This window comes from Cryptomeria japonica, chromosome 1 (assembly GCF_030272615.1).
Source record: "Cryptomeria japonica chromosome 1, Sugi_1.0, whole genome shotgun sequence".
In the NCBI taxonomy this organism is placed as follows: domain Eukaryota; kingdom Viridiplantae; phylum Streptophyta; class Pinopsida; order Cupressales; family Cupressaceae; genus Cryptomeria; species Cryptomeria japonica.
The window spans coordinates 386,018,063-386,594,778 of NC_081405.1; the positions used below are offsets into that span (position 1 = coordinate 386,018,063).

The 576,716-nt window shown below is 37.0% G+C and overlaps 1 protein-coding gene and 2 pseudogenes across 1 annotated transcript; all 3 read left to right on the top strand.

Annotated features, from left to right (window-relative positions):
- The first annotated feature begins 312,024 nt into the window (after positions 1-312,024).
- LOC131049891 (probable receptor-like protein kinase At1g49730) lies at positions 312,025-312,902 on the top strand (annotated as a pseudogene).
- A 110-nt stretch (positions 312,903-313,012) lies between these two features.
- On the top strand, positions 313,013-314,068 carry LOC131031591 (kinesin-like protein KIN-14I). Its single transcript, XM_059210097.1, has one exon. It carries the CDS (start codon positions 313,013-313,015, stop codon positions 314,066-314,068), a length of 1,056 nt encoding a protein of 351 aa, XP_059066080.1.
- Positions 314,069-320,929: 6,861 nt separating this feature from the next.
- LOC131857465 (probable receptor-like protein kinase At1g49730) lies at positions 320,930-321,807 on the top strand (annotated as a pseudogene).
- Positions 321,808-576,716: the final 254,909 nt, after the last annotated feature.

Consider the following 576,716-nt stretch of genomic DNA (forward strand, 5'->3'; position numbering starts at 1 on the left):
ATAACGAAAACTTCAATATCTTCAAAACTAGTTATGATCTTGCAACATAACTTTACTGAAATGCTTATCTAGCCAACCAGCTTCGGGGAGAATTTTGCACCATTTCTTGCTCAAACAAAAACTTACTATAAATAGTAACCTCCTGTAAATGCAAGGTTGAGACACCATTTTTCCCAACATTCATCTTAGCAACTGGTGCAAAAGTCTCAGAGTAGTCAATCCTTGGAACTTTAGAAAATCCTTCCACTACCAAGAAAGCCTTATACTTATCAATCGACCCATTTGATGCAAATTTTGTTTGATAGATCCTCTTGCATCAAACAAGTTTCCTTCCCTTACGACGAGGAACTAAATCCCATGTGTGGTTCCTTTCCAAGGAATTTAATTCTTCTTGGATTGAAACATCCCACTTGGGAACACCTAAAGCTTCTCGTAAAGACTATGGATTAGAAGTTGAAGCAATGAAGAGATGTGGAGCCCATTGAAATTATGACCTTGTTCTTCTAGTATATGATGGATCACAAAGTTAATCTCCTATTGACTTGTTGGCATTTTTTGTGCCAAACCTTGTAGAGCTCAGATCCAGGACTTCAGTGTGGCTAACATTTCATGTTAGTCAATACCGATAACATGGCATGTTATTGGTCTTAATAGAGTTAGCTGATTCTTCATAGTTTCACATAGTCATATAATATGATGGTTATATGATGTGTCAATAATAGGTCATGTTATTGACTAGGTTGTGTTATTGACCATTGGTTGGAGGTGCTCCTGGTCGTAAGTGGGCCCCAGTTCTTTTTTGAGTTGACCTAGTCAGTTGGCCAACTCACTTAGGTTCAACTGACTAGAGGGGCTCCTAGTCGTCAGCGGGTTGATTTCCCCTTTCCTCTTACCAATCATAGGATTTTTGAATGCAGCAAGTAGAGGCCATGGGATAAGAGTTTAGAAAGGTGAAGGAATATCTCCTCTTATCCCATGAGGTGAAACAAAAAGAAAACCTTATCCCGCAGGATAAGGTCTCGTGAGATAAGGAAACAAAGAAGACAAAGTAAAGCAAAATGTTATCCATTATCCCATGATGGAAAACAAAGATAAGAGAGATCCCATGGGATAAGGAGAAAACGGAAACTACAAAGAATTTTGCTTGTCTCACGGGGTAAATTCAAGGCATCTAAGGTCCCACGGGATAAGGAAACAAAGACACAAGTGGCCCTGTGGGATAACAAAAGAAAAGCAGAATCAAAGCAAAATTCTTATCCTATGAGGTTAAAAAGGACCCGTAGAGATGCTGCGAGGTAAGAATATAGTGTAGTTAGCGGTCAACACAGCTAAGGAAGGATGGACTCGGGGTGCCATGTCAGCCACCCACGACTATTGGGTCTTCACAAAGCTCGATCCAATGATGATGTTTTAATCTTTGATTAGGCTTTTGAGCACACTTACATGGCGAGGTCTTGCATGCCCATCTGCATGTGAGGTCTCATATCAATGACCAATTTTCAAACTTGTAGCTGCCATTGACATTTAACTCTTTTGCAAGAGGTGGTTGTCGACCTGATGCTCAACTTCATGCTCAGAAATAAGCATGAAAAGGGGTGAATTGTAGGTCTGAGCCAAATGTCTAATAGGGCATCCCCTTGAAGGAGATAGACTTAGGCCATCACCATTGACCTACCCTTTGCTTTTCTAAGTTGACAACAAAATAGAAACCTCTAAGATATGCCCCTGCTCTTCAAAATTTATTACCTCTGCTGGAAATGCAAGATCTTCCTCTTGCTCCTCTCGATTCAAACCCACTAGAAGCTATCAACTCAGTGTAAAAAATTAAGCAAAATCCATCTAGATCATCCCAAAAAGAATCATCCTCTAACTCCCCAACCCTTGGCTTGGTCTCATGTCACTGCTCAGATATAGGCACATCCTTCTCCTCAAGGGAGGAGGGGAGATCTTCTTGAAATGAGGAAATAGACTCCCCCTCACTAGTATCCTCTACCTCCTACCAATGTGTAAAAACAAAATCTCTCTACGCCACTAAGGCGTGAGAGGCATCTCCATTTTTGCAAGCGACCAGATTAACATGATTGGACTACATAGAAACAAATTCTCTTGAGGTTCTTACACTTGCAGGATTTAAGCTATCCAAAGGCCTAGGGCCCATCCATTGGTTTTGTCTTGCAAAACTGGATCTCTGAATCTCTATGAATGATGGAGGTGGTGTAGGTATAAGAATTCGACCTGTAGATGTCACTGGTATAGGGGCCAAAGCAGGCTTCTATGTAGGAACCTCTGGGAACAAGGGAATTTGGGGCCTAGGAGCTAACTTTCCAGCCTGTATTAAGAACCTTTATGCTTTGATGACAATGTCACAAGCTCTTGGAAGGTTATCCCCTCCCAATGACTATATCATCACAACTATGCCACTATTTAGAGCCCTAAGGAAGTATAAGAAGGCACAGTTGGCAGTTGGCCTGACCAAAGAAGGGATCCTATCCCAAGTCTTTTGGAATGTGTAGTTGAAGTCTGCCATGAATTCATATGGGGCTCTCTTGATAGTTACTAGTTGTTCGATTAGTGACAAAGAGTCACTCCTATCCTCAAAAGTCTTGCACAATCCTTCCCCTAATTCATCCTAGCTATGGATTGACCCAGAGGCCAGACCCCTAAACCATTGTAGGGATTTTCCCTTGAATGAAGAGGCAAGAAGCTGGTTAGGTCCCGAAGACAACTAAGAGGGGGGGGGGGTGAATCAGTTGTCAAATGAATTTAAACCAAAAAACAACTTAATCAATTTTCTGCTTAATACCAGTGAAACAGTCTGTTATACCGGTGGACAGTTTTATCAGAGAATTGCAATACTGGTAAAGATTAATGCATGAAACAAAAAGACAAAGTCATCCACAACACATAACACCAATATTTGTACGTGGAAACCCTGTAAGGGGAAAAACCACGATGGGAAACCTTACCCACAATCAGATGATAATATTGTAGATAGTAAGTATACAAATGGGGTTTGCACATGCAGAAAGGCCAATTGCCTAGAGCTCATTGCTCAAACACAAAATGGGAGTCACACTGACTATAATTGGATGGTTAAATCCAATAAGAATGTACTGCTCAAAATAGTATCTTCACATGCTGGATTTAGTACCGGTGTAGTTCTAATATGCTTTCACAGAAACCTAGCTTCACCTTTGAATGATGTCTGCATGTATAGCTCTACTTATTCTTGCATATACCTTCACACAATTCTTTTTCACATTCCTCACTTGATCTTACATTTATACCATACCCTAAGACCAATTTTAGTAGGTCGACTCTAAAGGATAATATGATAAAATCAATTTACAAATAAATTAATGCCCAATGCAATAACTGATTCAAAATGTTAGCTTAATGCATTTACAACAATAATAAGTCATCTCCATAGCGTGCCATGCTGATCTGGAGAAGATAAACCTATCGGTGTAACCTGGACCTATTTTGCCGGTAACTGCAAATATGCAAATACAAATATGCCAATTGACAAACCTTCAATACAAAGTGTCCAAATGATGTGTTCGACATAATCATGTGATTTCCATATCATTCCAAGTGCTGGTGATCATTATATCCTGCCGGTGTACCAGATACCAGTGACTGTTCATGTCATTTGCTTGTCGATGAATGTTGCTGATTCTCCAAAGTGCTAGAGTTGATAAGTGTTTAGTAGGTGTTGACATCAATGACAAAACCATACCAAAATACCAACAGTCTCCCCCTTTGGCATTGATGGCAACACAAGATGGAAAAACCATCATAGTGCCAAAATAGAAATGCTAAATACCAAAAAACAACAATCTCCCCAAAAGAGATCATAACCAGAAATCAAAATACAGATACAAAGAGTAATAATCTCTCTCAAAATAACAATCTCTCCCCCTGGGAGGAACATGTGTTTTCCTTGTGTTTTTCCATACCAATCTCTCCCCCTTTGACATCAAATGCCAAAGTAATAGATACAAAATACCAACCAGTTTAGTATACCAACTACTCCCCCTGAGAAGTAGCTTCCTCATCAAAACCAAAGTAAAAGATTTCTCTATTAATTCTTCCGGTTGATGACAATCATCAACTATCTAAGTTTCTACCAGTGGGGGTATGACCCCAAGCTGATCTCTAAGATATTCAAAAGTCTCCTTAGGTAGAGGTTTAGTGAAAATACCTTCAATCTGCTCTTTAGTATTCACATAAACCAGTTTTATCTCTTTTGCTTCAACATGTTCTCTTAGAATATTTAGTTTGATAGAGACATGCTTGGTTTTAGAATGTAATACCAGATTCTTAGATATATCAATTGCTGCAGTGTTATCACAATAGATAGTAATAGGTTCCTTGCATTTTACCTTTATGTCCTTCAACATTTTCTTAAGCCATAATACCTATGTATAGTTAGTTGTTGTTGCAACATATTTTGATTCTGCTGTTGATAAAGATGTACAACTCTATTTCTTACTTAACCAAGAAACTAGTCTGCTTCCAAGAAAAAATGCTCTGCCGATGGTGCTTTTTCTATCATCCACATCTCCTGCCCAATTTGCATCTGTGTATGTACATAGTTCAAATTTTTCATCTCTAGGATACCATAATCAAATATTTGTAGTGCCTTGTAAGTACCAGAAAATCATTTTTACTGCTGATTCATGATTTTCTCTAGGATTACTCTAAAATCTTGAAATAATACATACTGCATTCATGATATCAGGTCTAGTTTGTGTCAGATATAGTAAACCTCCTATCATAGATTTGTACCTAGCCAGATTAACAGGTGTAGATTCATCCCTTAGTGATAGTTTGTCATTTGTAGTCATAGGTGTTCTTACCAGTTTAGAGTTCTCCATCCCAAATTTCTTTAGTAACTCTTTCAAGTACTTGGATTGACTCAAGAATATACCTTTATCAGTCTAAGAAATTTGCAATCCTAAAAAGAATTTTATTTCTCCAATCATAGACATTTCAAATTATTTCTGCATTTCAATAGAAAAGTCTTTACATAATCCATCTTCTCCTCCAAAGATTATATCAACAAAAACTTCTATAACCAAGATGTCATCATTAGTCACTTTATAATATAAATTATTGTCTGCATTACCTTTAGAAAAAACAATTTTCAAAAGATACTTATCTAACCTTGCATACCAAGCTCTTGGAGCTTGTTTCAACCCATACAATGCTTTCCTTAACCTGCAAACCATATCTTTGTTGTCTGTCAAAGAAAATCCATCAGGTTGTTCAATGTAAACTTCTTCTTCAAGATCTCTATTCAGAAATGCACATTTAATATCCATTTCATATACTTTGTAGTTCTTGTGTGCTGCAAAAGCCAAGAATAATCTAACTGCCTCAATTTTAGCTACCAGTGCAAAGGTTTCATTATAATCAATTCCTTCTTTCTGATAATATCCTTTACACACCAGTCTTGCTTTATTTCTGATTACCTTTCCATCTTCATTAAGTTTGTTTCTAAATACCCATTTGGTTCCAATCACATTTTTATCTTTAGGCCGAGGAACTAATGTCCAAGTGTTATTCTTCTCAATTTGTTCTAATTCTTCTTCCATAGCTTTAATCCAATATTTATCTTCACATGCCTCATTAACAGATGATGGTTCAATTTGAGAAATAAGACATACCTCTTCATTTTCCAATCTTCCTCTTGTCATAACTCCTTTATACTTGTTTCCAATTATTTGATCTTCAAAATGATTAAGTCTTACATACTGAGGTGTCTTGGCTTGTTGTTGTTCCTCAGTTACAGTGGAATTTTCAGATGATACCGGGGTAACTGGATCTTCATTATGTACTGGTGGATTTAGTGTAAGTTCATTTGTCAAAATTTCTATTTCCGGTTCAGACTCTATATACCTTGAAGTTCCTCTGAATTGTTCATCAATCTTCGCATTTGTACTTTCAACAATTTTTTGTAATCTTTTATTAAAACATCTATATTGCTTACTCTTAGATGAATAACCAAAAATATTTCTTCATCACTTCTAGGATCAAATTTTCCAATATATTCATCTCTTCTGATATAACATTTGCTTCCAAATATTCTGAAATATTTAAGAGTAGGAGTAATACAAACCATAGTTCATGAGGGGTATTACCGGTTTCACCTTTGATGTGAACTTTGTTGAATGTATAGACCGAGGTGCTGATAGTTGTCCGAGGATTCCATTTACTTCACATAATGTATTAAATTCCTTAGATGTAAATTCTCCTCCTTGATCTGATCTTAGACATTTGATTTTCTTTCTGGTTTCATTTTCTACCATAGCTTTGAATAGTTTGAACTTTCCAAGTGCTTCTGATTTTTCTCTGAGAAAAGTAACCCAACACATTATAGAATAGTCATCAATGATTAGCATGAAATATCTATCACCTTGTAAACTTTTAGTTCTAGCTAGACCAGATAAATCAGTATGAATTAAGTCAAGAGCATTATTAGATTTTTCTAGAATACTTTTGAAAGTAGCTCTAACTTGTTTTCCAAATTGACATTCCTTGCATACCGTATTGTGAGGTTTGACAATTTTAGGTAAATCTCTAACTGCCTTAGTGGTACTGATTTTCACCATACAATCAAAATTTACATGACAGAGTCTCTTATGCCATAGCCAAATTTCATCAATATGTGCAATCAAGCATGTCTTTTCACTATTATTCAAATGAAAGATATTACCTCTAGTCTGATTACCGGTTGCAATTTCTAAACCAGTTCTATTCATGATTTTGCATTTACCATTTTTGAATTGTAACTAAAATCCTTTCTCAAACAATTGACCAACACTCAAAAGATTATGCTTTAAACCTTCAACATAGTAAACATTGTTAGTATTATGCTTACCATCAAGAGATATTGTACCCTTACCTTTGATCAAACAAGCTTTGTCATCTCCAAATCTCACAAGACCTCCATTATACTCCTGAAAAGTTAGGAATTTACTTTTATCACCAGTCATATGATGTGAGCAACCTGAGTCAATGATCCATTCATCATTAACTTCAACTTTAGCTGCCAAGGTCTGTTCTGCCGGTTGAGTAGTAGGTGCCGGTTGATCTTCTGTTATAGTGACAAAGACCCATCCATTGTCTGCCGGATCCTCATCAGAATCATCAGTCACTCCTTCATCAGCAATGTAACAAGATTTGTCTTTATTCTTCTTAAATATGTATCTTTGATATTCAAGGTTAGGCTTGTATGTCCTTCTAGCTTCTTCTCTTAGTCTAGCATATCTATCAGGGCATCTTGAAGCCATATGACCAATCTTATTGTAGTTAAAACATTTAAAGGGTTCTTTACCTTCATACTTACTTCCAACTGGACCTTTAGGCATTTCCTTTGCAAATAGTGCTTCAAGTTCTCTTGCATAAAAGGCTTTCCAATCAGACTTGTCAAATGATGGTGCAGATGATGTAGATGCTTTAAAAGCTAAATTTGTCTTTATAGTAGCAACAGGACCAAATTCCTCAATTTCAAAGGCTGAAAGTTTTCCAATCAATGTATCCCTAGTTATTGATGTATTAGGAATTGTTCTTAACTCATTTATGGTAGTGACTTTCATTTTATATGTCGGTGGAAATCCTCTTAAAACTTTTGAAACATTTTCATCTTCACTTAAAGTTCCTCCACAACATTTAATACCCAAAACAATTTCATTTACTCTTTCCATAAAAGTAGAAATCCTTTCATCTTCTTCCATTTTCAGATGTTCATACTTGACCTGGAAGCTTTCAAGTTTTGCAGTCTTGACTATGGAATCTCCTTCATTCAATGTTTCCAAATGATCCCAAATAGCTTTAGTAGTTGATTTGTTTGATAATCCCATGATTTGTTGATCTGATAATGCGGTCAAAAGTGCTTCTCTTGCTTTGCAATCATTTTCTTCATCTTTAGTCAAGTTAGGTGGATTGGGCTGACTCTAAGTAGGAGCAATATAGCCATTTTTTGTAACATCCCAAATGTCCTTTCCAATGCAATTTAAATGTGTCTCCATTCTAATCTTCCATATGCCATAGTTGGTTCCATCAAGTTTAGGACTGTCCTTTCTGAAATAGTTAGTAGACATTTGGATCTCCTCAAGCTGTTAAACATCTACAAAAAAGAGGACTAAGCTCTAATACCAATTGCTAGGTCCTGGAGACAATTGAGAGGGGGGGGGGGGTGAATTAGTTGTCAAATGAATTTAAACCAAAAAAAAACCTAATCAATTTTTTGCTTAATACCGGTGAAATAGTCTGTTATACTGGTGGATAGTTTTATCAGATAATTGCAATACCGGTAAAGATTAATGCATGAAACAAAAAGACAAAGTCATCCACAACACATAACACCAATATTTGTACGTGGAAACCCTATAAGGGGAAAAACCACAGTGGGAAACCTTACCCACAATTAGATGATACTACTGCATATAGTAAGTGTATACAAATGGGGTCTGCACATGTAGAAAGGCCAAGCGCCTAGAGCTCACTACTCAAACACAAAATGGGTGTCACACTGACTACAATTGGATGGTTAAATCCAATAAGAATGTACTGCTCAAAATAGCATCTTCATATGCTGGATTCAGTACCGATGTAGTTCTGATATGCTTTCACAGAAACCTAGCTTCACCTTTGAATGATGTCTGCATGTATAGCTCTGCTTATTCTTGCATATACCTTCACACAATATTTTTTTGCATTCCTCACTTGATCTTACAAATAAGATCTTACATTTATACCATACCCTAAGACCAATTTTAGTAGGTCAACTCTAAAGGATAATACAATAAAATCAATTTCAAATAAATTAATGCCCAATGCAATAACCGATTCAACATGTCAGCTTAATGCATTTACAAAAATAATAAGTCATCTCCATAGCGTGCCATGCTGATCTAGAGAAGATAAACCTGTTAGTGTAACCTGGACCTATTTTGCCGGTAACAACAAATATGCAAATATGAATATGCCAATTGACAAACCTTCAATACAAAGTGTCCAAATGATGTCTTCGACATAATCATGTGATTTCCATATCATTCCAAGTGTCGGTGATCATTATATCCTGCTGGTGTACCAGATACCGGTGACTGTTCATAAGTCATTTGCTTGCGAGTGAATGTTCCCGATTCTCCAAAGTGCCAAAGTTGATAAGTGTTTAGTAGTGTTGACATCAATGACAAAACCATACCAAAATACCAACAAAAGCTTCATTTCTATGTTGTCTTTTATGATGTAAAAAATAGAGCAGATACCTGCTACATCTTGAATGTGCTTAGTTGGGGTGACAGAGGTTTCCCTAGTGAAAAAAGGTATAGCCTTAAGGTTGCAACTAGGATGTCATTATTTTTGGCTAGAGCTAAGGGGCAGCCACCATTAAAGGTGAAAAAAGAATGCATTCTAGGGATATCCATATTTTTATGCTACTCCCTGATGTAGAGTGGATTGTCTCTCACTGATTTGTGCTACCTTGTCTAGGTATCTTGTCCAAGCTACCCAAGAACCATCCAATGATTCTACACCTCACACCCTCCAAGTGTCTGCAAGATTTACCCTCTCTGACCTTCCCAAGGTCCTTAGGCTAGGATAAGCCCTTGTTATTTTGTGAGTTCCATTTTCTTTCTTTAAAGACCTTCTTTTCCCACTCTCTTTCACACTCAACCTGAGAGTTCAACCCCTCTACCACAGGATCTTCATTCCCCACACTACACACATTAATATGGATGAATTTAGATGGATTCCCAACACTATTTATTACTTAGGATCTTTTGACACTTACCATTTTTGGTGTTTTACAAATAAACTACGCTTTTAGGCCTAACCGGTTCTAGTAGCCAAGTCAGTGAGGTATTCTGCATTCACTGGTTAAACTCCCTACACAACCTTATGAATTTTTTTTCATTCTAGACACCCTTTTGGGGTTTACATACAATATCTCAAAGCTAGAGGTAGGTTTTGTCTAACATATCTAACCCTTACCAGTTAACTAGGCCTAATTGCCCCTTTCTAGGCCTTAAAAATAGGGATTGATCAAAAATCCTTCACCGGTCTGATTGCTCGAGTGAATTATGATAGTTTGGGGTCTGTGCTTCGATGTGGAATTTCAAACCAATCATACTTCACTTCCACCCACCAGATTACCCAATTAGGGCTTGTTATCCATGAATCATAACGTTTGCCAACTCAACGTGCCAATCTTAGGGTATGGTGGCAAATATTTAATTTGGCTTCCCCTGACTCAAAAGTAAAAAGAAAACATAGAATACATTGCAACCTAATATTCCATAAGGTTCCGGAGAGGAAACCCACTATGGAACGTTAGGTTGGAGCCATTTTTCTCTCAAAACCTTGGTTTTTAGGGCTCTTGAACCCACCTGCAATAAAATAGATTTTATTCACAAACTACAACACTTCAAGACTCCAAATCAAAAAAAAAATGAAGGTAAGACACTAGACTAATAATCCATGTCCCTATTTTGGGATGCTTGATTCGTACAGGTCGTATAACTTGCAAAGAACAAGAAAACTCGAAAGAACACACACAAATGGGAAAAACCAAAACTTTCTTTTTTTTTGCTTTAGATCTTCAACAACCTTTAACAACTGATTATCATCAGTCTTTCCAAGCCTTATACTATCCTTGGAGTAGTTACAAATGCTCACAACTGATTGTGTCAATGAACTAACCGTTGGAGTATAAAAATGTTGTAAAGTTGCTATGAACAACTTTTGCAACTTTTACAAATTGTTGCATAGGTGAGCAACTTTGCTCAAACCCAAACCTGGTCACTCTCAAATGACTCATATGACCTTAACAAACTCCAAACATCATCAACCAACCTACATTACTCACAAACAACTTATCCTATTAAGTTCTCTACCTAGCACCCTTAAGAGCTCACATGCCAATATTGGCCAAATAAAGACTCTTAGGGCCCTTACAATCATTTGAGCACACACTCTTAATGGCCTCTTGTCCTTATTAAAAAACTTAAAACATGATTCCAACATCTTGGAAATAAACTCAACAAAAATTACTAAATGCCCCTGCACGATACTCGCGGGGTAGGAAAAACTCAAGTCCCTTGAGTGGATAGGGCTTTAAATATGGTTCCATGCTTCAGTATATATCCTTTAGACATCCATGTAGCTTTAGATTTAGGGAGACCTATCCATTTAACCAAGTAGTCTCTATAGACTCCTCTCCTAGTCCTTTTGACAATGTTGGAATCCAAAATGCAGTCCAGTGTCACTGGTTGGCTTGGAGGTAAGTCTTGTATCCAATCTACTTCTTTAGTAGGCTCTTCTTTGTTTGTAGCTGACTGACTTCCCTTATATTGGAACAATTCACATAGATTAAAGATTGGTGATATTCCCAAGTTTGGTGGTAGTTCAACCTCATAGGTATTGTTTCCAAACTTATGCACAACCTTAAGAGGTCCAATCTTCTTCGTGCACAATTTTATAAGTTGTCCCTTAGGAAGTCTCTCCTTTCTCAAATAGATCATAACTAGATCACCTACCTAGTAGTGTACTTCTCTTCTTGTTTTATTTGCTTGCATCTTGTATTTCTCATTGTTTTGCTGCAATATTTTCTTGCCTTGTTCATGGATCTCCTTCATATTCTCTGCAAAGTTTTCACCTTGAGCACTCCTATGGTCCATAGAATTTAGGTCTCTGAGTTCTAAAATATCCTTTGGATGACATATATATACAATCTCAAATGGACTCTGACCTGTGCTTCTATTGATAGAGTCATTGTGAGCATACTTTGCTTGTCCCAATACTAGATCCCAAACTTGACCATGCTATTTAGTGAGACATCTTAGTAAATTACCCAATGACCTATTTACTAATTCAGTTTGACCATTAGATTGTGGATGGTATGTAGATGAAAAAGAAAGATTTGTATAAATTTTCTTACATAAAGTTCACCAAAAGTGGCTCACAAATTTTGTATCTCTATCACTCACAATACTAAGTGGTAAACCATGGATCCTTACAATCTCTTTCAAGAACAACCTTGCTATGTAGGAGGAATCATTAGTGCATTTATAGGGCACAAAGTATGGCATCTTTCTGAATCTATCCACTATGACATAAACACTGTCATATCCTCTTGGAGTTCTAGGTAAACTAAGAACAAAGTCCACACTCACACACTCCCATGGTCTTGTTGGTATGCCTAGAGGATGATATAAACCTACATTGCTGGAAGTACCCTTATGCCTTTGACAAATAGCACATTTCTCCATAAACTTCCTAACATCTAACTGTAGTCTAGGCCAATGGTAGAACCCACCAACCTGCTCTAAGGTCTTGTCAAGACCAAAATGTCCACTTAGACTACCTTGCTACTTCTCTTTGATGATATTGTCTCTCATAGAGCACTATGGTATGAAAAGTAGGTATCCTTTAAACAATAATCTTTCCTACAACATAAAATCAAAATAGGCAACATGACAAGCATTAGCAAACTTTGAGAAAACATCAAAGGCTTCACCAAAATCTTTGTCACCTTGGTAGAGATCTTTGAGGTCATTTAACCCCACACTTTGTAGCTGTACTTCTTGAATGGTTAGAACCATTCTACTTAAGGCATCTTCTACCTTATTAGTGACTCCTTTCTTGTGTTTGATGGAAAAGGTATAGGCATGCAAATATTCAACCTACTTGAGGTGTCTTTGATTCAATTTCTCTTGCCCATTCAAAAAACAAAGTGCATGATTATCAGTGTAGATTATAAACTCTTTAGGTAACAAATAATGCCACCACTTCTCGAGTGCTTTCACCATGGCATATAATTCTAGATCACAGGTAGAATACTTTTGTTTTGCTTCATTGAGCTTCTCAAAAAAAATGCAACCGGGTGACCTTCTTGGCTCAAAAAGGCCCTTATAGACAACTTGCTGGCATCACATTCGAGAGTGAAGAGATGATTGAAATCAGGGAGACTAAGGTAAGGAAGTTGTGCTACCTTTTGTTTTAACAACTCAAACCCCTTGTCTACTGCACTAGTCCACTTAAACTAACATTTTATCCCACCTTTGATGGTGTTCAAGATAGGTGCACACACATGGCTAAAACCTCTAATGATTTTCCTATAAAAAAGAAGATAAACCATGGAAACTTCTTACATCTCCTATTGACTTAAGAGAAGGCCAATTCACAATTGCTTCCACTTTTGATGGATCTATTTTTAAACAACCTTGAGAAACTACAAAAACAAGATATGCCAATTCATTTTTAAAAAACTCACATTTATCCAAGTTGATCATCAACTTTTCTTGATGCAACTTTCTCAAAAATTGATTCAGATGTTTGATATGCTCCTCCTTTGACTTGCTAAAAATCAGTATGTCATCAAGATAAACAATGACGAACTTACCAATGAACTCTGCAAGAACCTCATTCATGAGTCTCATGAAGGTGCTAGGTGCATTTGTGAGCCCAAAGGGCATCACCAACCATTCATATTACCCCTCATTTGTTTTAAAGGCTTTCTTCCATTCATCATCGGGTCTGATCCTAATTTGATGATAATATGATTTCAAATCCACTTTAGAAAAGTAGTAAGCTCCACCTATGTAGTCCTTTATATCCTCAATCCTCAGCATTGGAAATCGGTATCTAATTGTGATTTTGTTTATGACCCTTTAATTGGTGCACATCCTCCACTTACCATCTTTCTTAGGTGCCAAAATAGTGGGCACTGCACATGGACTTAAACTCTTCTTTATCAACCCCTTATCTAGCAGTTCGTGCACTTGCTTTGCTATTTCCTCATTTTGAGTAGGTGTCATTTTGTAAGCAGCTTTTTTTAGAAAATTTGAACAAGGTATGAGGTCTATCTAATGGTTAACATCTCTCATAGGCGGTAAGGAATCCAGTATCTCATTGACAACTATGCCTTTATACCGGTCTAGTAAGGTCTGCACCTCTTGTTGTATCACTGATTTGGTTTCAATCTTTGTCTCTTCTTTAGGTTTCACTATAAGAGCACATCCCTGGTTCCCTTCATGCTTCAACAATTTCAAGAACTCTTTCCCAATGAGCAACATAGAACTTGATCCAAAATGTCCTTCTTCTCCTTGATCAATCAAGGGATCCATTTGAAAGTTTCTACCCTCCTTGGTGATAACATAGGAATTCTTCTCACCATCATGTATGGCTTTGACATCATACTACCAAGGGCATCCTAACAATAAGTGATATGCATCCATGGGTAATATGTCACATAGAACACTATCCTTGTAATCTCCTATTTCAAAATCTACCCAAGGTTGCTCATCTACAAGCACATGTTGACCCTTACTCAACCAAGATACCTTATAGGGGGTGGTATGTGGAAACCTTTTCAATTTTAGTTTGTCTACCATCTCAACTGCTACAATGTTCTTAGTAGACCCTGAATCTACTATAACTTTACAAATATTACCATGAGATCTACAGGTGGTTTTGAAAAGTGTCTTCCTTTGTGTAGGTCCTTTGGACTGTGGTACCTTTAACAAGGTCCTTCTTAGCATCAAGTTCTTTCCATCTAGGACTGGACCTGCCTTGCTGATTGGTGAGGTAACACTTTGACAATCCTCTTCTTCCACCAACCGAGTTCTCCTATCTCCCATGTGAGAGCTTGAAGTCTTTTCAAGACACCGGCTCATGGTATTCTCCACTTGATGACAATGGTAGCATTTTCCAGTGAAGACTGTGGTTCCTCTTCCCGAATTGCCAAATCTACCTCTATAGTTATTCCTCCCTCTAAAGTTTCCTCTAAACTATCCTCCTTTGTTAGGATTATCACCACCATTATCTGATTGATTGCCTTCATCATTCTTGCTGGAATTATAGCCCCTTCCAAAGGTGCCTCTTCCTTTTTAACCTCTGCCACCTCTGCCCCTTTGATTATTGTCACCTTTTCTTTTCATCTTATCTTCTGCTCTCAAGGCTAATTGAAAATATTTATGTACTGTTTCAGATGCTATCATGCTGATCTCATCTTGCTGATCTCATCTTGAATGTTTTGTCTAAGGCCATTTAAGTACCTTGCAACCTTCTCCGCTTCTTCCTCTTGCTTCCTAGATCTTAGGGTAAGTTTGTTGAACTCCTTTGTATAAGCACTCACATCCATTTCTCTTTGTTTTATATTCTACAACTTCTTGTGCATCTGCACCTCATAATCTATCAGTAAGAATCAAGTTTTAATCCTAATCTTCATTCTCTCCCAAGAGATGATCTTCTTTCTCTTGATTTGTTCTCTTTCTTCTTGCGTCATGTTCCACCATACTAGGGCTGATCCCTTCAATCTTGACTTGGCCAAATTGACCCTCTTTTCTTTTGTAGCTTCCTTGTATTCAAAATGATTGTTCAAGGCTTCTATCCAATCTAATAAGTCTTCACCATTTAGGCTTCCATTGTAGATAGGTAAACCTTCTATGTTGTCTTTATTGAGTGACTTGAGGGAATCCAAGAAGATCTATTGATCTTTGTCCAATTCCTTTTTTGTTATGACCCCTATCACATCTGTATCTTCATCATCAGTTTCATCACCCCATTCAGTGGCTTTGCCCCTGCCTTTCTTGGTTTCTTGCTCCTGGGCTTCACCAAGCATGTCTTGGAAAAAATTCCTGATGCCCTCATGGCTCATTATCTTTGGTGGCATGCTACTGGCTTCTGACTCTACCTCTGGGTCTAACATACACCACTTTGTTCAATCAATTGGCTCTGATACCAATCTGATGTAGAGTGGATTATCTCTCATCGGTTTGTGCTACCTTGTCTAGGTATCTCCTCCAAGCTACCCAAGAACCATCCAATGATTCTACACCTCACACCCTCCAAGGGTATGCAAGAATTACCCTCTCTGACCTTCCCAAGGTCCTTAGGCTAGGATAAGCCCTTGTTGTTTTGTGAGTTCTATTTTCTTTCTTCAGAGACCTTGTCTTCCCACTCTCTTTCACACTCAACCTGAGAGTTCAACCCCTCTACCATAGGATATTCATTCCCCACACTACACACATTAATATGGATTACTTTGGATGGATTCCCAACCCTACTCCTTACTCATGAGCTTTTGACACTTACCAGTTTTGGTTTTTTACAAACAAACTACGCTTTTAGGCCTAACCGATTCTAGTATCCCAGTCAGCGAGGTATTCTGCATTCACTGGTTAAACTCCCTATACAACCCTATGAAATTTTTGTCATTCTAGAAACCCTTTTGGGGGTTACATACAATATCTCAAAATTGGAGGTGGGTTTTGTCTCTAACATATCTAACCCTTACTGGTTAACTAGGCCTATTTGCCCTTTTATAGGCCTTAAATAGGGACTGATCAAAACTCCTTCACTGGTCTAATTGCTTGAGTGAATTGATGATATTTTTTAGTTTGTGCTTCCATATGGAATTCCAAACCAATCATACTTCACTTCCACCCACCAGATTCACCCAATTAGGGCTTGTTATCCATGAATCCTAATGCTTGCCAACACAACGTGCCAAGCTTAGGGTATGGTGGAAAATCTCTGATTTGGCTTCCCCTGACTCAAAACCAAAAAGAAAACATAGAATACATTGCAACCTAACATTCCATAAGGTTCCAAAGAGGAAATCCATTGTGGAACATTAGGTTGGAGACATTTTTCTCTCAAAACCCTAGTTTTTAGGGTGAACCTGCCTTTAACAAAATAGAGTTTATTCACAAACTACAACACTTCAAGACTCCAAATTAAAAAAAATGTAGGTAAGACACCATACTAATAATCCATGTCTCTTTTTTGGGATGCTCGATCTGTATAGGTCATACAACTTGCAAAGAACATCAAAACTCGAAATAACACACACAAATGGGAAACCAAAACTTGTTTTTTTTTGCCTCAGATCTTCAACAACCTTTAACAACTGATTATCATCAGTCTTTCCAAGTCTTATACTGGCCTTGGAGTAGTTAAAAATTCTCACAATTGATTGTGTCAACCAACTAATTGTTGGAGTGTGAAAATGTTGTAAAGTTGCTATGAGAAACTTTTGCAATGTTTGCAAGTTGTTGTATAGGTGAAAAACTTTTCTCAAACCCAAACTTGGTCACTCTCAAATGACTCATATGACCTTAAAAAACTCAAAAAATCATCAGCCAACCTACATTACTCACAAACAACGTATCTTATTAAGTGCTCTACTTCGAACCCTTAAGAGCTCACATGCCAACATTGGCCAAACAAAGACTCTTAGGGCCCTTACAATCATTTGAGAACACACTCTTAATGGCCTCTTGACCTTATTACAAAACTAAAAACATGATATCAACATCCTAGAAACAAACTCAACAAAAATTGCTAAGTGCCCCTGCACCACTCCCTCTACTTCTAGAATCTGAAAGTTCATATTACCAGAGAAAAATACCTCTAGAAGGAGCTCCTATTCTAAAGGAAAGAAAGAGAATTTTATTGATGAAAGGGAAAGGCAAATTTATAGATGCAGAGAGACATAAGAATTTTGCATGAGAAAAGAAGGGATAGGATCTTGAGAAAAATGTACAAAATTGCCTTTATAGTTCAGGCATAACTCAGATGGTTACATTGAGAAAACCCTAACCCTACCCGAGTTAGGTTACAAAAAATCAGAGAAGAGGGAGAGATAAGATCCGAGATCTGATGGCATGCTACAATTAGCTCTGGGAGCATCCTCTACCTCTGGAAGAGCAAATATCTCCACAAATCAAGGAAAACCCTACATCTGGATGCGTCTCCATGTACTGTATGGCATCTGTAGGCACAAAAAGTCTTCAAACCACATTGAAGAGGCATGGGTTGCATTTGGAATCGGTAGTAGACATCATGTCTGGCATTATGGCATCAAAATCTAGTGTTTGCAGTGACATTGGGTCGACAACTACCGCCTGCAAAAGAGTTAAATGCCAATGACAACTAGAAGTTTGGAAATCGATCGTTGATCTGAGATCTCGCGCGCAAATAGATGGACAAGATCTCACTATGTAAGCACACTTAAAAGCCTAATCGAAGATTAAAATATTGTTGGCAATTGAAACTCATTGGATTCATTTTGTTGTCATTGATGGCAACAAGACTTGATGGAAGTTACAAAATGGCACTAGGAGGCATATACCGGGAGATATTGGCATTGGAATCATTCAGGGCTACACTGACACCGACATCAGTACTTCAAGAAAGCTGACATCAAGAAAGATTTATTTTAGTAAATCATTTTGTAATTATTGTCAAGGCCAACATTAAATATTATTTGTAAATGCATTGTAAGATGACATAATGCATATCATATGTACTAGATATATAAGTCAATCTACTAGGTCAATTTAAGAGACATGTAGAGATGATATAGAAATGGACATATATCAAAACTGTGAGATGTGAAATATATGTATGGAGATCATTTTTGTATGCAAACATTGTTTTATGCAATGATCTATAGATAGCTAGGAACGCACTCTTGGAGGAGAAGTAATACTAGTAATAGTTCAAGATTGTGAACCGGTACAGAGAAGAACCATAACCGAAACTCTATCTGGCATAGCAGATGCATTCTTGAGTTCATTTTTTAGTAATTTCCTTTGACAGAAAGCTTGTAGTCAGTGAGGCTCTTTAGTGATGACCAGTATGCTCTAGGAAGCATACCTTCCTGCAAGTGCAGGCCCCTGTTTATGTAATATCTTTTCATATGGCTAGTGAACTGATATTGTGGGTCACAAATCCCATCGTTGTTTTTCCTTATTGAGGTTTTCCACATACAAATTCTATGTGTTATGGTGTTCATTTATGTGGATGGTTTATTTGCTTCTTTTAATATGCTTATCAGTCTACCGGTACATACATGCATGATTTAGAAAGTTAAATATTGCTGATTTCGGCAGAACACTAATTCACCCCCCCCTCAGTGTTCTCAGATCCCAACAATTGGTATCAGAGCTTGGTACCTTGAAAGAAGTTTAATAGCTTGAGGAAGATCCTAAACCCAAAATATTTGAATATGGCTATGGAGAAACAACTTGAGATTGCTCTTGAGGATTATGATGTTGAAAGGATGAAGAACTTGAAATTGCAAGAAGAAGTAAATTATGCAAGAAAGGCTATCATCGGCTCAAGCCAAGAGGAAAGAACTTCTGCAACAACTGAATGATGAGGAGAAGAATGCTCCTAAGGAACAATGTTAGAAACTAAGTCAAACAAATATTCTCATGAAGAATGAAATGCAAGATCTGACCATGCGGTTATCAAAAGATATTGAGGACAAAAAGAAGAAGGAAGATAATCTTGTTTTATCTTTGAAGAACAAATTTGATGAATGTGGAAGATTGACTCATGAGAATAATCTATTGAGAACTGATTTGGCACACTCCCAGAACAATGAACAAGAACTTGAAAGGAAAATAACTACTCTGAGAGATGATTTGACTATTGCAAGTGAGTATAAAGAAAAGTTTAGGATTAGTGCTGCACAATTGGATGACTTACTGAAAAGACAAAGATAGATTGATGATTCTAGAGGACTTGGATTTGTACAAGGTGAAAGCTCCGGTACTACTAATGAAGATCAGACAACTGGTATGCAGAACTCATCAGAATAGAGGAAACCAGCAAGGCAATATAATGCTTATAAATTCAATGGTAGATGCTTTGTTTGTAATAATTTGGGCATATGGCTAAACAATGTAGAAATAAGGCAAATCAAAACTACAATTATGTTCCTAGTTAATGCATAAATTGCAAGAAATATGGTCATAAATCAGAAGACTACATAATGAATGTTAAATGTCATGCATGTGGAAAGCTTGGATATTTTGCTAATCATTGTAGGTCAAGAAATGATAATAATACTGGATATGTCAAAGCAATTCAAAAGAACAATGTTACATGCTATGCATGCAACAAAATAGGTCATATTGCTAAGTATTGTAGAAGAAAGACTCAACCAGCTAATAATGATAAAGACAATGAGAAACAAAAGCAGAAGGTAGATGAAATACAACAAGATCATACCGAGAGATGGGTTAGAAAATCTAAAGAACAAAGTGGAGATAGGTCTATATCGAAAAATCCACCGGTAGGAAATTCCACAGGTAACTAAGGCAAAAAACTTAGGGGGTTGGCAAAGTCACTGCTAAATTTTGCATATTACCCCAGAAGAGGTCTAAGGAGATCTGGAAAGAAATCTAGAGAACTGTGTTTATCATCGATGAAGGTTACCCCGACACTTAACTGTGAAACCAACATCCATAGGGTTGTTGGTGAAACATTAATGACAAAAAATTAGGGTTTTATTCGTTGATAAAAGAAGCCAAGTGAATTAATTTTCACTCCTCGAGCATTCAAGAAATCAGAGCAAAGTAAAGGTGAACTAAGAGTGAGCAAGGCATTGAGAGAGGATTTCGAGCAATTATCTGAAGTACTCAAATTCTCCACTGGCATTCAATCAGGAATTTTCCAACATGGTATTTGGATCTTCCACTCCTACTTTTATTGCAAATCCGACAATCATCAAAGTTAGGGATAGGTTAAGGCTAGTCTTTAAGGAGGTTCCTAAAATTGTGAAGAAGGAAGACTCTGCGGGAGCATTTTCTAGGGTTCCTGAAGGAGTAATGTATCTTGAAGATGTGAGGACATACATCCATTGCACTCTTGAGTATCTGGGCACCGAATACATAAAAAGCAAGCATCAATCAATGATACTAGGAGACACCGGAAACATTAAACCTAGATTTAAGGCAATTGAGGATCTAGGGTTAACCGACATTCTGTATTTACCAAAATTAAAGGATGAAGTTATTAGATACGTCTTGAGCAGGGTTCATAACGAATTCATTTGGTTAGATAGACCCTACATGATCACAAAGGAAGCTATTCAAGCTATCATCGACTTACCTAGGGTTGGACAAGAACCTGGTAAGAAAATTTCCAACACAGAGGTTCAAAAACTCACTGGTTCCACATCAGATAATAGATCAATGAGGATAAGCACAATAACTGACTTAGACATAAAATTTGCAAGCATGATCATAGGATATAAGGTAGCTCAATCAAACCAACTGAATTATGTTGCAAGTTCATGCATTCATGCCGCATATCAAATGTTAAGAAATAATGTGAAATATGACATGTGAATGGATGAGGAGTGAGTTAATGTTAAACCTTAAAAAGATCAAATGAACCAAGAAAGGCACATTCAAATATGGAAACTTAATTGTCTGTTTAATGCTTTATTTCCTAAATGAGGTACCCGGTTTAGGAAAGAAGCAATGGGCTCATGACATACTGATAGGTATGCAAATTAAAATGGCTATCATCGATCTTGGTACTGGTAGGGATGAGAAGCTCTGGGGTTACTTCAAGACATTTCAAGAAAATATGAGGCAAAGGGAAAGAATCTCTAAGAACATTGTGGAGAAGTACTCCATTGACATATGTTTTATGGTGAAAACTGATGAAACACTCATGGAAGCAGTTGAAACTAGGAAAATTTGGATCATTGAGCTTGGATATGAGGTAGATGATAGTATTTTTTTAATACAAAGATGCTGTTAGATGCCCCATTAGATGATAAGATAGAGCACTTTGGTAAAATAGGAGAAAATGCTCTTAAAGTGAAAACAGGTTTCAATAGAAAAAGGAGAGAGAAGAAAATTGATAAAATGCATATGTGCAGAATGTGATTTACAAGATAGATACTCAGCTAGGTTCCAAATTTAAATAAGCAGTCAAACTGATAGAGGTTGCTACTGAAGAAGTGAAGAAGCTACAAGTTCACATTTCCCCAATCACTTTTGACTCTAACCTGAGGATAATGAGCCTCTGGCTTTCAGAAGGGTGCAAAGGAAGGATGTGGTAAAGCCATCGATAGAGAAAAAAAAGGCAAAACCAAGGAGGAGACTTGTCAGAAAGGCAACTCAGCCTATGACAACTCCACCACTGGTAAGGAAGCCTATGAAAAAGAGAAAACCAGTCACATCGACAACAACAAGCAAAAAGAAGAAGGGTGATGATACCAGATCTGGTAAGACAACAATGACCTATGCTGAAATTATTGATGAAGTGACAAAAGATGGGATATTAAAGAATTTATCAAAATATTAAGAAGTTTTTGAAGAGAGTGAGAAAATGAGTTAGAGGAAGCTATTTTATTGTATATAGATATCTATAAGAAGGCATTAGTTGAAATTTTGAAAGAGATACCTTTATCTCTATACAATAAACTTGAAGCTAGGAGACTTGATGCTATCAAGAGGGATAAGGAAATCAAGGAAGTTGCACTTTTGGAACAATGTGGCACTATAAATAATGAAGAGATGAAGAGATGAAGAGATGTATAGATATTGCTAATAGGACAATTTTTAGTAGTAAAAACTGGCAGATAAGTCTTATGATGGGTAGAGTGGATGAGGTGGTAAATGTGACTAGTAAGGGGTGGACAAAATTCTTTCTAAAAAACCTAGACTTTCTCACATCTCAGGAAGAATTTGCAAAAGCAACATCCCCTATAGTTCCTAACAAATCAAAAGGAAAGGGTATTTTAGACAATTCTACTCCAATTTTGACACAATCACAACTAGTTGCAACTAAAGGAACACATCGACAATCGGCAGTCACAGAGAGTGTATAGGACACTCGAAACACTATGGATAATACTCCACTGGCAATAACTAACACTACACCAAGTGGCGAAGCCACTGGTGCAAAAGAGGTTGAGATGGACAAGGTTAAATCAACTAAGTCCATACCGGAAGGCAAAACAGATTCACTGATAAGAGTCTTGGCAATTGACACTTCTTAGGTCGAGAAGAAATTAGTTTTTGAGTTAAGTCCAACAAAACTAATAATGATGGCCACTCAAAAATTGTTAAAGGAAGGAACTATAAACAAAGGGTTAATTGATAAATCGATCTCTATATTACACAGAATAATGCCTAACTGTCAGATAGAGGATGGAGCAAGCCCTTCCGGTAAGCTCAAAGCTTTAGCAGAATGCATATCAAATAACTATCAATCCTTGAGACAGATTCTAGATTAACAAGCTTTGGACAATTTCTCTGCTACAAAAAGAGCAGCTTTTGATCAACTTATAGGAACTAGGAAGAAGAAGATAGAGGACAAACTTATCTCTATTGAGGTTTGTTTGAAACAATGCACCAATATTTACTGAGTATGTTGTAATATAGGAAGTCTAACACCCAATGTAAATGACAAATTTAAATAATAATATGACAAAATGGCTACTATTGCTAATTCTTTTGATGGGCTAACTACACTAACTACATCTGTTGATGGACAAAGTTTTTCCTTGGAGAACAAAGTTTTTTCTTTTGAGAAAGAAAAAGATAAAATACTGAGGAGAGCAAGAAATTTAAGAGGATTGGTAAGTCCAAGACTTGACTCTTTGGGTGTTCACAAGAGAGAATGCATGGACATGTTAGCCAAGCCCACACTGGTAGATACCTAGGAGAAGGAATCATTTTCCCAATTACTCAGTGGACTTGCATCGGTATCAGAGACTTTCAAATTAGGCTGGGACACATATCTTCAGTTGTTGCAAAAGGCATACCCAGAAATTCTGAAGATGACTAAGCTCGAATGACTCTAACTATATTCTTTCATTTTTTTCCTTCACCGGTCTTTGGCATTAATGTCAAAGGGGGAGTATGTACATATGTGAAAAATATCAGGGAATATGTTATCAGTTGAAGTGTGTTGCTCAGGGGAACACACCGGCAGAGAATCCATTTTTCACATGAGTGTTACCATCAATGTCAAAGGGGGAGATTATTGGCAATTGACACTCATTGGATTCATTTTGTTGTCATTGATGGCAACAAGATCAGATAGAAGGAAACAAGACTTGATGGAAGTTACAAACCGACACTAGGAGGTATATACTGGGAGATACTAACATTAGAATCATTCAGGGCTACACCGACATCAACACTGGCATTGACATCAGTACTTCAAGGAAGCTGACATCAAGAAAGATTTAATTTAGTAAATCATTTTGTAATTATTATTGAGGCTGACATTGAATATTCTTTGTAAATGCATTGTAAGTTGACATAAGGCATATCATATGTAATAGGTATATAAGTCAGTCTGCTAGGTCAATTTAAAAGACATGTAGAGATGATATAGAAATGGACATATAGCAAAACTGTGAGATGCAAAATATATGTATGGAGATCATTTTTGTATGCGAACATTGTATCATGCAATGATCTATAGATAGCTAGAAAATCATGCTTGGAGGATAAGTAATACTGGTAATAGTTCAAGATTGTGAACCGGTACAGAGTAGAACCAGAACCGAAACTCTATCTGGCATAGCAGATGCATTCTTGAGTTCATTTTTTAGTAATTTACTTTGGCAGAAAGCTTGTAGTCAGTGAGGCTCTTTAGTGATGAGCAGTATGCTCTAGGAAGTATGCCTTCCTACAAGTGCATGCCCCTATTTATGTCACAAATACCACCGTGGTTTTTCCTCATTGAGGTTTTCCATGTATAAATTCTGTGTTATGGTGTTCATTTATGTGGATGGTTTACTTGCTTCTTGTTATATGCTTATTAGTCTATTGGTACATACATGCATGGTTTAGAAAGTTAAATATTGTTAATTTCGATAGATCAGTGATTCACCCCCCCTCTTATTGTTCTCAGATCCCAACAAACATCTCTATTGGATTGGGCTTTGTGAAGATCCAACGGTCATGGGTGTCTGACATGGCACCTCGGGTCCATGCTTCCTTGGTTGTGTTGACCACTGACTACACTATATTCTTATGCCAGACAACCACACCATAACACCAGACATGATGCTTGTTGTCAATTCTAAATGCAACCCATGCCTCTTCAACATGATTTGAAGACCTTTTGTGCCTACAGATGCCATCCAGTACACAGAGACGCATCCAGATGCAGGTTTTTCCCTGATTTGCAGAGATATTTTCTCTTCTAGAGGTAGAGGACACTCCCAAAGCTAGCTGTAGCATGCCATTAGATCTTGAATCTTATCTCTCCCTCTTCTTTGATTTTTTGTAACCTAACCCAGGCAGGGTTAGGGTTAGGGTTTTCTCAATGTAACCATCTGAGTTATGCCTGAACTATAAAGGCAATTTTATACATTTTTCTCAAGATCCCCTCCCTTCTTTTCTCATTTATAATTCTTATGTCTCTCTACATCTGTAAACTTGTCTTGTCCTTTCATCAATAAAATTATCTTTCTTTCCTTTATTCAATTATTGCAGTTTGTGTAAGTGTTTACCTCTTTGGTTTTCTACAGTGTAAGTGAGCGTGTGTATTCCCATCCTTCACTCACACTTAGATGGCTAAGTAGAATATAATTATATGCATCCTTGGGAAGTTTTGATTAATGTTTTATGCAGCTATAGGCAGGGATGGATCATTATTTTAGTTTGGGTGCAAACCCTTTTCCCTTCTTTCCTGCAACCCTTCTCTTTCTCCCTTTTCCCTATCAAACCATAGATTATTTTTACTAGTGTTGGGCTTGTCCAACAGTACATTTAGATTGAAGAGGAAAATAACATTCTCTAGAGATTCAACCTCACAACAATGCAAGGTCCCACACTTGAGAGGTTGATTCAATGTTTCACAAGGTTGGTGGTTAAGCCTGATCACCATGGGTGCAAACTTTTGTATTAACATGACTCAAATGTTTGTCGATCCCAAAGAGGCATTGAGGCTGGAGATTTTGGGGGAGAGTCATCAACCTTTGAATGATGATTATGAATGGAATGTGAATCCTTATCATCACTTTCACCATCTGAAGTGGAGGGAGCAGACTCCTTATCAAGATTAGGAGGACCAATATCTTTTGAAGAACTATCATCATGATGCAATGTCTCCAATACGATAGTGGATGGAGAAGTGGTATGAGAAGAACTAGAAGAACTCTCCTCAAAATGAAAATTCCTCTCAATTAACAACTCATGAGTAGTGGGATGTGTTGGTTCCCAAATCAACAGATTCTAAGTTCTCAAGAAATTGCCACTAACTTATCAACTGACTCAGACTAGGACTTGGCCAACGAACAAGATTCAGTTGGAAATTGAGGTCTTCTACACTTTAGGCTCTGCAGGACCAAGGTGGGTTCCCTTGTACAGTGACTGAGAAATTTTAAACTCTTTAGACTTATGACACTGTATAACATAGCAATTTTCTTAGTGAAAATATACCAAAGAAATGTAGATGAAAATTTGGTTATGGCTCTAACCTTAGTTTATGCCATTCTTGTACACATTGATAGTGATTCTAAACTAATACCTTCTCCTAATGCAGAAAAGCAGAATGCAAGAATATAAAAGGTGAAATAAGAATGTAAGAATGACCCTAAAACTTAAGATGGTATGACCAATGCTTATGCAAAGGGAATGCAGAGTCAAATAGTAGGCCTAGTGACAAACAATATCATATTATCAACATTAAGACTCAATAATAAGCATAAAAGACTTGCTTAAAATGCTTAAAATAAGAAAGCATCCATAACTTCCTCACACTCTCTCTCTCACACAAATATTTCAATGTTCAATAAATTTTTTAATTCATTCACTTGAAATGAAACCCATAAAGAAACATACATTCTCCATTAGAGAAGACAAGCTAAACATGTCATTAATACTTCAACTCATACAATATAACACAAGAGATGGGAGCCAAAAAATGAATGTTTTCTTTATTTATTTTTAAAATAAGATTGATACATTCATGAAAAACTATTTAGCTCACTAAACTTGCAGAATGACTAACTGTGTATGCATTACTCTTAAGTTTCTTGGTACATACAAGTCAAAAAGTTTCAGCCTCCTTCTTCCAGGCCTTGAATTCCCTTTTATAACACAAGGGAGAAAAACAAGCTTTAGGCCAGAGAAGACACATGTCAAAATTTAATTGCATTAAAATTTTCCTTAAGGATTTTGTCCTTGATTCTTTGCATGCAATCTTCTTTGATGCATTAAATGAAGGCGACTAAGAAGGCATCATCCTGGGAGCTTGAACTGCGAATCTGCAAAAAGTGTCCTCACACTTGTACTTCAATATCTGTTCTTGTCAGTATCAAAAAGTGAAGCTTGGCGCTTGGTGGTAGGTGTGTTGGAGATTATTCCTTGTTGACTGAGTTCTCTAATCAACCTACCAAAATGGAAGACCTATAAAAAAATTTTAGGGGCAAAAAAAATGGAAAGGCTCTGACTAGTCCTCTTCTTTAGGCTATTCCTCCTCCAAAAAACAATACTTTTTATGCAATGCTTCTATTTCATCAACTAGCCAAGCAAAAGCCCTTAAGCCTTGCAACTTACTCATTTCTTCTTTTGTCCTATGGGCAGGCACAATTATGTTAGGATAACCGGTGGACAACTGAGAGGGGGGGGGTGAATAAGTTGTCGGTAGATTATAAAATTTTAAGCACACAAAACCTTTTACCGAAATGCATAAACCAAATAAAAAAATAGCAGATATAAAAATTAAGCACAAACATAAATCATAGAACAATTACCAACCATCCATAACACATAACACCGAGATTTGTACGTGGAAAACCTGGTAAAGGTAAAAACCACCATGGGAAGGCTACCCACAGTCAGATAATACTTCTGCAACAATTATGTGATTAAAATAAGAGGGGCCTGCACATGTAGGAAGACCAACAACCTAGAGCGTACTACTCATCAGAAAAGGAGCCTCACTGACTACAAAGTAAATCCATACTACAATCTGGAAAGATGAATGAACTACAAGAATAACATTTCCTATACCTGAATATAGTTTCAATTAAGCTCAATACCTGAGGTCCTAAACCTCTTTCACAAACCTAATTCAATCACCTATGATTGACCAAAACCTCTGCATATGATTACAACTTTATTCACACATAGATAATCCCATAACCTTATCCCATTCCACGATCTACAAAGAGATCTTACATCATATTTATACCAACCCAAGACCTAAACAATTAGGTTGGCCACCTAAGAGATAATACAATAGATCTGTTACATAATCCTACAAACCAATGATAAACCAAGTCGGCCTAAGACTGAAACAACATAAACCAAACAATAAATCCAACCAATAATGCATCGGGAGCATCAACCAACATGTTATATAAACCGGTTAATAACCTAGCAGAATAACACCAAGATAGGTTTGGTGCTAACTGCAACACCACTGATCAACTGGAATATGAACAAGATAACCATTATTATCTTGATAACCTTCTAGAAGCCACACCAGAACCACTTATCAGATTCATCAAAAGATCTTCAACAAAGCGCTGCTGGTAAAACCCTTACAGGTAACCAAAAATCTTACTAGAACAAATGATAGCATCCAAATCATCAAATCCCAAACCAACTGAATGTGATACACATCGGGAACACATGAATAACCAGAGACAAATCTCCAGATCAACATCAGAGACCAACCACTCTACCGGAAGCCGATAGATAGAAAAACAACTAGTGTTGACATCAATGACAAACATCAATGCAACACATAATCAATTCCTCCAAATTGCCAACAAGTTGTAGCTTCCAAAAATCTATGATACATCAAGTCAACCTCCATAATTTTATGAATGATTATAATATGTATCATTTTGGATAGAATATGTGGCCAATGAATTCAAAACTTCATTGATGGCATCTTGGAAGCCCTGCTTCCATTCATCCAGGATTTTGATCTGTCCTTCCTTTCTCAAAATAGTGGGAATATCCCACTTTTGTAGCCCTTGGAAGGAATCAATCATGCCGATAAATGTCTTCTTCTCTTCCTCAATGTGAGACAACTCCTTAATCAACAAATTAGAATTTTTCCAAGTTACCCCCACAAATTGGGGTGCAACTTCCATATTATTGACTGCCAGAAAGACCTCCTTCAGAGTTTGACTCTTTTGTACCCAAGTAAGTCTGATAGGTTGAAATAATGAAAGAATCTCATCCAGTTGGTTGAGAAGCTGTGATGTCAAAGAATAAGAGTTGTACACCTCATTCAATTTGTCAACAAATTTATTAGAAATCCTCAAAATTGAAGACCTTATAATCTCAAAATAATTCTTCTCAGCTTCATCCTTAACCCTTTGTAATTCTTTATTCATCTTTTCCAATTCTTCAGCGCTTATTCCTTCTGAATATTCTGCAGTCATATTTCTTATTTTATCCTTCAATGCAATATTTTCAATGAATAAATTGTTATGGCTTGCATTGAGGGCCACATGCATGTCCTTCAGCCTTGCATGTTTTTTCTCAAGGTCTTTTACAACTAGCCGGACAAATTGGACTGCATGGGATGTTGTGGCCACAACTTTAGATGCAGTATTGTCTTCTAAAGTCTTAACGATTGCATCTCCCATCTTTTGCTGCCCACCCTGCAAAACCATAGGCTTCTGAATATTTTGGACCTTGGCCCATAGAGAAAAAGCCTTTAGACTTATGCTTACCCCTGACCCATTCTCTCCAAACTCTTTAGTGAAATCAGGATCCTTTTGTCTCATGATCTGATCTAATAAAAAGATTTTCTCAAAATCCCAACCAAGTATTAGAAGCATGCCAGTGTTTGCTATCATTTCCCTACCCTCTTTAGGGGTGCATTTGAAGCTATCCCTATCAAAATATCTTATCTCTTAATCAAATAGGTATTTCAATTTTTATCTAAGCCAAAAAGATTTGAATTCAGGAGTGTTCACAAAATTATCATCTGCCATGAAATTTTTAGAAGCAACAATCCTCTCATCATCTACTTCCTCCACATGGATTATGCTTGGGATGATGGCCCTATCTTTATCATTGAGGACCTCAAAAACCTTATCCTCTTGGAATGTGTCTCACAGGGGAGAGGATGGTGGCACACCAACATCAAAATTCTCCTGAATATCAACAAAGTCAGATATTTTTGCCTTTCCTTTCTCAATTATTTTGACTTGCTCAGCCGTAGGTTGCCCTTCCTTTTGTGTGCTTTGCTGAGAGGTCCTCTGAGGCAACTCTTCAATTGTGTTTGTCCTTCCCTTCACTTTGTAAACCTTAGGGGTTGTTTCAATAGGACTCTCTTCATATCTTGTCCCCTTTTCTTTGGCTTCTTTTCTTTCCATTTTCATTTTTATGACATCAAAAGCCATTTAGACCATAAATGACATCCTTTAAAAATCATTGTGAACATGTGTAAAAAATCCTTCAAAATTGGGATCTTCTTCCTTCCTTCCTTTCCCTCTCTAGATTTTTCATAAGCTCCCACTTCTTTTTCCTTTGGTCCACATTAGCAGGGAAAGCATTGCCGATCAGATCCTTCCTCTCATCAAATGAATGAAAGTGACCCTTTTCTTTAAGCTTATTTATCCTTAAATCTCTTATGCACCCCTCAGGGTCAAAATGCCTATCCCGGCTAACCTTTAACCTATAGCTTTTACCAAAAAATTATGTACCTTTTGTAAGACATTACAACCTATACTGAATTCCTCAAAAACTGTTACCCTAGGGAGGAGCCTCCCTTTCTTATATTTTTTGATTTTATCCCTCTCCATCCACATCATATATGAAATAAATTCAATAAATGCCAACCTTGGGGAGACAAAAACTAGCAAGACGTGAATTGCTTTCTCACACCCATAGAATATAATGATGGTGCAATATCTATAGAAAAATAAATCTCCAAAGTTATGGGTTAAAACCCCCCTCTGGATACACTATCCCTTCAGCCCTGTAACTTTTTATTTTCAAAATTTTAATGATGCTCTTGGGCAGCCTTGGCAACCCAACCCCAAGCCTTGACAAAATCTTCATAAAAAAATGATTAGAGAATATACAATAATCTCCAAATTTGGACCCTTTGTCCTAGACTTGGGTCCACCTTTGCACTGGCCACTTGAAACCTATGTGTGGGTCATTGACCCTTATCTTCAATTCAATGTCTTAGTAGGCCTTGTTCTGATAAAGAATTAAATGACACAACAAAGAATAATAGTTGAATTCAAGCTTCTCATTTTTATTAGCTTCTTTAATCAACCCCTTATGAATCTTGTCTTGAATGATGGTTACAAAATCATACTTGATTTATTGAAGGGTGCTAGATATTTATTAATAGCATCATGAAATCAATGGCCATTTGAGTTAACCCACAATCTACCCCAAGAATTTGGCCCAAGGCATAATATGTTTTGTTAAAATAGGGCTCAAAACATTCCAATCTGAAGGGCTCTTTCTTAGATGGAAAAACATAGTTATGTGAGTCTTTGAAAATTTTCCTCATGAAGGGAGGAATGAGGTCCTTCCTGCACCTATCACTCTTATATTGATAATCCCTTTTCAAATTCTCCTTGTTGATGCCTCTGAAGGTAGACCCATCAAAGCCAAAACATTCAACAATAGCCCTATGAGAGATGTCCAATAAGAAATAGCCTTCTGCAATTCTCACAATTAGGCTTGGTGAATCATAAGCCTTGGCAAGTTCCCTTATCAACATAGGCTCAACAAACACATTTGGTACTATCAGTTTCCCTAAATTCAAAGTCCAAGGATAGGCTTGTCTTTATTACCATAGAAATAATAGAAAATGTCCCAGCCCCTCTCCTTTGTAAAGGCATCTTTGCACCCTGCCTCCTTATCATTGAAAGCAATTTTAAGGTTGTCATACATTGAGGAGCCCTCAAATAATTCCAAAAGGTCTTGGTGCAGGCTCCTTGTCTTTCTTGTTGGCCTTTATTCAACTTCTTCCAATTTTTTCTCTACTTCTTGCTGCAATTCCTTAGGGGCAATGGTAGGAGTTAGAGGGGTAGTGGGCTTCGTCACTAGCTCTTCTTGGGTAGATGATTCTTCCTTAGAGGTTTCTTGGGACGCTTATCAATTTTGGGATAAGACTTCTTCATGGGAGTAGTTTCTTTGGGATGCTCTTGATAGATTTCCCCTTGAGGGTTCGGCTCTTATGCAATTAGGATTTTATTAGCAAGAGGGTTAACTACAATAGGGGAGCTTTGTGAAGGAGTAGGGACTTCAGTGGAGGGTGCCTCAACATAGATATTTTTAGCAACTCTCCTCTTTTGGGTGGGTTTTCTAGCCTTGGGAGCAGGCTCATTAGAGGAATCATTGTCTGAAACTAAGATAGAAGATTTTCAGGGTGCCCTTCTCTTCTTGGATTTAGTAGCCTTTTCCTATGTAGGGAAATTAGCATCAACCTCCATGGATGCTTGCAGGATTAGTTTGGGGTTTGGCTTGACTGTAGGCTCATTATCAATCACTGACATGGGCATAATTACATCAATGGTGATGGGTAATCTTTGGTGTTGCAGAGCTAGCACCAGTTTCGTGGATATTTTCAGCAGTGGGGACAGTAGAATCCTTAGAAGGGGAGGCCATTTTATCACTTAAAAGTGAAGAAAGCTCAAAAAATTAAGTGCATATGCAAAACCTATCGACTCTAGGGTACATATAGAAAGACTCCATGCACAAACAACTAGAACAACCTAGCAATGCAGAAGAATGGGGAAATAATTTACTTATAGGTTTCTGCTTGGCTGAATTTGCTCAAGGGTGCACTGGTTTTCTACAATTCACTCTGGAAACTCTCTGAATTCTCTTGGATGCAAGGTGTGGAAGAATGTCGCTGAATTTCTCTTTTATGGTGTCACCATTAATTCATTCATGTTGGACAGAGTTGGTTGTTGGCGCTAGATTTGAATTTCAACAGTTGATCAGAAAATGAATGACCAAGATCATCTTTTGACGTCCTTTGAATAGAGACATGTCATTCTCTTAAATCTCCTTCAACCACCTTGGACTTGTTAAAAATTTATATCATTTTGGTCATTCTGGCCATCTTAGCCATGTGGGATAACCTAAGCCTTGGAAACTCTACATTTTGTTATCCTACGACATCCTTCATAGCTTTAACTATCTCCACGCAATAAGATTCCTTTGTATCTGCTTTGTTTTCTTATCCCATAGCATAACAACTATCCTAGTTTTCCTTCATGGGATAAAGCCTTAAGTATGCCTTTTTCATTCCCTTATCCCGCAGTGTCCTTAGTCTTCTATCCCTTAACTACTTGAGAATGCTTTTCCTTTATGTGTTTACCCATGCAGGATAAGCCCTTAGCTTAGTACTTCCTTATACTAAAACCTATTTCTTATCCCCACGGGAACACATAGGATAAGAAATCCTTCTCTCCTTAGCTTGCAACCTTATCCTATGATGTCTTTTGAATTGGCCCGAGTCTTCACGGGATAAGAATATCTTTAGTATCCTTTGTTATTTCTTATCTCGTGTGACCAATCTTCACAATGAAGAGCACCGCGGGATAATCCTTTTGACTTGTCCCATGCTGCTATTTTAGCATCTTGGAAATCTTACGGGATAACACTTTCTTTGTTCTTTTGAATCATCTCTTATCCTATGGTGCTTTATCGGTATCTTGAAGATACCGCGAGATAAGCTTCTCTTTAGTGTTCTTTGACTATCCTTATCCCTCACGACCTCTGAACTATTATGAAGATGTAGCAAGATAAGGATTCCATTCTCTTCTTAAAATATTTTCTTATCCCATGCTACTAAGACCTACTTTAGATGTACCACAGGATAACATTTCCTCTTGATAAAGGTTATTTCCTTATCTTGTGTGACTGAGACTTACTGCAAATACAGTTGCAGGATAAGCTTCTCTTTCACATTTCCTTTGTATCTGATTATCCCGCACCACTTTGATACTAAGGCTGACACTTAAGTGAATATTTAGAGCATATGGGGACTTATGATGGGTAAAGTGGTTGTGAGATGGGGCCTCCCTAGGGGATTTTATGACTTAGACTTAATCATCAAGGGAGTAAATATAATATCTTAGGTGACCAAAACTTTAGGTTACCGGCCCGATATAAAGACCTAACACGCGGGGCCGGTAAACTGTCGATGAATAAACCTTCCAACCATGACTTAAGACAAAGACCCCGACAAACATAGGTCATCTGCAAAACATAACATAGCTCGAGAGAACAAAGGGAAAACCTAGCAGTAGCAAAACCCTCTTTAAAACCCTAAACCCTAGGATTTAAAACACAGGAGGGGCACACTTAAAAGTCAATTTTTAGCACTTCCAATAGGATGGAGAAGCCTATACCCTTTCAAATCATCTGGATATCCAACAGATATGCAAGTCTTACTTTGTAGATCCATATCCTTGCGTTTCTCTATTGGAATGTTGGCCCATGCAAGAGAACCAAACACTCTGAAGTGCTTAACGATAGGTTTCTAACTAGTCCAAGCTTGAAAAGGAGTTATCCCCTTCATAAATTTTTGAGGAACTCAGTTCTAGATATAACACACATAGTTGTTGACCTCCACCCAATACTAAGGTACCAAAGACTTGGAATGAATCATACAATTGGCCATCTCCTTCAAAGACCCATTCTTGCATCTTGCAATAGCATTCTTCTGAGGACTGTATGGAACTTTGTGTTGCATGTTGATACCTTCAGAAGCATAAAATTGTTCAAATTGATTGTTAACATATTCACCCCCATTATTTGTATGCAAAATCTTAATGAACTTCCTAGATTGTTTATCTGCAAAAGCTTTGAAATCTAGAAAATTATTAAAGAATTTAAGACTTTTGTTTCAGAATGTAAACCCATGTATATCTAGAAAAGTCATCAATAAATGTCAAGACATATCTAACTCTACTGAAGGATGGTTGTGGATATGGTCTTGCCAAGTCACTGTGTACCAACTCCAAAGCTGTATAGCTCTCCATGCTTTTCCTTTATCATACTTCTTCTCAAGATGCTTACCAAGAATGCATCCCTAGAAAACTCCATCAAAAATTCAAATAGAAGGCAACCCTGAAACCATGTCTTATTGATTGAGCTATTGTAAGTAATGATAGGTCAAGTGGCCAAACCATTGATGCGACAAACAACTTAATTCATCTACATGAGTGAGTAAAACTGTCAAAGGAGAGTCAAGAACAAAGTTAGAAAACAGATAATCTAGAATGCTGATCTGCTTTTCCCACAACAACAATAGACCCATAATACATTTCATTGATTACCATTATATTTGGTGTGAACTCAAATCACTTTTTAGAACTAGTATGAGTGATACGATAAACCCATAGGAGATTACTTGATAAATATGGAACACAAAGGACATCCTGAAATGTTCCTTTGACCACCTCAATAGACCCTCTCCCATGTGCTTCAAAAGGAGTGTCATCAGCCATCAGTATGGTAGGCATAGAACATAGCTTGAAAGAGGTGAAATCATATTCTGAAGAAGCCATGTGGTGCAAGGAATGTGAGTCAATTATCTAAGAATTTGGTTGTGAAACAACAACTAGGGCCTTACTCTTTCCTTTCCCCTTACTCTTATTTGTGTCCTTTGAAGATCCTTATGATGAACTTTGTTTGACTAAATTAGGCACCTTGATATTATTCTTTTCAAGAAGATGTGAAAGGTGATCATTTTGTTTCTTTAAACACTTATGTTAATGATGACCAAACCTCTTACAATAAGATCACTTGGCCTTCTCCTTCTTAGGTTGTTCTCCTTTTGATGAAGAGGTCTAATTATTTGCTTTTGAAGTAGAAAATTTCTGATCTTTCTTCTTCTCTCCTTGGTTCTTTTGTTTCTTATCTTTCTTAGTAGACCCTTTTTATTCTTTTGTGCCTTAATTTACAGCTAAGACATGTGACTTAGAGGGATTTATTGTACCCTTTTTAACAAATTTGTCCTTCTCTCTAGTGAGTTCTGAATCAAAATCATCTAGAGAAGGCATTTTATATGTCATACCCAGGGCACATTTTGTAGCATAGAATGTAGAAACAAACACTGAATAGTTAGGACCAAGCTTAAAAAGGATACTCAAGATAAGTTTCTTATCATCTTTCTTAGTTCCACACTATTCCAACTATAATCTTACAGACTTGAGTTTTGTGAAGAAGTCTTGTATAGTGTTAGAATTGGTTGTATTCAATCCTATGAGTTCATTCTTCAATTAATGACCTCTTAGCTCATCCTTCTTACCAAAGAGGTTTTCCAAAATGGTCCACACTGCATTTGGTGAAGTGATAGATTTAATGTGAAAAAGAAGGTCAGGAGTGTTGGCCATTTGGTGGAATTGATTATGTGTTGCATTGATATTTTGTCATTGATGCCAACACTAGCTATTTGGATGCTTTACCGACACTCTTTTGGTCTCGGTAGGCTAAGTGGTTTCTGGTTGATCTGGTTCTAGCATGATTCGGTAGGCTCCAGTATAGTTTGGTGATGGAATTGGCTTGTTCATGATACTCATTCTCGTATTCGGTCAGTTGGTTTTGGTCTGGTGATCGAATGCTATCCTGTTTGCTTGGAAGCTTGGCTTCTGGTTCTGTTGAGGGTTTCACCAGCAGATATTTTGATGAAGATCTTTGATGAATTGCATAAGTGGTGTTGGTGCAGCTTTTGGTGGAGTTTCAAGATGTTGTTGGTGATCATGTTCGAGACTTGGCAGACGGAGATCATTGCTGAAGCGTGTGGACCTATATTGGGTCCCGGATGATCTAGGTTATGGACCGACTTTTAATGTAACATGTGGATTTGACCTCTTAATGTATTTCTGGGATGTCTTATGTGTTGGATAATATTTGTCTTGTGTAAGGCCAACATGGTTTGTAATTATGTAATTGGTTTATTATCTAGTGTCTGACCTGCTTGTTTATGGTCAAGGGTTTGTATATAGAGATGTAAGACCTTATTGTAGATCATCATGGTTATGTTCGAGGTCATGGTCAAGGAATATAATGTGTGAATAATGTAATATCATTCAGGAAGGGGAGTTGGTCGACCATTGGAAATTGAATTAGGTTTATTTAAGAGGATTTAGTCCTCCGGTATTGAGCTTAACCGGAACTGTACTGAGGCATAGGAGATGCTATCTTTTGCAGTTCAACACTTCTACGGATTATAGTCTGGATTTCTATGTAGTTAGTGAGGCTCCTTTTGTGATGAGTAGTGTGATCTAGGCTATTGGCCTTCCTGCAACTATAGGCCCCTCAATTGTAATTCACATACTTACTGCAGAAGTATTATCTGACTGTGGGTAGGCTTCCCACCGTGGTTTTTCCCTTTACCGCGTTTTCCATGTACAAATCTTGGTGTCACGTGGATAGTATTTATTTTGTGATTATTGTTTATGCTTAATTAGTTTAATTGCTATTCTGGTATTAATATTTTGGTTTTGGTATTAAAATTTAAATAGCTAATCATTTCGATAATCTGTGACAAATGATTCAGGCCCCCTCTTAGTTATCTTCCGGTTATTTGAACTGTCTAACAATTGGTATCAAAGCTTTAGTCTTGTCTATAGAAAGATTAACCACTTGAGGTAGATCCTATGACAACTAAAAATTCAAGTTCATCCAGTTCTTCTAGAGATATCTTTCGAAGGGATATTCCCAGGCTTGATGGAACAAATTATATAGTATGGAAGATTTGAATGGAGACTCATCTGAGCTGTCTTGGCTATTGGTATATGCATACTCCAATGAGCCATTGTATGTGATTGAAGGTTTTGTCATTGATAGAAACCTTGCAATCCTATGGCACTGGCAAAGACATTATATCGGCATTAGCAGATCACACTCTACACCGGCACTCAGGACACTAGCACCGACACAGAAGAAAAGAAGTATACTGGCACAGAGGCCGACAAGATTTTTGTTATATAATATTTTGTTTATTATTGTAAGCCGACTTAGCAAATTGTAAAATGACTCTTATATATAAAAGAGATCATTGTAGACATTTTGTAATGTGATGTAGAAGCATTAAGGAAAATATTAGGTAGACCTAATGTGCAAAATATAGGTCAAGGGGTATATGTAAAGAATAGAGCAGGAACCGGTACTGAATCAGGCATTGAAGATGCTATTGTAAAGTAGTACAAGATATTGGATTTGTATAATCCTTATTATAAGTCAGTGAGACTTCCCATTGAGCAGTGAGCTCTAGGCAGTTGGCCTTCCTACATGTGCAAGCCCCTATTGTAAATAATATTCTCTTATTGGCCAGTGAGTGAATATTGTGGGTCACAAATCCCACCGAGGTTTTTCACACACCGAGTTTCCTCATTAACATTTTGTGTTATGGTGTACTTTTCATGTGGATGTACTTGATTCTATTTATTGCATTATTTCTTGTATACCGATACACAGTTATATTATGTTCTGCATGTTTTAAGTTAAGAAATTCTAATCACTGGTTAGATACTGATTCACCCCCCCTCTCAGTATCTGTGGGACCCCTAACAATTGGTATCAGAGCCTGGTCCTCCATTTTCAGAAGCCTAACAGCTTGAGGAAGATCTTGACACCGGTAAAGATGGAAAATCTGATGAAACAACTTGAAGGAGCTCTTACAGACTATGATGCAGAAAAATTGAAAATTATCAAACTAGAAGATGATTTAAGGGCAGCTCAGGATATCATTCAGGCACTTCAAGAAAATTTTACTGTTGCAAGAAATAAGAGAAGAGAACTTTGTGAAAAATTGCAAAATGAGAATGATGAAAAGGAATCACTTAATGATATGATAAGCACATTGAAACAAGAGATCATGACAACAAAAAATGAAATGCAGGATATGACTATGAGATTTTGCAAAGAGATTGAAGATAGGAAGAAGAATGAAGAAGAATTGACCAGAAAACTAAGTGATGTAGCAAATGAGAACATAAGACTTAGCTATGAAATGACATGTTGAAGATAGATCTGATGCATACTCATAATGACTCAAATGAACTGATGAGACAAAAAGAAATCTTGGAAAGAGAACTGGAAATTGCAAATCAACACAAAGAAAAATTCAAGAAAAGATCAGAGGAACTTGGCACCTTGCTAAAGAATCAAAAACCTAAAGGTGACACTTCTGGAATTGGCTTTGAAGTTGGTGAAAGCTCTGGTACTGCAAATACTCAGGATCACAACAAACTGGTAAGACAACCTAATGCTTATAAATTCAATGGAAAATGCTTTAACTGTAATAAGTATGGTCATAGAGCAAATGAATGTAGATCTAGAAATTATCAGAATATCAACACACCCATCGGTCAATGTTCTAAATGCAACAAAGTAGGTCACAACTCTAAAAATTGCAGAATGAATGTGAGATGTTATGTTTGTGGAAGATTTGGACATTTATCTAATCAATGCAGAACCCAAACTGGCATAGGTTATGGGAAAGCAATTCAGAAGAATAATGTAACTTGTTATGCATGTAACAAGATTGGGCATATTGCTAAATTCTGTAGAAGTAAAGGAACACTGGTAGACAACAAAAGTTCTAGCTTGAAAGGTAAAGAAAAAGTTGAGGAGGTTAAGCAAGAATTCTCAAAACAATGGATTAGAAAAATTGATCTAAATATTGGGAATACTCCTCCACCGGTAGAACCAACCAATGCTTCACCGATAGGACAGTGTGATGCTTCACCGAAAGGGCAGAGCAGTGCTCCACCGATAGGAAGTTCTTCATCTAATTGAAGAAAATTTATTTGAGGGTTTGGCAATCTAATGACACGTGCTATTATTCCCTCGGTTAGAGATAAGAAGTTGGAAATTACTTATTACCAGCAAACAATGTTAAGTAAATACTTAACCGACATGCAATTAATGTGGTAGATGGCGAAAAGACACTATAAAATTAAGGTTTTGGCTCCATTTCATTTCACCGTGATTTCAAATTTTCGAAGAGCGCGAAGACTCCAAGCTAAGGCATTTCGAGCAAGAAGCAAGCACACTCCAAGCAATCATCCATCCAAGGCAGTAAAAGGTATTTAATCATGGCATCCACCTCTGCAATTGAATACATAGAAAACCCTACTATTGTTGAAGTAATAAAAAGACCTAGGCCTATATTTCAGTTAGTTCTTGAGATAGAAAAGAAGGATGATACCTTAGGTGCTTTTTCTCAAATTCCTAAGGGAGTTGTATATGCTGAAGACCCCAGAATGTACATCCACTGCAACATTGAAGAGTTAGGAGATGAGGAAATAAAAACTATGTATAAAACCATGATATGTGATAATACCGGCAATGTAAAAGATGAACACAAGATCATTGAGACCCTAGGATTTACAGAGATCCTTAGCATTCCTAAATTTCCAAAGGATGTGATTAGGATAGTTTTAAGTAGGGTACACGAAGAATTTTTTTGGTTAGATGCAATCCATAAGATCACCAAGGAAGCTGTGAAAGCTCTCATAGGGTTACCGACCACCGGTAAAAGACTAGATAAAACCAAGAAGGTTTCCAATGACCTAGTTATAAACCTAACTGGTGCAACATTTGACAAGAGGTCTCTAAGGGTTAATGATGTAAAAGATATCAATGTGAGATTCATCAGTATGATATTAGGGTATAAAGCTACTCATGCTAATAGACTTAATTCAGTTTCAAGCTTATGCATTAAGAGTGCTTATGATATGGTCACAAATAATGCAAAAATTGACATATGTGAGTGGTTAAAGAATGAATTAATTGACAACCTTGGAAAGATCAAGAAGGATAAGAAAGGAACTTTCAGATTTGGAAATTTGTTAGTATGCCTAATGCTACACATAACAAAATAGGTTCCTGGTATAGGTTACAAAGAACTTGGATATGACATACCAGTAGGCAAACAATTGACTAAACTATTCAATAACATGGGTGGGAACAAGGAAAACAATATTAATGACTTTTTCCAAGCATTAAAAGCCAAAATGAAGAAAAGAGTAAGGTTATCACAGAAGATTGTAAACAAATACAAAGATGATATATGCTTTGTCATCAAGAAAGATGAAATCTGGATGGAAGCGGTCATCCCAAGGATAGTTTGGGTAACTGAGATGGGCTATGAAACAAATGATCACATAGTTGAAACATATGCCAAAGCACTTCTGGAAGCCCCCAAAGAACCAAAAGAAGAAGTATTTGGTAGTGCTGAAACCATAGAAACCCAAATTCAATCAAAGAAGAGGGTGAAAAAGGTTGAGGTAGCTGTAAGGAAAGAGTCCAAACAAGCAAAAGCCACTAAGGAAGATGTATTGAAGAAAATTGGCATAACAGAGGATGAGTTAGCAGCTCCATAGCCTGAAACTCATCTATCACTGGTAGGTACTTCCTCAGGAAGTGACATGCCTACAACTTTTAAAAGAGTTGTAAGGAAAAGAGATCCCTCACCGGCAACCACACCTTCACCTAGGAGGACAAGGCAAAAGCAACAAGCAGTGAGATCTTCGGTTAGAAAGGCCACACCAAAGAAGAAACTGACACCTAAGAAGAAGAAAAGGGCAAACAAAGACTTGGCTCCTCTTGATATACATGTAAATGAAATCATAGAGGAAGGTAAACTGAAGAACATAGAGAAAATATATGACACTCTAACAGTTGATGAAAAAGAACAAGTTGAAAACAGTGTTATATTGCACATGGATATATACAAGCAATTTTTGATGGAAGTAGTCAATGAAATACCAGATGAATTATTCAAAAGACTAGAAGTAAGAAGACAGGCAGTGATAGAATTGGATAAGAAAATAAAAATTGAGAAGTTACTTGCTGCATATCCGGTAAACTCTCCACAAGAAATTGATGATCTGATTACAAAGGCCAACCGGTCAGTATTCTCTACTGCACACCGACATATCTCACTAATGGTAGGAAGAGTTAATGAAGTAACAAAGGAAACATAAGATGGATGGGATATATTCCTGGTTGAGAAAGAAAAACAAGAAGAGTATAGGAACCCTAAACCCATAAAAGTTTATTAGAAAGATAGAGACAAGGGGAAAGGTAAAGTTGGTGGACCACCAAGTATCAAAGTTAGAGACAACTTACCCCCACCTTCTTTAAATACTCCATCGATAAAATCAACAACTACTAAAGATCAACCGGCAGCTGAGAGTATGGATGTAGAGGATAATAATCCTAATCCTGAAGTCCTATATATTGTGAATGTTGATACTTAGAAGATCAACATAGTAGTAGACAAAGATACAACTGGTAAGTCAGATATGGCTAGTGAGCCACCGATGGCAGGGGAAACAGATAAATCGACAAAATATAAAGAGAAAAAGGTAGAGACTGAGACATAGATTGAGGGAATGAAACATACAGAGAAACAAATAGGGCTAAAGGCTCCAGAACAATAACAACCGGAATAGGTACATAAGGAAACAGTGCCACCGGCAACTAGTGAAGTAGGAAAACCAGTGCTTAAAGAAATGCAAACACAAACAGACCTACTAGAGGTCAATACAAGCTTGGTTACTTCCACTAGTACTCAGATTGTTGGATCATCATCAGGATATAAATCAACAAATGTGACTGAGGTGCTATTAGATTCTATCAAGAAAATAACTGACTGCAGCTCACAAGCTTACAAAGCAATGATGATTCCATACCAATTTTGAAGGTGATAGCTCCCAATTGTAATATAGATAACAAAGGTTCTTTAGGACAATTGGATACATTATGTAAATATATCTCAGAAAACATTGAGAAAATAAAAGAAGAGTCAGTGAAGGATAAAGAAGAAATTGAAAAACAGAAATTCTTTGATGAGCAAATAAAGAAGTGTAATAGAGATTTTGACACAATTCTACCGAAACTATGTAATTTGTTGAAAGAGTACAAAAATCTGTACAAAGATACTTGTAAAACAAACTTTTTGACTATAGATATAGACAATAAAATGAGCAAAGTACAGGATGAGATCAATAAACTTGCAGATAACTTTGTCAACTCACCTGATACACTATCAGTTTTTGAAGAGAAGATAACAAATTTTAAGGAAGAACTACTCAAATTGGAAAGAGAGAAAGAAAGAATAATAAATAAGGCAAAACATTTGAGATCTAAACTAAGTCCAAGATTGGACTATCTAGCATCTCTGCGGAAGGAAATTTCTGAGGCACTAATACAAGGAAGAAAAACACCGGCAGAGCATTTGCAGTATCTCACCGGTACAGTGAAGAGAACAGAGACAATAATAAAGGATAGAAAGAAGTTTATGGATAGTATAAACTTGATTTTGGGAGACCTTTTTCAAATTATAACTACCCAGCTACAAGGTTGAAACCACAAACTCTACTGACATCTTGACAACCTTTGTCATTGATGCCAAAGGGGGAGTAGTGGGATGAGAAAATTCAAATCATAGGAATCATATGCTTAGGGGGAGCACACACATTTTTGGTAACATTTTTTTTTGGACTACACATTTTTGGATACTTTTAAAAATTTCTCATGAGTGTTGCCATCAATGCCAAAGGGGGAGATTGTTGGCATATGCACACTCTAATGAGACATTGTATGTGATTGAAGGTTTTGTCATTGATGGCAACCTTGCAATCCTAGGGCACTGGAAAAGACATTATATTGGCATTAGTAGATCACACTCTACACTGGCACTTAGGACACCGACACCGGCACAGAAGAAAGGAAGTATACCGGCACAGAGGCCGACATGATTTTTGCTATATAATATTTTGTTTATTATTGTAAGCTGACTTGGAAAATTGTAAAATGGCTCTTATATATAAAAGAGATCATTGTAGATATTTTATAATGTGATGTAGAAGCATTAAGGAAAATATTAGGCAGACGTAATGTGCAAAATATAGGTCAAGGGGTATATGTAAAGAATAGAGTAGGAACTGGTACTGAATTAGGCATTGAAGATGCTATTGTAAAGCAGTACAAGATATTGGATTTGTATAATTCTTATTGTAAGTCAGTGAGACTTCCCATTGAGCAGTGAGCTCTAGGCAGTTGGCCTTCCTGCATGTGTAGGCCCCTATTGTAAGTAATATTCTCTTAATGGCCAGTGAGTGAATATTGTGGGTCACAAATCCCACCAAGGTTTTTCCCACATCAAGTTTCCTCGTTAACATCTTGTGTTATGGTGTACTTTTCATGTGGATGTACTTGATTCTATTTATTGCATTATTTCTTGTATACCAGTACACAGTTATATTATGTTCTGAATGTTTTAAGTTAAGAAATTCTAATCACCGGTTAGATACTGATTCACCCCCCCTCTCAGTATTTGTGGGACCCCTAACATTGGCAAGGAGATTTGGGAGATCACACAGAATGGTGTCACACCTTATAATCCAGGATTTGGCAAACCTCCTCTGACAAACCTGGGACAAGGAGCTTGAGAATGATTGTAGAGCAAGAGAAGCCCTCTTGTGTGCACTTTCTAATCAGAAAATAATGGGATTAATTGACAAATTATCTAGAAAGGCTATATGGGATAAATTGGAGACTCTTAATGAAGATGACCCTACAGTGAAGATTACTAAACTTGATGGTTACTAGGTGAGATATGAAAACCTGAAGATGGAAGAAGATGAAAGGATTACTACATTCATGGAAAGGGTAAATTAGATTGTTATGGGAATTCAATGTTGTGGTAGAACTCTGAGAGAAGATGAAATTGTTTCTAAAGTCCTAAGAGCCCTACCACTAGCTTACAAAATAAAGCCTACTATTATTCATGAGTTAAGAACAATGGATAATACATCTATCAACAGAGATGCTTTGGTTGGGAAACTATTTATTTTTTATCTTGAAGAATTTGGACCTTCTAGAGCTGTGAAGACTGAACCTACTTTTCATGCATCTACATCTACAACTAGTAAGCAAGACTAGAAATCTTTGTATGAAAAGGAATTATAAGATGTGAAGAGATAAGATGATGAGTTTGAGAAACTTGAAGAACTATTTGTTAGAAGAGTACCTAAAGGACCGGTAGGAAGTAAGTATGAAGGAAAAGCACCTTTTAAATGTTTTGCATGTAATAAGATTGGTCATTTTGCATCTAGATGTCCTAAAAGGAATTCAACATTTGAAGAAAGAGTTTAAAGATCATTTAAGCCTAACCCTAGATATCAGAACAAGTATAAGTACAAGAAAAATAGAGACAAATCATGCTACATAGTGGATGAGGAAGGCATTACTGATTCTGATGATGAACCACCATAAGACTCTGCTAGTAGTTCTGACAATGTGAAGGAATGGGTGTTCCTTGATATCAAGGAAGATGATCCGACATTGGAAGATAATGTATCTAAAGAGAAGACACTTGCTGCTAAAATTGAAGACAAAGATGAAAGGGTAATTGATAGCGGTTGTTCACATCATATGATTGGAGATAAAGGGAAGTTTCTATCTTTGCAAGAATTTGATGGTGGTCTAGTTAGATTTGGAGATGTCAAAGCATGTATGATCAAAGGAAAAGGAACTATATCATTGGATGGTAAGAACAATACTGACAATGTCTATTATGTTGAAGGTTTGAGGCATAATATTTTGAGTGTAGGACAATTGGTAGATAAGGGATTTCAATTATAGTTCAAGGATGGAAAATGCAGAATCATCAATAGATCTAGTTTGGAGATTGCAACCGGTACATAGACAAAAGGTAATATATTTCATTTGAACTCCAGTGAGAAGACATGTTTGATTACACAGATTGATGAGACTTGGCTATGGCAGAAAAGACTGTGTCATGTGAATTTTGATTGCATTGTGAAGATCAATTCAATTAGGGATATACCTAAGATTATGAAGCCCTATAATCTGGTATGTGAATAATGTCAAATGGGTAAATAGGTCATAACCTATTTTAGGAGTATACAAGATAAATCAAATGATGTTCTTGATCTTATTCATACTGATTTGTGTGGCCCTGCAAGAGTTAAAAGTTTTCATGGTGATAGATATTTCATGCTAATCATTGATGATTATTCTAGAACGACATGGGTTACTTTTCTAAAAGAAAAATCTGAAGCATTTGAAAAGTTTAAAATATTTAAGGCTAAAGTGGAAACTAAGACATGATTGAAGATTAAATGTTTGAGATCAGATCATGATGGAGAAATCACATCTGGTAAGTTTAATAACTTTGTGACAAGCATGGTATAAGAAGACAATTTTTTGCTCCCCAAAAACCTCAGCAGAATGGAGTTGTGGAAAGGAAGAACAAAACTATCTTGGATGCTGCTAGAACAATGATCATGGAAGCCAGTCTACCTCATATCTACTGGAGAGAAGCAATGAGAACAACGGTTTATACATTCAACAGAGTACATATCAAATGAGAAACTAGTAAGACACCTTATGAATTATGGTTTGGCAATACAACTACAGTTAAGTATTTCAAAATTTTTGGTAGTAAATGTTATATCAGTGGAGATGATATCATTGGAAAATTTGATCCTAGATGTGATGAAGGCATATTTCTTGATTATTCTAATGAAAGCAAAGCATATAGATGTTATAACAAGAGATTGTAGAGAATCATGGAGTTTGCTAATATCAAAGTAAATGAGCTGAGCATAAGTCAAATTAGAGTTTATGAGAAGGAACCAATAGTGGAATTGATTATATTTGAATTGGTAGCACCTTTACCAGAATAGAGTGTTGAACTAGTTACTCTGGCAGCATCAGATAATTCTATAGTAACTGAAGAACAGGGAAGAGGAACAATAAGTCAGAAGACTCCTAGTATGTGAGATTGAATCATTCAGAAGATCGGATCATTGTGGATAAGAGCAATAGAGTGATGACAAGAAGAAGACTAGCAACTAATGAGGTATGTTTAATTTCACAAGTTGAACCGGTATCAGATGAATATTGGTTGAAAGCTATGGAAGAAGAATTAGATTAGATTAAGAAAAATAACACATGGACCTTGGTTCCTCGGCCTAAAAATAAAAATATTATTGGAACTAAATGGGTTTTTAGGAATAAATTGAATGATGATGGTCAAGTTATAAGGAATAAGGCTAGATTGGTTTGTAAAGGATATTCTGATAAAGAAGGGATTGATTATGGAGAGACTTTTGCACATGTAGCTAGGATTGAAGCTGTAAGATTATTTCTTGCCTATGTTGCTTATAAAAACTACAAGGTTTATCAGATGGATGTTAAATGTGCAATTTTGAATGAGGATCTTGATGAGGAAGTTTATATTGAGCAACATAATGGTTTTTAACTATTAGATGATATAGATATGGTTTTCAGGTTAAGGAAAGCTTTATATGGATTGAAACAAGAACCTAGAGCTTGGTATGCAAGGTTGGATAAATATCTTTTGAAGCTTGGTTTTACTAAGGGCAGTGCTGATAGTAATTTATATTATAAGATCACTGATGATGATATACTGATTATTGAAGTATTTGTTGATGATATTATTTTTGGAGGTGAAGATAAGTTATGCATAGAATTTTATAAAAATATGGAGAAAGAATTTGAGATGTCTATGATTGGTGAGATGAAATTTTTCTTAGGTTTGCAGATTACTCAGATTGACAAAGGTATTTTAATCTATCAAACTAAATATGCTAAGGAATTATTGAAGAAATTTGGTATGGGAGATTCTCTACCGGTAATTACTCCTATGGTTACACATGATAAATTGACAAGAAAAGATGTTTCTACACTGGTATATCCTACAAGATACAAATCTATGATTGGAGGTTTGCTTTATTTGACTCAGACTAGGCCTGACATTATGAATGTTGTTTGTATTGTTTCAAGATTTCAGAGTGATCCTAGAGAAAATCATGAGATGGTGGTGAAAAGGATTTTTAGATAGTTACAAGGTACATCAAAATATGGTTTGTGGTACCCTAAGGATGATAATTTTACTTTATGTGCATATATAGATGCTGATTGGGCTAGAGATGTTGATGACTGGAAAAGTACTTCTAGTGGAACTTTCTTTCTTGGAAAGAAGTTGGTTTCATGGATCAACAAGAAACAATCATGTACTTCTTTATCTACTGCTGAAGCTGACTATGTTCCTGCTGATACTAATTGTACACAAGTTTTATGGATGAAGCAAATGTTTAAGGATATAAAGGTGGATTGTGATGCACCAATAGTTATTCACTATGATAACTCTACTGTTATTGATATATCAAAGAATCCGGTATTTCATTCTAAAACAAAGCACATATCTATAAAGTATAATTTTTTGAAGGAAAAGGTGGAAGTAAATGAAGTTAGACTGGTTTATGTGAACACTAAAGAGCAGATTGTAGATATTCTCACTAAACCTTTGCCCAAGGAATCATTTGAGTACCCGAGAGACAGATTGGGAGTTTTTTCCCCTTCAATAGAGACTTGATTGATGTGGTTCAACATAAGTCCAACATGCATTATCAAAGATACTATTCATTCTAGCACAAATGTGGGATGCTACTACTTGGGGGAAGTAGTCAGCTTTGTGATTAAGTGGTTTATGTTCTTGCTTTGATATTTTTGTCAGATTTTTGGCATTGATGTCAATAGGGAAGAGATATTGATGTGAAAAAGACAAAGGTAGAAAAACAAAAAGCCATAGGGGGAGAGATATGAAAAAGAAAAACTCAAAGGGGGAGAGATATTGACATTCAAAGCTATATGTGGGAGATTGTTGGCTGTCTTCCATTAGGGGAGACTTGTTTGACATTTCTTGGTACTTAGATGTTTTTCACATCTAGTGTTGCCATCAATGCCAAAGGGGGAGATTGTTGGCAATTTGGTGGAATTGATTATGTGTTTCATTGGTGTTTGTCATTGATGCCAACACTAGCTATTTGGATGCTTTACCGACACCCTTCTAGTCCCAGTAGGTTGAGTGGTTTCTGGTTGATCTAGATCTGGCATGATCCGGTATAGTTTGGTAATGGAATTGGCTTGTTCATGATACACATGCTCATATTTGGTTAGTTGGTTTTGGTCTGGTGATCGGATGCTATCCTGTTTGCTTGGAAACTTGGCTTCTAGTTTCGGTGAGGGTTTCACTGGCAGAGCTTTTGATGATCTTTGATGAATTGCATAAGTGGTGTTGGTGCAGCTTCTGGTGGAGTTTCAGGATGTTGTTGGTTATCATGTTCGAGACTTGGTAGATGTAGATCATTGCTGAAGCACGTGGACCTATATTGGGTCCCAGTTGATCTAGGTTATGGACCAACTTTTATTGTAACGTGTGGATTGGACCTCTTGATGTATTTCTGTGATGTCTTATGTTTTGGATATTATTTGTCTTGTGTAAGGATGACATGGTTTGTAATTATGTAATTGGTTTATTATCTGGTGGCTGACTTAATTGTTTATGGTCGAGGGTTTGTATATATAGATGTAAGATCTCATTGTAGATCATCATGGTTATGTTAGAGGTCATGGTCAAGGAATGTAATGTGTGAATAATGTAATATCATTCAGGTAGAGGACTTGGTTGATCATTGGAGATCGAATTGGGTTTATGTAAGAGGATTTAGTCCTTCAATATTGAGCTTAACCGGAACTGTACTCAGGCATAGGAGATGCCAACTTTTGTAGTTCAACACTTCTTCGGATTATAGTCTAGATTTCTATGTAGTTAGTGAGGCTCCTTTTATGATTAGCAGTGCGCTCTGGGTTGTTGGCCTTCCTGCAAGTGCAGGCCCCTCAATTGTAATTCACATACTTACTGCAGAAGTATTATCTGACTGTGGGTAGGCTTCCCACCATGGTTTTTACCTTTACCAGGTTTTCCACGTACAAATCTTGGTGTCATGTGGATGGTATTTATTCTGTGATTATTGTTTATGCTTAATTGGTTTAGTTGCTATTCTGGTATTAATGGTTTGGGTTCTAGTATTAAAGTTTAAATTGCTAATGGTTCTAGTAATCTATGACAAATGATTCACCCCCCCCCTCTCAGTTGTCTTCCAGTTATTTGAACTATCTAACAATGAGAGACTGATATACACAGAGCACCAAAAGATTCATCACATTTATTAAAACATTTTATCTTTTTTGCAACATATTGAGGTTCAATTTCAAGTCCCATAGTAACACAATGATATCCATGCCTTTTCATATATATTATCATCTTAGATTTCCATTCAAAATAATTATATGGTATTAAAAGAGGAACTGTAGATGCATCCATGATAGTAGAAAATAATATTGCAAAGAATCAAGAAAAGTGCAAGAAAGAAGACACTCGAGACACCCGCCCTTTCCAATAGTCTTAGAAATCACCCCCCACCCCCCAAATGTTACAAGGTTGACACTTTATGATTAGTGCATTTACAAGGCCTTTTATCAGATTACAATGATTTTAAGGCTCCAATGGAAAAATAAAAGAAAGTTTTAATACAAATAAATTTGATATAATATCTAAAAAATTAGCCTTAGAGTTGTGTAATATTCTTCAAAACCTTTCCAACAACTATTCATTTTTTAAAAACAGAGTTGTGAGGTGAAATGTATGACCCATTGAAGGAAAAAAATGCAATTGATAAAACCTACAATATTTGATGGAAAAAGGCAAAAATTTTCAATGATACCCATGTGAATGGAAAGTTCTTCTTTCCAGCTTTTTGTCAAGTACTTGTTCTAAAAAATCTGACACTCGAGGCAAAAGTTATACAAATTTTAAGAATGGTTGTTGAATATGTTTGCTAGATAAATGTCTCACACCATGTTCAAACTCAATTTATACAAAAAATATTAATTTTATGGGAACAACACAAGAAAAATGGAAGTTTTGAGATGCTGGGAACAAAACCCATAAATCTTTTTTTTTCTGCAAATGAGCGAAAGTTGAAATTATATAGTTGAAATGAAAATAGGTCCAGTAAAAAAGATTTCATTTTGGTTTTTTTACTATCCTCCAAACATTGATTTTGGTGAAATAAAAGTCACTTTTCACTTTCTCAAGCCTTTTTGACACTTTGGAAATGCTAAAAAAGCCTCCAATATTATCAAAATGCAGCAATCACCCTTATCTCAAAGGAATACATATAAAATAAACCAGATTAATCTAGAAGCTTATTTTCCTTTAAACTGTTCTGATTCTCCAGGTCACATGAGAATGCGGGAGAAGAGAATACTTGGTTTTTAAGGAAAATATTAGCTATATAATAGTCTCAAATCTCTCAAATAAATAAAAAAAACCATGAGCTATACCAGAAAACACGACTCTGATACCATGTTAGATTATATGAGAAGCGAGAACCAAGCTAGGATTTGATGTCGGTTGTAGATCACATGTAACTCCAAGCAATAGATGATCGAAGATCAAAATAGCTGAATGAAGATCAATCTGACATGATAGAAAAAATAGAGACATAAGAGAATTTGGAGAAGACTCTCACCGAGCTATCACTGAACTAGTGAAGGTGAGAGTATAGTGCTTATTATATAAAAAATTAATAACATATACATCCAAGGGGTGCATTAACTCCTATTCCCCATAAAAGGTGGGAGGTTTTACATTCTTGGTAAATACCAAAACATGTTGCATAACCTCCTTACATGAAGATAGGAAAGGAGTTGAGAAAGCTGGCACATAAGGTCCAAAAGAGGGTGAGAAACCCAACTACCCCATAACCCACTTAGGAAATGACAAAATAGTGGTTATGAGAGGTGACACAACAAGACAAAAGAGGGTGTGTAACTCAAGTACCCATGTGAGGTGGAGAGTTATACTTGTAGCTGAAGTATTTCACCACGTGTCCTTATATTAACCACTCCTAATAACCTAAGCAAACTTAAATAATATGTGTAGGAAAAATAAATACCCGCAAACATAAGGAAAAAGAAAAACCTATACTAACATGGATTTGAAGTTTCTAAAGCCTTTTCAACAAATCCATTTTGTTAATATCCTTCAATCAAGACATTCCACAAGAACATATTTCTTTAAAGTATTTCTATTTGTAATATGTGGAAAAGGGGTATTCACTAGTATAAACATGTAAGCTAGGAAATCAATCCAATTTCACAACAATACATTTACATAAATGAAATTGAATAAGATCAACCTCAAAACCTACTGAAAAGGGGGCTGAGGACAAATTGGAATTAACTTCCCTAAATTAGTTGAAAATGATTTTGGAATGATATGATTTGAATGCAAGATCTAGGATTGATGATGTAAAATTGACACTGAATATCATGCACATACAGTTTCATAATGGATATGTAAACATCAATTACAAAGCTTGGAAATTGGAAGTAGAGAGGAAACTATGGATAAAATTTGGGTTTATAAATTTGGGTCAATGCTGCTAGGTGACCTTGAGCCAAAAGTGTTGGATGTGGACAACAAAAACAATTTTGAAATCAAGTTGTCGCTCTAGGCTGAAATTACACTAGTTCCTTCAATAAAACTTATTTATTAACCTAATTTACATGAATCACCCAAACAAATCAAAATGCTAAATCATACCAATGTTATATAAATATTTATTCCTTGATTTTTTTGAAGTGGAAAGAAGAGATATAAGAAACAAAGATAAAATACTTGGTAGAGTTAACAAATGGGTCCATATGATGATAGCTATTGGAGAGCTTGCATTTTCTCAAAATAGAAAAAGGAGTAGTTACCAAAATTAAATAGAGCTGGGCATGCCATCCATAAGAAAATATATTATAGTTTCAAAATTTCATTTATTGGTTTAAAGTTATTCTTGGCAAAGGTTGTATGTATTTTAATGAGAGTGGAAGTTGATATAACATTGTCCAGTCTCCATAAACTTATTCATATATTACTTGATAAGTTTAATATGGTAAATAAGGAGCGTGATGTCAAAGGAGAAAGGGGCTCCCCTTCCTTTTTAGACCTAAATAGTTGAGATATACTCTTCTCTAATGTATGTATATATATTTTATGAGATTAAATAAAAATATATGGATGCTATCAAACTATAAATAGTGGTGTCTCAAGCTTCTGTTGATAAGATTTCATGCATGGTATACTAATATGCAATTTATGTTTTATTTTTCTTCTTTATTAGTCCCTATCATAGGCAAGGATACTAAAGTCTCTCACCATAGTTATTTTTTCAATCAATGTCTAGAAATTTGTGTAAGTGAATTTTTTTTTTTTATATAAAGATTTGTAAAATTTTATTACATATGGTGTTTTAATTTCTTCTTCTTTGACTATCTCATTCATTTAATGAAGAAAACAAATTTAGAATATCATGAATTATAATTCACTTTTTTTTAATTGAAGAAAATACTTTTCTTCAAGTTTAAATAATCTTTTTTTTTGCAAAAATAATTTGACAATTTTCTATATTCGATTGTTTTATAAATACAACAATTCACATCATCTAATATTTCTATATTAAATTTTTACACCCAACTTGTATGGTGCCCAAATTATGTGTAGATGGATTATACTCTGACCTTTAAAACAAGGTTCATACATGTGGGTCATTTCCTTTTGCTAATGTAATACCCTAAAAATGGTCATCTAAACCATGGGCCCCTAATCTCGACAACATCACCAAGGTCCTAACCAAAAGGCAATTAAATCAATCTTGAGCACATAATTAATTCTTTAATTATCAAATATCACATGGCAAAATAAATTACCCAATATTAATTAAATATTTATTTAATTAATTGAATCATTCCAAGAATATTTATTTTGATCGATTATCCTATTTTAATTTATTAAATATCTTTGCATATTTAATTAATTAATAAATTTGCCATTCAATCATGCAAAAAAAGAATTAATTTACTACAAAAAGAAGAATTTATTACAAAACAAAGAGTTGAATTGAAAATTAAATAAAAGAATTGAATTGAGAGAGAAATCAAACTTGAGATATTATTTCTTTTTTTAAATTGAGAAATTGAAATCAAAAAAGCAATTAATTGAATTATTAATTATTCTCTTAAATTGGAACTCAAAGCTTTTCAGAAAAAGAAGTTCAGTTACATTAAAAAGACTTTTTTCTTGATTAAATTGAAGAATTATCTATTTTTATCACAAATGCATGGAATTGATTTATTATTGTTTTCCAATGCAACTTGGACTTCTAATTTGAATGTATTTCAATTGAACTATAATTGGAATCTATCTCAAGGTTAACTCAACCTAATTTCTCAATTGTTTCAATTAATCCTAAATTGAGCTTTTTCATCATCTCTTTGTAATTCTCTATAAATTCAGTCATCAGCTCTCATTCCAATTCACCCTAGAGATTTTTGAGAATATGTCATTATTATACTGATTTTGCTCTAGAGTCATTGAAATCATTGTGCTTTTTTTTAGATTATTTGCATCCATTTTTTACATCCATTATTGCTTGTGTCCATTATTGCTTGAAGTGATTTTTTTTGCTTGAATTATTCATCCATTTTTTACATCCATATAGCTTAATATCATATAGATTAAATCCTTTGTCTTGGTGTAGTCTAGTCACTGGTATTGCTTATAACAAACTGAGAGAAATCCTATACTTGCATCTTGTAGAAGGCAATGGGTCGCTTTGCTATGGTTTATTTTTATTGATTATTGATTACTAACCATGCATATAATGACTTAATTGAAGTGTTGTGCTTGCAGTTACAGGTTCACTTTTTCACACACACATTTCTGGCGCCCACCATGGGGCCGAAGACTACTTCTTTTTCGGCCTCCAAGATTGATTTTTTTAATTTTTGTTATTTTTCAGGTTCTTCGATTTTTTAGTTTTTCATCCGTACATCTCATACAACAATTCCACAGGCTTGAATGATAAACTACAGGTGTCGCACGAATTTCCATATCCTATCGTACTAGCATATCTTTTGTCGTATGAGCATAAATCCTCTGTCGTATGAGCAGAAATCATCAGCAATCTTCTTTCTTGTGATACTGAATCTTGTCTCGTACGAGTCAAGACTCTGTCGTACGATTCTGTATTTTCTGGTAAAAAGGCAAATTTCATGATTTTATCATTTTTTTGATTATTCTGACAACTGACCCTGACTGTTTATCTGTTTGTCTCAGAATTTTTCACAGCCTAACTAGTTTTTGCAGAACGCTTGTTGAAGAATATGCTTGTCGCACAAAGACAATATGACTACTGATTCGTTGTCTTTGCAGGTTGCCTAAGGAGAATCGACTAAACATCATGTATTCTTTAAATTCATTTTTAGGCACCTAACTTGCTATCTGGTTAATGAACAAAATTTGTCTTTCATGTTTTAGAAAATCTGAGAGGTAGGAGAGTATGCTCTTGTCTTCTTTTAGACAATCAGAAATCCAGACCCTTGAATTGCTTTCTTAAGATTGATTGCAACATCTTTTGCAGGCCTGCCCTCCTGAGGAGCTAATAACTCTATAGCATTTAGGGCCAGTGAGAGGGGAATGACCTAAGTGGTAATGGCTAGATGCCAAGTACTCCAACCCACTATAAAATAAACGTGATTTGATGAAAATCAAGTCAACGGCAGTGTTGGGGAATAGCTCTCCTCTGTACCTTCGGGTATATTAAACCTTGGTTTTCAAGGCTGGGAGACCTCTTAATTGAGTTTATACTTCGACGCACTGAACGGACCCCTTACTAAATCCAATTAAAATTAGAAGCTACCCGGTTCACCTCTGAAAGGGAGATAGTCTTTGTGCAAGAGAGATAGTAACTCTCCCAAGATACTTGTCATTTCGTGCCCCCATTAGCATTTGGAGTCGGATAATACGGCATTGAGAATCCATTGTGTGAGGTACTCACCGACCGTATTCTAATTAGCTATTGGGTGTGTACTTGAGTCTACAAGCAAAGGTTTTCTTACCTCGCCAAATTCCTTAGGGTTTGCATGCTGTGATTGGAGTTACTATACATACTACTTGTTTTCTATGTTTTCATCCCTGAAACAAAAATTGGAATACCAAAATTGGAGAAGACAAGAAACAACTTAGTGATTTGAAACTCTGTCTGTGTCAAAACTAGTCTATACCAATTCAAAATTCTGTCCAAAATCAATCGATCCCAGTAAAAAATTAGGCCATCTCAGAATTTGTCATACTCAGTTGTCAATACTCAGTAGTCAGAAAACTCAGAATTTTTAGTCTCTGCCCTGTAAATAGTCATACAAGACTGCTAAATTATCGTGTTGCACCAGTCCTGTGTCATACGAATCTACTCAATTATCGTCCTATAGCAGATTCTTTGTCGTACAAGTCTAAATCATTCATCATCCTGCATTGTATCCTATCTCGTACAAGGCAGAATTGACCTTAGTCTTTTGTTGTCCTGCACATGCCCATCAGTCGTATGGAATAAGGCAGCAACTTGTACAAAATAGAACTTCTGTCATCTTGTAACTGCTAAATTGTCGTCTGGTCCAGAAAACCCTATTGTATGAGTCTCTGGTTTTCTTAGAAAAAACAGTCAAACTTGCCTAAAAATAGCTTACAATGAACATAATATTGGTTATCATTTTCCTAAGCATAAAACAGATCAAGATAGTGTACCTCTGCCATTTTTTGTTGCACGATTTGGTCGATCACCCTTTAGCTAGTTCAATCAAACTACCTATCAAACTCAAGTCACTTAGATAACATCTTACATAGGATATATCATTCCTGAATCAAATTGAATCTTAGTTACTATTTTAGAATCAACCCAAGTAAATGTCTTATACAGGATAGATCTTTCCTGAAACTAGACTAAATCTCAGTTGTTTCTCTCAAACAATACTTAAACTAAACAAACTAGCACTAAAATTGATCTTGACCTCTGCATCAAAAACAAGCTTTGGATCACACTAATCTGTAAAGATGCCTATACAAACTAGGAGTTCCAGTAAGAAAGAAGCCAAACGCAAGGAACCGGTCTTCACATACCAGCATAATCCATTTTATCAGGAAGACCCACTCACTGACATGCCTTCATCCTCAGGAATACCAATTTTTGAAGAACATCAACCTCCTCCTGTATATGAGATGGAATATGGAAGCAAAAATGAGGACAATACTAATGTTCACAGGAGTGATGATTCCTCCTCTAGTGATGCTGATCAAGACGCTGAACCTTCTGAAAAAGAAATTCTTGACTTGCAAAAGGACAAAGACTTTAGAAAAGTGATGAATTCTATCCTAGCTAGAGAGAAGGAAGACTATATCTTAAGATTAGCAAGACGAGGTGCCAAACTTCCTGTTGGATATGATGTTCAGACACTTGTCACCAAAAAGGAAGATTCACCTATCCTTGTAGTACACAAACAACTACTAGCCTTGAAAACTGAGATCATGGAATTGAAGAATAAGGATAAATCCCCAAAGCAATATTCCCTGGAGACAATATTCCCATTTCCATTTGACAAGAATCTATACATGCCTCCATTTCCTTCACAAATTGAAATCCCAAAAATTGACAAATATGATGGTATCTCAGATCCCCAAGATCATGTCAGAGAGTTTTGTGCTGCCTATATGGAATTCATGCATGATCACACCTATCTCATACATCTTTTCCCAAGGAGTCTGGGAGGATAAACCATGGAATGGTTCTCAAGTCTACCTCAAGGAATAAAATCATTTGAAGAATTAGTCCAACTATTCTTGCAACAATACTCATACAAAATTCGACATCCTGTGACTATGATTGATCTTTGCAATACTAAACAGAAGATGGGAGAACCTTTTCTCACTTTCCTCCAACATTGGAGAAGGATGTTTTCTAGGTATCCATGACCTATCCTAGACTCTAAGAAAATGGATATATTTGTCAATAACTTGGTCCCAGAACAAAAATATAGTATTCAAATGCAAGTACACCCATCATTTAACAAAATGGTAGATAATGCCATTCGAATGGAAGATGTGCTCATAAAAAAAGGGGATATTTCACCTTGGAAGGAAACACAACCAGGATCTAGCTCTAAAGAGAAGAGCAAGTATTGGAAATTTGGCAAGGTCAACAACAAGAATGTCGTTAATGACAGAGTAGTAGATACTATTAAAACCACCTCACAACCCACAATATTCAACTTGGCTAGTGGTACACAAGCACTCAAAGTTGCTGAAACTGCATCAGAGAATGCTCCTAAGAAAAAAGAATGGTTCAAAGAGAAACCTTGGCTCTCTAAACCTAAGCGTGATTTCACTCCTTTTGAAGAATCATATGAATCTACTTTCAAGACTCTATTGGAAAACAACCTGATAACGCTACCAGATAACTCTAGAGTATACGATCCAGAAGTCAAACCAAGATGGTGGAGAGAAAATGAATACTGTGACTTTCATCGAAACAAGGGTCATAACATAAACAATTACATGAAACTAAAACATGAGATTCAAGATCTCATAGATGCTGGTAAAATCATTGTTGGAAATCACCCGACCAACGCTGATCACAAAGCATTCAAAGATCCTTTACCTATTTACGAACAAGGTGATTCATCAAAAACCAAAGGAGGTGCTAAAGTTAACTATACTTATGCCAGCCAGGACAACATTATTAACATGCTTGAACCTTCACACTCAGAATATTGCAATGTGATTATAGTTCATGATAAACCAGATGAATCACGATATGAAAGAGCTCTGACCCGATCTCAAAAGAAAGTCACTCTCCAAGGGGCTAGTTCTTCCACTCTAGCTCAAGAAAAATCAAACCCAACAACCTTACCAAATAAACAAAAGGAATCAACCTTCGACAAATTTAAAAGGTTAACTTCATCATCATCCTCCAGATACAGCGTAGTTGAATAGTTAAAAAGGACAAATGCTCAAATTTTAATCTTTGAATTGCTACAACTCTCATCTGCTCACAAGGAAATCCTAGACAAAGCATTGCTCACTACCAGCATTCCAAAAGATTTAGACATTGATTGGTTTCAGTCTATGGTGGGTCATCTTACTTCACTTCACTATTTGACCTTCTCTAAAGAAGATGACAATTCATTAAAACATCCACATAACCAGCCATTGCATATTGAGGCCATGATCCACAAACACAGAGTCAAACATGTTTTGATAGATGGGGGTGCGGGGTTGAATATCTGTACTTACCATCTACTTACCTAACTAGGATTCTCTGAAAATTTCATTGATGCAGGCAAGAAAATAACAATTAAAGCCTATGATGAGGAAGAAAGGACTTCCAAAGGTCTGGTATCATTACCAATCAGAGTGGGACCAGTAGAGAGAGATGTCCTTTTCTAGGTTCTCGATATTCCATTGTCATACAATATTTTACTGGCAGGCCGTGGATTCATGAAATGAAGGTAGTACCGTCAACATATCACCAATGCTTAAATTTTCCTTATAACGGAGTTGAAGTCAGTATTCCTACTGATATAAATGTCATCTGTAATGCATTGACAAAAGGTGCAGATACTTTTGTGCCTCATAATAGGGCAGCCTCTCCAAATGAAGATCTAGAAACATTAATGAAAGACTTAGAAAAGAGATTGAAGATTATAGATACCGACATGGATGGCTACAAGATATAACCAGTACTATCATTGGTTTCTCTCCCTCCATCACCAAAATAGTTGGGAAAGCCATCAGAGGCTATGAGAACACAAACTTCAGCTCCGAATACTATATATGATGGTCTCTTCATACAGTCTTCTACCTCCTTGGCCAATGAAATAGATGAGGATGTTGTACTTAATTGGCTTTTTAAGGAAGATGGTCAAAATTAGGAGGTACGACACTATGAGATTTCCTCAAAACAATATGGTCCTCACTATAAAATGATGCAATGTATGGGATACTCAGGTACTGGTCCTCTTGGTAAACAAAAGGAAGGTATTACTGAACCAATTCAGCTACAAACCAAATCCACAAATGATAAGGTTGGACTGGGATACAATCCTAAAAAGACATCAGAACAAAAACATGTCTCTAAGTCTAAAGGCTTGAAAAAGATATCGCCTTAACATTACATGAAGCAAACACTAAACAAACAAAAGAAGAGTGTAGAAAAGAGAAAGAGGAATCAATAGTCAAGAAGGAAGAAACGGTCAGTGCTCAAGCTTTGATGGTATCAGCTACGAAAATACAAGACATTGAGGTTCCTGAGGATATAAGAGATGAATTTGTAAGAATCAAAGAATTGTTTGCACCATTAAAAGTTCCAGTCACATATACTGGTAGGCAACAAGTAGATGATTCAGAGACTGATTCAAATAAGTATGAATGGGGTCCTGACTATCTTTCAGACACATCTGCTACGAAAACTCCAGAAGAATCTAGTGGTGTCATAGATGATACTCAAGAGCTAATGCGCATAAAACTAGAGAGGGAAATACAAGAAATTAGACAAAAGAGGCAAGCAAATTATGAACAAGGACTAAAAGAAGGAAGAATACCAGAAAGATTCTCATCTATGTGTCCTTATCCTAAAATAGAACAAATCAGTTATAGCACTACACAGGAAGAGTTAGAAGCTGTAGAACAAGAACCAGTTATCAGTCCAGAAGAAACTGAATGGAGTAGACGACAACAAATTGTAGAAACAATGAGATCATGTCAACAGGTGTGCCAGATACAAATGACAAATGAACCACAACATGAAGGAACTTGTAGCATTAAAGATGTCGGCATTGATACCATACATATGCTTACTAAATCACTTGAATGAGGCTTGGAAACCTTATCTGATGACTTTGATGACTCTGATGATAGTCCTATTCATGATGAAATCCACTCAGACTCAAAATCAGAATCATCTGATGCAAACAATGAAAAGTTTCCTACTAGTCTTATTGTTGTTAAACCATGATATGAAATCCAGTCTGGCGTAGTAAACGACGTTACAAGTATGTCTATTGGATTAGGTCGATTAAATATTAACATGAACTCTAATAATCACGATCTGACTTTTCCCGGTCTCGAGACACTTATGCAAGGTATACTTCTAGAACTCAACTTCTCGATCTGCAGTTGTGATAACAATACCGTGAATGCTCTTGAACCTATCAAAAATTTATCCTTAGTACATCCTGAATTGATTGACTGTACTTTACAGAACCAACCCATGAATATACCTAATTGATTGACTATACTTTATAGAACCAATCCATGAATATACCTACTTTCGCCAATGACTATACATTATCCTATTATCTCAATGTAGTCGAACCTATAGACTCTTCCACCAATGAACAGAGTGAAAATATGACTGAAGCAGATGTCAAGTATCTTAGTCGCAAAAATAGGCAAAATAAAAATAAAAGATTTGATGGTGAAAACCACATTGTGGCGGTGTCAGAATCTAAAAAGGAGAAAATAAAGGATGTACCTAAAGGTGAAAACCTCTCTGAGGCACCTAAAGGTGAGATACTTGATATACTACCAAGTCATTTTCAGGAAAGGTCCTCCATATTGATCGAGCCAACTCAACCAGTGAACATTGGGAGTCAAGAGACACCACATATCATTCATGTAGCTCAATCACTATCAGTAGAAGAATTGAAAGAGTTCACCCAGCTATTCTTAGAAAAGAAAATAAACTTTGCATGGACGTACTCTGATATGCCGGGTTTGGATCCTGATCTCATTATGCACCATCTTTCAATCACACTGGGAGTAAAACCAGTTAAGCAAAAACTCCGTAAGATGCACCCGCATGTAGCATTACTAGTCAAGGCTGAAATAGAAAAACTACTCAAAGCTGGATTCATTAGAGCTATAGATTATGCCGAATGGATTTCAAACATAGTACCTGTATCAAAGGAAGACAAATCTATCAGAGTTTGCACTGACTTCAGAGATCTTAACAAAGCATGTCTGAAGGATGATTTTCCATTACCAAATATTGATATGATAGTCGACATGACCGCGGGGTATGAAATGTACTCACTAATGGACGGATTCTCTAGATACAATCAAATCAAAATAGCTCCTGGAGATCAGGAAAAGACAGCTTTCACCTATGCATGGGGAACCTTTTGCTGGAATGTCATGCCATTTGGGCTAAAGAATGCAGGAGCAACCTATCAAAGAGCAGTCACTACGATTTTTCATGATATGATGCACAAGAATATGGAAGACTATGTTGATGATACTTTAGTGAAAACTATGAAAAGATCAACAGATATTCAAGAGTTGGGTCCTATCCTCGATAGAATGGAAAAGTTCAAACTCCGGTTAAACCCAAAGAAGTGTGCATTCAGAGTGACATCTGGTAAGCTACTTGGATACATTATTTCAAAAAAAAGAATCGAAGTTGAACCTGAGAATGTCCAAGCCATAATGGAAATGCCACCTCCAAAGAATATCAGTCAAATGAGAAGTCTACAAGGATGTCTCCAGTCTATCAAAAGGTTCATTTCTCAGCTAGCAAACAAGGCTCAACCTTTCATGAAGGTACTAAGGAAAGGCATATTATACAATTGGGATCAAGAATGTGAGAAACATCTTCAGCAAATCAAAGAGTATCTGTCAAATCCACCGATCTTAATGCCACCTATTCAAGGTAAACCACTAATCTTATATATATCAGCAACAGATTCATCACTGGGGGCACTTTTGGCGCAATAGGATGATGACAAAAAGGAAAGAGCTATCTATTACATCAGTAGGACATTGGTGTCTTATGAAATTAATTATACTATAATAGAAAAAGCATGTTTAGCATTGGTCTTTGTATCACAAAAACTAAGACACTACATGCTAGCACATTCAGTCAAGTTGGTGGCTAAAATTGATCCACTCAAGTATCTTCTTAATAAAGTGACACTCACAGGAAGATTGGCAAAATGGGTCATGATTCTTACAGAATTTGACATTGAATATGTGGAACGTAAAGCCATAAAAGGACAAGTAATTGCTGATCAACTTGCTAAAGCTCCACTTGAGGATACTCAACTACGACACATCGAGTTCCCAGATGAATCAATAATGCATCTTACTCAACAACCCTAGAAGATGTTCTTTGATGGGTCCTTTACTCAAAATGGTTTAGGTGCTAGTATATTATTCATTACTCCTCAAAAGTACTCCATCCCAAAATCTTACAAGATTTTATTTCCCTGCACAAACAATATTGCAGAATATGAAGCCTTTGTAAATGGGATAAAGCTAGCCGTTGAATGGAAGGTTGCTAAATTACATATTTATGGAGATTCTCAGCTGGTCGTCAATCAAATCAATGATACATATCAGACTCAAGATGATAATTTGATTCCTTACAAGAGAATGGTGGACGATCTCAAGAAGTACTTTGCTTTTGTGTCATTCCAGCAGATCCCAAGGTCCGCTAACAGAGCAGCAAATGCTATGGCCACTTTGGCATCCATACCTGAGTTACAAGAGTTCAATGCTCACTTTGAATTCCTGGTGGAAGAGTTACGTTACCTAGCTTATGATTCCCCTGAAACCCAAATAGTTTGTTCTATTATTAGACACGACTCATCCAGATATAGCCACATCTACTCCTATCTACGTGACCAAGTTATTCTTGAAAATCTTACCCAAAATGAGAAAAGAAACCTAACTTGAAACGCTTCACAGTATGTTATCATAGCTAACGATTTATTTATACGAGGTTTGGATGGTACATTGCTTAGATGTCTAGAAACCGAAGAGTCTAAACGTGCATTATCAGAAGTCCATGAAGGTATTTGTGGATCTCATTCAAATGGTTTTACTTTAGCTTGGAAACTATTACGGGCTGGCTACTATTGGCCAGATATGGAAAAAGATGCCATAAAATTTGCTAAGACTTGTGAGAAATGTCAGCTTCATGGAAATCTCATACACGACTCATCCATACCTGAGTTACAAGAGTTCAATGCTCACTTTGAATTCCTGGTGGAAGAGTTACGTTACCTAGCTTATGATTCCCCTGAAACCCAAATAGTTTGTTCTATTATTAGACACGACTCATCCAGATATAGCCACATCTACTCCTATCTACGTGACCAAGTTATTCTTGAAAATCTTACCCAAAATGAGAAAAGAAACCTAACTTGAAATGCTTCACGGTATGTTATCATAGCTAACGATTTATTTATATGAGGTTTGGATGGTACATTGCTTAGATGTCTAGAAACCGAAGAGTCTAAACGTGCATTATCGGAAGTCAATGAAGGTATTTGTGGATCTCATTCAAATGGTTTTACTTTAGCTTGGAAACTATTACGGGCTGGCTACTATTGGCCAGATATGGAAAAAGATGCCATAAAATTTGCTATGACTTGTGAGAAATGTCAGCTTCATGGAAATCTCATACACACCCCGGTGAGGGATCTCATACCATTTATTACACACTGGCCTTTTCAACAATGGGCCTTTGATCTCATTGGTTAGATATATCCTACATCATCCAACGGACATAAATTCATCATAACTGCCACTAAGTATTTCACCAAGTGGGTTGAGGTGGTTCTGCTCATCAAAGCAACTGGTAAACAAGTCGCCTTATTCATCCTAAACTATATAATTTGTAGGTATGGGATACCTTCATCCATCGTGACTAATAATGGAGGACAGTTCAAGAATACAGACCTGGATGAACTTTGTGAGAAATTCAAAATAAAGCAACACTGGTCATCAGTATATTACCCTCAAGGTAATGGACAAGCCAAGGCATCTAACAAAAACCTACTGACTATCTTGCACAGAACAATGAACAAATCCGGGAAGGATTGGCATCTACAGCTCAATCCTGCACTATGGGCTTATAGAACAAGTATCATAACACCTACTGGGGCTACACCTTTCTCTTTGGTGTATGGGTCCAAAGCAGTATCACCTATTGAAGTAGAAATACCATCTCTAAGAGTTTCGTTGCAAGGTCTTGTTACTGATGAAGATCACAGGGAATCTAGATTGCAAGAACTCAAATTGCTGGATGAACGTCGGCAAGTGGCGTTTGATCATCTCAGAGTGTACCAAAAGAGAATGTCTAGAGGATATAACAAGAAGGTTAGACAAAGAGAATTTTAGGTTGGAGACCTAGTACTAAGAGAAAATCCAAGAAATCAACAGTTTTGAGACAACAAAGGGAAGTTTGAACCCAACTAGTTGGGTCCCTATATCGTTATCATAGTCTTCGGCTCTGGTGCCTATCAACTCTCAACATCAAAAGGAGAACAGCTCCGAGAACCGATTAACACCATCCACCTGAAAAGATTCTTTACTTAGCATTCTCTTCTCTAGCAAACTGTATAGCTGAAAAAGTCCTGAAAAAAATCCTAAAAATTAGAAAAGTCTTTAAAAAAGTAAAAAAAAAATAATGGAAAAATTATAAAATACAAAAAAAAAAAAAAACCAAAAAAAAAAAAAATGTAAAAGAGAAAATGCCCTAGTGAAAACCTGGTAAACAAGCACCTTGGTAAAAAAAATTTTTGATTCTCTGCCAAGCAGGTGAAAACCTGGTAAACAGGCACCTCTTGTACTCAAACGCTCCATCTATCAACGCAACATTGGCATTTGCCACTTTCATACATCTTTGCTTTTGCTTGTACATATCTTGTAGCCACTTTCATGACACCCTAGTTTGTTGGAACCCACATGACTTGAAACTGATCAATGCCCTAGTCTTAGGAAAATCAACAGAGCACATCCCATGTCCTAAGCAGTATCAAACAAATCATTTTCCCATAAGTGAAAACCGATCATCCATCCTGAGTCAGTCATTTGTCTCCTGACTACTACAAAGTTTTTATCACTGAGTTAACAAGCAAAACAACATAATAGAAAATGATCACTGAATAGTTTGAGCTTTGCATGAAATTTTTTTTTTGTATGCTGTCCTTTTTATTGATTTTCGATTATTATCCCTCTGAGTAACTTGAGGAAGTCTATTGTGACTAAGAGGAGCAAGGATTGGGGGCATAATATTTTCTTTGTTTTCTGCTTGTAGGAATGATCCCAATGATCTGGAAACATATAAATTAGCTGGGTGTCTATGATAAGAGCCTTCACATTAAGGTGAAATCACCTCACATACCTTGACTTTGCTTATTTGTATGCTACAGGGAGGTCCATATCATTTCTTTGTTTGTTTTGAGGGAATTTCTTTATGATGCAATTCGGGTCCCTACGAAATCTGTCCAAGGATATGAACGAAAAAAGGGTCATTGTAGACAAGATAATTAATATTGCACATTGAAAAAGAAAGGAACTCTAACCTTCCTATTGTGTTCATTATGCTCAATGATGAATCTTAAGCATTTTAAATCCAGTGACTAGGTTTAGGTTGCATTTCACATATCATTTTGCATTTTGTGACTTTAGAGTGATTTTGGTGTAATAATACTAATCTCTTCATTTGCTGAATTAGAGTTGGAAGCTTCACCATTTCTTCGCTAAGTGGTCTCTTCTTCATCATTTCTTCGATCGAGTACTTGTGTTTTGAGATGTTAGCTGCATACATAAACATCTTATATAGATTCATTCATTTCATTATTATGCATTTGCATTCATTTATTTGCATATGAAAAGGAACAAAAATATAGACATCCATAATCATTTGCAATACATACATTCATGCTGAAATAGAAATGCATACATATAGAATAAAGCATATAAAAATATCTCATAACCAATTGACACAAGTACAATGAAGTCAAATCGGATCTCATATATATATCACCTCAAGTCTAAGGGTACAAAATGATGTCCAATAACATGTACAAACTCCCATCAGAGCAAGAATCATATAGGCTACAAAAATATGGGTGTGTCTACAAAAAAATATCCCAGCTAGAAAAAGAATCATCTAGCTGGCACCCTCTCCCTCATCGCCTAGTGGAGGAGGAGGAGCCTGATGCTCGGGATCCTATTGAGGTGCTCGTGCTCCCTCTAATCAGGCCATATACTACGAATAAGGTTGCACCTACTATGCAACATGAACTACAACACTATACGCTGCTATGTAATAAGATGCCCTACTGCTCTGGAGAAGGAACTCCTATCATAGAGACTTTATCTCTGCTCTCGACTCTGCTCTCAAAGCCGTAATCTGGTGATCATGGTCAGTCCTCACCTTAGCTAGTTGTCAGTCTCGCTCCGCCAGCTGAGTCTGTGCCACTATCAACTGTGACTACAGATCTGCAAGACGTACTCTCATCGACGTACCAGCATTCTGTCCATGCTCTCTCATAGGTCCCCCATCTCCACCCCCATCTCCACCACCACCACCACCACCTCCACTCTTCTCCTCTATCCGCTGTCGTACCTATCTAGGAGCTTCTCTCTCCTCCTTTGTCTCACCCACTCCCCCTAGGGATCCACCCTCACTCCTCTGCTACCTACCCTGAGCTAGTACCCTGCTGCTGCTTGCACCCGGATCACCACTACCCCGTCGTGGAGCCTCAGCCCTCTGTCCCTGACTCTTCCTCTGGCTCTGTCTTTGGCCCTGTCCCTGTGCTAGTGCAGGGACATCATCCTCAACATCCTCAATGTGAGGAGCCTACTCACATGAATCTGTCAAACATGGGAAAGGATGTTACTGAAAGTAATCTCTATACTGGGGCAATACCCCTGCATCTGCTATATCATCCAGGTAATCCCACCTTAGGTGGTGTAAACCTGTCAGCTCCTGCATAGCCAAGGTATAAGATAGCCTAGGTGCCCAACCTTGGCTCTCCTTGTCAACATACCTAGTATATGCTGTAAACTCCTGTGAGATCCCCTGAGGCCAGCCATACTGCCTCATCACTCGTGAAATGATGAATCACTCCACAATAGTCTGTGATCTCCCAATCAGTGGGCGTGTGACAAACAGATCTCTCCGCACTGCCCGCCAGTCATCCCACGTCTCTAACCCTCTATATGGTCACCATATGACAACTATCAAGTCATCGAGCTACCATCTCCAGAAGTCTGTCTTGCCCATATGGGATTGCATGATATATCCAACATATCTATAAATGATCGGCTGTCTTGGCTCCCTGTTGTCTATCACTATTGGCCGACACATGGGAAGGTGCTCCCAAGCCCACACCTGCAAAATATATACCACAGCAGCCATGCTCCGCCCCTCTTTATAAATGATATCATGCATCTCTTGATACATGTGGGCAAGTAAACAAGAACCCTAGCCAAGTCTCTAAGGGGACTCTATCAATCGCTCGAACATCCGGCCCCATCCACTCTGAAAACCTTGCTGCCCTCGGTTTGGCATCAAAAAAACCCAATAAAACCTGCTAGGACACATGCTAAAGGATACTCCTCACTGTATCTGCTCATCAGTATATCCCAACTCATAGAACGAGTCAAGATATCAGGATCCCTGAATATGTTCTTCAGTGCCTGCAATCTAGGTAACAATGCAGTATCATAGTCCACCTTATCCCTAGAAAAAGGGATACGAAGGATCCTGTACACATCCTCGGGAGTGATGGTCAACTCCCCAACTGGCAAATGAAAGGTATTATGCTCTGAATGAAATCATTCTAACAATGTTGTGAGCATCTCGTGGTTCACACGGATATCAGGTAATTGCATCAGGTGAGTAAAGCCACACATATCAACATGAGCCTGCTCAACCTTAGACAAATCTCAAACTAAAGCCATTGTGGGTGGATATACACATCTGAAGAGCATAGGAGGTAAGAAAACCTGCAACAATCCAACAATGAAACATCAAAAAACATTCCAAATAATCCTACAAGAGAAGTTAAACATCATGCAAATCCGACTAAGTCAAATGCCAAAGCAAAATTTCTTGTTTACACTTTCAAAAGTGGTCACTATTTTTTGAATGACAAAACATAGTTAAACATAATCTCGTACGAGTTAGGAATGGCTCTCGTATGAGAAAACAGCCTCAAACGACACTTTATTGGACATCGCACGACAAAATGGTCTCCTAACCGACCTGTCGTATGACACAAGGGTTACTCACATACGACAAATCTAATGGGTTTAAACGATGAAAGAAAAATTGCTAGTTTCTCGTACGAGATAGGATCCTGTCTCGCACGATAAACCACGACACCCGACCCAAAACCCATCAAAAATGTGAAAAATAAACAAAAAAATTCAAAATTGGAAACATAAAAAGGCTTAAGATCAATCACTTATCGCTGGCTCATAGTTTCGGGGTTGATTATGTCTTCTCTGGCACTTGAATCGATGCTGATGAGTAGGGACCACCATTTTTTGGATCCTGTACACATCCTCAGGAGTGATGGTCAACTCCCCAACTGGCAAATGAAAGGTATTATGCTCTGAATGAAATCACTCTACCAATGCTGTGAGCATCCTGTGGTTCACACGGATATCAGGTAACTGCATCAGGTGAGTAAAGCCACACATATCAACATGAGCCTGCTCAACCTTAGACAAATCTCAAACTAAAGCCATTGTGGGTGGATATACACATCTGAAGAGCATAGGAGGTAAGAAAACCTGCAACAATCCAACAATGAAACATCAAAAAACATTCCAAATAATCCTACAAGAGAAGTTAAACATCATGCAAATTTGACTAAGTCAAATGCCAAAGCAAAATTTCTTGTTTACACTTTCAAAAGTGGTCACTATTTTTCGAACGACAAAACACAGTTAAACATAATCTCGTACGAGTTAGGAATGGCTCTCGTATGAGAAAACAACCTCAAACGACACTTTATCGGACATCGCACGACAAAATGGTCTCCTAACTGACCTGTCATACGACACAAGGGTTACTCGCATACGACAAATCTAATGGGTTTAAACGATGAAAGAAAAATTGCCAGTTTCTCGTACGAGACAGGATCCTGTCTCGCACGATAAACCGTGACACCCGACCCAAAACCCATAAAAAACGTGAAAAATAAACAAAAAAATTCAAAATTGGAAACATAAATAGGCTTAAGATCGATCACTTATTGCTAGCTTGTAGTTTTGGGGTTGATTATGTCTTCTCTGGTGCTCGAATCGATGCTGATGAGTAGGGACCACCATTTTCTTCGCAGAAGGGTTTTTCAAATTTTCAAACTTGGAGGGTTAAAATGAATTGAAAATGACACTTTTGTCCTATATATAGCCAAAAACCTAATTTTTCAACTTGCTCTAATGGACACGAAAAATTGTACCCTTGGCTAATGTGCTTGCTCTGATTCCATTTTCAGGATCGAAATCGAAAATGGAGATCATCTTGCTAGTCAATTTCACAATTTGGACCACTTAGCGCTCTTTTCATCAAATGCTTATCTTGTCTTCAAGTTGCGCTCAATTTCTCAACAATCAACGCTGAATATAAATTTCAATTCTACCAGTCAACTTTGTGATCAATTCAATCATTACCAAATCTTCAATATTCTTCAAAATCAATTTGTGCTCAAATTACTACTCATCGCACAATTGCCTAAAATCAACTACCCTCGCTATCTTTCGATTTCGCTCCCGAGGGGGCATACTCACGACCTTATGACTTCACATCTCACAAGTCGAGAAATTTTTTTCAAAAGTCGAGCAAAATCTTTTCAATTAATATAAAATCAATTCTTATTGTTAAGGGGCATCTCAGCTTCATCACTTCACATCAAGTTGAGATCTCTCGATCATCTGAATTGAATCAATCGCTAGGGGCATATCAGTTTCATTGCTTTAAATCAAGCTGATATTTGACTTCATTTGAATTAATCTCTTAACGTTCATTCAATTTCATCACTTCAAATCAAACTGATTATTTGTTTAAACTCAATCAAAAGTTTAAAGAGTATCTTTGATCACACTCAATCTAAGCAAGAGTTCAGTATTCGTTTCTTGATCAAGATGGACAAGTTTTATCTTCATTCATCGTGTCTTGATCAATCAAGTTCAAGATCAATTTTTTTATCATCACTCACTGCATCTAAGTTCAATCAAGTTCAAGTTTGGTATCTTTGTTTTCTATCATTCCTCAGTTCAATCAAGTTCGGAATCGGTATCGCTTTAATCAAACTTCATTCAGTTCTGTCACTTCGAGTCAAGCTAACACCTTGCTTTCATCTTGTTCGTGATCAATCAAGTTCAGAACTAACATCTCCTAAACATCACACATTCTTTGAACCAATGCGCTGCTCGCACATTAATTCAAAGAGGGGCAAATGTAATACCCTAAAAATGGTCATCTAAACCATGGGCCCCTAATCTCGATAGCATCACCAAGGTCCTAACCAAAAGGCAATTAAATCAATCTTGAGCACATAATTAATTCTTTAATTATCAAATATCACATGGCAAAATAAATTACCCAATATTAATTAAATATTTATTTAATTAATTGAATCATTCCAAGAATATTCATTTTGATCAATTATCCTATTTTAATTTATTAAATATCTTTGCATATTTAATTAATTAATAAATTTGCCATTCAATCATGCAAAAAAAGAATTAATTTACTACAAAAAGAAGAATTTATTACAAAACAAAGAGTTGAATTGAAAATTAAATAAAAGAATTGAATTGAGAGAGAAATCAAACTTGAGATATTATTTCTTTTTCTAAGTTGAGAACTTGAAATCAGAAAAGCAATTAATTGAATTATTAATTATTCTCTTAAATTGGAACTCAAAGCTTTTCAGAAAAAGAAGTTCAGTTGCATTAAAAAGACTCTTTTCTTGATTAAATTGAAGAATTATCTATTTTTATCACAAATGCATGGAATTGATTTATTATTGTTTTCCAATGCAACTTGGACTTCTAATTCGAATGTATTTCAATTGAACTATAATTGGAATCTATCTCAAGGTTAACTCAACCTAATTTCTCAATTGTTTCAATTAATCCTAAATTGAGCTTTTTCATCATCTCTCTATAATTCTCTATAAATTCAATCATTAGCTCTCATTCCAATTCACCCTGGAGATTTTTGAGAATATGCCATTATTATACTGATTTTGCTCTGGAGTCATTGAAATCATTGTGCTTTTTTTTAGATTATTTGCATCCATTTTTTACATCCATTATTGCTTGCATCCATTATTGCTTGAAGTGATTTTTTTTGCTTGAATTATTCATCCATTTTTTACATCCATATAGCTTAATATCATATAGATTAAATCCTTCATCTTGGTGTAGTCTAGTCACTAGTATTGGTTATAACAAACTGAGAGCAATCTTATACTCACATCTTGTAGAAGGCAATGGGTCACTTTGCTATGGTTTATTTTTATTGATTATTGATTACTAACCATGCATATAATGACTTAATTGAAGTGTTGTGCTTGTAGTTACAAGTTCACTTTTTCACACACACAGCTAACATCCATATTTTCCATTCAAACAACATCGACTACTAACTTTCAAAATCAATTTTTTTTTTCGTGTGGAAGTTGTTGCAAGGTGTGTGTCCTTCTCCTTGTGCTATGTAGCGTAGTTCTTGAATTTGTGACATGGCTTGCTTAATTTCTTCCTATGGGTTTATTAAATCTTGCAATTATATCGAGCATTAATAGGTCAATATTTTGTTGTAATGACATCTGTGTTTCTAAGAAGTGGTATTAGAGCCTAGGTCATGGGTTCAAACCCCTCGCTTGTGCCGGGGGGATTGTTGTAAGGTGTTCATACTTGGTCTCCTTGTTCTTTATAGCATAGTGCTTAGGTTTGTGGCATGGCTTAATTTCCTCCAATGGATTCATTAATTCTCATGGTTGTATCAGGCATTAACAGGTCGATCTTTTGGTGCAGCGACAACCATGTTTCTAATAGAAGTTTGTTGGATGCTCAAATGTGTTCATAAAAAGCTATATATTTAGTGTCACGTAAGATAATTACTTGCTAAATTAAAGAATCTCAATCACATAAGCTTTGCAATTTAATCTGTAATAATCCATAGCTCCAATTGCCTAGATATTCACTCCAGGTCATCTACACTTAAGTTATTAAGTTCACACACTAGAACATTATAGAATCATATCATGTGTCTTATATATTAGTCTAATCGCTAGTATAATTTTTATGATATTGTAAGACATGTAAGAAAGCATCTTGGACTGTTTAAGAAGTGGGTAGCTTTTTTTGGACATGAGAATTTATTATTTTGTCTTCTAGCGAGTTATTTTGATCCCTTTGTAAAGTTGAACAACCACATTCATCTAAAGGGTCTTGAAGCTTGTAGAAAGATGCATGCAACTCTCTAATAGATGTCATAAGGTATCTTTTGTATGTAGACTACTTGGATCATGGTTTTAGCCCATGCCATTTGAAACCATTTATGGTTTCTTTTATTATTTTTGGCTACATATTGGATCTTGGAGTAGGAGAAAAGTAAGTTGCTTTGTAGGTTAAATAAGTAATGAAGTGTTGTAAAATTTTAGAGAGAGGCTGTATTTATGTAACTCCATTAAAGGATTAATACAACTTTTGGATCTCTTTGGGTGTGGAGTTTTTTTCCCACAAGGGCCTCTCCATGTATGTCTTGCATAATGGTTTACATCTCTTATTTTGTTTTTTCCATTTCTATGTATGATCTATCATTGTTTTATACTTGGATGACCCATCTTTATGATCTACTTTGATGACCCATTTCGATGAATCATTTTTATGATTCATTTTTAGTACCCATTTTAATGACCCATTTGAGCACCCATTTTGATGACCCATTCTTAGTACCCATAAAAATGGGTACTCAAAATAGGTCATAAAAATAGGTACTCAAAATGAGTCATAAAAATGCATACCCATTTTTAGTATCCAATTTGATGACCTATTTGTTAGGATTAAGGTGCCATCTACCTTGTAAATCCTATGACATGGTTCCAACATCCTTGGAAAGTGTTCTAAGGCACTTAGGATGTATTAGAAAAATAATTTGTAATATTTAATTCTCACCATTGTTTGTAATACTTTCATAAGGGGTGATGGGTTCCATTAGCAAATATTAAATATTGTTTGCAATGTCGTAAATTGCACTCGTGCAATTCCATGTTACATAAGCACCTTCGCTTTAGGCTGATTGGAACCATCTGTCACTTGCTTGTCCTTTTGTCCACATGGATTGCCTTGTTAGCTTAGAATTTGGCTTCTTATTGAACATGCTGACCATTTGACTAATGGACTATGGTGCACCATGGAGACATCCATGCACCACGCTAGCATCTCATGAATATGTTAGTCCATATGTGGTCATTTGAGCATTATGCCTATGCTTGAAAGAGTTTAAAACACATTTGTTCATGGAAACCAATGCTAGGATTCTTCCTAGGGTCTATATCTATGTGTGTGAAAAAGTGAACCTGTAGTTGCAAGCACAACACTTCAATTAAGTCATTATATGAATGGTTAGTAATCAATAATCAATAAGAAATAAACCATAGCAAAAGCGACTAATTGCCTTCTAAAAGATGCAAGTATAAGATTGATCTCAGATTTTTATAAGCAATACCAGTGACTAGACTACACCAAGATGAAGGATTTAATCTATATGATATTAAGCTATATGGATGCAAGATGGATGAATAATTCAAGCAAATTCAAGCAACAATGCATGCAAGCAATAATGAATGTAAAATGGATGCAAGTAATCTAAAAAAAAGCACAATGATTTCAATTACTCGAGAGCGAAATCAATGTGATAATGATTTCCAAGCGCGTTCTCAAAAATCTCTAGGGTGAATTGGAATGAGAGTTGAAGACTGAATTATAGAGAATTACAAAAAGCTCAATTTAGGATTAATTGAAAATAATTGAGAAATCAAGTTGAGTTAACCTTGAGATAGATTCCAATTATAGTTTAATTGAAATGCATTCAAATTAGAAGTCCAACTTGCATTGGAAAATAATAATAAATTAGTTCCATGCACATCTGATAAAAATAGATAATTCTTCAATTTAATCAAGAAAAGAGTTTTCTTAATGCGACTGAACTTCTTTTTCTGAAAAGCTTTGAGTTCCAATTTTAGAGAATAATTCAACAATTCAATTAAATTGCTTTTCTGATTTCAAGTTCTAAATTTAGAAAAAGGAAATAATATCTCAAGTTTGATTTCTCTCTCAATTCAATTCTTTTGACTTTTGTTTTGTTTCAATTCAACTCTTTGTAATAAATTAATTCATCTTTTGTAATAAATTAATCCTTTCGCATGATTGAATGGCAAATTAATTAATTAATTAAATATGCAAAGATATTTAATAAATTAAAATGGGATAATTGATCAAAATGATTATTCTTGAAATAATTCAATTAATTAAATAAATATTTAATTAATATTGAGTGATTGATTTGCCATGTGATTTTTGATAATTAAAGAATTAATAATGTGCTCAAGATTGATTTAATTGCCTTTGGTTAGGACCTAGGTGATGTTTGTCGAGATTAGGGGCCCACGGTTTAGATGACCAATTTTAGGGTATTACATTTGCCCCTCTTTGAATTAATGTGCGAGCAGTGCTTTGATTCAAAGAATGTGTGATGTCTAGGAGATGCCAGTTCTGAACTTGATTGATCATGAACTAGATAAAAATGAGGTGTTAGCTTGATTCGAAGCGACAAAGCTAAATGAGGTCTGATTAAAGTGATACCGATCCTGAACTTGATTGAACTTAGGAACGATAGAAAAAAAAGATACCAAACTTGAACTTGATTGATCAAGAAGCAGATCTTACTGATCTAGAACTTGATTGATCTTAGATACAGTGAATGATGATAAAAATCGATCTTGAACTTGATTGATCAAGACACGATGAGTGAAGAATAAACCATCTAGCTTGATCAAGAAATGAATACTGAACACCTGCTTAGATTTAGAATGACCAAAGAAACTCTTTAAACTTTTGATTGAGTTTAAACGAATAATCAGTTTGATTTGAAGCAATGAAACTAATTAATGTTAAGAGATTAATTCAGATGAAAGACAAATATCAGCTTGATTTGAAGCGATGAAACTGATATGCCCCTAGCGATTGATTGATTCAGATGATCGAGAGATTTCAACTTGATGTGAAGCGATGAAGTTGAGATGCCCCTTAGCAATAAGGATTTTTCCTTTAATTGGAAAGATTTTGCTCGACTTTTGATGAAGATTTGAAAAAAATTCTCGACTTATGAGATATGAAGTCATAAGGTCATGAGTATGCCCCCTCGGGAGCGAAATCGAAAGATAGCGAGGGTAGTTGATTATAGCCAATTGTTTGGTGAAAATAAGTTATTTGAGCACAAATTGATTTTGAGGATTTTTCTGAAGATTTGGCAATGATTGATGAGAAATTGAGCATAGAGTTGACTAGTAGAATTGAAATGTTGATGTGTAGAACGAAATTGAATTAAGATTCAGTGTTGAAATTGAGCGCAATTTGAAGAAGAAATGAGCATTTGATGAAAAAAGTGCTAAGTGGTCAAAATTGTGAAATTGACTAGCAAGACGATCTCAAATTTTGATTTCAATCCCGAAAATGGAATAAGAGCAGGCACATTAGCCAAGGGTACAATTTTCGTGTCCATCAGAGCAAGTTGAAAAATTAGGTTTTAGGCTATATATAGGACAAAAGTGTCATTTTCAATTCATTTTAAACCTCCAAGTTTGAAAATTCAAAAAGCCTTCTGAGAAGAAAAATGGTGGTCCCTACTCATCAACATTGATTTGAGCACCAAAGAAGACATAATTGGCCCTGAAACTATGAGCTAGCAGTAAGTGATTGATCTTTAGCCTCTGTATGTTTCCAATTTTGATTTTTTTTGTGTATTTTTCATGTTTTTGACAGGTTTTAGGTCGGGTTTCTTGGTTTATCATGCGAGATAGGATCCTGTCTCGTACGAGAAACTGGCAAATTTTGTTTTATCATTTAAACCCATTAGAATTGTCATACGGGAGCAACCCTTGTATTGTACAACATGTCGGTTAAAAGACCATTTTGTTGTGCGATGTATAAAACTTTGTCGTTTGGGGCTGTTTTCTCGTACGAAAGCCATTCTTGACTCGTACGAGATGTTGTTTAACGGTGTTTTGTCGTTCAGAAAACAATGACAATTATTAAAAGTGTAAACATGAAATTTTGATTTTGTATTTAACTTATTTGGATTTGCGTGATGTTTAACTTCTCTTGTAGGCTAATTTGGAATGTTTTATGATGTTCTTTGTTGGGTGTTACAGGTTTGTTTACCTCCTATGCTCTTCAGATGTGTATATCCACCCACGATGGCTTTAGTTTGGGATTTGTTTGAGGTTGAGAAAGCTCATGTCAATTTATGCGGCTTGACTCATTTGATGAGGTTACCTAATATCCATGTGAACCACGGGATGCTCACGACATTGGTAGAATGATTTCATTGGTAGAACGATTTCATAGAACAGAATGTATTCAGGGATCCAGATATCTTGACTTGTTCTATGAGTTGGGATATACTGATGAGCAGGTACAGTGAGGAGTATCTGCTAGCATGTGTCCTAGTAGGGTTTATTGGGTGCTTTTTGATGCTAGACCGAGGGCAGCAGGGTTTCTAGAGCGGATGGGGCCGGATGCTCGAGCGATTGATAGAGTCCCCTTAGAGACTTGGCTGGGGTTCTTGTTTACTGGCCCACATGTATCGAGAGATGCATGAGATTGTTTATAGAGAGGGGCAGAGCATGGCTGCTGGGGTGTACATTTTGTAGGTGTGGGCTTGGGAGCACCTTCCCGTGTGTCGGTCGATGGTGACAGACAACAAGGAGCCAGGACAGCCGGTCATCTTTAGATATGCTAGATATATTACGCAGCCCCATCTGGGCAAGACAAACTTCTGGAGGTGGTAGCTCGATGACTTGATAGCTATCATATGGAAACCATATAGAGGTTTAGAGCCATGGGATGACTAGCGCATAGTGCACAGAGATCTATTTGTCACATGCCCACTGATTAGGAGATCGCAGACTGTTATGGAGCGATTCGTCGTGTCACGAGTGATGAGGCAGTATGGCTGACCTCAAGGGATCTCACAGGAGTTTACAACATATGCTAGGTATGCTGACGAGGAGAGGCATGGTTGGGCACCTAGGCTATCTTATGCCTTGGCTATGCAGGAGCTAACAGGTTTACACTGCCTGAGGTGGGATCACCTGGAGGATATAGTAGATGCAGGGGTATTGCCCCAATACAGGGATTATTTGTAGCAGCATCCATTCTCTCAGTTTATGGATCCTGGAGAGCATGCTTCTCATATTGAGGATGTGGAGGATGATGCCCCCGCACCAGCATAGGGATAGGCACAGAGACAGGGTCATAGGCAGGGACAGGGCTAGAGACTAGATGCTCCATGATGAACTAGTGGTGATCCTGGTGCCAGCAGCAACGGAGTGTGAGCTGACATTAGACAATAGAGGGGTGAGGGTGGATCCCTTGGGAGAGTAGGCATGAGGTTGGGTGGGGGAGAGGAGGAGCGAGCAGCTCTGAGGCAGGTTTGTCAGTGGTGAGAGGAGCAGGGTGGAGCCATAGGTGGAGATGGTGGTGGAGATGGTGGCAGAGAGCCTACGAGAGAGCAAGGGGCTGACCCGTCGGTCAATGAGAGCACGTCTTGCAGAGGTACAGTCACAGTTGTTAGTGGCGCAAACTCAGCTAGCAAAGCGAGACCGACAACTGGTCGAGGTGAGGACTAAGTGTGATCGCTAGATTGCGGCTTTGAGAGTAGAGTTGAGAGCAGAGATAGAGTCTCTACAACAGGAGGTCCTTCTCCAGAGCAGTAGGGCATCTTATTATGTAGTAGTGTATAGTGCTGTAGTTCCTATTGCATAGGAGGTGCAACCTTATTCGCAGTATATGGCGAGATCGGAGGAAGCGCGAGCACCTCGATAGGATCCTAGGCATCAGGCTCCTCCTCCTCCACTAGGCGATGAGGGAGAGGGTGCCAGCTAGATGATTCTTTTTGTAGCTTGGATATTTTTTTGTAGACACACCCATTTTTTTGTAGCCTATACGATTCTTGCTCCGATGGGAGTTTGTACATGTCATTGGACATCATTTTGTACTCTTAGACTTGAGATGATTTTTATATATATGAGATCCGATTTGACTTCATTGTACTTGTGTCAATTCGATTATCAGATGTTTCTATATGCTTTATTCTATATGTATGCATTTCTTTTTCAGCATGAATGTATGTATTACAAATGATAATGGATGTCTATGTTTTTAGTTTCTTTTCATATGCAAATAAATGAATGAAAATGAGCAGTGCAAAATTTTATTTTATTTTTCTATGTAATAAGATGAATACGAATGATTAATAATAAAATGAATGAATCTATATGAAATGTTGTGTATGTAGCTAAACATCTCAAAACATAAGTACTCGACTGGAGAAATAATGATAAATAGACAATTTAGCGTAAGAAATGATGATGCTTTCAGCTCTCATTCTGAAGATAAAGAGATTGTTATTATCACACCAAAATCATCTTAGATTCACTAAAATGCAGAATGAAATGCAAAATGATGTGCAAAATGCAACCTAAACCTAGTCACTAGATTTAAAATACTTAAGATTCATCATTGAGCATAACAAACAAAACAGGCAAGGTAGAGTTCCTTTCTTTTTCAATGTGCAATATTAATTATCTTGTCCGTAATGACCCTTTTTTTGTTCATATCCTTGGACAGATTTCGGAGGCACCCGAATTGCATCATAAAGAAATTCTCTCAAAACAGACAAAGAAATGACATGGACCTCCTTGTAGCATAAAAATAAGCGGAGTCGAGGTATGTGAGGCGATTTCACCTTAATGTGAAGGCTCTTATCACAGACACCCAGCTAATTTATATGTTTCCAGATCATTGGGATCATTCCTACAAGCAGAAAATAAAGAAAATATTATGCCCCCAATCCTTGCTTCTCTTAGTCATAATAGACTTCCTCGAGTTACTCAAAGGGACAGTAATCAAAAAGTAATATAAAAGACAACATACAAAGAAAATTTTCATTCATAGCTCAAACTATTTAGTAATTGTTCTTCGTTATGTTGTTTTGCTTATGAACTCAGTGATAAAAACTCTGTAGTAGTCAGGAGACAAGTGACTGACTCGGAGTGGCTGACTAGGTTTCACTGATGGAATAATGACTTGGTTGACACTGCTTAGGATATGTAATGTGCTCTATCGAGTAACCTAAGACTAGGACATTGATCTGTTTCATGTCGTGAGGGTTCCAACGAACTAGGATGTCACAAAAGTGACTGAAAATAAGTACAAGCGAAAGCAAAAGATACTTGAAAGCGAGAAATGCCAACGTTGCGTTGATAGATGGAGCACTTGAGTACAAGAGGCGCCTATTTGCCAGGTTTTCACCTGTTTGGCAGAGAGTCATCATCATTTTTTTTTTTACCAAGGTGCCTATTTACCAGGTTTTCACCAAGGCATTTTCTCTCTTTATATTTTTTTTCTCTTTTTCTTTTTTTTTAATTTTTTTGTATTTTATGATTTTTCCATTTTTTTTTTTCTTTTTTCAAGACTTTTCCAATTTTTAGGATTTTTTTCAGGACTTTTTCAGCTGTACAGTTTGCTAGAGCAGAGAATGCTAAGTAAAGAATCTTTTCAGTTGGATGGTGTTAATCGGTTCTCAGAGCTGTTCTCCTTTCGATGTTGAGAGTTGATAGGCACCAAAGCCGAAGACTGCAGTAACGATATAGGGACCCAGCCAGTTGGGTTCAAACTTCCCTTTGTTATCTTGAAACTGTTGATTTTTTGGATTTTCTCTCAGAACTAGGTCACCAACTTGAAATTCTCTTTGTCAAACTTTCTTGTTATACCCTTTGGACATTCTCTTCTGATACACTCTGAGATGATCAAATGCCACTTGTCGACGCTCATCCAGCAATTCGAGTTCTTGCAATCTAGATATTCTACGATCTTCATCAGTAACAAGACCTTGCAATGAAACTCTTAGAGATGGTATTTCTACTTCAATAGGTAATACTGCTTCGGACCCATACACCAAAGAGAAAGGTGTAGCCCCAGTAGGTGTTATGATACTTGTTCTATAAGCCCATAGTGCCGAATTGAGCTGTAGATGCCAATCTTTCCCAGATTTGTTCATTGTTCTGTGCAAGATAGTCAATAGGTTTTTATTAGATGCCTCGGCTTGTCCATTACCTTGAGGGTAATATACTGATGACCAGTGTTGCTTTATTTTGAATTTCTCATAAAGTTCATCCAGGTCTTTATTCTTGAACTGTCCTCCATTATCAGTCATAATGGATGAAGGTATCCCATACCTGCAAATTATATAGTTTAGGATGAATAAGGCGACTTGTTTACCAGTTGCTTTGATGAGCGGAATCGCCTCTACCTACTTGGTGAAATACTCAATGGCCGTTATGATGAATTTATGTCCATTGGATGAAGCACGATATATCTGACTAATGAGATCAAAGGCCCATTGCTGAAAAGGCCAGTGTGTAATGAATGGTATGAGATCCCTCACCAGGGCATGTATGAGATTTCCATGAAGCTGACATTTCTCACAAGTCTTAGCAAATTTTATGGCGTCTTTTTCCATATCTGGCCAGTAGTAGCCAGCCCATAATAGTTTCTGAGCTAAAGTAAAACCATTCGAATGAGATCCACAAATACCTTCATGGACTTCCGATAATGCACGTTTTGATTCTTCAGTTTCTAGACATCTAAGCAAAGTACCGTCCAAACCTCATCTAAATAAATCGTTAGCTATGATAACATATCGCGAAGTGTTTCGAGTTAGGTTTCTTTTCTCATTACAAGTAAGGTTTTCAGGGATAATTTGGTCACAAAGGTAGTAATAGATATGGTTGTATCGGGATGAGTCGTGTCCAATAATAGAACAGACTATTTGGGTCTCAAGAGAATCATAAGCAGGGTAATATAACTCTTCCACCAGGAAATCAAAGCAAAAATTGGACTCCTGTAGCTCAGGTATAGATGCCAAGGTAGCCATAGCATCAGCTGCTCTATTCGCTGATCTAGGAATTTGTTGGAATGATACAAAAGCAAAATACTTCTTGGAATCATCTACCATCCTCTTGTAAGGCATCAATTTGTCATCTCTGATATGTATCGTTGATTTGATTGATGACCAGCTGAGAATCTCCATAAATATGTAATTCAACAACCTTCCATTCAATGGCTAGTTTTATTCCATTTACCATTGCTTCATATTCTGCAATGTTGTTTGTGCAAGGGAATAGAATCTTGTAAGACTTTGGAATTGAGTACTTCTAAGGAGTAATGAATAGTATGCCAGCACCTGAACCATTTTAAGTAAAGGACCCATCAAAGAACATCTTCCAAGGTTTTTGAGTAAGATGCATTACTGATTCATCTGGGAACTCAATGTGTAGTGGTTGAGTATCCTCAAGTGGAGCTTCAGCAAGCTGATCAGAAATTACCTGTCCTTTTATGGCTTTGCGTTCCACATATTCAATGTCAAATTCTGTAAGGATCATTACCCACTTTGCCAATCGTCCGGTGAGTGTTGCTTTATTAAGAAGATACTTGAGTGGATCAATTTTGGCCACCAACTTGATTGAATGTGTGAGCATATAGTGCCTCATTTTTTGTGATGCGAAGACTAATGCCAAGCATGCTTTTTCTATTATACTGTAGCTCATTTCATAAGACACTAATGTCCTTTTGATGTAATAAATAGCTCTTTCCATTTTGTTGTCATCCTGTTGTGTCAAAAGTGCCCCCAATGATGAATCAGTTGTTGATATGTATAAGATTAGTGGCTTACCCTGAATAGGTGGCATCAATATCGGTGGATTAGATGGGTACTCTTTTATCTGCTGAAAATGTTGTTCACACTGCTGATCCCAGTTATATATTATTCCTTTTCTCAATACTTTTGTAAAAGTTTGAGCTTTGTCTGCTAGTTGAGAAATAAATCTTCTAATGGATTGGAGACATCCCTGTAGACTTCTCATTTGACTGATGTTCTTTGGAGGCGGCATTTCCATTATAGCTTGGACCTTCTCAGGATCAACCTCGATGCCCTTCTTTGAAATGATGTAGCCAAGTAGTTTACCAGATGTCACTCAAAATGCACACTTCTTTGGATTTAATCAGAGCTTGAACTTTTCCATTCTGTCAAGTATAGGACCTAACTCTTGAATATTCGTTGATCTTTTCATAGTCTTCACTAAGGTGTCATCAACATAATCTTCCATATCCTTATGCATCATGTCATGAAAGATAGTTGTAACTACTCTTTGATAGGTCACTCCCACATTCTTTAACCCAAATGGCATAACGTTCCAGCAAAAGGTTCCCCATGCACAGGTGAAATTTGTCATTTCTTGATCTCCAGGAGCGATTTTAATCTAATTGTAGCCAGAGAATCCATCCATTAGTGAGTACATCTCATACCCAGCTATCATGTCGACTATCATATCAATATTTGGCAATGGAAAGTCATCTTTTGGACATGCTTTATTGAGATCTCTAAAATCTGTACAAACTCTGATAGATTTATCTGCCTTTGACACAGGTACTATGTTGGAAATCCATTCAACATAATCTATCGCTCTGATAAATCTAGCTTTGAGTAGTTTCTCTAGTTCAACTTTGACCAATAGTGCGACATGCGGGTGCATCTTACGAAGTTTTTGTTTAACTGGTTTTACTCCTGGTGTGATTGAGAGATGGTGCATAATGAGATCAAGATCCAAGCCTGCCATATTAGAGTATGTCCATGCAAAATTTATTTTCTTCTCTAAGAATAGTTGAGTGAAATCCTTCAATTCCTCTACTGATAGTGATTGAGCTACGTGAACAATTTGTGGTGTGTCTTGATTCCCGATATTCACTGGCTGAGTTGGCTCGATCAATATGGAAGATTGCTCCTGAAAATGACTAGGCAATATACCAAGTATCTCACCTTCAGGTGCCTCAGAGAGGTTTTCACCTTTAGGTACATCCTTTATTTTCTCTTTTTTAGATTCTGACACTGCCACAATGTGGTTTTTGCCATCAAATCTTTTATTTTTATCTTTCCTATTTTTGCGACTAAGATACTTGATATCCTCTTCAGTCATATTTTCACTCCATTCACTGGTGGAAGAGTTAATAGGTTCGACTACATTGAGATAATAGGATAATGTATAGTCATTGGCAAAAATAGGTATATCCATGGGTTGGTTCTGTAACGTACAGTCAATCAATTTGGGATGTATTAAGGACAAATTTTGGATAGGTTCAAGAGCATTCATGGTATTGTTATCACAGTTGCAGATCAAAAAGTCAAGTTCCAGAATGATACCTTGCGTAAGTGTCTCGAGACCAGGAAGAGTCAGATCATGATTATTAAAGTTCATGTTAATATTTAATTGATCTAATCCAATAGACATACTTATAACATCATTGACTAAGTTAGACTGGATGCCATGTCGTGGTTTAACAACAATAAGACTAGTAAGCAATTTTTCATTGTTTGTATCAGATGATTCAAAATTTGAAGATGAGTGGGTATCATCATGAACAGGACTGTCATTAGAGTCATCAGAATCATCAGAGTTATCAGATGAAGTTTCCAAGTCTCTTTCAGGTGATTTAGTAAGCATATGTATGGTATCAATACTAACATCTTTAATGCTACAAATTCCTTCATATTGTAGTTCATTTGTCATTTGCATCTGACACACATGTTGACATGGTCTCATTATTTCTGTGACTTTCTGTTGTCTACTCCATTCAGCTTCTTTTGGACTGACAACTGGTTCTTGTCCTATAGATTCTAACTCTTCCTGTGTAGTGCTATAACTGATTTGTTCTATTTTGAGATAAGGACACATAGATGAGAAGCTTTCTGGTATTGTTCTTTCTTTCAATGCTTCATAATTTGCTTGCCTCTTTTGTCTAATTTCTTGTATTTCCTTCTCTAGTTTTAGGCGCATCAACTCTTGAGTATCATCTATAACACCACTAGATTCTTTTGGAGTTTCTATAGCGGATATGTCTGAAAGATAGTCAGGACCCCATTCATACTCATTTGAATTAGTCTCTGAATCATCGACTTGTTGCCTGCCAGTATATGTGACTGGAACTTTTAATGGTGCAAACAATTCTCTGATTCTTACAAATTCATCTCTTATATCTTTAGGAACCTCAACTTCTTGTATTATCCTAGCTAATACCGTCGAAGCTTGAGCACTGACTATTTCTTCTTTCTTGACTATTGATTCCTCTCTCTCTTTTCTACACTCTTCTTTCATTTGTTTAGCGTTTGCTTCATGTAATGTTAAAGGCAATATCTTTTTCAAGCCTTTAGACTTAGAAACATGTTTTTGTTCTGATGTCTTTTTAGGATTGTATCCCAGTCCAGCTTTATCATGTGTGGATTTGGTTTGTAGCTGAATTGGTTCAGTAATACCTTCTTTTTGTTTGCCCAAAGGACCAGTACCTGAGTACCCCATGCGCTGAATCATTTTGTAACCACGACCATACTGGTTTGAGGAAATCTCATAATGTCGTACCTCCTCATTTGGACTATCTTGCTTATAGAGCCAGTTAAGCACAACATCCTCTTCTATTTCATCTACCAAGGAGGTAGAAGACTATATAAAGAGACCATCATATATAATATTCAGAGCTGGAGTTTGTGTTCTCATAGCCTTTGATGGCTTGCCTAGCTGTTTTGGCGATGGAAGAAGAGAAACTAATGATAATACTGATTCTATCTTGTAGCTATCCATGCCGGTATCTGTAACCTTCAATCTCTTTTCTAAGTCTTTCATCAATGTTTCTGGATCTTCATTTGGGGAGGCTGCCCTATTATGAGGCACACAAGTATCTGCACCTTTTGTCAATGCACTATAGATGACATTTGTATTAGGTGGGATATTGACTTCAGCTCCATTATAAGGAAACTTTAAGCATTGGTGATATGTTGAGGGTACTGCCTTCATTTCATGAATCCATGGCCTGCCAAACAATATATTGTATGACAATGGAATATCAAGAACCTAGAAAAAGACATCTCTTTCTACCGGTCCCACTCTGATTGGTAATGATACCAAACCTTTGGAGGTCCTCTCTTCTTCATCATAGGCTTTAATTGTTATTTTCTTGCCTGGATCAATGACATTTTCAGAGAATCCTAGTTGTGTAAGCAGATGATAAGTACAAATATTCAACCCCACGCCTCCATCTATCAAAACATGTTTAACTCTATGTTTGTGGATCATGGCTTCAATATGCAATGGTTGGTTATGTGGATGATTTAATGAGTTGTCATCTTCCTCAAAGAAGGTCAAATAGTTAGGTGAAGTTAGATGACCCACCATAGACTGAAACCAATCAATGTCTAAATCTTTTGGAACGTTGGTAGTGTGCAATGCTTGGTGTAGAATTTCCTTGTGAGCAGATGAGAGCTGTAGCAATTCAAAAATTGAAATTTGAGCATTTGTCCTTTTCAACTGTTCAACCACGCTGTATCTAGAGGATGATGATGAGGAGGTTAATCTTTTAAATTTGTCCAAGGTTGATTCCTTTTGTTTATCTGGCACAACTCTTGGATTTGATGTTTCTTGAGCCGGTTTGGAGGAACTAGCTCCTTGGAGGGTGACTTTCTTTTGAGATCTGGTCAGAGCTTTTGCATATCGTGATTCATTTGGTTTATCTTGAACTATAATCACATTGCAATATTCTAAGTGTGAAGGTTCAATCATGTTGATAATGTTGTCCTGGCTGGCATACGCATAATTTACCTTGGCACCTCCTTTGGTCTTTGAGGAATCACCTCGTTCATAAGTAGGCAAGGGGTCTTTAAATGCTTTATGATCAGCATTGGTTGGGTGATTCCCATCAAAAACTTTACCAACATCTATGAGATCCTGAATCTCATGTTTTAGCTTCATGCAATTGTTTATGTTATGACCCTTATTCCGATGGAAGTCATAGTATTCATTTTCTCTCCACCATCTTGGTTTGACATCTGGATCATATGGTATGGAGTTATCTGGTAGTGTTATCAAGTTGTTTGCCAATAGAGTTTTGAAAGCCGACTCATGTGATTCTTCAAGAGGAGTAAAATCACGCTTTGGTCTCGAAAGCCAAGGCTTTTCTTTGAACCATTCCTTTGTTTTCTTTGGCTGATTTTCTACTACAATTTCAGCGGCTTTAAGCGCTTGTGTACCACTAGCCAGATTGAATATTGCTGATTTTGAGTTGGTTTTGACAGTGTCTTCTACTCCATCATTAACAACATTCTTGTTGTTGTCTTTGGCAAATTTCCAATACTTGTTCTTCTCTTTAGAACTAGATCCTGTTTGTGTTTCTTTCCAAGGTGTGATATCTCCCTTTTTTATGAGCACATCTTCCATTCGAATGGCATTATCTACCATTTTGTTAAATGATGGGTGTACTTGCATTTGTACACTATATTTCAGTTCGGGGACCAAGTTATTGACAAATATATCCATTTTCTTAGAGTCTGGGATAGGTTGCGGGTACCTAGAGAACATCCTTCTCCAGCGTTGGAGAAAATTAAGAAGAGGTTCCCCTATTTTCTATTGAGTATTACAAGGATCGATCATAGTCATAGGATGTCGAATGTTGTATGAGTATTGTTGTAAAAATAGTTGGATTAGTTCTTCGAATGTTTTTATTTCTTTGGGTAGACTTGAGAACCATTTCATTACTTGACCCCCTAAACTCCTTGGGAAGAGACACATAAGGTACATTTGATTGTGCATGAATTCCATACAAGCAGCACTAAATTCCCTGATGTGATCTTGAGGATCTAAGGTACCATCATATTTATCAAATTTTGGGATTTCCACTCATGAAGGGAATGGAGGCATGTGTAAATTCTTGTCAAATGGGAAGGGACATATTGCTTCCAGAGAATATTGGTTTAGGGACTTGTCCTTATTCTTCAGCTCTGTGAGCTCTGTTCGCAAAGCTATTAACTATTTGTGTACCATGAGTATTGGTGAGTCTTTCCTCTTAGTAACAAGTGTCTAAACATCATATCCAATAGGAAGTTTAGCACCTTGATTTGCTAGTTCTAAGAAATAGTCTTCCTTTTCTCGGATCATGATAGTTTTCATAATTTTTCTAAAGTCTTTGTCTTTCTGACAGTCAAGGATTTCTTTTTTTGGAGGTTTAGTAGCTTCATCAGTCTCACCTGATGATGAGGAGTCATTATGATTTTCAAGAATATTATGGTCGTTTTTGTTTCCATCATTGTATTCTATCTCATGTATAGTGGGAGATTTCGGTTCATCAAAAATTGGTCCGCCCGATGACGATGGTATGTCAGTGAGGGGATCCTTCATGTAGAGTGGATTATCTTGATAAGTGAAGGTTTGTTCTTTGTCTTTGGCTTTTGTCTTATGAGAACTTCTGGTTTGAATAGGCATTTTTATGGATTAGTGTGACCTAGAGTTGTTTTGTGATGCAGAGGTCAAGATCAATTTCAGAGCTAGTTTGTTCTGTTTAGCATATTGTTTTGGGAGAAACAATTGAGATTTTGTCTGATTTTAGGAATGATCTATCCTGTCTAAGACATTTTACTGGGTTGATTCTAAAATTGTAACTAAGATTCAGTTTGATTCAGGAATGATATATCCTATGTAAGACGTTATCTAAGTGACTTGAGTTTGATAGGTAGTTTTGATTGAACTAGCTGAAGGGTGATCGACCAAATTGTGCAACAAAAAATGGCAGAGGTACACTATCTTGATCTATTTTATGCTCAGGAAAATGATAACCAGTATTATGCTTGCTGTAGACTGTGTTTTTGGCAATTTTGAATGTTCTGTCTGACAAAACCAGAGACTCGTATGACTGGGTTTGTTGAACTGGATGACAATTTAGCAGTTATAGGATGATAGAAGTTCTGTTTCATATGAGTTGTTATCTTATACCGTATGACTGATGGGAATGTGCAGTACGACAAAAGACTGAGGTTGATTATGTCTCGTACGAGACAAAATACAATGCAGGATGATGAATGATTTAGACTCGTATGAAAGAGAATATGCTTTAGAACCACAATTAAGTAGATTCATATGACATAGGACTGGTGCAGCACGATAACTTAGTAGACTCGTACGACTGTTCACAGGGCAAAGACTAAAAATTCTGAGTTTTCTGACTGCTGAGTATGACCGACTGAGTATGACAAATTATGAGATGGACTGATTTTTAACTGGGATTGACTATTTTCTGACACGGGCAGAGATTTGACTTAAGATGGACTAGTTTCTGACATGGACAGAGTTTTGACTTAAGATGGACTAGTTTCTGACACGGACAGAGTTTCGAGTCAAGATGGACTAGTTTCTGACACATATAGAGTTTCGACTCACTAAGTTGTTTCTGGTCTTCACTGATTTTTGGTATTTCAGTTTTTTTTGTTTCAAGGATGAAAAACATAGAAAACAAGTAGTATTTATAGTGACTCCAATCATAGCATGCAAACCCTAAGGAATTTGGTGAGGAAAGAAAACCTTTGCTTGTAGACTCAAGTACACACCCAATAGCTAATTAGAATATGGCTGCTGAGTCTCATGCAATGGATTCTCAATGCCATATTATCTGACTCCAAATGCGAATGGGGGCACGAAATGACAAGTATCTTGGGAGAGTTATTATCTCTCTTGCACAAAGATTATCCCCCTTTCAGAGATGAACCGGGTAGCTTCTAATTTTAAATTGGATTTAGTCAGGGATCTGTTCGGCGCGTCGAGGTATAAAATCAATTAAGAGGTCTCCCAGCCTTGAAAACCAAGGTTTAATATACCCGAAGGTACAAAGGAGAGCTATTCCCGAGCACTACCGTTGACTTGATTTTCATCAAATCACGTTTATTTTATAGTGGGTTGGAGTACTTGGCGTCTAGTTGTTCCCACTTAGTTCATTCCCCTCACACTAGCTGTAATGGCTTTAAGAGTTTTTCAACCCCTTGGGAGGGTAGGCCTGCTAAAGATGTACAAATCTCAAAAAAAGAAAAAGCTTCAAGGGTCTGGATTTTTTATTGTCTACAAAAAGACAAGAGCATACTCTCCTACCTCTCACAATCTTCTAAAAGCACAAAAGACAGATTTGTTCTTTAACCAGATAGAAAGTTAGGTTCCCAAAAATGAATTTAAAGAATACACGATGTTTAGTCAATTCTCCTTAGGCAACCTACAAAGACAATGAATCAGTAGTCATATCGTCTTTGTGCGACAAGCAATATTCTTCGACAAGTGTTCTGCAAAAACTAGTTAGGTTGTGAAAAACTCTGAGACAGACAGATAAACAGTCAAGGTCAGTCGTCAGAAATGAAAAATATGAAATTTTGCCTCTTTTACCAAAAAATATAGAATCGTACGACAGAGTCTCAACTCATACGAGACAGGATACGGTATAATATGAGACCAAATTGCTGATGATGTTGACTCGTATGACAAATGATTAATACAGAGTGTCTACTTGTATGATAATATGCTTGTAATTCATGCGACACCTGCAATTTGTCATTTCAGCCTGTGGGAATTGTTGCACGAGATGTATGGATGAAAAACTAAAAAATCTGAAACTTGGAAAATAAGAAAAAATAAAGCAGTCAGTCTCGAAGGCCGAAAAAAATGTAGTCTTCAGGCCCCACAGTGGGCGCTAGATGTGTGTGTGTGAAAAAGTGAACCTGTAGCTGCAAGCACAACACTTCAATTAAGTCAATATATGCATGGTTAGTAATCAATAATCAATAAGAAATAAACCATAGCAAAGCGACTAATTGCCTTCTAAAAGATGCGAGTATAAGATTGATCTTAGATTTTTATAAGCAATACCAGTGACTAGACTACACCAAGACGAAGGATTTAATCTATATGATATTAAGCTATATGGATGCAAGATGGATGAATAATTCAAGCAAATTCAAGCAACAATGCATGCAAGCAATAATGAATATAAAATGGATGCAAGTAATCTAAAAAAAAGCACAATGATTTCAATGACTCTAGAGCGAAATCAGCGTGATAATGATTTCCAAGCGTGTTCTCAAAAATCTCTAGGGTGAATTGGAATGAGAGCTGAAGACTGAATTTATAGAGAATTATAAAAAGCTCAATTTAGGATTAATTGAAAATAATTGAGAAATCAGGTTGAGTTAACCTTGAGATAGATTCCATTTATAGTTTAATTGAAATGCATTCAAATTAGAAGTCCAAGTTGCATTGGAAAATAATAATAAATTAGTTCCATGCACATCTGATAAAAATAGATAATTCTTCAATTTAATCAAGAAAAGAGTTTTCTTAATGCGACTGAACTTCTTTTTCTGAAAAGCTTTGAGTTCCAATTTTAGAGAATAATTCAACAATTCAATTAAATTGCTTTTCTGATTTCAAGTTCTAAATTTAGAAAAAGGAAATAATATCTCAAGTTTGATTTCTCTCTCAATTCAATTCTTTTGACTTTTGTTTTGTTTCAATTCAACTCTTTGTAATAAATTAATTCATCTTTTGTAATAAATTAATCCTTTCGCATGATTGAATGGCAAATTTATTAATTAATTAAATATGCAAAGATATTTAATAAATTAAAATGGGATAATTGATCAAAATGATTATTCTTGAAATAATTCAATTAATTAAATAAATATTTAATTAATATTGAGTGATTGATTTGCCATGTGATTTTTGATAATTAAAGAATTAATAATGTGCTCAAGATTGATTTAATTGCCTTTGGTTAGGACCTAGGTGATGTTTGTCAAGATTAAGGCCCATGGTTTAGATAACAAATTTTAGGGTATTACAATATCTCATACATTTTGTGATATTCTTAGGAATTCTTGATTATTTGGAGAATTCACAAGGTCTTGGCATCTGATCCTTCATCTTTCACAAGTTTTTCTAGTATTCGAAGACCATCGTTATCACAGTTTTTGGAGGATTTGTGGTACTAGTTTCCCAAGTGTTGAAGGGGATTTCTCTTTCTCTTTTTCCACTTGTACATGTCTATTATTTTATATTTAGCATATCCACTATCTTGACTATCTGAGTTCATCTTTATCACTTTTCATTTCATTCATGGTTATTATTTGGGTTGTTCGTGGAGGTGGAAACACTAAAATGGGGTCTAACAAAGGTAGACCTTTGAACAAAACCCCCAACATTTTATTTCTTTACTTGTGAGAAAGTTTTGATCGAGGGATGGATTCTATTTAGTAGGAGGCTTCAATCATGAATGATTGTAATCTTCTAACCACCTTTTCTCACTTTTTTTACCTTTACACATTTCATGTTTATTAGTTTGCTTAATATAATATTATCTATTTAGCCATATGGTCACATTTGTGCCTTCTATATGGTCTCTTTACTTTATCCATATAGGACGGTAGTGTGCCGCACTATTGTCCTATTTATGTGCATTCATCCTAAAGACAAAGGCTTAGAAGAGTCATCCAGGATACTTGTCTATAGCTCATTCCTCATGTTAGTGTTGGTGGAGGTGGTGACATGCATTGTGCTCCTCCTCCTCTACTTGCTAATCTTGTACTGAATACCATATTACGGAATATGGGACAATTGCATTTACAACTCACAAACCTTGCATCCACTTCTAGTCACAATTTAATGCCTACTTATTACTGCAAGAGTCCACTTGATATCACCATCCTCAATAACATCCTTTCGTAGGGGGCTGAGTCATTGAATTTTGATCAAATTAATGGTGATGGAGATCTCAATGTGCACATTGATTCATTCATGACCAGGTGTAGCAATTATCACATTTTGGAATTTTTCTTGCTCAAGATATTCTCATGTTCTCTTAAGGGGACTACGCTAGAATGGTATATCTCATTGTCTGATCACTTCATTCATACATTTGATCAGCTTATGGATCTGTTCCTCAAATGGTTCCAGGCTAACATCGATAGTAGGGCCACCATCACTGACCTTTTTCATTGTAAACAAAAGCCGAATGAGAAGGTCACAAATTTCATCTCACGATATTAATCTATCTCTACCAGAATTCCCTTTTCCTTTCCAAATAGTGACTTGTAAGGAATGCTCATTGGGAATTTGTAACTGACATTGAGGGAGAATTTATCTCTTAACCGCTATCAAAATAATTCTAATCTATGTTTTGACCTCATTGATTATCGACATAATATGAATCAGTTCAAAGAATCTAATTCAAACCCTCATATTGGTACTTTCACGGGCATGTCCACATAAGGGTCTAGGAGGAACAATTTCATGTCTAATATTGTAGCTACACCTCTGATATCTATTACATAAGAATCACAACACAATAGGGTCTTCACAAGGTTGAATGACTCCTATTTGAGCATAATGCAAAGATTGTTGAAAGACAATCTCATTACCATTCCATAGATTAGATCTTTGTCCAACAACAAACCATACCCTCATTGGTATGATGGTTGTAAATTTTGTCAATATCACCATGTACCTGGTCATGACATGGAGCAGTGTTATAATCTTAGACATATAGTTGAAGACCACATCGACAATAGAGATATAAAGGTTGGTGATAGGAAGCACAAATCTAACAAGTCTATTGATAAAACAAATAGTGAGTTGCAAATCTACACAAATCCTTTCTTGCTTCATTTGTCTAGCTTTATCTTTGCATTATATTTAATGGAAAATGATGGCCCATACATTAATATGATTACTATCACTCTGATCTCACCTCCTAGCCAAAAGACAAATATTTTTGATATATCACTCACCCTTTTGGATGCCTCATATTATGGAGAGCCTGCTCCTTTGTACATCCCTATGAAGCTTAATAGTCAAACTATTATGGGTGTGATGGTTGACCCTTTGTGCAAAGCTGATTTCATCAGAGAGGAGACTTTGTTTGTAAATGGGTGGCATAGGATGAGATATGATAAGTGTTGTGAGACCTTGAGGACACATAATGGGCTGTCTCTTTCTCCTTTGGGAAGTATCACCTTAACAGTCCTTGTAGGACCTAAGGTTGTTTCATCCACATTTGTTTTTTATTATAGGAAAATCAGGTTTTGAAGGGGCCCTGAAACACTTTACAAAGGAATCGTAAAAGATAAAAGCATTAAGAAACTAAATAGGACAGACAATGAAAAAACCAACAAAGTGTTGGGCAAAAGCCAACACAAAAGTTCAACGCTACCAGCAAAATTAGAAAAAGACAAATTATATTATGTTTTTAAGGGCATTAGCCAATTTCTCGCTAATCCCTTGCATTTCTTTGATATTCTCTCTAAGAATTGGGATTTCCTTAGAAGAAGCCAGGGAAGCCTTTTTCAAGCTTGCCCTAGTCCTTTTAGCCGCACCTCCAGGAGCACTATCCATATTCCCAGCCTCAGTAGCAGCCTCTTCATCAAGATCCACAATAGACTTGGTATGACTAGGACTGTCAAGGTATTTAGCAATTTCCTCCATGTTCTTGGTTGCAGAGTTGAGGATCTTTGGAATCAAAATTAGGAAATTCTTCATGGCAGCCTTCCCTTCCTCCAGCTTGCTGATCTGAACTTCCAGCTTCTCCACCTTTTCATCCATTTCCTTTTTCCATTGCTCCAGGTTGCTTTCACCTTTCTATCCCTGCTCTTCCTAATGTTTATCCTTTTCTTCCATTTTGTTAATTCTTTCATAAACCCACCTATCGAAACCTAGACGAGCATCAAACTAGTTCTTAAGCTTATCTAGGATAAGCATACCAGTATTCATCTCATCACCAGCTCTATCCTTTTCCATGCTCATATCCTCCTTATCCTTTTTCAGCTCTATTTCCATATCCTTGTCCTCCTATTTTTTTTGGTTATCCGGCTCCTCCACGGGTTGGTTGTTGAGATCACCAGAGCTCGCACTGTGGATAGGTTCCTCCTTATCACCCTCATCCTCTTCTTGTTTTTCCTTCTCGTTACCACTGTCTATTTTGTATTTTTCCTTGACCAAGCTATTCTGATCAGAATCTTCCTCTTCTCCTCCTTCCTGTTCCCCCACTTCCTCATCTTTCTAGCTCTCTTTCCTATCAGTATCATCAGTCTCTATATCACTACCTTCTTTTCCCAAATACTTAGGATCACCCTCCACATCCTTATGTTTATGGCTCAAATCCGTGTCCTCTACATTTTTCTCCGCAAATCCTTTTTTAGCCTTTTTACTTTGTTTCTGCTCATCATTGTTGGGCCCAGAATTCTCACTTTTCCTCTTGCCTTTGCTTGGGGACACCGACAACCTTTTGTTTTCCTGAATCGCCAAAATCTTACAGTGCTCATAAATGAGCAAAATAAGACCATAATGTAGCACATGAGAAGAGGGGTTCTTACTATGCTTGTTCAATAAGCGCGACAGGGACTTGAAAAGGTTAGAAGGAAGAGACACCCTTTTCTCATGCCTAAAATGGTTTAGAAGCACAAAGTGATAGGTATGGACCCTAGTGAAGCATCCCTCCATAGTAATATACTCCATTATGGCATTAAGCATAAAACCCCAAATTATTTTAATGTTAGACGCTTCGTAATACCCCCCAGACGCTTTGCCTAATTTATCTCTCTCCTTATCTTTGCGTAGAAAGAGCTTCACAACATTATTGGAGACTTTCAGGTCCCTAAAGAAATTGAGGCCAGTATGGGGCATACCTGTGACCGTAGAGATGAGGTCTGCATCCAGCTTGAATTCAACACCATGGATTTTGAAAGTGCCATTTTTCCAGTTTTCAGTCACTCTTGTAACTGCCAAGTTAACTCTGCTTTTGTCATAATCCACCAGGTTTTCCATGAACGATGTCATAAAACCCTTCTCCAGGTTTGTCCAGACCTTGGGCATCTCCCACCATTTAGAAAGGTTATCGAGTTCCTCTCTTCTTGGGTCACCTCCCATTCTTGAATTCGTTCTGCAATTTTTCTGCTTTAGCAAATTCATAGTGAGCTTCCAGATGACAATCGGATAATTGAAAATAAGCACCCACAAAGCGTGTGAATTTTTAATACTCTTATTTAAAACTCTGCCCTTCTGACAAGCTATCATCTCCTTTTTAAAGTTTTGAATTTTAATCATTGATACTACCATGATTAAGATGCGATCTTTCTTTCCCCATAATTATGTCATTTCTAATGAGGTCTTTAATGTTGAAATCAATATTATCTTCCCCATTCCATATGCTTTATTTTTTGGATATAACGCCAAAGTTAGCAAGACTGTCTGTGATGATATTTTTTTCCCTAAAAGAATGCTCAATAATAACAGACTTAAAACTTGTAATAATTTCTCTGGCTTCAAAAATGATATTTTTCGATAGGCCACGAAGGCTTAGTTTCACCCTTTAGGCATTTAATAATTTTAAGAGAATCTCCCTCCAACCATAATTTGTCATGATTGAGATTTTTAGCAATAATCAGGGTATTAAGGGCAGCCGAAGCTTCAACATAATGGATCGTTTGGCTACCCAAAGGACCAACAACAACCACAAGATAACCTCCAACAAAATTCCTGACAATACCCCCATATCCAGCATTTACAGGATTTCCCTTAGATGCCCCATCGAAATTGGCCTTGATCCATCCTTGGGGAGGAAAGCTCCAGAAAAGACCATCTCTACCTTTATCCTTGCTATTTCTGCTATTAGAAAGGTTCCATCTTTCATTAAAATCTTCCTTAGCAGATAATCCAGTATCAATGCCATATAAGCATTCATGGATCCCTCTATAAATTTTATCCACCACCACTTCAGGGTTTGCACTTTTTTCCCAAAATATCCTATTGTTATGCTCCTTCCAGATGTTCTAGGTGACAATGGGGAGAGTAAGTTTACAGAGCTCAACATTCTTAGAATTATAGCTAGGGAAAAACCATTGCTGCCAGAACTCTTCCAGTGAGTTTGGGAAAACCCAGCTTAACTTCCACTTATTAAGAATTATATTCCAAATATCCTGACTAAAAGTGCACTGGTAGAGGATATGGCAGGAAGACTCCTCCTCTATACAACAAAGAGAGCACCTATTTGGAAAAACAAATCCACACTTATGGAGATTATCAAGGGTTAGCAACTTATTTTGGATAAAGATCCAAAAGAAGATATTAATTTTGGGAGTCAAATTCTTCATCCACACTTTTGCCCACAAAGGAATATCATCTGGAACTTTGTAATGTATAGAGATAGCTGAAGAAACAAAATATCATCCATGAGAAGTTTCCTTCCAAATCATATGATCCTCAGAATGCTCCATGAAGATTTTGGAAGAGAGAAAGGTCTTTGAAAATCTTAGGCCTGGAAACACTTGGCTAAACTCAATCCACGTACCATTTCTCTAGTAGTCCCTAACAAGGCCTCCATACCTACTTTTAAACTAGGCTTTCCATTCATTAAGAATAGGGATTTCCTCCAGTAGTTTATCCATTAGCCATCTGTCCTCCCAAAATCTGATAATCCTCCCATTACCGAGTTTCCACTTTCTTCCAACAGTAGCCCAGACTTTATCCATTTGAACAACATTCCAAATAGTAGAGCCATCCACAAGGAAGGAATTATCCATAAATTATTCATCAGACAGTTGCATATGAAGGTATTTCTTTTTCCAAATGGAATTCCATTCCCTTTCCTTCCCTTTCATTCTCCAAATTTTTTTAGCTAACAGGGCATTGTTCATAGTCATAATGATCCTTATTCCCAGGCCCCCAAAATCCTTAGGACTGCAAATATTATTCCAAGCAATAAGGGGGATTCTATTTTTATCTTCCACTCCCGACCATAAGAATTTTTTTTGTATACTTTCAATGGCCTCAACAAACTTCCTAGGGATCTTAAACATACTAAGGGCATAGATAGGCAGATTTTGAAGGGTAGCCTTAAGAATTGTCATCTTACCCACTTGGCTGAGGAGGGCTCCCTTCCACCCAACCAATTTGAAATTAAATCTATCAACCAGCTTCATCCAAAAATTCTCTGAAGGTTTTAAGCATAGAGGGAGACCCAAATAAGTAGAAGTAAACTCTGCAATTTTACATCCAAGGATCCTTTCAATCCTTCTTTGTCTATCCACTAGGGTGTTGATGAAGAACAAAGAACTCTTATCCCAATTTATTTTTTGCCCAGAAGCAGCTTCATAGGAATCCATGACAATCTTCCTATTTCTAGCTTCTCTTATGGTAGCTTCTCCCATGGTAATAGAGTCATCTACGAACTATTCATGGGTATAGGTTAAGTTGGATGAGGAAGGCTTAAGGCCTTTGAGTTTCCCTTCCTCCATACTTCTCATAATAAATCTACCCAAACTTTCAACCAAGATAGTAAACAGGATGGGAGAGATAGGATCCCCCTGTCTTAGGCCTCTAGAACTTTTGAAGAAACTAGAGGGAGATCCGTTAATAACAACAACAAAAGAGGCAGTACTAGTCAGCTGAGAACATAGCTGAATCACCTTTTCCCCATACCCAAAAGCCTTCATAATTCTAAAAAAGGAATTCTTGATTCACTCTATCATAGGCCTTAGACATATCCAACTTTAGAAAAAAAGCCCTATTTTTTAGCGACAGTTAGAGAGTGAATGTTCTCATGAATCGAAATGATGGAATCTAGAATCTATCTACCAGGGACAAAACTATTTTGCTAGGCAGAAATTATGTGAGGAAGGATATCCAATATTTTAAATGTGAGAACCTTAGATATTATCTTGTAAAAAGAATTAGAAAGTGTGATAGGTCTAAACTTATTGAGAGAATCAACTCCAGGGATCTGAGGGATGAGGACAATAAAGGTAGCATTGAGTTCTTTGAGAAGCCATCTAGATCCAAAGAATTCTTTAACACCATTACAGATATCAATCTCCACAATATTCCAATTTTTTTGAAAGAAGAACATAGGGAATCCATCCAGACCAGGAGACTTGTCTCCAAGAAAGGAAACAACTGCCTTTTTGATCTCTTGATTCGAAGGGATCCTAGATAGAAATTTGTTGTCATCCTCATTTAAAATGGAAGGGATAGTTTGAGCAAGAAGGTCTTGATTTCTAATATCCATAGAACCCTCACCACCCAAAAGATTACTAAAGAAATCCATAGCTTCCTTTCTAATTTCTTCTTCATCTGACAAAATACCCCTAAAACTAGATAAACTAGAGAGCCTGTTGGTTGCCCTATGCTTAAGCTTAAGAGTAGTCACATGGAAAAGCTGGGTTATTTAATCACCTTCCTTTAAATATAACACTCTTGATCTTTGTCTCCAAAAGGTTTCTTCATAAGAGTTAATTTCATGGTATTTGGAAAGCAGTCCATTTTTAGAATTCCTCAAATCCTCAGAGAGGTCTTCCACTTGAATTTTATCATGAACTTCTTTAATATCTATCTTAATATTGGATTTCATTTTGAAGATATCTCCAAAAGTCTCTTTATTCCACATTTTGACTTTAGCTTTGATAATATTAAGCTTTTTGGCCACTCTGAATAAAGAAATACCCTCAACCTTTGAGTTCCACCACTCAGAAACAAAGTTTTCCAGAGAGGGGTGGGATAACCAGGCTTTTTCAAATCTGAACAGAAAATTGCGTTTTGAGGAAATAGGATTGGCAGTGAAAGAAATAGGATAATGATCATAACCAATCTTAATGATATATGCCAGAGAAAAATTATACTTAGATAGCCAATCAGGGGAGATCAAGGATCTATCCAACCTAATTTGAATGAGATCAAGGCCAATTCTTCTATTGGTCCAGGTATAATTAATCCCTCTAAGATCCACATCCATCAAAGCTTGATCATTGATAAAGTCCATGAGATCTTGTCTTCCATCTAACTACAAAGGAAGGCCTCCCATATTTTCATCCTCTTTTAAGTGAGTATTGAAATCTCCCATAATCATCTATTTTTTATCAGAAAACCTTTGTCTCTCTTCTGCCAAACTCCTCCAAAATTTAGCTCTTCCATCTTTAGTAGTAGGCACATAGATATTAGAGATAACCCAGACAAAGTTATCCCTAATATGCTCAAGCAAAACTGAGGTCTTTTTAACCCCTGAAGCAATTTCCTTCCCTTTAGTGGAATTCTGATTCCAAAAGATAGCTATGCCTCTTGAGGCTCCCTCCGAGCTAGTACCAATCACCCCATTATTTTTGAAAATTCTAATATTTTCCACTTTATCCTTACACATCTTAGTTTCCTGAATAAGAACTACATCTGGTTTATGATCTCTAACAATATTACGTAACACATCCTTCTTGTGGGGGGCGTTCAACCCTCTGATATTCCATGAAATTATCTTCATAATTTAACCAGAGATAAGGCTGACTCGTTGGAAATCTGCATTCCATCAGCATGGTTCTTCCAACTTTCCTATTCCCCCTTATTCTTTAGAGAGGGTCTCCCCTATTTTTTGTTCTGATTTCCAACATCTGCAGCCTTCTTATTCTTGCTTCTGGTTGAAATGCCTCCATTGGGTCCTCCCTTATTTGACTTGCCTTCTTTATTACTGGAAATCCAAGGATTTCCCACAAGACCCACCATCTTCATGCTTCTGGGAGGAGTTTTACATTAGGAGTTAAGGTTCATATTTCCCATTTTTTTAGGACTTCCATTGGTTAATAACAAAAAAGGCTCCGTTTCAAAGATATTATAGTCTTGGGCTTCATTAAAGTCTTCCTCGTTTTCCTTGTTATTAAGTGAAACTGAAACTTCATCACTAGATAAATTAACAGCTTTACCCTGGATGATAAGATCAACCTTTGAATCCGCAGATTTAGTCTTTTGAACCAGGTCCTTAGTACCATCCTCTTCCTCCTCATTACTTTCTTTTTGACTATTAGAACAGGCGCCAACAAAGTTTTCCTTGTAGTTCTTCATATCCTTATTTTCCTCAATTTCCAACTCGATCGCTTCCTTCTCAAGGATTAACTCTGAAGGCGGATCATCATTATTCCCTTTTGTTTTTAATTTCTATTTCGGATTACTATTAGTTTTACTTTTCTTACCCTTCTTGGAAGGATAGGATTTCGCCCAATGACCCGACTTTTTACAATGAAAACACACAAATGGGAGAGATTCATATTCAATCACTTGGGTCCATTTCCCTAGTTTAGGCAAAATCTCAATGGATTGAGGCATATCCATCATTTGATTAACATTAACACAAATACGAGTAAAAACCAACCTAGATTTAGCTGCAGTCATCAAGTCGATCGATAGGAGTTTCCCGAAGGAGCCCGCAATCCCTTTAAAAACCTCCTCATTCCAAAACTCCAATGGAAGGCCAGGAAGATGTGTCCAAACAGTAGTCGACACAAAGAAGGAATCATCCAATGATAAGTTAGGAGCCCATTTCTGTAAAGCCAAAGTTGACTTTCTGAACATCAACGGACCTTCACAGAGCGCTTTATTTAAATCTTCCTCATTATTAAAAGCAAAGGAGAAAAACCCCCTAGGCAAAGCCGCCACATCCACTTGGCCTTTGAGAACCCATATTCTCCTTATAAAGTTCCTAACAACATCAATGTTAGGTCTAAAACTAGAAAATCGCCCAACTAATGTCATAGCCAGACCAAAGATAGAGAAATCAACCAGCTTATCTGGCACAGATATAGAAAAAACTCCTGTCGCCGAATTAGAAAGATTTTTAACTTCTAGAAGTCTAGAATGCATCGAAGGTCTGACTCCAAATAGAGCCATCCATTTCTTTAGTTCACCTCTATCATGTGGGTCCCCTACTTTGGAATCTTTATCTTCAACCAATTTGTTTGTCGTCTTGTCCCCCACAAGACCCTGGGATGCCTGAGAACTTGCCTGATCACCAGCACTGGGTGTAGAAAGTCCACCATCACCCTGTTTGAAATTTGAATTTCCCACTCGCCGCTCACCTCCTCCTGCAAAGTCTGCCATTTATCCATGTTTGTTATCATTCCTAAGTTGGATCTTTTATAGTTAAACTAGGTATTCCCTGGTTGATTGATATGGATGTGGTCCCTTCAATGATGCATAAATATTTGAAGGTTCCTCATGATGGTTCGATGCATGTTGTCTAGGATATTAGATATCAACTCATAGTAGCCCATGGGGACTTTTTGCTAGACCAATTCGGGCTTGTTCTTGTGGGGCCTATTCTTCCCCATGGTGATTTTATGTATCAAGCATATTATCAGTATAAGATGGGTGAGTTGGCCCTTAAATTGGTTCAACCTAGTTATTCATTTCCACTTCCTACATCAACCTTTGCTCTATCTATTACTGTGTTAGAGTGGGTGGTGCCTTATGCTCCTTCATCATTGGGGGATAAGGTTAAGTCCATTCCTTCAAGTAGACCTCCTTGTCTACTTAGGACTGGACAACCTCTAATGGAGTTTTTGATTCTTGTGATTGCACCTATAGTAGACAAGGGAAAGGCATCTGTGCAATCTATGGCCCACCCTCCCTTCAAGCTCCTAATTTTGGCTGATATCCCTTAGCCTTCTTGATATGAGAAGGGGAATCATTCCCCTCATGCTTGTTCATCACAACTTGCTCCTATTTCATAGCTTATGCATGCATCCTCCATTCCTCTATCCACTCCTCAAGCATAGAGAGGTAGGGCACCTATTGCTATGAATGGCGTGCCTATATAAGATGCACCTCCTGTTCCATCGGTCGGGCCTTCTCTTGTCCCCAACATAGTTTCAGAGGCCTTTCATATGAAACATGATGATCCTGAATCTTTTTGAGCTTCATCTCTTGGTCTCCATCTTCATCATAATCAACATGCACATGAGCATAAGTGCTATCAATGGATGATGGATTAGGAACATGATGTTGCTTTGTAGTCTGACAGTACACCTTCGACACCCATTTCTGTCACATTTGTTCCTGTCTCTTTGGATGTTCCAATCTTTGCATCATCTTTGGTTTTGTTGCTAACTTTTACAGGGCCTGTCAATGAACCTCTCCCTAAAAGGGTGTGGGTCTTCATTGCTCCTTCCTTGGAGCCACCTCTTATCACCTCAATGTTGGAGATATCTCCATTGTCCCAACCCCTAGATATGACACACACACATGTAGTGTCTAGTGTCACTTTGTCTGATCCTCCTCTTTCCCAACTACTTCTTCATTAGAGCTTTAACCTAGTCCTCCAATCTACCACAATTGATAGGCAGTCTATGTCTCATATCCAACCTAAACATAAGTTCGAGTAGGACCCCATTCAGGAGTTTCATAATTTTTGTATGGCTTAGGTATGTTCTTCCCTTATCTCTTTTCCTATTTTAGTTTTTTTCTATATTTGTATTGTTAAGAAGGCTTTGCCTTCTCCCAACTTTGTCACTACCCCTCTTGTCGAGGCTAGCTGTTTGACTCTTATATCACCTCCTCAAACTAAGTCACCTACTTCCTCTACAAAGGCGTCCTTGTTCAACTCTTTGGAGGATATCCTAATGCTCTATAATATTCACTCGATTATTTACTCTTATCTCTTTTGAGCTTGTGGACAAAAATGTTGAGGCTACTTTGTCCCTTACTCTTGCTGCTAGTGAGGCACCTTGTGCCACCCTTGTGATTGTTCCACTTTGGTCTTGGCCTGCTTCCCCATATGATCAAGATTGGGAAGACAATAACTTGATAGTTGATGGATTGCAAGATGGTGCCTTCTTTATCTTGTAGCATAGTGCATGTGCATGATTGTATTCCCCCATGCTTGCTTTACATGTTAGTTCCCTCCCATAGGACCCAAGAAACTCCATAGGTGCTTGGAAATGGGAGGTTGATTGTCTTTATTTATTGTGCTCTCCTGGAGGACCTGAGTAACTCTATAGGTGCTCAGATATAAGGTATTTTCCATTGTACAACTTCTTCTATCTGTTTATCTATTTCTTTGATTTATCGTATCTTGATTTTTAATATTTCGGGATGATGCAAAGCATTGGGGGATTTTAGAATTTCTTTGCATGTTGATTTGAATCTTTATTTTATCTTTGTTTTTATGTGTTATTATTTAGATCCGAGAACTTTGGTATTATAATGAAACACCCATATGCAATTGTACTATTTATTTTATCATACTTCTATGGGTTTCGACACCAAATAATTGGATCCCCTTGTGATCTTTCATTTTTGTTGATGTTGTGGGTCTTATGTGTCATCTGTCAAAGATGACATTCTATGGAAACATCTCATTATGTTGACTTGCCACAACATTTCTTCTCCTTAGAATGACATACCTTTCATGCATACCATTCTAAGGGGGGGATATCATATTTGCATAGTCTGCATTTTCATTTGATATTCTATTTATCTTGTTTGCCTTGGTGTGGGCCAAACCACTTGATCTATTTATCTTGTTACCTTTTTTGGGGGCCAATCCACTCCTTATCAAATCAATCTATCATTTCCCAACCTATGGCTATCTAGCATAATGCAATTTTCTACCCATACTACTGAAATCTTGTCCTATCATATGGCTATCTAGCATAACACAACTTTCTATACATACCAACAAAATCTTGCAAATGGTTTCTCTATCATATGGTTATCTAGAATAACACACATTTCTACCCATATCGATGCCATTATTTTTTTTATCTCAACATCTGCTATCTTTTATCTTTCATAATATGGGGTTTCCTCCTTTAAGAAGGGTTTGTTTCTAGTATGCCATCTTATCCAGTCTATGTCTGATTACTTTTTTATCTGGCATGTTAGTCTACATCTAATGTGTTTGTGATGAAACAACCTAGGAAAATCTAACACAATCTCAAGTTTATCTCACTAGGGGCAACTTTGTTCAATCAACAAATTCTCCTTCCCCTTTGCAAGTTTCAATAACATCTCTCTACTTAAGCTTCACATCTCTTGAAAAATATAAGCTCACTAAAGTGGGGGAAAAATGTAGCATCCTTAATTGCACCCCGTGTAATTCCACATCACATAAGTGACTTCACTTTAGGCTGATTGGAATCATCTATCATATGCTTATCCTTTTGTCCACATGGATTGCCTTGTCAGCTTAGAATTTGGCTTCTTATCAAACATGCTCACCATTTTACTAATGGACTATAGCATGTTGTGGAGACTTCTATGCACCATGATAGTATCCCATGAATATTTCAGTTTGTAGGTGGCCATTTGAGCATCACACTTGTGCTCAAAAGAGTTTGTAATGCCTCTGTCCGCAACCACCAATGTTGAGATTCTTCCTAGGGTCTATATCATACATTTTGTGATATTATTTGTACTTATTGATCATTTGGAGACTTCTTGAGCTCTTGGTATCCTATCCTTCATCTTCATAGGTTTTTCCAACATTTAAAGACCACCATTATCACAGTTTATGGAGATCTCATGGTGCTAGTTTCCCAAGTGTTGAAGGGGAGTTCTCACTCTCTCTCTCTCTCTCTCTCTCTCTCTCTGTCTACTTGCATGTTTATTATTTTACATTTAACATATCCATTATCTTGATTATCTACTTTCATCTTATCTTTTTTCATTTCATTCATGGTTATATTTATGGTTTTCCGTGGAGGTGGAAACACCGAAACAGGGGTCTAATTGAGCCAGACCTCTAAACACAATGCCCAATATTTTCTTTCTTTACTTGTGTGTAGGTTTTGATTGAGGGAAGGAGTCTATTTAGTGGGAGGCTTCAATCATGGACTAATTGTAAGCTTCCAACCACCTTTTCTCATTTTCTTTTAGCTTTTTGTATTATGTGTTTATTATTTTTCTTATTATAACGTGCTATCGTCAGATCTATTCCTTTTGTATGGTCTTTGTACTCTATCCATATAGGACAGAAGTGCTCTGCACTAGTGTCCTAGGTATGCTCATTCATTTTAAAGACAAAGGCTTAGCAGACTCATTTGGGAGTCTTGTCTATAGCTCATTTACTTAGTTTTGTATTTTGCATCCCTTGGCTCACCTTTAGCTCTAGTTTAAGTGAGGTAGAAATGGTTAGTTTGTTCTCTAAAATTCATTATCTTAAGAGGTAAAAAATTCCCTCTGCATTATTTTACCCATTTATGGATGTTTAGAATAAGATATTTAATGACTTAAAAAAGTGGAAAAAGAGTGAGATTGGGCTTCTCCAAGTGGGAGTATGGAAGAGGCAACATGTGTCTCTAATTTTTTGGTCATTTATTACATTTAACATAATGTGTATCTTGCAAGTGTAAGTATCCGTGTTGAAGGAAAGGTATTGAAAGCTAAATTGATGTCTTTTTGAGTTCTCTAGAGGCATTCTGAGGGTTGTTGTCATTGGTGCAAGAGCACCCAGTTTTGAGTGCAATTTCTTCATTTTGGTGTGTTAGTCCATAGTTTGGTTTTAGATGGTGAATAAGGGACTTCTCATAGGTCCTCATGTTTTTGTGTTATGCAATGGTAGGTTGGATGTCAATAGGATCGTGCATTTGCTCAATTTTGGCTTATAAGCCCTTGTAAGCCTAAAATGGCATAATCATGCATTTTGGTGTAAAAATTCTTGAAAATCCTTATTTGGAATTGAGAAATGTCATGTTAGTGGTTTTTAGCCATCCTAGGTGGTTTAGAAAGAGAAACAAAGCATGAAATGCAAAAATGCATGTTTTGGCAAAAGTTGTCAAAGTTGCTTGACAACATTTTGCAACGTTGAGCAACTTTTTGCAACTTTGAGCAAAGGGTTAGTTAAGAAACTGATGAAGAGTTAGTTAGGCACAAAATGGCATATAAATTCCATGAGTATGAATGTAATGAGGTTGGTGAATGCCTGGAGTAGATCTTAATATATCTTGAAGACCATTTTCTAAGTTTTTGCCTTGTGTTTTCTCTAATTTGGAGTAGCAGTTCATACTTCATGGATTGATTGCATTGCTATTATTTGATAATTGTTTTGTAAATGTTCTTGTGGTGCTCAAGAAGCATCTAAGTTAGTCTTTGCTACAGGTTTGAATTGAGTTTTTTTATTTTGATAGCTCTCGGTCTGAGAAAGGGTTTGAGAGGCCCAAACATGGTTCCAACTTGAAATCCCCTGAGTTTCTCTCAATAACCCTTGGGAATAGAGCCATGAAACATTTGTACAATTTAAATAGTCTTTGTTTTGATTTGGATGTCATTGAAGGGCCATTGGACATCATTTCCAAGGTGAGCTCAGTCATAGCTCGATTATGAAGTGTTTGAAATTATGCAAGCGCTTGCAGGGATGAGAAGGTTTGGAGTTTCCAAGTGTTTGGAATGATAAAGTGAGGTGTAGAAGAGCCTATGTGAGAGTTTGGAGGTGTGGCAGATCAAGGAAGACATTAAACCCTTGAAGAAGACCGAAAAGACCCTAAAACCCTTCAAAACAAGCCATTTTTGAGTTCCATACATGTACGGTCAGACTGAGTTTTATCACTTCATGAATCTTGAAGTTCTTCCAAAAGGGTACTCAGATCATAAATGAGCTTGTTTGGGTCTTTGGGAAAATTTTGAATAAAACCACAAAAATCGGTTAGGTAGGGCTAATTAGGGCTCTAGGGCTACTAGGCCTAGAAAATAGGGAAAGGAAAGAGTGATGGAGAAATGGATGAAACCCAAACACAAAACCAGTTGGTTGGCCTTGTAAAACCTTACGGACACCTACTACAACCCCTACAAGCACATGTTAGGAGTTTGATAATGTAAGGTTGGATTTACCCTTGTGAATCTCAACCATGCCTGAGCAACCAGTGAGCACATATTGATTGGGAGCACTCCTAGAGAGTTTGGATGTTTAGTTTGGTTGATAGAACAAAGAATAATGAAGGGATCCCACTAAGAAATCACTTGACTACCTTTTGAAAAAGGATTGACTCTCTTTGAGTACCCCTCCCCATCATAGTGGTATCAAAGCAACCAAGATTTGGGAAGAAGCTAGTACATGATAGACACTAAATCAGTAGGAGAGAATAGTATAAGGATGGTGACCAATGAAGAGTTGGCCAAGAAGCTAGAAGATCAAGAGGAAGAGAATAGACTCCTCAGGGAAAGATTACTCCAATTGGAGAGCAAACTAGACACAGTTGAAGACAAGACTAAGAAAGTGACAATCAAGGTCAATGAAGGCAAGGGTAAAGAACTAGTAGAAGAGGATAGTACACTTGAACCAGACCCTATTATACCTAAAGAACCTTTCCTTAGATTAATCAAGGGGTTAGGAGGAAAATCGTTGGAAGGAGTGCCACTTTTTTGTGGAAAAATGGAGCCTAAGGTAGTCATGGAATGGATTGAAGGATTGGAGAATCACTTTGAATGTAATGGGATCAATGAGGTACAAAAGGTGAAAGTGGCCAAGTCTAGATTGAGAGGAGCAGCCTTGACTTGGTGGAAATTTATCCAAGAAGAGAGGCAAAAAGAGGTTAAGAACCCAATAGCCACTTGGAAAGGAATGTTAGCCAAGGTGAAATAAGCATACATCCCTGAAGATTATGAGATATAGTTGCAAAAGAGGAGAAAAAACTTAAGGTAAAGAGACTTGGATGTGAGCAACTACATTGAGGAATTTTAGAAGTTGTGTCTGAGATCCAAGGTGGTAGAGAATAAAAGCATCAAAGTATCTAAATACTTGAATGGCTTGAGATGGAATATTCAAGAGGAATTGAGTTTGTTATGTCCAAATACCATGCATAAGTTCTATTAATTGGCACTGAAGGTGCAGGAAAAGAGCAAAAAGAAACAAGAGCAAAGAAACAAAGGCAGAGGTAGAGGAAGAGATGGCAAAGGTCAGAGAGGTATCTTTGGTGGAAGAATTATAGACTAAAGATCCCAAGGGGAATCCAAGTTGGTTGAGAAAAGTGGGGATTCCAATAGCAAGAGCAGCTATAGAGGAAGGGGATCTAATAACTCTAGCAAAGAAAGGTCTAGTGGATCAGGAAGAGGGTCCTATTTTGCCACAATGAAGTGCTACAATTTCCATCAACTTGGACACCCAACCTATAGATGTCTTGAGAAGTCTTCTTCATCTGAAGGAGGTGAGAGGAGAGTAAACTATGCTCAAGAGGATGTAGCAAACATGAAAGCATCAGAAGTGAGTTTGGATTCAAAGGTTGGAGAGAACCTTATGATAAGAAGAGTCTTGATTAAAGAACCAATTAAGGAGGAACCTAGCAAAAGGAGATCCTTGTTTAGGATAAAATGCAAGATCATAGGAAAGGTATGTAGAGTGATGGTGGACTCAGGATCCATAGATAACATAGTGTCAGATGAAGCAGTGAGTAAGCTCAACTTACCAAGAATAGCACATAGTGATCCTTATAGAGTTACATGGCTCAACAAGGGGCAATATGTTTTTTTGAATGAGCAAAATTGGGTGGAGTTCACTATAGAGGATACAAGGACAAAATATTGTGTGACATCTTGCCCATGGATTCTTGCCACCTACTCCTAGGTAGACCATGGGATTTTGAAAGAAAAGCAATACACCATGGAGAGAAGAATGCTTATACCTTTCAAAAGGATGGAACCACCTACAAAATTCAGTCCATAGGAGACCAAGTAGAGGGCAGATCCAAAGGTTTTAATGTGCTGCTAGTTGGTGAGAAAGAGTTCATCAACACACTCAAGGAAGGAGAAGGAATGGGGTTTGCCATTGTTGTAAAGACAAAAGAAGACAAAAAAGAGAAGAAAGTGTGCATTCCTAAATAAGTGCAGTAGGTCCTAAATCAGGTTAAGGAAATTATTAGTGATGGAACACCAGCTACATTACCTCCTCAATGTGTCATAAGTCACCAAATTGATTTCATACCCGAAGCTTCATTGCCAATAAGGAAGCTTACAAAATTACACCAGATCAAAACAAGGAGATAGCCAAGAAAATACAAGAACTCTTAGACAATGGACTAATCATAAAGAGCAGCAGCCCATGTGCAGTACCCACCATTTTGGCCCTAAAGAAGGTAGGTACTTGGAGACTTTGCACCGATTCTAGAGCCATAAACTGGATTACCATCAAGTGTAGATTTCCTATTCCAAGAATTGAAGACTTGATGGATTGTTTGGGAGGTGTTGAATACTTCACCAAGATAGATCTCAACAGTGGTTACCACCAAATCAGAATCAAGGAGGGTGATGAATGGAAGACAACCTTCAAGACCACATAAGGACTCTATGAATGGCTTGTTATGCCATTTGGACTCACAAATGCTCCTAGCACATTCATGAGACTCATGAATGAAGTACTCAAGGACTAAATTGGTAAATTTGTTGTTGTTTACTTAGATGACATCTTAATTTTTAGCAAGTTTAAAGATGAACATCTTAATCATATAAAAATTGTATTGACAAAACTATGTGATGAGCAACTAACCATCAATTTGGAGAAATGTGAGTTTATGAAACAAGAGTTGGTGTATCTTGGGTTTGTAATCTCAAGAGGTGATTTGAAAATGGATACCTCTAAGGTGGAAGCTATCATCAGTTGTCCTACACATAAGACAACAAGTGAAGTAAGAAGTTTTAATGGCTTGGCTCAATTTTATAGAAAGTTCATCAGAGGGTTTAGTGAAATATGTACACCCATGCTTGAGACAATCAAAGGGGGTATGAGAACCAAATTTCAGTGGACAAAGGAAGCACAAAGAGGATTTTATCTCTTGGAGACAAAGGTGGCTACTCAATCGGTACTCATTCTTCCAAGCTTTGACAAGCTCTTCACCATTGAATGTGATGCAAGCAACATAGCAGTTGGAGCAATTTTAAGCCAAGACAATAAACTGGTTGCCTTTTTTAGTGAGAAGCTCAATGATGCAAAGAAAAGGTATTCCTCTTATGATTTGGAGTTTTATGCACTTGTCCAATCCCTTAGGAAATGGAGGCATAATTTTATGCCTAAGGAATTTGTGGTTTATACTGATAATCAAGCTCTTAGCTTTCTTAATTCTTGAGAAAAGTTAAACCATAGGAATATTAAATGGGTAGAGTATTTTCAGTCATATACCTTTACCATTAAACACAAGAAAGGAAAATGTAATAAATTAGTTGATGCATTGAGTAGAAGGTTACTAATAGTGCAAGAAGTGTAGCTCAAAAGTATTGGAGTGGATAGTTGCAAGGATTTGTATGAAGAAGATGAAGACTTTGTTGCTGCCTACAAGGTTTGCCAAGAGTTTGGAAACCATTTTCATAGTGAATATGCAGAATAAACCTTACAAGATGGACTCCTGTTCAAAGGAGGACAACTATGTGTTCCTAAAGGGTCTATGAGAGAAAAATTGATGCAAGAGAAGCACAATGGATGCCTAAGTGGACATTTTGGTATGAACAAGACTTTGGAACTTGTCCAAAGATTCTATTATTGGCCTAAGATGCAAAGAGATATTAGGAAATATGTGGAATAATGTGTGGTTTTCCAAAGAGCTAAGGGTACATCTTCCAATGCTGGTCTTTATCAGTCTTTACCTATCCCCAACCAGCCATGGGAGTGTGTAAGTATGGATTTTGTTGTTGGTTTTCCTAAAACCAAATCAGGTTTTGATAGCATCTATGTTGTGGTAGATAGGTTTAGTAAGATGGCTCATTTTATTCCATGTAAGGTCACTCATGATGCTAGTTACATTGCTCATTTGTTTTTCATGGAGGTCATTAGAATTCATGGTTTACCTATCAGCATTGTGTCAGATAGAGATGCAAAGTTTATTGGTAATTTTTGGAAGACTTTGTGGCAAAGTTTGGGTACTAAATTGTCTTTCAGTTCAGCTTATCATCCCCAAATGGATGGTGAAATTGATGTGGCCAATAGAACACTTGGAAACCTTCTTAGATGCCTGAAAAAGGAGTATGGACAAGCTTGGGACCAGATCATCTATCAAGCTAAGTTTGCCTACAATGACAGTGTGAATAGGTCCACCGGTAAAAGCCCTTTTGAAATTGTGTATGGCCTTCATCCTAGAGGTGTTTTGGAGCTCAAATATGTTGGAAAGATGGGACAATAGAGTGGACATACCTTAGACATGGCTCAATCCATGCAAGAGGTTCATGAGCAGGTTAGGACAACCCTATTAGATACTACTCAAAGAATTAAGGAAAAAGTAGATGAGAAAATAAAGGATATCCAATTTTCAATTGGGGACATGGTGATGGTTCAATTGAACAAGGAAAGGCTTCAGAAAGGTGTCCCTAGTAAGCTTCAGATGAGAAGGATAGGTCCTTGCAAAGTCTTGGCCAAGTATGGCAATAATGCATACAAGGTAGACCTACCCAGTGATATCACTTTATCTCCCATCTTCAATGTTGAAGATTTGGTGAAGTATAAGGGAATACTTAAAGAAGAAGATAATAGAGTCTCAGAGGTCTCTCAAGCACTTTCAGACCTACCCTTACTAGTTGTACCCATTCCCCAAGCCGAGAAGGTGTTAGATTCTAGAGTTTTGAAGAAAACAAGCCATACAACCTATATGGAACACTTGATCAAGTGGCAGCACCTTCCAACATCTGAGGCTACTTGGGTACCTAAGTCAGACTTTTCTAAGCATGGATTTTCCCTTTCCTTATTGCCTCAAGGAGTCACTTGACTTCTTTCTCATTGGGGGAGTATGGTACAAGAGCACCTAGTTTTGAGTGCAATTTCTTCATTTTGGTGTGTTGGTCCATAGTTTGGTTTTGTATGGTGAATAAGGAACTTCTCATAGGTCATCATTTTTTTGTGATATGTAATGACATGTTGGATGTCAATAGGATCATGCATTTGCTCAATTTTGGCTTATAAGCCCTTGTAAGCCTAAAATGGCATAATCATGCATTTTTGTGTAAAACTTCTTGAAAATCCTTATTTGGAATTGAGACATGTCATGTTAGTGTTTTTTAGTCATCCTAGGTGGTTTAGAAAGAGAAACAAAGCATGAAATACAAAAATGCACTTTTTGGCAAAAGTTGTCAAAGTTGCTTGACAACATTTTGCAACTTTGAGCAAACGGTTGGTTAAGCAACTGATGGAGATTTAGTTAGGCCCAAAATAGAATATAAATTCCCTGAGTATGAATTTAATGAGGCTGGTGAATGCTTGGAGCAGATCTTAATACATCTTGAAGACTATTTTCTAAGTTTTTGCCTTGTGTTTTCTCTAATTTGGAGCAGCAGTTCGTACTTCATGGATTGATTGCATTGTTGTTCTTTGATAGTTGTTTTGTACATGGTCTTATGGTGCTCAAGAAGCATCTAAGTTAGTCTTTGTTGCAGGTTTGAATTGATTTTTTGATTTTGATAGCTCTCGACTTGAGAAAGGGTTTGAGAGGCCCAAACATGGTTCCAACTTGAAATCCCCTGAGTTTCTCTCAATAACCCTTGGGACTCGAGCCATGGAACCTTTGTATAGTGTAAATAGTATTTGTTAGGAACTGGGAAGGACAACTAAGAGGGGGGGGTGAATCAGTTGTGAACTAGTTATCAATAAATTATAGATCAAAACAAATTATTCAAACTTAAACTTAGTGTCAGTAAACCAAACTTAAATGCCGATAAAGTAGATTAATAGTTATAGCAGTATTAGTTTAACTTAATGCATGAAACATAAAGAGAAACAACATCCACAACACATGACACAAAGATTTTGACGTGGAAACCTAGTAAGGGGAAAAACCACAGTGGGAAACCTTACCCACAATCAGATGATACTACTGCAGATAGTAAGTATATACAAATGGGGTCTACACATGCAGAAAGGCCAATTGCCTAGAGCTCACTGCTCAATCACAAAATAGGATTCACACTGACTACACAATTGAATGGTTAAATCCAATGATAATGTACTGCTCAAGATAGCATCTACAATGCTAGATTCAGTACCAGTTTAAGCTCTGAACATGAGTGTCAAACACCTTCATAACCTTTCCTTCAACCTTCAAATAATGTCTACATGATTCGCATAAGGATCTGCTTATTTTCGCTCTTCAATATTTGAACACACTCATACCATAATCCTATATCCTGATCTTCAATAAGATCTTACAATAATATATACAAAACCTAAGACCAAATGTATAGGTTGACTCACTAAACATATTACAATTAAAATCAATTACAAATAAGTCTTGATGTGATACAACATGTCAGCTCAATACATTATCCAAACAATAAACCATCTCCATAATGTGTCATGCTGATCCGGAGTACTAGTCCATAACCTAGACCTATCTGTCAGTAAAGGCAAATCTATCAACTTGATTAGACCAATAAGAAAAAAACCAAATCCAAACTTCCAGTCCATTTCTTTGACATAACCAAATGATCTCCAAGTTATCATCACTATCGGTGAACCATATATCCTGTTGGTGAACATATACCGATGACTATGCATAAACCACTAACCATACCGATGAACATAATGTAGACTTTCAAGAAGACAAGTGTTGACATCAATGACAAAACCAATGCAATGCATGACAAAGTAATCCATAATACCAACAGTCTTTGTTTTGATTTGGAGGTCGTTGAAGGGCCACTGGACATCATTTCCTAGGCGAGCTCAGTCGTAGCCCGGTTAGGAAGTGTTTGAAATTATGCAAGCGCTTGCAGGGATAAGTAGTTTTGGAGTTTCCAAGTGTTTGGCATGAGAAAGTGAGGTGTGGAAGAGCCTATGTGAGAGTTTGGAGGTGTGGTAGATCAGGGAAGACATTAAACCCTTGAAGAAGACCAAAAAGACCCTAAAACCCTTCAAAACAAGCCATTTTTGGGTTCCGTACCTGTACAATTAGATTGATTTTTCTCACTTCATGAATCTTGAAGTTCTTCTGAAAGGGTACTCATATCATAAATGAGTTTGTCTGGGTCTTTAGGAAATTTTTTAATAAAACCACAAAAATCGACTAGGTAGGGCCAATTGGGGCTCTAGGGCTACTAGGCCTAGAAAATAGGGAAAGGAAAGAGAGATGGAGAAATGGATGAAACCCAAACAAAAAACTAGTTGATTGGCCCTGTAAATCCTTATGGACACCTACTACAACCCCTAAAAGCACATGTTAGGAGTTTGATAGTGTAAGGTTGGATTTACCCTTATGAATCTCAACCATGCCTGAGCAACTGGTGAGCACATACTGATTGGGAGTACTCCTAGAGAGTTTGGTTATTTAGTTTGGCTGATAGACCAGAGAATAATGAAAGGAGCCCACTAAGACATCACTTGACTACCTTTTGAAAATGGATTGACTCTCTTTGAGTACCCCTCCCCATCAGTCATGAGTACTGAAGAGTCTTCTTTTGGAACCTTTGTTGGTCATTTTTGGAGTTCTAGCCATTCTATAAATTCAGCCTTTCGGTGTAGATTTTCTGTAGAACATGTGGAACATTTAAATCTAGTTTTCTCTGCAAGAACAAAGGATGAATCAAAGGCATAAGAAGGCTGTTCAAATGTACATAGAATAATTATATGGTAGAGGTAAAGAGGAGAATGGTAGTGATTATATTGTAAGCAATTTTGTTATTGTTAATACAAGCTTGTTCTCTATTCATGGTAGAGATGTTTTCCCACAAGGATTTCTCCAAGTAAATCTTATGTTATGTGTGGATGTTATGTTTCTTATTTATGCCTTATTGCTGCTATATTATGCTAATGTTAATAATTATTTAATTTCAAATATAAAGAAGATCAAAGCATACAAATTTTTTCTATAGTGCTTCAGATAAAAGATGTGATAATGAGTTTGCATGTTTCATTCAAATTGGATCTATGAGTTATATAGTTTGTATTTATGTACAACCTATTCATTTTAGTGGGATGACTAGGATGTGGATTATCTATATCCATAAGATTATTTAAATGGTGATGTAGACTTTGTTAGTTGGCCATGTCGGTGGTCATTTGTGCATTGGTATGTTTCTTTGAGATACGAGGTTGGATATACATAGACTTGATTGTGTTGAACACTATATTTGAAAATAAAAAATATAAAAAAAAATGTATATTCCCATAGGCGTGAAGACTAAAAGATGTTTCGGCCAGCAAACTGTATCGAGCACTTCAAAAGATGTTTCATCGAAAGAATGTTTTCATCGAAAAGAGGTACGTAAAACGCCATACAAAAGTATTTTGACAAAAAGTTACCTTTGATGAATACAAAGAACCGCTCATCAATACCCCAAGTTTCATCGAAAAGGTAAAAGCAAAAAGCAAAAAGGGGCAAAAAGTGATTTCGAAGGGATATCATTACCGAAGAAACTCATAAAGCGTTCATCGAAATGCAAGTTTTCATCGATGAACATGATGTTGAACACAGGCAAAGTTGTTTCATCGATAAAGAGGGATATCAATGAAAAAAGGATATCAATGAACATACATAGGCCTTCACCGAAGAAAGAAACTCATCGAAGGAATGATTTTGATGAAAATTGCAAGTGACTTATCGAAAAAGGGGTCTATTGATGAAAGAATGATTTCGATGAGTCTTAAAAGCAGCTTCTCGACATGAGCTATTCACCAAAACAATAGTATCGAAGAAAATGAGCTTTCGATGGAAGATTTAAACACTCGGCCGAAGACAAGGGTTTCATCGATAACTTGAAATACGAGCACTTTGAGCGAACTGTACTTCCCGCGAAAGAGTTAAAGGCCCAATTGAAGAGTGTCACATCTGCAATTAAGTTTAAACACTTGAGTAGCCGTTGTAGATGCAGAACATTAACTGTGCACAAGTTGCCCATACGATTACAGTTGAACTGAGTGAATTTTCGTAAGAACCAGATCGATGCTAAAAGACTGAGAATTGTGAAGAGCTTGCGGAGACTTGCGAACGATAACCAGAAGAGCTGAGCATTCCTCCAAGTAAGTGTTGTCTCTCGTATTTGCTGTAATTATGGAACCTTCATCTTCTTCTTCTAAAAAGAGTAGGAAAGGAAAAGAGCTGAACCCTGAAGAGAAGCCCAAGAGACAAAAGAAAGAAGGGAGAGCTCTGACTCAGGATTTGTTAGACCAGTGTCCCTCATCTAGTGTAAGGTCCAAAAAGATCAAAAGTGAGGAAGAAGGATTAGAGGATAGATTCAAAAATCTAGGAGACATTTGGACTGAAATCAGAGGACATGAGTTGTTTTTTTTTAGCTACAAAAGAAGGGATGCTCCTGAACCCATAAGTAATCTATGGAAGAAGAACTTAGGCAAATTGGTAGTCCCAAATGTGTTTGTAGATGTAGAATTGATGAAAGCTCTGGTAGATTGCTACAATCCAAGAACCAAAACCATATGTGATTACAGAGGGAATATATTAGTAGTAATTAACAAATAGACTATTGATATGGTGTTTGATTTGGACTGGGAGGTGGAGGAGAGTATCGATATGAAGAAACTTTCACAAGAATTCTTTAGTTTGGAAAATATCTACAGAACTTGGAGACTACCTATTCACAGGCCAAAAGTGGGTGGGTCATTTGTTCCGTTCAGCAAAGATGACAAGGTGTCGTTTGATGTCAACCATTTTCATCCTTATTTTAAATATACCTACTATGCTGCAGCTCAAGTATTAGGCCTAGAGGCTCATCTGCTCATGGATATTGGGGTTATGGTTCTGTGTGCTGATTTACAGTCAAAAGACCCTAGGTCATTTGATTTTGCCACTTATATTGCAGATTCTTTAAATCATGGATTGGAAAAGTTGAAAGGGGACCTTGTGAATGTTCATTTTTCATTGTATTCCTTGTTAATGCATATCATTCTTTATTGTGGACAAGAGATTAATTTCTGGTCAGATGATTTCTACATTCGATCCTATGATAAAAATGGTTTGAAGAAGCCAGTTCAGTTATGGGTATCTGCATGGGACCAGAGGTTCATGAACAACCAGTACTGGGACTTTCAAGAATACTTTGTGAAACCTCTTAGTGCAGCTTTTGGGCAACACAGGGATTACACTTTGTCTCTCGAAATCAAAAGATTCCTCAGACCAAAGGACTTCTCTCCAGAATCACAGATCGATCATAATTGGTGTGATTGGTATTGTCATAACAACCACACAGAAATCAGGGTATTTGGATATGAAGGAAAACCCCACATGCTCCCAATTACGGTGCCAAACAGGGTGGCTAGCTTGGAGATTATAAGACAATTGTCTATTGCCAGTGCTAAACACTTAACTGATTTCGGTAAACAATCTATTGTTCCAGGTTTATTGGTTTTCTCTGATTTCATTGTCAAAAGTTCAAAAAGTTATCATTTACTTCAGAATAAATTAGACTATTATGGTATGACTCTGGGTGAGCCTAGGGAAAACTTCGATCCTGAAGGATATATAAGAGCTGCCAGAGCATCACAAAAACTCAAAGCTGGAATACATGTGGCCAAAATGCCAGATGACCTGATTAAGAACCTTGAAAGAGAGGAGGCCAAAGCCTTGAGAGAAAAGAGTGAGTTAGTTTGGGAGGCCTACAAATGGAAAAGGGCAAGGGGAATAATAGATGGAGACCTAATTGGAAATCTCCAAGATCCTCTGGAAGTGGCTAAAAGGCTGCTTCAACATGAAGCAGAAATCATGCATAGAGTGCCTTCGCAATTCCTTCATTTCATTAATACTGAGAAGGATAGTCAGCCCCTAGCCCACGTGTCACCAAAATCGACTGCAAGTAGTATCCCTGCTGATTCTCCTAGAGAAGATTATCCTCCTGGTTTCGAAGCAGAAATGAACATGGACACTGGTGAAATTAACATCAAGGATGTTGTTGATATAAGAATGACTGAGCATGAAGATTTCGTTGCTGATGATGGATTCGCTTCTTCTAGGGAGTTCCTCTCATTTTTGTACCAATACAAAGGAGCTCATGTAAAACGGAGCATGGCTAGAAGACCAGAGGAGGAACAGATGAAGAGATTGCAGGATGAGATTGATGTCCTCATGAAAGACATGACTCCTGAGAAAGGGAGGAAATTATTAAAAGAGGTGGGTGTAATCATTTTCTCCGGTTGGGATATAAATTCAGCACTTTTATTTGATGGCTTCCTGAAGAAGCAAGATTTGAATCAACAGGTGATGCCTCAGGAGATAGACAAATTATTCTTAGGCTTTGGATATGATCCAGATAAGAAAGCTCTCCTACAATGGGAATTATATCCAAAGGGGAAGATGCCTATCATTGTGGACATTGAAGAAACCTTTGGGCACCTCATGGTTCATCAGGTTGGAAAAACTGACCCTAGGGTCACTGCAAAACTCAACTTGGATGTTGCCAGATTGAACCTGGACCAGACAGAGTTTTTGGTCAGAGAGAACGTCACATATAAGGGGTTATATGAAAAATCTAAAGAGGAGAATCAAAAGTTGCAAGTAAAAATATTGCAACTAGAGACAGGGACTCCTATCAGCGAATACACCTCATACCCCGCGGGACGTAGCTTGGACGATGTCTCTGATGCTCTGTACTGGAAGTATCAAGCAGAGAAAGCTAATAAACGCGCAGAAGGTATCCAACAAAGGATGGACAAACTGGTCAATGACATCATAGGACATCGGTTTAACACCATGCTCTTATAGGTTGAACCATATTGGAAAGTATATGATGGAACAATAAAAGCGTTAACAGAGCATGAGAGGTTAAAAGCACGACTACATGAAGTACTAAACAATGTCGATGCCATGACACCAGAGGAAAAGGCCGAGGGGACTGCGTATATGGAAAATCATGTCAAACTTGAAGATACGCTGAGAAGAGACCTAAAGGAATTGGATGATGAGAAACCCGTTGGAATGCCTTCCGTTTACAAAGAAGGAGAAGTGATATCCCTGGAGGATTTGCAAAAAGAGCTCGCCAGCGTCAAGGATTGGGCCTTGTCAGAGATAGATCGAAGTAAGGCTATGGCCCCTACTGTCAACCAGATAATATTCAAGTATCTGTCGCTGGGAGATGAATTGAAGAAACAAACTCCTCGAATCAAAACCTTCAAAGATGATGATTACATTCATCATTTGGGACTCCTAAATCTCTTTTTGCTTAAGTTTAGAAATACTCAAATTAACGATTAATATTTTGAAAGGTCGTGTCTCTTCATGAAAGGCCTTCATCCTCATATATATATGAGAATGATTTTTGTAATGTAAGGTGATAGGGATTAGATAAGATGAAGATAGCGATAGATGACAGCCTGTAAGTCTTCTGTATACAAACTATAACGGAATACAAATTTTGATCGACTATTTCTCTGCATATGTGTTGTGGATCATTTCATTTTCTTTTGGCAATCGTCTGTGATATTGTCTGATAAGATAAGGTTATTCATGTTCTTAAGATCCGATCTATGTTTTATATTATAATGTTGCAACAAAAGTTTTGCTTGCGGATTGTGATTGTTCCTTACAAAGCTTAATTGACTGGTCCCTTAAGGGTAGGGTTAAATTCACTCAATCAGCATATGATATAAGCATTCATTTGGTTCCAAAAGAAATAATAACTGACAGGTTCATAAAGGGATGAATTAAAAAACTGTCTCACAGGTTCGCACCATAAGTCCTAAAGAAAAGTGTAATGACTCTGTAACCCAGACAGCGAAGAAGGCACTGGCTAATTTACAAGTTGCACCCATCATTTCATTCATAATTGATTATTTTAATAAGCAATATGAGTAATTAAGAAACAAAAAGCAAACAAACAACAATCTTGAACTCATCTGCTATATCTCCATTCAAGGAACTCATGCCATTTCAAGATCAGGATATATTAGATTAGGATGATAAATCTGCTATAAAAAGCACTGGTAATTGGAGACATTCAGTGAATAGGTATACCCGCCTAGGTCCTGCAGAGCCTAAAGTGAGAGAGTTAGCAACCAAACAGGTTCACTCTATATGTTGGCCAAGTCAATTGGAGGGTTTGATCATAGGAGTTGGCATTTCCTTAGAACCTATCCAATCTATTGATTTGAGACCCAACAGATTGCAGGCTTAGAGTTGATATATTAACAACATGAAGTTTCATCTATGTTTGTTTACCTTGGTTTAAGGTATGGTTAGCTTGGATGAATTACAACTTGTTATGGTTACTATTTCAGGTGGTATGAGTAAGACATTTACTCAAAGCCTTTGTTATCATTTGAATTTGATGCTTATGTTCATGTTGAGATTGGTGTAGGTTTTAGTGATATTGAAATGATTCACCTTGGTATATTCCTTTATCTTCCATATGTGGCATGTTGGAGGATGTGAGGATTTTGGTTCTTGATGGTGGTTTCCATGGTTGGTTTTGTAGGTATCTTGTTGAAACATGAGAGCATGGTGAAGATTCATGTTAGGAATGTCAAAATTTGCTTGAAATCTATTTAAATTTTCACTCTATATGTTGGCCAAGTCAATTGGAGGGTTTGATCATAGGAGTTGGCATTTCCTTAGAACCTATCCAATCTGTTGATTTGAGACCCAACAGATTGGCGACTCTGCTGGGGAGAAGAATTAAAACTCTGCTGTGGGAAAGAACTCAGAAAAAATAACACATATCCTCTTGGAAAGAGGTGGCGACTCTGAAATAAGAATATCAATGCACGGAACAAGATCGGTTACAGAAGGACAATCTTTATCCCAATTAGATTTCTCTCAACGAAAGAACAAAAATAAAGAACCCATGAATGATTCCATGAGAGAAAGATACAACCAGTATAAACATGAAAGTAGCCAACATTCGCCCTTAAGAGAACAAGATAGAACAACAACTTCAAGCCCGGTGAATGAGGATTTGGTTGCAGCATATAAAGCTCAAAAGGGGCGATGCCAAATTCCCCCTGGTTTTGAAAATCACGAAGCACGGTCCAGACAATACACACCACCTCCATCAGGATCAAGTATGGCAGACCCTGCAGATAGATTTACAGATTTAACTAGACAAATGATGGAGGCAGCTGGTGAGATGAGAGATTCAGGAAGGACTCAGGAATGTTTGGAGCTGTGTGCTAAGTTGGGCATAAATGTTGGTGAGGATGATTTTAATAAAGATGTAAACAACTACAAGAAAACATATGCTCAAGAAGTGGGTAAAACAAAGGGTAATGATTTCAAAGCTTATGAGAATCCCTTGTTTGGTAGCAGAAGGGATGATCGTGTGCAATCAAGTGCACCACCAGTCCAGCAAAGTTCACATACTCATAATCAGTACCCACCCCCTGGTCAATTTAATAACCAACATCCACCCCCTACTCAGTTTCAATATCAACACCAGAATCAATACCCTCTTCCTTATCAAAATCAAATACCCTTATATGGTAATGTGAACCAAAACTTTGGGAATCCTCATGGAGGGCATGGACTAATAAATATGGAGCAAATGAGGCAGTTTGATTTTTCAAGAATGATAGTGTACCCATACCCTATCCCAAATGAAATCAGGACAGCAATACCAAAGTTCACATGAAGTAATGCAGTTTCAGGTGAGGCTCACTGTAAAGCTTTTGATGCAGTAATTGAGGATTTTGGGTTACCATATGAAGATGTCAAGATCAGGTTGTTTATGCAATCATTAATAGAAGATGCAAGAGATTGGTTTAGGACGTTGCCTGATGCATCCATTAGAGATCTTGCAAGATTCAAAGATTTGTTCCTTGAGCAGTATGGAGACCATAACAGCCCTGAGTTTGCTTTGCACAAAATCATTAGTATAAAGAAGGAGAAAAATGAATCAGTGATAGATTTTAACAAAAGATTTAACAGGGTTTTAAACAAAATCCCCAACAGGATGAAACCAGTACCTGAGGTGAGCATTCTGTATTATATCAATGCTTATGACAGTAAAACAAACTATGAGCTAAGAACCAGAAATCCTAGAGACCTCCGGGATGTTATGAAAGATGCCATTGTTATAGAAAACAACAGAAAGGCTGCTGGTAAAGTGGGAAAGAGAGAGGATGCAAGGTTATACAATCCTAGAGCACCCAAGGCTAATAGAGATGAAGATAAGTTTGACAAAGTTTTAAATGCCCTGAAAGATTTATCTGTAAGAGTAAACAAAACAGAGAAGCAGCAATACTACCGTCCTGAGAGACCTAGACTACATGACATGCCTTATAACACCACATGGAAGGATGGAAAACCAGTAGACAGGAACCACAGAGACAATCAACAAATTCTAGATCCTTTAAAAAGAACAGTAAATTATACTCAAGACAATGACATGTGGTGTTATGCTTGCAATATGCCACACGCTTCTTCTTTGTGTGCAGTAGCAAAAGGATTGCAAGAGGAGGAGGATGGCTATGAAGAACATGTGGATGATTCAACTGTTAATATGATATCATTTAGTCAGGAAGGAAGGTCAGATTCCATGAATATTGATCAATGCTCTGTCTTGCCTGTGACCACCAGCAAAAATGAAAGTGTTAAGCTCAGAATCCCTACTGAGGAAGAAAAAAGAAGAATTACAGCTTATGCCGTTGCACAAGCAAAAAGGACTTATGATTTAAGGAATAGGGTAGTGAATCCAGAGCAAGGTGAACCTACTAGTCTTTTTATGAAAGAAACTGATGAGACACTCAAGCGAATAAACAAAGGAGCTATGACTAAGGAGGTTGTACCAAAGAATAATAAGAAGGGTCCTAATGTTCAAAAGGAAGAAACAGTAAAACTCCCTTCATCACAACACTCTACCTCATTTGATATCTCAACTGCATTAACACAATTAAAAGTTTCTGTTCCATTGATGGAAATAATGAGGTTTCCTGAGTATAGAGAAAAAACTTTGGAGATGATTTCAGGTGTCCAAGAAGAAAAGACTAATGAACAGAAACAAGAGGTCCCAACAAGTGACAACAATGAACAAATGGCTCCAGTTATATACTTAGGGTCCACTATAACTAAAAACCCAACACAAGTAGACCCATTTTATCTCACTTTGGTGATAAACAACAAAAGGGTGAAGAATTGTATGATCGATTCAGGGGCAGCCATAAATGTCATGCCTGTTGGGGTGATGAAAGAATTAGGATTGGAAGTTGATACTACCTTTGGGAAATGCTATGCCATGGACAATAGATCAGTCCCAGTGGTTGGTATCATGAAGGATGTAGAGTTCAGATTAGCAACCTGTCCAGAAGCATCATATAAAACAGATATCACAGTGGTAGATGTTCCTCCAAATTATGGAATGTTATTGTCTAGACAATGGTCGAATATGATTGGTGGATATGTGCAGCTGGATTTGTCATATGCTACAATTCCAATAAATGGATAGGAAATAAAAATTGACAGGGAACCTCGGTCCACATATATCATAGAAGACATGGAAGAAGTAGTGAACCAAGTATGTTTTTTACAAACTGACATGGACAACTTCCAGGTATAGTTGACAAAACCTAAATTTAAAGAGTGGATCCACATTGAGTCATGTCTAACTGAAAAGGATGGTCAGATATGGAAAATGTTTTTTGATGGGTCTTGTAGCAAAGAAGGCAGTGGGGCTGGAATCCTTTTTATCTCACCCACAGGGGAAACTTACAAATATTCTTTCAAGTTGTTATTTGAATGTACAAATAACATTGCTGAATATGAAGCTCTACTCACTGGTCTTAACATAGCAGTCAAACATGGGATCAAATTGCTAAGTGTCTTTGGTGATTCAGAATTAATAGTCTCACAAGTAAAGGAAAGATATGCCTCAAAACACTTAAGACTGAAACAATACAGGAATGCTGTGTGGGATACCATGGAGCTTTTTGATGCTTTTCAGATAACCTAGATAGATAGGTCAAAAAACATCATGGCAGATTTTTTAGCAAATATTGCATTAAAAGGCAATGATATAACACTAACTGGGATATCTGAAGTAGAAGTGAAAGTAAGACCATCTGTTCCTGACAACTTGTATAATTGGCAAGTGTTTCAAGATGATGCAGATCTATTGAACTTCTTACAGTGTATTGATCATTATCAGAATCAAGCTATAAATTTTAATGACTTTGTGGAGAAAACTGAAGGTAAGGAAACTTTATTTGGGCATGAAATTATACAACTAAAATCAAATAAATTACCAAGAGGCCTAGTAGCATTAGAAAGAACCTTTAATGCTCAAGATGTGATTGAAACCAAAGGGTCAGCTGTTAAAGAGAATGATATCGAACAAATCAATCTAGGAAGCAAAGAAGCCCCCAAAAATGTTTTTATTGGAAAAAAATTAACTCCTACTATGAGGCAACAACTGATAATATTGCTAAAAAGATACAAACATGTGTTTGCATGGTCTTATGAAGATCTCAAAGCTTAGAGGGAAGATCTCTTTCAACATGAGATACCACTTAAACTAGAAGCTAAACCATTCAGGCAAAAGCAGAGACCTATTAATCCAACATTGTTACCAAAAATGAGGGAAGAAATTATAAAGATGAAAGACGCAGGAATAATTGAGCCATGCAGATATTCCACATGGGTTTCTAACTTGGTACTAGTCAGGAAGAAAAATGGGGATATTAGATTATGTGTAGACTTTAGAAATTTGAATATATCATCTCTAAAGGATAACTATCCATTGCCAAATATGGATAACATGCTGCAGAGGGTAACAGGGTGTGAGCTGCTGTCTATGATGGATGGATTTTCAGGTTACAATCAGGTGAAAGTTAGAGAAACTGAGAAATATAAGACAGCCTTCACAACCCCATGGGGCACTTATGTTTATGCACGAATGCCATTTGGATTGACCAATGCTGGAGCTACTTTTCAAAGGGCAATGGATGTGGCTTTTGCAGAATTGATTGATGTAATCATGGTGGTATACCAAGATGATCTGATTGAATACTCAAAGAAAGCTGATGATCACTGTGAACACCTTGAGAAGATATTTAAAAGAGCCTTAGAATATGGAATTTCCTTGAATCCCAAGAAATGCCACTTTGGTGTTGAAGAGGGAAAACTACTTGGACACATAGTATCCAAGGAGGCGGTGAGAATTGACCCTGAAAGAGTAGCAGCTATCAATGAGGTTCCCATCCCTCGAACTATCAAAGCTATTCAATCATTCTTGGGATAAATTAATTTTGTGAGAAGGTTCATTTTGAATTTTGTAGACATAATAAAACCTATAGTAAGGATGTTGAAGAAAGAGGCCCAAATTGACTGGACTGAAGAGGCAATTGATTCTTTTGTGGCAATCAAAAGAGCAATTTCTGAGGCACCAGTACTAATTTCCCCAGATTTTGGTAAACCATTTATGATATTCTCATTCGCCTCTTGTCACACTATAGTAGCAGTGTTGTTACAGAAAAATTTAGAAGGGTATGAGCAGCCCATTGCATACTTTAGCAAGTCTTTGAGCCCTTCAGAAGTAAAATATGAACTGAATGAAAAGCAAGCCTATGCTTTGGTCAAAGCAGTGAAACAATTTAGACCATACTTAGTGGGGGCTGAAGTTATAGCTTATGTCCCGAATGCAGCAGTAAAAGATATCTTCAGACAGACTGAGGTCACGGGCAAAAGATGCAAATGGATCAATCAGATACAAGAATTTAACATTGAACTCAAAATTTCACAGGTTATCAAAGGACAAGGGCTGGCCAAACTCATGACAGGAACTAAAATTGAGGAGTCTGGTGTGAATCAGGTTGGATGGGAAGAAGCTAACTTCAGTATTGAAAGAACAACATGGTACACCGATATCATATACTATCTCAAGCATTTGAAATGTCCAGATGGCATGACTGATAATCAGAAGAGAGCTCTGAAGCTAAAATCAACAAGATATGTAATTATCAATGGGGACCTATATTGGAAAAATAGAGATGGGATATTGTTATTATGTCTAGACAACTACTAGGCAGACAAAGTTCTTCATGAAATGCATGATGGGGTTTGTGGTGGCCATTTCTCGGCTAAGACTACAGCACATAAAATATTGAGAGCTGGATATTATTGGCCATGTGTCTTGAATGATTCTTATAGATATGTCAGAAAGTGTGAAGCTTGTCAGAAGTTTTCAAATAAAACAAAGTATCAAGGATCACTCCCACTGAGACCAATGTTGGCTGAGGAACCATTTCAACAGTGGGGAATAGACTTTATAGGGGAAATATCAGAAAGGTCCAGTGGAGGACATAGATGGATATTGGTTGCTATAGACTATTTTACCAAATGGGTGGAGGCAATACCTACCAGACAGGCCACCAGTAAGGTGGTGATAAAATTCTTAATGGAGAACATTATTACTAGATTCGGTGTTCCTGCAAGGATCATCTCAGATAATGGCATGTCCTTCAGATTAGAGGAATTCAACACTTTTTGTGAAGAATATGGCATTAAGATATCACATTCTTCTCCTTACCACCCCCAGGGGAATGGGCAAGCTGAATCAAGCAACAAGAATATCCTAAAGATCATTAAAAAGATGCTGGGACAGAACAAAAAAGCATGGGATTCGAAGTTGAATCTTGCACTATGGGCAGACAGGATAACTGTGAAAAAATCTACGGGAAAGTCTCCATTTGAACTAGTTTATGGCAAAAGGGCCAGACTACCTTTGGATAACCTCTTACCTGTACACAGATTTATGATTCAAGAAGAGATAGATGTTGAAGATCCATCACAAGAAAGAATAATGCAGTTGGTAGAACTTGATGAAGTCAGGGCAGAAGCTCGAAAGCAGAATATCAAGATTCAAAATCAAATGAAGAGATTATATGACAAGAGGACATCAAACAGAAAATTTTGTGTAGGTGATTGGGTTTTAATGTGGAATGCTAGGAGTCAAGACAAAGGCAAGCATGGTAAATTTGAAGCCCTGTGGATCGGCCCATATGTGATTATAGACAAAAAAGGAGAGGATTCCTATTTGCTTCAAAACGCAACAAGAGAGGTCCAAGAATTGCTGGTGCATGGGCAATTCTTAAAAAGCTTCTTTTCTTGAACATTCTGTATCACATGTACAGTAGATTAGGGTCCATTTCCATTGTAAATACCATCATATGTTTGCACTAACCAGAGATTCTGAATTCTTGAAGACATATTCAATATGCCTCCATCCTCAGTCAGAGCCGCTGTTGAACACTATATTTGAAAATAAAAAATATAAAAAAAAATGTATATTCCCATAGGCGTGAAGACTAAAAGATGTTTCGGCTAGCAAACTGTATCGAGCACTTCAAAAGATGTTTCATCGAAAGAATGTTTTCATCGAAAAGAGGTACGTAAAGCGCCATACAAAAGTATTTCGACAAAAAGTTACCTTCGATGAATACAAAGAACCGCTCATCGATACCCCAAGTTTCATCGAAAAGGTAAAAGCAAAAAGCAAAAAGGGGCAAAAAGTGATTTCGAAGGGATATCATTACCGAAGAAACTCATAAAGCGTTCATCGAAATGCAAGTTTTCATCGATGAACATGATGTCGAACAAAGGCAAAGTTGTTTCATCGATAAAGAGGGATATCGATGAAAAAAGGATATCGATGAACATACATAGGCCTTCACTGAAGAAAGAAACTCATCGAAGGAATGATTTCGATGAAAATTGCAAGTGACTTATCGAAAAAGGGGTCTATCGATGAAAGAATGATTTCGATGAGTCTTAAAAGTGGCTTCTCGACATGAGCTATTCACCAAAACAATAGTATCGAAGAAAATGAGCTTTCGATGGAAGATTTAAACACTCGGCCGAAGACAAGGGTTTCATCGATAACTTGAAATACGAGCACTTTGAGCGAACTGTACTTCCCGCGAAAGAGTTAAAGGCCCAATTGAAGAGTGTCACATCTGCAATTAAGTTTAAACACTTGAGTAGCCATTGTAGATGCAGAACATTAACTGTGCACAAGTTGCCCATACGATTACAGTTGAACTGAGTGAATTTTCGTAAGAACCAGATCGATGCTAAAAGACTGAGAATTGCGAAGAGCTTGCGGAGACTTGCAAATGATAACCAGAAGAGCTGAGCATTCCTCCAAGTAAGTGTTGTCTCTCGTATTTGCTGTAATTATGGAACCTTCGTCTTCTTCTTCTAAAAAGAGTAGGAAAGGAAAAGAGCTGAACCCTGAAGAGAAGCCCAAGAGACAAAAGAAAGAAGGGAGAGCTCTGACTCAGGATTTGTTAGACCAGTGTCCCTCATCTAGTGTAAGGTCCAAAAAGATCAAAAGTGAGGAAGAAGGATTAGAGGATAGATTCAAAAATCTAGGAGACATTTGGACTGAAATCAGAGGACATGAGTTGTTTTTGTTTAGCTACAAAAGAAGGGATGCTCCTGAACCCATAAGTAATCTATGGAAGAAGAACTTAGGCAAATTGGTAGTCCCAAATGTGTTTGTAGATGTAGAATTGATGAAAGCTCTGGTAGATTGCTACAATCCAAGAACCAAAACCATATGTGATTACAGAGGGAATATATTAGTAGTAATTAACAAATAGACTATTGATATGGTGTTTGATTTGGACTGGGAGGTGGAGGAGAGTATCGATATGAAGAAACTTTCACAAGAATTCTTTAGTTTGGAAAATATCTACAGAACTTGGAGACTACCTATTCATAGGCCAAAAGTGGGTGGGTCATTTGTTCCGTTCAGCAAAGATGACAAGGTGTCGTTTGATGTCAACCATTTTCATCCTTATTTTAAATATACCTACTATGCTGCAGCTCAAGTATTAGGCCTAGAGGCTCATCCGCTCATGGATATTGGGGTTATGGTTCTGTGTGCTGATTTACAGTCAAAAGACCCTAGGTCATTTGATTTTGCCACTTATATTGCAGATTCTTTAAATCATGGATTGGAAAAGTTGAAAGGGGACCTTGTGAATGTTCATTTTTCATTGTATTCCTTGTTAATGCATATCATTCTTTATTGTGGACAAGAGATTAATTTCTGGTCAGATGATTTCTGCATTCGATCCTATGATAAAAATGGTTTGAAGAAGCCAGTTCAGTTATGGGTATCTGCATGGGACCAGAGGTTCATGAACAACCAGTACTGGCACTTTCAAGAATACTTTGTGAAACCTCTTAGTGCAGCTTTTGGGCAACACAGGGATTACACTTTGTCTCCTGAAATCAAAAGATTCCTCAGACCAAAGGACTTCTCTCCAGAATCACAGATCGATCATAATTGGTGTGATTGGTATTGTCATAACAACCACACAGAAATCAGGGTATTTGGATATGAAGGAAAACCCCACATGCTCCCAATTACGGTGCCAAACAGGGTGGCTAGCTTGGAGATTATAAGACAATTGTCTATTGCCAGTGCTAAACACTTAACTGATTTCGGTAAACAATCTATTGTTCCAGGTTTATTGGTTTTCTCTGATTTCATTGTCAAAAGTTCAAAAAGTTATCATTTACTTCAGAATAAATTAGACTATTATGGTATGACTCTGGGTGAGCCTAGGGAAAACTTTGATCCTGAAGGATATATAAGAGCTGCCAGAGCATCACAAAAACTCAAAGCTGGAATACATGTGGCCAAAATGCCAGATGACCTGATTAAGAACCTTGAAAGATAGGAGGCCAAAGCCTTGAGAGAAAAGAGTGAGTTAGTTTGGGAGGCCTACAAATGGAAAAGGGCAAGGGGAATGATAGATGGAGACCTAGTTGGAAATCTCCAAGATCCTCTGGAAGTGGCTAAAAGGCTGCTTCAACATGAAGCAGAAATCATGCATAGAGTGCCTTCGCAATTCCTTCATTTCATTAATACTGAGAAGGATAGTCAGCCCCTAGCCCACATGTCACCAAAATCGACTGCAAGTAGTATCCCTGCTGATTCTCCTCGAGAAGATTATCCTCCTGGTTTCGAAGCAGAAATGAACATGGACACTGGTGAAATTAACATCAAGGATGTTGTTGATATAAGAATGACTGAGCATGAAGATTTCGTTGCTGATGATGGATTCGCTTCTTCTAGGGAGTTCCTCTCATTTTTGTACCAATACAAAGGAGCTCATGTAAAACGGAGCATGGCTGGAAGACCAGAGGAGGAACAGATGAAGAGATTGCAGGATGAGATTGATGTCCTCATGAAAGACATGACTCCTGAGAAAGGGAGGAAATTATTAAAAGAGGCCGGTGTAATCATTTTCTCCGGTTGGGATATAAATTCAGCACTTTTATTTGATGGCTTCCTGAAGAAGCAAGATTTGAATCAACAGGTGATGCCTCAGGAGATAGACAAATTGTTCTTAGGCTCTAGATATGATCTAGATAAGAAAGCTCTCCTACAATGGGCATTATATCGAAAGGGGAAGAGGCCTATCATTGTGGACATTGAAGAAACCTTTGGGCACCTCATGGTTCATCAGGTTGGAAAAACTGACCCTAGGGTCACTACAAAACTCAACTTGGATGTTGCCAGATTGAACCTGGACCAGACAGAGTTTTTGGTCAGAGAGAATGTCACATATAAGGGGTTATATGAAAAATCTAAAGAGGAGAATCAAAAGTTGCAAGCAAAAGTATTGCAACTGGAGACAGGGACTCCTATCAGCGAATACACCTCATACCCCGCTGTAGCGTCCTAAAATTGCGACACTTGCAATTTCGACTGCATTTCGTTCTTCACGATGGCGACGCAACACGCAACCTGAATGGAGACCCCAAAACTTGCTCACGACACTGAAAACTGCATTTTTCAAGCACCATTGGCCTGAACCTCCTTGCACCCCGCTGTCCCGGAGGTGGGACCAGAGCGCCCAGCGCCCTGGTCCCTCAGGACAAGGGCGCCCAGCGCCCTGGTCCTCCAGGACCATGGCGCCCAGCGCCCAGGTCCCTGGGTCCTATTTTGGGCCCGGTTTCCTAAGTGATATCGGGTCTTTTTGATTGCAATTTGGAAATATACTTCCCTGGTCGGCCTAAGGTCGGGAAAATCAGTCTATCAACCCTAATTGACAAGTATATAAACTACATTTTTCTCTCTCATTTGGGATGGAGATATAGATGAGAAGGACATATGTGAAAAGCGTGGAAACTATACTCAAGCATTCAAGCATTCAAGCAATTGATCATTCCAAGTCTCCATTCAAGGCTAAGTGTTGCATTCAAGTCAAGGATTCAACCATTAAAGAGGAGATCACTTATTACATGCTACATACTACAACATACAACATCTAAACCTTCGCACATAAGGATACCAACATCCTTAGAACAAGGTATTAGTACTTGTTTTACAGTCATTTACATTGACAGCTCTTGCTCATTTCTTGGTTAATTCCAAAACTGGGGTTTGACCTAAAGGCAAACCCCTAATCCCTAAGCCCCCAATCGTCTTCGCTTTTCTGTGTGTAGGTTGCAGGTACGCGGCTGAAATTGAAGATCTGGAATCCTTGTGCAGAGACGAACAGATCCCCCTTCGTTTCGCGGATTTTTCGGAGGACCGTGGCGCCGGGCGCCATCGTCCCGACAACTTTTGCTCAAATTTGTAGGACAACGCTGTATCGACATTTTACTGCTAATTCCAGGTCCGCAGCTTCATCCTATAACCTAAACTCAGTTTATAAGCGAATCTTTATGACTTTCTATGCATCCTTAGCTTAACTTCCTTAATCAACATTCTTTACAAAAGAGGGTAGCCTTGCTTTCCTAACCCTTGAAATTCATTTAGCATCCAACCTTACATTGTGTGGGATTGGATCTTATGAGTTTCAACCCCTCTTTTGAATGTAAAGTCTTCCCCCTAAGTGAAAACCCATCGAATCCTAGCGAACCTCCCTTCTCTCTCCTCGGAGTTAGAAGAGGGGAGACCAACTAGGGTTCGACCGTGATTTTCCGCTTTACATTTTGGTGAACCCGACGTGAACATCCTTTCTGATTATTCATGATTAGATCTGAAAATTGATTCCTTGATTACATTTCCATGTTTGATCTTTTGCAAAATTTTAGAGGTGATTGCATAAAAACCCTAAATTTTCTTTTTTTTGAACATTGAACTTGTGAAATGTTTAATTATTAATGCTTGCTTCAGATCTGCTTTTCTATTATAAATTATCAATTCATATCTGTACTTTAATTTTGAAAATTAAGTGGTTAAATGTCAAAACCCTAATTTTTGAAACCCTCTTAATTCAACCTTTATCTGACAATTTGACCAATCAAAACATCTCCAAATCAGCTGTAACTTTGGATTCTGCAATAAAATCACAATATCTTTCATCCCTGAAAATTTGGAAAAAAGTTGCGAGGACCGTGTTGCACTCCGAGCGCCATCGTCCCCGACATTTTTTTCAAAATTTCGGGAGCGAGATCTTGCTGTATTTTCCTGCTAAAATCTAGAATTTTGGCTGATTTTGTCAATTATAACACTTTCAAAATTACAGTCAAAGTTGGTCTTGTGATTGCTTGGTTTAAGGCTCCTAATCATTCAAAAATTGTTGAAATTGAAATTTTGTGTCAAAATTGTGTTCTTACTGTCCTAAATCTGAAAATTGTGTTTGCATTCATTCAAAATTTCAGTGCTTTATTCAAATTCTTGCATTTTGTGACTTTTGAAATTAAGTGCCTAATTACAACAACTTTAATTTCCGCTTTCAAAATTGAATTTTGCGCGAAATTGAGTCAATTTTTAAATTTCAAAATTTGCATTGCTTTTGACATTCCCTCTAAAATCATAAAATTCAAAATTTCAGTTTCCCTCTCTTTTTCAAAATTCAAATTTTGCATTTTTCGACAATCTTGATAGGGTTCAATTTTGAGATTGCAACTTTAATTTGGCCTATCTATAGATCGTAAAATCACTCAATTTTTTCAGATTAGCTCTAAAATCATCATACCTTTCATCCCTGCAAATTTTGAAAAAAGTTGCAAGGACCATGTTGCACTCCGAGCGCCACGGTCCCGGACATTTTTTCCGAAATTTCGGGAGACTGTTGTGATTGCATTTAACAGCTTAAATCTGGAAGATTGGCTGTTTTTACTGAAAATTGCTACCTCTAAATTCAAAATCTTTTTTCTCTCTCTAGTGCATGAGTTTTACCACAAAAAGCCCTACTTACACTATTCCCGTTAGACGAAGCCGTAGAATTAAGTCTTTCCGAGGTTTAACTACTGAGGAGATGGAACCTAATTTGAGTAGTCTTTTTAACGAGGACATGGGTAATTCCTCTAATCCTCCGAATGATGAAGAAGCTCCCCATGAAGTTTCTGTTGAACAACTTTCCAAATTGGATAACCAATTTGACGATTTTCACCAATGGATGTCTCATGAGTATCCCGATAGTCAAGCTCTTCCTTTAACTGAGGGTCTAAAACGCATGCTTCAAAGTGATAAGAATGGAATTGATGTTTTACGTGGTATCGCACATATTGTGGATTCGAACGTGATGCCTATGAAGAGTTGTGCTGAATCTTTAGGTTATACACAACCTCCTACACAAGTCAATCATTCTATTCCTTTGACCACTTCTATTGCTAGTTTACCTACCTTTACATCAAACATCATGGCTACCTCTATACAAGACATTCCTCTTGTGATCACTAGTCATGGGGGCAATCCTCCTTCTTCAATTAACCCTATTCCTTCATTCAATCTGACTTCTTCATTCATTCCTTCAATAAGTGTTCCTATTATATCTTCACAAATGAACATGACGCAAGGGGGCAATTCATTTAACCATTCCATTCCTCCTTGTAGTGTTCCTCCTATCCAATCATCTCCTATGGTTGACTATCATAGGGTCCCACCACCTTACTCTTTACCTTCTTTCAATAACATCACACCTCCATCTCAATCTAACACACCTAATATGAACTCTTCGACTGAAGCTACCATTAATAATCTTGCACAAACTGTCTCTTCTTTACAGCAACAAATTGCCTCTATGAATCAATCTAAGTTTAGTGTGCCCAAATTTGATGTTGCGAGCCCACTTTCTCTTGACATTGTTCGAGCTATTCCTCCTAAACATGTTGAAATCCCGCATTTTGAGCTTTATAATGGTAAAGGAGATCCTCTAACACATGTTAAGACTTTTCAAACAATTTGTACTGATTTTGCTTATGACCAAAGGTTGCTTGCAAAACTGTTTACCAGAACATTAAGAGACAAAGCCCTACAATGGTATTGCTCGTTGCCTTCTTATTCTATTACTTCTTTCGAACAACTTGCAAATGCTTTCATTCAACAATTTCAAAACAATATAAGTCCTAAAGTTACTTTGATTGATTTAATGCATTGTAAACAAGGTGTTAAAGAAAAAGTGACTGATTTCATTGGTAGATATAAGTATTTGTATGCTCAAATTTCTTTTCCAGTGCCTGATAATGATATTCAAAGAATCTTTATTTCTAATTTGCAAAAAGATATTCAAGACAAACTTCTGTTTTCTGAGTTTACTTCTTTCCAACAGTTGTGTGCCACTCTTCACAATTATCAACTAACTGTGAGTCAAATGGAACAATCACATCCTGTGGCTCCGAGTGATAAGGGTGATAGTAGTCAACAACCATTTGGGAAGTTTAAACCGAACAGAGATTCCATCAAATTCAATGAAAACATCATCAACAACAATGTGAATGTAGCATCAGGTGTGCCTCCTATTTCTAAATTTTTCAGGAAAGAAAGAAAGTATACTCCTTTGAATGAATCATTGCATGATATTATGAATAAGTTATTGGAACAAAATGTGCTTACTCTTCCTCCTATAAGACAAATTGATCCTGCAAAGATTACTTCACCTTATTTTGATCACAAATCTTTTTGTCACTTTCATCGTCAGCCTGGGCATGATACTGAAAAATGTTTTTCTTTAAAGGGTAAAATTCAAGATTTGATTGATAATAATACTATTTCTGTTTCTGGAGTGAATGATAAAGGTAGCACATCTGTAGCTCCTCCTAACCAAAATCTTCAGATTTTTACTGATCCATTACCTTCTCATACCTCTCATACCTCTAATGCGATTGAGGCTAATGATTCCTCTTTCTCATCTGATGGTCTTGTGTCTATGACTCCGAATGTGATTAACTTTGTAGAGCAGCAAGAAATCCCTAAAGAACCTTCCATCACATTTGATTCCAATGAAACCATTAGAGCACCTGATGGTCCTTTATACATAGTTGCAAAAGTCAAAAATACACCTTGCCGTGGAGTGCTTATTGATCCTTCGTGCATGGTTAATGTTATTACTGAAGAATTTCTTTTTACTTTGCAATTGAATCAAGTGATCTATGACAAAACAGATGTGATTGTGAAACTATTTGATGCATTTTCTTCTCCTGCAATTGGTTCTATTACATTGCCTATTGAGGTTCATAATAAATCTCTTGATGTGAACTTTGCTATTATTCCATCTTCCGAACAATTTCGTGTGAAGCTTGGCTATCCTTGGCTATCTTCCATGAAAGCTATTGCTTCTCCTATTCATAAGTGTTTGAAATTTCCCCACAATGGTGAAGTTGTTACTGTCAATCATAGTCTCTTTAAACCAGCCGAAAGAAGCTCTAGTGTTCCTATTGATTACTTTTGGCCCAAACAATTCCAATCTCTTCCTCTGTGAAGTGATCATCTTTTCAAATCTTATCAAAAGTGGAAAACAGATATGATCCTATCTCTAAGTGAACCTAGAACACCTAAACTTGACATTCCTATCATTCTTGAGAAGGATATTCTTCCTTTGAAAGATAAAACTAATGTCTTTCCTCAAGAAGATTCCTAACCCGTCCCCATGGATGTGACTATGTCTATGCCTAATAAATCTTCTAAAAGTAGACCTATCCCTCCTTGTCATGATGGACTTGGTCTTCTTCCTAAACCAAAAATTCCTCCTTTATATGGAGCAGTTCCTCCTCCTTCTTTTTATAGAGAGAAGAGACCTTCTTCTTCTCCTATTATCCAGCCTAAGAGACCACAACCTAAACATCCAAGTGATAAGGATGAGAACATTCCTCCTCCTCTATCTTCTACACTTCCTACTAAGACTAGACGTAATCGTTCTGCACGGGAACGCCGACGAAAGCGTCGTCTTAGGGCTCAAGCAGCTGCTTCTCAAACTTTACAATCTCCAAAAACACCTTCAACAAGCATTATTCCATTTTCTCCTCAGCCGGATATTGAGCCTAAATTTCCTAAACATAAGATGCATGATGGTCTTGATCCTGTGCGAGTTAAAGATCCTATTTTTATAAATCTTGATGATGATATAGATGAAAATGTTATGCATGATGAAAATGTTACTCCTCTTGCTTCTGATAGTGAATATGAACTTGTTGATGTTGATAACCATTTATCTAATGAATTTTCTAAAGCACTTATCCTAGCTCCTAGACAAGAACAATGTGGCTTGGAACATGAACATAGCCCTTGTTTGGATCTTGTGATAGCTCCATCTGCTGTGTTGGATGTTCCTCCTCTAGCGTGTTCCCTGCCTTTCCGAAACATTGATCAGCAAGATCGGGGGGTAGATGACGTGCTAGACTAGTTACATTAGCATGGCAGATTCTCTCCCCCTCTCTTTTGTTACTTCTTCTATATGTTATTCTCATTCTTCTATTTGTCGTCCTTAGTGTTGTCTACTTGAGGACGATGCAAAGCATTGAGATCTCTTGGTCTCTCTCATGTTGACTCAAAAGACACATGTGTTCCCTTCTTCTAGGTGACCTTCCTTGATTGGGGAATGAAGAACAATTATGCATACATACATATGATATATACATGACTTATCATACAGCATACTGACCCCGAGGAAAGTGAAGTCACCTCGTGCTTTGTGTTTTGTGTCTATTATCCTTGGGTTTATCTCACACTTGGGGGCTAAATCTTTGCGATAACGTGCTCCTTTTCCTTTCTCATTTCTTATGTGTATCACTACGTTAAAACAATCACCCCCGTTGAGGCGTGTGCGATCGCTTTAACGTAGGGGGGCATACACCCTGTCTATCCTTTCAAAGATACTTGAAAATTTCTTGGCAAACTTAGCTTTGTCTTGAAGATTTTTGGTATTTCTTTTGCATGACTCATAGTGAGGGAACCTTACTACTGACAGTCATGGTTCTCCCTCGTGATCTTCCCTTTTACTTTGTCAATCGAAGTTGTAAGATCCTTAGTCCACTGGGGGCTTGGTGTATCTTGCCTCCTTGACGTGGTGAAAGTCTTTCAACGTTGTTTCCTTGTACTTTACCAGAAGTATGAGCATACATACTCCCGCTAAAGTGGGGGCTAAATTTAGCGTCCTAAAATTGTGACACTTGCAATTTCGACTGCATTTTGGTCTTCACGATGGCGACGCAACACGCAACCTGAATGGAGACCCCAAAACTTGCTCACGACACTGAAAACTGCATTTTTCAAGCACCATTGGCCTAAACCTCCTTGCACCCTGCTGTCCCGGAGGTGGGACCAGAGCACCCAGCGCCCTGGTCCCTGGGTCCTATTTTGGGCCCGGTTTCCTAAGTGATATCGGGTCTTTTTGATTGCAATTTGGAAATATACTTCCCTGGTCGGCCTAAGGTCGTGAAAATCAGTCTATCAACCCTAATTGACAAGTATATAAACTACATTTTTCTCTCTCATTTGGGATGGAGATATAGATGAGAAGGACATATGTGAAAAGCGTGGAAACTATACTCAAGCATTCAAGCATTCAAGCAATTGATCATTCCAAGTCTCCATTCAAGGCTAAGTGTTGCATTCAAGTCAAGGATTCAACCATTGAAGAGGAGATCACTTATTACATGCTACATACTACAACATACAACATCTAAAACTTTGCACATAAGGATACCAACATCCTTAGAACAAGGTATTAGTACTTGTTTTATAGTCATTTACATTTACAGCTCTTGCTCATTTCTTGGTTAATTCAAAAACTGGGGTTTGACCTAAAGGCAAACCCCTAATCCCTAACCCCCCAATCATCTTCGCTTTTCTGTGTGTAGGTTGCAGGTACGCGACTGAAATTGAAGATCTGGAATCCTTGTGCAGAGACGAACAGATCCCCCTTCGTTTCGCGGATTTTTCGGAGGACCGTGGCGCCGGGCGCCATCGTCCCAACAACTTTTGCTCAAATTTGCAGGACAGCGCCGTATCGACATTTTACTGCTAATTCCAGGTCTGCAGCTTCATCCTATAACCTAAACTCAGTTTATAAGTGAATCTTTATGACTTTCTATGCATCCTTAGCTTAATTTCCTTAATCAACATTCTTTACAAAAGAGGGTAGCCTTGCTTTCCTAACCCTTGAAATTCATTTAGCATCCAACCTTACATTGTGTGGGATTGGATCTTATGAGTTTCAACCCCTCTTTTGAATGTAAAGTCTTCCCCCTAAGTGAAAACCCATCGAATCCTAGCGAACCTCCCTTCTTTCTCCTCGGAGTTAGAAGAGGGGAGACCAACTAGGGTTCGACCGCGATTTTCCGCTTTACACCGGCAAGACGTAGCTTGGACGATGTCTCTGATGCTCTGTACTGGAAGTATCAAGCAGAGAAAGCCAATAAACGCGCAGAAGGTATCCAACAAAGGATGGACAAACTGGTCAATGACATCATAGGACATCGGTTTAACACCATGCTCTTACAGGTTGAACCATATTGGAAAGTATACGATGGAATGATAAAAGCGTTAACAGAGCATGAGAGGTTAAAAGCACGACTACATGAAGTACTAAACAATGTCGATGCCATGACACCAGAGGAAAAGGCCGAGGGGACTGCGTATATGGAAAATCATGTCAAACTTGAAGATATGCTGAGAAGAGACCTAAAGGAATTGGATGATGAGAAACCCATTGGAATGCCTTCCATTTACAAAGAAGGAGAAGTGATATCCCTGGAGGATTTGCAAAAAGAGCTCGCCAGCGTCAAGGATTGGGCCTTGTCAGAGATAGATCGAAGTAAGGATATGGCCCCTACTGTCAACCAGATAATATTCAAGTATCTGTCGCTGGGAGATGAATTGAAGAAACAAACTCCTCGAATCAAAACCTTCAAAGACGATGATTACATTCATCATTTGGGACTCCTAAATCTCTTTTTGCTTAAGTTTAGAAATACTCAAATTAACGATTAATATTTTGAAAGGTCGTGTCTCTTCATGAAAGGCCTTCATCCTCATATATATATGAGAATGATTTTTGTAATGTAAGGTGATAGGGATTAGATAAGATGAAGATAGGGATAGATGATAGCCTGTAAGTCTTCTATATACAAACTATAACGGAATACAAATTTTGATCGACTATTTCTCTGCATATGTGTTGTGGATCATTTCATTTTCTTTTGGCAATCGTCTGTGATATTGTCTGATAAGATAAGGTTATTCATGTTCTTAAGATCCGATCTATGTTTTATATTATAATGTTGCAACAAAAGTTTTGCTTGCGGATTGTGATTATTCCTTGCAAAGCTTAATTGACTGGTCCCTTAAGGGTAGGGTTAAATTCACTCAATCAGCATATGATATAAGCATTCATTTGGTTCCAAAAGAAATAATAACTGACAGGTTCATAAAGGGATGAATTAAAAAAATGTCTCATAGGTTCGCACCATAAGTCCTAAAGAAAAGTGTAATGACTCTGTAACCCAAACAACGAAGAAGGCACTGGCTAATTTACAAGTTGCACCCATCATTTCATTCATAATTGATTATTTTAATAAGCAATAGGAGTAATTAAGAAACAAAAAGCAAACAAACAACAATCTTGAACTCATCTGCTATATCTCCATTCAAGGAACTCATGCCATTTCAAGATCAGGATATATTAGATTAGGATGATAAATCTGCTATAAAAAGCACTGGTAATTGGAGACATTCAGTGAATAGGTATACCCGCCTAGGTCCTGCAGAGCCTAAAGTGAGAGAGTTAGCAACCAAACAGGTTCACTCTATATGTTGGCCAAGTCAATTGGAGGGTTTGATCATAGGAGTTGGCATTTCCTTAGAACCTATCCAATCTATTGATTTGAGACCCAACAGATTGCAGGCTTAGAGTTGATATATTAACAACATGAAGTTTCATCTATGTTTGTTTACCTTGGTTTAAGGTATGGTTAGCTTGGATGAATTACAACTTGTTATGGTTACTATTTCAAGTGGTATGAGTAAGACATTTACTCAAAGCCTTTGTTATCATTTGAATTTGATGCTTATGTTCATGTTGAGATTGGTGTAGGTTTTAGTGATATTGAAATGATTCACCTTGGTATATTCCTTTATCTTCCATATGTGGCATGTTGGAGGATGTGAGGAGTTTGGTTCTTGATGGTGGTTTCCATGGTTGGTTTTGTAGGTATCTTGTTGAAACATGAGAGCATGGTGAAGATTCATGTTAGGAATGTCAAAATTTGCTTGAAATCTATTTAAATTTTCCTCTAAATGTTGCTAGGGTTGCAACATTTGTTTAAAAGCAAAAAACCCTAGGCCCTAATTGGTTATCTTTTACCTTTCGTTCTATTTCCTTGTTGATTGGTTTCCTAGGTCACCTATGGACTTAAGTCATTTTCAAGTCTCTTTTACTTGTATGGAAACTAACCCCCCAACATTTATTCCTAGATGATTTACTGATAATTTTTTTTTCCCTTTTCTAAAAGTCCTAGACTAAATAAATTTATCAAAGGAACAACCCTTTGACTCTTAAGTTCCCCTAGTAATGCTCATGTGTGCTAAATATTCACTTAGGTTTTGTTTAAGGTCTGTGTTATCCATGCCCTCATAGTATTTAATTTTAGTCATTTTCTTGAGTGTTGGATGGTGGGACTAATGAAGAGTGAAGAGAAGCTCAAGACCTTGAAGTATCGCAGGCAAGGTGATGTCATCAAAACAATTGATGCGGGCTAGCAAGACAACCAAAATCCAAGAAAAGTGTGTCCCCACTGCCCCACAACTAAGAAAAAATTGCTAATAAGAGACCATGGGGTGGCAAGAGTAAAGTTATTAATCATTTCATGGTAAAGGGTGCAAACCTTGCCCTCTTGCAGGGATGAAACAAAGCGCATTGAGAAGTTGGAGGCTAGGAGGATACAACACAAAGTATGAAGGCTTCACCTTGCAAACCCACAGGGCTTGACTATGGTCAAAGAAAGGACAACAACATAGCATGTGAAAGTAAATAAGGGAGAATGATCCTAAACTCCTTGTTGGAAAAGGATGTAAGGACAAGCGAAGCTATGGGATAGCAAGCTGTGAGGTGGCTAACAAATATAGTCCCCCACTGCCTTAAAAGAAAGATGAAGAAGCTTGATACATAGTGTAGGATATTAGGATATGTAAGGCGGGAGGAAACATATGTATAAGAAACAAGTGTACACTATGCCAGTCAACATAGGTTAAGATTAACTATGTCCATTCAATTAATAATCAATGGTGGAGTTTGAATTTAGTGTATCTACCACGTTAAAGGACCCACCCAAAAGAAATTAATGGTGATTGAATATAGTGCAAAGGCATGCCATAAATAACAAGTTCATGATGCATTGTATCATCCCACATTCAATAATTCAATGTAGAGAGCCAACAAGTGAAGATAAACATTTTGCATCAATGAACTAGGGTTTTAGGTGTTGAAAAATAGTAAGTTACCAATATCATCCTCTTTTTATTCAATTGAATTTTCTAGTCTGTAGAGCTAAGTAGGGTAGTTCAAATTGTGTGAAATAAGAAGTCCCTAGTATAGTTAAGGAATGAATGACCCCTTAAAAGCAACCTACCTTCGAGAAAACTCCTACTCAAGGGGAAAACTTTAAGATATAGAGGAAGAAAACTACTCCCTTTATGTAGCATATAGCTGCACCTCCACAAACTGTTGAAAGCCCCACTTATCCTTTCAAAAACCCTATTCCACCTTCTGAAACCCCTAAAACCAAAAAGAAAGATCAAAGAGATGTCAAGGGACTACACCAAGACATGTGTGATATTTTATCTCAGATAGGGATGGAAGAAAGGAGGAAGACTTAAACTAATTAGTGCTCAAAGTATAGAGATGCTAGCATAGGCACTAGAGGGTGGGATATCATTTTCTTTTTTTATGGAAACAAGGACAAGGATATACCTATATCAAATCCATGGACACTAAATGTAGGGAAATTGGTGGTTCCTAATGTTTTTATTGAGCTAGAGTTAATAAGGTTTTTGGCTAAAAGATATCATGTTGAAACATACATAGTTAGGACCATGGAAGGCCTGATCATGGTAGACTTAAGAAGGGATGTTATCATTGCAAGTTTTGACCTGAATAGAGAAGCCTTGAAACAAGTAAATTTGAACAAGGTGGAGAAATAATACAAGGTGAATAGAAGAGTCCTAAGAAGTAAAAATTCTTTGATACAGGAAGAAAAAGTTCAAAGGGGGGAAGAATGAAATTTCATCTTTGGAGCAAAAGCCTTTTAAATTGTTAACCTTTGAGAATTATTTTATGAAAACCTATCATGACCACTATCAAATTTTGGGGAAGGATGCAGACAAGGAAAGAATACCTATTAATATGATGATGATGGAAATTATAATACAATATCCAAATGTCAATAATGAGTATGACTTTTCTACATACATTTACAATTAATTGCATGGAGGGATGATGAGGGTACAAATCTATTAGTTGGTTGTGAATTTTAGACATTACTCACTCTTGTGTCATCTTATTATTTTCTAAAATAGAGTAGTATAGAGTCAAAGCATCAGGGTTACCATGTTTGATTGACATGGAGATCCATCACCTATGAAAAGATGTGTTGGCATTGTATTGTCATTGATGTCAACCGTTATGCAAGATGTTACCAATATTGGAGATTGTTGGTATGTTGATGTCAACCGATATGCAAGATGTTGTTATCTACATTGGAGATTTTTGGCATGTTGATGCCAATCGGTATGGGATGTCAACTGGTAGGTCTGTCAACTAGTAAGAAAACAAACCTGGTAAGTGCGGTCTGAGATAACATGTTCTAACCGACAGAACAGAGAAGTGCATGATATGAAGGTTAACCGCTTAGTGTATACCATAGCATGTTCGGTTGGTGACTGAGTTTGAACTAACACAATCAAGTGAGATGGATGATGATAGAGATGTCACATGGACTCTAGGTGGCAAACATGCAGTGGTAGGTGAATGGTGCATCTGCAAGGTAGTTGCTGACTAGGTCGGTATTAAATGTCGACTGTTAAAATCATGGATTGGTTGCAGAGGATTGCGACTTAAAGCAGATTGAAGGGAAGAGATTTTATTCTTTGACATTATGATCGAAGTAGGATATATGATCGTCTTGTTGATGTAGAGAAAGAAATAGTCAGATCAATATTGTGATAAAAAAATCAAGACTGATAAACAGAGTCCAGTTTTCTCAATATAGTAAACATGATGAATACTAAGAGGGGGGGGTTAATTAGTATGCCAAAAATTACTGTACTTAAACACTTTACTATTCTAACAGTAAACCGGTAAAGCAGTTTAGCAAACAAACCAGTTAGCACACATGCAAACCAAATAGCAAATAATGCATTCACCCACAGAAGCACAAACACCATACACAAGATATTTTGACGTGGAAACCCAAATGGGAGAAACCATGGTGAGATGAAACTCACAAGTAACTATCTGTAGAATAGGAACCAGACCAGTTAAGGTCATACAATGTTCTTTACCAAAATAGATCCTATTAGGAATCTCAATCTCTGTTAGGAGATAAGTCTGATTAAGGACTACCTTGCTAGAGGATTTTAGATCCACAAATGTGAACCACCTTGTTAGAGGATTTACAAAAGGCTTTTTGGGCCTACTCGGTTAAGGGCTTCAGACTTGTCGAAGATGTGAGTAATCAACAAGTGAGTGATCTAGCAAATAGCATAGATTGCTTGGTTAGATCCTTGATAGCTTGTTCCTAATGCATTCCAGCATTACTTCAATCTTCAACACATTCATACTCTACCTTTTTCTCACAGACATGAACTTCTCTTCTATAATCTCACTTACAAAAACTCATCAACCACCTTAAACCCTAGCAACAACTAAAACCCTAGACATGATGTCCTTATAAAGGAATTTGATTTCATGTCGGTCCAATAGGATTACAATACAATTTCTTAGGTTCAATGCATCTAGACATATTTGGTAACACGACACAAAAAGCACCACTAGAGTGTCAGCACCACCAAACAATCGGTGGATGGTAGCTCATCACAAAATACTGGTTTAAGAAAAATATCGGTTGCCGGTTTGACAAAATGAAGACTAGGAAATATGAGTTGTGCCGCTTCGTTCCTTCATACTGCTTGAGATCCTCAAACCGCTTGGGGTCTTCATACTGCTTCAGATCGGTAAACACTTTCTGCCAAACACCGATAGTCTAAAGACTATAATACATCATACCTATTTGGAACTGTAATGCCCTAAAACTGGTCATCTAAACCGTGGGCCCCTAATCTCGACAAACATCACCAAGGTCCTAACCAAAGGCAATTAAATCAATCTTGAGCACATTATTAATTCTTTAATTATCAAAAATCACATGGCAAATCAATCACTCAATATTAATTAAATATTTATTTAATTAATTGAATTATTTCAAGAATAATCATTTTGATCAATTATCCCATTTTAATTTATTAAATATCTTTGCATATTTAATTAATTAATAAATTTGCCATTCAATCATGCGAAAGGATTAATTTATTACAAAAGATGAATTAATTTATTACAAAGAGTTGAATTGAAACAAAACAAAAGTCAAAAGAATTGAATTGAGAGAGAAATCAAACTTGAGATATTATTTCTTTTTTCTAAATTTAGAACTTGAAATCAAAAAAACAATTTAATTGAATTGTTGAATTATTCTCTAAAATTGGAACTCAAAGCTTTTCAGAAAAAGAAGTTCAGTCGCATTAAGAAAACTCTTTTCTTGATTAAATTGAAGAATTATCTATTATTATCAGATGTGCATGGAACTAATTTATTATTATTTTCCAATGCAACTTGGACTTCTAATTTGAATGCATTTCAATTAAACTATAATTGGAATCTATCTCAAGGTTAACTCAACCCGATTTCTCAATTATTTTCAATTAATCCTAAATTGAGCTTTTTGTAATTCTCTATAAATTCAGTCTTCAGCTCTCATTCCAATTCACCCCAGAGATTTTTGAGAACACGCTTGGAAATCATTATCACGCTGATTTCGCTCTGGAGTCATTGAAATCATTGTGCTTTTTTTATATTACTTGCATTCATTTTACATTCATTATTGCTTGCATGCATTGTTGCTTGAATTTGCTTGAATTATTCATCCATCTTGCATCCATATAGCTTAATATCATATAGATTAAATCCTTCATCTTGGTGTAGTCTAGTCACTGGTATTGCTTATAAAAATCTGAGAGCAATCTTATACTCGCATCTTTTAGTAGGCAATTAGTCGCTTTGCTATGGTTTATTTCTTATTGATTATTGATTACTAACCATGCATATAATGACTTAATTGAAGTGTTGTGCTTGCAGCTACAGGTTCACTTTTTCACACACACACATCTGGCGCCCACCGTGGGGCCCGAAGACTACATTTTTTTCGGCCTCCAAGACTGACTGCTTTATTTTTTCTTAGTTTCCAAGTTTCAAATTTTTTGATTTTTCGTCCGTACATCTCGTGCGACATTTCCCATAGGCTAAAATGACAAATTGTAGGTGTCGCATGAATTACAAGCATATTATCGTACGAGTAGATACTCTATCATATGAGCAGATCCTTTGTCGTACGAGTATTAACCATCTATCGTACGAGTCAATATCATCAGCAATCTGGTCTCATACTATCTGTATCCTGTCTCATATGAGTCGAGACTCTGTCATACGATTCTGTATTTTCTGGTAAAAGAGGCAAAATTTCATATTTTTCATTTCTGACGACTGACCTTGACTGTTTATCTGTTTGTCTCAGAGTTTTTCACAGCCTAACTAGTTTTTGCAGAATGCTTGTCGAAGAATATTGCTTATCGCACAAAGACAATATGACTACTGATTCGTTGTCTTTGCAGGTTGTCTAAGGAGAATCGACTAAACATCGTGTATTCTTTAAATTCATTTTAAGGAACCTAACTTGCTATCTGGTTAAAGAACAAATCTGTCTTTTGTTCTTTTAGAAGATTCTAAGAGGTAGGAGAGTATGCTCTTGTCTTTTTCTAGACAATTAGAAATCTAGACCCTTGAAGCTTTTTCTTTGTTTGAGATTTGTACATCTTTAGTAGGCCTGCCCTCCTGAGGGGTTGAAAAACTCTTAAAGCCGTTATGGTTGGTGTGAGGGGAATGACCTAAGTGGGAATGGCTATATGCCAATTACTCCAACCCACTATAAAATAAAGTTGATTTGATGAAAATCAAGTCAACAACAATGCTCGGGAACAACTCTCCTTTGTACCTTGTGGTATATTAAACCTTGGTTTTCAAGGCTGGGAGACCTCTTAATTGAGTTTATACCTCGATGCACTGAACAGATCCCTGACTAAATCCAATTTAAAATTAGAAGCTACCTAGTTAATCTCCAAAAGGGGGATAATCTTTGTGCAAGAGAGATAGTAACTCTCCCAAGATACTTGTCATTTCGTGCCCCCATTAGCGTTTGGAGTCCTATAATACGGTGTTGAAAATCCATTGCGTGAGACTTAGCGGCCGTATTCTGATTAGCTATTGGGTGTGTACCTGAGTCTACAAGAAAAGATTTTATTTACTCACCAAATTCCTTAGGGTTTGCATGCTATAATTGGAGTCACTATAAATACTACTTGTTTTCTATGTTTTTCATCCCTGAAACAAAAAAAACTGAAATACCAAAAATTAGTGAAGACCAGAAACAACTCAGTGAGTCAAAACTCTGTTCGTGTCAGAAACTAGTCCATCTTGAGTCGAAACTCTGTTCATGTCAGAAACTAGTCCATCTTGAGTTGAAACTCTGTCCGTGTCAGAAACTAGTCCATCTTAAGTCAAAAATCTGTCCGTGTCAAAAACTAGTCCATCTTAAGTCGAAACTCTGTCCGTGTTAGAAAATAGTCAATCCCAGTAAAAAATCAGTCCATCTCAGAATTTGTCATACTCAGTTAGTCATACTCAGCAGTTAGAAAACTCAGAATTTTTAGTCTCTGCCCTTTGAACAGTCGTACGAGTCTGCTAAGTTATCGTGTTGCACTAGTCCTGTGTCGTATGAATCTACTCAATTGTCGTTCTAAAGCATATTCTCTTTCGTATGAGTCTAAATCATTCATCATCCTACACTGTATTCTGTCTCGTATGAGACATAATCGACCTTAGTCTTTTGTCATCCTGCACATGCCCATTAGTTTTATGGTATAAGACAACAACTTGTATGAAACAGAACTTCTATCATCCTATAACTGCTAAATTGTCATCCGGTTCAACAAACCCAGTCGTACGAGTCTCTGGTTTTGTTAGACAGAACATTCAAAATTGCCAGAAACATAGTCTACAATGAGCATAATATTGGTTATCATTTTCTTGAGCATAAAACAGATCAAGATAGTGTACCTCTGCCATTTTTTGTTGCATGATTTGGTCGATCACCCTTCAACTAGTTCAATCAAAACTACCTATCAAACTCAAGTCACTTAGATAACGTCTTACATTGGATATATCATTCCTGAATCAGACTGAATCTTAGTTACAATTTTAGAATCAACCCAAGATAATGTCTTAGACAGGATAGATCATTCCTGAAATCAGACAAAATCTCAGTTGTTTCTCCCAAAACAATATGCTAAACAGAACAAACTAGCTCTGAAATTGATCTTGACCTCTGCATCACAAAACAACTCTAGGTCACACTAATCCATAAAAATGCCTATTCAAACTAGGAGTTCTCATAAGACAAAAGCCAAAGAAAAAGAACAAACCTTCACTTATCAAGATAATCCATTCTACGTGAAGGATCCCCTCACTGACATACCATCGTCATCAGGCGGACCAATTTTTGATGAACTGAAATCTCCCACTATACATGAGACAAAATACAATGATGGAAACAAAAACGACCGTAATATTCCTAAAAATCATAATGACTCCTCATCATCAAGTGAGACTGACGAAGCTACTAAACCTCTAGAAAAATAAATCCTTGACTGTCAGAAAGACAAAGACTCTAGAAAAATGATGAAAACTATCATGATCTAAGAAAAGGAGGACTATTTCTTAGAACTAGCAAATCAAGGTGCTAAACTTCCTGTTGGATATGATGTTCAGACACTTGTTACTAAGAGGAAAGAATCACCTATACTCATGGTACACAAATAGTTAATAGCTTTGTGAACAGAGCTCACAAACCGTAAGAATAAGGACAATTCCCCGAACCAATATTCTCTGGAAGCAATATGTCCCTTCCCATTTGACAAGAATTTACACATGCCTGCATTCCCTTCACGAGTGGAAATCCCAAAATTTGATAAATATGATGGTACCTCAGATCTTGAAGATCACATCAGGGAATTTAGTGCTGCTTGTATGGAATTCATGCATGATCAAACGTACCTTATGCGTCTCTTCCCAAGGAGTTTAGGGGGTCAAGCAATGGAATGGTTCTCAAGTCTACCCAAAGGAATAAAAACATTCGAAGAACTAATCCAACTATTTTTACAACAATACTCATACAACATTTGACATCCTGTGACTATGATCGATCTTTGTAATAGTCAACAGAAAACAGGGGAACCTCTTCTTACTTTTCTCCAATGCTGGAGAAGGATGTTCTCTAGGTACCCACGACCTATCCCAGACTCTAAGAAAATGGATATATTTGTCAATAACTTGGTCCCTGAACTGAAATATAGCGTACAAAAGCAAGTACACCCATCATTTAACAAAATGATAGATAATGCCATTCAAATGGAAGATGTGCTCATAAAAAAGGGAGATATCACACCTTGGAAAGAAACACAAACAGGATCCAGTTCTAAAGAGAAGAACAAGTATTGGAAATTTGCCAAAGACAACAACAAGAATGTTGTTAATGATGGAGTAGTAGACATTGTCAAAACCAACTCAAAATCAACAATATTCAATCTGGCTAGTGGTACACAAGCGCTTAAAGCCGCTAAAATTGGAGCAGAAAATCAGCCAAAGAAAACAAAGGAATGGTTCAAAGAAAAGCCTTGGCTTTCCAGACCTAAGCATGATTTTACTCCTCTTGAAGAATCATATGAGTCGGCTTTCAAAACTCTATTGGAAAACAACTTGATAACACTACCAAAGAACTCCAAACCATATGATCCATATGTCAAACCAAGATGGTGGAGAGAAAATGAATACTGTGACTTCCATTGGAATAAGGGTCATAACATAAACAATTGCATGAAGATAAAACATGAGATTTAGGATCTCATAGATGCTGGTAAATTTGTTGTTGGGAATCACCCAACTAATGCTGATCATAAAGCATTTAAAGACCCCTTGCTTGCTTATGAACAAGGTGATTCGTCAAAGACCAAAGGAGGTGCCAAGGTAAATTATGCTTATGCCAGCCAGGACAACATTATCAACATGATTGAACCTTCACACTCAGAATATTGCAATGTGATTATAGTTCAAGATAAACCAAATGAATCATGATATGCAAAAGCTCTGACCAGATCTCAAATGAAAGACACCCTCCAAGGAGCTAGTTCCTCCAAACCAGCGCAAGAAACATCAAATCCAAGAGTTGTGCCAGATAAACAAAAAGAATCAACCTTGGACAAATTGAAAAGATTAACCTCCTCATCCTCATCCTCTGGATACAGCGTGGTTGAATAGTTGAAAAGGACAAATGCTCAAATTTCAATTTTTGAATTGCTACAACTCTCATCTGCTCACAAGGAAATTCTACACCAAGCATTTCTCACTACCAACGTTCCAAAAGATTTAGACATTGATCAGTTTCAGTCTATGGTGGGTCATCTGACTTCACCTCACTATTTGACCTTCTCTGAGGAAGATGACAACTCATTAAATCATCCACATAACCAGCCATTGCATATTGAAGCCATGATCCACAAACACAGAGTTAAACATGTTTTGATAGATGGAGGCGCGAGGTTGAATATTTGTACTTATCATCTGCTTACACAACTAAGATTCTCTGAAAATGTCATTGATCCAGGCAAGAAAATAACAATTAAAGCCTATGATGAAGAAGAGAGGACCTCCAAAGGTTTGGTATGATTACCAATCAGAGTGGGACCGGTAGAGAGAGATTTCCTTTTCTAGGTTCTCGATATTCCATTGTCATACGATATATTGCTGGGCAGGCCATGGATTCATGAAATGAAGGCAGTACCCTCAACATATCACCAATGCTTAAAGTTTCCTTATAATGGAGTTGAAGTCAATATCCCGACTGATACAAATGTCATCTGTAGTGCATTGACAAAAGGTGCAGATACTTTTGTGCCTCATAATAGGGCAGCCTTCTCAAATGAAGATCCAGAAACATTGATGAAAGACTTAGAAAAGAGATTGAAGGTTACAGATATCGGCATGGATAGCTACAAGATAGAATTGGTATTATCATTAGTTTCTCTTCCTCCATCATGAAAATAGCTAGGCAATCCATCAGAGGCTATAAGAACAGAAACTCCAGCTCCGAATATTATATATGATGGTCTCTTTATATAGTCTTCTACCTCATTGGCCGATGAAATAGAAGAGGATGTTGTGCTTAAGTGGCTGTATAAGGAAGATAGTCCAAATGAGGAGGTACGACATTATGAGATTTCCTCAAACCAGTATGGTTGTGGTTACAAAATAATTCAGCACATGGGGTACTCAGGTACTGGTCCTTTGGGCAAACAAAAAGAAGGTATTACTGAACCAATTCAGCTACAAACCAAATCCACACATGATAAAGCTGGACTGGGATACAATCCTAAAAAGACATCAGAACAAAAACAAGTTTCTAAGTCTAAAGGCTTGAAAAAGATATCGCCTTTAACATTACATGAAGCAAACGCTAAACAAACGAAAGAAGAGTGTAGAAAAGAGAGAGAGGAATCAACAGTCAAGAAAGAAGAAATAGTCAGTGCTCATGCTTCGATGGTATCAGCTACGATAATACAAGAAGTTGAGGTTCTTGAAGATATAAGAGATGAATTTGTAAGAATCAGAGAATTGTTTGCACCATTAAAAGTTTCAGTCACATATACTAGCAAGCAACAAGTAGATGATTCAGAGACTGATTCAAATGAGTATGAATGGGGTCCTGACTATCTTTCAGACATATCCACTACAAAAACTCCAGAAGAATCTAGTGGTGTCATAGATGATACTCAAGAGTTGATGCACCTAAAACTAGAGAAGGAAATACAAGAAATTAGACAAAAGAGGCAAGCAAATTATGAACAAGCATTGAAAGAAGGAACAATACCAGAAAGCTTCTCATCTATGTGTCCTTATCCTGAAATAGAACAAATTAGTTATAGCACTACACAGGAAGAGTTAGAAGTTGCAAGACAAGAACCAGTTGTCAGTCTAGAAGAAGTTGATTGGAGTAGATGACAGAAAGTCGCAGAAACAATGAGACCATGTCAACAGGTGTGTTAGATACAAATGACAAATGAACTACAATATGAAGGAATTTGTAGCATTAAAGATGTTAGTATTGATACCATACATATGCTTACTAAATCACTTGAAAGAGACTTGGAAACTTCATCCGATAACTCTGATGATTCTGACAACTCTAATGATAGTCCTGTTCATGATGATACCCACTCATCTTCAAATTCTAAATCATTTGATACAAACAATGAAAAATTGCCTACTAGTCTTATTATTGTTAAACCACGACATGATGTCCAGTTCGACTTAGTCAATGATGTTATAAGTATGTCTATTGGATTAGATCGATTAAATATTAACGTGAACTTTAATAATCATGATCTGACTCTTCCTGGTCTCGAGACACTTACGCAAGGTATCATTCTAGAACTCAACTTTTTGATCCACAACTATGATAACAATACCGTGAATGCTCTTGAACCTATCCAAAATTTGTCCTTAATACATCCTGAATTGATTGACTGTACTTTACATAATCAACCCATGGATATACCTATTTTTGCTGATGACTATACATTATCCTATTATCTCAATGCAATCAAACCTATTAACTCTTCCACCAGTGAATGCCGTGAAAATATGACTGAAGAGGATATCAAGTATCTTAGTCACAAAAACAGGAAAGATAAAAATAAAAGATCTGATGGCGAAAACCACATTGTAGCGGTGTCAGAATCTAAAAAAGAGAAAATAAAGGATGTACCTAAAGGTGAAAACCTCTCTGAGGCACCTGAAGGTGAGATACTTGGTATACTGCCCAGTCATTTTTAGGAGTGGTCTTCCATATTGATCGAGCCAACTCAGCCAGTGAATATCGGGAATCAAGACACATGACAAATTATTCACGTAGCTCAATCACTTTCAGCAGAGGAATTGAAGGATTTCACTCAGCTATTCTTAGAGAAGAAAATAAATTTTGCATGGACATACTTTGATATGCCAAGCTTGGATCTTGATCTCATTATACACCATCTCTCAATCACACCAGGAGTAAAACCAGTTAAATAAAAACTTCGTAAGATGTACCCACATGTCACACTATTGGTCAAAGCTGAACTAGAGAAACTACTCAAAGTTGGATTTATTAGAGCGATAGATTATGCTGAATGGATTTCCAACATAGTACCTATATCAAAGGCAGATAAATCTATCAGAGTTTGTACAGATTTTAGAGATCTCAATAAAGCATGTCCAAAAGATGACTTTCCATTACCAAATATTGATATGATAGTCGACATGACAGCTGGGTATGAGATGTACTCACTAATGGACGGATTCTCTGACTACAATCAGATTAAAATTGCTCCTGGAGATCAAGAAAAGATAGCTTTCACCTGTGCATGGGGAACCTTTTGCTGGAAAGTTATGGCATTTGGGTTAAAGAATGTGGGAGTGACCTATCAAAGAGAAGTTACAACTATCTTTCATGACATGATGCATAAGAATATGGAAGATTATGTTGATGACACCTTAGTGAAGACTATGAAAATATCAACACATATTCAAGAGTTAGGTCCTATACTTGACAGAATGGAAAAGTTCAAGCTCCGATTAAATCCAAAGAAGTGTGCATTCTCAGTGACATCTGGTAAACTACTTGGCTACATCATTTCAAAGAAGGGCATCGATGTTGATCCTGAGAAGGTCCAAGCTATAGTGGAAATGCCGCCTCCAAAGAACATTAGTCAAATGAGAAGTCTACAGGGATGTCTCCAATCCATTAGAAGATTTATTTCTCAACTAGCAGACAAAGCTCAACCTTTTAAAAAAGTATTGAGAAAAGGAATAATATATAACTGGGATCAACAGTGTGAACGACATCTTCAGTAGATAAAAGAGTACCTATCTAATCCACTGATATTGATGCCACCTATTCAGGGTAAGCCACTAATCTTATACATATCAGCAATTGATTCATCATTGGGGGCACTTCTGGCACAACAGGATGACAACAAAAAGGAAAGAGCTATTTATTACATCAGCAGGACATTGGTGTCTTATGAAATGAGCTACAGTATAATAGAAAAAGCATGCTTGGCATTAGTCTTCACATCACAAAAACTGAGGCACTATATGCTCGCACATTCAGTCAAGTTGGTGACCTAGTTCTGAGAGAAAATCCAAAAAATCAACAGTTTCGAGATAACAAAGGGAAGTTTGAACCCAACTGGTTGGGTCCCTATATCGTTACTATAGTCTTCGGCTCTGGTGCCTATCAAATCTCAACATTGGAAGGAGAACAACTCCGAGAATCGATTAACACCATCCACCTGAAAAGATTCTTTACATAGCATTCTCTGCTCTAGCAAACTGTATAGCTAAAAAAGTCCTGAAAAAAATCCTAAAAATTGGAAAAGTCTTGAAAAAAGAAAAAAAAATATGGAAAAATCATAAAATACAAAAAAATTAAAAAAAAAGAAAAAGAGAAAAAAAATATAAAGAGAGAAAATGCCTTGGTGAAAACCTGGTAAACAGGCACCTTGGTAAAAAAATAAAATGATGATGACTCTCTTCCAAACAGGTGAAAACCTGGCAAACAGGCGCCTCTTGTACTCAAGCGCTCCATCTATCAATGCAACGTTGGCATTTCCCACTTTCAAGTATCTTTTACTTTCACATGTACTTATTTTCAGTTACTTTTGTGACATCCTGGTTCGTTGGAACCCTCATGACTTGAAACAGATCAATGTCCTAGTCTTAGGTTACTTGACAGAGCACATTACATATCCTAAATAGTGTCAACCAAGTCATTATTCCGTCAGTGAAACCTGGTCAGCCACTCCGAGTCAGTCGCCTGTCTCCTGACTACTACAGAGTTTTTATCACTGAGTTCACAAGCAAAACAACACAAGGAAGAACAATTACTAAACAGTTTGAGCTATGAATGAAAATTTTCTTTGTATGTTGTCTTTTATATTACTGTCCCTTTGAGTAACTTGAGGAAGTCTATTGTGACTAAGAGAAGCAAGGATTGGGGGTGTAATATTTTCTTTGTTTTCTGCTTGTAGGAATGATCCTGATGATCTAGAAACATATAAATTAGCTGGATGTTTGTGATAAGAGCCTTCACATTAAGGTGAAATTGCCTCACATACCTCGACTCCGCTTATTTGTATGCTACAAGGAGGTCCATGTCATTTCTTTGTCTGTTTTGATGGAATTTCTTTATGATGCAATTCGGGTCCCTACGAAATCTATCCAAGGATATGAACAAAAAAAGGGTCAGTACGGACAAGATAATTAATATTGCACATTGAAAAAGAAAGGAACTCTACCTTGCCTATTGTGTTTGTTATGCTCAGTGATGAATCTTAAGTATTTTAAATCTAGTGACTAGGTTTAGGTTGCATTTTGCACATCATTTTGCATTTCATTCTGCATTTTAGTGAATCTAGGATGATTTTGGTGTGATAATAATAATCTCTTTATCTTCAGAATGAGAGCTGAAAGCATCATCATTTCTTATGCTTAGTGGTCTATTTATCATTATTTCTCTGATTGAGTACTTGTGTTTTGAGATGTTTAGTTGCATACATAACATTTCATATAGATTCATTCATTTTATTATTAATCATTTGTATTCATCTTATTACATAGAAAAATAAATAAAATTTTGCACTGCTCATTTTTATTCATTTATTTGCATATGAAAAAAAATAAAAAACATAGACATCCATTATCATTTGTAATACATACATTCATGCTGAAAAAGAAATGCATACATATAGAATAAAGCATATAGAAACATCTCATAATCGAATTGACACAAGTACAATGAAGTCAAATCAGATCTTGTATATATAAAAATCATCTGAAGTCTAAGAGTACAAAATGATGTCCAATGACATGTACAAACTCCCATCGGAGCAAGAATCGTATAGGCTACAAAAAAATGGGTGTGTCTACAAAAAAATATTCGAGCTACAAAAAAAATCATCTAGCTGGGACCCTCTCCCTCATCGCTTGGTGGAGGAGGAGGAGCCTGATGCCCAGGATCCTGTCGAGGTCCTCGCGCTTCCTCCGATCTCGCCATATACTGTGAATAAGGTTGCACTTGTTGTGCAACAGGAACTACAACACTATACGCTGCTACATAATAAGATGTCCTACTGCTCTAGAGAAGGACCTCCTATCGTAGAGACTCTATCTCTACTCTTGACTCTACTCTCAAAGCCACAATCTGGCGATCATGCTCAGTCCTCACCTCGGCCAGCTATCGGTCTCGCTCTGCCAGCTGAGTCTATGCCACTAACAACTGTTACTGTACCTCTACAAGATGTGCTCTCATTGACTGACCCGTGTCAGCCCCCTGCTCTCTCGCAAGCTCTCCTCCACCATCTCCACCACCATCTCCACCTATGGCTCCGCCCTGCTCCTCTCACTGCTAACAAACTTGCCTCAAAGCTGCTCGCTCCTCCTCTCCCCCACCCAACCTCATGCCTACTCTCCCAAGGGATCCACCCTCACCCCTCTACTGTCCAATGTCAGCTTGCACTCCGCTGCTGCTGGCACCAGGATCACCACCAGTCCGTCGTGGAGCATCTGGTCTCTGGCCCTGTCCCTGCCTATGACCCTGTCTCTATGCTAGTCCCTGTGCCAGTGCGGGGGCATCATCCTTCACATCCTCAATATGAGGAGCATGCTCTCCAGGATCCATAAACCGAGGGAATGGATGCTACTACAAATAATCCTTGTACTGGGGCAATACCCCCGCATCTACTATATCCTCTAGGTAATCCCACCTCAGGCAGTGTAAACCTGTTAGCTCCTGCATAGCCAAGGCATAAGATAGCCTAGGTTCCCAACCCTACCTCTCCTCATCAGTATACCTAGCATATGCTATAAACTCCTGTGAGATCCCCTGAGGCCGGCCATACTACCTCATCACTCATGACAAGATGAATAGCTTCACAACAGTCTGTGATCTCCTAATCAGTGGGCATGTGACAAATAGATCTATGTGCACTGCCTGCCAGTCATCCCATGGCTCTAAACCTCTATATGGTCTCCATACGACAGTTATCAAGTCATCAAGCTGCCGTCTCCAGAAGTTTGTCTTGCCCAAATGGGGCTGCATAATATATCTAGCATATCTAAAGATGACCAGCTGTCTTGGCCCCTTGCTGTCTATCACTATCGGCCGACACACGGGAAGGTGCTCCCAAGCCCACACCTACAAAATGTACACCCCAGCAGCCATGCTCTGCCCCTCTCTATAAATGATCTCATGCATCTCTTGATACATGTGGGCTAGTAAGCAAGAACCCTAGCCAAGTCTCTGAGGGGACTCTATCAATCACTCGAGCATCTGACCCCATCCGCTCTAGAAACCCTGCCGCCCTCAGTTTGGCATCAAAAATTACCCAATAAACCCTGCTAGGACACATGCCAGCAAATACTCCTCATTGTACCTTCTCATCAGTATATCCCAACTCATTGAACGAGTCAAGATATCTGGATCCCTGAATACATTCCTCAGTGCCTGCAGTCCAGGTAACAATGCGGTATCATAGTCCACCTTATCCCCAGTAAAAGGGATATGAAGGATCCTGTACATATCCTCAGGAGTGATGGTCAACTCCCCAACTAGAAAATGAAAGGTATTATGCTCCAAATGAAATCGTTCTACCAATGCCGTGAGCATCCCGTGGTTCACACGGATATCAAGTAACCTCATCAAATGAGTCAAGCCGTATAAATTCACATGAGCTTGCTCAACCTCAGACAAATCCTGAACTAAAGCCATCGTGGGTGGATATACACATCTAAAGAGCACGGGAGGTAAACAAACCTGCAACACCCAACAAAGAACATCAGAAAAAATTCCAAATTAGCCTGAAAGAGAAGTTAAACATCACGCAAATCCAAATAAGTTAAATACAAAATCAAAATTTCATGTTTACACTTTTAAAAATTGTCACTGTTTTCCAAATGACAAAACACCGTTAAACAACATCTCGTACGAGTCAGGAATGGCTTTCGTATGAGAAAACAACCCCAAATGACAAAGTTTTATACATCACATGACAAAATGGTCTTTTAACTGACATGTCGTACAATACAAGGGTTGCTCCCGTACGACAATTCTAATGGGTTTAAATGATAAAACAAAATTTGCCAGTTTCTCGTATGAGACAGGATCCTGTCTTGCACGATAAACCGAGAAACCTGACCTAAAACCCATCAAAAATGTGAAAAATACACAAAAAAATTCAAAATTGGAAACATACAGAGGCTAAAGATCGATCAATTACCGCTGGCTCATAGTTTCGGGGTCGATTATGTCTTCTCTGGTGCTCAAATCGATGCTAACGAGTAGGGACCACCATTTTTCTTCTCAGAAGGCTTTTTGAATTTTCAAACTTGGAGGGTTAAAATGAATTGAAAATGACACTTTTGTCCTATATATAGCCTAAAACCTAATTTTTCAACTTGCTCTGATGGACACGAAAATTGTACCCTTGGCTAATGTGCCTACTCTGATTCCATTTTCAGGATCAAAATTGAAATTCGAGATCATCTTGCTAGTCAATTTCACAATTTTGACCACTTAGCGCTTTCTTCATCAAATGCTCATTTCTTCTTCAAATTGCGCTCAATTTCAACGCTGAATCTTAATTCAATTTCATTCTACACATCAACATTTCAATTCTACCAGTCAACTCTACACTCAATTTCTCATCAATCATTGCCAAATCTTCAGAAAAATCCTCAAAATCAATTTGTGCTCAAATAACTTATTTTCGCCAAACAATTGGCTATAATCAACTACCCTCGCTATCTTTCGATTTCGCTCCCGAGGGAGCATACTCATGACCTTATGACTTCACATCTCATAAGTCAAGAATTTTTTTCAAATCTTCATCAAAAGTCGAGCAAAATCTTTCCAATTAAAGGAAAAAATCCTTATTGCTAAGGGGCATGTCAACTTCATCACTTCACATCAAGTTGAAATCTCTCGATCATCTGAATCAATCAATCGCTAGGGGCATATCAGTTTCATCACTTCAAATCAAGATGATATTTGTCTTTCATCTAAATTAATCTCTTAACATTAATCAGTTTCATCGCTTCAAATCAAACTGATTATTCATTTAAACTCAATCAAAAGTTTAAAGAGTTTCTTTGGTCATTCTAAATCTAAGCAGGTGTTCAGTATTCATTTCTTGATCAAGCTGGACGGTTTATTCTTCGCTCATCATGTCTTGATCAATCAAGTTCAAGATTGATTTTTATCATCATTCACTGTATCTAAGATCAATCAAGTTCTAGATCAGTAAGATCCGCTTCTTGATCAATCAAGTTCAAGTTCGGTATCTTTGTTTTCTATCGTTCCTCAGTTCAATCAAGTTCGGGATCGGTATTACTTTAATCAGACCTCATTTAGCTTTGTCACTTCAAATCAAGCTAACACCTCATTTTTATCTAGTTCATGATCAATCAAGTTCAGAACTGGCATCTCCTAGACATCACACATTCTTTGAATCAAAGCGCTGCTCGCACATTAATTCAAAGAGGGGCAAATATAATACCCTAAAATTGGTCATCTAAACCATGGGCCCCTAATCTCGACAAACATTAGCAAGGTCCTAACCAAAGGCAATTAAATCAATCTTGAGCACATTATTAATTCTTTAATTATCAAAAATCACATGGCAAATCAATCCCTCAATATTAATTAAATATTTATTTAATTAATTGAATTATTTCAAGAATAATCATTTTGATCAATTATCCCATTTTAATTTATTAAATATCTTTGCATATTTAATTAATTAATAAATTTGCCATTCAATCATGCGAAAGGATTAATTTATTACAAAAGATGAATTAATTTATTACAAAGAGTTGAATTGAAACAAAACAAAAGTCAAAAGAATTGAATTGAGAGAGAAATCAAACTTGAGATATTATTTCTTTTTTCTAAATTTAGAACTTGAAATCAAAAAAGCAATTTAATTGAACTGTTGAATTATTCTCTAAAATTGGAACTCAAAGCTTTTTAGAAAAAGAAGTTCAGTCGCATTAAGAAAACTCTTTTCTTGATTAAATTGAAGAATTATCTATTTTTATCAGATGTGCATGGAACTAATTTATTATTATTTTCCAGTGCAACTTGGACTTCTAATTTGAATGCATTTCAATTAAACTATAATTGGAATCTATCTCAAGGTTAACTCAACCTAATTTCTCAATTATTTTCAATTAATCCTAAATTGAGTTTTTTGTAATTCTCTATAAATTCAGTCTTCAGCTCTCATTCCAATTCACCCCAGAAATTTTTGAGGACACGCTTGGAAATCATTATCACGCTGATTTCGCTCTAGAGTCATTGAAATCATTGTGCTTTTCTTAGATTACTTGCATCCATTTTACATTCACTATTTCTTGCATGCATTATTGCTTGAATTTGCTTGAATTATTCATCCATCTTGCATCCATATAGCTTAATATCATATAGATTAAATCCTTCATCTTGGTGTAGTCTAGTCACTGGTATTGCTTATAAAAATCTGAGAGCAATCTTATACTTGCATCTTTTAGAAGGCAATTAGTTGCTTTGCTATGGTTTGTTTCTTATTGATTATTGATTACTAACCATGCATATAATGACTTAATTGAAGTGTTGTACTTGCAGCTACAGGTTCACTTTTTTCACACACACATATCTGGCGCCCACCCTTGTATCATACGGGAGCAACCCTTGTATCGTATGACATGTCGGTTAAAAGACCATTTTATCGTGCAATGTATAAAACTTTGTCATTTGGGGCCGTTTTCTCGTACAAAAGCCATTCCTAACTCATACGAGATGTTGTTTAACTGTGTTTTGTCGTTCAAAAAATAGTGACAATTTTTAAAAGTGTAAACATGAAATTTTGATTTTGTATTTAACTTATTTGGATTTGTGTGATGTTTAACTTCTCTTGCAGGCTAATTTGGAATGTTTTCTGATGTTCTTTGTTGGGTGTTGCAGGTTTGTTTACCTCCTATGCTCTTCAAATGTGTATATCCACCCACGATGGCTTTAGTTCAGGATTTGTCTGAGGTTGAGCAGGCTCATATTGATTTATGTGGCTTGACTCATTTGATGAGGTTACCTGATATCCGTGTGAACCACAGGATGCTCACGGCATTGGTAGAACGATTTCATTCGGAGCATAATACCTTTCATTTTCTAGTTGGGGAGTTGACCATCACTCCTGAGGATATGTACAGGATCCTTCGTATCCCTTTTGCTAGGGATAAGGTGGACTATGATATCTCATTGTTACCTAGACTGCAGGCATTAAGGAATGTATTCAGGGATCCAGATATCCTGACTCGTTCTATGAGTTGGGATATACTGATGAGTAGGTACAGTGAGGAGTATCCGCTGGCATGTGTCCTAGCAGGGTTTATTGGGTTCTTTTTGATGCCAAACCGAGGGTAGCAGGGTTTCCAGAGCGGATGGGGTCGGATGCTCGAGCGATTGATAGAGTCCCCTTAGAGACTTGGCTGGGGTTCTTGCTTACTAGCCCACATGTATCAAGAGATGCATGAGATCGTTTATAGAGAGGGGTGGAGCTTTAACTCATACATACAAAAAGTGATCTCAAATCAAGTGTGTGTCCATCAATGACAATCACGAGATCAATTATCAAAAATGCCAACAATCACCCCCTTTGGCATTGATGGTAACACTTAGGAAAATTTTGACATCTAAGTGTTTTACAATAAAGAATATGCCATAATCAAAATTACTCCCCCTAAACATATACACTATCCCTTTTGCAAAAAATGCAATGTATACTACTCCTTAATAGAAATAACATGAAAGTATAGATCAAAACATCAATATTTATATACTTCTCCTCCTTTGCCAACAATGACAAAAATATTGCAGACTAACCCCTGTTTCATTAGTATTAAAATATTAAGTGTTTATGACAATAAAGAGTAAAATTTGTCAAAAACCGATTTAAAGTCCTGTAAAAATTGCTTCATGGATAAGGACCATGACTCAAGTAGGGATGTAGCCACCTCTTTCTCTGTCTGCATTTGGGAGACCTGTTCTTCCATGGCATCTATCGTGCTCATTTCTTGAGTGACTATTAGGGCTTCAAGATTTAGATAGCATTTCTGGAGAATTTGTAGTCTTGGCAGTAGGACTAGTTGAAGTTCCTGCAAATTTCATGTCCGGTTGCTTATTTTTTCCTCTAGTCTTGCAGACTGAAGTTGAAGCTGGTGAACAGTTTGTCCAAAGGTGGAGAAGGAGTCATAGGGCATCTTGAAGGTGCTAATAAATGACTGCATATCAGTTTGTAGTTTGTCCTTCTAAGTGAGCACATCATCACAGAACAAATAAGGTTGGCAAATCTTGCTGAGTAGAAGATTTCCCTCATTCATTGCATCTCTAATGTCCTTTTGTGCCTTCTGAAGATCAGACCGGAGCTCTATTAATTTTCTTACCAAGGCAGTGTCCAGAGCCTTTTGATGTACCTTCTTGGCATTTGCTTCTGACACCTCTTCTAGGCTTTGCACCTGGTCTTCTACAACTATACATAGGAGCTTCAATTGTGCAAGTGAGGAATCAGTACTGGGAAGGTTCCTACTAGGTATTAAACTGGTAAGTGTTTCCACTGCAGTTTGGATAACATCTTCCTCCTTTTCCTCCTTAGAGCATCCAATAGCTCTCGAGCAAGCTTAATACTCTGCTGCAACTTCAATTCAATTGCAGACTAGAGGTCAATAGGACTTGTAATGTCAGCCGATTTAGCCTGACTACTGGTTGCCATTGGGGTCTCCACCTATGTTCTCTTTGCCACTGCGTCCTTGTCCTTGGCTTTTTGCTTCTCTTCTTGAGCCTTCCTCTACTCCTCTTCTTCTTTCTTTCTTTTCTCTTCTTCTTGTCTCTTCTCTTCATCTTTTTGCTTCTTCTCTTCTTCATCCTTCTTCTTCTCCTCTTCCTTCTTTATCTTCTCCTCATCCTATTTCTTCTCTTCCTCTTTCCGCTTCTCCTCTTCTTTCTTTTCCTCTTCCTTCTTCTTCTTCTCTTCCTCTTGTTTCTTGTTTTCCTGTTCTCTTCTCTTCTCCTCCTCCTCTTTTCTCTTATCCTCTTCCTCTTTCTTCTTTTCCTCTTCTTTTATCTTATCCTCTTCATCTTTCCTCTTTTCCTCCTCTTTTCTCTTATCCTCTTCCTCTTTCTTCTTTTTCTCCTCTTTTCTCTTATCTTCTTCATCTGTCTGTTTCTTCTTTTCTGCTTCCTATTGCTTTTTTTCTTCTTTAGCCTGCTTCTCCTATCCTATTTCTTCTGATGGTGTACCTTGAGTAGCATTTTCACCATCTAAGGCATCAACATCAATGGGGTCCATTTGTTTTGTGACCGGTTCTCCTTCACTATTATACACCTCATCCGGTTTGCCAATTTCTGGTTCTTGCTCAGCTTTCCTGTTGGCTTCAGCCACTTGATGCATCTTTAGAGCTTCTTGAGCATGAGTATGTGTATCTTTTATCACTTCATGAACCTTTCCTTCCAATAACAAGAGTCTTCTTCTTCTCATGAAGAAGAGGCCTTTGTATTTATTCATAACTTCGAAAAGTTCTGAATTTGATACATCAGGAAAATATTGAGCAAATATTTCCTCCCTCATTTCCTGTTCCTTTTCTATGGAAATGCATCATTTTTTGTCTAAAGAATTATACAAAGAATCCGGTGTCTCAGATCTAATTTATGAAGGCGACCGGTCATTTACACATAAATACTTAATGATTTCCTGTTCAACTTCTTCCTTTTCATTATCATTGAAGTCATCAAAACAATTAATTAAATCATTCAGCAATTTTCTCCTAATATTCTTTATAGTTCTTTGACAATGTGTGAAAGGTTTGTAAGAAGAAATATCAATATTTACTGGTGTAGATGTTACCGATTCATTCTTTGTCTTTTTCTTCATTTGCCTAGTCATCTTCTTAGGTGGTTCTTCTAACACAGTTTCTTCTAAGTTTGGTGTACTACTTTTTGTCTTCCACTTCCTTTCAAAGACTTTGGCAGGTGCAACTTCTATTTTCTTCTTAGCTGGTGACCACTTGGTCACTTTGGGACTGGCTACAATAATCGGTGCCAATGCTAAAGGCACTGCCTTTCCTTCATTTATAGAGGGTTCTACAACTGGTGTAATCCTTTCTAGATAGGTGTCAGTTCTCTTTGTCTTAGGATCAAGGGGTGAGGCAATTAGGGTAGAAGCATACCCATCCAACATATCATACATTACCTCATAGCCCATAGGCTCTACTTCTTCTTGCCTAAGCTCAACGACCTCCATTATGCATTCATCTACTTTGATGGTGAAGTAGATGTCTTCCTCATACTTTTTGACTATGTCACCGGATATTCTTATCCTTTGGCTCATCTTCCATCTAAACTCATCAAAGTATTTATTCAGTGCTTTCAGATAGCCAGTTCCAACCGCTTGTAGACTTTCCTTGATTTGTTTTGTCACCAGTTGGTCGGCAGACCACTGAAGGTCACCTACTCCTGGAAAGTAGCCTTGGAAGTAAAAGAACAAACCAACCAGTAGTTGTCCAAACTTAAATCTCAGTGCATTGTCTTGTTTGATCAAATTAAGATTCAACATAAGTTGTCTTTGCATACAAGTGCATAGATCAAATGATGCATCTTCCTTGATCATCTTGTAAGTGGCATTTACCACTGTAGTAGAGACAAAATTAATTCTGCTAGCAGAGAACATCCGGTAACCTATCACCATGTAGGCATACTTGATCAGATTGTCCTTGATTGAGTTGACGGTCATTCCATGTGAGTCGCTCACCGAACCAGTGAGCTTGGACATTTTAGTCTTGCTGACCTTCCTTAGGGCTAGTACTTCCTCTATGTTATAGAAATTGGTGATGACATGAATCACTTCTGGTGTGATATCATGTGTCCTCTCTAGGTACATCTTATCACCATGCACCCTACTTAGAATAATGCGAATATGATCATCCAAAAATTCTTCAAGAAAGTAAACTGCATTGTGAAGTTTCTTCTTTTCCAGAATGTTGAATTCCGGTTTAATCTTCTTATACTTTCCATAAAATAAGCTCAGCTAGGAATGGATTACAAGAGACCCCAGGTCTTCGATTTTGTAGTCTATGTAATCGGAAATGCCTTCTTCCACTATAACACCAACAAGTACTTGAGACAGGGCATTGTATTTTAACTTTCATTTAATGAAGTCCATAAAATCAATGGGTGTACTAGAGCTATCATGTGATGCGGAAGCCATGATAAATAGAGAATTTTGAAGAATACCTTTGTAGATTGAAATTTAGGGCTTCACAATTTGAACTATGCTTCACACTCCTTCGGTTGTAGAGATACTGATTTGCATTCTACTCTCCTTCTACAAATGTTAGCTTTAGATTCTTCTTTAGGTTTTTGATAGACTCCTTGAATCACATTGTAAATCACTTTTCTTCGCTCTGCACTTGAAAAAATTCTTCACTCGAAAAATGATAAGTGAGAAATGATTTGAAAATTCTTTTTAAATAGGTTCTCCACCTACCATAATAAATGCTCCACTATTAGGGTGTAAACCCTAATTTGACTTTTACCATTTCTGATCTTCTATCCACTGACAGGTATCACATACTGGTTAAGGTCTTTTACAGGTGTAAACTGGGGGTTCAAAGTATTTCACCGATTGCTCCCCCTAAGCTTTTCTAATGCTTAGTTTGTCAGTTCCATGATTTCCACACTAGGTGCGGAAACTAGTTCTTCATGCAACACCGCTGGTTTCTTTTTCCAGTTTTTGTTCATATCCGCTTGAATAGTTTCAATATCAATCTTTCCTTCCACAGTGACCGATATGTCATCTGATATGTTCTTTCTTGTTTTGCAGAATCTGGCAATGTGACCTAGTTTGTTGTAATGATAGTAGACCATTCCAGGTGCTCTCCATGGTCCATTATTCATGTTATCGTTCTTCCTCCTGCATGTTGTGGTAGTGTGACCATGACAATGACAAATCACATAGATTTCTCTCCATCCGGTTGCCGCTTGATAGCCACCGCTACCTGATTGATGATTAAAGGTATTAAACCGGTTGGGATTCTGGTTCACAAAAGGTTCCGGACCAACTCCTTGAGTCCTCTGAGGATATCTTCCAATGTTGTTCATAATAGACCTGCATTCAGATGCTCTATGCCCAAACTTGTTGCATGCATAACAAATACCATTGAACTTATTGGATCTAGGTACATTGTTTATAAAGTAAGGAATATTATTGTAGGCTTTTCTCCTACACACATTAGCAATATGTCCTTCTTTAAGAAAATTAAAGCAAATATGCTTGAACTTTTGCTTACCTTTACCTTTGAATGTCGGTTGCTTCTTCGATGCTTTAGCATTTGCACCAGAGGTCTCACCTTCCTCATGACCAAAGTGACCAAGTCCATTAGTATTCTTGATAGGTTTGGCCGATTCAAGCTTTTTCTCTAGCTTAACAGTACTCTTGTTGAACTTAGCAAGTATTTCCTTTGACTCAGAGAGTTCTTTGGAAATAGCAGCATTTGTTTCCATCAAGTTTGCATTCTAAAAGATGGCTATGTTCAGTTCTCCTTGCATGTCTTCCTTTTCCACCTTTCTCATATGGAGTTGAGCGGTTAGGGCACTGATTTCTTGTTTTAACTTGGAGATCTCATGATCTTTGTCTTTTATGAGGTCTTCAGCTTTCCTCCAGTTCTCAAGCTCTTGACACATTCAGATAGTTAGTCCTTCCAACTCCTTTCTTAGGTTGGAATTGGATTCATTCATCTTTTCTACTTCTTGAATTAGGGCTTCCATGTCTGCTTCATCAGAGGAACTATTTTCAGTTAGCTCCATTAGTTTTTTAACATGTTCTCTCCTTTTTGCTTGAGAGGCCTTATATTTGACCATAAGTTCATCATAGGCTTGCTCAGACTGAGTGAGCCAATGAGTAAGTTCCCTCACAGTGTATTCCCCCATATCTCTTTCCAAGTGCCTAAACTTATAGAAAGGTTGGCTCTGATACCAATTGATGAATACTAAGAGGGGGGTGAATTAGTATGCCAAAAATTACTGTGCTTAAACACTTTACTATTCTAACAATAAACTGGTAAAGTAGTTTCGCAAACAAACCAGCTAGCACACATGCAAACCAAATAGAAAATAACGCATTCACCCACAGAAGCACAAACACCATAATACAAGATATTTTGATGTGGAAACCCAGATATGGAAAACCATGGTGAGATGAAACTCACAAGTAACTATTTGCAGAATAGGAACCAGACTAGTTAAGGTCAGACCGGTTAAGGTCATACAATGTTCTTTACCAGAACGATCCTGTTAGGAATCTCAATCTCTGTTAGGAGATAAGTTCAATTCAGGACTACCTTGCTATAGGATTTTAGATCCACAGATGTGAACGACCTTGTTAGAGGATTTACAAAAGGCTTTTTGGGCCTACCCGATTAAGGGCTTTAGACTTGTCGAAGATGTGAGTAATCAACAAGTGAGTGATCTAGCAAATAGCATAGATTGCTTGGTTAGATCCTTGATAGCTCATTCCTAATGTATTCCAACATTACTTCAGTCTTCAACACATTCATACTCTACCTTTTTCTCACAGACATGAACTTCTCTTCTATAATCTCACTTACAAAAACTCATCAACCACCTTAAACCCTAGCAACAACTAAAAGCCTAAACATGATGTCCTTATAAAGGAATCTAATTTCATGTCAGTCCAATAGGATTACGATACAATTTCCTAGGTTCAATGCATCTAGACATATTTGGTAACACAACACAAAAAGCACCGCCAGAGTGTCGGCACTGCCAAACAATCAGTGGATGGTAGATCATCACAAAATGTCGGTTGGTAACTCATCACAGATTATTACTGGTTCAAACAAAATACCGGTTTAAGAAAAATACCGGTTGCCAGTGTGACAAAATGAAGACTAGGAAATATGAGTTGTGCTGCTTCATTCCTTCATACCGCTTGAGATCCTTGAATGGCTTGGGGTCTTCATACCGCTTCAGATCAATAAACACTTTCTGAAAAACACTGATAGTCTAAAGACTATAATACATCATACCGGTTTGGAACAAATACCGGTTGAGCTTTAACTCATACATACAAAAAGTGATGTCAAATCAAGTGTGTGTCCATCAATGACAATCACAACATCAATCATCAAAAATGCCAACAAAACATTTATAGGAAGAATAAAAAAAGGACAAATCTTTTTGCTGACCTATTACAGGTTGTCAATTCAAGAAGATGAGATCTGATTTGATACAGATTGTGGTCGGTGCAGAAAAACTTAAGCACATGAAGTTTGAGTTTTGTTTTGGCATGAAAGCATGTATATAAATATGCAGATCAAAGACTAAACAAATTAGATAGCATGTTGGATGAGTGATGAGAAAGTGTGATTTTGCTAGGTTGATCAGTCTAAGTGTTGATAGAAAAAAGTTGAAGTGACTAAGTGTTAGTTGAAGAACCAGTAAGGAAGGTTTAATTGGCAAGGTTTAAGGTAATTGGTAGATAGTTACAGAGTGTAATAGTTCATCTAACCGATAGTGTCTGAACCGGTAAGATAGCAATAGAGAGTGAAGGAGAGTAGAGTGAGTTTCAAAGAAGATCCAACAAGGCAGAAACTGAGTTGTAGAGGATTCAGACAGTAAGAATAGAGGACCATTAGAGAAGAGAAGTAGTGTGACATAAAAGAGCTTAACTGACAGAGAGAATTATTTGCAGGGGTTGCAAAACTCATTTGTAACAAGTGTTTATTATTGTATTGTTTCATATCTCATTGTATTTCACTGAGTGGGTTCTCGGTGTAGGGGTTGGTGCTCAAAATATAATAGGGGTTGGTGCTCCTTTGGGTACGTGCCCATAAATTGCGAGGGGCTGGTGCTCCTTGGGTTGGTGCCCTAAACATTGTAAAACTATTATTTCATTATGAGGCTGGATTGGAGTAGTAGATCTCTAGCAACATTTCTCACCAAGGTTTTTCCCACATTGGGTTTTCCTAATATATCCGATGTTATGTGATGTGCTCTTGTGTGTGGTTGCGTGTTAGTGCTTTCATTCTCCTTTCAGTTGCACACATTATTTGAAATTGTTTATAATCACTGATTCGCCCCACCATCTTAGTGATATTTTGTGTTCTACAATTGGTATCAGAGCCTTAGGTTCCATGTTTGTCAAATATTTCTCTAGGTGGGGTAAATTGTGGTTTAAGAACATAATGGAAAGGAATAATTCCTCCTCCTCCAAAGCTCTCATGTTTTATGGTACCAACTATGCCTTCTGGAGCAGAAAAATGGAAACCTATCTATCCTCCCTAGGTTTTGATGTTTGGATGTCTGTGAAGAATGGGTATACTGTCCCATATGCTCCTCCTATAGATCTAGACACTAAGAAGGAGTATGAAAATAATGCCAAGGACAAGCATGCTATTCTTAGTGGTTTGTCTGATAATGAGTTTGTTAAGGTTATGCACTGCTCATCTGCCAAAGAAACTTGGGATAAGTTGAAAATATTGTTTGAAGGAGATGTCAAGGTCAAGGAGGCTAAACTACAAACACTAAGAGGTCAGCTTGAAGGCTTGAAGATGAAAGATGAAGAGAATATTTCTGATTATCTTCAAAGAATTGATGAAATAGTGAACACTATTAGAGTACTTGGAGAGGATATAGCTGATGAAGTCATTATCAAAAAGGTGCTTAGATCTCTCACATCTAAGTACGATACAAAGGTCTTTGCAATAAAAGAAGCCAAGGATCTAAAAACCTTTTCAATGGATGAGTTATTTGGATCCATAATTACTTATGAGATGAGAACAATCGGTGAAGGAACTTTAATGTAAGAGGCTTCTCTCAACTCCATCAAAAAGGGTAAGAAATAAATTACTCATGGAGAATCTAGTGAAGAATCAGACATAGTGGTAGAAAACTTTTTAAGGAAGATTAAAAGAGGATCTGGTAAGTACAAAGGAAAATTACCTCTTAAATGTTTTAATTGTGGTAAAATAGGACACTTTGCTTCAAAATGTTGCTATGGTGAGAATGCTAGAGAGGAGAAACAAAGCACCAACAGAACTTCAGGTAAGGATAAAAATAAGAAAGACTACTGATAAGATAGAAGAAGCTACCAGAAGAAGAATAGCTTGTATACTTTTGAAGATGATGCCACAGATGAAGAAAGTGCCCCAGAAAATGACTGATGTGAGGATGAAAGAGAAACCAATCTCTTTATGGCACTTGATGAACCGGTTGATGAGGCTAATGAAGATGAAGATATTGAAGCTGAAGTAGACATGGAAGGTGAGCTCATAAGTGCTCTTGAGGAGTTGAGTAAATAAAGAAGTGAACTCAAAAAGGTTAAGTGTGATACTACAGAATAACAAGATCATTTGAAGCAATCACTTGAGGAGACCAAGAAATATATTTCTACTCTGAAACTCCAATTGGAAGAAGCTAAAAGGATATGTGAAGTTACATCCTCCTATTTGATAAAGAAGGAGAAGGAGCATCAAAATATGGAAGAAGAAATTGTAAGGCTTAGAAAGGAGCTTGAAAAGAGCAAGAACGAATTGAAGATGAGGAGAAAATATGAGAGAAACATTGAAGCCTTGGACAAGATGTTAAGTAATAAGAAGCTCTCTAAAGATACCAGAGGTATAGGTTTTGAAGAAGGATAGAGTTCCGAAAGTAAAGATACATCAGGCAAGGAGATACAATTTAATTCTTCAAGTGAAAGTAAATAAAAACAAACCTTTACTGTCAGCAAAGCTACCAAGAAAAAGACCTATGTTGAAGCTACAAGAAATCAGCTTGTGAACTAGAATGCTCAAACCTTGAACCAGAAGGCTCACTTACTATACTAGAATGCAATTCCTAAAGGAAAGCCCAAGGTTGATAATGAAGGGTTCACTAGAGTCAATGACATGAGAAGAAGACACCCAGTGAGACAAAGGTTTTCCAGTCAAAAGAGACAAGATTGATATGTACCCAAATTCCATGGTTACTGTTACTGGTGTAATAAGTTTAGTCATAAAGTTGTTGATTGTAATTTGATGTCCCCTACTAGTTTTGAAAGTATAAATTGTTTGCTTCACTCCAGGAGATGAATGTTATTTGCTATCATTGTAATGAGTTTTGTCATAGGAGTTATGATTGTAGGAGAAGTCAGCTGACATCCTACAATAGTTTTTTAAGTTCATCTTTCAATGTCAATGTGAAATGCTATCATTGTCAAAATGTTGGCCACATTGCAAACTCAGGACATATAAGAAAAAGAAGTCTGTACCAGATTAGAGACTAGAAGTAAAAACAGAGCAGAAAATTAGCAGACAAGAAGAAAGCCAACCTGGTTTGGGTTGAAAAGGATAAGAATAAGGTTGAACCAAGTCTAATTGTCTAGTTTGCCCTGCATGTAGAAAAAACAAATTTATGGGTATTTGATAGTGGCTCTTCCAATCACATGCCAAAGACAAAAATAAGTTCATCAAGTTTGATGAGTGGAATGGAGGTTCAGTGAGGTTCAGAGATAATTCTTCCATCAAGATAAAAAGAAAAGGTACTCTGAACATAGATGGAAAATTAAAAGCACATGATGTATACTATGTGGAAGGACTAAAGCATACTTTTCTAAGTGTGAGTTAGATGTGTGATAAAGGATACAAATTCACATTTAACTCTATCAATTGTCAAATAAGGAAGGATAGTACCAGACAGACTATTGTAGAAGGTAAAAGGACAAATGGAAATGTGTACAATCTGAAGGAATTCTTTGAGTCTCAATGCTTGATGGAACAAGTAGATGAGAGCTGGGTGTGGCACAAAAGATTAGGCCATATAAAATTTGATAATTTGGTTAAAGTGAGAAAGAAAGGCTATGTGAGACATATACCACCAATCATCAAATCGACAAGAACCTTTTGTGATGAATGTCTAAGAGGCAAGAAGAGTAAGGTAACCTTCAAGATCAAAGAACATAATACCTCAAGGCCCTTATAACTTGTGAATATAGATCTATGTGGTCCAACTAGAACAAGAAATTTAATTGGTGAGAGATACTTCATGTTGTTCATTGATGATTTCTCAAGAATGACATGGTTCATATTTCTACATGACAAATAACAAGCATATGAGAGGTTCAAAATATTTCGAAAGATGGTTGAGAGGGAAAGTGGATGCAAACTAAAGTGTCTAAGATCAGATCGGGGTGGTGAGTTCACATCAAATGAGTTTGTAGACTACTATGAGAAATATGGAATCAGAAGACAATATTCAGCCCCAAGAACACCACAACAAAATGGTGTTGTAGAAAGGAAAAACCAAACTATCAAGGAGATGGTGAGAACTATCTTGAATGAAGCAAATATACTAGATATGTACTGGAAGGAAGTAGTTCATATTATAGTATATACACTAAACCAAGTTTAGCTGAGAGTACATAGCAAAATGACACCTTATGAGCTATAGTATGATCCGAAGCCATCAGTTAAGTATTTTAAAGTTTTTGGAAGTAAATGCTTCATCAAGAGAGATGAAGATATTTTAGGTGGTTTTGATTCTAGGAGTGATGAAGATATATTCTTGGGTTACTCTACTCAAAACAAAGCCTACAAATGATACAATAAAAGACTGAGAAGAGTCATTGAAAGTTTGCATGTAAGAGTTGATGAATATTTGCATAAAGGCAAACAAGCACAAGTAAACCAATATGATGATTCATATGATGAAGATGAAGTTCAGTCACAAAGTGAACCAAGAGAAGCACCCAACAAGATTCCTAACAAGTGTGTGTAGTAAAATCACCCAGAAGAGTAGATTATAGGACATAAAAGTGATAGTGTACAGACAAGAAGAAGACTTGCCTGGAACAATGAACAAGTGAATTTCTGCCTCATGACTAAAATGGAACCCAAGACATTTAATGAGGCCAGCAAAAGTGATAAATAGATGGATGCTATAGAAGAAGAGCTGCAATAGATTGAAAAGATCAAGACTTGGGAATTATTTCGTAGACCAATAGATAAAAATGTCATTGGTACTAAATGGGTCTACCGAAACAAGATGAATGAAGAAGGTAAGATTGTCAGGCATAAAGCAAGGTTAGTGTGCAAAGGGTTTTCTCAAGTAGAAGGAATTTATTTTGAAGAAACATTTTCATCAGTTGAAAGAATTGAGGCTATTTGAATGATCTTAGCATTCTCTTCCTTCAAAGGATACAAGGTATATCAGATGGATGTTAAATCTGCTTTCTTGAATGACAATTTGAAAAAAGAAGTCTACATAGAACAACCAAAAGGTTTTCTGCTACATGATAATGAAACTTTTGTATGCCGATTGAGGAAAAAATTATATGGTTTAAAGTAGGCTCTAAGAGCATGGTATTCAAGGTTGGATAAATATCTTAAGGAGCAAGGTTTCAGAAAGGGAAGTGCATATAGTATTATGTACATTAAAGTAGATGGAAACCACTCCATTATTGTTTTTGTATATGTGGATGATATGGTATTTGGAGGCAACAAGGATATCTTGTGTAAAGAGTTTGCTGATCAGATACAATCAGAGTTTGAGATCTCAATGCTTGGAGAGCTATCATATTTTCTTGGTTTACAAATTTCATAGCAAGATAAAGGAATATTTATCTGTCAAACCAAGTATGCCAAATATATGTTGAAGAAGTTTTAGATGGAAGACATCAAATCGATAAGTACCCCCATGGTGACTAGATACAAGTTGAGAAAGGTTGACGAGTAACTAGAAGTGGATCAAACCCTATATATATCCATGATTGGTAGCCTATTATACCTTACTGCCTCAAGACTAGATATAGTGCAGGCAGTATGTATGGTGGCAAGATTTCAAGCTGCACCTAAACAGTCACATGAGAGTGTAGTTAGAATAATCTTTAGGTACCTACAAGGAGCACTTAATTATGGCTTATGGTATCCAAAGAAAGGAGATTTCACTTTACAGGCCTACACTGATACTGATTGGGCAGTTTGCATTGATGACTGGAAAAGAACAAGTAGTGGCACATTCTTTTTAGGTGACCAGTTAGTTTAATGACACATCAAGAAGTAGGATTCAGTCTCCTTATCTACTACCAAGGCAGAATATATTGTTGCTGCTACATGTTGTTCTTAGGTGTTATGGATGAAGCAGACCCTCAAGAACATTTAGATAGAAATATCTGACCCTATTTCAATCCGATGTGATAACTCAAGTGCAATCAACATTTCAAAGAATTTGGTTATGCACTTAAGGACAAAGCACATTGCTATCAAACACCACTTTCTTAGGGAGAAGGTTGCAGAGCAAGAAGTGAAGGTAGAATATGTTCCTACAAGTGAACAAGTTTATGATATCTTCACAAAATCTCTACCGGTAAATACATTTGAGTATCTAAGGCACAAGTTAGGAGTTTTATCACCCGCTTTACACACTTATATGTGTATGGAGATCTATGGTTTAGGGGGACTCCACAACCATACATTTTTTACTCTTGGACCATATGCTGGACACAGAGGGAGATCAGATGTTTGTGTGGCAGTACTGGTTGGTTTTAAGATTTGTGAAGTTGCCTATTCAATTTGTCTATCTACAAAAGTTTCAATTGGCCTCCCAGGAGAAAGGGTAGAGTGGTTTGGCCTACCGGTAATTGTTGTCTGAGCCCTTTTTCAATGTTTTCAAAGAGGGAGATAGTGCATGTTGTGAGCCAGGATTGTGGAGAAAGAGCCCAGATGGTGAATAGAGAATAATATGTGTGTTGACATCAATGCCAAAGAGGGAGATTGTTGGCATTGTATTGTCATTAATATCAACCGGTATGCAAGATGTTGTTACCGACATTGGAGATTGTTGGCATGTTGATGTCAACCGGTAATTATGTCAACCCGTATTCAAGATGTTGTTATCGAAATATGAGATTGTTGGCATGTTGATGGAAACCGGTATGGGATGTCAACTGGTAAGAAAGCAAACCCGATAAGTATGGTCCAAGATAGCATGTTCTAACCGGCAGAATAATGTGTTGGCATTTGCATGAAGATTGCATTATTGAAGTTTAAGTGTTGTCATTGATGTCAATTGTAACTAGTAATAGAGTTGTATTGCAACTGATAGTTGATCTAGTGAAGGAAACCAATATTAATATAGAGGCAATGAGATCAACCAGTAACCCTACCTGTTGATATGCTAAACCCTAACTAATGGAGCTTGGTGAAATAGTTGTGTTGATCTATGATCAAATGGTGATCAAATATGATTATGCCATGTATGCATGATGCACATGATGGGTTTCAAAGTGGTTTTGGTATGTAGAGATAATTGTTTTATCTTGGGAATGAGTGAGTTCATTGCATGAAGAGGAAACTGCATGATGAGTTATAGGTTTTGATGGGTGGTGATCAAGGAGCAGTCAAGGTTGTCTTGTACAATGTGCAGATGATTGCTATATAATTGAATGGTCAGGTTTGAACCAATTTGTTTGTAATCTCTATGAGATCATAGGTTTGTGACATGTTACCGACCTATTGTTTTTCTTATAAGGTCGATGAGATGTTTTGTTGTAGTGTTGGAGGTTTTGGTTAAGTGTCAGTGTGATTGATTGCCAAACTAGAAGGAGTATCTACAGAATGTTTAAAGGCAAATAGGAGCATGAAAAGGATCTGATCAAGCAGAGTAGTGATATTTACCAGATCAATAAAACCTTGTTGTTCTCTAACAATTACAATAGTTAAATCCCTTAATCGGGTAAGCTTTAATAGGCTTAGTGCTTTCTAAATCCTCTAACCAGGTGATCCATTAGCTTGGATTTCAAATCCTCTATCAAGGTTACTCCTAACAGGGTATTGATTTTAACAGGGCATTGTAGTCAATCCCTTAACCAGGTGGCCCCTAACAGGACATTTTTTTAAAGCTTCTAACAAGGCTTGGCTCCTAACAGGGCAAACTTTAGAAGAGTTTAGAATACTTGTGGGTATTCATCCCCATCGTGATTTTTCCCATTTGGGTTTCCACGTCAAAAATCATTGTGTCAAGTGGTGAATGGTTTTTATGGTTATGTTTTATCAAGAGAGGTGACTATGTTGGTAAGTTTGATGCTAAGAGTGATGAAGGAATATTTCTTGGTTACTCCACCAAGAGAAAAGCCTACAAATGTTACAACAACCAAACACAGAAGAGCATTGAAAGTGTTGATGTCCATGTGGATGAGTGTCCTAAAGATACAGGATAAACCAATGAGGAGAAGAAGGAGGATGAACCTTACATTCTAATTTTGGAGCCAGAACCGGCAAAGCCAGAAGTTGGTAAAATGAATGCTACTACAACACCAGTTCAACCAAAATAGGTAGATTCTATAGAAGATGAAGATAGTGAGGAAGAAGAACCTAAAGATAATGGTCATGTTATTCCAAGGCATGTAAGACTCAATCATAATCCTGGTCAGATTATTGGAGATAAAGATGCTGGTGTGTTAACCAGAAGAAGAATTAGAGAGAATTCCTATATGATCTCCACTATTGAGCCTAGAAAAATGAAGGAAGCCTTTGGAGATGATCACTAGATCAAGTCTATGAAGAAGAGTTTGACTAGATTGAGAAGAACAATACATTGACCCTAGTACCCAGACCCGTGAATAAAAATGTAATTGATACTAAATGGGTATTTAGGAATAAACTGAATGAATATGGAGTAGTAGTCAGAAACAAAGCCTGATTGGTATGTAAAGGTTATGCACTGGAAGAAGGAGAAGACTATGGTGAGACATCTGCACTAGTTGCTAGATTGGAAGGTGTTAGGACTCTACTTGCATTTGCAACATATAGTAGATTCAAAGTATATTAGATGGATATGAAGTCATCATTTCTAAATAGAATACTGGAAGAGGAAGTCTACATTGAACAACCAGATGGTTATGCTTTGACTGATGCAAAGGATATGGTGTGCAAACTACACAAGGCACTATATGGTTTGAAGAAAGCACCAAGAGCATAGTATGAAAGACTACATTCACACTTGGTGAAGATAGGTTTTTTCAGAGAAACAATGAAGACAACAATATATATCTCAAGACTGAAGGAGATAAGATACTGGTTAGTGAAGTGTTTGTGGATGATATCATTTTTTGGAGGAAATGATGACATGAGTGAGGACTTTGCAAATGAGATGAAAATTAAATTTGAGATGTCTCTAGTAGGAGAGATAAAAAATTTCATAGGTTTGAAAATTCAACAGATGAAGAGTGGTATTTTTATCACATAGTCCAAATATGTGAAAGAGGTATTGAAGACATTTGGAATGGGAGAGTGTAAACCAGTTGGGACACCTATGGTTATAGGCTACAAACTATCTAAGGAGGATGATTCTGCATCTGTTGATGAAAAGGAGTATAGGTCTATGATAGGGAAACTACATTATGTTGTTCACATCAGACCGGATATTGCTCGTGTAGTTGGATTAGTTGCCAGATTTCAGAAGAACCTAAAGGAGACACACATGGTAGCCACTAAAAGGATATTCAGATATTTGAAAGGTACTATTGATCATGGATATGGTATCCATATGCAGGTAACTTTGATTTGAATGTCTATACAGATGCAAATTGGGCAGGAAATGTTGATAACAGGAAGAGCACAACCATAGGTATATTCTTTCTTGGAGGAAGGTTTGTATCTTGGAGCAAGAAGAAGCAAAGTTGTAGATTACAATCGACTATTGAAGCTGAATATGTTGCAGCATATATGAATTGTACCCAAGAAATCTAGATGAAACACATTCTAGAAGGATTCAAGTTGAAGATCACAGAATTGGTAAGGATTGTATGTGATAACACTAGTGCAATAAATATTTCAAAGAACCCAGTGTTGCATGCTAGAACCAAGCATATTGAGATGAAATATTATTTCTTGAGAGAGAAATTGCAGATTAAAGAAGTGTTACTGGAGCATGTATCTACTAAGGAACAACTAGAGGATATATTTACTAAACCTCTGCCAAAGACTACTTTTGAGTATCTTAGAGGTCAGCTAGGGGTTGTGCCCCTACATGAGGTCAGTTGAACAGATGTGGAAGACATGAGTCCTAGAGATAATTGAAGATCTTGAAGAAGGATTGGTGTAGAGTGGAGCTACTCCATAGGGGGAGTAGCTTGATGTATAACAATGAAGTATGACACCGTATGTTTTACTTTCACTTTGGCATTGTTTTCAAAGGGGGAGAAGAACTGTATGATTAATAGGGAGATGAAATATAGCCAGTTACCACATGATGTCATGGAGACTCAGTTGAAAGAGAGTAAATGGTAAAATGTAAACTAGGATTCCTATACCTATGTATGTGCATTACTCTCAATCATCACAATCAAAGGGTATTGATATTTGTATTGCCATCAATGTCAGTAGCATATTCGGTTGATGACTGAGTTTGAACTGACACAATCAAGTGAGATGGATGCTGACAAAGATGTCACGTGGACTCCAGGTGGAAAACATGCAGTGGTAGGTGAATGGTGCATCTACGAGGTAGTTGTCGACTAGGTCGGTATTAAATATTGACAAAAAAAATCACGAATCAGTTGCAAAGGATTGCAACTCAAAGAAGATCGAAGGGCATAGATTTTACTCTTTGACATTATGATCGAGTCAAGATATCTGATCATCTTGTTGATCTAGAGAAAGAAAAATTCAGATCATTTATTGTCATCAACAAAATCAAGACTGGTGTACAGACTCCAATTTGCTAAGTATAGTAAACATTTATAGGAAGAATAAAAATAGGACAAAGCTTTTTGCTAACTTGTTGTAGGTTGTCGATTTAAGAAGATGATATTTGATTTGATACAGATTGTGGTTGGTGAAGAAAACCCTAAGCACGTGAAGTTTGAGTTTTGTTTTGGTAGGAAAGTATGTATATAAATATGCAGATGAATGACTTAAGAAATTAGATAGCATGTCGGATGAGTGATGAGAAAGTGTGATTCTACCAATTTGATTCTGAGTGTTGATAGAAAAATATTGAAGTGACTGAGTGTTAGTTGAAGAATCGGTAAGGAAGGTTTAACTGACAAGGTTTAAAATAACCGGTAGATAGTTACAAAGTGTAACAATTCATCTAACCGACAGTGTTTGAACCAATAAGATAGCAACAAAGAGTGAAGGAGAGTAGAGTGAGTTTTAGAGAAGATCCGGCAAGGAAAAAACTAAGTTATAGAGGATTTAGACAGTAAGAAAAGAGGACTGGTAGAGAAGAGAAGCAATGTGGTAGAAAAGAGTTTAAATGGCATAAAGAATTGTTTGCAGGGGTTACAAAACTCATTTGTAACAAGTGTTTATCATTGTATTGTTTTATATCTCATAGTATTTTATTGAGTGGGTACTCGGTGCAGGGGTTGGTTCTCATAATAGAATAGGGGTTGCTGTTCCTTTGGGTAGGTACCCATAAATTGCTAGGGGTTGGTGCCTTAAACATTGTAAAACTATTATTTCATTGTGAGGCTAGATTGGAGTAGTAGATCTCCAGGAACATTTCTCATCAAGGTTTTTCCCACATTGGGTTTTCCTCGTATATATGGTGTTATGTGATGTGCTCTTGTGTGTGGTTTCTTGTTAGTGCTTTGATTATCCTACCAGTTGCACACATTGTTTGAAAGTGTTTATAATCACTGATTCACACCCTCCCCCCCTTCTCGGTGATATCTTGTGTTCTACATGATGGACATATATTCAGGGCTGAAGGTCTAAATATACAAATTCTATAGTTTTCTATGATCACTTTGTAATTAATATTTTGAGATGGTGTGGATTGTCATAAAAGAGAGTGCCCCCAACCATTACCCAAGTTATAAGGCCTAAAGATTTGAAGCCACCTAACAAGCCATCACTAGAGGATGCATTCATCCACAATATTGGTGACTAATTTTATTATGTAGAGTATACAATGATTAGAGTATAAAGGTTCCCTCAAGCACTAGATAGGCTACCTAGGGTTGTTCCCCCTAGAGTTGCATTTTTGGAATTTATATGGCAACTTATGTGGATGGAGAAACAATGGGTGAAGGTAGAGAAGAAAGGAACACACTTGCCATAGTATACCAGATTCTATGATTTTATAGTTGGCTGTGACACTTTGGAAAGAGTGTAGGAGTTTATGAAAGATGTGTATCATCTATAGAGAAAGAAAGTGATAAACTATGACCCATAAGGATACATGAATTATTTGAGAGTGGTGAAAATGAAGAGAAAGCCTTATTTTCATGAAAAGTCATATGAAGAAGATGATGTCAAAAATTCTCCAGATATTAGTGCAGTCCTAAATAGAAGAAAGAAATGGAATATTTTGTTAAATATAGAGAATGAAAGAAGGAATTGGGACTCAAGTTTTGCATGTTTTTATGCAGTTAGGAAATGAGGTGCAAAGAATAACCTCATGATTGATAATTTTGAAATGATATATGGTTAAATAGTTGCAAATGCTCAACCCTTGGAGGAAATGCCGAATCCAATAGTAGCCAGGGTGGGAGAAGCTATAGAAAAAGGAAAATAGATTACTGTGGAAGGTGACCAGGCATCACAACCCCCACATAAAAGGCCTAGGATTGAGAAACAACATAATGTGATAATACAAGAGGAAAGTGAAGAGATAGGAGGACCTGAGAGGATAGACAGTGAGGTGCTAGGAGTAAGATTGGAGTAGGAAGTTGATCAATTGTTGCATTCTCCTCCAAAAAACAATTTAGAAGAACAAGGAGTATAGGAAGAAGATAGAGAAAATTTGCCAAATGTTATTTTGATGGAATAGGTATAATATGAGAGAATGATTGTTGCTATGCATTTTATTGTTGATGATGAATTCATCAAGTCCTCAAAATTTAAGAGTTTCTAGTTACATATGAGGCTGAAAGAGTCCCTAGAAAAGGAGGTGTCATAAATTAATATCAATGATATTCATATTAATCCTGAATAAAATATGGGAAATGCAGTGATCAGAAACTTAAAGGATACCTTTGTATTATAAGAAACAATAATTACACTACATGTTGCCATGTTTGCTCAGCCCGCAATAGAGGATCGATAAAAGGAGATGGATGACCTGATGAAGAGGCATGCTATTTTGAATGACACCTATAATGATACATACATGGAAAATATGAGATTGAAAAAGGCCTTTGGAATTTTTGAGAAGCCTCTTGCTCTAGAAGAAATTGTAGCCATCTATCACCCTACAACAATGACTCAAGGAGAATCTTCTACAAATGAAATTGCCCAGTTAAAGAATAAACTCAATTAATATGTAAGAAAACTTGATGATATGGAGGATGCATTTCTACTTGCAAGGAATATTTCAAAGGAGAAAGCCTTAGATGTTATAGAAATCATTCTAAAACATATGTTTCTTAAAATATTGGGTAAAATTGAAGAAGTGTACAAATGATATTAGGCCATGTTGCAGGCTGAATGACGATGTAAAGAAATATTGCCAATACTAAGGCTATTGTTTGAGATATGGCAACCAAAGGTTCACACATTTAATACCTTGGTTTTGGCTACATAGTACTCACCCATAACCCCTCCTTAGATATAACAAATTGACAACATGATTACCATGTTGGTTGAGGAGTTACCATTTATTAAAGTAAGAGAATAATTAATGAAAAGTAATAGAATTCTTCCAATCCCCAACACATTGGTCAATACAAAATGTGCATGATAAAAATAAAAAAAGGTAAATAATTTTGAAGATTAGAAACATGAGTTTGAGAGGTGTGGACCTATCATTCTTTCAATGGTTGATGATGAAAGAAAATTGCAGATGTGAATTTTCCACAATGATTTGAACAACATTATTGAAATTAAGATACAATTTTTTTTATTAATGACACTAAGGTCATCCTTGATAGTAGAACCAAGGAGATCTTGGGTAGAGTGCAATAACTACAACAATTTCAATGGCTAGATTAATTAATAGTGATGGATTGGTATCAACAATATTGCACTCACAAGGCATGAAGGAAAAGCCACGTGAAAGGCAGAAAATATTGCTTTCTCAATTAGAACTCAACTATTTACATAAAAACCTTTTGAGATCAATAGATCACAGGTTCCTTACACAGATTTAAAGGACTCGATTATTCATTAAATTGCAGATCCATCGATCAAGATATTTATCTTCAACAAACACTTTGTTTTATTTCAGCTCATTTCTTCTAATTTCTACCTCAACATAATCCATGTCAGCAATAACAAATTTTGTCATCAATATAGTAATCAAGGATTCAACACCTTAACACTACTTCAGTAGGATAAATCATCCATATTTCTAGCAAGTAGCAGTTATATTTGTATTTCCCTCTTAAGAGTGCATATATTTTTTTTTGTCTTATATGCAATTTAAAGATACCTTGGGTATATTCTCTTATAATTAAATCACATTTTGACTTGTGTACAAGTGATCTGAAGCTTGTTTTATGCCTTCATTTTTCTATAGAAAGGATTTCAAGATCACTTGTAAGGGGTTCTAAAATATTGTAAAAGGGCGGGTAAAATAAGAGTTTGAGTATGAGTAATAGAAAGTCATTTATGCAAGAATTTAGTATTTTCATGGATTGTATTTACCACTTTTGAAATTATTAATGAAAATCCATTTTGAATTGTCTCCCATTTGCGTTTTCTAATTCATATGAGTAACTTCTATCAAGAATAGTGTGATTTGTCTTTGCAAGTTTTTATGAATGTGAAATATATTTGTAGGATCTTTTCAAGGAGAAGATTAAATTCTGTAAGTGTATTTTAGTGAATTAGGGAGTGCAATGGTGATCATTAAGTAGAATTTGAAGTGATATGTAGACATACATTTGTGTAATACATGAATGTTCAGGTGTAGTGGTTGGATCTTTAAATGCCAATGAATTTTTTAAAGGTTTTGTGTTCTAACTCTATTACCTAGGATTAAGCACCGGTCTTTGATAACTTGGTTAAATTTTAGATACCATTTCAATTATATCAAGTTTATTTTTCCTTTTCTATTCGTAGGTGTAGAATCATAGTAGAAGTCACTCTCAATTATGCATAATAGTGCTAAAGAGCCAATTTTAGGTTGAGTTATATGAATTCTAGTTAGTATCTATTGAGAGTTATCTGCACAAAGTCTTTAAATATTGCAAGGCACACATACCTACTTCATACAGATCGTAAAGAGTAGGAGATATTTCAACCTTGTGATTGAAATCTCATTTGTTGGCCACTGATCTAAGGATTTGTAGACTTAAATTGGCTATTTCATAGGAAATCTTTGGCAATTAGTATGAGACACCAACCAATTGGTGACTTTGCTAGGGGATTATCAAGAATATGTCAAATCTTAGTCCTGTAGTCTACTATGGGTGATAAGAGTCCAATATTCTAGCCATCTATTGAATATTTGTGAGACATTTTGTCAGTAAGTTATTTTTAAAAACAAAATTGTAAATCCTGATAAGTGGGTGGTGGCTCTAAAATGAAAAATCTTCAAACCAATGGCTATTACATTTGAGGGTGTAAATGAACAGTGAGAAGGTTTAGCGTACTAATATGATGAGAAGTTTGAGAATTTTGAATCTCAAATTTGTGAAGGCTACACAAGCATAAAATAAAGGATCAGACCAAATAGGGAACACTAGTAAATGCTTAGACCAAAGAGTGATGAATAAAAGATAGATTGCAAAAAATAAAGGTACAATCGAAACTCCTTTAGCATTAGATTTGCTAAATAATGACTTAAAAGTTGCCTTTGAAATATTTGAGAGTATTTTGTATTTACCAAATAATTAAAATGGAAAGGGGATCTCTAAATTTAATTTAAGTGACTCACATACACCTATATACGGGGTAGAGCAAGCTAGTAGTGATTATTCTTCTCCTAGAGGGTACCCCTATTTGAATAGGACCTTTCTAATGACAAGCAAAAATCCATCAGAGACTACATATCCATTCCAAATAGATCATAATCAAGAAAATGATTTTTAGGATAGGTTGAGTGAAGAAATTGAGAGGACCCAAGTCTAGAGAGAATGTGAATAGAGATTTTCCCAAAGTCAATCTTCAACAACGTATCTTGAATACACTAATCGCACGCCAAATTCAATACCTATGGATAAATATTATGTTCAACCCCTCCAGTCAGCCCAACTTTTAAAAGCCAATACTTGTTCCTATTGGCATTTTTTATGTTTATGTTGTGATTGTCATTGATGGACACACACTTGCATTGAGATCCCCTTTATATGTATCTGTTAGAGCACAACCGGTATTTGTTCCAACTGGAATGTTGTATTATAGTCTTTAGACTATTGTTGTTTTGCAGAATGTGTTTCCCAGTCTGAAGCGACATGTTGACCCCAAGCGGTTCGTGGATACCAAGCAGTACAAGGAATTAAAGTGGCATAACACATTTTTACCAATCTTCATTTTTGACAAACTGACAACCGGTATATTGTATGAACTGGTAATACTTTGTGATGAGTTACCAACTGACATTTTGTGATGAGTTACCATCCACTGATTGTTTGATGGTGCCGACACTTTAACGGTGCTTTTTGTGTCATGTTATCAAGTATGTCCAGGTTCATTGAACCTAGGAAATTGTAATGTAATCCTATTGGACCGACATGAAACCAGATTCCTTTATAAGGACATCATGTCTAGGGTTTTAGGTTGTTGATGTGGCTGTAGCAAAAGTTTATGTTGTTGCTAGGGTTTAAGGTGGTTGAGGAGTTGGAGAGAATATGAATGTGTAGAAGACTGAAGCAATGCTGGAATGCATTAGGAATGAGCTATCAAGGATCTAACCGAGCAGTCTGTGCTATTAGCTAGATCAAACACTTATTGATTACTCACATCTTTGACAAGTTTGTAGCCCTTAACCAGGTAGGCCCAAAAGCCTTTTGTAAATCCTCTAACAAGGTGGTTCACATCTGTGGATCTAAAATTCTCTAGCAAGGTAGTCTTTAATCAAACTTATCTCCTAATAGAGATTGAGATTCCTAACAAGATCTGTTCTAGTAAAGAACATTGTAAGACCTTAACCGGTCTGACCTTAACCGGTTTGGTTCCTATTCTGCAAATAGTTACTTGTGAGTTCCATCTCACCGTGGTTTTTCCCATTTGGGTTTCCATGTCAAAATCTCTTGTGTTATGGTGTTTTTACTTATGTGGGTGAATGCATTATTAGCTATTTGGTTTGCATGTGTGTAAACCGGTTTGTCTGCTAAACTATTTTATTGGTTTATTGTTAGTCTTGCAAAGTGTTTAAGTATAGATATTTTTGGCATACTAATTCACCACCCCTCTTAGTATTCATCAATTGGTATCAGAGCCAACCTTTCTATAAGTTTAACCACTTAGAAATAGATATGGGGGAATACTCTATAAGGGAACTTACTCATCGACTCACTCAGTCTGAGAAAGCCTATGATGATCTTATGGTCAAATACAAGGTGTCTCAAGCAAAAAGGAGAGAACATGCAAAAAAGATGATGGAGCTATCTGAAAATAGTTCTTTAGATGAAGCAGACATGGAAGCCCTAATTACAGAAGTAAATAAGTTCAATGAATCAAACTCCAACCTGAGAAAGGAGTTGGAAGGAATGACTATCCAGATGTGTCAAGAGCTTGAGAACCAGAGGAAAGATAAAGATCTGGTGAAAGAAAGAGATCATGAGATCTCCAAGCTGAAACAAGAGATCAGTGCCCTAACTGCTCAACTCCATGCAAGAAAAGTGTAAAAGTAAGACATGCAATATGAACTAAATAGTTCCATCTCTGAGAATGAAAACTTGATGGAAACAAATACTGCTATTTCCAAAGAACTCTCTGAGTCAAAGGAAATACTTGCTAAGTTCAACAAGAGCACTGTCAAGCTAGAGAAAAAGCTTGAATCTGCCAAACCAGTCAAGAATACTGATGGACTTGGCTATTCCAGTCATGAGGAAGGTGAGACCTCTGGTACAAATGTTTGAGCATCAAAGAAACAACTGGCATCAAAAGGTAAAGGTAAGCAAAAGTTTAAACCTGTTTGCTTTAACTATCTTAAAGAAGGACATACTGCCAAGGTGTGTAGGAGTAAGACTTACAACAATTTTCCTTATTTTCTAAATGATAAGCCTAGATCCTATAGATTCAATGGTAACTATTGTGCATGCAACAAGTATGGGCATATAGCATCTGAATGCATGTATATTATGAACAACACTGGAAGATATCCTCAGAGGACCCAAGGAGTTGGTCCTGAACCTTTTGTGAACCAGAATCACAACCAGTTTAATGCCTTCAATCATCAGCCAAGAAGCGGTGACTATCAAGCAGAAACTGGATGGAGAGAAAACTATATGGTTTGTCATGGTCATGGTCACAATGCTGCAACATGCAGAAGGAAGAATGGAAACATGAACAATGGACCTTAGAGAGCACCTGGATTGGTCTACTATCACTGCAACAAACTGGGTCACGTTGCTAGATTCTTTTTATCAAGAAAGAACATATCTAATGATATATCGGTCACTCTGAAAGGAAACATTGATGTTGACACTATTCAAGTGGATATGAACAAAATCTAGAAGAAGAAACCATCGGTGTTACTAGAGGAACCAGTTTCTGCACCTAGTGTGGAAATTTTGAAACTGGCAAACTAAGCTTCAGAAAAGATTAGGGGGAGAAAACGGCGAAATGTTTTGAACCCCTGGTTGACACCGGTATGCAATACCTATCATTTGGTGGAAGACTAGAAATGGTAAAAGGAAAATTAGGGTTTATGCCCTAATAGTGGAGCATTTATTGTGGTAGGTGAGGAATATGTTTAAAATGATTTTTCAAATCATTTCTCACTATTAGTTTTCAAATGAAGAATTTTTTTCCAAAGAGCAGAGTGAAGAAAAGGTGACTTGTGCTGAGATTTTGAGAAATTGAGAAACCGCAAAGGAAATTCAAATTCAAATTGCAAACGGTCAAGTGAAGAATTCAAAGATGTGATTCTGCAACCGACGGAGTGTGAAGTAAAGGAGAATCTAAAAGCCCTAAATTCACGTGTTTCAAAAGGTATTTCTCAAGTTTTTAAGTTTTTATCATGGCTTCTACATCTCATACTAGTTCTAGTGCATCTGTCGAGTCTGCAAGTTTTATTCAACGCAAGTCTAAGTATAATGCCCTATCACAAGTTCCAGCTGGTGTTATAGTAGAAGAAGGGATTTCTGATTACATAGATTGCAAGATTGAAGACCTAGGGTCTCTAGCTATCCACTCCCAACTAGGTTTGTTATGTGGACAAGATAAAAAGATCAAATCAGAGTATAGTATCTTGGAGAAGAAGAAGCTCCACTATGCTTCTTATTTCCTAGAGGATTTCCCAGATGATCACATTAGGATCATTCTGAGCAGAGTTCATGGTGACAAGATGTACCTGGAAAGAATGCATGATATAACACCACAAGTAATTCATGTCGTCACTGGTTTCTACAATATAGGGGATGTGCCAGCCCTAAGGACGATAAGAAAAACTGAAATGTCCAAGCTCACTGGTTCAGTGAGCGACTCACGAGGTATGACCATCAATTCTATCAAGGATGATCTGGTGAAGTATGCATGTATGGTGATTGGATACCGGACATTCTCAGCCAGCAGAATTAACTCTGTATCTGCTACAGTGGTAAATGTTGCTTATCGGATGATCAAGGAGGATGCATCATTTGACCTATGCACTGGTATGCAAAGGCAACTCCTGTTGAATATGAAGTCAATCAAACAGGATAATGCACTAAGGTTCAAGTTTGGACAACTATTGGTTGGGTTGTTCTTTTACTTTCAAGGATACTTCCCAAGAGTGGGAGACATTCAGTGGTCGGTGGACCAACCAGTTACCAAACAAATAAAGGAAAGTTTGCAAGCAGTGGGAACCAGTTATCCTGAAGTTCTAAATAAGTATTTTGATGAGTTCAGACAGAAAATAAGCCAAAGAATGAGAATATCAGGTGACATCGTCAAGAAATATGAAGATGATATATGTTTCACCATCAATGTGGATCAATGCATAATGGAGGCTGTTGAGCATAGAGTGGAAGAAGTGGAGCCAATGGGCTATGAGGTGATGTATGATATGCTGGAAGGGTATGCCTCTACCCTTATTGCCTCATTGCTTGGTCCTAAGGCAAAGAGAACCAACACCTACCTAGAGAGGATAACACCAATTGAGGAACCACCAGCAAAGAAAGGAAAAGAGCCTTCAGTGAAGAAGGGAAAAGAAGTGTCATCCGCATCTGCACTGGTTACAACAGCAAGTCCAAAAGTGACCAAATGGTCACTGGCCAATAAGAAACCGGAAGTAACACCGGCTAAAGTCTTTGAGAGGAAAAGGAAGACAAAAAGCAATACACCGGACTTAGATGAAATTGTGTCTGAGGAGCAGCCCAAGAAGGCGAGACAGACAAGAAAGAAGACAAAGAATGAACCGACATCATCTGCACTGGTAAATATAGATATCTCTTCCTATAAATATTTGACACATTGTCAAAGAACAATAAAGAATATTAGGAGAAAATTGCTACATGATTTAATTGAGTATTTTGATGACTTTAATGATGATGAAAAGGAAGCGGTTGAAAAGGAAATAATTCAATATTTATGTGTTAATGACCGGTCGCCTTCAGAAATTAGATCTGAAACACTAGATTCTTTGTATAAGTCCTTAGACAATAAATGGTGCATTGCCATAGAGCAAGAACAGGAAATGAGAGAAAAGGTTTTTGCTGAACATTTTCCTGTATCAAATTCAGAACTGTTCGATGTAATGAACAAATACAAAGGTCTTTTCTTCATGAGAAGAAGAAGACTCCTGTTACTAGAAGGGAAGGGTAAATAAGTTCTCAAGGATACACACACCTATTCTCTAGAAGCTCTGAAGATGCATCAAGTGGCTGAAGCCAACCGGCAAGCTGAGAAAGAATCGGTTATATCAAAACTAGATGAAGTACTTGATGATGAAGGAAATCCGGTTGATGAAACAGTTGACACTATTGATGTTGATGCCCTGGATGTAGAGGATACTACTCAGGAAACACCAAATGAGGCAACAGGACAGGAGCAACGGGCTGAACAAGTTGATAAGCAAGCTGAGGATAGATAGGAAGCGGGAAAGGAACAGGCAGAGCAGAGGAAAAAGGATGAAGAAGAGAAGAAGAAGAAGGATGAAGAAGAGAAGAAGAAGAAGGATGAAGAGAAGAAGAAGAAGAAGGATGAAGAAGAGAAAAAGAAACAAGAAGATGCAAGTAAGAAGAAAGAGGAAGAGGATGAGAAGAAGAGAAAGGAAGAGGAGAAGCGAAAGGAAGTAGAAAAGAAAAAGGCAGATGAAGATAAGGAAAAGGAGAAGAGGAAGGAAGTTGAGAAAAAGAAGAAGGAAGAGGAAGACAAGGAACAAGAGAAGAAGAAGGAAGCATAGAAAAAGAAGAAGGAAGAAGAAGAAAAGGAAGAGGAGAAGAGGAGAGAAGTAGAGAAGAAAAAGGCTAAGGAGGACAAAGAAGAGGAGAAGAGAAGAGAAGAGAAGAAGAAAAAAGAAGAAGAGGATAAGGAAAGAGAAGCGACAAAGAGCACCCAGATGGAGACTCCAAAGGCAACTGGTAGTCAAGCCAAACCGACTGACCTCACTAGTCCTATCGACCTCCAAACTGGAAGTGAAATGGAGCTGATGTAGAGCATCAAAGTTGCCCAAGAACAGCTTGAAAAAATTTAGAGGAAGAAGAAGCAGGATGTAATTCAAGCGGTTGTGGACACTCTTACCAGTTTGATACCCGGTACTAACCTTCCATGCACTGAATCATCACTAGCCAAACTAAAGCTCCTATGCACAATAGTGGATGATCAGGTGCAGAGCCTAGAAGAGGCTGCAGAGGCAAATGTCAAGAAGGAGCATCAAAAAGCTCTTAATATAGCTCTAGTGAAGAAGTTGAATGAGCTCCAGTCTGAACTGAAAAAAGAAAAAAAGGATATAAGGGATGCTTTGGATGAGGGGAATCTGCTACTCAACAAGATCTGCCAACCCCATCTGTTCTATGATGATGTGATAGCTCAGAAGCCAAAGCTTCAAATGGACTTACATTCCTACATGAGCACATTCAAGCCACCTTATGATTCCTTTACAACTTATGGGCAAACCATTCACCGATTTCACATCTAGTTAGCAAAAATGGAGCAAGAGATCAGCACCCGGTCTAGAGATTTGTAGGAGCTACAACTGGTTCTACTCCCACTTCTGCAAATTCTTCAAAAGCGCTATCTGAATCTAGATGCCTTAACAATGACACAGGAGATGAGCATAATTGATGCCATGGACGAATAGGTCTCCCAGATGAAGATAGAGAAAGAAGTAACCACCTCCCTACTTGAGTCCTGGTCTTTATCGATGAAACAATTCTTGCAGGACTTTAAATCTATTTTTGACAAGTATTATTCCTTATCGTCATAAACTTTTATTATTTTAATATCAAATGAAAACAGGGTTGTTCAGCTGTACTTTGTCATTGTTGGCAAAGGGGGAGAAGAATTCTATTTGAGAGAAGTATCTGGTAATCAAAATTTTGATATATGCTCTCAATATCTCAATGTTTATGCTCTATATGCAAAATTGTTATACATTGTATTGTCAAAGGGATAGTGTATATGGTTAGGGGGAGCAATTTTGCTAATGGCATGATTTTGTTGTAAAACACTTAGATGTCAAAATTTTATTTTCCTAAGTGTTGCCATCAATGCCAAAGGGGGAGATTGTTGGCATTTTTTATGTTTATGTTGTGATTGTCATTGATGGACACACACTTGCATTGAGATCCCCTTTATATGTATGAGTTAGAGCACAGCCGGTATTTGTTCCAACCAGAATGTTGTATTATAGTCTTTAGACTATTGGTGTTTTGCAGAATTTGTTTCCCAGTCTGAAGTGGCATGTTGACCCCAAGCAGTTCGTGGATCCCAAGTAGTACAAGGAATTAAAGCGGCATAACACATTTTTACCAGTCTTCATTTTTGACAAACCGGCAACCGGTATATTGTATGAACCGGTAATACTCTATGATGAGTTACCAACTGAAATTTTGTGATGAGTTACCATCCACCGATTGTTTGATGGTGCCGACACTTTAACGATGCTTTTTGTGTCATGTTACCAAGTATGTTCAAGTTCATTGAACCTAGAAAATTGTAATGTAATCCTATTGGACCGACATGAAACTAGATTCCTTTATAAGGACATCATGTCTAGGGTTTTAGGTTGTTGCTAGGGTTTAATGTGGTTGAGGAGTTGGAGAGAATATGAATGTGTAGAAGAATAAAGTAATGCTGGAATGCATTAGGAACGAGCTATCAAGGATCTAACCGAGCAGTCTGTGCTATTAGCTAGATCAAACACTTGTTGATTACTCACATCTTTGACAAGTCTATAGCCCTTAACTGGGTAGGCCCAAAAGCCTTTTGTAAATCCTCTAACAAGGTGGTTCACATCTGTGGATCTAAAATTCTCTAGCAAGGTAGTCTTTAATCAAACTTATCTCCTAACAGAGATTGAGATTCCTAACAGGATCTGTTCTGGTAAAGAACATTGTAAGACCTTAATCGGTCTGACCTTAACCGGTCTGGTTCCTATTCTGCAGATAGTTACTTGTGAGTTCCATCTCACCGTGGTTTTTCCCATTTGGGTTTCCATATCAAAATCTCTTGTGTTATGGTGTTTTTGCTTCTGTGGGTGAATGCATTATTATCTATTTGGTTTGCATGTGTGTCAACCAGTTTGTCTGCTAAATTGTTTTATCGGTTTACTATTAGTCTTGCAAAGTATTTAAGTGCAGAGATTTTTGGAATACTAATTCACCCCCCCTCTTAGTATTCATCAGTTCCACATTTTATAATGCCCCTAGAGATCCGAATGAACAAGAATCATAAGTTGAGACTGAAAAAATGAAAGAAAAAATGGATAGACTACAACTCCTTAGTCAAATAGAGGCTATGACCCAAGAATTTTGAATTTAGCCTCTCAGTCTATGATGCTCCCTCCCCTCATTTATGTGTATACAATACAGCTGGAAGAATATAATGTTCAACACCTATGAGTACCTTAGTTTCTAATCCTATAGTATCCTCAATGCACATACCATCAACAAAAAATGTGTCAAATGTGCAAAATTCTACAGTAGCAAATGTTCACTAGTTATCTCTTATAACAAGTTTTATGCCTTTAAAATTTTCTAGCAATACTACTCAAAGCTCCCAAATAAATTCAAATACATCACATGCTGCTCAAAGAAATATGCCATTATTTGCTCCCCAAGATAATATGGACTTGAATATACCTAATTTATTTACCAATGTCTCTCAGCCTCCTATGGGTGTTAACCCGATCAATACATGTGAAGAAGGGATTGTCAACAATATGTATACAATCCACTTGCTAGGTTAGGAAAAAACCAATTTCCCAATCTACTGCAACATCAACTAATAAATATCCTTGGCAGTCTAAATGCTTATCAGTAGTACCAACAATAGTTTGGTAACCTTTATCAATAATTCAACCAAGGAAATATAAACCCTGATACTGGTGTACATTAGTATATACATCCACCACAAGGAAATCAACAACAAGGATATCATTACCAAAATCCAAATCCTAATGCTAGAGGGCCCATGTTGTTGGATAAGTACAAACAATTGGATTTCAATGGCATATAAGGGTATCCAAAAGTAATTGACAATGAGATCAGGAAGTTTTTTCCCTTTTTAGGGAACGATGTGACTTTTGGGAAAGATCATCTGAGATATTTTGTTAACATCCTAAATAATTTTGAAGTAGGAAGTGAAGATATTTTCATGAAGCTATTTACCGAGTCACTTATTGATGATGCCATGGACTGGTATAAAATTTTACCTGATGCTTCTATAAATTCCTAAAATGAGTTTAAAAGAGTTTTTAAGAACTAGTACAGTGACCATTTGTCCTTCATGAGTTTACAAAAATTCAAAAGGGTTATAACTAGTTGGTTGTAGAGTTTAATACCAAATTCACCAAGCTGCATAACAAGATCCATATGCATTTGTGGCCAATTGATCCTATGTGCCTTATTTTTTACAAGAAAGATTTTGATCCCAAGACGCATTATGAATTAAGAAGTAGAAATCTACAAACTCTTGTTGATGTTTTTAGAGTAGCCTTGGAGATTGAGAACAATAGGAAATCATTAGGAAAATTTGGGAAAGAGCTGCTATTAAAATCCTCCAGAATCCTAAGAGACATCAATACAAGAAGCCTAAGGAGGAAGACAAATTGGAAAAGGTTATGAGTGCCCTACATGATTTAAGTTATAAAGTAGAAAAAAATGAAAAAGGGATTCCTCATGACCACCCAAATTTTCAAAGGAATGTTAAACCAAGATTGCATGACATACCATATAATAAAAATTGGTATGATGGTAAGCCCATTAACAACAACAATAATTATAAAGGGTCATCCAACAAAGAAAAACCAAATCTATTGAAAAGACCTAATGTTAATATCATGGATGATAACCCTTGGTGTGTTTTATGTAGTCTTCCTCATTCTCCATTGTAGTGTATTGTGGCTTAGTCTATCTAAGATGCCAAAACATCTAATGATGATCAAGAATATGACCAATATGATATAGATCATACTACCAATGTGATCTCAATTAAACCTTATGATGTTATGGATACATATGACTCATCTAATGATGATGCAAAAGGTGTGATGTTGATGCTAGAAGATAGTATGTATCAACAAGTGAGCAACAAGTGTTTTTAGATGATGAAAATGTATTTGTAAGAGATATCATAGTAGATGTTACTAACAGTAAACCAACAAACATAAATTTGAGGAGATCCACTGAAGAAGAGATTAAAGCTCTCACTGTTGTAGTGATTTCTCAAGCAAGGAACAACTACTAGTTAAGAAACAAGATTGTGAATTCTAACCAAGGGTATCCTTGGAAAATGCTTAAAAAGAAAAATTAGAATAAAAATAAGGCAAAAGCCACAATTTAGAAGCCTAAAGACAAAGCCAAGGATCCAAAATATCATAAGACTTAGCAATATGAACCCAAGGAGACATCAAAGAATAACAAGATGTAAAACAAAGCTCTTGTAAATAATGTGTCCAAGTCTTAAGGGTCTAATAAGAAAGAAAAATGCTCAAGACGTGAGGTGAGTAAAATAGATCCTTGTTCTATTCTAAATTTCCCTGCATTTGATATGGCTCAAATATTGTCTTAGATTAAAGTTTTAGTACCATTATTTAGAGATGATGAAAATTGAGGAGTGTATTGTCCTAAATTGTACTCACCTACAATTTTGTTCTCACCTAGGCCTTACTTTATCATTCATCCTCTAAGGCTTGATTAAAGCACTGATTCTACTCACACCAGTTGCCAAACTCAATTATTTTCACTGTTTGCACTTTCCCCCCTTAATCCAAGAGCCCTAACATCTAGGACCATGGCACCCAATTCCATTATCCTCTAAAAAAGGGCCCGTTTTGGGGCCTCATAATGGTCACCCAATTTGGGAGGGAACCTAGATCCCGTGTCGGCCTATGTCAAAAATTCAATTTGTTTTGACCAGAAAGTATAAACGGAGGTCTACCCCTCACATTTTAAATAATAACCAATCATTGAATGAATTCAAGATCTCAATTACACTCTAGAAAATTCAAGTAAGAAAGCAATCAGTCTTCTATCAAGCATTAGAGAAAAAGTGAAGTCAAGATTCAAGCATTGGAGATGACATTAATGTTCTATGTTTTATGAAGACTATCTACATGAAACCCTAATTCCTTCTGTAGACAAACAAAACTTCATTAAAGGTATATCATTAGGTTTTCATTTATTTTCAGCCTTTCTCTCAAAAGGAAAGTATTTTACTATAGTACTTCATTTACATTTTCAATTCAATTTCATGGTTAATTCCAAACCAGGGTTTGACCTAAGGCAAACCCCTTTTCCTCAAAATTTCCCCTTTTCACTATGTGCATGAATAGGTACAAAGATACATTTTGGAGGATCGATAGGGTTAACAAAGATGAATAGGTTCACATTTTGACAATGGAAAATTTGAAGGACCAAGGTGCCCACCACCACAGTCTTGACAAAGCAGGCCAACTTTTTTGGAACAGATTTGAACCTTCATCTTCTACTTAGATCTAGGTTTGTGGCTCTGTATGATGACTGCATCTTTTTATTTTTATCAAAATGCTTCAATAAATCACTATTCTATCCTAATATTTAAATAATTCAAATTCAATTCAATTCTTAGGAAAACAAGAGCCCCATTTAGGAGGCCTAGAATCTAATTCGAATCTTGGTCTATTAGGCTTAGATCTGTCAAATTCATATCTTTCCCTAATGTAATGGTAATTAAGAAAAATTAGTGGTTTTATTATGTTGGGACTCATTAAAATTGAGTCAATTTTAGAGGCCCATTTCAAAATTTTGCTCTGCATTTCCAAATGAGTTGGTTTGAATGGCCTAATTAAAGAGAGGGTAAAATGGAGCCAGATGATTTTCAAGGGGTAAGGCTCGGGAAACATGTCATACAAATTTCATTTGACCTATGCAGTGATGTGAAACTTTCAAATTTCAGTTTGGATAAGTTTATCAGGTACACATTTCAAGGGGTGAGCTGAAAGTGCATTTTAGGTGCAAATGCAATTTTTATTGAGTAGCCTACTTTGGGTGTTTATATCTTTTACCCTATTGATCATCATGAATAATTTCAAATTGGATTCAATTATATGCATAAATTTGAGTTATATTTCAAAATTTCAAGTCCTTATGAATCCATTTGCTCAGTTTTCAAAGCTCAATCCGTTTGCAATTGGTGTTGTTTGACAAGTCCCTGTTTCAGCTGCTAGTCGGAGCCCTGTTTTGCATAAGTGTAAAAGTTGCCTCAGTGAGTGTCATGTCAGAATGTTTTTTCTAGGCTATTACTAGTATAAATGAAAAGCTATGTTTCAAGTTTCAAGCCTCTACCAATTCATTTGATCAGTTTTCAAAAGGGTTTCTTGAGCCATCTTTTTTAGTGATCTGTACTTTTATTGTAGTATCAGTTAAAGTTGCTATTTTCATGAGTGCACCATTTATCCCCAGTCAGACTTTTGGTCAAACTGAGAATTCTGAGTTTTGATATGTACTTCAAGGTACCTATGTCTTAGATTTGAGGGTCTACGGAGGTCATTTGATATTTTTAAGAAAGGCATCATGAGTTGCCTGAGCATTGACTTCATCAGGTCCATAGTGCCGACAAAGCCAGTTGGTCATTTTTGACGATTAATATCTCTTCACTTGGGATTCGTCTTGAAAAACCATTTGGTAGAGTTCATTCTTGTATAAGTTTAAGGTTCGTGAGGCATTTCAGGGGTCAGTTGCATGAAAACGAAAGTTTTTTTAGTTGGACCCACTTTGGGGCTCGACCTGGCTCATGCCCATGCATTGAATTTTATGGTGAAATGTTCTTTTTCCATGGTGAGGCATATCAATACTAGTTTGATTGCAATTCACCAGTTGGACAGTGGAGACACAGATGGATGGCCCCTAGTGCTATCAACAAGATATACTTCAAATGCTCTGCAAGTTCCCAAAAGTACTTGGCGGTACGATTTGGTTCCATTGGATGCACTCATTAACCAAACAAGTTAATGGGAAGAGAGAGCAGCAATGGTATTCTTAATAGGCAAAAAGCTAAGGATTAAGCATAATCAAAGATGGAGGCATGGAGAAGACTTGGAGATCTTAAAACCAATAGCAAATGCAATATCAGTCTTCCAACCCCCCTACGTGGAGTGAAGTCAAGGAAATGCAGAAAAATTTCAAGCAAATGCTTTGGGCAGCTCCTCCTTGTAGAACATGGCATGGTGGTAGGGGGCAGTATAGAAACCCTCCTGCAAATGAAGTTTAAACAGAGTCTTCCTCCTTCCTACCATGTGACATGTGGAAATAGCATAAAAAACCCCAAGCTTGCTCAGTCGTGGTGTTTGGAAGGGGTATAGAAATTTTCAAATGCAGCCTCTATGTGGATGGTGGAGGAGAGGAAGATGTTTTAGAAGCTCCCAAGATAATGCAAGCAATAGTTAATGAATCCTCCCACTCACATGGCTTTGGAAAAATCTTTCAAACCAATGCAAACATTAAAATGGCCTCCCTCCTCCCACGTATGGCATGGGCCATGATTAAACCAATTTCTCCAAATATAAATAGAAGCCTTATGTGGTATGTGGATTATGGTGTGATATAATCTATAGGTCCATTCTCCCCCTGTGTGGTCCAGGTGCTGAAGGACATATAAAACATAGCAAAATGCAATGGAAGATGTGAAGATAAACTCCACGACCCCTGCAAGCATCTTCCCTCTTTCACGTGACTGCAGATAAGGAGGTGTTTGGCCTGTGTGGATGTTGGGTGTTGGAAACTCATGAAAATACATTGGATGGTCTAGAGCTAGATCCACAGTGTTTTCCAGTCCACCCCCTACATGAGCATGATAAAGGAGAGGGCTAAGTAATTTTTCTACTGTGCATGATGAAGAGTTTAGAAAGGTCTTTAGCAAATGCAAATTGTAGGATGTGAATCCCCTATGCTATAGGCTGCAAAAACTCCCAAGCAAATAGTATTACCAGATGTAAATGCCAGCATCTCTCATCTGCCCTGCGTGGAAGTGGCTGGGTAAAGAGGGTAGTGTAGAGGGTATTAAAATAGATTTCAAGAAAAATGCTTTTGGCATGCAATGTGCTACCATCTTCCTTCCTCCCTGCGTGGCTATTTGGAGGCATTAAACTTCTCAGCAAATGCAGTATGGCAGGTGTAAGGTGGAGTATGGAAATTAATGAAGTCTCCAAGAAAATGCTAGTGCTAGCTCCCTTTTGCGTGGTGTATGGATGTATGGTGCAGAGCATGTTGAAAAAGCAATGAAACCTCAAGCCAATGCAAATAGCAACCAACTCCGCTTCCTCCTCCCACACATGGTGAATTACATTTCAAACTTTAGCAAATGCATGTGGCAGGAAACGCCATTAAAATCTAAGGGGTAAGCTCAGAAGTGAATTCTCAAGAAAACACATATATCCCACATTTACTGGGGAATGTAATTTGTTGATATTTATATGCAAAGCTCCTCATAACCATAGTGTCTAAGCTTTGGGATTTTGATGCAAGGTGCCAGTTGGGTGCCCAAGTGGACCCCATGTGTGTGGGTGTGGATCCCAAGGTGACTGAGGAGGCTAACAGGTGGTGACAAGGTGGACCCCACATAGGCACGGATCTCGAGGTAGGTGAGTTTTGTAGAGAAAGGGCGGCTTAAAGTTTGAGCATGTTCCAAGGAGATCGACGAAGTGCGTGGATTTGCAAGCCAAAGATGCTCGCCAGTTAAGCTCTGTGACATGGCGAAAAGCTCAACGAAAGGAATTAAAGACCATGCAAGTCCAGGAGATCCAATGGCTGGCGCGATTTCGCAAAAGGAAGATGCTCACCGGTTAAGGTTTGCAAAATCGTGAAGAGTTAAAGAGCATGCATCTTGCAGAGGATCCAACGGCTCGCATGAATTTGTGACCCAAGGTGACCGAGGAGGCTGATGGTGACAAGGTGGACCCCATGTAGGCATGGATCCTGAGGTAGGTGAGTTTTGCAAAGAAAGGGCAGCTTAAAGTTCGAGCATGTTCTAAGGAGATCGATGAAGCACGTGGATTTGCAAGCCAAAGATGCTCACCAGTTAAGCTCTGTGATATGGCGAAAAGCTCAACGAAATGAATTAAAGACCATGCAAGTCCAGGAGATCCAACGACCGATGTGATTTTGCAAAAGGAAGATGCTCGCCGGTTAAGGTTCACAAAATTGTGAAGATTTAAAGAGCATGCATCTTGCAGAGGATCCAACGGCTTGCATGACTTCGTGACCCGAAGATGCAAGCTAGTTAGCCATTGCAAAATGGTGAAAGATAGGTGGCGGGTCCAAGTGGAAAGACAGTTCGCAGGTCCCACTAAGGTGTCACTGAGGTGGTGACGATGTAGCCGACAAGCAAGCAGACAGGTGGCGTACAAGTGGTAGTGACGAGGCATGCACATGGCGGTGATGAGGTGTCATCCGAGGTGGCACCCAATGGACCCCATTAGCCAATCAGAGGCTACTACGTGGCAGGACATCAGGGCAAAATCAGGCCAAAAATCAAAGTTAAAATCAAGTTTAATATATAGTTGAAACTATATAAAAAATTCAAAAATTTAAATGATGGAGGCATATGAAGGATTTAATTCGCCTAGAGGCTTGTTTTTGCCTGAAATGCCAAGTATCATATATCACCAGAAAGCTCTTGGGATGAGGAATGTAGTTATGGAGTTAGTTTGAACAAATGTGAGATTTTTCAAGAGCATTTTCCATGAGAAAGAAGAAGAAAGTGACTTCAGTTGGAAAAAGAGACACTTGGTAATTTCGGTTGCAGACCTAATCTTTTTCCCTCTCCATCTTATTCTGATTTTCTTCTCATTGTAAGGGTTTCAGAATTTTAGAGGAAGTGCTCCAATTTTCATGGCTTTTAGCTCTGAACTTCTTGACCCAAATTTGTAAGATTCTTTGGTTTGTTTCAGGGTACAAAGATTTCATTGCAGTCTTGGAGATGTTTTCTAGTTGCAAATATTACTTGTGTCAGGCATGAGTAAATTTCCCATAGTATTGTCTCTGTGTATGTATTTCCATTATTATGAATTGAATCCTTAAGGAGGATGAAATTTTTCAATTTCAAGGAGATTGTGTGATTGTCTATAGGTATCCTTCAATGAAGGTTTTAAACTCTGTAATCAGTTATGAATAATGGAATGTGTCCCAGATCTGATAATTCTATGAATTGAATTGAGTAATGCATTAGTATAAGGTGTTAATGCAAGAATATTGTTTAAGGAAAACCAATTTGTGACTAGGATACACTTTTGCAATTCTTTGTGTGACTCTGTTGCCCAATGAACAAGGCACTGGTCTTGCAGATTTGGGGATAGTTTCGGATTTATACAAATCAAAGACAAATATATTTCCCTTCATGTTTAGGGGTTTGTGTTCTATCCTTCCCAAGCACTGTTTCACCCATTATTTGTACAAGATCTAGCCAATTTGTATGTGTTATCTAATTTGTTGAGTTTGTCGAATGGTTTATCTACTTCATTTATGTTGTCATGGTGAGTAAACGAGTTTGATTCAGTGCATCAAAAGGGTGTCCCCCCCTATGTCTAGCAGAACCTGAAGTGTAGGAGGATCATTTAGGATCCTATGTTATGTTGTCCAAGCCCTGAAGTGTTTCATCGATTGAGATTAACTTTCTCATAGATTGATTTGCAGGTGATCTTGGGTTAATCACTTTTGGTGAACAACATATTACACTTTATGGTGAAACCCTAATTTTCACTTATTACAAGGAGTATAAAAATAATGCTTCATCTTTACTTTCAAGTGTGTTAGCTAGGCCAATTGTACACCAAATGGTCTTAAACACTCTAGAAAAGGATAGACAACAAGTCAATGATGTATAAGACTCCTGAAATGTATTTAAGGACTACCATCACTAAATAACCTTCTGTAATTGACCCATTTTATGCAACCCTTGTGATAAACAATAAGTTAGTTAAGAATTGTGTGATTGACTCAGGGGCTACCGTAAATATAATGCTAATGGTGGTCATGAAAGAATTAGGGTTATGGATTGATACTCCTCATGGTAAATGTTATGCAATGCAAAATAGGTCAGTCCTAGTGATAGGTGTCATGGAGAACATGGATTGAAAACTTGCTTCTTACCCAAAAGCTACTTATAGGGTAGATATAATAGTTGCAGATATAGCCCCTGATTATGGAATATTATTATCTATATAGTGGACTACAACTATAGGTTGGAATATTTTGCAGAAGGGTGGTCTCTCGAACTTCATAGAGAGACTCCACGACCATGATGGAATGGTAACTAGCCTTTTCTACAAAAACTGGAAGAAGTGCATGTTAAAAATGGGTGACCGGATGGTGGAAATTGATGAAGATTTAATTGCTAAAGCTATGGGTCTCAACAGGGAAGGCTGCAACTTCTACAGAGACAGGAAGGTCAATAGGGAAGCCATTGAAAGGTACCTAGTTACTGAGAAAGAGAAAAAATGACTGGTAAAGTTGAGCAAAACCTACTACCCACCCAGGGCTTTTGCCAAACCCTGGCAGGAAATTCTTTTTGTTTTAATGCGGTATATAACTCTAGATGGTAGGTTTACGAAAGTCTATGGGTATCATTTTGTTTTGTTAAACCATTTTAGGCATAATGATAAGGTGAATTTTCCTTATTTCTTGCTTTGCTCAATGAATGCTTCCCTGAAAGCCTACAAAGAGAATCCTCTGGGCGATACAGCAATGCACCAAGGCCTAATGGTCTTAATTTATGACCATTTAAAGGCCAGTCAAATTAACTGGATGCAACCCTCTGTGGATTCTGAGGAAGAGATGTCTGATTCTACTTTTTTAGAGGAGGAGGAATCCGACAATAATTCCTCATCCGATACTGAGGATAGCTCTGATGATTCAGAGTATGAGAGTAGTAAGAAGAGGAAAACAAGACCCTCATCTTCCAAGGGCAAAAAACTTCAAATGAAACCCTTAATCAGCATCTCTTCGGAAGAAGAGGATTCAAATTATTCTGAGGAGAAGAAGAACCCTAAAGGGTTGCTAAAGAAGAAAATCAAAAACCAAGCCCAGACCCAGAAAAAGCATAAGAAAAAAGAGGAGACTGGCAAGGAACCGGAAGCAGACAAGCAAGCTAGGACCCTGGAAGTCGAGCACAACCTGGAAAAGGAGGCAATGGAAGAGACTCTCAGGGCTGCCGACACTATCTCTGCCCTCCATATCCCTAAAGATGAATAGGTCACCCCTAGAAAAGCAACTCCCCTTAAAGGCCCCCCTCCCGAGGGCTTGCATGGTTTTATGAAAACTATGGAATGGCTCATTAATGGTTACAAGAAAGTTGTGGATGAGTATTAAAAACTATGCAACAGAGCCCTGATTCTGGAGACCATTAATATAGGGGAGGGGAATACAATGGCTAACTACATTGAGGATCTAAAAAACACTATTTCTAAAGTGGAAGACATCAGAGATGCTTTCAACCCTAGGTTTGAGAAGATTGAAAAGGAGATGCTGGACAAAAAAAGCCTTGCAAAAACTAGTAAAAAAACACTCTCGGATACTGTCACTAAAGTGGGAAAAGTTGAGGAGTGCCTTAAGAATATCGTGGAGTAGAGCCTTAGTATCCTGAAAGTCTCAGCCAATAATACTCATACCCTCATCAATAAGCTTGATGATGACAAGGAAATCCAGGAAATTGACCTGGATGCTGAAGGTACAGGGGAAGCTCAAGGTCCCAAAACCCGCACCAGAAGCAAGAGGAAGGAAAAGAAAATGAACAAGGATCTGGAAGAGCTGAAAGCTATAGGGGATACCTATGATGAGTTGGTGGTAAAGGCAGAGGACCTGCTAAAGAAAATTGTTGAGTAGTGTTTCCCTAGTTTCTTTGCTGTATTTTGTTGTTTTGTTGCTTTGTTGTTCTTTCTGTTTGCTGGTCTTCTGGCCAGTCATTATGTATGTGAAATTTTAATCCTTTTGCTGCTCTTTATCTTCCTTTGATGTAAAGGTTTTGGGTCCTTAAAACCTATTTTTTAATCAATCAGAACTATAGGTTGGAATATACAATTAGATTTGTCATATGCAACAATTCTTGTGAATTGAAAAGAAGTAAGGCTAGATTGGGAACCAAGATTAGATGATCTTGTGGAATATATTGACCTTGACAAATGGTGTGATTCTGTAATGTTTTTTTTTTTCTAGAAAGGTGGCAGTGCCACAATATATTTTATTTATTTATATATTTATTTTACAAAAGTTGATTCAAAGAGCTCCCGGGGAAAAGAACCACTAAGAAAAACTTCGATCCTTGCTCTATAATACATAGAAAGGTTGTGAAACTTAAATCTCTGGTATGACAAAAAGTACAATATATCTTATAATGTCCAGAATACCAAGTGCCATAAATCATCCCCAAGTATCAAATTCTTTCTGGAATATGTTGAACAAGATGAAGTCCGAACCAAAACATCATGAGAGTTGTACACATTTACATAGCAGTCCATAGTCTGTCTCACTTATGCATTTATTCAACTTGCAATCCAACATGCTTCTTAGATGCTCAAATCAACATCTATTCACATCATATAGATACAACAGAACCACAGGGTGATTTTGTGATGTTAATGTCATTAATTTTAGGGTTGATATGGTTGATCCTCAATTAGAAAACACATATCCAATTGTTGATGAGATACAACATGACCAAGAGGGATTGTGGTAGATGTTCTTTGTTGGTGCTTGCAATAAATTTGGGTCTGGAGTAGGTGTTCTTTTTATTTCCCCTAGTGGGAAGACATTTGAATATTCATTTTTATTGTCATTTGAATGCAAAAATAATATTGTTGAGGGTGATGCATTGATATTAGGATTCAATATGGTTATAAAATATGAGATAAAATTGTTGACAATCTTTAGATACCTAGAATTAATAGTTTCACAAGTCAGATCAAAATATTTATAAAAAATATAAAACTAAAACAATATAAGTCTGTCGTATGGGATACCATAGAATTTTTTAATGCTTTTTCCATTGATTGGGTAGAGAGATCTAAAACTATTATGGCATACTTTTTGGCCAATATTTATTTAAAGAGAAATGATATCAGCTTGCAAGGAATTGCAATGGGCAGGTATTTCAAGATGATGAAGATTTGTTAAATTTTTTGTAGTGCATAGAACAATATAAAACACATGATATTGAGTTTAATGCACTAGTTAAAGTTGTGGACAATAAAGATATAGTATTTGGGAATGAAGTAGTACAATTAAAAACAAATAAAATCCCAAAAGGTTTGGCTGCACTAGAAAGGGCTTTTGATGGAAATGACAATAGTTCTATGAAACTTGCCCTTGTCAATAAGGAAGATCTTGAGGAAGTACACTTGGGAATTGAGGAAACTCCTAAGAAATTTATATTGGGAAGAAGATTAGTCCCAAAATCAGAACAATTCTAATTGCCTTGTTGAGAATGTACAAAACATGTATGTGCATGGTCTAATGATGATTTAAATGCATATAGAGAAGATCTCTTCTAGCATGAGGTTCTTTTGAAGCCAGATGCCAAGCCCTTCAATTAGAAGCAAAGATCGATTAATATTAAATTAACACCCAAAATGCAAGAAAAATTGATGAAACTTAGAGACCGTGGCATAATCAAGCCTATTAGGCATTCCCCTCAAGCTTCAAATTTAGTGTCATTGACAAAGAAGAATGAAGATATCAGATTGTGCATTGAATTTAGAAACCTAAATGTCTCTTCTTTGAAAGATAATTACCCACTGCCTAATATGGAAGCAATCCTACAAAAGGTCACTAGTTGTGAGTTAATGTCTATGATGGATGGTTTCTCTAGGTATAATCAAGTGAAAGTCAAAGAGTCAAAATAGTAAAAGACAACATTCACCACTTCTTTGGGAACCTATGTATATGTGAGGATATTGTTCGGATTGACTAATGTTGGAGAAACATTCCAAAGATCAATGAATGTTGCATTTAATAATTCAATCAAAATAATCATGGTAGTTTATTAAGATGATCTCACTACCTTTTGTAAGAAATTTGAAGACCACTGTATGCATTTGGAAAAGGTATTCACCAAGGCAATAGAGTATGGGATTTATTTAAATCCCAAGAAGTGCAACTTTGTTTTTACTGAAGGAAAATTATTAGGGAATATTGTTTGGAAAGAGGGAGTCCAAATAGATTTTGAGAGTGTTGAAACTATAGATCAAATTCCCATCCCTAAGATAGTCAAATCAATTCAATCATTTTCTGGGCAAATTAACTTTGTTAGAAGGTTTATTTCAGATTTTGTTGAAATTTTCAAACCCATTTTAAGGATGCTTAAGAAAGAAAAAATTTATTGGACTACCGAGGCTATAGATGTATTTATTTTCATCAAGTGGGAAATTAAGGAGGCACCCATGCTGAAGCCATATTATTTTAGTATTGTATTTCAAATCTTCTCATTTGCATCCTTCCACATAGTTGCAACTGTTATGCTTCAAAATAATGAGGAAGGCTTGGAACAACCCATAAAAATAGGCTTATAAACTTGTGATATCTATAAAAAAATTCAAACCTTACTTAGTGGGTATTAAAGTCATTGCATATGTACCAAATGTAGCCATTAAAGATGTCTTTGTCCAAATAGAGGTAACTACCATAAGTTGTAGATGGATTAACAAAATCTAGGAGTTCAACATAGAAATCTAGATCATCAAGTTGATTAGAGGACAAATATTAGCAAGGTTGGTGGCTAAGAATAACTTGGATGCTACACAAGTTGACAACGTAGATGACAATGAAGATAATTTTTAAAATATTGAGAAGACTCCATGGTACAAAAAATGTAGTATATTTCTTGAAGCATATTAAGTTCCCTAATAACTTGACAGATAACTAGAAGAGAACTTTAAAGTTGTAGGCCTTGAGTTATGTGCTCATCTAGGGAGACTTATATTGGAAGGATAGGGATGTCATATTGCTTTTATGTCTTGATGAGTATCAAGTGAGAAGAGTCTTGAGAGAAATGCATGAGGGAGTATGTGGAGGTTGTTTCACAATGAAGGCAATTGCTCACAAAGTTTTAACATCAAGGTATTATTAGCCCACATTGTTCAAAGAGACTTACAGGTTTGTGAAGAAATGTGGAACATGTCAAAAGTTCTCAAGAAAGTTGAAATATGCAAGTGCATTATCATTAAGAGGATTGCAAGTAGAAGCTCCTTTTTCTAAATGGGGCATAGATTTTATTGGAGAAATTGCAAAAAAATCAAGTGGTAGTCATAAGTGGATTATAGTTGCTATTGATTACTTTACCAAATGGATAGGGCTTTAGTATTGTAAATTGTCACCAGGCCAATTTACACCTTTCGTTTGTGCCCCTACTTTAGCATGTCCCCTCCTCATCACCTATCTAAGTTTGTTTTCTGCCCAATCTCTAGTTCTAAAGCCATGTAAAACTCCTGATGAACTTCTAAGAGGGGCATCCTTCTCCCTAGGGCTTAATTGTGGTCCCTTTTTAAGAAAGACCATGGCAACCAATGCCTTGGTCCTGGACTAGGGTGCCCAATGCCTTGGTCTATCTTAGCTGCACCCAATTTTGAAATGGGCCAGGGGTCCTATCTTTCTGGTGGGAATTCAACTCATTGGCTTTGCATGACCATTGGAGGTTGGCCTAATTAGTAAATAACCTAGATACCCCTATCTAAAGATATTTTATCAACCTGATTTCATCTATCAATTTATTTTAAGTATCCATCCTCAAGCATTCTTGCATCCGTGAAGCATTCATCATCAAGCATTTTTAGAGATCTTCAAGGTTGCATATTCTTAATTTAACCATTATGGAGAAAAATTACAACATTCATATACAAGCATGTGTGTGTGATTATAGTTTTTTCATGTTCATGCCATTTTATACAACATATGTGATTAAAATCAAGAAGCAAATCATCATCATCAATATTGTAGATTTGAGGTATATCTTTCTATTGGCATTGTGTTGTCATTGATGTGAACTAGTATAGAAGGACAACCGGTATGAGAGAATAGTTGATATGTTGTTAGTATTATCAACCGACAGTGTGGACAGTGAAGCCAACATGTAAGCAAGTTGGAGTCACCGGTTTACATGTCAGTGTTGGGCAGAAAGAGCCGATTAGTGAGTATGCATGTTGATATTGAACAAGCATGGTAGAGAAGTGACTGGTGAGTGATGTGAACTAACAAGCATGTGACTAGTAGAGCTTGTTGAAGTATGAACTAATGAAGGGTCAAAAGTGTAACCGATATGCTAGTATGTTGTCAACTAGTAGGACTCCCACCAGATGAAGACAAGGTTGACAAAGAGTGTGTTGCTTCAGTGAGCAAAGATGACATATGGAAAATCTACCGGGACATATGTCAATTTGAAGATGTATCCTCTCCTTAGTGAATTCACATTATTACCAATAGGTGACATAGATCCTCCTCCGCCGGTGTTTGGTAGTTGAAGTGCAATTGTCTATTCTTCCCATCGGTAAGTGGTAATACCTTGCTTATCCCATAGTATACATGGCATGCATCATGACTCTTCAGGATAAGATAGTCAGAATAAGCAAAGGAAGGTGATTAGATGCATAGTTCAGAGGACTAATGTGGATGATGAGGAAGCCTCCAGAGTTTGAGATCAGAGATGAGAACTTGATCAACAGAGGAGGCATGTTGTGCAATAGGGATAGAGAAGGAAGAGTTAAGATGATGTGTTTTCCATCTTGGCAAACCGGTTGAGAGGAGAACTGGTCAGATGAATATGAGGCTCTACAGTAGCACACATGGAGTTACCAGGATGTAGTTGGAGAAAGGTATTGCCTCAGATGCATAGTAGTTGGAGGTTGATAGCATGAAATCATCAAGAGTCCCAATCGATAAAAAAGGATAACGACATGCATCTAAGTGAATTGAGAGACAAAAGTGAAGTACTCTCAATCAAATGAAGAAAAACATGGTGAGTCAGCCTAGATAACTGTTGAGGATCGACATGGTTGATGATTGGACAAATGTGATACACCGACAAGATAGAGAAGGCCATGGCATGAAAGTTAACCGGTAAGGTGACATGTACATGCATGGTGGTAAGCACTGGTATTGAGTAATGGTGGGTGATTGAGTCAGAACTGACATAGTGGACCATGCAGAGCTGCATACTGAGGAGATTGTCACGTAGAGACTTGGTGTCAAACGTACAGTGAAAGATGAACGGTGAGTCAGTGAGGTAGCTGGTGAGTAGGTCGACATTAAAGTCGGCTATGTGAATCATAGGTCAAGGCAGAATGATGTGACTCAAGGAAGATCAGAGGGTTGATGTTTATGTGCAATGATCAAAGAAGGAGATCCATTTGTAGATCAGATTTGGAGAAGGAAACAAGGAGATCATTTAATGTGATTGGTAGAAGTAGGTCGATAAATAGAGCCATGTTTGCTAAAAATAGAAGACATGCATTGGAGGGCACAAGATTGGTGGTGATGTGCAGGAAATCATCTCTGAGACATGATCAAATAAGATTTGAATAGATCCGGTACGCCAAATTGGTCAGTGAAGAAACCCTAGTGCACCAAAGTTCAAACTCACATTTTGGCTGGAAAGCTCTCTTATATATATGCAGATCAAAGACTGATGAGTATTGATGATGTCGATCAAGTGATAGGGGTGTGCAAGAAAAGTATTGATCAACCAAATTATTTGACTGCTAAACACTGGAGTGACTGAGTGTAGAAGAGACACAACTAGTGAGAAGGTTTAACAAGGTTTTAACAGGTAAGGTTTCAGTAACTAGTAAAACTACAAGTTTGCATCAGTGAAGACAACTGGTGGTGGTAGAACCAACTAAAAATTTCTGAAAGTGAAGTGTTGGAAGGTGAGTATTGAAAGAGATTTGACAAACCATAAGTAGAGAAGAAGGAGAAGAGACAAAGAGAGCATGGAACTGATAACCAGTTATAGAGATAGACAACCAATAGAGTCTTAACCGGTGTATTCACAACATTGGGTGAATGTAAGTAGATAGAGAAAGTGAGAAGAAGAAAGGAGAGGAAAAAATACCGGCTAAGAACGCAACATAGGCAGAGTGATAGAATTTAAGAGGAGTCAACTGGTAAGGCAGAGGAGAAGTGAAACTGACAGGGTGAAGTGTATATTGTGGTTACAAGATTCACTTGTAATCAGATTATTACTTTTGTATTTAATAATTTCCATTGTAGATCACTGAGTTGGAGATCAGTGCAGGGGTTGGTGCTCCTTGGGTTGGTGCCCTAAATTAGGGGTTGATTCTCCTTGGGTTGGTACCCTAAAAGTAGGGGTGGTGCTCCTTGGGTTGCTACCCTAAATGTTGTAACCAGTATGATTATTGTGAGGTTAAATTGGAGCATTAGACTCCAACAACATTTCTCATCGAGGTTTTTCCCATGTTGGGTTTTCCTCATACATCCAATGTTATCTGGTGTTATGTGATGTTTCTTTTGTGTGTGGTTTGTTGTTCTCCATTTTGAAAACTTATGTTCCTACTCTAGAAAAGTGAAAACTACTACCTTTGTGCTGCAATGGAAGAGAACAACAAAAGTTTGAAATAAAGATAACAATATGAGGTTCGAGACATAGGAAACCACCTACATTTTAAGATTATAAAAGCTTGGGTAGGTAAACCCTTTAAGACTATTTTCTCCTAAAAATATTAAATGTTTTGTAGGAAACTAGTGTAAATTCCTACAAATTTTCCTTACTGACCAGTACAACTAAAACACAAATGGAAAGTTGATTTTGTCTTTTGAATAGGACCACAAAACACACCCAAAGACTCAACAGATAAACCGGTGCCTTATTTGGGCAACAGAGTCATCTATAACAAATTGCAATTTGACAAGAGAAACTAATACATACATCACATATTCTTAATTTATTAACCCTAAATATGCTTGCCATATACAGAGTCCCAATCTACACTAGACTTCATCATCCAATCCACACTAAAAGTACTGATATCAATGATTTTGTTTCAAAGTATATTTATATTTTCCTCCTTGAGAAAAAAGACTAAAAACAACATCATTAGATGCCTAGAAAATCATTCAAAATAAGAGATCCTTGATAACTTAAATGGAATAAACACTAGTACAATGACACCAAGATAATATAAGTCTGAGTTTAAATTCTCTGGACTGTATATTTCATTCCTTTGTCAAAAGGTTACGTGTACTTTATATTTGACTCAAAAATTGCCAAGACAAAGCACTGCATTAATTTTGCCAGAGTTTAGCTACAAAATTGTGTCCCCCCTCTCTAGGTAGCCTTGGTATCATTTTATAGAAAAATCAGGATGCAACAAGCTTTGGACCACCTACAAGAAAAATCTTACCCTAACAGTCATTTAATGCAAAAGTTCCATTGCAGTTGAGGCAGAGATCTAACATTACTTTTGGGATGCGTGCCTCATTAATTCACTGGGCATTCACATGGACAATGGCATAAAGGGTAGTCCCTATTAAACAAATTTGGTTGCAACAACCGGCAGCTTCATAATGCTAGCAAATCATCTTGTACTAGAGCATTGATGAGTTCTTATCACAAAGCAGCACACCCCCATGTTCTTCGCATATATCCCTATAGATCTCCTGGGTACCTCTCACCAACCCACTTTTTCATCCTAAAGCAATACCTCATGGGAGTTGCACATCTATGCCATCGTTTCTTTTGAATATTTAAATTTTTTTGGCACCAATAGATCAGGAGGCCTCCTCTCTGAGCACTTTTCCTTCAGTCGCCAAGTTGCGGCTTTTAAAGTTTGGATGTAGTTTCCATCGCGGTATAGAGACAACCATAGATATTCTTTGAACTTGCATGTTCTTTACTTCCTCCAAACCGCTCTTTTTCTCTATCAGGCCCCGCCGCTTAGTCATCGAGTCGCAACTTTTTACCATTGAGAAACCTTCCGTTGTGACTTGGAGACAATTGTTGATCTTCCCTAACATGTCCGGCCTTTACCTCACCTCTATCACTTTCTCTTCTAATGGGCTTGACACGTGGCATCCCTCGATTGGCTCTAGGGTCCCATTCCTTTCGCCTCAACATGACCTGGACTCACAGCCAAAATGAAACCATGGCTATCTGATCAATTTTGATCTACACCTCTTTGCGGGCCCCAACACTTGGTCGTTAAGTCACGACGAAGAAACCTTGCAATCTCTCGATCGCAATAAAGCAACCACCATTTGATCAACTCATCCGATCATTGGATCTTTGTCAACCTGCTCGATCCTTATCTCTTTCTAAGTAGCTCTCTCTTATGCCATGGTGTCACCATGTGGCACCCTTTGATTGGCCCCTGAATTCACAATGAGGTGCCACCTGTCGCGAGGGTATTCATTCCAGGCTCTCCACTTTGACACCTTAGCACAACCTCCACTAACCGTCGAAATGAACCACCCACATTAACTACTTGCATTAACTACTGACCATGGTTCATCACCGAAATGGAGCCCTTCTTTGTCATGGGGTTGCGAGGGATATGTCAACTACTAGTTTCTCATCGCGACCTAGCGACCACCATTGGATAATCTTTCATCTACTCACTTGCGAGGTCTCTAGTCTTTTGGGTGTTAGCATTTTATGCTAGCGAGCTGGAGACTAGGTTTAAGTTGCGAGGTCTCAAATTGATCTTTTCTGCTCACCCCTTCTGGTGGTCTCACCACATGTCAGCCACTGGTTCACCATTGGATCCAACTGGGTGCCACCTTAACCACCACGTCACCTTAGGTTGGACCCTCCACTGCACCTAGGCCCATCTTGTCACTTAGTCGCGATGGATACTCTAACGAGCAACTTTCCATCATGACCTAGCGACCATCATTGGATCAGCTATGATCACCATTGGATCTACCTTGACTCGCTTGCTAGTTATTTTGCCTTTCTGCTGCAAAATTTGGTTGCCTCAGGATGTGTGCGCATGCGTGGGGTCCATAGTGTTACTGAGCTAGCTCCTTGTCAAAAGCCCTTAAGCTTTGACACTATGAATTGTTTATGACTTTACATTTAAATGCTAAAACGCTCCTCCCCACCACAAATGTGGGATGAATGGTTTACACCTAGCCTTTTGCTTGAAAACCCTCTAGGTCCTTTCCTTTGTCACATGACTCCTACCATTTTCTTTTGCCTGAAGGTTTCTAAGCCTCTTCAAGAACCACGCAGGGGCACTGGTGATACACCAACCAATTGCATTTAATTGGAATTTTCATGCGAGGGGAGGATGCAAACTGGGTTTTGTTTTGTCTTTCCTTGAAATGAATCCTTATTGATCTGACCCATTAGGTAGTCCTTTGATAGAAGATGAAAAAAAAAGAAATGGGCCTCCCAAATTCATCAAAATTTTATAGGTCCCAATAGTGGTTCTGACTGGGGATGGTTGGACGCAAGACCAACACAAGAATTTAGCAAAACTCTAGAATGCAAACCACTCAGGAATAAATGACATCTCCTAAATTTCAAACATGGGCTCCTTATTAAAAAACATACAATTGAGAGAAAATATATACAGCCTACAACTACTGTGCATGGACTGAAACAGATCAAGAGAAGTAATATTTCAGGAATTGTCCATGCACTGGAAATTCCTGTACTTCGCCATTCATTCTTCGCAAGAAGTATGAATCCTTTCCATTGATATCACAAACAATTAAAGGGCTTGTCCACAGTGATTCAAATTTCTTATGCTTGCCTTTGTCTTGGTCTTTTGTATTCCACTGCAACACCATGTCATCAATCTGAAACTTTCTTGCACTGGTCCTTTTATCAAAAAGGTACTTTGACTATAATTGAAGTTTCATGTTCCTTTTATGGGTTGCAGTCCTCATTTCCTCCAGCTCTACCAGCTGAATCATTCTTTCTTCCATGGGTTCAGACATTTCAAGTTCTTCAATCTGCAAAAATTGGTATACTAGAAGCAATTTATTCACATGTAACCTGGCCTTTACTCCATAAACTAGCTCAAAAGGGGGTGTACCAATGGCTTTTTTTACAGTCACCCTATCAGCCCATAAAGCTAATATGAGTTTTTGATCCCATGACCTTTTATTTTTCTCTAGGATCTTCTTGATGATGTTGAGGAGGCTTTTATTACTTGATTTTGCCTAGCCATTTCCCTGTCGGTGGTAAGGTGAGAGTATGACATAATAATTCCATAATTAGCACAAAATTCTGCAAACTCCTCAGATCTAAAGAACACAACATTGTCCATGACTATTTTAGCTGGCACACCAAACTTTGTCACTATATTATCCATCACAAAATTAATGACTACCCCACTAGTGGCCTGTTTGGTAGGTATGGCTTCAATCCACTTGGTGAGATAGTCTGTAGCCACCAGGATCCACCTATGACCCTTGCTTGATGTTTTTATTATTTCTCCAATAAAATCAATGCCCCATTGAACAAAAGGGGCTTCAACTGTAACAGAATTCAAAGGCAAAGCACCAACATACCTTAGTCTAGAAGAAAACCTCTGACAAGGATCACATTTTTGAACATATTTATGAGCATCCTTGAACAAAGTTGGCCAACAATACCCTGCTCGGATTATCCTACAAGCAATAGTCTTAGCTAAATAGTGGCCTCCACAGACCCCACTATGCATGTCTTTCAAAACCCTCTCAACTTGGGATTCATCCAGGCAAAGCAGTAACATCCCATCACTATTCCTCCAATACAGGTCTCCCTGAATAAGAACATACTTTTGAGACTTTAACTTCAATGTTCTCATCTAGTTGTGTGTCATACCTTCTAGACATGAGGCATTCTTCAAGAAGTGTACCACATCTGAATACCATGGTTAACTCTTGATACTAGTGATCAAGACTTCCTCTGTTTTAACATTATTAACATCAACAATAACCAGATTTGATTCAACTATCAACTTTGCAAGGCCTAATCCTCTTACCAGTTTGGTGATCTTGATCTCCAAGGCAAACTCATGTATTCTAGTTATCCATCTACATCTCTTTCCAGTTACTTCAGACAGAGACAAAATGTCTTTTACAACTGCATGTGGTACATAGGCTATAATTCGAGCATTTACCAGATTAGGCCTAAATGTCTTTACGACTTTGACCAGAGCATATGCATGCTTCTCCATGATTTCATACTTTAATTCAGTAGCTTGTAATGATTTACTATAGAAATCAATTGGATGTTCATGCCCTTCATCATCCTTTTGAAGCAAAACTGTTGCTACTGTGTGATAAGAAGCAAAAGAAAATAATGAGAAAGGCTCACTATAATCAGGTAATTTTAGCACCGGTGCTTCCTGAATAGCCTTCTTAATTTTGTCAACAACCTATGCAGCTCCTTCATCCCAAGAAAACTTTGCATCTTTTTTAAGTAATTTAATAATAGGCTTAATGATTTTAGCAAAGTTAGCAAGGTGAAACTTCTAACAAAATTCACCTTGCCCAAGAAAGACTAAATTCCTTTAACATTCTTTGGTCAAGGTACATTATTTATAGCTTCAATCCTTTCAGGGTCTATTCTAACCCCTTCCTTGGAGACAATATACCCTAATAATTTTCCTTCATGTTGTCTTCAAAACCTGATTCCCTTTAATATCCTCAAATTTATATGGTTTAAAACTTGGTGCATAAGAGATATCAAAGATAGGGAAATTCTCAAGACAACATATGACAAGGTTTGGATAGACCTTCTACACTTCGGGCTTCCTCGGAACCCAGGTGGGTATACTTTTGTGAATTAAATTCACACTTTCAAACATAAACCCATAGCAAACCAGTCCAGAAAACCAGTGGATTTATTCACCTTGAAATCAACTGAAAACAAAGGATGGAAATTGTACTTAATTTCAGCATTTTGATCAACAAAGCATGCAATAAACAACTCCAATTAATACCAGTGTCTTATCCAAGGTCACAGAGTCATCTAAACTCAAATAGAACTCCTTAAACAACACATCTTTATATTTCCTGTCGGTTTGGTTTCTATTAGTCCTTATATATGTCTGACACATACAAGAATTCAAGTATTCCAAAATAGGCTATGGTCCTCAGAATTCAAAGTTCCTCCCAAAGAAATTACTGGTATAAGTGATCTCGCGTATTTAATTTCCCTCCTAAAGGGAAAACCTAACAAACACTTATACTAAAATTGCTTAGCAATTCCATTCAAACGGAACAACCCTGGATTATTTAGAATGAAAATAGTAAATAAAATTATGAATGAACTAGAAGACAACACAAAGTTTTACTCAAAACCGATGGCCTGTATATTGATATTCAGTTCAAGGAAAGTTACAATAAATTCTGAATTCTCCATTAAACTTAGAAAAGCTTAGATAAATTTCTGCAGTGTTTTCTTACAAAATTTTGTGATCCCCTTTCCTCTAGTCCTGGTATCCATTTATAACAACATGGATGCACAAAGCTTCGGATCTTTCGAGGAGAGTTTGTTATAATTATTTCTTTTCAAAAATTAAGAGGTTACAAATTTTCCGCAAAAAATAGTTACGAGCTCCTTTCAATCTCTGCAGTTTGTTCAATAGGTTGTTCGGTTACAACCTCTTCTATCTTTTAAGGGGTGCTCTCCAACTATTCCGGATCATGGGTGGAATATTTAACTTCCCACTCACCATATATCTCTTCTGTCGGCCATGAAAAATTAATCACATCATCTTTAATCTTAGTCAACCTTTTCCAAGAATTTCTCAGTTTGTTGACTTCTGAATTAAGAAAACTATAATGTAATTTAATTTTCTCTATTTCTTGTATTGTCACAACAAAGAAAGAAGTATCATCAAGATCAATGATGCCTTTAACCCTTGCTGACAATTTAGCTTCTATTTCCTTAAGCCATATTCACTTGTCTTTTAACTGATCCGAATTAGCAAAAATTCCTGGGAGCAATACAAAAACTTGATCAGTGTACTCCTTACACAAATTAACCTTTCTATCCACATTATCTACTTCTAATGCCAATTGCATTAAAACTTTAGCGACATCAAAAGTGGATTTGATAATAGGATTGGCTTTTGCTTCATCATAGGATACACACATGAACTCTAGATCTTGCTCCCTAGGCCTCCATCTGTCAAAAATGGGTGTCAAAATGGCCTTATCTCTCCTCAGCTCATTCCATATCTCCATAATTTTTCCCACATTGTTGTAAAGCAATGAGGCATTTATCATATCTGCAAAACTAGAGATTGTGGCCCTTACCTTTTCCTCATATTTCCTTGCATATAAAGCCTGAGCTTGTTTCAGGTTTTCTAGTTCTTGAGGAGTAATCTCAATCATTTGGGAGCTGGAAGGTGCTGGAGATGGTGGAAATTCGATGATAGGGCTTGTAGGCGGAGGTTTTGCAGGAGAAGAGGAAATCATCAATGTTGAAGGCTCACCTTGTTGGTGTTGTCCCATCAACTAGCTTTGTAATTTAGCAATGATGCTATCTTTACCTCTCACCTCCTCCTTGGCACTGTTATAGGCCTTCAAAACTGTTTCCAACTTAATTTGGAGGGACTCCTTTTCTTTGGCTTCCTTCTCAGCCACTGCAACACTGAATTTTGCAGTTTCTAGCACAGTGCTAGCAGCCTCTACTACCCCTGTACTCTGTACTCTTTTTACCATCATTCCACCAAGGTAACTTGACCCTAGGGTGTCTTTGCCTTTCTTGCCCTCATTTCTCTTGAGAGACCACATAACTAGTGCAGCATTATCCTTATTGAAGGTAACTCCTTCCATGGGTTTGGTCTCTTTTCTTACTGCATCTAACACCAGGGCATCTGCAATATCCCACTCTGGTAAGATAAGCACTCCAGCTTGTGCTACCATATCCCTTCCCTGCTTAGGGGTGATGGTTTTGAACTCCTCCATCATCTCCTGTTTTATTTCTTCCTCCACTGAGGCTGGATCTTTATTGGGCTGCTCAGCTTTTCTTGCCTCACATCTAGCATTATACCTATCTATATGTTGTTTCCAAATGAATTGCATAAATGCTTCCGATGTGACAAAGTTGTCATCAGCTAAAAAGGCACTACTTGCCTTTTTTATCTTAGGATCCCACTCTTGGCCTTTAAGTTCAGTAGAGGTGATGTCCATTTCAGCATCAATGGGCTCTTCTGGCATCCCTTCCTCCACTTCATCATAGGTGTATGCAATTTCACCTAAGCTACCCAACTGCAAGAGGTATTCAGTTGCTGCTTGTTCATCTCCTATATGGATAGGGGATTGGGATGGGGAATACAAAGGTGTATCTGATTGCACTTCCTTCCCCACCCTTTACTTCTTTGGGCTATCTTGGATGTCAATGACATCTTGTATCTTCCTCTTTCCTTTGGATGTAGAGGGCTCCCCTGTTGTAGGCACTAGCATACTATAACCTGATTTCTTGTGCAATGTGTAATCACCAAGAGGAACTGCTTTGCTGGAACCTGACCTACTTAGGATCATTCTAGCCTTTTCAGGGTTGCTCTTAATCATAGCTTCCCTCTTCTCCTTCACTGTTTGCATCACATCTTCAAAGCAAACAATCAAAAATTTTATTTTTTCTTCCAATGGGAAGAATCTAGACAATGGGTCATAGCTAGCATCAAACTGATGCACAAAATCCAAGGATTTCTTATAAGCCACCCACTTTGCTTTCCTTAATTCCTGCTCATCTAGATCAAATTCATTTCTGATGAGGTCTTCAGAAAATTGGAATTGATGAGGCCTACCTCTGCATGCTACCTTCTTTCTAAATACACCGTTGAAGAAGTCCTTTGGATCAGCACACCTAGACACTACAGTGGACAAATAATAAGGTTTGAGGAAATCCTCAAAGCAATTCCAGCCTCCCTGTGTTATTATGAATTGGTGGGCTATGGTAGCTGCAGGGAAAATAGTCCCTTTACCTGCCTGTTAGCTCTGCCTCTTGTAGGCCACCAATTTGTCTAAGGATCTTCGCTATTCCCACTTTGAGAGGGACCTAGTAAGGTAAAAAAATTGGAGTACCCCTGAAACCAAAAACTCTGAAAACTGTGGAGACTGGATATAAATACATGTCGCCCCAGTTATGAACAATTTTGATGTTCTCTGCGAATTCTTTTGGCCTTATGAATTCCAAAAGAACCTTGGGGACTCTTGGGTTATCAGAGCAAAGGAGAGTCCTTATTTTAGATGCAAAATATTTATCAAACTTTAGGAAACTAGCATCCTCCCTATCCCATGACAACATAGTACTCCATAATTGTACTGGCATTTTCTCTCCTTCCTTCTCTTTAACCAGGTCTAGTCCACTGGCGAAATAATCACCACCTTTGAAGAGAAAAAGGTGCATTAAGAGTGAATACCATCCAAAAGGTCTATCCACCTTTCCATTCTTTATTCCTATCAACCCTCCATGGATAGCATCGGCAATGGAAGAGGCATAATCAAATGTGATAGCAAGAGAAGGATTCAAAATCTGAACAATCATTAGCAAGTAATGATTGGGCATATCTGCTTCAGCATCCTCTCCTAAAACTTGACAAAGTTCCCAATACATCCCTTTAGCCCTCAGGGTAAACATACTTAATGAGAAAGCCTCTTGCGTGTTGGGTCCTACAACTGCTAACCCTCCTATTTTTAGAAAAAGTTCCTTGAGAGGCCCATTCCTAAGATGACTCTTCTGTGCACTGTAAACTTGGGCTAATGCTCTGAAATTTATAGGTTCCAGGAAATTTGTGAACTCATTAAGTCCAAATGCTATCCTAAATTCTTCAGCATTAATTTCCACAAGGGTTTTCCCATTTACATCCTGGATGCATCTTGTTACTAGATCATAATTTAATGCCATTTGGGTTAGCAGGTCTATATCCATGAATACCCCTGGGACTACTAACTTCCCAACATCTAGTTCCCAAATATTGTTTTAAGGAGCAGGAGAATTTCTCATTCCAAATCCGACTTTAAACAACCCCAACCCGGACAGCCCAACCTATGGGTCTCTCAGCCAATTACCTTTGTCATACAATCCTTCTCCTATTTTCAGACGGGAAGCCTTGGGCACTAACTCTTTGGCCTTTGATGCCTGATTGGTTGATAATGTCAACTATTCTAAGAAATCATCACATACACTTCTTTCTAAGTAGTTAACCTTGCCCGAAAATTCCCTTTTAGGAGCCATTTTGAAAATGCAACAAAACGAATATCACTCTTAAACAGTCCTGCAACAGAAGAATTATCTTACTTATGACACCACACAACAATTGCTACAAAAATATGAGAGAACCTGATCTTTGCTTGAAGGAATTTTTTTCTGCAACTGAACTGTCTTGCTCTGTATCTGAAAAAGATAACTCTGCATCTGCTCTTCTGCAAAATATTTTAAAAGATATCTTCACTTGGTAGTTAGCAAAATCAAATATTTGTACTCAGGGCCTTAACTGTAACATTGATTCTGCATGCTCCGGCCATCCCTTCGAAATTGAATTCATACGAGAATTCATATTTTTCGCTCCAACGGGTCACAACATTCCTGCAAGTGTTCCATTTTTCTCTTTCACAACTTCGCGAAGCATAACCATTGGGCAGCTTGGTCCTGCAAAATAGCGTCAACCATTCGATCAAAAGAAACTTGATCGAACATTAGATTAACTGATGGCTTTAGCCTTTTTCTGGGTCCCGCTTTTTTATTGGCTGCATAATACCACGTGGCATCGAATCATTGGCCTTGAAATTCCCTTCGCATTCTACTTGATACTGGTCGCGTGTCTTTTTCACACCGACATTTCCACCTTGGCGGGCCCACACTTTTTTCTTTGACCACGTGTCATCATGACATGTGGACGGTTCTCGTTCATTCTCGCTATTTCACGGGCATAAGGAGTGAGCACTTTACCCTTGCGAAATAGCGCCAGCCGTTGGATCATCTCTGAAGGTGATCGGCATTTAATCCTCCGAGAAGGCTCTCAGGAATGGTGGGCCCGCTAACTCATCATGAACACCTGGCACCCAGTCACCTATGGAGCTGACTTGTCACTCTGTCATTCGCCAGAAGGAAACCACGAGGGCCCCACTTTCATCTCAACAGCCCTATAGTCCAGGTCATCATCATGACACATGGACGGTTCTCGTTCATTCTTGCTATTTCGTGGGCATGAGGAGTGAGCACTTTACCCTTGCGAAATAGCGCTAGCCGTTGGATCATCTCTGAAGGTGATCAACATTTAATCCTCCGAGAAGGCTCTCAGGAATGTTGGGCCCGCTGACTCGTCACGAACACCTGGCACCCAGTCACCTGCGGAGCTGACTTGTCACTCTGTCATTCGCCAGAAGGAAACCACAGGGGTCCCACTTTCGTCTCAACAACCCTATAGTCCAAGTCATCATCATGACACGTGGACGGTTCTCGTTCATTCTCACTATTTCACGGGCATAAGGAGTGAGCACTTTACCCTTGCGAAATAGCGCTAGTCATTGGATCATCTCTGAAGGTGATCAGCATTTAATCCTCCAAGAAGGCTCTCGGGTATGGTGGGCCCACTGACTCGTCACGAACACCTGACACCCAGTCACCTGCGGAGATGACTTGTCACTCTGTCATTCGCCAGAAGGAAACCACGGGGGCCCCACTTTCATCTCAACAGCCCTATAGACCAGGTCATCATCATGACATGTGGACGGTTCTCATTCATTCTTGCTATTTCGCGGGCATAAGGAGTGAGCACTTTACCCTTGCGAAATAGCACCAGCCATTGGATCATTTCTGAAGGTGATCGGCATTTAATCCTCTGAGAAGGCTCTCAGGAATGGTGGGCCCGCTGACTCATCATGAACACCTGACACCCAGTCACCTGCGGAGCTGACTTGTCACTCTGTCATTTGCCAGAAGGAAACCACGGGGGCCCCACTTTTGTCTCAACAACCCTATAGTCCAGGTCATCATCATGACACGTGGACGGTTCTCGTTCATTTTCGCTATTTCGCAGACATAAGGAGTGAGCACCTTACCCTTGCAAAATAGTACCAGCCGTTGGATCATCTCTGAAGGTGATCGACATTTAATCCTCTGAGAAGGCTCTCAGGAATGGTGGGCGCGCTGACTTTAGAAGAAAAATACACAAGGCATAAAATTTTTGATTAATCAACATAACCCGCCTAGGCAAACAACAAGGGGGAACACATCTTATGACCCCACGACCCATCACTTAAGTGAATAAAGTAACGACAGATTAGAAACCAGAGGGTTTAAAACAAAAAGATAGGATCTAAAATCAAAAACCCTTAAACCCTTAAAGGCTAGAATGAAGCTAAAGCACTTGGAACTACACCCTATTTGAAAATTTCAACAAACTATAGCCAATTATGGGAAAAGAAAAACCCAATTTTAGTCAGTGATAACAGCGGCTCTGACTGGGGATGGTTGATCACGAGATCAACACAAGAAAACTCAGAAACTCTGGAGAAACAGACCAAAACACAAACCAAAAGCAGAAAAGCAGGAAAGAAAACAAAATATGTACAAACAAAGGACCTACTGTGCATGGACATTAAGAGAAATAATGCTTCAGGAATCGTCCATGCACTAGAAATTCTTGCATCTCATCATCCATATTTTTCAAGAAATATGAATCTTTACCATTTAAGTCACAGACCACAAAAGGGCCAATCCATAGTGATTCAAATTTTTTATGTTTTCCTTTATCCTGTCCTTTTGCATTCCACTGAAGAACCATATCATCAATTTGAAACTTCCTTAGTGATGTCCTTTTATTAAAAAGATACTTTGACTGCAACTGGATCTTCTGATTTCTCTTATGGGTAGAAGTCCTAAGCTCCTCCATTTCCACAATTTGGATCATTCGGTTTTCCATTGGTTCAGATATCTCTATGTCCTCATTCTGCAAAAACTTATACACTGGAAGTAGGTTATTTACCGACAGTTTGGCTTGGGTACCATAAACCAACTCAAAAGGTGACATTCAAATGGATTTTTTAACTGTTATTCTATCTGCCCATAGAGCTAACTTCAACTTTTGATCCCAAGATCTTTTATTCTCCTCTAGGATTTTCTTGATGATATTCAACAAGCTTTTATTGCTGGATTCTGCTTGTCCATTCCCTTGGGGGTGATAAGGTAATGAGTATGACATGAGTATACCATGACCATTGCAAAAACCTACAAATTCTTCTGATCTGAAACACATAGCATTATCCATTACCAATTTTGTAGGTGTTCCAAATCTAGTCACAATATTATTCATCAGGAAATCAATGACAATTTTACTAGTAGCTCTTCTTGTAGGGATGGCTTCTATCCATTTGGTGAAATAATCAGTGGCTACTATGATCCATCCATGACCTCTCCCTGACTTCTCAACAATTTCTCAAATGAAATCAATGCCCCACTGGACAAAAGGAGCTTCTACAGAAACTGGATTTAAGGGTAAGGCTCCTTCATACTTAAGCTTGGAGGAGAATCTTTGACATGGATCACATCTTCGAACATATGCATGGGTATCTTTAAATAAAGTGGGCCAATAATACCCAGCCCGTATTATCTTACCAGCATTAGTCTTAGCAGAATAATGACCTCCACATACTCCATCATGCATTTCAATCAACACCTTTTTAGCTTGAAATTCATCCAAACACATTAGTAACTCTCCATCTCTTTTTCTCCAGAAAAGATCACCCTGAATGAGTACATACTTTTGGGACTTGAGTTTCAAAGTTCTTTCCTGACTGTATGTCTTTTCTTCTGGGAGTATATCACCTCTCAACACTTGGATTATTTCTATGTACCAGGGTTGCCTTTCTATACTTGTGACCAAAGTATCTCTAACCTCAACATTGTGTACCTCTACATTCATGAGATTTGACTCAGTCATGAGCTTAGCCAAACCTAACCCTCTCACCAATTTGGTGATCTTTATCTCCAAATTGAACTCCTGAATCCTATTATTCCATCTGCATCTCTTCCCAGTAACCTCAGACTAAGATAAAATATCCTTAACTGCAGCGTGTGGGACATAGGCAATAATGTTTTCATTAACTAGATATGGCCTAAAAGCCTTAACAGCCTTTACTAGGGCATAAGCTTGTTTCTCCATAGTTTCATATTTTAGTTCTGCTGCTTGCAAAGATTTACTGTAGAAGGCTATGGGATGTTCATATCCTTCATTATCCTTTTGTAATAGTACTGCAGCCACCGTGTGATATGAAGCAAAAGAAAACAGAGAAAAAGGCTTACTATAATCAGGGGATTTCAACACTAGTGCCTCTTGGATTGCCTTCTCAATCTCATCAAAAGCTTTTGAAGCTTCTTGATCCCAATGAAACTTCGTGTCTTTCTTAAGAAATTTGACAATAGGCTTCACTATCTCTGTGAAGTTTGCAATGAATCTCCTGACAAAATTTACTTTGCCTAGAAAAGATTGGATACCTTTCACACTTTTAGGTTCAGACACCTTATTGATTGCTTCAATTCTCTCAGGGTCTATTCTTACCCCTTCCTTGGAAACTATGTGTCCCAATAGTGTTCCTTCAGTGACCCCAAAATGACATTTCTTTGGATTCAGTGACACACCAAATTCCAGGGCTTTATCGAACACCTTCTCTAGATGTCCACAATGATCATCAGCTTTCTTTGAGAAACAAGTTAGATCATCTTGGTAAACCACCATGATAATATTTATGAATTCTTTAAAAGCCACATCCATAGCTCTCTGAAATGTAGCTCCTGCATTTTTTAATCCAAATGGCATTCTAACATATACATAGGTTCCCCATGGAGTAGTAAAAGTTGTTTTAAACTGTTCAAACTCCTTTACCAACACTTGATTGTATCCTGAGAAACCATCCATCATGGATAAAAGATCACAACCTGTCACTCTTTGTAACATTGCTTCCATATTTGAAGATGAGTAATTATCTTTTAGGGAAGCAACATTCAGATTCCTAAAATCTACACACAATCTGATGTCTCCATTCTTCTTCCTTACTAGGACCAAATTGGAGACCCATGAAGAATGCCTTATTGGTCTGATAATTCCCCCTTCTCTCAATTTGGTCAACTCTTGTTGCATTTTAGTTTCTAATAAGGGGTTGATGGGTCTCTGTTTCTGTCTGAAAGGCTTAGCATCTGGAAGTAAAGGAACTTCATGCTGAAAGAGATCTTGTCTATACGCCTTTAGGTCTTCGTAAGACCAAGCAAAGACATGCTTATACCTTTTCAATAAATTGATAAGGTTATTCCTAACATGAGGGGGTAATTTCTTTCCGATATATACCAACTTAGGAGATGATTCCGTCCCCAGGTTTACTTCCTCTAATTCTTCTAACTTGGTGGTAGATTGCTAGTGTAAATGACTATCATTATAACTAAACATGCTCTCCAGCTCCACCAACCCTTTAGGTATCTCATTGGTTTCCAACTGGACAATATCATTTCCAAACACTGTCTCTCTATTATCAACCACTTCCACCAATGCATTGCAATCAATCTTTTGTCCATCATAATCATCAACACATTGGATAAACCTAAGAATGTCTTCATCATCAGCAAAAACTTGCCAATTGTACACATTATCAGGGATTGCAGGCCTAGATTTTATTTCCACAATGGAAATACCGGTTAGTGTTGCATCATCATTTTTCAAAGCAACATTAGCTAGGAAATCTGCCATAATATTTTTGGTTAGCTCTATCCAATTGATAGAAAATGCATCAAAATGCTCAATAACATCCCAAACAACATGCTTGTATTGCTTCAATCTATCATTCTTAGATGCATATTTAGATCTCACTTGAGAGAACCAATTCTGAATCCCCCATTACTTTCAACAGTTGAATTCCATGTCTTTTCGCAACCTCAAGTCCTAGTAACAAGGCTTCATACTCTGCAGTATTATTTGTGCACTGGAATGCCAATAGAAATGAGTACTTAAAAGTTATACCTGATGGGGACACAAAAAGAACTCTTGCCCCAGATCCTTCTTTGGAGCAAGCTCCATCAAAATACATCTGCCACAATCCATACTGCTGTGCTTGTAACTCGACTACAATTGGGTCAGTATTCTTCAATTGAGGTGAAATTGGTTGAAGTCTAAAGTTATCTAAATCTACATCAATCATACAGTTAAGCATACTAGGGTCCACATTTTCAATTACCTTAGGAGCTCGTGGCTCCCTGTATAATTTGACTTGGTTGCCACCAATAGGGATAGTAGCATAAGATAAGTCTAGTTGGACATTTCCCCCTACTGTTGCAGCCCACTGCCTAGACAGTAACATACCATAATGGGGTTTAGTATCAGTAACAATAACATCCATTTTGTAAGTGGCTTTAGGAAATGCTGCTATTTTTACTTCTACATCTCTCATTGTACCTATCACAGGCACTTCTCTGTTATCCATGGCATAACATTTCCCATACACAGTGGTTACTGATAACCCTAATTCTTTCATAACACCATAGGGCATTACATTAGCAGCAGCTCCTGAGTCTATCATGCAGTTTTTAATCAACCGGTTACTAACCAGCAAAGTAACATAGAAAGGATCTACCTGAGAAGCCTCCTGAGTGATAGTGGTTCCAACATAGACCTCTAGGGTTTGGAACTCTTGATCCTTTCCAACTTTAGCCAAACCAGTAGGTAATACTGTGTCACAATCAGATATACCAGAGAATAAAGACAAAGCTGCATCCTTATGTTCTTTAATCTTTAGCAATTCTATTAATGGAATAGTGACTTTCATCTGAGTTAAAGCTTGGGCCATATCAAATGTAGAATTATTACATTTTTTAGTATTAACCTTAACTTTTTCTGTTTTGAAGTGGCTTGCCTTTTTTACTGTCTCTGCTCTTTGTACATCACCATCAATTTTGTCATCTATACCTTTGGGTAAATTTTTAACTGGTTCATCTTTTTCTTGACTAACCTTGGGAATAGTAGAAGCACTGCTTGATGCCCCCTTTTTTGTGACTTCTTTTACAAACATAGACCCTGGCTCACCCTGATCAGTATCTCTCTTGGTGCTTCTCAGATTATAGTTGTGTTTTGCTTTGGCAATTGCAGCCTTAGTGAGATTTCTAACTTCTTCCTCACTAGGCCTCCTAAGATGAACTTCTTCATCTTCAATTGTTACCACATTCAATGTGGGATGCCAACCTAAGGCTAAATGTCCTTGCACTAACCTTTCACTATCCAACACATCACTGTATTCACTTTGCATAGATTCCTCATCACTTTCTACAATAATTTCAAACATATTAATGAAAGACTCTGCTTCTGGTCTCATAGATTCTTCCAAAGCTTGAGCCACTGCACACTGATGAGGAGAATGTGGTCCGTCACAAGCAATACACCAAGGAGTATTTTCTATATTATTAATAGCTTTCCCTTTCAAAGGATCCGGTGTGTCTTGACTTTGGGCAATTTTGGGCTTCTCAATTTGGGGTTTACCATCTTTCCAATTTGTATTGTATGGCATATCATGTAATCTAGGAGGTCTATCTTGCCAATTGTAATGGGGCTTATCATTTTTGCTAACTTTGGCAGTCAAATCTTTCATAGCAGTAACTAGTTTCTCCATTTTATCATCCTCTTTAGCAACTTTGTTAGGTTTCTATTTGGTTTCATGCCATAATCTACCATCTGTCCTTCTTCCTAATTTTCCAAACGCTTTTCTATTGCTTTCTACATTTATAGCAATTCTAAAAGCATCCCTCAAGTTATGAGGATTTTTATCTCTCAAAATATAGGCCATTTTGGAATCAAATGCATTGTAGTATGTATTAAGACACATGTTATCATCTAGCCTCATCACTTGATACAACCTGTGCATAGCTTTCTGGAATCTGGCATTGAAATCAGTGACTATTTCATTTTCAGATTTTCTAATATTATTGAACTCATTCAGCATGAAACTCACATTAGTCTTGTCACCATACTGTTCTTGAAAACAATTTTTAAAATCATCCCATGAACCTATGCTATTTACTGGAAGACCTTTGTACCAATCTCTTGCATCATCAACCAGAGATTGAACAAACAGCTTCATAATAACATCTTCATCTGCTATCTCATAATCATTTATTAAATTCCCAAAAGACTTCACATGTTCCTCAGCACTAATTGCATTGTTCCCGGCAAACTTATGGAGTTTGTCTCTTAGCTCAGTAGGAACATGATTTGGATATCCTGGGATCCCATCAAAAAACAATTTCCTATATTGTTCTAGATTGATTGGCCTTCTTTGAAAAGGGGCAATAACACTACTACATCCCATGGTCATTTTAGCTTTTGGGATTGGAGATTGAGGCGCTTGGGTGTACTATTTATTCAAGGGTATTTGACTTACTGAGGCAATATTAGCATGCACTGTAGGTTGAGTATTGACCTGAGGAACGGAAATGTGTTGGGGATTAGGCTTGCTAAGATCTTCCGATAGGAATGTAATAGGGGGAGTCTTTAAATAATTAATTTTTCTTTTAACTTCCTAATTCGCTGCTTCCAACTCAGCCTTTTCCAGTTCCATTTGGAGGTCTTCCTTTTCTTTCCTCATCCTTTCCATCTCTCTCTCATGTGCTAGAATCCTATGAGAAATCCCTTTTGCAATTTTAGATTTTACTTCATCCTCTACCCATTTCTATTTTCCTTTGTCTAAATTAACTTTAGGAAGCTGGGAGTCATTAAACACTTCCCTAATTGACTGGGCTACTGACTTACCAGCTTGTCTATTCTTAGGGATTAGGATTTCCCTAATCACAGGGCCCTCCTCATCGCTTTTTTCTTTTTCCTTAGAAAGCATTTCAAGATCAGCTATCTGTCTAAGAAGCCTATCTCTTTCCATCAATTTGGCTTTAACTTCCTTCTCCTTATTTGCCTCCTTTTGGGCTCTTAAGGAGATTAAGTGATGGACCCTTTTATTCAAATCCTCGATCTCTTGAGACATCTTATCTTCATCAGGGAAGTTTTCTTGAGAGTTAGATGCATTAATTTGATCTATGTCAATTAGACTAATGTTCCCATCTATTGTCCTAGGAACTGAGTGCCTAATTGCATTTGAACTAGTTCTATCTTTTGCAGAAACACTAGCATGAGATAAATCTTGATTTAAAATAGGTGCATCATCAATATTTCCAAATAGTCCAGAATGAAAGCCTAAAATATCATGCTCTGAGTCTCTAGAAGATGAATTAGACTTTGCATAAATAGGTCGATCAGGTATCTTACCAGTATTATTGATTTTGTGCACCCACGCAGCATTTGATGGCTCATGCAACACAGATCTCTTCTGACCTCTTTTTGACTGTTCTGGTAAACCTTCTTGCAAGGTTTCACGAGGATGTTTCTTCATGAATGATCTCGTGTTCTTGTTTCCTTGCATCTCGCTTGTCTTCTTTTAGAAAAATTTGTATCTCACAAGGACTGGTTCAATAGTAATAGAGTCGCCACCCATAAACTATGGGAAAAATGAAAACAAGCAATCTTACCCCAAAACACAACAAATTTCCTTACAAATCTCGGCACCGATCAGTTTTTATATCTTTGTTATAACTGTCCCCAGCAGAGTCACCACTTTTGTTGTCTTCAAAACCTGATTCCCTTTAATATCCTCAAATTTATATGGTTTAAAGCTTGGTGCATAAGAGATATCAAAGATAGGGAAATTCTCAAGACAACATATGACAAGGTTTGGATAGACCTTCTACACTTCGGGCTTCCTCGGAACCCAGGTGGGTATACCTTTGTGACTTAAATTCACACTTTCAAACATAAACCCACAGCAAACCAGTCTAGAAAACCAGTGGATTTATTCACCTTGAAATCAACTGAAAACAAAGGATGGAAATTGTACTTAATTTCAGCATTTCGATCAACAAAGCATGCAATAAACAACTCCAATTAATACCAGTGTCTTATCCAAGGTCACAGAGTCATCTAAACTCGAATAGAACTCCTTAAACAACACATCTTTATATTTCCCGTCGGTTTGGTTTCTATTAGTCCTTATATATGCCTAACACATACAAGAATTCAAGCATTCCAAACTAGGCTATGGTCCTCAGAATTCAAAGTTCCTCCCAAAGAAATTACTGTTATAAGTGATCTCGCGTATTTAATTTCCCTCCTAAAGGGAAAAGATAACAAACACTTATACTAAAATTGCTTAGCAATTCCATTCAAATGGAACAACCCTGGATTATTCAGAATGAAAACAGTAAATAAAATTATGAATGAACTAGAAGACAACACAAAGATTTACTCAAAACCGATGGCCTGTATATTGATATTCAGTTCAAGGAATGTTACAATAAATTCTAAATTCTCCATTAAACTTAGAAAAGCTCAGATAAATTTCTGCAGCGTTTTCTTACAAAATTTTGTGATCCCCTTTCCTCTAGTCCTGGTATCCATTTATAACAACATGGATGCACAAAGCTTCAGACCTTTCGAGGAGAGTTTGTTATAATTATTTCTTTTCAAATATTAAGAGGTTACAAATTTTCCGCAAAAAACAGTTACGAGCTCCTTTCAGCCTCTACAGTTTGTTCAATAGGTTGTTCGGTTACAACCTCTTCTGTCTTTTCAGGGGCGCTCTCCAACTATTCCAGATCATAGGTGGCATATTTAACTTCCCACTCACCATATATCTCTTCTGTCAGCCATGAAAAATTAATCACATCATCTTTAATCTTAGTCAACCTTTTCCAAGAATTTCTCAGTTTGTTGACTTCTGAATTAAGAAAACCATAATGTAATTTAATTTTCTCTATTTCCTGTATTGTCACAACAAAGAAAGAAGTATCATAAAGATCAATGATGCCTTTAACCCTTGCTGACAATTTAGCTTCTATTTCCTTAAGCCATATTCGCTTGTCTTTTAACTGATCCGGATTAGCAAAAATTCCTGGGAGCAATTCAAAAACTTGATCAGTGTACTCCTTCTTACACAAATTAACCTTTCTATCCACATTATCTACTTCTGATGCCAATTGCATTAAAACTTTAGCGACATCAGAAGTGGATTTGATAATAGGATTGGATCTTGCTTCATCACAGGATACACACATGAACTCTAGATCTTGGTCCCTAGGCCTCCATCTATCAAAAATGGGTGTCAAAATGGCCTTATCTCTCCTCAGCTCATTCCATATCTCCATAATTTTTTCCACATTGTTGTAAAGCAATGAGGCATTTATCGTATCTGCAAAACTAGAGATTGTGGCCCTTACCTTTTCCTCATATTTCCCTGCATATAAAGCCTGAGCTTGTTTTAGGTTTTCTAGTTCTTGAGGAGTAATCTCAATCATTTGGGAGCTGGAAGGTGCTAGAGATGGTGGAAGTTCGATGATAGGGCTTGTAGGCGGAGGTCTTGCAGAAGAAGAGGAAATCATCAATGTTGAAGGCTCACCTTGTTGGTGATGTCCCATCAACTGGCTTTGTAATTTAGCAATGATGCTATCTTTACCTCTCACCTCCTCCTTGGCACTGTTATAGGCCTTCAAAACTATTTCCAACTTAATTTGGAGGGCCTTCTTTTCTTTGGCTTCCTTCTCAGCCACTGCAACACTGAATTTTGCAGTTTCTAGCACAATGCTATCAGCCTCTACTACCCCTATACTCTGTACTCTTTTTCCCATCATTCCACCAAGGTAACTTGACCCTGGGGTGTCTTTGCCTTTCTTTCCCTCATTTCTCTTGAGAGACCACATAACTAGTGCAACATTATCCTTATTGAAGGTAACTCCTTCTATGGGTTTGGTCTCTTTTCTTACTGCATCTAACACCAGGGCATCTGCAATATCCCACTCTGGTAAGATAAGCACTCCAGCTTGTGCTACCATATCCCTTCCCTGCTCAGGGGTGATGGTTTTGAACTCCTCCATCATCTCTTGTTTTATTTCTTCCTCCACTGAGGCTGGATCTTTATTGGGCTGCTCAGCTTTTCTTGCCTCACATCTAGCATTATACCTATCTATATGCTGTTTCCAAATGAATTGCATAGATGCTTCCGATGTGACAAAGTTGTCATCAGCTAAAAAGGCACTACTTGCCTTTTTTATCTTAGGATCCCACTCCTGGCTTTTAAGTTCAGTAGAGGTGATGTCCATTTCAGCATCAATGGGCTCTTCTGGCATCCCTTCCTCCACTTCATCATAGGTGTATGCGATTTCACCTAAGCTACCCAACTGCAAGAGGCATTCAGTTGCTGCTTGTTCATCTCCTATATGGATAGGGGATTGGGATGGGGAATACAAAGGTGTATCTGATTGCACTTCCTTCCCCACCCTTTACTTCTTTGGGCTATCTTGGATGTCAATGACATCTTGTATCTTCCTCTTTCCTTTGGATGTAGAGGGCTCACCTGTTGTAGGCACTAGCATACTGTAACCTGATTTCTTGTGCAATGTGTAATCACTAGGAGGAACTGCTTTGCTGGAAGCTGACCTGCTTAGGATCATTCTAGCCTTTTCAAGGTTGCTCTTAATCACAACTTCCCTCTTCTCCTTCAGTGTTTGCATCACATCTTCAAAGCAAACAATCAATTTTTTTTTTTTTTCTTCCAATGGGAAGAAGCTAGACAATGGGTCATAGCTAGCATCAAACTGATGCACAAAATCCAAGGCTTTCTTATAAGCCACCCATTTTTCTTTCCTTAATTCCTGCTCATCTAGATCAAATTCATTTCTGATGGGGTCTTCAGGAAATTGGAATTGATGAGGCCTACATCTGCATGCTACCTTCTTTCTAAATACACCATTGAAGAAGTCCTCTGGATCAGCACACCTAGACACTGCAGTGGACAAATGATAAGGTTTGAGGAAATCCTCAAAGCAATTCCATACTCCCTTTGTTATTACGAATTGGTGGGCTATAGTAGCTGCAGGGAAAATAGTCCCTTTACCTTTGCCTGTTAGCTCTGCCTCTTGTAGGCCACCAATTTTTCTAAGGATCTCCGCTATTCCCACTTTGAGAGGGACCTGGTAAGGTAACAAAAATGGAGTACCCCTGAAACCAAAAACTCTGAAAACTATGGAGACTGGATATAAATACATGTCGCCCGAGTTATGAACAATTTTGATGTTCTCTGCGAATTCTTTTGGCCTGATGAATTCTAGAAGAACCTTGGGGTCTCTTGGGTTATCAGAGCAAAGGAGAGTCCTTATTTTAGATGCAAAATATTTATCAAACCTTAGGAAACTAGCATCCTCCCTGTCCCATGACAACACAGTACTCCATAATTGTACTGGCATTTTCTTTCCTTCCTTCTCTTTAACCAGGTCTAGTCCACTAGCAAAATAATCACCACCTTTGAAGAGAAAAAGGTGCATTAAGAGTGAATACCATCCAAAAGGTCTATCCACCTTTCCATTCTTTATTCCTATGAACCCTCCATGGATAGCATCGGCAATGAAAGAGGCATAATGAAATGTGATAGCAAGAGAAGGATTCAAAATCTGAACAATCATTAGCAAGTAATGATTGGGCATATCTGCTTCAGCATCCTCTCCTAAAACTTGACAAAGTGCCCAATACATCCCTTTAGCCCTCAGGGTAAACATACTTAATGAGAAAGCCTCTTGCGTGTTGGGTCCTACAACTGCTAACCCTCCTATTTTTAGAAAAAGTTCCTTGAGAGGCCCATTCCTAAGATGACTCCTCTGTGCACTGTAAACTTGGGCTAATGCTCTGAAATTTATAGGTTCCAAGAAATTTGTGAACTCATTAAGTCCAAATGCTATCCTAAATTCTTCAGCATTAATTTCCACAAGGGTTTTCCCATTTACATCCCGGATGCATCTTGTTACTAGATCATAATTTAATGCCATTTGGGTTAGCAGGTCTGTATCTATGAATACCCTTGGGACTACTAACTTCCCAACATCTAGTTCCCAAATACTGTTTTGAGGAGCAGGAGAATTTCTCATTCGAAATCCGACTTTAAAAAATCCCAACCCGGACAACCCAACCTGTGGGTCTCTCAGCCAATTACCTTTGTCATACAATCCTTCTCCTATTTTCAGACGGGAAGCCCTGGGCACTAACTCCTTGGCCTTTGATGCCTGATTGGTTGATAACGTCAACTATTCTAAGAAATCGTCACATACACTTCTTTCTAAGTAGTTAACCTTGCCCAAAAATTCCCTTTTAGGAGCCATTTTGAAAATGCACCAAAATGAATATCACTCTTAAACAATCCTGCAACAGAAGAATTATCTTACTTATGACACCACACAACAATTGCTACAAAAATATGAGAGAACCTGATCTTTGCTTGAAGGAATTTTTTTCTGCAACTGAACCGTCTTGCTCTGTATCTGAAAAAGATAACTCTGCATCTGCTCTTCTGCAAAATATTTTAAAAGATATCTTCATTTGGTAGTTAGGAAAATCAAATATTTGTACTCAGGGCCTTAACTGTAACATTGATTCCGCTTGCTCCGTCCATCCCTTCGAAATTGAATTCATACGAGAATTCGTATTTTTCGCTCCAACGAGTCACAACATTCCTACAAGTGTTCCATTTTTCTCTTTTGCAACTTCGCGAAGCATAACCATTGGGCAGCTTGGTCCTGCAAAATAGTGCCAACCGTTCGATCAAAAGAAACTTGATCGAACATTAGATTAACTGACGGCTTTAGCCTTTTTCTGGGTCCCGCTTTTTTATTGGCTGCATAATACCACATGGCATCGAATCATTGGCTTTGAAATTCCCTTCGCATTCTACTTGATACTGGCCACGTGTCTTTTTTACACTGACGTTTCCACCTTTGCGGGCCCACACTTTCTTCTTTGACCACGTGTCATCATGACACGTGGACGATTCTCATTCATTCTCACTATTTCGTGGGCATAAGGAGTGAGCACTTTACCCTTGTGAAATAGCGCTAGCCGTTGGATCATCTTTGAAGTGATCAGCATTTAATCCTCCGAGAAGGCTCTCAGGAATGGTGGGCCCGCTGACTCGTCATGAACACCCGACACCCAGTCACCTGCGGAGATGACTTGTCACTCTATCATTCGCCAAAAGGAAACCACGGGGGCCCCACTTTTGTCTCAACAACCCTATAGTCCAGGTAATCATCATGACACGTGGACGGTTCTCGTTCATTCTCGCTATTTCGCGGGCATAAGGAGTGAGCTCTTTACCCTTGCGAAATAGCGCCAGTCGTTGGATCATCTCTAAAGGTGATCGACATTTAATCCTCCGAGAAGGCTCTCAGGAATGGTGGGCCCGCCGACTCGTCACGAACACCTGGCACCCAGTCACCTGCAGAGCTGACTTGTCACTCTGTCATTCGCCAGAAGGAAACCACAGGGGCCCCACTTTCGTCTCAACAGCCCTATAGTCCAAGTCATCATCATGACACATGGATGGTTCTTGTTCATTCTCGCTATTTTGTGGGCATAAAGAGTGAGCACTTTACCCTTGCGAAATAGTGCCAGCCATTGGATCATCTCTGAAGGTGATCGGCATTTAATCCTCCGAGAAGGCTCTCAGGAATGGTGGGCCCGTGGACTTGTCACAAACACCTGACACTGAGTCACCTGCGGAGCTGACTTGTCACTCTATCATTCGCCAGAAGGAAACCACGGGGGCCCCACTTTTGTCTCAACAGCCCTATAGTCTAGGTCATCATCATGACACATGGACGGTTCTCGTTCATTCTTGCTATTTCGTGGGCATAAGGAGTGAGTACTTTACCCTTGCGAAATAGCGCCAGTCGTTGGATCATCTCTAAAGGTGATCGGCATTTAATCCTCCGAGAAGGCTCTCAAGAATGGTGGGCCCGCTAACTCGTCACGAACATCTAGCACCCAGTCACCTACGGAGCTGACTTGTCACTCTGTCATTCGCCAGAAGGAAACCACGGGGTCCCACTTTCATCTCAACAGCCCTATAGTCCAGGTCATCATCATGACACGTGGACAGTTCTCGTTCATTCTCGCTATTTCGTGGGCATAAGGAGTGAGCACTTTACCCTTGCAAAATAGCACCAGCCATTGGATCATCTCTAAAGGTGATCGGCATTTAATCCTCAGAGAAGGCTCTCAGAAATGGTGGGCCCACTGACTTTAGAAGAAAAATACACAAGGCATAAAATTTTTGATTAATCAACATAACCCGCCTAGGCAAACAACAAGGGGGAACACATCTTACAACCTTTTCCAGATGACTGCAGTGATCATCTACCTTCTCTGAAAAACATGTTAAATCACCCTAGTAAACTACCATTATGATGTTGATAAACTCCTTAAAATCCACATCCATTTCTCTTTGAAAAGTAGCTACAGCATTCTTCAAGCCGAATGGCATTCTCACATACACATAAGTCCCCCAAGGGGTAGTAAAAGTAGTCTTAAATTGCTCAGACTCTTTCACGAGTACTTGATTATAACTTGAGAATCCATCCATCATAGACAATAGATCACAACCTGTTACCCTTTGTAACATGGCTTCCATATTTGGGGAAGAATAATTATGCTTTAAAGAGGCAACATTCAGATTTCTAAAATCTACACAAAGCCTTATATCCCCGTTCTTTTTTCTGATAGGGACCAAGTTGGATACCCATGAAGAATGTCTTATAGGTTTTATAATCCCCCCTTCCCTTAACATGGTTAACTCTTGTTGCATTTTGGTCTCCAAAAGGGGGTTAATAGGTCTTTGCTTCTGTCTAAAAGGCTTAGAATCAACATGTAGAGGAATTTCATGTTAAAATAAATCTTGTCTATATGCCTTTAGGTCCTCATAGGTTCCTCCAGTTTTATAGATGATGCTTGGTGTAAGTGACCATCACTGTAACTAAACATACCCTCAAGTTCAACTAGTCCCCTGGGTATCTCATTTGTCTCTAGTTGCACTATGTCACTTCCAAGAATGGTTTCTTGTCCATCTACAACTTCCACCAATGCATTGCAATCAATCTTTTGACCCTCATAGTCATCTATGCATTGTACAAATCTAAGGATGTCTTCATCATCCTCAAAAACTTGCCAATTGTACACATTATCTGGGATGGCTGGTCTGGTTTTTGTTTCAATTATTGAAACTCCAGTCAATGTTACATCATCATTATTTAATGCAACATTAGCTAAAAATTCTGCCATAATGTTCTTAGACCTTTCTGAAGAGGGGAAAATAGATTGGAAAGGTAAATTGATCAAAACATAACGAAATAAACATGCATAATGCTAAAATACCATGAAAAGACCATTTCACCTTGCTATTTTACCTTCTCCTTTAGATTGAGCTTGATGAAGTGAAGGTTCCCCTTGATAATGATCCACTTGATGTGCTCCTTTGATTGCTAGATGTGGATGGCTCTCCAATATTATGCACAAATGATAAGGATGAATGATAAGGATGAGATGATCAAGTTGCTACGATGATTTCCTGGGCTCAATAGGGTAGCATAAATTTACTGGATTTCAAGATGTTTAGAATGAAGGGATGGAGCCCTATTTTATAGGAAGAGGAGAGGAAAATGGATGGCTAGGATGAATTAGAGATGAAGGGATAAGATTTACTTGTGAGCTCACACAAGGTCCAAGAGAGGGTGTGGAGACCAAGAAATATGCCTTAAAGGCATTTCGTATCTCCACACTCCACAAGATGCATTGGAGGAATTAAAAATTCTTCAAAAAAGGATATCATGGGGATTGGAGGAATAGAAAAGAATTAAAAATTCCTTGGGAGAGGGGATGCCTAGAGGAATGTGTGATTTTGAAAATCTTACATTTACCTAGGAAAAGAGCATTTAAAGCTAGTGGCTAGATGAAAAGGACAAAGAGTTGACTTTGTGGCTAATCATGTTGATTAGCCATTAATGAATCATTAGTAGGGGGATTATAAGAAATATTAGGTGGGATTAATATTTGTAGGAGAATTTGACTAGGAGAGAGAATGAGTGGAGGGAATAAAAAATTAGAAGAATAATGTTAAGTGAGTTTAGGGAGTTTCTAGAAGAATTTATTAGGTTAATGATGAATTAAGAAGATGATTTGTAGGAATCATGTAGGTTAACTAATTAATTGAAATTAATTAGCTAAGAGAAAGATTTGTGAGGATTTGATTTTTTAGAAGAATAAAGAAAGGGATTGATTTATTAAATAAATCAATCACATGCTATAGTGACAATATTAATTATATTTAATTAATATTGAGAGGAATTTGAATTAACATAATTAATTAATTAATTATGCGAGGAATTAAAAATAATTAAAATAATTATTTTTAATTGTCTACATTTTGCCCCTCTTTGAAGCGAGGTGTGATAACACATTGATTCAAAGAATAATCTTGTTTTGATGCTGATATTGGTTTGATAGGATGCCCTGGATCTTGATTGATAGATTATGGTATGGTGATGCCCCCTCGGGAGATCAATTGAGGTATTTGATCTTTGGAGTTTTTGCAAAATTGATATCCCGATAGATTTGATTTGATTCGATTGATAAGATCTAGATTCAGCCTAGTTTCAAGAAGAACTCATCCTGTATAAGACAAAGATGATCAAAGTGTCTGGTTTCAGGAAGGATTCATCCTGTATAGGACATGATTGATCACAATATCTGGTTTCAGGAATGATTGATCTTGTATAAGACATGATCAGAGTGTCTGGTTTCAGGAAGGATACATCTTGTATAAGACATGACTAATCACAATGTCTGGTTTCAGAAAGGATTCATCCTATATAAGACATGATCGGAGTGTCTGGTTTCAGGAAGGATACATCCTGTATAAGACATGACTGATCACAACGTCTGGTTTCAGGAAGGATTCATCCTGTATAAGACATGATTAGATCACAATGTCTGGTTTCAAGAAGGATTCATCCTGTATAAGACATGATTGATCACAATGTCTGGTTTCAGGAAGGACTCATCCTGTATAAGACATGACTGATCACAACGTCTGGTTTCAAGAAGGATTCATCCTATATAAGACATGATCGGAGTGTCTGGTTTCAGGAAGGATACATCCTGTATAAGACATGACTGATCACAACGTCTGGTTTCAGGAAGGATTCATCCTGTATAAGACATGATTAGATCACAATGTCTGGTTTCAGGAAGGATTCATCCTGTATAAGACATGATTGATCACAATGTCTAGTTTCAGGAAGGATTCATCCTATATAAGACATGACTGATCACAATGTCTGGTTTCAGGAAGGATTCATCTTGTATAAGACATGATCAGATCACAACGTCTGGTTTCAGGAAGGATTCATCCTAGATAAGACATGATCAGAGCATCTGGTTTCAGGAAGGATACATCCTATATAAGACATGATCGATCACAACGTCTAGTTTCAAGAAGGATTCATCCTGTATAACACATGATCAATCACAACGTCTGGTTTTAGGAAGGATTCATCCTGTATAAGACATGATCAAAATTAGAATTGATTATGTGAGGAAAAAAAATAGAGAAAGAAAAAAAAAATAGGGTGGAAGGGATAAATGAGGAAGAAATATGAAGCAGTCGTGAGGTATTTGGAAAGAAGAATAAGAGATGCGAGACCACAGAAGAAAATGGGGGCAATTAAGAATTCCATGGGATTATTGAGTTTCCATGGGATTATTGAGTTTAGGATTTGATGGAATGATGGTGAGATTTTGTGCACAACAAATGTGGAGAGCCAACCTAGTCTGATGTTGCCCTGAGTGACTTGCACCACTGATTATAGAAATCATGATGCCATGAGAAATGCAGGGCATGGACTGACTCTGCAAACAAATGGGAATTTCTTGCACACAACAATGCAAGTGTTAATAAAAACTAATACAAAGTTGTGGGTTCATGCAAGGAAACCCTCAAACACACCGATACCTCTTGTACACGAGAAGGTAAGTGTTGATAAACACTAGTACCAGGTCACCGGTTTATACAAGAAGGATCCAAAACATGCCATACTATGAAATATGCCCTAGTATGCACCTATCATAACATACCTAGATATGGAAGAACCCAGGCAGTCGTAAATAGTGGTAGTCGTAGGGCAAAAGATGCAAGCCTATATGAAAAGATCTAACAAAATCTAACAAGTCTCTTCCTTTCGACCAAATGATACCTCTTGCCAAGAGTAGAACTAGGATGGACTTGGGATTGTTTCTCAAGACTTATTGAAGCTTACATAGAGGCATAAAAGCTCAGTTTCACTGAGACATTTCTTGTTCATGACTCAGGCGAAGACTCATCATCATACGCATGTTTTATTGGGAGACAGAAAATAAGGAATGTTGTGCATGGGTGGGCTAGATGGCAGATGATTTGTAGTATCGACATGATAGACAGTGGATCCAGTTATTTACCTTGGCGCCTGCACAGAGGTTTTCACCAAGATATTTGCCCATAGCACCACGAATTGTTTTTCTTTCTTTTTCTGATTTTTTTTTTTTTTAAATTTGTATCATAAGGTGCCTGTTTGCCAGGTATACACCAAAGTGATGATTTTTTCAAGATCTTTTTTTTCATTTTTTTTATTTTTTTGACAATTTAAGACTTTCTGAGGACTAAGCATAAAACCTTTTGAGATGCATGATGTTCAATGGGTCATCCAAAAGATCACCTTTAGGAGTAGCCAACTAATAAGCTCCTGATCCATATTTCGATGTGATTACATATGGTCCAAGCCAATTAGGCTCGAACTTGCCTTTCTTTTCTCTTTCTTGTAGATTTTTTTGATTCTCCATGAGGACAAGATCACCAACTTGGAATTCTTGGGTTTTGACTTTTTTATGATAACTCATGTGCAGATGATTTTGATATACCCGGAGATGATTCAAGGCCTTGAGACACCTTTCATCTAACAATTCTAGCTCTTGTAAGCGGGCAATTCTATATTCTTCCTTTGGTAGGATGTTTTGAAATGATACCCTTAGAGAGGGGATCTTGATTTCAAGGGGAAGGATGGCTTTGGAGCCAAAGACCAGGGAATAAGGAGTGGTGCCTGTGGGGGTGTGGATGGAGGTGCGGTAGGCCCACAATGTAGGATGGATTTGGGGGTACCAATCATGGCCCGCTTCATTGACTGTCTTTTTGAGGATTTTTATTAGGGTTTTATTAGAAGCCTCAACTTGGCCATTGCTTTGGGAATAATATGGAGTGGAGAAGTGTTGTTGGATGTTGAATTTTTGGCAGAGTTCTTTGACATCTTGGTTTTTAAATTGTTTACCATTATCTGTGATGATAACTTTTGGGATGCCATATCGGCAGATTAGGTAGTTCAAGATGAATTTGGATATTTGCTTGTCGGTGGTGAAAGTAAGAGGGATAGCCTCTACCCACTTGGTGAAGTATTCGGTGGCGGTGATAATGAATTTATGTCCATTGGAAGATGAAGGGTGGATTTTCCCAATGAGATCGAGCCCCCACTACGAGAAGGGCCATGGTGTAATGAATGGTTGCAATTCTTGTGACGGTGCATGAATCTTGTCATGATGTTGCTGGCAAGGGATGCATTTCTTCACATAATTGTATGCATCTTCTTCCATTTTAGGCCAATAATATCCTATTCTCAAAATTTTTTTAGCCAATGTGAGTCCACTTGAGTGTGCCCCACAGATACCCTCGTGTACTTCGCATAATGCCCATTCTATTTCTTGTTTATCTAAACACCTTAGGAGGGAACCATCAAAATGCCTTCTAAACAAGGTGTCTACAAGGATGGTGTAATGGGCACATCGGTGGATGAAGGTTTGTTGTTGGGTTTTGGTGAGATGTGGGGGAATGGTGTTGTCTTTGAGGAAAGTGAAGGTTTCTTGGTACCAAGGGGACTCGAGACCAACAAGAACACACACCATTTTAGACTCTGGTAGGTCATATGCTGGTATAAACAATTGCTTGACCAAGAACTCACACTTCTGACTGTGTGTTGGCATTTGAAGGAGGGAGCCAATGGTGGCCATTGCATCTGTAGCCCTATTGTTTGTTCACGGGATTTGGTCAAACTTGATTGCTGTGAAATGTTTCTTAAGATCTTCAACCATGGTATGGTAGGGAAGGAGTTTATCATCTTTTGTCTGGTATTCATCATTGACTTGTTTTATGATGAGTTGGGAATCACCATAGACTTGTAATTCCTTTATTTTCCAGTGGATAGCCAAGCGTAAACCTGTGATGAGGGCCTTGTATTCTGCTATGTTGTTGGTAAATGCAAAGGCTATCTTGTATGATTTTGGGATGCCATCTCCTTGAGGTGTGACCAATAATATTCTTGCCCCCGATCCATTTTGAGTGTAGGAGCCATCAAAATACAATTTCCATGTGGAAGATGTAGTAACAGTCATAATGAACTCATCTGGTAATTTTGTGAGAAGAGGATGATTGCCTGGAAGTGGAGCTTCAACCAACTGATCTACAATGACTTGTCCCTTGATTGCCTTTTTGTCCACATATTCAATGTCAAACTCACTTAAGAGCATGACCCATTTGGTGGTTCTGCCAATGAGAGCAGCTTTGGACAAGAGATATTTAAGTGGATCAATTTTAGCAATTAATTTTGTCTTATTATTTAGCATATAGTGTCGTAGTTTCTGTGTGTTGAACACTAATGCCAAACATGCTCTTTCAATGGGGGTGTATTTGAGTTCATATCCTACCAACGTCTGACTAATGTAGTAAATGGCGTGTTCCTTCCCTTGATCATCTATTTGCGCCAATAATGCCCCCAATGCCACTGCAGTAGCACATATATACAAAATAAGGGGTTCTCCCGGAGCAGGAGGCATCAATACGGGAGGTGATGCTAGATATTCTTTTAATTTCTCAAAGGCCTTTTGACATAGGCAATCCCATTTAAATTTTGTGTCTTTATGCAATAGGTGTGCAAATGGATGGCACTTGTCTGCTAGCTGTGAAATGAAACGCCTGACAGACTGGAGTTTTCCCTAGAGACTGCGCAGTTGTTTGAGAGTTTTTGGTGGAGGCATTTCCATAATAGCTTTTACCTTTGTGGATCAACCTCAATGCCTCTGTGGGAAACAATGAATCCTAGTAGTTTTCTCGATGTGACACTAAACACACACTTTTTGGGATTTAGGCACAGCTTGTATTTTTCCAATCTTTCGAAGATCTATTTTAGAATAGGGATGTGCTCTTGTCTTGTCTTGGATTTTCCTAGCAGATCATCCATGTAGTCCTCCATAATTTTGTGCAAGAGGTCATGAAAAATTGTTGTCATTGCCCGTTGATATGTAGGTCCAGCATTTTTAAGGCCAAAAGGCATGACCCGATAACAGAAAGTACCCCATGGTGTTGTGAATGCAGTTTTATGCTGATCCTCATCTGCTATCCTAATTTGGTTGTATCCAGAAAACCCATCCATTAGCAATAACATTTCATGTCCTGTTGTAAGGTCCACAATCATGTCTATATTGGGGAGTGGGAAATCATCTTTAGGACAAGCTATATTTAGATCTTAGAAATTTGTGCAGATGCAGATGCCCCCAGTAGGTTTGCCGATAGGTACAATGTTGGAGACCCATTCAGCATAATCTAATTGTTTGATAAATTCTGCGTCTAGCAACTTTTGGAGTTTCGCCTTGACCAGGAGTGCAATATGTGGGTGCATTTTGCGTAATTTTTGTTTTATAGGTTTTGTATCTGGGTGGACGATGAGATTGTGAACCACCAAGGTAGGATCCAACCCTGGCATATCGGAATAGGACCATACAAAATTGATTTTTACCTCTATAAGGAAGTTGATGAAGTCCTGTTTCTCGATTTCTATGAGGGATTTAGCAATGAGCACATTTTTTGGAATGACTTCGGTGCCCATGTTGATGTTGTCTGTTTCTTCTATCAACAAATTTGATTTGTCCTGTGGAAGGTAACCAATGGTAGGGAGGTCAAATCCCTCATCGTCAAGTGCCTTTTCCAGGTTTTCACTTTTAGATATGCCCTTTGTTTTTATTTCTTGTTCATCCAAAGGTGCCTCAGGGAGGTTTTCACCTAGGGAATCATATCTTTTTCTTTTATTATCTTTTTTGTGGCTAAGGGCATTGACTTGACTACCAAAGTATCCCTTTTCGTGTAGTTGAATACCCTCGATTCTGCTACAATCTTCCATATTTTGCGCTGTTAGGAGAGCAATGAGAGCATTATCATCGGCGCAAATATCTAAAGTGGGTTTGTCTCGTTGGCCCAGTCAATGAGTTCAGGATGGACAAGATGTAGCTCATGTGAAGTGGGAGGGGTTGCGGGGGTGATGGTATTGATGTAAGGGTCCAAGAAGATATCTTTTTCATATTCATAAGGCATTTCATGGAATTCCTCTTCGTTAGCGCTTTTGATATCCGAAGAAGGACTAGAAGGGGCACTAATGATAGTAATCTTAGGCACCGGGGTGTACCCCAAGCCTCTGTTGTATCTGTAGGAGATAGGATTTATGGGTGTTTTTCTTCCTTTCTCCTCTGGTCCCAGGTCATGTCCTTTGTAACCCATTTTTTCAACTATGGTAGATGCTTTTGGGTACATTTATTTGGATATTCTTGCTGGCTCTTCATCCTCTTCCCTGTACAGCCATGAAGAGATATCTGCTTCGGGGCTCTCATTATCAAGTGGGCCCCATTGCTGGAAGGTGGTGTTTTGGCATTGCATGACTAGTTTTGGGTCCTTTTTGAGCTCTTCTGGTTTTCCAAATGACTTAGGAGAGAGAGGGAGGTTGCCTATTAATAAGATGTCCTCCAATTTGTATTCTGCACAGCCATTGTCCAAGATCTTGATTTGATTATCTGGTTGGGATGATGTGGAGGCAACATTTGATGTGTCAGATGGAGGCGTTGGCGAGGGTCTATTTAGTGGGCAATGATACAGATGCTTCCCCTCTAATAGTTTGCAATATTGAAAAGGTTGGGAATCACCTTTGATAGTGATCTCTCTTCCGTTATAGGGGAATTTGATGCATTGGTGATAGGTGGAGGGTATGGCCTGGAAGGAATGAATCCATGGCCTCCCAAGAAGAATGTTGTAGGGGAGATCAAGATTTAGTACTTGGAAAGGGGTTTCAATTGTAATGGGGCCCACTTGAAGAGATAAGGTGATCATGCCCTTTGAAATTCTTTCTGCATCATCATATGCCTTTATTGTGATCCTTCTTGATGTGTCTATCAGATCCTCAGAAAGTCCTAATTGTTTTATTAATTTGTATGTACATAGATTGAGCCTAGACCCACCATCTATTAGGATATGTTTGACCTTGTGCTTGTGGATAAGAGCTTCGATGTGTAAAGGTTTGTTATGGTCTTCATCTATGGGAGCATCTTTGGAGTTAAATACAATGTACTGCTAAGTAGAAAGGTTTCCAATGAGGGCTTGGAATTGGGTGGCGTTGATGTTATCTGGAACGCATGATTGGAGAAGGGCTTGTTCCAAAATTTCTTTATGGACCGGGGAGGTTTTGAGAAGTTCCAAAATGGAGATCTGTGCGGGTGTCTTCCTAGGTTGATCAAGGAGGTCATACCGGCAAGTGAAAGACATGGGTGGGGGGTTTGGTGGGGGAGGAACTCCTTGGATGGTGACTCTTCCTCGACGTGTAGTTGCATTGCAGTCATTCTAGAAATGGGAGGTGGAAGGCGTGATGCCTTGAATGACTATCTGAGCAGGATTTGGTCTGCTTTGGGAAGAAGGAGAATTGACTCCTTGGATGGTTATGACGTTGACATGATTGTCTGCAGGTTCAATGCGACCTACTAAAAAATCAAAACTGGTTATGTGATTAGCGTAGTCATAACCCATTGTGTTAGATGATGAGCCTTTTCCTTTGTCATGCTTCAGGAAGGGTTCCTGGTACATTTTGAGTTTGTCATTGTTATTACCAGGTTTTGCATTTGCTACCTCAATCTCACCTCTATCAATGAGATCTTGTATGTAGATCTTCAGTTTCATACACTTTCGTGTATCATGTCCCTTGATATGATGGTATTCACAATACTCATTTTCATTATACCATCCTAGTTTAGGTTGATTGGGGTGAAATGAGTGAGTGATTGGAAAAACCACTATACCTGCTTGGACAAGTTTTTGAAACACCACTTCAGTAGGCTCAGCCAGAGGAGTGAAATCTCTTGGAGTCATGTTATTTGATCAGGGTGGTCGTCCCTGGATTGAGACATTGTTGTGAGGTTTTTGGGATTGATTTTGGTTGTTGAATTGATAATTATTGGTAGTGGATTTTGGGGGAGTGGCCATGGTTTGGACCCGCTTTGCATCAGTTACACCATCATTGACCACATTTTTGTTTTTGGACCAGAATTTGGCTTCTCGTTATAATAAGAAGAAGAACTTTGTGTTGATTTCTGGTAATGTTTCAAGGTTCCTTCCTCTAACAAGACACGTTCGAGGGCGAGGCCCTTATCTATCAATTTTTGGAAGGATTTGATACATTGAGATATTAAAGGTTTTGAAAGTTCAGGCACCAAGTTCTTTTGGAATAGCTCAATTTGATGTTGTTCTGGCATGTCCCACTAGAATTTCTTGATAAGATGTCGCCATCTTTGTAGGAAATTGGCAAAGGTTTCTCCAGGCCTTTGTTTTGTATTACATAAGTCTATCATAGAAACATCATTACCCATGTTGTATGCATAGTGGGCCACAAATTTTTCTTCCAAGTCTAGAAAAGAGACAATGGAACCTCGTGGTAAAGATGAGAACCATGCCAAGGCATCTCCCATGAGACTCTTTGGAAAGAGTTTGTAAAGATAAAGGTCACTATAGGAGACTTCTTGGCATAAGATGTGGAATTCTCGGACATAGTCGCGGGGATCTCCTTTGCCTTCATACTTCGCGAATTTAGGGATCTCAAATCCTGGGGGATATGGTGCAACTAATATAGATGGGTCATAAGGACAAGGGTAAAACTCTTTGAATGAGTAAGCTTTCCTTTTATTAGTCCTTTCTTTCATGTTCTTGATGATATTCTTCATGTCTTGAATTTCCTTGATGAGGTCTTGTTGTGGACTTTGATATTGATGAATTGTATTTACCCCAAGAATTGGATGAACCAAAGAAGGTGCACCACCACCAATATATTGATATGATGAGGAGGTGGGAATGTGGGATGTGATGATTGATGTCACTGGGGTTTGAGGGATAGTTGGTTGTGGTCAGCCAACTGTTGTGACAGGATTGAATATGACCCAGATAAAATTTGTGACATTGTTGGGAGGAAGGGAAGTTTGTGGAATAGAAATTTGTGTTTGAATAGAAGGAGGTGGTATAGAAGTTTGTTGGAGAATGGATGAGATTGGATTTGATAGTGGTATGGATGGTAAGGAGGAAGAAGGTGGGATGGAGACCATGGTAGGAGGTACCACATGTGGCATTGATTGAGCTTGGATGATTGATGGGGTTGCAATTGATTGAGTTTGAATAGTAGGTGCAGCATTTTGTGTGGGAGCGAGGTCTCCTTGTGGTTGTTGGGTGAGAGCAGATCTATTAAATTCAGGCGGAAGTTGAGCTCCATGTTCAAGGAGAGTTTTCAAAAGTGCAGTAGGATTGTGTTTAATAAACTTTTCCATCATCTCTTGGTTATAAGAATCCGCTAGGAAAGTTTGCACTTCCGGACAAAGTTCATCTTGGTTAACCATGTCAAGATTTTGACTTTGATCTTGATTGCTAGGTTGCCCACTTTGTGTATGATCTTGCGTGGGATCTTCATATAAGACACCCATGTCTGGCATGCCATATTGTTGTTCAGCCATCTTTTTCTTTTGGGATCGAAATGCGACCATACACGATATTTGTGATGAAAGGACTTAAGAAATTTGTGATGAAAGGATTTCATAAATTTGTGATGAAAGAACTTGAGAAATTTGTGATGAAAGGACTTGAAAAATTTGTGATGAAAGGATTTGAGAAATTTGTGATGAAAGGACTTGAGAAATTTGTGATGAAAGGATTTAATAAATTTGAGGATAACTGATGAAGAAGGTATGGTAGTGATGGTTTAGAAGAAACTTGATAACTAGGTTGTCTTTGACATGAATACAACTTAATGGAGGATCGATTTGAATGACAAGTTGTATGAAGGGATGTGACCACCCTGATTTGGACGATAGCTGTTGTTTCAAAGGACAAACTTGAATGTTGATGGAGATGACGGACTCTTAGCTTCTCTCTTGGGCTTATGAAAAATGGGACGGACAGAGTTTTGACACAATTTTAGACTTTGTGTGGGTAATGACTTGGACAATTTGTTTGTGTCTTGACAAATATTTTTGCAAAGTGTTTGGGGATAGTGATGTGTTTTTAGTCTACTCTTGGCAAGTATGTAGCAAACAAAGCAAACATAGTGATCAAATGCATATTATATCAAAGACACTCATGCTCATATACAACATTCTTAATTCTGGCAAGGACAATAGTCGTTGAATCCCAATTGGTTTCCCATCTATGCTTACCCAGAGTAGACACTTAGATGTTTGACCCCACTGGCTCCCCTCCACGACACTCACTTCTCGGGGCAGCTAAGCATCAATTCCCATGAAAAATCCTCATGGAAAACTTTGTGTCTCTACTAAGGGTCGTAAGAATATGGGCCCCTTCAGAGGTCCGACCTCCTGCACCAATGACTAGAAGGTTTTTGGCCACTATGAACAAGGTATTTAGTAAGTCTTCCCATTAGGAGCTACCCTTCGAAGTTGCGCAAGCGCAATTGAGGCCTATAGCCCAACGAAGCACCAAGAACTTAGTAGTCACGCAAGCATGATTGAGATCTCTAGGATCCTACAAAGCAACCAATGTGAGAGTGAACTCTCATATAGCCCCAACCATCAACCCTTTTGTAGTTAATAGCCTATTTATTATAGTGAGTTGGGAACCCCAGGTCCAGGTGTACTCACTTGGGTCATTCCCCTCTTACCTTCTCAAAGAGCAAGTTGGGAGGGCAGGCCCACTAGAGGTAAACACACAATCAAATAAGAAAAGGTTGGAGGGTTTGGATTTTTTATCGTCTAGTAAGACGAGAGCATACTTTCCTACCTTTATGCTTTTCTTAAAGACACATAAAACAATGGTTCATTCCATTCTAATTAATATCTAGGTGCCTAATTTAAATAAATGCACAATATTTGGTTGAGTCAGCTAGGCAACCTACAAAACCACTTGATTAGTAGTTTGAAAAATGGAGTCTTCAAAAAGTGTCCTGCAAAACAACCTGATTAGTAGTTTGGAAAAATAGAGTCTTCAACAAGCGTCCTGCAAAACAACTTGATTAGTAGTTTGGAAAAATAGAGTCTTCAACAAGCGTCCTGCAAAAAACAACAAAATGACAAAAATATTAATTTTTTTTATTTTTTGGGAATGAATAGAAAAACATGAATAAAAACTTTTTTACTAATGAAAAATGTGGATTTGCAGAAAGCTTTGATGGGTAAATGGGGTTTGGCTAGGTTTTTGCCACTTTTCAAAGGATAGGCAAGCGAAAAATGGGGATTTTGGAGGAGAGATGAAGGAATGCGAAAATTTGTCCAAGGGAGACAAAGAAGCAAAAGTTGGAGATGGATAATATGAGAAAAATTTGGAGGTGATTGGATTAAAGGGGAAAGAGTTATGACAAATCCTAAAAATAGAGAAATATGGGATTTTGGGCTTCAAAAAGTGAATTTTTGGGATAAGGCCTCCAAGGAAAGAAATGTGGAAAATGGCAATGCGGAGAATCTAGCGAAGTTTGGAGGAAAATGGAGTCGAGATAAAGAAGATATGGCAAAAAACCAGATTTTTTTTTTTTGGGTTATCTTAGATTTAACAAAGCAGACAGAAACCCTAGATTTAACAGAATAATAAAAAAAATGTCAAAGGTCCAGATTTTTGATTGTCTAGATAGACAAGCATAATCTCCTACTTTCACACTTTCCTATGGTTAGATAGATTATATTTAAATAGAGCAGATAACAGGAAAAAAAAAAAGAAAAGAAATGCAGACTACAGTTAGCGCCTAAAAATTTTAGATAGATTAACAGAGCAGACAATAGCACTAAACAGATAGAAAAGTGTCAAAGGTCTGGATTTCTGATTGTCTAGATAAACAAGAGCAACTCTCCTATTTTCACACTTTCCTACGGTCAGAGCATACAGTCGTGCTAAACAAAATAGAAAAGTGAAAGGTCTAGATTTCTAATTGTCTATATAGACAAGAGCATATTCTCCTACTTTCACACAAATTATAATTAAATAGAGCAAATAACGGTTCGGATAACAGGAATTCAAATTCCCACAAAAATGCTCACGCTAATCACAAAGCTATCATGCTGAAACTGAAACTGAAACTGAAACTGAAATAGAAAAGAAGCTGTTGCGCAGAAATATAGAGCCGCTATTCTAGAACCTGCAAAAAAAAAAAAAAAATTTTTAAAATTTTTCTGCAGTCGCACTATTCTGGAACCTGCGTCTCACAACTCACAAAAACCTAAAAAAAAACATTAGTTCTTAGGGATGTGGGTCCCACCGGGCATGCCAAAATGAAGAGGGGAAAATAGATTGGAAAGGTAAACTGATCAAAACATAACGAAATAAACATGCAGAATGCTAAAATACCATGAAAAGACCATTTCACCTTGCTATTTTACCTTCTCCTTCGGATTGAGCTTGATGAAGTGAAGGCACCCCTTGATAATGCTCCACTTGATGTGCTCCTTTGATTGTTGGATGTGGATGGCTCTCCAATATTGTGTACAAATAATAAGGATGAATGATAAGGATGAGATGATCAAGTTGCTAAGATGATTTCCTGGGCTCAAAAGGGCAGCATAAACTTACTGGATTTCAAGATGTTTAGAATGAAGGGATGGAGCCCTATTTTATAGGAAGAGGAGAGGAAAACAGATGGCTAGGATGAATTCAAGATGAAGGGCTAAGATTTACTTGTGAGCTCACACAAGGTCCAAGAGAGGGTGTGGAGACCAAGAAATATGCCTTAAAGGCATTTCATATCTCCACACTCCACAAGATGCATTGGAGGAATTGAAAATTCTCCAAAAAAGGATATCATGGGGATTGGAGGAATTAAAAGGAATTAAAAATTCCTTGGGAGAGGGGATGCCTAGAGGAATGTGTGATTTTGAAAATCTTACATTTACCTAGGAAAAGAGCATTTAAAGCTAGTGGCTGGATGAAAAGGATAAAGAGTTGACTTTGTGGCTAATCATGTTGATTAGCCATTAACGAATCATTAGGAGGGGGATTAGAAGAAATGTTAGGTGGGATTAATATTTGTAGGAGAATTTGACTAGGAGAGAGAATGAGTGGAGGGAATAAAAAATTAGAAGAATAATGTTAAGTGAGTTTAGGGAGTTTCTAGAAGAATTTATTAGGTTAATGATGAATTAAGAAGATGATTTGTAGGAATCATGTAGGTTAACTAATTAATTGAAATTAATTAGCTAAGAGGAAGATTTGTGAGGATTTGATTTTTTAGAAGAATAAAGAAAGGGATTGATTTATTAAATAAATCAATCACATGCTATAGTGACAATATTAATTATATTTAATTAATATTGAGAGGAATTTGAATTAACATAATTAATTAATTAATTATGCGAGGAATTAAAAATAATTAAAATAATTATTTTTAAGTGTCTACACTTTCAATCCAATCAATAGAAAATACATTAAAGTGTTCAATGACATCCCAAACAACATGCTTATATCTTTTTAATTTGTCATTTTTAGATGCATATCTTGACCTTATTTGGGACACTACAAGTTCAGAGTCTCCATAAACCCTTAACAATTTGATCCCATGTCTTTTAGCAATTTCTAAGCCTAATAGCAAAGCTTCATACTCAATTGTGTTGTTTGTACATTGGAATGTTAACAGAAAAGAATACTTGAAGGTAATACCTGATGGGGAAACACATAAAACTCCTGCTCCAGACCCTTCCTTAGAGCAAGCTCCATCAAATTACATCTGCCATGGGCCTTCTTGTTGTGATTCTAACTCATTGACAATAGGATCAGTATTCTTTAATTGAGGAAGAATGGGTTTGATCCTGAAGTTATCAAGATCTACATCAATCATGCAATTAAGCATGTTTGGGTCAATTTTTTCAATAACCACTGGGGCACATGGTTCTCTATATAATTTTACAGAATTTCCATTCACCAGGATAGTTGCATATGACAAATCTAGCTGAAGATGTCCTTCAACAACAACAACCCACTGTCTAGACAACAACATGCCATAATGTGGCTTGATGTCTGTAACAATTACATCCATTTTGTAAGTAGCTTCAGGGAAGGCTACTATTTTTACTTATACATCTCTCATAGTACCTACAACAAGCACTTCTCTATTATCCATAGCATAACACCTCCCATATGAAGTGTGTATAGGCAAACCTATTTGTTTCATAACCCCATAAGGCATCACATTTGTAGCTGCACCAGAATCTATCATGCAATTTTTTATCAATCTGTTATTAACTAACAGTGTGACATAAAAGGGATCAATTTGAGATGGTTCCTGATTGATAGTAGTGCCCACATAAACTTCTGGGACTCCTTGTTCTTGATCTCTCTCATCTTTTGCATTTACCCTTTTAGAAAAATCATCCCCATTTGATATACTTGAAATCAAAGAAAAGGCAGCTTCCTTATGTTCTTTTATTTTCAGCAGCTCTATTAAAGGTACTGAAACATTCATCTGCATTAAAGCTTGAGTCATGTCAAAAATAGTGCTAACATTAGACTCAATATGAGCTTTAACCTTTTCTGCCTTTTGGCAACATGTCCTCTTGTCACCAATGGTCTTTGCCTTATTTCCAATTGTATCAGCAATATCAGATTTTGTTGAACTACTTGACTGATCATCTTTGGCCTGACTATCTTTGGCAAAACTTTTGTTCTTAGTGGACCTCTTAGAAGAAGTTTCTTTAAAAAATAGAGAACCGGGCATACCTTGACTCCTATCATTTTTGTTGCTCCTTAGATGGTGATTATGCTTGGCTTAAGCTATTGCTGCCTTAGTGAGATTCTTAACTTCCTCCTCACTAGGTCTTCTCAGATGAAACTCCTGGTCTTCTATTGTGACTACATTTAGAGTGGGGCACCAATCAATTATCAATTGCTCATGGCAATTTGCATTTCTTTTTGAGACAACATGTTCACTTGCTTCATCCTCTAAAGACTCACAGTCAATTTCCACAGTATACTCAAACATATTAACTGCAGGTTCATCCTCACCTCTCATGGATTCATTCAGAGCTTGATCCACGACACACTAGTAGGGGGAATGTGGCCCATCACATGCCATACACCAAGGAGTGCTTTCCACATTGTGTACGCTTCCTCCCTTTAAAGGATCAGGGGTATTCTGATTTTGTGTGCCCTTTGATTTATCTTGCACTGGTTTGCCATCTTTCCATGTAGTGTTATATGACATATCGTGCAATCTAATCGGTCTATCCTACTAGTTGTAATGAGGCCTCTCAGGATTACCTACTTTAGCAGTAAGATCCTTGACAACAGTAATTAATTTCTCTATCTTATCTTCTTCTTTAGAGGACTTGTTTTGTTGTGGCTTTTGTTCCTGCCACAATCTCCCATCAGTCTGTCTTCCCAGTTTACCTAATGCTTCCCTATTACTCTCTACATTGATTGCAATTTTGAAAGCATCCCTTAAATTGTGTGGGTTTTTATCTCTGAGAATGTAAGCCATTTTGGGGTCAAATGCATTATAATAGGTAGTCAGACACACATTTTCATCTAACCTCATTACTTGAAAAGGCCTATGCATTGCCGTTTGAAATCTTGCATTAAAATTTGTGACAGCTTCATTATCAGATTTTTCGATATTATTAAATTCATTAAGCATGAAGCTCACATTTGTCTTGTCTCCATATTGCTCCTAAAAGCAAATTTTGAACTCTTCCCATGAACAAACACTGTCCATAGGTAACCCTCTATACCAATCTCTAGCATCCTCAATTAAGGATTGCACAAACAACTTCATGATGACATATTCATGTGCAATTTCATAGTCATTAATGATGTCACCAAAAGATTTTAGATGCTCTTCAACACTGACAACATTACTCCCAGCAAACTTTTGCTTTTTATCCCTCATTTCAATAGGGACATGGTTTGGGTATCTTGGAATTCCATCAAAATACAATGGCCTATACAACTCACATTTATTGGTCTCCTTTGAAACTGATTTCCAATAAAGTTGTTTCTAGTGTTTACCCTTGGGCCTAAACTACTAGCTATAAGAGTTTGATGTCTTTGATTGTGGGCTAGTCGCTAACTAGTTTGGTTTGTTGGAATCGCACTTGAGGGAATAACATAATTACTTGGGGCAGCAATTTGAGACTGGCTAATGGGTGGGATAGCATTCGTTTGTATCATTGGTTGGGTATTCAATAGAGAGGCAGAAGTATGTTGGGACATAGGATTACTATGATCTTCAGGTGGGAAGGTTATAGCAGGAGCTTTTAAGAAGCGTATTTTTCTTCTGAACTCTGCATTTAGTGCTTCTATTTTAGCCTTTTCTAACTCTCTTTTCAGGTCTTCATTTTCCTTCCTTACTCTTTCCACTTTGACCTCATGCAACATCATTCCCTAGGGTCCTTTTGCACTTCCTAACACTAGACACGCAGATCTATTCTCCACCACCTTCTACTTCCCTTTATCAATAACAGGTCTGGCAGGTTAGGGATCACTATGAACCTCCCTACTAGGTTGTGATGCAACCCTAGGTGCAGAAATAATTTTTGGATCAAGGATTTTAAAAGAACACTAGTTTTTTTCTTATAGAGTCGCCACCCAATATCTTGGGAATAAAATATACAATTTAACATAGTGAATCACTTACAAGACACCTAAACATGAAACTATTGATCTTTAGAAAAGAGCAACATAGTATTATAAGATGCTACAAGATAAACCAAAGATCATCTTTAGAAAGGTAAGCACAATAATTTTCAGACTAAAACCAAGGGAACCTAATCTCAACACTTTATGCAATAAAAACATAGATCTACAATATAAGACTTATCTTATTTTGACTCTCCCCAACAAAGTCACCATTTTTGTTGTTCTCCATTTTGAAAACTTTTGTTCCTTCTCTAGAAAAGTGAAAACTACTACCTTTGTGCTGCAATGGAAGAGAACAACAAAAGTTTAAAATAAAGGCAACAATATGAGGTTCCAGAAATAGGAAACCTCCTACACTTTAAGCTTATAGAAGCTTGGGCAAGTGAACCCTTTAAGACTATTGTCTCCTAAAAATATTAAGTGTTTTGCAGGAAACCAGTGTAAATTCCTGCAAATTTTCCTTACTGACCAGTACAACTAAAACACAAATAGAAAGTTGATTTTGTCTTTTGAATAAGATCACAAAATGCACCCAAAGACTCAACAGATAAACCAGTGCCTTATCTGGGCAACAAAGTCATCTATAACAGACTGCAATTTGACAAGAGAAACTAATACACACATCACATATTCTTAATCTGTTAATCCTGAATATGCCTGACATATATAGAGTCCCAATCTGCACTAGACTTCATCATCCAATCCACACCAAAAGTACTGATATCAATGATTTAGTTTCAAAGTATATTTATATTTTCCTCCTTGAGAAAAAAGACTAAAATCAACATCATTAGATGCCTAGCAAATCATTCAAAATAAGCAATCCTTGATAACTTAAATGGAATAAACACTAGTACAATGACACAGAGATAATATAAGTCTGAGTTTAAATTCTCTGGACTATATATTTTATTCCTTTGTTAGAAGGTTACATGTACTTTATATTTGACTCGGAAATTGCTAAGACAAAGGCCTGCATTAATTTTTCTAGAGTTTAGCTACAAAATTATGTCCCCCCTCTGTAGGTAGCCTTGGTATCCTTTTATAGAAAAATAAGGATGCAACAAGCTTCGGACCACCTAGAGGAAAAATCTTACCCTAACAGTCATTTAATGCAAAAGTTCCATTGTAGTTGAGGGAGAGATCTAACATTCCTTCTGGGATGTATGCCTCATTAATTCACTAGGCATTCACATGGACAATGGCTGAAAGGGTAGTCCCTATTACTGAAAAATTGGTTTCAACAACCGGCAGCTTCATAATGCTAGTGGATCATCTTGTACCAGAGAATTGATGATTTCTTATCACAAAGCGGTGCACCCCCATGTTCTTTGTGTATATCCCTATAGATCTCCTGGGTACCTCTCACCAACCCACTTTTTCATCCTAAAGCAATATCTCATGGGCATTGCACATCTCTACCGTCATTTCTTTTGAGTATTTAAATTTCTTTGGCGCCAATGGATCAGGAGGCCTACTCTCTAAGCACTTTTCCTTTAGTCACCAAGTCACAGATTTTAAAGTTCGGATATATTTTCCATCACGGTATAGCGACAACCATAGATCTTCTCTAAACTTGCATGTTCTTTACTTCCTCCAAACAACTCTTCCTCTCTATTGGGCCCCACCACTTAGTCATCGAGTCATGACTTTTAACCATCGAGCAACATTCCATTGTGACTTGGTGACAGTCGTTGATCTGCCTCAAATCACCATTGATCTACCCTAACATGTCTGGCCTTTACCTCGCCTCTATCACTTTTTCTTCTGATGGGCCTGACACGTGGCATCCCCCGATTGGCTCTGGGGTCCTAGTCCTACCGCCTCAACACAACCTAGACTCATGGCCGAAATGAAATCACAGTCATCAGATCAATCTTGATCTACATCTCTTTGTGGGCTGTAGCACCTGGTCTACAAGTCATGGTGAATAAACCTCGTAAATCTCCCGATCGCAATAAAGCGACCACCATTCCATCAACTCAACCGATTTTTGGATCTTTCTCAACCTACTCGATCCTTATCTCTTTCTAAGTGGCTCTCTCTTATGCCATGGCGTCACCATGTGGCATCATTTGATTGGCCCCTGAGTTCACAATGAGGTGCCACCTATCATGAGGGTATTCATTCTGGGTTCTCCACTCTAACACCTTAGCATGACCTCCACTAACTACTGGAATGAACCGCTTGCCTTAACCACTCGCATTAACTGTCAGCCATGGTTCATTGCCAAAATGGAGCCCTTCTTTGTCTCAGGGTCGCAAGGGATATGTCAAATAGTAGTTTCTCATCATGACCTAGCAACCATTGTTGGATCATCTTTGATCTTCTCACTCATGAGGTCTCTATTCTTTTGGGTGTTAACATTTTATGCTAGTGATTTGGAGACTGGGTTTAAGTCATGAGGTCTCGAATCGGTCTTTGTTGTTCACCCCTTCTGTCGAGCCCGCCACGTGTCAGCCATTGGTTCACCGTTGGATCCAACTGGGTGCCACCTTAACCACCACATTACCGTAGGCCAAAGCCTCCACTAGACCTAGGCCCACCTTGTCGCTTAGTCATGATGGATACTCTAACGAGCAGCTTTTCATCATGACCTAGCAACCACCATTGGATTAGCTGCGATCACCGTTGGATCTGCCTTGACTCGCTTGCTGGTTATTTTTCCTTTCCACTAAAAAATTTGGTTGCCTCAGGATGTGTGCATGCGCATGGGGTCCACCGTGTCACTGAGCTAGCTCCTTGTCAAAATCCCTTAGGCTTTGACACTATGAATGCGTGCGGCTTTACATTTAAATGCTAAAATGCTCCTCCCCACCACAAATGTGGGATAAATGGTTTACGCCTAGCCGTTTGCTTGAAGACCCTCTAGGTCCTTTCCTTTGTCACGTGACTCCTACCATTTTCTTTTGCCTGAAGGTTTATGAGCCTCTTCAAGAACCACGCAGGGGCACTGGCGATACACCAACCAATTGCATTTACTTGGAATTTTCGCACGAGGGGAGGATGCAAACTGGGTTTTGTTTTGTCTTTCCTTGAAATGAATCCTTATTGATCTGACCCATTAGGTAGTCCTTTGATAGAAGATGAAAAAAAAAGAAATGGGTGTCCCAAATTCATCAAAATTTTATAGGTCCCAACATGGTTGAATTTGTGTCATCCTCCTATCTCAGTGGTATGTTTATTTAGTGTTAGATTTTCTAACCGGTACCCACACACTTAGGATTAAAAGGTTAAAGTTTGAAACCACTAATTCACCCCCCCTCTCAGTGGCATCTTGTGTTCAACAATTGGTATTAGAGCCTAGGTTCCCAGTTGATAAGCTTTCTCTAGCTTGGGTAGATTCTAGTATTTGAATACAATGGTTTTTTTAGTGTCACCCCCTACTCCGGTGTCTGATGGTTCAAACTTTTCTGTTTGGAGTTGTAGGATTGAAGTCTACCCGTCCTCCTTAGGGTATGATGTTTGGATGTCAGATGTTAATGGTCTCTCTAGTCTTGTCTGTCCTCCCACCAGTCCTGAAGCAAAAAGAAGATATAGGTACATTGAAGAAGACATGAAGGCCATATTCAATGGACTTATCAGTGAGGTTTATTCATAGGTAGATAAGTGTAGATCTGCAAAAAGTTTGTGGGCCAGATTAAAGAAGCTCTATGGTAATGAGCCTACCACTGTTAGATCAATTTTTGAAAATAAGAAGAACAATGCAACAAAGACATGTGTAGATGATGAAGGAAGATCAATCAGCAACTGCATCAATGATGATGAGGAAAATCATCTCTTCATGGCCCAAGAGATAGAAAGTGAGATGCACAAATCTCAAAGTGATAATACAGATGAATCCCACCAGCAAGATCTATTTGGAAGTGAAGAAGAAGATGAAAAACAAGATGAAGCCAAGGTAGATCTAGAAGGAGAACTTGTAAGTGCACTCAATGATCTTAGTAGAGAGAAATGAATACAAGTTATTCAAGAATGCTGCTATTGTGGAACAAAACCGGTTGATCAAATTCCTTGAAGAATCTAAGAAACGTGTCTCAGAGTTGAAGACTCAATAAGAAGACACCAAGGAATGAAGGTGTAAGATCTAGCATCTGAGCTAGAGGCAAAGGACAAAGAGTATCAGCAGCTAGAAGGAGAAATGGAGAATCTCTGAAATGACCTTGAGAAATGTCAAGATGAGCTCAAGGTAAGAATCTGGTTTGATGGTAGTAGTGATGTCTTAGATAAAATGTTGTTGAATCAAAAATATTCTAAGGATACGAGAGGATTAGGATGTGGTACTGGTGAATTCTCTACAAGAAACGAGACCTCTCACAAAGATATTCAATTTCTCTCCTCAAATGGAAATGGCAAGGGTTAGACCTTTACATTTAGAAATGCTCCAAGGAAGAAGGTTGACCTAACTACAACTGGTGAAGACATGATGAGGATGAAGACCGGTGCTGCAAGGAGGAATAATGCAGATTCAAAAGGAAAAGGGAAGCTGAAAGAAGATAGCTTCACCAATAGCAAGAACAAGAGAAGATAGTTTAGAAGATCTTTCACTAGTAGAAGACAAAGGAATGCAACTACCCCCAAGTCAAGACAAGTGTGGAAGATAAAGGGATCAGATGGAGGAACTACAAAAAGTGGACAACCCAGGATCCATCCCCAGAGAAGCAGAAATGGAGATGCCAAACTGGTAAGATCACCTCATGTTTGGAAAAACAAATTTGTAAGTAATAAGTCCCCCTTCTCTGGTTACTGTTTTGCATGTAATGGATATGGCCATAGAGCATAAGAATGTAGAAAGGGATCTAGGAGAAACAATTTAGGTTGTCATAGATATCATGCATATGGGCACAAAGTTTCAAATAGTAGAAACATTCATATCCCCTCTCCCAATTATTCAAATGTTATATGCTATCAATGCAATGGATTTGGCAATAGAAGTCATGAATGTAGGAAGAAGAATTCTTTGTCTTATGGCAGCCGATTGAACAATCATGCTCAATATGGAAGCAGTTATAGAGCATATGAGAAACAAAGACCTACTTGGAACAAGAGGAGAAGTGATTTTGTATAATCAAGGAATCTATGGAGACTGGTAGCTGGCTACAATGACATAATCAGAAAAGGAGGAGCAAACTAGTATGATAGAAGGTCCCCCAATCATTTGATTGGCATGAATGTTATGTGCTACTACAACAATTCTTCTAGTCATGCTGTAGAATTTGGTAAAGCAAGGTCCAATGAGTAGAAGAAGGTCAACACTACTCCAAAGGCTGCAAATGAGGAAAGGAAAGAGATCAAGAAGGTATGGAGGAAGATGCAGGAAGGTAGGACCATAGACCGACACTATGCATTCAATGAACGTGTGATATCTCCTAAGGTTTAAAGGAGATGCAAGACTCAAGGGGAGTAACACATTGACCATATTATTCACCCCCTTAGTGGAAATGGACAAATGGAAGGACAAGTTATTGCCGATATAAAGGAAGAAGACAAGAGGGCAGTGTGTGTAGTTGCTGCCCTGGCTACACTTTGACCTATGAGAGATGGATTACTACTGCATGTGTCAATGAATGTTTCAAATTGCAATTGGGAATCAAATTCACTTGGCATAGGAAGAAAAAGGTTAGAAGAAGATGCTCTGGTGGTGATGATGGACCAGTATAGGAAATCAATGTGTGCAGTATGTTACTAGTATAGACACTAACCGGTATTGTAGGTTATGTAAGTCAACGAGGTTCAAGATCATTGCAATAACTCCACTTGCATGGATTGAAGTGATTATGTCTTAGGTGATATTGGAAAATACTTGAATGATATATGTTGGCTCGATAGTTGATCATGTATGCATGCATCTTTTTGGACTAACCGGTTTGATATTTTGGCATGATAGTTGTGTGGTATGGCATTGTGTTCATATAAGATCATGTCATAAGCTATGGTGGATGTCATGGAGCTAGAAGATCACCAGTTGATCACACATGCACAACTCAACCGGTATAAGGTGTAGATTGGAGAACCAGTTTAGAGCTTGACATGCAAAGATGACCCAAGATCTATGACTCAGGGGGAGTTCATAGCCACATCCTCTAATTGATACCAAACATATTGAGAATAATGGTAGTTCAGGAAATTGTTTGACCATATCGGTATGTTAGTGACTTTGGTAAGTTGCCTATTCAATTTGTCTAACTATCAAAGTCAAAATAAAGTTACCCAGGAGTATAATAGAACAAGTAGAACAACTTGCAAAGGAGGAGAAAAGCGCTCACTTAATTGGTTGTGAGCACAAAGAGGGAGAGTTGCATGCACAGGGGAGAATATATATCAGATTGGTGTCAGAGAAACCCCACAGATTAAGATTGTGCCATTGGTTTCAGATTTGCACCAATTGGTATTAGTGCTTGCATCAACAATTGGTATCAGATGGAGAAGATGCAGTCTAACCGACAGGTAAGTAGTATTTAGTGACACACTTTTCAACAATTGGTTGCTCCTACAATTGGTATCAGACCGATATACACAATTAGTGCCAATTGATGGGTGAGCTCTCCATTTTAAGTGCTGCTAGTTGAGAGGCTACAGAGCATAGTGGTCAAAAGGGAATAAGAAACCAGTAGAAAGGGGGAGAGATAAAATTTGAAGTACCATAGAAAAGGGGGAGAGAGAGCTTGCAGTAAATCGGATGTCAAGACCCTTTTCCATTATTGTCAAAGGGGGAGAAAGAATTTGTAGTATACCGGATACTACAAGTGTTGACATCAATGCCAAAGGGGGAGATTGTTGGCATTGTGTTGTCATTGATGTCAACCAGTATAACAGGAAAATAGGTATGGGATAATAGTTGATATGCTATCAGTGTTATTAATTGGTAGTGTGGACAGTGAAGCCAATAGGTAAGAAAGTTGGAGTCACCGGTTTACATGTCAGTGTTGGGAAGAAGGAACCAGTTAGTGAGTATGCATGGTAGAGAAGTGACTGGTAGAGCTCATTGTAGTATGAACTAATGAAGGGTTGGAAGTGCAACCAGTATGCTAGTATGTTTTCAACTAGCAGGACTCCCACCAAATGAAGAGAAGGTTGATAGAGAGTGTGCTACTTCAGTGAGCAAAGATGACATATAGAAAAGCTACTGAGACATAAGTTAAGTTGAAGATGTATCCTCTCCTCAGTGAAGTCACATTATTACTGGCAGGTGACATAGATCCTCCTCCACCATTGTTTGGTAGGTGAAGGGCAATTGTCTATTCTTCCCACCGGTAAGTAGTAATACCTTGCTTATCCCATAGTATATATGGTATACATCATGTCTCTTCAGGATAAGATAGTCAGAGTAAGCAAAGGCAGGTGACTGGATACATAGTCTAGATGACTAATATGGATGATGAGGAAGCCTCCAAAGTTTGAGACCAGAGATGAGCACTGGATCAGAAGAGAAGACATGATGTGCTAAAGGGACAAAGAAGGAAGAGTTAAGATGATGTGTTTACCATCTTGGAAAACCGATTGAGAGGAGAACCAGTTAGATGAAGATGAGGCTCTATAGTTGCACACATGAAGTTATCAGGATATAGTTGGAGAAAGGTGTTGCCTCAGATGCATAGTAGTTGGAGGTTGATAGAATGAAGTCATCAAGAGTCCCAACTGATAAACGAGGAATCCAACATGCAGCTAAGTGAGCTGAGGGACAAAAGTGAAGTGTTCTCAATTAGATGAAGAAGCACAGGGTGAGTCACCCTAGATAGTTGCTGAGGACTAGCATGATTGATGATCGGGTAGATGGGATACACCAACAAGATAGAGAAGGCCATGACATGAAGATTAACCGGTTAGGTTTAACCGATAAGGCGACATGTACATGCATGGTTAGTCAACTGGTGGGTAAGCACTGGTAGTGCATAATGGTCAGTGATTGAGTTAGAATCGACATAATGGACCATGCAGAGCTGAATACCGACGAGATTGCCACGTACAGACCTGGTGTCAAACGTACATCGAAAGATGAACGATGAGTCGGTGAGGTAGCTGGTGAGTAGGTCGACATTAAAGTCAGCTGCATAAATCATAGGTCGAGGCAAAAGGCTGTGACTCAAGGTAGATCAGAGGGTTGACATTTATGTGCAATGATCAAAGCAGGAGATCCATTTGTAGATCAAATTTGGAGAAGGAAACAAGGAGATCATTTAATGTGATTGATAGAAGCAGGTCGAGAAACAGAGCCATGTTTGCTAAAAATAGAAGACGTGCACTAGAAGGCACGAGATTGATGGCAATGTGTAGGCAATCATCTCTGAGACATGATCAAATAATATTTTATTGGATCTGGTACGCCAAATTGGTCGGTGAAGAAACCCTAGTGTGCCAAAGTTCAAACTCACATTTTGGTGGGAAAACTCTGTTATATATATGCACATCAAAGAATGATGAGGATTGATCATGTCGATCAGTGAGAGGGGTGTGCAAGAAAAGGATTGATCAATTAGATTATTTGATTGCTAAATAATGAAGTGACTGAGAGTAGATGAGACACAACCGGTGAGAAGGTTTAACAAGTGTTTAATAGGTAAAGTTTCAGTAACCAGTAAAATTGCAAGTGTACATCAGTGAAGACAATCGGTGGTGGTAGAACTAGCAGGAAGATTTTTGAAAGTGAAGTGGTGGAGAGTGAGTGTTAGAGGAGAGCTGACAAACTATAAGAAGAGTAGAAGGAGAAGAGATAGAGAGAATAAGGAACTGGTAACCAGTTGTAGAGACACGCAACCAATAGAGTCTAAACTGGTTTATTGGCAACAATAGGTGAATGTAAGAAGATAGAGAAAGTGAGAAGAAGAAAGGAGAGGAAAAAAAACTAGTTGAGAACACAATAGAGGTAGAGTGATAGAAGGAAGAGGAGGAGTCAACCGGTAAGGCAGAGGAGAAGTGAAACTGATAGGGTGAAGTGTATGTTGTGGTTACAAGATTCACTTGTAATCCGGTTATTACTTTTGTATTTGTTAATGTTCATTATACATCACTGAGTTGGAGCTCAGTGCAGGGGTTGGTGCTTCTTGGGTTGGTGCCCTAAATTAGGGGTTGGTGCTCCTTGGGTTAATGCCCTAAATGAAGGGGTGGTGCTCCTTGGGTTGGTGCCCTTAATGTTGTAACCAGTGTGTTTATGGTGAGGCTGTATTAGAGCAGTAGACTCTAACAACATTTCTCACCATGGTTTTTCCCATGTTGGGTTTTCCTCATACATCCAGTGTTATGTGATGTTTCTTTTGTGTGTGGTTGCATTTGTGTCATTCTCCTATCTCATCGGTATGTTTACTTAGTGTTAGATCTACTAGCCGATACCCACACACTTAGGATTAAAAGGTTAAAGTTTAGAAACAACTGATTCACCCCCCCTCTTTGTGGCATCTTGTGTTCAACACTTTCCTACATTTATTTCAATATTTTGATTATTTCATTCAAGGTTAATTTCTAAATTAGGGTATGACCTAGGCAAACCCCTATTCGCAACCATTTTATTTTCTCTATTGTGTGTAAGACTAGGTACAAAGCTACAATTTTTAAGATCAACATTATTCACAAAGACAAATAAGTTTGCTTTTGGATAGTGAAAAGTTTAGAGGACTAGGGTGACCGACACTCCTATCTCAATAATTCAGAGTGACCTTCTCATGGGAACATATATCCAAACACTCATATATTGCACAAATTTAGAGGTTAAATTCACACAAACCCTTATTTATAATTCTAAAATTGAAATTGTGGGTTGTCTAATTTGGAATAATTGTCTCAGATCTGATTTGGGAACATTTTAATTTTCAATTTTTCATTCATAGATCTTATTTTAGTCAAATTACATAAATTAAGAGGTTATATTCACAAAAAAAACCTTAATTTATTTTGGTTAATTTGATTTGTGGGTTGCATAATTCATAACTTATATTTTCAGATCTGATTTTAGATATTCATAATGACATTTAATAGATTTTATTTATTTTCCATTTCACACATGATTACATTACTTTTCACTTATATTTATCATAATCATGTGTTGGATAATGGTTTGTTTCACTTCACATTGCTTCTTTTCATTCATATCACTTTGGCATATTGCATTTTTAGAATTTCCAAATTTCTTCCTATTAATCAATTAAATCTCAAATATTTTATCCATGATGCATGTTGTTTTATGGTGATATTTTTAGGAAAATTCTTTACATATGTAAATCACATCAAAGATTTTGTAGACCCTAATGGAAAACCTAATACTTGTGCCTATCATAGGGTATCTAATGTAAATGAATAAAGAGATAATTATCCTATCAATGATCTTTCTAATGGAGATCAATAATTGGAGAGCAACATGACACTGTCTTCTTTTCATTCCCTAGCACAAGTGGGGTAAGATCAAAATATTGGTGTTTCAATCTCTCTAGACCCCCTGATTCTTCTAGATCCTTTGTTAATCATCAAAACATTTGTAGAGAAGATGATATTATGCATTCCATTCATGATCTATCTCCCCACATAAAAATAAGTAAATATGACACCTTAGATGATAAGGATCTTCCTTCCCAACCTATCAAAGAGGATATACATGATGATAGAAAGGGAAATATCCTTACACAAGATATTCCATCTTCATGTACTTTCCCTTTGCTCTCTCCAAATACACTTACACTGCAAATTTTAAAGAGATTCATTATAATGTTCCTCCTCCTTATCAATTAAAAAACTCTTATAAGAGTGGATATAACATAATATCAAATCAAGGTTTTAGAGGACAAGGACTTGGAAAATTTGAACAAGGAATTAGAGTCTCTATAAACCCCCCTACACAAATTATCACTGAAGGGATAGAACATTATCATGATTCACCTATGGATAATCTCATTAGGATTCAAAAATTTAAGGATAATGTTGCCAAGAGATAAGACTTATCATCCATCTAAGGGTGCTTCTTCTTCAAACATTCCTTTTTTTTCATATCATCAAACTCATAACCATAATTCTAATGATCGATTGTTCGGATTTCCAAAAAACTATGCAAGAACTAGTTGATAATGGAATTATTAAAATCAGATATGACAATCCATCTTCTTCTAACAACCCTTATCCTAAATCAAAAGAGACAAGGCCTAGTCCTGTTGATGACCAAGAAAAATTAGCTACTGGAATCTTTGAGATGTAAATATGATAAGAATGGTGTTTTTCCTTTCAAAAAATTTACTAATAAGTATAAGTAAGGTAACGAACATTGTCTATTAGCCTCTGCAACTCCTTTTACAAGATTATTTCTAAGGTCCTTACTACTAGAGTTTTGTCTATCCTTCCTACCTTAATTAAACACCAGCAAAATGGGTTTATTCCTGGAAGACAAATTCTTGACTCAATTATTACAGTTCATGAAAACATTCACTCTCTTGTTAGAGCTAAGAAGCAGGATCTCATCCTTAAGCTTGACCTCTCCAAAGCCTATGACAAGGTTGATTGGTCTCTTCTTCAAAAAGTTCTCACTTCTTTTGGGTTTTCCTCTAGAGTTGTGGATCTTTTTTCCCAAGTAACTACCTCTGCATCTTTTGTTGTTCTTGTCAATGGTTCTCCTTCTACTTTTTTCCAAGCCTTGAGAGGTCTTAGGCAAGGAGATCCTATCTCCCCCATCCTTTTCATAATTTTGGCAGAATGCTTTGGTCAGACCATGGAAAATTTGGTGCAGCAAGGATCCTTTAAGGGCCTCCAACCTTCTTCTGCTGACCTTATTTGTTCCCACCAACAGTTTGTTGATGATACTATTATTATGGGGGAATCAAGTATCTCAAAAGCTAAAGTATTGAAGAGTACCCTGTGTAAATTTTCCTCTGCTATAGGGCAGCTTATCAACTGGGCTAAAAGTGAAGTCTTTTTCATTAACACTCCAAAGAGAAGACAACAGAGGATCAACATAATTCTGGAGTGTAAGATTGCTGACCTTCTTGCTACCTACCTTGGACTCCCAATGGGGATTTCCCCTCCTGACTCCTTCTGGAGTTCTCTATTTGACAAATTTCATAAGAAACTTGTTGGTTGGAAAGGGGCCCTCTTAAGTCAAGCTGGTAAGCTCCAACTCGTTAAGGCTACTCTTCAAAGTATTCCTATTTATGCTCTTAGTCTCTTCAGAATTCCAGTCAAGTATGCTGAAGTAATTGAGAAAATTCAAAGAAGATTCCTATGGTTTGGGGTTGAGGAAAAGCAAAGAATGTCCTTGGTGGCCTGGGACCAAGTCTGTAGGCCAAAAAGAAAAGGTGGTCTGGGTCTCAGGAGGATTCATACTTTAAATGAAGCTCTCTTGTCCAAACAAGATTGGAGATGGTTTCATTCTGATTCTGAATGGTGCAAAATTTGGAGAAGTAAGTACTCTCTTCTATCTTCTTCTCTCTCTTCTTTTCTTAATTCAGATCTTAGTATAAATGGATCCCATATTTGGAACCATGTTTCTAAATGTAAAGATGTGATTGCTAAAGGAGTGATATGGAAACTTGGAAATGGCAGAAAAGTTAGATTCTAGGAGGATCCCTAGCTTTTTGATAAGCCGCTAATGGACTTCCATGAATGGGCCTCCCATTCCCTTTCCTGTATTGGCTCTTTTGGCTCCTTAGTGGCAGAATACTGGGCTGGGAACAATTGGCAGAACATTGATAGTATCCATCCTAGCCTTTCTAAACTTAAGACCCATCTGTCTGCTACATGGTTGAATAATGAAGAGGACTCCCTGATTTTGAAACATGATCCCAAAGGTACTTTAACTATGTCTTCTTTGTATTGTGTCCTTTCCCCCCCCACCCTCCTATAAATCCTTTCTAGTCTAAAGCTTGGATAAAAGGTCTCACCCCCAAAATCAATTCTTTGTTCTAGACTATCCTCCAAAATAAGATCCTTACCGTTGACAACCTAAAAGGTAGAGGTTTTACCCTTCCTAACAGGTGTGTGTTGTGTTTTCAAGAGGAAGAGTCTGTGGACCACCTTGCCCTCCACTGTTCCTTCTCAGCCTCAGTTTGGGAAAATTTCCTCAAGAGCTTTAGTTTAGCTTGGGTGTTTCCGAGTAACATCAGAGATTTGTTCTCCTCCTAGAATATTAAATGGACTAACTCTTTTTTGAGATGTATGTGGTAGCTCTCTCTTCCTCACATCTTGTGGGGTCTTTGGAAAGAAAGAAACAACCGAATCTTCAGGGATGTTTCCCTAAATCAAGATATTGTATTCCAGAAAATTCAAAGGGCTATTCAGGAAAATATGGGAATCATGGAGGGTCCTTGTTACTCAAATAACTCCCTGGAGTCAAATATCTTAAGGGCTTGGAATATGAAGATCAGGGATGGTCCTAATCTCAGCTACAATAAAAGGCTTGAAGCTAAATGGCAAACCCCTCTCCAAGGCTAGCTCAAAATCAATTTTGATGGTGCAGCCAAAGGTAACCCAGGTCCTTCAGGTTGTGGAGCTATTCTTAGAGATCATAGAGGAATTTGCAAAGAGATGACTACTGTCCCTATTGGAACCCAAACAAACCATAAAGTTGAAGCTATGGCAGCTCTTCAAGGCATAATCCTAGCCAAAAAATGGAATTGCCCCTATCTTTGGATAGAAGGGGACTCAAATAATATAATAAAGTGCCTCAATGGGACCTCAAAACCTTCATGGTCAATTCACAACATAATCACTTCTGCTATTGATATTATTAGAACCTTTAAAAAATGTCATATCTCCCATATCTATCGGGAGGCCAACTATTCTGCTGATTGGGCTGCCAATGTGGTAGTTAAAAGTGAGACAATTACCACGTGGATGGGTGAGAGCGGACTCCCCGAAGATGTCAGACAAATCATAAGTGATGAGTGATATAGGAGTACCCCAAATACTCTTGATTGATAGGGTAATAATGAAAAGTACTGATGTGAGCACTTCAAGTTATTTCTATAATGAGAAAATCACTCATTATAACATCAATGCCATCTACTCCCATGCTTGCTGGGTAATTGTTTTAGCTTTGAAAGGCTCTCTATTTAACCAGCTCTACAAGTTTCAAAATTTGGCCGTGAAAAGTGACATCATGGGCAGAAATAGGAGATGTTATGAGCCAAGTAGCTGCAAAGAGTGGAAATAGAAGGAAGAGGTGTGGGGTATTTTGCAAAAGGGCGGTCTCTCGAACTTCATAGAGAGACTCTATGGCCGTGATGGAATGATAACTAGCCTTTTCTACAAAAACTAGAAGAAGGGCATGTTAAAAATGGGTGACCAGATGGTGGAAATTGATGAAGATTTAATTGCTAAAGCTACGAGTCTCAATAGGGAAGGCTGCAAGTTCTATAGAGACAGGAAGGTCAGCAGGGAAGCCATTGAAAGGTACTCAGTTACTGAGAAAGAGAAAAAATGATTGGTAAAGTTGAGCAAAACCTACTACACGCCCAGGGCTTTTGCCAAACCCTGGCGGGAAATTTTTTTTGTTTTAATGCGGTATATAACTCTAGATGGTAGGTTTACAAAAGTCTATGGGTATCATTTTGTTCTATTAAACCATTTTAGGCATAATGATAAGGTGAATTTTCCTTATTTCTTGCTTTACTCAATGAATGCTTCCCTTAAAGCCTACAAAGAGAATCCTCTGGGCGATATAGCAATGCACCAAGGCCTAATGGTCTTAATTTATGACCATTTAAAGGCCATTCAAATTAACTGGATGCAGCCCTTTGTGGATTCTGAGGAAGAGATGTCTGATTCTTCTTTTTCAGAGGAGGAGGAATCTGACAATAATTCCTCATCAGATACTGAGGATAGCTCTGATGATTCAGAGTATGAGAGTAGTAAGAAGAGGAAAACAAGACCCTCATCTTCCAAGGGCAAAAAACTTCAAACCAAACCCTTGATCAGCATCTCTTCGGAAGAAAAGGATTCAGATTATTCTAAGGAGAAGAAGAACCCTAAAGGGTTGCTGAAGAAGAAAATAAAAAACCAAGCCTAGATCTGGAAAAAGCATAAGAAAAAAGAGGAGACCGGCAAGGAACCAGAAGTAGCCAAGCAAGCTAGGACCCTGGAAGCCGAGCACAACCTAGAAAAGGAGGCAATGGAAGAGACTCTCAAGGCTGCCGACACTATCTCTACCCTCCATATCCCTAAAGATGAATAGGTAACCCCTGGAAAAGAGACTCCCCTCGAAGGCCCCCCTCCCGAGGGCTTGCATGGTTTTATGAAAACTATGGAATGGCTCATTAATGGTTACAAGAAAGTTGTGGATGAGTATAAAAAACTATGCAATAGAGCCCTGATTCTAGAGACCATTAATATAGGGGAGGGGAATACAATGGCTAACTACATTGAGGATATAAAAAACACTATTGCTAAAGTGGAAGACATCAGAGATGCTTTCAACCCTAGGTTTGAGAAGATTGAAAAGGAGATGCTGGACAAAAAAAGCCTTGTGAAAACTAGTGAAAAAACACTCTCGGATACTGTCACTAAAGTGGGAAAAGTTGAGGAGTGCCTTAAGAATATCGTGGAGCAGAGCCTTAGTATCTTGAAAGTCTCAGCCAATAATATTGATACCCTCATCAGTAAGCTTGATGATGACAAGGAAATCTAGGAAATTGACCTGGATGCTGAAGGTATAGGGGAAGCTCAAGGTCCCAGAACCCGCACCAGAAGCAAGAGGAAGGAAAAGAAAATGAACAAGGATCTGAAAGAGCTGAAAGCTGTAGGGGCTACCTATGATGAGTTGGTGTAAAAGCAATGGATTTGCTAAAGAAAATTGCTGAGTAGCATTTCCCCAGTTTCTTTGTTGTGTTTTGTTGTTTTGCTGCTTTGTTGTTCTTTCTGTTCGCTAGTCTTCTGGCCAGTCGTTATGTATGCGGACTTTTAATCCTTTTTCTGCTCTTTATCTTCCTATGATGTAAAGGTTTTGGGTCCTTAAATCCTATTTTTTAATCAATCAGAATGAACATTGTCTATTTCATCATTACTGATCTCATTCTCTTGGAAAATGTAAAGTATTTAAAACAATGTTCAAGACCAATATGACAGGGCTTTCATAGCTCTTACAACTGATCTAGCACTCTTTCTTGGTGAAGATGTAGTGCCTTAGTAGTACATGTACCCTTCATATTTCTTCTCACCCTATGACACAAGTATTTAACTTAATTGGGGGCTCTTTGTCATAAGAGGTGATTCCTTTTTAATAAAAAACATCTTGGGGAAGAAACATAATTCATTCTTTCCTTTATGCTTGGAGGGAAAGAATATAATCATATTTACTCTCTCTATCCAAGGTTTCACTACTCCCTTTAGGGGTTACATTTTTTTATACTTTGATGTCCTTTCTTGATTGAATGGTATGTCTCTTATGACTAATCTCTACTCACTTTAGGGGTTGCATTTTTCATAATTTGATGTCCTTTCTTGATTGGAATGGTATGTCTTTTTTTACCAATCTCTCCTTAGGGGAGTATGTGATCCTTCATCTAAATCTCTCTCTTTGTCTTTGAAGATGACCTCTTCTTTAGAGTTACATTTTGAATATATTAATGTCTTTTCTTGCATTGAAAATTTCTTCATGTGAGTATATGGTGCATTTGATTATGACTAATCTCTCCTTAGAGGTTGTGTAATTCTTCTCATTGTCCCTACACTTGGGGGAATTGATCTTTCTTATCCTTTCTAAGGATCTACTTTTCCAATATTGAGTGGTGTTTTCTTATGATTTGATGTCATTCCTTGTGTGAAGTTGTTGTTTTCTCAAGGATTCTTTTTTATGCAAGAGGTGTATCCTTGACTACAACCTCTTCTTCACTTGGCAATGTATATCTATTATAAACATACCCCTCACCTCGGGTCAAAAGTGTGTCATCCTTTATTAAGAATCCCTTTCACCTAGCAATAGGGGAAAGGTATGAATTCTTGTTTTCCTTCCCTTCTTTTGGAAGAAGGTTTTATATTTGTTCAATAAATCCTCTTAAAGGTAGATGTCTTTTGAGAAAATATCCCTTCTCCTCCAAGAATCCTCTTTACACTTGTTGCAAGATGTCTCTTTTTCAACATCTTATCGTTTCTTGTAAGAGTATTGCCTGTTTAGCTTGGATTTATGAACATTTCTTCCTAAAGGATATCTCCTTGGTGTTGAAGATGGGTATCCTTTTTTTTAGCTTCCTTAAGACATCAAAACAAGGCTATGTTGACATCTTAAGGAGGGGCATACATATCGACCTCTTTGTACTATATTGTACTATATTTTTACAATGTCTTAAACGGGGTGTTCATTCTCAAAACTAGAGAAAACAAACTCTTACATGAGATGCTTCATGCTCAAAACTAGATGAACCATTGATATATGTCTTAGATGAGGCGCACATTCTTAAAACTAGAGCAAACAAACTCTTAAATGGGATGTCCTTGAAATCAGACATATATTTGTCTTACACGGGGTTACACATTCTCGAAACAAGAGCAAACAAACTCTTACATGAGATGTTCTTGATACTAAACACACATTTGAATTTTCATTTCATGTCTTACATAGGTTGTTTCATGCTCACAACCAAAGTAAGCAAACTCTTATAAAATATTCTTAACACCTAAATCCAGACATCACTTGCACACATGCACAAGGGTGAGTGGAACTAGAAAAATACAACTAGACTATTTCTACTCTCCTCCCCAAAATGGATCATCTAGAAAAACACATCTAGAATATGTACCCATGTATTCCCTCATTATTTTTCTCATGGATCACCTATAAAAATACAACTAGAATGTGTATCCATGCTTCTTCCTTTCTTCTCATGAGCTCATAGCTTTGATATTTGTAGTCAATGGATGTGTTATCATGAAGGATTTCAACCTGATGCTAAGCTGGGAGCTCAGAAATCTTGTGAAACATGGAAACACCTTTGAGCCTATGGGTTGCTCATAATGAAGCTGAATCTCTAGAGCAAGCTGGTTCTATTGATGGACCTCCCACAAACTATCTTTTTGATGGGAAAAAGTATAGAAGGAAACTTTGAAATGAAACCTATCCTACTAGGAGTTGATGTAACAAATGATTGAGAAACCCAATTAGCTACACTAACTCACAATGCACTCCAATAAAAGAAACCTTGTTTATCATAACTCAATTTGAATCAAATAAAACATCAATGTCTAACAAGAGGTCCTAAATCCTATGATCGTTTGAAGGAAAATGACAATCTTCACAACTTCAACCTACCTAGATTAAGAAAACACAACTTATGACATGTACTAATCATGAAATTGTTAGGATAACCGGTGAACAACTGAGAGGGGGGGTGAATCAGATGTTAACAGATTATAACTTTTAATCCACAATACAACCTTAAACAAATCAAGTACCAGTACAGATAGATGCCAGTAGGAACAGATACTAGTAAACAATACAACTTAACAATTTACCAGATAATCAATGCAAAGCAACCATACCACATAACACCATGATTTGTATGCGGAAAACTCAGAAAGGGAAAAACCATGGCAGGAAGCCTACCCATAGTCAGATGATACTTCTACAGAAAATGTGTGACAATGAGGGGCCTGAACTTGCAAGAAGGCACACTACCTAGAGCATACTGCTCATTACAAAAAGAGTCTCACTAACTACAAAGAGGCTACAACCTTTTCAAGATAAATGGATAACAATCTAATAGAGTGAACTGATGGAAATAGAATCTACTATGCCTGATTACGGAGGACTAAATCCTCTTCTGAAACCAATCCGATCACCAATGATCGATCAACTCCTCTGCCTGAATGATATTATAATATTCACACATTACATTCCTTGACCATGACCTTTTCAATAACCATGATAATTTATAAAGAGTTTCTACCTCTTATTCATACAAACCCTAAGGCCTAAACCAATTAGGTTGGCCACCTAAAGATATTACAATAATATCATTACATAATCCCTTATTACAATGATATGCCATGTCATCTTAACACTAAAACAATAATAACAAATCCATAAAACATCTTGAATCATCCAGGTAACATGTAGAGTACATGCTAGCATGATACCAGTCCATAACCTAGATAGGTACCAGACCTATTCTGGTTCTACCATGCCAAAGCAATGTCTTCAAGAAATTGAAGCATGATCAATGAACATCTTCAGCATCCTGAAATCCTCAAAGAAGCTGCACCAACACCAATTGTGCATCCTGTCATGATTCCTCAATGAAAGCTCTACCGACAAAGCCTTAAACCAGTGTTGGTAAGGGTTTACCAAAGTGTATGATAACATCCAATTACCAAGCCAATACCAATTGACCAGAACATGCTCATGGAGCATATAACTCATGAAATCCAATATACTTCACTAATCCAAACATGCCAGAAGTCCAACAGATAATCTCTTCTATCGGTAATGCTAGATTTTCTACCGGTAACCAAAACTTGTTTGTCAGTAACTATCCATATCAGCTAGTGTTGACATCAATTACAAAACATCAATGCAACACATAATCAATTCATCCATAATTCCAACAATCTCCCCCTTTGGCATAAATGGCAACACTAGATGTGAAAAATACCTAAGTACCAAGAGATGCCAAACAAGTCTCCCTGTGTGGAAGATAACCAATCAATCTCTATAAGGTTCATAATTTTTCACATTACTATCACTCCCCCTTTGACATCAATGCCAGAAACCTGACAAAATATCAAAGCAATGATATAAACCTTTGAATCTCAAAGCTAACTACTACTCCTGAGTAGTAGCACCACTCATCAGTGCCAGAATGAATAATGTTTTTGATAATACATGTCGGACTGATGACAAACTTCATCAATCAAGTCTCTGCCAAAGGGGCAGAAACCCCTAACCTATCCCTCAAATACTCAAATGATTCCTTAGTCAGTGGTTTAGTGAATATGTCTGCAATCCATTCTTAAGTGTTCACATAAACCAATTTGACTTCCTTTGATTCTACCTTGTCCTTTAGAAAGGTATATTTTATTGAAATATGCTTAGTCTTGGAGTGAAATATTGGATTCTTTGACATGTCAATAGCTACAGAGTTATCACAGTAGATAACTATTGATTCACTATAATTTACCCTGATATCCTTCAACATTTGCTTCATCCACAAAACTTGAGTGCAATTAGTTGTTGTTGCAACATACTCAGCTTCTGCAGTAGATAAAGAAATACATGACTTTTTTTTGCTTATCCATGAAACCAATTTCTTTCCAAGAAAGAAATCTCCACTAGAAATTCTCTTCCTATCATCAGTATCACCTGCCCAATTTGAGTTAGTATATGCACATAAAGTGAAATCATCATTTCTGGAATACCATAAATCATATTCTGTTGTTCCTTGCAAATACCGGAATATCCTCTTTAGTGCACATTCATGATTTTCTTTAGGATTACTTTGATATCTTGAAACAATACTTACTGCATTCATAATATCAGGTCTAGTCCAAGTTAGATATAACAGACCACCAATCATAGATTTATACCTTGTTGGATTTACTGGTGAACAAGTATCCTTGATAGATAATTTCTCATTTGTAGCCATAGGAGTACTTACCAGTTTGGAATTCTCCACACCAAACTTTTTCAACAATTCCCTCAGATACTTAGTTTGATAGATAAAAATGCCTTTATCGGTTTGAGTAATCTACAAACCTAAGAAAAATTTCATCTCACCAATCATGGACATTTCAAATTTATTTTTCATGTTGTTAACAAATTCCATGCACAATTTATCTTCTCCTCCAAAAATGATATCATCAACAAAAACTTCAATAATCAGAATGTCATTATCAGTGATCTTATAATGTAGATTACTATCAGCACTACCTTTAGTAAAACCAAGCTTTAAAAGATATTTATCCAACCTTTCATACCAAACTCTAGGAGCTTGTTTCAAACCATATAAAGCTTTCTTCAATGTGCAAACCATTTCTTTGTCATCTCTCAGTGAAAATCCATCAGGTTGCTCAATGTAAACTTCTTCCTCAAGATCACCATTCAAAAATGCACATTTGACATCCATTTGATAAACCTTATAGTTCTTATAAAGTGCATAGACAATAAATAGTCTAACAGCTTCAATTCTAGCTACAGGTGCAAATGTCTCACCATAATCAATTCCTTCCATTTGAGAATATCCTTTACAAACCAATCTAGACTTGTTCCTTATAAATTGACCATCCTCATTCAGTTTATTTCTAAAAACCCATTTAGTTCCAATAACATTCTTATTTTTAGGCCAAGAAACTAAAGACCAAGTTTCATTCTTCTCTATTTGATCTAATTCATCTTCCATAGCCTTTAACCAATGTTTATCCTTACAAGCTTCAATAACAGTTTCTCGTTCAACTTGAGAAATAAGACATACCTCTTCATTTGCCAGTTTTCTTCTTGTCATTACTCCCTTTTTCCGATCTCCAATAATTTGATCTTCAAAATGATTTAATCTTACATACCTTGGAGTCTTTTGAACTTCAGGTTGACCACTCTGATCATCAGTCACAGTTGAATTTTCTGATTGTGCCAGTGTAGCTGTTTCAGCTTCCTATACCAGTTGAGACATTGTTGGTTTAGTTATGATCATTTCCATTGCCGGTTCCCTATCATATGATATAGAATGATTTCTATATTGTTCATCCACTTTCACTTTAGCACTTTCCACAATTTTCTGCAATCTTTTGTTATAACATCTATATTCTTTGCTCTAAATTGAATAACCAAGAAATATCCCTTCATCACATCTAGGATCAAACTTTCCAATTGAATCATTTCTTTTGATTATAGCATTTACTTCCAAAAATTATGAAATACTTAATAGTAGGTGTATGTCCAAACCATAGTTCATAAGGGGTCTTACCGATTTCACCTTTGATGTGAACTTTGTTGAATGTGTAGATTGTTGTACTTACTGCTTCTCTCCAGTAGATATGAGGCAATTTGGCTTCTATCATCATATATATTGCTGCATCCAAAATGGTTATGTTCTTTCTTTCAACTACTCCATTTTGCTAAGGATTTGTAGGTGCAGATAGTTGTCTCCCGATTCCATTTGTCTCACAATGACTGTTAAATTCATGAGAACTGAACTCACCGCCATGATATGATCTTAGACATTTTATTTTCAATCTAGTTTCTGTTTCAACCTTTTCTTTAAAGATTTTAAATTTCTCAAAGGCTTCAGACTTCTCCCTCAGAAAAGTCACCCACATCATTCTAGAATAATCATCAATAATTAGCATGAAATACCTATCACCTTGAAAGCTTCTAGTCCTAGTTGGACCACATAAGTCAGTCTGAATCAAATCAAGTACATTATTAGATTTATCATGTATTCTCTTAAAAGAACTTCTAACTTGCTTACCCAATTGACATTCCTTACATACTAGATTATGAGGCTTCATAATCTTAGGTATATCTTTGACTTCCTTAGTTGAACTGATCTTAACAATACAATCAAAATTAACATGACACAACCTCTTATGTCATAGCCAACTCTCAACAATATGAACAATCAAATATGTCTTATTACAAGTGTTCAAGTGAAAGATGTTACTTCCTGTCTGAATACCAGTTACAATCTCCAAACCAGTCTTGTTAATGATTTTGCATTTTCTATCTTTAAATTGAAGTTGAAAACCCTTATCAACTAATTGACCAACACTCAAAAGATTGTGCATTAAACCTTCTACATAATAGACATTATCAGTGTTATGCTTCCCATCCAAAGAAATAATACCTCTACCTTTGATCATACATCATCTCCAAATCTGACTTGACAACCATTGTATTCTTGCAGGGATATAAATTTCCATTTATCTGTAGTCATATGATGTGAGCATCCACTATCAATTACTGATTCATCCTTATCTTCAACTTTTTCTGCCAAGGCCTTCTCTTCATTTTTGATAGCCGGTTCTTGTTCATCTTCCTTCAAAGTATAGAACACCCATTCCTTTCCATTTCCAGATCCACTAGCTGAGTCTTCTATCGGTTCATCTCTAGAGTCATCAGTTACTCCTTCCTCATCTGCTATGTAGCAATATTTGTTTTTCTTGAATCTGTATCTGTTCAGGTTAGGCTTAAAAGTTTTCTTAACTCTTTCCTCAAACCTTGCATTCCTTTCAGGACATCTAGATACAAAATGACCAATCTTATTACATGTAAAACATTTAAAAGGTGCTTTTCCTTTCATACTTACTTCCAGTTGGACCTTTAGGTACTCTTCTAGAAAATAGGGCTTCAAGTTGTTCAAGTTGTTCATCTTCTTTCCTCATGTCTTCCAATTCTTTTGCATATAGGGATTTCCAATCACTTTTGCCGGTAGATGTTGATGATGATGCATGAAAAGCAAGTTCAGACTTTACAACTCCAGAAGATCCAAATTCTCCAAGCTCAAAAGTAGATAATTTCCCAATCAGAATGTCTCTGTTGACTGAAGTGTTTGCCATTGTTCTTAACTCATTAATTACAGTTGCCTTCATCTTGTAAGATGGTGGAAGGGTTATCAAGACTTTGGAAACTATTTCATCTTCACTTAGAAATCCTCCACAACATTGAATTCCCATAACAATCTCATTTACTCTTTCCATAAACACAATAATTCTTTCATTTTTTTCTATTTTCAAGTTTTCATACCTTACCCGGTAACCATCAAGTTTAGCAATTTTGATAGTAGGGTCACCTTCATTCAAAGTTTACAATTTATACCATATAACCTTAGCCAATTATTTGTTAGTCAATCCCATGATCTGCTGATCAGTAAGTGCACATAAGAGGGCTTCTCTAGCTCTGCAATCATTTTCAATATTCTTGTCCAGGTTTGCAGGAGCAGGAATGCCAGATGCCGGATCATAAGGTGTGTATCCTTTCTCAGTGATCTCCCAAATATCCTTGCCAAGACATCTAAGATGAGTCTCCATTCAAATTTTCCATATCCCATAATTTATTCCATCAAGCTTAGGGATTTCTCTTCTGAAAATAGATGTTGGTGGATTAGAAGTGTTAACTACCATAGGATCTACCCCAAGTGGTTAAGCTTTTGCAAAAGAGGACCATATCTCTGATACCAAATGTTAGGATAATTGGTGAACAACTGAGAGGGGGGGTGAATCAGTCGTTAATAGATTATAACTTTTAATCCACAATATAACCTTAAACAAATCAAGTACCGATATAGACAGATGTCGGTAGGAACAAACACCAGTAAACAATACAACTTAACAATTAACCAGATAATCAATAAAAAGAAACCGTACCACATAACACCATTATTTGTACGTGGAAAACCCAAAAAGGGAAAAACTATGGTGGGAAGCGCACCCATAGTCAAATGATACTTCTATAGAAAGTATGTGCTACAATGAGGGGCCTGCACTTGTAGGAAGACACACTGCCTAGAGCATACTGCTCATTACAAAAAGACTCTCACTGACTATAGAGAGGCTACAACATTCTCAAGATAAATGGACAACAATCCAATAGAGTTAATTGCTGGAAATAGAATCTACTATTCCTGATTACAATCCCGGTTAAGCTCAATGTCGGAGGACTAAGTCCTCTTTTGAAACCAATCTGATCACCAATGATTGATCAACTCCTTTGGCTGAATGATATTAAAATATTCACACATTACATTCCTTGACCATGACCTTCTCAATAACCATGATAATTTAAAAAGAGTTTCCATCTCTTATTTATACAAACTCTAAGGCCTAAACCAATTAGGTCAGCCACCTAAATATATTATAATAATATCATTACATAATTCCATTTACAATTATATGCTACATCGGCTTAAGATCAAAACAATAATAAAAAATCCATAGAACATCTCGAATCATCTAGATAACGTGTAGAGTACACGCTAGCATGCTACCAGACCATAACCTAGATAGGTACTGGACCTATTCTGGGTCCACCATGCCAAAGAAAAGTCTTCAAGCATTTGAAGCTCGATCAAAGAATATCTTCATCATCCTAAAGTCCATGAAGAAGGTGCACCAACACCAATTATGCATCCTGTCACAATTCCTCAATGAAAGCTTTGTTGGTAAAGCCTTAAACCAGTGTCGGTAAGGGTTTACCATAGTGTATGATAATCATCCAATTACCAAGCCAATACCAATTGACCAAAACATTCTCATGGAGCATATAACTCATGAAATCCAATATACTTCACTGATCCAAACATGTCGGAAGTGTCAACAGATAATCTCTTCTGCCGGTAACACTAGATCTTCTACTAGTAACCAAAACTTGTATGTCAGTAACCATCCATATCAGCTAGTGTTGACATCAATGACAAAACATCAATTCAACACATAATGAATTCATCCATAATGCCAACAAAAATTTCCTACTCTAACTTTGTGATGAGATAAAATTAAGGATTCAAAAAAGAAACCACAAAAATGCATCTAATAACATCCATTCATTGTATAACACAAGAATGATGATGTCTTTTATTGAAAATAAAAGAGTTGCATACAAACTGAAAATGCTTCTATTGAGCTACAATAGTACTCTTAAGATTGAAAGAGCTTAGAAAAGCTAAAATACAAGCTAAAAGAAAGATAAGAACTCTAGAAGAATGAAGAAGAGAGGAGACTTATAGAATAAGTCTTGAAAGTAATTGAAGATGAGCTATTATGCCTTCTTGAAATAAAATCCAACTGATTGCTTTCCCTTGTTTCTATCTCCAAATTGTATTATCAGCTGCTTGGGGTCAATTTTGAAGAAAGAACATGCAAAAAGGCATCCAAACCTGATGATAAATAGTAACTTGTGGCCTCAAAACATGCCTTAAGTGTTCACTAATCCATGAGGGGTCATAGACTGATGTAGAACTAGTAGATTTATCTCAAAATCTCCTTCTTTTAGGGACAAACTAAATGTTGCATGATATACCTGTCTGCATGAAGATTTTGATTGATCACATGATTCTAGATTGCATATTTACAGGGCTTATAAGTAAATTGGAAATGTATTATATCTTTCTCTTTAGGAATATGATCATGCATGCTAGATGATTTTCACATACAAACTTGACTAAAATATTACTTTCTTATTCACTATTTTATATAACAAATCCTTGCATCCCATGTTATGCTTTTTTTGGATTATGGTGCTGCACCTTTTCATCATCACTGAAACCTTTCATGTACAAATTATCACTATTTTATTCTATTATTTTCATGTTGCAATATGAAGCGTACTGTAGTCATTTCTCTACTACAATATGAAGCTTTCCATGGTTTGTACTTTATTTTCTAAGATTTTTATTCATACTGTTATGTGCCCTTTTGATAACTATCCTTATTGGTTTGCTTTGATACATTGTCTATCACATTTCTTGATACAAACTCTCCTTGTATCATTACTATCTTATGACTGTACTTTTCATCATGTGTTTGATCTCTTGACTTTCCTTAGGGTCTTTGTTGGTAGAATAACTCAAGCATCTCTTTCTTCTAAGAAGATCACTACTTTGTATTGTAGACCTTTTATACCTCTGCAGCCTGTGACTACATTCATGAGTCTTCTACAGATTGTTATAATGAATCTTACCATATGATTATCCTTTGTCATATTGTGACTATCATGCATAAACTTAAATCTTACCATTTATATGGGATATCAACAAGGAATAAGATCTTTTATTACTGTATACATGGCTCATACACTGTGTTTGTATTTGACTACTGCAAATTATTATAAATTTGTCTTTTTATTACTAGTTTCTACACTATCCTCTCAATATCTTAAGAAGTAATCTTGTCCTTGTGACTATTATTTTCATTTGTGTTATTCTTGAGGTTGTATTTTCAATATAATTATCAAATATTGTATGCATACCTTTGATTCTTCAAACCCTAGGGTGAATTGTGTAAAACTTACTCTCTATCTTTAAAATACAAAGCTCAATAATTATCTTTATGAATAAGATTTCTTTGATTGGTGAGCATTGTATCCTTTATACTTTATATGATATCATTTCTCTCTAAAATTTGAGAGAAGTTCATTATCACTTTGTCTCAGTCTTCATGGTGACCTTTGCTTATAGTAACAACATTCTCTAGTGAATCTTATCTATATACTGCAGCTAGAGTGTTGCAAAAGACATAATTCATTGTCACAAAAACCATGCCTTGTGATTGCAATCAATACTCCATGATTCATCATAACTATACTTAGCTTTTCATTATTGTACATACATTTTTTCTTGTAATGATGTCTTTATAGTTGCCTAAACACTTTGCAATGACCATTATTGTTTGTAATCAAGAATTTTTCGTTGTCTTGTCATTGGACTACTCTCATGTAGCTATTGCTTGATTCTTTTTAATATCTTTGTATTGTATTTACTATGTTGAAATCAACAAACATCTCTACTATTTATAAGGTCATTGTTTTTTAAGGGTTTGTAGTTGCCTTCTTTTATCATATCATGGCTAGCTCCTTGGATTTTGATATAATCCTTTTTTCTATGTTGCTATGTTGAATCTAGAAGCACTATCTGAAGGTCATCTTGGACACTGTTAGTATATCCTAGGCCTTTCTAGATACTCTAGAATCTACTTGGGAATTCTAATTTGAGGCTACTTTGCTCATTGTTGCTAGCTTGTATTATGGTGTGTGACTGAAATCTATCTCATAACCTTTATATCCTCAAAACTTGAACTTGTTGGCATTATACACTTAGATGAGAATAGTTGATGTTGTCATTGATGACAACCAACTGGTAATATGGTTCATAGGCTACACTAGAAATAGACATCATCTACCTACATCGACAAACACTACAAGTTTATTCACACCGACATCTAGTCTACACCGACAGTAGTTACACCGACACTCTAAGCCGACATGGAAATAATATTGTTTTGTATTATAATTATATTTGTATAGCCGACATGATGTATTGTAAAGACTCATATATGTATGAGATCTTGTAGGTCATTTTGTAAGAAAGGAAATGTAATTAGGTAATGAATGTAAGTAGTATATGAGAGTGAATAACTATATATGCATTATGATGTAATTATTTTATGAGCGAATAAGAGCAGAGCAGAGCGAAGAAAGGTTTATGGCAGAGGTATTTGACAAAGCTTAAATCAATATTGAATCCAACATTGCAGATGCTTTTTTGAGCAGTACATTATCATTGGATTTAACTATCCAATTGTAATTAGTGGGACTCCATTTTTGTATTGATCAGTGAGCTCTAGGCTATTGGCCTTCCTGCATGTGCAGGCCCCTATTGTATAAGTAATATTTATTCATATTGGCCAGTGAGTAAATATTGTGGGTCACAAATCCCACCAAGGTTTTTCCCCTACCAGGTTTCCTCACCAAAAATATATGTTAGTTATGGTGTGCATTCATGGTTATAATTTTGTTTCTCTTTATTGTATTATTACTTGTTTACCGGTATATTAATTTGGGTTATAAAGTTGCAAACAAGTTCAAATATTTTGTAAACCGGTTAGACACTGATTCATTCCCCCCCTCTCAGTGTCTTTGGGACTGATCAAGTATCTAATAGAACTATCATTATAAGTTGTCTATCTTATTGAAATACTTGGACTGTACTCTTACTTATGACTTCTCTTTGAAGTGGAACATGCTTACTATGGACTGCTCCATTGCAATCAATGTCTCAACACTTTGACATGATGTTGTCACAACTCTTCTTAATTATATGTTCATGACTGCATTTTACATCATCACGTGAACTATGCTTTATCTTTATCAATCATTGTGGTTGCTCTTAAGATCTTTGCTACATTTTGTGGATATGACTTCTTTATCTATGCTATGTTGTCTTGATAATAAAATAAGGCCTTTCTTTGTCAAGATGATGTCGGTTACCTTTTGTAATCCATGTTATGTGTTGGTTCCCAAAATGACAAATTGGAAATTGTAGAGCTTTGTCAAATCTCTTATTGATTTCTCAATCAGCCTTGGCCAATGAACATGAATGGTCAAAGACCAAATTCCTCTACACTTTAGGCTCCACTAGACCTAGGCTGGTATACCTTAATCTTCAAAGCACAAAGAGACTTCTTTATAGTGAATTTAAACTTGTCAAATTAGTTGTTTGCAAGAATGGCAAAATGTTTCCTACAACTATGCTTTATTATATGCTTTTAACTTGCTTTAGTCCAAAAACTTGAATGTAATTAATAGTGAATGAATACTTATGAAAGAATGTTGTTGGAACCTTAAGTAATTATGAAAAAACAATTCTGATAGGAATAAGAAGTATGTTTCCCTGATGAGGACCTTATGAACACCAAATTTACTCACAAAAAGTTAACAATAGACTAGTGCCTTATCTGACAATTTAAATGTTACTTAGTGGACGAATATTTGTAATCAACTTCAGAGACAATTTGCAAACTCACAAATATGCAAGACTATCACTGCCATGGTTTCATTATATGTTGCAAGAATAACAAAAACAATTATGTTTCCTACACAATAGCATGTGATGGCACACTACAGAAAATCTTAATTAGATTTATCCAAAGAACTTGATTCATCAACACCATGTGACATAAAATGATCTGAAGATAAAGACAATGAATCTTATATATTAATTTTGGAATAAAAAGATATACAAAAGATACAGAATCACAGGTACTTCATGATATTCTTGCTTGCACAAAAATGACTTTTTATTTCTATAAACTTGCTTTAACATAACACTATTAGTCCCAACAAACAATCTGAAAGATAGATCCTTGTAAATTATCAACCCCACTTGTATACAAAAATGATTCCCTATACATATGTGACTCAAAAGACACAAATGAAAGGAAACACCCTTTAATTAGTACAAACTAAAAACTAACAAAACCCTAACTAATAACTCCCTAACTGCTATAACAACTACCGATATTACAAAACATATTACAATTGACACAAATTAACTCTAGCCATCCAGGACCAAGCCACATTTCTGAATATGTTGAAGGTAGGCCTCATCCTTGTAAGTTCTGGCATTGAAGATGATATCCCACATTGCAATCTCTATAGTTACAAAGATTTCCAACTGGTCCATTATCTCTACCATGTCCAAGGTGTCAGCCCGTCCAATATCTAGGTAAGCATTAAGTAATGATTGACATTCTGTAATCCACACATTCTTGTCCTTAATCTTCACTATTTGATCTATCACTTATGGAATACCATGCCACACAATTCCCTGAAAATCATCATATTAAACCTTTAAGTCTGCATCATACTTCTCATGCTTCTTTATCAGTCTCTAAATTTTCTCAATAATTGGACTATCTGCCTAACTAGCCTTCTTATCCTGTAAGAGCATATGTAATATGTTAGAGATTCTCTTATGTGACATACTATTATCCATATTCTTTTACTAAACTATCCAGAAGTCTTCAAGAACTCCACTTATGTTTTCAAATCTTTTTGACAATAAGACACATGTTATGTCTGCCCTTATGTTCTACATTTTCTCTTTCAACTTCTTATTTTCTTTATGCAATTCCTCACACTTCTTCAATTTTGATTCATCTGTTATTTGGGGTACATGCTGACCTCTACTTCTCAAGAGATCTTCATACAGTGACTTGTATTTCCCTACTTCTTTTGCTAACATCTTCATATGTGTCTTATTCAATTTGGAAACATCAATCCCCATATCTGTCATGACCATTGGATCCACTTCACAAACAACTAGCTTCATCATGTGACCGAAAGCTTTATCAACATCAATTATCTTTAGCCTTTTGTTTCGAGGATAAAAAACCCATAATAACATAGCTTCCTCATCTTGGTCATGTTGTTCACCAAAAGTGATAACCCAAGACACCTACAAATCTATCTATGAGATAGCTGATCTCAATCAATGAAATACCTCAGGGCTTGGACAACATAACATAGGATCCTAATGATCCTCCTGCACTTCAGGTTCTGCTAGACCTAGGGGGGGACACCCTTTTGATGCACTAAATACAACAATTACAGACACATACTGCATCAACACTAAGCAGATAGATCATTTCACAAGCTCAACAGGTTAGGAAACATTACAGATTGGCTAGATCTGTACAAACAATAGGATGAAATAGAGCTTGGAAAGAATAGAACACACACCCCTAAACATAGAGGGAAATAGATTTATCTTTTTAAATGTTTGTACTGAAAAAAATCCCCAAACTTGGAAGACCAGTGCCTTATCCAAGGGCAACAGAGTCACTCATTAAACTATAAATGAAATCTTATACTGTGAATCCATCTTCATTACCAAATATTCATGCATTTAATGCCTCGCATAAATGCATTACTCAGCTCACTCACAGAAAATATCAAATCCAGAAACTATATTCCATTATTCATGATCTATTACAGAATTTAAATTCTTCCTTGAAGAATCCCTGCAAACAATCACAATTACCTCCTTGAGATAACAAATCTCAGCCTCCTTGAGGATCTAATATGAATATAATGAAAATACAAATCCAGAGACAACTTCTGTGTGAATTTGTGCATGCCTTACATACATAAGAACCTGCAACTAAGAACACCTATAGCAAGGAATTGAACTCCATTACTGAAAGGATAGTCCTACTTTGTACAATCTTGAAGAATACTTAGAATTGGAAGCCATGAAAAAATGGAGCCATTCTCCAAATTTCTAGAACCCCTTACAACTGAGAAGAATTGGGAATAAGAAGAAGGTGGAAAAAGAAAGTTTCAATCAGAACATGCCAAGTGTCCCTCCTTCTTACTAAATTTTGTTCCCATGGAGACTACTTCCAAAATATTTGATCTTTGCCAAAATCAGCTCCATAATCGGATTCCTCATTCCGAGAGCTTTCCAAAAATATTTAACACTTCATACTTTGGCCAAAAATTGAGCCCTGGGCGAATTAATTCCCCAATGTGCTCAATCATTTAAATTTTTTGAAATTTAATATAGTTCAAACTATATCATTTACTCATTTTAATTTTGATTTTTGGTTCTGATTATGCTCTGACGCGTTGCCATGTGGCGGCCTCCGATTGGTCGATGGGGTTGACCGGATGCCACCTGGGATGACACCTCATCATTGCCATGTCATCTGCTTTGTCACTGCCACTTGGCCACCATGTGTACACCACCTCAGTGCCACATCATCACCACCTAGGTGCCACCTCACCGCCACCTCACTGGGACCTACCTGCTGGACCACTGACTATACCTGCCAGCTGTGCGCCACCTGGCTTTCGCAACTTCGTAGGGTCTAACATTCGTGCATCTTCAATCTGCGAAACCGCGCGCATCGTTGATCCATCTCGAACTTGCTCACTCGTTAAGCCGGCCTTCCTCTGCAAAATTTCGCCTGTCTGCCTCGGGAAGCATGCCTGCGTGGGGTCCACCTGGTTGTCACCCAGTCACCTCCTCCATCGCCTCAAGATCCGTGCCCCCACGTGGGCCCACCTTGGGTGCCCATCAAGCACCATCTGTCAAAAGCCTTTATGGCTTAGACATATTACTACTATAAGGTTTTGCATTTAAATATTTAAAAATACCACTTCCCAGCCAATGTGGGATATATGCATCTTCCTGTAGCTGCATTTTTTGAGCTCTTTTCTTGAGTTTTAATGGCGATTTCCAGATCTGATCGAAAATGTTGATCTTCAAACAGCACATGAGGGAGGGAAAATGCTGGCAAGGTCGCGGACATTGGCTTTACACCTGCCAAATGCATTTGTTACATGTTTTAATTTGTGCCAAAGGCTTTGCGTGGGGAAAGGGTGTTGCTCCAGCTTCCACATATCTCACTCTCCAAACTCCATCTACAAAGAAGCTTCAACCAACACCAACATCCAGCAAGGAAAGGCAACGTGGGGGAGGAGGAAATGCTGGTCTGCATTTGCTAGAAAGCTTATTTGCTTTGGCATTGCTCACATCACGTGGGAGAAAAGGATACATGAAAATCTGCTTCAACTCCCCTCACCATCCACATTGCCTGCTGCAATCAACAATCCTTCCACGTGACCTTGCATAGCCAGAGCATTTGCTTAATGGTTTTGATTTAATGCCCTTGCAAATTGCTTTGAAGATGTAACTTCTCCTTCATGCTTGCTGAAGTTTGGAGTTTTTTATATGCTACACAGGAGGGAGGGCTCATTGCTGTACACTTGCCATTTAATTTGCTTTATGGTTTTTTCTATTTTCTATACATTAGCATGGGAAAAAGGAGGCCCCAGACCATGCTACAGTAGAGAGCTATTGGTTTTACACTTGCCAATTGAATTTGGTTGAAGATTTAATGCTAAAGGTTTTAACTTGCACTCCCCAGCCATTGTTGAAATCTTTTGAGGGCTGCCAACACGTGGGAGAAGGAAGGAGGCTCTTCACCTATCAATGGTATTATTGGAGTTTTAATTCCCTTCTCCAAACACTGCACATAAGACTGCCATTTCATTTTGCTAAAAAGCTTTTAAGCTTCCTGTTCAACTGCCACATTGGGGGAAGAGGCTGGTTCTGAATTGTCAACATACACTTGTTTGAAGTTTTAAAACTTCCCAAACTCCGAAAATCTCTTCTTTTCAACAATATAAATACCATTCCTTCATACTTAAATCATATAAACATATGATTGCAAAAATAACAATTTAACTTTGCCTGAAAAGATGCATGAAGCGGCAAGCCAGGTCGGGCCCCAAAGTGGGTTCGACTTAAATTTTTTTTGTTTTCATGCAATTGACCTTCAGAATTCTTTGGAGACCTTACCCATACCTCTAGAAATGATCGACATCATTTTTGGATCATTAGACTGAAATTTACAACTTTCAGGCAATTACGCCACAATTTTCGCATTTAATCGCGAAGACGTAATTTTCAAACATGTCAAAACACCTTTCTAGAGCTTGCCATTTGACAGGCATGCACTCTGATATACAAGGATGAATTGTACCAAACAGTTTCTCAAGATGAGTCTCGAGCAAAGAGATATTAATTTCCAAAAATGCCCAACCGGCTTTGTCGACACTGCGGACCTGATGAAGTCAATGTTCTGGCAACACATGATGCCTTTCTCAAAAATATCAAATGACCTCTGTAGGCCCTCAAATTTGAAACACAGGTACCTTGAAGTACATATTAAATTTTTGAATCCTCAGTTCGATCACCAGACTGACAGGATGCAAACGGTGCACTCACAAAAATGGCTACATTAACTGATCTAACACTGGAAGTGCGGATAACTGAAAATGATAGCTAAATGAATCCTTTTGAAAACCGATCAAACGGATTGATAGAGGCTTGAAATTTGAAACGTAGCTCATCATTTATACCAAAATTAGATCAAAACAAACATTATGGCATGACGCTTACTGAGGCAACTTTTACACTTTTGCGAAACAGGGCTCCAACTAGCTGTCGAAATAGGGACTTGCCAAAACACACAAACTGCAAACGGATTTGGCTATGAAAATTGAGCAAACGGATTCGTCAAGACTTGAAATTTTGTAGACTGACTTACATTTATGCATAGAATTTAATCAATTTTGAAATTCTCCATGATGATCAACAAGGCAAAAGATGTAATCGCTCAAAGTAGGCTACTCCATAAAATCTGCATTTGTGCCTAAAATGCACTTTCAGCTCACCCCTCGAAATGGGTACCTGGTAAACTTATCCAAACTGAATTCTGAAAGTTGCACATCATTGAATAGGCCAAATGAAAGGTTTAGGACATGAATCCCGAGCCTTACCCCTTGAAAATCAACTGGCTCCACTTTACCCCCTCACAAACTAGGCCATTCAAATTGACTTATTTGGAAATGCAAAGCAAAATTTTGAAATGGGCCTCTAAACTTGACTCAATTTTAATTATTCCCAATAGGTCATACCTTGACCCAATGAAAATATCATCAACTCCCCGAATATCCAATTTGAATTCTTTATTTTCTAAATTTAACAGTCTATCAGAAATGTATGAGGCACTCAAATCCCAACCAGGAAAAAGAATAATCCCTACCTCTGAAAGTAATTGTCTCCCTCTTTAAGGGGTCATCAGCCATTTCCACATCAATCTCAGCTTCCAACATCCTTATTAACTCTGCCTCATTATCTAGGGTGATATCAAGGATTGCATCCATCAATCTCTTGCCTTTGAATTGATACAAAAAGGTCCTAAACTCTTTAGACTTAACAAAAACATCATCAGACACAAAGGTGTTATACTCCTCCAATCTGGCATCAATATCAACATTCATCCTTGCAAGAATTTGATCATGTGCTTCAGGTTCCTCTTCTCTTTGAGGCATTTTAAATCCTGAGACAACCTCATTTTCACCTGATTCACTTTCAACTTCTTCTTCTTCCTCCATTTCTTGCAGTCTTTGTCTTCTTTCTTCTAATTTCTGATTCAAATCCTGAAAAATCTGCATAGCTTCTTCAGACTCTTTGTTTCTGAAGATATCCAGAGCTTCGATATTCTCATGCAAGTAATCACCAAGATTTTGCCTTTTTTCTGCACTAGTCTATATAGGCCTCCGGGTCATAATTTTTCCTGCTTGTGTGCTCATACATATTATAATCCTCTATTAACTTTTTTTCAATAACATAATAAGCCCTTTGTTAATACAATGATGAAATCACCAAAATGCAGAGTTCCAAGTAAGAATACTTTCTTGTGGGCACCTCCAAAATGATGTGCATTAGAGACACTCATTTGTCTCACAATCTCCAAGTAAGCAATTTGATCTGGTACAGGCTTTGGTAGCACATAGGGAGAACCTTCAAATCAAAAAACCCTAATATATGAGAAATACTGGCATACGTACCAATCAACCCAATTATGATTCACCCTTGTATCTCCATGCTCGTGGGGTCTAAGAAATCGCTTAAATTATTCTAAAAATGATCCATCACAAGAAACCCCAAAAGCTTTGTATAGTGGTTGAACAAAAAGCTCTTAAAATTTGAAATAATGGGATCTCATCAATCGAGAATCCCATAGTGATACCCACAATTATATTGGTTTCTCCTGGCCATCCTTACCATAAACATTTAATTTCAATTCTTCAGGCCACAACCCCCTGGGTCATTCGTAAAACAAGATAATATGCATCAATAATGAATAAAATTTAAAAGATTTATCAGGGTTATTCTGAAGGTTCAAGAAACCCTCGTGCATTTTTTCCACAATGTAGGCAGCATAATCAAATTGTCTGGCTCATGTATTTATATATCTACATCAAGTACTAAAGGTCCTATTTGAACCACATTTGGAACCTCAACTCCTCCTACTTGACTGCATGCCATGTGCGTATACTGCAAATACTGTATGAAAATGTTTATGTCGAACAGGGGCCCGTCTTCATCTGTCAACTTCCCTTTGTCAACCTTATGAATGGTAGCTACTGAAAGAGGGATGAATGCATCACCACTTGGTAATTGGATACATATTTTCATGGAATTATAAGCCTTATCCAGGGTTTTCAACAATTGAATATTTACAAAGACATTAGGGACCACTAGCTTACCCAATCCAGTCGTCCATGGGTTTGAGACTGGGGTTGACTTGCTCCTTCATGATTAATGATATAAGAACAATTTGTGGCCTCTAACCCTAGTCTAGGCATCACCAATTTCCATAAAATCATCTTCTAGTTGGTCATGGATAGGCAAATTAACCTTAGACCTTTGGGACTTGGCTCCTCATGAGCTCATCTGGTCAATCATGTCCTAATTTAACTTCCCTTATGTGCACTTTGTCCACCTTTAGACTTCTTTGAGGCACTATCAAAAACTTCAGTGACCTTCCTCTTGCCTTTGGAACTAGAACCCTCCATATTTGAATCCTTCAAGCTTTCTGAAATTCAATTTTCTACAATTTAGTTTTGCTTCAATCTCTCTGTTCGCTTCAATCTGTCATGCAAATTCCTTATATAAACTTCTATATATAGATTTAATATATTAGGAGCATTTACTCAATTGAAATTGTGCTATAATTTGCCTCATGCAAACACAGACCTATCCATTGCCTATATTTAATAATGGCAGGTTGATAAGTTTCAAATTTGATTTGACAATGACTAATCGACACAATTCCTCCCGATGATTCAATAACTTGGCACCATCCATCTTTTTGATCGGCATAGGTCTCCCTGATCACTCCATTAGGCATCGACGTAGCTCATTTTCCCTCATTTTGATGGTTATAGCTTCCCTGATGGATCTGCCTTCTTGTTAGGTTTTACTTTCACCTTTATGTCACATCGGTGTAGGCCATTGCAATGTACCCTCCTTCTATTCCTCCATGGCATTCTGCCCATCAGGTATCGACATAACTCCTAATATGTTCCTTTGATGGTTAGAAGTTATTCCATTGAGTCCTCCTTCGTAGTCCACAACTCATTTGTTACATCAGGTCACCTTATAGAGTATCAGAACAACTCATTTTATGTTTCTCCAATGACCTGATGACATCGACCTCATACTTGTGTTATTTCTTTGGTCTAACGGCATATGTTTCCCCGATGAGATCTCCTTGCTCACACCCATCTCTGCTTTCTCATCGAGTATCAGTGTAATGAAAAATGTCTCCTCTCGATGAGATGATGATATCCCAATGACTTTGACTTTGATTGGTGTAACTTATCCTGATCAAGTCTCCTTCTTTGTGCCTGGCTTGCCTTCCTCATTGGGTATCGGCATAACTTGAAACACCTCTCCCCGATGGCTTAAGTTACCCCAATGACTCAGTATTGTCCTCCTTTTGGTATCGCCTCATCGGAGTAGGTCAGGCCGATAAAACTACCTTCGCCACCTAGTCCATCGAGTATCAGGGTAGCATAATATGACACTTTCCGATGACCCGATGACATTGCCAACAAGAGTTCCACTCCATCTGACATCGACATAAGCTCTGTCGATGACCTCATCGGGTATCGGGGTAATATTTTCTGCATGCTTCTAATAGTGAATGCTATGTCATTGACTCCACCTTCTTATTATGCTATCGATGTATCTCTTCCCAATGCATTACTAACTCACCAAACTTCTTCCTGCTGATCGCACCTTGAGAAAAGGCCATCGGACTCATCGGTGTGAGTTTTTCCGATTGACATGCACCCTTTTCTCCTTAGGCAATCTTATCGGGGTGACTTACGCCGATAATTTTTTTTTCATTTTATGAAGAGAAGGTTTTCTTTCACAAATGTAACTTTCCACAACCATACTAATGGACTTCTAAGGCACTGAAAACATCTCTGAATGCACTCATGACCCTACTTCTATGATGAACCCTAAAATGTGCTCTTGCAATGCAAAGGCTATCATGATGAAGGTTATCAAAATGTCACCATACTTAATGCCATCCCTTAATATGCCCAGGTGATACTTGTTCATACAGATTCAAGCTACAATTGGATTTCTCTGACACAACAACATATCTCCTATACATGCAATCCAACAGTAAATGATCTTATGATAAAAATATACATATAAAACATCAATAAATAGCACAAAATATTTTGCAAAAATATGTGCTAACAGTGGCTCTTTCTAGGGATGTATGTCCTTTTTAGGGACATAGCAAGATCTTAGCTATCTTTGGAAAGCAGACCATAAATAAACAGAAACAAAGAACAAAAAACAAAAAAACTACACTACTATAGTACAAGAATACTCCTTGTTTCCTAAGGCAAAAACTTCTTGAGATACTAAGAATGTACTAGAAATTCTTGAGTTTCACCATCAGTGTTCTGCAAGAAATATGAATTTTCTCCTCCCTTTTCCAAGATGACATACGGTCCTAGCCAAAGTGCTTCAATCTTTCCATGCTTTCCCTTGTCCTAGTCTTTTGCATTCCACTTGAGCACCCACTCTCCTCTTTTAAAAGTTACATCACAGGCTTTCTTGTCATGCAATGCCTTTACCATTTTCTACCTTTGTATATTTTGTTCCTGAGCCTCTCTTTTGTATTCATCCAATTCAGCCAATTGGGCCAGCCTGTCTTCCATGAAATCAAGTTCTTCTAAATATCCCTCTGAAACAAATTTATACACTAGGAGCCAGTTGTTTAGAGGCAACCTTGCTTCTTTACCATAAACTAGCTGACAAGGAGCAAACCCTATAGACTTCTTGATTGTTACCCTATCTTCCCACACTGCTAGATTCAACCTTGAATCCTATGCCCTTTTGTTGTCACCTAACATCCTTTTAATGATCTTCAACAAGTTTTTGTTACTAGATTCTACTTGTCCATTCCCTTAGGGATGATAAGGTGATGAATATGACAAAGTGACTCCATAACTTTCACAAAAATCAGCAAATTCTTTGGATCTAAAACACATCCCATTAGCTACAACAATCTTGTGGGCTACCCCAAATCTTGTCAAGATATTTTCCAAAAGAAACTTTGTTACCACCTTACTTATAGCCTACCTTGTAGGAATTGCCTCTACCCATTTGGTAAAGTAATCAGTGGCTACCAAAATCCATTTGTGTCCTCCACTAGATTTATTTGCAATTTCTCCTATGAAATCAATACCCCACATCTGAAAAGGTTCTTCAATCTGCACGGGTCTAAGTGGAAGAGCTCCATCATATTTAAGCTTTCCTGAATTTTTTTGGCAAGCCTTACATTTTCTAATATAAGTATGACAATCCTTAAAGACTTGTGGCCAATAGTAACCGATATTAAGTATTTTATGGGCAGTGGTTTTTGCTAAAAAGTGTCCCCCACATACGCCTTCATGCAATTCTTTTAAAATAGATTGTGCTTGATAAACATCCAAACAAAATAAAAGAACACCATCCCTAGTTTTCCAATATAAATCACCTTTAAGCAATACATACCTAGATGCTTGAATCTTAAGTGTTCTTTTCTGACTATCATTTAAATCCTCTACACTTGATGTGTTTTAAATAATAGACAATATTCTTATACTAAGGACACACTTCAATGCTTATTTGAGCCTCCTCTAATTCTACCTGATTTCTCTGTGTTGCTTCCAAATTTGATTCTATCATCAGTTTAGCCAAACCTTGACCTCTTACCAATTTAGTAATCTGGATGTCAATGTTGAACTCTTGGATTTGATTGATCCATCTGCATCTTCTCCCAGTAGTTTCAGTTTGCTTGAAAATAATCCTTGACTGCTGCATTAGGAACATAGGCAATGACATTAGCTCCCACTAAATATGGTCTAAAATATTTTATAGCTTTTACTAGGGCATATGCTTGTTTCTCATTTATATCATAATTTAACTCAGAAGCTTGTAGTGTTTTGCTAAAGAACGCCACTGGTTGATCATGACCTTCATCATTCTTTTGTAACATAACCGCATCAATAGTATGAAATGAAGCAAAAGAAAATACTTGAAAAGGTTTAGAGAAATCAAGAGATTTAAGTACAGGTGCTTTCTTGATGGCCCTTTTAATGTTCACAAAGGACTCAATTGCTTCATTAGTCCATTTTATCTCTGCACCCTTTTTTAACATCTTTGCAATAGGTTTTACAATCTCAGAAAAACTTGACACAAATCTTCTCACAAAATTAATTTGTCCAAAGAATGATTGAATGGCTTTGACTGTTTTAGGAATCTAAATTTTATCAATGGGCACAATTCTCTTAGGGTCAATCCTTACTCCATCTTTAGATACAATATGACCCAACAATTTACCTTCAATGACTCCAAAGTGGCATTTTTTTTGGTTTAGAGAAATAACATATTCTAGTGCTCTGATGATAATCTTTTCTAGATCGTTACAGTGGTTCTCTGCTTTCTTGAAGTATGTTGTCAAATCATCCTGGTATACAGCTAGAATGTAATTAATGAGCCCTTCAAAGGATACATCCATGACCCTTTGAAAAGTAGCTCCAGCATTGGTAAGTCCAAATGGCATCCTGGCATACACATATTTGCCCCATGGTGTAGTGAAAGTTGTTTTGTATTTTTCTGATTCCTTGACCTTCACTTGGTTGTAACCGAAGAACCCATCCATCATAGAAAGTAGCTCATTCACTGGTACTTTCTACAACAAAGATTCCATGTTAGGCAGAGCATAATTATCTTTTAAAGATTATATATTTAAGTTTTTAAATGTTAGGATTCCCACAGATACTGAGAGGGGGGGTGAATCAGTATCTAACCAGTGAATTGAATTTCTTAACTTAAAACATGTAGAACATATTATAATAGTGTACCGGTATGCAAGAAATAATGTAATAAATAGGATTAAAAGCAACCACATGAAAAAAACACCATAACACAATGATTTAATGAGGAAACCTGGTGTGGGAAAAACCTCGGTGGGATTTGTGACCCACAATATTCACTTACTGGCCAATAAGAGAATATTACTGCTACAAGAGGGGCCTGTACATGTAGGAAGGCCAACTGCCTAGAGCTCACTGCTCAATGGGAAGTCTCACTGACTTACAATGATGGATTATACAAATCCAGTATCTTGTACTACTTCAGAATAGCATCTATAATGCCAGATCCAGTACCGGTTTCTGCTCTGCTTCTTACATAAACCCTTAACCTATAATTCACATAATAGGTCTGCCTTATTTCACCTAAATATGATCTTCTTTCTTACTTACAAATGTTCTACAATGATCTCTCTTATATAAGAGTCATTTTACAATGATTCCAAGTTGGCTTACAAAGATTTTACAATAATAAACAAAATACAATATAACAAAAATCCTATCGGCCTCTATGCCAGTATGCTTCCTTTCTCTGCCTGTGTCAGTGGTCTAAGTGTCAGTGTAGAGTATGATCCTGTTAGTGCCAGTGTAATGCCTTGCCGGTGCCATAGGATTGTAAGGTTGCCATCAATGAAAAAACCTTCAATCACCTACAATGTCTCATTGGAGTGTGCATATGCCAACAATCTCCCCCTTTGGCATTGATGGCAACACTCATGAGAAAATTCAAAAGTGTATCCAAAACTTTAATCCAAAAATGTTTCCAAAAGTATGTTACCAAAAATATAAGAGCTCCCCCTGAGCAGATAAGTCTTTTGCCGGTTATTTTCTCATACTACTACTCCCCCTTTGGCATCAATGACAAAGGTTGCCAAGATGTTAGTAGAGTTGTAGTCTCACTCAACCTTGTAACTGGGTAGTTACAATTTGAAAAAGATCTGCCAAAATGAAGTTTATACTTTCCATAAACTTCTTGTTGTCCTTTATTGTTATCTCTGTTCTTTTAACTATACCGGTGAGGTGTTGCATATGCTCTACCGATGTTCTTTGTCCCTGTACTAGTGCCTCAGATATTTCCTTCTGTAATGTGTCTGGATAGTCCAATCTTGGACCCAGTCTTAGTCTCAAATGCTTTGCCTTATTTACTATTATCTCCTTTTCTCTTTCTAACTTAAGTAATTTTTCCTCAAAATTGGTTATCCTTTGCTCAAAAATTGATAAAGTATTAGGTGAGTTAACAAAATTGTCTGCAAGTTTATTGATTTCATCATGTACCTTGCTCATTTTCTTATCTATGTCTACTGTCAAAAAGTTTGTCTTGCAAGCATATTTATATAGAGTTTTAAATTCCTTTAATAAGTTACATAGTTCCAGTATAAGTGGTCAAATTCCCTAGTACACTTCTTTATCTGATCTTCAAAGAATTTTTAATTTTCAATTTCTACCTTATTCTTCAATGTCTCTTCCTTTATTTGCTCAATAGTTACTGTGTTCTCAGTGATGTATTTACACAAAGTATCAAGTTGTTTTAAAGAATTCTTATTGTCTATGTTACAGTTAGGAGATATTACCTTCAAAATTGGGATTGTGTCATCTATAGCTTTATAAACCTATGAACTACAATCTGTTATCTTTTTTATGGAGTCCAAAAGTACTTCAGTTACATTTGTTGATTTGTAACCTGTTGAGGAGGAACCAACATTCTAAATTCTGTCGATGGAGGAAGTAACCAAGCTTGCAGTGACCTCTGGTAGGCCAGTCTGTGTTTCCATTTCTTTAAGCAATGGTTTTTGATCTTCTCCTGTTGCCGGTGGCACTATTTCCATGTGAACTTGTTCCTATTTTGGAGCTTGTTGCTTTGCTTGTCTCTCTATTTGTTGCTCTGTTTTAGTCTCAGTCTGAGTCTCTACCTGTTACTCTATTGTATTGTTAATGTTGTCAGTTGCCGGTGGCTCACTAGCCATATTTGTTTTGCCAGTTGTTTCTTTATCTATCACAATGTTGACCTTTTGTGTATCAACATCAACTGTGTACAGTACCTCAGGATTAGGATTTGTATCCTCTGTGTCCATACTCTCATCTGCTGGTTGATCTTTAGTAGTTTTTACCGGTGATGCAATTTCAGGCAGTGGGGATAAGTTATCTCTGACTTTGATACTTGGAGGTCCACCAACCTTTCCTTTTCCTTTGTCTATTTCCTTCTAGTATACCTTTATTGGTTTGGGGTTCCTGTATTCTTCCTATTTTTCTTTCTCAACAAGAAATATGTCCCATGCATTTTTTGTTTCCTCTATTACTTCATTCACTCTTCCAACCATTAATGCAATATGCCAATGTGCAGTAGAGAATACTGACCAGTTGGCTTCTGCAATTAAGTCATCTATCTCCTTAGGTGAGTTTACTGGATAAACAAGAAGTAACTTTTCAATTTTGATTTTCTTATCAAGCTCTACAATAGCTTGTCTTCTTACTTCTAGTCTTTTGAACAATTCATCTGGTAGATCATCTATTACTTCCATTAAGAATTTCTTATAGATGTCCATGTGTAAAATAACATTGTTTTCAACTTGTTCTTTGTCATCTGCTGACAGTGTATCATAGACCTTTCCTATGTTTTTGAGTTTCCCTTCCTTTGTGATTTCATATAGCAATTTGTCAAGAGGGGCCAAGTTTTGTTTAGTCTTCTTCTTCTTTGGTGTCAACTTTTTCTTTGGTGTTGTCTTTCTAACCGGTGACCTTACTGCTTGTTGTTTTTGTCTAGTCCTTCTAGGTGAAGGTGTGGATTCCAGTGAAGGATCCCTTTTCCTCACAACTCTTTTGAAAGCTGCAGGCATCTCACTTTTCGAAGAAGTAGCTACCGGTGATAGGTGAGTCTCTGGCTGTAGAGTTCCTAACTCATCCTCAGTGATACTGGTTTGTTTTAATACATCTTCTTTAATAGCCTTAGCCTATCTAGAACCTCTTCTCACAACTACTTCAACCTTTTTCACTCTCTTCTTATATTGAATTTGTTTTTCTATGGTTTCAGCACTATCAAATACTTCTTCCTTTGGTTCATTTGGTGCTTCCAGAAGTGCTTTAGCATAAGTTTCAATTATATGATCATCAATCTCATAACCCATCTCTGTTACCTAGATTGTTCTTGGGATGCCTACTTCCATCCAGATCTCATCCTTTTTTATTACAAAACATATATCATCTTTGTATTTGTTGACAATTTTCTATGATAGTCTGATTCTTTTGTTCATCTTGACCTTTAGTGCTTGAAAATAGTCATGAATGTTCTTTTCTTTGTTCTCACCCATGTTATTAAATAGGTTTGTCAACTGTTTTCCTACCGGTATATCAAATCCAAGATTCTTATGGCCAATACCAGGCACCTGTTTAGTTATGTGTAGCATCAAGCATACAAGTAGATTTCCAAATCTGAAAGTTCCTTTCTTATCCTTCTTGATTTTGCCTAAGTTATCAATCAACTCATCTTTTAACCATTCACATACATCAATTTTCACATTGTCTTTAACCATGTCATAAGCACTTTTAATGCATAAACTGGAAACTGAGTTAAGTTTGTTTGCATGAGTTGCTTTGTACCCTAAAATCATGCTAACAAATCTCACATTTTTATCAGTCACATCATTAACTCTCAGAGACCTTCTGTCTGATGTTGCACTAGTTAAGTTCATTACTAGGTCATTGGAGACCTTCTTGGTTTTGTCTAGTCTATTACCGGTGGAAGGTAACCCTGTTACTGCTTTCACAACTTCCTTTGTTATTTTGTGTACTGAATCAAGCCAAAAGAATGAACCATGTACCCTTCTTAAAACTATCCTGATCACCTCCTTGGGAAATTCAGGAATGCAGAGCATTTCAGTGAATCCTAGGGTTTCAACAATTTTATGTTCTGGTTTTACATTACCAGAATTTTCACATATAACAGTCTTATACATGCTTTTGATTTCTTCATCTCCCAATTCCTCTATGTTGCAATGAATATATATTCAAGGATCTTCTGCGAAAACAACTCCCTTTGGAATTTGGGAAAAAAGAACCTACATTGTCATCTTTCTTAGCTACCTCGGGAACTAGTTGAAATACGGGCCTAGGGCATTTTATAACCTCGACTACTGTAGGGTTTTCTATGAATTCAGGTGTAGAGGAGGATGCCATGATAAATACCTTTTTCTGCCTTTTGGATGGATTGATTTCTGAAGTGCTTTGCCTCTTTGCTCGAAATCCCTTAGCTCTGCGAATTTCACGCTCGTCGAATGTTTGAAATCTTGGTGAAGTGAAATGGAGCCAAAACCACAAATTTATAATGTTTATTTTGCCATCTACCACATTTAATGCATGCTGGTTAAGTAGTCACTTAACATTTTCTGCTGGTATAGAAGTAATTTCCAACTTCTCACCATTTACCGAGGGAATTATAGCATATGTCTCATGATTTCCAATCCCTCAAGAAAATTTTCTTCAATTTGATGAAGAGCTTCCTGCTAGTGGAGCATCACTCTATCCTGCTAGTGAAGCATCACTCTGTCCTGCCGGTGAAGCATTGATTGGTTCTATCGGTGGAGGAGTATTCCCAACAATATTTAGGTCTGACTTTCTAATCCATTGTTTTGAGAATTCTTGCTTAACCTCTTCAACCTTTTCTTTACCTTTCAAGATAGAACTTTTGTTGTCTGCCGGTAATCCTTTACTTCTACAGAATTTTGCAATATGTCCAATCTTGTTACATGCATAACAAGTCACATTATTCTTCTAAATAGCTTTCCCATAACCTATGCCAATTTGTGTTCTACATTGATTAGATAGGTGTCAAAATCTTCCACAAACATAACATCTCACGTTCATTCTGCAATTTTCATAGTTGTGACCAACTTTGTTGCATTTTGAACATTGACTGGTGGGTATGTTGATATTCTGATAATTTCTAGATCTACATTCATTTTCTCTATGACCATACTTATTATAGTTAAAGCATTTTCTAGTGAATTTATAAGCATTAGGTTGCCTTACCGGTTTTCTATGATCTTGTGTGTTTGCAGTACCAGAGCTTTCACCAACTTCAAAGCCAATTCCAGAAGTGTCACCTATAGGTTTTTGATTCTTCAGCAAGTTACCAAGTTCCTTTGAGATTTTCTTGAATTTTTCTTTATGTTGATTTGCAGTATCTAGTTCTCTTTCTAAGACTTCTTTCTGCCTCATCAGGTCATTGGAGTCATTCTGAGTGTGCATCAGATCTGTCTTCAACAAATCATTTTCATATCTAGGTCTTGTGTTTTCATTTGCAGCATCACTTAGTCTTCTGGTCAGATCTTCTTCATTCTTCTTTATATCTTCAATTTCTTTACAAAATCTCATAGTCATATCCTGTATCTCATTCTTTGTTGTCATGTTCTCTTGTTTCAACTTGTTTATCATATCATTAAGTGATTCCTTTTCATCATTTTCATTTTGCATCTTTTCACAAAGTTCTCTTCTCTTGTTTCTTGAAATGGTAAGATTTTCTTGAAGTGCCTGAATGATATCCTAAGCTGCCTTTAGATCATCTTCTAGTTTGATATTTTTTCAATTTCTCTACATCATAGTCTGAAAGAGCTGCTTCTAGTTGCTTCATCATATTTTCCATATCTACCGGTGTCAAGATCTTCCTCAAGCTATTAGGCTTCTGAAAATAGAGGACTAGGCTCTGATACCAATTGTTAGGATTCCCACAGATACTGAGAGGGGGGGTGAATCAATATCTAACCGGTGAATTGAATTTCTTAACTTAAAACATGTAGAACATATTATAACAGTGTACTGGTATGCAAGAAATAATGCAATAAATAGGATTAAAAGCAACCACATGAAAAACACACCATAACACAATGATTTAATGAGGAAACCTAGTGTGGGAAAAACCTCAGTGGGATTTGTGACCCACAATATTCACTTACTGGCCAATAAGAGAATATTACTGCTACAAGAGGGGCCTACACATGCAGGAAGGCCAACTGCCTAGAGCTCACTGCTCAATGGGAAGTCTCACTGACTTACAATAATGGATTATACAAATCCAGTATCTTGTACTACTTTAGAATAGCATCTATAATGCCAGATCCAGTACTAGTTTCTACTCTGCTTCTTACATAAACCCTTAACCTATAATTCTCATAATAGGTCTACCTTATTTCGCCTAAATATGATCTTCTTTCTTACTTACAAATGTTCTACAATGATCTCTCTTATATAAGAGTCATTTTACATTGATGCCAAGTCGGCTTACAAAGATTTTATAATAATAAACAAAATACAATATAACAAAAATCCTGTTGGCATCTATGCTGGTATGCTTCCTTTCTCTGTCGATGTCAGTCGTCTAAGTGTTGTTGTAGAGTCTGATCTTGTTAGTGCCAGTGTAATTCCTTGCCGGTGTAATGCCTTGCTGGTGCCATAGGATTATAAGGTTGCCATCAATGACAAAACCTTCAATCACCTACAATGTCTCATTGGAGTGTGCATATGCGAACATTAAATTCTACACATAATCTGATATCACCGTTCTTCTTTCTAACTGGCACCAAGTTTGACACCCAGGTGGAATGCCTTATAGGCTCTTAATCCCTGCATCCCTCATCTTCATCAACTCTTCCTTCATTTTGGGAGCCAATGTGGGAATTATAGGCCTTTTCTTTTGCCTAAATGGTTTTGCATCTAGCTTCAATGGGATTTCATACTAGAACAAATCCTCTTTGTATGCCTTAAGGTCATCATATGACCAAGTGAAAACATGCCTGTATTTTCTTAATAGATTGATCAATGCAGTTCTGATTTTTGGTGTAAGTTTCTTCCCAATGTAGACCTCTCTAGGATTTTTTTCACTTTCCAAGTTTATTTTCTCCACTTCCTCACAACTTCCAGTGTTGGGCTTGAAATTTTCCATATCATTATTGTCAAACATCCTCTCTAGTTCCATGAACCCTTTTGGAATCTTGTTTATTTTAAGTTGTAGAATGTATTTTCCAAATAGAGACTCCTTACCATTCTCCTCTTCCACATATGCATTCCAATCCATGTGTTGGCCCTCATACTGATCTTCACAAAATAAGAACTTCAGAAGATCCCTGTCATCATCCAATATCTGCCAGTTCTTTATGTTATCTGGTATTGTAGGTCTAGTTTTTATTTCAACTTGGGTAATGTCATCAAAAGGAATATCATTATGTTTAACTGCTAGGTTAGCCATAAAATCAGCTAAAATATTGTTAGATATTTCAATCCGTGTTATAGAAAATTCATCAAAAAATTCAATAGAGTCCCACACCTCATTTTTGTAATTTCAAAGCCTTACATTTTTAGTAGCAAACTTTTCCCTTACTTGAGATACAACTAACTCTAAATCACCATAAACTATTAGTAGTTTGATACCATGTTTATTTGCTATTCTAAGATCTAACAAGAGTACTTCATACTCAACAACATTGTTTATATAATCAAAGACTAACAAGAAAGAATATTTGAATGATTTCCCATTAGGAGAAATGAAAACCACACCAGCTCCATTTCCTTCTTCACTGCAAGCATCATCAAAGTACATTTTCCAAATTTTATCCTCATTTGCTTCAATAGTATCTTCAAACTTATTAGTTTTGCATTGAATGGGTTTAGAAATAATTACCTAAAAGTTATCTATATCTGATTGGAGGAAACATGTTGTCTCATTTGGATCAACTTCTTCTATCAGGTAGAATGATCTCAGCTCTCTATCAATTCTTACATTTGCCCCTTTTACCAGGATGGTTGCATATGGCAGATCTAACTGAACATGTCCCCCTATCAAATTTGACCATTGCCTTGATAATAACATCCCATAATTTGGAGGCACTTGAACAACTATGATGTCTTTTTTATATGATGCATCTGGGCATGGTGGAAATCTAAACTCCACATTCTTCATAATTCCAACAACTGGGACTGATCTATTATCCATGGCATAACATTTCCCATAGGGAGTGTCTACACGCATCCCAAGTTATTTCATGACATCTTCTGGCATTATGTCCATGGCTACACATGAATCTATCATACAATTCTTAACCATTTTATTGTTAATCAACAAGGTCAGATAAAAAGGATCGACCTGAGTAAGATTCTTAGTGATAGAAGTTCCCAAATAGACAATAGGTGGATCTTCAGCTCTTAGCCTATGATCCTCTTTATTAACTTCACCAACATTAGACAAATTCTTGATTGTTTCATTTTTGTAATCAGGAAATTTCATTACTTCAAGCAAGGGAAAAGATACTTTTACCTGCGATAAAGCCTGAGACAAACAATCCACAATTCAAAAGTGGCTTACTAATTTGTTTCATTTCAATCAATTTTGTCAATTTAGGGGGTTTTGTTTGTTTGACCTTTTCTGTTGCACCTTCCTTTTCCTCGTTGGAGATGGTGTCTTTGTTTCCACTAGCTTTAGGGACCTTCACAAATATCCCGAATGGCTTACCTTTCTCTTGGTTCACTATTCTATTCCTTAGCTGATAATTGCTTTTTGCCTATGCTACTACTGCCATAGTATAAGCTTTATTTTCTTCATCTGTTAAGTTTCTCAAGGAATGCACTGGCTCTTCATCATGGAACAATCTCCTCAAGGCTGGGGTGTCCATATTATCATCAATGAAAACTTGTTGTACATTGTACTGCTAGCTCTCTCTTTTGCATTGTACATCTGATGACTGCTCATCCTCAGATTAATCCTCATCCCTACCCAAAATGGATCTGATGAAAGTACATTCACTGTGGGCTCATACTCATCCCCATGGTCTTTTTCTTCTACAAAAACTTGAGCAATCATACATTGTTCTACAAAATAGGGTAAATTGCAGACTTCACACTATGGATATTCCTCCACAAAATTGTTTACTTTCTTCAATGGATCAAGAGTTTCTTTGTTTAGATTGGCAATCACTGGCTTACCATCTTTCCAGTTTATGTTATATGGCATGTCATGCAATCTTGGCCTATTTTAATTCATTGGCTTGTTTCTTCTATATGGGGGAGGCTTCTCATTGTGATTTTGCTTACCCTTCATATCTTTCAATATGTCCATGATTTCACTAAACTCATCCATTTTTGTTGCTCTGCGATTATATAATTTTGGATCATCTCTCTTGCCAATTCTCCTAGCAACTTTTTTGTTATTTTCAATGGTAGTGGCTATCTTAAATGCTTGGTGCAAGGTGGCAGGCTTATGAGATAGAATCTCATAGTGAGTCCTATTTTCAAAAGCACTCAAATAAAAGTCAATAAAAAATGAATCAATAGGTCTAATGTCCCTTGGTATTCTATTAAGAAATTTATTAAACCTCTTATTAAATTCAGAGACTGATTCATTTTGATTCTTCTTTATGCTTGTCAACTCATGAGATGCAAATGAAGTATCATTATGGTCTCCAAACTTTTCCAGTAATTGTGTCACAAACTCCTACCAACTACCAATGCACCTGTCAGGAAGATTTTTGTACCATTCTCCTACATCGTCTATTAGAGACTGAACAAACAGTTTCATAAAAAACATCTTCATAAGGGACTTCAAATTCTTCAATGGTATTTTTTACATTTATTACATGTTGTTCTGCAAAATCAATTCCATTTCCTATGAACTTAGGGATGGCTGACCTTAAATCATTTGAAATCTGATTTGGATATCCAACTATCCCATTGAAATCCAACTGTTTATACCTTTCAATGGTCATAGGTGGTCTACAACCATAGTTGTTATTTTTATAGTTTCCATTTCCTCCATTATTACCATTGTTTCCATTGTTGCCTCCACCACCATTTTGATTATTGTTATTTCCATTTCCATCATTTCTATTACCATTGTTTCCATAATTTCCATTATTACCATTTGTGTAGGGGAAAAAGCGAGACTAGGTTAATCATGCCCTAATCCTACCTTTTGACACACATTACGGAATATGAAAGAGCCTAGAGATATCGCACAATTGGCTACTTCTTTTGGTGAAAGAGAGAGCCACGGGATATCTATTAGGATTTCTATTCCCTTGTTGAAATTGTAAGATCAAGTAATGCAAGTTCAAACCCTAATCCCAAAATGCAAGTATAAACTAATAACAAGATTGCAGAATTGAGATTAAAAAATGAACAACTGTAAATACAAGGATGAAATAAGAATGCAGATGTGTACCCAGAGTTAAAATCGGACTGAAAATGTTCGGGACGGGGGCGCGGGCGCCACTGTCCTGAAAACTGCATTGGAAACTGCTGTTCTGCACTCTGAAACACTGTCGGGAAGCTGTCTGAAAGCTGTCTGTCCGGAGGACCAGGGCGCCCAGTGCCTCTGTCCTAGGGACCAAGGCGCCCAGTGCCCCTGTCCTAGTAGGACCAGGGTGCCCAGCACTCCTGTCCCAGTCTTTTGCTCTGCAATTTGATACAGAGTGTTGTCTCGATCTTCTCTCTCCGGATCTGTATCTCGCGGCGTCGTCCGAATCCCGAAACCTGCAATGATATCTGAAAAGGGGTGTATGGGCGGCTATATAGGGTTTTGCCTTAGTCAAACCCCCACTTCGGTGATTTCCACCTCCACGAATAGCCAAGTTGTTTTGTAAAATGTATTGTGTGTGCAGACCTAGTGTGTGTGCAAGGTCCTAAAATGCAAGAAAGCAAACTAGAGCAACCTAGAAAGTAAACCCTAATTGCTTGTAAATGATAATGTAAATGCTCTAAATCAAGATGCAAAGTGATCTAAAGCATGAATAAATGATGTATTGAAGCTTATGTAAAGACATGAAAACAACATGAAATCATACCCAACCCTCAAGGGAGGAGTACAAGCCAATCTTCAGTCAGTAATCTCCTATTGTTCTTCAATGTCTTCCAAGCCCTAAGTGGATGAATGAATTTGATAGATGCTTGATAGAAGGATGTTGTAAGATGTTGAAGTCTTCAAAGATCTGCTCTTTCGCTGCATATGAAGTTCCTGAAAACAAAATTCCGATCCCTTCAAATGAGGAAAGAGAGCTTTTATGTATGAAACCCTAGGTCGTAAATTTGTATTTTCGCCGACCTAGAGATTGAATATCCCGCCAATTTCTTGGGGTTAAGCTTTATTTTATGATTGGATCGTGCTCCTAAAATTTCGGGAAAAATGTCCGAGACCATGTTGCACTCCGGGCGCCACGGTCCCGACAACTTTTCACCAAATTTTCAGGGCCGTTGGATATGATGATTTTAGAGAGAATCCCAAAGTTACAGGTGATTTCAAGATGTTTTTGACCTCAAAACCAAGCCCCCAAGTTCGAAATAGGACTTAATTAGGGTTTTTGATTAAGTGGTGTATTGGAGGAATAAAATGCGAAGGGCGCGCTTTAGTGAAAAGGGCCCAATTTTATGATGTAGAGAATGATGAAATAGGACCTTAGACCTAATTAATTTTGATTAATTAAGTGCTTAAGGAGAAATGCAATGCAGAATATAAAATGCACTAAGGCGGGTGCTAAACTAGGTGTGAAATTGTACCACCCTAGCAAGTGCGTACAATTTACGATGCTACATTTAGCCCCCACTTTAGCGGTCATATGAGTCCTACGTGCATATGCAAGCTAAAGTACAGAAAAGTAAACATTATTTGAAAAAGGATATATCCATAAGTTGTCGGACGAAGCCCCCAGCGGTATCTGCAGTACACAGTTAGGAACCGCACCCTACAAAACACACGTTAGATCACAAAATCACCTAATGCTTACTAGGGAAAGTGATGAAATCTGTGAGTAGCTATATGCCCCCCCCTGTTTTGACTTGCTTATTAGGGAGGTGAAACAGGGTAGCATGTTTACTTGTGACAAATTGTGTATGAGAGTATTGATGAGTGGTGTTCACTAAATAGGCTTCATCAGAGCACTTTTTGGAGCATCCCGAGAGTAGGGGAAGGAAAATATGATTCCAACGCAACAAACGGTTCAAAAATCGCATCTCCCAAACTCAAGTTATGATAAAATGAATGACAGAGGAGAATTAGGGTTTCAAAAAGTAAGAATAAGCAAATGAGAGTATATACCTCGAAAGTGACACTTGTATTCGTCACTTTGTTGATTTCAGAATACTATTCAGTGCAGCGGAGCCCACATAGCCATCATCATGCCTTCACGACGATCGGAGCATCCCACGAGGATCGAGATCCTGTGCCAGGCCGTGATCGACGATGAGCCACTGGACGAGGTGAGTTGACTGAATGTTTGACTTTTGATTCTTTCGCATTTTGACTTTTTTGTGATCGTATGCAGTCCTTGAAGGCTGACCGGGGCCCACCCAGGGTGCCATGGTCCCTGTGGGGCGCCTTGGTCCCCCCAGGGCGCCATGGTCCCTGATAGGGGCGCCATGGTCCCTTCAGGGCACCATGGTCCCCAATCAGGGCCTGGTGAGGGGTTACAAGGCTAGCATACAATGTACGACAGTTTGCATTAGCGTTTTTGATGATCGAGTACTGATTACAGTCATGTTTTGATATTGCAGGGTCTCCCGTACATGAGAGAGCATACAGCGGGACATATTCTTCGCACTTTGCGAGATCAGATTCCGCAGCTGACTCAGTCAGAGAGAGACACACTATCGATTGTGGGATTGTGGTCTGTGATTCTCATGCCGGCCATTCGATTTCATCCTGCGATGCTGATGGCCTTGATGGAGTGATGGGATCCTGACACATGCACTTTTCACCTTCCAGTAGGAGAGCTAACAGTCACACTCGAGGATGTATACCGTATACTTCGTCTTCCTATCAGAGGAGCGACAGTTACATACGCGACCGATCGATCAGTGGAGGATCATCAGAGAGAGCAAGTGTATTGCATAGGGAGAGTCATGCCGAGCGAGACGAGAGGTCGCATCATGGTCAGCTGGCTCTTACATCCTACAGGGGAGGTACCCCTTCTGAGACGCCTTATGATAGCCATCATAGCACTAGCCGTCTGCCCTAATGGGCGAGGGACACACATGCATGGGGGTCTCACATGGTGTATCAGAGCGATGGAGAGACATAGGAGAGTGTATGCTTGGGGTCGGAGTATGCTTGCACATCTCTATCACGACCTTGAGGAGTATGTATTTGGATAGGGGTTCAGTTTGATGACATGCACACTTCTGCAGGTGTGGATTTTAGAGCACTTCACATGCACCAGGCACGTCGGCTTTCCGCTGAGTATAGCGAGCAAGCGACCTAGGGTGTTCGCTTATCCACTTACCAGCGAGTGGAGATTTGGAGATTTGTTATATTGGAGAGTGATTTTTGACAGACTGACAGCCGAGGTGATAGTGTGGAGACCTTACCTACAGATGCACAGATGGGATGGAATGGAGAGACAGTTAGCATGCCTACAGAGGAACCGCCTACTGCGAGGACGATATGCACACATCATAGTCCCTTTCTACTTCGACCGAGTACGGAGGCAGTTTGGGCTAGAGCAGTGTGTTCCAGCTGATGTGCCCATCTATACTCGACACTCATGGGTCCTTCCCAGACCTAGAGCAGTAGCGAGACCGACGGTAGATGACATTGAGACTACAGACTTAGAGGGATCCGATCAGGATGTAGTCACTGACTACTCTGCAGAGCCTGGAGCACAGCGCGGGTACGTCTCATGGTTTATGAGATTATATCCAGGTCCTATCTTTTCACCAGATCATCCGACAGGCTATCCAGGCCCATGGAGACATGGAGACCAAGACGAGGACCAGGGATCCAGGTCAGAGGAGCCAGAGGAGGGAGAGGATCATGAGGAGGTGGGAGATCCTGATCCACCTACAGGCGATCAGTCCAGTGCCGAGGAGGAGGAGGAGGAGGATACAGATAGAGAGGAGGATGAGGGAGATGCAGGCGATGATGCGGATGAGGATGAGGATGACGAGGAGGAGGATAGAGATGATGAGGAGGAATCGGATGCAGCTCCCCACCATTCAGGAGATGATACCATAGCTCTGGATCCACCTCTTATTCCCCAACAAGGGGAACATGAGGCGATACGGAGACCTGTTCCTAGTACCGTCCAGCCTACACCCATCGTGCACAGATTATTCGAGCGAGGGGAGCCTAGCGGTGCCTAGGCACAGATGGTACCATATCATGATCCCTACTGGCGTGAGGGAGATCCAGGTATAGTAGTTTTATATTGATTGATTAATGTTTTGATGATATAGAATGGTACTAACAAAAAGTCTGTTCTACTGCCACAGCTAATGTGCAGGAGTGGCGCTCCCTGATTCAGCAGGCAATGACAGACATTTCCATGATAGCACAGATCCCCAGTTCCTCACAGATTGCCTATAGGCCTCAGGGGAATGCGGGTTGGCATGAGGACTTGTTTTCCCCATTCCGAGTATAGGTAGATATATGGAGGGAGAGAGAGAGAGTCCTATCAGAGGACGTGCAGTGGGCGCGGCAGAGAGAGAGTCCTATCAGAGGACCTCCAGTAGGCGCGGCAAGATCTAGCAGCGGCTCAGACCGAGGCTACCACCTATTGCGCGATCCTTATGGATAGGGATCACAGGAATTCCTCTTGGAGTCACTCACGATCTGTATCACGCTACACACCCATGGGTCCACCTTCACGGCCAGATCAGGAGGGAGCGTCCAGTTGACACTCTCCAGCCACTAGCCCTAGGGATAGGAGATGATTTTATGATGTAAAAGAGAGGTCACATTTTGGATATACAGTGACCTGTTTTTGTATACGATCCACATATATATATGTATATATACATGCTTCTCTTTGTCTCAAATGTGTTATCTTTAATGCTTAAAACAATGTATATTTTGTTTTGATTAAATCTAATTCATTTGGTAAATGTACATGTATGTTCAGAATTTAATTTCCATGTGATTGATTTCTCAATGCTCCATGATTAAATTGATACATGTGTGACTTAATTAAATATTTAATCAAGTACTACATTGATGATAAGGAAGACATATGCATTAAGTCTAAGAATCATATAACTAATGTGATTTAATTCTGAATTTAAACACAACATGATACGATTCTACTTAACACATAAAGACACTGTATAATATGCTAGCATAATAGGAATGTAAATCTTTTACAATTTACATGAATGAATTCAAGACAAACTATAAAGTAAGAAGACACGCTTGTTAGGAACGAAGCAATATAGATTAAACAACATAACATTTAATTCTATTTTGCTTTAATTAAGAGATACTAACATATTATCCAATGTTTGAAGAATTGAAAAGAAGATAAATAAGGAATGAAGAATTAAGCATAATATCTACGCAAGTGCATAGCATTTATAGGTTCTTTAAGAGGTGTACCATCTACATCCACTATTTTGTAAGCACCGGATCCATAATCCTCAATAACGATATATGGTCCAAGCCAGTTAGGACTAAATTTTCCCTTTTCTGCAGGTAAGGCATTCGCATTGCGCTGATTCTCATAAAGGACTAAGTCACCTACTGAGAAGGAACTGTTGGGAGTATTTAAAAACCGAGTCAATTTTATAGGCCTACTTCAAAATTTTGTTTTGCATGTCAAAAAGTACCTAAATAAGTCAGTTTGAATGGCTTAGTTTGCGAGAGGGCAGAGTAGAGCTGGTTGATTTTCAGAGGGTAACGCTCGGGATTCATGCCCCACACCTTTCATTTGGCATATTCAGTGATGTGAAACTTTCAGAATTCAATTTGGATAAGTTTACGAGGTACCCATTTTGAGGGGTGAGCTGGAAGTGCATTTTAGGCACAAATGCATATTTTATTGAGTAGCCTACGTTGAGCGATTACATCTTTTGCCCTGTTGATCGTCATAAAGAAATTCAAAATGGATTCGATTCTATGCATAAATACGAGTGAGCTCACAAATTTTCAAGTCTTAATGAATCCATTTGCTCAGTTTTTGAAGCCGATTCTGTTTGCAGTTTCTATGTTTTGGCAAGTCCCTGTTTCGACAGCTAGTCGGAGCCCTGTTTTGCATAAGTGTAAAAGTTGCCTCAGTAAGCGTCATGCCATAATGTTTGTTCCGAGCTGATGTTGGTATAAATGATGAGTTACGTTTCAAATTTCAAGGCCCTACCAATCCGTTTGATCGGTTCTCAAAAGAGCTCATTTTGCCATCAAATTCAGTTACCGCACTCCAGTGTTAGATCAGTTAATGTTGCCATTTTTGTGTGCATGCCATCTGCATCCTGTCAGTCAAGTGATCGAATTGAGAATTCAAAGATTTAATATGTACTTAAAGGTACCTATGTTCCGAATTTGAGGACCCACGGAGGTCGTTTGATATTTTTGAGAAAGGCGTCATGTGTTGCCAGGACATTGACTTCATCAGGTCCGCAGTGTCGACCTAGCCAGTTGGGCATTTTTGGAAATTAATATCTCTTCGCTCGGGACTCTTCTTGAGAAACCGTTTGGTAAATGTCATCCTTGTATATCAAAGTACATGCCTGTCAGATGGCGAGCTCCAGAAAGGTGTTTTGATAGGTTTGAAAATTACGTCTTCGCGATTAAATGCGAAAATTGTGGCGTAATTGCCTGAAGGATGTAAAATGCAATTTTGTGATCCGAGAATGGTGCCGATCGATTCCAGAGGTTTGTTTGAGGTCCGTGAAGCTTTCCAGGGGTCAGTGGCATGAAAACGAAATTTTTTTTTGGTCGGACTCACTTCGGGTCCGACCTGGCTCGACTGCAATTCGCCAGTGGGATGGTGAGAGGTGACTTCAATTTATTGGTCATTAATGGATTGATGGTGCGTATCTTGCATTCTAGTTTTGAACCGAAAAAAAATTCAGAGAGATATCAAATTTACCAATGTATCACTGTGTCTGATTTTGGGAGCAATAAAGTTGGAATTGCTGAAGTAGCTTGAAGGAATGATATGGCACTATCACTCAAGCTTTCTTTCTAAATATGATATGCATTGTTTTGAGAGCAAGGCGCAACTTGAAAATGGGTCAAGTGTCCGCCCCAACAAAGATGCAATGGTCATAATGCTGCAAAGCTCAAACTTCATGGCTGGTTGTTTTCAGTCTCATGCCATACGTGATAGCCCTTCATTGCTAAAAGAGAAGATGATAAAAGTTCATGCAAGAGGAATACATCATCTATGTCAAACTCTATATAAGTTTAAGGAAGACATGGTTCTATCTCTAAGGCTTTTGGATGTGTGATGTATGTCCAACCTCCCAGGAAATGTTATCTATGGAGGACTGAAACCCCAATCTCCCTAGGAGAAGGTAGTACTAAAAAGGAAATTAATCTCAAAACCCGCTTATTGGAAATGGGGTATGCTGGAGAGGAAGTGTCTTTGGCTGTTAAAAGATATGGTGTAGATATTCCAATTGATATCTTGATTGATTCGATTGATGCTGTCAGACATAGTGAGGTTACAAGCGATGGAGAGATGGGGGATCCATATAATAGCCTTACTTTCAAAAAGAAAAGAGTTGAAGAAATCTAAGGATACTAATCCATCTCATTGGAATAAAACTCTGGCATTGAATACATGTGATAAATTACACGATTGGAGAAATGGCCCATCATCCAACTTTAAACGCTTTAGCCGCAAGGAGATAAGAAAGGCAACTGGTGATTTCAGTACAATTATCGGCAGGGGTGGATTTGGCACTGTTTATAAAGCTCGATTCAATGATGGGCTTGTTGCTGCTGTGAAGCGGATGAACACAATTGCTCAACAAGATGAGTTCTGTAAAGAGATGGAACTATTGGGTCGGTTACATCATCGCCATCTGGTCACGCTGGTGGGATTCTGTGCAGAGCGACATGAAAGTTCCTTATCTATGAATACATGGAAAACGGAGGTTTAAAAGAGCATCTTCATGCTCCCACAAAAGCTCCATTGAGCTGGCGGATCAGACTTCAAATTGTGATAGATGTGGCTGCATCTTTGGAGTATCTGCATTGTTACCATGATCCTCCTTTATGTCACAGAGACATCAAATCCAGTAACATTTTGTTGGATGAGAATTTTGTTGCAAAGGTGTCTGATTTTGGCCTTGCTCATGCTTCGCGAAGTGGTTCTAGTAAATTTGAGCCAATTGATACAAATGTTCATGGGACTCCAAGATATATGGACCCAGAATACCTTGTTACCCAGGAATTAACAGAAAAAAGCGATGTATATAGTTGCGGTGTGTTGCTGCTTGAAATTATCACTGCTAGACCAGCAATTGAAGAGAACAAGAACCTGGTGGAATGGGCCCAAAAATTCATTTTGGAAGATTCTAACTTATCTCGTATGGAGGGATCCTAACGAGGAAAGGCATTTATAAACCTGAAGATATTTTGTTTTCGCTTTTAAATGTGCTTTATGGAGTGTAGCCGAGCCTTGAATATCTCCCTGCGTGGAATAGAAGGTGGAGTATGGCAAAGGCACATTGGCAGGATATGAGAGTTTTATTACAAAGATCAAAGGAAGAGTTACAATTAATGCAAGCCAGACACCAAAAGAAATGGGAATTACTAGGGAATGAGGTCCAACGCCTTTCCATTCCTGCTTCTGGATATCATAGAGTTGTCGAAGAAAATAAGAACCTTTATAATGCCCTACAAGACCTCAAAGGCAAAATAAGAGTATACTGCAGGGTCAAACCATCTCATGCAGGCGATTCTAGTTTGCAAAGCACAGTGAAATTTCCTGGGGAAGATGGGTCACTTCTCATAATCAATACATCAAAGACTGGGAAGGATGCGGCAAAGATGTTCAATTTTAATAAAGTTTTTGGGCCATCTGCAACACAAGAGGAAGTTTACTTAGATACACAACCATTGATAAGATCCGTAATGGATGGTTACAATGTCTGCATTTTTGCTTATGGTCAAACAGGATCAGGGAAAACACACACCATGAGTGGACCGACAGGTGCTTCTGAGAAGGAGATGGGGGTCAATTATCGAGCACTTAGTGACCTTTTCCAGATATCTCAGAAGAGGAAACATTTGACGAAGTATGAGGTTTCTGTTCAAATGATAGAGATATACAATGAACAAGTGAGAGATCTTCTTGGCACAGATGCCTCACACAAGAAATTAGATATTCAAAACAATGGACACAACGGATTTAATGTACCAGATGCCAGTGTTTTGCCAGTTAATTTGACATCTGATGGCTTAGACTTGATGAATTCTGGTCAAAAGAATCGCACTGTTAGATCTACCGCCCTCAATGACCGCAGCAGTCGTTCTCACAGTGTATTGACTGTGCATGTACAAGGCACAGATTGTGTATCTGGATGCACCCTTCATAGCTACCTACATTTAGTGGATCTTGCTGGAAGTGAGAGGGTGGACAAACCTGAAGTAACAGGAGATCGGTTGAAGGAGGCCCAGCACATCAATAAGTCTCTTTCATCTCTAGGAGATGTGATTGCAGTAATTGTTAATTTTCCAAGCAATGTAAGCTTCAAAAAATCACCATGAAAGCACTCAGGGAAAGCAAAATGAAGTCCCAGGCTTAATCGCTTTGTCCCACATGTACTGGGAAATGTTCTTTTTTAATGTTTATATGCAAAAGCACACAATAACATAATGTCTAAGCTTTGAAGGCTTTTGACACAAGGTGCCCACAGGTGCTCAAGGCGGGCCCACACGCGTGAGAACATTTCCCGAGGCGATGGAAGAGTTGACTGGACGAAGACAAAGTGGACCCCACGCAGGCACGCTTCCCGAGGCAGATAGGCGAAATTTTGCAGACGAAGGCCGGGTTAACGAGCGAGCATGTTCGAGAGAGATCGACGGCTCGTGCTATTTCGCGAAGGAAGATGCACGAAGTTTAAACCCCACGAAATAGTGAGAATGAACGAGATCCGTCCACGTGGCATGTAGGTGGCGGGTACAGTCAGCAGTCCAGCAGGCGGATCCCGGTGAGGTGGCGATGACGTGGCATACAAGCAAGCGCCCAAGTGGCAGTGACGAAGCAGATGACATGGCGATGATAAGGTGTCATCCCAGGTGGCATCCGGTCAACCCCATCGACCAATCAGAGGCCGCCACGTGGCAAGACGTTGGAGCACAAATGGAGGCAAAAATTTAAATTTAAAATTGTTTATTATATAGTTTAGACTATATAAATAAATGAAAAATTTAAATGTTTGAGCATATTGGGGAATTAATTCGCCCAAGACTCAATTTTGGGCCAAAGTGTAAAGTGTTATATATTTTCGGAAATCTCTCGAAGCGAGGAATCCGATTATGAAGTTAATTTTGGCAAATGTGGGATATTTTGGATGCAGTTTTCACGGGAACAAAATTCAGTTAGGGGGGAGAGACACTTGGCAATTTTCAGTTGTGAATTTGTTTTTCTTCCCTCCTCTTTTTATTCCCCATTCTTCTCAGTTGTAAGGGTTCCAGAAATTTGGAGAAATGCTCCAGATTTGATGGCTTCCATTTCTGAATGTCATGACCAAAATTTGTAATTGCTTTTGGTTTGTTTTCAGGGTATAGAGATTGCAGGGCAATGTTGTAAATGTGATTCTAGTTGCAGGACTTGCTTGTGTCAGGCATGAGTAAATTCCTCATAGTATTGTCTCTGTGTAAATATTTCATTATTATGAATTGAATCCTCAAGGAGGATAAGATTTGTCAGTTTCAAAGAAATTGTGTGATTGTTTATAGGTATCCTTCAAGGAAGGTTTTAAACTCTGTAGTCAATCATAAATGATGAAATATATTTCCAGATCTGATAAAATTGTGAATGAATCAAATAGTGCATTAATATAAGGTATTGATGCATGAATATTTTGTTTAAGGAAAATAAGCTTGCATCTATGATTCATATTTGTAGTTATGTCTATGACTCTGTTGCCCAATGAACAAGGCACTGGTCTTGCAAGTTTGGGGATGTTTTCAGATATACATTTTAAAAGATAAATCTATTTTCCCTTCATGTTTACTGGTGTTTGTGTTCCATTCTTTCCAAGCTCTGTTTCATCCTATTGTTTATACAGATCTAGCCAATCTGTAATGTTTCCTAACCTGTTGAGCTTGTGAAATGATCTATCTGCTTAATGTTGATGCAGTTACGTGTCTGTAATTGTTGTATTTAGTGCATCAAGAGGGTGTCCCACCCTAGGTCTAGCAGAACCTAAAGTGCAGGAGGATCAATTAGGATCCTATGTTATGTTGTCCAAGCCCTGATGTGTTGTGTAGACTGAAATTGGCCATTTCATAGAAAGATTTGCAGGTGTTCTTGGGTTATCACTTTTGGTGAACAACAAAAATGGCGACTCTGCTGGGGATACCAGTGTTAAATAGCCTGGAAGAGTGTTTATTGCAGCGAGACTGAAAGAGAAACAAAGAATTTAAATATGTGTTGAATGGTGTTCTGCTGTTCAAAATATCCTCTGTGCAAGAGGTGGCGACTCTGTGATAAAAGACCGTGCCAAAGGTGAAGTAAATCTTCTGATCTACAAGTTTTACAGCTGCAAATATCCAGGTATTTTCAGAGGATTTAAATGCAAGACATCTCTTCTGAAAGTTTGAATGTATAATGTAGTTTTCCCATTTAGTGAATAGCACTAGTTTAGAGGGAAGGAGAGTCTCAAAATTGATTTACATATCTGTGCTGCTAAAATATTCAGTGTATGTTATCCTTCGTAGTATGCAAATGTGGAAGAATGTAATGTCAAGCAGTGTTATGAATAGATCAGTATAAGGATACTTGCTTGAAGTTTTCTATCCAAGATTTTACAATCATTTGTGGAAGTAAAAAAAATGAATAGTGAAGTTTTTCAACCTTGTGTATTTCCACATAAAGCCATGCCTAGTAAACCAGAACAACCATATAATAGGAGAAGTTTCATCATGAACCATTATGCTGCTCTAAATTTCAGAGATATTCCGGGTTACCCAAATCCCATACCCACAGAAATTAGAAAGCATTTGCCAATTTTCAGTGGGAAGAAATCAGAATCAGCATGTCAACATGTTAAAAGATTTTCAGATTTGATAGAAGAGTTTGAAATGTGCCAGGAAGATGTATGCATGAAATTGTTTATTCAGTCGTTGAAAGAGGATGCAAGAGATTGGTTCTCTTTTTTACCAGCGAATTCTATTATCTCATGGGAAGAATTGATTTCAGATTTCATTGATCAATTTGATGAGAAGGTGAGTGATTCCAACTCGTTGAAAGAATTCACTTATATACAAATCAGGAAAGATGAATTGGTACCAACATTCAACATCAGATTTTCACAAGCATTGGCTAAAATTTCCAGAAAGTATAAGTTTGATGATATGGTATGTCTGGATATTTATATGAGTGCTTTTGATAAGAAGATGGGTTTCCTATTGAAGAACAAAGAACCTAAGACTTTGTATGAAGCCTTTAACACAGCTAGGGACATTGAAAATAATTTGAAATTCGGGATAGCCAAGAGATCTGTGTCTGCTGTAGTCTCTTATCAAAATGCCTTCAATGGCGAAATACCATGTGAAGCTCAACAAATAATTCCTTGTTCAGGTACATCCAGCTCCGCAGTTCCGAATGGTCTTGTTGATACATGTGCTTCAAATTTGAATGAGAGCCAAGATCCTTCACTGTTAATGTCGGTCTCTTCTCATAGTGATGATGGGATGATTAGTGTGCAATGTTGTGATAATGCTGATGCGAAGATTGATATATGCAAAGGATATGTACCATTTGATTTGTATGCCGGTTATGCTGACTATGTGACTGCAAATTATCGAGTTAATCATGCATCTCCTAAGGTTAACAATAATGAAAATTATGGTAATGATGACCATCTATCTTTAAATGTTGCTGATGTATTTGATGTTCAAATACCAAATACTGAAGGATTACCAAATGTTGTTGATTACGTAAGTGAAGTTGTGAAATATGATGAAAATCAGATTTTTGTTAAGTCTGATAAATCTGAAAATGAAATTGTGAATAATGTTGATAATGTGTTCAGTGCAAGTATACCCAGTGATGAATGTGTTTCAGAGTGGGGTGGTGTTGCTGATTATGAGGATAATGAGTTTTATTCCCAGCACCCTGAAGGTATGCAAGTGAACAGTGAAGATCAATTTCAGGATGAGAATGATCTTGGCACAAGTGTTTCACTTTCTTTTGATCAGCAAATGAATGTCAGTTATTCAGCTGAAAGTGGTTATAAGAATTCTTATTATTCATCTTGTGAAGATGATGTAAGAGAAAACCAAATTATGTACCTTAGTTATGAATCTGAAAACGAAAGTGTTTTTGAAGATAAGAATGTATGTGACAGTGCTGGTAATGTCCTTTTTTTAGATTTAAATGAACCCACACTTGAATGCTTTCAGAATTTCAAGTACCAGGATGAGGATGTGAATGTTGATAATACGCTTGAAACGGATTTGGAGTTCTTTGCTTTTGATACAAATATGCATGGTGCTGATTTCATTGATGAGAATGATGGAGTTTCCCCTTATGCAGAACAAATTTGTAATGCTGATGTAGTTCCGAACAGCAGTAGCATGGGTTGTAAGAATTTACTTCATGATGAAGACAAGAGGCATGGGTTATGTTATGACTTTTTCAGACCACAAATGGAAGTGTTTCAGGTAGACATAAGTCTAGATAAGGAAGATTTAGCTGAGGATTTGCTTCAGCCAGAGGTATGCATTCTATTTCATGAATGTGATGTTGAGAATGCGGAGGTTTTCAATTGGATAAGCAAGGATAGTGTGAGGTGTGATCAACATAGTGAAGTATCACATCCGGATTGTAATATTCGTGTTCCTTGTTTGCATCAGTTGGTTTGTATTATCCCTCATTCTATTGATTTAAATGATAATAAGGTATGTGCTGATGAGTTTTACAATATTGAAAATGAATGTTTTACTTTTAAAGTTCAGCATGATCATCTCCTTTCAAATGGTAGAATTGATCGGGATAGTGAAGTGTATTACAGCTTGAGGGAAAACCCTTATGGTGAGTTGCCTCGTGGCTTTACTTGTGTTGAAGTAGTGTATGATTACAAAGTTCAGAATCAGATAAAAAGTATGCACACTAGTTGTTTCAGTAATGAGACAAGAGAGGTGGATTTTAAGAGCTATGCTCAGTTGTTACTGGAAGGTGCCTTTGTTTGGATCATGGTGTCAAGTGATGAAAATCAGATTTTTGACAGAGGTAAATGCTAAGATTGATTGAGTAGCTTGTATTCAGTTTTAAGCATGTTTGTGTATATTGTACAGTCGCTTTGCTTCAGTTGTGTGGTTTTTAATAAAGTGCCCTGTTGTTTGGGTAGAATAAAGAAGCCATGTTTTGAGAAGAGAAGAATTGAGAGAAGAATGATCCGTTTTTTGGGTGGTCTGCTTAACCAAAGATATCTGGATTCTTGTGTTGATCTTGCAATCAACCATCCCTAGTCAGAGCCACTGTTGGGAGTATTTAAAAACTGAGTCAATTTTATAGGCCTATTTCAAAATTTTGTTTTGCATGTCAAAAAGTACCTAAATAAGTCAGTTTGAATGGCTTAGTTTGCGAGAGGGCAGAGTAGAGCTGGTTGATTTTCAGAGGGTAAGGCTCGGGATTCATGCCCCACACCTTTCATTTGGCTTATTCAGTGATGTGCAACTTTCAGAATTCAATTTGGATAAGTTTACGAGGTACCCATTTTGAGGGGTGAGCTGGAAGTGCATTTTAGGCACAAATGCAGATTTTATTGAGTAGCCTACTTTGAGCGATTACATCTTTTGCCCTGTTGATCGTCATAAAGATATTCAAAATGGATTCGATTCTATGCATAAATACGAGTGAGCTCACAAATTTTCAAGTCTTAATGAATCCATTTTCTCAGTTTTTGAAGCCGATTCCGTTTGCAGTTTCTATGTTTTGGCAAGTCCCTGTTTCGACAGCTAGTCGGAGCCCTGTTTCGCATAAGTGTAAAAGTTGCCTCAGTAAGCGTCATGCCATAATGTTTGTTCCGGGATGATGTTGGTATAAATGATGAGTTACGTTTCAAATTTCAAGGCCCTACCAATCCGTTTGATCGGTTCTCAAAAGAGCTCATTTTGCCATCAAATTCAGTTACCGCACTCCAGTGTTAGATCAGTTAATGTTGCCATTTTTGTGTGCATGCCATCTGCATCCTGTCAGTCAAGTGATCGAATTGAGAATTCAAAGATTTAATATGTACTTAAAGGTACCTATGTTCCGAATTTGAGGACCCACGGAGGTCGTTTGATATTTTTGAGAAAGGCGTCATGTGTTGCCAGGACATTGACTTCATCAAGTCCGCAGTGTCGACAAAGCCAGTTGGGCATTTTTGGAAATTAATATCTCTTCGCTCGGGACTCGTCTTGAGAAACCGTTTGGTAAATGTCATCCTTGTATATCAAAGTACATGCCTGTCAGATGGCGAGCTCCAGAAAGGTGTTTTGATAGGTTTGAAAATTACGTCTTCGCGATTAAATGCGAAAATTGTGGCGTAATTGCCTGAAGGATGTAAAATGCAATTTTGTGATCCGAGAATGGTGCCGATCGATTCCAAAGGTTTGTTTGAGGTCCGTGAAGCTTTCCAGGGGTCAGTGGCATGAAAACGAAATTTTTTTTTGGTCGGACTCACTTCGGGTCCGACCTGGCTCGACTGCAATTCGCCAGTGGGATGGTGAGAGGTGACTTCAATTTATTGGTCATTAATGGATTGATGGTGCGTATCTTGCATTCTAGTTTTGAACCGAAAAAAAATTCAGAGAGATATCAAATTTACCAATGTATCACTGTGTCTGATTTTGGGAGCAATAAAGTTGGAATTGCTGAAGTAGCTTGAAGGAATGATATGGCACTATCACTCAAGCTTTCTTTCTAAATATGATATGCATTGTTTTGAGAGCAAGGCACAACTTGAAAATGGGTCAAGTGTCCGCCCCAACAAAGATGCAATGGTCATAATGCTGCAAAGCTCAAACTTCATGGCTGGTTGTTTTCAGTCTCATGCCATACGTGATAGCCCTTCATTGCTAAAAGAGAAGATGATAAAAGTTCATGCAAGAGGAATACATCATCTATGTCAAACTCTATATAAGTTTAAGGAAGACATGGTTCTATCTCTAAGGCTTTTGGATGTGTGATGTATGTCCAACCTCCCAGGAAATGTTATCTATGGAGGACTGAAACCCCAATCTCCCTAGGAGAAGGTAGTACTAAAAAGGAAATTAATCTCAAAACCCGCTTATTGGAAATGGGGTATGCTGGAGAGGAAGTGTCTTTGGCTGTTAAAAGATATGGTGTAGATATTCCAATTGATATCTTGATTGATTCGATTGATGCTGTCAGACATAGTGAGGTTACAAGCGATGGAGAGATGGGGGATCCATATAATAGCCTTACTTTCAAAAAGAAAAGAGTTGAAGAAATCTAAGGATACTAATCCATCTCATTGGAATAAAACTTTGGCATTGAATACATGTGATAAATTGCACGATTGGAGAAATGGCCCATCATCCAACTTTAAACGCTTTAGCCGCAAGGAGATAAGAAAGGCAACTGGTGATTTCAGTACAATTATCGGCAGGGGTGGATTTGGCACTGTTTATAAAGCTCGATTCAATGATGGGCTTGTTGCTGCTGTGAAGCGGATGAACACAATTGCTCAACAAGATGAGTTCTGTAAAGAGATGGAACTATTGGGTCGGTTACATCATCGCCATCTGGTCACGCTGGTGGGATTCTGTGCAGAGCGACATGAAAGTTCCTTATCTATGAATACATGGAAAACGGAGGTTTAAAAGAGCATCTTCATGCTCCCACAAAAGCTCCATTGAGCTGGCGGATCAGACTTCAAATTGTGATAGATGTGGCTGCATCTTTGGAGTATCTGCATTGTTACCGTGATCCTCCTTTATGTCACAGAGACATCAAATCCAGTAACATTTTGTTGGATGAGAATTTCGTTGCAAAGGTGTCTGATTTTGGCCTTGCTCATGCTTCGCGAAGTGGTTCTAGTAAATTTGAGCCAATTGATACAAATGTTCGTGGGACTCCAAGATATATGGACCCAGAATACCTTGTTACCCAGGAATTAACAGAAAAAAGCGATGTATATAGTTGCGGTGTGTTGCTGCTTGAAATTATCACTGCTAGACCAGCAGTTGAAGAGAACAAGAACCTGGTGGAATGGGCCCAAAAATTCATTTTGGAAGATTCTAACTTATCTCGTATGGAGGGATCCTAACGAGGAAAGGCATTTATAAACCTGCAGATATTTTGTTTTCGCTTTTAAATGTGCTTTATGGAGTGTAGCCGAGCCTTGAATATCTCCCTGCGTGGAATAGAAGGTGGAGTATGGCAAAGGCACATTGGCAGGATATGAGAGTTTGATTACAAAGATCAAAGGAAGAGTTACAATTAATGCAAGCCAGACACCAAAAGAAATGGGAATTACTAGGGAATGAGGTCCAACGCCTTTCCATTCCTGCTTCTGGATATCATAGAGTTGTCGAAGAAAATAAGAACCTTTATAATGCCCTACAAGACCTCAAAGGCAAAATAAGAGTATACTGCAGGGTCAAACCATCTCATGCAGGCGATTCTAGTTTGCAAAACACAGTGAAATTTCCTGGGGAAGATGGGTCACTTCTCATAGTCAATACATCAAAGGCTGGGAAGGATGCGGCAAAGATGTTCAATTTTAATAAAGTTTTTGGGCCATCTGCAACACAAGAGGAAGTTTACTTAGATACACAACCATTGATAAGATCCGTAATGGATGGTTACAATGTCTGCATTTTTGCTTATGGTCAAACAGGATCAGGGAAAACACACACCATGAGTGGACCAACAGGTGCTTCTGAGAAGGAGATGGGGGTCAATTATCGAGCACTTAGTGACCTTTTCCAGATATCTCAGAAGAGGAAACATTTGACGAAGTATGAGGTTTCTGTTCAAATGATAGAGATATACAATGAACAAGTGAGAGATCTTCTTGGCACAGATGCCTCACACAAGAAATTAGATATTCAAAACAATGGACACAACGGATTTAATGTACCAGATGCCAGTGTTTTGCCAGTTAATTTGACATCTGATGGCTTAGACTTGATGAATTCTGGTCAAAAGAATCGCACTGTTAGATCTACCGCCCTCAATGACCGCAGCAGTCGTTCTCACAGTGTATTGACTGTGCATGTACAAGGCACAGATTGTGTATCTGGATGCACCCTTCATAGCTGCCTACATTTAGTGGATCTTGCTGGAAGTGAGAGGGTGGACAAACCTGAAGTAACAGGAGATCGGTTGAAGGAGGCCCAGCACATCAATAAGTCTCTTTCATCTCTAGGAGATGTGATTGCAGTAATTGTTAATTTTCCAAGCAATGTAAGCTTCAAAAAATCACCATGAAAGCACTCAGGGAAAGCAAAATGAAGTCCCAGGCTTAATCGCTTTGTCCCACATGTACTGGGAAATGTTCTTTTTTAATGTTTATATGCAAAAGCACACAATAACATAATGTCTAAGCTTTGAAGGCTTTTGACACAAGGTGCCCACAGGTGCTCAAGGCGGGCCCACACGCGTGAGAACGTTTCCCGAGGCGATGGAAGAGTTGACTGGACGAAGACAAAGTGGACCCCACGCAGGCACGCTTCCCGAGGTAGATAGGCGAAATTTTGCAGACGAAGGCCGGGTTAACGAGCGAGCATGTTCGAGAGAGATCGACGGCTCGCGCTATTTCGCGAAGGAAGATGCACGAAGTTTAAACCCCACGAAATAGTGAGAATGAACGAGATCCGTCCACGTGGCATGTAGGTGGCGGGTACAGTCAGCAGTCCAGCAGGCGGATCCCGGTGAGGTGGCGATGACGTGGCATACAAGCAAGCGCCCAAGTGGCAGTGACGAAGCAGATGACATGGCGATGATAAGGTGTCATCCCAGGTGGCATCCGGTCAACCCCATCGACCAATCAGAGGCCGCCACGTGGCAAGACGTTGGAGCACAAATGGAGGCAAAAATTTAAATTTAAAATTGTTTATTATATAGTTTAGACTATATAAATAAATGAAAAATTTAAATGTTTGAGCATATTGGGGAATTAATTCGCCCAAGACTCAATTTTGGGCCAAAGTGTAAAGTGTTATATATTTTCGGAATGCTCTCGGAGCGAGGAATCCGATTATGAAGTTAATTTTGGCAAATGTGGGATATTTTGGATGCAATTTTCACGGGAACAAAATTCAGTTAGGGGGGAGAGACACTTGCAATTTTCAGTTGTGAATTTGTTTTTCTTCCCTCCTCTTTTTATTCCCCATTCTTCTCAGTTGTAAGGGTTCTAGAATTTGGAGAAATGCTCCAGATTTGATGGCTTCCATTTCTGAATGTCATGACCAAAATTTGTAATTGCTTTTGGTTTGTTTTCAGGGTATAGAGATTGCAGGGCAATGTTGTAAATGTGATTCTAGTTGCAGGACTTGCTTGTGTCAGGCATGAGTAAATTCCTCATAGTATTGTCTCTGTGTAAATATTTCATTATTATGAATTGAATCCTCAAGGAGGATAAGATTTGTCAGTTTCAAAGAAATTGTGTGATTGTTTATAGGTATCCTTCAAGGAAGGTTTTAAACTCTGTAGTCAATCATAAATGATGAAATATATTTCCAGATCTGATAAAATTGTGAATGAATCAAATAGTGCATTAATATAAGGTATTGATGCATGAATATCTTGTTTAAGGAAAATAAGCTTGCATCTATGATTCATATTTGTAGTTATGTCTGTGACTCTGTTGCCCAATGAACAAGGCACTGGTCTTGCAAGTTTGGGGATGTTTTCAGATATACATTTTAAAAGATAAATTTATTTTCCCTTCATGTTTAGGGGTGTTTGTGTTCCATTCTTTCCAAGCTCTGTTTCATCCTATTGTTTATACAGATCTAGCCAATCTGTAATGTTTCCTAACCTGTTGAGCTTGTGAAATGATCTATCTGCTTAATGTTGATGCAGTTAAGTGTCTGTAATTGTTGTATTTAGTGCATCAAGAGGGTGTCCCCCCCTAGGTCTAGCAGAACCTGAAGTGCAGGAGGATCAATTAGGATCCTATGTTATGTTGTCCAAGCCCTGATGTGTTGTGTAGACTGAAATTGGCCATTTCATAGAAAGATTTGCAGGTGTTCTTGGGTTATCACTTTTGGTGAACAACAGGAACGTTGAATGACCTTATCATTATAGCTTCATTGTAGAGTTTTGTGATACGCTTGAATATGCTCAAGAGAGTTTATGTGCTGTTCATCAAGCATCTCAAGCTGTTGAAGTCGTTGTTCTCTATAAGAGTCATCATCTACTATACCTTTGAGAGAAACCCTAAGTGATGGAATCTCTAATTCTAAGGGCATAATAGCATCAGCACCATAAACAAGATTATAAGGAGTAGTTCCCGTAGCAATTCGTACACTCGTTCGGTAGGCCCAAAGAGCATAGATCAGCTGGTTACTCCAATCCTTACTATGCTTATTCACGGTTTTGTGAAGAATTTGTTCAATTATCTTATTAGATGATTCAGCTTGGCCATTTGATTGAGGATAGTATGGTGTAGAAAATCGATGTTTGATATGATACTTCTCGAGGAATTTCTTCACGTCCTTGTTCTTAAATGATGTCCCATTATCTGAGATTATAGTGGAAGGTATCCTGAATCGAGAAATAATGTTTTCTAGAAGAAATTGACAAATCACTTCAGTAGTAGTAGAGCGAAGTGGAATAGCTTCTACCCACTTTGTAAAGTAATCTGTTGCGGTTATAATGAAGGTGTGTCCTTGAGATGAAGGAGGAGAGATTTTTCCAATAAGATCCAAACCCCATGCAGAGAAAGGCCAAGAAGCTACTTGAGAACGTAGTTCTTGGGTAGGAGCATGAATCAGATTATTGTGTTGTTGACATTGATGACATTTTTTAACAAATGAAAAGGAATCCTTCTACATAGTTTGCCAATAGTATCCCATACGAAGCAATCTATGAACCAAGGATTTGCCCCCAAAATGTCCCCCGTAGGCACCTGAATGTGCCTCTTCAAGAGCAACAGGGATTTCTGACTTGTTAAGACAATGAAGGAGAAGACCATCATAACCCCTTCGGTATAGGACATTAGAAAGAATGATATACCTAGCAGACAGCTTGCGGATTCTAGCCCTAGTGTTCCTATTAGCGGAATCAGGAAAGGTACCATCGGTCAAATATCTTACTATATGCGAGTACCATTCGTCTGAGTCTACAAAGTCACAACATGTTACCAGGCTAGAATCATCTACAATAGCTGGAGAAATAAGGTTGTGAATAACGAATTTAAGATCGACCACAGGGTCCTCTAAAGATACCAGAGAAGCCACACATGCCATTGCATCCGCATGTCGATTATCTTTTTGAGGAACGGGTTCCATAGTATAAGAATCGAAATTTTGTAATAAAGAGACAGCAAGGTCTTTATATTGTGATAATTTGTCTTGTTTTGCTTGATATATTCCTGTTACTTGTCTTATAATCAATTGCGAATCTCCATAGATATGTATGTGTTTTATATTCAGAGCTAAGGCTGCTTTTATTCCTGCTATAAGAGCCTCATACTCAGCAATGTTATTGGTACACAGGAAATTTAGACGATATGATAAAGGAATGGACTTCTTTGTAGGAGAAACCAGAACAACACCTGCCCCTGATCCCGTACGACACTTAGAGCCATCAAAGTATAACTCCCAAGTTTCATCTTTCTCTATAGAAAGAATGAAGTCATCAGGAAAAGACTCAGGGTTAGGGAAGGAGAAAGGTGAAGGGGCCTCAACTAAGTGATCGGTCAACGCTTGCCCTTTAATTGCTCTTTGTGAAACAAATTTAAGGTCAAATTTAGTTAACATCATAACCCACTTAGCTAGACGTCCTGATAAATCAGTTTTAGAGAAAAGATGCTTCAAAGGATCAAACTTTACCATGACGTGGACTTCTGAATTTAAAAGATAATGTCTCAATTTCTGAGTCGCAAACACCAAGGCCAAGCATTGTCTTTCTATCACAGAATATCGGGTCTCATAATCGAGTAAGGTATGACTTATGTAATAAACCGAACATTCCTTACCATCTTTATCATGTTGTGCCAACAATGCTGCGAGAGCATGAGAGGAAGCAGCTGTATATAGAAGGAAGGGTTTAGAAGGTTCGGCAGGTTGAAGAATAGGAGGACTAGCCAAATACACTTTTAAATCTTCAAATGCTTGCTGACAATCCTCATTCCATTGAAAAGTGATATCCTTTTTAAGAAGTTGAGTAAAAGGAAAGGTACGATCCGCAAGCTGAGACACGAACCTACGAATAGCTTGAATCTTTCCTTGTAAGCTTTTAAGTTGAGACACATTTCTAGGAGGTGGCATGTTGATAATAGCATCTATTTTCTTAGTATCCACCTCAATCCCACGATGCAAAACTATGAACCCTAATAGTTTTCCACTATCCACACCAAAAACACATTTTCGGGGATTCAAGCGCATGTGATATTTACGAATTCTTTCAAAGATTTGATGAAGGACTTTAACATGATCCATGCGAAGAAAGGATTTGGCCAAAATATCATCAACATAATCCTCTAAAATCTTATGCATATAATCATGAAAGATAAGGGTCATCGCTCGTTGATAAGTTGCACCGGTGTTTTTAAGTCCAAAAGGCATCATTATCCAACAAAATGTACCCCAAGGAGTGGTGAAAGCAATTTTGAATTGATCTTGAGGGTTAATAAAAATTTGATTGTAACCTGAAAAACCATCCATGAAGGATAACAAGGCATGTCCTGCCGTAGAATCAACTATCATGTCAATGTTTGGAAGAGGGAAATCATCTTTCAAGGAAGCTTTATTCAAATCTCGAAAGTCAGTACACATTCTTATTTTGTTATCTGGTTTAGCCACAGCGACAATATTTGAAATCCATGGGGAATAGTCAATAGGGCAGATAAATCTAGCCTCCAATAATTTTTCAATCTCAGCCTTAACAAGCAGAGCCACCTTAGGATTCATTTTTCGAATTTTTTGTTTCACGGGCTTAGCGTCAGGAACTTAGACAATATTATGAGTAACAATCTTAGGATCTATACTAGGCATGTTAGAATATGTCCAAGCAAATATCTCCGGGAATTCATGCAATAGTTCTTCATATTGTTTCTGTTCCTCTTCATCCAAACATTTTCCAATTTTAATAACTTTCTCTTTATTGCAAAGGTCTATCTTAACATCAGTGGTATCACTTATGAGAAGATTACTTTGTTGAGGAGTGTCCTTTAACTGAGGGAATTCTTTCACAATCTCATCATTATCAATCTCTTTTCCAAAATAGGCTTCGGTGTTCAAACAATAAGGGAGTCCCCTATTGTGATGATAACGAGGAAGAGTGTCATAGGCTCCCAAGAACTCAGCTAAAGCATCATCGGTAGGGAAGATATCCAAAGCACAGTCACCCGAAGGATCCCCATCAATATACTCAGGGTGCTGCATTGATAGAGATGTAGAAATAGCATTAACACTAATGCATGGTCTTTTAAAAGCTTTAGTACGTCTACAGGGATTATAGCCAAGTCCAAAGGCATAATTGTGAAAATTAATCTCTAGAGGAACTCTTATCCCTTGTTCATGAGTACCACAACCTTTTCCATGATACCCATGCTTAGCAAAAATGCGAAAACCATGACCATAACGATCAGCCATTTCAGGAAGAGAAGGTGATTTTTCATAAGACAAAGAATCAAACTCTTCATAATTATAGATGTGAGGAGAAGAAGTTTGAGAGGCGGCCACAAAATTATTACTCATAGATTCAGGTAAGGTTGATTGATTTTTAGCTTCTTCTTTCTTTTCAACTTTATGATTTTCAGCTTCTTCCTTCTTTTCAATTTTAATTTCTCTAGAAGGAACCTTATATTCACCTACAAAGGTAGGGTTAAAATCAAGAGATCCCCAATCATCCTCTGCGAGAACCTTCTCAGGATCAAAATCCTTTTTATGTGTAGTTTCAAGTCGAGAAGGATCCTCTTCAGGAGCTCCAGACTCATCCAAAGAATTCTGATCATCGGAGAGCGAGGATTCATCGATAGGTTTCTTGTTTAAAGAGTCATCACTAGACGAGGATGGCTTAGAAGAACTCCCTTTAGAAGTAGATGTTTGTAGACAAGCTTGAAAATTAGTATCACCCATCAAAGTGTATGTCTTATTGTTATAAATGAATTTAACTTGTCTATGCAATGTAGAGGGGATAGCTTGCATGCTGTGAATCCAAGGCCTCCCTAATAACAAGTTATATGTTAAATTTCCCGGCATAACATGGATAGGAGTAGGCAAAGTAACAGGTCCCACTGTGAGAGGTAAGGTGATGATACCTAATGAAGTCTTAGCCACATTGTCAAAGCCACAAATGGGACGAGAGTCAGGCTCAATAAGAGACATATCCACATTCATCTTATGCAATAAATTAATGCTACACACATTAAGGCCAGAGCCATTATCTACTAGTGTTCGTCTTATAGCAGTGTCTTTCATGATAACCACAATCATCAAGGGATCATATTGTTGTTGAATTTCACTAGTAGGAAACTCATCTTGGGAAAACACAATTTGAGCTTTAGGATTCATCACAGAGTTAACAAAAGATGCTATATTACTACATGTATTCGGTGGAGGAACATTCAAATCTTTCAAGGCATCTTGTAACATTCCATGATAAGAGGAAGAAGTTTGAATCAAATCCCAAAGGGATATCTTAGCAGGGGTAGCTTTAAGTTGTTCTATGAGATCATATTCCTTACCCATAGCTTGTGAAATACGGGGAGCTTGAGGAAGAATTGGTTGAGGATTAGGAAGGGAAACTGGAATAACAGGAGGAGGATTAGGTTGCCTATTATTTCTAGTATGATAAGTATGGGCAACCGCATGATAACTCTCTCTAGTTATTTGTTTAGCATAACTGTAAGGACTTATAGGTTTTCTTCCTTGCATGGTGATGATTGGTTTATTTGGGGTACGAAAGGAATCATGATCATACCTTCCTTGGACAGTAAGGAGAGGTGATTTAAGAACTTGAAAGATGGGAGAAGGATAAGCACCTTGGACTTCAAAGAGAGGCTTATTATGTTCATTCAAGTTTATCATGTTAACCAATTTAGAGGCCTTGTTCTTGTTTAAAGATTTCGATAAAGCCACAAAGTCATCAAGAGCATCATCCAACAAAGCATGATCATATCGGTTAAAAGGTTTGTCTTTTGATTCAAAAGGAGACATCTCCTAATAGAGGGGATTATTGAAAACAACCATGTTACTAGATTCAGGGGAAGAGTTGATAGGAATGTATCCTTGAGAGGAATCATTCGACTTATCTTTCTCATCACACCTAAATGGCATAGTAACAAGGTTTTTGAGTTTTTGGTAAAATGAAGGTTTGGCATCTTTAGGGTTTAAAAACTCGTCTAAAGCTTCATCTAATTCATCTTGGCTATACTCATAATAATCATCAAAAGCATGAACATTTTGCAAATAAAAATCTGACATTTTGAAAAGATTGCATAAAATTTAAACACACAATGCAAAGAAACACACTTTTTTTTTTTTCTTTTTTTTTTCTCTTTAATGAAAATGAAATGAAAACACACTAAATCTAGATCTAGATCTAACAAATGTAATGCAAGAGGAAGCAATGATAGATTCACGTCGGGTTCACCAAAATGTGTAGGGGAAAAAGCGAGACTAGGTTAATCATGCCCTAATCCTACCTTTTGACACACATTACGGAATACGAAAGAGCCTAGAGATATCGCACAATTGGCTACTTCTTTTGGTGAAAGAGAGAGCCACGAGATATCTATTAGGATTTCTATTCCCTTGTTGAAATTGTAAGATCAAGTAATGCAAGTTCAAACCCTAATCCCAAAATGCAAGTATAAACTAATAACAAGATTGCAGAATTGAGATTAAACAATGAACAGCTGTAAATACAAGGATGAAATAAGAATGCAGATGTGTACCCGGAGTTAAAATCAGACTGAAAATGTTCGGGACGGGGGCGCGGGGGGCGCCACTGTCCTGAAAACTGCACCGGAAACTGTTGTTCTGCACTCTGAAACACTGTCGGGAAGCTGTCTGAAAGCTGTCTGTCCGGAGGACCAGGGCGCCCAGCGCCTCTGTCCCAGGGACCAGGGCGCCCAGCGCCCCTGTCCTGGCAGGACCAGGGCGCCCAGTGCTCCTGTCCCAGTCTTCTACTCTGCAATTTGATACAGAGTGTTGTCTCGATCTTCTCTCTCCGAATCTGTATCTCGCGGTGTCGTCCGAATCCCGAAACCTGCAATGATATCTGAAAAGGGGTGTATGGGCGGCTATATAGGGTTTTGCCTTAGTCAAACCCCCGCTTCGGTGATTTCCACCTCCACGAATAGCCAAGTTGTTTTGTAAAATGTATTGTGTGTGCAGACCTAGTGTGTGTGCAAGGTCCTAAAATGCAAGAAAGCAAACTAGAGCAACCTAGAAAGTAAACCCTAATTGCTTGTAAATGATAATGTAAATGCTCTAAATCAAGATGCAAAGTGATCTAAAGCATGAATAAATGATGTATTGAAGCTTATGTAAAGACATGAAAACAACATGAAATCATACCCAACCCTCAAGGGAGGAGTACAAGCCAATCTTCAGTCGGTAATCTCCTATTGTTCTTCAATGTCTTCCAAGCCCTAAGTGGATGAATGAATTTGATAGATGCTTGATAGAAGGATGTTGTAATATGTTGAAGTCTTCAAAGATCTGCTCTTTCGCTGCATATGAAGTTCCTGAAAACAAAATTCCGATCCCTTCAAATGAGGAAAGAGAGCTTTTATGTATGAAACCCTAGGTCGTAAATTCGTATTTTGGCCGACCTAGAGATTGAATATCCTGCCAATTTCTTGGGGTTAAGCTTTATTTTATGATTGGATCGCGCTCCTAAAATTTCGGGAAAAATGTCGGGGACCATGTTGCACTCCGGGCGCCACGGTCCTGACAACTTTTCACCAAATTTTCAGGGCCATCGGATATGATGATTTTAGAGAGAATCCTGAAGTTACAGGTGATTTCAAGATGTTTTTGACCCCGAAACCAAGCCCCCAAGTTCGAAATAGGACTTAATTAGGGTTTTTGATTAAGTGGTGTATTGGAGGAATAAAATGCGAAGGGCACGCTTTAGTGAAAAGGGCCCAATTTTATGATGTAGAGAATGATGAAATAGGACCTTAGACCTAATTAATTTTGATTAATTAAGTGCTTAAGGAGAAATGCAATGCAGAATGTAAAATGCACTAAGGCGGGTGCTAAACTAGGTGTGAAATTGTACCACCCTAGCAAGTGCGTACAATTTACGACGCTACACCATTGTTACCTCTATTATTACTTACATTGTTGGTCCTATCTCTATTATTCCAGTTACCAGTAATTCCCCTAGTGCTAGTTCTTCTTTCACCATTATGATTATTGAATTGTCTATTATTATATTGGCTTTTATTCTCATTGTATGGTATATTTTTCCATTTATCCCTTTTTTCATAATTATTATCCAAAACATTAGACAATGGAATATGAAATATCCTAAATGGTTGTTCCATGTTTCTTGTGTGAGGGGGACTATACCTAGGGTTTGTTAGTCTACTTCCCTCACCTCTTCCTTTTTCTTCTTCAACCTTGTTTGACTTAGGGTCGTTAATGGTATCTCTTTCTAATCCTAGCTTCTGCAATAACCAATCTAGTTGTCTCTTAAGATCCTTTACCATTTTAGATTCATCTCCATTTAAGTCAGCCATTTTAAGTATGATTGCATTGCCTCTCCTCCTGTTCCCCAACAATCAAGGTTTCATCATGGCCGCTATTATTATCTTTTGCATTTAAGGTATAGAAAGGATTTTCCTCCATATTTTCAAATTTATCTCCAGATGAAGAGCCATCCTCTCTACTAGGAAACTTCTTATAACCCCCAAATGCCATACTTGGTGTTGATTTATTTTCTTTGTATCTTTTCTTTGGACTCAACTGAACAAGATTATCCTGTCCCTTGTGCAGAGACCTTCTCCCCTGCATTAATCTTATTGATAAATTCCTAGGGGTTTCTCTTATTTTCTCAAAATACCAACTATTATTCAAGTATTATATGTAGAGTCACCACCTCCTAAGAGGAACAATATATTTTATTAATCTTCTGGGATCCTTCCTCTAGTAGAGTCTGAAATAAACAACCAAAGATTGTGAGCACTTCCTATGATAATTCCCCAACAGATTCGCCAATCTGTTGGTTCCCAAAACCACAGATTGGAAATCCTAGAGCTTTGCCAAATCTCCTACTGATTTCTCAACCAGCCTTGGCCAACGAATAGGAATTGTCAAAGACCAAATTCCTTTGCACTTTAGGCTCCACTAGACCTAAGCAGGTATACCTTAATCTCCAAAGCACAAAGAGACTTCTTTATAGTGAATTTAAACTTGTCAAATTAGTTGTTTGCAAGAATGACAAAATATTTCCTGCAACTGTGCTTTATTATGTGCTTTTAACTTTCTTTAATCCAAAAACTTGAATGTAATTAATAGTGAATCAATACTTATGAAAGAATGTTGTTGGAACATTAAGTAATTATCAAAAAACAATTTTGATAGGAATAAGAAGTATGTTTCCCTGATGAGGACCTTATGCACACCAAATTTACTCACAAAAAAATAACAATAGACTAGTGCCTTATCTGACAATTTATATGTTACGTAGTGGATGAATATTTGTAATCAACTTCAGAGACAATTTGATAAACTCACAAATATGCAAGACTATCACTGCCATGGTTTCATTATATGTTGCAAGAATAACAAAAATAATTATGTTTCCTACACAACAACATGTGATGGCACACTACAGCAAATCTTAATTAGATTTATCCAAAGAAATTGATTCATCAACACTATGTGACATAAAATGATCTGAAGATAAAGACATCAAATCTTATATATTAATTTTGGAATAAAAAGATATACAAAAGCTACAGACTCACAAGTACTTCATGATATTCATGCTTTCACAAAAATGAATTTTCATTTCTATAAACATGCTTTAACATAACCCTATTAGTCCCAACAAACAATCTGAAAGATAGATCCTTGTAAATTGTCAACCCCCCTTGTATACAAAAAAGACTCCCTATACATATGCAACTCAAAAGACACAAATGAAAGGACACACCCTTTCATTAGTACCAACTAAAAACTGACAAAAACCTAACTAAGAACTCCCTAACTTCTATAACAACTAACAATATTATAATTGACACAAATTAACTCTGGCCATCCAGGACCAGGCCATGAATCTCAATATGTCAAAGGTAGGCCTCATCCTTGTAAGTTCTTGTGTTGAAGATGATATAATGTATTGCAATATCTATAGTTACAAATCTTTCCAACTGGTCCATTGTCTCTACCATGTCCAAGGTGTCAGCTCACCCAATATCTAGGGAATCATTAATTAATGATTGACATTCTGTAATCCACACATTCTTGTCCTTAATCTTCCCTATTTGATCTATCACTTATGGAATACCATGCCACACAATTCCCTAACAATTATCATATTCAACCTTTAAGTTTGCATCAAACTTGTCATGCTTCTTTATTAGTCTCTGGATTTTCTCAATAATTGGACTGCCTACCTAACTAGCCTTCTTATCTTGTAAGAGCATATGTAAGCTATCAAAGATTCTCTTGTGTGACATAATATTATCCATATTCTTCTGCTAAACTGTCCAGAAGTCTTCAAGAACTCCACTTATCTTTTCAAATCTTTTTGACAATAAGACACATGTTGTGTTTTCCCTTATGTTCTGCATTTTCTCTTTCAACTTCTTATTTTCTTTATGCAATTCCTCACACTTCTTCTTCAATTTTGATTCATCTATTATTTGGGGTATAGGCTGACCTCTACTTCTCAAGAGCTCTTCATACAATGACTTGTATTTCCCTGCTTCTTCTGCTAACATCTTCATCTGTGCCTTATTCAATTTGGAAATATCAATCCCCATATCTGTTGTGACCATTGGATCTACTTCACCAACTTTTAGCTTCATCATGTGACCGAAAGCTTTATGAACATTAATTATCTTTGGACTTTTGTTTGGAGGATAAAGATCCCACAACAACATAGCTTCCTCATCTTTGTCATATGTTGACCCAATGAAAATATCATCAACTCCCTAAATATCCAATTTGAATTCTTTATTTTCTGAATTTAAAAGACTATCAGAAATGTATGAGGCACTCAAATCCCAGCCAAGAAAAAGAATAATCCCCACCTCTGAAAGAAATTGTCTCCCTCTTTGAGGGGTCATCACAGCTATCTCCACATCAATCTCAGCTTTCACCCTCCTTGTTAACTCTGCCTCATTATTCGAGGTGATATCAGGGATTGCATCCCTCAATCTCTTGCCTTTGAATTGATACAAAAAGGTCCTAAACTCTTTAGACTTAACAAAAACATCATAAGACACAAAGGTGTTATGCTCCTCCAATCTGGCATCAATATCAGCATTCATCCTTCCAAAAATTTGATCATGTGCTTCAGGTTCCTCTTCTCTTTCAAGCATTTTAAATCTTGAGACAACCTCATTTTCACCTAATTCACTTTCAACTTGTTCTTCTTCCTCCATTTCCTACAGTCTCTGTCTTCTTTCTTCTAATTTTTTATTCAAATCCTGAAAAAATCTGCATAACTTCTTCAGACTCCTTGTTTCTGAAGATATCCAAAACTTTGCTATCTCATGCAAGTAATCACCAAGATTTTTCTTTTTTCTGCACTAGTGTATATAGCCCTCCGAGTCATAATTTTTCCTACTTGTGTGCTCATACAGATTATAATCCTCTATTAACTTTTTATCAATAACATCATAAGCTTTTGTTGATACAATGGTGAAATCACCAAAATGTAGAGTTCCAAGTAAGAAGACTTGCTTGTGGGCACCTCCAAAGTGATGTACATTAGAAACACTCATTTGTATCACAATCTCCAAGTAAGCAATTCGATCTGGCATAGGCTTTGGTATCACATAGGGAGCGCATTCAAATCCAAATACCTTAATATATGAGAAATCTTGACATACGTACCAATCACCCCAATTATGATTCACCCTTGTATCTCCATGCTCATGGGGTCTAAGAAATATTTTAACTTCTTCTGAAAATGATGCATCACAAGAAACACCAAAAGCTCTGTATAGTGGTTGAACAAAAAGTTCTTCAAATTTGACATAATGGGATCTCATGACTCGAGAATCCCATAGTGATACCCACAATTGTATTGGCTTCTCCTGCCCATCCTTACCATAGACATTTAATTTTAATTCTTCAGGCCACAACCCCCTGGGTCATCCGTAAAACAAGATAATATGCATCAATAATGAATAAAATTTAAAAGATTTATCAGGGTTATTTTGAAGATTCAAGAAACCCTCGTGTATTTTTTCCACAATGTAGGGAACATTATCAAATTATCTTGGTCATGCATATGTATATCTACAACAAGTACTAAAGGTCTTATTTGAGCCACATCTGGAACCTCAACTCCTCCTACTTGACTGCATGCCATGTACGTATAGTGCAAATACTATCTGAAAATGTTTATGTCAAATGAGGGCCCATATTCATCTGTCAACTTCCCTTTCTCATCCTTATGGATGGCCAAATTCCACCCATTGTATATAGTATGCATCTTTGTATATTCATCTTCCAGCTTCTCAAAGGACAGAGGCACATCGGGTTTGAAACCAAGACCAAAAATATCATGAATGGTAGCTACTGAAGGATGGATGAATGCATCACCACTTGGTAATTGGATACATCTTTTCATGGAATTATAAGCCCTAGCCAAGGTTTTCAATAATTGAATATTTACAAAGACATTAGCGACCACTAGCTTACCCAATCTAGTCGTCCATGGGTTTGAGACTGGGGTTGGCTTGCTCCTTCATGAGTAATGATATAAGAACAATTTGTGGCCTCTAACCCTAGTCCAAACATCACCAATTTCCTTAAAATTATCTTCTAGCTGGTCACAGATAGGCAAATTAACCTTAGACCTTCGGGACTTGGCTCCTAGTGAGCTCATATGGTCGTTCATGTCCTAATTTAACTTCCGCTTTTGCACACTTTGTCCACCTTTAGACTTCTTTTAGGCACTATTAGAAACTTCAGTGACCTTCCTCTTGCCTTTGGAACTAGAACCCTCCATATTTGAATCCTTCAAGCTTTCTGAAATTCAATTTTCTACAATTTTTTTTGCTTCAATATCTCTGTTCACTTCAATCTGTCATGCAAATTCCTTATAAACATGTCCATGTATAGATTTAATATATTAGGAGCATTTACTCAATTGAAATCGTGCTATGATTTTCCTTGTGCAAACATAGACCTATTCATTGCCTATATTTAATAATGGCAAGTTGATCAGTTTCAAATATGATTTGACAATGGCTAATCGACAGAACTCCTCCCAATGATTTAATAACTTGGTACCACCCATCTTTTTGATCAGCATAGCTCTCCCTGATCACTCCATTGGGCATCAACGGAGCTCATTTTCCCTCATTCCAATGGTTATAGCTTCCTTGATAGCTCTACCTTCTTGTTAGGTTTTACTTTCACCTTTATGTCACATCGGCATAGGCCATTGCAATGTACCCTCCTTCTATTCCTCCATGGCATTCTGCCCATTGGGTATCAACATAACTCCAAATATGTTCCTCCGATGGTTAGAAGTTATTCCGATGAGTCCTCCTTCGTAGTCCACATCTTGTTTGTTTCATCGGGTCACCTTATCGGGTATCAGAACAACTCATTTTATGTTTCTTCGATGACCCAATGACATCGACCTAATACTTATGTTACTTCTCTGGTCTATTGGCATACATTTCCCCAATGAGATCTCCTTGCTCGCACCCATCTCTACTTTCTCATCGGGTATCAATGTAACAAAAAATGTCTCCTCCCAATGAGCCGATGATATCCCGATGACTTCAAATTTGATTGATGTAACTTATCCCAATCAAGTCTCCTTCTCTGTGCCTAACTTTTCTTCCTCATCAGGTATCGGCATAACCTGAAACACCTTTTCCTGATGGCTTAAGTTACCTTGATGACTCAGTATTCTCCTCCTTTTGGTATCACCTCATCGGAGTAGGTCCAACTGATAACACTTCCTTCGCCACCTAGTCCATCGTGTATCGGGGTATCGTAAGATGACACTTTCTGATGATTGATGACATTGCCAACAAGTGTTCCGCTCCATCCGACATTGACATAAGTTCTGTCGATAGCCACATCGGGTATCAGGGTAACTTTTTCGCTATGCTTCTGATAGTGAACGCTATGCCGATGACTCTGCCTTCTTGTTATGCTATTGGTGTAGCTCTTCCCGATGGATTACTAACTCACCAAAATTCTTCCTATTGATTGCACCCTAAGAAAATGCCATCAGACTCATTGGTGTGAGTTTTGTCGATCGACATGCACCCTTTTCTCCTTAGGCAATCTTATCAAGGTGACTTACACTGATAAACAATATTTTATATTTTATGAAGAGAAGGCTTTCTTTCACAAATGTAACTTTCCACAATTATCTAATGGACTTCTAAGGCACTGAAAACATCTTTGAATGCACTCATGACCCTGCTTCTGTGATGAACCCTAAAATTTGCTCTTGCAATGCAAAGATTGTCATGATGAAGGTTATCAAAATATTACCATAATTAACGCCATCCCTTAATATGCCCAGGTGATACTTGTTCATACAGATTCAAGCTACAATTGGATTTCTCTAACACAACATATCTCCAGCACATGCAATCCAGCAGTAAATGCTCTTATGAAGAAAATATACATATAAAATATCAATAAATAGCACAAAATATTTTGCAAAAATATGTGCTAACATTATGGACTGCCAACTATTCCTTATTCTCACCATGAATTTTCATTATAGACTAGTAACTATTGCTCTATTTCATTTATGAAGACATTCATCAACTTATGCCTTTTTTCATTCCTTAAATTTTATTCAAGTATTTGTCCATTTCTCTCATTATTAAATCTATTTCTCTGATAAGATTGTAACATAACCTTGGTATTATCATTTTTAGCTTGTCTTCTTTCTATAGTGATTATGTGGTTCATGATTGTATATTAGTTGTGATCCTTAGTCTCAAACCTACTCTTTTCAAGCCTAATTTTAAAGAGATTTGCTAATATGTGAAATCAAATCTTTTTTATTAATGCTTACTATTTTAACATCAACTTTTATGTTGTTTTACTATCTTTGTTGCTCTGAAAGTAATGATGTTTCATCTGATCTAAAATATGGTCCCTATGTTATCCCTTTATCAATGTCTTTGAAATGCATCTCTATCATTGTGATTGTTGTACCCTTCCCTATATGAATGCTCTATATTATCTTTTTTAGCACTATAGTTGTCCTTGCTATTTTATCTTCCTTCATTTGCAATCATACTCTTCAAAAATGCTAAAATCAGCCTCACTATTATTGCTTTAAGAAATGCGACTAATCGTACACCATTTTTCTTATAAACTTCTCCTTTGTCAATGTTATTGTTAATGGGGCTGCTTTGTTTGTTTTATGTATTGTATTCTCATCTTGTAACAATGAATAAACTTCCTCTTCAAAACCTCTCTCTCATGATAATAAACAAAGCTAGAAACCTTCATGAATATCATGCATATACAAAGGACTTCTATTTTCACGAACAACAAAGTGGAGTTTGAGGATATATAATAAACTTGATCAAGCATTGCTAACGTACATATTATTTGCATGGTTTGATCCCATTGATTGCTGTGCTTCACAACAACCCTTTTTCCTCTTGTTCAAGCATATATCATGTGGAGAACCCTAAAACAACTTGTAGATACCTTTGAAAATTGAAGAATGCATTGAAGAGGCATCTCTTTGCTATCTAAACTTTTAGATGAAAGAATAAATAAAAGCATTTGATTGGATCCTCAAGCCACTATTTGAGAGTTTTTAGTAGATCTACCCATCATTTAGGGTTTGCGAAAAAAAGAAACCTATAAAAAAATAAGGCTTTCTTTCACCTACACAATTGTAGCTCCCATAAACCCGAGTTTACCCTTCTAAAGTTAAGACCTAGTTAAACTTGGTAGAAACAATTGTAAAGAGCTTGTTTATTTTCCCTCCAAACGTTAACTTGAAAAATTCTTCTAGCTTTACTTCAATTAAAAGAAGACTTTACTTTCATTATAAAACAAAGAAATTTGATTTTGATATTTGGAATCTCTTTTAATCTTATAAAACCCTTCTAAAATTTTGACTAACATGACCAAGGACCGTGTGTGGGGCTATTTTTTACCTGAAAGTAAAAAATGGGTATCAGGATGATGTGTGCTCTTACTCTTTTATGTGTTCAATTGTGTTCTTGAGATGACATTTTTCAAGAATGATATTAGTGGTTAAGACATTTTTATATCGAGGTCTCTTCAGCTAGTTGACTTGAGGTCTTGATTTGGTTTTCAACATTTGTTTTGTGTGTCTTTTGCCTTTGTTTGTCTTTTTTTACGTTTTTGTTTTTGTCTTGTTTTGTGTGCCCTTGCACACATTTGAGTGAGTTAATATCCTAATATTAGGGGCTTGGTTCCTCAAAATTAGTGATGCCTTATACTCCTTGTGATTGTGCTCTTAAGTGCTCCTCTCTTTCATCTCTTTATCTACTTTACTATGAGTATTTGAATAGGCTCATGTAGTCATTAAAGTGGGGACTAAATGTAGCATCATAAATTGTCACCAGACCAATTTACACCTCATGTTTGTGCCCCTAATTTAGTGTGTCCCCTCCTTATCACCTATCTAGGTCTTTTTTGTGCCCAATCTCCAATTCTAATGCCATGTGCACCCACTGATGAACTTCTTAGAGGAGTATCCTTCTCCCTAGCCCTTAATTGTGGTCCCTTTCTAAGAGGAACCATGGCACCCAACGCCTTCATCCTAGACTAGAATTCCCAACACCCTAGTCCCTCTTAGTTGGGCCCAATTTTGAAATGGGGTACGGGTCCTATCTCTCATGTGGGAATTCAATTTTGTGGCTCCACATGATCGTTCAAGGTTAGCCTACTTGAATTTTGACCTAGATACCCCTATATAAAGACATTTAATCAACTTAATTTCATCAATCAATCCCTTCTAAGTATCCATCCTCAAGCATTATTGCATCCATGAAGGCTTCATCATCAAGAATTTTTAGAGATCTTCAAGGCTACATATTCTTCATTTAACCATTGTGGAGTAAAATTGCATCATTCATATGCAAACATGCGTGTGTGATTATTGCAAGCATGTGCATGTGATTAGGGTTTTTTTATGTTCATTCCATTTCATACAACACATGTGATTAAATTCAAGAAGAAAAGCAACATCATCAACAATTACAATTATATCTTCCAACATTTATTTTAGTTTTTGCATTATTTCATTCAAGGTTAATTCCTAAACCAAGGTTTGACTTAGGCAAACCCCTATTCCTATATATTTTCTCTTCTTTACTATGTTCAAGAATAGGTACAAAGTTGCAATTTTTCGGATAGACATTATTCATAGAGATGAACAGATTCCCTTTTGGATGAAAAAAAGTTCAAAGGACTAGGGTGACTAGCACTCCGGTTTTGACAATTCAATTTGACTTTCTAAGAACATATTCAAACACTCATATATTGCTAAGATCTAGGTTCGTGGCCTTGTTTGATGTGTGTAGCTCACTGTTTATGCATAATTGCTTTAATTTACACACATTTACCCTAATTTCAGTATCTTCAAAAAAATCAAATCAAATTCAACTCAAGGGAAAGAAGAAGCACATCCAAAACTCCCAAAATCTGATCAGAATATAGATCTATCAAATTCTTATCTTTACCTATTGTAATGGTCCCTAAGTAAATTTAGTGGTTTTACTACATCTAGTGGTGGAAACCCTAATTTTCACCATATTATATAGGCTATCCCAACCAAGAAAGTAACTAGAAAGGTTTTCGTAGATTGTTAGATGAATAGTATTATCACCAGATTCAGAGTCTTAGTTAGACTGATTAGAGGCAATGCAATGTTCTTAAGAACTGAAGAATTTATTGATTTTTTATAGCTCATACAATGTAACCATTTCATACTCCTCACTATATCACCCACAAGGAAATGGACAAGAAGAGTCAAGAAATAAAAGTACTTTGAAGAGCATCAAAAGAATGCTAGAAAAGAACAAAAGGGATTGGAATTCGAAGCTTATGATTGCTCTAAGGGATGATTGAGTTACAATCAAGAAGGCAATAGGAAAATCATCGTTTGAGCTTGTGTATGGAACACAAGAAAGGTTGTTGATTAATAATTTTCTGCAAACTTATAAGTTTATTTAGGAAAATGAATAGGATATACTTGAACCAATGGAGGAGAGAATGGAATAGTTGGCAAAATTGGACAAGATCAATAGTGAATCTCAGAAAAAGAATGCATTTTTACAACAACAAATAAATAATCTATTTGACAAAAGGATTATCGACGGTAAATATAAATTTGATGACATGGTTTTATTGTGGAATGCAAGATGCCAAGAAAATATAAAACATGGGAAGTTTGAATCATTATGATTGGGTCTGTTTGCCATCATTGCTAAGAATAGAGAGGATGATTCCTATTTTCTACAAAATATGGAAGGTGAAGTCTTGAATTTTCTAATGCATAGATAGTTCCTAAAGCACTTCTTTGTTTATAACTTTTTTTCCATGTACAGTAGGTTTAGTGTAAATATTATAAACATTCCAATGTGTTTTATTTTGTTAGGCCTAGTCTACCCCTAGAGTATTGGATCCTTGCACTGAGTTGGTTATACAATCATCCCCAACTAGAGTTGTTGTTAGGAATGTCAAAAATTTTCTTGAAATATATTTAAATTTTCCTTTGAATGTTGCTAGGGTTGCAAAATTTAAGTGTAAAAAACCCTAGGACTTAATTTTTTATCATTTATCTTTTGTTCTATTTCCCCATTGACCGATTGCTTAGGTCACCTATGGAATTAAGTTGTTTTCAAGTATCTTTTACTCATATGGAAACCAACCACCCTACATTTATTCCCAGATGATTTATTGACAAAATATTTTTTCCTTTTCTAAAAGTCCTAGGTTAGATAAATTCTTTAAAGGCATGGCCTAGTGACCCTTAAGTCTTCCTAGGAATGCTCACATGCACTAAATATTCACTTAGACTTTGTTTATGGTCTGAAATTTCACTTGCCCCCATGGTGTTTGAATTTAGTCATTTTGTTGAGTGTGGGATGGAGGGACCAATGAAGAGTGAAGAAATATTCACTTAGACTTTGTTTATGGTCTGAAATTCCACTTGCCCCCATGGTGTTTGAATTTAGTCATTTTGTTGAGTGTGGGATGGAGGGACCAATGAAGAGTGAAGACAAGCTCAAGACCTCACAATCTTGCGGGCTAGGTGATGTCATCAAAATAATTATTACGGGCTAGTGGGGAAGCTAGAATCTAAGAGAAGTGTGTCCTCACCGCCTTGCAACTAAGAGAAAACTATTAAGAAGGGATTGTTGGGTAGTGAGAACAAAGTTATTAATTAGTTAGCGATAAAAGGTGTGAACCTTGCCCTCCCACGAGGATAAAAAAAGAACGTTGAGAAGCTATGGGCTAACGAGCTACAACACCAAGTGTGAAGGCCTCATTTTGGATCCCCATAGGGATTTGTTGACATTCTGGATGAATTGATTATGTGTTGCATTGATGTTTTGTCATTGATGTCAACACTAGCTAATATGGATGGTTATCGACAGACAAGTTTTGGTTACCGGTAGAAGATCTAGTGTTACTAGCAGAAGAGATTATCTATTGACACTTCCGGCATATTTGGATTAGTGAAGTATATTGGATTTCATGAGTTATATGCTCTATGAGCATGTTATGGTCAGTTGGTATTGGCTTGGTAATTGGATGATTATCATACACTCTGGTAAACCCTTACTGACACTAGTTTATGGATTTACTGGCAGAGCTTTCATTGAGGAATTGTGATAGGATGCATAACTGGTGTTGGTGTAGCTTCTTCATGGACTTCAGGATGCTGAAGATATTCTTTGATCATGCTTCAAATGCTTGAAGACTTTTCTTTGGCATGGTGGACCTAGAATAGGTCTGGTACCTATCTAGGTTATGGTCTTGTATCATGCTAGCATGTACTCTACATGTTACCTGGATGATTTGAGATGTTTTATGGATTTGATATTATTGTTTTGATCTTAAGCCGGCATGGCATATCATTGTAAATGGAATTATGTAATGATGTTATTGTAATATCTTTAGGTGGCCGACCTAATCGGTTTAGGCCTTAGAGTTTGTATAAATAAGAGGTAGAAACTCTTTGTAAAGTATCATGGTTATTGAAAAGGTCATGGTCAAGGAATGTAATGTGTGAATATTGTAATATCATTCAAACAGAGGATTTGATCGATCATTGGTGATCAAATTGGATTCAGAAGAGGATTTAGTCCTCCGACATTGAGCTTAACCAAGATTATAATCAGGCATAGTAGATGTTATTACCAATAGTTCACTCTATTGGATTGTTGTCCATTTATCTTGAGATGGTTGTAGCCTCTCTATAGTCAATGATACTCTTTTGTAATGAGAAGTATGCTCTAGGTTGTGTGCCTTCCTCCAAGTCTAGGCCCCTCTTGTAACACATACTTTCTGTAGAAGTATCATCTGACTGTGGGTAGGTTTCCCACCATAGATTTTCCCTTTCTGGGTTTTCCATGTACAAATTATGGTGTTATATGGTATGGTTGCTTTAAATTTATTATCTGGTTAATTGTTAAGTTGTATTGTTTACCAGTATCTGTTCCTACTGGCATTTGTTTGTGCTTTACCGGTACTTGATTTGTTTAAGGTTGTATTCTCGATTAAAAGTTATAATCTGTTAACAACTGATTCACCCCCCCCCTCTGAGTTGTTCAGATTATCCTAACAATTGGTATCAAAGCTTTGGTCCTCTTTTGTAGAAGCTTAACTGCTTGAGGTAGATCCTATGGCAACTAACACAACTAATCCATCGATAACTATTTTCAGAAGAGAAATCCCTAAGCTTGTTGGAAAAAATTAAGGGATATGGAAAATTCAAATGGAGACTCATCTTAGATGTCTTGGAAAGGATATTTGGGAGATCACTGAGAAAGGATACACACCTTATGATCTAACATCTGGTATTCTTGCTCCTGCAGACCTAGATAAGAATATTAAAAATGATTGCAGAGCTAGAGAAGCCCTCTTGTGTGCACTTATTGATCAACATATTATGAGATTGACTGGAAAATCATCGACTAAGGTTATGTGGGACAAATTGCAAACTCTGAATGAAGGTGATCCTACTATCAAAATTGCTAAACTTGATGGTTACCAGGTAAGGTATGAAAACTTGAAAATGGAAGATAATGAAAGAATTGATGTGTTTATGGAAAGAGTAAATGAGATTGTTATGGGAATTCAATGTTGTGGAGGATTTCTGAGTGAAGATGAAATAGTCTCCAAAGTCTTGAGAGCTCTCCCACTAGCTTACAAGATGAAGGCAACTGCTATTAATGAGTTAAGAACAATGGAAAACACTTCTGTCAATAGAGACATTCTGATTTAGAAATTATTTGCTTTTGAGCTTGAAGAATTTGGATCTTCTGGAGTTGTAAAGTCTAAACCTTCTTTTCATGCATCATCATCAACATCTACCAGCAAGAATGATTGGAGAGCCCTATATGCAAAATAATTGGAAGACATGAGGAAAGAAGATGAAAAAATTGAGCAACTTGAAGCCCTATTTTCTAAAAGAATACCTAAAGGTCCATCTGGAAGTAAGTATGAAGGAAAAGAACCTTTTAAATGTTTTGCATGTACAATATTGGTCATTTTGCATCTAGATATCCTAAAAGGAATGCAAGGTTTGAGGAAAGAGTTAAGAAATCTTATAAGCCTAACCCAAACATATATAGATTCAAGAAAAGTAAAAAATGCTACATAGTAGATGAGGAAGGAGTAATTGATGACTCTGAGATGAACCGATAGAAGACTATGCTAGTGGATCTGGAAATGGAAAAGAATGGGTGTTCTATGCTTTGAAGGAAGATGAACTAGAACCAGTTATCAAAAATGAAGACAAGGCCCTGGTAGAAAAAGTTGAAGATAAAGATGAATGGGTAAGCGATAGTGGATGCTCACACCATATGACTAGAGATAAAGGGAAATTTTTGTCCTTGCAAGAATACAATGGTGGTCAAGTTAGATTTGGAGATGACAAGTCATGTATGATCAAAGGTAGAGGTATTATTTGTTTGGATGGCAAGCATAATAATGATAATGTTTATTATGTAGAAGGTTTAAGGAATAATCTTTTGAGTGTTGGTCAATTAGTCGATAAGGATTTTCAACTTTAGTTTAAAGATAATGCAAAATCATTAACAAGACTCATTTGGAAATTACAACTGGTATTCAGACAGGAAGTAATATTTTTTACTTGAACACTGGTAATAAGACATGTTTGATTGCTCATATTGATGAGAGTTGGCTATGGCATAAGAGGTTGTGTCATGTTAATTTAGATTGCATTGTTAAGATCAGTTCAACGAAGGAAGTTAGAGATATACCTAAGATTATGAAGCCTCATAATCCGGTATGAAAGGAATGTCAATTGGGTAAGCAAGTCAGAAGTTCTTTTAAGAGCATACATGATAAATCTAGTGATGCACTTTATTTGATTCATAGTGGCTTATGTGGTCCAACAAGGACTAGAAGCTTTCAAGGTGATAGGTATTTCATGTTGATTATTGATCACTATTGTAGAATGACATGGGTGATTTTTCTAAGGGAGAAGTCTGAAACTTTTGAGAAATTCAAGATCTTTAAAGCGAATGTTGAAATAGAAACTAGATTGAAAATTAAATGTCTATGATCAGATCATGGCAGTGAATTCACTTCTCATGAATTTAACAGTTATTGTGAGACAAATGGAATCAGGAGACAACTATCTGCACCTAGGACTCCTCAGAAAAATGTAGTTGAAAGAAAGAATAGAACCATTTTGGATGTAGCTAGATATATGATGATGGAAACTAAATTGCCTCATATCTACTGGAGATAAGCAGTGAGCAACAGTCTACACATTCAACAGAGTTCACATGAAAGGTGAAACTGGTAAGACCCCTCATAAACTATGGGTTGGACATACACCTACTGTTAAGTATTTCAGAATTTTTGGAAGTAAATTCTATATCAAAAGAGATGATTCAATTCAAAAATTTGATCCTAGATGTTATGAAGGGATATTTCTTGGTTATTCATTTTAGAGAAAAGATTATACATGTTATAACAAAAGATTACAGAAAATTGTGGAAAATGCTAATATAAAAGTGGATGAACAATACAAAAATCATTCTATATCATATGACAGGGAACCAACAATGGAAATGATCATAACTGAACCGATACTACCTTAACTGGTACAGAAAGCTGAGACAGTTACACCGACACAATCAGAAAATCCAATTGTGACTGATGATCAGAGCAGTGAACTTGAAGTTCAAAAGACACCAAGGTATGTAAGATTAAATCATTCTGAAGATAAATTATTGGAGATAGAACCAAGGGAGTTATGACAAGAAGAAAACTAGAAAATCAAGAGGTATGTCTTATTTCTCAAGTTGAACTGACAACTATTATTGAAGCTTGTAAGGATAAACATTGGTTAAAGGCTATGGAAGATGAATTAGATCAAATAGAGAAGAATAAAACTTGGTCTTTAGTTTCTCGGCCTAAAAATAAGAATGTTATTAGAACTAAATGGATTTTTAGAAATAAACTGAATGAGGATGGTCAAGTTATAAGGAACATGGCTAGATTGGTTTGTAAAGGATATTCTCAAATGGAAGGAATTGATTATGGTGAGACATTTGCACCTGTAGCTAGAATTGAAGTTGTTAGACTATTTCTTGCCTATTTAGCTTATAAGAACTATAAGGTTTATCAAATGGATGTCAAATTTGCATTTCTAAATGGTGAGCTCGAGGCAACAGTTTACATTGAGCAACCTGATGGATTTCACTGACAGATGACAATGACATGGTTTACAGATTGAAGAAAGCTTTATATGGTTTGAAACTGGCTCCTAGAGCTTGGTATGCAAGGTTGGATAAATATCTTTTGAAGCTTGGTTCTACTAAAGGCAGTGCTGATAGTAATCTATACTATAAGATCATTGATAATGATATTCTGATTATTGAATTTTTTGTTGATGATATTATTTTTGGAGGAGAAGATAAACTGTGCATGGAATTTGCTAACAACATGAAGAATGGATTTGAAATGTCCATGATTGGTGAGATGAAATTTTTCTTAGGTTTGCAGATTACTCAAAGTGACAAAGGCTTTTTTTGTCAAATTAAGTATCTAAGGGAATTGTTGAAAAAGTTTGGTATGGAGAATTCCAAACCGGTAAGTACTCCAATGGCTATAAGTGAGAAATTATCTATCAAGGATACTTCTACACCGATAAATCTGACAAGGTAAAAATCTATGATTGGTGGTCTATTATATCTAACTCAGACTAGACCTGATATTATGAATGCAGTAAGTATTGTTTCAAGATATCAAAGTAATCCTAAGGAAAATCATGAATGTGCAGTAAAGAGGATATTCTGGTATTTGCAAGGAACATCATAATATGGTTTATGGTATTCCAGAGATGGTGATTTCACTTCATGTGCATATACTGACTCAGATTAGGCAGGTGATACTAATGATAGGAAGATAACTTCTGGTTGACCTTTATTTCTTGGAAAGAAACTGGTTTCATGGATAAGCAAAAAGTAGTCATGCATTTCTTTATCTATTGTAGAAGCTGAGTATGTTGCAACAACAACTAATTGCACTGAAGTTTTGTGGATGAAGAAAATGTTGAAGGATATCAAAGTAAATTGTAGTGAGCTAGTAGTTATCTATTGTGATAACTCTGCAACTATTGACATGTCTAATAATCTGGTATTTCACTCTAAGACTAAGCATATTTTAATAAAGTATAACTTTCTGAAGGACAAGGTAGAAGCAAAGGAAGTCAAAGTGGTTTATGTGAACACTAAAGAATGGATTGCAGACATATTCACTAAAATATTGTCTAAGGAATCATTTGAATATTTAAGAGATAGGTTAGGGGTTTCTGCCCCTCCGGCAAAGACTTTATTGATGAAGTTGGTCATTAGTCTGACATGTATTATCAGAAACATTATTCATTCTCACACTGATGAGTGGTGCTACTACTCAGGGGGAGTAGTCAAATTTGAGATTCAGACGTTTATATCATTTCTTTGATATTTTTGTCTGGTTTCTAGCATTAATGTCCAAGGGCAAGTGATAGTAATGTGAAAAAAAAATCATTCCAAACCTTACAGAGATATCTTTCACTGGGGGAGAGCTATTGATTGTTGGCTATCTTCCACGGGGGGAGACTTGTTTGGCATCTCTTGCTACTTAGATGTTTTTCACATCTAGTGTTGCCATCAATGCCAAAAGGGGAGATTGTTGGCATTATGAATGAATTGATTATGTGTTGCATTGATGTTTTGTCATTGATGTCGACACTAGCTGATATGGATGGTTACCGACAGACAAGTTTTGGTTACTAGTAGAAGATCTAGTGTTACCGGCAGAAGAGATTATCTGTTGACACTTTCGACATGTTTGGATCAGTGAGGTATATTGGATTTCATGAGTTATATGCTCCATGAGTATGTTTTGGTCAGTTGGTATTGGCTTGGTAATTAGATGATTATCATACACTCTGGTAAACCCTTACCAGCACTAGTTTAAGGTTTTACTGGTAGAGCTTTCATTGAGGAATTGTGACAGCATGCATAATTGGTGTTGCTGCAGCTTCTTCATGGACTTCAGGATGTTGAAGATATTCTTTGATCATGTTTCAAATTCTTGAAGACTTTTCTTTGGCATGGTGGACCTAGAATAGATCTGGTACCTATTTAGGTTATGGTCTGGTATCATGCTAGCGTGTACTCTACACATTACCTAAATGATTCGAGATGTTTTATAGATTTGTTATTATTGTTTTGATGTTAAGCCGACATAACATATCATTGTAAATGGAATTATGTAATGATATTATTATAATATATTTAGGTTGGCCGACCTAATTGGTTTAGGCCTTAGGGTTTGTATAAATAAGAGGTAGAAACTCTTTGTAAAGTATCATGGTTATTGAAAAGGTCATAGTCAAGGAATGTAATGTGCGAATATTGTAATATCATTCAAATAGAGGAGTTGATCAATCTTTGGTGATCAAATTGGATTTAGAAGAGGATTTAGTCCTCCAGTATTGAGATTAACTGGAACTATAATCAGGCATAGTAGATGCCATTTCGAATAGTTCACTCTATTGGATTGTTATCCATTTATCTTGAGATAGTTATAGCCTCTCTATAGTCAATGAGACTCTTTTGTAATGAGTAGTATGCTCTAGGCAGTGTGCCTTCTTGCAAATGCAAGCCCCTCTTGTAACATATACTTTCTACAAAAGTATCATCTGACTATGGGTAGGTTTCCAACCATATTTTTTCCCTTTTCGAGTTTTCCACGTATAAATCATGGTGTTATGTGGTATGGTTTCTTTGCATTGATTATCTGGTTAATTGCTAAGTTGTATTGTTTATTGTTATTTGTTCCTCTCGGCATCTATCTGTGCTTTACCGATACTTGATTTGTTTAAGTTTGTATTGTGGATTAAAAGTTATAATTTGTTAACAACTAATTCACCCCCCAGCTCAGTTACTCACCGGTTATCCTAATAGGATTGACTGCAATCAAAGAAAATACCATGAGGTAGTGGGAGTAAGGAAATAAGGGAAAATGATTCTCACCTCCCAATGGGGAAAATATGTAATAAAAAGCGAGGCCACAGACTAGTGGGCTATGAGGTGGATAACAAATAAAGTCCTTTTCTACCTTGCAAAAAAGATGAATAAGCTCAAAAGATGGTACAAGCCAGCGGGATATGTAAGGAAAAAGGAAAGATGTGTATAAGAACAAGTGTCCACCACATCCTCCAATCAACATGGGTCAAGATTAACCGTGGTCTTTGAATCAGGAATCAATGGTGGAGTTTGAGTTTATTGTATCTACCACCTTAAAGAACTCAAATTAATGGTGATTGAATGCAATGTGAAGGAGTAAAGGGTAGAAAATTTTGGGTTTCCACCCAAAGGAGGATGAAAACTGCTAATTTTGTGATTTAAGACCTTTACATTCAAAAGAGGGTTAGAATCCACTAGATTCAATCATAAATCAGATAAGGACTGAATACTAAATGGATTAAATTAATTTTGATCTCCTCTTTTGTAAATTGAAATGTTGAAATAGGTAAAGTGTTGAAAAATGAAGGTAAAACTGAGAAAATAGTGAGCTACGGATATGGGATTTCGTCGTGCACATAGAATTTAGTAGTATAAGATAATTCAGACATGCCCCTCAAAAATGCCTCAAAAAAATAGGGATCGTGATGTGACAAAATGTTCCTCTAAATTTTCTGCACACCAAAAAGGGTTGTTTTGTCTTTATGTGTGAAGTTTATTATGAGAAGTACAACTGCACACCTATTTCCCACACATAGAAAGAAAGGTAAAAAGGTTGGGAATTTGGGTTTTCCTAAGTAAAACTCTGGTTGATGAATAAACCTTGAATGGAATGTTGGAAATATTAAAATGAATAATGGAAATATATACTGCAGAATTGCAATGATTTATGTTGATGCTTTGCTTCTTGAATGTAATTACATATGTTGTATGAATTGGCATGAACATGACAAAACCCTAATCAGACACACATGCTTGCAAATGAATGATGTAATGTTTCTCCACAATGGATAGATAAAGAATATGCAGCCTTGAAGACCTCTAGGATGCTTGATGACAAATGCTCCAATACTTGAATGATTGATTGCTTGGCTATAGTTCTCCTTACCTTATGATCATATTCACCTTATACCAAAATGAGAGGGGAAGACCTCCTTATATACTTGATTTTCATCAAAGTTATTAATTTTATAACATAGGCTGACACAGAGGAATATTTTCCACCCAAATTTTGGATAGGGCTAAGGGTCCAAACTAGGCTCCAATTAAGGAGGACTATGGTGTGGCACCATGGCCCTAGTGAGGACCAAGGTGCCATGCCCTTTTCCTACCCCAAATTGGTCTAGGGTTAAGGGGTCCTAGTAAGGCACAAGATGAAAATATGACATTTCTTGCATGATAGAGGCATAAATAGGCCCCGAACAAGCATGGGGATGAGAACACTTAGGTGAGGGCCCCAAATGCGGTCAAAATTAAAAAGGGTGCAATTTTAGGACTCTATAGAAGGCATGCCATAAATTCCAAGTTCATGATGCATTGTATCATCTTCTATTCAATAATTTAGCATAGAGAGTCATCAAGTGAAGGTGAGAACTCTGCATCAATGAGCTAGGGTTTCAAGTGTCAAAAAATAGTAAGTTACCACTATCATTCTCTTTTCTTTCAATTGATTTTTTTTGTTTGTAGAGCTAAATAGGATGGTTCAAACTATGTGAAATAAGAAATCTCTAGTGTAGTTTAGGAACAAATGGCTTGTGAAAAGCAACCCACCTTTGATAAAACTCCTATACAAGGGGAGAGATATAAGGTCAAGAGGGAAAAAAATACTCCCTTTGTGTAGCCTGTAGCTCCACCTCCACAAATTGTAGAAAACCCCACTTAGCCTTCCAAAAACCCCATAATACCTTTTGAAACCCATAAAACTAATAATAAATTCAAAGATATGTCAAGGAACTACACCATGATATGTGTGATATTTTATCTAGGTCAGGGATGGAAGAAAGCATGAGTGAGATTTTACTGACTGGTTCTCAAGGTGCAGAGATGCTAACATAGGAACCTAAGGGTGGGATATCTTTTGGTTCTTGTATGGAAATAGGGAAAAGGATATACCTATATCACATCCATGGATACTAGATGTAGGGAAATTAGTGACCCTTTGCATTTTATTGAGCTAGAGCTAATTAGGGTTTCAGAAAAAAGATATCATGTTGATTCATACACAATTAGGACAATGGAAGGTCTGATCATGTCAAACTTGAGTAGGGATGATATCATTGCATGTTTTGACTTGAATAAAGAAGATTTGAAACAAGTAAATCTATACAAGCTAGAGGAAGAATAGAAGGCAAAGAGAAGATCCTTGAGAAGTGATGAGATCCTAAGGAATAAGAAGAAAATTTTCAAATGGGAGGAGAATGAAATTTCATCTTTAGAGAAAGATTCTTTGAATTGTTAGCCTTTGAGAATTATTTTGTAAAAACCTATCTTGCCCCGTGTTAAATTTTGGGTAAGGATGCAAACAAGGAGATGATGCCTATTAATATGATGATGGTGTCAGTGAGAGCACAACATCCAAATGTTAATTATGAGTATGATTTTTTTACATCTATTCACAATCAATTCCATGAAGGGATGATAAGGGTACAAATAAATCAATTGGTTGTGAATTTCAAACAATACTCCCTCTTGTGTCATCTCAATATTTTTTCATAATAGAGTAGTATGGAGTTAGAGCATGAGGGTTACCGTGCTAGATTGATAGGGAGACCCATGGCTTGTGCAAACATGGACACAAATTTGGGACCAAAGGTCCAAATATTCAAATTATGTAGTTTTCCATTATTAGTTTTTAATGAAGATTTTGGGATGGTGTGGATTGTCATACAAAAAATCCCCCCCAACCATTATGCAACATCTAAGGGATAAGGATTTGAATCCAACTGACAATCCATCACCACAGGATGCATTCATCAATAATTTTAGTGTATTGTTTTATTATGCATAGTATATAATGATCAGAGTATATGGGTGCCCTCAAGCACAATATAGGATACCTAGGGCTTTTCCCCTTAGACTTGCATTTTTTGAATTTATGTCGCAACTTATGTGGATGGAGCAATGATGGGTGAAGCAAGAGAAGAAATGAATACACTTGCGATGGTATACCAGATTCTATGATTTTATACTTGGTTGTGGAACTTTGAAAACAATGTAGGAGTTTATGAAAGAAATGTATAATCTATAGAGCAGAAAAGTGAGAAACTATGACCCAATAGGATACATGAATCAATTGAGAGTGGCGAGAATGAAGAGAAAGCCTTATTTTAGTGAAATGGTCTGTGAAAAAGATGTTGTAAAAAATTGTCCAGATATTAGTTCAACTCAAAATAGAAGAAAGAAATGGAATATTGTGTTAAGGCTAGAAAATAAAAGAAGGAAATGGGACCCAAGTTTCATACGTTTTTATGCAGATATATGAAATGAGGTGCAAAGATCGACCCTCATGATTAATAAGCTTGAAATGATATCTTGGTCAATCAGTTGCAAATTCTCCACCCTTGGAGGAAAGGATAGAACCAGTAGTAGCCAGGGTGGGAGAATTTGTAGACAAAGGAAAATGGATTTCTAATGAAGGTGACCAAACATCACAACCCCCACATAAAAGGCCAAGGATCAAGAAACAACATAATGTGATAATATAGGAGGAAAGTGAAGAGACATAAGGAGGAGCAGTGACATGCTGAGATCAAGATTTGAGCAAGAAGTTGATCAATTACTGCCTTCTCTTCCAAGAGGCAATTTAGAAGAACAAGGGGAAAAATAAGAAGATAGAGAAAATTTTCCAAATGTTATTTCCATGGAATACAAAAAAGATGAGAGAATGATTTCTGCTATGCAATTTATTTCTGATGATGAATTCACCAAGTCCTTCAAATCTAAGAGTTTCTAATTACAAATGAGGTTGAAAGAGTCTCTAGAGGAGGAGCAAAAGATTTACTACATCCATTGTCCATGGAATAATCTTTATTTCCATAAAAGAACTAGAATATATCCAACCCTCTACTGCTAATGTCTACATCTATGCACCTTCAACATTGGTCAGTGAATGTTTTTCTCACACTTTCTTCCATTCCTAACCAAGGAAAAATTTCCTAGATGTCTTGGTGCAACCCCCTGACCTCTCTCTAGGATTTCTTCTCAACTTTAGGGTTTTTTAGGTTCCTAAGTGGGGAGTTTTATGATTTTTGGGCGTGGAACTATTGCTTGTGTAGGTGAAGTGGTTTTTTCCCTCTTTTTTTAACAATTTTCTCCTTGGGTAGGGGGTGTTTGAGCTATAGGTTTCTTCCTGGGCACCATTTATTATGTAGCTACAGTAGGGTTTTCTTACTTCAACACAACCAAATTACCCTACTTATCTCTATAAACTTTGAGAATCATTTCACTTAAAAGAAAAATAGGATGATAATAGTAATAATATTTTTTCCAACACTTGGAACCCTAGCTCATTGTTGCAAGTTGTTCTTCTTCATTTGAAGGATCTCTTTTTTGAATTATTGAATGCAGAATAAAACAATACACTGAGAATTATGAATTTATGCCTTGCACTTGCATTGCATCTCATCACCACTAATTCACCTCATGTGAGTGCCTTGGGTTGGTAGATACATCAAATTCAAACTTCATCATTGATTTTTTATCAGACTATTACAATTGATTTGACCCATGTGGACTTGATGATGTCGCATACACTTGTCTCTTCCATGTATTTTGTCATTTTCTTCATGTATCAAGCAGTCTCACATAAAAAATTTAGCATTTTCATGTCCCTCCTGGGGCAGTGGGAGTCTTTTTATTATCACCTAGAAATCCCACTAGCCAACAATGCTCTTTTGTCTTTATTTTCTTCCCCACGGGGAGGAGGGGGTTCACCTTTCCTTGTTTGCATTATCCGGCCACCTCATGTTTTTCATTTTGATCATAGTCAAAAATTGTGGGGGCACAATGTAAGCCTTTCATATTTGGTGCTACACCTTGCCATCCTGGAGCTTCCTTCCCCACTTTATTTTATCTTTAGGGGAGGGTAGGGTCATAATCTTCACCACTACCTACTCAATGCAAACCTTTACCTCATCACCTTGTAAGCTCCAATTAGCATTTACTATTAAGGTGCGAGGCTCTCTTTTCTTTTTAATTTCCTTAGCCCACTACCCCACAACTATTACATGGATGATGTCACATAGCCCACAAGACCATGGGGTCTCAAGGTTTCCTTTTCTTTTCATGGATCCTACCACCTTGTACTCAAGAAGCTAACAAAAGTCAAATGTTGTGGGGGTGCACAAAGGCGACAATTAAGTGAAAATTTAACACACATGGACAATTCTCCTATGGGAACAAAGGGCATGGGGTCATAAAATATTTAAGGCCAGAAAAGATTTATTCGACCATGGGACTTAGGAAATGTAAAATATTTCATCGATGAATGATAAGGGACCAAATATAAGGGTCTAGTTTTCACATGATTAAAAGGACTTTGAATACTACTTAAAAACCTTGGGCAGCCTAGACACCCTATCAAAAAATAATTAGAATAAAAAGTGGAAGATGCCCATATAGGGCTTAGCAGTCTCCATACTTAGACATTTTTTTTGCAATCCTAATACCTCTTAGAGGAAAACTTGAACACATTCTCAAGAAAAATTTCACTTTCCCAACACTATCAAAATCATTAGCCAAAGGAGCATCATCAAAACTTGGGACCTAATTGAAACATGACCTATCTTCCACCCCAGAATCAGAGTTTGACTTATAACCAATATCAAATGCCACTATCTTCAATACAACAAAACATCAATTCTAACATCAATCCTCTTGGTTTTTCACTTATGGAAACATCAAGTAACAACATGCCTCAATTATAGAATCACTATGCCAATCCTCATCTTTAACCAACTGATATATTGGCCCAATAACTATAGAACATTCAACAACAAGTCACAAATATGCAAATGAGACAAACCAAAATAACATACTCATTTGAAGATATTTATCCCAATCCTTTCAATATAAACATACCTATGCCTCCTTTTCTCCCAAACCTTGACATACCAAAATTTGAAAAATGTAAGGGGGAAAGTGATCCAATTGAACATGTCAAATAATTTTATATATCATGCATAAACGTTTCTTACAATGACAAATATATGATGCGTTTCTTCCCATGAATATTATGTTGGAGATTGTTGTTAGCATGAGCTTGTCTAATTTTCATTGATGTCAAACTTGGTTATCTGGATGGATATTAATCTAGATATAATTTTTCAAACCTTGGTTATTTGGATGGAATGTGGTCTAGATACTCTTTTGGTGTTGGTCATGTCATCTTGTATTCAAGGTGGTCTAGAATGCTTTTGGTGCCCTTTGGATATGTTGTTAATTTCATTGTGGTTTAGTGGATCATTTTATTTTCATTTGGGTATGTATTAGAAGATGTGTTGAGATGTTTATTTGGGTCTCACTTTGGTTTGTGGAGATCCACATGGAGTATTTTGCATTGGAAGTGGTTATGTGGCTGACAGGTTGATTAAATCTACATGTTATGCTTTGTAAAATCTTATAGAACATGTGTTAGTGTGTGTGTTTTTTTGGATCATTCATGGGATGATGTATAATGATATGTTTTGGTTCCCTCTTTCTCATGGAGTGGACCAATCTAAGTATTTTAGGTCTAGCTGGATTATTTTGTGTAATATTGCTTATTTTGTTTTGGATGACCCTTGATTAGGATTTCATTGTGGTATCTCATATATAAGATGTGTGGATGGATGAGAAGTGAATTGTGTGAGAAGTATATGAAAAGTATATTTGAGTTTGTGGTGATGCAAAAGTCAATTTGAGAAGAGATTTCAAGATGATATGTTTTGCAAGATAGAGTGTTGTGAAGGTGGAGATCATCAAAGATGTTTTCCATGTTATTGGTTGCTTGATTATTGTTCAAGGATAATTTCATGATTAAGAGAATCATTCTCAATTTCAATTCAGCTATTTCATTTGTTGTTGATTGACAATGAGTTCTTTGTCAACAATTTGTATCTTGTCCTGAAGAAATGTTCTTCAACTGTACAAGTCCTTTTGTATCCCGCCTAAGGTAGCATGCCTTAGTTCTACAAGTCTTTTAAGTGTTGGTGCTCCTTGGATGCAAGCATAAAATGTTGTAAACTTTTCTATTCATATTGTGAGTTAGATTCCCATCATGGTTTTTCCATGTTTCAGTTTTCCACGTATATCTAGTGTTCATGTGTTATTGCTTGATGTGTTTGTGATTAAAGTGCTAATATTAAATTAGTTGGTTATTAATTGTTTTTGAATTTCTAAACTGATTCACCCCCGCTCTCAATCTTGCTGGGTGTTCAACAATTAGTATCAGAACAAGGTTCCTCTTTGGAAAGCTTAACCACTTTAGGTAGATCTAGAAATGGTGGATCTTAGATCTGATGTTTGGTGGAAAAAACTATAATTATTGGAAGGAAAGATTAAATATTATTTGAAAAAATTACACAATCGAATCTAGGAGATTATCTAGATTGGTTATCAATGACCTCCGAATGGACCATCAACTCTGGATGAGATTAAGGCTCAAGAGAAAAATGCAAAAGCTAGAACAATCCTTATCAGCTATCTTAGTCATGAAGTTTTTGGAAAAGTCAAAGAAATGAAAGAAGATAAGGGAATTTGGAACAAGTTGCGTTATGCATATGAAGGTGATCCAAAGACTCAAAAAGCAAGCCTCTTGAACTTGAAGATGAAATTTGAAGGTTTCAGAATGATAGATGACCAAAGGATTGAATGTTACATAAATAGGGTGACTTATACGACATAAGCTATCTGAGCTATTGGAAGAGTGCTTACAAAAAGTGATGTTATCAAAAATATCTTGTTTACATTGACAAAATACTACAAGCCGAAGAAGTGTGCAATTAAAGAATGTCTTAAGTTGAACAACTACACAATTGATCAGCTTATTGGTATATTATTTTCCTACGAGATTAGAGAGATGGAAGATATAGTCTTATCAAAGAGGATGCATTCAATGTTTCAAGCATATCAAGAGATGAACCAAAAACTAGTGAGATCTTAGATGAGATTGAAGAAAAGTTTGTAAGAAGATTGAAGCGAGGAACTAGAAGGTGTAAAGGTAAGTTTCCATTGAAATATTTTAATTGTGGAAGAATTGGTCATTATGCTTCTAAATGTATATATAAAGAAGATTATACAAATTCTAAGGATAATGAAGAGAAAAATAGGCATAGAAGAAATGGCTTTAAGAGAAGAACGAATGGTAGAGATAGAGGGAAAAATGGTATATTCTATGGAGACACACTTATTTGAGGAAGAAGATACTGAAGACTCAAATGAAGAATCTTTATTTCTATGTATATAGGAGAAGTATGAGGAAAGAATTGGAAGACCAAAAGTGAAGACTACATTGCATGCTAAAGTTGAACCTAGATCATGGATTATGGATGCTTAAAGTCACATGAATAGAGACAAAAAATTGCTACACCGATCTATAGAATAGGAAACATCTCAATTGATAGTAAGGAAAAAGATAATGGTGTTTATTATGTATAAGGATTGAAACATAGTCCATTGAGTGTTAGTCAGATGTGCAATAGAAGTTATGAAGTTGTATTTACAAAAACTGGATGTATGATTTAAAAAGGTAGAACTGGAAAGTTGGAAGCAAAAGGAATTAGGACAATTGGAAATGTTTACTACATAAACGAAATAAGTGGAGACAAATGTTTTCTGAGTCAGAGTAATGAATGCGTTGGAATCCAAGAACACTAAGAGGAGGGGCGAATCATTTTTCTACCAGAATGATCAATTTTAACCTTATTAAAACATGCATTCACCAACCGATATACCATTATATATAAGATTAAAAGAAGTAAAGAAATCAATAAGCCAATCACATAAATGAATACCATAACATAGAGAATTATACATGGAAAACCTCAAAGAGGAAAAACCACAATGGGATTTGTGACCCACAATATCAATCCACTAGCCATATGAAAGATATTATAAAATATGGGGGCCTGCACTTGCAGGAAGGCTTATAGCCTAGAGCACACTGCTCATCACAAAAGAGTCTCACTGACTATATACAAATCCAGACTACAATCTAGAGAAATGAGTGAGCTGCAAAGATAGCATCTCCTATGCCTGAATACAGTTCTGGTTAAGCTCTGTCTGTTCCGGTCTAAAACCCTAAACCCTTACCAAAATAACCTCTTACATAAATGTCCTCACATACATGATCTCTCTTACATATCTCACATCTTTATTACATTTCATAACCTTACATATTCCAAAATGATCTAATCAACTGACCTATATACCCTCACAATTCATCATGCCTTATGTCAGCTTACAAAGATATTTACAAAATGAATATACATGTCATCTCAATAACATATATACGTAAATATCAAAATCAATTGCCAATGTTGGATCTCCCAAAATGATGTCAGCCTCCAATATCGATAACTTGATGAAGTCATATCAGCCTACAATGTTGGTACCCAAAGAATTCCTCCCAATCGGTGAAGATACCTATCGGTGTCGGTGTTGGTGTCGGTGAAGTGTTTGCCAGTAATCAACCAAACTAAAATGTGAAAGATAGAACATGTTGTCATTAGTGACAACATATTGAAACCAATCAAATGAGTGTTAACTACCAACAATCTCTCCCTTTAGCATTGATGGCAACACTCATGTGAAAAATGATAATGTTTTCCATCTGTTGGTTTCATCCTGAGACTGCTTCTCCTGAGTTGAATATCCAACTGTGATCATGATCAATACAAAATACTCTATACCTCCATATCTTTTGATGCCAAGAATATATTTTTTACCTATACTCCCCCTTTGACATCAATGCCAAAAACGGGATGAATAATGAAAGATTGTACAAAGAATGTCCCAAAATGCCTTATTAGAGCTGAATATATTTTAAAATTTCTCAATAGGATTTCTCCAAAAGCTCTAGATAGGTATCCTAGCCCAATTTGAGTGTCCCAGAAATAGATACAAGTCCATTAAGCATATGGTCATATGACTCCTTATCCTTAAGTTCTGTCGGTGTGGGCTTACCAACCGTATCAACACACTCCTTCTTATGTACACTTAATGATTCCAATCAAGGACTCACCAATCCTCTAAGACCTCTGGCTCTCCTTATAATTTTATCTTTATCCCTCTCAAGGGCTGGAACTTGGGCTTCCAAAACCAAAATCTGACCATCAATAGATGTAGTCAAAGAATGCGAACCATCAAAAGAATTGACTATACCTACAATCTCCTCCTGAATATCCTTAATCCTTTTATTTGTCTTAGTTGTAAGTAAACTTGTGTTACAACATACTCTATAAATATTAGTACACTATCTCAAAACATTATCAATCAACTTCAGCTTATCATTAATCTCCTTCTTCTCTGACTCAATCATCTGATCAAATGTTGCTCTCTTAACCCATGTAAACCTCTCTAGTGCCTGTCGGTTTGATTTCTATTGTAAAGATTGAAAGTCCTTAGAAATGTGCTTAGTGATTACTTTAAGCTTGTTAGATGGGCTTTCTTCTTTGTCAAATTTGCACTCTGGGACAAGTCTATGCAAAACAATGATAGACTAATCAATAACTCTTTTGTCCATAGATCCTTCCTTCATCATTTTCTATGCAGCCATCATCATGAGCTTAATAGAACTCATCTCAGTTATGATTTTCTTTTCAACCTATGAGGTGTCAATTAAGAATAATGATGGGCTCACTACTAGTTCCCTTTCATATTCTTTTTTCTTCTCCTCTGATGGTTTAACTTTTATATATTCCCCTCTTGCACTGGTGGCTTCGCCACTTGGTGCAATAATAGTTACTAACAGTTCCTCCTTATGATTTGTGACCTCAACCTATACATTCGGATCTGGAGGACTATTGTCCTCAACATTAGTAACCTATACACTCTCTGATTCTATCAGTATCTCAACATTTTCCTGTACATTAGTTTCTACCATGGGCTCAATATCCAATATCTTAAAAAATTTCAAAATTGTAGATGTTGTACCCATTATACCTTTACCTTTCCCTTCAATCGAGATGTCTGTAGTGTTAGTTTTAGTTTTTGGCAAATTATAAAAGCTAGGGTTTGCTACAAAGAATTGAACCCATGCCTTGTGGGTCTCCTTGACTATCTCACTAACCCTACCTAACATAAGACTGACTATCTTATGCTTGCTGTGAAATTTTTTCCTATTTGCAACCTCAAGAGTCCTATCCAACTCCTTTGGATTAATAGTTTTACAAGTAGACAATAGCTCTTGAATCTTTATATGCTTGTCATCCTCCATTGTTGATAATCTTCTAGTATCTATTTGTCATATAACTATGTTGGTATTTGATTTTCAATTTCTAACAAGGCTTTCTTATATATATCCAGATACAACAAAACTGCTTTCTCAACCTCTCTCTGTTCATCATCATCCAAATGCTCATAATAAAATTGTACATTCTTCAACATACCATCTTTATTTATTTCATCAACCAATTCTACACAAGTCTTGGGTGGAATAATAGTTACATTACCAATAACAAGTGCCAGATAAATGTCATCCATCTTCATTCTTCTTCTAGTACCAAATGGAGCAAAAGGTGTTTCCTTAGGAGCTCATTTCTATGTCAATACCCTAATTATAACCTTGCTAACTGATTGCTTCCTTTCTTCCACCTTAGTCTCTTCTCCTTTCTTCCTTAATACCCTCTTGAATGCTAAGAGTGTGTCATCATCAAATCTAGATTCTGATGGAATAGGTTCAATAAATTTTTTTGGTTCTTTCCTCTTCCTTCCTTTTTTCGGAACAACATCAATTAATGCCTTGATATCCTAAGATACTCACTCAATTAATTGAGTGAAAATTTGACATCGATTGAAAATTAGCCTAGGATGGTCCTTGACCTCAACAACAGTAGGATTTGCAATAAAAGTTAGTGCAAAGGATGATCTTGCTTCCATGATGAAAGATAAATACTTGTGAATAGTTGTCAGTGAAACCCTAAAGAACTCTTCCGATCGCTGGTGAAATCACTCAAGAAGATATCGATCACACTGAATTGCCTTAGACTCACTCTGAATTGCTCTAAATGCAAAGTTATCAAAAATGAAGTGAATTAAACCTTTTAACCTCCAAGAAACCCTAATCCGTCACTGATATAAATGACTTTCGGTGAAAGATACTGGATCTCGGTCTAACACCTCCATGTCGGATAAGCATTTCTAATGTCTGGAACATCTTCCAGAACCTCTTCCCGGGGCATAAGAAGTATTGTCATGAATTTTTTCTACTCTTAAGGCATCTTCCTCAGTTATTGGATGAGCTTCTTGCTGGTGCAAGAGAAACCTCCTTTGTCGGTTGAGTAACTAGATCATTCCTATCTGCTAATTGATCATCTGACTTCCCGACCCATTTCTTGATATGATCTTGCCAGATTTCATTGACCTTCTCTTTTCCTTTATCATTTGATCCATCATTGTTAACTGATGGATTTCTACTTCTACATAACTTAGCTATGTGTCCAACCTCATTGCATGCATAACATGTAACATTGTTCTTTTGAATTGCTTTGCTAAAACTGGTATAATTGCTTGACCTGCACTGATTAGCCATATGTCCAAATTTTCCACATGCATAACATTTAATATTCATTTTGCAATCTTTTGTCTTATGACCATACTTATTGCATTTAGAACATTTACCGAGAGCAAAATTATAGTTCTAATTTTCTCTATTTCTACATTGCCTAGCCATGTGACCAAATTTATTATGAACAAAGCATATACCATTAAATTTGTAAGCATTAAGATGCCTTACCGGTGCCTTCTGGTTTTGATCTTCATTTGTAGTATGGGAGCTTTGACCTTGTTCAAATCCAAGTCTACTGGAATCTCCATTCTATCTTTGACTTTTCAATAACTCATTAAGTTGTGTTGAACTAACCTTGAATTTTTCTTTATACTCACTTGCAATAGTCAGATGATCTCTCAGAATTATCATTTGTCTCTCAAGTTCTTTTTCATTACTCAGGGATTGTACTAAATCAGTTCTCAACATCTCATTTTCATGAACCAACCTACCACATTCCTCAAATTTGTCTTTCAGAGATATAGAAAGATTTTCTTCCTTCTTCTTCCGGTCTTCAATCTCCTTTGGCATCCTCATAGTTAAGGCTTGCATTTCATTCCTCATGACCATGTTCTCCTAACTCAGCTTCTAACATTTCTCATTAAGGGCATCTTTCTCTTCATTATCCTTATTTTGCAAAAGTTCCTTCCTCCTAGCTTGAACAAATGACAACCTCTCCTATAGGATAAGAATTAATTGCTGAGTAGAATTCAATTCATCTTGTAACTTCAAGTTCTTCATCCTTTGAGCATCATAATCTTCAAGTGCTACCTCAAGTTGCTTCTCCAAACTCATATCCATGGATTCAGGATTTTGGATTTTCCTCAAACTGTTAAACTTCCTCCAAGGCACAAGGCTCTAATACCAATTGTTGGAATCCAAGAACACTGAGAGGGGGGTAAATTAGTGTTCTACCAAAATGATCAATTTTAACCTTATTAAAATATGCATTCACCAACCAGTATACCAGTACATATAAGATTGAAAGAAATAAAACAATCAATAAGCTATTCACACAAATAAATACCATAATACAGAGAATTATATGTGGGAAACCTCAAAGAGGAAAAACCATTGTGGGATTTGTGACTCACAATATCAATCCATTGGCCATATGAAAAGATATTACAAAATATGGGGGCCTACACTTGCAGGAAGGCTTACAGCCTAGAGCACACTGCTCATCACAAAAGGGTCTCACTGACTACATACAAATCTAGACTACAATTTAGAGAAATGAGTGAACTGCAAAGATAACATCTCCTATGCCTGAATACAATTCCGGTTAAGCTCTCTCTATTCCAGTCTAAAATCCTAAACCCTTACCAGAATAACCTCTTACATAAATGTCCTCGCATACATGATCACTCTTACATATCTCGCATCTCTATTACATTCCATAACCTTACATATTCCAAAATGATCTAATCAACTAACCTATATACCCTCACAATCCATCATGCCTTATGTCGACTTACAAACATAATTACAAAATGAATATACATGTCAAATCATTAGCATATATATAAATATCAAAATCAATTGCCGATGTCGAATCTCCCAAAATGATGTCGGCCTCCAATATCGATAATCTGATGAAGTCATGTTGGCCTACATTGTCGGTACCCAAATAATTCCTCCCAATCAGTGAAGATACCTTCCAGTGTTGGTGTTGGTGAAGTGTCTACCGGTAATCAACCAAACCAAAATGTAAAAGCCGGAACATGTTGCCATTAATGACAACATATTGAAACCAATAAAATGAGTGTCAATTACCAACAAAATGTTGGTTATGGTATTAGAGGATGAGACATGTTAACTTTGATAACATGATAAAGATCAATAACTATAAAGTAGTAAGAGATTTACCAAGGATTATCAAGCCTATTGACACTGTGTGTAGAGAATGCTAATTAGGAAAGCAAACAAGGAGAAGTTTCAAGAACAAGTATTCTACATCACATTCATTCAATATAATTCACATAGACTTATGTGGTCCTACAAGGACATATGGAATCAATGGTGAAAGTTATGTTATGTTACTCTATTCTAGAATGACATGGGTTACATTTTTGAGGGAAAAATATGAAGCTAATGAAAGATTTAAATTTTTCAAGTCAATGGTAGAAAATTAAGTTGACTGCAGAATCAAATGTTTGAGATCTGATAGAGGTGGAGAATTAACTTCAAATGAATTTGACAATTACTAAGAGAAATATGGGGTTAGTGTTACCACGTCATTCTTCCTTCGTAATAAGAACAAATTCCTTTTAAAATTCCTTTTGGAGTCCTAGTCTTTCTTGTAATACCTCGGTTCAAGCCCTTAGTCCATTTGTAAATCATCTTTCAATAAAAAATGCCGAGTTTTAGTAATTGGTTGAACTCTGTGAACACTTTGAACCATCTTGAACTAGGTTCAATAGGTTCATTTAGGTTCCACGGGTTCCTAGGTGTTCAAGGGATTTTTCATACTAACATTTTCTTTAAGTGTTTTGCAACGGCTCTTTAAGGGTTTTTGTTCGGTGACGTGTCACGTCATCTCTCTCCAGATGTTGAACTCATTGAACCGAGTTCAAAAGGTTCAAACGTGTTCAACATGTTCAACACAATATAAATGGTCTGCAGCTTGACATAATTAATACTCTCAAAAAGGATTTCCCCTAAGCGCAGTGTATGCCTTGAACTACTTGAACCCCAATGAAGTCTATTCAGGATGTTCATATGTGTTCAAAGCTGGTGGGTCCCGCGGGCTAAATGATTTGATTGTGCATTGATTGCAAAATATGAGGAAGATGAACCATATCTTAAGTGATGTCAATTGTTGGCTTTTCGAAGTAAGTAATCATTTTGGGAACTGGTGGTTACTTCAAAAATGCCACCATGCATTTAATGCATGCGTGTGATGTCCAATCCACAAACGTAACACACTCAAACTGACAATTGGAATTATTGCACTTAATAGTTCCATATCATTTCCCTCACTATAAGGTATGAAAGATTAAATCTCTGAAAATTTGTTCCTCACTGCTACGGTGTTATTTTTCCTAGATAGAAGTTTTAATCGCCGGTAGTCGTCTGGTTGCTCAACTGTGAAGGTGAGTCCATTTCTTGTTCTCTCCAGTAATTTTTACTTGTATTTCTTCTCTCGTAGTCAAGTTGCTACAACAAAATAAGGCTTATCGCTTTGAATTATGAAGTCCACACTGCACTTGTTCAGGAATGTTTTTAGCCTTGCATGTACAGAGCCCATAGTTAGCGATATCGACCTTAAAGGGGAAAATATTGAAGTTTTAAAAGAAAGGGTATTAAAGGGAATTGATGGCTCTTTTGGGGTGGAGATTTTGAGTAGCAGTCTCATAGAGGCAGCAGCTTTTCCCCCAGCTATCCCTTGCCCAAAATTGGTTAGGGAATGTATCGCTAGGTATGATCCAGTCTCTGAGACCATTAGAAGAGACAATGGTGAAACCCTTCTCGCTATAAACCGTGAAGTAATTTCCTTTGTCTTCAAGATACCTAATTACCAGTTCTCCAAATTTTCCCCTACTCAGTCAATCACTGAGTTCAACGCGGACAGAACCAGACACCGAAATAATGTAGCAAAATACTAGCTGAAGGTTCCTCAAAGGGGTGGTGCCAGGTTGCCCAAGAATCCCAATAAGAATCACATGCTACCTCACATTCATGATGTCATGCTTTTGTTGCACCAAGTCAGAGGCTCTACAGAAGCCTACAATTTTGACGACTAGGTTTATTGCTATCTGCAGCTTGTACTAGAGGGGAAGCAATACCTTGATTGGGCAGAACTGATTATCGATTCAATGAGGGAACAACTGAGTATGGCTAAACAGTTTAAGCAAAATTTCTTCATGTCTTCGTATCTTGTATAATGTTTGGCATGTGTTAAGGAGTTAGTTGGAATACTAAGACTGCTCACTAAGGAGGATGTTCCTGTGTACGATTTCTACCCCATGCTGCAAAAGGATAATGCCTTGCAGGATTTCAGAAGGGTACACAATGCTTTTCTGGGTAATTTGTGCTATGAATTGAAAAATGTGAAAGTAAAAAGAATCTCTGAGGATGCGCAAACGTTGATAAAGAGGTATGGTAGTTTCTTTATCTAGTTTCCTCATTTCTTCTATATAAGAATAGGTGGCTTTGAAGAGGAACCCTTCAAGCTTCCTCATTTTTGTTCAGATTGCTTTGTTTTAGCAGAGATATGTAGGCAGCTGACCTCTATGATTAAAAAGGCACAACCCAAGGATAAATGGGAGGTTCATCTCCCCATATCCAATTAGGTGTGTTGTCCTACAGTTCAATGTCGGATGCCTTGAGCATTGGAGCAGATCTCAAGAACTTCAATTTTTCCCTGTATCTTGAAAGAAAAGGTTCTGATAATAAGGGCTTTTCCTGAAGTCTTTGTCTAATGCCATATCTCCCAATGCCACATTTAGAGGACTTCTGCGAAGATTGTACTGATGAAATCAAGGTGTTCAAAAGGGGAAACATAAGGATGGTATTAGAACACGTTATTTCACTACAGGTAAAGCTGGGCATTAAAGGGCTCGAAGAGGATTATCTAGAACTATTTGATCCTGGATACTTAGCTTGGGCGGAAATTGAGGTGCCTTCAATCAACTGGGATGAGGAAGAGGAAGATGATATACAACTAAGAACCAAAGGAGTTTTGGAAAGAACTGTGGCATGGGTTGCTAGGAAGAAAGCAGTGAAATTAGGCATCAAGTCTGATTCTGCGAGAAGTAATGAGGTTCCTCTGCGTTCACCAAAGCATTTTTCTAATAATGCTTCTATGCCTGTTGATGCAGGTAAAGATAATAAGCCACCTTAGGTTAGACACAAGTCTAATTCAGCTTTGGATTTTTGTACTCCTTGACATACCCGGTCATGAAGTGCTGCTCAGAGAAGGATGGATCAAGCTAAGGATGCAGATGTGAAGGATACGATTCTTGATGCCCAAATATTTGAAGTTGAAGACCTAGATAGCAATGTTTCTAATGCCCTATATTCCCATGTGGTAACCGTAGCTATGACACCACCTTCCAAAGCGATCGAAGGAACAACCAGTTCCAGTGCAACTCCCAAGTGGTTAACCACTTCGGTAAACAAAAAGCATAATTTCCTTCCTGTGACTATTCCAATTCAGGAGATGGTCATGAAGTAAAAAAAGAAGGGCCCCAAGCTGAAAAAGTTGAAAATAGCTACTCACCTAGATAATGATGAAAGAACCGGAAAATGGGTCACCAAAATTGCCTCATACAAGCCCAAGGATGAAAACAAGGAGGCCAGTACAAATGATTTTGAGATCACTAAGGTGGAGCTGGGAAATATGAGTAGGGTCTCAGACAATCATTTCTTCTAGGTATCGGCAAAGAAAATGCTCACCAGATCAGAGAAAGACGGGCGAGAAAAGAGAGAGCTAAAGCGACACATAAATATTCTTACCCAGTTCATCGACAACATTGGTTGTTTTGGGGCACTCCCTATATCTCATGATATGGAGGAATTTGATCCGACTTCACCAAAAAATAAAAATTTAATGAGCCAGGTTCAACGGGCCAAAAGTATTGTAGAGGCTGTGGAGGGATGGATTGAAGGAATAGTCAAAGACGGAGAAAAGTATATAACTAACTCCTAGAAGTTATGTGATGAAATACAGAGCCTCATCGTAAAAGTTCAAAATCAGATTTTTCCATGGGTGAAAGAGGAACACAAATGGGAGAATGTCTTGTCGATGTTCACGAAAATAGAAGAGTATGGAGTTACCCGATTCTTGACAGAGCATTCAATCAAATTGGTGATAGATGAATGTCATCTCTTTGTGTTGAAAAAGACTATAATGTGGTGGGTGCTTACCTTCAAGTCTATGATCTCTGATGCTAAGAGTTCTATGTATGAACTCCAAGACCTCCAGTGTAGTATAGTTAATGACAACAAGGTGGTTAACCCTGACCATGATTGGCAGTTGGGAATTTGTGGGCTGAACACGTAGGATGAGATTAAATTTTTCCAAATATACATGGAGAAAATCAAAGCCAAGGGCAATTTCACTCCAGAGGATATAACACAGGTTGCTCGGATCGAGTCCATGACCTTTATTGGTAACGATTAGTTACCAAAACATGCTAAAAAGATGGTGAAGCATCGGTGGAACAAGGAAGTGGCGAAGGCAAAGCTCAATGCGATGAAGGTTCCGAACCAATCTATAATCTAGGAACTCACAACCCCCCACGACGCCCAGAAAAGTGGAGAAGAAGATGATGATGGGAAAGTAGCATAATGCATTGATCGAGGCCCTATTTTTGTTTATGTGATTTTCATGTTTATGCAAAGACTTCAGGACATTTGTCCCAATTATATCTTGTTAGTTTCATAACTGTTTTGGGGGAGGTCAAGTTTTCAGGGAGACCTCCCCTATTCTAAAAACTATAAATTAAAGGAAGATAGATGGAATAGGGGTTAGATTGCGTGAAGAATTTTAGTTAGTTTTTGGTTTTATTTTCCTCTATTTTGTAAAATTCCTATTTTGTGGAAGGAAGGATCAGATTTTTGAATCTGGAATTGGAAAGGATTTATAGATGTATTGTCATGCCTTTGTCACATAAATTATATATATAAAAGATCATACTCTTTTTGGGAGAAGGAAAATCTGTGGGTTTTGAATCTGTGTATTTGCATATCTTTACATATGTTTATCTAATCAAACAATAGTAATCACCTTTCTACTGTAGAAAATTATTATTTTTCTAGGACTCCTTCCTATGAGTGTTTGTTTTTAGAAAAATATTTGTGCTTGAGAATAGATTTGGTTTTTCTTATCTGTTCTTTTCTTATCTGAATTGTTGGAATGGTATTCTGAACTTTGTTTTAGTTACTTCCATCTCTTGTGTTGAAATGGTTGGAAAGTTCATTTTTCTCTAAAATATGTGTGACATATTGGCCTCTCATCCAAGAATGAAGTAGGTAGCCTTACATGCTTTCAGGTTAAAAGCATACTACTCAAATAAAATTAATTAGATTATTCCCCTAATAACTAAGATAGGGAGTTGTACCTATGGAAAATTCAGAGGGAAGTGGTTTATATAACACTTGCCCAACTGTTTAGTTGAACACTTCTCTTTTAAAGAAGGCGACAGAGTTTGAAATTGATCATTTTTAAGAAAGGAAAAATCCGTTCACTAACAGGTTTTTGGTGACTCTACTAGGGAAAAAACAAAACAAGTAGAACATTCAATAGACAAGCATGCTATGAGCATGTAAGAGTTGAACTCAAAATCAACAATAACCACAAGTTTGCTTTGTCTGAGACAGATTCCCAAAGTACAAGAATATTGTTGGGCTTGAAAGAATTGTTTAAAGATTTGAGAACCCTAGGGGTAACAACACTAGATTCTCGTCCTTATACCAGATCATAGAGGAGAGAGGGAATAACTGATAATTGTTTTGAAGAATTGCAAGGGTTATCATTTGCCACAAATTTCACTCCCAAAAGAAACGCTAAAATTAGACCTTCCTCTCCTATTAGAACTACTCCTATACCTTCCTCTTCAAACCCTTGGCAAGCACTCATTCTTACTAGAGTTCAATCCCCTCCTCTAGTAACCATTTATCCTATGTTCATTATGGCCCAACCATGGGGTGCTACTGTCAAACCTCTTTCCCTCGGAGCTCATAATCCACTTCCAAAATGGGTGAGGGATGTCCTACCTAAGTATAATGGAGACGGAAAAGTCTCTATTGAAGAGCACTTGAATTCCTTCAATGTAGCCACTGGGATACTAGTAGTACAATATGAAGATGTGGCTGTTAGGCTTTTTTACCAAACTCTTACTAAGGGGGCAGCAGATTGGTTCAGTCATCTGCGGGCGGGATCTATAACCGACTGGCAAACAATGAAAACTGCTTTTGAGAAAAGGTTCAAGAGCGCTGATGATGAACACTCTTTACTGGCTCAACTCACACAAATGAAAAAAGAAATTCATGAGCCAATGAGGGACTATGTAGCTAGGTACAATAAGATTATCCATAAAATTCCTCTAGCTAAAAGACCAACCACTGATAATCAACAATGTTTCTTCATAAAATCCATGCCTCTTGATGTAGGTTTCCACCTTAGAAAAAATAGGCCGGCTAATCTTGAGACTACATAAAATGAAGCTATACAACTTGAAGATGACCTAATAACAACCAGGAAATGGAGAAAGGATGTACAAACTTCTCAAGGTCAACCCTAGGCATCCACCTCTTCTACTGACCCAGTTGTTCAATGACTCATCAATGATATGATTTCTTTGAAGAGGCAGATACCAAAGCCCGGAAGTTCCTATCCATAGCCCTATCAAGATATAAGCAGAAAAACTCCAAATTAGTATAACTATGGATGATCGTTGCAATTGCTTGCTGCTCCACAAAGATTGCAAATAGAGGCTCCTCCTAACAAGGGTGCTATGTGTTCATTTCATCTTACCATACACCATGATGGGGGTTCTTGTCCTGATATGATAAGACATGTTCAAATGCAAAACACAAAGGATGAATTAGGTGAGTTCACTGAAGCAGAGAAAATTCAAGAGGTACCTGGCGACTCTGGATCATTCTACCTTGAATATGAGTCGGATTCAAAAAGAGGTAGTAATATTTTGGCAACCCTTGAAGATCCTGTGTGTGCAATCCTTACAAGGAATCAATGAACTTCCTAGTCTCCCCCTTTTGTGAACCCTTCTGGAGGTAATTTCAAAGGTAAAGATCTCCCAAATAATAGCTTTCCCTCTCATTCAAAGACTCCCGAAGTTAAGATTTTGCAAAGGAATCATGAAGATAAAAATAGCTCTTCTTCTTCCTCCTCCTTTGACATCATTGAATTTTGTAAAGCTTCTACTGTTCAACTTTCCATTAGTGAATATTTGAAACTGAACCCAAAAGAACTAGATAAGCTAGTCAAGTATGTAAAAGGAGACTCTTCTTCGGATTCCTTAGTGCATGAATGTGTGAGGAGTAGTGATTTGTTTGCTGCTGAAAAACCTTCATCTATTCCATGCCCATCTACTGATTTGGTTAATCCCTATGCTTTCCATAATGCTAAAGATAGGATTGATGTTTAGGTTTTGAAACTTGAACCTTTCTACATATCCCTCCTCCTAAATGGTCAAAAGCTTAGCTATTGCATAATAGATTCAGGAGCATCAGACAACATAATGCCTTCATCCATTGCTAGGTCTTTAGGTTTAACTCTCACAAAAAAATTTGGGAGATGCTATTCAATGGATGGGAAACATGTCCCTCTTATTGGACAGGTAAAGGATGTCCAGACAGTGCTAGTAGCATGCCTTGATAAAAGAGTAAAATTGACTATCTTGGTTGCTGACATTCTTGCAACTTATGAGATGCTCTTGAGTAGAACTTTTTGTAAGGACCTTGGAGGTGAAATCAAGATTGACTGGTCTGAAGCTATTATCCCCCTTGGAAAATAGAAAATCAAGCTTGAACTTGAGCCAAAAAATAAGTACACTGTCTTTCCTTCTGATAACCCTAAAGCCCAGATTCTGTTTCAAGAATGCAAGTTCAAAAACTATCTCATCCTTGCACCTGGTGAAAAAGAACCTGAAGAAGAAGTTGACGAACTTGGTGGGTTGTGGCAGATGGAATTTGATGGAAGTTGTGCTAACTCTGGCTCTAGAGCAGGGGTAGTTTTACTGTCACCTAATGTTAACATTTTTTCTTTCTCTTTCAAGTTGGATTTTAAGAATACTAATAATACTGTAGAGTATGAGGCATTATTATTAGGATTAAATGAGGCCAAATGTAAAGGTATTAAATTGCTCAAAGTTAAATGTGATGTAGAGTTGATTGTCAGACAAGTGAGAAATGTCTATACAGTTAAGAATGACAGATTGAGACATTATAGAAATAGGGTTTGGGATGAGATAGAATTCTTTGATGCCTTCTCGGTTGAAGCCATACCAAGGGATCAAAATAGTAGGGCAGATTCATTGGCCATTTCAGCTTCTCTTTTGTTACCACATCCAGACTTTAAGGAAGATTTATATAGGATTGAAATGATTTATAGGCCTAGTGTCCCTGATAATGTAAACCATTGGCAAGTATTTGATGCAGATGCTCAGATCAAAGACTTTCTAGAATGTGTTCAGTCATTCTCCCAATCATATTTTGAAGGTTCTAAAAATAACTATAAGGAGTTTAGTCCAGACCCAGATGTTGATCCTACAAATAGTTTTATTCAGCTTAAAGGCAACAAAATTCTGAAAGGGCTAGTGACTCTGGAGAGCTTTTTCACCCGAGATGATGCGTTCATAGGCAAGAAATCCCCTGAGGATGACGTGAAAGGAAGTTGTGAGAAGATTAACCTGGGAAATGAAGCCAACCCTAAAGTGGTAACAATTGGCAAGTGTTGTTCTCTGGAGGAAAAATGAATACTCGGCGCACTACTGAAACAATACATTGATATATTCGCTTAGTCCTATGATGATCTAAAGGAGTTTAGGGATGGGCATTTTCAGCATCAGATTTTTTTGAAGCCAGGTGTCTCTCCCTTCAGACAAAAATTGAAAAATTTCAACCCTATAATGGCAGACACAATCTTTAAAGAGGTTGATAAAATGCTTAAAGCCAGAATCATATATCCAATTCATCATTCTACCTAGGTAGCCAACATTGTGCCCGTGAGGAAGAAGAATGGGGAGATTCATATTTGTGTGGATTTCTGCAATTTGAATCAAGAAATTCTTAAGGACAACTACACCTTACCCAATATGGATCATATTTTGCAGATGGCATCTGGGTCAGAGATGATGTCGATGTTAGACGGTTTTTCTGGTTACAATCAAATTAGTGTTGCAAAGCATGAACAACACAAGATGACATTCATCACTCCATGGGGAACATTTGCATATAACTGTATGCCTTTCAGTTTAATAAATGCTGGAGCCACCTTTCAAAGGGCTATGGATTCCTATTTTAAGGATTTTCAAGACAAAATTATTGTTGTTTACCTGGATGACCTGATAGTGTTTTCTAAAGAGAGGAAGAATCATCTCAAGGATCTGAGGGTAGTTTTGTAGCATTGTCGAGAGTATGGAATCTCCTTGAACCCAAAGAAGTCAGTTTTCTATGTAACGGAGGGCAAATTATTGGGACACATTATTTCAAAAGGAGTCAAGATTGATCCTGAGAGAGTTAATGCAATTCAACATCTTAGTTTACCTTCAAATAGGACTAGAGTAAGGTCTTTCTTTGGTCAAGTGAATTTCTTAAGGAGGTTCCTTCCAGAGTTTGCAAAAACTACCAAACACATTATCAGCTTGTTGAGTGAATAACATCCTTTCAAATGGACTGAAGAGGCCAAAGAAGATTTTGAAAGAATCAAGGCTTCAGTTGCTAATGCACCAACTCTCATCAACCCAGATTTCAAAAAGAATTTCATTATATATTGCTATGCCTCAGAACATACGATGTTTGCAATACTGTTGCAAATGGATGAATCTGGGGCTGAAGCACCTATAGCGTTCATGAGTGTTCCACTCAAGAAGCATGATCTTAAGTATTCACTTTTGGAGAAACATGCCTTTGATGTGGTCAAGGCTTGAAACAATTTTGATATTACATTCTGCACTCTCACTCTTTGGTTTTTGTTCTAGACTCCGCAGTGAAAAGCATTTTAACTTAGCAAGAGGTCAAACTCAATAAAAGAGCAACTAGGGTAACAAAAATCTAGGAATGTGATCTAGACATTCGCCCTACAAAGACAGTCAAAGGACAAGGCTTATGCAGGTTAATAGCAAAAACTGAGATGGAAACAGAAACAAAATTACCATTGACTCTATTTGTTGGATTGCAGGATGCCTGGTTTTCCGATGTGGCCTACTATTTGACTTATGGCAGTTGCCCAAGTCATTTGTCAGCAAAGGAACAAAAGAATCTCAAGTTAAAGGCTGCTAAGTATGTTATTGGTAGGATGTCTTGTACAAAAAGGGTTTGGATGGAACATACTTAAGGTGTGTGGATAAGCCTCAATAGCAAAAACTTGTGGAAGTCTATCATGATGAAGCCTGTGGTGAACACTTCTCATCCTCTGTCACTGCTTTCAAAATTTTAAGGAATTGCTTTTATTGGCCTGGCATGTTTCAAGATGCGTATATTTATGTTAAAGAATGTGAGAAATGCCAACTCTTTTTCAGGAAGCTACATTTAGCGGCTCTGCCTTTAAGGCATGTGGTAATTGATGAACCTTTTAGACAGTGGGGTATTGATTTCATTGGGCCAATAAACCCTCATTCTAGTGTTGGTCATATGTATATTTTGACAGCAACTGACTATTTTACCAAGTCGGTGGAGGCCATTCCCACTAAAAAGGCAAACTTAGAGGTCGTGTGTAACTTTCTCAAAGATTGCAACCTGGTCCGTTTCAGGGTACCTCAAAAGATTGTTACAGATAACGCATCATATTTCTCCTCTAAAGAACTAACCATGTTTTGCTATGAACATCAAATTACCCTCTCACATTCTTTTGATTACTTTCCACAGGGTAATGGATTGGCAGAATCAAGCAATAAGAACCTGGTTGCGATTATGAAGAAGTTGGTGGATGAAAATGCTTGAAACTGGCATAAGAAGGTATATGAAGCTTTGTGGGCAGACATAATCATGCCTAAAAGAGCCATTGGAATGACACCTTTTGAGCTTGTGTATGGGATCGGTGCAAAACTTTCTTTACCCTTGGAATTGTTAGCAGCCAAGCTATAGACAGTAGTGGAGGATTCTTTCTTTCAGAATGCTCTAGAGAAGAGGGTTATGTACCTAATGAAGCTGGAAGAAGAAAGAGAGATGTTGGTGGATAGAATTACAGAGCATTAGAGCAGGGTGAAGAAGATTTTTGACATGAGAGCTCATCCAAGAGATTTCCTTGAAGGAGATGAGGTACTATTATGGGATAAATAGAAGGAACCAAAGGGTACGCATGGTAAATTTGACTCATTGTCGAAGGGCCCATTCAAGATCTATGAAGTGGTGGGACAAAATGCTTTTAGACTCAGCTATTCTGATGGAACGCTTATGCCCTATATCTATAATGGGCAAGATCTCAAGCTTTACAAACTGTGAGTCCTGTGGTCAAGAATTTCTGTATATAGTAGCTTAGGTGTTTTGTTTTAAGTGTCTGTTTAGGTGTGAGTCTCCTTTATTCCCCTATTTAATTTTGGTCATGCGAACCAGAGATTCAAATTTCTTTGCATTCTTCTTCGCAAACTACAATCCCTAGTCACAGCCAATGTTACTGCATCATTCTTCCTTCATAATAAGAACAAATTCCTTTTGGAGTCCTAGTCTTTCTTGCAATACCTTGGTTCAAGCCCTTAGTCCATTTGTAAATCGTCTTTCAATAAAAAATGTCGAGTTTTAGTAATTGGTTGAACTCTATGAACACTTTGAACCATCTTGAACCGAGTTCAATAGGTTCCTTTAGGTTCCATAGGTTCCTAAGTGTTCAAGGGATTTTTCATACTAACATTTTCTTTAAGTGTTTTGCAGCAGCTCTTTAAGGGTTTTTGTTCAATGATGTGTTACGTCATCTCTCTCCAGGCATTGAGCTCATTGAACCGAGCTCAAAAGGTTAAAACGTGTTCAACATGTTCAACACAACACAAATGGTTAGCAACTTGACATAATTAATACTCTCAGAAAGGATTTCCCCTGAGCGTAGTGTATGCCTTGAACTACTTCAACCCCAATGAAGTATGTTCAGGATGTTCATATGTGTTCAAAGTCGGTGGGTCCCGTGAGTTAAATCATTTGATTGTGCATTGATTGCCAAATATGAGGAAGGTGAACCATATCTTAAGTGACATCAATTGTTGGCTTTTCGAAGTAAGTAATCATTTCGGGAACTAGTGGTTACTTCAAAAATGCCACCATGCATTTAATGCATGTGTGCGATGTCCAATCCACAAACTTAACACACTCAAACTGACAATTGGAATTATTGCACTTAATAGTTCTCTATCATTGCCCTCACTATAAGGTATGAGGGATTAACTCTCTGAAAATTTGTTCCTCGCTACTACGGTGTTATTTTTCCTGGATAGAAGTTTTAATCGCCAGTAGTCATCTGGTTGCTCAAATGTGAAGGTGAGTCCATTTCTTGTTCTCTCCAGTAATTTTTACCTGTATTTCTTCTCTTGTAGTAGGGTTGTTGCAACAAATTAAGGCTTATCACTTTGAATTATGAAGTCCACACTACACTTGTTCTGGAATGTTTTTAGCCTTGCATGTACAGAGCCCATAGTTAGCGATACCGACCTTAAAGGGGAAAATCTTGAAGTTTTAAAAGAAAGGGTATTTAAGGGAATTGATGGCTCTTTTGGTGTGGAGATTTTGAGTAGCGGTCTCATAGAGGCAGTAACTTTTCCCCCAACTATCCCTTGCCCAGAATTGGTTAGGGAATGTATCTCTAGGTATGATCTAGTCTCTGAAACCATTAGAAGAGACAATGGTGAAACCCTTCTTGCTATAAACTGCGAAGTAATTTCCTCTATCTTCAAGATACCTGATTACTAGTTCTCCAATTTTTCCCCTGCTCAATCAATCATTGAGTTCAACACAGATAGAACCGAACACCGAAATAATGTAGAAAAATACTGGCTGAAGGTTCCTCAAAGGGGTGGTTCCAGGTTGCCCAAGAATCCCAATAAGAATCACATGCTGCCTCACATTCATGATGTATGTTTTTGTTGCACCGAGTCAGAGGCTCTGCAGAAGCCTACAGTTTCGATGACTGGGTTTATTGCTATGTGCAGCTAGTACTGGAGGGGAAGCAATACCTTGATTGGGTAGAACTGATTGTCGATTCAATGAGGGAACAATTGAGTATGGCTAAATAGTTTAAGCAGAATTTCTTCATGTCTTTGTATCTTGTATACTGTTTGGCATGTGTTAAGGAGTTAGTTGGAATACCAAGACATCTCACTGAGGAGGATGTTCCCGTGTACGATTTTTACCCCATGCTACAAAAGGATAATGCCTTGCAGGATTTCATAAGGGTACACAATGCAATTCTAGGTAATTTGTGCTATGAATTCAAAAATGTGAAAATGAAAAGAATCTCCGAGGATGCACAGACATTGATAAAGAGGTTTGGCAGTTTATTTATCCAGCTTCCTTGTTTTTGCTATAAAAGAATAGGTGGCTTTGAAGAGGAACCCTTCAAGCTCCCTCATTTTTGTTCAAATTGCTTTGTTTTAGCGGAGATATGTAGGTAGCTGACCTCTGTGATTAAAAAGGCACAACCCAGGGATAAATGGGAGGGTCATTTTCCCATCCAATTAGGTGTGTTGTCCTGCAGTTCAATGTCGGACGCCTTGAGCATTGGAGCATATCTCAAGAACTTATATCCTGAAAAAAAAGGTTTTGATAATAATGGTTTTTCCCAAAGTCTTGGTCTAATGCCATATCTCCCAATGCCAAAATTAGAGGACTTTTGGGAAGATTGTATTGATGAACTCAAGGTGTTCAAAAGGGGAAACATGAGGATGGTATTAGAACAAGTTATCTCACTACAGGTAAAGCTAGACATTAAAGGGCTCAAAGAGGATTATCTAGAACTATTTGATCCTGGATACTTAGCTCGAGCAGAAACTAAGGTGCCTTCAATCAATTGGGACGAGGAAGAGGAAGATGATATACAACTAAGAACCAAAGGAGTTTTGGAGAGAACCATGGTGTGGGTTGCTAGGAAGAAAGCAGTGAAATTAGGCATCAAGTCTAATTCTGTGAGAAGTAATGACATTCCTCTGCATTCACCAAAGTGTTTTTCTAATAATGCTTCTATGCCTATTGATGCAGGTAAAGATAAAAAGCCACCTCAAGTTAGACACAAGTCTAATTCATCTTTGGATTTTTGTACTCCTCGACATACCCGATCACGAAGTGCTGCTGAGAGAAGGATGGATCAAGATAAGGTTGCAAATGTGAAGGATATGATTCTAGATGCCCAAATATTTGAAGTTGAAGACCTGGATAGCGATATTGCTAATTACCTAGATTCCCATGTGGTAACCGTAGCTATGAAACCACCTTCCAAAGTGATTGAAGGAACAACCAGTTCCAGTGTAACTCCCAAGTGGTTAACCACTTCGGTAAACAAAAAGCAGAATTTCCTTCCCATGACTATTCCAATTCAGGAGATGCTCGTGAAGTACACAAAGAAGGGCCCCAAGCCGAAAAAGTTCAAAATAGTTACTCGCCTAGATAATGATGAAAGAACCAGAAAATGGGTCATTGAAATTGCCTCATACAAGCCCAAGGATGAAAACAAGGAGGCCAATACAGATGATTTTGAGATCACTAAGGTGGAGCTAGGAAATATGAGTGGGGACTCAGACAATCATTTCTTCCAGGTATTGACAAAGAAAATGCTCACCATATCAGAGAAAGACGGGCAGGAAAAGAGAGAGCTAAAGGGACACATAAATATTCTTTCCCAGTTCATCGACAACATTGTTTGTTTTGGGACACTCCCTATATCTCATGCTACGGAGAACTTTGATCTGACTTTACCAGAAAATAAAAAGTTAATGAGCCAGGTTCAATGGGCCAAAAGTATTGCAAAGGTCATGGAGGGATGGATTGAAGGAATAGTCAAGAATGGAGAAAAGTATATCACTGACTCCCAGAAGTTATGTGATGAAATATAGAGCCTCATCATAGAAGTTCAAAATCAAATTTTGCCATGGGTGAAAGAGGAACACAAATGGGAGAATGTCTTGTCAATGTTCATGAAAATAGAAGAGTATGGAGTTACCCAATTCCTGATAGAGCATTCAATCAAATTGGTGACAGATGAATGTCAGCTCTTTGTGTTGAAAAAGACTATAATGTGGTAGGTGCTTACCTTCAATTCTGTGATCTCCGATGCTAAGACTTCTATGTATGAACTCCAAGACCTCCAATACAGTATAGTTAATGACAACAAGGTGGTTAACCCTAACCATTATTGGTAGTTGGGAATTTGTAGGCTGAACACGCAGGATGCGATTAAAGTTTTCCAAATATACATGGAGAAAATCAAAGCCAAGGGCAATTTCACTCTAGAGGATATAACACGGGTTGCTCGGATCGAGTCCATGACCTTTATTGGTAACGATTAGTTACCAAAACATGTCAAAAAGATGGTGAAGCACCGGTGGAACAAGGAAGTGGTGAAGGCAAAGCTCAATGCGATGAAGGTTTCGAACCAATCTATAATCCAAGAACTCACAACCGCCCATGATGCCCAGGAAAGCGGAGAAGAATATGATGATGGGAAAGTGGCATAATGCGTTGGTCCAGGCCTTGTTTTTGTTTATGTGATTTTCATGTTTATGCAAAGACTTCGGGACATCTGTCCAAATTATATCTTGTTAGTTTCATAACTATTTTGGGGGAGGTCGAGTTTTCAAGGAGACCTCCCCTGTTCTAAAAACTATAAATTAAAGGAAGATAGATGGAATAGGGGTTAGATTGCGTGAAGAATTTTAGTTAGTTTTTGGTTTTATTTTCCTTTGTTTTGTAAAAGTCATGTTTTGTGGAAGGAAGGATCAGATTTTCAAATCTAGAATTGGAAAGGATTTATAGATGTATCATTGTGCCTTTGTCGCATAAATACTATTTTTGGGAGAAGGAAAATTTGTGGGTTTTGAATCTGTGTAGTCGCATATCTTTGCATATGTTTATCTAGTCAAACAATAGTAATCACCTTTCTAGTGGAGAAAATTATTATTTTTCTAGGACTCCTTCTTATGAGTGTTTGTTTTTAGAAAAAGATTTGTGCTTGAGAATAGATTTGGTTTCTCTTATCTATTCTTTTCTTATATGAATTGTTGGAATTGTGTTCTGAACTTTGTTTCAGTTACTTCCATCTCTTCTGTTGAAACGGTTGGAAAGTTAATTTTTTTCTGAAATATGTGTGACATATTGGCCTCTCATCCAAGAATGAAGTAGGTAGTCTTGCATGCTTTCAGGTTAAAAGCATACTACTCAAATAAAATTAGTTAGATTATTCCCCGAATAACTAAGATAGGGAGTTGTACCTATTGAAAATTCAGAGGGAAGTGGTTTATATAACACTTGCCCAACTGTTTAGTTGAACACTTGTTTTTTAATGAAGGAGACAAAGTTTGAAGTTGATCATTTTTAAGGAAGGCAAAATCCGTTCACTAACAGTTAGGAAACATCTTTCTACTCTGAGAACCCCTCAACAGAATGGTGTCATAGAAAGAAAGAATATAATTGTTATTGAGATGGCTAGAACTATGATAAAGATGCTAACTTGGATATTGTTTATTGGAAATAACTTGTGCATACTTTTGTTTACATTCTTCATAGTGTTCAAATAAGGATAAATGATACAAAGAAACCTTACGAGTTGTGGTATGGAATACCACACACTGTGAAATATTTCAGAATATTTGGGAGCAAGTGATATTTCAAAGAAGATGAGAATGATCTCAAAAATTTTGATACTAGAGTTGATGAAGGAATATTATTGGGATATGCTACAAACAAAAATGCTTACCAATGTTATAATAAAATATTGAATAAGATAGATTGAACAAGATAGTGGAGAGTATAAATGTGAAAGTATGCAAAGCATGGGATCAAATTGCCCTAGAACATGTTCAAGAGACTAAATTTGAGATCATAGCTTTTGTTGTAGAAGAAAGGACACCTCTAGAAGGAAAAATGAAGAGAACCAAATGAAGTAGAAGAAGAAGACATAGAAGAAGTGGAAGAAACAATTAAGACCCCAAATATGGGTAAAGGAATCATTTAGAAGATTAGATAATTGGATACAAGAATAAAGGAGTCTAGATAAGAAGAAGTGTTATAGAGGTAAATAAGAAGTGTTATAGAGGTAAATGAGCAATCAAATTGTTGTTTTATTTAACTCATTAAACCTAAATCATATGAAGAAGAAAGAAAAGAATAAAGTTTGGTTAAAGGCATGGAAGAAAAACAGAATCGGATACAAAATAATTAGACTTGGGAGCTAGTAACTAGATTGGTGGATAAGATGTGATAGGAATGAAATGGATTTTCCAAAACAAACTAAATGAACAAGGACAAGTCATAAGAAACAAGGAAAAATTGGTATGTAAAGGCTACTCTCAGGTAGAAGGTATTGATTTTGAAGAAATTTTTGCCCCTAATCCTAGGATGGAAGCTATTAGAAGGTTTCTTGTATTTTTTGCCTACAAGAACTTTAGAGTACATAGAATGGATATTAATTTAGTAATTCTAAATGGAAAATTGGAAGAAGTATACATTGAACAACCAATGTTGTCATTGATGTCAACGTACTGATTCTATTTTTCAGTGTTTTGTTTTTCTCCGGATTCTCTGACTTGTTGTAGATATATTCATGATGTGTTGTCATGTTATTGAATATTGCCTTTAGATTCTACTCTCATATTTTTGTGGTTTTTACTGATAGAGTTTACAGCTTTGCATTTCTCCACATTTTCAATTTTCCTATTGTGTTTTTTGGATTTATGGTAGTCATGCATGTATCTTTGTTATTTTGATTTGGCACATGTTGTTGTGCTTTCAAAATTTATGTTCTTTCTTGTTCTAGTTGACTTTGGATTCTCTATCTTTTGGTTCCATAATTGTGGTGTTTGGATAACATGTTGTTGCATTATGGTGTGGTCCACTTCTCATTCCTTTCCACCATAAGAATTCTTAGTGAAGACCTATTTTGAATCTTTTTTTATTATCTCCTTGGTCAACTTGGAAAATCTATTTTGGAGATCAGTCTATATAAAGAATGGTTGTAATGAAATAAATATGAGAAGGATTTATAGAAGGAAGCTAATTGTTTAAGGAAGATCTATATTTGGTGATGTGAAGTGGTTGATCAATATGGTCATTTCTTGATGTTATTTAGTTTTGATAGTAGTGAGCCTAAGGTTTCTCACGACATTGCAATAGTGTGGCAGTTGTGGCCTAGTGGTGGATTCTTTATTTCTTTCTTCCTCTTGGCAGTGAGTCCTTTTTTTGGCAGTTTTAGCTGGGCAGTGAGCCATCCTTGTAAAAAAATCACCTTAACCAGTGTCACCCTAAAAATTATTTCCATATTGAGAACTAACATTCTCTATGGTTTTTCCCTTCTTGGATTTTCCACATCATATCTAGTATTTCATGTGTGTGTTCTTTCATGTTTCTATTTGTTTATGGTTAAGTTATCTGAGTTTTTAAGCTTCTAAATCTATTTTTATGCGAAAAGGAATATATTTTTAATATACAACTGATTCACCCACCCACCTTAGTTATCTAAAATATTCAAAAATTGGTATCATAGCTTTGGTTCCTAGAAAATGACACTAACCACTTGAGGAGATCCGATGACACATAAATTGACTACTCCAACCTTTGAAGGATTTGAATACAATTTTTGGAGAGTAAAGATGAGAGGATATTTGATTTCTCTGAGTTACAAAACTTGGAAATTTGTGGAGACCAAGTATACACTACCGGTAAATGGACCTACTGGTGCAGGAGTACCTAGGACTTAGGCTCATAGTCCTTCCACAATTTTGGCTTGTACTAACCTTAGCCAAGTTAGGTTTCTAATAAGGACTCCAAGAGGGTCAAAGGTGTGTGTGTGATGTTTGAATTGAGTCAAATGTAGGCCTAGTTGAGTTGGTTTTCTTCCTAGGTTTGCACTTTGTGAATAGGTAATAGTTTGAGTAGTTGAAATGGCCTTCTTGATGGTCAAAAGAGGCATGAATTGGTATGAGAATTGGAGAGGTTTATAATATTATTAGTAATGTTTTAAAAGTCATGAGTAATGACTTGAAATAGGTTTCTTAGGTTGGAAATACAAAATATGGAAAGTTGTAAAAGTTGTCATGACAACTTTTAAAAGTTTTCATGACAACTTTGGTCCTAAAGAGCTTTGCGGTGGAGTTAGGGATAGAAAAATTCCCTAGGATGCCTCTACACATGGGGAAGGCTATTTAAACCTCCTCTTTCATGGTTACCAAGGTTGGAAGTTTTATTTTGTATGATTGACAATCTAAAACTACTCATTTTCGGACTGTTATCACTGTTTTTATCCTATTTTGTATAAAATGTGAACACTAATGGATTGAATCCATTGATCCAATTTTGGATTGTAGTTATTTGATGTTTTATAGTGATATTTGGTTCATTTCATTCTTTTTAGGTAGGGTGTTTTAATACTTCATTGTTTTGTTTCCAAACAACCAGTTTTGGCTTATAAATAACAAATTCTTGTAAAATGGTTGCCCCATAAAATCCTTTTGTGCTACCATCATGGCCTATTGGTAAATAGAAGTAAACCCTATGTATAGTGTAAATATGTAGGGAGGAGTTCTGGAATTGGAGATCATCATGGTTACCACCTTGTTCTAGGTGAGTCTAGGAGCAACCCGGCTAGAGAAGACAGGGTGAAAATTGAATTTATAGTGCAGAGGTGAACACAAAACCTTAGCCAAATCATTTGGATAGGTTAATGAGGTCCATAAAGAGTTGAAAAAACAAGGGGAAGCCTTGACAAGACCTTTAGATTCCCATTTTACAAAATTGAACAATCACTATCGGTTAAAGGCCTAGAAACCCTACCAAACCCTCATTTTTGGGTTAGGGTACTGTATGGCAAGTTGGGAGGCCAAAACCACAAAAAACTCTTTGAGGTAGGTGAATGATTGAAGAAAAGTAAAACTATTTGCAAGTTCTTTTGGACCGTAAAACCAAAAACCCTCAAAAACCAGATTTAGGAGCCCTAATTGGGGCTCATCCTTGTAGCCCTATTTCTAGGCAAATTCATGAAATCGGTAAGGAAGATAGTGAATGAAAAATCACAAATGCACCAAATTGAACTCATTCCATGGTAAATGCCACCTCCACACCTCTACAATGACTCACAATAGAATGGGGGTGAAAAGTGATAAATTGACAAGTTGTTGTCATGATAGCAAAATTGAGCATATGGAAAACACATTGAAATGGTAGGGTTCTTAGTCAAACACTTGTTGCAAACACCTTGAGATTGGTAAGGAGAAAGTCCTAGAAGATATTAGAAGGACTTAGAGGTCTTGAAGCATAGCTAGACCTGGTGAGGTTGGTGGAATTGAGCAACACCAACTAGGTGAAGTGTGAGCAAGCTAGGTAAACCCTATCAAATTGGTATCAGAGCCTATAAGATTTGGGCTAGGTGATTAGATGTCCTCGGTGGAATCTATAGGAGACAACATAATGGTGACTAATGAAGATTTGGCAAAGAAAGTGGATGATCAAGAGGAAGAGAATAGACTCATGAAGAAGAAATTGATTGAATTGGAAAGTAAGCTTGGTGAGATTGAAACCAAGGCAGATGAAGTGTTGGTAAAGGTTGAAGGAGCAGAAGGGAAGGGTAAAGAGGTGTCAGAAGTAGACAAAGTACCTGAACCTAATCTTGTGTTAGAACAAGAACCTTTCCTAAAGGCATTGAAAGCCTTATGTGGTAAATCACTAGAAGGATTGTCATTGTTTACTGGTTAGATGGAAGCAAAAGTGGTTCTAGAATGGATAGAGGGCATGGAGAACCATTTTGAGTGTGAAGGCATAACTGAAGTTCAAAGAGTTAAAGTGACCAAGTCTAGGATGAGAGGAGCTGCTCTCACATGGTGGAAATTTGTGAAAGATGAGAGGAAGAAAATGGGTAAAACACCCATCTCTTCTTGGAAAGGGATGTTAGTCAAAATCAAAGAAGTATATCTCCCTGATGACTATGATGTGTAGATTCCTAGGAAAAGACAAAACCTAAGACAAAAAGACCTTTATGTAAGTGGTTATACAGAGGAGTTTCACAAACTTAGTCTTAGATCTCATGCAGTGGAAGAAGAAAGTCTTAAGGTTGCTAGGTACATAGATGGACTAAGATGGAACATCCAAGAGGAAATCAATCTAATGAGCCCAAAGACAGTTCATTAAAGCTATCAACTTGCCCTTAAAGTGGAAGAAAAACTGAAAAAGAAAACATGATTCAAGTAGTAATAGGGGCAAGGGTAGAGGAAAAGAAAATAGAGGCCATAGGGGAGGCTTTGGAGGAAGAAACTTAGAGAAAAGAACACAAGGTGAGTCTACACTCACTAAACAACAAGAAAGTGGCACTGGTAAAGGAGGATTCAATAGAGGAAGGGGGTCAAATAGTGATTTTAGAGGAAGGTCTAGTGGACAAGGTAGAGGTTCCTCATATTTTGCCTCAATGAAGTGTTACCATTGCAATCAGCTTGGTCATCCAGCATATAGGTGTCCAGAGAAGGGATTATCATCATAGAGTAGTGAAAGGAGAGTGAACTACCTTCAAGAAGAGACTTCAAGTAGCAAGACTTCAGAGGTTGCCTTAGAATCAGAGGTAGGTGATAACTTGATGATAAGATGAACTTTGATAAAAGAACTTGTTAGAGAAGAGCCTAGCCAAAGGATATCATTGTTTAGGATCAAATGCAAGATTATGGACAAAGATTGCAAAGTGATCATTGATTCAGGGTCAATAGACAACATTGTGTCAGAAGAGGTAGTGAGTAAGCTTAAATTACAAAGGATACCTCACAACAACCCATATAGAGTCACTTGGTTGAACAAAGGCCAACATTTCCTAGTCAATGAGCAAGCATGGGTGGATTTCACCATTGGGAGGTATAAGGACAAAGTATTATGTGATGTCCTACTCGTGGATGCATGTCATCTTCTATTGGGAAGACCATGGCAATTTTATAGACAAGCTATTCATGATGGAGCCAAAAATGCATATTCATTTAAGAAAGATGGAGTTGCGTTCAAGATCCAATCTATCCTTGAGGAAGGTGAAAAAAGAGTAGCAGGTCCTAATGTCCTTTTGTTGAGTGAAAAATAGTTCTTGAAGACACTTGAGGAAGGTGAAGGTATAGGGTTTGCATTATTAATGAAGCCTAAAGAGGAAGACAAGAAAGAGCATCCAGATTTGCCAATAGAGGTTCAAGACCTATTGGAAAAGTTCAAAGGAATAGTGAATGATGGAAAACCAACCACCTTACCTCCTTAAAGAGCCCTAAGCCATCAAATAGACTTTATTCCCAGAGCATCCTTACCTAACAAGGCAGCTTACAAAATGACTCCCCAACAAAATGTTGAGATTTCTAGACAAATCCAAGATCTTTTAGACCAAGGCCTAATTAGGAAAAGCATTAGCCCTTGTGTTGTACCTGCCGTTTTAGCCCCAAATAAAGGTGGTACTTGGAGATTGTGCACTGTCTCTAGGGCTATAAATAGGATCACCATTAGATATAGGTTTCTAATTCCTAGAATAGAAGACCTAATGGATTGTTTAGGGGAAGCTAAATACTTTACCAAGATTGACCTTAAAAGTGGATACCACCAAATTGGGATTAAGGAGGGTGATGAATGGAAAACAACATTCAAGACAATAGAGGGTCTTTATGAATGGCTTGTAATGCCATTTGGCTTATCTAATTCTCCAAGCACCTTCATGAGACTCATGAATGAGGTGATGAAGGACTTCGTAGGTAAATTTGTGGTGGTATATTTAGATGATATTCTCATTTTTAGTAAGGATAGGGAAGATCATGTTAATCAATTACAAATTTTGCTACAAAGATTGTATGAAGAGAAGCTAACCATGAACTTGGACAAGTGTGAATTTGTTAAGAAGGAGTTGGTTTACCTTGGGTTTGTGTTGTCACAATGAAACCTCAAGATGAATCCTAACAAGGTTGAAGCCATAGTAAATTGGCCTACTCCTAAGTCAGCAATAGAGGTGAGAAGCTTCCATGGACTAGCTCAGTATTATAGGAAGTTCATTAGGTAATTCAGTGCTATATGTGCACCAACATTGGACACTATTAGAGGTGGAATAAAGGCAAAGTTTTAGTGGAATGAACAAGAAATAAGGTGTTTTGAAACCTTGAAAGAGAAGATAGCTACTCAACCGATATTGGTGTTGCCTAGTTTTGAGAAGCTCTTAATAGTGGAATGTGATGCGAGCAATGTTGCATTAGGTGTTGTCCTAAGCCAAGAAGAAAGACTAGTAGCTTTCCATAGTGAGAGGCTAAGTTATGAAAATAGGAATTACTCCTCATATGACTTGAAATTATATGCTTTAGTGGAGGATTTAAGGAAGTGGAGACACTATCTTCTTCCTAAGGAATTTGTAGTCTACATAGACAATCAAGCTTTAAGCTTTCTAAAATCACAAGACAAACTCAGTCACAAACAAATGAAGTGGGTAGAGTATATGCAAGCCTACACATTCACCATCAAGCACAAAAAAGGTCAATTAAACTGGGTTGCTGATGCATTGAGCAGAAGACTTTTGACAGACTAAGAAATTAAGTTAAGAAGCATAGGTGTTGACAGTTTTAGAGACCTATACCCAGATGATCAAATGCCTACAAGGTATGCAAAGAGTATCAAAATCATTTTCATAGTGAGTATTCAGATTTTACCTTGCAAGATGGGTTATTGTTTAGAGGAGGACAACTTTGTGTGCCTAGAGGGTCAATGAGAGAAAATCTCATACAAGAGAAGCATAATGGCAGTCTTAGTGGTCATTTTGGAGTCAACAAGACTTAAGAGTTGGTTCAGAGGTATTACTATTGGCCTAGGATGAATCAAGATGTTAAGAAGTATGTAGAAACTTGCATTGTTTGTCAAAAGGCCAAGGGCACTTCTTCAAATGCCATTTTATACCAACCTCTTCCCATACCAAATAGACCTTTGGAGTGCATTAGTATGGATTTTGTAGTAGGTTTACCAAGGACAAAGCAGGGATTTGACAACATTTATGTCATAGTGGATAGGTTTAGTAAGATGGCCCACTTTGTACCTTGCAAGACTACTCATGATGCATGTCATATAGCTTAGTTGTTATTTAAGGAAGTGATAAGGATACATGGTTTACCCATGTGCATTGTTTCAGATAGGGACTTAAAGTTCATGAGTCATATTTGGAAGGCACTTTGGCAAAATATTGGCACCAACCTATCTTTTAGATCAGCCTACCATCCACAAACATATGGGTAGACTAAAGTGGTTAATAGGAGCTTAGGAAACTTATTAAGGTGCCTTACGAAGGAGTATGGTTAGACATGGGATCAAGTGTTATCACAAGATGAATATACTTACAATGACACAATAAATAGAACCACCGACAAGAGTCCTTTTGAGTTGGTCTATGGTCTTCACCCAAGGGGTATATTGGAGTTAAGGGATTTAGGAAATACAACAACAAGAAGTGGATATGCTAAAGATTTTTTCTAGTCAATAAAAGAGGTACATGAATCAGTCAAGCAAGCATTGATGGAGAACACAAGTAAGATCAAGCAAAAGGCTGATGAGAGAAGGAAGAAACTACAATTCCAAGTAGGTGATCTTGTCATGGTGCATCTAAAAAAAGCAAGGCTATAGCAAGGAGTACCTAATAAGTTGTAGATGAGAAGGTTGGGTTCATGTGCCATCCTAGCCAAGTATGGGGAAAATGCATACAAGGTGGACCTATCTAGTGAAATAGGATTGTCACCAGTTTTCAACATAGTAGACTTCGTTGCTTAAAAAGGGCCAATTCAAGGTTTAGATTGTAGTCACTCAGAGGTAATAGATGATGTAAATTACCTTCAAGTACCAGCAAAACCAAGTCCAAAGGCTAAAAAGGTATTGAGTTCAAGGGTCGCTAAGAAGACAAGACACCAAATCTATTGGGAGAACCTCATCAAGTGGAAGGGTATGGATGATGCTAAGGCTACATGGGTGCTAGAGACATAGTTTAAGAAGTTAGGAATTGATCAAAATCTGACCCCAAAGAGGTTACTTAGTTTTCTTTTGTTTGGGAGAATGGTGCAGGAGCACCTAGGACTTAGGCTCATAGTCCTTCCACAATTTTGGCTTGTACTAACCTTAGCCAAGTTAGGTTTCTAATAAGGACTCCAAGAGGGTCCAAGGTGTGTGTGTGATGTTTTATTTGAGTCATATGTGGGCCTAGTTGAGCTGGTTTTCTTCCTAGGTTTGCACTTTGTGAATAGGTAATAGATTGAGTACTTGAATGGCCTTCTTGATGGTTAAAAGAGGCATGACTTGGTATGAGCATTGGAGAGATTTAAAATAGTCTTAGGAATGTTTAAAAAGTCATGAGTAATTAATTAAAATAGGTTGCTTAGGTTGGAAATACAAAATATGGAAAGTTGTAAAAGTTATGACAACTTTTAAAAGTTGTCATGACAACTTTGGTCCTAAAGAGCTTAGCGGTGGAGTTAGGGATAGAAAAATGCCCTAGGATGCCTCCAAACATGGGGAAGAATATTTAAACCTCCTTCTACATGGTTACCAAGGTTGGAAGTTTGATTTTGTATGATTGACAATCTAAAACTACTCATTTTCGGACTATTATCACTGTTTTTGTCTTATTTTGCATAAAATGTGAACAGTAATGGATTGAATCCATTGATCCAATTTTGGATTGTAGTTATTTGGTGTTTTCTAGTGCTATTTGGTTCATTTAATGCATTTTAGGTAGAGTGTTTTAGTACTTTCATTGTTTTGTTTCCAAACAGCCAGTTTTGGCTTGTAAATAGCAAACTCTTGTAAAATGGTTGCCCCATAAAATCCCTCCATGCTACCATCATGGTCTTTCAGGACATGGAAGAAAACCATATTTATAGTCTAAATATGTAGGGAGGAGTTCTATAAGTGGAGATCATCATGGTTACCACCTTGTTCTAAGCGATTCTAGGAGCAACCCGGCTAGAGAAGACAATGTGAAAATTGAATGCATCGTGTAGAGGTGAACACAAAACCTTAGCCAAACCATTTGGAGAGGTTCATGAGGTCCATAAAAAGTTGAAGCAACAAGGATAAGCCTTGAAAAGACCTTTAGATTCCCATTCCAAAAAATTGAACAGTCACTACCAGTTAAAGGCTTTGAAAGCTTACCAAACCCTCATTTTTGGGTTAGGATACTATACGGCAAGTTGGGAAGCCAAAACCACCAAAATATCTTGGGGATAGGTGAATTATTGAAGAAAAGTAAAACTCTTTGCAAGTTATTTTGGACCGTAAAACCAAAAATCCTCAGAAACCAGATTTAGGAGGCCTAATTGGGGCTCATCCTTGTAGCCCTATTTCTAGGAAAATTCATGAAATCCGTAAGGAAGATAGTGATTGCAAAAAAAAAAATGAACCAAATTGAATTCATTCCATGGTAAATGCCACCTCCACACCTTTTCAATGACTCACAACAACATGGGTTTGAGAAGTGAGAAATTGACAAGTTGTTGTCATGATAGCAAGATTGAGCATATGGGAAACACATTGAAATGGTAGGGTTCTTAGTCAAACACTTGTTGAAAACACCTTGAGATTGGTAAGGAGCAAGTCCTAACAGAGATTAGAAGGACTTAGAGGTCTTGAAGCATAGCTAGACCTAGTGAGGTTGCTGGAATTGAGCAACACCAACAAGGTGAAGTGTGAGCAAGCTAGGTAAACCCTATCACCTACTACATAGGGTGAAATTGGAGCCTATGAAGAAAATGAGCGGGAAAGGTATAGTAAGAATAGGGAAGGACAACTGAGAGGGGGGGTGAATCCGTTGTGAACCAGTTGTCAATAAATTATAAACCAAAGCAAATGTCAGTAAACCAAACTTTAATGTCGGTAAAATAGTTTAACAATTATAGTAGTACCGATATAACTTAATGCATGAAACAGAAAAGGAAACATATCCACAAAACATGACACAAATATTTTTGGAGAGGAAACTCGGTAGGGGAAAAACCTCGATGGGATTTGTGGCCCACAATATTTACTCACTAGCCAATATGAATAAATATTACTTGTACAATAGGGGCCTGCACATGCAGGAAGGCCAACTGCCTAGAGCTCACTCCTCAATACAAAAATGGAGTCCCAATGACTATAATTGGATGGTTAAATCCAATGACAATGTACTTCTCAAAATTACATCTGCAATGCTGATTTAGTACCGGTTTAAGCTCTATCTGATACCTCTTCCATAAACCTTTCTTCACTCTTCTCTGCTCTTATTCACTCATAAGATAGTTACATCAAAATGCATATACAGTTCATTCATTATCATAACCTATCACATCTCATATATCACTTCCTTACATTACGTAATTACATTTTAAAATGACCTACACGATCTCATACATATATGAGTCTTTACAATACATCATGTTTGATATACAAATATAATTACAATACAAAACAATATTATTTCAAGTCGGCTTAGAGTGCCGGTATGATCTACTATCGGTGTAGACTGGATGCTAGTGCGAATAAACTTGTAGTGCCTGTCAGTGCTGGTAGATTATGTATGTTGTCAGTGTAACCTGTGAACCATGTTACCAGTCGGTTTCCATCAATGACAACATCAACTATTCTCATCTAAGTGTATAATGCAAACAATCTCCCCCTTTGGCATTGATGGCAACACTCATGAGAAAAATCCAAAAACTGATATCCAAAAAAAATGAAGTCCAAAAACTAAGTGTGCTCCCCCTAATCAAGTGATCTCCTTTTTTACATTTTTTTCATACACTACTCCCCCTTTGACATCAATGACAAAGGATGTCAAAAGAATCAAAGGAATTCAAAATTTACCTAGAAACCTATAATTGCTTATGTACGATCTGAAAAATGTCTGCCAAAACTAAGTTAAGACCTTACAAAAACTTAGTACTATCAAAAATTATAGTCTCAGTCTGTCGGATCATACCAGTGAGATAATGCATATGTTTCTCCGGTGATCTTTCTTCTTGAATAGATGCCTTAGACAACTCATTCTGGTGTGTTAATAAGTTGTCCAATCTAGGACCAAGCTTGTTCTTCAACTCCCGGGTTTTCATTCCTAGCCTTGCTTTCTCCCTTTCCAATTTCTCAATCTTCTCTTCATAGATTTGTTGGCATTTTGATGATGTTTTAATTGTCATTGATGGACACACACTTTCTTGATGTATGAGTTATACTCAAAACTCGTAATTGTTCCAATCGGTATTGTGTATTATAGTCTTTAGACTATCGGTGTTTTACAAAAGATGTTTACCGATCACAGATTGACTGAAGACTCAAGCGGTATGAAGACCCAAGCGGTATGAAGACCCAAGAAGTATGAAGACATCAAGCGGTTCAAAGATATCAAGTGGTACAAAGGAGCAAAGTGGTAGTTAAACATTTTCCAGTCTTCATTTTTGACAACCGGTAATCGGTATATTGTATTAACCGGTATTACTCTGTGATGAGTTACCAATCGGTATTTCTGTGATGAGTTATCATCCACCAACACTTTGGTGGTGATTTTGTGCTATGTTACCCAATGTGTTTAGATGCACTGAACTTAGTAACTTGTAGTCTAATCCTATTGGATCGACATGAAATCAAATTCCTTTATAAGGACATCATGTCTAGGGTTTGTATGTATGATATATTAGAAGTGTGATAAGGTTATGTGAGATCTTTGCAGAGAAGATTAGGTATGTGAGAATAGTTAGAGTGTGGAGATATTGAAGACTGAAGTAATTCAAAATGCACTAATAATGAGCTATCAAGGATCTAACCAAGCATATTGTGCTAGTATCTAGATCACTCACTTGTTGATTACTCACATCTTTGACAAGTCTGAAACCCTTAATCAAGTAGGCCTAGCAAAGCCTTTGTAAATCCTCTAACAAGGTGGTTCACAACTGTGGATCTGAAATCCTCTCACAAAGTAGTATTTAACAAGACTTATCTCCTAACAGAGCAAGAACCGGTACTGAATCTGGCATTGAAGATGCTATTATAAAATAGTACAAGTCATTAGATTAGTATAATCCGTATTGTAAGTCAGTGTGACTTCCCTTTGAGCAGTGAGCTCTAGGTAGTTGGCCTTCCTGCATGTGCAGGCCCCTATTGTAAGTAATATTCTCTTATTGGCCAATGAGTGAATATTGTGGGTCACAAATCCCACCGAGGTTTTTCCCACACCGGGTTTCCTCGTTAAACATCTTGTGTTATGGTGTACTTTTCATGTGGATATTCTTGATTCTATTTATTGCATTATTTCTTGCATACCGGTACACTGTTATATTATGTTATGCATGTTTTAACTTAAGAAATTCTTATTACCGGTTAGATACTGATTCACCCCCCCCTTTCAGTATCTGTGGGACCCTTAACAATTGGTATCAGAGCCTGGTCCTCTATTTTTAGAAGCCTAACAGCTTGGGGAAGATCTTGACACTAGTAAAAATGGAAAATCTGATGAAGCAACTTGAAGGAGCTCTTACAGACTATGATGCAGAGAAATTGAAAAATATCAAATTAGAAGATGATTGAAGAGCTGCTTAGGATATCATTCAAGCACTTCAAGAAAATTTTACTGTTGCAAGAAATAAGAGAAGAGAACTTTGTGAAAAACTACAAAATGAGAATGATGAAAAGGAATCACTCAATGATATGATAAGCAAGTTGAAACAAGAGATCATGACAACAAAAAATGAAATGCAGGATATGACTATGAGATGTTGCAAAGAGATTGAGGATAGGAAGAAGAATAAAGAAGAATTGACCAAAAGACTAAGTGATGCAGCAAATGAGAACACAAGACTTAGCTATGAAACTGACATGTTGAAGACAGATCTGATGCATACTCAGAATGACTCAAATGAACTGATGAGACAAAAAGAAATATTGGAAAGAGAACTGGAAACTGCAAATCAAAACAAAGAAAAAATCAAGAAAAGCTCAGAGGAACTTGGTACCTTGCTGAAGAATCAAAAACCTTAAGGTGACACTTCTGGAATTGGCTTTGAAGTTGGTGAAAGCTCCGGTACTACAAATACTCAGGATCAAAGCAAACCGATAAGACAACCTAATGCTTATAAATTCAATGGAAAATGCTTTAACTATAATAAGTATGGTCATAGAGAAAATGAATGTAGATCTAGGAATTATCAAAATATCAACACACCCACCGATCAATGTTCAAAATGCAACAAAGTTGGTCACAACTCTAAAAACTGCAGAATGAATGTGAGATGTTATGTTTGTGGAAGATTTGGACACTTATCAAATCAATGCAGAACACAAACCAGCATAGGTTATGGGAAAGCTATTCAGAAGAATAATGTAACTTGTTATGCATGTAACAAGATTGGGCATATTGCTAAATTTTGTAGAAGTAAAGCAACACCAGTAGACAACAAAAGTGCTAGCTTGAAAGGTAAAGAAAAAGTTGAAGAGGTTAAGCAAGAATTCTCAAAACAAAGGATTAGAAAAGCTGATCTAAATATTGGGAATACTTCTCCACCAGTAGAACCCACCAATGCTTCACCAGGACAAAGTGATACTTCACCGGTAGGATAGAGTAGTGCTCCACCGGCAGGAAGTTCTTCATCTAATTGAAGAAAATTTCCTTGAGGGTTTGGCAATCTAATGACACATATGCTAATTATTCCCTCGGTTAGAGATAAGAAGTTGAAAATTACTTATTACCGGCAGACAATGTTAAGTGAATACTTAACCGGCATGTAATAAATGTGGTAGATGGCGAAAAGACATTATAAAATAAGGTTTTGGCTCCATTTCATTTCACCGTGATTTCAAATTTTCAGAGAGCGCAAAGATTCCAAGCTAAGGCATTTCGAGCAAGAAGCAAGCACACTCCAAGCAATCATCCATCCAAGATAGTAAAAGGTATTTAATCATGGCATCCACCTCTGCAATTGAATACATAGCAAACCCTACTATTGTTGAAGTAATTAAAAGACCTAGGCTCGTATTTCAGTTCGTTCTGGAGATAGCAAAGAAGGATGAAACCTTAGGTGCTTTTTCTCAAATCCCTAAAGGAGTTGTATATGTTGAAGACCCTAGAATGTAATCCACTACAACATTGAAGAGCTATGAGATGAGGAAATCAAAACCATGTATAAAACCATAATATGTGATGATACCGGCAATGTGAAAGATGAACACAAGGTTATTGAAACCTAGGATTCACAGAAATCCTTAGCATTCCTAAATTTCCTAAGGATGTGATTAGGATAGTGTTAAGCAAAGTTCATGGAGAATTTTTCTAGTTATATGCAATTCATAAGATCACCAAGGAAGCTATGAAAGCTGTCACAGGGTTACTGACCACTGGTAAGAGACCAGATAAAACCAAGAAGGTTCCAAATGACCTAGTTACAAAACTAACTAGTGCAACATTTGACAAGAGATCTTTAAGGGTTAATGATGTAAAAGATATCAATGTGAGATTTATAAGTATGATATTAGGTTATAAAGCCACTCATGCTAATAGACTTAACTCAGTTTCAAGTTTATGCATTAAGAGTGCTTATGATATGGTAATAGAAAATACAAAAATCAACATATGTGAATGGTTAAAGGATGAACTAATTGACAACCTTGGAAAAATCAAAAGGGGCAAGAAAGGAACTTTCAGATTTGGAAATCTATTAGTATGCCTAATGCTACACATAACAAAATAGGTTCCAGGTATAGGTTATAAAGAACTTGGATATGACATACCAGTAGGAAAGCAATTGACAGAACCGTTCAATAACATGGGTGAGAACAAGGAGAACAATATTCATGACTTTTTCCAAGTATTGAAGACCAAAATGAAGCAAAGAATAAGGTTATCCTTGAAAATAGTAGACAAATACAAAGATGATATATGCTTTGTTATTAAGAAAGATGAAATCTGGATGGAAGCGGTCATCCCAAGAATAATTTGGGTAACCAAGATGGGCTATGAAACAGATGACCACATAGTTGAAACATATGCTAAAGCACTTCTGGAAGCCCCCAATGAGCCTAAAGAAGAAGTATTTAGTAGTGCTGAGACTATAGAAAGCCAAATACAATCAAAGAAAAGAGTAAAGAAGGTTGAGGCATTTGTGAGGAAAGGATCCAGGCAAGCAAAAGCCATTAAGGAAGATGTATTGAAGAAAACCAGCATAACAGAGGATGAGTTGGAAGCTCCACAACCTGAAACTCATCTATCACTGGTAGGTACTTCTTCAGAAGGTGACATGCCAGCAACTTTTAAAAGAGTTGTAAGAAAAAGAGATCCCTCATCGACAACCACTCCTTCACCTAGAAGGACAAGGCAAAAGCAACAAGCTATGAGATCACCAGTTAGAAAGGCCACACCAAAGAAGAAAATCACACCTAAGAAGAAGAAAAGGACAAAAAAAGACTTAGCACCTCTTGATGTACTGCTAAATGAAATCACAGAGGAAGGAAAACTGAAGAACATAGGAAAAATCTATGACACTCTAACTGCTGATGAGAAAGAAGAAGTTGAAAACAATGTTATACTGCATATGGACATGTACAAGAAATTTTTGATGGAAGTAGAAAATGATATTCCTGATGATTTGTTCAAAAGACTTGAGGCCAGAAGGCAAGCAATGATAGAATTAGATGAGAAAATAAAAATTGAGAAACTACTTGTTGTATATCTTGTAAACTCTCCTAAGGAAATTGATGACTTGATTACTCAAGCAAACCAGTCAGTATTCTCTACTGCACACTGGCATATTTCATTGATGGCAGGAAGAGTTACTGAAGTGACAGAGGAAATAGAAGATGGATGGGATATATTCCTGGTTGACAAAGAAAAACAAGAAGAGTATAGGAACCCTAAACCTATAAAGGTATATCAGAAAGATAGAGACAAGGGGAAAGGCAAAGTTGGTAGACCACCAAGCATCAAAGTTAAAGACAACCTACCCCCACCGGTAAAAACAACAACTACTGAAGATCAACCGATAGTAGAAAGTATGGATGTAGAGGATAAAAATCCTAATTTTGAAGTTCTATATACTGTAAATGTTGATCCTCAGAAGATCAACATAATAGTAGATAAAGATTCAACTGACAAGTCAGATATGGCTAATGAGCCTCCGGTAGTAGGGGAAATGGAGAAATTGGCACAAGATATAGAGAAAAAGGTAGAATCTGAGGCATAGACAGAGACAACACAACATACAGAGAAACCAACAGAGCTAAAGGCTCCAGAACAATAGGTACATAAGGAAATAGTGCCACTGGTAAGTAGTGAAGTAGGAAAACCAGTGCTAAAAGAAATGCAGACACAAACTGACCTGCCAGAGGTCAATACAAGCATGGTTACTTCCACCGATACTCAGATTATTGGGTCATCATCAACATTCAAGTCAACAAATGTGACTGAGGTATTACTTGACTCCATCAAGAAAATAACTGACTGCAGCTCACAGGATTATAAGGCAATTGATGATTCTATACCAATTTTGAAGGTAATAGCTCCCAACTGTAATATAGATAATAAAGATTCTTTAGGACAACTGGATACATTGTGTAAATATATTTTTGAAAACATTGAGAAAATAAAGGAAGAATCAGTAAAGGATAAGGTAGAGAAAGAGAAACATAAATTCTTTGATGAGGAAATAAAGAAGTGTAACAGAGATTTTGACACACTTCTATCGGAACTATGTAGTTTGTTGAAAGAATACAAAAAAATGTATAAAGATACATGTAAAACAAACTTTTTGACTATAGATATTGACAAGAAAATAAGCAAGGCTCAGGATGAGATAAATAAGCTTGCAGACAATTTTGTAAACTCACCTGATTCATTATCAGTTTTTGAAGAGAAGATAGCAAATTTTGAGGAAGAATTACTCAAACTGGAAAGAGAAAAAGAAAGAATAATAAATAAGGCAAAACATGTGAGATCTAAACTGAGTCCAAGATTGGACTATTTAGCATCTCTGCGGAAGGAAATTTCAGAAGCACTAATACAGGGCAACAAAACACCGGCAGAGTATTTGCAACATCTCACCGATATAGTAAAGAGGACTAAGACAACAATAAAAGATAATAAGAAGTTTATGGGTAGTATAAACCTAATTTTGGGAGATCTTTTTTAGAAAATAACCACCCAGCTACAAGGTTGAGGATATGGATAAATGAAACTACAAACTCTACTGACATCTTGACAACCTTTCTCATTGATGCCAAAGGGGGAGTAGTGGAATGAGAAAGTTCAAAACATAGGAATCATATGCTCAGGGGGAGCTCTCACATTTTTGGTAAACATTTTTGGTAACATTTTTGGACTACACATTTTTGGATACTTTTTGAAATTTCTCATGAGTGTTGCCATCAATGCCAAAGGGGGAGATTGTTGGCATATGGACACTCTAATGAGACATTGTATGTGATTGAAGGTTTTGTCATTGATGGCAACCTTGCAATTCTATGGCACCGGCAAGACATTATACCGGCAAAGCATTACACCGACAAGATAGTGCACCGGCATCAGTAGAACACTGTACATCGGCACTGGCACAGAAGAAAGAAAGTATACCGACACAGAGGCCAACAAGATTTTTGTTATGTAATATTTTGTTTATTATTGTAAGCCAACTTGGCAAATTGTAAAATGACTCTTGTATATAAAGGAGATCATTGTAGACATTTGTAGAAGCGACGGTAGAAGCATAAAGGAAAATATTAGGTAGACCTAATGTGAGAAATATAGGTCAAGGGTATATGTAAAGAACAGAGCAAGAACCGGTACTAAATCTAGCATTGAAGATGCTATTGTAAAATAGTACAAGTCATTGGATTAGTATAATCCTTATTGTAAGTCAGTGTGACTTCCCATTGAGCAGCGAGCTCTAGGCAGTTCGCCTTCCTGCATGTGCAGGCCCCTATTGTAAGTAATATTCTCTTATTGGCCAGTGAGTGAATATTGTGGGTCACAAATCCCACTGAGGTTTTTCCCACACCAGGTTTCCTTGTTAAACATCTTGTGTTATGGTGTACTTTTCATGTAGATATTCTTGATTCTGTTTATTGCATTATTTCTTGCATACTGGTACACTGTTATATTATGTTATGCATGTTTTAACTTAAGAAATTCTTATTACCGGTTAGATACTGATTCACCCCCCCCCTCTCAGTATCTGTGAGACCCTTAACATGCCCTAGTTGAAGAAGTTAAAAAAGTGAATGAATCTAAAGCCAACCTGAGAAAGGAGTTGGAAGGACTGACTATTAGAATGTGTCAAGAGCTTGAGAACAGAAGGAAAGCTGAAGATTTGGTAGAAGACAAAGATCATGAGATCTCCAAGCTGAAGCAAGAAATCAGTGCCCTTACCACTTATCTCCAAGAGAGTAAAGTGGAAAAAGAAGAAATGCAAGGTGAACTAAATATGGCTATTTCTAAGAATGCAACCTTGATGGAATCTAAAGCTTCTATTTCCAAGGAACTTACTGAGTCAAAGGAGATACTTGCTAAATTCAATAAGAGTATTGTTAAGCTAGAACAAAAGTTGGAATCAGCAAAACTAGTAAAGAATACCACTAGACTTGGTTTCTCTAGGTATGAGGAAGGTGAGACCTCTGGAACAAAAGCTGAAGCATCAAAGAAGCAACCGACAGCCAAGGATAAAGGTAAGCAAAAATTTAAACCTATTTTCTTTAATTGTCTCAAAGAAGGACATACTGCTAATGTGTGTAGAAGCAAGGCCTACAACAATTTCCCTTATTTTCTAAACAATAAGCCTAGATCCAATAGATTCAATGGAAACTGTTATGCATGCAACAAGTTTGGGCATAGAACATTTGAATGTAGGTCTGTTTTGCACAACACTAGGAGACATCCTCCAAGGACTCAAGGAGTTATCCTAGAACCTTCTGTGAACTGGAATCCCAACTGGTATAATACCTATGATCATCAACCAGGTGGTTATCAAGTGGCAACTGGTTGGAGAGCAACCTATTTGATCTGTCATGGTAGCGGTCATACTGCTTCTACATGCAAAAGGAAGAAAGGTAGTCTGAATAATGGACCATGGAGAACACCTAGAATGTTATGCTATCATTGCAACTGTTGGTATTTTGGTATGGTTTTTTCATTGATGTCAACACCTACTGAAACACTAGTACTTTGGAGATCTAGCAACATTCACTGGCAAGCAAGTAACTATTGTACAGTTACTAGTATATGGTTCACTGGTAGGATATAATGTTCACCGACACTTGGAATGATATGGAAGACACTTGGTAATTTCGAAGACATCATATGGACACTTTGTTTTGAAAAATTGATCATTGGTATATTCATATTTGCATATTTGCTTTTACCGACAAATAGGTCCAGGGTTATCTAGGGTTACACCGGCAGGTTTATCTTTTCTAGATCAGCATGGCACGCTATGGAGATGATTTATTATTGTTGTAAATGCATTAAGTTGACATGTTTAATCAGTTATTGCATCGGATATTATATTGTATGTAAAATGTTTTTATTGTAATATCTTGTAGAGCCGACCTACTAAAATTGGTCTCAGGTTATGGTATAAATGTAAGATCTTATTTGTAAGATCGAATGTGAAATGCGAAAAAGAATTATGTGAAGGTATATGCGAGATTAAGTAGAGGTATACACGAAGACATCATTTGAAGGTGAAGCTAGGTTTTTGTAGAAGCATATCAGCATTACACCAGTACTGAATTCAACATATGAAGATGCTATTTTGTGCAGTACATTCTTATTGGATTTAACCATCCAACTTTAGTTAGTGTGACTCCCATTTTGTGATTGAGCAGTGAGATCTAGGCTATTAGCTTTTCTGCATGTGCAGACCCCATTTATGTACACTTACTATCTACAGTAGTATCATTTGATTGTGGGTAAGGTTTCCCACCATGGTTTTTCCCCTTACAGGGTTTCCACATAAAAATATTTGTGTTATGTGTTGTGGATGACTCTATGTTTATGTTTCATGCATTAATCTCTACTAGTATAGCAATTTATTGTTAACACTGTCTACCGACACACTTAACTAGTTTACCAGTATTAAGCATTAAGTTGGTTAATTGGTTTTTGGTTTAAATTCATTAGACAACTGATTCACACCCCCCTCTCAGTTGTCTCCAGGACCTAATAGTAACAACCCGGGTCACACTGCCAGAACCTGCAGAATGAGAAAGAACCTATCGGATGATATACCAATCACTCCTAAAGGGAAGATTGATGTTGAAACTGTTCAAGTGGGAATGAATAAAACTTGGAAAAAGAAACCTGAAGAAGTGTCACAGGATGAACCAGTTTCTGCACCTAGTGTGGAAGTCTCTGAACTGGCAATCTGAGCTTCAGAAAAGCTTAGGGGGAGCATATTGGTGAAATATTTGAACCCCTGGTTTATATTGGTAAAGACCTTAACTGGTATATGTTACATGTCAATCAATAGAAGATTTTGAAGTGGTAAAAGGCAAAATTAGGGTTTATGCCCTAGCGGTGATGCATTTATTATGGTAGGTGAAAAGTCAGTTTAAAAGGATTTTGGTCTTTATTTTCACTTATCTATTTTTGAGTGAAGAATTTTCAAGTGCAGAGCAATAAAGAGCGATTCATCTAGTGATTCAAAGTGAATTCAAAATCTTGTAGAGGAATCCAGAGATCATTTTTAATCTATCAAGTGAAGAACACTAAGCGGTAATCCAACAACCAAAGTGGTGTGTTGTGAGAGACATTGGCAAACCCTAAATTCTAGATTGTGAAGGTATTTCTCAAATTTTTTCTTATCATGGTATTTGCATCGCACTCCAGTTCTAGTGCACCTGTAGAGTCAGCTGATTTTATTCAAAAGAAGATGAAATACAATGCCCTATCCAAAATACCAACTGGAGTTATAGTTGAGGAAGATATTTCAGGATATATTGATTGTAAACTGGAAGACCTAGGATCCCTAGTGATTCATTCCCAGCTAGGTTTGTTCTATGGGGATGATAAGAAGATCAAACCAGAGTATAACATCCCAGAGAAGATGACATAATGTAGTGTATTTTCTGGAAGAATTCATAGAAGATCACATTCACATCATCCTTAGCAAAGTGCATGGTGATAAGATGTACCTCAAGTGCACGCATGACATCACACCAGAAGCAATTCATGCCATCACTGGTTTGTGTAATGTCAGAGAGGTGCCAGCTCTTTGAAAGGTCACCAAAATGGAAATGACAAAGCTCATCAGTTCTCTAAGCAACCAACAAGCGATGATCGTCAACACCATCAAAGATGATTTGGTTAAGTATGCTTGCATGGTGATTGGTTACTAGATATTCTATGCCACCAGATTGAACTCTGTCCCTACTACTATAGTGAATGCCACTTACCAGATGATCAAGGAAGGCACTACATTTGACTTATGTACCTGTTTTCAAAAACAACTGCTATTGAACCTAAAGTCCATTAAACAGGACAATGCTTTAAGGTTCAGATTTGGACAACTATCGGTCAGCTTATTCTTTTATTTTCAAGGCTATTTCCTAGGAATAGGTGATGTGCAATGGTCTACTGACCTACCGGTCTCTAGACAAATCAAGGAAATTCTTCAAGTAGTGGGAACTTCACATCCCAAGGCTCTGAATAACTATTTCGATGAATTCAAGCGGAAGATGAGCCAGAGGATAAGGATATATGGTGATATTGTGAAGAAATATGAAGATGACATCTGCTTCACAATAAGGATTGATGACTGCATAATGGAAGCAGTGGAACTGAGAAAGGAAGCAGATGAACCAATGGGGTATGAAGTGATGTATGATATGTTGATCGGGTATGCCTCTACCCTCCTTGCCTCTTTACTGGATGCTAAGAAAAAGTGAACCAGTACCTACTTAGAGAGGGTCACACCGGTTGAAGAACCAAAATAGAAAAAGGATAAAGAAGTGCCATCGGTATCTGCACCAGTTACCTCTGCTAGTCCCAAAGTGACCAAGCGGTCACTTGCCAAAAAGAAACCTGAGGTTTCTCCTGCTAAATTTTTTGAGAGGAAGCATAAAACCAAAACCAGCTCACCAGAGTCAGAAGATACTGAACTGGAAATTCAACCTAAGAAGACAAGACAATCAAGAAAGAAAGCAAAATCTACTGGTAATGCACCTGCAACTTCAACACCGGTAAATATAGATATTTCCTCTTATAAGCCGATGACACATTGTCAGAGGACTATTAAGAATATTAAGAGGAAAGTGCTTGATGATTTAAAATAATATTTTGATGATTTTACTGATGGTGAGAAAGAAGAAGTAGAGTAGGAAATCATTAAATATTTATGTGTTAATGACCGATCGCCATTAGAAATTAGATTGGTGACACCTGATTCTTTATAGAATTCTTTGGACAATAAATGGCACATTGCCATTGAAAAAGAATGGGAAATAAGGGAGAAAGTTTTTGCACAATACTTTCTCGATGCCTCAAATTTAGAATTATTTGAGATAATGGATAAAAACAAAGGCCTCTTTTTCATGAGAAGGAGAAGACTCAGGCTGCTATAAGGTAGAGCTTCTGAAGTGAAGAAGGACACACATCTACATGCAAAAGTTGTTGTTAGATTATACCAAGTGTCTGAAGCAAATATGAAGGCTGAACAAGAACTGGGCCTATCATCAGGCAAATCGGATGAGGCATTTGACAGTGAAGGGGAAAGAGTGAAAGAGCCAAATGATCCCATTGATGTGGATGCATTAGATGTTGAGGATGTCACTCTTGACACAGAGAAAGAGAAACATGATAAAGAAAAAGCAGAGAAAGAAAAATAGGATAGAGACAAAACAGAAAGAGTGAAACATGACAAGGAAAAGGCTGAGAAAGCAGAGAAAGAGCAAGCAGAAAAAGCAAGGAAAGAGGAAGACATGAGTAAAGAGGAAGAGAAGAGAAAAGAAGAGGAGAAAAGAAAAGAAGAGGAGAAGAGAAAAGAAGAGGAGAAGAGAAAAGAAAAAGAGAAGAAGAAAGAAGAAGAGCGGAAGGAAGAAGAGAAGAAGAAGGAGGAAGAGAAGAAAAAGCAAGAAGAAGACAAGAAGAAGGAAGAATTGAAGAAGTAACAAGAAGAGGAGAAAAAGAAGAAAGAAGAGGAAAAAAAAAGAGTAGTAGAGGAGAAGGAAGCAGAGAAAACCAAACAAGCGAAGACTCCCAAGGCAACTGGTGGTCAAACCAAACCGGTTGACACCACCAGTCCTATTGACCTCCAATCAACATATGAGTCCGAGCTACCATGAGGCATCAAACTGGCATAAGAAATACTAGAAGAGTTGTGAAGGAAGAAGGAAAGGGATGTCATACAAACTATGATTGACACCCTTTACCAGTTTGATTCCTGGTACTAACCTCCCCAATATCGATTCCTCTCTGTCCAAGCTCAAACTTCTTTGTACCAGGTACAATGCTTGGAAGATGTTGCTGCAGCCACTATGAAGAAGAATCATGAAAAGGCATTCAACACTGCCTTAGTCAAAAAAAAGAATGAGCTCTAGTCACAACTTCTGAAACAGTAGAAGGATATCAATGTTGCTATGGATGGGGGCAAATTACCATTGAGTAAAATCTGCCAACCCCATCTATTTTGTGATGATGTTCTTAAACAAAAAGATAACTCCAATCGAAGTTTCAGGCATATTTAAGCACCTTCAAGATTTCATATGATTCATTCACTACATATGGGCAAACCATTCATCAGTATCAGCTTCAGACTGCCATAATAGAATCAGAAATCTGCAACCAGACCAGAGATTTGCAAGAGCTTCAATTGGTCGTATTGCCAAAACTGCAGATTCTTCAGAAATGTTTTCTTAATCTGGAAGACATCATGGTAACTCAAGAAATGAGCACCATTGATGCAATGGAAGAATTGGTATTCTAGATGTAGACTGAAAGTGAGGTTGCTACCTCATTACTTGAGTCATGTTCATTGGCCATGAAAACTTTTATGAAGGACTTTAAATATGTTTTTGATAAGTTTTATTCCTTATTGTCATAAAAATTTACTCTATTTTTATATAAGGAAACAGGGGTTATTCTGCATTACTTTGTCATTGTTGGCAAAGGGTGAGTAGTACATTAAAATTTTGGTGAATGTTACCATTTCCTGTATACTTTCATTTTGGGAGTAGTATATATTGTAATTTCTGCAAAAAGGGATAGTGTATATGCTTAAGGGGATTATAGCATTTTTTGTTGTAAAAACACTTAGATGTCAAAATTTTCCTAAGTGTTGCCATCAATGCCAAAGGGGGAGATTGTTGGCATTTTTATGATTTTTTGATTGTCATTGATGGACACACACTTTCTTGATGTATGAGTTATACTCAAAACCGGTAATTGTTCCAACCGGTATTGTGTATTATAGTCTTTAGACTATCGGTGTTTTGTAGAAGATGTTTACCGGTCACAGATTGACTAAAGACTCAAGCAATATGAAGACCCAAGCTGTATGAAAACCTCAAGCCATTTGAAGATCTCAAGTGGTACAAAGGACCAAGCGGTAGTTAAACATTTTCCAGTCTTCATTTTTGACAATCAATAATCGGTATATTGTATTAACTGGTATTACTCTGTGATGAGATACCAATCGATATTTTTGTGATGAGTTATCATCCACCGACACTTTGGTGGTGATTTTGTGTCATGTTACCAAATGTGTCTAGATGCACTGAACCTAGGAACTTGTAGTCTAATCCTATTGGACCAACATGAAATCAGATTCCTTTATAAGGACATCATGTCTAGGGTTTGTATGTATGATGTATGAGAAGTGTGATAAGGTTATGTGTGATCTTTGCAAAGAAGATTAGGTCTGTGTGAAGAGTTAGAGTGTGGAGATATTGAAGACTGAAGTAATGCTGAAATTTATTAACAATGAGCTATCAAGGATCTAACCAAGCATATTGTGCTAGTATCTAGATCACTCACTTGTTGATTACTCACATCTTCGACAAGTCTGAAACCCTTAACCGGGTAGGCTCAGCAAAGCCTTTGTAAATCCTCTAACAAGGTGGTTCACAACTATGGATCTGGAATCCTCTCACAAGGTAGTCTTTAACATGACTTATCTCCTAACAAAGATCTAGATTCCTAACAAGATCTATTCTGGTGAAGAATATTGTATGACCTTAACCGGTTTGGTTTTTATTCTGCAGATAGTTACTTGTGAGTTTCTACTCACCATGGTTTTTCCCATTTGGGTTTCCACATCAAATATCTTGTGTTATGGTGATTGTGCTCTTGTGGGTGAATGCTTTGTTTTCTATTTGGTTTGCATTTATCTTAACCAGTTTATTAGTGAAACTATTGTACCGGTTATCTGCTAAACTGTTTAAGAGTTTGTGTATAGTATTTTTTGGTATACTAATTCACCCCCCCTCTTAGTATTCATCAAGATTGCCCTTTTCTAATCCAAAAATGAAGTAAGTTCTGAAGAACGAATCATATTATCAGCTATATCATCAATTTCCTTTTGTGTTTTCCTTATTTCCTCATCAATATCCTTGGTTAGATGATGGGGCTTACATGCTTCCCTATGCATCTCTTTGTATTCCAGAATGGTAGAATTTAGTGTCGGTAATAAAGAATCAATTTGTCCTGTACAATCTTTAATTGTCCTATCAAAGAATTCATCTTTCTCCTTATTCACTCTTTTCTCAATGGTCTCTTCATTTATTTTATCCACAGTTTGAATGTTAGAAGCAATGAATTTGGACAATGTGTCCAATTTAACTATAGATCCATCAATATGATCAACTTTACATGCTGGTGCAATCATTTGTAAAATTGGTAAAGAATCATCAATGGCCTTAAATGCTAAGGTAATGCATTATGTAATATTATTTATTGAATCTAAAAGTACATATGTAACATTCTTTGGTCTATAATCCATAGTAGAAGTGCTAGGTGGAGTGCTTGGTTCTGCAATTGGTTTCTTTCCTTCTCTGGATGTCTGCACAATTACCTTGACCACTTCTTCTGCCTTGTCCTCAACCTTACTTTCAACCTTACTTTCTGTCTTACTATCTGTCGGTTCAAATATATTCTATTCATGCCTTGTTTTTGTTCCAAATTCTGTTCAAGACAAATATAATTACAATACAAAACAATATTATTTCAAGTCAGCTTAGAGTGCCAGTATGATCTGCTATCGGTGTAGACTGGATACCGATGTGATTAAACTTGTAGTGCCTACCAGTGCCAGTAGATGATGTTTGTTGCCAGTGTAACCTATGAACCATGTTACCAGTTGGTTGCCATCAATGACATCATCAACTATTCTCATCTGAGTCTATAATGCCAACAAGGTTTCTATCTTTAGTGCTTTATCTAAAAATGAATTGGTGAAGGTTGTTGCATTAGATACTACTTATGAATTTTGGGAAATATTGAAAAGTATCTATGAAGGAAATGAAAGAGTCCAACTATATAAGATATAGACAACTAAAGGCACATATAAAAAATTTGAGAATGGAAGAAGGTGAAGAAGTTGCAAGCTATTTTCAAAAGGTTGACAATGTTGTGAATGAGATCAAAGATCTTGGTGGTGTCTTGGATGAGAAGGATGTGATACAAAAGATCACAAGGACTTTACTATAGTGTTATAGTGACAAGATTTTAGCTATTGAGGAAACATATGATCCATCAAAATTCACTAGAGAATAGTTGTTTGGGACTTTGATTGCATTTGAGATGAGGAAGTTTGGTAGAGACAAAGAAAAATCTGAAACAACTTTTAAAGTATCAAAAACTATAGATGAAGATTCAGATGATGAGGAGAGCCTAGATGAAATCGAAGCAAACCTTATGAGAAAGATGAAGAGAGGAACTAAAAATTATAAAGGTATACTACCCCTTGAATAAATTAAATGTGAAAGATTGGCCATTATGCATCTAGATGTCTAGAAAGAGGATGAAAATAAAAGTTTAAGGAAGAAAAGGAAAGTTCAATAAGAAAGCCTACTATGTTAGAGATGATGCTAGTATTTGAAATGATGAATAAAATTACGAGGATGGTGATTATTTATTCATGGTAGAGAAAGATGGACCTAAACCCAATAATTATGAGATTGTTGAGATTGTTGCTTCAACATTGCATGTTAGGAAAGAGAGAAATGAATGGTTGATTGATAGTGGATGTTCAAATCATATGACTAGTGACAAAAGTAAGTTTGTAAAGCTTGAAAATTATGATGGTGGTTCTATTAGAATTGGAGATGATCAGATTGCTCAATTTGTTGGAATTGCTTCTCTTACCTTTGATGGAAAGCATAACATTGACAATATTTACTATGTGAAAGGATTAAATCATAATCTCTTGAGTGTTAGACACGTGTGTGAAAATGGTTACAATTTTGCCTTTTATGATGGTGGTTGTGAGATCTAGAAGATATTCTGAACCATTATTGGTGTAGAGAAAAAGACAGGTGAAAACATTTATCAATTGGTAGCTGCTATAGGACATTGCTTATTATCATAGATCAATGAGAGTTGGCTATGGCACTGAAAGATGTGTCATATAAATTTTGATAATTTGGTAAAGATTAGCATAATAAAATTTGTGAGAGACTTACCAAGACTGACTAAACCAGATAATAATATTTTCAAAGAATGTCAAGTGGGAAAAAAGACAAAAGGAACATTCAAAGGAAATGATTAATCATCTACTAGGTTATTGGATTTGATACACATAGACCTATGTGGTCCAACTAGAACAAGGAGTTTGCAAGGTGAGAGGTATTTCATACTCTTCATTGATGATTATTCTACAATGATGGGTTGCATTTCTAAGAGAGAAGTCAAAAGCATTAGAAAAATTCAAGAGTTTCAAAGCTAGAGTCACTACTATATTTGACTAAAAATTCCAATGAATGTTTGAAGACATATCGACAAAATATTGTCGACTTATTGATGAAACCTTGTCTTAAATTTCGTCACTAGATTTTCATCATTGTAATGACCAATTCTTATACGTCAAAATTGGGACCCAGAATCATTTGTCAACACCAAGGAAAATGTTTGCAATGTCTGTCAAAAAATCACCCCAAGTTACGTCACTTGCGTGATGTAATTGCATTTCCCAACTTCATCCATCTATCAACAAAAAAGACCACAAAACGTTACAAAATGCCCATTTGAAATCATTAAAAAAACACCGAACTGTCATCCATTTTCCGATGAGGTGGAGCAAACCTTCATTGTCATTATGAAAAAACAACATCGCGTGTACAATGACCTCGTCACAAATTTGTGTGGTTCGTCGAGCTATGTTCATCAAAATTTCAACAAAACCCTTCAATTTTTTTTTAAAAAGTGGAAAGTGTGCAACCTCCTGAATGGGTAAATAACCCCCTGGAATGTCATATTGATCTTCTGAGTTCAGTCTATGATCGTATCAGGATAAATCGAGTGATGAGTAGCTAGGAATAACTAATTGGAACAACTTTGAGAATCTGTGTACCCCTTTCAAGTTATCCTGATAGTATTAGCTTGGCTGATGAGTTGTTGTTTGGGATAGCTATTCCAATGAAGTGTTTTCAGAATGACTTGTGTTGTCGAGATGGTCTCTAAATGTCATACCGACTGTGTTACCTATCTCGATAGAACTATCCTTTTGATGATTGGTATAGCTATGTTGAAAAGGTCATCTTTTTGGAAGTTTGTTTATTGGTATAACATATGCCGATAAGTTGAAGGACTTTGGAGTTGTTATTTCAAAATAACTATGTCAATGCATGTTCACTTTGGGTCATTGGAATAGTTTGTACTGACGCGATAGCTTCCAGAAGTTAATCTGATAGTGTTGGTTGTTTTGATGGGTTGCATTTCGGGATACCTATGCCAATAAAGGAAGGTTGATAGTATGTCGTCGAAATGACTTGTACTGTCGTTCTATCATGTTTTTCTTATGCTGATAGTTATGGTGATTCCAATGAGTGGTCGTTTGGCTTTGAGGTTTTCCATTCAGGGTAACTTTTGTCGATGAAGTTTGTCACTGTGGAGATTGATTTTTGGGATGCTTATTCCAATACAATCAGTGATGGACATAACATAAGGCTACTGGAAAAAAATTAAAGGCATTTACATGAGCTGAAGGAAAAGATATAGCAATTATATACAACAATTATTCAATACATTAATGCATGATCATCAAGTACAAATTGAAAAGGAAAGACACCATAATGAGGATCATCATGTACAATAGAGATATCACATTAGAAAGACAACTTCATGATGCAATGCTATAAGGCAAGGTATAGAGTACAAAAGAGTTTCTAAAGATAAGTACATTGCCACATGATGGAAGCTACATGAAACATCATTAATTTGGAGTAATAGGACAATGTAATGAAAGAAACAACAACTTAGTGCTCAGTAATTTAGAACTCTTCCTTTTAAGCATGAGGATAAAGTATGAACAATTTTATTGATACAATGCCCTCAAGGTTCATAGTGTTGAACACAACAACATTTCCATACTAAGTAGAGAGTCAAAAGTATCAAAGCATTTATATGCACATCAAGACAATATGAATAATGAACATTGATCACTAATATATTAGCAAAAAACATACAATAGACACCTCTTAAGGATGTTGATACATTAATAAGATGAAACAGGCTCGCATTCATTGGTTGTTCATGAGGCAATAAATGTTTTCAAACAGTGTTGAAATGTTGAAATACATACTGTAAGTACAAGAATGGTATCTCTAGATAATAAAATGTACCTCTAAGTATTGTGATAACTAAAGGAAGATGTAGCTTGGTTATTTATAGTGCCAATAGCTAGAGAAACTAAATGATAAGAGATATCTCTACATGTGATACAATAAATGAGGTAGCAATGCCAATGATACATCTAATAAACAAAAAGGAGGAAGGTGCTCAAATATAATCAGAACAGGTAAAATCTCTAGGAGTTACCATCAACAATATTCAACATTAGGTTTGTCATGTCACATAAAGAAACAAGAGCTACAGGATGTAATTAGTTCATTTCTATAGGGAAGTATCTAGCATATATTTAGAAGCAGAACAAAGGTACAAAAAAAGTAACAAAGTTCAAAATAGTAGTGAACAAACTATAACTATGTCTGCAAGGTATAATCAGTGATATATGTCTAAGGAATGTATAAAGGTATGATTAGCAAGACACTGGTGTAGTAAGCTAGTCACTGAGTACATAAGCTACAGAGAGGAAAAGGGAGAAAATGGAATTGCAAAGAAATTAACTTAATCATTCTTGCTTCTACAGAAAGAGTCATTGTTTAAACAATGATATAAAGAGGAATGACAAAGATTTATTGGTTGTTCTATGCATATATTAAATGCAAGAGCACATAGAAACATAGTCATGTTTGGAGTTACAGAAGTAAACATATCATCAAAAATATGGTTGTCAAAAATATCATTTTTTTACATTCATAAACATATTATCAAAAATATTACTGTCAAAAATATGATAACAATCACTTTTTTCTTTTTTTTTCTTTTTTTGCAGCTAAATAAAGAAGAAGTGGAGTATCATTTTCTACTTCATCATTCCCCCCTTTAGTTGATTTGTCCTCTGCTCATGATCTTAATGTATGCCTAGTCATGTACTCACGACATGGAGGCCGCTGTAAGGGGGGGTCTGTTGAACATTCATTACAATATTATCAAAAATATTACTGTCAAAAATATGATAACAATCACATTTTTCTTTTTTTTTCTTTTTTGCAACTAAATAAAGAAGTGGAGTATCATTTTCTACATCTTCATTCCCCCCTTTAGTTGTTTTGTCCTCTGCTCATGATCTTAATGTATGCCTAGTCGTGTACTCATGACGTGAAGGCTGCTGCAAGGGGGGTCTGTTGCAATAACAAAGCAAATGTAAATTAATATGTTTTATTATTATTGTTACAAGTATTTCATTAATTAAAAGAACATTAGAGTGGTTCTCTTTACCTGTGTTATCAGTAATTTGGGTGGTGTTGTAATATTCCTGATAGCTTTGAGAGTTTCTGCAAATTTTTAATGATCCAAGTCTACAAGTTTAAGCTTCTAAGGGTTTAGGGTTTAATGAATTTAAATCATAAAAACAACCTTTATATGTCTCTTGTCCTAAGGGAAGGGTTTTTTTTATCGTTACCTTTTCACCACTTAACTGGAAGGGTCATTATGTCGTTGAAAGGGGCCATTTAAGTCTTAAGCCTCAGGTAGGTTTCATTTTTATTAAACTTGGAGCGCTTTAATTTTCCCTAAGTCCTAAATAAGAACTTTAATGCATGTATCAAGTTCTTAAAAGTCGGGCAGATCTGAATAATCCAACGGCAGTCGTGATACCATGAAGGGAAGTTGTGTGTTGAATGGTCTTCACGACTCAGTGACAAGTCGCCAGTGGCGAGGCTAGGTGGAGATCCAATGATGGAGCGGTGGTGGTCAAGCGGCGAAGGTGTCTTAAAGTTTGAGTGACAAGGATTTGATCCAATGGTAGTCGTGAGACTCTGATGGGAAGATGCAAGTCTTTTACTCATCGCGACTTAGCGACTAAAGGTAGACATATATAATATGGCGGGCCCTCTTTGCAAGACTTAAGAGATTAAAGGGTATGTTAGATTTGAGCAATCTAACGGTTGTCGTTGAACCGTGAACAAGAGTTGCAAGTTCTTTACTCTTTGCGGATCAGTGACTGAAGGAAAAAGTGCACTAAAGTCCCTTCTATCCGTTGGAGTGGAAATTTTGAATTTTAAATGAATTAATTGTAGAGTGTGTGGCTTGGTTAATGAGAATTAATGTTGATTTTCCGCTGAGGTTGCTTCATAAAATCTTGTTGATTGAGATTTTGACTATAAAAGGCTTTCACGAAGGGTTTGCGAAAACAAAGTGTGCATCTCCTGTAAGTTTTCTGGTGGCAAGTAAGTTGTTTTGCGACTACTATATTTGCAATTTCTGCTCTTGTGTGTTGGCATTGTCTGGTTCTAGAAAATTTGAAGGGTTGTTTGAGTCAAAAAGTTAAAATAAGATAAACCCTAAATTATCAAAATGGCACCACAACGGGAATTCAAAGGGAAAATAGATTATCAGGAAAGGGCCATCTGTGATGATTTTTTAGAATAGTTGTCCAGTCTATGAATAGTTCTTCCAAACAAAAAGAACTCTTACCCAAATCTTCTTGCTTGCAAATTGGTGATGGTTTGTTCGACAAAGGACATTGGTTAAGAGATCCCCAGATAGGCATGTCTGGTTTAGGTCTGTTCAAGGTGTGGTTTAGTCAGTGAAATGCATCTGCTCCTTCAAACAACCTATGGCAATTAGATGTCAGGAAATTAGTGGTCCTTGGAGTTTTTATGGATGTTGACTTGTTGACCCAAATTGCAAAGAATTATGACTTTGTTACCAGAATTGTAATGAATGTAAGTGGAATCCATTTGATTGAAGTTACACATGATGAGATTAGAAGGGTTTTCTGACTAAATTAATCTTCAAATTATCTAGAGTCGATTGATTTTAAAATGTTAAAGAAGGTCTATGATACTCAAAAAGATCATCTTAGGGGTGGACCAATGAGGGAATTCTTCGCAAAAATAGGACGGCTAACATTGGTAGGGCCCAATACACTTGAACCTTTCCCTATGATTTTTTTCACTTTGAGGGCTAAAGGATTGTATTGGTCTCTGTGTCAGATTTTTGGAGAGGATGCAGAAAATGCTATGCCAACTCATTATATGCTCATGATGACACAAATTCTCAATCCATCTATAGCAGTAGCTTATGGCTTTGCACCTTATCTAGCAAATGTGATCCATGAGGGTTTGATTGGGAGTAATATTTCCAAGGTGGATAGACCTTTTGGCTGGTATTCTTTGTTAATGCACATGTTCTTGTTCAAGGGTGTGGACTATTTTGCAAAGAGTATGGACTTACAGAGAGTAAAAAATGGTGAAAACATGCGACTACAATTATGGAGTGCAGATATATCCTGGGATAGAGAAGATGCTAGCTATTTAAAGTTTGACAGATGTTTCACATGAAGGTTAAGAATTCTCTTGTATCAATAGAACCCCAGGATCCCAAAAGTTCTTCTTGAATTTATTAGACCCAAGGAATTTGTAGAATATATCAAAATTATGCATAATTGGGGTGATATAATTTTGTATCCTAGTTCTACTATTTTCAAAGTGTATGGCTTTAGGGGAACTCCATATTTTCTCCCTTATCAAGTCCCCTTGAAAATAGGTATTGGTGAGAACATAAGGCAGATTGGGGGTCTACAGGAAGCAGAATTGACAAATAAGGGCAGACGAACAATTTTTCCAACCATTACCATTGCACACCAATTTGTGATTACTAAAGGGGGTTGGTTGCATTTTGACAAGTTCTTCAAGCCCTATAGATTGGAAACAGCAGTTGCAATATTTATGGACCCAGAAGATTTTTTCAATGGCATGTTCAGAAAGAAGGTCAGGTGTGGTGCTAAAATTCATCAATTCCACTTCCCTAAGGATTTAATAAGAAATGAGTTTAATCTGGCGGAGCAAGAGGTGAGGAAAGAAAAATGGTTGGTATATAAAAAAACTCTTGACTTTGTCTAGTATTTTGATAAAAGATATGATCCACTGAAGAGATTTCATCCATTTGGGGAAAAGGTAAAATTTTTAATAGAATATTTTGAGGACACCATGCAAACCCTAAATGAGAAAAAAAAATTCATTAATAAAGGCATATCCTGAAAAGGCCAAACTCATCCTGACTAAACCTATCTTTGCTAAGATCATTCCTCCTGGTGAATATGTAATGTATAAGAAATTAGGCTATAATGTGGTCATGCCTCGGAGGGAGGAGCCTTCTACATCAAAGGGGAAAAGGCCAATGGAGGATGCTCCTGAGTTCCAGACTTCCCCAAAGAGCCAAAGATTGGAGGAAGAGGTACAACCAAGTGAAGCTATGTATTCACCTTCCCAATCCCCATTACCTATAGGTGATGAGCAGGTCGTAGTTGAGCAACTAATGCAATTAGGAATCTTGGGACAAATTTCTTTTACTTATGGAGAATTGTAGGAGGGAGTGCCAGAGGAGCCAGTAGGTGCTAAAATGGATAACTATTGAGGAATTTGCTAGAAGAGAATTGGATCTTGTTATAAAATAGGCCTGTGATGAGTTTTTGGCCGATGATAATTTTGTGAAGTCAGGAGCCTTTTTGCAATTTGTTTGGAGAAAGCATATGGATCAATTTAAGGAGAGATGTAAAAAAAGAAAGGTTGAACAACCAAATAAAGATCCATCTGCTATTAAAGTAGAAATTAAACAAGAAATTCTAAACAAATTTGAGATGATTACCCAAGAGGAGGGGAGAAAATTAATTGAAAGTGCTGGAGTGCTAATTCTCCCAAAGTGGGATATAGTAGATGTTGTGGTTTTTGATGTAGTAAGAAAAGAAACTAAGCCCTTGGAGGGGATAACCTATAGTAATGACCATGCATCTCTTGTAATGTGGTCATTAAAAAGAGAAGAGAACATAAAAAGGGGTGAATCCTCAAGGTCTGATTACTCAGGGGGGATGATAGTGAAGAGGGTCAAAGATATAGGTGCAAGAGAAGATAGCATGACTTTAGAGTCTGCTAAGTTTGGAATGGTAGTGGCCAAGAAGGAGGCAAAGGAGAAGGCAAATCTTTAGGTAAAATTAGAAATAATTCTCAGGGCTTATAATGATGCAAAGATTGAAATCACTTGTAAGTACAAAACAATTGCAGAATTAAAAGGCAGATTGGAAGGACAACAACAAAAGGGTGGGTCTTCTCAATTGATGATTGCCTCTTCTCATGACATGCCCCCTTCTTCCAGTCCTATCATTGAATTTCCTCCTTCCCCCATGACTTCTGGCTTTCAGTTAACAGAGAGTACTCAAGATGAAATCAAAAAGTTAAAGCAGGCTCAGTCAATATTGGCAAATAAGTATGAAGAAAAGGTCAGAGACACTATTTTGAAATTTGCCAGTACTATTCAGGTAGCAATTGTATATTTGAACATGAAAAGAATAATGAATCTCTTGGATTATTTGAAGGAGGAAAAGGCTACTTTGGAGCCAGTCTTAGACAAGTGGATTGCAAGAGAAGTGGACTTAGAGTCAATATATTCATTATCTTAGGAAGTAGTAGATGTTGATAATACAACTAAGTCTACTTATGAAATAGTTAAAGACTTGTCCAGGTTTGTAGCTGAAAGAATAAACATTGAAAGAAGGGCAAGTTTATTCTGAAAAGAATATGCCAAGGAAAAGTTCGAATCATTTCCTGGAGGTTTCTTAAGTGCAAACAAAATGAAAGACAAGGGAGTGTGGATTGAGGAGCTAGATCACAGGCTGTCTCAAAGGATAAATAATATTATAAACATGGATCATACCTTTTTGTTTATTCAAACTATTGAGGAAATTGAAAAGGCAAAATCATATTTTGGCTTTTTAGAAAAGGAAGTTAAACAATTAAGGATGAAATGGAAAATTTTGAATAAACAAAAGCGTAAAATGATCAACTTTCCTTGGCCCAATGATGAGGTGTTCAAAGTATGGGAAAGCAAGTACATTTTGAAAGAGACAAGAGAACAAGAAGGTCCCACTGAGGATTCAACATGTAACAGTTCACTGGCATCTTGAAGCAGTTGTTTTGTTTTTTTTGTAACAAATTTTGAGTAATTGGAACGTTGAAGAGTTGAGCACACCTAGCGCCTAATCTGTGAGTATAAGGAGGTTAGTTATCTAGAAGATGTTGCACGTTTTCCTTGAAAAGAACACTAGTATCTCCACAACAATTAACAAATGGCTAGTCAAAATATCTTAAGATAAAGGCGCCACATGTCAGAAACTTGCCCTTTTGGCCATTTTCTAGCTAGATGACCAATTAGTTATAGAAGCACGCGTTCCAAAAGCAGCTATGATTCTCCCTCAATTGTAGCCTTGTGATCAGTATAACTTTTGGAGGGAATGGTTGTCAAGATAGGAACATTCTTCTAGGGAAGTCTGAAGCTTATTGCATCTAAAGTTCTATAAAAGGATACCAGGACTACCTAGAAAGGGAGATCACAAAATTTTGTAGCGAAGCTCTGGCGAAATATATGCAAACTTTTTTTTTGGAATTTTGAATCATTCTTGTATCTCTTTAATCTTTGATGAAGGAATAATAATATACAGTCAAAATATTTCAAGCTCGGATATGTGTTGTCTTTATGTTTGCATGTTGGTTTTCAATTTTAATTAAATAATCAAGGATTGTTTAATTAGATGATTTGCAAGGAAATTAATGGGAATGTTTTAAGTCTTTTTCTCGAGGAAAATTAAATATACTTATTTCATCTTCATTGATATCAGTATATTCACATGAATTTGATGACTAGGTCTAGTACAAATTCAAAGTCTGTATATGTCAGGCATATACAGATTTAATAGATCAAAAATAGTGATATGTATATGAATTTTGTTTGTTAGATTTCAGTCTAGTTTTTGATGACTTTGATGCCCTGATAAGGCACTGGTCTAAATTGCTAGTATTTGTGACATCTATGTGGTCCTATACAATCAAAAAAAAATTTCATTCATATTTGGTTGCACTAAAACGAAGAAGTTTGCAGAAACTTGCGCTGGTTTTTTGTAAACCATCTACTAGGTTGTGAGAAAGTAGTCACAATTAGGTTCACCCACCTAAGCTTTGTAAAGATTGAAATGCAAGAGGTTTTTTCCTTGTAAACCTCATTAATGTTGTCTTGTTTCCTATTCTTGTTGTTCTCTTCTTTTGTAAATAGAGACATAATTTGTGAAGAGAAAACAAAGTAGTCAGAAATTGAGACCAACAACCCGATGGGGCCACATCATGTTCTTGATCTTGTCTTATAGCCTATGCTCAACATGTTGAACACCCTCTAAATCCTCTGGAGTTGAAATGATAAAATTACAAGGCACTGAGAGGGGGGTGAATCAGTGCAAGAAAAAACAATATAAATCTCATCACCACTTTAACCAACTTGAAAATCAATATGCATGCAAGAAATATAACCACACAAACAAACACCCAATAAAGCAAGCAACTCATAACACAATGATTTTCATGTGGAAACACATTGGGAAAAACCATGGTGGGAATTAGTACCCACAAAGATCAACTTTCTACACAATAGAGATCTGGCCAGTTAAGGTCATACAACTACTTTGTTAGGAGCGCACCCGATTAAGAGTGTCTTAGCCCGGTTAAGAGCTATTACAATAAGGCCTGTTAGAAATAGCCCTGTTAGGAGTTACCCAGCTATGGGATTTCAAAAAACACAAGCTAATGTGTCACTTGGTTAGAGGATTTAAACCTTCGGACCTATTAGGATCCTATCACACCTTGTTTGGAGTGACCTTGTTAGAGGATTTTATCTTGCTGCAACTGTTAGGGAAAAACAAGTGATTGATTTGCTATTAGCACCTTTGTTCCTGATTAGATCCACTTTAGTTATGCTTCTAACACCGACTAAACATCAATACAGAGCTTCACCTTCTACTGCACAATCAAATTCACACTCTAGATCCTTCATCTGATACATCATCACACAATATTCATCTTTTTATAAACAACTCTACTAAGTCGACTAAAACCCTTGGAACAGTTTCCTAGGTTCAATGTATCTAGACAATCTTGCACATTACACTTTACTCATGTCGGCCACAAACATCATAATTCAAAAATAAAACATTATATCTATTGGTTTATCGATCTAAGTAAGTATGCTCTATCGGTTAACTATGCTTCTTGATTGACTGCTCAGTACATCATAACTCGCTCATTACATCAAATCTGTTGATGCGGTTCTAGTCATATAGTCCTACCAATTTCATGAACATACATTCCAAACCACAACACTTAACTCTTCACCTATCTTCTGTACCGGTCGCTTGAACATAGCACTATTTTTGTTTATCGGTTTGTTGTCCTGTTTACCGATTTGTTGTCCTATTTACTGGCTCATTGTTTAACTTCTTCCACTACTAGTTAGACTATACCGGTTGGACTAAAAGAATTAGATGACTGAAAAAACATGATTCCCATCAATGACAACACAAAACAATTCATCAATCAACCTATTATAACTCTATCATCATCATCAAGCCAACATGAAACACAAAAGGTTACATTAATTAATACACCAATTGAAATTAAATATATTGAAAAGAACATTAGAGTGGTCATGTTTATCTAATCGGGCCACATCATGTTCCTAATCTTGTCTAGCCTGATCATGCTCAACATGTTGATCATGCTCTATATGCTCTAAAGTTGAAACATGAAAGGTTACATTAATTAATACACCAATTGCAATTAAATATGTTTAATTGTATTAATCCATACTGTGTTTTGTATAGCACATGAATACATCCAGTATCGAGATACACACCATGACCTTCATCTATAGGTTGTGCTCCACCCTCACTAGGCAACATTCCAATGTCATGTGCAATATTATCATTGCTTGCCTATTTAAAACAAATAAGAACATAATTACTTTATGGTGGAAATTAACATTGAATAGATTGCACAAGTATTCAATTTTAAATAAACTTCATTGAGTCTATTTACCTATGTGTCGTATGTAGTGGAAGCTTGTGTTTCCCAAATCAAGAGTCTTAAGCATTCAACCATGGCTCCATAGCCTTGCTAGAAGGCAATCTTCAGGTCCTCTTCTATGGGCACTTTGTTGAATTCAGAGCCCTACATTTTTGCATAAGATCATGAATTTTGCTTCTATGGTGTGATAAAACCAAAATTGTTTACAACTTATTATTTGGATACAATATTTCATTTATTGATACTTACTATTCATCTAGCTAATTTCATATAACCAGCAGAGCCAAGTTTGGGCTGCCCATTTTTTGTAGTCTTGCCTTTGTTGCTTTCGATGTGTCAGGAAGCCCATGAAAAGTTTGATATACATTAGATTATGTAAAAAGAAAGAGTAATCATTATATAATTAGCTTGTTGATAGTATCACATACCTTCCTTAGCCAAGTGGTGCCTTTCCTTTTTTCTTTTCAGCCTTCTCCTTTCCATCCAACACTAGGTCCTTCCACTCTACTAGCACATTTATTTGCAAAAATATTTTGTGCTATCTATTGATGTTTTATATGTACATTTTCATCATAAGAGCATTTACTGCTGGATTGCATGTGCAGGAGATATATTGCTATGTCAGAGAAATCCAATTGTAGCTTGGATATACATGAACAAGTATCACCTGGGCATATTAAGGGATGGCATTAAGTATGGTGACTTTGTGATAACCTTCATCATGACAGTCTTTGCATTGCAAGAGCACATTTTAGGGTTCATCATAGAAGCAAGGTCATGAGTGCATTCAGAGATGTTTTCAGTGCCTTAGAAGTCCATTAGCATGGTTGTGGAAAATTACATTTGTGAAAGAAGGCCTTCTCTTCATAAACTATTGAATTATGTTTATCGGCATAAGTTACCTAATGAGATTGCCTAAGAAGAAAAGGGTGTGTGTCAATCGACAAAACTCACACCGATGAGTCTGATAAATTTTTCTCAGGGTGCGATCGACATCAAGAAGTTAGGTGAGTTAGTAGTCCATTGGTAAGCACTACACCGATAGCATAACAAGAAGGCGGAGTCATCGACATAGCATTCACTATCAAAAGCACGGAAAAAAGGTTACCCCGATACCCGATGAGGTTATCAGTAGAACTTATGCTGATTTCAGATGGAGTAGAACACTTGTTGGCAATGTCATTGGGTCATTGAAAAGTGTCATCTTATGCTACCCCTATACCAAATGGACTAGGTGGCGAAGGCAGTTTTATCGGCCTAACCTACCCTAATGAGGTGATACCAAAGGGAGGAGAATACTGAGTGATCAGGTTACCTTAAACCATCAGGGAGAAGTGTTACAAGTTATGTCGATGCCCTATGAGGAAGACAAGTCAGGCATAGAGAAGGAGACTTGATCGGGATGAGTTACACTGATTGAAGTCGAAGTCATCGAGATATCATCATCTCATCAAGAGGAGACATTTTTCATTACACCGATACTCGATGAGAAAGAAGAGATAGGTGCGAGCAAGGAGATCTCATTGGGGAAATGTGTACCAATAGACCATAGAAGTAAAAAGATACCCAAGTATGAGGTCGATGTCATCGAGTCATCGGAGAAACATAAAATGAGTTGTTCTGATACCTGATAAGGTGACCCGATGTAACAAATGAGAGGCAGACTATGAAGGAGGACTCATCGAAATAGCTTCTAACCATCAGAGGAACATATTTGGAGCTATGCCAAAACCTGACATAAAGGTAAAAGTAGAACCTAGCTAGAAGACAAAGCCATTAGGGAGGCTATAACCATCAGAATAAGGAAAAATGAGCTACACTGATGCTTGGTGGAGTGATCGAGGAGACCTATGCCGATCAAAAAGATGGGTGGCACCAAGTGATTAAATTATCAGGAGGAGTTGTGCCTACTAGCCATTGCAAAATATAATTTTAACGAATCCACCCATCATTATTAAATGCAGGCAACAGATAGGTTTGTGTTTGCACAAGGAAAATCATAGCACCATTTCAATTGAGTAAAAGCTCCTGATATATTAAATCTATATATAGAAGTTTGTATAAGGAATTTACATAACACATTGAAGAGAATAGAGAGATTGAAGTGAAACTAAATTGCAAAAAAATGAATTTCAGAAAGCTTGAAGGATTCAAATTTGGAGGGTTCTGGTTCCAAAGGAAAGAGGAAGGTCACTGAGGTTTCTGAGAGTGCCTCAAATAAGTCTAAAGGTGGAGAAAGTGCACAAAAGTGAAAGTTAAATCAAGACATGATTGAGCAAATGAGCTCACCAGGAGCCAAGTCCCAAAGATCTAAGGCTAATTTGCCTATCCGCGACTATCTAGAAGATGATTTTAAGGAAATTGGTGATGTCTGGACCAGGGTTAGAGGCCATGAATTATTCTTATATCATTACTCATGAAGGAGCAAGCCAACCCCAATCTCAAACCCATGGACGACTGGATTGGGTAAGCTAGTGGTCTCTAATGTCTTTGTAAATATTCAATTGTTGAAAACACTAGCTATGGCTTATAATTCCACAAAAAGATGTATCCAATTACCAAATGGCAATGCATTCATCCGCCTTTCAGTAGCTACCATTCATGAGGTTTTTGGTCTTGGTTTCGAATCCGATGTGCCTCTATCTTTTGAGAAGCTGAAAGAAGAATATACAAAGATGGATACTGTATACAATGGGTGGAATTTGGCCATACATAAGGCTGAGAAAAGGAAGTTGATAGATGAAGACAATGCCCCATTCGACATCAACATTTTCAGACAGTATTTGTAATATATGTACATGGCATGCGGTCAAGTGGGATGAGTTGAGGTTCCAGATGTGGCTCGAATAGGACCTTTAGTACTTGCTGCAGATACACAAATGCATGAGTCAAGACAATTTGATTATGCTGCCTACATTGTGGAAAAAATGCATGAGAGTTTCTTAAATCTTTAGAATAACCCTGATAAGTCTTTTAAGTTTTATTCATTATTGATGCATATTCTCTTGTTTTATGGACAACCCAAGGGGTTGTGGCCAGAAGATTTGAAATTAAATGTTCATGGTAAAAATGGGTAGGAACAACCAATACATTTGTGGGTATCACTAGGGGATTCTCGGTTCATGAGATCCCATTATGTCAAATTTGAATATTTTTTTATTCAACCATTATATAGAGCTTTTGGGGTTTCTTGTGATGGATCACTTTTAGAAGAAATTACAAGATTTCTCAGACCCCATGAGCATGGAGATACAAGGGTGAATCATAATTGTGGTCATTGGTACGTATGTCATGACTTCTCATATGTTAGGGTTTTTGGATTCAAAGGTGCTCCCTATGTGATGCCAAAGCATGTGCCAGACTGAATTGCTTACCTGGAGATTGTGAGACAAATGAGTGTCTCTAATGCACATCATTTGTGGGGTTCCCACAAGCAAGTATTCTTACATGGAACTCTGCATTTTGGTGATTTCACCATTGTATCAACAAAGGCTTATGAAATTATTGACAAAAGGTTAATAGAAGATTATAATTTATATGAGCACACAAGCAGGAAAAATTATGACCTGAAGGGCTATATACATCAAAGCAGAAAAAAGAAGAATCTTGGTGATTACTTTCATGAGCATATTGAATCCTTGGATATCTTCAGAAACAAGGAGTCAGAAGAAGCAATGTGAATTTTTCAGGTTTTGAATTAGAAATTGGAAGAAAAAAGATAGAGACTGCAAAAAATGGAGGAAGAAGAAGAAGTTGAAAATGAATTAGGTGAAAATGAGGCTATCTTAAGATTTAAAATGCCTAAAAAGGAAGAGGAACCAGAAGCACAAGACCAAATTTTTGCAAGGATGAATGCTGATTTGGATGTTATGCTAGAAGAGAATACATCTTTTGTGTCAGATGATGAATTTATTAGGTCAAAGGAGTTTAAGTACTTCTTATATCATTTTAAAGGAAAGAGGTTAAGAGAAGCAATGCCAGACATGACACCAAAGAATGAGGCAGAAATTCTTAGAAAGCTGAAGGTGGAGATTAATTCAGAGTTAGAAGGCATGACCCCTCAAAGGGGAAGGCAACTTCTTGTAGAGGTAGGAATCATTCTTTTTCCAAGTTGGGACCTTAGTGCATCTTTTATTTTTGATAGCCTATTGCATTCAAATAAGAAAGATTTCAAGTTAGACATTCAGGGCGTAAGTGATATTTTTATTGGATCAAGATATGATCTAGATGATGAGACTATTCTTTTGTGGGCCCTTTATCCTCCGAATAAGAGGCCAAAGATTATAGATGTGGACAAGGCCTTCAGTCATATGATGAAGTTAAAGGTTGGTGAAGTAGATCCCATGGTCACAGTGCATATGTGGATTGATATTTCCAAATTAAATAAGGCACAAATGAAGATGTTGGCAAAAGAAACAGGGAAATACAAGTCACTGTATGAAGAGATCTTGAGGAGTAGAGGTTAGCCTATACCCCAAATAATAGATGAATCAAAATTGAAGAAGAGGTGCGATGAATTGCATAAAGAGAATAAGAAGTTGAAAGAGAAAATGCAGAACACAAGGACAGACACAACATGTGTCTTATTGCCAAAAAGATTTGAAAATTTAAATGGAATTCTTGAATACTTCTGGATAGTTTACCAAAAGAATATAGATAATAGTTTGTCACATAAGATAATTTCTGATAGATTACATATGCTCTGGCAGGATAAGAAGGCTAGTCAGGCAAACAATGCAATTATTGAGAAAATACAGAGACTGATAAAAAAGCACGAGAAGTTTGATGTAGACTTGAAGGTTGAATATGATGATTGTCAGGAAATTATACAACACGGTATTCTAAAAGTGATGGATGAAACAGGGAAGATTAAGGACAAGAATCTATGGATTACAGAATGTCAATCATTACTTAATTCTTCCCTAGGTATTGTACAGGCTAAAACTTTGGACATGGCAGAGACAGTGGACCAGTTGGGAAACTTTGTGACTATAGCGATGGCAGTGCGAGATATCATCTTCAACTCCAACACTTACAAGGATGAGGCCTTCCTTTGGCATATTTATAAATGTGGCTTAGTCCTGGATGGCCTGAGTTAATTTATGTCAATTATAATATGTTTGTTAATATTGTTAGTTTTTCTAGCAGTTAGGGAGTTATTAGTTAGGTTTTTGTCAGTTTTTAGTTTGTACTAATGAAAGGGTGTGTCCTTTCATTTGTGTCTTTTGAGTTGCATATGTATAGGGAGTCATTTTTGTATACAAGGGAAGGACACAATTTTAGAAGCTCCTATCTTTTAGATTGTTTGTTGGGACTAGTAGTGTTATGTAAAGCAAGTCTATAGAAATGAAAAGTCATTTTGTGCAAGCAAGAATATCATGAAGTACATGTGAGTCTATAACTTTTGTATACCTTTTTATTCCAAAATTAATATATAAGAATTGTTGTCTTTATCTTTAGATCATTTTATGTTACATGGTGTTGATGAATCCAGTTATTTGGATAGATCTAATTAAGATCTGCTACAATGTGCCATCACATGTTGTTGTGTAGGAAACAAAATTGTTTTTGTTATTCTTACAACACATAATGAAACCATTGCATTGATAGTCTTGCATATTTGTGAGTTTTCAAACTGTCTCCAAAGTTGATTACAAATATTCATCCACTAAGTAAAATATAAATTGTCAGATAAGGCACTGGTCTATTGTTAGTTTTATGTGAGTAAATTTGGTGTGCATAAGGTTCTCATTAGGGAAACATACTTCTTATTTCTATCAATATTGTTTTTTCATAATTACTTAAGGTTGCAACAACATTCTTTTATAAGAATTCATTCACTATTAATTACATTTAAGTTTTTAGATTAAAGCAAGTTAAAGGCACATAATAAAGCACAGTTGTAGGAAACATTTTGCCATTCTTGCAAACAACTATTTTGACAAGTTTAAATTCACTATAAAGAAGTCTCTTTGTGATTTGGAGATTAAGGTATACCTTCCTAGGTCTAGTGGAGCCTAAAGTGCAAAGGAATTTGGTCTTTGAATATTTCTGTTTGTTGCCAAGGCTAAATGAGAAATCAATAGGAGATTTGGCAAAGCTCTAAGATTTCCAATTTGTGGTTTTGGGAACCAATAGATTGGCGACTCTGTTGGGGAGTTGTCATAGGAAGTTCAAAATCTTTGGTGGTTTGTTTCAGACTCTACTAGAGGAAAGAGCCCAGAAGATTAATAAAAAATATATATTGTTCCTCTTAGGAGGTGACGACTCTACATCTAATACATGAATAATAATTGATATTTTGAGAAATTAAGAGAAACCCCTAGGAATTTATCAATAAGATTAATGCAGGGGAGAAGGTCTCTACACAAGGGATAGGATAATCTTGTTCAATTGAGTCCAAAGAAAAGATACAAAGAAAAGAAATCAACACCAAGTATGGCATTTGGGGGTTATAAGAAGTTTCCTAGTAGAGAGGATGACTCTTCATTTGGTGATAAATTGGAAAATATGGAGGAAAATCCTTTCTATACCTTAAATACCAAAGATAATAATGGTAGCCGTGAGGAAACCTTGACTATTGAGGAACAAGAGGAGAGGCAGTGGGATGTAGTCATACTTAAAATGGCTGACTTAAATGGAGATGAATCCAAAATGGCAAAGGCTCTTAAGAGACAACCAAATTGGGTATTGCAGAAGATCGGACTAGAAAGAGATATTGTTCAAAGCCCTAAGTCAAACAAGGTTGAAGAAGAAAAGGGAAGAGGTGAGGGAAGTAGACTAACAACCCCTAGGTATAGTCCCCCTCACATGAGAAACATGGAACAACCATTTAGGAGCTATAATAATCCATTGTCTGATATCCTGGATAATAAAGATGAAAAAAGGGATAACTGGAAAAATATACCCTACAATGAGAATAAAAGCTAGTATAATAATATACAATGCAATAATCATAATGATGAAAGAAGAACTAGCAGTGGGAGAATTACTGGTAACTAGAATAATAGAGATAGGACCAACAACATAATTAATAATAGAGGTAACAATGGTAATAATGGAAATTATGGTAACAATGGTAATGGAAACAATGGAAATGGAAATAACAATAATCAAAATGGTGGTGGAGGAAACAATGGAAACAATGGTAATAATGGAGGAAATAGAAACTATCAAACTAACAAATATGGTGGCAGACCACCTATGACCATTGAAAGGTATAAACAGTTGGATTTCAGTGGGATAGTTGGATATCCAAATCATATTTCAAATGATTTAAGGTCAACCATCCCTAAATTCATAGGAAATGGAACCGATTCTACAGAACAACATGTAATAAATGTAAAAAATACCATTGAATAATTTGAAGTCCCTTTTTAAGATGTTTTTATGAAACTGTTTGTTTAGTCTCTAATAGAGGATGCAGGAGAATGGTACAAAAATCTTCTTGATAGGTGCATTGGAAGCTGGCAGGAGTTTGTGACATAATTCTTGGAAGAGTTTGGAGACCATAATGATACTTCATTTGTATCTCATGAGTTGACAAGCATAAAGAAGAATCAAAATGAACCAGTCTCTGAATTTAATAAGAGGTTTAATAAAGTTATTAATAGAATACCAAGGGATATTAGACTTGTTGATTCATTTTTGATTGACTTTTATTTGAGTACTTTTGACAATAAGACTCATTATGAGATTCTATCTCATAAGCCTACCACCTTATAACAAGCATTTAAGACAACCACTACCATTGAAAATAATAGAAAAGTTGTTGGAAGAATTGGTAGGAGAGATGATCCAAAATTATATAATCCCAGAGCAACAAAAAAGGATGAGTTTAGCCAAATCATGGACATGCTGAAAGATATGAAGGGTAAGAAAAATCACAATGAGAAGCCACCCCCATATAGAAGCAACAAGCCAATGAATTACAATAGGCCAAGATTGCACGACATGCCATATAACACAAAATGGAAAGGTGGTAAGCTAGTGAATGCTAATCTAACCAAAGAAAATTCTGATCCATTGAAGAAAATAAACAATTTTGTGGAGGAATATCCATGGTAGGAAGTCTGCAATTTACCCCATGTTGCAGAACAATGTATGATTGGTCAAGGTTTTATAGCAGAAAAGGACCATGAGGATGAGTATAAGCCCACAATGAATGTACTTTCATCAGATCCATGTTGGGGTTGGGATGAGGATTCATCCGAGGATGAGAAGTCATCAGATGTGCAATGGAGGAGAGAGAGCCAATAGTACAGTGTACAAAAAGTTTTCACTAATGATGATGTGGACACCCCATCATTGAGGAGATTGTTCAATGATGAAGAGCCAGTGCATTCCTTGAGAAACTTAATAGATGAAGAAAAGAAAGCTTATACTCTAGCACTAGTAGCATAGGCAAAAAGCAATTATCAGCTAAGGAATAGATAAATGAACCAAGAGAAAGGTAAACCATCCACCTGTTGTCTATTTGTTAACTTCTATCACTAACAATCTTACTCACATTGATCCTTTTTATCTGACCTTGTTGATTAACAATAAAATGGTTAAGAATTGTATGATAGATTCAGGTGCAGTCATGAACATAATGCTAGAAGATGTCATGAAGGAACTTTGGATGCATGTAGACACTCCCTATGGGAAATGTTATGCTATGGATAATAGATCAGTCACAGTTGTTGGAATTATGAAGAATGTGGAGTTTCAATTTCCAACATGCCTAGATGTATCATATAAAATAGACATCACAGTTGTTCAAGTTCCTCCAAATTATGGGATGTTACTATCAAGAGAATCATCAAATTTGGTAGGAAGATGTTCAGTTAGATCTGTCATATGCAACCATCTCGATAAAAGGGGCAAATGTAAGGATTGATAGAGAGTTGAGATCGGTTTACCTGATAGAAGAAGTTGATCCAAATGAAACAACATGTTTCCTCCAATCAGATATAGATAACTTTTAGGTAAGTATTTCTAAACCCATTCAATGCAAAACTAATAAGCTTGAAGATACTATTGAAGCACATGAGGATAAAATTTGGAAAATGTACTTTGATGGTGCTTGCAGTAAAGAAGGAAATGGAGCTGGTGTGGTTTTTATTTCTCCTAATGGGAGACCATTTAAATAATTCTTTCTTGTTAGCCTTTGAATGTACAAACAATGTTGTTGAGTATGAAGCACTCTTGTTAGGTCTTAGAATAGAAAATAAGCATGGTATCAAACTACTAATAGTTTATGGTGATTCATAGTTAGGTGTATCTCAAGTAAGGGAAAATTTTTCTACTAAAAATCTAAGGCTTCAAAATTACAGAAATGGGGTGTGGGACTCTATTGAGTTTTTTGATGCATTTTCTATAACATGGACTGGAAGATCTAACAATATTTTAGCATATTTTATGGCTAACCTAGCAGTTAAACATAATGATATTCCTTTTGATGACATTACCCAAGTTGAAATAAAAACTAGACCTGCAGTGCCAAATAACATAAAGAACTGGCAAATATTTGATGATGATAGGGATATTCTGAAGTTCTTATTTTGTGAAGATCAGTATGAGGGCCAACAAGTGGATTGGAATGTATATGTGGAAAAGGAGAATGGTAAGGAGTCTTTGTTTGGAAAAGACATTCTACAGCTTAAAAAAAATAAGATTCCAAAAGGGTTGGTGGAACTAGAGAGGATGTTTGACAATAATGATATGGCAAATTTTAGCTTAAAAATGTAAGGCTTCGAAATTACAGAAATGAGGTGTGGGACTCTATTGAGTTTTTTGATGCATTTTCTATAACATGGATTAAAAGATATAACATTATTTTAGCTGATTTTATGGCTAACCTAGCAATTAAACATAATGATATTCCTTTTGATGACATTACCTAAGATGAAATAAAAACTAGACCTGTAGTACCAGATAACATAAAGAACTAGCAGATATTTGATGATGATAGGGATCTTCTAAAGTTCTTATTTTGTGAAGATCAATATGAGGGCCAACACATGGATTGGAATGCATATGTGGAAGAGGAGAATGGTAAGGGGTCTCTATTCGGGAAAGACATTCTCCAGCTTAAAACAAACAAGATTTCAAAAGGGTTGATGGAACTAGAGAGGTTGTTTGACAATAAAGATATGGAAAATTTTAGCCCAACATTGGAAGTTGTGAAGAAGTGGAGAAAATAAACTTGGGAAGTGAAAAAAATCCCAGAGAAGTTTACATTGGGAAGAAGCTTACACCAAAAATTAGAATTGCATTGGTCAATCTGTGATGAAAATACAGACATGTTTTCACTTGGTCATATGATGACCTTAAGGCATACAGAGAGGATTTGTTCTAGCATGAAATCCCACTGAAGCCAGATGCAAAACCATTTAGGCAAAATTAAAGGCCTATAAATCCCACATTGGCTCCCAAAATAAAGGAAGAGTTGATGAAGTTGAGGAATGCAGGGATTATAGAGCCTATAAGGCACTCCACATGGATGTCAAACTTGGTACCTGTTAGAAAGAAGAACGGTGATATCAGATTATTTGTAGACTTTAGAAACTTAAATATATCATCTTTAAAAGATAATTATGCTCTACCTAACATGGAAGCTTTGCTGCAGAAAGTAACAAAGAATGAGCTACTTTCTATGATGGGTGGATTCTCTAGTTACAACCAAGTGAAGGTCAAGGAATTAGAAGAATACAAAACAACTTTCACTACACCATGGGGCACATATGTGTATGCTAGGATGCCATTCAGACTTACCAATACTGGAGCTACTTTTCAAAGGGCCATGGATGTAGCCTTTGAAGGCCTCATTGATCACATTCTAGTTGTATACCAGGATGATTTGACAACATACTCCAAGAAAGCAAAAAACCACTGTAATGATCTAGAAAAGAATTTCATCAGAGCACGTATTTCTCTAAATCCAAAAAAATGTCACTTTGGAGTCAGTGAAGGTAAATTGCTAGGTCATATTGTATCTAAATAGGGAGTGAGGATTGACCCTCAAAGAATTGCAGCCATTGATAAAATTCAGATTCCTAAAACAGTCAAAGCTATTCAATAATTCTTTGGACAAATAAATTTTGTGAGAAGATTTGTGTCAAATTTCTCTGAGATTATAAAACCTATTGCAAAGATGTTGAAAAAGGGTGCAGAGATAAAATGGACTAATGAAGCAATTGAGTCCTTTGTGAACATTAAAATGGCCATCAAGGAAGCACCTATACTTAAATCTCCTCATTTCTCTAAACCTTTTCAAGTATTTTCTTTTGCTTCATTTCATACTATTACTACAATTATGTTACAAAAGAATGATGAAGGTCATGAACAACCAGTGGCATTCTTTAGCAAAACACTACAAGCTTCTGAGTTAAACTATGATAAAAATGAGAAACAAGCATATGCCTTTGTAAAAGCTATAAAATCTTTTAGACCATATTTAGTGGGAGCTAATGTCATTGCTTATACTCCTAATGTAGCAGTCAAGAATATCTTCAGGTAGACTGAAACTACTAGGAAAAGATGCAGATGGATCAATCAAATCCAGGAGTTCAACATTGACATCTAGATTACTAAATTGGTAAGAGGTCAAGGTTTGGCTAAACTGATGGCAGAATCAAATTTGGAAACAACACAAATAAATTAGGTAGAGTTGGAGGAGGCTCAAATAAGCATTGAAATGTGTCCTTGGTACAATAATATTGTCTATTATTTAAAACACATGAAGTGTCTAGAGGATCTAAATGATAGTCAGAAAAGAACACTTAAGATTCAAGCATCTAGGTATATATTGCTTAAAAGTGATTTATATTGGAAAAATAGGGATGGTATCCTTTTATTTTTTTTGGATGTTTATCAAGCACAATCAGTTTTAAAGGAACTACATGAAGGTGTTTGTGGGGGACACTTTTCAGCAAAAACTACTACCCATAAAATACTTAATGTCGGTTACTATTGGCCACAAGTTTTAAGGATTGTCATACTTATATTAGAAAATGTGAGGCTTGCCAAAAAAATTCAGGAAAGCTTAAATATGATGGAGCTCTTCCACTTAGACCCATGCAAACTGAAGAACCTTTTCAAATGTGGGGTATTGATTTCATAGGAGAAATTACAAATAAATCTAGTGGAGGGTACAAATGTATTTTGGTAGCCACCGACTATTTTACCAAATGGGTAGAGGCAGTTCCTACCAGGCATGCTACAAGTAAGGTGGTAACAAAGTTTCTTTTGTAAAATATCTTGACAAGATTTGGGGTACCCCACAAGATTGTTTTAGATAATGGGATGCATTTTAGATCCAAAGAATTTGCTGACTTTTGTGAAAGTTATGGAATCACCTTGTCATATTCATCACCTTATCATCCCCAGGGGAATGGACAAGCAGAATCTAGTAACAGAAACTTGTTAAAGATCATTAAAAGGATGTTAGGTGACAACAAAAGGGAATGGGACTCAAAGTTGAATTTGGCAGTATGGGCAAATAGGGTAGCAATCAAGAAGTACATTAGGTTTGCTCCTTATCAACTTGTTTATGGCAAAAAAGCAAGGTTGCCTTTGAACAACCTGCTCCCAATGTATAAATTTGTTTCAGAGGAATATTTAGAAGAAGTTGATTTCATGGAAGACAGGCTGGTCTAGTTGGTTGAATTGGATGAGTACAGAAGAGAGGCTCAAGAAACAAATATACAGAGGCAAAAAATGGTAAAGGCATTCAATAACAAGAAAGCCTATTATATAACTTTTAAAGAAGGAGAGTGGGTGCTCAAGTGGAATGCAAAAGACCAAGACAAGGGCAAGCACGAAAAGTTTGAAGCACTTTGGTTAGGACCATACATCATCTTGGAAAAGGGAGGATAAAATTCATAATTCTTGCAGAACACTGATGGTGAAATTCAGGAATTTCCAGTACATGCTCAGTATCTCAAGAATTTTTTCTCTTAGGGAGCACAGAGTATTCTTGTACTATAGTAGTGTAGTTTTCCTTTGTTTTTTGTTTTTGTTTATTTTTGGTCTTCTTTCCAAAGATAGCTGAGATCTTTCTATGTCTCTAAAAAGGACATACATCCCTAGAAAGAGCCATTGTTAGCACATATTTTTGCAAAAATATTTTGTGCTATCTATTAATGTTTTATATGTATATTTTCATCATAGGAGCATTTACTATTGGATTGCATGTGCAGGAGATATATTGTTGTGTCAGAGAAATCCAATTGTAGCCTGAATCTACATGAACAAGTATCACCTGGGCATATTAAGGGATGGCATTAAGTATGGTGACATTGTGATAACCTTCATCATGATAGTCTTTACATTGCAAGAGCACATTTTAGGGTTCATCATAGAAGAAGGGTCATGAGTGCATTCAGATATGTTTTTAGTGCCTTAGAAATCCATTAGCATGGTTGTGGAAAGTTACATTTGTGAAAGAAGGCCTTCTCTTCATAAAATATAAAATTATGTTTATTGGTGTAAGTTACCCCGATAAGATTGCCTAAGGAGAAAAGGGTGCATGTCAATCAACAAAAATCACACCGATGAGTCCGATAGCATTTTCTTAGGGTGCAATTGATAGGAAGAAGTTTGGCGAGTTAGTAATCCATTAGGAAGAGCTACACCGATAGCATAATAAGGAGGTGGAGTCATCAGCATAGTGTTCACTATCGGAAGCATGGAGAAAATGTTACCTCGATACCCAATGAGGTTGTCAGTAGAACTTATACTGATTTCAGATGGAGTAGAACACTTGTTAGCTATGTCATCAGATCATCAAAAAGTGTCATCTTACACTACCTTGATACTCGATGGACTAGGTGGCGAAGGTGATTTTATCGGCCTGACCTACCCCGACTAGGCAATACCAAATGGAGGAGAATACTGAGTCATTGGGGTAACTTAAGCCATCAAGGAGAAGTGTTTCAAGTTATGCCGACACCCGATGAGGAAGACAAGTTAGGAATAGAGATGGAGACTTGATCAGGATGAGTTACACCGATCAAATTCGAAGTCATTAGGATATCATCGTCGCATCAGGAGGAGACATTTTTCATTACATCGATACCCGATGAGAAAGTAGAGATAGGTGCAAGCAAGGAGATCTCATTGGGGAAACATATGCCGATAGACCAAAGAAGTAAAAAGATACACAAGTATGAGGTTGATGTCATTAGGTCATCAGAGAAACATAAAATGAGTTGTTTTGATACCTGATAAGGTGATCTGATGTAACAAATAATAGGTGGACTATGAAGGAAGACTCATTGAAATAACTTCTAACCATCAAAGGAACATATTTGGAGCTATGCCAATACTCGACGGACAGAATGCTAGGGAGGAATAGAAGGGTACACTGGAATGACCTACGCCGATGTGACATAAAGGTGAAACCAAAACCTAGCTAGAAGAAGAAGCCATCGGGGAGGCTATAACCATCAGAATGAGGGAAAATGAGCTACATCTATTCCTGATGGAGTGATCGGGGAGACCTATACTAATAAAAAAGTCAGGTGGTGCCAAGTGATTGAATCATCGGGAGGAGTTGTGTCAACTAGCCATTGCAAAATCTAATTTAAATGAATCCACCTGCCCTTATTAAATGTAGGGAATAGATAGGTCTGTGTTTTCCCAAGGAAAATCATAGCACCATTTCAATTGATTAAATGCTCCTGATGTATTAAATCCATATATGGAAGTTTCTATAAGGAATTTGCATAACAAATTGAAGTGAACAAAGAGATTGAAGTGAAATTAAACTGCAAAAAATTGAATTTTAGAAAGCTTGAAGGATTCAAATATGGAGGGTTCTACTTCCAAAGGAAAGAGGAAGGTCACTTGGTATGTTGCCCCATAGGGAGATTAATTTTCATATAGACCTTGTACCAGGAGTTGAGCTAGTTTCAAGAGCACCATATAGGATGACCACAAATGAGCTTAATGAGCTCAAGATGTAGCTTGAGGAACTCCTAGAGAAGGGCCACATTCGTCCTAGTGTATCCCCTTGGGGTGCACCAGTCATCTTCATGAAGAAGAAGGATGGATCTCTCTGACTATGCATGGATTACCGTCAGTTAAACAAAGTAACCATCAAGAACTGATATCCTTTGCCCAGAATTGATGATTTATTCGACCAACTTCAAGGTGCCAAAGTATTTTCCAAAATTGATCTGAAGTCAGGGTACCATCAGTTGAGGATAGTGGATAGTGATATCCATAAGACCACATTTCACACTAGATATGGCCACTATGAGTTCACCGTGGTTCCATTCGGTCTTACGAATGCCCTAGCTGTTTTCATGAGTCTCATGAATGGAGTATTCCACACATTCCTTGACCATTTTGTGATTGTGTTTCTCAATGACATATTGGTATATTCATGGGATGAGAAGGAGCATGAGGAGCACCTGAGACAGGTTTTGTAGTGTTTGAGGGATAATCAATTGTATGGTAGTTTGTCAAAGTGTGCATTCTTTAGAACAGAGGTCAAGTACCTTGGTCATGTTATATCCGGTGATGGGATCTCATTTGACCCATCAAAGATCAGAGCCATTATGGACTAGCCAGCACCAACCAGTGTGACAGAGGTCAGGAGCTTCATGGGCTTAGCAGGTTATTATCGACGTTTTGTTGAGGGATTCTCTAGAGCCACACATCCTATTACTTCTCTTCAGTGTAAAGGGAAGAAATTTGAGTGGATGAAGAAGTGCGAGAAGGCCTTTCAGGAACTCAAGAAGGCACTTACTAGCACACCTATCCTTGTAGTGCTAGATCCCTCAGCTGACTTCATGGTTTGCACAGATGCTTCCCTAGAGGGTTTAGGAGCAGTTCTTATGCAAGATGCAAGAGCTATAGCTTTTGAGTCTAAGAAACTTAAGACTCATGAGCTTAATTACCCTACTCATGACCTTGAGCTTGCAGCAGTAGTGCACGCACTTTTGAGGTGGAGACACTTCCTTTTGGGTCACCATTTTGAGCTACATTCAGACCATCAGAGCCTTCAATACATATTCACTTAGCCAAATCTTAATGTATGTCAAAGGAGATGGATGGAATTCTTGTGCGAGTATGATTTTGACGTTCACTACATCAAAGGGAAAGAAAATGTAGTTGCAGATGCTTTGAGTAGGAGACGTCATGAGGTATACACCATATCTATGGGCACGAACTTGAGAGATCAGGTAATGCAGCAGTTGCCAGAGGATGGATGGTACTTAGAGGTTTTCCAGGCTATACGATCTCAGGAAACTTTAGAAGGGAAATATGTGGACTATTCCTTAGTCGTATGGATTATTATGCCATAGAGGGCGCATCTATGTACCTTTTTCTAAGGGATTGCGGGAGTTCATTATCATGGAGGCTCATAGAGTTCCTTATGCAGCACATCTGAGAGTTAAGAAGATGCATGCAGACATAAGGTAGTTATATCATTGGCTAGGAATGCGACAACTTATTGCTGAGTTGATAGCTCAATGCCTCAAGTGTCAGAGAGTCAAGGCAGAGCACCACCATCCAGGTGGGTTGCTCCAATCCCATGCTATACCAGAGTGGAAGTGGGATACTATATCCATGGATTTCATCATTGGTCTCCCTATGTCATCCCGTCACCATGATGCCATCTTGGTAACGGTTGACAAGTTGACCAAAGTGGCCCACTTTTCACTAGTTCGTACTACCTTCATAGCACTAGCAGTAGCACAGGTGTTCTTGCAAGACATTGTCAGACTTCATGGCATTCCATGCAAGATCATTTCTGACAGGGATTCCCTCTTCACATATTCCTCTTGGAAGGCATTATAGGCAGCTATGGGCACCAAGCTCAATTTCAGTACAGCCTATCATCCGGAGACAGATGGTCAGACAGAGAGGGTTAATTAGGTGTTAGAGGATATGCTTTGTATGTACATCATGGATCACTAGATCAGATGGGAAGAGTACCTTCCCTTAGTGGAGTTTGCCTATAACAATGGGCATCACACATCTTTGGGGATGCCACCCTATCAGCCATTATATGGTAGACCTTGTAGGACACTATTGAGTTGGGACCGCATAGAGGACAAAGTTGCTATTGGTCCTGACATAGTTCAAAATATGGAGCAGCAGGTGGATTTGATTAGGCAGCATCTTAGAGAGGCACAAGATAGATAGAAGAAGTATGTAGATGCGAAGAGGATAGATCGTAGCTACTTGGTTGGAGACAGAGTCTTCTTGAGAGTGCAACCACATAAGAGTCCAATCCGTTATGGAAAGGGTTCTAAGCTCACACCATAATTTGTAGGACCATTTGAGATCCTTGAGAGGATAGGACTAGCTGCCTATCGTTTAGCATTGCCACCTAGCATATCGCACATCCACGATGTGTTTCATGTTTCAATTTTGAGGAAATATATATATGATGAGTCTCATATTCTAGATTGGGATGCCTTGTAGGTGGAGTCAGACGGGCAGCTAGCTTTGGAGCCCATTCACATTTTGGCACACCGGACGCTGGCCCTTCAAGGTTGAGAGTTGGACTAGGTTAGGGTCCAGTGGGATTGCTATGATGAGGTTACAACTTCTTGGGAGGATGCAGCACGTATGAGATCACAGTACCCCCAGCTTTTTGATGAACTCCAGGAGGAAGTTAATGCCTAGAGGGGGAGGGTGTGAGGCCCTACCCTGACTCATCTCGGTATTTCTGTTATTTTCATGATGAGACTGTTATGGATGCTTTATTTTTATGCATTATGGATTTAGAACTTATATGATTCCATGATTTGGATAATATTGACGTATATTGATGCTTCATTTTTATGTATTATGGATAGGAAACTTTAGATGATGCTAGAATAGAATTACTTTGTGATGATGTATGTCATTATTGGATTTGCAGGACTTCATTATGATGATAGAAATAGGATGCTTATAATATGAATGGATCAAATTTTGAGGATTATGATAATTGCTTATGTGGATCAATTGGGATATATGAGATTCTGATTTATTACTGTCAATTGTATGAGTGTTTGATGTGTATTCAAATTCATGTGCTTAATAATATATATGTGGTTATTTGGAATTACTAATGTGTAAATTGAGATGCACAGGAAAAATTATACATGTGACCATGGAAATATTATGGAGAACCAAACCTAGACCTATGTGCATTTGTAAATCCAAGGGTTGTCTATTTGGAGAGACAACACCCCATTTGTATTGTATTTTATCTGTGAAAGTAAATGATGCATGTGTGTTAAATTGATTTTATTAATTTGTGTAATCCAACAAGAGACAAATTCCATGTGTGATTTTAATAATTTATTTTATTGTGTCACTTGACACATGTGCTGATTAGTTTCATTGATTTTGACTTGTCTCTTGGAGGGATTTTGTTTCTACTAAGCTATTTCAAACATTTGAGTGTGGTCCCAAATTTTCCTTGGGTAGGGAGTCTTGGGAGTGGTCAACTAAGGTTTGACCCGTAGGTTAACTTCAGTTGGGTTTCTAAGGGGTCAAATGGACTCCTAGGGTTAGTTTTAGGGATTTTCCAAAGGTCCAAAGGGTATACCTATGGGTTAGAGGTATTTTTAAACATGTGACTACTCCCATGTGACTTTTTAGTCACCTCAAAAAGTGGTTTTTCCAAGGTGAGCGAAAATTCAACTTAGAAGGTTCCTCCTAGGATAGACAACCTTCCCTTTTGGTGTCAGACTCTCTTCCCCATCCTCTCTTACCTTTTCTCTTTCTAGTTTTCGCAACATGTAAGAGGTTGGGAAGACCAACCAATGGGAACTCTCAATCTATCAAAGGGGTTGGGAAGAGTGAGAGGGGCCTTCTTAGGCAAGGATTAGGGACTTAGTGAGTTAATCATCCACTCTCCATTGTTGGAGATCATGCAATTTTGAAGAATAGTTGTAGGATAGAATCTTTGGCTAAGTGTTGGTAAAGAGATTGTGTGGATTTGGGCTGCTCATCCCCAACTAGATCTATCAAAACCTTTGGGCAGATTAAGGTTGGTTCTTTCTCTTTTTCTTGTTATGTTGTATATGCATGTTTGAAGGAATGCTTGTATGAAAAAGTTGCTTATATGTATTTTACTTTGTGAAAGAAAATTTGATTTTTCCCTTTGTTTCTTTTTATGCTTTTCTTGTATTAGGAGTGTCCAAGGCCTTCTACTCTTGGGAGAGTAGGATGGTCTTAGGGTGGAAGAAGTTTGACAGCCTTGGGTGAGAGGCTCTCCTTTATGGAGAGTGATCTCAAGGGTGTTCTTTGTGACCCTTGCTGCATAGCCTTGTTTATGCATTTGGGGGTCATAAGGAGAGATGACATGGCTTATATGCCTTTGGGGGGCATAAGGATGTAGGGAGGTATTTGTGTTGTATTTGGTTGCCATGAGGTGGCTTCAGATGTTCCATGCTTGCAATCTCCCCAATGGTATTTGGTACACTTCCACCCATGGAAAATCATCACAAGTTGTGGTGAAGTGTAGCCTTGGTTGGGAAAATTGTTTGTTGTGTGTTTACCCCTTTGCTTGTTGTGGTTGTTTGTGTGTAACCCATCTAGTGCTTGGTTCTCCAAGCTCGGGGGTGGCTTCTAGTAAGCCTAGGCTGGGAGGTGAGCACTCCATGGTCAAGCCTTATGTTTATTTGCAGGTTGCTTGGGATGGGAAGAAAAAAGAAGAAGAAAGAAATAAGTTGTTGATTTCTACTTGAGTTGCAGACAAGAGTAGGAAAAGAGAAGATGTATTTATGTTGTAGCTTTGTAAAGAAAAGCCAAATATTGTATTTATCTTCCAAAAGCAAAGAAATGTATATATTATATTCTAAGTTCTTACTCAATGGAAAGGAGAGACTAGTTGGGTTTCTAACCCATTTGTAATGCTATCTACATTGTATTCTAAATATGATTAAGGAAATGCATTATTCTACTTAGTTATTTTTGCAAAAATGAAATGTATAAGTTTTATTAAGTCCTATAGTTACCAAAAATAAAGTTGTTGCATTCATGTTATTTTTTTTGAAATTTAAAGTTCTTTTATTCCCTCATGTAAATAAAATTATGGAAATGGGAAAAGCATGCATATAGACCTTTTGAGTTAAATACAAATAAAAATTATGTTAAATAGGTTTAATGTATCTATCTCTAAGTTGATTTTAAATGTTTCTAGGCTATTGTAGTTGTTGTTAAAATTTACTACATTCTGTCATTTTATTCATTGCAGAATATAAAATCTAGTTATTTCATTCTGTCACTTATCTATTGCAGAAAATGTATTTAAGATTAAATAGTCATCTATTTCCAAAGTTAGCATTAGATTAAAAAAAAAAGGAGAGAAATGCATTATTCTAAATCTACTAGCTTGCTATTTGTGTTTTAAAAAAAAATGACATAGTTACAGATTGTCTTAACAATGAAAATATAGTATATTCCCTCTAAGCTAGGGTTAATGTGCAGAAAAAAGAAGAAGAAATGGTTAGATTAGGATTTGTAGTATTAATGAAATAGGATAAATTTTAGAGCATTCTCATATATTTATAACTTACAAAAAAAAAAAAAAAAATTTACTGCAAGCTAAAGTGTGTTTATTTTTACAACTATATATATATATATATTCTATGAGAATACTAATCTTGTTATAAAAAAAAAAATAATAATGTCACTGTTAGGTAAACTTATATTTCCTCTTACCATCATAACCCCAGAGGAATGGATATATATATATATATATATATATATGATGTTGTTTTAAATTTTTTTTTTTTTAATTTATAAAAAGAAATTTTTGCATTGAATTTCTCCCTAGGCGGGAGGCCTAGGCGACGCGGGAGCCCCTGTGGGCCATGACCCACTGTGGGCCAAGGCACACAGAGGATCCCGCGGCGTCGCTGCAGGTCGTGGACCGCAGGGACAGCCTTGGCCACCACTGCGGGCTGTGTCCTGCAGAGACACCGCTGCGTGGCACGACCCACAGTGGTGCCTAGGCACCAATGCGGTGGTCTAACCCCCGCAGTTCCCCCTGTGCATACACCGTCTCCCTTGCCTTCATAAACTTGGCTCCTCCTTCCATGGTCGTCAACCCTCTTGCACCTGCACAAAACACACATAGACACACATGCCGTAACCCAAATTTCGAGTTAGGGCAAAACACAATATAGTGTGTTTTGAAAAAAAATATGTGTGGGTAGTTATCAAAAAGAAACTTAGGGTTCACTTGAATATAAAAAGAATTAACAGAAATAAAAAGAAAAGGGGGGGAAAAACCCTATTCAAGTTTGAATAGGTTATCCCATGTATTTTTTTTAGAACATTAATAGTTTACAAATTAATCCTTTAAAGTTAATGAATTTTATATGGGCACTAATAGATGAATACTTTAATTATATTTACATAATAGTGAACTTAGTTAAGGCATTCTTTTAATTAGGAATATAGTTTTATATTGCATAGATGCTATGTAAAAGCTTATAGGATTGTAAAAGAATATATATATATATATATATATATATATATATATATATATATATATATATATATATATATATATATATATATATATATATATATATATATATATATATATTTATTTATTTTAATGGGTTTAAATTGTAAACTAAAGGGTCTTAATTTATTAATCTGTATTAATGAGTGCCTTGCTAATATTTTGGCCTTAGGGGTTTATTGCTTTGGTCAACATTAAGAGTTTATAAAGCTAAAACTTTTGAGGTCATTTTAAACCCTAGGCAAACTTTAAATGCATTATATTTATCGCTTATTTAATGCTAGGTTGTAATAGTCTAAATACAAGTTTTAATATAATTGATGCTTCGAGTAATTAAAAGGTTATTTGAGATTAGAATATCTCTTGCCAATTTAATTGGGAGGTTTTGTGTAATTGAGTCTATATATTTATTAATTGAAGAGATAAAATAATAACTCTTTTGGAAGATTAATACTTTTTTTTAAATTCTAGAATATTTTTGCCTAACTGATTTAATTATTAGATTAATTCAATAACATAGTTAAGACTAAACTTATTAGTTCGAATCTTTTAGCAAATTTTAGTGTTGTGTTAATGCGTTATTTAGCAAACTTAGTTTGATTAGATTATGTTTCGAAAAAAATTTATTCCGTTTGTGCCCAAAAGTTTGGGCATGACATTTTGGTATCAGAGCAAGGTTTCCAACACTAGGAACCTTTCTCCATTACATTTCGCTTTAATTATTTAATTAATTAAATTATATATATTTTTTATTATTATAGTTAATTTTAAATAAATTCAATCTTTCTCCAAAAAAATTATTTATTTATTTCATTTTATTCTATTTTCTTATAAGGATGCCTCCAACTACGCGACAAGCTCGCAAATGTGGTAGAGGCCCTAGGTGTGAATACATGGCACGCGAAGAGGTCGATAGGGAGGAATCGGTTCTCGAAGGGAACCCAGAGGCTCCTCCCAAATGGCCAGTTGACTCGAACCGAGACATCTTGTTAGCTCTACAGAACCTGATTGGCATAGTCTAGGATAGGCTTCCAGTAGTGGATCATCATGTTGAAAACTAGAACCCAGGGAGCCATAGAATAGTAGACCGAGAACAGAGTAGGAGTCCACCTCCTAATCCCATAGAGAGTCAGCTAGGCATGAGCCTGAGTCCATTCACCTACGAGCACCACCTCCAGTAGTAGCACCAGTGTATTATGAGAGGGTACGTCGGGATCCAAGGGATCTAATCAGAGAGGTTATGCACCTTCAGCCACTATCTTTTGGGGGATCTACTAATGGGGTAGAAGCAGAGGCATGGCTTTTGAACCTGAATAGGTGATTTGCATTGCGCTCCTATGAGAGAAATCTAAAGGAACGTGTAGCAATCCACCTATTGAGAGGAACAGCCTCCACATGGTGGAGACAGGAGGAATATAAGTGTGGCTTAGTGGCAGATACTCTCACATGGGAGATTTTCACAGAGAGATTCAGGGAGAGGTACTTATCAGAGCACTATAGACAGCGTAGGGTGGATGAGTTCCATGACCTCTAGCAGAAGGGTCTTTCAGTGACCCAATATGAGAGCAAATTTTTCAAGCTCTTACCGTACGTGGACTACCTGAAAGACAAGAAGCTTCTCATCAGCTGATTTATCAGAGGGCTAAATGCCGACATAGCAGGACCGGTGAGGATGCCTGCTCCAGGGAGCCTTTGGGTTGCCGTGGAGAAGGCTTTGATAGCAGAGGAGATTCAGGTCAGACCTCAGGACTCGAGGGATCGGTCCCAGAACCGTAACCCTACACCCCAGACTTATGGGTTTCAGAAACCCCATTGGAAGGGTAACAACAGACACACATCAGCGTTCTCCAAACCCCCTCCTCTGTAGCAGTCACAGTAGAACCAGAGGTAGAGGCCTTCGCAGAGTCAGCAGGGCATGAAGCCCAAGTAGTGGCAGTCTCTAGGTCAGAGGCGAGATCAGTGATCTCAGGCTCCTTACACACCTCATGTGAGGACTCAGTAGTCCTCCAGGGGTGGGTATAGTGGTTCTAGCAAAACAGGGGGACAGTCTTTCTCCAGACCACAGGCCGTGCAATTTCAGGCACGTGGCACTTGCTTCACATGTGGAGCCATGGGACACATGGTGAGAGAGTGTCCTCAGGGTCAGATGGTAGGTAGTCAGAGGATGGTAGCATCAGAGCTGATAGTTGGGGATATGGACAAGTTCCATAGGGTCTTCGCAGTGGTTGACAATTGCCAGGCAGAGCATCAGGCCACAGTCATTGAGGTTGTAGGTATGATCAGAGGTAGTAGTGTATCTATATTATTTGATTCAGAAGCTACTAACTCTTTTATATCTCCATTGGTTGTGGAGCATTGTGGGCTAGTGGCAATTAGACAAGAGGTCAATTGCGAAGTGGAGTTAGCTTCAAGGGCTAGAGTGTCAGTGGAATCAGAGGTTAGGGAATGTTAGCTTCAGATTGGTAATATCACCACTTTAGTAGACCTTAGAGTTACACCACTCAGATCATATAGCATCATACTTGGCATGGATTGGCTTTATGCCCATAGAGCCACGATGGATTGTCACCTGAAAAAGATTGAGTGTGAGGATGATCATGGTTCTCCCATAGTAATCACTAGAATTTAGAGACCCGTGTCTCTTCATATGATTTCCGCAATGCAGCTTAAGCGGAACATGCGAAAGGGATGCCAGTTATTTGCCATCACCATTAGTGATAGAGGAGAGGAAGATGAAAAGGAACCATCTATTAATGACCATCATATCCTTAAGGGATTTTCAGATGTATTTCCTTCAACATTACCCGGTATGCCGCCTCGTAGGGAGATTGATTTTCATATAGACCTTGTACTAGGAGCCAAGCCAGTTTCAAGAGCACCATATAGGATGACCACAAATGAGCTTAATGAGCTCAAGATGCAGCTTGAGGAACTCCTAGAGAAGGGCCACATTCATCCTAGTGTATCCCCTTGGGGCACTAGTCATCTTCGTGAAGAAGAAGGATGGATCTCTCCAACTATGCATGGATTACAGTCAGTTAAACAAAGTAACCATCAAGAACTGATATCCTTTGCCTAAGATCGATGATTTATTCGACCAACTTCAGGGTGCCAAAGTATTTTCCAAAATTGATTTGAAGTCAAGGTACCATTAGTTGAGGATAGTGGATAGTGATATCCACAAGACCGCATTTCACAAAACAAATGGCCACTATGAGTTTACCGTGGTTCCATTCGGTCTTACGAATGCCCCGGCTGTTTTCATGAGTCTCATGAATGGAGTATTCCACAAATTCCTTGACTGTTTTGTGATTGTGTTTCTCGATGACATATTGGTATATTCATGGGATGAGAAGGAGCATGAGGAGCACCTGAGACAAGTTTCTCAGTGTTTGAGGGATAATCAATTGTATGGCAGTTTGTCAAAGTGTGCATTCTTTAGAACAGAGGTCAAGTACCTTTGTCATGTTATATCCGGTGATGGGATCTCAGTCGACCCATCAAAGATCAGAGCCATTATGGACTGGCCAGCAACAACTAGTGTGACAGGGGTCAAGAGCTTCATGGGCTTAGTAGGTTATTATAAATGTTTTGTTGAGGGATTCTCTAGAGTCGCACATCCTATTACTTCTCTTCAGCATAAAGGGAAGAAATTTGAGTGGACGGAGAAGTGCGAGAAGGCCTTTTAGGAACTCAAGAAGGCACTTACTAGTGCACCTATCCTTGTAGTGCCAGATCCCTCAGCTAACTTCATGGTTTGCACAGATGCTTCCCTAGAGGGTTTAGGAGCAGTCCTTATGCAGGATGGTAGATATATAGCTTTTGAGTCTAGGAAACTTAAGACTCACGAGCTTAATTACCCTACTCATGACCTTGAGCTTGCAGCAGTAGTGCACGTACTTGTGAGGTGGAGACACTTCCTTTTGGGTCACCATTTTGAGCTACATTTAGACCATCAGATCCTTTAGTACATATTCACTCAATCAAATCTTAATGCATGTCAGAGGAGATGGATGGAATTCTTGTCTGAGTATGATTTTGACATTCACTACATCAAAGGGAAAGAAAACGTAGTTGCAGATGCTTTGAGTAGGAGACGTCATGAGGTATACACCATATCTATGGGCATGGACTTGAGAGATCAGGTAATGTAGCAGTTCCCAGAGGATGGATGGTACTTAGAGGTTTGGTAGGCTATACGATCTTAGGAAACTTTAGAAGGGAAATATGTGGACTATTACTTAGAGTCTGATGGATTATTATGCCATAGAGAGCGCATCTATGTACCTTCTTCTAGGGGATTGCAGGAGTTCATTATCAGGGAGGCTCATAGAGCTCCTTATGCAGCACATCCTAGAGTTAAGAAGATGCATGCAGACTTGAGGCAGTTATATCATTGGCCAGGAGTGCGGCAACTTATTGTTGAGCTAGTAGCCCGATGCCTCGAGTGTCAGAGAGTCAAGGCGAAGCACCGCCATCTAGGAGGGTTGCTCCAATCCCATGCTATACTAGAGTGGAAGTGGGATACTATATCTATGGATTTCATCATTGGTCTCCCTATGTAATCTTGTCACCATGATGCCATCTTGGTAACGGTTGACAAGTTGACCAAAGTGGCCTACTTTTCACCAGTTTGTACTACCATCACAGCACTAGCAGTAGAACAGGTGTTCTTGCGAGACATTTTTAGACTTCATGGCATTCCATGCAAGATAATTTCTGACAAGGATTCCCTCTTCACTTCTTCCTTTTGCAAGGCATTATAGGCAGCTATGGGCACCAAGCTCAATTTCAGTACAGCCTATCATCCCGAGACAGATGGTCAGACAAAGAGGTTTAATCAGGTGTTAGAGGATATGCTTCATATGTACGTCATGGATCACTAGACCAAATGGGAAGAGTACCTTCCCTTAGTGGAGATTTCCTATAATAATGGGCATCACACATCTTTGGGGATGCCACCCTATCAGGCATTATATGGCAGACCTTGTAGGACACTGTTGAGTTGGGACCACATAGAGGAAAGAGTTGCTATTGGTCTTGAGATAGTTCGGGATATGGAGCAGCAAGTGGATTTGATTAGGCAGCATCTTAGAGAGGCACAAGATAGACAGAAGAAGTATGCAGATGCGAAGAGGATAGATCATAGCTACTTGGTTGGAGGCAGAGTCTTCTTGAGAGTGTGACCACATAAGAGTCCAATCCATTATGGAAAGGGTTCTAAGCTCGCACCTCGATTTATAGGACCATTTGAGATCCTTGAGAGGATAGGACCAGTTGCCTATTGTTTAGCATTGCCACCTAGCCTGTCGTGCATCCACGATGTGTTTCATGTTTCAGTTTTGAGGAAATATATATATGATGAGTCTCATATTCTAGATTGGGATGCCTTGCAAGTGGAGTCAGATGGGCAGCTAGCTTTGAAGCCCATTCGCATTTTGGCACACCAGATGCTGGCCCTTTGAGGTCAAGAGCTGGACCAAGTTAGGGTCCAGTGGGATTGCTATGATGAGGTTATAGCTTCATGGGAGGATGCAGCACAGATGACATCACAGTACCCCGACCTTTTTGATGAACTCTAGGAGGAAGTTCATGCCTAGAGGGGGAGGGTGTGAGGCCCTACCCTGACTGATCCTGGCATTTATGTTATTTTCATGATGAGACTATTATGGATGCTTTATTTTTATGCATTGTGGATTTAGAACTTATATGATTCCATGATTTGGATAACATTGACATATATTGATGCTTCATTTTTATGCATTATGGATATGAAACTTTATATGATGCTAGAATAGAATTACTTTGTGATGATGTATGTCATTATTGGATTTGTAGGACTTCATTATGATGATAGAAATAAGATGCTTATAATATGAATGGATCAAATTTTGAGGATTATGATAATTGCTTATGTGGATCAATTGGGATATATGAGATATTGATTTATTACTGTCAATTGTATGAGTGTTTGATGTGTATTCAAATTCATGTGCTTAATAATATATATGTGGTTATTTGGAATTACTAATGTGTAAGTTGAGATGCACAGGAAAAATTATCCATGTGACCATAGAAATATTATGGAGAACCAAACCTAGACCTATGTGCGTTTGTAAAGCCAGGGGTTGTCTATTTGGAGAGACAACACCCCATTTGTATCGTATTTTAGCTATGAAAGTAAATGATGCATGTGTGTTAAATTGATTTTATTAATTTGTGTAATCCAACAAGAGACAAATTCCATGTGTGATTTTTATAATGTATTTTATTGTGTCACTTGACACATGTTCGAATTAGTGTCATTGATTTTGACTTGTCTCTTGGAGGGAGTTTGTTTCTACCAAGCTATTTCAAACATTTGAGTGTGGTCCCAAATTTTCCTTGGGTAGGGAGTCTTGGGAGTGGTCAACTAAGGTTTGACCCTTAGGTTACTTCAGTTAGGTTTCTAAGGGGTCAAATGGACTCCTAGGGTTAGTTTTAGGGCTTTTCCAAAGGTCCAAAGGGTATACCTATGGGTTAGAGGTATTTTTAAACATGTGGCTACTCCCATGTGACTGTTTAGTCTCCTCAAAAATTGGTTTTTCCAAGGTGAGCGAAAATTCAACTTAGAAGGTTCCTCCTAGGATAGACAACCTTCCCTTTTGGTGCCAGACTCTCTTCCCCATCCTCTCTTACCTTTTCTCTTTCCAGTTTTAGCAAAATGTAAGAGGTTGGGAAGACCAACCAATGGGAACTCTCACTCTATCCAAGGGGTTGGGAAGAGTGAGAGAGGCCTTCTTAGGCAAGGATTAGGGACTTAGTAAGTTAATAACCCACTCTCCATTGTTGGAGATCATGCAATTTTGAAGAATAGTTGTAGGATAGAATCTTTGGCTAAGTGTTGGTAAAAAGATCTATCAAAACCTTTGGGCAGATTAAGGTTGGTTCTTTCTCTTTTTCTTTTTATGTTGTATATGCATGTTTGAAGGAATGCTTGTATGAAAAAGTTGTTTATATGTATTTTACTTTGTAAAAGAAAATGTGATTTTTCCCTTTGTTTCTTTTTATTCTTTTCTTGTATTGGGAGTGTCCAAGGCCTTATACTCTTGGGAGAGAAGGATGGTCTTGGGGTGGAAGAAGTTTGACAGCCTTGGGTGTGAGGCTCTCCTTTATGGAGAGTGATCTCAAGGGCGTTCTTTGTGACCCTTGCTGCATAGCACTGTTTATGAATTTGGGGGTCATAAGGAGAGATGACATGGCTTATATGCCTTTGGGGGGCATAAGGATGTAGGGAGGTATTTGTGTTGTATTTGGTTGCCATGAGGTGGCTTCAGATGTTCCATGCTTGCAGTCTCCCCAATGGTATTTGGTCCACTTCCACCTATGGAAAATCATTACAAGTTGTGGTGAAGTGTAGCCTTGGTTGGGAAAATTGTTTGTTGCATGTTTACCCCTTTGCTTGTTGTGGTTGTTTGTGTGTAACCCATCTAGTGCTTGGTTCTCCAAGCTCGAGGGTGGCTTCTAGTAAGCCTAGGCTGAGAGGTGAGCATTCCATGGTCAAGCCTTATGTTTATTTGCAGGTTGCTTGGGATGGGAAGAAAAAAAGAAGAAAGAAATAAGTTGCTGGTTTCTACTTGAGTTGCAGAAAAGAGTAGGAAAAGAGAAGATGTGTTTATGTTGTAGCTTTGTAAAGAAAAGCCAAATGTTGTATTTATCTTCCAAAAGAAAAGAAATGTATATATTATATTCTAAGTTCTTACTCAATGGAAAGGAGAGACTAGTTGGGTTTCTAACCCATTTGTAATGCTATCTACATTGTATTCTAAATATGCTTAAGGAAATGCATTATTCTACTTAGTTATTTTTGCAAAAATGAAATGTATAAGTTTTATTAAGTCCTATAGTTACCAAAAATAAAGTTGTTGCATTCATGTTATTTTTTTTGAAATTTAAAGTTCTTTTATTCCCTCATGTAAATAAAATTATGGAAATGGGAAAAGCATGCATATAGACCTTTTGAGTTAAATACAAATAAAAATTATGTTAAATAGGTTTAATGTATCTATCTCTAAGTTGATTTTAAATGTTTCTAGGCTATTGTAGTTGCTGTTAAAATTTACTACATTTTGTCATTTTATTCATTGGAGAATATAAACTCTAGTTATTTCATTCTGTCACTTATCTATTGCAGAAAATGTATTTAAGATTAAATAGTCATCTATTTCCAAAGTTAGCATTAGATAAAAAAAAAAGGAGAGAAATGCATTATTCTAAATCTACTAGCTTGTTGTTTGTGTTTAAAAAAAAAAAAGACATAGTTACAGATTGTCTTAACAATGAAAATATAGTATATTCCCTCTAAGCTAGGGTTAATGTGTAGAAAAGAAGAAAGAAATGGTTAGATTAGGATTTGTGGTATTAATGAAATAGGATAAATTTTAGAGCATTCTCATATATTTATAACTTACAAAAAGAAAAAAATAAGAAAATATATATATATTCTATGAGAATACTAATCTTGTTATAAAAGAAATAATAATAATGTCACTGTTAGGTAAACTTATCTTTCCTCTTACCATCATAACCCCAGAAGAATGGATATATATATATATATATATATATATAAATGATGTTGTTTTAAATTTTAAAAAAAAAAAATTATAAAAAGAAACTTTTGCATTGAATCTCTCCCCGGGCAGGAGGCCTAGGTGGCGCGAGAGCCCCTATGGGCCGTGATCCACAGAGGTGCCCAGGTGCCACTTTGGGCTGAGGCACATAGAGACACTTGTGGTGCCGCTGCGGGCCATCGACCGCAGGGGCAGCCTTAGTCACCACTACGGGCCGCGTCCCGCAGAGACGTCGTTGCGCCGCTACGTGGCACGACCCGCAGTGGTGCCTAGGCGCCACTGCGGTGGTCTAACCCCCGCGCTTCCCCCTGCGCATACACCACCCCCCGTGCCTTGGTAAACTTCGCTCCTCCTTCCATGGCCGCCGACCCTCTTGCCCATGCACAAAACACACACAAACACACATGCCCTAACCCAAATTTCAGGTTAGGGTAAAACACAATATAGTGTGTTTTAAAAAAAAATATGTGTGGGTAGTTATCAAAAAGAAACTTAGGGTTCACTTGAATATAAATAGAATTAAGAGAAATAAAAAGAAAAGGGGGGGGAAACCCTATTCAAATTTGAATAGGGTATCCCATGTATTTTTTTTAGAACATTAATAGTTTACAAATTAATCCTTTAAAGTTAATGAATTTTATATGGGCACTAATAGATGAATACTTTAATTATATTTACATAATAGTGAACTTAGTTAAGGCATTCTTTTAATTAGGAATATAGTTTTATATTGCATAGATGCTATGTAAAATCTTATAGGATTGTAAGAGAATAAATATATATATTTATTTTAATGGGTTTAAATTGTAAACTAAAGGGTCTTAATTTATTAATCTGTATTAATGAGTGCCTTGCTAATATTTTGGCCTTAGGGGTTTATTGATTTGGTCAACATTAAGAGTTTATAAAGCTAAAACTTTTGAGGTCATTTTAACCCCTAGGTGAACTTTAAATGCATTATATTTATTGATTATTTAATGCTAGGTTGTAATAGTCTAAATACAAGTTTTAATATAATTGATGCTTCAAGTAATTAAAAGGTTATTTGAGATTAGAATATCTCTTGCGAATTTAATTGTGAGCTTTTGTGTAATTGAGTCTATATATTTATTAATTGAAGAGATAAAATAATAACTCTTTTGGAAGATTAATACTTTTTTTTAAATTCTAGAATATTTTCGCCTAACTGATTTAATTTAGATTAATTCAATAACATAGTTAAGACTAAACTTATTAGTTCGAATATTTTAGCAAATTTTTGTGTTGTGTTAATGCGTTATTTAGCAAACTTAGTTTGATTAGATTATGTTTCGAAAAAAATTTATTCCGTTTGTGCCCAAAAGTTTGGGCATGACAAAGATAGTCAAGAGTAGCCAATACAATTGTTGGTATCACTGTGGGATTATTGGTTCATGTGATCCCATTATGTCAAATTTGAAGATTTTTTTGTTCAACCATTATACAGAACTTTTGGGGTTTCTTTTGATAACTCATTTTTTTAAGAAATTAAAAGATTTCTTAGACCGCATGAGCATGGAGATACAAGGGTGAATCATAATTATGGTGATTGGTACGCATGCCAAGACTTCTCATATGTTATGGTTTTTGGATTCGATGGTGCTCCCTATGTGCTACCAAAGCCTACACCAGACCGAATTGCTTACCTAGAGATTGTGAGACAAACGAGTGTCTCTAATGCACATCATTTTGGTGGTGCCCAAAAGTAAGTCTTCTTACTTGGAACTCTGCATTTTGGCGATTTCACCATTGTATCAACAAAGGCTTATGAAATTATTGAAAGAAGTTTAATAGAAGATTATAATCTGTATGAGCACACAAGCAGGAAAAATTATGACCCACAGGGCTATATACACCAGAGCAGAAAAAAGAAGAATCTTGGTGATTACTTTCATGAGCATATTGAAGCCTTGGATATCTTCAGAAACAAGGAGTCTGAAGAAGCCATGTGAATTTTTGAGGATTTGAATCAGAAATTGGAAGAAAAAAGACAGAGATTGTAGGAGATGGAGGAGGAAGAAGAAGAAGTTGAAAGTGAATCAGGTGAAAATGACGCTATCTCAAGATTTAAAATGCTTGAAAAGGAAGAGGAAATTGAAGCATAGGACCAAATTGTTGCAAGGATGAATGCTAATTTGGATGTTAGGCTAGAAGAGCATACATATTTTGTGTCAGATGATGAACTTATTAGGTCGAAGGAGTTTAAGTCCTTATATCATTTTAAAGGAAAGAGATAAGAGAAGAAATGCTAGATGTGATACCAGAGAATGAGGCAGAAATGCTCAGAAAGCTAAAGGCGGAGATTAATTCAAAGTTAGAAGGAATGAACCCTCAAAGGGGAAGGCAACTTCTTGTAGAGGCAGGAATCAATCTTTTTCCAGGTTGGGACCTTAGTGCATCATTTTATTTTGATAGCCTATTTCATTCAGATAAGAAAGATTTCAAGTTAGATATTTAGGGCGTAAGTGATATTTTTATTGGATCAAGATATGATCTAGATGATGAGGCTACGCTTTTGTGGGCACTTTATCCTTTGAATAAGAGGCCAAAGATTATAGATGTTGACAAGGCCTTCGGTCATATAATGAAGTGGATCCCATGGTCATAGCAGATATGGGGATTGATATTTCCAAATTAAATAAGGCACAAATGAAGATGTTGGCAAAAGAAACTCATTGTATGAAGAGATCTTGAGGAGTAGAGGTCACCCTGTACCCCAAATAATAGATGAATCAAAATTGAAGAAGAGGTGCAAGGAATCGCATAAAGAGAATAAGAAGTTGATAAAGAAAATGCAGAACATAAGGGTAGACACTGCATGTGTCTTATTGTCAAAAAGATTTAAAAAGTTAAATGGAGTTCTTGAAGACTTCTAGATAGTTTACCAGAAGAATATGGATAATAGTTTGTCACATAAGAGAATTTCTGACAAATTACATATGCTCTGGCAGGATAAGAAGGCTAGTTAGGCAGATAGTGTATTTACTAAGAAAATCCAGAGACTGATAAAAAAGCACTAGAAGTTTGATGCAGACCTGAATGTTGAATATGATGATTGTTAGGAAATTGTGTAGCATGGTATTTTGAAAGTGATGGATGAAACAGGGAAGATTAAGGACAAGAATGAATAGATTACAGAATGCCAATTACTTATTAATGCTTCCCTGGGTATTGCACGAGCTGACACTTGAGACATGGCAAAGATAGTGGATCAGTTGGAAAACTTTGTGACAATAGAGATGGCAGTGTGGGATATCATCTTCAACTCCAGCACTTACAAGGATGAGGCCTACCTTCGGCATATTTAGAAATGTGGCTTGGTCCTGGATGGACCAAGTTAATTTATGTTAATTGTAATATGTTTGTTAATATTATTAGTTGTTCTAGTAGTTAGGGAGTTATTAGTTAGGTTTTTATTAGTTTTTCATTTGTCCTAATGAAAGGGTGTGTCCTTTCATTTGTGTCTTTTGAGTCACATATGTATAGGGAGTCATTTGTGTATACAAGGGAAGGAGACAATTTTAGAAGCTCATATCTTTCAGATTGTTTGTTGGGACTAGTAGTGTTATGTAAAGAAAGTCTATAGAAATGAAATGTCATTTTGTGCAAGCAATAATATCATGAAGTACCTGTGAGTCTATAAATTTTGTGTATACACCTAAAAATGTTCTGAAGATATTTAATTAAATAAGCAATTATTTAATTAATACCCCTTCCTAATTTAATTGAATTCATTAGGCAATTTGATTAAATTCTCCCTTTCATCTACTTATTAATAAATCTAAGGATTTATTTAATAGGTTCATTTCAATAGTCCCCTTTGATTAATTAATTCAAATTAATTAATGCTCCCCCCATTTTCAATAAATTCTTCTAATCCCCTAATTGATTAAAACACATCAATTTATGAGTTGTTGAGAATTAATTATTCTTTTCCTATTATTTGAATTTTTAAATTCAAATTACCCACATGCCTCCTAACTTCTAACCACCTAACCTAACCTTGGGTTTTCCTAACCCTATCCTATCTTGCATATTCTAACCTCCTTATCCTAACCTCCTATGGTGTGGATATTTTCTTCTTGAGACACATGGCACTTTGGTCACATGTTCCTCTCTTGGACACTTGCCCTTTTATGAGAAAGGCTCCTTGACACTTGTCACCACAGAGATGACAAGTGTCCCTTCCTCCAACCTCTTCTCCAACCTCCTCAAATTTCACCCTTGATATCTTCAGACTCAATCTTGACCGTTGATTCCTTCCACCTCACCCTTGGCCTTGGAAATCCTATAAATATCCCTCACTTTGGAGCACAAAGGATCCCGTCTCATTATCAATTTAGGAATTGTTACTATGGGCATATCATTTGAGAATTGTTATAGGCAATTGAATTAGCTTAATTTGATCATTTTCTAGCATAATTGTTGAATCATGGATCTTAATCAATCTCTTTTCTAGCTTAATTGCATCATCAACATAGCTTAATCATGCATATCATTAGCTTAATTAGTCTCTTGGATCAATCTGGCACAATCAATCTCATCTTTGCATATCATTATCATCTCAAATCCTCCATCTAGGTGTGATCAAGTCACTGGGATTGCTTATCTAGATCTGAGAGCAAATCCATACTCGAATCTCTTAGGAGGTGATAGGTCACTTTGTCATGGTTCATCTTTCATTTGATTCATATTTTCTAACCATGCTTGTAATGATCTGTTGAGTGTTTTGTGTTGCAGCTATAGGTATCACACTTCATAGGCATGACATTTTGGCACCCCCCGTGGGGCCGGAAAGCTCATTTTTGGCTTCTTAGCATCATCAAATTTCTAATTTAGCAGGTTTCTGGCCGGGTCTGATTCATAGTTTTGTATGAGTTCCCTTTCTGCCTCATACGAGTTCCTTTGTGTCCGCGTACGAGTAGTGAGAATTGGCATACGATCAGGTGAGAATTGTCGTATGAAATTTTGTTTCTGTGTTTTCAAAGCAGATTGCATTTTAGGGTTTTCATGCTTCAATTCGGTTATTACTAATGCTAACCCTAGTCTGTTTATGGGTTTTTTTGGTAGCCTAACTAGTTTTTGTAGGATGATTATCAAATATTATGCTTGTCAGAGCTTCATTTCATCCAAACATCATGACTACTAATGTATCTATTTTGCAGGTTGCCTAGGAGGACTTAATCAAACTTTATGTCTTCTTTAAACTTTCTAGGCACACTTATTTTTGCTAAAGGAAATGAACAAACATGTATTATGTGTTTTGATGATAGGCGAGTATGATCTCACCTTTCTTAGGTGATCAAAAAGCCAGACTCATCCTTTGTTTTCATTAGTGCATATCTTTAGCGGGCCTGCCCTCTCGAGGAGTCTATAAGGCCAAAGCCATTAAGGTCGGTGAGAGGGCAACAACCCAAGTGGGAATGGCTAATGCCAAGTACTCCAACCTACTATAAAATAAACATGATTTCATGAAAATCAAGTCAATGGTAGTGCTCAAGAATAGCTCTCCTTCATACCTTCGGGTATATCAAACCTTGGTTTTTAAGGCTAGGAGACCTCTTAATTGAGTTTATACCTCGACGTGCTGAACAGATCCCTTACTAGTTCCAATTAAATTAGAAGCTACCTAATTCACCTCCAAAAGGGGGATAATCTTTGTACAAGAGAGATAGTAACTCTCCCAAGATACTTGCCATATCATGCCCTGATTAGCGTTTGGAGTCAGATAATATGGCATTGAGAATCCATTGTGTGAGACTCAGCGACCGTATTCTGATTAGCTATTGGGTGTGTACCGAAGTTTGCAAGAAACGGTTTTCTCTCTCAGCCAACTTCCTTAGGTAGCATATTGTGCTTGGGGTACTTAACATATCATGTGTTTGTTGTGTCTTCATCCCTAAAATAGAAAATCGAACATCTAAGAAACTGGAAAACAAAAGCAAAACATCAAACTTCATTGATCAAAAATCTATCCAAACAAAGTTTTTATCTTTGTTATGTCCTCTGTCATACGATTTTGTTAGTTTGTCCTATGAGGCATCTAGTTTATCATTTGGTCCAGTGAGAATTGTCGTATGAGCTAGTTTAGCAGAAAAATTTGTGTTATCTTTCACCATCTGGCCTAGTGATAATTGTCCTACAAGCTAGTTTAGCAGGGAATTTTGTGTCCATTTGTCATCTAGTTCTATAAGAAAGCTCATACAAGTTTATATCTTTTGTCATGTGAAATTTTTGGTTTATTGTATGAGCCTGTCTAAATTGTCATTCGAGGTTGTGTAATTTGTCGTACGAATTTATGTTTTTGTCTACCTAGAATTGTCTTCTTGCATGTCTTTTTCAGATCTGTCATATTTGCTTGGTCATTTTATAGTGAGCATAAACACATGTTATCTATCATTCTATGCTTAGATTATCTCCTTTGTTTGTTTGGTCAAGTTATCATCTGTCAAATCGGATTCCAGAAATAGACACCTCAAGATTTTCATTTATTCACCTTCAACAAGTTCAAGATCTAAACATGTCAAAGTGCATCATCACCCTCTTTGATAAACTAATCACTCAAAAACATAGTTTCTCATTAGTATCTATCATCTTTTATCATGAAACTACAATGTTTGGTCAGGATAACCTTGTCCCACATCGTAGGATATATCATTCCTATTGGACTTGGTTTTTATCAAAATCACCATCATTGCACTCCAAAACCGAAGATTGAAAAACTTGCAAACTTTTAAACACTTGAATCACCTTTTTGTGTCATATCACTCTATCACATTTACATTGACAGTTGATCACTTATCAAAACAACTTTTGGATAGTCGAATCCTAACATAATATCTAACACACGTGTATGCCCATTTTAACCAGGGCTCAGAGACGAAAGATCGCAGAAATAGAAATTGAAACATTGGAAATAACTGAAGATCATAGAACCATGGAACACAAAGATGAAATAAAAGTTGAAGAGGAAATAATAGAACAACATGTCAGAGACATAAAAAAAATCCTCAATTCGATAAATTTATGCAGAAATTATTGGAGGGAGAAAAAGGAAAATATTTCCTAACGTTAGCAAAATTTGGTGCTACACTCCCCCAAGATTTTGATGTGAGCAAATTGACACAAAAGAGAAGTGACCCTCCCCCTAATAACAAACAATATGAGGATATTTTTGGTCTCAAAATGGATGACATGTCAATTCATAGTAACACCAAAACCAATGAGGAAACTTACATTCCCAAAAGGGATGACGTAGAAATTCTAAATAATGTTCAATCCAATAAAGATACAAGAAGGGGTAGAGATGATACAAGAAGAAACCAAGATCCTCCTAGAATGCAAAATCATGGTTATGCAAGAACAAATCATGTTGATAGTCCTATCACAACTCTCATACGACAAATACAAACATTGCAAATGCAAATTCAAGATATGCAAAGAGGAAATGTTAGAAGATACTCGCTTCAAGAAATCCGTCCTTATTCATTTGACAAAAATCTAAACATGATACCATTTCCTATAGGTTGTAAAACTCCTGGATACAAAAAATATGATGGAAGCATTGACCCTCAAGATCATATACAAGAATTTTGCATAATGAGTATGGATTTTGCACATGAGGATACCTACTTGATGAGATTATTTTCGAAAAGCTTAACTGGACTAGCTATGGAATGGTTCTACAAACTTACACCTAGAATCAGATTATTCTCAGAATTGGTGGTTAAGTTTGTTTCACAATACTCTTACAACATACAACATGAAGTAACAATGCTAGACCTATGTAATTCCAAACAAAAGAGTGGAGAACCTTTCATGACATTTTTATAGTGATAAAGATGGTTAGCTTCACGATATCCTCGTACAGTGCTAGAGTATGAAAAATGGACATATTCATCAACAACCTAAATGATCAAATGAGTTATCATCTAAAAATGCAAGGAAATCAAAGTTTTGGAAAGATGATTGATAATGGAATCATAATCCAGGAAGCCATGATAAAGAAAGGTGAGTTGAAAATATACAAAGAAGGAGTTCATCCTCCTAACAACACTAATAACAACAACCACAATGATAAGCCAAAGTTTTGGAATAGACATTGTAATGTCGTCAAAAATGGAATAGTGGATAACAACAATGTGAAACCAAAACAACCAGTTTTTAATTTATCCCATCACTCAACAGCGGCTCAGCAAAACAATCATCACCAAAAAGCAACTATCAAAAATTTCTTTCAAAGGCAATTTACAAACATTGGTGAACCCCTTGGGTCAGCACTAAAGACACTTCTCGCAAACAAGTTGATTACTTTGCCAGAAGAAAGGAACTTTGAACCTCAAGTAAAAAACCCTTGGTGGAATGATAACCATTATTGCGATTTCCATCGAAATAAGGGACATCACATAGATAATTGTCAGTGATTGAAATATGTCATCCAAGATTTGATTGATAATGGAGTAATAACTGTGGATGGACATACAACAAATGAATCTCATACAGATTTTAAAAATCTGCTTCCAAACTATGAGAAGGGTGAATCATCAATAATAATGGTAAGGGTAAAGTGAAGGTAAATTAAGCTCATACATATGATAATGTGGTAAATGTGATTGTAGTTAAAGAAAAGCAAAATCAAGAACCTGCTAATTCTATCACAAGAAGCAAAGCTAAAGTTGTTTTGTCAGGTCCTACAATAAACACATCATCCACTGCCAAACAATATAATCTAGTGGAGCAATTGCAGAAAACGCCCACTCAAATATCCATCTTAGAACTTTTAAAGCTTTCATCTGCACACAAAGAAATTATTGAACGAGCATTGGTAGATACAACAGTGTCTAAAGATCTGGATATAGATAAATTCCAAACTATGGTGGGACACATCACAACCCCTCACTACTTATCATTTACCAAAGAAGAAGACATGTCCTTGCAACATCCCCATAATGCTCCCTTGCATATCAAAGTCATCATTCATAAAACATGAGTTAAACATGTCCTAATAGATGGAGGAGCTGGCTTAAAATTTTTCTCTTTGAGTCTAGTTTGTGCTCTAGGTTATTCAGAAGATACAGTTGATCCCCAAAAAAAGATCACCATTAAAGCCTATGATGAAGAAGAACATTCCTCTTAACAAATTGTGATGTTTCCCATCAGAGTGCGACCTTTGTAGAAAGACACATCATGCCAAGTTCTAGACTTGGAATTATCATACAACATACTTTTGAGAAGACCCTAGATACATGAAATACAAGTTGTTCCATCCAAATATCATCAGCGCCTAAAGTTTCCCTACAATGGGCAGGAAATCACGATCTCAAAAGATTCAAATCCATTTCAGTATTATAGTAATCTCAAACTAGCTCAAGAAGTCATTGTTCCTCATAATAGGGAGGCATCATCTTCAAACACACAATCTAAAGAAAAATCATTTCCTCAAAGTTTTCAAGTATGGAAAAACAAATGCAGCTAAGAGATTGAGGGAATGGAGAATATTCAATATCACAATTACCACTTTCTCCTAAATCCTTTGGAAAACCATCAAACTCTAAACAACAACCTATTGTAAAAAATTTGCTGATATTTGATGGAGCATTTGTTAGTGTTGGGACCTTGTCGGAGGAAACAAAAGACAAATATGTACTACAGTGCCTATACAAGGATGAAGAAGTTCAACAAAAGATCAACAATGTACCTATAGAAAAGTATGGAAAAGGATTCAACATTCTCAGAAAAATGGGATATACTCGAACAGGTCCTATAGGGAAAAGAAAAGAAGGTATATCATAACCTATCCAGCCTCATACTCAATAGGCTATAGACAAAGTAGGCTTGGGATATGGACATGTTACTCTACCAAAAGACACATCTTTTAGCCAACAATAAGAAGAATATGAAAATAGAAAAGAACAACTAGCAATTGAAAGAGAAGAAACATTAGCTAAACAACAAGCACAAGCAAACATGAAATGGTAAAAGAAGCAAGCTTCAAATCAACAAGAAAAACAAACTAAAAGCACCTCCCAAACAACCTTAAATCTCAATCAAAATAAGCATGAACCTGGTACTAATCAAGGAGAACTCACAACAAGGTTGACAAAACTCAATCTCACTCCAGTAGAGGTTGAATATGAAAGAAGAAAAGATATAACAAGAAAAGCTGAAGAAACAAATCAAATACTATATGAACAAATTTGTAGATTGCAGGTTGCAAGTGATACAGATTCTAATGAATGGGAATGGGATTCCTATCACTCTAAAGAATCAACTAAAGAAAATTGCTTTGAATAAGATGTAGGAGTCAATGTAGTTCACACGTATGCAGGGCAAACGTTAGGAACTAGCTCACTTGAATCAGAATCACATTCAGTTGAGTTGGACTTAATCGAGGATGATTAGGAGCTCCTTGTGCGAGGTCATTCTGATGAGAGTACCATTCTAGACATCGACATACATATTGAAAACTTTGATACATCCATCATGAACCTTGATGGTCTCAAAACATATCAACCTGAGGACCCCCTACCTCTAATCCATCTCAAACTTATTTATTGAGAAAATGAAGGACATACTACCATTAATACCTTTTCGAATGACCATGTCATATCCATATATCTTAATGCAATCGAACCTACAACAACTTTCACCAGGAACTTCAGCAACGCATCTTCTAGTCAAGTGGGTGCCAAATCTTCTAGTCACAAAAAGGAAAATAAAGAAAACAATATCAGGTCTAATGCTGAAAACCATTTCTTGGCAACATTAGATCAGGGAAAAGTAAAAAGAAAGGATGCATCTAATAGTGAAAACCTCCTCGAGGCACTGCAAGATGGGAGATTTGACACTTTACCTACACACTATCAAGAAAGGTCATCCATTTTGATTGAACCAATAGAGGCGGTTAACATTGGGACAATAGCAACCAAAGATCCTACATCCAACAACTTCTCTGTTAGAAGAAGAAATGCAACAATATATGGAATTATTTAAATGAAGGCAAATCAATTTTGCCTGGTCATATGCAGACATGTTAGGGTTAGATCCAAAGCTTATTATACATCACCTAAATGTCAGTCCAAGAGCCAAACTAGTTAAACATAAATTAAGGAAAATGCATCCACATATTGCTCTTCTAGTCAAAGCAAAATTTAAAAAATTATTGGATGTTGGATTCATCAGACCTGTAGCTTATCCTCAATGGGTGTCCAACATCGTTCCTATTTCCAAACCAAATAAAAGTATCAAAATATGTATAGAATTAAGAGATCCTAACAATGCATGTCCAAAAGATGACTTTCCTTTCCCTAACATCAACATCATTGTATATTTAACTACTAGACACTTCATGTTTTCTCTAATGGATGGTTTCTCCAGATATAATCACATTAAAATAGCACCTGAAGATCAAGAAAATACATCTTTCACATGTCCATGGGGTACTTTCTACTGGAACGTCATGCCTTTTGGACTAAAAAATGCATGTGCTACATATCAAAGAGCTATGACAACGATATTACATGACATGATGCATACATTCATGGAAGAATATGTGGATGATATCTTGGCAAAATAATACAATAGAAAAGACCATATAGGAATACTCGAAAAGATCTTTGACAGGTTAGAACAGTATAAGCTACGGCTCAATCCTAAGAAATGTGCCTTTGGTGTCACTTTAGGAAAGCTATTGGGATACATTGTTTCAGCTAGAGGTATCAAAGTTGATCTAGCTAAGGTCAAACCAATCATGGAGATGGCATCTCCCAGGAATATCAATTAGCTCAGATCACTCCAAGCTAGACTCCAATCAATCAAAAGATTTGTTTCTCAACTGGCAGATAAATGTAAACCATTTACTCATCTATTGCAAAAAAAATGTTCATTTCAAGTGAGACCATCAATGTGAGGATGCATTCAATAAGATCAAGGCATATCTCATGCAACAACCCATCCTAATGTCACCAATTCCAGGAAAGCCATTGTTACTCTATGTATCAACCACTAAAGTATCATTAGGAGTTATGCTTGCACAACAAGATAATAAAGGAAAAGAACGAGCCATCTACTACATCAGCAAAACATTAGTGGGATATGAGATCAACTATTCACCAATAGAAAAAGAATGCTTGGTAGTCATTTTTGCTTCTCAAAAATTAAGACACTATCTACTATCTCACTCCATCAAGTTGATAGCTAAAATCGATCCATTAAAGTATTTACTCAGCAAGGAAACATTAACAGGACTACTAGCAAAATGGATCATATCCTGAGTGAGTTTGATATTGAGTATGTTGACAGAAAAGCTATAAAGGGACAAGTCATTGCAGACCAACTAGCTGAGGCACCACTTCAAGATGATCGTCCTTTACATATTGAGTTTCCTGATGCTGATATCCTAACAGTAACCACAAAAACATAGTAATTATACATTGATGGTTCATATACACAGCATGGATCAGGAGTAGGTATCCTATTCATCACACCACAAGGTCATACAATTCTGAAAGCATACAAATTAAGCTTTCCATGCACCAACAATACAACAGAATATGAAGCTTTGGTTATAGGTATCAAAATGACTATAGAATGGAACATTACACAACTTCAAGTCTTTGGAGACTCTCAACTCGTCATCAATCAAATCAATGATGATTATCAAACAAAGGATGAAAATTTAATGCCTTATAAAAAGATGGTTGATGATATCAAGAAATACTTTGTAGAAATAACTTTTCAGTAGATTCCAAGGAATGACAACAAAGCAGTAGACGCCATGACAACACTTGCTTCTCTCCTTCAGACACGGGAAAATAAACAACGTTATGAATTCCTGGTGGAAGAGTTGTTTTACCCTACTCATAATTGCCCTGATTCCCAAACTGTCTATCACCTTGTTGGGCATGATTCCTCCCTTTATGGCCAAACTTACACAAACTTGAAAGATAATATCATCCCTCCTGACTTATCAAAAAATGAAAAGAGAAACTTTTTTTGCCAATCCTCCCATTATACTCTCGTCACGGATCCCCTGTTTAAACAAGGTCAAGACGGTACTCTTTTAAGATGTCTCGAATAAGAAGAATCTGAGAAGGCCTTACATGAAGTCCATAGTGGCATTTTTGGCACTTATTCAATTGGTCTTACCCTTTCAAAAAAACTCATACGCTTGGGCTATTATTGGCCAACTATGGAACGAGATTCTTTTTAGATAGCTAGAACATACAAATAATATCAGATCCATGGGAATTTGATTCATGCACCAGCACAAGAACTTCATGATTTGGCAACATCTTGGTATTTTTGTCAATGGGGTCTTGATCTAGTAGGAAAGATAAATCCTTCTTCATCTAATGGTCATAAATTCATCCTTGTAGCTATAGAATATTTCACAAAATGGATTGAGGCATTAACTCTCACAAATATCATAGGAAAACAAATTGCTGCATTTACCTTGAACTACATCATCTGTCGCTATGGAATACCCATGACCATTATCATTGATAATGGGCGACCTTTCAAGAATTAGGATGTACAAGAACTATGTGAGAAATTCAAGATCCAACATAGATTTTTCACACCCTACTATCCACAAGGGAATGGGCAAGAAGAAGCATCAAACAAAACTATTCTAAAAATCCTCAAAAAGATAGTGAATGATGCTGGAAAAGATTGGCATATTCAATTAAACCCTTCTCTATGGGCTTATCATACCAATATCTGCACACCAATAGGTGCCACACCTTTCTCTCTTATTTATGGATCAGAAGTAATACTACCAATAGAAGTATAGATACCTTATCTACGAGTATCATTAAAAGGTCCTATCCTAGATGAAGAACAATGAGTACCTAGATTGCAGGAGTTAGAATTGATCCATGAACGAAGACAAAATGCCTTTGATCATTTAGAGACATATCAACAAAGAATGTGCCAAAGTTATAATCACAGGGTCAAACCAAGAACATTTCAAGTTGGGGAACTAGTACTAAAGGAAAATCCACGCAACCAGGCAGATCGAGAAAAGAAAAGAAAGTTCGAACCAAACTGGTTAGGTCCATTTGTGGTCACAACAATATTTGGGTCAGGAGCATATTAGCTATCAACACAGGATGGAGATCAGCTCGAGGAACCCATCAATAGCATGCTTCTGAAGAAGTTTTATGTTTGAAAAGCAGAAAATCCAAAAACAGTGAAAAAGTAGAAAATCCAAAAAATAGTGAAAAATTAGAAAATCCAAAAAACAGTGAAAAAGTAGGAAAATAAAAAACAGTGAAAAAGAAGAAAATAAAAAAAAATCAAATATGAGAAAAAGTGCAATAAAACAGATGGTGAAAACCTAGCAAACAGGCGCTATCTGTCTGATAGGTTTTCCATCTATTAGTTTATGCATCCTTCCGCTTGCATTTTTTTCCATCAGCGTTGTTCATATCCATAATAAAGCCTTTGTACATACGCAGGCATCTCGGGTGGCTTCTCGCCATGCTTTAGATCATTGAGAATATCTTACTAAATTTGTTTCTAGGCTTGGGCAAAATCCTAAACCTAGCTAGGGGCAAAAATTTTCATCATTTTGAGCTTAATCAAACAGGAAGAACAACAATTAGACAACCCTTATCAAGTGAAAACTGAGACACATTCAACCTTGAACACGAGATCAAATTGTCAATCATCAAACTATCACAAAGTCAATCTAAGCACATCACACACTTTTCAATGGATGATATCTTTTGGATAATGATTTTAGCATGATTGTTCAACTTTTCTATCTTGATTTTTGCTATCATGGTTTCTGAGTGACTCCAAGATGTCTCTGACTAGAGGAAAAAGGAAGGAACATGATATTTTTCTTGTCCATTGTCTGTAAATTAATCATTAATATGTGCAAATTTGTCTCAGGACATGATCATCAGAATATCATCAAAGACATTTCTAATTTGTGTATTGAAATGATTAATACTGCCTGTTTTACACAAGCAACACTCAAGTCATCTTGGTTCAATTATACCTCGATGCTTGTGATAACTTGCAATATCAAAATCTAGGAATGTCGTGCTTAGGTCATCATGGTTTAATTATACCATCAATGGTTACACTTATTTCCCACATTTTAAAAATCTCAATGATGACAAAACGCAAAAACCCAGTGACTAGTCCAGTCGTAGCTTTGCATTTGGCATTTGCATTTAGCTTGCATTTCATTCTTGCATGGGATCCCACATGCTCATTTTATCAGAATGATGACTCATGTAATTTTGAAGGTAATTTATGAGTTGTTGAGAATTAATTATTCTTTTCCTATTATTTGAATTTTTAAATTCAAATTACCCACATGCCTCCTAACTTCTAACCACCTAACCTAACCTTGGGTTTTCCTAACCCTATCCTATCTTGCATATTCTAACCTCCTTATCCTAACCTCCTATGGTGTTGATATTTTACTCTTGAGACGCATGGCACTTTAGCCACATGTCTCCTCTCTTGGACACTTGTCCTTTTATGAGCAAGGCTCCTTGACACTTGTCACCACAGAGATGACAAGTGTCCCTTCCTCCAACCTCTTCTCCAACCTCCTCCAATTTCACCCTTGATATCTTAAAACTCAATCTTGACTATTGATTCCTGCCACCTCACCCCTAGCCTTGTAAATCCTATAAATATCCCTCATTTTGGAGCACAAAGGATCCCATCTTATTATCAATTTAGGCATTCTTACTATAGGTAGATCATTTGAGCATTGTTATAGGCAATTGCATTATCTTAATTTAATCATTTTCTAGCATAATTGTTGAATCATGGAGCTTAATCAATCTCTTTTCTATCTTAATTGCATCATCATCATAGCTTAATCACGCATATCATTAGCTTAATTAGTCTCTTGGATCAATCTAGCATAATCACTCTCATCTTTGCATATCATTGTCATCTCAAATCCTTCGTCTAGGTCCATACTCGCATCTCTTAGGAGGCGATACTTTTCTTTGTCATGGTTCATCTTTCATTTTCTTCTTATTTACTAACCATGCTTGTAATGATCTATTGAGTTTTTTATGTTGTAGCTATAGGTATCACACTTCACAAGAACGACATTTTGTATACCTTTTTATTCCAAAATTAATATATAAGAATTTGTGTCTTTATCTTTAGATTATTTTATGTTACATGGTGTTGATGAGTCAAGTTCTTTGGACATATCTAATTAAGATCTGTTGCAGTGTGCCATCACATGTTGTTGTGTAGGAAACAAAATTGTTTTTGTTATTCTTGCAACACATAATGAAACCATTGCATTGATAGTCTTGCATATTTGTGAGTTTTCAAACTATCTCCAAAGTTGATTACAAATATTCATCCACTAAGTAAAATATAAATTGTCAAATAAGGCACTGGTCTATTGTTAGTTTTCTGTGAGTAAATTTGGTGTGCATAAGGTTCTTATTAGGGAAACATACTTCTTATTCCTATCAGTATTGTTTTTTCCTAATTACTTTAGGTTCCAATATCATTCTTCTATAAGCATTCATTCACTATTAATTACATTCAAGTTTTTAGATTAAAGCAAGTTAAAATCACATAATAAAGCACAGTTGCAGGAAACATTTTTCCATTCTTGCAAATAGCTAATTTGACAAGTTTAAATTCACTATAAAGAAGTGTCTTTGTGCTTTGGAGATTAAGGTATACCTGCCTAGGTCTAGTGGAGCCAAAAGTGTAGAGGAATTTGGTATTTGACCATTCTTGTTCATTGGCCAAGGCTGATTAAGAAATCAATAGGAGATTTGGCAAAGCTCTAAGATTTCCAATCTATGGTTTTGGGAACCAACACACTCCCTTTGTAACTATTAGGGAAATACAAGTGATTGATTTTCTATTAGCACCTCTATGCCTGATTAGATCCGCTTCAATTATGCTTCTAACACTGACTAAACATCAATATAGAGCTTCACCTTCTACTGCACAATCAAATTCACACTCTAGATCCTTCATCTGATACATCATCACACAATATTCATCTTTTTATAAACAACTCTACTAAGTCGACTAAAAACCTTGGAACAATTTCCTAGGTTCAATGTATTTGGACAATTTTGCACATTACACTTTACTCATGTCATCCAAAGACATCATAATTCAAAAAGAAAACATTATGTCTATTGGTTTACGGATCTAAGTAACTCCTCTCTACCGGTTAACTATTCTTCCTTATTGACTACTCAGTACATCATAAATCGCTCATTCCATCGAATCTATTGATGCAGTTCTAGTCATAAAGCCCTACCAATGTCATGAACATACATTCCAAACCACAACACTTAACTCTTCACTAATGTTTTGTACTGGTCACTTGAACATAGAACTATTTCTGTTTATCGGTTTTCTGTCCTGTTTACTAGTTTAATGTCCTATTTACTGGTTCATTGTTTAACTGCTTCCACTATCAGTTAGGCTATACCGGTTGGATAAAAGACTTAGATGATTGAAAAAACATGGTTTCCATCAATGACAACACCAAACAATTCATCAATCAACCTATTACAAATCTATCGTCATCATCAAGCCAACATGAAACACAAAAGGTTACATTAATTAATACAACAATTGCAATTAAATATGTTGAAAAGAACATTAAAGTGGTCCTATTTACCCGATCGAGCCACATCATGTTCTTGATCTTGTCTAGCCTGATCATGCTCAACATGTTGATCGCTCTCTACATGATCTAAAGTTGAAACATGGAAGGTTACATTAATTAATACACCAATTGCAATTAAATATATTTAATTGTATTAATCCATACTACATTTTTATAGCACATGAATATATCCAGTACAGGGATGCACACCATGACCTTCATCTATAGGTTGTGGTCCACCCTCACTAGGCAGCATTACAAAGTCATGTGCTATATTATCATTGCTTGCCTGTTTAAAACAAATAGGAACATAATTACTTTATGGTGGAAATTAACATTGAATAGATTGCACAAGTATTCAATTTTAAATAAACTTCATTGATTTTATTTACCTATGTGTTGGATGTAGTGGAAGCTTGTGTTTGCCCAATCAAGAGTCTTAGGCATTCAACCATGGCTCCATAGCCTTGCTGGAAGGCAATCTTTAGGTCCTCTTCTGTGGGTACTCTGTTGAATTCAGAGCCCTGTATTTTTGCATAAGATCATGAATTTTGCTTCTATGGTGTGATAAAACCAAAATTGTTTGCAATTTATTATTTGGATGCAATATTTCATTTATTGATACTTACAATTGATGCGGCTAATTTCATATAACCAGCAAAGCCAAGTTTGTGTTGCCCATGTTTTTGTAGTCTTGCCTTTGTTGCTTTCGATGTGTTGGGAAGCCTATGAAAAGTTTGAAATACATTAGATTATGTAAAAAAAAAGAGTAATCATTATATAATTACATTGTTGATAGTATCACATACCTTCCTTGGCCGAGTGGTGCCTCTCCTTTTTCTTTTCAGCCTTCTCCTTTCCATCCAACACTAGGTCCTTCCACTCCCTCTCTAGAATCATGAGGGGATGCTCACACTTTTTTTTCTTCTCTAAATGTGACCTATATTGGTCCCTCACATACTTTAGATAGGTGCCAAATTTCTTAAGGACCTTGGTTTGGTTGAATGTTTTATTACTAAACAACACAACTAAACGGTTAATGAGCTCATCTTTTAAATCTTGATTTTGGGCATTCCACTGTGTACATATGGTGGGTTTGAAGATCTCCAATGTAATATCATTTAAATGTTTATACAAAATTTCATTTCCTGCAAAAAGATCATGGGATCATTAATCTAAAAAGAGTGATCAATAAGTAAATTTCAATTAGATTTTATATATAATAATTAAAACATTTTAAAGTACCTAGGACCTTCTCTACCTTTATGGGAACAAAATCCTCGGCCACCAAAAATGTGACCGACAATGTTCTCATACTAGTAATATGAGAAGATCCAGGGAATGTTCCTAAAACATCACCAGTACTAGTGGCCTCTGCATCCCCAGGTACATGTCCTAATGCATGTTCTGGCATGTGTTCACTGCTAGAGGGTGCACTACCCGATGTCTGCATGCTATGTTTTGCTGACATTTTAGTTGACAATATAGGAATAGATGATGGGTTTGTATAATGTAATGTATGTTTAGGAAGACCAGGATCGACACTTGTACAAACCCCTACTCCCCGGGAAGCACTTGCAGTACCCTGATCATTGCCAACAACATCACGAGGACACAAAAAATCCTATAAAAATAACACATATTTTAGTTCATGACATAAAAGAGCTCAAAATATAAAACCATGAATGAACTTATATTATAATTAAAGATCTCATGATAGCTTAATTGCAAGTTTTGTGCTCTCTCATTCAATTATTTAACCCTTTCTCTTATCTCATCTGTTTCAGGCACTATGAATAACAACTAAAGGATTTCTTCATTGCATTTTTTTGGGTCCTCCTTGTCATATCCAGAGGGTTTTCAGAATATGCAATGTCATCATTGCATAATAGTGACTGCACCTCCCTATGGATGGTCTCCTCTACTGTTGGTGCCTTTCCCTGATCATCCGACTATGAAAAGAATATTAAAAACATTATCGAAATTAACCCAATAAACTTACAAAAAAACATGATAATAATAAAAAAAATTACTCGTATCTAATTTGTACAATTACAATGAGGTAAACCTCTTAGGTAGAAGTTCCTGAAGATGCATCATGATTTGTGCTTTGGGCCGAAGCCTTCCCCCTACAATCAATGTTCCATTGTGACAAAAATTAAATATAAAAAACATTACTGAAATGAAACCAATAGACTTACGAAAAAAACATAATAATAAAATGGTATATTGGAGTCATTAATTGGAGGTTGGGTAAAATGGTATATAGTACATACCACCCCCATAGTAACTATGTTTGTATCTCTACGATTCAAATTGTAATCGATTAGCACCTCTTTCCCTACAATTATTGATTTTATCGCACATATGAATACATGGTTTCCTTTGCACACCTCGAATATGCAATTGGGTTGCTTATAATTTGTTGACCTAGGTCATGTATTGTTTATAAACCCTACAATATTTCCTGATGCTTTTGGCCTTCCATCAATGTACATATCAACTCCTTTATTTTGATCCTTATCTTTTAACTATATATAATTTGTTGACAGTGCATACCTACACATACTTCATGTATATCGAACCAGCTACATCCAATCTTTGTAACTATAACAAAGTTTGACATACTCCAATTCAATAACTTTGTCATAATAGACCTTTATTCCATCCATACAAAATAGGCCCAAACTATGTAATGACAATGGTGCTATGTAATATATCCTCTCATTGACACAAAAATTAGTGTTTATTGGAGTAAGTTCCTTGGGTACCCATTGTTTTCATAAATGTTTGTACCTCAAGGGTACCTCAATGTCACCTATTCTCTCATCATCATAAGAACATGACCCCCCTTCAACAAAAAAAAAATCCATGCGTTTACGAAAATTTCTTCTAATCTTTTGACCTCTAGTTGGTCTCCCTTTTTAGACCTACTACATGTCTTGCTTTCCTCTTCTCTTCCTAAATTTACCTCACTCGAGAAAGATAGATTTGACAAATACCTATTTGGGGGTACATGCACTCCATCGAATGAGACAAGGCAAACAAATACTCAACACTTTCTCATGTGACAAGAGAATCTTCTTAGAGGGGGTGTATGGTGCAGGAGCACCAAGAGCCCTTTGAGGCCACCATGACCATTTTGGGTCAATATTTGTAATAAGGCTATGATGAGGCCATTTTGTTTCTTTTCATGAGTAAATAAGGTCATTCCATGTATTGGATCACAGTTGTAAGGCCATTGTGCCATTTTTTGTCATCTCTAGTCCAACTAGGTCCTGAATAGGTCAACACTAGTCAATGCCTCTAGAGGTGGAAAAAAGACTAAATTTATGTAATTCATATTTTTTATGTCATATTTAGCATGTTTGAGGAGTCTTGGGTTGACAGGAGATCATTTGGTTGAAAATTGCAAAATTTGTCAAAATTGCTCAAAAGTTGCTATGAGCAACTTTGCAATTTTGGTGCAAAAAATTGCATTTTATTTCCCAAATGACCAACTAATTTGAAATTTGGTTAAAACACTTGGTGAGGGTATATAATAACTATATAAATCCTCTTTGGGTTGAGGATGGAGGTTGTTGTTGAATTTTGAAGGAAAATCAATAAAGAGCACTGTTATTTATGAGAATTTCACTATTTTGTTGACTTGCAGAGTCTCATTCTTTTTTGTACAGGATTTTGGTGCCACAAATGACACATGGTTGGAAGAGGCTTTTATTCTACTCTCGAATGAATCAATTTTGAGAGAATTTCATGCTATTTTGGAAAATTTATCATGGTTTTTGTGATTGCAAGTCCAAACCCTTGTTAGAGTATCCAGTGGACATTAAAAATTGCATCTTTCAATCCGGCATTGGAAAAAAACTATAAATTGGTATATTAATCCTTCAAAATGTGTATATCAATATTCTTGAGGTGGCAGGGCATTCTTTTGTAGTTTTGATCAGGTTTAATGATGCCTTAGGGAGCTGACAAGGTTTGTCAGGCTGACTGTGAACAGTAGCAGTGGGTTTTGTTGAAGTTTTGAGTTGATAGATGAAGTGTTTGGATGGTGAATTGTGTTTGGAAGGTTGCAAGAAAAATAAGGCTTTGTTTTCTCAAAGGAAACCCCAAAGGTGTAAGCTGGTTTGTCTCTAATTGTTGCCCAAAACTACTGCTCAGTCTAATCCATTGTGTAGCAGTCATATGTACAATTGACTCTTGGTTTGTTTTGGAGTTTGATGTGTCTTGAACCATCTTTGGAAGTACACCTGAGATATTTATTGTTCTTGGGAACTCTAGAGGAAGGTATGATAAGGTTGGATCATGTTGTGTTGTTTGAATGCCATTGTTATTAGTCCCATAGGTTTTTCATCCTGTCCCTTATTATGAACATAATTGTTTGAGGGAAGTTAGTAATAAAAAAAGTCTTTTATGTCTCAAGGTATGTTGGACCCATAAGGATGTTGGATGAAGTTATTTGATGGTGATGTGATCGTAAGGTCTTGGGTTGGAGGATTAAAAAACCAAGGTTGTCACTGCTAGTCAAATGCATGTGGAGGTAACAATAGATGTGAATGTATCAATAAACCTTTGTAAGGGTCTAATGATCAGAGATCACTTGGTAAGCATGGGAATGGTTTGTAGGGTCACCAACATTGTGTTTTCAAGGCTTGAGTTTTGCGAACATCTAGAGGAGTCATTGCTTGTTTTTTGGAGGTTGATTGGGTTAGTTGATGGAAGGTTGCTATTACTTTCTATACCTATCTATGAATGTTTTTGGACCACCTTCCTCGAAGACAATAGTCCCTCTAAGGTAGTACTGGTGTCTGGTTAGTTAGTCTATGAAATTTTTTGGACCACCTTTGATGTGAAATAGCCCCTCATGCAACCATCCTTTTAGTCTATTTCTAAATGGACAAACCCCTTGCCTTTAATGATTAAGCTCCACAGGTTTCTACCCCTATGGTTTTTTGGGTCCTCCAAATAAAATAATAAAATATGGGCCCTACTCAGAAGAACCCCAAAATGTATTGGAGTTTCTTTATTTCTTAAGAATCCAATTAAAGAGGCTAATTGGGTCTCTCCCTATCCAGCATTCCTTCACCATTTTCCAGACACCCACAAAATCTTTGAACCATTTATACTCTTCTGTAACTTGAAAAAAAAATGCCCACTTTCATTAGTGTTCTCTTTCATGATTTCCCTAGTGCTGGCATTTATACTGTTCTTTTGGAGGTTTGGTTGAGTTAGTGAAATATTCATGTTTTTAATGGCTTCTTGTCTTTTTTTCATCTCTTGTACTTCTATACATTCTCTTATGGAAATGAACTAGGCATTTTTCATGGCACTCACGGACCATGTATTTTTTCACTCTCTTTGATCATTTGTGGACCTCAATATGTAAATTTATTTCATCAAAGTTTAGAAATTTGAACCCTAGTGAACTTCATGTGCTGTTATGTGAGGGGAATTCATTTCAATCTTATAGTATAAAAATATGCTAAGACAAATACAAAAATTGTAGTTCATAGACAAAAAATAGCCACCCAACTGATTGAACATCTCAAAGCTTTGTTATTCAAACTAACCAGACACCAGTACTAGGTAGTAGTTGGGTTTGTCAATGAGACATTTTCTTGAATTGACCAAAATATAGCATGAAACACCTCGATGGGAAGAAACAGAGTCTAAATCACTGTACTTGCAACAAGATTTCTAAATGTGGGGGGAAAATCACTTACATTTATTGTCCCTTGGTCCATTTTCCCTTTTTGAGTGCCCTCACCTCTTTCTCTAGCTTTCCTCCTGTCAAATGGTTCCTATTCTTCCTCCTCGACTCAATGACCTTGCAACACTCATCTAGTGAAGTCTCACAAATCTCCACTCAGGGCATGGATGTAGTGGTTCTCATTGCAACTCTCCAGTTAGGGTCTCGATGCAGTATGTTATGTCATGCTCCTGTATGCACGTGGCCAAAATTCAAAATATATAGTTTATATATATGCTATGTCAACATATAGTTTATAAACAAAATATATATGCTATCTCAACATATAGTTTATTTTATTTTCTACAAAATATAATTTTTGAATGGTTGCTTGTTGAGCTTATATAGTTGGTTTTCTCTTTCTTTATAATTTTTGATGAATTATTTCCTATGGCATGATTGAATATTATCTACAGTCCTAGTGATTGTTATAAAGGCTTATGTTATGTAATGCTTAATCATGATGGATGTCTAAGAATCAGTGATTGAAATACTACTTGACTAAAGATTGAGCTATCTGATATTTTGTCATTTAAACATCATGGAAGAAATGCTTGCAATCAATTTCTTATTAATGTAGCCTACAAGGTTTCTTTTCCTAGTTTTTTTTGGTCCTATTCTTGTTATGAATTATTTTTTTACATTGGTCTATTACAGTAATGGGGAGCATATCTAGAGAATCGATTCTTTCAGTCTCTTTGATTCTTATCCTTGTGCATAACAAGTTTTCTTCTATCCTGTTATTCATTGATTGTTGGTTTAAAACACTCATTACAACTAAAATGGATATGAATTATGATGTGGGTGTGAGAAGGGATTATTGAATATGAAGGAATGGTTTAGGAAATCACTCGTTAATTCAAATGAGTCATTTTCTTGTCAGGGAATGTGTTAAGAGACTTTAAAAATGTATTCAATCTAGTTAATATTGACACATCTAAAGCATGCCAATGACACTTTAGATATATGCTATGACATAAAGAAGATTGTTAAAGGTGATGTCAAGTCTTGATCCATGAGGGTAGGAAAACATAGATGCATTGGTACAAACGGTTCCATTCAACCTGGAGGAAATGGATAATTACCTAAGGGGATAATGTGAGATTGGACCAGGTTTATATTATGGTACAAATAGCTTGGGAAAAGGGATGATGAAATGGTTAAGTATGGGAAATTATAGAGATAGATATAACACCACGGGAAGAACACTAGAACTAATTTTATCACTATGGATTATGTACTTAGGGGTAAATTAAGTGTAAATTGCATAATTAGATATCAAAGAGCGAATCACAACTCTAATCTAATCAATATTACTCCTAAATGACAATAGACTAATGAAACATCAATTGAATTGAAAGAATGATCTATTTAAAACTCCCTCAATAGAAATAGGAAGGCTTCCATTGCTCTTCTCCATTGTTGATGATGTAGGTGGCTCTCGGGTATTGCACTTGATTTCCTACATAAGATGAATAAAATTTTTGAAGACTGATTCTGTGATTCTAGACTGAATTGAGAAAATGATGTTATATTTATAGATTTTCAAAATAAAGGGGGTGAGAAATAGAACTTAAGTGTTGATTGATAGATAACTGAAATTGATTGATCAATGAACTAGTCATGATTGATTTTTTAACTCATTTGATTGATTTGTTAACAGGATTGATTGGAGAGTGAACTCAATAGATTGACTAGTAAACTCATTCGATTGATCAAAACTAAATAGACTAGGGAGATGACTGAATTGATGGATTAGTCATAAAAAGCTGATTTTGAGTTAAAAAAATGATTGACAAGTTAACTGATTAGAAAACTGATTTAATCAATCAGTTTTGATTTTAGCATGTGTTGTAGGAATTTGAAATTGAATTTGATTTTCATTTTCAATTTGGATTTGAATTTGGTCATTCTAATGCTGAAATGCACATGAAATTAACTAAAATTTAGATTTGGTGAAATGTGAAATTAGATGAAATTAGGTGAGGTTACGGCCAATAGGGCCATGATTATTACTTTGATTGAGCGGTGGCATTCAGAGACATGTTCTTTTCATCTACCAACAAGTGAGGCAACCATCAAACTTGAGGATGTGTGGTGTATCTTACACATTCTGATATTTGGTACATGAGTTACTTTTGATCGTCATGATGGTGTATATGCTTTGTGTACATTTTTTGAGTGTGAGGAGCATGATCTACATATTCGTGGCTGTAATGAGATTCGTTGGGATGATTTTGATTACGATGATCTCACTGTTGTTCTTGCTTGTATTATTGTTGGATTATTGATCCCTGATAGACGTTACCCATGGTTTCCCTGTTGGATGGGGATGAATCATGCATGATATGATTATTGATAGAAGGGTGTTTTCTTGGGGTCCCTGTCTTCTTGCCACTTTGTATCATTAGATGCATGGGATTGTTTACTTGTAATAGAAATTAGTTGGATGTGGCATTACTTTGCTCCAGACATGGGCTTGGGAGCACATAACTATCTTTCATCCTCCTTTACATATTGATTTAGAGCCAAATCAACCATATGCTTACGGGTACACTGTTGGCGTGAGACATAGGGCATCGAGTAATATCTTGTATTAGCGTCATCAGATTGATATCTTATGGTATTTCTCATGGAGACCTTATCTTACTTGCCCCAGTTGGGCTGATGATGCCCAACATCTTCCTTTTTGTCGACAACAAAGATATCTTATTGGTCGCAACGTGGGTGGTCATAGGGTTATTAATATGCATCTTCCTGGTCGTGTACTCTGACAGTTCAGGGAGATACAAGGTATTCTGGATGTGACAACTTATTTTGCTTGCACTACTCGAGAGGTTGGTGATTGGGGTGCTTGCCTGCAACCTCATGTTACTATTGCTGAGTTTGATGCCCTTGCTCATGTTCAATGGGGATGGCAGGTTGGTGTAGCACATCCAAGGCCCACAACACAGTATAGTGTATGGTGGATACAACACAAGCCTATACCTTTGATATATCCAATAGTTCTGATTAGTGCTCAACAAATTAGACATGGCAGGGGTCCCAGGAGGAGAGAGAGAGGTGGGGGGAGAGATGGGGGAGGTAGAGGTGGAGGCAGAGATGGGGGAGGTAGAGGTGGAGGTGGGAGAGGTGGTATAGATCTGATAGAAATGGTTATAGAACAGGTAGATAGTGGAGAGGAGGATGTGGATATTAGTGGAGAGACTGCATCTTTGAGAAATTCTGATGAGGATGATGAGTCAGCATTAGGCTCATCGAGAAACAATGGGGATGAGGGTGTGGATAGTGGACATGATGTTGAGATGCCATAGGCTACAAAGTTAGGAGGTACAAAGAGAGGAGATGAGGAGGGATTGAGAGATTGGGTTAGGTGTTTAGAGGACTTGGTCGCTACTTTGCAGTAATGACGGATGGAGGATAGAGATCAGTATCGACGGACGATGGATGAGTTGACTACAGAGAGGGATCAAATACTTGCTGAGAGAGATCGAATATAGAGGGAGAGGGATAAGGCAATTAAGAGGGCTCAGATCACCATGAAGGCATACAAACAGTTATTTGGGCCAGTGATAGAGGCACGAAGCCAAGCAAATAGATATTTTTCTACTACACATAAGGCTATTTACTATAGATAGGCTTATGAGAGAGCCATTCTTGAGGGTCAGAGGGAGCCTAGTTTTAGTGCTTTTATGGGGAGAATATCGAGTCGGTCTACCTCTCGACAGACTAGCAGTGGAGGAGTGATAGGTCCACCTAGGGCACTGTCGGGATAGACTAGAGTTAGGCAAGATAAACCTACTAATAGAGGTAGCATAGGCTAAGAGATTTGATATTTATGTTGTATCATAGATACGATGTATTTTGACACATTTCTATTAGATATATGATATGCATTCTTGATGAGCTATTTGATGATGAACTTCATCATCTAATGTTTCTTTATTGTTTTTTATGCTATTGTAATGATGATTGCAATGTGAATGTGATATCATGTAATGATGTGATGTACCTTTATTTTATGATGTATAATGGTTAATGAAATTCTTATTATAATGCAATGGACTAAAATTATGAAGTGATATATATGAAAATGTAATATGATGATGTTTATTGTTTTGTTGTGTCAAAATATGTTGGTATTTTGGATATATTGATATAGTTTTGTCATTGATGTCAACACTTGTTAACACTTGTCAACACTTATTAGCACTTGGAGATTCTTGATTATGTTCACCAACATGTTCAGTGATTTATGCACAGTCACCGGTATCTAGTTCACTAGTAGGTTATATTATTCACCGTCACTTGGAATGACTTGGAGACTACTTGGTTATATCGAAGACATTATTTCATTACTTGGTTTTGGTGATTTGGTTATTGGTCTATCCGGGTTTGCATATTTGCTGTTACCAGCAAATAGGTCCAAGTTATGCACTGGTAAGCATATTTATTCCAGATCAGCATGACACGTTATGAAGATGATTTATTATTATTGAAAATGCATTGAGCCAACATGATGCATCACATAATGATTTATTTGTAAATGATTTTATTGTAATATCTTTAGTGATCCGACCTATCCAATTGGCCTTAGGTTATGGTATAAATTAAGATCTCATTTTTTAGATTGATATGCGATTGAAAAAGGATTGTAATAAGGTATATGTGAAAATAAGAAGATCTATACATGCAGACATCATTTGAAGATTGAAGGAAGGTATTTGAAGAAGGAATATCAGAGCTAAACTGGTACTGAATCCAGCATATGAAGATGCTATTTTGAGCAGTACATTATCATTGGATTTAACCATCCAATTGTAGTCAGTGTGACTCCCATTTTGAGATTGAGTAGTGAGCTCTAAGCAGCTGGCCTTTCTGCATGTGCAGACTCCATATTGTACACACATACTATATGCAGTAGTATCATTTGATTGTGGGTAAATCTTCCCACCATGGTTTTTCCCCTTAAAGGGTTTCCATGTACAAATATATGTGTTATGTGTTGTGGATGTTATTGTCTTTCTATTTCATGCATTAATCTTTACTGGTATTGCAATTAACTAATAAAACTGTCTACCGACATAAAGTTTGGTTTATCAGCATTAAGCATTAAGTTTTGGTTAAGTTAATTTTGGTTTGAATTTATTGGACAACTAATTCACCCCCCCTCTCAATTATCTCCAGGACCTAACAATTGGTATCAGAGCCTAGTCCTCTTTTTGTAGAAGTTTAACAGCTTAAGGAGATCCAATCTCTTCTAACTATTTCAGGAAGGATAATCTGAAACTTGATGGAACCAACTATGACATATGGAAGATCAGGATGGAGACACATTTGAATTTCACTAGAAAGGACATATGGGATGTTACAAAGAATGGTTATACTTCTCCTACTCAAGGTCAACCTAATCCACCAAACTTGGCTAAAGATGAATAAAATAATTGCAAAGCAAGAGAAGCACTTTTGAGTGCATTGTGAGATCATCAAATCATGAGATTATCAGATAGATCTACTACTAAAGCTATTTGGGACAAATTGGAAACATTGAATGAAGGAGATTCCACAGTCAAAATTGCAAAACTTGAATGCTTCCGGGTCAGGTATGAAAATCTGAAAATGGAAGAAGATGAAAGGATTTCTTCTTTTATGGAAAGAGTAAATGAAATTGTTTTGGGTATACAATGATGTGGAGGAACCTTAAGTGAAGATGAAATTGTCTCTAAAGTTTTAATAGCATTGCCACCAGCATATAAAATGAAAGTTACTGCTATAAATGAATTGAGAACAATGCGTAATGCATCAGTATCTAGAGACACTTTGGTTGGAAAACTTTCAGCTTTTGAACTTAAAGAATTTGATCCTGTTACTACTATTAAGACAAATTTAGCTTTTAAGGCATCATCATCATCTACAACATCATCATCATCTGAGAAATCTGATTGGAAATCCTTTTATGCAAGAGAACTTGAAGAAATCAGGAAGGAGAATGAAGAACTGGAAGAGCTTGAAGCACTACTTGCAAGGAAAATGCCTAAAGGTCTAGTTGGAAGTAAGTATGAAGGTAAAGCACCATTTAAATGTTTTAACTGCAATAAAATTGGTCATATGGCTTCTATGTGTCTTGATAGACATGCAAGATTGAAAGAAGAAGCTAAAAGAACATATAAGCCTAACCCTAATTATCAGAGATACAAATTCAAGAAGAATAGAGACAAATCTTGTTATTATGTTGATGAAGGAGTTACTGATGATTATGACGAGGAACCGACAGACAATGGATGGGATTTTGTTGCTATAACAGAAGATCAACCGACACCTACTGTTCAACTGGTAGAGCAAGCCCTGGCAGCTAAAATTGAAAATAAGGATGAATGGATCATTGATTCAGGATGTTCACATCACATGACTGGTGATAAGAGTAAATTCTTGACCTTTCAGGAATACAATGGAGGTCTAGTGAGATTTGGAGATGATAAAGCTTGTTCGATCAAAGGAAAAGAAACTATATATTTTGATGGTAAGCACAATACTGATAATGTTTACTATGTTGAAGGTTTGAAGCATAATCTTTTGAGTGTTGGTCAATTAGTTGAAAAAGGATTTCAGTTATAATTCAAGAATGGTAAATGCAAAATCTTAAATAGAACTGGTTTGGAAATTACAACCGGTAATCAGACTAGAGGTAATATCTTTCATTTGAATAGCAATGGGAAAGCATGTTTGATTGCACATATTGATGAAAGTTGGTTATGGCATAAGAGACTTTGTCATGTAAATTTTGATTGCATTATGAAAATCAGTACAACTAAGGCAGTAAGAGATTTACCTAAGATTGTTAAACCTCACAATCCAGTATGTAAGGAATGTCAATTTCGAAAGCAAGTTAGAGCATCTTTCAAAGAGTATACCAGATAAATCCAATAATGCTCTTGATTTAATTCATACTGATTTATGTGGTCCAATAAGAACTAGAAGTATACAAGGAGATAGACATTTTATGCTAATCATTGATGACTATTCTAGAATGTGTTGGGTTACTTTTCTCAGGGATAAATCTGAAGCATTTGGGAAATTCAAACTATTCAAGGTAATGGTAGAGAATGAAACTGGTAAGAAAATCAAATGTTTAAGATCAGATCAAGGAGGTGAATTCACATCTAAGGAATTTAATACATTCTATGAAGTGAATGGGATAAGAAGACAGTTGTCAGTACCCCTAACACCCCAGTAGAATGGAGTTGTGGAAAGAAAAATAGAACTATTTTGGATGCAGCTAGAAGCATGATATCAGAAGCAAATCTACCTCATATGTATTGGAGACAAGCAGTGAATACAACAGTTTATACATTCAACAAAGTTCACATCAAAGGTGAAACCGGTAAGACCCCTCATGAACTATGGTTTGGTAATACTCCTTTTAAATATTTTAGAATATTTGGAAGTAAATGCTATATTAGAAGAGATGAGTATATTGGAAAATTTGATCCTAGAAGTGATGAAGGAATATTTCTTGGTTATTCATCTAAGAGCAAGGCATATAGATGTTTTAACAAAAGATTGCAAAAAATTGTTGAGAGTGAAAATGTGAAGATTGATGAATGTTGGGTGAATATTTTATCACCAGCGTACTAATGAAAAATTATATAATTCACACAATGCTATGCTGAGAAATTAATCTCTCCTCTCATCAAGGGGATGTTCCCTATGAAATTTCTCCTCTAATTTATAAGAAATTAAATTTGTGGGTTGGTGTTGGGCATATAACTCTCTTTTTTATAGTTTATGTATTCTCCCTTTACCTAGTTACACTTTCTCTACCTCTTCAGATACTTAAAGAAAAGAACTATTAATCTAACAAACTACACCAAGAGTTACTATTAAGCAACACAAAGTCTCCTTTATGATAACACTAATTCAAACTGATTGTTACAAATTAAACAATTAGAAACTTAGCTTAAAGCTCAAAGTCTTCAAGTATAGATTTCTAATCCATTAAACTACAAATAACCACAACAATACAAAGCTTACCATAAGTTATTTAATTTATCAGTATATTTCTCAAGTATGCTAAGAGCACAAAGTCTACTTTGCAAGATTTGAGAGCTCTCCAACCATGTAACAATATCTTAATGATCAAAGAAGTAAAGATAATATAGATTCAATGGGCATAGGAACATCAAATTATATAAATAAGTTTGTTGATATAGCACAAAGTTTGTAATCAACAAAACTATTTTCTTTATTCGTTTGATAGGATTTTTGCCACAAAAAGCCCAAAGTCTTAGTTGGGAAAAAAAAATTTGTAGAGTTTTGCTAAGCATGAAAAAGATAAAATATTTACAAAAAGGTCCTCCTTATATAGGAAAAGAAGTTGAGAAAAAGGTGGACACAGTTGACTTATTCAACTGCACAGTCCCATTTTACTACAACTACTACATAAAGAAAATGTGCAGCTGCACAAAAATTGACAACATTTATCGGTGCAGCCACATGAAGAAAGGATGCCAGGAGGGGGAACTTCATTCTTGATTCCCCTCTTCATTGGATTTCTAGAAGTCTTTGAATTTAGCAAGGATGGCTTTCATTTCTGCTTCTTTCAGCATCAAGGTAGAACTTGTGATGATTTGGACGCAGTGTTCGCATTATAGTAAGAAAGATTGTTGATACTCAATAGGGATATTGAGAAGGTTGTTGAAGATTATTGATATAACTAAAGAAGGATGATAACTATCTTTATAACATTATTTTGTCATTGATGTCAAGAAATTGATTATCTGATTCAGTATGATGTTGCCATACCTTGAGAAGATTGATTAGAAGAGAATTAAAATGTTGGTAAAAGACATAGAAAGAATGTGATGAATAAAGGGAGGAATAAGTTATTCAATGGGAAACTATTACCGAGTTAGACAATGATGAGATCATGATGTTTACATTGTTTTGATATCCTACATATGTTGTTGATTGTAAGGTTAATACTATACTATGCAACCGAGCAAAGAAACTAGTCAGTAAACCCTAATGAACCTAGTCGGTAAACCCTAAGGTTATTAATATCGGTTAATGAAGGTGAAATGTCTACCGAGTAAAAATTAGTATTTACCGAGTTGTAACCGAGTTATGACAGTGCGCATGGGATGGATAAAAGCATTATTTAATAAAGGACAATGATTAGCTAGAGATGTATAAATGATTGGTATGTTGTGCATGAAGTTTGTTAAGGATCTATGGCAAAGGAAAATCGGCAGGAAGATCTACAATGCAGATTGAACCGCAATAACCTTGTGAAAGTTCCAAGATAGGAATGCAAGACCCGAGGTAAGGTAAAATGTTTTCAGATCAAAAGGATACATTGAATCTGGTCAAGTTCGAAGATCTGATGGCTAAGATTGATCATGGGAAATGTGATCAAGGAGATTTAGTGGTTAGCAACTGTTTATAAATAAGGAATTGTTGATAAACAATGAATGCGGGCAAGTGTATGCACAAGGATACTACATAGTGATTATTGAGCACAGAAGCTTGAAGACCTATTTGAATAACAGAGTAGAGAGACTAGTAGAGGGACAAGATATGTCCTATGACTAGAGTTTTTTGAGCAAATAAGAATTTTCTTTAGCATTTTAGATGTGAAGTTGCAAATAGATTTTTATTACTGTTATTTTGTAAGTGACAGAAAATCTCTTAACCGATTGGACTTAACAGTCTTATATGTAAACCCTCTAGCAAGGTAACATTCTAAATGAGTGTTTGAAATCCTTTAACAAGGTCACTTCTGACAAAGTGAAGATCCTAATAGATCTGAGGGAAATAGATCTAAGGTAACATTCTAAATGAGTGTTTGTAATCTTCAATAGGATTTGCTTTTAACTGAGCATACTCTAGAAGAGTATATTTCTTAGTGGGTCCACAATCCCATAGTGGTTTTTCACTATTTGGGTTTCCACGTTAAATCTAGTGTTATGAGTGTTATTATGATTATGTGTTCATAAGTTTGCATGTCTAGCAATTTTTGGTTAAGTTGATGAAGTATAAGTTACCAAGGTTGAATCTGTTGATTTTATGAAAGTATAAGTTTGTATGATTCACCCCCCCCCTCTCATCTTGTTAGCTATTGGCATCTATACATTACCTTTAGTATCAGAACTAACAACTGGTATCAGAACTTTGGACTCTAGAAGAAAAAGTTTAAAGGTACTTGAGCCAAAGATCTGAAGATGTATAAAAGGGATGCACTAAAGTTGAACAAGTCAAGTTTCTCCACATGGCAGAAAAGGATGAAGCTACATTTATTAGGAATTGGAGAATATGCAACATATTATCTAGAGAATGATTACATTGCACAAAGAACTAATGACCTTGGAAGAGATTAAGGCAAAGCAAGAACATATTCAAGCTATGATTGAAATAACATCAACATTGACCGACTCAGAGTTTAATGATCTAGATGGCTGTAACGATGCAAAAGAAATGTGGACTAAGCTCATATCTGTGTATGGAGGTGATGAACACGTTCAAAGAGAAAAAGTAGATAGTCTAAGAGGACAACTTGAATCCATGAGGATGAATGAAGGTGAGAACAAAACCCAATACAATACAAGACTAAAGGAGATTGTCAATCAAATTAAAGCAGCAGGTGGAACAATTGAAGAAAAGGATATAACAAATAAGTTGTTGAGAACCCTTCTACCAGCTTATGCTATTCGAGTCTCTACAATCAATAAATTGAGGTTTATACCTAACATGCTAGTTTCTTTGGATGCTACTATTGGTAAGCTACATGCATTTGAGTTAAGTAATTTTGATAACAGTGGGTCTTTGGTAAATAAAGTAGAATCTGCATTCAGTTCATTTCATATTGGTGAATCTGATGATTACAATGATAGAATGAGTAAGTACTCTGAAGAAGATCACAGTGGAGCAAGTGAAAGATTTCGCAAGAACATGGAAAAAGTGCACAAACTGTATGAGGAAATCAAGAAGCAAGAAGAATTTGAAGCATTATTAGCTAGAAGGTTACCGAGAGGAAAAGGTAAGTATAAAGGAAAGCTACCTTTAAAGTGTTTCAATTGTGATAAAATAGGACATATGGCTTCTAACTGCCCTGACAAAGAATCTAGTGAAAAGAGAGAATACCGAGATAACAGGAAGAAAGATAACCAATACAGAGGACACCGAGACTTCAGAAGGAGAGATAGAAAGACATGTCTAGTAGCAGATGAGGAATCCAATGATGACGAATCTGATGAAACTGATACTAAGGAAGTTGTTTATGTGGCTATTAAAGATGGATCCGATGAAGAAAGGTATGAAGAAAAAGCCCTAATATCTCACATAAATAATAATGATTCTTTGATCATAGACAGTGGACGCTCACATCATATGATAGGTGATAAACACAAGTTTGTTAAATGAGAAGACTATGATGGAGGCTATGTAAGATTTGGTCATGATGCACCATGCCCGGCAAAAGGTAAAGGATCTATAACACTTCTTGACAATGCTAAATGTGATGATGTAAACTGGGTTGAAGCTTTGAAATAATATTTGTTGAGTGTAGCATAGCTAAAAAATACAAGATACCGAATAGAATTTCAGAAAGGAATTGTCAAAGTTCATGACAAGCATGGAAAGTTAGCTGCTACCGGGATGCAAACAAAAGGTAATACATTTCATCTTCACTCAACTCAGAACAAGTGTCTTTATGCAAAGATAGATGATACCTGGTTATGGCATAAAAGGTTTTGTCATGTCAATTATGATAATATGATCAAAATAAGTAAGAAGCACTGAGTAAGAGGTCTACCGAGTCTTGAAAAACCTAAGAATGCTATGTGCCAAGGATGCCAGATGGGTAAGATGACAAGCTCAATCTTTACAAGTAAGTCCTACACTTCTAAAGGAATTTTAGATCTAGTACACACTGATCTTTGTGGTCCTATGAAAGTTCAATGTTATTATGGTGATAAATATTTTATATTATTTGTGGATGATTACTCAAGGATGAGTTAGTCATGTTTTTAAAAGAAAAATCAGAAGCTTTTCAAATGTTCAAATGGTACAAGGCAAGAGTTGAAAATGAAATAGTAAGATAGATAAAATGACTTTGATCTGATAGAGGAGGAGAATTCACTTTTCATGAATTTAACTTATACTGCACTGATCATGGTATAAAGAGGCAAGTATCTACACTGAGAACACCTCAGCAAAATGGGATAGCCGAGAGAAGAAACAGATCAGTTGTGGATTGTGCAAGAACCCTGATGATAGAAAAGAGGGTACCTCAAACATTTTGGAGAGAAGTAATCAACACTGCAGTTTACACCCTAAACAGAGTTCAACTAAAGAAAGGATCTATGAAGACACCATATGAGATCTGGTATGACAAGAAACCTAATGTAAGTTACTTTAAAATCTGTGGAAGTAGATGTTATGTTCACAAAGATGACAGAAATGGAAAGTTTGATCAGAAAAGTGAAGAAGGAACATTTCTTGGTTATTCTTCTAGAAGTAAAGCATTTAAATGTCCGATCAAATCATCTAAAAAAATAGTGGAAAGTGCAAATGTGAAAATTGATGAATTTAAAGAAAGAAATGATGAAGGAAATTCCAAAGAACCAAAAGATTATAAAGAATTTGTTTATTCTTAACCGAGAAGTCCTACCGAGAAAGCTGCTAAAGAAGATGAAGATAATGTTTAGTTACCAAGTGATGAAGAAGATCATATAGAGCCTACCAACCCTATATTAGCCAAATATGTCAGAAGATGTCATGCATCAAGTCAGATTATAGGAGATAAAGATGATCCAGTGATGACAAGAAACAAACTGAGACAGAACATGTCTAATTTCTGAATTTGAACTGAGAATAGTGAAAGAGGCATTTAGCAGTGAAGATTGGGTAAATGCTATGATAGAAGAAATTGATCAAATCAAGAAGAATGACACATGGACACTACTCCCAAAACCAAAGGACAAAATTGTAATCATTACTAAGTGGATTTTAAAAAACAAGCTAAATGAAAAAAGGTGAGGTCATTCGCAACAAAGCAAGACTAGTTTGCAAAGGTTATGCTCAAGAAGAAGGAATAGATTATGGTGAGGCTTTTGCACCTGTGGCTAGACTTGAGGGAGTAAGAACATTGCTGGCATATGTTGCTTTCAAAAATTTCAAGGTATATCAAATGGATGTTAAATCTACATTTTTGAATGGTATACTAGAAGAAGTTTTCATTGAACAACCTGAAGGATTTGTTGAAGACAGGAGTAAAGATTAGGTATGCAAACTGAACAAAGCCTTATATGGTCTGAAACAAGCACCTAGAGCATGGTATGAAAGATTGCACTCTTATTTAATCAAGATTGGTTTTATAAGGACAAGTGAAAACAACAATATGTACATGAAGAAAGATGAGGACAATGGAATACTGATCTCAGCCATATTTGTTGATGATATTATATTTTGTGGTAATGACTCCTTATGCAAGAACTTTGGAAATGAAATGTGCAAAGAATTTGAGATGTCACTAATCGGTGAGATAAAGTATTTAATAGGTTTACAGATATTGCAAATGAAAGATGAGATTTTCATTACTCAATCCAAGTACATAAAGGAAATCTTGAAGAAATTTGGAATGCAGGATTCTAAACCAGTAAGTACTCCTATGACGACTAACTGTAAATTATCAAAGAATGATGAATCTGCATCTATTGATGAGACGCTTTACCAATCTATGATTGGAAAATTGCAATATGTTGTGCATAGTAGACCAGATATAGTACATGCAATAGCTATTGTAGAAAGATTTCCCTGCAGATCCGAAGGAAACCCATATCAAGGATAAATGGAGAAGACTTCGGAAGACAACAGATCAAGGATAATAGGAGAAGTCTAACAGCAATCTGAATGTGAATCAATTTGAATATCTTGTTGGTATTACCATTTAATTATTGGTTTTGCCATCAATGCCAAAGGGGGAGATTGTTGGCATTACAGTAAGAAAGATTGTCGATACTCAATAAGGATATTGAGAAGGTTGTTAAAGATTATTGATATAACTGAAGAAGGATGATAACTATCTTTATAACATTATTTTGTTATTGATGTCAAGAAATTGATTATTTGATTCAGTATGTTGTTGCCATATCTTGAGAAGATTGATTAGAAGAGAATTAAAATGTTGGTAAAAGACACAGAAAGAATGTGATGAATTAAAGGAGGAATAAATTATTCAATGGGCAACTATTACGGAGTTAGACAATGATGAGGTCATGATGTTTAGATTGTTTTGATATCCTACATATGTTGTTGATTGTAAGGTTAATACTATACTATGCAACCGAGCAAAGAACCTAGTCGGTAAACCCTAAGGTTATTAATATCAATTAATGAAGGTGAAATGTCTGCCGAGTAAAATTTAGTATTTACCGAGTTGTAACCGAGTTATGACAGTGCGCATGGGATGGATAAAACCATTATTTAATAAACGACAATGATTAGCTAGAGATGTATAAATGATTGGTATGTTGTGCATGAAGTTTGTTAAGGATCTATGGCAAAGGAAAATTGGCAGGAAGATCTACAGCACAGATTGAACCGCAATAACCTTGTGAAAGTTCCAAGATAGGAATGCAAGTCCTAAGGTAAGGTAAAACATTTTCAAATCGGAAGGATACATTGAACTTGGTCAAGTTCAAAGATCTGATGGCTAAGATTGATCATGGGAAATGTGATCAAGGATATTTAGCGGTTAGAAATTGTTTATAAATAAGGAATTGTTGATAAAAAATGTATGTAGGCAAGTGTATGCATAGGGATACTACATAGTGATTACTGAGCACAGAAGCTTGAAGACCTATTTAAATAATAGAGTAGAGATCCCAGCAGAGGGACAAGATAAGTCCTATGACTATATTGTTTTGAGCAAATAAGAATCTACTTTAGCATTTTAGATGTGAAGTTGCAGATAGATTTTTATTACTATTATTTTGTAAGTGACAGAAAATCTCTTAACCGAGTGGACTTAATAGTCTTATATGTAAACTCTCTAGCAAGGTAACATTCTAAATGAGTGTTTGAAATCCTTTAACAAGGTCACTTCTAACAAAGTGAATATCCTAACAGATCTTAGGGAAATCCCTTAACCAGGTCACATCTAGCAATGTGTTTGTAATCTTTAATAGGATTTTCTTTTAACCGAGCATACTCTAGAAGAGCATATTTCTTAGTGGGTCCTAAATCCCACAGTGATTTTTCCCTATTTGGGTTTCCACGTTAAATCTGGTGTTATGAGTGTTATTATGATTATGTGTTCATAAGTTTTCATGTTTAGCATTTTTTGGACATGAAGAAAGATGGAGACAATGGAATACTGATCTCAACCATATTTGTTGATGATATTATATTTTGTGGTAATGACTCCTTATGCAAGAACTTTGGAAATGAAATAAGCAAAGAATTTGAGATGTCACTAATCGGTGAGATAAAGTATTTTGTAGGTTTACAGATATTGGAAATGAAAGATGAGATTTTCAGTACTCAATCCAAGTACATAAAGTAAATCTTGAAGAAATTTTGAATGGAGGATTCTAAACCAGTAAGTACTCCTATGACTACTAACTATAAATTATCAAAGAATGATGAATCTGCATCTATTGATGAGACACTTTACCAATCTATGATTGGAAAATTGCAATATGTTGTGCATAGTAGACTAGATATAGCACATGCAGTAGGTATTGTAGAAAAATTCTCTGCAGATCCCAAGGAAACCCATATGATAGCGATCAAGAGAATTTTCAGATACTTGAGAGGCACTGAAGATTATGGCTTAGTATATGAAAAGAGGAATAATTTTGATTTAAATGTTTATACTGATGTTGATTGGGCAGGCAACATAGATGACAAGAAAAGCACAAGTGGTAGAGCTTTCTTTTTGGGAGAAAGACTAGTAAGTTGGCTTAGCAAGAAACATGGATGTATTTCTCAATGTACAACAGAAGCTGAATATGTTGCTACAACATTGAATTGTACCAATATAGCATGGATCAAATAATTGTTGGAAGGTATAAATGACAAAGTTACCGAGCCAGTAACTATGTTCTGTGATAATACTAGTACCATTAACATTTCAAAGAATCCAGTAATGCACTCTAAGACAAAGCATATATCTATAAAATATCACTATCTCAAAGAAGAAGTTCAAGAGAAGAAAGTTGTGCTGAAATATATCAGTTCAAAGGAGCAATTAGCAGACATCTTCACAAAGCCACTGCCAAGGGACACTTTTGAGTATCTCAGAAGCAAGTTAGGGGTCCTACCCCTATCTTCTACTCACTGACCAAGTTCGGTGAAAGCATCAACTCGATGAATCTACAGAATATTATGTGTAGATTGATGTTGATTTATGTACTTTAGAAGGTTTTCTAAAAATGTGTAAGAAAAAGTGAATAGAGACAAGTTGATCTGACCGAGACTGAGATGTTACACAGCAAGGCAAATCACTTCACAGAGGAAGAAATCATGATTTAGTTCTTTTACTTTTTGGCATTATTGTCAAAGGGGGAGAAGACTAAATGGTTGAAAGACTAAATGGTTGACTGCATGGTAAAGCCCTGAATGGTGGAAATAACAGAAGACTAATGACAGGGGGAGTAGATTGCAAAAATGGAGAAGACTAAATGCAAGTCAACAGCTCTAAAGCCTAATGAAAAATGGAGAAGACTTCAAAAAACAACAGATCAAGGATAACAGGAGAAGTCTAACATCAATCTAAATCCGAATCAATTTGAATATCTTGTTGGTGTTACCATTTAATTGTTGTTTTTGCCATCAATGCCAAAGGCGGAGATTGTTGGCATTATAGTAAGAAAGACTATTGATACTCAATAAGGATATTGAAAAGGTTGTTGAAGATCATTGATATAACTGAAGAAGGATGATAACAATCTTTATAACATTCTTTTGTCATTGATGTCAAGAAATTGATTATCTGATTAAATATGATGTTGCCATATCTTGAGAAGATTGATTAGAAGAGAATTAAAATGTTGGTAAAAGACACAGAAAGAATGTGATGAATAAAAGGAGGAATAAGTTATTCAATGGGCAACTATTACCGAGTTAGATAATGATAAGATCATGATGTTTAGATTGTTTTGATATCCTACATATGTTGTTGATTGTAAGGTTAATACTATACTATGCAACCAAGCAAAGAACCTAGTCGGTAAACCCTAAAGAACCTAGTCGATAAACCCTAAGGTTATTAATATCTGTTAATCAAGGCAAAATGTCTACCGAGTTAAATTTAGTATTTACCGAGTTGCAACCGAGTTATGATAGTGCACATAGGATGGATAAAAGAATTATTTAATAAAGGACAATGATTAGCTAGAGATGTATAAATGATTGGTATGCCATGCATGAAGTTTGTTAAGGATCTATGGCAAAGGAAAATCGGTAGGAAGATCTACAACGTAGATTGAACCGCAATAACCTTGTGAAAGTTCCAAGATAGGAATGCAAGTCCCGAGTTAAGGTAATTTTTTTTCAGATCGGAAGGATACATTAAACTTGGTCAAGTTCAAAGATCTGATGGCTAAGATTGATCATGGAAAATGTAATCAAGGAGATTTAGCAGTTAGCAATTGTTTATAAATAAGGAATTGTTGACAAACAATGTATGCCGGCAAGTGTATGCATAGGGATGCTACATAGTGATTATCGAGCATAGAAGCTTGAAGACCAATTTGAATAACAGAGTAGAGATCCCAGTAGAGGGACAAGATAAGTCCTATGACTAGATTGTTTTGAGCAAATAAGAATCTACTTTAGCATTTTAGATGTGAAGTTGCAAATAGATTTTTATTACTGTTATTTTGTAAGTGATAGAAAATCTCTTAACCAAGTGGACTTAACAGTCTTATATGTAAACCATCTAGCAAGGTAACATTCTAAATCAGTGTTTGAAATCCTTTAACAAGGTCAGTTCTAACAAAGGGAAGATCCTAACAGATCTGAGGGAAATCCCTTAACCGGGTCACATCTAGCAATGTGTTTGTAATCTTCAATAGGATTTGCTTTTAACTGAGCATACTCTAGAAGAGTATATTTCTTAGTGGGTCTGCAATCCCATAGTGGTTTTTCACTATTTGGGTTTCCACGTTAAATCTAGTGTTATGAGTGTTATTATGATTATGTGTTCATAAGTTTTCATGTCTAGCAATTTTTGGTTAAGTTGCTGAAGTATAAGTTACCAAGGTTGAATCTGTTGATTTTATGAAAGTATAAGTTTGTATGATTCACCCCCCCCCCTCTCATCTTGTTAGCTATTGGCATCTATACATTACCTTTAGTATCAGAACTAACAATTGGTATCAGAACTTTGGACTCTAGAAGAAAAAGTTTAAAGGTACTTGAGCCAAAGATCTGAAGATGTATAAAAGGGATGCACTAAAGTTGAACAAGTCAAGTTTCTCCACATGGCAGAAAAGGATGAAGCTACATTTATTAGGAATTGGAGAATATGCAACATATTATCTGGAGAATGATTACATTGCACCGAGAACTAATGACCTTGGAAGAGATTAAGGCACAGCAAGAACATATTCAAGCTATGATTGAAATAACATCAACATTGACCGACTCAGAGTTTAATGATCTAGATGGCTGTAACGATGCAAAAGAAATGTGGACTAAGCTCATATCTGTGTATGGAGGTGATGAACATGTTCAAAGAGAAAAAGTAGATAGTCTAAGAGGATAACTTGAATCCATGAGGATGAATGAAGGTGAGAACAAAACCCAATACAATACAAGACTAAAGGAGATTGTCAATCAAATTAAAGCAGCAGGTGGAACAATTGAAGAAAAGGATATAACAAATAAGTTGTTGAGAACCCTTCTACCAGCTTATGCTATTCAAGTCTCTACAATCAATAAATTGAGGTTTGTACCTAACATGCTAGTTTCTTTGGATGCTACTATTGGTAAGCTACATGCATTTGAGTTAAGTAATTTTGATAACAGTGGGTCTTCGGTAAATAAAGTAGAATCTGCATTCAGTTCATTTCATATTGGTGAATCTGATGATTACAATGATAGAATGAGTAAGTACTCTGAAGAAGATCACAGTGGAGCAAGTGAAAGATTTCTCAAGAACATGGAAAAAGTGCACAAACTGTATGAGGAAATCAAGAAGCAAGAAGAATTTGAAGCATTATTAGCTAGAAGGTTACCGAGAGGAAAAGGTAAGTATAAAGGAAAGCTACCTTTAAAGTGTTTCAATTGTGATAAAATAGGACATATGGCTTCTAACTACCTTGACAAAGAATCTAGTGAAAAGAGAGAATACCGAGATAACAGGAAGAAAGATAACCAATACAGAGGACACCGAGACTTCAGAAGGAGAGATAGAAAGACATGTCTAGTAGCAAATGAGGAATCCAATGATGACGAATCTGATGAAACTGATACTAAGGAAGTTGTTTATGTGGCTGTTAAAGATGGATCCGATGAAGAAAGGTATGAAGAAAAAGCCCTAATATCTCACATAAATAATAATGATTCTTTGATCATAGACAATGGATGCTCACATCATATGATAGGTGATAAACACAAGTTTGTTAAATTAGAAGACTATGAAGGAGGCTATGTAAGATTTGGTAATGATGCACCATGCCCGGCAAAAGGTAAAGGATCTATAACACTTCTTGACAATGCTAAATGTGATGATGTAAACTGGGTTGAAGCTTTGAAATACAATTTGTTGAGTGTAGCATAGCTAAAAAATACAAGATACCAAATAGAATTTCAGAAAGGAATTGTCAAAGTTCATGACAAGCATGGAAAGTTAGCTGCTACTGGGATGCAAACAAAAGGTAATACATTTCATCTTCACTCAACTCGGAACAAGTGTCTTTATGCAAAGATAGATGATACCTGGTTATGGCATAAAAGGTTTTGTCATGTCAATTATGATAATATGATCAAAATAAGTAAGAAGCACTGAGTAAGAGGTCTACCGAGTCTTGAAAAACCTAAGAATGCTATGTGCCAAGGATGCCAGATGGGTAAGATGACAAGATCAATCTTTACAAGTAAGTCCTACACTTCTAAAGGAATTTTAGATCTAGTACACACTAATCTTTGTGGTCCTATGAAAGTTCAATGTTATTATGGTGATAAATATTTTATATTATTTGTGGATGATTACTTAAGGATAATGTTAGTCATGTTTTTAAAAGAAAAATCAGAAGCTTTTCAAATGTTCAAATGGTACAAGGCAAGAGTTGAAAATGAAACAGTAAGACAGATAAAATGTCTTTGATTTGATAGAGGAGGAGAATTCACTTTTCATGAATTTAACTTATTTTGCACTTATCATGGTATAAAGAGGCAAGTATCTGCACTGAGAACACCTTAGCAAAATGGGATAGCCGAGAGAAGAAACAGATCAGTTGTGGATTGTGCAAGAACCCTGATGATAGAAAAGAGGGTACCTCAAACATTTTGGAGAGAAGTAATCAACACTGCAGTTTACACCCTAAATAGAGTTCAACTGAAGAAAGGAACTATGAAGACACCATATGAGATCTGGTATGACAAGAAACCTAATGTAAGTTACTTTAAAATCTTTAGAAGTAGATGTTATGTTCACAAAGATGACAGAAATGGAAAGTTTGATCAGAAAATTGAAGAAGGAACATTTCTTTGTTATTCTTCTAGAAGTAAAGCATTTAAATGTCTGATCAAATCATCTAAAAAAATAGTGGAAAGTGCAAATGTGAAAATTGATGAATTTGTAGAAAGAAATGATAAAGGAAATTCCAAAGAACAAAAAAATTATGAAGAATTTGTTTATGTTTAACCGAGAAGTCCTACCGAGAAAGCTGCTAAAGAAAATGAAGATAATGTCGAGTTACCGAGTGAAGAAGAATATCATACAGAGCCTATTGAGCCTATATTAGCCAAATATGTTAGAAGATGTCATGCATCAAGTTAGATTATAGGAGATAAAGATGATCCAGTGATGACAATTAACAAACTGAGATAGAACACATGTCTAATTTCTAAATTTGAACCGAGAATAGTGAAAGAGGCATTCAACAGTGAAGATTGGGTAAATGCTATGATAGAAGAAATTGATCAAATCAAGAAGAATGACACATGGACACTAATCCCAAGACCAAAGGACAAAAATGTAATCGGTACTAAGTGGATTTTCAGAAACAAGCTAAATGAAAAGGATGAGGTCATTCGCAACAAAGCAAGACCAGTTTACAAAGGTCATGCTCAAGAAGAAGGAATAGATTATGGTGAGACTTTTGCATCTGTGGCTAGACTTGAGGGAGTAAGAACATTATTGGCATATGTTGCTTTCAAAAATTTCAAGGTATATCAAATGGATGTTAAATTTTCATTTTTGAATGGTATACTAGAAGACGTTTTCATTGAACAACCTGAAGGATTTGTTGAAGACGAGAGTAAAGATCAGGTATGCAAACTTAACAAAGCCTTATATGGTTTGAAAGAAGCACCTAGAGCATGGTATGAAAGATTGCACTCTTATTTAATCAAGATTGGTTTTATAAGGACAAGTGAAAACAACAATATGTACATGAAGAAAGATGAGGACAATGGAATACTGATCTCAGCCATATTTGTTGTTGATATTATATTTGGTGGTAATGACTCCTTATGCAAGAACTTTGGAAATGAAATGTGCAAAGAATTTGAGATGTCATTAATCAGTGAGATAAAGGATTTTATAGGTTTACAAATATTGCAAATGAAAGATGAGATTTTCATTACTCAGTCCAAGTACATAAAGGAAATCTTGAAGAAATTTGGAATGCAGGATTCTAAACCAGTAAGTACTCCTATGACTACTAACTGTAAATTATCAAAGAATGATGAATCTGCATCTGTTGATGAGACACTTTACCAATCTATGATTGGAAAATTGCAATATGTTGTGCATAGTAGACCAGATATAGCACATGTAGTAGGTATTCTAGAAAGATTCTTTGCAGATCCCAAGGAAACCCATATGATAGCAATCAAGAGAATTTTTACATACCTGAGAGGCACTGAATATTATGGCTTAGTATATGAAAAGAGGAATAATTTTGATTTAAAAGTTTATATTGATGATGATTGGGCAGGCAACATAGATGACAGGAAAAGCAAAAGTGGTGGAGCTTTCTTTTTGGGAGAAAGACTAGTAAGTTGGCTTAGCAAGAAACAAGGATGTATTTCTCAGTCTATAGTAGAAGCTGAATATGTTGTTGCAACATTGAATTGTACCAATATAGCATGGATCAAACAATTTTTCGAAGGTATAAATGACAAATCTACCAAGCCAGTAACTATATTCTATGATAATACTAGTGCCATTAACATATCAAAGATTTCAGTAATGCACTCTAAGACAAAGCATATATCTATAAAGTATCACTATCTCAGAGAAGAAGTTCAAGAGAAGAAAGTTGTGTTAGAATATATCAGTTCAAAGGAGCAATTAGCAGACATCTTCACAAAGCCACTGCCAAGGGACACTTTTGAGTATCTCAGAAGCAAGTTAGGGGTCCTACCCCTATCTTCTACTCATTGAATGAGTTCAGTGAAAGCATCAATTTGATGAATCTATAGAATATTATGTGTGGATTGATGTTGATTTATACACTTTAGAAGGTTTTCTAAAGGTGTGCAGGAAAAAGTGAATAGAGACAAGTTGATCTGACCGCGACTAAGATGTTACACAGCAAGACAAATCACTTCACAGAGGAAGAGATCATGATTTAGTTCTTTTAGTTTTGGCATTGTTTTCAAAGGGGGAGAAGACTAAATGGTTGAAAGACTAAATGGTTGACTGTATGGTAAAGCCCTAAATGATGGAAATAACAGAAGACTAATGACAAGGGGAGTAGATTGCAAAAATGGAGAAGACTAAATGCAAGTCAACAGCTCTGAAGCTTAATGAAAAAAGGAGAAGACTTCAAAATACAACAGATCAAGGATAACAAGATAAGTCTAATAGTAATCTGAATCTAAATCAATTTGAATATCTTGTTGGTATTACCATTTAATTGTTGGTTTTTCCATCAATGCCAAAGGGGGAGATTGTTGGCATTACAGTAAGAAGGATTGTTGATACTCAATAAGGATATTGAGAATGTTGTTGAAGATTATTGATATAACTGAAGAAGGATGATAACTATCTTTATAACATTATTTTGTCATTGATGTCAAGAAATTGAATATCTGATTTAGTATGATGTTGCCATATCTTGAGAAGATTGATTAGAAGAGAATTAAAATGTCGGTAAAAGACATAGAAAGAATGTGATGAATAAAGGGAGGAATAAGTTATTCAATGGGCAACTATTACTGAGTTAGACAATGATTAGATCCTGATGTTTAGATTATTTTGATATCCTACATATGTTGTTGATTGCAATGTTAATACTATACTATGCAACCGAGCAAAGAACCTAGTCGATAAACCCTAAGGTTATTAATATCAGTTAATGAAGGCGAAATGTCTACTGAGTAAAATTTAGTATTTACTGAGTTGCAACCGAGTTATGACAGTGCACATGGGATGGATAAAAGCATTATTTAATAAAGGACAATGATTAGCTGGAGATGTATAAATGATTGGTATGTCGTGCATGAAGTTTGGTAAGGATCTATGGCAAAGGAAAATTGGCAGGAAGATCTACAACGCAAATTGAACCGCAATAACCTTGTGAATGTTCCAAGATAGGAATGAAAGTCCTGAGGTAAGGTAAATTTTTTTCAGATCAAAAGGATACATTGAACCTGGTCAAGTTTGAAGATCTGATGGCTAAGATTGATCATGGAAAATGTGGTCAAGGAGATTTAGCGGTTAGCAATTATTTATAAATAAGGAATTGTTGATAAACAATGTATGTGGGCAAGTGTATGCATAAGGATGCTACATAGTGATTACAGAGCACAGAAGCTTGAAGGCTTGTTTGAATAACAGAGTAGAGAGCCCAGCATAGGGGCAAGATAAGTCCTATGACTAGATTGTTTTGAGCAAATAAGAATTTGCTTTAGCATTTTAGATGTGAAGTTGCAGATAGATTTTTATTACTGTTATTTTGTAAGTAACAGAAAATCTCTTAACCGAGTGGACTTAACAATCTTATATGTAAACCCTCTAGCAAGGTAACATTCTAAATGAGTGTTTGAATTCCTTTAACAAGGTCAGTTCTAACAAAATGAAGATCCTAACAAATCTGAGGGAAATCCCTTAACCGGGTCACATCTAGCAATGTGTTTGTAATCTTTAACAGGATTTGCTTTTAACCGAGCATACTCTAGAAGAGTATATTTCTTAGTGGGTCCACAATCCCACAATGGTTTTTCCCTATTTGGGTTTCCACGTTAAATTTGGTGTTATGAGTGTTATTATGATTATGTCTTCATAAGTTTGCATGTTTAGCAGTTTTTGGTTAAGTTGTTGAAGTATAAGATACAGAGGTTGAATCTGTTGATTTTATGGAAGTTTAAGTTTGTATGATTCACCCCTCCCTTTCATCTTGTTAGCTATTGGCATCTCTACTTTACATTTAGTATCATAACTAACATGTAGGATATTGCATCTTGAATCTTCACCTGTTTCTTTGTAACATCCTTCAACATGGACGCGATGACTTCAAAGCTGACCTAAATTTCTAATGGTTTATCATATATATCAAGAGAGAAATCTTGTCCTATGCATTGATTCATCAGAGAAAGGAATTCTTGCATGACAACTTCAACAGTGACAAGATTTTGATCGACATCATATAAATAGCAAGGGAGATCACCAACTTTAGAAAAAATAAGGTCAACCTCATCGTCACCTTCTTTCTTCTCTTGGTCCAGCTCTGCAATCAATAACTTCATTCTCTCTTGTTTATGAGACAATAAAGACAAGATCTAAATTTACTTCTCCCTTGTGGGAATTACCTTATTCTCAACTAGGACATCTCTCCTGAAGTCCTCCATTTTGCTCCACAAGGTAGTACTTTTCACAACCTCCTCAATCTCCTATGATAAAGAGGTTTTGAGTCCTTGTATCCGACTCTGGATCACTTCATAATCAGATAATAGTTCCACTATTGAGCTTAGAAGATGAGAGTCTTCTGATCTTAGCCTTGAAATCCACTCATCCATCACTCGGCCTTTAGCTCCCACCTGTTCAATTTTCTTGAGAGCTTTGGTATCTATTGAAGATCTTATAGGCTCTATCTCTTGAGAAGATTGTGTGACCTTTAGAAGAACATTGGTCAGCTATTCACACTTCTATTTCAAGATATTTTTCTCATCCCTCTCTTGATCCAATCTTCTCAATAAAGAATTAAGGGTTGTCTGAGAATCTAATTTCACACTCTCATGTGTTTCCACCCCAAGCTCTACGACCTACATGGTATAATCTTCAGATTGTATGTTTCCTTTGTCCTTGTCTGATGATGGCACCATAACTTTAGCATATTTCCTCTTGGAAGCTAGGTCTACTACCACCTAAGATACTATCTTTTGCTTTTTCATTCCCTTAGGCTTTGGAGGAACTAAAAGTTCAAAGTCAAACTCATCTGGAGATATCACCTATTTTTTCCTCTTAGGGGCCACTACTTCCATCCAAGGGGGTAGTTCTGGATTGGTTGACGGAGTATTAGCTCCTTGCTGATTTGGAGTTGAAGCTTCAAAAATAGGTTGAATGGAACTTGGAGCAGTCGTGAGTGTTACTAAGGGTGCTGATATTGAGGCATCTAGTGGAAGATTTGTTGCTGCTACCTCTTTAATTACAGATGGAAGAGTGGAGGGTGTTGTGAATGTAACTTTAGCACTTACCAATGGAGGAATTGTTGTGGTGGTGCTAGTAGTGACAGGTAAATCTATTGAAACGTGTTCTGTAAGTACATCTTGCAAGGTTCTGTTTTAGCAACCAAGCATTTGTGTTTGCTAAGATAGGAGAGATACTCTGTGTAATAGATTTGCTTTCTTTCTTTGACCATTGCACAAGTGGAGTTGGGGAGTCAGCAATCTTCTTCTTGTAATAAATAGGATCCACTATGTCATTTGTGTCTTCCATGGTCATTGGGATCTTAGCTAGATCCAAATTTTCAACATGTTCTAGAGTAAGGCAGCTGAAATCCATCCTTCTTATATCCTCCTCATTCTGACAATCTTCCCAAACATCCTCAAACCTATAAACATGAGTATAAGTCCTTTTGAGTTTGTTATTTATACCACAAAAGTCAAAATTGGTTTAGGCCTTGAATCTTCTCATGGCATTCCACTGCATTTCTTCCTCCATATTTTTGGCATTGGGATTGGTTAGCACTGAATACCTGTCAATTGACTCTAGGAATTTCAGCCCAATCTTATGTGCTTGTGATTGTTTCTCATGCACACTAATTAGTTGTTTGCACAACTCCATAAGGATGATTTTGTCTGAGGGGAATCTTGGAAAAATGAAGGGTTCACCTGAGAAACATCCAATTCGGATATAGGTGAATGTGGGAAATTGTAGAAATACACACCCAAAATGAGACACCCTACTGTAAGCGGCCTCTGATATTCTTCTCTTTTGCAAGCCTTTATCAAAAATGCACTTCCATATAGAAAAGAAGGCGTCATTAACCCTCTTGTAATGATTACCTTAATTCTTGATTGTTAGCTGATCATAGTACTCCCAAAAGGCCACCAATCTTCTATCACCCTTGGTAGACAAGCCTGGATATTGCCTCATTGAAGCAGTTGCATAAACTAGGTATGAGGTCATGTAAGACTTTAGTGTCACCTTGAGTGCAAAGCACATCACTAATATGTTCTCCTTAATCAATTCTTGTGGCCCCCTTTCTGATTATATTTATGTAATAATACATCCAGCTTTGAAAATAATGACTCTTTTAACCCTCTCACTCTGGATAACATGGTGACCATGTCATTATATTCCTCATTAAAATCACTCATGTGGAAAGACTTAGGCCATCATGAGGTGAGGGAAGTTCTTGCAGTAGAGAGATAAATAGTATTGATCACCTTTTTGCAGTTATCCTCATCTTTCTCGTAGTACTCTTGAGCACTCTCTTGAGAAATATCAGCTACTTCTTCAACTGATGAACCTTTGAAGACACTATTGAATAATACACTGTCTAGGGTCATGATGTGAGGCCCTACCCCGACCCATCCTATCTCTTCAGTTATTTTCATTTTGGAACTATTTTGGATGCTAGTTTTGACACATTATGGATAGAGAACTTTACATGGTCCCACGATTTTGGTAACATGGATATATATGGATGCTTCATTTCTATGCCTTGTGGATTATAGAATATTATATGATTCTAGATTAGGGTAATATTGTGATGATGCAGGTTATTATCTGAATTTCAGGATTTGTTATAATGTTAGAAAAATGTTCGCATATCTTGTAGATGGATCAAATTTTGAGGATTATGATGAAATTGCTTTGATTTGTGACAAATCGTATTTTATAATGTCAAGTCCTTGCAGAATGAATGTATTGTATTCTGATTTTGTGTTATATATTATATGAGGCTATTTGGGAAGTACTAATGTTTAAATTGAGATGTGCAGGAAATTATCCATGTGACCATGGAAATATTAGGGAGAATCAAACCTAGGCCAATGTGCGTTAGTAAAACCAGGGGTTGTCTATTTGGAGAGACAACACCCCATATGTACTGTATTTTATTCGTAAATGTAAAATGTTGCATGAGTGTAATTTGTATTTATTGGATTGTTTAAATTGTTTAAGGGACAATTGCCACGTGTGTATTGTGATGTGGAATTATTTTGTAGTGTCACTTGACACCTATGTAGTATGTTGTGTTGGCAATTTGTCATGTCACCTTTTTGAGAGTTTTATTTTTTGTTAATTGTTATATCTCCTAAATATCCTTGAAGGAACCAAGAAATCTAGGTTAGTGAGCCACAAGGAAGGTCAACTCAGAGTTGACCCGTAGGTTAACTTCAGGTGGACTTTCTAAAGGTCAAATCAACTCCTAGAGTCAATTTTAGAGCTTTTCTATTAGGCCTCATGGGGTACCTATGGGTGAAGGCCAAAATTGGCCATGTGTCTTTCCCTTAGGACTTGTTTAACCACCCAAAAAAGTTGTTTTCCCAAGATGGACGAATTCCATCTATAGGAGTGCCATCCTTGGTAGGATAACCTTCTTGGAGATAGTAATCCCTCTTCCCCATTTCCATTTCCCTTCTCTAGGTACCTAGGTTAGGGAGGATGTAAGACCTAGGGAAGACCAATCCAATGGGGGATCCCTCACTCTATCCAAGAGGTTGGAAGGAGTGAGAGAGGCCTTCTTAGGCTAAGAATGGAAGCTTAGTGAGCTAATCACCCACTCTCCATCCTTGGAGATTTTTGGAAAAACTTTGGAGGAAAAACCAGTTTTAGGAATAGAGGAATTTGGGGGCCAAAGAATTGCAGAAGGTTGTGTGGATTGGGCAGCTCATCTCCAACTAAATTTAGCATACCTATTGGCAGAATAAGGTTGGTTTTTATCTCCTCTTGTTTATGTTGTTTATGTTAGTTTATGTTGTTTGTTGAAGGAAAGAAATGCTTGTAAAGAAAGTGTTTATGTAAAATTGTTGTTGGAGAAAAGAATGTGTAGTTTCATTTCTATGTTTTCTGTTTTGTGTTCTTGTTTTGGGAGTGTCCAAGATCTTCTACTCTTGGGAGAGTAGGATGATCTTGGGGTGGAAGAAGCATGACAGCCTTGGGTGAGAGGCTCTCCTTAAGGAGAGTGATCTCAAGGGTGTCCTTTGTGACCCTTGCTGCATAGCCTTGTGTATGCATTTGGGGGTCATAAGGGGAGAGAATATGGCTTTGAGCCTTTGGGGGGGCATAAGGTGTGTGGGATGAATCTGCTGTGTATTTTGTGTTGCCATGAGGTGGCTTGAGTTATATTGTGGCTGCAGTCTCCCCAATGGTACTTGGTCCACTTCCACCCATAGATTGATCATCACAAAGTGTGGTGAAAGTGTAGCTTGGGATGGGAAGGTGTATGTTTGTGTGTTTGCCCTATTGTTGTGTTGTATTGCTTGGTTGTAACCCCATCTAAATCTTGATTCTCCTAGCTCTGGGGTGGCTTCTGGTAAGCCTAGGTTGGGAGGTGAGCATCCCATGGTCACAGTCCTAAATTTTACTTACAGGTGGCTTGGGAAAAGACTAGGAGTTGCAAATTGTTGTGTTGCAGACTTTTATTCAGATTTCTGATTTCTATTTAAAAGCAGAAAAGCAAAAAGAAAATGTAATTTTTATGATTTGTAGCAAAAAAAAAATGTATATGTAAATAGAGAACTTTAGATTGTTTTTCTATTATCCTCTGTACAAAGATTAGGAATGAAAAGACTGATTAGTCTATTTACCCATTTTATATATGGGTCATTGTAAATCAAAAATCTGGAAAGCAATGTAATTTTTATTTATATTTTGATGTCCATTGTATTGCTGTAAACTACATCTAAATCTAGTCTGCTCACTTGTTTATTTACTGCAATATTAAAGAAAAGAAAAAGAAAAATGCATTAGGTTTCATTATTTACTTGCATAGTTTAAATTCTGTTATTTTATGACTGTTTAAAAAAAAAAAGAGAACTAGTATTGTTTTATTTCTGTAGAAAGTAGGATGTATGACTGTTAAATAAGGAGAAGAAAAAAAAAAAATAGACCTATTCTTAATGCTGTTAGAGGCCTAAGAACAGAATGTTTAATTGTTAAAATCTCAAAACAATATAAGGGTTTTTAGCCCTATTATATCAACATTTAACCATATATATATATATATATATATATATATATATATATATATATATATATATATATATATATATATATATATATATATATATATATATATATATATATATATATATATATATAGGTATATAAGTATATATATTGAAAATATATACCTATATATATAAATGTATATATATAAGTTTCCTGTATGTGCATACCCCTGTAGCAACGAAATAAAAGATATATTCTGAATCTTGTGCAAACCTGTTTCTAAACATATAAAAAATAAAAAAAAAACATTGCAGAATAAACTTCTTAATCCTATATATATATGTGTGTGTGTGTGTGTGTGTGTGTGTGTGTGTGTGTGTGTATGTATATATGTATATATATTTCTGCATCTGAAAAACATACTCTGTGGATTCCTATAGAAAGAAATATTTACATATTCACATAAGATATTGTGCTCCGTGTATATATATATATATTTGATATTCAAAAAAAACACATCATATAACATTTTAATACCCAAAAACACATCATTTAACAATTTTCAACCACGAAATAATAAAATGATTTTAAAAAAAAAAAGGGGGAAAAACGTGGGCCACTGTGTGTAACACAGTGGATGGCCACGGCCGAGCCACTGTGCTACACATAGTGGGCGGCACTGAAGGGCACCGCACTATGTGTAACATAGTGGAGCGGTCGCGGCTACCACTGTGCTACGCATAGTGAACGGCGCTCGCCACTGTGTGTATACACAGTGGGCGGCGGCTATGTCGTCCGCCACTATGTGTACACACAGTGGGCGGCGCTGCCGCCACTGTGTGTATGCACAGCGGCGCCCGGAACCCCTCCCCACTTCCTCCGCCTCATCACACTTGGAAACCCTCCGTCGTACCTGCAATCTCCCTCGCTCAAAAGAAAACAAACAATAAAATATAGGGGTTTAATAAACCCTAACCCATTTCGGGTTAGGGTTAGCATTTTAGGAATATATATATATATATATATATGGGAGATTTAGATTGGAGTATTATAATTTGATTCTTAATTTATAATGAGGGTTAGTATTTAAGAATTTATATATATATACACGAAATTTAAATTGGGATTTTAAACTTGATTTTTTAATATATATAATGGGGTTATTTTAATAATGGAATTATTATATGTCCATTTATTCTTTAGGAGATTAAATTTTTAATATAGTAAAAGTAAAGGGATTTAAAAATGAAGGGGTTATCATAGTTGGAAAACACCATACATTAAATCGATTAATTTATTTAATTAATCAATAGATTTCCCTCAATATATTTGGACATTAGGAAAATTTAAAAGGAGAAATTGTAGAACCAATTTTATGGACCATAAGCCTTTGTGATCAGTTTGGGCCGAATTTTAATTTAATCGTCAAATTAAGAGGTTAGGGAAATTAGAATTGGCCTTAGCTTATTGTCGGTTTTTTGTGGGCAAATGACATTGTAGTAATTCGAACCCTCATCGGTTGGATTCAAATAATAAATTTTGCATGAGCATCAATTAATCATTAGCAATATCATTATATGACCTGGAATGATTTAATACATTAAGATAACCAATTATCCCTTGATTTAATTAGCGATAACTTGTCTTAGGTAATTGAGCTAGCTAACTAAACCGCGATGCTAATTAATCTCCACCAAACAAGTCGCTCGCTCGAGTTGGTTAATTTACCCAACCTTAGAAGTAAGTTTATTTACATCCTAGATAAGGCAAAAAAATTTAATAAAGTTATTATATTATAGAATATGTTGCGAGTTCATGACGTCAAAAATTTTTGTTGTTCCGTTTTTTGTGCCCTAAAGTTTGGGCACAACACATGATGACATTCTGATCTTCATCTTTCACTTTCCTTGTGCTTGGATCAAAGTGCTCAACTACTTCTAGTACAAATTCAGGATCATAAGCTACAACTGGGAAAGATGCATACCTATGCAGCTCAGATTTGATTAAACTAGTTAGACGTGCAGGAGCCCTTTGAACCCGGTCATCAAATTCTTGCATATCAACATGCCCAATTTTGGTGTCTCTGATCTCCTTAATATTTGAGTCCACTGAACTCTCTGGGTATAGATTCAAGTACCTGTCATTCTTGTATTTCATCTTTTTTGATGATTCTTTACTTGGAGAAGGTTGTCGTGAGGAAGACTCGGGTTTTTTGTGAGAGAGCTTTGACATTCATGCACAATGACTACATTCAACACTAATGATTAGCTATTCATCATTATCAAAATCATTTTTTCTCAAATAGATCATAAAGCAGGACTCAAAATAGGCTTAGGAGTAAAACTGCCAAAAACAGCAAGTCAGGTAAAAAAGTCGGACTTGCTCTTTTGAAAAGAAAAATTGTACATCAGACTTTAAAGTCCGAAGTGCAATTTAAAAAAAAACTTGATCAACACATCAGACTTTAAAGTTCGATGTGCAATTTGGGATGAGTTATCAACACATTAGACTTTAAAGTCCGATATGCGAATCTGGGGAAAAACATTAACACATCGGACTTTAAAGTACGATGTGTAATCTAGAAAAGATTAAAGGAACATCGGACTTTAAATTCTGATGTGCTTATAAAGGGGAAGAACAACTGGTCGACATGTCAGGTTTTAAAACCCGACATGCCGACCTACTCCCCTCCGCATATCGGATTTTAAAGTCCAATATGCGAAGTTTAAGATCCCGCATATCGGACTTTAAAATCTGATATGCGGAGGGACTAATCTTCAGCTGCACACCGGACTTTAAAGTCTAGTATGCAGCTTTAGAAGGGGGGCTCCAAAGGGCAATCAAGTTTTGAAGTCCGATTGTCCTCCGGAATAAGGGAGACAATTGGGCTACAAAATCCAATTGCCCTCCGGAGAGAAGTCCGAAAAAGACAAACAAAAACAAAAAACAAAAAACAAAAACAAACAAGAATGAAAAACCCCAAAAGAAAACAAAACCCTACCTCTTGCACTATGATGACCAAAAAATATGACAAGGAGAGATCTGCCTGAGTCACGGAGAAGAAAATCCAAGTTGCGATGGAGAAAATGAAGGAGGGTGCGCGCAAGACAAATGAAAATGAAAACCAAAAACACAAAAATTAACTTTAAAAAGATTTTTAACAAACCCTAATTAGCAATTAATGTAGCAATAAAGCCAACACGTAGTCGCATGTCAGGCTTTAAAGTCTGACATGCAAGCTAGGAACACTTGCACATCAGAATTTAAAGTCCGACATGCAAGCCATGGACAAGACACATGCAGTTTGGACTTTAAAGTCCGAACTGCAGGCTAAACAACATGCAATTCAGAATTTAAAGTCCAAACTGTAGGCTTAGACCACATGCAGTTCAGACTTTAAAGTATGAACTGCATGTTAAGAAAACAATAAATACATACTGGACTTTAAAGTCCGAAGTGTATTTGGCAACAAAGAACCCTGCAATTCGGACTTTAAAGTCCGAACTGCAAGTAAAACTACAAACTTAAGGAACAAGGAAAACAATAAAAATGAAAAGCAAAGAACGAAACAAACTAACCGACCAAGTCGATTAAGCTCTCCCAAAGATCATAAGGTACAAAATGGACCATTTTTGTAGGGTTGCCTCATGATTTTGGCCATGCTGAAATCAAGGACAACAACTGGCTCTAACTGGGGAACTAGCTGCACCACTTGAAGCTTGTAGAATCCAGAACTCTGAGTGCCTATATCCATTGGGCTACAGAGTCAGGCAACAAAAAGACTGAAAAGAAAAGACTATACATATTTTAACAAAAAGTACAACTTCCTTTAAATCACCCTCTATTGAGTAAAGAGCTTCAAATGTTCTCCATTCTGAGGTAGTGAGAATGGGGTACCCTCTGCACATGCAAGTAAGTAGCTATGCTCGCCACATACTTCATGAATAGTGAAGGGACCTCTTCATAAAGAATCAAACTTTCCATGCAAACCCTTTGGTTCCCTCCTCTTGTACCATAGCAAGACTTGATCACCAACTGAGAAGTCATGTGAAGTTGTTTTCCTATCAAACAATGCCTTCACTTGGCTTTGGTGTGCAACAATCCTATCTACCACTTTAGCCCTTGTTTCTTCCAGCCGAGAAAGAAACATGATCCACTTATCCCGTGAATCTTGATATGTTTCATCTTCAATGGCCTTGGCAAGCTTTAATGCTGGAAGTTCTACAGTGATCGAAATCTCGACATTCAACCCATACAAAAGTTGAAAAGGTGACATGTCGATTTCTCTTTTTGGAGTTATAAGATCCGCCCATAGTGCATCATAAAGAGCTTTATGCCAAGTCCGTTGTTTCTCATTAACCAGTTTCCTCATAATAGTAACCAGATTCTTGTTGCTTGACCCAACCTGACCATTTCCTTGCGGATAATAGTCAAATGAGTGTGAAAGAGTAATACTATGATCAAATAAAAAGTCAATTATCTCATAAGATGAAAAACATGAAGCATTATCAGCTACAATCTTATGAGGAACACCAAACCTTAAGATGATGTTCTCCTTCAGAAATTGACAAACCACCATCGAGGTAGATTGCTTAGTTGGGATTGCCTCCACCCACTTGGTGAAGTAATCCATTGCTGTGAGGATATATATGTGACCTGCACTTGATGTTGGATTGATAGGTCCAATGAAGTCCAACCCCCACTGTTGGAAAGGCTCTTCAATTATTACTAGCTTCAGTGGGAGCGTAGCTAATTTAGGCTTGCCAACAAATTGCTGACATTTCTCAGACTTACGAACCCAACTGTATGTATCTTTAAACAATATTGACTAGTAATAACAAGCACACAAGATCTTGTGTGCAGTAATGGGGGCAGAAAAATGTCCTCCACAAGAAAGATCATGAAAAGCTTGAAGTAATCTTGTTGTTTGTCCATGCAGCGTAGGAAATTGTCGTCCAGACCCTTCTTGTACAAACCTTTGTCCCATAGGACAAAATTCACTGCTTTAAGCTTTAAGGTTTGATTTTCTTTCCTTGATAGGTATGCAGGAAATCCCCATATGTTAAAAGATATGCCAGGTCGGAATACCACTCATCAGTAGTGCTAACAAATAGAACATGATGAAGATCTTGATTAATACCTTCATTTTCAAGCACCACTTCATCTATTGATTTGTTGTCAGCTATCAACTGACATAGACCTTTTCCATGAACCAACTTAGTGGGCTTGATTTCCATATCATATTCTTGAATCTTGGCAACCCAGTTGCCCCTTTTAGTTCCAAACTCTTGTTGTGTCAGAATTGACTTGACAACAGCATCAGGAACAAGAGCAATGACATACGAATTCAAAATATAAAACCTGAAATTTTTAACCACTTTCACCACGACAAAAGCATGCTTCTCCATTTCTGAGTATTTTAACTCATGAGCCTTCAGTGGATAGCTCATTAATGCAATAGGTGATTCCATACCTTCATTATTTCGCTGCATTAGAATAGCTGAACAAGTATGATCTGACACATAGCTATACATAATGAACTCTTTGGTATAATCTAGGCATATTAAGACTGGAGCATTTGCCATGGCTTCCTTGATCTGATGGAAAGATTTCTTTCCTTTGGGAGTCCATTTGAAGAGAGAATTACCTTTCATCATATTAACTATATGACGAGTCTGTTCAACAAAGTCTGGAATGAATCTTTGTAAGAAATTAACTTTACCGAAGAAAGAATGAACAAAAGTCTTACTTGTTGGCAAGGAAAGATCACGAATAGCTTTTACCCTTTCTACATCAATTTTTATACCTTCCTTCGAAACAATATGCCCAAGCAATTTACCTTTAGTGACCCCAAGAACAGATCTCTTGGGATTGAGGAAATTCCATGCTGACGATATTTTTTTAAGACTTGTTGCAGGTGAGAAAAATGATCTTGACGTTCCTTAGAATAAACTGTCAAATCATCCAAATAGACCACAATGAGCTTACCAAGAAAACTTCGGAAGGCCAAGTCCATTGCACGTTGGAAAGTTGCTCCCACATTTACTAATCCAAAAGGCATCCTGTGATATGCAAAGGTATCCCAAGGTGTAGTAAATGCGGTCTTATGCTGATCTTGCTCCAACACTTCTACCTGATTATAACCTAAAAATCCATCCAACATGGACATCATCTCTGCTCTAATAACAGCTTGTAGGACATGGTCCATGACAGGTAGAGGATAATTATTCTTCAAGGATGCCTGATTCAAGTTTTGGAAATCTACACATATCCAAATTTTGCCATTCTTCTTACGTATAGGTACAATGCTGGCTATCCAAAAAGAATGTTGGATGGGGAAGATTATCCTTGCTTTCAACATCTTTTGTACTTTAGCAAAGATAGTGTCAGAAATTTTTGGGTTGTATTGCCTTTGCTTCTGACAGAAAGGCATAATACCTGGTTTCAATGGGATGTCATGGTGGAGCTCTTCGAGACGAAAAGACTTTAAATCTTCATAGGAGTATGCCAAGACGTCAACATACTGCTACAATAATGCAACAAATTATTGAATTTCACCTTGTGAACAACACTTTCCAATGTTGATCATTTTTGGATTTTTTTCAGTCCCAATGTTTGTTTGTTCATATTCCATTGACCCTGTAGTTGATCTTTGTTGCTTCTTAACATAGTGGTCATGCTTGTCAAAAAGCTTTTCTAGTGAAACTAGACCCTTAGGGATCTTGTTTCCTTTTAATTACAGAAATTTCTCTCCCATTTCTACATCAACACTTTCAATTGCATCATTTGAAGGGTAATGACTACCTTCAAAGTACAGATCATCAAAATTGTCAGAAGTCTGCAAAAAATTTATTACATGATGATCATCATTAAACACCTACCAATGATAAGAGTTTTCAGGAACGCTTGGCTGGAAAACTAATTCAACAACATAAGTTGATCCTAAAAAATCTTTGTGAGGAACCAAAGAAGTTGTTGATACTGCTAATGAGTCAGCCATGTCATTGAATTCACGGGAAACCACAGATATATCAAAAGCATCAAGTGTTTTTATTAGATCCCAGACAAGGTTGCGGTAATGTCACAACCTTTAGCTCCTTGTTTGATATATGTTCCTGACCTGATAGACTATTAACTCAACATCTCCTTGAGCATGCAAGTTCTTGATTCCCTTCTTCTGAGCAACATTCATTCCCAGAAGGAGGGATTCATACTCTGCAGTGTTATTTGTGTTATCGAACTGCAATTTGAAGGAGAAAGGGAAAAGATTACCCTTAGGAGAAACCAAAACAATACCGGCTCCTAATCTGGTAGAAGAATAGTAATCTGGTAGAAGAATAGTTGCCATCAAACTCTAGTGTCCAAACATCATCTGGACTACCAATGCTGACGATATCAAAATTGAGAATTTCTTGTTGTGAAGTTGAAGATCCTTCTGATTCCATAACACTACTTTCACAACTACTTTCACAATCAATTGGGAAATTATTGAGTGAAATGTCAACTTCACTCTCAAAAGTCACCTTTAAACCATCATCATCATGCATGAAATAATTACCCATGCCTAATGATTTGAAGAGAATCTGGGCCCGCTGATCGTCAAACTTGACAACGGTATATTTTGATTCCTTTTCTAGAAGTAACCTTTGGACAACTCCTTTAACAGGGATACAAGCCTCAGTCATATCCATGTTTAACTCACCCCCAACATCTCTACAAAAATTTCTTCCCAACAATAGCCCACAGGAGGCTGGTACATCAGCTACCAATACTGTCATCTTGATTTTCTTTTCTAGGAATGAAGCAAAGGCAAATTGTGCATCCTTGATTTGACCAATCAACGAAACTTTTTTGTTATCCATAGAGAAACACCTTCCAAATGTTTTGGTCAAAGTTAAACCAAGGACATTGGCAACTTTTGATGGCATAACATTATCAGATGCCCCAGAATCAGTTACATAGTTACTAAGCTTGTAACCATTTATTAACAAAGAGATGTAAAATGGTTCTATCTTCTCGACAGGAGAAGGGGAAGTTACTAAGTTGTTTTGAAGCAAGTTTGATTTTGGAAGATTACTAGGGGTAGTATCGTTTTCTTTAACAAATTTGACCAAACAGTCAAATTGATCTGGGTTAGATCTCAAAAATTCAACTTCAGACATTTGTATTTTGGTTTTCTTTGCATGATCTAAAATATCAAATGACTGAAAGGAATTCATCACCAAAGATGGATTTGGATTCTCATTTTGAGAATTTAAAATATTTGGTACACTAGTCTTTGATGCATGTGTAGAAGAATTGATAGATGCAAAAAAATTGACAATAGTAGAAGAATCACTTACATTTTTATCCTTCGCAGCATCCATTGAGATAGTGTTGTCCTTTGTAGGATTTGGTATGGGAGTCCCACGCTTCACAATAGAAATTGGCAAACGTTGAGAGTCCTTTATTTAAGTAGAATCATCACTCTTTGCAATGACAGGTGGCTGAGCTGCCCGTGTTTGTGAATGGGTGAATACTGCAAAGACGTCTCCATCATGTGTGTCTAGTGTATCATCTTCTTGATATTGCATAAACCTTATATTAGAGTCGCTAGCCAACTCTGCATCACATTCTTGATGTGAATTAGCATCTTCTTCACCAAAAGGAGGAAGATCATTCTGTTCAACTTTATAATATCTAGTAGTTGAACTTTGGGGTGGTGCTTCCAATGCAAGCCTCTCTAGAGCAAGAGGTAATTTATTCTGATTACACATGGCCTAATTGGAAGCATTGTTTGGATAAGTTCTTCTTGGAACATCACGATAAAAAGTATTTCCTTGTGAGGAAATTTGCTTCTTAAGCGCCAACAACTCATTTTCTAGCTTCTGTATCATAGGATCAACAGAACTAGTTGAAGGGAGAGATGCATCGACAACTTGATTACTCCTAACCTTGTTAGGATCTTTCCCAATCTTACCAGCAAGGATAAGATCATCTTCAACCGATATAGCAATTTGTTGAGCTGCAGCCAAATCTGTAGGATTGTTCCTTCGCAAAAGAAAACTCACCTCTGGTATTTGGACATTGATGAAAAATCATTTTAGGTTCCCAGCAGTGGGTCGTGAAGCAACTGGAATACGATTATGTAACTTGGCAAATTTTTCTACAAACTCACGCATGGGTTCCTGAGGCTCTTTCTTCAACTAAGTTAATTGTGCCAATAAAGCATGATCATCTTCGGTGGACTTGAATCTTGCCTCAAACAATGTTTTGAGAGTTGCCCAATTTGTGATACAAGCAATAGTAAGATTATAGAACCAATCAGCAACAACTCCATGCAAAGTCTCAATGAATAATCTCACTGAAACATCTTCATGCTCAACACCTAGGACTCCACATGCGATGTAGAAGGTAGCAATGTGTTTGTCTGGGTGTTGAGAACTATCTCCAAAAAAATTGGGTAAATTTTTCAGCATACCTTTGGGTAATTCATGCAAAGGTGCGGTCAAGTTCAGAGGACCAAAAGCAGTGCCCCAAGAGCCAGTAGCAGCCATCCTTAATGGATTATAAGGTGGTATTACAAAATGATTTGCAAGTGGAACAACTGAAACTTGCAAACTTCACACCTCACTTGGTACGGGAGATCATCGTGCAGATGGAGGAAAACTTTGTGTCTGCTGCAACGGAGAAAGCATCCGTGGAGGTCTCACAAAGGGAAAATTAAATCACTGCAATACTTCAAAAGTAGGATCAACAATTCTTGCTAATCGTTGCCCACGAGTGTAACTTCGATCAGCCAAATTATGATTTGAAGAAAAACAACAATATGGAAACTACAATGAAAGCGCATTGCAACCCAAAAGACAAACCAGTTGCACGTCACTCACCAGCAAAGTCGCCAAAAAACTGTTGGGTGAATATTTTGTCACTAGCGTACTAATGACAAAATATATAATTCACACAACACTATGCTGAGAAATTAATCTCTCCTCTCATCAAGGGGAGGTTCCCTATGAAATTTCTCCTCTAATTAATAAGAAATTAAATTTGTGGGTTGATGTTGGGCATATAAATCTCTTTTTTCAGAGTTTATGTATTCTCCCTTCACCTAGTTACAATTTCTCTACCTCTTCAGATACTTAAAGAAAATAACTATTAATCTAATAAACTACACCAAGAGTTACTATTAAGCAACACAAAGACTCCTTTATGGTAACACTAATTCACACTGATCATTACAAATTAAACAATTAGAAACTTAGCTTAAAGCTCAAAATCTTCAAGTATAAATTTCTAATCCATTAAACTACAAATAACCGCAGCAATACAAAGCTTACTACAAGTTACTTAATTTATCAGCAGATTTCTCAAGTATACTAAGAGCACAAAGTCTACTTTGCAAGATTTGAGAGCTCTTTACCAATGTAGCAATATCTTAATGATCAAAGAAGTAAAGATAATATAGATTCAATGGACATAGGAACATCAAATTATATAAATAATTTTCTTGATACAACACAAAGTTTGTAATCAAAAAAACTATTTTCTTTATTCGTTTGATAGGATTTTCACTACAAAAAGCCCAAAGTCTTAGTTGGGATAAAAAATCTGTAGAGTTTTGCTAAGCATGAAAAAGATAAAATATTTACAAAAGGTCCTCCTTATATAGGAAAAGAAGTTGAGAAAAAGGTGGGCATAGTTGACTTATTCAACTGCACAATCCCATTTTACTACAGCTACTACATAAAGAAAACATGCAACTGCACAAAAATTGACAACATTTATCGGTGCAGCCGCATGAAGAAAGGATGCGAGGAGGGGGAACTTCATTCTTGATTCCCCTCTTCATTGGATTTCTGGAAATATTTGAATTTAGCAAGGATGGCTTTCATTTCTGTTTTGTTCAGCATCAAGGTAGAACTTGTGATGATTTGGACGCGGGACATTGCATCTTGAATCTTCACCTGTTTCTTTTTAACATCCTTCTACATGGATGCGAGGACTTCAAAGATGACCTGAATTTCTAATAGTTTATCAAATGTATCAAGAGAGAAATCTTGTCCTATATATTGATCCATCAAAGAAAGGAATTCTTGTGTGACAACTTCAACAGTGATGAGATTTTGATCGACATCATATAAATAGCAAGGGAGATCACCAACTTTAGAAAAAATAAGGTCAACCTCGTCATCACCTTCTTTCTTCTCCCGGTCCAGCTCTGCAATCAATAACTTCATTGTCTCTTATTTATGAGACAATAAAGACAAGATCTAAATGTACTTCTCCCTTGTGGGAATTACCTTATTCTCAACCAAGACATCTATCCTGAAGTCCTCCATTTTGCTCCACAAGGTAGTACTTTTCACAACCTCCTCAATCTCCTATGATAAAGAGGTTTTGAGTCCTTGCATCCGACTTTGGATCACTTCATAATCGGACAATAGTTCCACTATTGAGCTCAAAAGATGAGAGCCTTCTGACCTTAGCCTTGAAATCCACTCATTCATCACTTGGCCTTTAGCTCCCACCTATTCAATCTTCTTGAGAGCTTCGGTATCTATTGAAGATCCTATAGGCTCTATCTCTTGAGAAGATTGTGTGACCTTTAGAAGAACGTTGGTCAACTGTTCACACTTCTATTTCAAGATATTTTTCTCATCCCTCTCTTGATCCAATCTTCTCAATAAATAATTAAGGGCTATCTGAGAATCTAATTTCACACTCTCATGTGTTTCCACCCCAAGCTCTACAACATGCATGGTATAATCTTTAGATTGTATGTTGCCTTTGTCCTTGTTTGGTGATGGCACCATAACTTTAGCATATTTCCTCTTGGAAGCTGGGTCTAGTACCACCCGAGATACTATCTTTGGCTTTTTCATTCCCTTAGGCTTTGGAGGAACTAAAAGTTCAAAGTCAAACTCATCTGGAGATATCACCTATTTTTTCCTCTTAGGGGCCACTACTTCCATCCAAGGGGGTAGTTATGGATTGGCCGATGGAGTAGTAGCTCCTTGCTGACTTGGAGTTGAAGCTTTAGAAACAGGTTGACTGGAACTTGGAGTAGTCGTGAGTGTTACTGAGGGTGTTGATATTGAGGCATCTAGTGGAATATTTGTTGCTGCTACCTCTTTAGTTATAGATGGAAGAGTGGAGGGTGTTGTGAATGTAACTTCAACACTTACCAATGGAGGAATTGTTGTGGTGGTGGTAGTAGTGATGGGTAAATCTATTGAAACTTTTTCTGTAAGTACATCTTGCAAGGTTTCATTAAATTCCATCATGGTGGATTCAAAAGTAGATGAAGGGATATCATCTAAATTAGAGAAGTTGGTTATTGTAAAAAACTAACCAACGGTCTCTGATTGCATCATACCCATACTTATATCTCCATCTTCTTAAAAATCTTCATCTTCTTGGTCAGAGTCAGAGTCAGAGTCAATAGAATGGACGATTATCTGTGAGGTAATCGGAGCATCAACTTCAACTAGATGTGATACTTTTTCTGCTTGTACTTCCTCTTGTTGAGGAATTTCACCTTCTTCAACCTCCTTTCCTTTTCCAACTTCACTAGCAAGTGGTTGTTCTGGCTCCTTCGCCATTCTTGTGATGCGGATGATTATTCACCCTTCTTTGATCCTTTAACTGTAAATTTGATTTTGGGTCCTTTACCCTTTGATTGTATCACAGGAGCTGAGGATAGTGCTTGTGAGTCTGCCCTGCTCTTTGTTCTTGTTTCAGCTATTGTTGTCTTTCCCAATGGGCCATCACTATTGTCGTTATCTCCTGAACTAGTGGGAAGTTGTTTCATCCTAAGGTTTTGTTTTAGCAACAAAGCATTGGTGTTTGCTAAGATAGGAAAGATCCTCTATGTAATAGATTTTCTTTCTTTCTTTGACCATTGCACAAGTGGAATTGGGGAGTCAACAATCTTCTTCTCGTAATAAATAGGGTCCACTATGTTATCTGTGTCTTCCATGGCCATTGGGATCTTAGCTAGATCCAAATTTTCAATTTGTTCCAGAGTAAGGCAGCTGAAATCCATCCTTCTTATATCCTCCTCATTCTGACAATCTGCCCAAACATCCTCAAACCTATAAACATGAGTATAAGTCCTTTTGAGTTTTTTCTTTATACCACGAAAGTCAAAATTGGTTCAGGCCTTGAATCTTCTCATGGTATTCCACTGCATTTCTTCCTCCATATTTTTGGCCTTGGGATTGGTTAGCACTGAATACTTGCCAATTGACTCTAGGAATTTCAGCCCAGTCTTATGTGCTTGTGATTGTTTCTCATGCACACTAATTAGTTGTCATCACAGCTCCATAAGGATGATTTTGTCTAAGGGGAACCTTGGAAGAATGAAGGGTTCACCTAAGAAACATCCAATTTGGATATAGGTGAATGTGGGAAACTGTAGAAATACACACCCAAAAGGAGACACCCTGCTGTAAGCAGCCTCTGATATTCTTCTCTTCTACAGGCCTTTATCAAAAATACACTTCCATACAACAAAGAAGGCATCATTAACCCTCTTGTAATGATGTCATGCCAAAACTTTTGGGCACAAACGGAATAATTTTTTTTTTTAAAACATAACCTAATAAAACTAAATTTGCTAAAATGAACCGCAATAACAAGTTTAGTCTTAACTATGTTTGAGTTAATCTAACAGCTAAATCAATTAGGCAAAAATATTCTAAATTTAAAAGCGGATATTAATTCTCCAAAAGAATTTTTGTTATCTCATCAGTTAATAAATAAATAAACTCATTTAAACAAAAATCTCTAAATTAATTGACAAGAGATATTATTAATCTCAATTAATCTTTTTAATCATTGTAGGAATTAATTAAATTAACTCTAGCAATTGGATTTTTAAATCCCATGATTTATTTTAACAATAATTATAATGTGTCTAAAATTTGACTAAAAGGCTAAATAGATCCATAATAAAAATTTGCCCTATAAAGTTTAATCTCGACAAGCCTAAATTTAGGTGGACTACAATAATCCCCCTAAGACAATTAACTTACAAAAATCACTATGAAGTTTCAAAAGGATTAAACTCCAAAAGTATTTTAAATGTAAAACATAATAATTAACTGATTGTATAATCGTTTAAAAAATATGAATGTTTAAATAAAATAATTAAATTAAAGTTAGATTTATACATTCCTCTCTCTCTCTCTCTCTCTCTCTCTCTCTCTCTCTCTCTCTCTCTCTCTATATATATATATATATATATATATATATATACAGATACATATATGTATACATATATATATATATATATGTATGTATATACATATATATATGTATGTGTATACATATATATATGTATATGTATATATATATATATATATATATATATATATATATATATATATTTTCATTAAACACATATATTTATATACGAGGATATTTATTTTCTAAACAAACATTATTATAAAAATTACCCCATGTAACCTAACTAAAATATTATAAAATACCCCACCCTCTACCCTATTTTTCTTCTATATATATATATATATATATATATATATATATATATATATATTCATTAAACACATATATATTTATATACGAGGATATTTATTTTCTAAACAAACATTATTATAAAAATTACCCCATGTAACCTAACTAAAATATTATAAAATACCCCACCCTCTACCCTATTTTTCTTCCACCTTGTTGTCTTGCCCTAACCTTATTTTCGAGCTAGGAATTGACTACCTTATTCTTTTTTTTTGTGTGTGTGGTGTGTGTGTATGTGTGTGTGTTTATTCTAGGGCAAGGGACACGGCGGCCAAGGTCTCAGCAGTGGCCATGAAGGGAGGAGTGGAGGAGGGTTTGAATGTGCATCGAGTGGGGCTCCCCCGGACACCACTGTGTTTCCCCACAGTAGCGGTTGGGCGCCGCCCACTATGGGTGAACACAGTGGAGGTCGGGTGCCTTTCCACTGTGGTTACCCACAGTGGGAGGCCCCGTGCCAACCACTCTGGTTGCCCACAGTGGTAGCCCCCGTGTCGTCCATTGTGGGTAGCCAAAGTGGTTTGGCCCTCCAACCTGAAACCCCTTTTTTTTTTAATATATAAATTTTAAAAAATTCCCTTTTTTTTATCCCCTTTTTTTTTGTTATAAAATATAAATATATATATGTGTGTATATATATATATTTATATATAGATACATATATATATAATCTATCATTGGTTGAATCAAGGGTAGGTTTAATATGGATTTTCTTAGATGAATATTGTTATTTTTAACTTGCGGGAAATTAATAAAATAAATGGCACCATAGCAATAGTCAAATATTTTATTTCTTCCTTTAAACCTAGGCATAAATCTATAGTGCAAATATTAGATTTTAATTCTGTCTCATATGAAATACTAAACATAAACTAACCATTTCCTCTACAAACTACAACTAGCATTGCGAGAGTTCTTTACTTCTTTTGCCTAAGATTAAATCTGCAATCTCTTTTTTTTTTTAAACACATAACTGCAAGCTTAGCAGATTTAAATAATGTATTTCCCTTTTTTCTTTTTTTTTCTTCTAAAATCTAGATGCTAACTTTAGAGATAGACTATTAATTTTAGATTTATTTTCTGCAATAAGGAAAATGACAGAATTTAATAACTTTAACATCAACTACATTAGCCTAGAAAATTATTTAAAATAAATCTTAGAGATAGACAATTTAAATCTTTTTAACCATAGTTTGTAAATGGGAATAAAAATGCGTACTTTTCTCTTACTAACATGCAAGCTTACTACTTGTCTCATTTCCATTATTTCAATATACATAAAGAGATAAAATGAACCTTTAATTTCAAAAATAATATGAATGCAACAATATTATTTCAACAACTATAGGAGCTTTAATCCAAAAATAAACATTTCATTTTTGCAATAATAAATTAATAGAATAATGCAGTTCTTTAAAGCATATTTAGAATACTCCCAAATCACAAGAAAATGCATAAAAGAAATAACAGGTAGGTCACATAATAATTTCACAAACGAAAATACAAGAAAACAACTTATACATACAAACAATCTTTCCAACATAAACATGCAACATGAAAGGGAGAAGATGAATCCAACCTTCAATCTGCCCAAAGGTTTGCTAGAACTAGTTTGAGGATGAGCAGCCCAATTCCACAATCCTTTCTTCTACACTTAGCCAAATTTCTATCCCAAAACTATTCTTTTTAAAATTACATGATCTCCAAAAATGGAGAGTGGGTGACTACTCACAAAATCTCTAATCCTTGCCTAAAAAGGCCTCCGTGAGAGTTCTCACAGGTTACTAAAACTGAAAAAGGAAAAAGTAAGAGAAAGTGGGGAAAAGGATCTCACATCAAAAAGGAAGGTTATCTAACCTAGATGGACCTTCTGAATTGAATTTTCTCTCACCTTAGGAAACCCACTTTTTGAGGTGACTAAACAGTCACATGGGAGTAGTCACATGCCTAAAAATACTCCTAACCCATAGGTATACCTTATGGACTTTAGAAAAAACCTTTAAACTACCCCTAGGAGTCCATTTGACCCCTTAGAAACCCATCCAAAGTTAACCTTCAGGTCAAACCTGAGTTGACCACTCCAAAGACTCTACCCAAGGAAAATTTGGGACCACATTGAAATGTTTGAAAAGGCTATGGTTAAAACAACTCCCTCCAAGAGACAAGTCAAAAATCACGACACAAATCAGCACATGTGTCAAGTGACACAATAAAATACATAACAAGATTACACATGGAATTTGTCTTTAGTTGGATTTACACAAATTAATAAATTCCATTTAACACACATGCAACATTTACTTTCACAAATAAAATACGATACATACGAGGTGTTGTCTCTCCAAATAGACAACCCCTAGTTTTACGAACGTACATAGGTCTAGGTTTGTTTCTCCATAGTATTTCCATGGTCACATGGATAATTTTCCTGCGCAACTCAATTACACATTAGTACTTCCAAATAACCTCATAAAATATTAAACACATGAATAAGAATACACATCAAACACTCTGCACACAATTGACATTAAACAAATCAATATCTCATATATCCAAATAAATCCACATAATTAATTATCATAATCCTCATAATTTTGATCCATACATAAGACATGCATTCTATTTCTATCTGTAGACACCTAAAATTGTCATGTCTAATTAAATAAATATTTTACTTATTTAATTATCTTAAGCCTAATTCTTCTATTAATTAAATAAATATTTATTTATTTAATTAATTCATTAACCTTTTCTACCTATGACATATGTCATTCATCTCTTAATTCCTACACTACCTACCCTCTTATTATTTTATTATTTTCCTATTTTCTTTACCTACCCTCTAATCATAGCCAACCTCTTTTACACCTCTCAATCTTATCCCTCCATTTCTTATCATGTCTTCTATATAAAGAGATTCTTCCTTCATTATCAAAGACACTATGCATTCAACCCCGCTTACGACTTGACTACACTACACTTTTGAACTTTCATATGCGATCCTACTTGCAACCACATTTCCATTCTTTGTTGAGCTCTTGTGCACATAAAATCTAAGAGAAAATATATCAAGCAAGATCAATGGTGATAGGAAGAATGGAGATCCAAACCCTACTGGACATGTGATGGTATAATCTTTGTGATTTCATTTGATTTGCATTGTCTTAGGTAATCTTCATATGTTATGGTGGATCTTTGTTGTTGTTAGGCTAGGGTTTTGTGGTTGAATTCATTTAGTCTTTCAATATTGTTTATCCATTTTCACCATATACATTATCATCATAGTAAAGTCCTGCAAATCCAATAATGACATACATCATCACAAAGTTATCCTATTCTAGAATCATATAGAGTTCTATATCTATAATGCATAGAAATGAAGCATCAATATATATCAATGTTATCCAAATCATGGAATCATATAAGTTCTAAATCCATAATGCATAAAAATAAAGCATCCATAATAGTCTCAACATGAAAATCATTGAAATGCTAGGATGAGTCAGGGTAGGGCCTCACACCCTTCCCCTCTAGGCATGAACTTCCTCCTGGAGTTCATCAAAAGGATGGGGGTACTATGATCTCATACGTGTTACGTCCTCCCATGAAGCCGTAACCTCATCATAGCAATCCCACTGGACCCTAACCTGGTCTAGCTCTCGACCTCAAAGGGCTAGCGTTTGGTGTGCCAAAATGTGAATGGGCTCCAAAGCTAGCTGTTCGTCTGACTCCACATGCAAGGTATCCCAATCTAAAATATGAGACTCATCATAGATATACTTCCTCAAAACTGATTCATGAAACACATCGTGGATGTGTGACAGGCTAGGTGGTAATGCTAAATGATAGGCAACTGGTCCTATCCTCTCAAGGATCTCAAATGGTCCTACAAAGCGAGGTGCAAGCATATAAACCTTTCCATTATGGATTGGACTCTTATGCAGTCACACTCTCAAGAAGACTCTATCTCCAACCAAGTAGCTAGGATCTATCCTCTTCGCATCTACATACTTCTTATGTCTATCATGTGCCTCTCTAAGACACTGCCTAATCAAATCCACCTGTTGCTCCATATCCCAAACTACCTCAGGACCAATAGCAACTCTGTCCTCTATGTGGTCCCAACTCAACGGTGTCCTACAAGGCTTGTTGTATAATGCCTGATAGGGTGGCATCCCCAATGAAGTGTGATGCCCATTGTTATAGGAAAACTCCACTAAGGGAAGGTACTCTTCCCATTTGGTCTGATGATCCATGACATACATGCGAAGCATATCCTCTAACACCTGGTTAACCCTCTTTGTTTGACCATCCATTTCTAGATGATAGGCTATACTAAAGTTGAGCTTGGTGCCCATAGCTGCCTGTAATGCCTTCCAAAAGGAAGAAGTGAAGAGGGAATCCCAATTAGAAATAATCTTGCACAGAACGCCATGAAGTCTGATAATGTCTCATAAGAACACCTGTGCTACTGCTGGTGCTGTGAAGGTAGTTCGAACTAGTGAAAAGTGGGCCACTTTGGTCAACTTTTCAACTGTCACCAAGATGGCATCATGGTGATGAGATGACATAGGGAGACAAATGATGAAATCCATGGATATAGTATCCCACTTCCACTCTGGTATAGCATGAGATTGGAGCAACCCACCTGGATGGCGGTGCTCTACCTTGACTCTCTGACACTCGAGGCATTGGGCTACTAACTCAGCAATGAGTTGTCGCATTCCTGGCCAATGATATAACTGTCTCAAGTCAGCATGCATCTTCTTAACTCCAGGATGTGTTGCATATGGAGTTCTATGAGCCTCCATGACAATGAACTCTCACAATCCCTCGAAAGAAGGTACATAGATGCACCCTCTATGGCATAATAGTCCATCAAAATCTAAGGAATAATCCACATATTTCCCTTCTAGAGTATCCTGAGATCAAACCTTCTGACAAACCTCTAAGTACCATCCATCCTCTGGCAATTATTGCAATATACGATCTCTCAAATCCGTGCCCATAGATATGGTGTATACCTCATGACGTCTCCTACTCAAAGCATCTACAACCATGTTTTCTTTCCCTTTGATGTAGTGAACATCAAAATCATACTCAAACAAGAAATCTATCCATCTCCTTTGATGTGCATTAAGGTTCAACTGAGTGAATATGTACTGAAGGCTCTGATGGTCTGTATGAAGCTCAAAATGATGACCCAAAAGGAAGTGTCTCCACCTCACAAGTGCATGAACTACTACTGCAAGCTCAAGGTCATGAGTAGGATAGTTAAGCTCATGAATCTTAAGTTTCCTAGACTCAAAAGCTATAGCCCTACCATCCTGCATAAGGACTGCTCCTAAACCTTCTAAGGAAGCATCTGTACAAACCATGAAGTTCGTTGAGGGATCTAGCACTACAAGGATAGGTGCACTAGTAAGTGCCTTTTTGAGTTCCTAAAAGGCCCTCTCGCACTTCTCTGTCCACTCAAATTTCTTTCCTTTACGCTGAAGAGAAGTAATAGGATGTGAGACTCTAGATAATCCCTCAACAAAGCATCGATAATAACTTGCTAAGCCCATGAAGCTCCTTACCTCTGTCACATTGGTTGGCGCTAGCCAATCCATAATAGCTCTAATCTTTGATGGGTCAACTGAGATCCCATGACTGGAAATAACATTCCCAAGGTACTTGACCTCTGAATGAAAGAAAGCACACTTCAACAAACTTCCATACAACTAATTGTCCCTCAAACACTGCAAAACCTGCCTCAGGTGCTCCTCATGCTCCTCATTCTAAGAATATATCAATATGTCATCAAGGAACACAATCACAAAATGGTCAAGAAATGTGTGAAATACCCCATTCATGAGGCTCATGAAAATAGTTGGAGTATTTGTAAGACCAAATGGAACCACAGTGAACTCATAGTGGCCATATCTAGTGCGAAATGCGGTCTTGTGAATATCGCTTTCCACTATTCTCAACTAATTGTATCCTGACTTTAGATCAATTTTGGAAAATACTTTGGCACCCTAAATTTGGTTGAATAAATAATCGATCCTGGGAAAGGGATATTGATTCTTGATGGTTACTTTGTTCAACTAATGATAATCCATGCATAACCGAAGAGATCCATCCTTCTTCTTCACGAAGATGACTGGTGCACCCCAAGGGGATACGCTAGGATGAATGTGACCCTTCTCTAGGAGTTCCTCAAGCTACATCTTGAGCTCATTAATCTCATTTGTGGTCATCCTATAAGGTGCTCTTGAAACTAGCTCAACTCCTAGTACAAGGTCTATATGAAAGTCAATCTCTCTATGGGGTGGCATTCCAGGTAGCTTTGAAGGTAACATGTCTGAATATCCCTTAAGGATAGGATGGTTGTCAATCAATGTTCCCTTTTTGTCATCTTCTTCTCTATCACTGATGGTGATGGCAAATAACTGACATCCCTTTTACATGCTCTACTTAAACTGCATTGCGGAAATCATACGAAGAGACATGGGTCTCTGAATCCCGGTGATTACTATGGGCGAATGATGATCATTATCACACTCGATCTCTTTCGGGTGGCAATCCATCTTGGCTCTATGGGCATAAAGCCAATCCATGCTAAGTATGATGCCATATGATCCAAGTGGTGTAACTCTAAGGTCTACTAAGGTGGTGGTATTGCTAATCTGAAGCTGACATGCCCTAACCTCAGATTCCACTGAGACTCTAGCCCCTAAAGCTAACTCCACTTCCCAACTAGCACCTTGTCTAATTGCCACTAGCCCGCAATGCTCCACAACCAATGGAGATATAAAGGAGTCAGTAGCTCCTGAATCAAATAATATAGATACACTGCTACCTCTGATCATACCTATAGCCTCAATGACTATGGCCTAGTGCTCTGCCTAGCGGTTGTCAACCGCTGCGAAGACTCTATGGGACTTGACCATATCTCCAACTGTTGCCTCTGATGCTACCATCCTCTAATTTCCTACCATCTGACCCTGAGGACATTCTCTCACCACTCCACACATGAAATAAGAACCACATGCCTGAAATTGGACACCCTGAGGCCTAGAGAAAGGTTGTCCCCATGTCCTGCTAGAACCACTGTACCCACTCCTGGAGGACTGTTGATTCCTCACCGGAGGTGTGTAAGGAACCTGAGATCACTAATCTCGCCTCTGACCTTGAGACTGCCATTGCTTGGGCTTTGAGCCCTGCTGACTCTGCGGAGGCCTCTGCCTCTGGTTCTGCTATGACTGTTGTAGAGGAGGGGGTTTGGAGAACCCCGATGTGTTCCTGTTATTCCAATGGAGTTTCTGAAACCCATATGTCTGGGGTATAGGGTTTCAGTTCTGGAACCATTCCCTTGTATCTTGTGGCCTGACCTAAATCTCCTATGCTATCAAGGCCTTCTCCATGACAACTCGAAGGCTCCTTGGAGCGGCCATCCTTACTGGTCCTGCTATGCCGGCATTCAGCCCCTTTGATAAAATGATTGGCGAGAAGCTTCTCATCTTTGAGGTAGTCCACGTATGGAAAGAGCTCAAAGAACTTGCTCTCGTACTAGGTCACTGAGAGACCCTTCTATTGGAGGTCATGGAACTCATCTATCCTACGTTGTCTGTAATGCACTGACAAGTGCCTCTCCCTGAACCTCTTTGTAAAAATCTCCCATGTGAGGGTATCTACAACTAAACCACACTTGTATTCCTCCTATCTCCACCATGTGGAGGTCTTTCCTCTCAATAGGTGGACTGCTACACATGCCTTTAGATTGCTCTCATAGGAGCACAATGAAAAGCACCTATCTAGGCTCAAAAGCCAAGCCTCAGCTTCTACCCCATCGATAGATCCCCCAAAAGATGGTGGCTGAAGGCGCATAGCCTCTCTGATTAGGTCCCTTGGATCCCGATGTGATCTCTCATGATACACTGGCTCTGCTACTGGAGGTGGTCCTGGTAGGTGAACGGACTCGAGCTCATGCCCAGCCTAACTCTCTATGGGATTAGGAGGTGGACTCCTACTCCATTCCCTATCTACCGATCTATAGCTCCCTGAGTTTTGGTTTTCAACATGATGATCCCCTGCTGGAAGCCTATCCTTGACTATACCAATCAGGTTTTGGAGTGCTAATAAGATGTCTTGGTTTGGGTCAACCGGTCGTTCGGGAGGAGCCTTTGAGTTCCTTTCCAAAACTGATTCCTCCCTATCAACCTCTTCGCATGCCATGCGTACATGCCTAGGACCCCTCCCGCGCTTGCGAGCTTGTCACGTAGTCGAAGGCATCCTTATGAGAAAATAAAATAAAATGAATCAAATAAATAATTTTTTGGAGAAATATTTAATTAATTAATTAAAATTAAATATCATAAAAATTAATATAATATAATTAATTAAATAATTAAAGTGAAACGTAATGGAGAAAGGTTCCTAGTGTTGGAAACCTTGCTCTGATACCAAAAAGTCATGCCCAAACTTTTGGGCACAAATGGAATAATTTTTTTTAAAAAAAACATAACCTAACAAAACTAAATTTGCTAAAATGAACTGCAATAACAAGTTTAGTCTTAACTATGTTTGACTTATTCTAACAGCTAAATCAATTAGGCGAAAATATTTTTAAATTTAAAAGCAGAATATTAATTCTCCAAAAGAATTATTGTTATCTCATCAGTTAATAAATAAATAAATAAACTCATTTAAATAAAAATCTCTAAATTAATTGACAAGAGATATTATTAATCTCAATTAATTTTTTTAATCATTGTAGGAATTAATTAAATTAACTCTAGCAATTGGATTTTTAAATCCCATGATTTATTTTAACAATAATTATAATGTGTCTAAAATTTGACTAAAGAGATAAATAGATCCATAATAAAAATTTGCCCTATAAAGTTTAATCTCAACAAGCCTAAATTTAGGTGGACTACAATAATCCCCCTAAGCCAATTAACTTACAAAAATCACTATGAAGTTTTAAAAGGATTAAACTCCAAAAGTATTTTAAATGTAAAACATCATATTTAATTGATTGTATAATTCTTTAAAAAATATGAATGTTTAAATAAAATAATTAAATTAAAGTTAGATTTATACATTCCCCTTATATATATATATATATATATATATATATATATATATATATATATATATATATATATATATATATATATATATATATATATATATATATATATATATATATATATATATATATATATATATACATATATATTCATTAAACACATATATTTATATATGAGGATATTTATTTTCTAAACAAACATTATTATAAAAATTACCCTATGTAACCTAACTAAAATATTATAAAATACCCCACCCTCTACCCTATTTTTCTTCCACCTTATTGTCTTGCCCTAACCCTATTTCCGGGCTAGGGCTTGACTATGTTATTCTTTTCTTTTGTGTGTGTGGGGTGTGTGTATGTGTGTGTGTGTTTATTACAGGGCAAGGGAGGTGGCAACCATGAAGGGAGGAGCGGAGGAGGGTTTGAATGTGTGTCGGGCGGGGCTCCCCTGGATGCCACTATGTTTCCCCATAGTGGCGGCGGGGCGCCGCCCACTGTGGGTAAACATAGTGGCGGCTGGGTGCCTTTCCATTGTGGTTACCCATAGTGGGAGGCCTCATGCCAACCACTATGGTTGCCCACAGTGGCGGCCCAAGCCACACCGACCACTGTGTGGTTCGGCCCTCCAACCCGAAACCCCCTTTTTTTATATATAAATTTTTAAAAATTCCCTTTTTTTTGTTATAATATATATATATATATATCATTGGTTAAATCAAGGGTAGGTTTAATATGGATTTTCTTAGATGAATATTGTTATTTTTAGCTTGCAGGAAATTAATAAAATAAATGGCAGCATAGCAATAGTCAAATATTCTATTTCTTCCTTTAAACATAGGCATAAATCTATAGTGCAAATATTATATTTTAACTTTGTCTCATATGAAATACTAAACATAAACTAACCATTTCCTCTACAAACTATAGCTAACATTGTGAGAGTTCTTTACTTCTTTTGCCTAAGATTAAATCTGTAATCTCTTTTTTTTTTAAACACATAACTGCAAGCTTAGCAGATTTAAATAATGTATTTCCCTTTTTCCTTTTTTTTTTCTTGTAAAATCTAGATGCTAACTTTAGAGATAGACTATTAATTTTAGATTTATTTTCTGCAATAAGGAAAATGACAGAATCTAATAACTTTAACACCAACTACATTAGCCTAGAAAATTATTTAAAATAAATCTTAGAGATAGACAATTTAAATCTTTTTAACCATAGTTTGTAAATGGAAATAAAAATGCGTACTTTTCTCTTACTAACATGCAAGCTTACTACTTCTCTCATTTCCACTATTTCAATATGCATAAAGAGATAAAATGAACCTTTATTTTCAAAAATAACATGAATGCAACAATATTATTTCAACAACTATAGGAGCTTTAATCCAAAAATAAATATATCATTTTTGCAATAATAACTTAATAGAATAATGCATTTCTTTAAAGCATATTTAGAATTACAATATAGTCAACATTACAAATGGGTGGGATACCCATCTAGTCTCTCATTTCTATTAAATGAGGGCTTTAAATAAAATGAATACTTTTCTTTTTCAAAATAAATACAACATATACCTTTTCTTTTATATTGTTGCAACTAAAATATGATATCCCATTCCCTAATCTTTTTTTTGCAAATCAAGTAAAACCAGCAACTCCTAGCTTGTCTTTATCTTTTCTTTCCAAGCAACCTGCAAATAAATCAGAAAGCTATGACCATGGAGAGCTCACCTCCCAGCCTAGGCTTACTAGAAGCCACCCTCGAGCTTGGAGAACCAAGCCCTAGACAGGTTACCCTCAAACAAACACAACAAGCAAGGGAAAAACATACAACAAACACTTTCCCAACCATGGCTACACTTCATCACAAAATGAGATGTTTTTACATGGGTGGAAGTGGACCAAATACCCTGAGGAGACTGCAAGAATGGTAGATCAAAAAGCCATCTCATGGAAAACAAAGATATATCATAAGTTCATTAACCCCACTTCCTTATGCCCCCCAAGGCATTCAAGCCATACTTTCTCTCCTTATGACCCTCAAATGCATACACAAGGCTATGCAGCAAGGGTCACATATACAACCCTTGAAATCACTCTCATAAAGAGAACCTCTCACTCAAGGGCTGTCAAACTCCTTCCACCCACAAGGCCATCCTACTCTCCCAAGAGCAGAAGGCCTTGGTTACTCCCAAATCACAAGAAAATGCATAAAAGAAATAACAAGTAGGTCACATAATAATTTCACAAAGGAAAATACAAGAAAACAACTTATACATACAAACAATATTTCCAACATAAACATGCAACATGAAAGGGAGAAGATGAATCCAACCTTCAATCTGCCCAAAGGTTTGCTAGAACTAGTTTGAGGATGAGCAACCCAATTCCACAATCCTTTCTTCTAAACTTAGCCAAATTTCTATCCCAAAACTATTCTTATCAAAATTGCATGATCTCCAAAAATGGAGAGTGGGTGATTACCCACAAAATCTCTAATCCTTGCCTAAAAAGGCCTCAGTGAGAGTTCTCACAGGTTACTAAAACTGAAAAAGGAAAAAGTAAGAGAAAGTGGGGAAAAGGATCTCACATCAAAAAGGAAGGTTATCTAACCTAGATGGAACCTTCTGAATTGAATTTTCTCTTACCTTAGGAAACCCACTTTTTGAGGTGGCTAAACAGTCACATGGGAGTAGTCACATGCCTAAAAATACTCCTAACCCATAAGTATACCTTATGGACTTTAGGAAAAACCTTTAAACTACCCCTAGGAGTCCATTTGACCCCTTAGAAACCCATCTAAAGTTAACCTTCAGGTCAAACCTAAGTTGACCACTCCAAAAACTCTCTACCCAAGGAAAAATTGGGACCACATTGAAATGTTTGAAAAGGCTATGGATAAAACAACTCCCTCCAAGAGACAAGTCAAAAATTAAGACACAAATCAGCACATGTGTCAAGTGACACAATAAAATGCATAACAAGATTACACATGGAATTTGTCTCTTGTTGGATTTACACAAATTAATAAATTCCATTTAATATACATGCAACATTTACTTTCACAAATAAAATACGATACATACGGGGTGTTGTCTCTCCAAATAGACAACCCCTGGTTTTACGAACGTACATAGGTCTAGGTTTGTTTCTCCATAGTATTTCCATGGTCACATGGATGATTTTCCTGCGCAAATCAATTACACATTAGTACTTCCAAATAACCTCATAAAATATTAAACACATGAATAAGAATACACATCAAACACTCTGCATAAAATTGACATTAAACAAATAAATATCTCATATATCCAAATAAATCCACATAAGTAATTATCATAATCCTAATAATTTTGATCCATACATAAGATATGCATTCTATTTCTATCATCATAGTAAATTCCTACAAATCCAATCATGACATACATCATCACAAAGTTATCCTATTCTAGAATCATATAGAGTTCTATATCTATAATGCATAGAAATGAAGCATCAATATACATCAATGTTATCCAAATCATGGAATCATATAAGTTCTAAATCCATAATGCATAAAAATAAAGCATCCATAATAGTCTCAACATGAAAATCACTGAAATGCTAGGATGAGTCGAGGTAGGGCCTCACAAATGATTACCTTGGTTCTTGATTGTTAGCTGATCATAGTACTCCCAAATGAGCACTAATCTTCTGTCACCCTTTGTAGACAAGCCTGGATATTGCCTCATTGAAGTAGCTACATAGACCAAGTACAAGGTCATGTAAAAGTTCAGTGTCACCTTGACCTCCTTCAATTCAGCGTAAAGCACATCGCTGATATGTTCTCCCCAATCAATTCTTGTGGCCCCCTTTCTAATTATATTTATGTAATAAGACATCCAACTTTGAAAATAATGAGTCTTTTAACCCTCTCATTGTGGATAACATGGTGACCATGTCGTTATATTCCTCATTAAAATCACTCCTATGGAAGGACTTAGGCCATCGTGGGGTGAGGGATGTTCTTGCAGTAGAGAGATAAATAGTATTAATCACCTTTTTGCATTTATCCTCATGTTTCTTGTAGTATTCTTGACCACTCTCTTGAGAAATATCAGCTACTTCTTCAACTGATGAACCTTTGAAGACACTATTGAAGAATACACTGTCTAGGGTCATGATGACATTCTAATCTTCATCTTTCACTTGCCTTGTGCTTGGATCAAAGTGATCAGCTACTGCTAGTACAAATTTAGGATCATGAGCTGCAACTGGGAAAGATGCATACTTATGCAACTCAGATTTGATTAAACTGGTTAGATGTGCAAGAGCCCTTTGAACCTGGTCAACAAATTCATGCATATCAACATGCCCAATTTTGGTGTCTCTGATCTCCTTAATATTTGAGTCCACTAAACTCTCTAGGTACAGATTCAAGTACCTGTCATACTTGTATTTCATCTTTTTTGATGATGCTTTACTTGGAGAAGGTTGTGCTGAGGAAGACTCGGGTTTATTGTGAGAGAGCTTTGACATTCATGCACAATGACTGCATTCAACACTGATGATTAGCTATTCATCATTATCAAAATCAATTTTTCTCAAACGGATCAAAAAGCGGGACTCAAAACAGGCTTAGGAGTAAAACTGCCAAAAACAGCAGGTCGGGAAAAAAAGTTTGACCTGCTCTTTTGAAAAGAAAAATTGTACATCAGACTTTAAAGTCCGAAGTGCAATTTAAAAAAAAACTTGATCAGCACATCAAACTTTAAAGTCTGATGTGCAATTTGGGATGAGTTATCAACACATCAGACTTTAAAGTCCGGTATGTTAATCTAGGGAAAAACATTAACACATCGGACTTTAAAGTTTGATGTGTTGGGGAAAAGCATTAACAAGCACATCGGACTTTACAGTCCGATGTGTAATCTAGAAAAGATTAAAGGCACATCGGACTTTAAAGTCTAATGTACTTACAAAGGGGAAGGACAACTGGTTGACATGTTGGGTTTTAAAGCCTGACATGCCAACCTACTCCCCTCCGCATATCGCATTTTAAAGTCTGATATGTGAAGGTTAAGATCCCACATATCGGACTTTAAAATCCGATATACAGAGGGACTAATCTTTAGCTACACACTGGACTTTAAAGTCCGGTATGCAGCTTTAGAAGGGGGGCTCTAAAGGGCAATCGGGTTTTGAGATATTCGATTGTCCTCCGAAACAAGGGAGACAATCGGACTACAAAATCTGATTGCCCTCTGAAGAGAAGTCTGAAAAAGATATACAAAAACAAAGAAAAACAAGAACGAAAAACCCGAAAAGAAAACAAAACCCTACATCTTCCGCTATGATGACCAAAAAAAATCCGACAAGGAGAGATCTGCCTGAGTCACGGAGAAGAAAATCCGAGTTGCGATGGAGAAAACGAAGGATGGCACGCACAAGACAAACAAAAATGAAAACCAAAAATGCAAAAATTAACTTTAAAAAGCTTTTTAACAAACCCTAATTAGCAATTAATGCAGCAATAAAGCCAACATGTAGTTGCACATTGGGCTTTAAAGTCCAACATGCAAGCTAGGAACACTTGCACATCGGACTTTAAAGTCCGACATGCAAGCCATGGACAAGACACATGTAGTTCGGACTTTAAAGTCTGAACTTCAGGGTAAACAACATGCAGTTTTGACTTTAAAGTCCAAACTATGGGCTTAGACCACGTGCAGTTCGGACTTTAAAGTCCGAATTGCATGTTAAGGAAACAACAAATACATATCGAACTTTAAAGTCCAAAGTGTATTTGGCAACAAAGAACCCTGTAGTTCGGACTTTAAAGTCCAAACTACAGGTAAAATTGCAAACTTAAGGAACAAGGAAAACAATAAAAACGGAAAGCAAAAAATGAAATGAACTAACAGACCAAGTCGATTAAGCTCTCCCAGAGACCATAAGGTACAAAAATGGACTAGTTTCATAGGGTTGCCTCATGATTTTGGCCATGCTGAAATCAAGGACAACAATGAACAGTTTAGAGGAAATTCAAGGTCAATGGACTCTAAACCAGCAATAGAGATAATCACAAATGAACCTATTATGAGTACACTGATACCGAATGTTGATCCTGTCACACTGGCATCATCTGAGGATTCAATAGTCACTAAAGAAGAGCAGCAAGTAAAAACACCCCGGCAAGTAAGATTGAATCACTTTGAAAGTCAGATAATTGGAAATAAATATCAAGGAGTTATGACTAGAGGAAGATTGGCAAATGAAGGGGTGTGTCTTATTTCTCAAATTGAACCTACATCTATTAATGAGGCATGTGAAGATAAATATTGGATTAAAGCTATGGAAGATGAAATGGAACAAATTGAAAGGAATAACACTTGGTCATTAGTTCCCCGGCCTAAAGACAAAAATGTAATTGGAACTAAATGGGTTTTTAGAAATAAACTTAATGAAGATGGCAAGGTAATCAGAAACAAAGCAAGATTAGTGTGTAAGGGATATTCACAGAGAGAAGGAATTGATTACAATGAAACCTTTGCACCGGTAGCTAGAATTGAGGCAGTCAGACTATTATTGGGTTTTGCAGCTCACAAGAACTATAAAGTATATCAAATGGATGTTAAATATGCATTTCTGAATGGAGATCTTGAAGAAGAAGTTTATATTGAACAACCTGATGGATTTTCTTTGACAGATGACAAAGATATGGTTTGCAGGCTAAGGAAAGCTTTATATGGATTAAAGCAAGCTCCTAGAGCTTGGTATGCTAGATTGGACAAATATCTTTTGAAGCTTGGATACACTAAAAGTAATGCTGACAACAATCTATATTACAAAGTGACTAATGATGACATCTTGGTTATTAAAGTTTTTGTTGATGATATAATCTTTGGAGAAGATGGATTGTGTAAAGACTTTTCTAATAAAATGCAACAAGAATTTGAAATGTCTATGATTGGAGAGATAAAATTCTTTTTAGGATTGCAGATTTCACAGACTGATAAAGGTATATTCTTATGTCAATATAATTACTTGAAGGAATTACTAAAGAAATTTGGCATGGAAAACTCTAAACCGGTAAGCACACCTATGACTACAACTGATAAATTATCATTGAAGGATGAATCAACACCTATTAGTTCGACTAGATACAAGTCTATGATAGGAAGATTATTGTATTTGACACAAACAAGACCTGATATTATGAATGCAGTATGTATTGTTTCAAGATTTCAGAGTAATCCTAAAGAAAATCATGAATCAGCAGTAAAAAGGATTTTTCGGTACCTACAAAGCACTACAAATCTTGGTTTATGGTATCCTAGAGATGAAAACTTTGACTTATGTGCATACATAGATGCTAATTGGGCAGGAGATGTAGATGACAAAAAAAACACCACCGGAGGAGCATTTTTTCTTGGTAGCAGAATAGTTTCATGGTTGAGCAAGAAACAGAGTTGTACATCACTATCAGTAGCAGAATCAGAATATGTTGCAGCAGCAACTAATTATACACAGGTATTATGGATCAAGCAAATATTGAAGGACATAAAGGTAAAATGCAAGGAACCTAAACTATTTACTGTGATAATATGGAAGCAATTGATATACCTAAGAATCCGGTATTTCACTCTAAGGCTAAACATGTTTCTATCAAATTCAATTTTCTAAAAGAGAATGTTGAAGCAAAAGAAGTAAAATTGGTTTATGTGATTACTAAAGAGCAAATTGCAGATATTTTTACTAAGCCTTTGCCTAAGGAGACTTTTGAATATCTCAGAGAGGAGCTTGGAGTTCTACCCCCACCAGTAGAGACTTAGATAGTTGATGTTTGTCATCAACTGACAGAATTATCAGAGAATTTTTTTTTCCAACTTTGATGAGGAGAGCTACTTCTTAGGGGGAGTAGTTGGATAAATTGGTTAATTGGTATTTTGTAATGAGTTGGTATCTTGTATTTGATTTTGTATTGCTTTGGCATTTGATGTCAAAGGGGGAGAGATATTATGGAAAAACACATTATCTTTTGGGGAGAGATTATTCCTAGGGAGATATATTATGTATTTTTTATTTTTGTCTAATGATCTCTTTGGGACATTGTTGGTTTTTGGTTTTTGGCATTTCTGTTTTGGCACTTTGATGGTTTTTCCATCTTGTGTTGCCATCAATGCCAAAGGGGGAGATTGTTGGTATTTTGGATATGTTGATATGGTTTTGTCATTGATGTCAATACTTGTTAACACTTGTCAACACTTATCAGCACTTGGAGATTCTTGATTATGTTCACTGGCATGTTCAGTGATTTATGCACAGTCACCGGTATCTGGTTCACCGGCAGGTTATATTATTCACCGACACTTGGAATGACTTGGAGACTACTTGGTTATGTTGAAGACATTATTTGAACACTTGGTTTTGGTGATTTTGTTATTGGTCTATTTGGGTTTGCATCTTTGTTGTTACTGGCAAATAGGTCCAGGTTATGCATCGACAAGCATATCTATTCCAGATCACCACGACACATTATGGAGATGATTTATTATTATTGTAAATGCATTGAGCTGACATGATGCATCGCATAATGATTTATTTGTAAATGATTTTATTGTAATATCTTTAGTGAGCCAACCTATTCAACTAGTCTTAGGTTATGGTATAAATGTAAGAACTCATTTGTGAGATTGATATGCGATTGAAAAAGGATTATAATAAGGTATATGTGAAAATAAGAAGAGCTATACATGCAGACATCATTTGAAGATTGAAGGAAGGTATTTGAGGAAGGCATATCAGAGCTAAACCGGTACTGAATCCAGCATATGAAGATGCTATTTTGAGCAATACATTATCATTGGATTTAACCATCCAATTGTAGTTAGTGTGACTCCCATTTTGTGATTGAGCAGTGAGCTCTAGGCAGCTGGCCTTTCTGCATGTGTAGACTCCATATTGTACACACATACTATCTGTAGTAGTATCATTTAATTGTGGGTAAGGCTTCCCACTGTAGTTTTTCCCCTTACAGGGTTTCCACGTACAAAAATTTGTGTTATGTGTTGTGGATGTTATTGTCTTTTTGTTTCATGCATTAATCTTTACTGGTACTGCAATTAACTGGTAAAATTGTCTATTGGCATAAATTTTGGTTTACCGGCATTAAGCATTAAGTTTTGGTTAAGTTAATTTTGGTTTGAATTTACTGGATAACTTATTCACCCCCCTCTCAGTTGTCTCCGGGACCTAACAAAATAGGTGTTGAAAATCATTAATTGGGATGAATTGTTAGTTGTTAGATGTAGAATAGATATGAAATGATAAATCAATTGAATCACCCTTTGTTTATTCCAGAAATAGATATGATAGAAATGATTTGATAAAATTTTGATGAGAAAGTCTTCATTTCTTTATTCGTAGTGCAATACATTATCATCCTTGAGCCTTATTATTTAACAATGAATCTTATTACATGAGGGTATGAGGAACCAAGATGTATAGATATCTCATTTCAAAGAAACAAACACGTAGCAGACAAGGAATGAACCCTCCATTATGGGAATTATGCTAGGGGTCGAGGTATGTGTGGCATTCACAAGTTGAATGCTCCTATCACAGACACCCACTAGAGAAATTGCCCTAGAACTGCATTGGTTCAAACCACAAACAACAAACAAAGAAAATAATCATACCCATCATGGCTCCTCTAGTCACTTTTTGGACATCCTTGAGTAGCTAAAAGCAATGATCTTTGCCAGTTTGAGAAAAAGAGTCAACCAAACTAGACAAAACTCAGCAGTTGGATTGACTGTGCCTTTTCTTTGATATGTTTGATGTGATTTTGATAATATCTGGTTTCAGAAGTTTTGGACCTCGTTTAAGACTGACGCATCTGGTTTTGAGTGTACCGATTCTTTTTAATACAAGATGTTGATCACGTTGATAATTTGATAGTGATTTGATAGATTAGACAGTTGATTAGCTTGATTGCAGACATTTTGATAAGATAGTTGTATCATTTGTGTAATTTTGTGTGAAGTATTTGTTGGATACCTGCTAGAGTGTTGGATTCTTGCAAGACAATTTATTGCAAGTTTTTTATGTTTTTGAATTTTTAATTTGTTTTTGAAGAGCTTTTCAATGTTTAGGTTTTTTTGTTTTTTTTTCAATGTTTCTTGTGTTTTTTTCAGGATTGATATCTGAATTTTTTTTGGAACTTTTTGATATTTGAATGTTTTGGATTTGATTTTTTTTTTTTTCAAGACTTTATCTGATTTTTAGAGATTTTTTCAATTATGCCCCCAGGTATGCAACCCTATATGATGATATGTAACATGTATGTGGAGACAATGAATTTTGACATGAGGTACTAATGTAATATGGAAGATGGAGATGTAGTTCCTATTTGAAAAAGGATAATTGTGTGTTTCTTTCATTCTGGAAATGCACTAATTGGATTAAAGGTGCGAAACATTCCAGAGAGGAGTTCAATCCATTCTCAAAAGACTTAGACCACTCAACTTAACATACTATGTAGCCAAGATTTATGAATGGAGGCACGGAAAACTTCTCCATTAATTATTGAAACTTTGATCTTCTTTTGCCCATGTGTGTGCATTTGTATTCATTCTAACTCATAATAATCAAAGACCCTTGGAATCCTATGTGGCTAGCTACGTGAGTTATTTTGACTTCAAAATCATCCTGGATAGAGCCTCGCTGCCAGCAAGCTTTTAGGGCTCCAATTTGATTATGCACCATAATCTCTCAAATATTGCTCCATTGCCAGTAGGCATCCATAGCCTTGATGGAGTTATTCACATGTTCCCATAGTCAAGCTTTTTGTTGTCACACTTGTATGCATGATATTTCAGTAATATATCATTTTTTATTTATTTTCTTGCCTTGACTTGTAAGTAATGATGTTAGCATCAAGGTGGGCATGATGAAGTATGAGTTACTTAAGAAGTCATTGATGGAAATATTGATTCTAATATCATCATAATCGATCGGAAAAGGATTATAGTGGATTGGTAAGGAATGGGGGACTAAAAGCTTCCACCAATGAGCAGAGACCAGTTTATAGGAAGCAACCGGTAGTTGAGTTGAGTCAAGCAGGTTCACCGATATAAAGAAAACAATCGGTAGCAAATCATAATGGTGAAATGTAGATATGATCAATTTAGAAAAAGCCAATTGAAGTCAGATTGCTTTCTAGAGAACCAACAAAATTTGCGGCATGAATGGTTAGCCCCACTAGTATAATCGGTGAGATTTGAGGAATGAACAAATTGGCACATAGAATAATTTTTTGAGTTTGAGTTTTGGTGGGAAAGTTCACACCAAGATTGAAGATAGCTATATACATGTTTTTCATCTTGAATTTGGTGTGTTGATGGAGTTTTTAGTAGATTGAGGTTGAAAATCAGAGTAAGGTGAAGAATAAGCGAAGTGCAGAAGGGTTCCTTATGCATCGGTGAAATCATCACTAAGTAGAGATTGAAGTAGATACAAAATGGATCTATTTGACAAAAGGGTGTCATCACCAGATCAATGATTTGTTGCTCTCTAATAATTGCAGTAGATTAAATCCCTTAACAGGGTGAACCTTAACCGGTTTTGTTTGTAAAATCCCCTAACAGGGTCACTCCATAAAGGAAGTGTAAAATCCTTTTGCAAGGTGAATCCTAACAGATTCCAAGGTATTCTTAACAAGATACCAGTCATCTTTAATAGGATGATGTTCTCAAAAGGAACAGGATTGTAAGCTCTTAACTAGGCACTCTTTTTCACTGTAGTAAAAGAGATTGTGGGTTATACCCATTGTGGTTTTTTCCCTCTAACCGAGGGTTTCCATGTATAATTGTTGGTGTTATGTGATGTTTTTATTGATGTATGTAAATATCTTTCCTTCAATATTCTTGTCTTCATGATTAATGCAATATTTAAAGTTAATTTGAAAATGGTAGTTGCAGTCCGGTTAGTTTGAAAGTTTAATTATATATAAATTATTTTGACTTTTTCACTCCCCTCTCAGTCACTGGTTAATATCTAACAATTGGTATCAGAGTTTTGGTCCTATGAAGAAAAAGTGTAGCAGCTTGAGGCAAAGATCATGGAGGAATATCTATATCAGAAGCAGCTTGATGAAGCTAATGAGATGATTACTTAGCTGAAGGAGAGACTTAAAAAATCACTTGCTAAAAGGAAGGAACTCGCTCTACAACTTAGAGAGAGTCAGAATATCATAGATCAACTCTATGATTAAAGTGGATCTAAAGAAGAAGAAGAGGCAGTCTCAAAGCTGATATGGAAAAGAATAAGAAGTTGGATGAAGAAATCATGAATCTAAAAAGAGAGCATGAAATTCAGGCCTTGAGAATGACTAAAATACTAGAAGCCAACAGGATAGCAAAAGAAACAAAGAGAAATGTAGATGAGGAACTGTCAAAAGCTGAAAGAACTGTCATTTGTGCATTCGTGAGCTCCTAGTGCAATCAAAGGTTTTCTAAATCTGTCAAGTGCATTTTGTGCAAAGAGAGTTTGGAGATCAAGTCGTGAATTTTTGGTGATCGGAAGCCCTAACAAAAAAGGTAGAAGAAGTCAATCTATAAATTATGTTCAAATTCATCATGGCAGCTTCCATGTCGATTCCTATGTTGGTTGAGGTAGTTAAGGAACCACAACCCAAATTCAATCTACATCCTATGAAGGCTAGAGAGATTGATATGACCGGTGCCCTATCATTTGTGCCTTCTGGTGTGTTATAGATTGAAGTTGTCTATTCCTTCATCCATTGTAAGCTTGAAGATCTTGGAGACAAATTCATTCAAGATGAATTCAAAGGGTTCTATGAAAATGGTCTATTGAAGGCATAACATATACATCTGAAGACCAAGGGTTTGTTGTATGTTGTTGATATTACCGATTGGATCAGGTATGTGCTAAGTAGAGTGGATGACCAGTTTCTATGGTTGGAAGTTGAAGCACCAATCAAAATCACAAAGGATGTGATTCAAAGAGTAATAGGGTTCAATAAAATAGGGGAAGCACTAACCCCAAGGACAATATCATTTGATGAGGTCACTCTGTTGAATCAATCCCAATATAAAAAGAGAGCAATGATAGTTACTCACATTGAGGATGCATAAGTAAGGTTTGCATTTGTAGTGATAGCTTATAGAGTGTACCAATCAAGCCACATGAATAGTATGTCGAGTGGTGCTATCCATGCAGCTTACCAGATCATCAAAGAGGATGCAATATACGACATTTGTGACAAGATAAGGAGTCAATTCTTGGTGAACATGGACCGAACTAAGAAGGATAAAAAATAATCATTCAATTATGGTTCAATATTGGTATGTATCTTCTTTATGTGCACAATTTATTTCCTAGTAAGGGCAATGTAATGTGGTCTACAAATAAACCTATCATAGTTCAGATAGCTGAAATGATTAGAGACAGGTGATAAGTTTGGAGAGACATTGTGGGGTTATTTTAAATATTTCCAAACTAGAATGCATCAAAGAAAAAGAATCCCGACTAGTATAGTTCAAAAGTACAAGGACACTATTTGCTTTCTTGTTGATACTGATTGTTGCATTATTCAAGCGGTTGAACCTAGAACTTTCTCGGTACCCACTATGGGTTCGGGGAAAACATTGCCAAAATATATGCAAACATGTTACTGTCTAAACTGATAGATAGAAAAGCTAAGAGATTTGAAACTTATGAAGAGGCAAGCTCCAAAACTAAGAAGGAACTCAAAGAACTTATCATTCAAAAGAAAATTAGGAAAATGATTGACACCTTAGACAAGAAATATGGATTTGAAGCATCCGGTGCCATTGCATCCACCGGTATAAGTGAGAAAATAGGGGCAAAATCAAGAAAAAATGAAGAGCAAACATAATAAAAGAAGAAAATTTCTAAGACAAGATCCAAGGGTGATGCATCCAGCAAACCAACAACATATATGAAATAAAAGGACTCAGATACTCCTACATCTTCCCAAGGTAGAGGTGGACCGGTAGGAGTCACATATGCAAGAAAGAAAAAGAATGAAAGGACAATTGACACAAAGGCTAAGAAGAAGCCCAAAAAAGATGAAAAGGAGGATGATAACTCTGACACCCAATCTGATGTGGTAATTAAGGAAGTCAGAAGAAGTGGTAGGAATGTAGCTCCAAATGCTAATGAGTTGGTCCATGGGATCAAAGAGTATGGAGGTTTAGCTAGTTTTGGGAGAAAGTATCCCCTTCGCAACGAGGAAGACAAAATAAAAATTGAAGATGCACTCATTTGGAACTTACATAATTTTTGTAGAACTCCCAGTGAACTACATGGAATAATTCCATCTGATTTACAAAATCTCATTGAAGGGAGATGGAAAACTATGTTGACAATTGAGAAGGAACACATAATAAAGGCACTCATGGAAGTGCAACATGAATTGGATTATAATCAAGCAATTTTAGTAGCCGAAGCATGTGTACAACATTTCAAAATAAGGAACAAAACAAGGAGAGTGGCCATATGAGACATTCAAGGTGTGCATGATGAGGGCATTCACATGTGGAAAACAATTTTGAGCTAGCAAAAGGAAGTTGAGGAGGAAATAGAAAAAGAAGCAAAACAATGACAAGATATAACTGCTCAAGAAAAGAGTAAAGGAAAAGACAAGGACACCACTGATGGGTTTGATGAATTTATAGTTGAAGATATCATAGGTGATGTTGTGTCAGATATTCCTAATTTGACAAAGTATGCAGAGCCATCAGTTGAACAAAAATCAATTGTTGATACTATTGATATTGATGATACACCGATAAAGGGAATCGATCAAAGTAAGCATCCTAGAGATGATGAAGCTACAATTGAAAACATCCCTTATGAGGAAAAACCTCAAAGGCATTCAATGATAATAAATAATCCCACAACACACCTACTGACAACAAACCTCATTTTCCATAAAAAGGTGCAGAGGGAGAAAACCCCAAGATGATAGATTCATCAATACCATGTGTTGATGAAACGGAGGAGAAGGAACAAGAAAAGAAGGAAGCATAAAAGAATAATGAAGAGATGAAGGAAATAGAGGAAAAGAAAATAGAAAGGAAGCAAATAGGAACAACTGATATTGGTCCAGGGGAGACCAAGGAACCAGAACAAGAGAATAATATAGAAGATTCTTCATCTGGTCAACCTGAAGGTGGTCAGAAAATAGTTGTGGACACTCCTTCGATAAAGAGGAAGTTAGTTTTAGAAAAGGAAACTAAGATAAAGAAAGATAAACTCCCCACCTCAGCCAGCTCTGAGGTAGAAGCTGAAGAAGAAGAAGAAGAAGAAGAAGAAGAAGAAGAAGAAGAAGAAGAAGAAGAAGAAGAAGAAGAAGAAGAAGAAGAAGAAGAAGAAGAAGAAGAAGAAGAAGAAGAAGAAGAAGAAGAAGAAGAAGAAGAAGAAGAAGAAGAAGAAGAAGAAGAAGAAGAAGAAGAAGAAGAAGAAGAAGAAGAAGAAGAAGAAGAAGAAGAAGAAGAAGAAGAAGAAGAAGAAGAAGAAGAAGAAGAAGAAGAAGAAGAAGAAGAAGAAGAAGAAGAAGAAGAAGAAGAAGAAGAAGAAGAAGAAGAAGAAGAAGAAGAAGAAGAAGAAGAAGAAGAAGAAGAAGAAGAAGAAGAAGAAGAAGAAGAAGAAGAAGTAGAGGAGGAAGAAGGGAAAGACTCAATAATTGATATCAATAAGATGACCCCCAAATAGTTAATAAAAGTTTCATAAAATTTGATAATTCAAACTGAAAAAGCCAAACTTTAAAGCAAAGAAAAAGAAGGAAAGAATTCTTAATATTGAAAAGACAATATTATCTAATCTCATTCCTGATATTTTTGTTGATTAGAATGCACCTATCATCGATCAATTGGGCACTCTTGTCAAAGAAATCGATTCAGAGGCAACTGATCTGGAGAAGGTTGCATCAAGGTAGTATGAAACCAGAAGAGGTGAGAAATTAATGGAATAATATCAGTTGAAAACATTGCTCTCTCTACCAGCACTAAATAGGTGAAATCAATTGTAAAGGAAGTTGGTCAATTATTGGTCAAATTCTCAAACTTCCCCAATTTCATCAAAGATCTTGAAGACAAAAGAGTAAAGACTCAAAACAAAATTCAAGATTTGCTAAGATCTTTTGATCCTCTTACAAGCTCAGTAGCAACTTTCAGTGGAAAATTCAAACAATTGACTAATGAAATCAACAAGATGAAAGAGGAACATGACAAATGAGCTCTAAAACTACTAGAGATACAATGCTATCTTTCCCCTTTCATTGATTTATTGCAAGGCAATGTGAAACAAGTAGAAGGCCTCATTAGTTCACTTGACTGCAAGATAGTGGATGACATGGAGGATTTTTTCACACACCTACATGGAAAAATTATCACTATGAAACAGGTGATGCCTACATGGGAATCTTCTTTGGAGGATGCTAAGGTCAATTTCAAAGAATTTTTTGACTTAGTCTAATGAATTATTTTTTATACTTTGATTCCTTTATTCTTTCTCATTCTTGCAAAAAAGGTGGAGAATGAATGTATAGTGGATTGGACATATGAGGAGGAAGGGATATAGAGATAGTGTATATTAGAAGAGAAGTACCGGTAGAGATGCACAGAGTAGTAGCAGTAGAGTGGCAGAGAATTATAGGAAGAAAAGGCAATACCGACAGAGAGGCAAAGTAGTATCGATAGAGAGGCATAGTAGTATTGGTAGATTGGCAAAGCAATACTCATAGAAAAGGTAGTACCGATAGAGAAGGATGAGAACAGGGGGAGAATTAGTAGGAATATAAGATATTAGAATAGGGGGAGATCTAGTTCAATCCAGCTAGATGTTTTGCCACCAAGGCCAAAGGGGGAGATTGTTGGCATCATGGTGGGTATGATGAATTTTGAGGTACTAAAGAAGTTATCATTGATGGCAATATTGGTTCTAATATCATCATAACTAATCGAAAAAGGATTATAGTGGACTGGTAGGGAATAGGGGACTAAAATTTTCCACCAATGAGCAGAGACCGATTTACAAGAAGCAACCAGTACTTGAGCTGAGTCAAGAAGGTTCACCAATAAAGAAAACAATTGATAGCAGATCACAATAGTGAAATGTAGATCTAAAAAAATTTAGAAAGAGCCAGTTGAAGTCAGAGTTCTTGCTAGAGAAATGAGAAGATTTGTGGCATGAATGGTAAGTCCCACCGGTATAATTGGCAAGATTTGAGGAACGAACAGATTCGTGCATAGAATGATTTTTTAAGTTTGAGTTTTGGAGGGAAAGTTCATGCCAAGATTGAAGACAACTATATACATGTTTTTCATCTTGAATTTGATGTTTTGATGGAGTTGTTAGTGGATTGAGGTTGAAAATCAAAGTAAGGTGAAGAATAAGCGAAGTGAAGAAGGGTTCCTCATGAATCGGTGAAGTCATCACTGAGCAGAGATTGAAGAAAATACATAATGGATCTATTCGACAAAAGGGTGTCATCATTAGATCAATGATTTGTTGCTCTCTAATAATTATAGCAGATTAAATCCCTTAACAAGGTGAACCTTAACCAGTTTTGTTTGTAAAATCCCCTAACAGGGTCACTCCATAGAGGAAGTGTAAAATTATTTTGCAAGGTGAATCCTAATAGATTCTAAGGTATTCTTAATAGGATACCAATCATCTTTAACAGGGTGATGTTCTCAGAAGGAACAGGATTGTAAGCTCTTAACCAGGCACTCTTTTTTACTGCAGTAAAAGAGATTGTGGGTTATCCCCACCGTGGTTTTTTCCCTCTAACCGAGGGTTTCCACATATAATCGCTAGTGTTATGTGATGTTTATTTGATGCATGTAAATCTCTTTCCTTCAATGTTCTTGTCTTATGATTAATGCAATGTTTAAAGTTAATTTGAAAATTGTAGTTGCAAATCAGTTAGTTTGAAAGTTTAATTATATATAAATTTTTTTGATTGATTCACCCCCCTCTCAGTCACTGGTTAATATCTAACAATTGGTGTAGACACCTAAAAATGGTCAACGCTTGCGAGGTCATACTTTAACATTTGCGCATTGCCTCATTTTAGGTTTTTGCATCGCATTAACATTTCTCCTATGTCACACACTGGGTTTTTATCATTTGTGAACATCGAGTCATTCTTCCACATTCTTCATTCATCTCACCTTCGAATTTGGTCTTGTCGACAACAATCTTCAATCATGATTTTGGTCGATCTTTGTCCTTGTCAATCTTGTCATATTGCGATCGATTCGTCATCGATCCTTGTCCTTTTCAATCATATCAATTTGGTCAATTTGTCATTGATTTTTGTCAACCAACCTTAATCAAATCATTTGTCACATTGGTCATTTATCGATTCAAAATCATGATCGACATTAATTATCTTCAATCAAGACCTAATTGTCATTCTCGCATTTCTAATTCATCTTCTAGGGTTTCATGATTTAGTCATTTAACCTTGCTTATCATTTTCTTCCTTTAGGATTAATAATTTATTTTATTTATCCTAAGTCTTCTTGTCACAATTAAATGTTCATTTAATTGGCTAATTATTCCTCTTTGTGAATTAATTAATAAATGAAAGATTATTAATTAATTTATCTAATTTCTAATTCTTAATTTTCCTAATTCCTCTTTTTCTAATTTTCTAATTTTCTAAATTCTTAATTTCAATTTCCTCCTATTTCTCTCCTAAATTTATGGAAATGACATAGAAATTTGTCATAGAATTTGTCATAAATTGTCATAAATTCTTGACATAGAAATTTGTCATAGAATTTGTCATAAATTGTCATGAATTCTTGACATAGGAATTTGTCATAAATTGTCATAAATCCTTGCATAGCAATTTGTCATAAACATGTCATAATTTTGCTATTCTTGATTTGAATTTCCATTTGAATCACTGTCATGCTAATCTTGTCTTTTCTCCAATTTATATATAAATTGGATGATTTTCTTCAATCAAATCCCTAGCCGCTAATCCCTAATCAGACTATTATATTTACGCTTCGAGTATTCTTGTGTCAATGTCAATCTTGCTTTCACAATTAGGTGTATGCACTTGAAGGTGAGATCCACAACAAACCTATTTGGAGAAGAAAGAAGAATAATGGAGCCGCATTAAGGAGCGTTCAAGTCATGTCTATGGTTTGGATAATCTTTTGTTTTTGAATGCTTTTTATCTCATGTCTCTATTGAATGTGTCTTAGGATAGATTCATTGCAATGAATGCATTTGTGATTGAGCTAATAATGATTAATTTTTTTATCTTGTTTGTGATGATTTCCTATTTCCTAACGTACATTAATTGGTGAACCTGACATGAACACTAACCATCTAACCCCTTTACTATGTTTTTGAGTGATTTGAAGTTGATTTGCATGTCAAAAAAACCAAAAACAGGGCCGTGCAGGGTATTCTGGAGACTTCTGCGCCTATGTAAGACAACTTGCGCCTGTGTTGAGCATTCTGCACTTGTGTAGGGGACATTCTGTGCTTGTGTCAGACATTCTACGCCTGTGTCATGGGTTCTGCGCCTGTGTAAAGTCCAGAACAGAGGTAAAAAATGCAGTGTTTACTTGAAATTTGTTGTGTTTTTGCATTCTATTTTTTGTGCTTTGGGTTTTGGTACTAATTATCTGTGCAGAATCTTGGCATACGCATGGCAAAGACAATAAATCAAACTACTAACATGCTTTGTGCAGATTCGAAAGTCAAAGACAATAAATCAAACCTCTAACTTGGGTTTTGCAGGTTGCCTTGGAAAAACAACCAAACTTTGTGTTTGTGTTTTTTTAATTTAGGCACTTAGTGATTTTCTAAATAGGTTGGAATAAACATTTGTTTGCTTTGATTGTTGAAGTATGACATTGGAGTAGGAGAGTATGCTCTCATCCTTTTAGGGTGATCAGAAATCCAGATCTTCGATACCATGCTTTTGTCTTTGATTGTTTGTCTCCTTTAGAGGGCCTGCCTTCCCGACCACTTTGCTTTTGTAAGCAAGTGATAATCGTGAGAAGGGAATGACCCAAAGTGAGTATGGCTAGAATTCCTTGGCATTCTAACTCACTATAAAAAAATACCTGATGGGCGAAAGCTTTGAAGGAAGTGTTACGTGGGAATTGTAGTTGCTTGGGAAGTGATGACCCTTGAAACTCTTTCTCATATCAACATCTAAGTAGGGCCTCTTGGTCTAAATCGTGCTTGCGCGACTACATTTGTTTGGTATCTTGATGGGCTTAATGTCTCAATCACGCTTGCGTGACATCAAGGAGTAATGCTTAACAGAAATCCTTACTAAACACCTTGTTTTTAGAGGCCAAAAACCCTTCTAGTTGCTTGAGAAGGACAAATTCAGATACTTGGAAGAGATACTAAGTTCGCCATGGGGAGATTTCCATGGGGACTGATGCTTGGCTGCCCTGAGAAGTGAGTGCCATGGAGGGGAGCCTATGGGGTCAAGCATCTATGTATTCTCCTTGAATCCCATAATGAGTCTACCTCTCAAGTACCTAATGGCTTTGCCTACCATAAGAAATGTGTGAATGAGCATGATTGTCTTGAGTCTAAGTTGCAATATCTTGTATTCTTTGATTGTCAAAAGTTGAATTTTATCTCATTTCAAGAACAAGGCAAATTGATCTAACATAAGATTAAACACAAGAGACATTCATCCAACAAAAGTTCAACAAGATTCAAAAACTCATCTTCAAACATGGTTGTCAAATATTGTTCAAAATCTTGTCTTAACATTCATGTCACTTACATTTAGGTTCATCCTAGGTCGCATTTTGCAAAGTTCTTTGTCAAGTACCAAGGTTAGGTTTTCACCTAAGTCATACTCCTTTCGCATGTCAATAAGAGTTACCCATTTGCATGTGTCCTCTTGCATTAAAGCCATACCATTGTCATACATTTGCATTTGCATCCATAAGTCCCTTCATTAAGCTTAAGTCATTATCATATCATATTAGGGTCACTTTCATATTAATTGTCCTTTTTCATATAGTCTCAAAGCTAGGTTTTGTCATACTTGAGTAATCCAAATCTTTGATAAACCCTAAGTTATTGTTAGGAAGTCTAGACCTTATCAAACCTTTTGTCCTTTTGTCATCAATGTCATTTCATCAAACCTAGCTTAGTATCCAAGCATATAGGGGAGACATTGTCATCTTGTCCTTTTGTCACTTAGTCCTTTTGTCCTTTGAGGTCTAGGCATCATTCCAATTTCCTAAGGGTCCCTCTCTTAGATTGGCATTCATAAGTTTGTCAAAATCTCGAAAAACAACAAAAACATTAAGTTGCATTGTCATCCTTTTAGGTTGCATTTGTCAATCCCATTAGTTGCATTGCATAGTGACATGTTTGTTGAAATGAGGTCTCAACCTTCTTACGAAGCCATGTCATCACAATTGAGCAATCAATCATGTCAATCCAATCTCTACATGTCTCAGAACTTGGATCAAACTTATCATGATGATGTAAATGTCCAAATACAAAAACTAGAGGAGAAACTAGCTCAAGAAAATGAGATATTGGAACAAAGAGTGAAAAACGTTCAAAAGAATAGATTGCAAATGTCCAAAATGTTTTGAAAACTTCCAGGTCGAAATCCAAATATTGAGCCAATTGATGTAAGATCTCTTCTTGAACGATTAGACATACCAGCTCTCCTCTCCCAAATAGAGATGATGAAACAATTTCAAGAAAAGAGACAACATCAATTTCAACATTATGTGCCTCCACAACAAGAACGAGAAGGTGTTTACTATCGATCAGATTTTCAACCAATACAACCAATGGTTCAACCAATTGTTCAACATATACAACCAACACAACCAATGGCCCAATTTCAACAATATGTCCAACCAACTATACAATGTCAACAAATAGTCCAACCAATGGTGGAATATCAACAAGTTCAATCAACATATCAATGTCAACAATCACCAAACATTCAAAAACAAAGGTTGCAGCACACACCCACCCAAGTCTCAAGCATGTCGGAACAATTGAACCAAGTCCAATATCAAAACATGACATCAAATCAAAAACAAGTTCAAATTCCAAGTCCAATCATGTCAAAACCTCGAAAAAAAGGTGGCTTTATTGCAATGCTCTTAAGGAAATGACCAAGTGAGTTCTTTGAAGAAGATCAAGATAATACACTTATGTCTAGCAATGCCTCATCTCCCCACAAACAAATTGACTCTCCAGTGGCATCTATCCCTACACCTTTAGAAGTTTCACAAGAACCTTCCATATTGTCCTCATCAAATAATACACCCAAGGATGCAATTAGCCAAGGGCCATCCATAATTGATTGCCAAGATAATCCAATTCATGATGCACATCCTTGTCATGTTTCAGAAATACTAGACCCAATGCCACCATGCACTTTATTGCCATCACCTATTTTAGAGGACCCCATTCGAAGTCCCTCTTCCTCATGTTCAACCATTGATTCCTTGTCAGAATCCATCACAAATGTTCAAAGTGCATTTCCTTCATGCCAAAATATTGATACCTCACCAAAATCCCTTGTGCATATCCAAAGTCCAACCTCATGTCAAGAGGATAGTTTAGAGCATGAAGAAACGTGTCCTAAAGAAAATCAAGATCAAGATCCTGAAACCTTATCATCCCATCCAATTGTTGACTAGGACCCCATCTTCCCAGACACTCATGATGATTCCCCTATTCTTGTCCATCCTATCCAAAGTCCTATTGACACTTCATTCCCCGAGCAAGATCAAGATATCCCAGTCCATCAAATCCCAAATGATCCCCTTCCATTTCATGAACAAAATGTCCTTTCAAATCCCATTGACATTCGACTTCCTGAGAAAGATCAAGATATTCCTTCCATCCTTTTCGATGATCCCATTGAAAGTCAAGAGCAAAGCACCTTTAAAGAGGATTCCAATGATCTTCCTCCTTGTCAAGATCAAATTATTCCTTCAGATCCTCCACAAGATCCACTTGTTCCTCCATCTCCACTCCAAGATCGCATTTCTTTTGATGATCCCATTATTTTTCCCATTCCATCTCTTGAAGAGCCTATCATTGAACCATGTCCACTACACAATCCTAGTCCACTACATGATCCTAATCCCCCTAATGATTCTAACGTGTCAGTGCAAGATGTTCATGAACCCTCGACATGCATAATGGGTTCTTCCACTTTGGTGCAATCCGATCCACTTCAGGATCTCATTATTTCTCTCATATCATATCCACCTCATAATGGACTCGTGTCTTCTTCTCAAAGAAAAGAGTATCCTACAAGTCAAGATATTCATAAAGGAAAAGGAGTAGATCTCCATAAGCAAGAACCCCTCCATATCAAAGAAGATCTTAAGGGTCATGTCTACACAAGTCACTCTCAAGACGTTGGTATCCCTCCATCAAAATCAAAACATATCTCTTCCCCATCATACCTTCCATCCATCTTAGGTCCTTATATCCCTTCATCCTCTATGCAAGGTCAGCAAAGGCACACATCTTTGAGTAAATTTCATCCATCCAAAAGAAGTCCATTTCATTCATATCCATCCATGCATTCCTTTCCCCCTCCAAGCAATTTGGATGCCAAGTATAAAAGTCATAAGTCTAGAAATCCACATGTATTCAAGGATCAACATGTCCAATATAATCGACATGTCAAAACAAAGAACAATATGATCTATAAAGAAAAAGAAAAATCCAAAAGGCCACAAAGGCCCATTGCTCAAAAACAAAATTCAAAATACATATGGGTTCCTAAATCCCTTGTGCAAGCAATGCACTCCAAGGAACCACAAAAGCATGAAAAATCCAAAACCATGTGGATCCCTAAGCAGCTCCTTGAAGCACAAAATCCTAAAGAAACATCCAACTTGGCATCCAAAGTTGCTATTCCTCCATCCAAACCTCTCAAATTTGTTCCTCCATCACCTCCTTCTTCCATTTTGGGCCCTTATGTCCCAAAATCCCAAGCTATTCCTTCATCAAAATCTCAATATCCAAAATACATTTTTCCTCCATCAGTCCATCACCCCTCAAGGTGTGTGCCAATGTCAATCTTGCCAACATTTCCATCCAGTGAAGCCCAATTCTTCCAATACCCTACCCATTATCCAATTCATATTTTCCATCCTTCGATCCCTTTGATCCAATCCTTTGCATAAATCCTTGCCTTAGTTTCATCTCATTTTCCATGTCCTTATCCTACCAACATCTTTGAGCATGCTTTTAAAGGTCATGGTCCATTTTTTTAAGGCTACTATCCAAACAAAAAGACGCTTGAGTCCTTCTTCTATCCCCTATCATGTGTCCATCTTCTTCTAAAAAAGTCAAAAATACAAAAAAAAAGTGAAAAAAAATAAAAGAGACAAAAGAAAAAAAATAAAGAAAAATAATTCGTCCACTGGTGAAAACCTGGCCAACAGGCACCTTGGGCAAGTACCGTGATGAAAACCTGGCAAATAGGCGTCATGCATAATCTATGAACTTCTTGCACACCACACTTGGGGGCAGATCTCTTCCTTCATATCCTATTGCCCTTCATTATCCTATCATACCATGTCATTACCCTCCATTATCCTATTGTCCCTCATGTCCATTTCCTCTTTCCACCTTTGATCTTGACAAGGCTGACGATCTTCATGAGCATCATGCATCTTGTTTGCAGCTTTTAGTCTATCATAGCTTTTGGTCTTTATCCATTTGCTCATTATAACCTTTCATCCATATTCCCTGTCTTATTGCAACCTTTAGTCCATGTCCCTTATCCATTCTTGGTCTTGCTTATCCTATCCATATATTATCACTATCCATACACTCTTTTTCATTCCTTGATCTTGATCTGACATAAGGACGCAAAATTTAAACATGGTTTCAAAAACCTCTTGACATGTCCCTCATGCCATGTCACTACTTTACATTGACATATCCAGTCTCTTGTCCCATCACGCAATAGCCCTTGGAAATTGCATATGTATTGTCTCCATGATAAAAGGCCTTTGTCTTCCCTCTATCCACCATCATTTCAGAAAGCCTATTTATTCACCTATCATATTCCTTGCCTTGCTAGACACTGGGGGCAAAAAAAAAAAAAATATTCCAAAAAAAGTTGCAAAATGTCCTGAAAAAATCTTCCAAAAAAAAAACATTTAAAAATGCCCTGAAAAAATCTTCCAAAAAAAAAACATTTAAAAATGTCCTGAAATAATCAAAAACATTTAAAAATGTCCTGAAAAAATCCTAAAAATTGAAAAATGTCCTAAAAAAAAATCAAAAACATTTAGAAATAATCCAAAAAAATCTCAAAAACATTTAAAAATGTCCTAAAAAAAAAAATCATAAAAAAATCGAAAAACGTCCTGAAGTAATCCCTAAAAAGTCAAATAAATGTCCTGAAGAAAATGAACAAAAAAATTTCAAAACATTAAAATCCAAAAACAAGCATTTTGTCAATAAAGGATCTCCTTTTGTGAATAAGACAGCTCACTGAGTATGCATCCAACAACAATTAATCCCAACAATGCGCTTTAATGAAATCATGCGTAAACAGATGAACTTTTTCAATCAAAACCAAACATTCAACCTGATCAAAATTGTCATATCAATCAACCTCAAAATCATTTGTCCTTGTCTATCATGGGTCTTATACAGGGTGTGGTATACTCGAAACCAGACTGTGTCCTGTCTTAGACGGGGTACCGCATTCCCTGAAACCAGACAGCATGATCGTCTTCTCAGCACTTTCAACTTTTGACAATGAAGATCAAGATGTTTGTCTGATTTGCTTGAATTTGTGCATCTTATCTTTTTACTGATTTATTTTTGGCTTCGATCATGTTCCTATGTTGCTCGATGATGTCACTAAGTGATTTAGAGTGACCGGGATGGTTCATGGTCCCTTTCTTTTTGTTGTGATTGTTGTTTGTCTAACGATGTGTCTGTCTTTTGCAAACAAGGTTGCATTTCAGCTCTGGCCTTCAATGCCATGATGCTACGCATCCATTTTGCTACATAAAAATAAAGGTTCTCACCTACAAAGAGCATTACTGAAAGCAAGTTTTTCTTCAATTGTCCTCTATCTCATGTTCTTCTTACTAACATTTCTTCCGTCAGTTCGGATAGTTAGTTCGGTCTAGTGCTCCGATTTCTCCATACATATGCTACATCCTGCATTCATTGGTTAGTACATTTGCATTACATCAAGCATTTTATCCATTTCATATTATCAATGCATCCAAAACACATAAAAAAAATATATATATCCATACATGTTCCACAATTCATACATCAATAGTGCATAAGTTATCCATACATGGAAAATAACATCAGTCATCACACATTGCATCCCATCATATCGATGCATATCATATCATATGTCAAAATAATATCGGAGTACAAAATTGGACTATCTATCCTAAGTATGGCCCGCAGGCTAACTATATAATGTCAAACTACATAATGTCCATTGTCTGTCATAATGAGCATGTGCCTCTATCACTGGGTGCTCCCTCTGTCCTCCTCATCCCTACCATGTCTCGCGGATGATGTCCCTCCTGGTCCTGGCTGTGGTGGTCTCATAGGTCCACTCACTCCTATGTTGCTCAATGACCTCCGAGAGCGTGACCTGCTCTCTGTCCTCGATCATGCCCGGTATGAAGGTGCTCTCCGCTCTGGTGGAACTGCACTCTCATATAGTGTCCTCCAATACAGTCTCTCCTCTCCGGTCTCTACGAGCATCTGTGCCATCTCCCGTGCACTGGCATCCCTAATCGACCCAATGAACTCAGTGACTCTCTGTCCCTCTCGCTATGCCTGAGCTATGGCTGTATCTCGAGCCTCTGTGAGTCTGGCTATCTCCACTCTAAACTACTCATGTTGTCTCTCCAATGTCACAATATAGTCCTGTTGACTCGCTATGGTAGCCCTGCACATCTCCATCTCTTCTATCCTAGCTGTCTCTGACTCTATGGGAATATCCTGCAATGTCTCCTGATCAGCTGAGTCTGGCTCATCATCATCCTCCCCACCATCATCTCCATCATCCCCACCATCACCATCATCATCATCCCCCTCATCCTCATCCTCATCCTCATCCTCCTCCTCCTCCTCGTCCTCATCATCTCCCTCCTCTCCTGTGAGTGGGAAGTCCTCCTGTCTCCTCGGTACTGGAATATTAGGATCCGTCAAAGGCATTGGCTGTCATCGTGCAAACCATGTCTCATACTCCTCTATTGTCCCAGCATCTACCACATCTGATCTCCAATCCCACTATCTCTATTATAACTGTGCAAAGTTGGCATATGCTATGTGTGGCTGAATCATACTCCCCCACTAACTCGTCTCTCTGTGAGATTGGGCAAAGCATGCAGTCCTCCTAGGTACATCCTGTGTCTCTCCAAACTATCATCTGACCCTCTCTGGCAGGTACATCTCAATCACTCTCTGGCAGTTCACTGGTCACCCAATCAGGTACCTCTCCTGTCTGCAGTATGGTAGCTCATCATGATCATCTGACCATCCAAGGCAATCTCGATATGGCCTCCATATGAACTCTCTCAGTCTGTCTAGCTCATGTCGCCAGTATAATATGTATCCAAAAGGACCCTGTCTCAATGCTCCACCATAGCAATACACATATGGTCGGTGTGGTACAATCTATCTCTCTGTAATCAGTCGACATATGGCTATGTGCTCAAATGCCCATACCTGAAGCAATGTGACTCCACAGCTTAGTGTTTGCACTCCCTGATACGCTATCTGATGCAACTGAAAATAGAGCATAGCCAGTACACATGGTCCCCATGCATACACTGTCCCCTCTATCGCCATCTACTCTAGCACTCTTCCCCATCCAATAGGGAATCCATGTCCTCATCTGTCACCTGCTAGTAGACATGCTATCACAACTGCTATCACCACATATCGTTGGTCATACTTAGAAGCCATGCTCTCCCAGCCGATCTCCCTCTCGACAATGTCTAGATCATCTGCGTCGCACTCAAATAGCCTGCATAACGCATCTCTACCTGTCACTGGGTCATACTCTATCATCTCCCCATGTATCGGAATGCGGAGGATGCACCATACGTCCTCTAGAGTCACTGTCGCCTCTCCAATCACCAAATGGAATGAGGAGGTCTCCGAATGCCATCGCTCTGCCAATGCGGTAAGCAATCCTATGTTTGCCCTAATCTCGGGCATGTATGTGATGTAGTATAACCCCAGTCCTGCTAATGTGTCTCTCTCTATGCTCCTGAGTCTATGTAGTAGCATGAAACAGTCTAGTCAATTCTCCCGCGTGATCAACGGATACTGTCGACTCTGCATCACAATCGGGCATCTTTTTGTCAGTTTTAGGGTTTTCTCCTACGGGTTGCATTTCCTCATTTTCATGTCCAAATCAGGGTGTTTTCATCTACATTGACCTATCCTACCCTTCTCCCCCCTTTTCAGGTCATTTGGATGCAGTTTTGAATCAAAAGTAAGTCATTTATGCACACTTGCGCCTGTGTTAGGTAACCTGTGCCTGTGTCAGGTAACCTGCGCTTGTGTCTTTCTACACAAGCGCAGAATACATGACACAAGTGCAGAATTAGACTACACAAGCACAGAAGTCAGTTTCTGCATCCCCTGTAGGCCCCGCAATGTCCCGCAAGCAAGTCAAATTCATGAAATTGAAAACATGGGTTTTTGAGATACATACCGCTTCTCCCACATCGTCCAATCATTTGTACATGCGTACACATTCTCTGAGATGATCTGCCATTAGAATGTTCGCCCTCTCTCTACAAGTGTCCTTTTCCAGAGCAACAAATCCTCTTCTTGGGCTAGTGCAAATGAGCAAATTTCATTCTCTTTGCTTCGCTTGCGAGGTCATACTTTAACATTTGCGCATTGCCTCATTTTAGGTTTTTGCATCGCATTAACATTTCTCCTATGTCACACACTGGGTTTTTATCATTTGTGAACATCGAGTCATTCTTCCACATTCTTCATTCATCTCGCCTTCGAATTTGGTCTTGTCGACAACAATCTTCAATCATGATTTTGGTCGATCTTTGTCCTTGTCAATCTTGTCATATTGCGATCGATTCGTCATCGATCCTTGTCCTTTTCAATCATATCAATTTGGTCAATTTGTCATTGATTTTTGTCAACCAACCTCAATCAAACCATTTGTCACATTGGTCATTTATCGATTCAAAATCATGATCGACATTAATTATCTTCAATCAAGACCTAATTGTCATTCTCGCATTTCTAATTCATCTTCTAGGGTTTCATGATTTAGTCATTTAACCTTGCTTATCATTTTCTTCCTTTAGGATTAATAATTTATTTTATTTATCCTAAGTCTTCTTGTCACAATTAAATGTTCATTTAATTGGCTAATTATTCCTCTTTGTGAATTAATTAATAAATGAAAGATTATTAATTAATTTATCTAATTTCTAATTCTTAATTTTCCTAATTCCTCTTTTTCTAATTTTCTAATTTTCTAAATTCTTAATTTCAATTTCCTCCTATTTCTCTCCTAAATTTATGGAAATGACATAGAAATTTGTCATAGAATTTTTCATAAATTGTCATAAATTCTTGACATAGAAATTTGTCATAGAATTTGTCATAAATTGTCATGAATTCTTGACATAGGAATTTGTCATAAATTGTCATAAATCCTTGCATAGCAATTTGTCATAAACATGTCATAATTTTGCTATTCTTGATTTGAATTTCCATTCAAATCACTGTCATGCTAATCTTGTCTTTTCTCCAATTTATCTATAAATTGAATGATTTTCTTCAATAAAATCCCTAGCCGCTAATCCCTAATCAGACTATTGAATTTATGCTTCGAGTATTCTTGTGTCAATGTCAATCTTGCTTTCACAATTAGGTGTATGCACTTGAAGGTGAGATCCACAACAAACCTATTTGGAGAAGAAAGAAGAACAATGGGGCCGCATGAAGGAGCGTTCAAGTCATGTCTATGGTTTGCATAATCTTTTGTTTTTGAATGCTTTTTATCTCATGTCTCTATTGAATGTGTCTTAGGATAGATTCATTGCAATGAATGCATTTGTGATTGAGCTAATAATGATTAATGTTTTTATCTTGTTTGTGATGATTTCTATTTCCTAACGTACAATTGGTATCAGAGCTTTGGTCCTATGAAGAAAAAGTGTAACAACTTGAGGAAAAGATCATGGAGGAATACCCGTATCAGAAGAAGCTTGATAAAGCTAATGAGATGATTACTTAGCTGAAGGAGAGACTGAAAAAATCACTGGCTAAAAGGAAGGAACTCGCTCTACAACTTAGAGAGAGTCAGGATATCATAGATCAACTCTATGATTAGAGTGGATCTGAAGAAGCATAAGAGGCAGTCTCAGTGCTGATGGAAAAGACCAAGAAACTAGCTGAAGAAATCATAAATCTAGAAAACAGAGCATGAAATTCAGGCCTTGAGAATGACTTAAATATTAGAAACTGGGAGGATAGTAGAAGAAAGAAAGATAAATGTGGATGAAGCACTATCAAAAGCTGAAAGAGCCAAAAGGCTTGCTGAAGAAGCCCTAAGAGAGAATGATGCAATCATTACTAAAATGGATGAAGAAATTCAAATTCTTACTCAAGAGAATACATTTATGTATGAGCATCTGCATGGAAAAATAGAGGAAAATGAGAAGATGATGAAGGAGATTGAACAACTCAAAAATGAGTTGAAAGCTGCAGATGAGAGAAATGAAAAGCTGAAAATTTTTAATGAAAGCTCTGAGAAGATAGATGAATAATTAAAATCTTAGAGGAGAACAAAGGATACAACTAGTCTTGGTTACTCCGGTATAGGTCCAATGGAAATTGGAGAATCATCTAATCCCAAGAGGATGAAGGATGATAAAAGGAACAAATCAGGAATCAAAGAGTTTTGCCACTTCTCTTAATGACTTCCGAATCAGTCTTGGCCAACAAATGGGAATTCTTGATAGATCAAATTCCCCTGCACTTAAAGCTTTGCTGAACCAAGGTGGGTGAACCTATACCTAAAACCTGAATCTGTAGGTTAAATACTTTTCTATAGAGAATTTAAGAAATTTAGTAACTTCAAGATGGCAATTGTTCTTGAACCCAATCTTATTATCTGAAAGCTGTAAATGCTTGCTTGTAAATGAATATTTATAAAGTAGTGATTGTATGAATTCGAAATATGTTTCCTTGTTGAAGCTTTCTCTAAAAATACTTGATTCAAATATATAAAATTGATAAAAGACCAGTGCCTTGATTCCTTACTAGCTTCATATCATTTCAAATGAAAAATCCTACGTTTAACCTTAGAGACAGTTTTAATAACTTGTTAAAGAAACAAGACCATCATCTCAAAGGATTCTATATGAATTGTAATTAAAATATAACATCTAGTTAGTCTTACTGAATTTAAATTTACTTTGAAAGACCAATAAGACAATTCAAAATTTTCCAACCAATCCTTCAAACTGATGTTCAAACTGAAAATCAATCTTAATTACAACAACATAAGATTGCACAATGAAACAATCTATGTAAATAGATTTATCTAAGGAACTGATCAATCAATTGAAAAGATAGATACCATCATGAATAAAAAACACTTGAATCTTTATATTAAAAATATGATACTTAAACCAGTTGATTTCAGTGTATATCATCCATCAACTTGATACTTCCAAACAACGAGCTCATAAGAAATGCATGAAAGATTGTCTTGATATAAAACTATAAACTTGTGATATCTATCGTTCCTAAAAGATTCTCTATATAGAGATGAGGATTCAATTTGAAAATGAAAGGGCATACCCTTTCATTAAAACTAAAATTAACAAAAACTAACTAGAAACTAAATACCTAAAAACTGCCCTAACAGTATGAACAAACTAAAAGACTATAAAATGCAAAGTCACATCTTTGAACACCCTTTTGATATTTATGGTTAATGATCACACTTATGAATATGATTCAAGTATCCCTCTAATTTGTAGGTATCCGCATCATAGATGATATCTCTAACCACAATGTCCAAAGTGACAAAGTTTTCCATATGCTTGATTGTCTCTATCATGTCAAGTCCATTAGACCGAGCAATGTTAAGGGAGGCACTGAGAAGACTCTGGCATTCCAAAATCCATTTATCCTTATCTTTAATCTATCCATTCTGATCTTCAATCTCTAGAAAACCATGATGTACTATTTCCTTACATTTGTCAAATTCATTTTGCAATTATGTGTCAAAGTCATCATGCTTTCTCAACAACCTTTGTATTCCTTCAATAACTTTGGCATCTGCATTGGCCATTGTCCTATCATGCAATAAAGTTCCTAATCTATTACAAATCTGACTATTAGATACCGTGTTGTCCATATTCTTCTAATAAGCAACCCAAAAATCTTCAAGGAGACCATGCAACTTTTCAAATCTCTTGGTCAGTAAAACAGAGGCTGCATCAGCCCTCACACTCTGCATTTTCTTTTTTAACCTTTTTTTTTTCAATTGCACTTCTTCACATTTCTTTTTTCCATGGAGACCCATCATGAATCTGTGGCATGAGCTATCCTTCTCTTCTTAGAAACTCTTCATATAGTCCCTTATTCTGATCTCTTTCTCTGATCACTTTGACTAATTGTGCTTTATTAAATTTTGAAATATTGATGCCCATGTCAGCAGTAACAATAGGATCCACTTCACCAACTTTTAATTTCATCATATGACCAAAATATTTATCCACATAATTGATCTTTGGTCTCTTATTTGGAGGGTAAAGAGCCCACAAAAGAAGAGCATCTTCACCCTGGTCAATTATAGAGCCAATAAACACATCATTCACTATCTCAATGTCCAATTTAAATTACTTATTCTCTGAATGTAACTTCCTATCAAAAATAAATGATGCACTCATATCCCATCCTGGAAAGATGATAATGCATGCCTCACTAAGAAGTTGTCTTCCCCTTCGAGGGGTCATAGTAGTTAATTCTAAATTAATTTATTCCTTAAGTTTCCTCAACAATTTTGATTCTTTTTCAGGGGTTATGTTTGGGATAGAGTCCCTCAATTTTTTACCTTTGAAATGATATAAAAAGGATTTAAATTCTTTTGACTTGATAAAAACATCATTAGACACAAAAGAAGAATTTTCATCATATCTTGCATCACTATGGATGTTCAGCCTGACAACAATTTGTTCTTATAAGTCAGGTTCCTCTATTGTGTTTGGTGCATGATGCATGGACACTATCTCAACATCTTCTAACTCACTTTCACTCTCCTCCTCTTCAGTTTCCATTTCTTGCAATCTCTTTTTCTTTTCTTCCAAATTTCTGTTTAATTCATCAATGGTCATCTAGGCCTCTTCCTCCTCCATGTTCCTAAACATATCTTCTTCTTCCAAGTAAGTATGAAAATAATCTCCCAAATTGTGGCTTTTCTTGAAACTGTGAATATATCCTTTAGGGTCATAGTTGACTCTACCAGTATATTTGAACAAATTGTATTCTTCAATTAATTTCCTACCAATGGCTTCATAAGCCTTTGTTGATACAATGGTAAAGTTCCCAAAACTACGAGTCTGGGGTGAGAATGTTTGCTTATGCATATCTCCAAAATGTTTCACATTTGACACACTTAATTGTCTTAGAATCTCCATATAAGCAATTATGTCTGGTACAAATATTGGCAACACATATGGGGTTCCTTCAAAACCCTAAATTGTAAAGTAAGTAAAATACTTATGAACAAACCAATCACCCCAATTGTGATTGACAATACCTCTCTCATCAAAAGTAGTAGGTCTCAAATATCTTTTAATCTCATTGGAAATAGATCCTTCACACGGGACACCATAAATTTGGTACAATGACTTTCCTATTAGCTCTTTAAACTTAATGTAGTTTGACCTCATGTATCGTGAGTCCCATACTGATGTCCATATTTGCACTAGATGTTCTTTACCCACTTTGTCCACTGTGTTCAATTTTAAACTCATTGGCCATATACCCCAAAATCTTCCATAAAATAAAATTAAATGCATCAACAATGAGTAAAACTTACAAGTGGGCTCCTATTATCCCCGATGTTCAAGAAACCCTCATACAATTTTTCTACAAGGTGAGTAGCATAATCAAAGGGGGTCTCGTCTCATACATATATACATTTTCTGCCAACACCAATGGCCCAATACTAGCCACATTAGGGACCTCTATACCTCCAACCTGTCTGCATGACATATAAGTGTACTGTAAGTAGTGTCTAAACATATCTATAGACGTCTAAAAATGGTCAATGCTTGTGGAGTCATACTTTAACATTTGTGCATTGCCTTATTTTAGGGTTCTTGCATCGCATTAACATTTCTTCTATGTTGCACACTTGGCCTTTATCATTTGCGAGCATCGAGTTCTTCTTCTGCATTCCTCATTTTTATCGCTTTCAAATTAGGTCTTGTCGATACCAATCTTCAGTCATGATTTTGGTCGATCTTATCCTGTCGCATCATGGTGCATGCTCATTTATCATCATTTTGGACATCGTCAATCCTAATCGATGATAGAATTAGGGTTTTGTCCTATTGTCAATCTTTCAATCATCTTTAACTTGTTAGCAATCATTTGCGATTATCAACTTGTCAATCCTGTCATTTTGCGATCGATTTGTCATCAATCCTTGTCCTTGTCAGCCTTATCATTTTTTGATTGATTTGTCATTGATCCTTGTCCTTGTTAGCCTTGTCATTTTGTGATCAATTCATCATCGATCCTTGTCCTTGTCAGCCTTGTCATTTTGCGATCTATTCATCATCGATCCTTGTCCTTGTCAGCCTTGTCATTTTGCGATCAATTCGTCATCGATCCTTGTCCTTGTCAGTCTTGTCATTTTGTGATCGATTCATCATCGATCCTTGTCATTTTCAATCATGGCAATTTGGATCAATTAGTCATTGTTCCTCGTCAATTGGCGCCTATCAATTTGATCTCCTTGTCAATCTTGGCCAATTTGTCATTGATTTTTGTCAACCAATCTCAATCATTTATCAACATTGGTCCTTTGTCAATCAGAATCATGATCGAACCTACATTAATTTCTTGTTGTCTTGACCTAATTCCTTGTCCTCTTATTTCTAGGGTTTTATGATTTGTTCATTTAATATTTTTCTTCTTCTTTGTGGGTTAAATAAATCTATTTATTTAGTCCTAGGTCTCTTTCATGAATTAATTAATGGATGAAAACCTATTAATTAATTCACCTAATTTCTTTTTCTCCTATTTTCTTTAATTTTTCTAATTTTTTCCCCTAATTTCATTCCCTCATTTTCTCCTATGTTTATGCTTCCATTTGTTACAATCATGGAGGCTATTTTCTCTCTTCCCTTTTATCATGGGAATGGCATTTCAATCTTGTCATAATTTGTCATAAATCTTGCATAGAAATTGTCATACATTTGTCATAATTTTGCCACTCTTGATTTGAATTTCCTTTCAAATCTCTTCATGCTAATCTTATCCTCTCTCCAATTTGTCTATAAATTGGATGAGCTTCTTCAATAAGGAAGATCAATCACATTTTCGAGTAACCTTATGCTACAAATTTCATCTTTCAACAACTTGCTTTCCACTTGCATTTTGCACTTGTAGGTGAGATCCACATCAAATTTGAAGGTGAAAGAAGAACAATGGAGCCACATGAAGGAGATATATGCGTCGGTTTGCTTCGATTTCATTTGATTTGAATATCTTGTCTTTATGTCTTCATTGATTGGATTGGGATTGCTTTCATACCAGCTTTAGGTTTTCTGGTTGTCCTAATTGCTATTTATTTGATGATTTTCAATTTCCTGATCTACATTTTCTAGTGAACCTGACGTGAACTAACCCCTTAACCATGTTTTGAGTGCTTTTGAGCTGTTTGTAGGTCAAAAACTCAAGAAACATGGTGACTCAGAGCTTTCTGGACACTTCTGCACCTGTGTTTGAGTCTTCTACACCTATGTTTGAGTTTTATGTGCTTGTGTTTGAGTCTTCTATGCTTGTGTTTGAGTTTTCTACACTTGTGTTGAGGCATTCTGCGCGTGTGCAAGGCCAAAAATAGAGGTGAAATCTGTTGTTTTTACTCACAAATTTGTTTGTTTACATTATGTTTCTTGCATTTTGGTTTTTCTTTGGTACTAATTCTCTATGTAGCATCTTGGCGTTACATGTGACGAAGACTAAAAATGCAACTACTAACAAATCTTATGCAGGACACGATCAAAGACTCTCATTAAAACAGCTTGCTTGCGATTTTTAAAGTAGTTGCACATTTCATTTCTTAAAGGTTATGAACACCATGCATGCTTTTTTTGTTTTTAATTTGATTGCATGTTTTAACCCTTATAACTGGGCCTACCTCCCGATTTTCCTGGCACTTCGAACAGGCATTGGTGAGAGGGAACGACCCAAAGTGGTGGTGGGCTAAAGCCAAGCTCTTCTAAAACACTCTAAATAACTATGGAAGCAACAAAAGTTGTAGACAATAGGTGTTGGAATGGTATTGCGATGATTTATTCACCGGATCAATACCCACCCAAACGGATGCCCTTACTAGAATCTCTTGTTTTTAGATGCCAAAATCCTTCTATCTGTTGGCTCTGGCGTTGTGATACGCGCATGCTGAAGAAACCTCTCATGTAGTCCTCGGTTAGAGATAGCAAGTTCTTGGGAAGTGATGCCCCTTGAACTTGAAGCTTGGTATGCCCGAGAAGTGAGTGCACTATAAGGAGGAGCCAGTGCTACCAAGCGTCTAGCTATCTGGCTGAGTGTTGTATTTTATGGTTAGAGGATTCAATAGATATTTCCCTTGCTAGCCATAGGATTTGTTGTGAATGTGCTTGATTGTCGTGAGTCAAAGTCAAACAAACATTTTCTCTTCCGTGATTGTCAAAGGTTAAATCAAAAACAAACTTTCAAAAGTGCTCATAATCAACTTGGGTTTTCAAAATCAACAACCTTCAATTCAAAACAAAATCCAAACAAACATCCAGATTTGTCCAAGTATTCATCCAACATTTGAACATGGCTTTTCAAAACATTGAATATCTTTGTTTCAAATTTCATGTCACTTTAGGCTAGGTTTTGCATAGTCCAACTTAGTTCCTAGGACATATTGTCATCTCCCTTCATTTTAGTCCTTTTCATTGCAAGCGTCCTCATTTTGCACTTAGGTTCAAAATCATTTCCCTAAGTTTGCATTTCACTATCATATCCAAGCTAGATTTCCATTTTGGTGACATTCGTGCATTATCCTTGTCATGCTAAAATTAGGTCTTGCCTAGGTTGCATTTTGCATATTCCAAGTCATTGGTCTTCGCATATCCTTATCATTGTATTGTCATCTTGTCTTGGCTTCATCTTGTCATATCATATCCTTAGATCATTTTCATGTCATATCCTAAGTCATTGTCATAATCATTGCCTTCATGCATTTACCACAATATGGAATGGTTCAACTTGGACCACCTCCATTATATGAGCCAGTGTTTGTACCCATGAAATCGGGATATGGGAGTGTTCCACCAACGCCAAGGGAAAATGCACCTTTTGACTGGAATCAACTAAACCTACAACATGAAATTCAAACTCAAACTTTTTATGATGAAACAAGTCTCCAAATACAAAAACTAGAGGAGAAACTAGCTTGAGAAACAAAGATCATTGAACAAAAGGTGAAAAATAGTGAGAAGATTAGATCCCAAATGTCCAAAACATTTAAAAAATTTCAAGGTCCAAACCCAAACTTTGAGCCAATTGATGTAAGATCTCTTATTGAACAATCAAACATACCAGCTCTCCTCTCACAAATAGAGATGATGAAACAATTTCAAGAAAAGAGACAACAACATTATGTACAAGAATTGATTCCTTGCCAGAATCCATCACAAATGTTCAAAGTGTATTTCCTTCATGCCAAAACATTGATCCCTTGTCAGAATCCCCCATGCATATCCAAAGTCCAACCCCATGTCAAGAGGATAATTTAGAGCATGAAGAAACATGTCTTGAAATAGATGAAGATCAAGATCTTGAAACCTTATCATCCCATCCAATTGTTGACCAAGATCTCATCTTCCCGGAAACTCATGATGAATCCCCTATTCTTGTCCATCCTATCCAAAGTCCTATTGACACTCTATTCCCTGAGGAAGATCAATATATCCCAGTCCATCCAATCCCAAATGATCCCCTTCCATTTTATGAAAAAAACGTCCTTTCAAATCCCATTAGCATTCCACTTCCTAAGAAAGATCAAGATATCCTTTCCATCCTTTATGATGATCCCATTAAAAGTCCAGTGCAAAGCAATTTTAAAGAGGATTCCAATGATCTTCCTCCTTGTCAAGATCAAATTATTCCTTTAAATCCTCCACAAGATCCTTTTGTTCCTCTATCTCCTTGTCTTAATCCTCCATATACACTCCAAGATCTCATTTCTTTTAATGATCCCATTAATTATCCCATTCCATCTCTTGAAGAGCCTGTCATTGAACCATGTCCACTACACAATCCTAGTCCCCCTCATGATCCTAATCCCCCTCATGATTCTAATGTGTCGGTGCAAGATGCTCATGAACCCTCAACATGCATAATGGGTTCTTCCACTTTGGTGCAATCCGATCCACTTCAAGATCTCATTATTTCTCTCATATCATATCCACCTCATAATGGACTTGCATCTTCTTCCCAAAGAAAAGAGTATCCTACAAGTCAAGATATTCATATACGCAAAGGAGTAGATCTCCATAAGCAAGAATCCCTTCATGTTAAAGAAAATATTAAGGGTCATGGCCTCAGTGAAATTCCTCAGGATGTGGGTACCCCTACTAAATCCAATATCCCTCTATCAAAATCAAAACATACACCTTCCCCATCATACTTTCCATCCATCTTAGGTCCTTATATTCCTTCGTCCTCTATGCAAGGTCAGCAAAGGCACAAGTCCTTGAGTAAATTTCATCCATCCAAAAGAACTCCATTTCATTCATATCCATCCATGCATTCCTTTCCCCCTCCAAGCAATTTGGATGCCAAGTATAAAAGTCATAAGTCTAGAAATCCACATGTATTCAAGGATCAACATGTCCAATATAATCAACATGTCAAAACAAAGAAAATTTTGATCTATAAAGCAAACAAAAAATCCAAAAGGTCACAAAGGCCCATTTTTCAAAAACAAAAGTTAAAATCTATATGGGTTCCTAAATCCCTTGTGTTGGCAATGCACTCCAAGGAACCACAAAAGCATGAAAAATCAAAAACCATGTGGATCCCTAAGCATCTCCTTGAAGCACAAAAGCCTAAAGAAACATCCAACTTGGCATCCAAGTTGCTATTCCTCCATCCAAACCTCTCAAATTTGTTCCTCCATCACCTTCTTCATCCATTTTGGGCCCTTATGTCCCAAAATCCCAAGCTATTCCTCCATCCAAATCTCACAATCTACGATCCATTTTTCCTCCATCAATCCACCACCCGTCAAGGTGTTTTCCAATGTTGATCTTGCCTTCATTTCCATCCATTGAAGCCCAATTCTTCCAATACCCTATCCATTATCCAATGCATATTTTTCATCCTTCGCTCCCTTTGATCCCATCCTTTGCATAAATCCTTGCCTTAATTTCATCTCTTTTTCCATGTCCTTATCCTACCAATGTCTTTGAGCATACTTTTAAAGGTCACGGTCCATTTTTTTCAAGGCTACTATCCAAACAAAAAGATGTTTGAGTCCTTCTTCCATCCCCTATCATGTGTCCATTTTCGACTAAAATGTCAAAATCCAAAAAAAAAAAAAGTGAGAAAAAAAGAAAAAGAAAAAAAAAGTAAAGCACAAATAATTCGTCCACTAGTGAAAACCTGGCAAACAGGCACCTTGGGCAAGTACCGTGATGAAAACCTGGCAAACAGGCGTCATGCGTAATCTATGAACTTCTTGCATACCATACTTGGGGATAGGTTTTATCCTATCATATCCTTTTGTCCTTCATTGTTCCATTATCCTATCACACCCTTGTCATTACCCTTCATATCCTATTGTCCCTCATGTACATATCCCATTTTCCACCTTTGATCTTGACAAGACTGGGGATCTTCATGAGCGTCATGCATCCTATTCACAACTTTCAGTCTATCATAACTTTTGGTCTTTATCTATTGGCTTATTACAACTTTTCATCCATATTCCATTGGCTTATCACCAACCCTTTGTCCATATTCCTTGGCTTATTGTAACCTTTTGTCATTGTCCCTTAGTCTATCATATCCTTATCCTATTCATATCCTTTATCCATTCTTGGTCTTTCTTATCTTGTCCATATCCCATTGTCCATACACTCTTTATTTCCCTTGATCTTGACTTGACATAAGGAAATGAAATGCAAAACATGTTTTTCAAAACCTATTGACATATCCCTCATGCCATGTCACTACTTTACATTGTCATATCCAGTTGCTTGTCCCATTGTCTCCATAATAAAAGACCTTTGTCTTCCCTCTATCCACCAACATTTCAACAAGCCTATTTATTCACCTGTCATATTCCTTGCCTTGCTAGACACTGGGGGAAAAATCATAAAAATCAAATAAAGTCCTAACAAACAAAAAAAATCCTAAAAAAAAAATTGAAAAATGTCCTGAAATAATCCCTAAAAATCATATAATGTCCTGAAAAAAATCCCTAAAAATCATATAATGTCCTGAAAAAAATCCCTAAAAATCATATAATGTCCTGAAAAAAATCCAAAAAAATCACATAATGTCCTGAAAAAATCCCTAAAAAGCAAATAATGTCTTGAAAAAAATCCCTAAAAATCATATAATGTCCTAAAAAAAATCCCTAAAAATCATATAATGTCCTAAAAAAATCCCTAAAAATCATATAATGTCCTAAAAAAAAAATCCCTAAAAATCATATAATGTCCTGAAAAAATCCCTAAAAAGTCAAATAAAGTCCTGAAAAATGAACAAAAAAAATTGTAAAAAACTCGAAATTCCTACAAAGTGAAAAACATCAAAATCCAAAAACAATTTCTTTGGCATTTTTCATTTTGTCAATAAATGGTCCCCTTTGTGCATAGACAGATCACTGAGCATACATCTAACGACAATCAATCAAACATTGTGTTTTAATGAAATCACACATTAACAGATGAACTGTTCAACCAAGCAAGCATTCAACCTGATCATAGTTGTCACATCAATCCAAATAGCATCAACGTTACCATTGGTCCTTGTCAACATTATCATGGGTCTTATACAGGGTGTGGTATTCTCAAAACCAGACTGTGTCCTGTCTTCGACGGGGTACCGCATTCCCTGAAACCAGACAACATGATCATTCTTGTTTTCCACTTTTGACAATGATGATCAGATTGTTTGTTTGACTTGGTTGAATTTGTGTGTCTTATCATTTTACTGATTTATCTTTGGCTTTGATCATGTTCCTATGTTGCTCAATGATGTCACTGAGTGATTTAGAGTGACCGGGATGGTTCATGATCCCTTTCCTTTTTTTGTTGTGTTTGTTGTTTGTGGAATGTTTGTCACAAACTGGGGCAACTATATCATTGGGTGTCTGTGATAAGTACGGTCACTTTGTGAATGCTGCATAGACCTCGACCCTTGATGTATGCACCCTAGGATGCTTCACTCATTCCTTGTGTGTGATGTGTCTATCTTTTGCAAAAGGGGTTGCGTTCCAGCTCTGGCCTTCAATGCCATGATGCTCTACATCCGCTTTGCTACAATAAATAAAGGTTCTCACCTACTTATGTGCATTTATGAAAGCAAGTTTTTCTTCATCTCTAACTGTCCTTTGTCTAATTTCTTCTTACTAACATTTCTTCCATCAGTCTTCGCAGTCCGTTCGGTCTAGTTCTCCGATCTCTAAACAATAAAAAAATAAAAATAAGCTGCATCTTGCATTCATTGGTTAGTACATTTGCATTATATCAAGCCCATACAAAGCATTTTATCCATTTCATCTTATAAATGCATCAAAACATAAACAACATTCATACATGTTACAAAGATAGTACATAGACAGTGCATAAGACATCCATACATGGAAAGTAAACATAAGCCATAACACATTGCATCCCATCATATAGTTGCATATCATATCATATATCAATATCAAAGTACAAAATTGGACTGTCTGTCCTACATATGGCCCGCAGGTTGAGTACATAATGTCAAACTATATATGTCTCCGTCATAAGGAGCACGTGCCTCTGTCACTGGGTGCTCCCTCTATCCTCCTCATCCCTACCATGTCTCAAGGATGAAGCCCCTCCTATCCCTGGTCTTGGTTGTGGTGGTCTCATAGGTCCACTCACCCCCATGCTGCTCACTAACCTCTGAGAGCATGGCCTGCTCTCTATCCTCGATCGTGACCGATATGACACTGCTCTCTACTCTAGTGGAACTGCACTCTCATATAGAGTCCTCAAATGGCACATCTCATCTCCTACCTCTAATAACATTTGTGCCATCTCATGCGCACTAGCATCCCTAATCGACCCAACATACTCAGTCACTCTCTGCTCTGCTTGCTATTCCTGGGCTATCGTTGTATCTCGACCCACTATCAACCTGGCTATCTCTGCTCTGTACCTATCCCTCTCAGTTGACCACTGATCCTGCTCTGTCCTCAAGATAGCATTTTGTCTCTCCAATGTAGCAATGTAATCATGCTGACTCGCTATGGCAGCCCTACATATATGCATCTCCTCTATGCTAGCTGTCTCCTGCCCTATGGGTATATCCTACAATGACTCATGATCTGCTAGATCTGGCTCATCTCTCTATGTGCACCTAGGACTGTCCTCTCCCTCATTGTCCTCCTCAGCCTCCTCAGCCTCCTCATCCCCTTCGTCCTCATCCCCCTCATCCTCATCCCCCTCATCCTCATCCCCCTCATCCTCATCATCTCCCTCCTCATCATCTTCCTCCTCATCATCTCTCTCCTCCTCTCCCTCATCATCATCCTCCTCCTCTCCAGTGAGTGGGAAGTCCTCCTGTCTCCTAGGTACCAAAATATCAGGATCCATCAAAGGCACTGGCCGCTATCGTGCAAACCATCGCTCATACCTCTCTGTCATCTTGACATCTACAACATCTGATCTCCAATCCCACTGTCTCCACTGTAGCTATATGAAGTCGGCATATGCTATGTGTGGTTGAATCATCCTCCCCCACTGACTCGTCTCTTTGTGGGATTGGGCAAAGTGTGCAGTCCCTATCGGTACATCCTACCTGTCTCCAAACTATCATCTAACTCTCTTTGGTAGATACATCTCAATCACTCTCTGGTGATTCACTGGTTGCCCAATCAGGTATCTCTTCTATCTGCAATATGGTAGCTCATCGCCATCATCTGACCATCCAGGGCAATCATGATATGGCCTCCATGTGAAATCTCTCAACCTGTCTAGCTCATGTCGCCAATACAATATGTATCTGAATGGACCCTATCTCAGCACTCCCCATAGCAGTACACATATGGTCGATGTGGTACTACCTATCTCTCTGCAATCGACTGACATATGGCTATGTGCTCAAATGCCCATACCTGTAAAAGTGTGACCCCATAGCTCAAAGTCTGTACCCTCTGATATGCTATCTGATGCAATTGAAAATATAGCATGACAAGCACACATGGTCTCCATGTGTATACAATCCCCTTTGTCGCCATCTGCTCTAGCACTCTTCCCCATCCAATAGGGAATCCATGTCCTCGTCTGTCACCTGCTAATAGGCATGCCATAACCACTGCTATCACCACATATCACTGATCATACTTTGTTGCCATGGTCTCCCAGCGGATCTCCCTCTCTATGATATCAAGGTCATCTATGTCGCACTTGAATAATCTGCACAAAGAGTCTCTCCCTGTCGCTGGGTCATACACCACCATCTCCCCATGAATCAGAATGCGGAGGATATGCCACACGTCCTCTAGTGTCATAGTTGCCTCTCCAGTCAGAAGATGGAAAGAGGAAGTCTCTGAATGCCATCGCTTGGCCAATGTGGTGAGAAGCCCTATGTTTGCCCTAATCTCAGGCATATACATAATGTAGTATAATCCAAGTCATGCTAATGTGTCTTTGTTAGTACTCCTAAGTCTGTATCGCAACATGAAGCAGTTGGGTTTGTTCTCCTGCGCGATCAATGGATACTGTCAACTCTGTATCACAATTGGGGCACAATTTGTCAGTTTTAGGGTTTTCTCCTAGGGGCTACATTTCCTTGTTTCATGCACCAATCAGGGTTTTCTTATCTATTTTTGACCTATCCTACCCTTATCCCTCTTTTTAGGATCATCTGCACACTGCTTTCGGTCAAACTAGAGTCATAAGTGCACAATTGCACTTGTGTAGCATCAAGCTATACTTGTGTACCTTACACAGGCGCAAAACATCTCTACATAGGCATAGAATGCACCACACAGGCGCAGATCTGCATTTTTCCCTCCCCTGTGGGCCTCGCAATGTCCCGCAATCAAGCAAAATTCATGAAATTGAACATATGGGTTTTTGAGCTACATACCGCTTCTCTCGCATCATCTAATCATCTGTAGGTGCGTACATGTTCCCCAAGGTGATCTACCATTGGAATGTTCGCCATCTCTCTGCAAGGGTCCTTTTTCCTAAGCAAAAACTCCTCCACTTTGGCCAGTGCAAATGAACTCTTTCCCTTCTCTTTGTCTCCTATATAGATCTTTGTCAGTACCTAAATGGACGTGCATGCTCTCCATCTTATGATGGTTGCAGTCTTTTGTGCCTTCCACTTCTTGTCCTTTGTGCATCTGACCTTCGATTTTTGATCCGTTCAAACCTATCATCTTCTGTCATTCTTATCGATCACTTGGCCTCTTTTTTGGATTTTTTTGGCCAATTCCTCAAGGGGGCATGCATATGTCATTGTTATTGTCTAGGGCATTTTCATTATTGTTCTTTGAAACAACCCTTAGAATCTCATTGTCTTAAAGAGGGGCAAAATGTAGACGTCTAAAAATGGTCAACGCTTGTGGAGTCATACTTTAACATTTGTGCATTGCCTTATTTTAGGGTTCTTGCATCGCATTAACATTTCTTCTATATTGTGCACTTGGTCTTTATCATTTCCGAGCATCGAGTTCTTCTTCTGCATTCCTCATTTTTATCACTTTCAAATTAGGTCTTATCGATAGCAATCTTCAGTCATGATTTTGGTCAATCTTATCTTGTCACATCATGGTGCATGCTCATTTATCATCATTTTGGACATCGTCAATCCTAATCGATCATAGAATTAGCTTTTGTCCTCTTGTCAATCTTTCAATCATCTTTAACTTGTTAGTAATCATTTGCAATTATCAACTTGTCAATCTTGTCATTTTGCAATCGATTCGTCATCGATCCTTGTCCTTGTCAGCCTTATCATTTTCTGATCGATTCGTCATCGATCCTTGTCCTTGTCAGCCTTGTCATTTTGCGATTGATTTGTCATCGATCCTTGTCCTTGTCAGCCTTGTCATTTTGCGATCGATTCATCATCGATCCTTGTCCTTGTCAGCCTTGTCATTTTGCGATCGATTCGTCATCGATCCTTGTCCTTGTCAGTCTTGTCATTTTGTGATTGATTTGTCATCGATCCTTGTCCTTTTCAATCATGTCAATTTGGATCGATTAGTCATTGTTCCTCGTCTATTGGTGCCTATCAATTTGATCTCCTTTTCAATCTTGGCCAATTTTTCATTGATTTTTGTCAACCAATCTCAATCATTTATCAACATTGGTCCTTTGTCAATCAGAATCATGATCGAACCTACATTAATTTCTTGTTGTCTTGACCTAATTCCTTGTCCTCTTATTTCTAGGGTTTTATGATTTGTTCATTTAATCCTTTTCTTCTTCTTTGTGGGTTAAATAAATCTATTTATTTAGTCCTAGGTCTCTTTCATGAATTAATTAATGGATGAAAACCTATTAATTAATTCACCTAATTTCTTTTTCTCCTATTTTCTTTAATTTTTCTAATTTTTTCCCCTAATTTCATTCCCTCATTTTCTCCTATGTTTATGCTATCATTTGTTACAATCATGGAGGCTATTTTCTACCTTCCCTTTTATCATGGGAATGGCATTTCAATCTTGTCATAATTTGTCATAAATCTTGCATAGAAATTGTCATACATTTGTCATAATTTTGCCACTCTTGATTTGAATTTCCTTTCAAATCTCTTCATGCTAATCTTATCCTCTCTCCAATTTGTCTATAAATTGGATGAGTTTCTTCAATAAGGAAGATCAATCACATTTTCGAGTAACCTTATGCTACGAATTTCATCTTTCAACAACTTGCTTTGCACTTGCATTTTGCACTTGTAGGTGAGATCTACATCAAATTTGAAGGTGAAAGAAGAACAATGGAGCCACATGAAGGAGATATCTGCGTCGGTTTGCTCCGATTTCATTTGATTTGAATATCTTGTGTTTATGTCTTCATTGATTGGATTGGGATTGCTTTCATAGCAGCTTTAGGTTTTCTGGTTGTCCTAATTGCTATTGATTTAATGATTTTCAATTTCCTGATCCACAATATCCATATTAAATGGGTGGCCATCCTCTTCAGTCAAAATGCCCTTCTCAACCTTGTGGAAGGCTAAGTTCCACCATTTGTAAGTAGTATCCATTTTAACAAATTACTCATCTAGTTATTCAAATGACAAGGGCACGTCACTGTTAGGGTCTAAGCTCAAAAATTCATCTATAGTGCCACGACAAAATCTAATAAACACCTCACCATTTGGAAACTTAATGCATCTCTTCACAAAATTATATTTTTTGAATAGGACTTCCATTAGTTTGATATTTATGAAAACATTCGAAATAACAAGTTTACCTAAGTTGGTTATCCATGGGTTACATATTGGTACTTCTGTGTCTTTTCTCAGAAAATGAAACATGAAAAGTTCATAACCCCTCACCTTTGTCCATACATCTCCAACCCCTTTAAACTTGTCTTCAAGCTGATCTTTTCTGGGAAAATGTTGTTTCGACCTTCTTGATTTTGGACCTAGACACTGCAATTGATCAATAATATCTTGATTCACTTTTCATGCGGGAGGGACTTCCACTGTTTTAGATTTTTTGGATGTGAACTCGGAGCCCTTAGCACTTCTCTTCTTTCCTGATGAACTTGAAGCTTCCATGTCACGTGAAGAATTTGTGAGCAATATTCTCATCTTATGTGTTTTTCACTAGGATGCAATCTGCACTTGGTTCTTAATTTTCCTTATGTGATCCATCAATCTACTCAGTTGTAAGCATTAAATACATGCTACTTTGGTTTCACTTTTGAATTAAATCTGTAACAGTGCATCGGTATATGCTTTTCCAATGAATTACTCCCTTGGCACCACCAGAAATATTTCATTCCTTAAGTCACTTTGTTGTTCATCGGCATGTGTCTTCCTGATGCCTTTATCAGGTATTAGCATAACCTTGAATAGCTTCTGTCGATATTTATGTTTTCTTCGATGAACTTCCTCCTTTATTATTTCCATCAGGTATCGTGATAGCTTGAAATGATACATCCCGATCTCTTTAAGTTATGTTGATGACTAATATCTTTCTTCCTGTCAGTGTAGGTCTATCGGCAAAACATTAACTCACATGTTTCAATTGTGAATGATTTGTCGATGATGCTTTAGTAGTTACCATGTCAGTGTATGTCTTCACAATGTGCCTATCAGGTATCGAGATAAATCCTACCCCCTTCTTGTGATAGTTATTTACTTCCCTGATGACCTTTTTCTTTGCTAAGGTGCTTTCTTCGGGTTAAGCTACACCAATGGTTTAATCTGATTTTCTCTATAAAATGTGCTCCCCTTAATGAAATACACATGTTTATGATTTTTTATATAAATTAAACAAAACCTCAAAAAATATCAACCTCTAAGATATTACATATATCTTTCTTCTTTGGCTAAATTTGTCAAAGTGAAAGCCTTATCTTACTCAGTGCCACCCCCTAATTGCCCAGTTGATGGTTGACACTCTAGAGATAGATCATAGATGGATAGGAATTGATGTTGTAGGATCATTCCTGCACATAAAACTTCAATACTAACTATTCTCATGATAAAAAATACTTATTGAAAAGCATAGGAAAATAGTATCTCAATAGCATAAATAATTTTAAAAAAATATGTACTAACAATGGCTCTTTCTAGGGACGTATGTTTCTTTATGAACATAGCGAGATCCTAGTTATCTCTGGAAAGCAGACCAACTATCTACCTAAAAATCACAAAAATAAAGAATAGAAAACAAAACAAAAAAACAACCCCAACTAAATTTTACAAATAACTACTCCCTATTTTACTTAGTAGAAGAAGTTCTTGAGATATTACCCATGGGTAGGGAATTCTTGAATCTCCCCATCACTATTCTACAATATGTATGAATTTTCTTCTCCTTTTTTCACAATGACATAAGGGCCCAGCCAAAGTGCTTCAAACTTTCCATGTTTCCCTTTGTCCTGATCCTTAGCATTCCACTTTAATACCCAATCTCCTTCTTTGAAAGTTTTGTTAGGTGCTTTCTTGTCATGTAATAATTTGATCTGCTACTGCTTTCTGATATTCTACTTCTGAGCTTCTCTTCTATCCTCATCCAATTTTGCTATCTAATTCAACCTATCCTCTATGAAGTTTACATCCTCTAACTACTCTTTGTGTCACAAATTTATATACTAGGAGCAGATTGTTTAGAGACAATTTTTATTCTTTCCCATTTACCAACTCATAAGGTGCAAATCTAGTAGACTTCTTGATGGTAATCCTATCTACCCATACTGCTAAATTCAATTTCAAATCCCAAGACTTTTTATTATTTCCTAACATCCTTTTGATTATTTTGAGTAAATTTTTGTTA

What these genes read in the sequence shown, in the direction of transcription:
- LOC131031591 (XM_059210097.1), top strand. Translation starts at nt 313,013, where the DNA reads ATGGCAAAGGCACATTGGCAGGATATGAGAGTTTTATTACAAAGATCA.